Source organism: Schistocerca cancellata, chromosome 8 (genome assembly GCF_023864275.1).
Source record: "Schistocerca cancellata isolate TAMUIC-IGC-003103 chromosome 8, iqSchCanc2.1, whole genome shotgun sequence".
Lineage (NCBI taxonomy): Eukaryota > Metazoa > Arthropoda > Insecta > Orthoptera > Acrididae > Schistocerca > Schistocerca cancellata.
In genome coordinates, this window is record NC_064633.1 from 220782391 (window position 1) to 221359106 (window position 576716).

The 576716-nt window shown below is 40.4% G+C and overlaps 2 protein-coding genes across 4 annotated transcripts in view; both read left to right on the top strand.

Moving 5' to 3' along the window:
• The first annotated feature begins 107601 nt into the window (after positions 1-107601).
• Positions 107602-472714, top strand: LOC126094500 (multidrug resistance protein homolog 49-like). 3 transcript variants are annotated; one of them, XM_049908909.1, is made up of 24 exons: positions 107602-107815; positions 263934-264019; positions 275600-275660; positions 279449-279642; positions 280442-280586; positions 308002-308102; positions 308220-308391; positions 321971-322095; positions 323423-323612; positions 331705-331929; positions 333687-333812; positions 342635-342838; positions 361352-361703; positions 370751-370881; positions 376864-377025; positions 377111-377215; positions 385503-385664; positions 404892-405095; positions 421441-421682; positions 427075-427237; positions 434712-434912; positions 457734-457940; positions 458090-458236; positions 472478-472714. In XM_049908909.1, the coding sequence occupies exons 1-24, from the start codon at positions 107717-107719 to the stop codon at positions 472679-472681; spliced, it is 4008 nt and encodes a 1335-aa protein (XP_049764866.1). In that variant the 5' UTR covers positions 107602-107716; the 3' UTR covers positions 472682-472714. The 3 variants fall into 3 exon arrangements, with proteins under 3 accessions (XP_049764866.1, XP_049764867.1, XP_049764869.1); XM_049908910.1 differs by having other exon boundaries at positions 434715-434912; XM_049908912.1 differs by lacking the exon at positions 107602-107815 and adding an exon at positions 170171-170273.
• Positions 472715-533801: 61087 nt separating this feature from the next.
• The window catches only part of LOC126094501 (protein farnesyltransferase/geranylgeranyltransferase type-1 subunit alpha), an 84259-nt gene continuing 41344 nt past the window's right edge, over positions 533802-576716 (top strand). Inside the window, exons 1-2 of the mRNA XM_049908913.1 lie at positions 533802-533960; positions 544537-544660. Of these exons, the coding sequence (XP_049764870.1) occupies positions 533819-533960; positions 544537-544660 (266 nt within the window). The 5' untranslated portion in view covers positions 533802-533818. The remainder of the gene's footprint in view (positions 533961-544536; positions 544661-576716) is intronic.

A 576716-nucleotide genomic window follows, 5' to 3' on the forward strand; every position in this document is an offset into this window, starting at 1 on the left:
GTGTCCTGGAACATCACTTGAACATAACCGATATGACGAACCCGTGTAAGGCGGCCACAAATCACCCACTCAGGGATGCTCAGGCTAGGCAGAATACTGACCAATTTAAATACGCTCGTAAACACAATTGCAACTCTCAGGATGGTCACTGCACCGACTTTTAGGCAGCGAAAACTCGTAATAATATGGCTGAACTTGCTGACAGAATTAGAGCTAACCTCGTGCAAGGAAACATTACACCACACAGTCCTGAATGAGCGACCACATGATCAACCAACAAAAACCATGAATTTACTCATAACACACGACAGAATAGCGAAACAATTTAACTGCCAAAACTACACCTCCCATCAGGCAGTAACGAAAGGAGGAGGAAAGAATGATCACTGTCTTCAATTACACCGGTGACGGGGACCGGAAACCCGATCGCCGGAGGCCACAAGGCAGAAGAGACACTGGTTACGCAACCTTATTACTTAATGATTAAACCATCCACTAACTTAACTTCCAATTATGCTCGAACAGGCAGTACACGACCTCCGATGGCAAGGATCCACATATCCGACCGCGGACGCGTCGCCAGTGTACCCAACACGCCACGGTCACGCGACAACACGCTCTGTCACCGGAGTTCACTTCTTCTCTGCAACGTTGACGGGTAGTGACCGCTCTTTCATGTTAGGTGTCTCTTTTTTAAACTCCAGTGTTGAAACGGAGGACTTAAAGAAGCTTGTTAACGTCCCTCCAAGGTGAAATGAACAGCAACTACTCGTGGGGCATTTCTGTATACAACCAACCCGCAGGGAGCTCTTCCGTCAACTCGACCCGCTCGTACACACAACCGACATACATCACGTGGTGACTCGGTACGACCGACCACGCCTGGTCCGCGCCGGCGAGCGACACTGCCCTCCCGTGTCCACCAGACTTTCTGAGCGCACGCCCCTACTTTCGCGCCACCACACAGAGTTACCACCGGTCAAAGATCTCACTTCCTCCATAGCAGTTTCCCGGAAGCAAAAACGTAGATATCGATAACACTGAGGGAAAAGACAACTAAGCAGCCACTTAATGACAGACAACATATCAAACAAACATGTCAGGGGAAGAAAAGGAAAAGAAACGCAATTTAAACACAAGGTGTAGCACGAGTCGATACACCGCTCATCCTTATTGGCGTTGCGATTCTTTTTCCGTCAGTGTATTTTGAGACACAAGTGCTTCCTATAAAAGAAGGAGCCTACAAAAGAAAAACAGGGCTCGGAAAGAATAAGAGCACAATTGACTGAAGAATCAAAGATTAATAGAAAACACTAGCAGTTGGAGGAAGGAACTGGAAAATAGAATTAAATGGAAACGAAAAACAATAAATAGAATCCAAACGATTACGGAAGAGCTCTCCTGTCCCTCTACGGCAGGCAGTACAAATGGTTCAAATGGCTCTGAGCACTATGGGACTTAACATCTATGGTCATCAGTCCGCTAGAACTTAGAACTACTTAAACCTAACGAACCTAAGGACACCACACAACACCCAGTCATCACGAGGCAGAGAAAATCCCTGACCCCGCCGGGAATCGAACCCGGGAACCCGGGCGCGAGAAGCGAGAACGCTACCGCACGACCACGAGCTGTGGACCAGGCAGTACACTATTGATGATACTGGTGATGATGTCCAATCATTATGCAGTAATGTGTAGACTATATATTTTAGGTAGTTGATATTTATGTTTCACTAAACCTCTCCGGAACAGAGTCTGTAAAGAAAAACGTATAAAGGTTTGTAGGAAAACTTCATACATGTGATATCTCTTGTACTTATTGAGGTGTAGACCTAGTGCCCCAGAAAACACTCTCAACGGCAAAGAAACTATTTCCAATATAGCCAGGTGGACATAAAATTCGAATTTAACGTGACGTTACTAGAAATATTTCTTGCAACTGCTGCCCTGAAAAGAATGCCGATTTTTGTAGCACGTTGATATTAATTTCTTAGAAAATAATATCTTTTCGCAATAGAAGATGAGGAGATGATTTTACATCTGCTTTATTAACGGATAAAAATGAAGGGCTAGCTGACCGTGACTCAGCACTGCATATCTCACGCGAATACATAATACGACCTTGTCTCAAGTTAAATCATCGTAATTCAGAACTTACATTTGGGTTATCTGATAACACTTCTGAAAAAGTTTACTTGTCCATATCGTAGACAGGGGTGGGAAAATCCATCTTATCTAATGATACATATTAAAAAATACAATGTTTTTCTTGCTTACCTAGTGGTTAGATCGTTGTCACATTGTGCAATAAACTGAAATTTGTGGGAGCTTTCGAACTGAAACCTGTGAACAACCACATGTGGATTTTTAAACTCCTGTTTCCAATCAATTTCGGACTGATGACAGGAAAAAAAACACTTAGTGTCATGTACATGTCGAGTAAAATTTCACAAAAGAGGTGAAAAGAGCAGCATTCAGTGAAGTTTTAGTAGAAGAAAGCAAAGTAAGCTATGTATCCTGAAATAAAAAGACGAAAGTAGATGCTATAAGTTTTACTAACGTTCATGCTATTAGGCGTAAAAGGATAGCATCTACTTTCACCCTCCACCCAGAGAGCTGGCCACACACCAGCGGATTTCCGAGATGAGCCAGTACCTCGGGCCAGTACCATGGGTACCTGTGAGGGATGCGCCATCTAATTGGAGGCGCCTCGTTTCCCACTAACGTTCAGGCCCCGCCAGTCCGATGTAGTCTCTCCGCTCTATCCGCAGGCTTGGTCCATTCGTGTGTGCCGAAATCGGCGGATTTTAGCGCTTTATCTGTGGATCCAGGGCGGAAGTGTACGCTCGACAAACAAGGAGCCACGGGCGGTGTTTTATATACACTACTGGCCATTAAAATGGCTACACCACGAAGATGACGTGCTACAGACGCGAAATTTAACCGACAGGAAGAAGATGCTGTGCTATGCAAATGATTAGCTTTTTAGAGAATTCACACAAGGTTGGCGCCGGTGGCGACACCTACAACGTGCTGACATGAGGAAAATATCCAACCGATTTTCATACACAAACAGCAGTTGACCGGCGTTGCCCGGTGAAACGTTGTTGTCATGCCTCGTGTAACGAGGACTTTGATACAGGTCGAATTGTAGCCTATCGCGATTGCGGTTTATAGTATCGCGGCATTGCTGCTCGCGTTGGTCGAGATCCAATGACTGTTAGCAGAATATGGAATCGGTGGGTTCAGGAGGGTAATACGGAACGCCGTGGTGGATCCAAACGGCCTCGTATCACTAGCAGTCGAGATGACAGGCATCTTATTGGCATGGCTGTAACGGATCGTGCAGCCACGTCTCGATCCCTGAGTCAACAGATGGGACGTTTGCAAGACAACAACCATCTGCACGAACAGTTCGACGACGTTTGCAGCAGCATGGGGTATCAGCTCGGAGACGACGGCTGCGGTTACCCTTGACGCTGCATCACAGACACGAGCGCCTGTGATGGGGTACTCAACGACAAACCTGGGTGCACGAATGGCAAAACGTCATTTTTTCGGATGAATCCAGGTTCTATTTACAGCATCATGATGGTCGCATCCGTGTTTGGCGACATCGCGGTGAACGCACATTGGAAGCGTGTATTCGTCATCGCCATATTGGCGTATCACCCGGCGTGATGGTATGGGGTGCCATTGGTTACACGTCTCGGTCACCTCTTGTTCGCATTGACGGCACTTTGAACAGTGGACGTTACATTTCAGATGTGTTACAACCCATGGCTCCACCCTTTATTTGTTCCTTGCGAAACCCTACATTGCAGCACGATAATGCACGACCGCATGTTGCAGGTCCTGTACGGGTCTTTCTGGATACAGAAAATGTTCGAGTGCTGCCCTGGCCAGCACATTTTCCAGATCTTTCACCAATTGAAAACGTCTGGTCAATGGTTGCCGAGCAACTGGCTCGTCACAATATGCCAGTCACTACTCTTGATGAACTGTGGTATCGTGTTGAAGCTGCTTGGGCAGCTGTACCTGTACACGCCATCCAAGCTGTGTTTGACTCAATGCCCAGGCATATCAAGGCCGTTATTACGGCCAGAGGTGGTTGTTCTGGGTACTGATTTCTCAGGATCTATGCACCCAAATTGCGTGAAAATGTAATCACATAGCAGCTCTAGTATAATATATTTGTCCAATGGATACCCGTTTATGATCTGCATTTCTGCTTGGTGTAGCAATTTTAATGGCCAGTAGCGTACATTTTTTTATTATAGTACATTTTCGCCCTTTGAAAGTAGGTTATATCTTTGAGTGAAAGTATCACCGGTCCTAGGAAGAAAATTGTGTCAATCGCTGGCAGTTTGTACACTATGTAGGTACCAAACTTTTCTTTTAACTTATCTATTCATATTTTAAGTACTAATCTTCGAGCCCCTTCAAAGTACCCTCCACTTGAACTAATACATTAGTGTAACCTTTAATTGCATTTTACAAAACATAGTTTAAATTCATGTTTTGTGATGGTTTGGCAGGGTCTCCGTCATTTTTCTTCTTCACCTCATCAACACCTACACAATGCTTTCCTTTCATGTCTCTTTTCATTGGAGGAAACAAAATAAAGTCGCACAGGGCAAGGTCGGCTGTGTCTGGGAGGGAGGAGAGTGGAGAACAAGAGTCATACCGTATTTGGTTAAGAATTGTCGCACACTCAGGGCTGTGAGAGTAGGGGCATTGTCATAACGGAAAAACTAGTCACTCGAGTGCCACAAATCAGGCCGCTTCCGCAACAAACTGTTGCCCAGTCTTTTCAAAACTTCCAACTAGAAAGCCTGGTCAACTGTCTGACCCTGCGGAGCAAACTCTGAATGGATGACTCCTATAACACTGTAAAAACAAATCAGCATTGTTTTAATGTTTCATTTCACCTGATGAGCTTTATTGGGGCGAGGTGAAATTGAAATCTTCCACTGCCTTGATTGTTGGTTTGATTTAGGATCGCACACATAGCACCAAGGTTTATTGGGGCGAGGTGAAATTGAAATCTTCAACTGCCTTGATTGTTGGTTTGATTTAGGATCGTACGCATAGCACCAAGGTTTATTGGGGCGAGGCGATATTGAAATCTTCCACTGCCTTGATTGTTGGTTTGATTTAGCACCGTATGCATAGCACCAAGGTTTATTGGAGAGGGGCGAAATTGAAATCTTCCACTGTCTTGATTGTTGGTTTGATTTAGGATCGTACGCGTAGCACCAAGGTACGTCACCGGTGATAACTTTTGAAAAAAGGTTTGGATCATTTCAGGACTCTTCTTTCAAAGCACAGTATGCTTCTACGCGACCTTGATGTTCTTCAGCAGTCAGCAGTCGTGACACGAATTTGGCAGCCAGCCTTTTCATTCCCAAGTCTTCTAGCATAGTACGCTGGACAGAATTCCAAGTCACTGCCGACAGCTCCACAATATCTTCAATGGTCTATAATCGATATTCGTTGATGACTGCACGATTGTTTTCAATATTTTCATATGTTGGGGCCGTGGAAGGACGACCGGAAAGAGGTTTGCCATCAACTGACATTTCATCATTTTTGAAAAGGAAAAACCATTCAAACACTTGCGTTTTCCTCAAAGCACCGTCCCTGCACTTGTTTTTATTATGGTTCAAATGGCTCTGAGCACTATGCGACTTAACTTCTGAGGTCATCAGTCGCCTAGAACTTACAACTAATTAAACGTAACTAACCTAAGGACATCACACACATCCATGCCCGAGGCAGGATTCGAACCTGCGACCGTAGCGGTCGCTCTGTTCCAGACTGTAGCGCCTAGAACCGCACGGCCACTCCGGCCGGCTTTTATTATGTCAAGAGTTCCTGTTCCGGAGTAAAAAGCAGAGTTTCACCGCAGCACGCTGTTTGCGAAAACCAGCCATTGCAAAAACAACAATCTGAAAACTCTGCCAAAACTAGTCCTGATCTCTTCAGCGAGGGCATTAGGCTTACTGAATCTGAAATATTCGCTCTATGCACTCCTGGCGGTAAAACGTAGTCCTACAAACGCTCCGGCCACCAAAAAGTTAGTTCGGTTTCTTTTGGCTAACCCATCTATATTTCTCGAAAGAAAAGCGCACAAAATGGATTGGTGAAAGGCAACATTCCAGATACATAGATCTGATCCAAAGTCTCTGGCATTCCTCTGAGAACCATGAAGATACAGTATGCTAGGAGGAAAGCGTTTTTGAGCCTTTGCGAAGTACAACAACTTCTAATACCCGTAAAATAATGGACATAACTCAGATACGAGTAATTACCTGCAGTAAAAGCAACATTTTATTTGAAACTTCCCCTTTGCATGTAAAGAATAACAGTGCTGGAAAAACTCTTACGTTATTTGATTTTCAAACAATTGAGCAAAACTGAACGTACTCAGACAGTTCTCTCTGTGCTTATTCTGATCATCACTAAACTGACACTCAATATTTTTAGCGCAACGCAATCTGACTTTCAATAATCCATACAAAAAAATGGCCCTGACTAACAATAACCTATACCTTTTATGAATCACTTACCTCACAAAAAAATCTTCTTCACTCTAACTACTGCAATACAGCGAGCGCCAATACTGTCTGCTAAATAAAAGATTCTAACTACTGAAGGCACTAACTACTGATAGGCATAGTTAGCAATTGAAAGATTTTGATAGAGAACAAACAGTGTATGTACCTTAATAGTATCCCAAAGTCATAATGTATCAGTTCATGACATCCAGTTTTAAAAATTTCCTTTTTCTGAGGACAAACGTCCAGATCGTCCGCTCATAGTAACCTCTCAAAACTCTGGCATCTCTCTCCTCACATCCACCACTGCTGGCGGCTGACCTCCAACTGCCCAACGCTACGCCCTGTTCACATCGAACTGCCCAACGTTACACAGCGAATATTCGAACAATGAGTCCAACCAGCCACAGACTGCACACAGCGCAGTCAGCGATTTTCATACAGAGCACTACGTGACATTACCAACATAAAAACCTAAACAGCCTACTCACATATTGACGCTCATCCCTATTTTTCATTGCAAGTAGTTCGAATTTTACGCAATGTTTTATTTATAGACAAAATATCATAACAACTGTGACCATTAACGAAATTATAAGCACTTCATTATGAACCTGACATAAAAAGCTATAAATAACGTAAAAATAATTTTTATTAAAGAATAGTTTCTTTAAAATCGTGTGAAGAAGATTGCAGGGTAGCCGATATGAACGTGTCATTCTGCCGGAGTGGTCCATTAGCCACCGGCTAGCTGAAAACTCAGGGACTTTCTGAACGAGCCCATCCCAGATACCTGTACTTGTTTGCACAGGTAAGAGGTCAGATCGCTGGTTCCAAGAACTGTTGGTAGCGATCTGAAGATTGTGTGTACACTGACGCACAGGCGAAGACTGCAGATGTTCAAGAATCCATCAGATCCGTGGCCCGCCGCTAAAATCCGCTCGTGAGTGACCAGTTAAAATCTGCGTATTCCTCGCTGCGGGAATTTCTTTTAGCGTGCTGCATAAAACGCGTGCGAGACCCCGCTGCTCACTCGCACAATGCAAACATACGAGACCGTTTTCCTAGGGTGCGGACAATGCAGTGCCGCAGTGGGCTCCGCCTGCGAGAAACGCTTGCGTGCTTTGGAAGGAGCTGTCACGCACGTCGCATCGACTTACAGTGAGTCCAAATAGTATTCGTCTAGCTGCATATCTTTTAGAAAACAAAGCCTGTGTAACATGAAAAGAAATGCATACAAAATCTAAAGAGGTAGTCATGTAAGAAGTACCTCGGGAAGTCGTTTTTGTTGCAAAGCAATGAAAGAAACACATTCAAATTGGCAGCAAGGTTAACAAAATAGAAAATGTAATACAAGAGCTAGTTCATAACGTATCCGTCCACCAGCTGAACATGCTGAAATTCTGCGCGCAGTGATTAAACTGTAACGCTGACCCAAAGCACACACTACTGAACCGTGCGCGGTCCCACTCCATCAGCTGTTGTGGTTCTGAACGGCGCCGATACAGTACCATTAGCTCTATGGGCCGTAAGGGTAGTGAGACGACGCTGATCGAAAGGAAACTTATTTTCCGCTTACATAATGAGTGAAAATCTTCTTACTAACTAAAGTAGTCGATAGACCTAGATCGACGGTTCAGTCGATGACAGATCGATTTTGCGCAACAAAATCATTAAGAAACCAACCACGTACCCCCCCCCCCCCCCCAACCACACTTCGACTAACGCAGTCGTGAGATTTATCATGAGGAAAATGAAGAAGAAACCTAAAACCAGCACTCCTAAGTTGGCTGGGTAGTTAGAGTTTAGGGGAAAGAAGGTATGTGCCAACACAATCAGAATTACCTTCAAAACGAATGGGTCTCATAGCCGGGAAGCGCGCAAGAAATTTTGGGTCAGTGAACAGAATCGAAAGAAACGTCTTCATTTTGCGATGGAACATAGATTCAAAAAGGAGGAGTTCTGGAATAGAGTAATATTTTCTGATGAGAGTAAATATAATGTCTTCTGATCGGATAGCATGCGAATGGTGTGGCGCAAGAAGAATGCGGAAATGTTGCTACGCCATCTTGTGCCAGTGGTTAAACACAGTGGTGGCTCCCTGATGGTGTGGCGCTGTATGAGTGCTGCAGGTGTTGGAAAATTATATTTCATAGAATGTACAACGGATCACCATATGTATATCAACATTTTAAAGGACGATCTGAATCTTAGCGTGAAAAATTAGGTCTGCAAGGAAATTACATTTTTCAACATGATAACGACCCAAAGCATATGGCTCTAAATACAAGGCTGTGGCTCCTGTGCAATACCCGAAAACAACTTAACACCCCTCCTCAGGGCCCAGACATTAATCCAATTGAACACCTTTGGAAAGTACTGGAAGATAGCATCAGGAGAAGACACATTTCTAAGAAGAGTGACCTAAAAGAAGCACTTCAAGACGAATGGGACAGAATTCCAGCCTCTCTGACGGCAAACTTGGTCTTGTCGACGCCCAGATGACTACAAGCAGTAATAGCTGCAAAGGGAAACCCCACTAAATGTTGAGTTTTGTAATTGAAATCATATTTTCAGATAGTAAATTTAAAAAAATATATGATGGACGAATACTGTTTGAAGTAGCCCTTGAATAAATTCTCCATTTAGTCGAACTTGTTATCGCTGTAGATATATTTATTTCCTTGTCCATCAATAAAAATGACTTACCAAGGTTCGTTGCATATGACTGGATGTTCACATTTTATGTTCACTTCCTTTCACGTGACATATACTTAGTTTAAAAAAAAAACAACTAGGCAAACACTTTTTGGATTCACTGTACTTGGCTGGAGGAGCGGGAGTAGTCAACTGGGAAGCAGCGCCAGCCAGAGTGGCCGAGCGGTTCTAGGCGCTACAGTTTGGAACTGCGCGACCGCTACGGTCGCAGGCTCGAATCCTGCCTCGGGCATGGATGTGTGTGATGTCCTTAGGTTAGTTAGGTTTAAGTAGTTCTAAGTTCTAGGGGACTGATGACCTCAGCATTTAAGTCCCACAGTGCTCAAGGCCATTTGAACCCTTTTTTTTTTTTTTTTTTTTTTTGAAGCAGCAGGAAGATAACTCCACTGTTTTCTTCGCGTGCATAGGGGCAACAACAGAAAATTTTTAACCGAGAAACAATCACCAGAAATGTAGGCTGACTGCTTCTCTGCCTCAAAGGATGAGCAACTTACCGAATTCGTTTCCGAAACGCAAATTTTGTGGAATACGGCCGATGCCGATTGGAAAAATCAAATGAAAAAAGACTTAATTTGGTCAGAAATCGGAAGACAAATGAATAAAACTATTCGCGAGCGGCACAGGGTTGGAGGGATCAGATAGGGGTACCGAAAGTACCCTCCGCCACCCACCATTAGGTGGCTTGTGGATTATGATGTAGATGTCTTATTATGTCCAATGTAATACAGAAATTACTTCTCAGTTCGTCTTCAATTAACGAAAGAAAATAATGAAAGTGGTTGAGTGTGAATCTGAAATTGCCATTACTTCTCCGCATTGTCGAGCAAATGTTTTCTAACTAAAATTTTATATGCTTCTTCTTCTGTACGATGCAAGAACTTTCATCCCACTGTATTGCGCTTTCTGAGTACTCTTTCCAATGACATACAGTCCTCCTCCTCTTCCCTAACTTCCATGTATTTCGGAGTGCCAAAATTAACAGTTTTTAGCTTGAGCACTGGCGCTGCATGTTTGGACTTCACTGTCTTCGCTGCTACTGTCGCACTGTACTGCCCCGGGCCCAGTAGGAAGCTCCTCGCAGTGCGCAGGAAATAGCGTCTCGCCAACGGGCTCTCGCCTGGGAAAAACTATGGCACCTACCGACTTCCAACAAACTGTAAAAATTATTTCAAACGTTTTCGAAACTTTTTCCCTCTTTCACCCCCACAAAAAATGTAACAGGAAAAAGTTTGTCGCTTACTACATTTTGGACGTTGGTTTGGTAAAAGTTCCGCGTCAGACACCTACATCTACTTGATTACGCTGCTATTCACAATAAAGTGCCTGGCAGAGGGTCCAGTGGACCACCTTCATGCTGTCTCTCTACCGTTCCACTCTCGAATGGCACGCGGGAAAAATGAGCACTTAAACTTTTCTGTGCGAGCCCTGATTTATTTTATTGTGATGATTATTTCTCCCTATGTAGGTGGGTGCCAACAGAATGTTTTCGCAATCGGACGAGAAAACTGGTGACTGAAATTTCATGACAAGATCCCATCGCAGCGAAAAACGCCTTTGTTTTAATGATTGCCACTCCAATTCACGTATCATTTCTGTGTCACTATCTCCCCTATTTCACGATAATACAAAACTAGCTGCCCTTCTTTGTACTTTTTCGATGTCATCCGTCAGTCCCACCTGATGCGGATCCCACACCGCACAGCAATACACCAGAATAGGGCGGACAAGTGCGGTGTAAGCAGTCTCTTTACTAGGCCTGTTGCACCTTCTAAGCGTTCTGCCAATGAATCGCAGTCTTTGGTTTGCTCTCCCCGCAACATTGTCTATGCGATCGTTCCAGTTTAGGTTATTTGTAATTGTAATCCCTAAGTATTTAGTTGAATTAACAGCCTTAAGATTTGTGTGACTTATTGCGTAATCGAAATTTAGCGAATTTCTTTTAGTACTCATGTGAATAACTTCACAGTTTTCTTTTTTCAGGGTCAATTGCCACTTTTCGCACCATACAGATATCTTATCTAAATCATTTTGCAAGTCGTTTTGATCATTCAGCGGATTACTCCTACTTCCCTTTTTGGGTAATGGTGTCACTTGAGCAATTTTCCGGTCTTTACGTACGGACCTTTCTGTGAGCGAGTGGTTGTATATAACTGCTAAATATGGAGCTATTTTATCAGCATACTCTGAGACGAACCTGACGTATAAATCTGGACCGGAGACCTTGCCTTTATTAAGTGATTTAAGCTGCTTTGTTACGCCGAGGATTTCTACTTCTATGTTTCTCATCTTGGCAGTTTTTCTTGATTTGAATTCAGGAATATTTACTTCGTCTTCTTTAGTGAAGAAGTTTCCGAAAACTGTGTTTAATAACTCTGTTAGATGTAGATGTAGATGAGTGGCGCGAAAAATCGACTTTTCTTAAAATCTTAAATATTTATCTATTTCAAGAGCACAAAATTTTCATTGAGTTAAAAAAAAAGGTATCAGAACGTAATTCTCGTATCACTCTATCAGGTGCAGTTGCCAAATTCTAAGAAAAAGTTTCATTTTTGGCGTTCTGATGCGCAGCGCCTAGGAAAACGTTTCACGCAGCACCCTGCGACCCGCATCGCACAGCGGAAGGCGCAAGCGTATTCCTCAGCACGTTGCGACGAATTCCCACAGCTAGGAAAACGTAGCTTTATTTGCGACCACGTCATCATTCGCCATTCACTCTCGGTGTGTGTGAACCGGTCATCTCAGGCGTATCTAAAGGTGTGGCGGCATCTGCTAAACTATGTGACGCTAGAGGCATCAGACAAGCTATACCTTCAGCCACAGATGCGTCTACGCCATCGCAAAACAGAGCAGCAGCTTCAAGTTGCCGAATGTGTTGAAAGCAGCTTCCAGTTCCCTCTTGCTATATTTAACTGCTATAAGCGACCTGGGGGTGACACCTCGTTGTCGCCTAAGTCCACGCTAGTGGACTTACAAGTGACGTTCTCGGCTCGAACAAGATTTTCTATTTACACATTTGTATACAGGCCCATCTCACATTTCCAATTACGCCTGCGACGGTGTGTGATTGTGTTGCTCCTCGTTTGAACACAACAGCGCTTGCAGCCTTGGCGAAGAGGTGTTAACACTCCAGTCAGTCAGTTACCTCAGCAAGTAGTTAACATGTTAAGTATATGTGGTGCGACAATAAAGTAATGAGACTGGTGTGAAAAAAAATGTTGCTTAGAGTTTTAGTCAAGTTTAGTGTTGACACCTTCAAAGTAGTTCCCTTCTGATCGCACACACTTTTTCCAGCGCTTCTCCCATTGATGGTAACATTTCTGGAACTCATCTTCTGTAATACCCTCCAAGACCCTCGTCACAACTTTTTGGACATCTTGTGTTGTTTGAAAATGGTGTCCCTTGACCGCCGTTTTGACTCTTTGAAATAGAAAAAAGTCGCACGGAGCGATATCTGGTGAACAAGGTGGCCTGTGGTAGTACTGAAATTTGTTTTGAGGTTAAAAATTGCTGTACTGACAGAGCAGTATGGGATGGCGCATTATTGTGATGCAGAATCCAATTATCAGCAATGTTGGCATGGACACGAAGAACTCTTTTACGTTCTAAAATTTCTTTGTAGTAATATTGGTTAACTGTTTGTGGAGGAGGCACCCACTCTTTATGAACAATTCCCTTGGAATCAAAGAAGCACACAAGCATGCATTTCACTTTTGACTTTGACATGCGAGCTTTTTTTGGTCTGGGTGATCCCTTTGAGCACCATTGCGAACTTTGGCGTTTTGTCTCTGGATCGTACTGAAAAAACCAACTTTCATCACTAGTGATAACATGACTCAACAATTCTGCATTGATTTCCGTTTGCTCTAACAGATCGGCTGCCACATTTTTCCGTGTTTCTCGCTGTTGTGGTGTGAGATTTTTGGGGACCACATTTGCACAAATCTTTCTCATACCAATATCTTCAGTTATTATGAGACGAATCGTTTCTTGATTGATGTTCAGGTCTTCTGCAATAATTTTCACGGATAATCTTCGATCAGATCGTACGAGTTCACGCACCCTGGCCAAGTTGACATCCGTCCGTGAGTGTGATGGTCGTCCGCTGCGGTCTTCATCTTCAACATTCGTTCTGCCTTCACTAAACATTTTATACCAATGAAAAACTTGAGCTCTTGACATAACCTGCTCTCCAAAAGTCTTCTGAAGCTTACCGTAAGTTGTCGTCGCGTTTTCATCAAATTTAACGCAAAAAGAAATGGCATACCGTTGCACAATATTATGCAGTTCCATTTCCGTGACGAGAGACACAAACACATGTTAACTTATTACAGCACAACTCACGACTGAGCAGTTGCATCGATGTGCCGCTTGGACAAGAAGCAGCTTATAGACCAAGGTCAAAGATACTGTGCCTACACAAGCCTGCAGGGTTGCCACATCTTGCATACAAAATCAGTCTCATTACTTTATTGTCGCACTTCGCATGTCTGTCAATACTGTCACACATATACAGAAAAAATGAATGAAACAATTAATGTTTGGAACGTTTGAAATACTGTGGCATGCAAGTTAAGAAGGCGTTATCCAACAGTGGACGGTGTAGGACACAATCACGACACTTTTGCAATGTTTTTGGTGGATCTGGTTATTTAGAAACATGAATATTCATTTGACTCCTCTAATGAAGTTACTTTGGATAGCGCACTGGACGAAAAAAAAACACAAAACAAAAAGAAAGCGACTTGATAGACGCTAACACGATTACTAGTGTTCAAGATTGTAGTGCAGGTGGCAGCAGGGGAAAAAGTATACCTCAAAGAGAAGCTAACAGTTCTGGTGAATTTGAAACTTCACCAGAAAATAAATCCATTCCTGTTGGCATTTTACCAAATTTTTGGAAGAATGCCTTGAGTATATTTGTGATGATTATCATATACCTCCATGTAAAGTTGCGACCAACAGCTCGTTATTGAAGAGACAGACATCTACTGTATAAAAAGCATGAACATCGAAGTAACATTCGGTTATGTGGAGCAAAAAGACGTAATGAACATCCATTTTGAGGAATCAAGGAACTGGAGATAATACTTTCTTCCTCAATCTGACATATCAAAGAATGGAGAAAGATATGTCCATTACTGGCACGTGAAGTTTTGGATAGCGCAAGAAAAAGAGACATATGGCACACAAAGTTTAAGTGTTCTGCATCTTCCGCAGCACGTCTCAAGAAAGAATAAAGAATGTGCTGCAGACACAACATTGCTTTCACGAAAGCCAGAGATGTACAGGAAGATCAAGATATCAGTCTGTCTGGGGTCCGTTTTGTAGAAGTAAACCAGAGAACTGCAATTTTCGATATACAACAACACTACATTTGGAACACGATCAAAGAGGATTTAATTATGAAATAGCTTCTGATGTGACGCTCTCTAAAAAAGGTAAAAAATCAACAGTTGCCTTGGTCCAGTCTGCACACAGTACAACTCATAGTTATACGATAGTTGGGAGTTTCAGTGAGTCGAGACCTAACAAAATGCGGCCGTTGTGGCCGAGCGGTTCTAGGCACTTCAGTCCAGAACCGCGCTGCTGCTACGGTTGCAGGCTCGAATCCTGCCTCGGGCATGGATGTGTGTGCTGACCTTAGGTTAGTTAGGTCTAAGTAGTTCTAAGTCTAGGGGACTGATGACCTCATATGTTAAGTCCCATAGTGCTCAGAGCCATTTGAACCTAACAAAAAACTGTATATTTGTCCTCAGGAAAAACTTTCGGCTCGAAAGTTAAAAAGGCAATTGAAGAAAATCTTCCACCAAACATACATTTGGTGGCTAGCATAAGTGGGTAAAGTGTGAGGCAACCATTTAAAATCGTTTTTCGTTACTGTTGTTAACGAGAATGTCGCACATAACTAGGATTACATACTACTTCGTGATTTTTGGAATGTTCACAAGGACACAAAAATAATAAATGATTCATTTGCGCGGAAAGACATTGACTGCATGACTATTCCAACAAAAACAACAAATTATGTACAGCCTTTGGATGAATATTTCTCCGGCAATATAAAATATATGTAAGAAGGATAACAGACACTGTAAGGAGTCTCTGCAGTGATTCCGAATCTAAATTAGGAAACAGAATTTTCATAATGAAAACGCATTCTGTTACTCAAAAGCAGCTGTCTTCTCCAGTGTATCAGCCTTTGCTTCAATACTTGTAGCAAGAAGCTGGGTACAATACTCCTGCATACGTTGCTGAATGTAAGAATGTGATTCAAGTGGCAATTGATTTTGCAACTTTTGAATGTGGTTCTGAGGGCTGTCTAGATATTGCTTTCGCCAAATGTGCCTATTGTTTCATATATATATATGTAATGATAATGATCATAAATACGCTCAAGCCATTCTTCCTAAAATTTATTGAGGACTCTCATATACAATTTTGACATCCAATAGTGCGCAAACTAAGAGTAACACTATCGACTGCTTTCACCATTCTAACCGTAGTGGTACGTAATGCTTCTAAATACAATTGGAACACCGAATTCTTATTCGGGCCGAGTGTCTTCCCTTGCTAGAATCGTGAGGTGGTCAGGTGGAGAGGGCTGCCAGAACTGTCATCGGTTGCTGACTGGCCCGTAGCATGCTGGAAACTGACATGGATCCGATGTCATGGAGCACGCTGCCAAACTGTGCATAACTGTGTTAGAATCTTTCTTTCTTCTTCTTCTTCTTCTTTATCGTCGCCTTGTCCCACGTCACGTAGGGTCGGCGTTGCTCTTCTGGATCCTTCTCCTGCATAGTACTCTATCCATTGCCTCTTCCTTCTTCCATCCTTTCTCCTTTAGGTCCCCAGATATCTTATCCTTCCACCTCATCTTCGGTCTTCCTCTCCTTCAATCTTTATATCTTCAACTCTGTTTCCGATATACTCTTCCCCTTTTCTCTGTAAGTGTCTGTACCACCTTAGACTGCTCTCTTGTATCTGCTTTCCCCATGGGTCCCACTTTCACAGCTCCTCTAACAAATCCATTTCTAATCCTGTCCTTCCTTGTTACCCCACACATCCACCTCAGCATCCTCATTTCCGCCACTTCCATCTTCCTTTCCTAGGCTACTGTGATTGGCCATGTGTATGGGGGCTTAATTAAATAAAATGCAAATAATTTTAATTTTAGTCGCTGTTTGTCCAATTACGAAAAGTCTCGTAACCGGTTGGCCCTGACTAGTATTAGTACGCAATCTGACTGCATAGAATAACAACGAAGAATGAAAGGAAACTTCCGTTAACACAATTAATTAATTAAGTCCCCAGCAACTATAAAAGCTACGAAACAACAAAGAACAAATGTAACTGTTCTGTGTGTGGAAGTGTGATTCAACGTACACATCTGGCCCGGTTCTTCCTCAATACGACAAGATGCTTTAAACGCCATTTACAATGAAGTAATTAAAAAAAAAGAACAGAAATACTATGATTGCACATAGAAACCAGAATTACACTCTAATACATGAGCACAAGCCAGATGCTTTTTTGACTGAACCTGTGACCAAGAGGCATTGTTATTTAGGAAATTTGAAATACAAAAATTTTTTGTTACCTCATATATATTGACGAAAATACACTCTGATCATTACTACATCCCCAATCGAACAGCATCGGCTGTCTAGCCCATCAGAACAACTGCACACGACATGCTCACAACTAGTACTGCTATCAATATCGTCTCAACAAGCACTGCCCACAGCAACTTCTGAACTACCACTGCCAGTGGAGGCGGCTGAATAATACTCTTTGGCGCAAACTCTGGCGCTGTGACTCAGTGTGGCGACCTTTCATATAACCCTCCTCCACGGGCTAGAATTTGAGGGTATTTTTGCCAGCATTGGTGGTGAAAATACCACCAAATTCGTGCAAAGAATACAGACAAAAATAAAAGATAATATTAATAAGTAAATATCACATAACTAAATAAATTTTGGCTATGCACTGACCCTTCAATAACCTAATATATAAAATACAGTAAGGAATAGAAATGATTGCATACATGTGATTTTACATAATAGTTTACACAAGTATCATTCAATCAATGGCACCAGCAATGACAAATAAGTGTAGGTAAGAGTCTCGTAACATTTCATAAACAGTAAATACACAAAAGATCAGTTTATACAAATATTCACGTAAAATTTTTTCAATAGTTCAATAAAAAAATAGCACTCCTCAGAGTAGTTGACAGTTCCAACAGTAGCACCCAGCAATGGTCAACAGGGGCAAATAGCAGTCTCATAACATTTCATAAGCAATATTTAAACAGCTCCAACAGTGGCATCCAGCAATGGGGAGAAGGCGCAGACACCAACAAGTGACATCATTTCAGTAGAAACAGTTCCATCAGTGGCACCCAGCAATTGCGAGCAGGCGCAGACACCAACAAGTGACATCATTTCAGTAGAAACAGTTCCATCAGTGGCACCCAGCAATGTTAAACAGGTGCAGACAGCAACAAGTGACATTATTTCAGTAGAAGCAGTTCCATCAGTGGCACCCAGCAATATTGAGCAAGTGCAGACACCAACAAGTGACATTATTTCAGTAGAAGCAGTTCCATCAGTGGCACCCACCAATGTTGACAGGTGCAGACACCAACAAGTGACATCATTTCAGTAGAAGCAACTCCATCAGTGGCACTCAGTAATGTTGACAGGTGCAGACAGCAACAAGTGACATCATCTCAGTAGAAGCAGTTCCATCAGTGGCACCCAGCAATGTTAAACAGGTGCAGACAGCAACAAGTCACATTATTTCAGTAGAAGTAGTTCCATCAGTGGCACCCAGCAATGTTGAGCAGGTGCAGACACCAACAAGTGACATTATTTCAGTAGAAGCAGTTCCATCAGTGGCACCCAGCAATGTTAAGCAAGTGCAGGTAACAGTCCATAATATTCACTATCACTAATCAGACAGTTCATCAGAGTATATCAGCAGAAATTAAACTTTTCCAAGTGGCACCCATCATGTTGAACAAGTCCAGGTAACAGTCCATAATATTCACTATCACTGATTAGACAGTTCATCAGAGTTTATCAGCAGTAATTAAACATTTCCAAGTGGCACCCACCAATGTTAATACGTGTAAGCACGAACAACAGTTTGAACACACACACAATTGCTTTTACAAAATTATTATCAATGCTCTTACACTGAACATACAAATTATAATAAACACACAAATGATATCAGATAATTGTCATATTAACTATTACAAATATACAAATATCAGTAAACCTATAATATTTATGGGTGTCAGTGCAAGCCACAACAAACAAATAAAATAATATTTAGGAGATAGGTCGGTACCAATTATTTGGGATTAGGAAGGGAAAACACACAAAACACACTCACTCATCTTTCATCCACATTTAAGTACTACTGTGTAATTGAATAGTGTTAACTGTGTAAATGCAATTCTGTCAAAATTTGATGTTCAACATGTGTATCAAGTAGTAGTGGCAACAGTGTATAACAGTCAATAATAGTTAGTCAATGTCATAGTCATCATGTCAAGACCAATGTTTGCCAAGCCAAATCAAATGTACGGTTGCTGAACAACTGTCAGCTTGCCAAGATACACAAATACTTCCTCTCTCCAAAAAAATATATATACTGCTTATTGATTTAACAAAGTGTGTGTGCAGAGAATCTTCCTTCCACTTGAGTGTTCTAGTCTGCCACCTTCATCCTTCTTGTTCCATATAAACCAACAAAAAAATATGCTCCTCACTTACTTTACCTCTTATCAACCAAAACTCCAATAATCATCAGCATCACATAATCTTAGTACTTCAATAATACCTCTTACGTCGATACATATAAACCTTATCATCAATATCATTTACCTTACCTCTTGTCCACCAAAACTCCAATAATCATTAACTTCACACAATCTCAATACCTCAATAAAACCTCTTCAATACGTCGATACATATAAATCTTAGCACCAATATCATTTCACGTCCATAACATCTCTTTCCTCTAGTCAGTCTCCTCGAACAAGTACAGAGAAAATGTCCACACACAACCTCTGTGTAATCTATCTGACCCAAATCTTCTACTCATTATGAATTATAAAATACATTTTGGTTACCTTGTCCATCATTAAATAAAGAAATGCATACATGACCTCTAACAGCCTTTAGTTTGAATAACTTTCAGTAAGCAAGTACGAGTACGGAGTGTGAATGATCGTAATATTTCACAGTGTGTACACCACTTCAAGAATCATGGCAAACAGAAGCAAACATGTGCAGTATTTCTTGTGTCAAGTGTCACTTGCTATTTCAATTGCTCACGAAGAAAGCAGTGTAATAACTGTCAATGGTCTAAACCTAGAGTTGGTATTTCATGTCGTTAGCTTCCTTTCTATTAGCATAAATTTATACAGCTTCCACAAAACCTCCAGCTCATGTGACTTCAATGAAGTTTCTTGTACCAATGTCGCTCGTAGAATTATAGCAGTTCATTTTCTTATCTTAAAATATAAAGCACAGAGCGTAAGCAAAACAACTGTCAGCTTGCCAAGATACACAAATACTTCCTCTCTCCAAAAAAATATATATACTGCTTATTGATTTAACAAAGTGTGTGTGCAGAGAATCTTCCTTCCACTTGAGTGTTCTAGTCTGCCACCTTCATCCTTCTTGTTCCATATAAACCAACAAAAAAATATGTTCCTCACTTACTTTACCTCTTATCAACCAAAACTCCAATAATCATCAGCATCACATAATCTTAGTACTTCAATAATACCTCTTACGTCGATACATATAAACCTTATCATCAATATCATTTACCTTACCTTTTGTCCACCAAAACTCCAATAATCATTAACTTCACACAATCTCAATACCTCAATAATACCTCTTCAGTACGTCGATACATATAAATCTTATCACCAATATCATTTCACGTCCATAACAACTCTTTCCTCTAGTCAGTCTCCTCGAACAAGTACAGAGAAAATGTCCACACACAACCTCTGTGTAATCTATCTGACCCAAATCTTCTACTCATTATGAATTATAAAATACATTTTGGTTACCTTGTCCATCATTAAATAAAGAAATGCATACATGACCTCTAACAGCCTTTAGTTTGAATAACTTTCAGTAAGCAAGTACGAGTACGGAGTGTGAATGATCGTAATATTTCACAGTGTGTACGCCACTTCAAGAATCATGGCAAACAGAAGCAAACATGTGCAGTATTTCTTGTGTCAAGTGTCACTTGCTATTTCAATTGCTCACGAAGAAAGCAGTGTAATAACTGTCAATTGTCTAAACCTAGAGTTGGTATTTCATGTCGTTAGCTTCCTTTCTATTAGCATAAATTTATACAGCTTCCACAAAACCTCCAGCTCATGTGACTTCAATGAAGTTTCTTGTACCAATGTCGCTTGTAGAATTATAGCAGTTCATTTTCTTATCTTAAAATATAAAGCACAGAGCGTAAGCAAAACATGCAATAGCAAGTAAATATACCAGTAGAGAACAGAATGTCAACAAATGGATGTAGCACAATCCCTACAACGAGGCTCTGCCAAGCGAACAATCTATAATTAATATCATAGTGTGACCTAAACTCCATGTTCGTACACAGTATATCAGCATTTCTGTATACCAAATTAAAGAGTAGTTATGACAACAAAACAGAAATGTGTGAATATGCAATCCATATGCAAAGCAACAAATATATATCTTACATAATAAACAGGTCATTAGCATCATATCAGCATGAGCAAATAAATGTTCATATGTAATCTTAATAAGTAAACATGAAGACGCAAGCAGATAAATCACAAAGTATAACCTACACATAACCATATCAGCACAATTAATCAGGTGACACTTATAATTTAAATAAATAAGCGCAGCAGGCACATAATAAAAAAAATATGACATCAGTGAAAAAGTATAGCAGCCAAGCGATGCATAATATACACAAGTAACAACCCTGTTCATTAATAAAACATTGTCAAAATCAGAAATGTACGCAAGCACGTCACTTCACAAGTAAATTCATAGAACATAAAATTTAGCACAAAGTATAAATCACGTAATCGCGAGCAGCAAATTACGTATAAAATACATACCTAAGTAGAAATATGTTACCTGAAAAATAAACTCAATTAATACACTCCTGGAAATTGAAATAAGAACACCGTGAATTCATTGTCCCAGGAAGGGGAAACTTTATTGACACATTCCTGGGGTCAGATACATCACATGATCACACTGACAGAACCACAGGCACATAGACACAGGCAACAGAGCATGCACAATGTCGGCACTAGTACAGTGTATATCCACCTTTCGCAGCAATGCAGGCTGCTATTCTCCCATGGAGACGATCGTAGAGATGCTGGATGTAGTCCTGTGGAACGGCTTGCCATGCCATTTCCACCTGGCGCCTCAGTTGGACCAGCGTTCGTGCTGGACGTGCAGACCGCGTGAGACGACGCTTCATCCAGTCCCAAACATGCTCAATGGGGGACAGATCCGGAGATCTTGCTGGCCAGGGTAGTTGACTTACACCTTCAAGAGCACGTTGGGTGGCACGGGATACATGCGGACGTGCATTGTCCTGTTGGAACAGCAAGTTCCCTTGCCGGTCTAGGAATGGTAGAACGATGGGTTCGATGACGGTTTGGATGTACCGTGCACTATTCAGTGTCCCCTCGACGATCACCAGTGGTGTACGGCCAGTGTAGGAGATCGCTCCCCACACCACGATGCCTGGTGTTGTCCCTGTGTGCCTCGGTCGTATGCAGTCCTGATTGTGGCGCTCACCTGCACGGCGCCAAACACGCATACGACCATCATTGGCACCAAGGCAGAAGCGACTCTCATCGCTGAAGATGACACGTCTCCATTCGTCCCTCCATTCACGCCTGTCGCGACACCACTGGAGGCGGGCTGCACGATGTTGGGGCGTGAGCGGAAGACGGCCTAACGGTGTGCGGGACCGTAGCCCAGCTTCATGGAGACGGTTGCGAATGGTCCTCGCCGATACCCCAGGAGCAACAGTGTCCCTAATTTGCTGGGAAGTGGCGGTGCGGTCCCCTACGGCACTGCGTAGGATCCTACGGTCTTGGCGTGCATCCGTGCGTCGCTGCGGTCCGGTCCCAGGTCGACGGGCACGTGCACCTTCCGCCGACCACTGGCGACAACATCGATGTACTGTGGAGACCTCACGCCCCACGTGTTGAGCAATTCGGCGGTACGTCCACCCGGCCTCCCGCATGCCCACTATACGCCCTCGCTCAAAGTCCGTCAACTGCACATACGGTTCACGTCCACGCTGTCGCGGCATGCTACCAGTGTTAAAGACTGCGATGGAGCTCCGTATGCCACGGCAAACTGGATGACACTGACGGCGGCGGTGCACAAATGCTGCGCAGCTAGCGCCATTCGACGGCCAACACCGCGGTTCCTGGTGTGTACGCTATGCCGTGCGTGTGATCATTGCTTGTACAGCCCTCTCGCAGTGTCCGGAGCAAGTATGGTGGGTCTGACACACCGGTGTCAATGTGTTCTTTTTTCCATTTCCAGGAGTGTAGTTACCTTTTTAGTTTATTGCTTTCTGCTTCTAAATTACATTCTTCCTGAAATTTTCTCGATAGCAAGTCCTCTTAACGTCGGACACACACAGAATTTACCTGAAGTTCTTAAATATTTTATACAACTGTATCCTGAAAAACACTGAACGTTAATAACATAATTTATCAAGTCACTATAGCTTTGTTCTGAATTTAATCAGAGAAATTAGACTGTGTATTTGTTTACGGCTGTCAGTGCATTCGCACTGAGCGCTCGATCAGCTGTAGGTACGCGTGACGTAGGAAGTAATTGTTTGCGGTCAACGACTGCCTTGTGCGCCACGCAGACTTGACTGTTGCTTTCAATATGTGCCGCCGCCGGAACACGGCGCGCTATCCTTGTACTCTCCGTGTGTTTACGTATAACTGTTAGTTTCTCAAAAGTATGTCATTCCACAAAAATTTTAACGTTCGATATATGATGTATTCCCTTAGAGCGCCGAGATTTAAGAGTTTCTACTTCGACAGTGTTATCATGAATAATTTTGCGAACTCTATATGGACCGTTATAAAGCAGAAAAAATTTGCGACACAAGCCTTTTCCTTTGTGAGACAAACGATGAGAGTTAATTAACACCTTTTGACCAACTGACAAGGTTTTTAAACGACCAGGACGTTTAGCTGATTTCTCTCTTCTAGCAGCTGCAGATGCAATATTTTGCAGAGCCAGGTTCACAACTTCAGAATGCCGCAGTTCCCGTGAAGGCGGAAAAGGTACGATTTCAGAAATGCGATTTGTCGGTGCCTTATTTTTTAATATCAATATAGGCGGTAAAGAAGTTGAATCATTAGGGAGTTCATTCAGAATCTTTTGAAAAATATGAAGATACTGATCCTATGCTCTGTGATTCTGATGACAATAAAGTCGACACAATTTATTGATTTCCTTCATCAATCTCTCTGAAGCGTTTGATTGAGGGTGAAAAGTGAAATGAAAATTGGTTTAATCTTACGACGCCGTAGAGTACGAAGCCAAATTTTAGAGCGATACTGTGATCCATTATCTGATATAACCTTATCAACATGTCCCACTTCTTTAAGAAAATGTTTGATGAAAGCATTAGATACTGAACGAGCTGTTGCTTTGCGTAAAGGTGTAAAACACACATATTTTGATGTCAATTCCACTACCACCAAAATGTACGCAAAACCACTAGTAGAACGAACCACTGGACCGAACAAATCGACTGCAGCCATCTCCTTTACTTTCGCTGGAATGATAGGAAACAACGGTGCTCTGTGAGAAATAGTTGGCGGCTTAGCCTTTTGACATAATTTGCATTTGGCAAGAACAGATCGAATACGTTTTTCCATATTACTGAAGTAGCAATTTTCTCGTAATTTATGAAAGCATTTTCTGGGACCAAAGTGTGCAAACTGAAATGTGTATACCAAATCAATTCATTAACCCACACATCAGGAATGCAAACTAACCAAACAGAGTTGTCGACCGATTTTCGTTTAAAAAGAATATCATTGCGAACTAAATAATACTGTCTGATCGCTACGCTTTCCTTCCTCCTCCACTTCTCCTTAATGTCCTTCCAGACTGGATCCTTTTTTGCTCCTTAGCGATGTCCTGGAGCGAAGACGAAATAAAATTTTCAAACGCAACACCTTGAAGATACATCAAACAATATTTGTTTTCTTTGCAGTCCTCCTCAGCACTTTGTTTCAAACCCATAGGTGCACGTGATAAAGCATCAGCAATAATATTTGAAGAACCCTGTATGTAAACAATACTAAAATCAAATTCCTGTAGATACAGCGCCCATCGTGACAATCTTCCAGGTGTTAATTTTGTTGACATAAGAAATTCCAGAGATCGATGATCGGTGTAAACCTTGGTATGTCTGCCATACAAAAATATGCGAAATTTTGTGAAAGCCCAAACAACAGCCAAGGCTTCAAGTTCCGTAATCGAATAATTCTTTTCTGATTTAGAGAGAACACGACTTCGAAATGCAATAGTTTTCTGTACTACAACGCCGTTTTCTTCTATCTCTTGAAATAAGTGTGCACCTAGGCCTTTGTATGATGAGTCCGTCGCCAAACAAAAATCTTTAGATAAATCCGGATGTGAAAGAAGTGGAGCAGCAACTAAAGCATCACGAAGTTGTTCAAATTCTGGTTGAGCTTCCTCATCCCAACACCAATCAGAATTCTTTCCAGATAGTTCACATAAACGAGGCGTGGCCAAATCGTCCAATCTAACAAAGCGTCTAAGAAAATTACAGACACCAAGGTAACTATGAACATCACGTTTTGTAGTAGGAACAGCATAATTACGAATAGCGTCTAGTTTCTCTGGATCAGGAAAAATACCTTCTGTAGAAATAATATGACCAAGAAATTTCACCTGAGAACGACCAAATTCAGATTTTTCCAAGTTCACTGTAATGCCAACTCTTGCAAAAATATGTAATAATGAATCCAAAATTTTGTTATGCTCACTCCAAGAACGTTTAGCAATAAGAATATCGTCAACATATGAAGTAATATTGTCACGAAGATAAACAGGTAAAATTTCGTTTAAACTACGAATGAATGCTGCAGAAGATATAGTAAGTCTAAACGGTAATTTCCGAAATTGATAACAGTTACCAAAGGCTAAAAAGGCAGTGTATTTTCTACAATCTGGGTGGAGTTCTATTTGCCAAAAACTTGCGCGCATATCAATCGTGGATAAAACTTTAATTCCATGGATATGTTAAAGAAGTTCATCTAAATTTTGTGGACGGTCAGTTTCAGGAATGATGATATTATTTATCTGTCTGGAATCCAGAACCAAACGAATTGACCCATCCTTTTTAAGAACGACATGTAATGGGCTGGTATAAGGACTGACTGCTGGCTCAATAATGCCTTGATCTAACATGTATTGAAGTTCACTCTTAACCTTGTCTCTGTAAGCCAAAGGAATAGCGTACGTTTTTCCTCGAAATGGTATGTGTTCTTTTACTTTAAATAAATATTGTAAGCCTTGTATAGTTCCTGTGTGATGACTAAATACTGTAGCATGTGAAGTCAAAATTTGGTGCAGTTCTTCTTTTGTAACGTCATCTGGCACTTCAGCTTTCTTAACCTTTTCATTAATTAATTTTTCACTATTAATTATATCATCCACCGCGTCTCTGTATCTATTGTCGATGTCATAAATGAACACATTTTCGTCATAATGCTCAGCGAAAACATCAGAAGTAAGAAACCTTAAACATTTTGTGTCTGATTCAGATTTTGTTAAACACTCGAAAAATTTCAAACATTTCGGCATTCCGGCAACAGTCAAATTCACACTTCCTTCCTTAAAGTTTAAAATTGCCTTATGTCTGTTAAGAAACTCCATACCTAATATAATTTGTGTACTGAGTAATGGAACAATAATGAAATTAGCAGAAAATTCATATCCTTGACAAATGAAATTTAAGTTGGTCTGTTGTTTGACTTCCACACTTTTTCCATAAATAGCTCCTCGAATTGTAGTTTTAGAAACAGATAACACAGGACAAGCAATAGTTCTTACACATATACGAAAAACTGATTCACTAATAACATTCAGTGGGCTCCCAGAATCTAAAACTGCAGTGAACTTATTCTTATCCACACATACTTCAATAACAGGATGTAAAAATGCGTCTACATTATTTTCCTTTTAGTCTAGCAAAATGTCTCTCATGTCTTCCAGGCGTACGTAGTGTAAAGTCGTAGGGTCATTACTTTCTGAACCGTCTATATTGCTGCCAGAAGCCGAAGCTACAAGTCATTGTCGATTGTTTGCGTCACGTCTTTGATTTTCGCGTCATTTCGCGGATCAATTTCTACGATTTGCACTTGTCTCTCTGAATTTCTGTCACGCGGACGATGCCAATTAGATCTCTCCTGTCTGTTACATGTTCTTGGTTGTGTCTGTTATTAAAATTTCTGTTTTCCTGGCTATCTGCACGACTACTTGTTGTGTAATTTCGACTGTCACTTCTGAAATTATTGTTATATCTACTAACCTGGTTATTTCTGTAGTAAGAATTTCTATTATTGTATGAATAATTTCTGTCTTGATGATACCGATTACCGTTTCCGTATGATTGATCATTCCGGTAGGAGTTTCCGTTATTATAAATGTCTGTGTAATTTCTGTTAGAACGTCTGTTATTGTCATAAGGCTGGTATCTATTATCCTGTCTGTTTCGTTTGTCATTCTCAAAATTACCCATATAACATCCGTTCCGATCATTATCCCTTCTCTCTGAAAATCTATTGTGATTACCGTTACTGAAAAAATTACAAGAAGTCCCGTCGTCGTTGTCATACTCAAGTTCTTGTAGCAAAGTCTTAATAGTTTCAATGTCGTCTTTACATCTCCCGGCTAAAGCAATTTGTCTTATCGATTGTGGCAGCTTAGTTAAGCAAATGCGAATTAATTCAGTCGGGCTATAAGGGTTGGAAAGGAACTGATTCTTTCGAATCATGTCTTCAAAGTATTCTGCTGGCGTGCGGAACTCAGACTGTTTAAAATTACGCTGCATAATAAGACTATGTTTGACTCTGTCTTGCATGTTTTCGGACCAATTTGCCGATAGAAATACATGATAAAAATCATTTAAATTATTACAATCTCTAATAAGTGCGCGCATCCGCGTCGCCGGTTCGTTTTCTAAATATCCACACATAAATTCCAGTTTGTGACTTAGTGGCCAATTTGGTGGAAGTGCGTACATAAATTGATCTAACCATGAACATGGATGTATGTCATTCTTAGAATTGCGAAAGATCTTAAATTTCCGAACAGTTAAAAAGTGTTTATAGTCAAAGTTTTCGCCTCGTGGCGACAAAGACCTACCGCGTCTATCCCAGTCCGAAAGTCGATTATTGTCAAGTTCGCGCGCCCGGCGCTCTCTTGTTACTTCTCGTAAATGAAAAAATTATTTTCTTCAAAGCCCTCTGCTATCTGTGATTCTAATTTTCTTCTAATGTCCTTTCCTACGATTTCGCTTTTAATTTGTTTGACTTGCTTTCGTAACGTCTCAAATTCCCTTTTAACGCGTTCATTAAATTTTCCCTGATTTTCAACAAGTTTATTTATGCTCTGGTACTCTTCGGTTTCTGCAAATGGCAATGGAGCTGTATCATCTGAATCTCTGTCTCCATTTAAACTAAGACTTGTCAATTTATCTGAAATCTCCTCAACTCTTTCCGATAAGTCACCTATTTGTTCTTTCTGTTTATTTACGTCTTCCGTAAGTGTCGCGACTCAGGTTTCAGTATTGACACATTTAGTAGTTAACTGTTCATATTGTTGTGTTAGGTTATTTATTCTGTCATTTGGTACGGATTCCTCGATTCTAACAAATATTTCTTCCTTATCGTGTGCACGTTGTAAATTTAACTCTGAAAAGTTTTGTACTATCACGCGATCTCTTTCTTCCTGTTCTCTATCCTGTTCCGTTTGTCTTATTTCTATTGAAATTAACCTATTATTGTGAGCATTCAAAATCGGTTGTACTTCTTCTCTAATTTCTTTCTTTAATTCATCTTTCATCTTTTTGAAACATGTCTCTATTCGTGAATCTAACCGTGTTTCCATTGTTCCCATATCAGTTTCTAAACGTGTTGCCAAAGTTCCCATCTCTGTTTTAAATTCAGATCGTAACTGTGATCCATCTGTTTTTAATTCAGATCCCAAATTAAATATTGCACTCATCAACTGCTCCATCTTAACTGGTTCGAAATTCTTTTCACCCCTAAAATTTCCTGCAAAACCAACTTCTTCCGTCAAAGCTGTAAAGCTATCTGTGTTCGATACTATTCCAGAGTCTTCTGCCATCAATCTCGTATTCTGAAAACGTTTTGATTGTGAAAAATTTTGAATTGGTTGCGGACTATTTTCCCGACTTATTAAATTGTTTTCAACTTCATTATTCATCATACTGTCCTCCTGTGTTGGCGAGTTCGCCATGTCAACAATTTCGTCATTCTGACTATCCATCATTTTTGCCTTTTTCATCGATCGCGTAATCATTTACAAAACATACAAAACTCGTCACTATACGAAAATTACACACAATGACACTTTATCTCCAACAATACCATTCACACGAAATGCTTCCCGACAAACACGATTAACGAACAATTGAAATCTTCATAATTGCACAAAATTGTCAAACCCATATACAAGACATCAAAAATTAAATTCTGCAAAAATACCATTAGAAGAATGACAAGACAACTACAAATGTTCAATTACCAACACTACACATGCAATATAGACTACAATTACTAAACTACGGATTACTATAACAATACTATTGTCTGCTATTTTTACTATCAAAAGAATTCCAAAGGACGATCCGAAGCAGCGGTCACCACGTGCATGGGGGCTTAATTAAATATAATGCAAATAATTTTAATTTTAGGCGCTGTTTGTCCGATTACGAAGTCTCGTAACCGGTTGGCCCTGACTAGTATTAGTACGCAATCTGACTGCATAGAATAACAACGAAGAATGAAAGGAAACTTCCGTTAACACAATTAATTAATTAAGTCCCCAGCAACTATAAAAGTTACGAAACAACAAAGAACAAGTGTAACTGTTCTGTGTGTGGAAGTGTGATTCAATGTACACATCTGACACGTTTCTTCCTCAATACGACAAGATGCTTTAAACGTCATTTACAATGAAGTAATTAAAAAAAAAAACAGAAATACTATGATTGCACATAGAAACCAGAATTACACTCTAATACACGAACACAAGCCAGATGCTTTGTTGACTGAACCTGTGACCAAGAGGCATTGTTATTTAGGAAATTTGAAATACAAAAATTTTTTGTTACCTCATACATATTGACGAAAAATACACTCTGATCATTACAACATCCCCAATCGAACAGCATCGGCTGTCTAGCCCATCAAAACAATTGCACACGACATGCTCACAACTAGTACTGCTATCAATATCGTCTCAACAAGCACTGCCCACGGCAACTTCTGAACTACCACTGCCAGTGGTGGCGGCTGAATAATACTCTTTGGCGCAAACTCTGGCACTGTGACTCAGTGTAGCCACCTTTCACATGTCTCTGCCCCGAATATCATAGCAGGCCTTACCATCGACTTGTAAACTTTCCCTTTCAACCCGATGCTCACCATCTTGTCACACAACACTCCACTCATTTTCCTCCAGTTGTTCCAACCGCAATTTATTCGGTGTTGTATCTCGCTTTCCAGTCCTCCGTCCCTCTGTATGCGCGACCCCAGATATTTAAATTTGCAGATCGATTTCAGCTCATCATCCTGGATCTTGCAAGACCTCACCTGCACATCCTTCAGTGCTAAATATTCTGACTTTGACCTGCTAATTTTCATCCCTCTTTCTTCTAGTGCCTTCCTCCAATCCTCCAGGTTTTCTTCAAGTCTATCGATGCTCTGCCCACAAAGAACCACATCGTCCGCAAACATCATATTCCACAGCGCTTCCTTCGTCACATCTTTGACCAGCACATCCGCAATTAGGTCAAAGAGGTAGGGGCTAAGCGCAGACCTTTGATGTAACCCTACTTTTACTGGAAACTCCTTGGTCATGCCCAAACTACTTCTCACCTGTGTCATTGCTCCTTCACTAACCTCACATACTTCTCTGGCACGCACTTCTCTCTCAGGCTTCTCCATATTTCGTCCCTTGTGACTCTGTCATATGCTTTCTCCAAATCAATCAAAGCCATATGTAGATCGGCTTGTAGCTCCCCGTGTCTCTCCACTATTTTTCTGCCTTAAAATATGTATTGCATCAGTCGTTCCTCTTCCAGGTATGAACCCAAACTGTTCTTCACACACCACTGTCTCCTTGCGTAATCTTGCTTCTATAACTCTTTCCCAAATTTTCATTGTGTATGCCATCAGTTTAATACCTCTATAGTTACTGCAGTCCTGCACATCACCTTTCCCCTTGAATATTGGGATCAGTACACTGGTTCTCCACTCGTCTGGCATCTCCTCCTGTCGCCAAATCTTCTTCATTAAATCCCAAAGGAGCTCAATTCCCTTTTTACCGAGACACTTCGCCGGCCGAAGTGGCCGTGCGATTCTAGGCGCTGCAGTCTGGAACCGCGAGACCGCTACGGTCGCAGGTTCGAATCCTGCCTCGGGCATGGATGTGTGTGATGTCCTTAGGTTAGTTAGGTTTAAGTAGTTCAAAGTTATAGGGGACTAATGACCTCAGAAGTTGAGTCCCATAGTGCTCAGAGCCATTTTTTGAACCGAGACACTTCCATACCTCAATGGGGATCCGGTCTGGGCCAACTGCCTTCCCATTTTTCATCTTTTCAACTGCCCATTCTACTTCATCTCTAATTATATCCGTCGTTAATCCTTGGTTTGCCCCTCCTTCCTCAGTTTTCACTCTTACATTTTCTTCATTCAGCAATTTCTCAAAATAATTCAACCATCTTTGGATTATTTTTCCATGGTCATGCAGAATTATGCCTGTTTCATCTTTCATTTATTTTATTGCTGTTAGATCCTTAGAAGCTTTATCTCTTGACTTGCCTATCCGTATCAGTTGTCTCATATCCTGGTTTTTCTGTAGTTCTTCGTATGCCTCCCTTACCGATTCAGCTTTAGCTTTAAACACAGCTCGTTTTGCCTGCTTTGCACTTTTGTATGCTTGCCCATCCTCAGCACTTCCGGACATATCCCACTTCCTTTTAGCGTCTTTCTTTTCCTGCACGACCTCCTGCACCTCTTCATTCCACCATCATGCTTCCTTATCTTTGGGCACCCCTCTCCCAGATGTTAATCCAAACACTTCCTCTCCGGTCTTCCTTATAACAGCACTATTCATTGTCCACCACTCCTGCACACTCTCTGCCAATTTTACCTTTCCCAGTACTTTTTCACCAAACTCCTCTCTCAAATTTTTATCCTTTAATCTCCACCACTTAATTTTCCTTTCACATTGATTTATGTGCCTCTGTCTTTTACATACTATCATCTCACAATCCACTACAATCAACTTATGTTGTGTTGCTATTCCTTCACCGTATATGACCTTAGTATTTCGCACATCCCCACTATTTTTCCTTCTACATAATGTGTAATCAATTTGGCTTTTATTTTCGCCACTCCTTTATGTTGTTAGTTTTTCTCTTTTTCTTTGGAAGTAGGTATTCGTAATCAGTAGATCAAAAGCCACTGCAAACTCCACTATCATTTTTCCTTTCTCATTTCTCTCGCCATACCCCCATCCTCCTTGCCACCTCTCTTCCCCACCTTTCCTTCCGCCAACATGACCATTTAGAACCCCTCCGACTATCACTCTTTCATTCTCCGGTATTCCGATCATTACTCCATCCAAATCTCTCCAAAATTATTCCTTCTCGTTTTCCGAACATCCCGCTTGGGGTGCATAGGCTGTCAGCACTGTTACCATTTCTCCGCCAAACATCATGTTAACATACATGATCTTATCATTTACTCTGATGACTTCACATACATCTTCTTGAAGCTTTCTGTGCAAAATACTCCAACTCCATTTCTTGATTCCGGGCTTGCACTAGTATAAAGTAGCTTATAGACTTCAGCTAAGATCTTTGCTTTATTGCCCTTCCATCTTGTCTCTTGCACACACAAAGCCTTTATCTTCCTCCTCTGCATCATGTCTACCATCTCTCTTCCTTTTCCCGTCATCGTTCCCACGTTAAGAGCGCCCACTCTGATCTTGAACACCTTTGGATCCTTCTCAAAACGCCTCCCCCGGAGATCCGAATGGGAGGATATTACTCCAGAACATTTATCTTGAGAAACATCCACCATTCCTCTTGTTTTGGCAATGTTTTTACAGCCGGATGCCCTTCCTGCGATCGTTATGCAGAGACTGGTAGTTTTTATACTGTCACAAAACTAGCAATCTTTATTGTATGGTAGTGAAACATGGACTGTGGGAAAACCGGAACAGAAGAGAATGGAACCATTTAAGATGTAGTGTTACAGACGAATATTGAAAATTAGTTGGACTGATAAGGTAAGAAATAAGGAATAAGGAGATTCTGTGCAGATTCGGAGAGGAAAGGATAATGTAGAAAACACTGACAAGAAGAAGGGACAGGATGATAGAACATCTGTTAAGACATTGGGAAATGACTTCTATGGTACTAGAGGGAGCTGTAGAGGGCAAAAACTGTACGGGAAGACAGGGATTGCAATACATCCAGCAAATAACTGAGAACGTAGGTTGCAAGTGCTACTCTGAGATTAAGAGGTTGACACAGTAGAGGAATTCGTGGTGAGGCACATCAAAGTGAGGCGCATCAGACCAGTCAGAAGGCTGATGACTCGAAAAACAAAGAAAGAAAACAAAAAAACGATCTGAACAAAAGTCTTTGGACAAATATTAGTGCACTTTAATATGGGGGTGTGCCCGGCCTTTACTTTATGGCGGCCTGAAATCTGCTTGGAACTTTTAATGAGGTATCTGAATGCCCGTGGAGAAATGGCAAGAAGTCGAAACTAGTCCGCCGCTCGTGGTCTCGCGGTAGCGTTCTCGCTTCCCGAGCACGGGGTCCCGGGTTCGATTCCCGGCGGGGTCAGGGATTTTCACCTGCCTCGAGATGACTGGGTGTTTGTGTTGTCCTCATCATTTCATCATCATCTAGGAAAGTGGCGAAATTGGACTGAGCAAAGGTTGGGAAATTGTACGGGCGCTGATAACCACGCAGTTGAGCGCCCCTCAAACCAAACATCATCATCATCAAGTCGAAACTAGAGGTAGTGGTGCTGAACGTTGAGGTCTGGAGACCAGTCGACCTACCAATTCATCTGAAATTTATTCCTTCGCGTTGTGCTTCTGGTTTGGCCAAGCCATTTCACGAATGTCACTGCTCATGAACCTTAGAAATGCTGATTCAGGAGAGGGTGGATTGGAAAGTTGATCCAGCCTCTGAACTGTTAGTTTACTGTGCGCAGTACACAAACCCGTAAAACATGTTCAAATACATCTCCATTTACTGTTTTCCTGCGTGAAATGCAGGGGCCATGTCGCAACCACGAAAAGCTCCTCCATAGGGTAAGTACGGGATCAGTGAGAGTTCAGCTCAAGAACCGTTTACAACCAGTGTCTTATCTCACAGTCGTTGACAAGATAAGAATAAGGTAACAACCGAGGCAGTTACATGAGGTAGATTAAATAGCACGTCCACCCTCCTCCGGACGAGGACTGCAACCCTGCTCATGCACATGAGGCAATTTAATGTTGTTCATTGAAGGATAGTATGTGAACTCATACGGCGCCCATGCTACTTGGGCAACAGCATGACATAGAACTGGCTGGAAAATGAAGGTCACCCTCTCCCTCCCCTCCACCTGCCTCCCTTTTCTGTGGACCAATAAGAGTCAAGCTTCTCCTCCCCCTTTTATTACTAGAGCAGATGTGTGTCCGTCATTCGAGGTCCAGGCATCGGAGTACCATCAGTAGCAGGAGAGTCATCCTACTTAGAAAATGGCTGTAAGTATTACAACTTTCGAGGTAAGACACTTTGACTTTACGGTGCGTGACTGAATTAGAATAAATTAATGCCATCATGGCATATTCTGCAAATATGGCGGAAAATATTAGTCCTCTAGGTGACTTGTGTGACACAGTGTTACCCTCCTTGAAATTATAGCCAATGTTACTATAATTAATGATCCAAAATTGCCATCTTCAAGTTTTGGATCTTAATTAACACAATTAGCAGCAAAGTATTAGGGATCTTCTCCAAGTACTCCACCTCCCATCTTACTTTGCTCTAATTTTTGCTGAGTTCCTACAGACACTCGCTCTAAGTATGCGACTGAGCAAATACCACAGCCCTACAAGTGAATTATTGCTTTGGGGAAACACGTGTCTGCATATCTAATGTGTGACGTCATAATTGTTAAAAACAATGGCATACGAAATACACGTCACACAGGTAACTATAACTTCGACAGATTTTTCTAAAGACACACAAGTAAAGAACGAGACTGATCAATTACCACGGCGCGATACTTAAATGAAATTAACTTGGTATCCCGAGTTAAACAACTAGCACAGCATGATATTTGAACAAATATACTCCTATCTCATGTGATACTCTAACATTCTGCGTGGTGTCTGTTTGTTCTAAGTCGTGTCTCCCTACCACTTTCGCGCAACGACGCTCTGAGCGTGTTTTTTAGGGAATTGACTAGTTTGAACCTGGGACCTGTTGCTGGTAAGGAGACGCCAGACCACACATGACATGTAGAGTTCAGAAGAGTTCAGTGAGACTAGCGATGATATAACCAAATACTTAATTATTTCAGCGTCAGCTCCACTGCACTCCCTGTAAAAGAATCTTAATACTAACTAAATTTAGTGGAAGGGGGTTCAAGGCTTTCCTATTTTTAGTTAGCTGGTAAAATAACGTCGAGAAAGCAGTTAAGTTTACCATTGGAAATTTTATTCTACTCACAAAACATTGTTTATAAATTGCACTATTGATAAAAGGAAATATTTTAATACAGGATGATAAAAACCAACTGCGTTCAAGAAAAATGTGAACGAATATTCCCTGAGTGGGTTTCCAAGTTCTACAATGGATCGAAGGATGACCTATGCCATATCACATCTATAATCTAGGTTTAAATTAAGTTTCACAAAAGAGAAAACTATCAAAATGGTCTACAGTGACCCTCAATTATCTTTAATTACTTATCTAACTTGTCGTAAATTACAGTAGCTGATGTGGCTTCTCAATAATTATATAACAGAAAAATCATTGCGTTGCAGATTTTAACTTATGTAGCAAATGTGAATACCATGAGCCTCAATTGACGATCAACACTAGTATTACGTAAAAAGGGGATGTAACAGATGAGACTTCTGCAGTTCTGAGTGAAGCCTTATGCGCTCAAAAATGCGGCATCGCGTGCGTTCATTACCTTGTCGGTGTTTGTCAGGGGGCGGCGGGCGGCACAGCTCCACGCACCTTGCCGTCTCGGAAGCAACTCACCCCTAACTTCACCTTACTACAATTTACCGAAGTTGGTTTAAAAAAAAACTATCTGGCTGTGTTTTCATCTGACCAATCAGGGTCTCAATGTTAACCTTAAGCTCCGCCGACAAAAATTCTGTCTATCGAATGAGAAACGTTATACTTTTCGTGGTGGGGCAATGTTTTTAACGTTTGCAACGTAACAGAGACGCGGAAAAGTCTCACACTAAAACTTTCAGCTGGTGTGGCCCTTTTAGTGTTATCGTAAGATCTATACTGTTTTTCTGGAGGGCTCTATCTTTTAACATGAGCTGGGGGTGGTCCTGGTGGTTGGCTGGCGACGTGAGTGTCCGCCCCTTATCGTAGGGCCTTCTAGCTTAACACGGTTCTGCTCTCGGCTTCTGTTCTCGTTTCTTCCCTCAGAACTGCATCTGTTTCACGGTGGGAAGGTATGACATGCATTTAGGCATTCTTGTGTTAGTCTGTGGTATTCCATTTGCTCACTCGTTGATCGTATTACTTTGGTTAATTTAATGTCAGGATTTATTCGGAGCTATGTGACATACTGCCGGATTTGCTTATCATGTCAGGGTTTTCATGGAAGGTGTTGGATTTGCCTGACACCTTACAATACATATAAAACACTACAACAAATACTTATCAAGTATGCATTATCCCGGAATTATTAATGTGACATCTGTATAAGACTGCCCTTCTAGTAAATGAACGAAGGAAAATCCGAGAAATAATGTTTCCAGACGGCGCTAAAAAAATTATGCAGTAAACATTTTCCCCACAATGTTATGTTCAACTTATATACTACGCTAGCCACCAAGCGGTGTGTTGGGGCGGAGGGCACAATTCGCGTCAAAGTCATATTCCCCCTCCCCCCTCCCCCCCTCTGTTCCACTCGCGGATCGCTCGAGGCAAAAACGACTGCCTGAACGCCTCAGTACGAGCTCTAATTTCGCTTATCTTTGAATGGTGATCATTGCGCGAATGCTCTATACCCTCGGTGAAGATCGGATTTCGGAATTTAGTGAGCAGCCCCTTCCGTTTAGCGCGCCGTCTATCTGCAACTGTGTTCCACTTGAAACTTTCTATGACATTTGTAACGCTCTCGCGATGGCTAAATGTACCAGTCACGAATCTTGTCGCTCTTCTTTGGACCTTCTCAATCTCTTGAACCAGACCTAACTGGTAAGTGTCCCATACAGACGAACAATACTTTAATACTGGTCGAACTAACGTATTGTAAGCTATTTCCTTTGCCGAAGGACTGCATCGCTTCAGGATTCTACAATAAACCGCAATATAGAGTTCGCCTTACCCGTTACTTGTGTAATCTGATTATTCCATTGGAGATCATTTCGAATAGTCACACCCAGATACTTGACGGACGTTACCACTTCCAAAGACTGGGCATTAATTTGTACTCGTACATTAAAGGGGATTTTCGCCTCGTACTAATATTGAGAGATAAGTGACAACCATTACACGACGCACTTATTTTCTGCAAATCCTCGTTGATTTGTTCACAACTTTCGTGTGATACTACTTTCCTGTAGACTACAGCATCATCGGTAAACAGTCTAAGGCCGCTGTCAATACCATCAACCAGATCATTTATGTAAATCGTAAAAAGCAGCGGACCTATTACGCTGCCCTGGGGCACACCTGAAGTTACTCTTGTTTCTGTTAAAGTCACCCCGTTCACGACGACATACTGCTCCCTGTCTGTTAGAAATCTTTCTATCCAACCGCATATGTCATCGGATAGACCGTAAGCGTGCACTTTTTGGAGCAAGCGACAGTGCGGAAATCAGTCGAACGCCTTTCTAAAGTCGAGACATATGGCATCAACCTGGGAGCTGGTATCTAGAGCCTGTTGCATATCATGCACAAAGAGGGCCAGTTGTGTTTCGCATGACCGCTGTTTCCTAAAACCGTGCTGGTTTCTGCAGATGAGCTTCTCAGAGTCTGAACACAAAATATGTTTCATGATTGTACAACAAATCGATGTCAGTGAAATGGGCCAGTAATTATGTTCATCCGATTTTCTACCCTTTTTATAGATTGCTATGACCTGGGCCTTCTTCCAGTCCCGTGGAACTTTCAGCTGTTCCAATAATCTCTGATAGATGATGGATAAGAATGGAGCTATATTTGTAGCGTAGTCAACATATAATCTTAAGGGGATACCGTCTGGGCCAGATGCCTTCCTGGCGTCTAAGGATCTTAACTGTCAGCCATCCTTGCGTTTGTTCGATAATTGAACTCACACGCCCCACAAGATGCAACACCTACTGAAACACGTATGTAACATAGCAGCGATGGTGAGGCACGTTAAAATCTTTGACCAGAGAGCCTATTTTCGCGGTTAGTCTGCGCTTGACCGCGCGAGTGTTGCAAGCAGTTGGGCAGTACTCTGTCAGTAGTCGTTTAGAGCAGTTCAGTGGTAGTCGTCGTGGAGTTCTGTAGTAGTCGTCATGCAGAGCAGTCGGTCAGTAGTAGCAGCCCAGTGCGGTTGTGTGATGTAGTCTGTCGGCAACACTGGTCAAGATGCTGAATGAGGTATATTGTTAATTAAGGTAATCATCAGATAATGTAAAGTTTATTTATTGTAATTAATTTCCAACAAGTGCCCCAATAATAATTTTGATTTCAAAAGCAATTTTACAAAAAAAATTTATTTAATTGAAGTAACGATTTCGTTCCACTTCCCTTAAACAAAAGTCTCAGTTAAATTAAAAAAAAAGGGAATATTATTATTTGCAATGCAGTTCCTCGAAGCTGTGCGTAAGAATAAGAGCAGAAATGTGACTAGCAGTTACAATGAGGTAAGAATTTAATTCTGATTTTTGTACAGGGCCAAAGACCGATATTTCGGTTTAATTGAATTTTCATTTGTCACTGAAGTTTTATTAGTACTGAATTGTTTTTTTTTATTATTTTTGCGGGAGCTTACACCAGAGTCAGATTGCGAATTTCACATTTTTGTTGCCTTTGTCAGTACATTTCATTGCGGGAGGTTACACTTGGCGACACCCAGTCCAGGATCGTATTTCGTTGAGAGTCTTTTGAACAACAGTCAGATATCTGCTCTTATTTGCTTAAGTATAATTAGGATTTGGCGCTACGCTTTTACTAATTTTGTGACTTTCTTTCTACAGGTCAACGGCAATTCGTTGCTCTGTTGTATTTGTGTGTTGTTTTTGCATTTGTGCTTACTTGTTTTGTGAATATTTGTGACTATTGTAAAAATGCCGCGAAAGACTGTGAATAGTGTATCGCGAGGTATTATGAACGAAATTACCGACTTAGACAACGTGACCGATAGGACATGTGACACGCAGTGTAATGATGTCAATCCTGCGTTCACTGACAATCAATGCGTTCCAACCATTAATAATGATGTAGACCTTAATGATGAACAAACGAACTCGATTGTGTCTTGTGTTGATTTGACGACAATTGATGACGATGGGCGCACTATTGTAATGAACGCTGCCCAGCTTAACACAACCGGTTTACTAAATTCACGTGACGAACAGACAAATTTGTCCAATGAAAATGAACAGGATACACAAAGTACGCCGGAGTTATTTAATTCCGAAATAGTGAATGAGAGTGTACATTTGACAGGGACAGCTTTTTGTGAACCAAAGAATGACCAAATGGTCACACAAAACGTGACAATTGCATGTACTCCATCACAGAGTACTGAGAATGCAACAGCTACTTTAGGTTTGGATCAATTTATGACAATAATGCTACAGTTTAAGAACGAACTTAGTGTAGATATCAAACAACAGAGTGTAGTTAACAAACAAGATAATGAAAAACTCAAACAATACTTAAATGAAAAATTAGACGACAATTCCAGACAGTTAAATGAAAAATTAGACGACAATTCCAGACAGTTAAATGAAAAATTAGACGACAATTCCAGACAGCTTAGTGAACAAATTAGAGCCGTTGCCGCGCAGTGCCATGACACTAAGGAACAGTTGCGCGTGGAAATTGAGGCTTGTTCACGTAAAAATAGCGAAGAAATTAAGTCTGTTGCGCAAGAATTAAGGGAAATGCAAACAGCCGCAACAGAAACACTCAGAGACGAAATTAGCGGAGTCGCTAAACAATGCTCTGAAAGAGCTACACAATTACGCGACGAGTTTAAAGCAATGACAGCAGAACTTTCGCGCACAATGGATGAAAAGATCGACGCGAAATTCGAACAACAAAATACTCAGATTGACGAACGCTTTAATCACCACATAGAAAACAGTAATACACGTTTCCGCAAATTTATTCAGGATCAAAATAAAGTCAAACGTCAAGTCATGGAAACAATCACGGCTCAGAGACAAGAAGACAAACGTAAAATGTTCGCGAAAGCGAAGATATACGTAGACAACAATATTGCCTCAGTGTCCGACGAAATTAATTCCATCAAACAGTCGAACACAGAATTACGGGATGAAATTTCCAATCTTAAATCAAAAACAGATACACGTACAGTAGATATTCAAACAGTAACAGACAGATTCGAACAATTAGAACTAACACAGGATTGCGATATCATCAAAGCTGATGTTAAAAAACTGAGCGAAACTACGCGTAAGTTGCAAAAACAGATTAATGCGTCCGATTCTAAAACCGATGAACAGGCAAAACTACTGACTGAAAAATATGATGAATTAGCCAGTCGCATTGATGCTATTGAAAGTAGTAATGACAATAAATCAGACGATACTACACCGATTTCATTTAACCAAACACCTGAATTTCAAAATTTACAGCAGACAATTAATGAGATCGACTCGTCTAACAACACGTTGCGTAGAAAATTGTCGAGTTTACAACAAGAAGTAACAGAGATGAAAAACATTTCAGTTAATAACATACCACAACAGACGCCACTTTATGAACATTTGTCAGACTCGCGCAACGCGTATAATTTGAGTAATCTACAGAGAGTACGGGACTTAGATTCCGAACAACCACAGTTCAATAGATACTCTTATGATCCTGAACCTGTTGCATCATACAGAGATGATAATTTCGATTACAAACATTTTCTGTCAGTGAGAAAGTTTAAAGTATTTAAAAACGATAGAACGCAGATTCACCCACTGGATTGGATTCAACAATTTAGCTTTGCTCTTCCACCGACTTGGCCTGTAACGCATAAACTTGAATTTATTTGCAGTTTTTTGGAAGGCGAACCGGCAACTCGTATGAGACCGATCGCGAGACAATGTTACTCGGTAGAGGAATTTCAGAATGCTTTTCTGTCAGCGTACTGGTCGAAGACGACACAGCGTGGAATTAAAGATCAGCTAATTAGTTTACCAAATTATGAGAACTCCAATTTTCCCAGTGTCACGCAATTTTTTGAGCATATGGTCCAACAAAACCAGTACCTAAGTGAACCGTACAGTGAATCCGCACTTATACAATTATGCATTTCCAAATTACCACGGTCATTACGAGTGTCACTTCTAACGGGGCAGCAAAAGGAAAACATTTCAGCATTCAGAGATCTTTTACAGCTCTTGGAAGTACAACAATCTGATTATTCTTTTGTAAACAAAAATTTTTCGTATAATAACCAAGGTCAACAAAAGTACAGGAATTATGATCAGACACGTAATTTCAATAGGAAAGATAACAGACGCTTTAGGAACAACAACTACCAAAACTCTAATAACAGCCAAAATTCTAATTATCAATATCGTCAAAATTTTCAGCAACAGGAACCACACTTTAGTAACAATAGAGATATTTCACAACAACAACATCAAAACCAGCCGGTTAGCATACCTAACCAACAATGGAACGCACAAGGTCAACCAGGCTTTAATGTTCCGCCGCGTACACGTATAGTTCAAGATCCAACAAATAGTAACGCACGGGAGCAAGGAAACAACTATGTACAAAGAAGACAGTATTTCAATTCCCATCGCAATACACCGTATAGGAATGACTATTACGACAGACGTAAAATTAATGAGAACAATTTTCAGCGTACATCTAACAACAGTCGGTCATACCAACAGCAAAATTATGCACGAGAACCTATTCTCATGAACGAACCAGACAGTAGGTATCATCCAGAGCGTAACACGTCTGGAAGAAGTAATAGGACAGTTCAAATAGTCGAAATGCCACAGAATCCTCCTAATAATAATAACACGTCAGATAGAATCTGACTAGATACTGTACAGGACGCATCTTCCAATAACACAAGCACTACGTTTGACACGCAAAATGCTGTTCACGAAAATGTAATTACTTTTGACGATATCAGAGACACTCTCTTGCAGGAAAGACCATTTGTTCAGAAAACTATTTCACATCCTGTCATCGAAATTAAAATTGGTTCATCAAAATTCTCAGCAGTAATTGATTCCGGATCACCTATATCAGTAATAAATGAGGAGACTTTTAACGAGTGCAACAAAGAGAATACTTATCCGACATTACCTTTAGGCAAAACAAAAGTAAAAGGAGCAGTATCGAGTAAAGGAGTAGACGTTAAATTACAGACGCATTTATCATTTTGTATTGGAGGTCATACTTTCCACTCTAATTTTTGGATTGTTCCTTTATTGACAACAGACGTAATTTTAGGTACGAATTTTCTGGTACAACACGACGCAGTTATTGATTTTCAGAATTCTTATTTAATGTAAAAGGATGAAAACGTACAACTTGCTTTAGAATTTCAGCACTCATTATCTGCGGAAGAACAAACAATTAACCGCACAGAGGTCATTTCCGTGTCACGTAGCATAGACTGTAATCCCACATTGTTCACGGATAAGTACGTACACAACTATAATACTCCAGACGAAGTTGACTACGACGTAATGCAAATGATTTCCGATAAAGTTAGACAAAGCAGTGCAACTACAGACGACGAACGAACGCAATTACACAAAATTCTTTTACAGCAAGCTCCAGTTTTTGACAACATTCCTGGTACTATGTCCGGCTTTATGTATGAATTTCAAGTCAAACAGCACGATACATTTAAAGCAAAACATTATCCCATTCCATATATTCACAGGGAACAAGTTAAAAAAGAATTGCAGGATATGCTTGATCAAGGAATTATAGAACCGGCAGTTAGTCCGTACATAAACCCGCTACATATTGTTAAGAAAAAAGATGGCTCACTTCGCCTCGTACTTCATTCACGTCACATTAATGACATTATTATTAATGAAACAGATCGACCACAGACACTAGAGGAACTTTTACAGAAATTTCATGGTACAGCTATTTATTCTACATTAGATTTGAAATCGGGATTTTGGCAAATTCAACTTCATCCAAATTGCAGAAAGTATACAGCTTTTCTCTGTTTCGGCGACTGTTATCAATTTTGCAAATTACCATTCGGCTTAACTATTTCTTCTGCAGCTTTTATTCGCGGTTTGAACACAATACTTCCGACAGAACTTAAGGACAGAATTACGACGTACGTAGACGATATTCTTATCGCAGAAGCTAACTGGTCTGATCACAATCTGATTCTTGAACAACTGTTACAAACTTTTCATGCACAAGGACTTACAGTTAATCTTAGTAAATCGCACTTTGGCAAAACTTCTATAAAATTTCTTGGACACGTAATTTCAGCGGAAGGCATTGCACCTGATCCGGAAAAACTTCAAGCTCTACGTGACATTACTGTTCCTACGACAAAAAAGCAACTACGCAGTTTTTTGGGCTTAATTAACTTTTTTCGTAAATTTATTCATCACTCTGCTTTAGACACACCCAGATTATGCCAATTAACAGGTAAAAACAGTATTTGGTCTTGGGATAAGCAAGCACATTCTGAATTTGTGAACCTGAAACATGCTTTGTTGAATGCTCCACTTTTATCGCACCCAGATCTTACCAGAAATTTTTCCATTGCCACCGACAGTTCTAACACCGCTTTAGGCGTACATATTTTTCAGGAAATTGAAGAAGATGGTTCTACAGTAATTAAAAACATCGCATTTGCAAGCCGCATTTTGTCACCTGCTGAACGAAATTATTCCGTTACAGAATTGGAAACATTATGTGTTGTATGGGCTTTCACGAGATTTAGGCACTTTCTTTATGGCAGACATACCACCGTGTACACAGACCACAGAGCTATACAATTTTTACTTTCAGCTAAATTCACACACGATAGATTAAGTAGATGGAAGCTATATTTACAGGAATTTAATTTTACAATTGTTCACATTCCCGGTACGCAAAATGTTATAGCAGACGCACTATCGCGTTCTCTCGGCAACAATCAGCAAGACGTAGCAACCAACTTCTGCAAAGCAAATTTCAGCGTCATGTACATCCAGCAAGTTGCATTTGAAAATTTTATTTCATCGTCATTACAGGACATAGCACAAGAACAAAATAAAGACAATGTGTGGAAAGAAATTAAACACCCTTGGCAAGATAGGAAAAATGTTACGATTAGAAACCACTACACTGTACGCAATGACATTCTGTTTCGCCGCTCTCACCCTGACAGCAACAATTGGTTATTATGCATCCCTGACGAACTTGTTAACAAATTAATCTGGTACACTCATTTAAGTTACGCACATTACGGAGCACGAAAATGTTTTCTTATACTGAGACAGAACTGTTATTTTACCAACATGGAGAAACGTATACGACGAGTTTTAGCGTCTTGTAAAATTTGCCAGAAAGCTAAATCAGACACCACTTCACATATTCCTCCTTTATATCCCATTGTACCTGTTAAATTAAGACACATGGCCGCAGTAGATATTTTTGGTCCGATTCCGAGAACTAACAGAGGTTTTTGCTACATCTTTGTCGCTGTTGAGCTCACTTCAAAATTTGTTACTTTCACTCCGTTACGCAAAGCTACTGCTAAAACTGTTTCGAAAGCATTTGTAAAACATTTTCTATTTCATGTAGGGCATGTGATGAAAGTAATTTCTGACAATGGATCTCAATTTCGTAGTAGCATATGGACACGTATGTTACGAGCCAGAAACATTTCTCCGATCTATATATCCAAGTACCACGCTTCTTCGAACCCCTGTGAAAGATTAATGAAAGAAATTGGTAAGCTGTGCCGAATATACTGCCACAAAAGACATATTGATTGGGATACACACATACTCTCATTCCAAGATGTAATTAATTCCATTCCAAATGAATCCACTATGCTATCTCCGTCTGTTATACTGAAAAACGTTGAACCACCAAACAAAATTAAGGAATTTGTAAATTTTCCTACATCTCGTCGCTTACGACACCACGAAACAATTGACATTGCGCTGAACAACATCAAACGTGCCGCAGAGCGCCGGAGAAGACAGCAAAAACAGGTTTGTACACGCCGAGACTTTCACGTTGGACAGAAAATATTAGTACGTACACACTATTTATCCAGCAAATTAAAAGGTAAGTGCAGTAAATTTGAACTTCTATACGCAGGTCCATATCGGATTCGCAGCATCCCTCACCCCAATGTTGTACACGTCGAAACTTTGAGAACCAGAAAATCGAAAGGCAATCACCATGTCTCAAACATTAAACCGTTTATTGAATGAAATCACTTTATTATGTAACATGCTATGATGCCATTTACTAATGCAATTATATTCACCTGACTAATTACTGATGATTATCGTATTTTTTCTTGGCAAGTACCCGGCGAGGTAAGGTTAGCAGGTCGCTTTTCTTGTCGTTACACATCAGACCATGCACATTTTCCGCTTTTTTATGTACGATTGTATTCCAGTTTTGTCTATATGCACTGTGAAATAGTTAAGACATAACACACACCAGTCGACTTTGACATTTTTTTTTTGGCCTTATGACATCTCAACATCGTGACTTTTACATTATTTTGCTGCTGCATTATGATATTCTGTGTACATTTTTGCCTCTGAACACTATCTATGTTTTTCACATGTTACGTTTTCTGTCATGTTATGCTGTATGCTTAATTATGTTACCATAAACCAGTTTTTATCTAATGGGTATATGATTTAAATGCAAGACGTTAATCTCTGTTCATCAATTTCAGAAAGAAATGATGCGTGTAAGAAATAAATTCAACAGAAATGGGAATTTCACCTACGGAATAAACGATAGAAGATGCAATAACTTTATGAGGAAGAGTAAATGGATCAGGATTAACAAGCATTAACAAGAATATACTATACTCATCGTAGAATAGCAGTCTTAACTAATTTTTTCTTTCAGAATACAAGGTGATTGATGCAGGCTGTCGGACAGAACTACACATCTTAGTTTTAGTGATGAAATATGCTAGAGATAAGGAATAGTTGTATAATGAGTAATGAAGTGATATTTTTGCAGATGATAATGAATACTGATGAATAATGATGAAGAATATGCTATTATGAATAATGAAGTTTTTCTTTACAGGTGATGATGATAATGAAGTTTTTTTCTTTACAGATGAGGATAATGTTGAAGTTATGTATTTATGCTACGTAGTTATTTAAGTATTTGTTGCAGTTTGTTTTGACAGCAGGTGTTATATTGCATAGTAGGATGACGGAAAGTTTTGGAAAGGACAGCTATGGAACACATTTTATACACATTTCACTACCTGTTAATTCGAAGTTCACTACTTTTCAGCATAGTGTGCGTTTCTTCTTTCAGGTCAATAATCCATTTTGTATTTTTTCCAGAAGTTTTTCATGATACATACTAAACCTGTTACTTATTATACCTGTTCTAGTACTTGCATTTTTTTTAACCCATTTGTGTTTATCATTTATAAATGTGATCACATATACTGCCTTGTTACATAACCTTGCTACAGCTGACTCATGACGAATGACATTACACATTTTGGATTTACAGGAACAACCCAGTACCAATTTTTTTTTCTTTTTTTCTCTTCTTGCTTTCTCTTATAATTACCAAAAGCAATGCTTTGCTAGCACAAAAACAAAAAAAAAATATGTATTGCCAGTCCCGAATAATGACTTAAGAGATTTCTCAGTACTACTGATTATTTTTGCTATGACTGTAATTAACTGATTTTTTATAATGAATTAAGAGATTTCTGAATAATAATGAATAAAAAAAAGTTGTACTATTTAATACTTGCTGGACACTGAGTGCCAATAATTAATGTCACTCAATGAATTATGTTATTAATTATGCCATTAATTAGCTCTTGTTTTCAATGTTGATACTTTGTAACTGGAAAAGTATATGATTCTTACTATATTGAAATGACAAATGATTAACTATGCTTTATAATTGGGAAATAATGTGACTGTTTAATAATGCTTTGTAATTAGGAGAAGGCTAATGATTATTACTATATTGGAATAACAAATAATTAATTAACGATGCCATACTTTGTAACTGGAAAAGAATGCGATTGCTTCATAATGCTTTGTAATTAGGAAAAGGCTAATGATTATTACTATTGGAATAACAAATAATTAATTAACGATGCCATACTTTGTAACTGGAAAAGAATGCGATTGCTTCATAATGCTTTGTAATTAGGAGAAGGCTAATGATTATTACTATTGGAATAACAAATAATTAATTAACGATGCCATACTTTGTAACTGGAAAAGAATGCGATTGCTTCATAATGCTTTGTAATTAGGAGAAGGCTAATGATTATTACTATATTGGAATAACAAATAATTAATTAACGATGCCATACTTTGTAACTGGAAAAGAATGCGATTGCTTCATAATGCTTTGTAATTAGGAGAAGGGTAGTGATTAATACTATTGGAATGACCAATGATTAATTAACTATGGTATACTTTGTAACTGGAAAAGAATGCGATTATTTAATAATGCTTTGTAACTAGGAAAAGAATGTTACTGATTCTATGTAAAACAATTAATGAACATTTTTCTGTAATACTACATACTTGGTACAGAAATGTTCAATCACTGGGCTATGAATGCCGCACATTACTAATGAAGACTGTAATTGTCAATATTATGTGACTTAATGTCCTTCACCTCATGAGCTAACTACCCTGAATTACTGCAATGTCCATTTGTCCTGTCTATACTAGTGATCATGGAGCACTATCTTTGGTTTTGCACTAATTCTACGTTGGTGTGCCTTGTAAGAGCGTGGTGTTGACACGACATGCTGTCCACCACCGTGAGCGATGAAAACGTTATTATGGTCCCACTGTTTGGTGTACCTAATGTACTGCCAAAATGAGAACATGAAATGTTACTACGAGAGTTCAGTGTCTTGGCTACACTGGTAAATTCTGATGGGAAAGAAACTTCAAATTGTGTCACTTGGTGCTGTACTTCTGTGGAAAGATGTGGACTTTCAGAACAGCTGTGTGCAATCTAAAGTGCTACAACCATGATGCAATCCTTCCCTTTCCTATCCTAATTCTTGTCACATAGTGAAAATCATTTTTTGCTAACATTATTTATGTTCATGGGTTATACATTTTTTTTTTTGATTCGCTGAACTCCAGTGCGAGTACACTTATGTCACTTGTCGAAATGATTTTTTGCCATTATGTTTATTTATTGCAAAAATGCCTAAGACATTTTTTCGATTTGTTCTCAAGTACAGTATATGCACTCTTGTCTTCTATATTGTATATACATTTTTTATTTATTATTTTATTTTAATGATATGTTCTGAACTACAGTGCATGTGCACTTATGTTGTGTGTTAAAATGTTTTCTACTGAACTTCAGTGCCTGTGCACTTTTCTCATTTTTCAATATGATTTGTACTCATTCTGTATATTCAATACTTCAGTACGTATGCACTTATGTCATTTGTTACTAATTGTATATACATTTCGTAAATTGCTAATATGTTCTCAACTCCAGTGCGAGTACACTCATGTCACTTATCAACACGATTTTCTGCCATTCTGTTTATTTGTTCTGAAAATGCTAAAGAATTTTTTCAGTGCGTGTGCACTTTGCTATCTGTCAAATAATTTGTATATACAGTTTTCTGATTTACTACTATGTTTTGTACTCACATCCTGTCTTTGTCTGATATATTTTGTACTAATTTTGTACTAAATTTGAATATTCTGTAAATTGTAAAAATTTCTTGCGATGGCAAGTCCAAATGACTCACCATCGCTGCCAAATTTTTGCCCCCCCAGTGGAGGGTTATGAAACACGTATGTAACATAGCAGCGATGGTGAGGCACGTTAAAATCTTTGACCAGAGAGCCTATTTTCGCGGTTAGTCTGCGCTTGACCGCGCGAGTGTTGCAAGCAGTTGGGCAGTACTCTGTCAGTAGTCGTTTAGAGCAGTTCAGTGGTAGTCGTCGTGGAGTTCTGTAGTAGTCGTCATGCAGAGCAGTCGGTCAGTAGTAGCAGCCCAGTGCGGTTGTGTGATGTAGTCTGTCGGCAACACTGGTCAAGATGCTGAATGAGGTATATTGTTAATTAAGGTAATCATCAGATAATGTAAAGTTTATTTATTGTAATTAATTTCCAACAAGTGCCCCAATAATAATTTTGATTTCAAAAGCAATTTTACAAAAAAAATTTATTTAATTGAAGTAACGATTTCGTTCCACTTCCCTTAAACAAAAGTCTCAGTTAAATTAAAAAAAAGGGGAATATTATTATTTGCAATGCAGTTCCTCCAAGCTGTGCGCAAGAATAAGAGCAGAAATGTGACTAGCAGTTACAATGATGTAAGAATTTAATTCTGATTTTTGTACAGGGCCAAAGACCGATATTTCGGTTTAATTGAATTATCATTATCACTGAGATTTTCTTATCACTGAATTGACTTTCATTATTTTCGTGAGGAATTTATACTTGGGTCAGATTGCGAATTTTTGTTTAATTGTCATTGTCAGTAAATTTATTTGCTGGGAGATTACGTTAGGTTGTATTCTTGTTAACATTCAAATTATTGTCCGGTCAACATTTTTGTGGCAAGGTTTCTCTTGGCTCCATTTTTATTAAATATTGTCATTTCTTTTTAAATTTTTCTGGGGAGGTTACACTACGCAGAATGAAATTTCCAGTCTGCAGCGGAGTGTTGCTGACGTGAAACTTCCTGGAAGATTAAAGCCATGTGCCAGACCGAGATTCGAACTCAGGACCTTTACCTTTCACAGGTAGCCGAGCGGGATTACCCGAGCGGTCTTAGGCGCTGCAGTCACGGACTGTGCGGCTGGTCCCGGCGGAGGTTCGAGTCCTCCCTCGGGCTTGGGAGTACGTGTTTGTCCTTAGGATAATTTAGGTTAAGTAGTGTGTAAGCTTAGGGACTGATGACCTTAGCAGTTAAGTCCCATAAGATTTCACACTCATTTGAACTTTTTTTTTTACAGGTAATTGCTCTACCGACTGGAGCCACCCAAGCGCAACTCATGACCCGTCCTCTCAGTTTTACTTCTGCCAGCACCCAGTCTCCTACCTTCCAAACTTCACAGAAACTCTTCTGCGAAACTTCTAAGTTCGTATCAGCGCACACTCTGCTGGAGAGTGAAAATTTCGCTATGGCAATATTCCCCAGGCTGTGGCTAACGATATCCTTTCTTCCAGAAGTGCTAGTCTTACAAGGTTCGCAGGATGATTTCTGTGAAGTTTGGTGGATGGGAGAGGAGGTATTGGAGGATGTCAAGCTGTGAGGATGGGTCGTGAGTCGTGCTAGGAGAAGGCCAAAATCTATACTAATAGTAAATCTGTAAAACAGTCGTGTTTGTCTTTGAACACGCAAAGCTCCCAAACTTCTATAGTGGCCAGCACGAAAATAGGGTTTCAAGTTCATATCACCATCTTAAAGCATTGCCAGTTTTTTTATAGTGATAATTTCAAATGTTCGTAAAAATAAAAAAAATGGACAACTCTATTTTTAGTCTAGAATACGTTGGAGTACTTTCCGAAAGAAAATTCTCACTACCTGCTAGAAAAAATATGGTAACTAACGTTACAAGGAATTTTGGAGGAAAATAATTTTTTTTACTTCAACCTGTGGTAGTAACAAAATCACAAATGTAATTGGACTGAAAAAAATATATGAACATCCCCAAAGTTTACAGATGCACATGCTGCGTCTCTTATTTCGGAAACATAAAAGTACTCTGAGATAAAATATACAATATTATAAGAGGCGTGAAACTGTGCCGACTGCATGGCGAAAAATATAGTCGCTGATGAATTTTCGTTCTGTAGGACTGCGAAGAAACTTCCCGCGAGAAATTTGTTAAGAAAACTACAAAATTGTTTTTGGTAACATTTCAGACATCATTATTGTATCGTATCACGTACAGAGGCAAATTACTTCCGCGATATTCCGTGCGCAGCAGCGCGCGAGTCGTTGTAGGCCGTCGCCAAGAGTTTTGTTCGGACTGCTCGCTTTAATATGACCGAGATTATTCTCTACTTCCCGAAAATATTTTACTGGCTGCTAATACATATCCTTAGTCATTACATCCATCACTCGGAACGCCAATATACGCTACGCAAAAGTAATTGTAGTTATTTTGAAGTCAATATTTTCTCTGAAGTCGAGCAAAATATTTGTTCGAAAGATTTTGTAGAACCAAAGTTTTATCTAAATTTGCTGTAAGCCTTTTATTCTCAGCACGCAATACAAAAACCTCGTTCTTACGACTCCAATGTCCCTGTCTTGTGTTACAAATTTCGTCCATCGTTACAGTTTCTGAATTAAAAACCAAGTGGGCGCAGAAGACAGTGCATTGAAGTGGCTGGCCAGAATAATCAGTTTTATCAAGGACATTACCCTGTATTTCTCTAGCCATCGGATACTATCCTCTGTCATACTAAAGTAATACAATTCTACGTTCTAGCTTTCTGTAAAAGTCGTCAAATATCATAGATTTCTTTGCTCTTCTCGGAGAAACGGAATAGGTGCTGGGACTGTTCTGATGTTACTGCACTGTCTATATATACAGTCGATACAGAAGCTCCACAACGTTTTGTCTCTGAGCCCGAATAATTAATTTGTTCACTGATGTCAGCCTGTATTTTTTTGCCGTTGGATACTCTCGTCTGTCGTAATATCCAAGTACAGTTCTATGCGCGAGCTCTCTGTTAAAACCGTCAAAGTCGGTTGGTTTCCGATCACGTTTGCATCCCTTTCTTGGAGAATCGAAACACTCATTCATGTCTGGAGATTCTGCCGATGACACAAATTTGATAATACGGCTTATAATTGACTTGGAGACACCACACGCTTTAGCAGTAAGTTTATGAATTTGCGCTAAATTTAAGTTATTCCTCGCTTCTTCACTGTCGGCCAGATCAGTAAAGAACATGAGTACATTCGATATGATAATTTTCGATTGTTTACGAAGATGTTTCCGCCCTTTACGCACATCGACCGGAGGAGTACTACAAGTAGGCCGTTGCTCCTGCATTGTTCTTCACCACCGAACACACGTCAAAGCACCTTTCTAAATACAGTAAGACACTGAGATTGCTAAGCGAGGTAGCCATGCGGCCTTGTCATGGTTCGCGCAGCTCTCCCCGTAGGAGGTTCAAGTCTTCCCACGAGCATGAGTGTGTGTGTTGTCCTTAGCGTAAGTTACTTTAAGTTAGTTTAATTCGTGTGTAAGCCTAGTGACCGATGACCTCAGCAGTTTGGTCCCATAGCACCTTACCATAAAATTTACACTGAGATCAGACGTGAACATTCGATATAGCACAGTAACACTGAGTTTTCAGCCGCTCTGACCTACCGAACCGCTAACTGTACCTGCATGGCAACAAAGCCGAGAGGTGGGCGAATCTCAGCCTGCAGCCCCTTGAGGACTACTCTTCCGTGCCGGCCACTATAGATGAATAATCATGGGGTTTTCGCAGGCAGCTTGTTCATAGTTTGGAGAACCTTACAGGCTTTAGTTCATTAGAATAGGATTAAGGAAAAAAATATAGTGATTTAAAGTTTTACTAAGTTTCTTGTTCGTATGTCTGTCTATCTGTTTGAGCACGCTAATCTCCAAAACTACTAGACAAATTTTCGTGATGTTTCAGCATGTAACTTAATATAGCTTGGAGCTCCGTATAGGCTTCAGTTCATCAAAATCGGATCACGGAAAAAAAGATATAAACATATCAATATACATTACAGAAATATATGTATCTATGTATGTATTTCCACACCTCCTCCGAAATCACTTGACAGATTTTAACCAAACTTGGTACAACACATCACATCAGCGCACACTCCGCTGCAGAGTGAAAATCTCATTCTGGAAACATCACATACTGTTGGGTAACAATGGCTGTGGGAGTAAGAATCACCTACGTATCAGAGGGGTAAGGGTGGGGGTGAATAAGAAGTGTAGGCACGATGTGCGAATACTTAGATTTTATTCATCCAGTTGTAAGGTGGCAGAATAAATGGTCAGATTTGCAGCTTAAATGAGACCTTTACAAATCGCAATGAGAAGGTGAAGATGACACCTAACGTAAATTGACAGTTATGAGAACATTTGCCTATCAGTATGTAATGCAGAAAGGGATGGCAGTAAATCGACCGTAATTAACACACCATTTCTATACCATGTATGTCTTTGAGTGGAATGTAGAACAGAGAAAGCGAGTCGAGTCACTTTTAGTTTTGAAAAGCCAGCTCCACAACGGCGTAGCGAAACGGCGCTGCAGGAGTTACGCCGGCGACCACTTAAATGGGTGGCAGGAAGGAGGACAGCGATCCCAGGTCAGGTGATTCAAGCTGGAGGGTCGCCTGTAGCGAGGGCATCGGTACAAGGGCAGAGAAGAAGCTTTAGAAAACTGTATTTCGTAATTCCAACAGGAGACGAACAAAAGCGAGTGACGCACTTTCGTCCAGAGTGTGCGACACACAGAAAATTCAACGTACTTTAGGCGTCTAGAACGGGCACAAAACGTCCGATTGGCGGAAAGTCACTAGGAAGGAGAAAACTAGTGAAGTTTTGATACAGTTTGATAGAAGGGAAGTTGCGATTGGTAGAGGATGTTTCTACAAAATGAAAGGAACGCTCCTGTTGGTCGAAAAAAGCCGTGACGTGAAAAAGGAACCCAAGTGGAGGGAGGCAGTTCTGCCACGAGAGGACAAGAGAGAAATTTTTGCAGCTAAAATTAGCTGCAGCAACATTTAGTTCCAACTGTGGAGAAACTAACCAGCCAAATTAGTTAATTGTTCTTGCGAGAACTGAGAGGGCACTATAATATGCACGCTGCTCCAACCATGCACGTGTACATCGCCACATAATAAGACTAGGGCTGAGTACATGTTTTCTCGCATAACGAGAAACATAGGGAAAGTTTCTGCTGGAAAGTTCAGCAAAGGGCAGAGTAGTTTTGTAGGAATTTCAGTGGGAGAGAGCGGTCTTGCAGACAGCAGCACGTCGCAGCTTAAGGTAAATACCGCGTACAGACGCGTAAACTTTGTTAGTTCACCAGCTTGCGTCCACTGTAAACTCGAGCGGCCTTGGGTAATCTTGCGCTCAGATTTGTCACTTGATTAACCATCCACCGTAGACTTTGTCATCCTAAATAGTAACGAACTTTGAACCGGAATCGGACGATTTTCGTAGTAGTCACCAACATCATAACGTATGTGTAGGAGCAATTATGTACAGAAACTTCCAATTGAACTTTCATAATATTGTGCTTAGGATTAATGTTTTTTCAGAGAGTTAATATTTAACATTGTTGTGTATAAAATTATTTCCCTTTTTGATGATGGCAAGATACATTATCCATTGCGCTGTTTTTATGTTGGCGAGTTGAAAACTGTGTGAAAGCTGTAATTTTGTGAGAAATAGTGCGACATTAAACTTGTCATTTCACCTCACACGGTGTTCTCAATTCAAGAATAAGCAAGCAAAAAACAAACCCCCGCAACCTTACAACTGGTGACCCTGCCAGGATGGCAATTGGTCTGCCTGGATGACAATTAGTCAAATTAGGAATAACAACAAAATTTTTGGATTTTGAAAAAAAAATTTTCATGTTGTTTTGTGAGGAGGTTACCTAATGTATGTAAATGTATAGTGGACAAATACAGTAAATGTGTGATCCAAGGTGTAGAAAGGTTGTATTGACACGTAGAATCAAAGTATCATTGAGTAGAAGTAGATTGTGCATTACCTCGCTGGCCGCCCGAAGTTATTCACGGCATTGTTGAGTTTGGTTGAAATTCCACAAACAGTGAACAGTGTTGCTTATGTTGTGTACTTAGTCTAAGAACCTTTCTATGATATTTTGGAAACGTGTAAGGTCTTATAACTTGATATAGACGAGAGCGAAGGTTCGCGCGGTTCAAGAAAGAGGTTAGCTAAACGAACTGAAATGGTGGAAGAACGGAGAGTATCGCAGATAGATCAAACTCAAGATCTTGACAGGACAGAAATTGATGTAGAACAAAAGGTATCGAGTACAGGTCACGACACGGAGCGTAGTGATAGTGCAGAGGGAAAGGTAGCAGTTTCAAGATTGGTACCGAATATAGTAATTTTGAACCAAACGGGACAGTTTCCAACAGAAAGAATGTGTGGAAGTGCGTCCGCACTGTGCATGGAAGTCGGTGGAACACCACGTGAAAGACGAGAACGGGAAAATTTTCATCGAATAGTGACAGGCGATGATAGCGAAAAGTCAGATAGTGTGTTTGCAATATTGAAGCAACTCAGTATGGTCGTAAAGCAGACAAATGCAGGGTTAGCAGACTTGAAAACCGAAACGGTGAATTTAAAAACAGAAACAAATACAGGGTTAAAGAATTTAAAACTTGAAACAAATGCAGGGTTAACGAATTTAAAGATAGCAACAGATGCGGGATTAGCAGACTTGAAAACTGAAACGGCGAATCTAAAGAGCGAAACGGCAAAGCTAAAAACAGAGACAAATGCTGCCTTAAGTAGTCTCCAATTTGAAACTTACGCGAAGATCAGCAAAAATTACGAACGGAAGTCAATGAACAGTTCACTGAAATCCGGAGAGAGGCGAGAGACTCGCGCGAGCTGATACAAGCGTTAATGGTTGACCAGAAAAAGATGCGTTCTGACGTTGACCCGGTGCAGGATGCAGTGTCTAACGTTAATCAAAGAGTGGATAAGTTAGCACGTAAGACGTCTGGTAATGCGCAACAAATCGTGGAAAAGCTCAATGTCAGAAAACGTGTCACGCGAGCCGCATTAAAAAGATTTGACACACGCATTGAAAACAGTCTCGAAAAATCAGAAACAGTTTGAAGACCTTCGCACAGAACTGAAACAGTGTTTCGAGAATCGTACAGAAAATAGTAGCGACGTGGCGGAATCGGCAGTATCATCCGATATAGCAATGGACAGTAAGCCAGCAAGAAAAAAGTCAGTTGTGCAATCTTCCGTAGCAGTAGCGGAAACAAAAACGTCATGAAATTCCAGTCGTACACCCACAGGAGGTTGCGTCTCTAATTACGGAAGCAAAACGAAAACAAATAGGAAAGGAACAGTTAACACAGGGGAGCGAAGTAGGTGATGTGAGATCACACCAGACATGGGAGCGAGAAACAGTAGAGGCGCGCATTCCAGCAGATCGGCAGCCGACCCTCCGAAAGCACGCGGGTGACGCAAGAGCGGAGCAAATTGCGACGACACATCTACTAATTCCACAATTGCCGAGTCACAGCACAACAGGTTACACACCGCAAGCTAATGTGAATCTAATAGAAAGGCAAAACACGGAACCAGTAACGGGAAATGTAAACGAATCTTCCAATCCGATACACGAGAAACGGTACGATGTAGACAACTGCACACCACTGCGTAGATACGATGCTAAATGGGACATAAATATGTCAGCTCAAGGCCCAAATGTGGTAGAACGAGTACAAGAGAATATGACACAATTTAAAGAAACGAGTAACGTTGTGAAAACACAAACGCCGTATGATTGAAGAAAAAAAATTGACAATGATCCCTTTTTGACAGTCAGAAAATTCCAACATTACAAAGAAAGTGGGAACGGCTTACATCCACGCATGTTCATAAATCAATTTCAGACCGGTTTACCAGAGCATTGGCTGCATAGCCATAAACTTGACTTCATTTATGGGCATATGGACGAGCAATAGCGGAAACCATGCAAAGAGTAGCGGCGGACTGTCATACATTGCATTCTTGGAGCGGTACTGGTCCACAGAAATAGAAAACAGAATAAAGCATGAGTTGTTGCAGAAAGAGTTGTTCGAAAATTCTGGAGAAAAGAAACTAGTTAGATTTTTCGATGATATGACAAAGAAAAACCAGTGCTTAGATAATCCATACAGTGATGGGGGAACTGATACGGATGTGTACAATGAAGCTTCCGTTACGTTATCAGCAATCATTGGTTGGTAGGGCAGGACATAACATACAAGCACTTAAACGAATGTTGAGAGAACATGATTCCCGGCGGGGTCAGGGATTTTCTCTGCCTCGTGATGACTGGGTGTTGTGTGATGTCCTTAGGTTAGTTAGGTTTAATTAGTTCTAAGTTCTAGGGGACTGGTGACCATAGATGTTAAGTCCCATAGTGCTCAGAGCCATTTGAACCAAGAGAACATGAATTCATATTCAGTGAAGATAACGCAAATAAACAACGTACAAGCAGAGAAATCAATAGTATGGGGAGTAACAGTAACCGATCAGGTTTTAATAACAACTCCAATGGTAATAATAACATAGGAAAAGGGAATGGTTTTGTAAGGAGAGGTAGTCGCCCACGGGAGGACAACAATAACTATGGTTTTGGTAACGCACATAGGGCAAATAACAATTATGGTTTCGGGGGACCGAGGAATTATAATGGGGGATTTGGTCCTAGAAACTACGGTGGTAAATATGATCCGAGGTACAATCCAAGTGCAAACGAAGGCGGAAGGTTTAGAGGTTTTCAGCAGCCAAATTCAGGTTACTCAGGTGTAAGTGGAATGGCCAGAACGCAGAAAGGTTGGGAAAATCAAACTTCAGCGGGACAATACATGCGAAAAGAACCGATGGAGGAAGTCGAGGTGAGGCCACCAAACCTAGGTAAAAAACAAAACTGACGAGATGAGGGGTACGAAGACCAGTCACAAGTAATTCGATCGAATAATAAAGTTAATTGTATAATCAAACATGTAAATAGACTTAGTTTTGATAAGCCAGATTTTAAAGTAGGTTTAAGGGGAGATCGAATACAGACACCAGCATGCTGGGATTCAATTGACTGGGAATCGACCGACGATGATGAGGAACAGGAGTCAGAACGGTGAATATAGACAGTAGTAAAAAAAAAATGATGATGATGACCAAATTGTAGAAGATGTAGCGCGTTTATACGAAATGGAGAAGGAAGCAGTATGTCATGATGATAAAGCACCATTGATAACATCAATAGTGATACCTAAGTAGGCCGGCCACTGTGGCCAAGCGGTTCTAGGCGCTACAGTCTGGAACCGCACGACCGCTACGGTCGCAGGTTCGAATCCTGCCTCGGGCATGGATGTGTGTGATGTCCTTAGGTTAGTTAGATTTAAGTAGTTCTAAGTTCTAGGGGACTGATGACCTCCGATGTTAAGTCCCATAGTGCTCAGAGCCATTTGAGCCATACCTAATTAGAAGTGAATTCCCTCCAGTAATTAAAGTAAAACGTATACATTTCGTAATTTAGCACCAAGCGATGGGAAGGCTACAGCGTTGAAAGTAAAATTCTTTTCTATATACAAAGGTTGGACAAAAGAAACTGAAAACAAAGAATAGGAAAGAAAGCAAAAGGCAAACAAGTAAAACTTTTACCTTGTACTTATCTCAATTAATTAAATAAAATAAATTTCGTAAGCAGGTAAATTAATAATGATGATGAAAAGACGGGAAAGTAACAACTAAATTAACTCTTCTGCAAATGAAATGTGTTCTGGGGAAAGAATTGAACGTAAGAAGAAAAATAGAGATCAGCATGTGGATAGTTTAACGAAATAGTATTAGATTGTCTCTTAAAGACGTAGTGTGAAGGAGGAGCAATCTGATGTAGAAGAAAAGAAGTGAAGAAGTAGGTAGGAAATAGATGCTTAGTGGAGAAGGGGATAGGCAATTTTAATTTTGTTCCGTCGAGGACGGTGAACAAGTAATTGAAGAGATATTTTCGGGATTATGTGAAAAATATAGGATTTGTGGAAGATACCACAATCTATATTGAAATAGAAAGATGAGAGAAAGAAGTATAAGAAGTCGTTAGGAGGTAATTATTAGGAAAGAGAAATGAAATATTAAGATAAGCAAGAAACATGTTATTTCGTGGCAGGATTTAAAACAGTTGGAGCTCAAGTTCACCCAGAAAAGATTTCTATACGGAAGAATACAATGAGGGAAGATAGGAATGTAAAAGTTTGCGATCGAAAAAATTAGGAGGAAGGGATAAGTACGAAGTTAAAAGAAATTCAACATAACGATAGAGACTGTTTTTCAAGGGCAATAACAAAAAATAAATAAAAAGTGTATTTTGAGGTTATGTTACAGATAAGGACAAAAAGAAGAGACTGCAGAGAAAAAGACGCTGGAGTGGGAGTCAAGGTGCGAAGTTTTCAAAACAACATAATATACCTGTAGTTAGAAAAAAAAGAAAGGGTTACTAACATACTAACCGTCATCACCATCAATCTCACTCTTACTATCCATCGTGATGAAGATGAGGAAACCATGACCTTTATCTTATAGCAGAATTAAGTTAAATGAAGAAAAAGGGGGGGAGCTAATTTTGATAGAATTAATGATACTTTTTGTAAAGTCATATAAAAAATTTGTTTAATGTTTGTAAAGTTGATGGTGTAAAGTTGATAGCGTAATCTAGGGATGTAAGGAAATGTCACATATTGAAGATGAAGTCGGCAGCCAAGGTGCGGCATCATTGCGGCCAGATCGACGACGAGACTGAGGAGAGCAGTTAGGCGTGAGAGGAAGGAACACTTAGTGTGAGTGCCTGGTAAGTCAGTTTACAACTAACAAAAGAAGGGGCCTTGGTGGAAACGAAGTTCCTAGAGGATAACCCCTCTGTGGAAAAGTTTGGAGAGATACAACGCAACCTGAATTCAAGCAAATTGCACTCTGAAGTGAGCTTTATTCCTACCTATTCAAAGCTGTATATGAAGGGATAAAGAATGTCCACCGAACCGGAACGGAGGTGGACATATGACGGCGAGGACGAGCGGAAGCTTAGATTCACCACAGGAAGAAGAAGAAACGCGTTTCTGTAACTCTACGTGCAGAATTGCGGAAACTGTCATCAGACCATACGAAATTCAACATCTGCTTGACAATCCCTGACAACACATGGGACGGAGAGGGAAAAGGATGGTAGGCTGTTCAAGTTATCTAGATGAACAACCGATTACAATGAAGAATAGACAACAACTGTGACAGCCACGTCGTCGTTTTTCAGTGTAGGCCACACCAAGCGTGTCTGTCTTGTGTTGGATCTCTGCAGGAGCAGTTCATTGATACATCAATGTCGAATATCTCACTGATAGTTTTTTACGTGCAAGGAGTGCTTATGTCCTGCATTATTTTCGGCTGTTTAAGCGTTGTGAGCATGTTTGCATAGTGGTACACATGCATTATTTTTTGACAATTTCACGAGTATTGGACTAGTCTGTTGCATTATTTTGTGAGCAGGTCTGTAGGCTGAGCAATGCATCATTTCAACAGTTTACAATTAGTAAGCGTGTTTGAGAGTCTTTTACATGCATTAATTTGACAATTTATTAGCTGTTTTTGTGTCTTTACATCAGCGTACTGCATTTTTTGAGTCATTTACTTGTAGTCTGCTGGTCTGTAGGTACTGCAATACATTATTCCGACAGTTTAAGATTAGTAAACGTGTTTGCAGAGCATTATACAAGCATTATTTTGATAATTTACAAGTTGTTCTCAAGTGTCCACATCAGCGCACTGCATTATTTCGGTGATTTACGTGTAGTTTGCAGGTTTGTAGGCTATTTACTGTGACCCCAAGCACGCCAGGGGGAGTGTTTTGTATCAGCACAATAAATAAACTATGCGAAATACATCCCTAAATAAATTGTTCGAACTTCCCACTGAAAAAATAAATAAAAGTACAGTCATTCCTCCCTCCAGTAGCTGGACACAGAATGAATCCTTTTCCCGCCCTTTCCCCCCCAAACCGCCATAGGACAACAGCGCCTTTTGGTGGCAATACTGTGTACTAGGTCAGGTGGATTCTGGACCTCATGGTGAACACACTGGATGGAGCTACTGTCTATAACAACTCAAATTGTTTAAATAAACACTGCAAACAAAATAAAGACTTGCGTCCATCCTATCCAGCAGTCCAGCACAGGCTGAGCCCTTTTCCACCAATTTCAAGGAAGAGGTGATGGATGATCTAGGTTAGTGGAGGTAGCCCAAGTGACCTATTTCCCTGCCATTTTCTTAGGTTAGTGGAGGTAACCCAAGTGACCATTTTCCTGCCAAAATGTGAACTTCCCGCCATTTTCTTGTGGAGTGGGGAGGGTGGAAGGGGGGAGGATGGGAGGGGGTTAGGCTAATGAAGGGGTTAGGTTAGAGGAGATAGCCCAACTGACCTATTTTCCCACCAAAATTTGAACTTCTCGCCGTGATGTCATTGCGATGTTCCCATATCTATCGCCACCATCTTGGATCCGCTATCTTGAATAAATTTGGCAACAATGCAATGTGGTGTGGTGGCGGCTTTGTCCCAGTTCTCATGAAGTCTTCCTGGTCTTGCTTTGACTTTGGTAGTTCCTTCTTGTTATCACTTCACAATCGCATCACTAACAGCTATTGAAAGGTAGAGCCGTGTCTGGGGGATTTGTTACTCAGGTGACATCCAGTGACTAGTCTACGTTCGATGTCACTGAGCTCTGCTGACCGACCCATTTTTCTGCTACTGCTTCTCTATTGGCAACACGATACTCACTGCCTCGCTTTATATTACGTATCTGCCTCTCCTGAGATCAGTGGTTCACATGGCTCTGAGCACTATGGGACTTAACATCTGAGGTCATCAGTCCCCTAGAACTTAGAACTACTTAAACCTAATTAACCTAAGAACATCACACACATCCATGCCCGAGGCAGGATTCGAACCTGCGACCGTAGCGGTCGCGCGGTTCCAGACTGTAGCGCCTAGAACCGCTCGGCCACCCCGGCCGGCTCCTGAGATCAGTTTTGCACTGTTTATGGTCGCCTGGATACATGTGATGAGTTAGTGTATTTCGAGTCCCTTTGTGTCGTGAAGTTGTGCAATGGAAAATGAACTACCACGTTTAGCAGCAGTATCATTTTAACTTTAAATGCGAACATTTTGGGTTAGGCTTTACCGTGACTGTTATTGACATTAAATGAAACAACAAGTTTACTGTGACTGGTAACAGTAAACGTGTTGTTTCATTTAGTATAATTTTATTTCCTTATGGCAACAAATTTTTGCAAAAACTAAATAAATAAAAAAAACTGACACGTGCGAGTAGGACTCGAGTTCTGAGGATCCCGTGCAAACATAGCTATAAATATAAACAATAATAATAATTTCATACGATTCAATGGGCTGATGAAAATCTTCCATTGGACGCCACTTTGGCGACTTGCGTGTCCCTAACCTACCACAGTTATCCAACCTTATAAAGGGGAAGTACAGTTTAACATAGAATCTGAAACAGGTGTTGCTTCTGGCGATTCTTCAGATTAGTGGCAGTTGAAGGATACGTCGAAACGAAGACTGAAAAATGCGTGGTCCAATCGAGGTTCGTTTCCACGACCTCTCGGTTTTCAGGCACGGGCTATACTACCGGCAGGACCGTCATGTATACAGAAATCGCTTATCAACGATCGTGGCATATATTGCTGTATCTTTTGATTGCATTGGCTTAGAAGATAAAACTTATTACGCCGCCAAAGGACTGTAGACCTTAATATTTGACACGTCTATGTATTTGATACGTCTACCCGTTCCTGAGGAAGTGTGATCTTTACAGACAGAGAGACAATAAATTTCAAAAATATTTTATTATGTGATATAATTACAATTTAACAACTTTCGGATTTTCGTCCTTTAGTTTTAGTGTTAAGCCTTGCTTCTTGTCAAATGTCATGATACTAGGTCAACAGGACGTACCTTTAGGTTCCGTATCTCATTCAGTAAAAGCAGAAACCTTATACGATCAGTTTCTTGTCTATCTATCTAACTGTTAAGACTCCTTTTTCTCACGAAAGTGTAGAGATATCAAGTTGAAACTGATGTCACATACTGAGGTCTACGAGACCTTGAAGTTGTTAAAAATTTAAGCTTCTAAGTCTATGCAATCAATGAATGATACGGCCATTTATTTCACATATTTCGACACTAGTAAACTCACTCTTCAAAACATATATGGTATTTCCTTAGAAAATGAAATTCCATAAGAAGCAAGGTTTCACATTAAAAGTACAGAAAAAAAATCCAAAAATTATTAGTTTATAATTATATTACATAAAACATTTTTTGCCATTTTATTGCCCCTCTGTCCACCTGTAAAGAACGGATAGCAGTATAAAGTTGAAATTTATGTCAAGTATTAAGGTCTATGGTCCCTGACGATGTAAAATATTTGAGCCACTACGTCAGTGCATTCCATCTACAAGGACCCCATTTTCTCAGGAACGCGTGGAGATATTAGTCTGAAATTTTTCAAATGCTAAGGTCTACGATACCTTGGCGGTGTAAATAAATTAAGCTGCTAAGCCAATGCAATCAAAAGATACGGTTGTATTTCACATATTTTGATATGTGCTATCTAAATACGTTTCGGACCTGGTACATCTCAAAGACATGTTAAATAACTTACAAGATTTGAGATATGGCCGCTTAACTTAGCGACGATTGCGCTTGCCATATAACCGTTACACACACCAGACAAAACTTTTCTAGGGCGTGGCGTTTGGCAACTGAATATTTCAGTGCTTGAAGATAATACAGTAAGGCAGGAAATTCAATAAATTTGGAGGAAATCTTGAAATGAAAGAGACAGGTATCGAGAAAGAGTGCTACGGTGAACGGACTGGGCAAAGCCGCAAACAAAGAAATACATCAACCAGTTTGCACGGGATAAAGCGTGGAGGATAAATCCTCTGAAATATTACTTTACAATTTTAAGAGAAGTGTACAATCAGCCGGACGCTCTAACGGTCAATCAAATTAAAATTGATTGAATGAAAAAAAAAGTAACAGCACGAGTTCGTGAAAATTTACCTGATATTAAAGTACGTCCTCGAGATATCAATGACATCAATCATGTAGCTGCATCCATGTGTCACATAATAAAAGAAACAAATATGGGCAAACAAAAAGTGGTTACTAAACTTGTAGATGATGGTGGAAATAAATATATCCAACAAAGCACGATCAAGGAATATGTTGTGTGATATTATAAAGACCTTTACCCAGCATCGAATAAAGAAAGGACATCAGCAGATTACTTTTTGAACAGTATCACATCGTGTCTTGAACGAGTCAAGTGATAACGCAGAACTTGTCACTTGCATAACGAATGAGGACGTCAGATGTATCATCATCAACGCTCCCAAGAGTAAAGCTGTTGGATTAGGATTGCCCACAGAATTTTATTAACAGTTTTGGGATATCACAAGACAGGAACTCACCGAAATTTACAATAAACTCTTAGTAAACAACTACCAAAGACTGCCCAGAGTAATAGCCTGGAAACTTTCCGTTCTCTTACGTAGCTCAACGCCGACTTTAAAATTCTAACACGCGTTACTGTATAAACAATTCAATAATCCAAATACCCCGCAAAGTAATTGGACCGTAGCAAGCTAGTGCATATACAGCGAGATCAATGACAAATCGTTTAGCCGAGTACAGCGATATTAGACATTTAACATGGATATTCAAGACAAGATTAGCAGTAGCTTTTCTAGATTTTAATTACGCCTTTGAAGGGTTATTAACCAGTTTTAAGTTCAAACTAAGGAGCAAATGGGTTTTAGTGAGCAAGTTATAAAGCTAATACAGAAATGCATCGCTGACATAGGAATGAGGCTGAAGATTGATGGGCAACTGACAGCTTCTGTGCCAGTTAAATAAGAATAGGACAGAGATGTTCCCTCTCAATGTCCCTGTTCACCATAACAATAGAACCTTTATTGAATGACTTTCATAGTTCCCTACAAAGTCTTCAGACAAGTAACATAAACAGTATGCCACGCTTACGCAGATGACGTGAGTTGGATCGTCATTTCCCGGAAAGACGTTACACAACTCGACAATAAATCAAAAATAATGCTCCTAGGTTCCCACACCGAATACATAGACCAACCTAGCTACAGCACACGAAACGACATGGATCACACTGACCCAGTATCCGAAAGGTATGATCAAACTGAACTGGGAAACGAACATTACCGCCCTACGGCACACGATCAAAGTGCACATCACCACGTGGTTTCGGTACTTCCCAATAAGACGAATATAACATTAAATATCAGCCCTCACCTGTTGGTATATCTGAAGAGGGAATATCTTTAATGTGAGATGAGAGGCAGCAAGTTTAGGATGACTCATAGGTGAACCAGGGATCAGACCGCATAGGAATCTTCATTAAGATCACTGTTAAGTACTACAAGACGGACAAGCATTACAAAAACTTATTTGCTAATTTAGATACCAATGACATGACTCCACCAACGTACCTCGACGACATCAACACGAGACTGGAAAGCGTTCGTCGATATTTCACGAAGGTTAGTAACATGCCAAAAGCCCAGAAAAGATTAATACAAAGGCAGATTTACAGCCTTATGACCAATTCATGGACTGTCAACCACATCGAATACAAGTGCCCTTGAAGAGCAGTACCCTCACAGAAACAGAATATTCATATGGGACAATGTCAACAAAACCACGTTAAGTTTTAGAGTGACCGTACTATGGTACGACGTAGTAAATGAGGTAGTTCCCCAGGTGAAAAAGTTCATAATATAAACTTCAAGCCAAATCCGTAACGCAACAACTGTCATCTCGTTGCTACTTTAACACACACAGTGATCGTAGATGTATATGAAAGTGGATTAGGAAAAAATCGGACATCATTATTCGAACATCGAAGACATCGATAATGTCGACGATATTATAAACCGCGACTGGAAATTATACCATACTACAAAGAATAACAGCTACAACTGGGTCATCAGTCAGTATCTTTCTTACGTGATGACAATAGAACAGCCAACACAATTAGAATATGTAATTTACGTCTTAGAGAGTCACCATCTGGCAATCAAACATCCAAAATACCAAGAATGGTTTCGGATATTTTTAGCTGTTGTGCTATCCCAAGAAGAAGAATATGGGTTTAGTATTACTTAGCTCAAGAAGCATGGGTTCATTTCCTTCCGTAATAATTGAGTGAAGGACTTCACAGAGTCGTAATAACCATGTCAGTTTAAATTATAATTTATCTATTTATTAAAACAGAAAAAAGTTTAGTATAAATTATGCATGGTTACGCACATGCAGCCATACGGGCTCAAATAATGATTCTCAGGAATGGATGACAAGGAATTCATCATTAATGTATTTATTATCCATTTAGCATACAGAAGATTTGTAGTTGGCAAAAGTGCAATTAATTTATTTAACATGAAAAACATGAAAAGCATGAAGACATTTTTCAAGGAGATTCCTTTGGGGGAAAAAAAAGACTGATCTAGCGTGTAAAGCGCGTTGCTGCAAACCGAGATGTCGCAGAATCGAATGTCGGTCGAACCATGGATGTTCCAGTCTTCGTTTTAAACTAGTCCTCACCTCTCAAAGATGTGAGAATTTGCCAGAAACAACACTGGGTTCAAATTCCATGTTAAACTGTAGGTACCCTTTCCCAGGTTGGTTAACTGTGGTACGTACGGGACGAACAAGTCGCCGAAATTACGTCCAATATAAAGATTTACGCCAGAACACTGGGCCACACGAGGTCATAATTATTATCTACACACGTAATTAAGTTTGTACGGAACCCTCAGAACGCGAGTCCTGTTCGCACTTGTCGTTCTTTTAAAGTATTCCAAGTCTCAAGTCAGAGGCAACACAGTACATTCCTGCATAATTTAGGACAAATAAAATAAAAGATTTTACGATCAATCCATACGGAAGATAACTGCAGAAAAGTAAAAAGAGAAAAGTAAGGAATACCATAAATAGTTGGGGAACGTTACGACCCCACGGAACTGCTCCTGGCTTTTAGAACAATAAATATATATTGCTCAGTACTGCATTTATTAAGCCATAGGAAATGTTGGAGTTACGTAACGTATCTCACATGATGATCAGCTTTTCTTTAATAACGGATATAGGGTGGGAAGTGTTAGAATGTCTGTTTCTGCAGTCCAGCAGTTAGCATCACTAGCGTCTGGCACAGAGCACAAATATTGATGAAGTGGGCTTTCAGATGCGCAACATTCAATGACACAAAAAGTCACGTGACCCTTTCTTCTTTCTCGTATTTAGATTTGCAGCCGCTACTGCTAAGTAATAAATGCCTAGAAATAGTTCAAAATACGAGAATGTGTAATATTAAAGGTTCGTTCTTAGTGCAAAGCATAAACAAAATCGATGTACCAAAAGTCATGTGATGCATTTATCGTTTCATGTTGGCTGTAAACTGAAGGGCTGCGCAAACTAAATTCACGTTCGAACGGGCTCGTGATTTCCCGATGCGCCGCAGCATTCGATACAGTATCGAGCTTGTTCGCACTATCACGTGACCCGTAACTCTCGCGCTGCGTCCGCGTGGGATAGGCAAGAAAGTAGGAACTAGGCACAACAATGAGCTATGGCTCTACTTAAAATTTGACAGTTTCGTGATACATTGGAGTAAACAGCATCAAATCCTACCACTGCACGAACTCCTATTATGTTTGAACAAATTTACTTCCCATACAGTACGGTATGTAATAATGTATAAATATTTATGCAGATTTTCAAGTAAAGGTACAAGATAAAGGCAAAAATGTTGTCCTCCAAAAAATGTTACTAGACTGTATCCAGTATATTTATTGACTGAGCCCATTAGAATGATTTATCAAGTAGGTTGCAAACGAGCAGATCAGTCCGTGTTCACATATTAGAATAACAGATGAAAACTTTAGTAGATTTTGTCAGTTTGAAAACAAGACGGCAGCATTCAGACGAAACAATCAAGACAATAAATCAAGAACTGAATGCCCAACTAATGAAATGTATAATAAAGTGACTGTATTTTTATCCCGGGTATGAATTACAGCGGCAAGACCCATCTTGGAGCTAGCACCATCAGATTTCACTAGATCGCGGGACTCGCGAAAGCTCGCGAGTTGAACATAATCATGATTGAAATCTATTATTTGTATATTAGTTGCCATTGTTACGCATTACTTACACTATAGGTGATATTTCAGTCTCTGTTTCACAGTTCCTTTTATTATTATTAAAATCCATAGTGCATTAAAAACGCTAAGACAGATCGTTGTGATGGTACCAATAAAAGTCACTAGAACGCAGGCCAATCAAAAGATTAAACAGAAGGTGAGATTTCCCGAACTGTGACGTAGACTGTTAGTACAGTTCGAATTGTGTTTAAACACAGCCATAAGCTCACTCCATAGATATTTATACTCTATGCTTTCTGGCTTCGAGATTTCACGTTAGATTTGTCGTCGTTGCTTCGGATGGCGTGGAAAGGTCTGGAACCGCTCCAGTCAGCCTCGTGGGCTCGAAAGATACGCTGGCTGTGTAAATAAGGAGCGACACTCACGCGCAAGTCAACGAATTGGTGTCAAGTAGGAAGGCATGAAGCTGCCAACTCTACTACATTTATTATTATCTTGCTCCGACTCAGGAGTCTGGTTTGAATCTGTAGCTCCGGCTACCGGCGAACGTCTTACACGCGAGGTAACATGGCAATTATGAACTTTTTGCTTAATTTTTCCCTCCGTTGGGGCTTTATTTCAACTTTAACCTCTAATACACATCACCATGGGCGTTCGAAAAAATTTTTCCAAGAGGGGACAAAATTCTGCAAATGCCACTTTTTACACAAGTGATTCGGTAAGTTGGGAAACTTGTAGTGCCTTAGGAAGAAAATTTGAAAATAAATAAACAAAATTTATTGTCCTTCAAACGACTGAATGTCAACCAGTTAGTATGTTTAAGTCTGACTACTTAGATATCTAAATGGTAAGCGTATTCAATTTTATATACAAACTAAACGCATTTATATTATTGGTATCAACATAAGTGCCACCTCTTTGATTCAAGGATCTAAAATCTCTACATCATATGATTAAATACAGCGTATTCAGGAAGTTACGAGATAAAGCTACAATATATTTATAAAAAATATTATAGCCCAATAATGTGGAATGAAACGTAGATTAAGATCTGAAACAGAAAAAAGCGAGAACTACTGAGAAAATATTGTTGAATATTAACAAAAATAGCCAACATTAATAATCTCCAAACTCGAGTAACTGACTGAAACTTTGAAAAAAAAAAAAGAGAGGCGTATTTGATTTTATAAAACATCTGATCACATTAATAAACTTATTTCATCACTTTCATGCTTTTTGTTGTTTGATATTGACCAGCATAACTGAAATAGAAAAAGAATGTGTTTATAAGACTACATTTGTTGACATGGTAAAGTGCAGTTTGGGGCCTGTCACTGATCAGGTGTAAGTGAGAAATCTTCCGAAACCACACTCAGACTGATCGGCAGAATCGACTTTCAACAGCCTAGTACTGAACCTGGTGCCGACCGAGGTGGCCGAGCGGTTCTAGGCGCTACAGTCTGGAACTGCGCGACCGCTACGGTCGCAGGTTCGAATCCTGCCTCGGGCATGGATGTGTGTGATGTCCTTAGGTTAGTTAGGTTTAAGTAGTTCTAAGTTCTAGGGAACTGATGACCTCAGAAGTTGAGTCCCATAGTGCTCAGAGCCATTTGAACCATTTTGAACTGAACCTGGTCAATCGCCGTCTGTCCAGCTTGTCACATTATTGAGCAGTCATTCCAACTGGACTCCTGTGTTCGTAGCTCTATAACTAAATTTGGTGCTGTCTTATACCCCAAAAAGTCGAGACGGTTCCAATTCCTGGAAAGGACACCTTCCCGATCTCGAAATTTCACACTTTCTTCCCTGTCTTCTAGCGCATGAAATGGGATTTTCTTTTTTGACTGACGCAATTGGACAGGTAGATTAAATACAGACGGCTATGTCCGTCATAACGTACTGCAATAGCTCCACCGTATAAATCTGAATATACTGTCCAGTCACATTAATGTGACCACTTGTCAAGAGTCTGAATAACCACATTTACAGCGCAAAACGGTGCGAGACATGCAGGAAGAGAGTAATTGAAGTTCTCGAAGATACCGACAGGGATGTGGAGTCATGCCGACTCCAGCGCCATGGTCATCAGCGATGGGTGTCTAGGCTGAAGATCCGTGGCGCATACAGCCCGAAACAGGTGGTCTCACAGATTCTCGATTGGATTTAAATCCGGGGAACTCATCCTGGTGCTCTTCGGACCACGTACATATGAGGTGTGACAATAAAGTAATGAGACTGATGTGAAAAAAAATGTTGCTTACCGTTTTAGTCAAGTTTAGTGTTGTCTCCTTCAAAGTAGTTCCCTTCTGATTACACACACATTTTCCAGCGCTTCTGCATTGATGGTAACATTTCTGGAACTCATCTTCTGTAATATCCTCGAAGACCCTCGTCACAGCTTTTTGGACATCTTGTGTCGCTTGAAAATTGTGTCCCTTGACCGCCGTTTTGACTCTTGGAAATAGAAAAAAGTCGCACGGAGCGATACCTGGTGAATAAGGTGACTCTGGTAGTACTGAAATTTGTTTTGAGGTTAAAAATTGCTGTACTGACAGAGCAGTATGGGATGGCGCATTATCATGATGCAGAATACAATTATCAGCAATGGTGACACGGACACAAAGAACTCTTATATGAAGTCTTTCTAAAATTTCTTTGTAGTAATAGTGGTTAACTGTTTGTCCAGGAGGCACCCACTCTTTATGAACAATTCCCTTTGGTATCAAAGAAGCACACAAGCATGCATTTAACTTTTGACTTTGACGTACGAGCTTTTCTGGCCTGGGTGATCCCTTTGAGCACCATTGCGAACTTTGGCGTTTTGTCTCTGGATCGTACTGAAAAAACCAACCATCATCACCAGTGATAACATGGCTCAACAATTCTGGATTGATTTACGTTTGTTCTAACAGATCGGCAGCAACATTTCTCCCTGTTTCTCGCTGTTGTGGTGTGAGATTTTTGGGGACCATTTTCTCACAAATCTTTCTCATACCAAGATCTTCAGTTATTATTAGACGAACCGTTTCTCGATTGACGTTTAGTTCTTCTGCAATCATTTTCACGGATAATCTTCGATCATCTCATACGAGCTCACGTACCCTGGCCAAGTTGACATCCGTCCGTGAGGGTGATGGTCGTCCACTGCGGTCTTCATCTTCAACATTCGTTCTGCCTTCACTAAACATTTTATGCCTACAAAAAACTTGTGCTTTTGACATAATCTCCTCTCCAAAAGCCTTCTGAAGCTTACCATAAGTTGTCGTCGCGTTTTCACCCAATTTAACGCGAAAAGAAATGGCATTCCGTTGCGACATATTATGCGGTTTCATTTCCGTAACAAAAGACACAAACACGTGTTCAGTTATTACAGCACAACTGACAACATAGCAGTTGCATCGATGTACTGCTTGGACTAGAAGCAGCTTATAGACCAAGGTCAAAGATACTGTGCCTACGCAAGCCTGCAAGGTTGCCACATCTTGCAAATAAAATCAGTCTCATTACTTTATTGTTGCACCTCGTACACTGCGTGCTGAGTGACATGATGCACTGTCCTGCTGGCAGATGCCATCATGCCGAGAAAAAACAAATTGCATTTAGGGATAGAGATGATCCCAAAGGATAGAAGCATACTTGTGTTGATCCACTGTGCCTTCCAGAATGACGAGATCACCAAGGGAGTGCCAAGAATACATTCCTCAGACCATAATGCTCCCTCCTCCGGTCTCGATTCTTCCGACAATTATTGCAGGGTGTCTGCTTTCAGAGGTTTCGCGCCGTTAACACAAACGGCCATCTGTTCGATGAAAGATAAAACGTGACTCATCTGAAAAGGCCAACTGTCACCATTCATTGGACGTCCAGCTGCGGTATTCGCCCTTGCAAATTGCAGCTTTCGGCGCCAATGAAGAGCAGTCAGCATGTGTGCAAGAAGCAGGCGTCTGCTGTGGAGGCCTATAAGCATCAGCGTTCGCTAAACGTCCGAGACACTGTTGGTGGCCCCATGATTCACCTGGGCGGCCAGTTGCTCGTAAGTCTACTCGCCCGTAAACATCTCCACACCAGTCGTTCACCCCTGTCATCTATGGCTCGAGGCGTCCGCCCCCGGTAGCTGAATGGTCAGCGTGACGGTTTGTCAATCCTCTGGGCCCAGGTTCGATTCCCAGCTGGGTCGGGGAATTTTCTCCGCCCAGGGACTGGGTGTTGTGCTGTCCTCATTATCATCCTATCATACTCATCGACTACAGGTCGTCGAAGTGGCGTCAAATTGAAAGACCGGCACCCGGCGAACGGTCTGCCCGACAGGAGGCCCTAGCACTCCGTCTTCAGGCCACAAGTGGCGCATCTGGACCATCCGACCGCCGTGTCATCCTCAGGTGAGGATGCGGATAGGAGGGGCATGTGGTCAGCACACGGCTCTCCCGGCCGTTATGATGGTTTTCTGTGACCGGAGCTGCTACTGTTCGGTCGAGTAGCTCCTCATTTGGCACCACGAGGCTGAGTGCACCCCGGAGGCCCTATCCATACGGTTAAATAAATATGGCTCGTGGTGCACCACAGTTGCCTCGGCGCCGTCTTTGAACGCCGCCATTTTACCATGCACGGTATACTTTAGCCACCAGCATGTGAACAGTTTACAAAATTTAGCCGTGTCAGAAATTCTTCCACCCTTGGCTGGAAAGCTGGTGATCATGTTCTTTTGGACGTCAGATTAATCGTTCCGCTTCCGTATTACCACAGCCAGTTTACTGTTTTCCGCGTCCCCCTGACACGATTAACTACTCTCCACTGCTAGTGCTGCCACATGCCGTCTGTGAGTGGTTATTACACGTTGACTTCGAACATAGGATGATATCACATTAATGTGACTGTACCGTGTAAGAATTTGCAAACCATCACGTGTTCTCTTTGTTCAGAGACAAACGGTAAACTGCTATTGAGATTCCGTTGAGCAACAATGGGAGTGGGCGTTTGGTTCCTTCCACTTCCTGCTCCTCGATACGGGTTGTACAAGAAAGAGGCACAGAAAATATCGAGCACAGCATTTCAGCACTGTTCTGCAGAGGTTCGTATCCACCTTGATTGGAAAGTAACGCTGAAATTGCAACCGCGGCAGGAATCAGCATAATTACTCGTGGACAGAGTGAAAACCAAAGTAGTCAGAAGACAGTGCTGAAGTCAGTACTTGCCGTCGCGCCCGGCAATATTAAGGGTACCTGGACGTGACATTTTTTGTCACCATCTGAAAGACAATTTTATCCCGTTTCAAAAAATTTATTTTTGTCTACTTTTCAGTTGTTGATTTGGTCTTAAACGTTCTTTGAACAAATGTCTGCAAACCAGCCACACTCATGCGACTGTCAAGGAATATCACCATAAACATTTCTTGCCTGCCACAGCCATGGAAACAATACAGCCAATATACAGGGACCTCGCAATTACAAAACTACTGAGCAAATGTCTACATGGTCGTACACAAAACCCTAATGAGAGTTTCAACAGCTCCGTGAGGCAACGAGTACCAAAAATAGTGTTTGTTGGATGGACAGTACTCAAAATGTGTGTGATGATGCTGTCATCTGTCACAGTGATTGTGTAATCAGCAGCACAAAAGTAATCGACAAATTAGGCATGCAGCAAGGAAATAATGTGATAGCTGCTCTGACTGCCATAAATCGTCAGCGACTAGTTGAAGCTGAAAGGACTGTGGAAGCCACCACTAGAGTCCAGAGTAAGGAAAAGGCTTCTGAAGAAGTCTACAGAGGATAAAGAAGCAGCTGGCCAGCAAGATTATGCTGCTGGAATGTTCTGAAAGAGGCACACGGAGAGCCAAAAACGCTGTGAACATTCTTTTCTCATTTACTCGAAACTACATTTTCAGAATATTAGGTACATATAACTTCACAATGGTTTTATCCATGTTCACCAAATTTCTCTCAAGTGAAGAATGGGATAGTATCATTTTATTATGCCTAGTACATCGCGGAAATTATCTATGTTTGTCATTTTGTATATAATTTTAGCAGTATTTTTTAGACAAAATAGTAATATGGTATAATAAGGATTTTCTATTTCTTCAGATGTACTCCAAACTACAAAACGAGAGGCATAATGTGTTCCTATAAATGTTGACAGCAGCCTGCTACAGTTTGAATGCTATTAGACTGATGATGGACCAGAAAATGGTACCAGTATGGGAACGTGTATTATAAAAACATCTATCAGGCAAAATACTGTAATTCTTAAACTATAACAGATATTTCAATAAATTTCCTTTTTCAGCTTGAGTTAATGTCATTCATTGTTGGTAAAAAGCCACAACTTCCTCCGCATTGTAGATCAAGACTAATGTGCACTGGGAGCGAGGTATAAAAATGCAGCTCGTTCACGTCCAGGACCCCTTAATCTGCACTTTAATAACGTCGAAGAGAATCATTGCTAGAAATTAGATAGTATTCTGTAATGAATAAAAAGCCTGCACTCAGATCCCCTCCCCCCCCCCCCCCTTTTTGACGCCTGTGCACACCATTAAAAAGGAAACAAAGGGTGGATAACGAAAATCGCACTACACAAAGAAATGGTAAACTTTTCCCCGCTTTCTGCTGGTATAACCAGATATGACTGCTGATCATCACAACAGTCCTGGTAAGCGTGCAGTAGAAGAGGCAGTGGAAGAGATTATTTACAGCGATACAGTGACATCGATCACAAAATTTCCGTAAAGCAGTGCAACGCGTATAAAGATAACGAAAGTACGTCTGCAGTTGGCATACTATAGCACTTATGCTCTCTCACTACTATTAGATGTTAGCGATAACGTTACAAGACAATACGGAGTGTGGGATGAGCAGTTATTTGTAGGGAGGGTTTACGGAAAACTTGTACTTGTTGATGGCATTTCGTGATTTGCAGAGGAAAGAGCATACAATACTCTCGCAAGGCTTATTCTTGTTTATTTGCCATTCAATTGAATGCTGTCAGAAGGAATAGACACACGAAATGAGAAGCGTGGCGCTAGAGCTGCGTCTCAGTACTTTCCTTCATGTGCAGGAGTTATGAAGGTATTCAGACAACGAAAAAGGCTAATAAAGGAAACATTAAACGGAACTGTGTTCTCGCGAAACTCTACACGAATTATAAAACCAGCTTTTCATACAGAGTGTAAAATGTGCAGTGTGAAAAATTACCGAAACATCTGCACCGATATTCTTCCTACGTAAGGTATCAGGAATGGGAATATACAGTATACTAATGAGTAAAATACAGACTGGACCATCTAAATCACGCACTCAAGCACTTCTGGAATGGAAGATGCTACTGATGTGCTGTTTCGACAAAAATTAAATGTAGCCAATGTCCCACAACTGCAGCAGACATACAGATTTTAATAATTACTACAACGCGTATTTATTTTAGAAAACCACATTTCAAAAAGCTCAGTGACGATTGACATAAACAGAATGAAACTAGAGTAAATTAGTTTGTCTAAAGGTGTGTTTTTTCAGGATTGTGGTACAAGTAGCCCAGAGTAATCATAACTTGAAAGTCGTAATAGAAGTTGTTATCCGCTCCATGTGTCGGCACAAACTGAGGAAAAAATAAATAAGCAAGTGCTTTGAATTACATAGCAGAAAGAGAATTGGTGTTGAAAGGTGACGTTCTAAATTTCGACCTGCAGCTTCAGTACAAACTTCTACTCTTCCATGTAAACATCAGTGCAGACGTTCTACCAATTCATCACTAAATTTCAGCACAGGCAGCAGTAATGCATCGTTTCGTATCGTTTGGTGTAGTCGGTACGTCCTTGTAAACAGTATCTTTTAACTGTGCCCAGAAAAAAAAAAAACAAAGGTCGTCAACGTAAACTGACCGGACAAGGTACAGATGCCCTTCGTCCAGTCCAGCGGTTTGGAACTAATCGGAGAAGCAAACTTGTAGCACATCGTGCACTATCCGGTGGACAGCCACTTTCCTCGTAGTCCCTAGCTGCTACTACTTCTAATTGCTTAAAATATTGTGGAACGGCATTTTTAATACATTCTCTTGTTTGTTCAGCTGAACTACTTACCCTACCTTTCTTGCTACATCTAGAAAGTGACTGTTAAAAATTTTCGCAATTTGTTAATTATGCGTCGCAGTATTGTTATTAATTGTAACTGTCATGGCATCTTGTGCACTAACTGGTTGACCTGTCCCCCGTATCCCATCTAATTTTAATCTTATCTGCGTTATTAATTTCTGTGAGAGCGTTCATTTCTCTGGACTTTTCAAAAACTTTCTTCAAAATATTACAGTATTTTTGTAGAATGTAAAAATACTTGGCTTGTTCTGCCCTTTATATAAATTTTCCTTTCCTCTTGCACTGGATTATAATCCCTTTAGTTATCCATGCCGTACTTATTATTTAATGGGCTTTCTGAATAACGTTAAGCTAATTTCATTTATTGGCACAAATTTATTATGAAAGATACTGAATTTCGCGTTAGCATGTATTTCTACAGATACCTCATCCCATACCATGTCTTTTAACTTACTCTTAAAACATTGTGTCCTGGTCTCGTTAAGAAACTTCATTGCTCTATATAAACATGCCTCAAAGCAGTGAAATGCTACATTGTTTATTTTCATTATCTGACCACTAACAATTGGCTACACGTTAATTGCTTCAGCCTGCCTACCGTCTACAAAAATGTAGTCGTAGCCCTGCTATCCTGCTGCACATGAACTGGAAAATTCGCCAATGAAATCAAATTTTAACGGCTAAGTAGTGATTACCAGTTCATTTTTCTTTTAAGAAATCTACAGTGATGTCTGACAGGCAGCTCTACAATTCATATAGAGGCTATCTGTAGCCGATATACCGCAGTTACAAGAGAAGCGTTCTATAGCAACAACTCACAAGCGTATGCTAAGAAATTCTGACCTACAAAAAAACGGCTTGTTTCAATATTTCAACTTTCTAACTTTTGCACCAAGAAAACATCCCTAGTTGAATCAGTAACTGAACTCGGAATGTGCGCAACGGTAATAGGACACAATGACCCTCTCTCTTTCTTTTTAACTGTCTCTCTTCCCTTAACAATCGTCCTTCTCCCTTCAGGGTTCGCCTTCCCTCACCATTTGTTGTCTACTGATTTTCCCTTCATGCTTCTTGTGTTCATCTTTTCTAAAGAGCTTTGGTTGTTTCGCTGGAGTGGAGGGACCTATTCACAACCTTACTGGCCCTTCACACCGCGCGATCTGCTCTAGCTGCGAACTGAATAGATAAGTCCATAGTTAAGCGAATCAAACATATAAAACAAAAAATTGAAATACGATGGACGTTGTGTTCCAAAAAAGGAACAGCATAGAGACAGAAGTGATGACACTCTCCGCAGGACCCGACCCTCATTTTGCAGGACAATGCTTAAGCACTTACAGTGCAAGCTGTTACTGATTTGTTTGACTCATGGAGCTGCTAAGTGTTATACCACCTACTGCACTCCTCTGACTTAAGCCCTCGTGAGTTCAACTCGATTTCTAAACTGAAGGAAACACTTCACGGCATTCGCTTCAGAACTGATACAAATTCGTCGGGCAATAGACAGCGCCGCTTGAACTGTCAACACAACTGGCACTGCTAAGAGTATCCTACGACTTCCACGTCGCTGGCAACGGATTATACACAATCCTGGTGACTACTCTCAAGGTCAATAAAACTTTGAAACAAGTATCTATTTTGTACGAGCAGTGAGTAAATAGTTGCCACTATTATTTCTGTTTTTGAGAATATCTCAATATGTTTCTGCGTGCTTGGTGTATCTTGCGCTTGACGTGTACTCGGCAATCAGCTAGATAATTAAATCTTTTGGGTAATTAGCACCATCTTTTTCTTTTCGGCACAGTACCTTCCTTTTGGCCTTTTTAGAATTTTTGGAGTGAAATCCATTTCTGAATTTCTAGTGGTCAACGAATTTGTCTCCTGACTCATTTCCACAAACATCTTTTTCACACACATAAACCCGTGACTTAGTGTGTCATGTAGATCGCACATATTGCAGACACTGCTTTCGCATCGCCTCATTACGTGGTCTTTCGTCGGCGCCTACTGCAATATACACTATTTGTAACACGCTACTTTGTTGACTGATGTATGAATTAGATTGACTATGTATGTTCATACTGAAACCCAATTTGCATCAGTGTAGTTTTTCTCAATGTTGTTTTCTTTCTCTCCTTTCCACATCTGATTAATTAGCTCATGCGTTGTTAAGTTATTTTTCTTTTTTTCCGCCAAGGTAGGTTTATCTACAGTATGTTTCCATGAAAATTTCCTTTACAGATTTCAATTTTACTTTTATGTTTCCCACAATACCGGGGGTTATAGACTTTCTGGCAATCGCTCAGTGACCGAGGCGTACAAGCTTGACGTGGGTACTCATGAGCAATTTGAGTATTAAGTGAACATCGTTACTTTTTTGAAAACAGACTTGACGAGGTGTAAAGGATTGTATAGAGCTGCAAGACACATTTATCTTGTCATCTTGTGATTACTTACCTTTGAAACAGTCGTAATAAGGAATAACGTTCCCAACCAATGGCGTTCTGTAATAGAGGTTCCCAAACGTTTTGCCACCGTGTACCATTCGACATTTTTAGAAATATGGCCGTACCGCCTCTAAATACGCAATAATGCCTCAAACTAAATCTTCAATAGGTCCTAGTCCATGGTCACCCCAAAATGAGGTAAGAGTAGGTAATGAGAAATAGTTGTTGTTCGATAGTTGGAGCTAAAAAGAGTCAACTTCTTTTTGAAAGACGATACTTTGTTATCTGCTAAAAGAAACTATTGCGCCTTGTCCTCGTAGGTTCATATTCAACATGTGAAACCTGTCAAAGATATCAGCAAAATAGGGAAATACTGATAACGTCTGATTATTAGCGGAAAAATTCTTCATGTCCTTGTTTTTGTCACTGAGAAACATCAGATCTTAGAGCCTCAGTTCAAATATTAGGTATAATATCGCGCTGTGAGAGAACCGTCTTACTTGAGTATGAAGAAGCAAACTTCTAAATTTATCTCTCATGTCTACACACAATAGCGCGAATAGATGTGAGTTTAAAGCCCTTGCCTAGATGAAGTTTATAAACTTTACAACGCCTGTCAAAACAATATTAAGAGGTTTGGGCATATCCTTAGAAGGAGGTGCTTCTCGGTGTTCTATACAGTGTGTTCTTCCACAATCAGATGCAACTTTCATCACATTTGCTGCCAGCCACATTAAGTAACTAAATGACCATACATTGCTTTGGCCCCCTTTGTACAAATACAAATACATTTTTACTAAGAACTGCCTACTTCTCACAAATAAAGATAAATCATATCTGCAGTAGCATTTGTCCCAATCGATTTGCAAAATAAAAACTCTTCCCTTACATCTTCGGTATAAAAAAACTACAAAAGCGAGTTAACTGCGCCATATTAGTGTGACATCTGTACTCTCGTCTATTTAAAGAGAGCAGTAAGTGTACTCTCGCAGTTGTAATAACAACGTTTCTTCAATATTGGAAGATATGGCCTTCATTCTCCTTTTAGCGGTGTTTTTGGATAACAGAACTTTCTGTATATCTTTAGCCGCTTGCCCCCCCCCCCCCCCCCCGCCCCCAACACTACTTGAACCATGAACCATGTCTCTAGCCTCTGGCAGTAACAGAGGCTTACAATTTTGTGACGTTTCCATTCATTTGCAATTCTAAAACTAGTCAGGTGCGAGGCTTTTATCAAGTTTTTATCAGTGTTAATAATATTTGCGATGCATCTGGATTCTTTTTTTTTTTTACAAAATGCATATATCCTTTGCAAAAAGTCAGTAGGTTTACGAACAAACTTTGAGTGCTTAGCACTTTGATGGCGTTTGAGGAAAGAAGGCTTCATTGCTTTGATTTGAAAGGCGCAGCCGGCCGCGGTGGTCTAGCGGTTCTGGCGCTGCAGTCCGGAACCGCGGGACTGCTACGGTCGCAGGTTCGAATCCTGCCTCGGGCATGGATGTGTGTGATGTCCTTAGGTTAGTTAGGTTTAAGTAGTTCTAAGTTGTAGGGGACTTATGACCTAAGATGTTGAGTCCCATAGTGCTCAGAGCCATTTGATTTGAAAGCGTTTCTAAGCAAATAACACAGTGGGGAACTGGGTTATCAGTAATTTATGTTCCGGCATATACTGAAAAGCAAAATTGTAGGTAGCTTCCATCATACCTGCGGTTAATTGTTGGTTTAGGTTATTTAACTGCATCCTTGAAGGTAGAAGGAGCCTTTCGGTTTAAAATCGCTTCTTGGTCAACTTAAAACGCATTCAGGTGTAAGTCGCACAATGAAGTTAAACTTCACATCATAGATTATATCAGGCAAGAATCGGCTCATTGTAATACGCACACTGTGTAGGCTAGCCACCTGTCCCGATACATAGGACCATCACCCTTACGGACCTTCTTGTTCAGAAAGCTCACGCCTCAATATAATGTTACGATCTTGGCTCAAGTACTAAAGTAACACCATCTTTTAGCGAAACATGTAAATGCGGCCTCAGTTAGTTTTATTTATGTCAACAAGTTTATGTTGACAAGGTCATCTCACTGACAGCGTTGAATGTTACATATCCTGTATAATAGAATAGTTCACATTTGAATAGTGACCTGACACGATGATTATTTCTAAACGTAATACGAACGAAGAGTGGAAGTTAGTAATGTTCGAAATGTTTACTATATAGGACGTGAAGGGTATAGCGACGTGTACTTCGATGACTAAAGTGTTATTGTCGACCGTTTACTGACATGCATGGAGTTTTATAAATACGTAAAAGGGAAAAAAGACTTGCTGAACACGGTGAAATCTTCCGAAAAATATAGTGAACCAACTGCTTCTGCGGCAACAACTTCCATGTAGTATTCCAAATAAAAAATGATTATAATAAATAAAGTTCTTACTCCTTTTCCACAACCCCTATCTCAGAGAGTCCTGACGACACTCCAGCTAGAGATGGCAACCCTAACACTCCGGTTCTAGACGCAAGCTTTCTCCATATCCCCATGCCATTTGACGTAATGCTCAGAATGTTGAATAAGCCTTTAACTGCGTAATAACTAGTGCAGCGCCATACATTGGTACACGGCGTAAGTTGGCAGCAGTTGCAAAGCGACACGTAAATCTTTGGAACAACCACCTGTAAGATCCGACGAAAATATCGCCAGCATCAAAACAAGATAAGTCATTCCCGGCCACGCTAACGACGCCCAATGAAGGGAGGGATGGGGACTGGGTAGTATACAAACTGACATTCCTGTGTGCTGCGCACAGTCGGAAACAAACATTCTGCGGTAAATCTATTTTCTTTAACGTTAAACAGATGTTACTTTTATGTATCAGTTTTCTCACTATACTCTAAGGTGACAAAAGTCATGGGACACCGTCTAATATCATGCCGGACTCCCTTTTTCCAAGCACAGTGCAGTAGCTCCATGTAGCATGGGCTCAACAAGTCGTTGGAAGTCCCCTGCAGAAATACTAAGCCATGCTGTCTCTATAGCCGTCCATAATTGCGAAAGTGTTGCCGGCGCTACAATTTGTGTACAGGCTGACCTCTCGATTATGTCCCATAAATGATCGATGAGATTCACGTCGAGCGATCTGGGTGGCTAAATCATTAGCTTGAATTGTCTAGAATGTTCTTAGGCCAATTGCGAACAATTGTGGCCTGGTGACACGGCGCAGTGTTATCCATAAAAGTTCCATCATTGTTACGGGTACAGGATTTTGTGCACGAACTGACCTCTCGATTACGTTCCATAAGTGTTAGATGGGATTCGTGTCGGCCGATCTGGGTGGCCATATCATTCACTCGAACTGTCCAGAATGCTCTTCAAAACATGGCACGTTGTCATCCATAGAAATTCCGTTGTTCTTTGGGAACAACAAGTCTATGAATGGTTGCAAATGGTCTCCAAATAGCCGAACATATCCATTTCCAGTCACTGATCAATTCATTTGGACCAGAGGACCCCCAGTCCATTCCATGTAAACACAGCCCACACTATTTTGGAGCCACCACCAGCCTGCACAGTGCCTTGTTGACAACTTGGGTCCATGGCTCCATGAGATCTGCGCCACACTCGAACCCTACCATCATCTCTTACCAACTGAAATTGGGACTCATCTAACCAAGCCACGGTTTTTCAGTAGTCTAGGGTCCAACCGATGTAGTTACGAGCCCTGGAGCGCCCCTGCAGGTGGAAGTGCTGTTAACGAAGCACACGCGCCGGGGCCGACCGGTGTGGCCGAGCGGTTCTAGGCGCTTCAGTCTGGAACCGCGCGACCGCTATGTACGCAGGTTCGAATCCTGTCTCGGGCATGGATATATGCGATGTCCTTAGGTTAGTTAGGTTTAAGTAGTTCTAAGTTCTAGGGGACTGATGATCTCAGATGTTAAGTGCCATAGCGCTCAGAGCCAATTGAACCACTCGCGTCGGTCGTCTGCTGCCACATCCTATTAACGCCAAATTTCGCCGCACTATCTAAACGGATACGTTCGTCGTAGGTTCCACATTGATTTATGCGGTTATTTCATGCAGTTTACTTGTCTGTTAGCACTGACAACTCGACGCAAACGCGCTGCTGTTGGTCGTTAAATGAAGGCCGTCGGTCACTGAGTTGTCCATGGTGAGAGATATGGTATTCTCGGCACACTCTTGATACTATGGATCTCGGAATATTGAATTCCATAACGATTTGCGAAATGGAATGTTCCATGCGTCTAGCTCCAAGTACCATTCCGCGTTCAAAATTTGTTAATTCCCCTCGTGGGTCTATTATCACGTCGGAAACTATTTCACATGAATCAACTCAGTACAAATGGCAGCTCTGTTAATGCATTGCCCTTTTGTCTTTGTGTATACAATACTGTCTGTATAAGTACATGTCGATATTCCCCGACTTTTGTGACCTAGGTGTAATTTTACTTAAAAAAAGTAACGTAAAATAGTAACATCACTTACATCAGTACCTGTTTTGTCTACTTTTATGCGTACCACCTGAAATGTCCTTGCTTATCACCTGTGATACGCGTACCAACGTCTGGGATGCCCCTTGTTCTTGATAACTGTGATTCGACCTTGTGTTAGTGTGTGGCGATGCGACTAATCTGCCCACCCTTTTCTCTAACAATTCGAACCTGATCAAGGAAATGTATTACATAGCTGCTGCTAAATGTATTCAATGCAAGTTACTGTACAGAGCTTGGTGGAGAGAACATCATACCTACGTTATCGGTTTCCTTTCCTATTACATATGCGTACTGAGCGAGGGGCCGCGCGGGATTAGCCGAGCGGTCTACGGCACTGCAGTAATGAACTGCGCGGCTGGTCCCGGCGGAGGTTCGAGTCCTCCCTCGGGCATGGGTGTGTGTGTTTATCCTTACGATAATTTAGGTTAAGTAGTGTGTAAGCTTAGGGACCGATGACCTCAGCAGTTAAGTCCCATAAGATTTCACACACATTTGAACATTTTGAACTGAGCGAGGGAGAAATGCCAGTGTAAATGCCTCCGTACTAAACTAAGCTCCGTCCGAACAGGCCTCAGAAGACCCGACGGACCGACCGACCGCCGTGTCATCCTCACCGACGGGTGTCGCCAGATGCAGATGTGGAGGCGCATGTGTTCAGCACACCGCTCTCCCAGCCGTTGTCAGTAGTCGTGACCGGAGCCGCTACTTATCAGTCAAGTAGTTCTTCGATTGGCCTCACAAGGTCTTAGTGTACTTCACATACCAACGGCGCTCCGCAGACCCGGGCGGTCACGCATCCAAGTGCTAGCGAAGACCGACAGCACTTAACTTCGCTGATCTGACGGGAACCGGTGTTACCATTGCGGCAAGGCCGTTGGCGTGAATGCTTCTGTACTCGTAATAATCTCTCTTATCTTATTCTCATGATACCTGTGTGAGACAGAAGACAGTGGCAGCATAATACGCTTGGAGTATTCTTCGAATCTCCGTTCTCTAAACTTAAGCAACATGATTCCTCAGAAACTACGTCGTCTTTCGTACGAAGATTCGCATTTAAGTCTACGAGTATTTCGTATTGGCTCTACCGACCAATTACGATCACAGCAATGCGTCACCTAATTCGTTCTGTGGTGTCACCGCCAGACACCACACTTGCTAGGTGGTAGCCTTTAAATCGGCCGCGCAGGAGTGGCCGTGCGGTTCTCGGCGCTACAGTCTGGAACCGAGCGACCGCTACGGTCGCAGGTTCGAATCATGCCTCGGGCATGGATGTGTGTGATGTCCTTAGGTTAGTTAGGTTTAATTAGTTCTAAGTTGTAGGCGACTGATGACCTCAGAAGTTAAATCGCATAGTGCTCAGAGCCATTTGAACCATTTAAATCGGCCGCGGTCCGTTAGTATACGTCGGACCCGCGTGTCGCCACTATCAGTGATTGCAGACCGAGCGCCGCCACACGGAAGGTCTAGAGACACTTCCTAGGACTCGCCCCAGTTGTACAACCGACTTTGCTAGCGATAGTTCACTGACAAAATACGCTCTCATTTTCCGAGACGATAGTTAGCATAGCCTTCAGCTACGTCATTTGCTACGACCTAGCAAGGCGCCATTACCAGTTACTATTGATACTGAATTACGTACAGTCAAGAGCGACGCTCATCATTAATGGATTAAAGTTAAGTATTCCACCAGCTACGTCCGTTTTTCTTAAGTCTAATTTCCTTGCCCTGTTCCAGACCTCACGCCAGCCTGCGTGAGCTAAAACGCGTGCCTTTCGGCTTCCTCTAGTACCCGGTGTTGGCTCTCCTGCCGACCCACAACATTGGCGACGAGGCAACACCGCGTTCGTAACTATACTGCCCTGATTTACTTGTGTAATGGCTTCGCCACCATCTCCAGATGTACAGTCCGAATTTTATCGCTTACAGAATCAGCAGACACAGGCCTTACTGGATGCCCTTGGACAGCTTGTCCAGGGTCAACGTGCAATGCAAAACGATGCGGCAGCCGCCGCTCCACCGCTAACACAGCCACAACACGCAGTTGCACCAACTTTTTGTCCTTTTGATGCTGCACTGGAAAGCTGGACGGAGTGGTCACGCCAATTTGGATTCCATCTCGCCGCCTACAGAATTCAAGGTAATGAGCGACAGCCTTTTTTATTGTCCTCCCTGTATACGTACCGTGTGATAGTCAAATTATTTCCCCAACGCGACGTCGCAACTCTGTCCTACAACGAAATTTTGTCTGCATTAGATGCATATTTCAAAGAATCAGTCAATGTAGTTGCCAAACGGTATACCTACTTTCGTACAAAACGTACGGCAGGTCAGACTCATAGGGAGTGGGTTGCAACCTTGCAAGGCCTTACTAGGGATTGTGCTTTTGAGTGTCAATGTCAAACCGGCGTTGATATACATCATTGGGGATATGTTGAAAATGTGTGCCTTGTACGGGATTTGGTAGATTAATCTGCTACGAGTAATGAGTCTGATGGGTAAACATCCATTGGGTGCAATACGAATGTAGTGGTGTGGACACATTGGGAAGGTGGGGCTCATGGGGAGCGTGCAAGGGATAAGTCCCTGCAGGCGCACTACTCTCCGTGCCATCGGTGGCTCAGATGGATACAGCGTCTGCCATATAAACAGGAGATCCTGGGTTCGAGTCCCGGTTGGGGTACACGTTTTCAACATGTCCTCAATCATGTATAGCAACGTCTGTTTACAGCTAGGGTGTCGATTTAATTATCATTTCATTATAGAGAAGCTGCACGGTCATCAATGGTATCTGTTCTTTCGGGAACAGATACTACCTTCATTTACGGAAATTTTGTCCAATTTCCTTACGATCGACAAATGATATTTTCACGTGTGACACAACCATCGTTAGCGAACGATCTTATAGTGCTGCATATCATTTCCGTTAAACAGATTATACACTGTCCAGTCCCATTAATATGACCACCTATCAAGAGCCTGAATAACCATTTTTTGAGAAAGTGAGTGAGGTTCTGGAAGGTACCGACAGGGATGCGAAGCCATGCCGACTTCAGTGTCGCGTTAGGTTTCTCGGTTGAGGACCCATGGCGCGAAAGGCTCGATCGAGGTAGTCCAACAGATTCTCGATTGTGTTTAAATCCAGGGAATTTGGTGGCCAGGGGAGTATGGTAATCTCATCCTGGTGCTCTTCGAACCACGCCCGTACACTGCAATACATGACTCATTTGTATTGTGCTGTGGAAAAACGAACTGCCTGTAGGGCTGGACATGGCCCCAAAGGATAGATGCATACTTGTGTTTATCCGTAGTGCCTTCCAGAATGATGAAATGATGTGTGCCAAGAAAACATTCCTCAGGCCAGGACGCTCCCTCCTCCGGCCTGGAACCTTCCGGCGATTGTTGCAGGATGTTTGTTTTGAGACGTTTCGCGCCTTACGCGTCAACGGCCATCTGTCCGATGGAACATGAAACGTGATTCATCTGAAAAGGCCAACTGTCGCCTCTCAGTGGACGCCCAGTAGTGGTATTGGCGTGTAAATTTCAGCCTTCGTAGCAGATTAACAGCGGTTAGCAAGGATGCATGAACAAGTTGCCTACTGTGGAGACCTATATGCAGCAACGATCGCTGAACGGCCGTTGAGGAGACATTGTTGGTAGCTCATAGGTTCATTTGGGCGGTCTGTTGCTCAACAGTTGCACGTCTATTCGCCCGTACACACGTCCGCAGCTGTCGTTCGCCCCTGTTATCTGTGGCCTTCGGCGCACCACAGTTGCTTTGGCGCCGGTTCCGGAGAGCACCATTTTGCCATACAGGGTCTACTTTAACCACAGCTCCTCGCGAATACTTTAGAAATTGTTGCCATTTCGGAAATGCTTCCATCCTTGGCCCGAAAGCCCTTTACGACGTCAGAAAAATCGCACCGTTTCCGCATTACGACAACAACCGCACTGTGTTCTGCGTCACCTCCCTACAGGTTTTATATACCATCCACTGTTAGTGCTGCCACGTGCCGTCTGTGAGTGGTTATTCCACGTTGATGTCGAACATAGGTGGTGGTCACATTAACGTGTCTGGACAGCGTGTAAGTAGGCTGTTTAGGTTTTTATATTGCTAACGCCACGTAGCGCTCTGTATGAAAATCACTGGCTGTGCTGTGTGCAGTCTGTGGCTGGTTGGCATTGTTGTAATATTCGCTATTTTAGTGTTGGGCAGTTAGATGTGAACAGCGCGTAGCGTTGCGCAGTTGGAGGTGAGCCGCCAGCAGTGGTGGATGTGGGAGAGAGATGGCAGACTTTTGAGAGTGGATGATCTGGACATGTGTCCATCAGAGACAGTTAATTTGTAAGACTGGATATATATATATATATATATATATATATATATATATATATATATATATATATATATATATAATGACTTTTGAACACTATTAAGGTAAATACATTGTTTGTTCTCTATCAAAATCTTTCATTTCCTAACTATGCTTATCAGTAGTTAGTGACTTGAGTAGTTAGAATCTTTTATTGAGCTGGCAGTATTGGCGCTCGCTATATTGCAGTAGTTCGAGTAACGAAGATTTTTGTGAGGTAAGTGATTCATGAAAGGTATAGGTTATTGTTACTCAGGGCCATTCTTTTTGTAGGGATTATTGAAACTCAGATTGCGTTGCGCCAAAAATATTGTGTGTAAGTTTAGTGATGATCAGAATAAGTAAAGAGAGAAATGTGTGAGTACGTTCAGTTTTGCCCATCTGTTTGAAAATCAAATAACGTAAGGGGTTTATCAGCACAGTAATTCATTAATTTTTCTAAGGGGACGTTTCAAGTGTGTGTATTGAAAACCTGAGAGGTCTTATTACGCTTCCTTGGGGCACTCCAGATGTTATTTCCGTCCCATTGGAACATGAGCTGTGCACTATAATTAAGTACTGTGTACGGTCCAAATGTTTTGAGTGAAGAGCCGGCCTCTGTGGCCGAGCGGTTCTAGGCGCTTCAGTCCGGAACCGCGCTGCTGCTGCGGTCGCAGGTTCGAATCCTGCCTCGGGCGTGGATGTGTGTGATGTCATTAGGTTAGTTTAGGTTTAAGTATTTCTAAGTCTAGGGGACTGATGGCCTCAGATGTTGTCCCATAGTGCTCAGAGCGATTTGAACCATTTATGAGTGAAGACGCAGTGCGGCATTGGATGAGATTTTTTAAAAGTGGTAGAATGGACATTCATGATGAAGAGGGGAGTGGCAGGCCCTCAATTATGTGTAACGATTTTGCCAAGAAAACTGATGAAAATTGGTGAAGATCGAAGATTCGCCGTCTCTGAACTTACTGAACATTCACATGAAGAAGCGACTAGCGTCGCAGCACTTCGATGACGACGAAAATATCAAAAATGCCGTGAAAGACTGGCTACGAGTCCAGGTGCAAGAAATTTATGAAGATGGACTTTTTAAATTGGTGGTAAGTTATAAAAAATACATTTAAATGGTGGAATGTTGAAAAGAGCAAAAATCTACAGTTCAAGATGCATACAATATTTTTTTTCAGTGCAAGTTTTTATTTTATTTTCAGCCAAATGGAGGGTACATTCCGAACCGCTCTTGTATTAGCAAAATATTTCTCGAGCCAATCACGTATTTGTGGTTACCCCATATGGTCAATCTATGTTAGTGTTGAACTGTGTGGTACAATTCGAACGACTTTCAGACATATAGAAGTACAGAATCTACCTGTTCACCTCAATCTATTGTTTGCAAGACGTCGTGTTTCACAAGAGTTGTTTTCCTTGGATCCGTGGTGCTTCTTTCAGACAAGCTGGTTTTCTTCCGTTCATGTCAGAATGTTTGATGTTGGAATACGGTCTACGATCCTACAGCAGAATACAATGGAAAATGTTAAGCACAACAAATAATTAAAGTACACAATATTACAGGTTAAATGATGATAAAGCTCAGCTTTAGCATTATAACTATTGAATAATATATTGTGTAATATTGTGTACTTTAATTATTTATTGTGCTTAACATTGTCCATTGTGTAAAGTGTACTTTCAACGCTAAGAATCAAATTTGATGCACAACATTCTATGCAAGTATATCTTTGCTTATAACGTTTCATAACCTAAAGACTAGTGTCTCTTTCAGATGATAGTCAGTTGTTTCCTGAAGATGGCCCAATAAGCCGAAAACTACTTTGAAATAAACAAAAATCAGTGCAACAAAAAAAAGATTTCCCCTTACATACAAAACTTCCTTTTATATCGTGCTAATGAATTTACTGGGTCATGTTTGCATTGTGCTGGCATTAGGCATCAAAATCCTGCGCACTTGTGTTGGAATGGTCCTTTTCTGTAAATGTTCGCATTCGCCATAACTACAGGACTCAGCAGAAACCAACGTCGCGCGAAGGAAACGACGTAATTCCCCTTGACCAGCCTAATAACCAAACAAACCCTAGTTACAGAGCCATTGTGTTGTACAATCAAACATAATCGTTTCTGGACATGCCTGAGACTTCCTTAATGAACCTTAATGAACAGCAAGTCTGTACCCTAGATTTTATGAGGGGGCAAGTCCCTCCCAAATGGCTCTGAGCACTATGGGACTTAACTTCTGAGGTCATCAGTCCCCTAGAACTTAGAACTACTTAAACCTAACTAGCCTAAGGACATCACAAACATCCATGCCCGAGGCAGGAATCGAACCTGCGACCGTAGCGGTCGCGTGGTTCCAGACTGTAACGCCTAGAACCGCTCGGCCACCCCGGCCGGCGAATTAGTAAAAATATAAAGTGTAATATGCTCTACTACTAATAATATTTATAGCAAAATTTGTATGTTACTTATCAATTACTTGTTGTAATTCAAGGAAACAGGGTTTCTTCTGTTTCCATGTTACAGAACTTGAAGTATCTGGGTTACAGTGGAAGCGGAATACAAGTCGAACTGCTTTCAGTACTGGAGAAGAGAGAAAGACACACAATCTTGAGCGCAAGACGCTGCACTACCAGATTCGGAGCAGCAGTTCAGGTCTGCCTAAAGGACTGCAAGATATATCTAACACTAAGATTCTCAGCGATCAGCGTAGAACAACTTGAATTTCTCAACAGTGGCACCATATTCATGATATATCGTGAAAGAATGAACGTCATGGATACAGATGATTTCTAGAATACTGATACGAACAAATGTTTGTGTGTAGCAGAAAACATTATCTACAAAAATATCGTCCATTTTATGTATCTAGAGTATTTTTGTGTTTGAGTTTTCCCCCGTTCCTGCTCCTCAATAAAATGTTACAAAGACAGAAATGAAATTTACTGATGATTAGGCGGTACTGTATTTGCTATGAAACACGCTGATGATGAGGTATTACATTATTTTGATACAAGCATCAGTGATATATCATAACAGAGAGAGAGAGAGAAAGAGAAATAAAATATGACATTAACATTTTAGTGAAGTATAACACAGAGAAAACAATTACTGACGAGGCAGTCAAGCACTTGGCACTTTTAGTGATGTACAAAACAGATGACAGACTAAATTACTGATGAGGTAGAATTTTAGGTGCTAATTTATTTTTGGTAAATAATACATATATGGAAATACGATACTGTGTGTGTGTGTGTGTGTTGTGATTGGTGGAAAAGATGCCACATATTTTAAATGTACCATCAATTTTCAAATGTGTATGTGTGTTAAATTTCCAGCCAATTTTTCAAATGCAACAGAATGCTGCAAATTAATACACTGACGAGCGAAAACATGATCGCAGCACCCCGCGAGATGAATGGTGCTTGGTGACGTTGCAGACTTTCACGACGCATAAAAGTAACGGAAAGGAATTACACTTTTTTGTTAAAAAAATCATTTGCATTGCCACAGGAAGTACCAAGCAGCTTCTCCTCAGCCAGTCTGACCACACGGGATATCTCCGGTCGACCCGCTGCAGTGTATTAGCCGAGCAGAGACGAATATGAACTCATTCTAGCGACAATATGGCTGCAAATGGAAACGATCCATTGACGTAAGCGACTTTGAAAAAAAGGACATATAGTTACTGTCCAGCGCCTGGGAGCGACAGTATCGGAAACGGCGCAGGCGGTCGCATGTTACTACCGCACGCAACCGTGCGAGGTGACTGAAGGAAGGTAAAACCACGAGTGGGTAACAAGGTGCTGAGCATCCAAGCTTTGTAACAGAACGTAGGGAATTACCACATTTTACGCACTATAAGACGCACTTCTTTCATTGAAAAATTGCCTCCGAAATTCGGTGCATCTTATATTCGAAGTTAATATAAAAGGTCCAGTGTTGATTTAAAATTCTCGCCAGTCTTAAAAATGAACATATATTCGATACCGCGGGAAACCTATCTCAATCGATTCAACTGGCAGCAGCAGTGAACCGACGCGACGAACATGTTGCAAGGGTTCATAAACTTGGTAACACTTTCTCCCTCCTGCCCGCCATCACAAACCCAGAACACTGCCTAGTTTACTATGCATTACTCCCGTGTACGGTGCCAGTGAACTTGAACTGAAACTGAGTTCTGTTTTTGGTAACAGTACAATATTTTCGTTAGTAGATAGTTTCGTAATGTAAAAAAATAAAAGGTATTCATTTGATACGGGCTATAATTTGAAAGTAATAGCGTATGCAGAAGAACATGGAAACAGGGCAGCTGAGTGGCATTTTGGCCCTCCATCAACTGAAAAAAATCATTCGCGGTTGGCGGGCTAGTAAAAAAGAACTGGAAAAAGCGAGAAGGATTAAATGTGCAAGTAGAGGAATGAATGCAAAATGGCCAAAACTAGAAGAATACGTATTGAAATCGATTCAAGGACACAGTCGAAACGGTATTTAAATTAACACAAAAATGATTCAAATACACGCTCGAAGGCAAGCGCTACAGTTGAACTTAACAGATTTTAATGGTGTGGTTGGTCGGTGCTACAGGTTCATGAAGTGTCATGGACTTAGCATGCGACCCAAAACCAAAGTATCTCAGAAAATTCCATAAGAATATGAAGAGAAATTATTATCTTTCCATCACTTTATTATCCTACTTTGAAAGAAAACCAGTATGGAGCTAAGCCAAACAGCTGATATGGACGAAACTCCTCTGACATTTGATGTGCTGAATAACAGAACTGTTGCCTTGAAAGGTGCTTAAACTGTAACTCAAAAAACAACTGGACATGAAAAATGCACTACACTGTTGTCCTTTCATGTTGTGCTGATGGTACTAAACTTAAGGGGACATGAAACTTCCTGGCAGATTAAAACTGTGTGCCCGACCGAGACTCGAACTCGGTCCCGAGTTCGAGTCTCGGTCCGGCACACAGTTTTAATCTGCCAGGAAGTTTCATATAAGCGCACACTCCGCTGCAGAGTGAAAATCTCATTCTGGAAACATCCCCCAGGCTGTGGCTAAGCCATGTCTCCGCAGTATCCTTTCTTTCAGGAGTGCTAATTCTGCAAGGTTCGCAGGAGAGCTTCTGTAAAGTTTGGAAGGTAGGAGACGAGATACTGGCAGAAGTAAAGCTGTGAGGACCGGGCGTGAGTCGTGTTTCGATAGCTCAGATGGTAGAGCACTTGCCCACGAAAGGCAAAGGTTCCGAGTTCGAGTATCGGTCGGGCACACAGTTTTAATCTGCCAGGAAGTTTCACATCAGCGCACACTCCGCTGCAGAGTGAAAATCTCATTCTGTTAAGGGGACATGTTGGTGAAAATGACAAAAATTTGAATAAAAAATTTCTCGGTCTACCGAAAAGAGCATTTCATGCTGATTTCAAAAATCTATAGTTTATGGGTATTATTATTTTCCGTTCGTTCTAAAATTGAGGTTGAACATAATGTTGCATGAGGGCCACGCCCATCTGTCAGTTTGAAGTGCGTCAGAAAACATGATGCATTAATTTGTTTTTCCGTTTTTTCCGTCGTTAGTTACGGATCGTTAACACAGACGTATTCTAGAAGACACTGACCCCCGGAACCAAAGTACAGGCATGTCTAGAAGGCTATGGTTTGAATGTAAACAAAGATCTGAGAATATATTATTTCGGAATTTCATACTCATGTGGTTTTGTAGTTATTTTGTGTTGTTTTGTTTCTGGGTAATTTCCAAGAATGATTGCCTCTCGAAGTCGCAGATCCGAAAGATACATATCGATCGTGCGATCCCAAATCGATCACGAGACTCAGGTGACGGGCGTTATGATTATGTTTACGGTGGTCACTACGACAAAAGCAGAGCATTACAAAAATACTTGTAATTACAAAGGAAACGACTTACCTTAGTTGTCAGTGTTGTCGTCATGTGAAAGTCCATGTGATGTGTACGCTACGGGAACAATTCCCTTCTTGCCATTAATTCACGGAGGTGTGTAACTTATAGCAACTAAGGGAACGACGAAAAACAGACAAACATGATGATCACAAATAATTGATCATAACGTCAGCCACCAGAGTCGCGTGATCGATTTAGGATCGCAAATTCGATTTGTATCGTTTGGACCCCGCGTCATGGAGAGGCAATCATTCTTGGAAATTACCTGTTTCTGTGTGTGTATTTCCTGTTCTGCAAATGCCGAGAGTAAAGAAATTTAGCCCCAATCGAAAGTTTCGCGGTAACCAGTTCCAAGCAAGTCGCCCGCGGAAACTGTGTCTACAGGCAGAGGTTCTAGACGTAAACTTTCGCTGTCTGAATGTAATAAGAAAAAGCCTAGAAGTACTGTGAGCAGCAATGACGGAAATGTTATTGTGAACCTAAATATGCTGTCAAGACTTTTGAAGAGTGCTGTGAAATGTAAATACTACAATTGTGAAGATAGTATTGACGTTTCTGAGGGCATTTCTGCAAGTAAGGGTCTTTTAAGTCGGTTAGTGATTGCCTGCAACTCGTGTAAGATGCACGGTGATACTATGACATCGCCAGTAACTGATAGTCGATATTACAGTGTAAATATTCAGCTTGCTTATGCAATGCAATATATTGGAAGGGGAAGGAGAGCTGCCCAGACTTTTTGTGCACTGATGGATTTGCCTCCACCTCCACTGAGGTTTGACAGATAGAATAAAATAATACATAATGCTTTATGTGGTGTAAGTAAACATTGAATGAAAAGAGCATCAGAAGAAGCAGTAGCCTTGTCTGAGAATACAGACATTGTAGCAGCATTGGATGGATCTCGACAGAAGAGAGGTCATACTTCTCTGAATGGGGTTGTAACTGCCACATTTATCGAAACTGGTGAGATACTAGATAATGAATGTCTAACAAAGCACTGATAGGGTTGTTCAAGTGAATTTATTGGCATCCGTGTTTGTGTAAAGAACTTCGATGGCCCAAATGGAAACATGGAAACCAAAGGAGTTCTAAACGTTTTTAGAACATCAGAGGTCAGTCGTGGTGTGAGGTATATAGGCTACCTTGGGAATAGAGACTGTAAAGTAGAAACTACTATTGTTTCTGACAGACCATATGGGGACAAACTGATAGAAAAGCTTGAATGTGTTGGGCATGTACAAAAGAGAACTGGAGCTCGGCTGAGAAAATTATGTAGGGACTTCAGTGGAAAAAAAAGTCAGACGGGAAACATATAGGTGGTCCAGGTCGTCTTACAAGTGAAATTGATTCTTTGACTCAATATTATGGACTAGCAATAAGGAGAAATTTAGGAGATTTGAACATGAGACAAGCTGTTTGGGCAACGTGGTTTCACAGAGTGCTAACAGAGAAAACCCCACAGCAGGGTTTGTGTCCAAAAGGGGAAGATTTGTGGTGCAAGTACTGGTTGAGCAATGCTACAGGCATACAGTATACCCACAAGCATTCCTCACCACTTGCTGTAATGGACGTAATTAGGCCTATTTATAGGGATCTGGCAAATAATCTACTTAGGAAATGTATGCATGATCTCTCTCAGAATGCAAATGAAAGCTTCAACAGTTGTATATTGGAGAGAATAACCAAAACTGTATTTGTTGGGCTGACAGTGCTGAAGATTGGTGTAATGGATGCAATAATAACATTCAATGATGGTGCAATTTCAAAGATCAATGTTATGAAGAAATTGAAACATACAGGTGGGGAGGAATATGGTTTCAGCTCTAACTGTTATTGATAAGTGGCGGGTAACCGAAGTAGAGACAGCTGCAGAAGTTGCTACCAAGGCGTCAAGGATAAAGAAAACAACGAAGAGAAAGAGTCTGGAGGATAAGGAAACAGGACGACAACTGGAGTATGCAGCTGGAATGTTCTAAACGAGCATAGTGGTAAGTTAATAAATCTGTAAATCTTCTTCAGCGATTTACCGAAAACTTGAATTTTCATCATTCAGGTACACTTTTCTCCTAAATGACTGAAGTTAAACTCACAAAAATTGGTACAGATATTTAGAATGACCTCCTCTACCTCCCTTGCTTACTATTTCCTGAAAAGTTTATAACATGATGATGATGATGATGTCGGTGATATTTGAGCTACATTTTTAATTATTTTTGTTGTGGTAAAATAAATTACTTTCCTTTTTCACAGATCAGCATCAGGGAAGGAAATTGGAGGCATAATACACTTATGTGATTGTTGTCTGTACTCTGACTCTTTTTCGAAAGCTGTGCAGTCAGTGGTTCCAAAGAATATGGTACCGCAGTGAAATAGTGTTCCATTTTTTATACTATAAATATTGTTGTCAGTACCAAAATATAATAAATATCTCAATGATTTTTTGGGAAATGCTTTGACTAAAGAACCTAATTGTGTGTACGAATTTTGAGCTATCTCTCATTTATAGATCAGTTGCACTATGAGGGTGAAGATAATGATAAAAATGTAGCCCGTTCAGGGGCGTGTCCCCTTTATCTAATCATCATTTTCAAGCGCAAAACAATGCCAAAACCTTCTGAAATACCGTTAGCTGTTGTTCAAATACATGACAAGCGTTGGATGGATGAGGCTGGTATTAAATTATGGATTAACAGAGTGTGGGAGAGATGGAAATGACCTTTATTGAAGAAGAGGTCTCTTCTCGTGCTAGATCAGTTTAGCCGTCGTTTGAAAAATTCTGTGAGCGAGAAACTGAGACAGTGGAATACAGAGTTTGCTGTTAATCCGGGAGGACTTACTTCACAATTGAAACCTCTTGATATCTCGATAAATAAACCACTTAAAGTGTATATGAGAGAGGAACGGAACAAATGGATGATGGATGAAACCAAACTTGAATTCACGCCGAAGGGAGCATTAAAACGACCTACAATCAAACAAGTGTCTCTGTGGATAAAACATTCGTGGTCTAGAGTGAGAGAAGACGTTACTGTTAAATCTTTAAAGATGTGTGGCATAAGTACCGCTATCGACGGCAGTGTAGACCAGCTTATATATGAAGAGGACACGATGACGACAAAGAGGAAGAAGAAGAAGATAGTTCCGATGACGATCTTGAGGGATTTTAAAGGTCAGTTCGGTTTTCTAAACTAAGAATTTTTTAGACTGTCTTTGCAGTCTAATAATAAAAATAGTAAAAACGTTCATTTAAAAAAATATTGCTTAAAAATTACGGCGTATCTTACAGGTGTGTAGCGTCTTGTAGTCTGTAAAATATAGCACACAAGCTGCGACATCGTCGCGAAAAAACAGTGACCCGTATATGTAATAAGTTCCCTTTAATTTACGTCTATGGTCACAAATTTTTTGTTAACAGATTACCGGTTTCGGTCCTTAATGACCATCATTAGATCTGTTTAATAAAAGTAAATATGGCACTGTCAGATGCGTAGGCTGCATTAGCACCACACCATAAATTGATACGATTGGAGTGGTGACGTGACCTGGAAGCATGGACTGCTGATGACTAGCGTCTCATTATGTTCAGCAATGAATCGCGGTTCTGCGCCTCCGGTGTATACTGCGGCGACCTGTGTAGAGGTCCGGTCTTCCAATGTTTTGGAGGGGCACAGTGTGGTTTTCCTGACATCATGGTATGAGAAGCCACAGTATGCCAAAGTCACGACTAGTAGTGACTGACGGAACTCTGATGGCACAATGATACGCCATGGACATCCTGCATCCTCATGTGCTACCTCACATGAGACATTATATTAGTGCCGTTTTCAACAGGACAATACTTCACCACACATGGCACATGTCTCTATGAATTGACTGCGTAGTGCTGAGGTATTCCTGTAGCCAGCAAGATCACCAGATCTGTCCCGTATAGAACTTGTGTGGCAGCAGGTCAGACATCATCTTCGTCCCAATCCAGGATATCAAGGACGAGTTACAAGTGTGGGCCATCTCGAGCTGGAAAGGATGCAACGGATGTATGACTCCCTCCCCTACAGAATCAAATCGTGCAACCATGCCAGATGTATTGCAACTTCATATTGATAAGTGGGCTCATAATGCCAAGTTCTTCGTAAATTTGACGCCATGTTGTAATCATTAAAATAAAATCGCATATCCTGTGAGCTACTGAAGTTTAGTTTCGTTTCCTCTTCCTCTTGTAGGGGTTTCACTTTTTCGTCAGGCAGAGCACACTAGAGGCTCTCACTACTTTGAGCGCATTAGCTCTCATTACATGACTTTCACCAACGTTCCGTCCAATATTTTTGCGTTCGGGAGAACTGTGGTACATAGTCTCGTCCGGCCATTCACTCTTTAGTTTCCTACACTTTCCCTAAATTGTTAAGGCAAAGTCCGGGGTGGATTCTCTGAGGATGATGCAGTCAGATTTATTATGTACCCTTCTACAACTCTATCTTGAGTTCTTTCCCTTATGACACCATGGTCGATGGGACGTTAATCCATTTTTTAAAATTTAAATAATGGTGGGCACTAACTACTCAAAATGAACGTTACATGTTAGCTGCTTGAGAAAAGTAGCTAATGTGAGGTTGAGGATGCTGTTGGGTCTTATTTAAGGACTTAGCCAACGGAAGAAAACAGCAAACTATCGTGGTTATCACTACTTTCTATTTAGTTAGTGGGTTTTTCTTTTAAGAACAAAGCACTAGATCACTTGAACAAGCAAGTTCTTTCAGAACTCTATGAATTACAAGGCGGCCTTCTTGGTAAAGTGGGACTTACATATCCCCGCCATCTTGTTGGGAAGTGATAATTATGAACTGGTGTTAGTTAAATCATTCCCGACGTCATCTAAAAACACTTCCGCACCAGATGAATAAGTTATCTAATTTCTGTCTTTTTCTCGTTTCTGGAGGATTAACGATGAGGGCCGATGTGCCAGCCAGCCCACATGTGGTTTTTAGTCGGTTTTCCAGAACCGACTAGGTGAATGTCGGGCTAGTATTCACGTCCTACCTCAGTTTTACGATTCTGAAACATTTCGAAAAAGTTCTTGGACTTTCACATACGGTAACAAACAATAGACACAGGCAGATGGACAAGACAAATCCCATCCCGGAGAGGGAGAGGGCATGGGGGGATGGGGGGAGGGGGGGGGAAGAGGTTGGTGATGTGAAGGGCATCTGCCCACCATCTACCACTAACATTGTCAAACCCAGAATGACTTGTCAACCCCGTGCATACACTGGATACAACCCGGAAAAAGAAATAGACTACATTACTCAAGAGCCATTTTGGTACTGGGATGTGATGTATCAATAAATACAGGGCTATTACAAATGATTGAAGTGATTTCATAAATTCCCTGTAGCTCCATTCATTGAGATATGGTCACGACACACTACAGATACGTAGAAAAACTCATAAAGTTTTGTTCGGCTGAAGCCGCACTTCAGGTTTCTGCCGCCAGAGCGCCCGAGAGCGCAGTGAGACAAAATGGTGACAGGAGCCGAGAAAGCGTATGTCGTGCTTGAAATGCACTCACATCAGTCAGTCATAACAGTGCAACGACACTTCAGGACGAAGTTCAACAAAGGTCCACCAACTGCTAACTCCATTCGGCGATGGTATGCGCAGTTTAAAGCTTCTGGAAGCCTCTGTAAGGGGAAATCAACGGGTCGGCCTGCAGTGAGCGAAGAAACGGTTGAACGCGTGCGGGCAAGTTTCACGCGTAGCCCGCGGAAAATTGGCTCATGCCACAACTGGAGACCGACAGCGCCGACTTCATCTTTCAACAGGATGATGCTCCACCGCACTTCCATCATGACGTTCGGCATTTCTTAAACAGGAGATTGGAAAACCGATGGATCGGTCATGGTGGAGATCATGATCAGCAATTCATGTCATGGCCTCCACGCTCTCCCGACTTAACCCCATGTGATTTCTTTCTGTGGGGTTATGTGAAAGATTCAGTGTTTAAACCTCCTCTACCAAGAAATGTGCCAGAACTGCGAGCTCGCATCAACGATGCTTTCGAACTCATTGATGGAGACATGCTGCGCCAAGTGTGGGAGGAACTTGATTATCGTCTTGATGTCTGCCGAATCACTAAAGGAGCACATATCGAACATTTGTGAATGCCTAAAAAATTTTTTTGAGTTTTTGTATGTGTGTGCAAAGCATTGGGAAAATATCTCAAATAATAAAGTTATTGTAGAGCTGTGAAATCGCTTCAATCATTTGTAATAACCCTGTATATATTTTGAATTTTAGTATATGAATCTATTTTTCAAAATGTTCTAGTACATAAGGTTTTTGAGTTTTGAAGGGTTTTTGTAGTGTAATGTTTGTATTTCATATTCTGCTGTTTATTTTTCTTTTGTTTAAAGGAGCATTTTGCCCATGGCTTCACCGACATACGTATTTGACACATATGTGGAATGCACCTCTTCCTCCCCTCTGTCTTCATCTCACCATCCCACTTCTATATGTCTATCTCCTCCTCCCCACTCTGCCTTTTCAATACCTCCTCCTGGTCTCTTTGTCCATTTTCTCCACCCCTCTCTCTGACCATAACTTCCCCCCACTCCCTCTGACCATATCCTCCTCCAACCCTCTCTTTTCATTTCCAGCTCCCCTTCTTTCTTTTCTAGCCGCTACCCCTCTACATTTTCCACCTGCCTCATGCGTCTCCTCCTCTTTCCCCTTCTCTATCCATTCTCTCCTTCCATTCCCTTTCAGCCTGTCCCAAGCAATCCATTTCAATGAAGAAGGCTGATATTACTCCCACAAAACATTTGTCATGCTGGCAGGCTACACATCAGGTGCTTGAAAATCATTTATTTGACTCTGATGTACAGGCCACCATGCGGAGGAGGACGATAAAACAGGATGAAACTACTTCAACACAACTCCTCTGTCATGCAGGGCATTTTGGGACCCAAAAAACGGTTTCTTTCCCCTGACATATGGGCTGCTCTCCAAAGCAGGTTGATTGCACATGGCCGAAACTGTTCCCAAGGAACATGATTGTCATGTGAGGCAGCCTATACGCCATGGACTGGAAAAAACACGTTTTTGTCTGTATCTCTGATGCTGTTGGAGTTAGGAGGTTTTAAACCGCATATTGCTGATACCCATGAGATTTGCTGTTTCTGTGCCAGAAATGGTTGGAATCAATGCAGGGACTTGGGAGGAAATCCCAGACATGCACATGGATATAAACTCTGCTTCATGTATGTTATATATAACAGATAACATAAAGATATCTAGTTTTTTTTAATTTTTGTTTTTTGGTAAAAGAGTGCTAGAAGATATATCAATCATCATTAGATGGTAGTGTGACAAAGATAAGAATCACCTGATGGAAACTTTATGATCCAGCGCATGTTGGAACATGCAAAGTGCAGTACTCATCATACTTACCTCGACCCAACCATTTGCTGTGAGCTTTTTGTTGCCTCAGTGAGTGTCTTTTGTGAGAGATAGTGGAATGTTGTGATATTTAAAGTTTACACTTAGTAAAATGGCAATGAACAAACATCATTCATGCGTAAACTGTTCTGATAATTTTCGCTATGTGGGTGGGACAATCACCCACGAAATCTCAAAGAAAACAAATCACTGATCTACTTAAGAAGGCATATAAACTGGTTTTCGTCCTGTTAGTGATTGAGTTAAAAATATAGAACCTCACATTGCTTTCATAACCTGTACTACGCAGTTTATACAATTGGGTGATTGCAAAACGCCGAGGCATGCGATTTTCTGTTCCAATGGTATGATGTGAGCCTAAAGTACAGTTTTCAGGTTGTTTCTTCTGCATCACAAATATATCAGGGCATTCAGTCAAACTTAGACATAAAATAAAATATCCAAATGTATCTTCGGTGCATTTGCCTGTGCCCTGAAATTAAGGGTTGATTGTTCTTGTCTGTAAATTTCATGCCAGTGTATCACACCCAGTTTAAAGTAAGTCAGAAGGTGCTGAACCTGAAGAAGAGTACCACTATCCATCTCACGATGCTTCTCTTCAGTTCTTTAATCTAAAGGAACTAAAAGATACTGTTTGTGATCTAAACCTTTCGAAATAGCAAGCTGAACCCTTGTGTTGAGACGGCAACAGTGGAAGCTTCTAGCTCCACAAAAGATGTATTTCGCAAATTCAGAACCTATTCACGTGATTATTGTGCGATATTTCACAACACACATTGTATTTGGAAACAAGTGGCGAATGATCGTACTTGATTTCAAAGGAGAACTGAAAATATAGACAGAATTGTAGTGCGAGCATTACAAGCTAGTCACCACAGAAGATAAGAGTTATCAGATGCAATAATACGTGGATGAAAGTCTATGATGCATGTTGAAAATTAAGTGAATGTTGTTATTAAAAGTGTACGTCAAATACGTTACTGCCCGATAACGGTAATTGCACACAAGTGGTGGAGACCAGTTAGACATCAGAAAACATCAACTCGCCAACTGTGCATTTTTTCCTGCCTCAACTTGCTCTAAGAAAAGCACATATGCATTTTTGTCGATTCGCTGATATATGGGAGACTGCGGAATTATTAACTCGCTGACTAAGCACTTCTGCTTTTCAGAACTTGTCGACGATTGTTGTCTCATTAGGAAAATATCAATAAATACGAGATGACTACCAGCAGAAGTAAGACATTAGTGTTACTGCCACCTTTCTCATCGAATGCGCATTTCACTTGAAGAATAGAGAAGCGCGGCAGGAACTGGACCTTACATGGCAAGGCAAATGACTGGAGCATTGTTGAACACTAGTACATCTGGGTGTTACCCTTGACCAAACTCTGTCCTTAAAGAAACATCGCCATAATACCGGGCTGAAAGTTAGTTCACGGAATAACATCTTGAAGAAGCTCACATCCACCTCCTGGGGAGTAAGTCCCCCCATCCTGAGAATTTTGGCTCTTGCTTTGTGTGTCCACTCACCTGTGGGAGTGCATCCACTCACACCAAACAGGTTGATATTGCAATCAATGTAAACTCTACCTGACTGTTGGAATATCTCCATGCACCCCCCCCCCCCCCCGCTCACTATTAGAAGAGCTGCTGCTGTTGATGTAGAGTGTGCTACGTAAACTTATGATCCCTGACATCCACTGCATGATCATCAGGCTGTAGTCTGTCGACTGAAGTCGAGAAAGAGCTTCATCGCTAGGACTCAATCACTAGAGGGAACACCAGAGTCTTACTGCATCACCAGGTGAAAGAGCAAGCTACCACCTGATATCCCTGTAAAAGAAGATCTAGCTCCAGGAAATGACTTGCACTACCCCGTTTGGAGATCGCTCAGTCGCCTTAGGGTGGACGTTCCTCTTTGCAAGATCAACATGCGAAAATGGGCATTCTTCCAACAGATGGAGGTACATCCTACAAGTGCGGAACAACACAAGACCCGGTCCACCTGCTAATGTGTCCTCAACTTGAACAACCCTGTACAACACAGGACCTGATCGAGGGAAACAACAAGGCCATCGGAGTTGTTATCTTATGGAAATGCTGACCGGACACGGAAATGAAATGAATGACCACCTTTTGCATCGCCGACTGCTGTTAGGCGTGCAAAAAAGAGAGTGAATGAGGTTCTGGAAGGTATCGACAGGGACGTTCAGCAACACTGACTCCATTGCCACAGCCAGCTGCTCTAGGTTTCTCAGTTGAGGATGCATGGCGCGAACAGCCCGATCAAGGTGGTCCCACAGATTCTCAGTTGGGTAAACTCACCCTGGTGATCGTCTAACCACGCACGTACACTGTGAGCTGTGTGGGACTTTGCATTGTCCTGTTGGTAGATGCCATCGTGCTGAGGAAAACCAAACTGCATGTGGGGGTGGACATGGTCCCCAAGAATAGATGCATACTTGTGTTGATCCAGTGTGCCTTCCAGAAAGACGAGGTAACCCAACGAATGGCACGAAAACATTACTCAGACCGTAAGGCTCCCTACTCCCTCCAGGACCCGTCTGACGATTGCTGCAGGGCATTTGCTTTGATACGCGTCACGCCGTACATGCCAACGGCCATCTGTCCGCTGAAGCATAAAAAGTGATTTATCTGAAAAGACCAGTTGTCACCACTCAGTTGACGTCCAGTTGCGGTATTTACGTGCAAATTCCAGCCTTCGTCGGCGATGAACATCAGTCAGCCTAGGTCGATTAAATGGGCGCCTGCTGTGGAGGCCCATACGCAGTAACGTCCGCTGAACACTCGTTGATGGGGCGCTGTTGATAGCCCCTTGGTTCGTCTGGGCGGTCAGTTGTTCAACAATTGTTCACCTATTCGTACGTACACGTCTTCACAGCTGTCATCTATGGCCCGTGGTGCACCAGAGGCGAGCCGATTTTGGATCGCGCCATTTTGCCATGCACGGAGTGCTTTAACCTCGGTGGCACGCAAACAGTTTACACACTTAGCCGTTTCGAAAATGGTTCCACTTTTGACCCAAAAGCCAACGATCATTCCCTTCTCTGCACCACGACAACGAGTGCACTGTTTTCCGGGTTCCCCTCAGCACTGTTTATATACCCTCCTGTGACAGTGCCGCTACCTGCCGTCTGTGAGTGGTTATTAACCGTGTGGCTAGAGCCTCCCGTTGGGTAGACCGTCTGGTGCAAGTCTTTCGAGTTGACGCCACTTTGGCGACTTGCATGTCGATGGAGATGAAATGATGATGATAAGGACAACACATCACCCAGCCCCTGAGCGTAGAAAATTGGCGATCCAGCCGGGAATCGAACCCGGGTCGTTAGGTATGACAGTCTGTCGTGCTGACCACTCAGCTACCACGGGCGTACTGAGTAGTTATTGCGCCTTGTCGAACACAGGCGCTCATCACGTAAATGCGACTGGAACTTGTATACATCTGAATACGAAAGTGTTCATCTACGTGTGTGAACGATTTTGACATGTGTCAATGAAACGTGGATTTTAATGTGGAAAATATTTTAAGAAAATCAAGGACTGCTCAGCGAGCAAAGGAGAGATACACGCTGGGAATTACTAGGAGAGACAATGAAAAGAAACGAATGAATCAGATAAGAGAGTAGAATGTAATTCCAGTTACATTTTACATTGCATACGCCGCGGAATTAGCTCCGCTGCAGACTCACAATATCGACAACTTCTTGCGCAGGGAGGTGGCGCAGTAGTTAGTACACCGTACTCGCATTCGGGAGGACGAGGGTTCAAACCCGCGTCCGGTCATCCTGATTTAGGTTTTACGTTCAGATGGCTCTGAGCACCATGGGACTTCATCTGAGGTCATCAGGCCCCTAGAACTTAGAACTGCTTAAACCTAACTAACCTAAGGACATCACACCCATCCATGCCCGAGGCAGGATTCGAACCTGCGACCGGAGCGGTCGCGCGGTTCCAGACTGTAGCGCCTAGAACCGCTTGGTCACACAGGCCGGCTAGTTTTTCCGTGAGTTCCATAAATCGCTTCAGGCAAATGCCTGGGTGGTTCCTTTGAAAGGGCATGACCGACTTCCAACCCCATCCTTCCCTAATCCGATGGGACCGATGACCTCGCTGTTTGGTCCCTTCCCCCAAATCAACTAACCAACCAAACATGTCTTGCGCAGCGATAGGTCCGCTGCGACTGGAAAAGAGTGCATTTCATTTTTGTTTACAAAATGGATAACTGGCTGAATCCAAGGAATTACAGGAAAAAAATTGCTGACGTCCGTACATTGCAGTATTCTACAACATAACCTAAGCTCAAAGGTTGTGACGCTGCTGCAGATAAGCAAGTTTCTTTCAAAGAATAACACGTATTCATAAGAAACGACTCGTGGAAACCATAGTTTGCTATATTCATACACGTCTTATAAACAATAGATATAGATGAACAGGTAGATTGCGTCTTGCTAGCTTTCCATATGTCATTCGACATTGCACCTCCGAGTCGACTGGGATACGAAGATACAATCAAATGGTTCAAATGGTTCTGAGTACTATGGGATTTAACATCTGAGCTCATCAGTCCCCTAGAACTTGAAACGTCCCCTTAGAAAAATTATACATGACTGTGCTTAAACTGACACACAATATTTTTTAGCGCAACGCAATCTGACTTTCAATAATCCATACAAAAGAATGGCCCTGACTAACATTAACCTATACCTTTCACAAATCACTTACCTCACAAAAATCTTCGTTACTCAAGCTACTGCAATACAGCGAGCGCCACTACTGCCAGCTAAATTAAAGATTCAAACTACTGAAGACACTAACTACTGATAGGCATAGTTAGCAAATGAAAGATTTTGATAGAGAACAAACAATGTATTTACCTTAATAGTGTTCAAAAGTCATAATATATATATATATATATATATATATATATATATATATATATATATATCAGTTCATGATATCCAGTCTTACAAATTTACTGTCTCTGTCCAGATCATCCGCTATCAAAACTCTGCCATCTCATTGCCCACATCCACCACTGCCGGCGGCTCACCTCCAACTGCGCAACGCTATGCGCTGTTAACAGCCAACAGCCCAACACTACAATAGGAAATTCCAACAATGGCACCCAGCCACAGACTACACACAGTACAGCCAATGATTTTCATGCAGAGCGCTACGTGGCGGTGGCGTTACCAATATAAGAACCTAAACAGCCTACTTACAAACTTAGAACTACTTAAACCTAACTAACCTAAGGACATCACATACATCCATGCCCGAGGAAGGATTCGAACCTGCGACGTTAGCGGTCGCGCGGTTCCAGACTGAAGCGCCTAGAACCGCTCGCCCACGCCGGCCGCCGAATATACAACCATATAGAGTATCTTCGCAATTACAGTGTCTCATCAAAAGTACCCAGATACCTGTCAGTGGACATTTATGTGTGATATGTCCAGTCTTCACCTACATCACGACATGATCTCAGCCAGAGACACTTTCAATGATGTGTCTGAAGGTCACTGGAGGAGTGGCAGTCCATTCTTCCTCAAGAATCGAAACCAGAGAAGGCTACAGCCTAGCGCGAGATCGACGTTCTATCTCATCTAGAGGTACTGCATTCGCCCTGGACATGGGCAAGCCAGTTCATTTCAGGAACATTAATGTCCACAAACCACTGACTCATACATGCTTCTTTAAAACAGAGTTCATTGTCATCCTGATAAAATCATCGTCTACGAACTGTTCTTTTAATGTACACAGAACAGAATGCTGTAAAATATGTTCATACCCTAACTGCTTTTGAACTGAACTACTTCACGGTACTGTTTTGGGCGGTGTTCGGCTTTCATTTGACTACCCCTCATTCAAGAATAATGATTTACACGATTCAACCCGCAAGCGTATCCGTGTAGGCTGCCCTCAATCGAGCAACTGAAAAGATTGCTGAGACCCGTGTTGAACATAGCTTGTAATTTCTTCCATGCCTTATTAGACGGTTTTCATGTTACTTTATTTTGTGAAAATTATCTAAGGAACCTGGAAATCGATGTACTTAACAATATAAACGCTTTTAGTAAATGTTTCTTGGCCGAGTTCATCACTCCAATGAATCAGCTCCACCCACCCCCTATCTGTTGGATCTGTACTTGTCCAGAGGGAGCATTTACCGTACAGTGGATGTCAAATGAATATTTATGTTTCACGAAGTAGTAGTACTACTGATTATTTCGAAAAAATTATGGCTTTGCCATAATTGATCTTAAGCCCTAAAAGAATTTCATTTTCCCCTTCCCGTTTCCGTCGTCCCAGGGGCTAATAACTCCCAGGTTGGGAAAAACAGCGTTAAAGATAACACGTTCAAATACACTGCAGTCGGCCCGACTGAAGGGCGGGAGATTTGAGGGGTGGGGGGGGGGGGCGCGGCTGGCGTGCTCACCAATCATATCGGCGTATCTGTTGAGCCGCCGCGAACTCGTCAGGTTAGGACGCGTGCTTCGCGCATTAGTGGGCCCGGGAAACGAGACGCAACAGCTGGCCGTGGCGACCCTTCAGGGTTGCAGGGAAAACAGGATTTGCCAGCGGGCTTATCTTCTTTTTCCGAGATAGACAACTGGTTTCCACAAGTGCGTCGCATGCGTATTGAAAGTGCAGAGGCAGTTACGCAAAGTTCGCAAGAAGTGCAGCACCACAAGGAAGCTTGCAAAGGACATCAATCTTACAGTAAAAATCAGGTAAAATTTGTTAATTGTTATAATTACCGAATTACAGCACACTATCGTGTTATATAGGGTGAGTCAGGAGGAAAGGTACATGCTTTGAGACGCGACAGTACTAGTGATTCTGAACAAACAACTTCATATGGACATATGCCCTATTGCGAATGGTTTCCGAGATAGAACACGTTTAACATCACTTTTGTACGTTTTTCTTTAATAGCTCGAAAACCGCACACTCCAACGAAAACGTGTCTCAGTACACAATTAAATTAAATTTGCTACAAAAAAGGTGCTATTTATTTTTTGTCTAGAACTAACAGTTTGCGCGGAGAGTTCGCGGGAATATTGAATATCTCGCGCGGGGGTTGTAGCTTAGGTACTTTTTGTAGGCCAGTTTGAGGTAGTTTTCCGACTTGATACACCACAAGCGTCCTGTATCACAATGTTCGTCTCGACTTCCTCTATATTACTGTGGTACATTGTAAACCATGACAATGAATAATACAGAAAATAAATAGAAATGTACATTAAAAGTTTTCTATCTCGGAAACCATTTGGAATAGGGCATATGTCCACATCAAGTTTTTTGGTCAGAATCAGTAATGTTATCGCCCGTTAAAACACGTACCTTTCCTCTTGACTCACCCTATAGGGTGTTTCACTAAATGTGTTTGCCTCCGTAAGTTACGAAGTAATAGACGACGGAAATATTTATCGCGGGAGGTCACCATAAGAAACGTTACACTGTCTGTGGAGCTATGAACATAGTATATTGTGTATTATTCAAAGAGTTACAGCAAAAAGATACAATTTTTTAAATGTAACAATAGTTGTTTCTATCATGCACTGGAATCAATAAAACCAGCTGCGTATACATCAATATAAATTACATTCCAAGATGTAACATCGCCGGTGTCACGGAGCAACATGCGTCCTCAGAAAAATGGTTCAAATGGCTCTGAGCACTATGCGAATTAACTTCTGAGGTCATCAGTCGCCTAGAACTTAAAACTAATTAAACCTAACCAACGTAAGGACATCACACACATTCATGCCCGAGACAGGGTTCGAACCTGCGACGTAGCGGTCGCTCGGTTCCAGACTGTAGCGCCTAGAACCGCATGGCCACTCCGGCCGGCCATGCGTCCTCGATGCGCCGTTTTAGATCATCAGGGGATGTGGGCTCAGTGACATACACACGATCCCTTAGATATCCCTTTGATATGTGAGACTGACACCAGCGACTGCAGCAACGGCTCGTAAGCTGACATGAGGATTGTGGTGTACTGAAGCTGAAACAAACACCTCCGTCTCCTCACTTCTTGCAGTTCATTGTCTGTTAACTGCACCGCATTACCAAGCTGCCTCTTTCTCGAAGTCGTTGTTCTGCACGTAAGAACCTAATGGCTGCCGGAGCTCTTCGCCTAACTAGGATATCTCACGGCGTACGCCATGGCTGCTTCAGTGGCATCGTGTGGGCACTCGCCGAGCATCAGCAACATGTCAACGTACTCGTTGTTCGTGTATGCCAGCTCCATCCGATGTCAGTAACTGTGGTATATTGAGCCCCGTTTGTTTGTGAGGCTCGAACTGTCGGGTATAGGGCCGTGTGCGGCGACAGTCAGCAGTCTAAAAGCGCATCGAGGAAGCTTCTCGTTCCGTGACACCGGCCGCGCCACATTTAGAAGGCACATTGCGTTATGTGCAGCGTGTGTGGTATCTGCCCCTGAAACTTTGAAGGGTTGTAGCTCCCAAACTAAAAGTGATAAGAATGTAATTTCAATTGACATATACAAAGCTGGTGTTACTGATTCCAGTGCATGATAGTAACAACTATTGTTCCATTTAAAAAATTGTATCTTTTTGCTGTAACTCTTTGGATAATAACACAATAAACTATGTTCATAGCTCTGCAGACAGTGCAACGTTTCTTATGGTGACCTGCCAGAATAAACATTTCTGTCGCCTATTACTTCGTAACTTACAGAGGCAAATACATTTAGTATGTATGTATATCGAGCACCTTACAATTGCTAGTGCTAGGCATATCCACACTGAGTGACAAAATCTTTCACTCAAAGTGGGGTTTCGCACGCTGCAGATCATGAAGGTATCTTTCTACCTAAGCGAATACACACAAGTCTTAAAATACAGGGTGCATCAAAAAGAATCATCCGATTTTTAAAAAATCAGAACTATTATGTTATTTGAGAGAGGTGCGTGAACAACATACTGTTGGAAAGATCAAACTTTCGAGTTTTACATGGTTCACGCAAGGTAGCAGCAGTGTGTGCCAGCTTCAATTCTTGTAGAAATGGTGTCGGCACAACAGAATGCGTTTTGTGTTCTATGGTGGTGGTGATTAGTGTTTAACGTCCCGTCGACAACGAGGTCATTAGAGACGGAGCGCAAGCTCGGGTTACGGAAGGATGTGGAACGAAATCGGCCGTGCCCTTTCAAAGGAACCATCTCGGCATTTGCCTGAAACGATTTAGGGAAATCACGGAAAACCTAAATCAGGATGGCCGGAGACGGGATTGAACCGTCGTCCTCCCGAATGCGAGTCCAGTGTGCTAACCACTGCGCCACCTCGCTCGGTTGTGTTCTATGTTTTGCGCAGTGCGGGTCAGTAATAACTGTTCATAATGATTTTGTACTAGGTGTGGTGTGGATCCTCCTACAGCACAGAGCATTAGACGATGGAATGAACAATTCCTAGAAACAGGTTGTCTGTGTAAACGCAAATCGCCGGGCCGTCCCCGAGTGCCTGACACAGATGCCGAACGCATTCTCCACAGTTTCACAAGGAGTCCGCAGAAATCCGTTCGCCGTGCAGCTCGACAGCTCAACGTGACCCCAGTGTCAGTCTGGCGTGTGTTGCGTCGACGTTTACACATGAAACCATACGAAATTCAATTACTGCAAGCTCTTCGTGAAGGTGATAAAGAACAACGTGTGGAGTCCTGTAATTACGTTCTTGGCAAGTTGGAGGATGACAGTTTTCTTCCACGCTTAGTGTTTAGTGACGAGGCAACATTCCATTTGAATGGAAAGGTAATTCGTCATTATGTGAGAATATGGGGTACGGCAGAACCACATAAAGTTGTACAACATGAGAGGGACTCTTCAAAATTTAGTGTGTTTTGTGCAGTTTCACGGGAATAGGTGTATGGTCCATTTTTCTTTGCCGAGAACACTGCTACAGGAAACACATATCTCGATACGCTTGAGAACATTCTTTTCGCACACTTAGAGACTGATTCGAACGACTTCATTTACCAATGCGATGGGGAACCGCCACACTGGCATCTGGAAAAGCGGGAAATTTTAAATCAAAGTATTACTGGACGATGGATCAGTTGCACTGGACGAAATGATACAGCCTTACATTACTGGCCTCCAAGGTCACCGGACCTGACTGTATGTGATTGTTTCTTGTGGGGGTTTGTAAGAGACTGTTTATGTGCCTCCATTATAGTGATTGGGAGCTCGTGAATGAGTCGTTCAAATGAACGCTTCACTCCAGTGAAGTGTGAACTAACCACTCAATTTCAATGAACTGGTACGTCAAACTCTTCACAGATAACACAGTCCACACTTTTTTCTAGTTCACTCACTCTTTTTCCCCTCTCCCTCATCCCATTACATCGGCGCTAAGTCACTCATTCTCCCTTCACTTCAGTCCCCCCTCTACTGCCTGTCGACGAATCGCGCGGCGTTTGTGGGAACCGATAGGTTTGCGATGGCTTGTTGAGGTGAGGGGCGAGGGGAAGGCAGCGTCAGCTGCTTCCTGCAGTGCTGACATCATTACCCGTGACTATTTGTGCAGTTGTTATACTTCGCGTCTACCGGTAGCCTACCATTGGCAGCGCTTACGGACAAATGAATATTACAGATACAAACGAAGAGGATGGCTGTGTGAGCACGCACAACCAACATGAAAATAAAAGGTTTGTTAATAACACTGAAAGAGGGATTTTACCTGAAATCGTACCAATGACTACAGGTGACAGTTTACGTTTTGAATCCGGAGGGTTATTATTCTCAACAAAAATAAAATGTACAGGAAAACTTCTGAATAATTACTTAACGTTGATATATAGAATTTGTGACGGTGGTAAACATACTCATTCTATTTTGGATTAAATTTTAAAAGAACATGCTCTATTTAAGTTAGCTCAGACGCTGTAAGAGCGTTAAACGTTGTGTGCACGTTACTGCATAGTTCGGCCATCTGTTGGTAAAATTATGAACTATTACGAAGCTTTATTGTACGAGCGAGGCGAAGCGAGCGTAGCCGCGGCTGAGCGGCGAACTGGGCAACTTCGCCAGGCTTCCGTACTTCATAAATGAACTACTTCATTTGAACGCTTCACGGCAAAGAGTGATATGAATGAAGTAGTTCACGGGAATGAACGAGTTCGACCCATCTCTACTCCATTACAACAACAATGAATTAACTGGGACATCGCATAACAGCAACTGTTATGCTTTAACTCACGATATGCTCGGTGCAGTCCGGTAACGATTTGAATGATGCATTGACATATGCCGTGCATCATAAGGGGGGGGGGGGATATTGAACGCCTATGAAAAGGTATGAAAATATCTTTTTAAGTTCCCCGTTCATCAAAAAATAAAATTCATTGTATATGTTTAATAGTTTCAGAAATACAGGGTGTACATAAAGTCCGGGAACATTTTCAATTATTTACGGCACAAGAACCAAATATTATACAGATATCATACATATGTCATTTTGAAGAGAAACCCTGAAATTTTTTTTATATATACAGCAACAGCGTAGTTTGGTAATTTGCCGATAGTCAGCGCTAGTCGCAAACATGGCGAGTTCAGGTGCGGAGCGATCTTTCTGTGTGATGGAGTTCGACAACAACAAGCGTGCTGCAGCTGATCAACAGATGTTTAGAACGAAGTACGGTAAGAAACCAGTAACAAGGATTATGATTCGTCGAATATCAATAAATGAGGTTAAAATTTTTGGAGCTGTGGCTCCTGTGTAAGCAGCCAATCAGATTATCCTCCTACTACACTGGCGCAGTATCTCACGGAACGGGTACTCACTGCACCATCTATTGTCTTCCTCTAGCCCCATATCTCATGTCATGGCTCATCTGCTGTAATCTCAGCCAAATTATGGAGTGCATCATGGGGCGGAATCTTGCGGCACCAAAGCCAGGAATATCACAGATGGTACAGCGCTTATGGCCATTCACTTCAAGTTAGCAGAGTCGTGTTGTCCGCAAAGATAGCTTTTGTAATTCGCGATGCCGTAGGCGGGTCTGACTTAACACAGGGAGTGGAGTAGTGGACACAGTATCGATCTCTGTAGTATGCCAGCTCTAATGTCACGAGCGGTTGATGTGGCTTCGCCAAATTAAACGACGTAGGTACACTCTTGTAGATTAGTAGAGAGCAGTTTAATGTAGGTTGCCAAGAAGCCCAGCACAACCAGGCTTGCCTTTGAACGGGTAGCACTCAGGAACTACAGGTGGGCGATTTGTCTGGCGAAGCGCTAATAAATCATAAACACAAACCTTCCGAGTGAATGAGTCTACCTTTAAGTGGAAACCGTATAAAATTCCCTACGGTATTTCCTTAAATTTTCCTTAAAATACAGGCAGAAAATCACTGTGAGAGATTTTAATTTATACTATTTAGAGATAGCTATAGATTCTGGTCAAATGTCGCAGGTCTCTGGAGTTGTTACAAGTTCATCATATCATTTGACCAAAACAGGTCGCGCTATGGTACCATTCTAAGAGCCAGCTTGTTTGCACCAAACAAGGATTTTCTTCATCTTCGTGTTTAGCCGTCTTTATCAGATTCTCTCTCTGGCTCGTACATACTGCGTTCGGACGTTGCCCCAATCTAATCTCTGTTTTTAACACTTTATCTGCCATTGTTTAATATTTCCATTATTAGTAACTAAACATTTTATTTTAATGACATTTTATAACTTTTCCTAATTTGTCAAGTTACTCATAATTTTGGAAAAAATTAAGAAAATTTACCTATGGCGTTGTGTTAAAGTGTTGGTGTACGTTTACTACCATACGGACCTCGCAGACCCGTGCGGTTATAAGCAATTTTTCAAGAAACATATGTCTGTCTGCGCAGCGTCTGTTACGTCATTTGCCTTTGTTGACTCGCGTTGTTATTCTTTCAGTGTTCAACAGGCCTCCTTGTGATAAGCACATGTTTATATTGGTGCATTATTTCACAACAGTTGTCTGTTCTATAAGCTGAAAATATTACGGAGAGGAGGACTAGCATATGAGATAAGGGAATTGTTGGAGCAGTCTTCTGATTCTGAAAACCCACCTAGTGAAGATAAATCTCCCAGTCATGATGATAATGAGATCGACATAGCTCAAAACTCAGAACAAAACGAATCCCTTAACGAAGATCGAGAAGAAAAACTGAGTGCAAATTTTGTTTAGTGCGACTTTTTGTTTTCTCGTAATGAAATATGGGCTACAGCTGCTCAGGCTGGAATTTCTGATAGATGGGGCAAAAAGGATTTATTGAAAGAAGACCAGGAACCTACAAGTTATTAGATTAGGAACTGTGATAATGAAGAATATTGTTTTATGTTGTTCATCCGTGTACCCTCATCGAAAGAGTGTGTATGTGGAGCAACAAGGAAGGTCGAATCGTTTACGAGGACTGTGTGGATATAGATATGCATGAAGTGAAAAAGTTTATTGGTATTCTCTTTCTGACTGGAGTTTACAAATCAAGAAATGAAGATATCAGTTAGCTTTAGGATTCTGAGAATGGCCGACTACTGTTCAATGAAATTATGTCTCGCAACCGCTTCCATGCTATTCTGAAGGTGTTGCGCTTTGACAATGCAGCAGCCCGACGTGAACTTTAGTCGTGTGACAAACTGGAATCAATCAAAGAAGTTTTTGAGCTGTGTAAAACTATCCTGAGGGATGCCTACATACCAGGTGGTTCATGACAGTGAACAGTTAGTCACATTTCGAAGTCGCTGTCCATTTCGACAATGCACGCCATCAAAACCTGGTAGATTCGGAAGAATGTTTTGGCAGTTTCTGACAGTGCAACAAGCTACTGCTGGAAGATGAAAGTGCATTGGGGAAGGAGGGACAAACAAGAGCTTTGCGACTTGGATAGAATGTTGTGAAAACTTTGGTGATAAAGTTGAAAATTCTGGACGTAATAGCACCTATGTTAATTTTCTTACACCTCTCAGTTCAGCTCATTGTTTGCTGTCAAAAGTGCTTAACTGCCTGCCGATTTTATTATACTTAAAGGACCTGAAATAGGGCCCAAAACTCTATGTTATTTAGTTTTCAACCAGTTGTGGCGATAATCTCTTATGTTCCTAAGAAGAAAGAAGTTGTTATCGTCTTCAACTCTCTTCATGACCAACCAAAGGCGTCATCATCAAAAGTAAAAAAAAAAAAAAAGTTGGAAATTTGTGGTACTATCTTATGGGACCAAACTGCTTAGGTCATCGGTCCCTAAGCTTACACACTACTTAATCTAACTTAACCTAACTTATGCTAGGGACGACACACACACACCCATGCCCGAGGGAGGACTCGAACCTCCGACGGTGGGAGCCGCGCGAACCGTGACAAGGCGCCCAAAACCGCGCGGCTACCCCGCGCGGCAAAACGAATGATGAAGTTACTCTTCATGGGTACGGAAATGAAATGAGGGCGTATGGCATCGTTGGGCGGGAGGCCCCATCTGGGGAAGTTCGGCCGCCAACGCAAGCCATTTCAGTCGACGCCACACTGGGCGACTTGCGCGCCGGTGATGAGGATGAAATGATGATGAGGACAACACAACACCCAGTCCACGAGCGGAGAAAATCTCCAACCCAGTCGGGAATCGAACCACGGCCCGCTGCAAGTAAAAATGCCTGAAGTTTCAATGACATACAATGCCACAAAGGGCGGCATTGACACCATGGACCAGAAGAAGCGATGCTACAGTGTGAAGAGAAATGCAAAGTGCTGGCCATTGACAGTTTTCTTCAACATGATCGATGTAAGTGTAATGAATACATACATAATTTGGCTGATGCTACGTAAAAAAAATGTCGAACTTTCATCATCAATTTGGGAAAGCAACAAGCAGAGGTAAAGAAGTCAATGAATTCCTTAGTAGCACAGTATCCAGGAAGGATAGTGGAACCACCAGCTAAGAAAAGGAGACGTACAAACTGTGTAGAGGAGAAAGATAGAAAACGTCAAATTATGTGTTATGCAGTAAGTATACCGAACCTGTATGGTCGGAACATTCTGCTATTGTCTGTAGATCCTTCGCAAATATGCAAAAAGAATGAAAGGTACCAGTAAAAGTATAAAAACTGTGTTTTTAAAATGTAAACTTTAAATAAATAAAATTATTTTAAAAATATTTGTACCTCAAAAGTCGTTCACATCGTAGTCAAAATAGTGTCAATTTATGTCATTCTAAACAACACGGGTCTGAGAAGACCGACTGGTAGGCAACGCTATACAGATTTTCTGATAAGTACAGGGTTAATTATTGTCGACAACGTGTAGTTGGCAATGCCAAATTCTTTACAGAATTCTGTTTTTCAACAACTGTCTAGGTAGCTTCACCTTCATTTTAAGCGAAACAACAATGGTTTTTTCCCGTCCCGGTTCCTCTGCCGTTTCGCGTAAACTTACTGCACTTAAAATCAAAAAACACGAAACGAGTGTGACATAAAATTCACTGATTCCGACATACAATTCACCGTCTTCTTATAGAAGTAACGAGTTTGTTCCCTGCTTCCTCAGTTCCTTCAAGGAAAGGATCTTCTTCAGATAAGGTCTTGTATTCGATGAGTAGGGTGGCTTGGTCTGATGTAAGTCCTGGGATGTAAGATATTCGACAGCGACGAGGAGTTGAAACAATTTACTTACATCAACTGAATCTAAGACCAAAATCTGTCATTTGTGAATTGGGCTCTGTAGTGGAATCCAACCTCAAATATTTTTATTGTCATTATTATTTGGGTCTCTCGAAGAATTATGAGAATTCATTCTGTCATTTTCTGGAAACACATTCTGAAAATTCATCTTACAGCGGTGCGCAACAGAAACCCGTGCTGACTGCAGCTACAGAGGAGCCACGCAGAGCGAGTTGAGTAGCGCGTCGATCTGAACACAGCTTCGGAAACAACGCTGGTCGCTCGTGGCTCCGCAGGAGAGGCGAGGCGGCCTGGATAGGTTCAAGGACAGGGCTAAACGGCGCTAAACTGTTTGTTCACGCAGCAGCTGGCGGCTCTGTCGCACGACTCCGGTGCCAGCACCGTGAGGCAGTTGTTGAGTTGCAGCGACGTCATTACGTGTTTACGTATTGTAAATTCAAGTCCCCGGCCACGTTTTTCTGCCTGTAAATGAAGGCTAATCTCAAGAACTACTGTACGGTTTTTGATACGATTTTCACTAATTGATAGTATGATGATTCACGAGGAAGCGGGCGGAGGAAGTTGGAGGCCGTGAAATGTATCGACGGATGAAGGCTTTGTACGGTGAGTACAGTCTGAGTCGTTCAAGTGTTGTGTAATGGCGCAAACGATTCCTTGAGGGGCGCGAGTCACTGGAAGACGATGCTCGTCCTGGACAGGCTCATCGTGTCATCACACCGGAAATGGTTGCGGAAGTGAATGCTTCAGTCTTGGGCAACCGCAGAATCGCCATGGACGAAATCCATCGGTTACTAGGTATTAGCGTGGGCACAGCCCACACCATAATGCATCAACACTTGAACTTTCAAAAACTCTGCGCAGTGGGTTCTCCACCAACTGATCGCCGAACAGCGCAGTACTTGAATGGCGCTGTCCTTGAGTCATCTGCAACGTAATCATGAAGAGGAATACGGATTTCTGTCGCGTATTGTTACAGGTGGCACCATTTTGAACAGGAAAGCAAGCTTCAGAGCAAGCAGTGGAACTGTGCGACTTAACCACCTCCAAAGAAATCAAAGGCCGTGCACACCAGTTATCGTAAGGTCATGATGTCCTCCTTTTTTTGACTACAAGGGCGCATTGCTTGTCGAGTTCCTGAAATGGGGAACCACCATCACTGCCCAGCGTTATCAAGCCACTTTACAGAACCTTATATGAGGCATCAAGTCGAAACACCGAGGCATGTTGTCCAATGGCGTTATCCTCCTGCGTGATAATGCCCGCCCACACACGGCCATTGCGGTGAAGACGGCATTGTAGCAGTTTCGGTGGGAAACGCTGGAACATCCACCATACTGTACCGACCTTTCATCTGTTCAAAATGGTTCAAATGGCTCTGAGCACTATGGGACTTACCATCTGAGGTCATCAGTCAAATAGAACTTAGAGCTACTTAAACCTAACTAACCTAAGGACATCACACACATCCATGCCCGAGGCAGGATTCGAACCTGCGACCGTAGCGGTCGCGCGGTTCCAGACTGTAGCGCCTAGAATCGCTCGGCCACCCAGGCCGGCGACTTTCATGTGTTTGGACCTCTAAAACAAGCTATTTGCGGACATCGATTCGCAACGGACGACGAAGTGTGTGATTGGTTTAGGCCAGTATCCGACAGCTGCCTACTAGCTTCTTCAAGGATGTAATCGACCGACTAATGTCGCAATAGGATAAACGTGCCAACAGTTTTGGCGACTATTTTTGAGTATGTGTACTGTGTATAACTACATTTTTGAGTTAATAAAATACCCCCCATGAACCATGGACCTTGCCGTTGGTGGGGAGGCTTGCATGCCTCAGTGATACAGATAGCCATACCGTAGGTGCAACCACAACGGAGGGGTATCTGTTCAGAGGCCAGACAAACGTGTGGTTCCTGAAAAGGGGCAACAACCTTTTCAGTAGTTGCAGGAGCAACAGTCTGGATGATTGACTGATCTGGCCTTATGAAACTAACCAAAACGGCCTTGCTGTGCTGGTACTGCGAACGCCTGAAAGCAAGGGGAAACTACAGCCGTAATTTTTCCCGAGGGCATGCAACTTTACTGTATGGTTAAATGATGATGGCGTCCTCTTGAGTAAAATATTCCGGAGGTAAAATAGTCCACCATTCGGATCTCCGGCAGGGGACTACTGAAGAGGACGACATTATCAGGAGAAAGAAAACTGGCGTTCTACGGATCGGAGCGTGGAATGTCAGATCCCATAATCGGGCAGGTAGGTCAGAAAATTTAAAAAGGGAAATGGATAGGTTAAAGTAAAAATTAGTGGGAATTAGTGAAGTTCGGTGGCAGGAGGAACAAGACTTCTGGTCAGGTGAATACAGAGTTATAAATACAAAATCAAATAGCGGTAATGCAGGAGTAGGTTCAATAATGAATAAAAAAATAGGAGTGCGGCTAAGCTACTACAGACAGCATAGTGAGCGCCTTATTGTGGCCAAGATAGACACGAAGCCTATGCCTGCTACAGTAGTAAAAGTTTATATGCCAACTAGCTCTGCAGATGACGAAGAAATTGAAGAAATGTATGATGAAATAATAGAAATTATTCAGATAATGAAGGGAGACGAAAATTTAATAGTCATGGGTGACTGGAATTCGATAGTAGGAAAAGGAAGAGAAGGAAACGAAGTAGGTGAATATGTATTGGGGGTAAGAAATGAAAGAGGAAGCCGCCTGGTAGAATTTTGCACAGATCATAACTTAATCATAGCTAACACTTGGTTCAAGAATAATAAAAGAAGGTTGTATACATGGAAGAATCCTGGTAATACTAGAAGGTATCAGATAGATTATATAATGGAAAGACAGAGATTTAGGAACCAGGTTTTAAATAGTAAGACATTTCCAGGGGCAGATGTGGACTCTGACCACAATCTATTGGTTATGAACTATAGATTAAAACAGAAGAAACTACAAAAAGGTGGGAATTTAAGGAGACGGGACCTGGATAAACTAACTAAACCAGAGGTTGTACAGAGTTTCAGGGAGAGCATAAGGGGACAATTGACAAGAATGGGGGAAAGAAATACAACAGAAAGAAGAATGGGTAGCTTTGAGGGATGAAGTACTGAAGCCAGGAGCGGATCAAGTAGGTAAAAAGACGAGGGCTAGTAGAAATCCTTGGATAACAAAAGAAATATTGAATTTTATTGATGAAAGGAGAAAATATAAAAATGCAATAAATGAAGCAGGCAAAAAGGAATACAAACGTCTCAAAAATGAGATCGACAGGAAGTGCAAAATGGCTAAGCAGAGATGGCTAGAGGACAAATGTAAGGATGTCGAGGCTTATCTCACTAGGGGTAAGATAGATACTGCCTACAGGAAAATTAAAGAGACCTTTGGAGAAAAGAGAACCTCTTGTATGAATATCAAGAGCTCAAATGGAAACCCAGTTCTAAGCAAAGAAGGGAAAGCAGAAAGGTGGAAGAAGTATATAGAGGGTCTATACAAGGGCGATGTACTTGAGGACAATACTATGCAAATGGAAGAGGATGTAGATGAAGATGAAATGGGAGATATGATACTGCGTGAAGAATTTGACAGGGCACTGAAAGACCTAAGTCGAAACAAGGCCGCAGGAGAAGACAATATTCCATTAGAACTACTGACAGTCTTGGGAGAGCATGTCCTGACAAAACTCTACCATCTGGTGAGCAAAATGTATGATACAGGCGAAATACCCTCGTACTTCAAGAAGAATATAATAATTCCAATCCCAAAGAAAGCAGGTGTTGACAGATGTGAATATTACCGAACTATCAGTTTAATAAGTCACGGCTGCAAAATACTAACGCGAATTCTTGACAGACGAATAGAAAAACTGTTAGAAGCCGACCTCGGGGAAATTCAGTTTGGATTCCGTAGAAATATTGGAACACGTGAGGCAATACTGACCCTACGACTTATCTTAGAAGCTAGATTAAGACAAGGCAAACCTATGTTTCTAGCATCTCTAGACTTAGAGAAAGCTTTCGACAATTTTGACTGGAATACTCTCTTTCAAATTCAGAAGGTGGCAGGGGTAAAATACAGGGAGCGAAAGGCTATTTACAATTTGTACAGAAACCAGATGGCAGTTATAAGAATCGAGGGACGTGAAAGGGAAGCAGTGGTTGGGAAGGGAGTGAGACAGGGTTGCAGCCTCTCTCCGATGTTGTTCAACCTGTATATTGAGCAAGCAGTAAAGGAAACAAAAGAAAAGTTCGGAGTAGGTATTAAAATCCATGGAGAAGAAATAAAAACTTTGAGGTTCGCCGATGACATTGTAATTCTGTCAGAGACAGCAAAGGATTTGGAAGAGCAGTTGAACGGAATGGAGAGTGTCTTGAAAGGAGGATATAAGATGAACATCAACAAAAGCAAAACGAGGATAATGGAATGTGGTCGAATTAAGTCGGGCGATGCTGAGGGAATTAGATTAGGAAATGAGACACTTAAAGTAGTAAGGGAGTTTTGCTATTTGGGGAGCAAAATAACGGATGATGGTCGAAGTAGAGAGGATATAAAATGTAGACTGGCAATGGCAAGGAAAGCGTTTGTGAAGAAGAGAAATTTGTTAACATCGAGTATAGATTTAAGTGTCAGGAAGTCGTTTCTGAAAGTATTTGTATGGAGTGTAGCCATGTATGGAAGAGAGACTTGGACGATAAATAGTTTGGACAAGAACAGAATAGAAGCTTTCGAAATGTGGTGATACAGAAGAATGCTGAAGATTAGATGGGTAGATCACATAACTAATGCGGAAAATGGGGAAAGAGGAGTTTGTGGCTCAACTTGACTAGACTTCTAGGATTGGTTGGTAGGACATGTTCTGAGGCATCAAGGGATCACCAATTTAGTATAGGAGGGCAGCGTGGAGGGTAAACATCGTAGAGGGGAACCAAGAGATGAATACACTAAGCAGGTTCAGAAGGATGTAGGCTGCAGTACGTACTGGGAGATGAAGCAGGTTGCACAGTATAGAGTAACATGGAGAGCTGCATCAAACCAGTCTCAGGAGTGAAGACCACAACAACAACAACAACTTTACACTTGTGACCGGGTTTCATTTGAATGCCTCTTATAGTTTTGTTGTGTGGCTGATTTAAGGGCACACTGCCACCAGCGGAGCTGTTCTAATTGGGCTGGTGAAAGTAAGCTTTATTTTTTATTTCTTTTATTTTTGTTTATGTCACTTGGAAGGTGCGGCAGGTGTAGCTTGGAGTTCCTTACGGCCCTCCGACAGCGTCGGTAATTATTTTCGAGAGGAGGTGTGTGCATTTACCGCCAGATACAGCCTCCTTTATTGCTCACAGTTCCCATCGCTGCCACGAGATATCAGCTCAAACCACAATTAAATATGGAACTGATTAATATATATATAAAATCAGTCATATATATATTATTACTACAATTAACACCTAACATATTTTTGCAGAATTACATGTTCTTCAGATAACTCAACATGTCACAAAAGGTGACATGTTCAGTTATGCAACGTCAACGGCGGCGGTGTTTCCGGATCTTCAGAATGCCTACATTAAAATCTGGCAATGGTCCACAAAGTGTTGACGCAAACATCTCGGACGTCTACATTAAATTGTTCGATGACTTTCTGCAGAATAGGTCCCTCTCAGTGGCCAAACACAGGATACGATCCAGCTTTAAATACATGTTGGCGGGCATGCCACAGAGCTCGGGCTTATCACCTGCGGTCTTCAATATTTATGTTAATGACATGCCTAGGGAGCCACACTGCCAGCTAGCTCCATATACTGATGACACGGCGATACGTTAACCGTCTTCGGTGACAAATCAACAAGAGCGTCAAATGGAGCAGGACCCACGAAATGGCGCTTAACAATGAGGAGAAGACGACTGCTATGTGTATCACCAAGAAGCGGACCATCCTACAATATCACGTTATCAACGGCACCCGCATTTCGTGATCATCAGTCTCAAAGTACCTAGGAGTGATGGGATTCTAGACTCCTCTTCCACCGATACGCAGAGCACGTTAGACAGAGGGAGTCAAGCTGATGATGGCGCCGTGCTTCTTCTTAATGAGCAGGGACCTGAGGCTGGAGCCGAAGCTGTGACTTTCGCACTCCTTCATACTTACCATCTTTAGCTTAACGGCTGCACCTTAAGGGCAACGATTACTGACACAAGAACGCAGGCTATCCAACGCACCAAAAACAACGCGTTTCTTCGGAGTATGCGTGCGCCTCCGCTTACGAAGGTTACAACATTACATCAGGAAAGCCACATGCCTCTCACGAAACCAGTCATCAGGTAGATCGCGCGACTATTGTATAGAAACGTGGATTCCCTCCGTCACACCATCTGAGGCCTGCGAACCATCGGACCCGAACACTTTCTGGACTCGTAGCATTACCATGTACCCCTAACGCTCTTAGAAGAATCCGGCTTGGATTACGGACAATTCCTAGTGTCGACCTTGCGTATCTTGCTCAGGAGACTGAACAATCGGCTGCACTCGAAGAATAATTAGCGACATCGTCGGAGGGCGGTGAGAAACTCCCAAGTTCCACCTGCCGCACCTTCAAAGTGAAATAAAGTAGAGTAATGAAAAAAAAACAAAGCTCCCTTTCATCACTCCACTTAGCACCGCTCCGCTGCTGACAATGTGGTCTCAGCTCAGCCGCACAAAAAGAACAATTAAATCTATATATACAAACCTTCCTCGTGAATCAGACTGCCTATCAAGGAAAACCGTATTAAATACGTGCAATAATACTTGAGATTAGCCTTCACATAAAGACAGAAAGCATGGCAGGGGACATTCATTTATAATACCTATAGATGTTTAAATACACTACTGGCCATTAAAATTGCTACACCACGAAGATGAATTGCTACAGACGCGAAATTTAACCGACAGGAAGAAGATGCTGTGATTTGCAAATGATTAGCTTTCCAGAGCATTCACACAAGGTTGGCGCCGGTGGCGACACCTACAACGTGCCGACATGAGGAAAGTTTCCAACCGATTTCTCATACACAAACAGCAGTTGACCGGCGTTGCCTGGTGAAACGTTGTTGTGATGCCTCGTGCAAGGAGGAGAAATGCGTACCATCCGATTTTGATGAAGGTCAGATTGTAGCCTATCGCGATTGCGGTTTATCGTATCACGACATTGCTGTTCGCGTTGGTCGAGATCCAATGACTGTTAGCAGTATATGGAATCGGTGGGTTCAGGAGGGTAATACCGAACGCCGTGCTGGATCCCAACGGCCTCGTATCACTAGCAGTCGAGATGACAGCCATCTTATCCGCATGGCTGTAACGGATGGTGCAGCCACGTCTCGATCCCTGAGTCAACAGATGGGCACGTTTGCAAGACAACAACCATCTGCACGAACAGTTCGACGACGTTTGCAGCAGCATGGACTATCAGCTCGGATACAATGGCTGCGGTTGCCCTTGACGCTGCATCACAGACAGGAGCGCCTTCGATGGTGTACTCAACGACGAACCTGGGTACACTAATGGCAAAACGTCATTTTTTCGGATGAATCCAGGTTCTGTTTACAGCATCATGATGGTCGCATCCGTGTTTGGCTACATCGCGGTGAGCGCATATTGGAAGCGTGTATTCGTCATCGCCATACTGGCGTATCACCCGGCGTGATGGTATGGGGTCCCATTGGTTACAGGTCTCGGTCACCTCTTGTCCGCATTGACGGCACTTTGAACAGTGGACGTTACATTTCAGATGTGTTACGACCCGTGGCTCTATTCTTCATTCGATCCCTGCGAAACCCTACATTTCAGCAGGATAATGCACGACCCCATGTTGCATGTCCTGTACGGGCCTTTCTGGATACAGAAAATGTTCGACCGCAGCTCTGGCCAGCACATTCTCCAGATGTCTCAGCAACTGAAAACGTCTGGTCAATGGTGGCCGAGCAACTGGCTCGTCACAATACGCCAGTCACTACTCTAGATGAACTGTGGTATCGTGCTGAAGCTGCGTGGGCAGCTGTACCTGTACACGCCATCCAAGCTCTGTTTTGACTCAATGCCCAGGCGTATCAAGGCCGTTATTACGGCCAGAGGTGGTTCGTTGTTCTGGGTACTGATTTCTCAGGACCTATGCACCCAAATTGCGTGAAAATGTAATCACATGTCAGTTGTAGTATAATATATTTGTCCAATGAATACCCTTTTATCATCTGCATTTCATCTTGGTGTAGCAATTTTAATGGCCAGTAGTGTATGTCGCTACAACTCTACAACTGCCATATGCTGATGGCGACAGAGTCGTCCGAAAGAACCGTGCGTGAACAAACAGTTTAGCTCCATTTAGCGTGACCCTGAACATATCCACGTCGCATTGCTTCCCCGCTGGAGCCACGCGCGGACAGCACAGTTCCCGAAGCTCTGTCCTGATCGACGCACTACTCTAAAAGCTATGCGTTGATCCTCTGTAACTGCAGTCGAGCAGGCGTTTCTGTTGCACAGCACTGTGAGACGAATTTGCAGAGTGTGTTTCCAGCATATGAGGAAATGAATCACCATAACTGTTCCATAGACCCAACTTATAATTACAATAAAAGTATTGGGGCTGCAATTCCTCTACAGAGTCCAAAGCGCAGATGACGAATTTTGCGCTTAGAGTCAGTTGGTACAAATAAATTGTTGTAAAATACACCGAAAAACGGTTATCAAGAAAAATCGGTTTACACGAAATATTACTTCGCTCCTGACAAAATACTATGTAATTTTATACTTTTTTCTACGGAAAGATTTCGCTTCTCTGACAAACGTATATACCAGATTCCTGCAGCCGCGATAAAGGCCGATTTATTTCCTTCTTTTTTTCCTTCCTTTCGTTTTTTTAAGACAGCAAAATAAACAGTAGTTGCTGATGCTGTATCACCACTTGTCTTTGGGTACTGCTGTTGCGAAAGGATTCCGGCCAGTTTTCGGATTCGCTGATTGGTGTGTGAAAGTAGTCGAATTGTATGTGGGAATCAGTGAATTTTATGTCACAGTCAATTCGTTTCTTTTTCTTTTTAATTTTAAGTACCGTAAATTTACGCGCAGTGACAGAGAAATCGCGACGAAAACAAATAACATTTCACTTAAAATGAAGATGAAGCTGCCTAGATACTTCATGAAAAACGTAATTCTGTAAAGAGTTTGACATTGCCAACTATACGCTTTCGAATGTAATTAAAAACAGAGAATAAATTGCGGTTACGTCCGAGACGAGTATGTTCGAACCAGAGAGAAAATGTGTGGTAACAGCTATACACGAAGATGAAGAAATGCTTGTTTGGTGGAAAGAATTTGGCTCTTAGAACAGTGCCAAAGTGTGACCTCTATTGCTGAAAAGATATGATGAACTTGTAACTCCTATGAGTATTAATTTTCAGCAAATCTAGGAGGATTTCAGGTTTTAAACGAAATAAACGGCACAGTGTTAAAAATGTTTGGTATAAGGTTGCCCAATTTTTATGGACTATGACTACAATAGGTTGCACTATATGCTGCCTTCAACGCTTGAGTAATAAAGCTTGGATGGTGAAGCGACTGGATTCTCAGTCTGGATAAACAAATTTACGAGGAAAACGTTAACTGACAATTATTGTTGATAACTGTCCTGAACACCCAAAAAAAGTTAAAAGCTATAAAGCTTACACTCTTTCTTCAGACAACTGCAGTCTTCTACAACTGTGTGTTCAAGGCACTGTGTGAAATGAGGAATTTCGCTAGCGAATGCAGTAGCTCTAAAAATGTTTACCCGAAGTCGAAGCAAAAGAGAACTAGTCTGGCAGCTGAGTAGATTCAGTAGTATGTTGCGCTCTGCAAGGAACCTGGCAACACCACACACACTGAAAATTATTTTCGCCATGTGAGATTCTCCAAGGTACCAGTTTTTGTGGTACCTCGAGAATAGGTGGATACTAAAACTGAACTGACGTTTCATGAAATTTTTGCGTTTCTACATCATTAGATTGTCTTACAGTTTTATTAGAAGAATTTGTTGCAGCTGATGGTTCCAGCGCCTATTAGGCGAAACGAAGACTTTTGGAGTTCGTCCGTATTTTGGAATTTCAAAATATCTCATCGAAGTAGACGACCTCGAGATCAACTTTGGACTTCCTGCCTCACCAACATCAGAAGTAAAGAACATAATTGAAAGTATGCGCAGCTAACTGCATTTTTAGGAGGTGTCTCTGTTTCTGAAATATGAGCTGGCGTTACAAACAAGTAACACATGCCTTCTACGTCATTTCATTTTTACTCTTCGCATATTTCTATACTTATTCGATTTTATGTCCTCCCTCTTACTGGTTGAAGAGTCGTGGTCCTTTCCAGCCTGAACTAAGTCAAAGGGGGCTACTGACAAAGAGCTGAGAATACCACAGCAGAAATATAGAATCTCGACTGAGTCTCTTTATTTAAGTTATCTACCAACCGAGTCTTTCACATTAGGAATGTTTCTACGTAGGTGGATGTGAGGTGTTGTCATTTCATTTGAGCTGCTATTGAATGAAAGAACCTGTCACACTCAATGAATCTCGGCCAAGGCAGTGTTGAGAGAAAAATTTGGCAATGACGACAGAAAAAATAGTCGGCAGTTTGCATTAGTTTTTAAATAATGGATCCCATTTTTAATATGCATCAAATTTATTTCGGGAAATTAAAGCATACTGTAACCTGAAACTTCCTGGCAGATTAAAACCGTGTGCCTGACCGAGACTCGAACTCAGGACCTTTGCCTTTCGCGGGCAAGTGCTCTACCATCTGAGCTACCGAAGCACGACTCACGCGCGGTACTCACAGCAGTTTCATTTCAGCGCACACTCCGCTGCAGAGTGAAAATCTCATTCTGGAAACATCCCCCAGGCTGTGGCTAAGCCATGTCTCCACAATATCCTTTCTTTCAGGAGTGCTAGTTCTGCATGTTTCGCAGGAGAGCTTCTGTAAAGTTTGGAAGGTAGGAGACAAGAAACTGGCAGAAGTAAAGCTGTGAGTACCGGGCGTGAGTCGTGCTTCGGTAGCTCAGATGGTAGAGCACTTGCCCGCGAATGCCAAAGGTCCCGAGTTCGAGTCTCGGTCGGGCAAAGAGTTTTAATCTGCCAGGAAGTTTCATATCAGCGCACACTCCGCTGCAGAGTGAAAATCTCATTCTGCATATTGTAACCTTCTTACGATGACGCCCTGTCACATTTACATAATTAAATCAATTTTAATCCCGAACCGTTTTTCTTTTAAATATGTAATTCTAGTGTCAAGTTAAAAGAAGTGACAAAAATATATGTTTCCTGGAAATAAGTAAGTTTCATAAATATATACTTAACAACGTAAACAATGGGTGTTTATGTGAAAGAAGGAGACGTTTTTATATTGGATAAATTTTCAGACACCAAAATTCGTTGGTATAATGTCGAAAAACAGCCACGATCTATAACTGGGTATGCAGTCTAGTTTTTTGTTCCTTACTCCTCCTCATGATCACAAAGGAGTAGCTTGCTCGGAGATCGTTTCACCCAAATTCAATGTCGCCTTTTGTCTTACTGGAAACGGATGCTTGCAGAAATTCTGGTCATGAACTTTAAACAAGACCATCATTATGGCTGACTGGAAAGAATGGTTCAAGTGGCTCTAAGCACTATTGGACTTAACCTGTGAGGTCACCAGTCCCCTAGACTTAGAACTACTTAAACCTAACTAACCTAAGAACATCACACACAGTTATGCCCGAGGCAGGATTCGAACCTGCGACCGCAGCCGCAGCGCGGTTCCGAATTGAAGCGTCTGAACTGCTCGGCCACAGCGGCCGGCACTGGAAAAGAATATCTTATGCTACCACTGACTGTGTTTCTCTCTCTCTCACTCTCTCTCTCTCTCTCTCTCTCTCTCTCACACACACACACACACACACACACACACACACTCACTCGATCTCTCTCTGTCTGAAATTGTGCTGCATTTGACATTTGGGTGATAGCAGACGGAAAAAACTGCGCAGTGACGCTGTTAGAATAAAGTGGGGATGAAGTCTCCCATTGTGTTTCCATCTGCAGTTGCGTCAGTCTGTTGCCCCGTTTGACTATAATCTGTATGACGAGAGATCACTTGTCAGCTGACAGCGCTGTTGCAAGCGTTCAACAACGGAGCACAAAAGGCTGCCGTCACTACGGAATGTAAAGAGTGATCTCTGTAATACCGGGATGTGGAGCTCTGGTCCCTGAGCGTAAAACTTCCACGTGCCTACCGTTTCCTCTGCTTTGCATCGACCGCCATGCTCTAGTTGGGTAAAAAGTTTCGGCCCACCTTAGCGTCGGATTAGTTACTCGTCTAAGATCATAAGCCTTTCCTCATGGACTATAACAATAAGCGAAGCCTGTCTGATCAACGACGTGCTGCAAATACTTTATTAGAAGAAGCATGCAACAACAGAATAAATGCCTCCTTCGCGTACGCTACTTTCATATCTAGATAAAAAGATTGTTATAAAGCCCAAAAGTCGTAAATTCGTAGTAATAAATATTCTGTCTTTTTGGACACTACGTAAGAGATATGAAAACAATTATTTTACCTCTAGTCATCGTTCACTGTTCAGCTGTTAACTCTGCGAAGGGTTAGTAGTTGTGGTTAAATGACGACAGAGAGAAATTCGTACCTTGTTCCTTAATTTTTTTTTAGCACTGCACGATATTAACTCAGTACATTCTACTACGTCGTGCTGAAAGGTAATTGGTTCAAATGGCTCTGAGCACTATGGGACTTAACATCTGTGGTCATCAGTCTCCTAGAACTTAGAACTACTTAAACCTAACTAACCTAAGGACATCACACACATCCATGCCCGAGGCAGGATTCGAACCTGCGACCGTAGCGGTCGCGCGGTTCCAGACTGTAGCGCCTAGAACAGCTCGGCCACTCCGGCCATCTGAAAAGTAATGGTTCCGAACTTTTTTGCGAAAATTCTTAACGCTTTTTAAATAACACAAACATTATTAACATTCTACACCTTTTTTCTTCGTTTCTATATATTTTTTTCTCAACATGGTCACCCTGACGACGAACGTATTTTCCCCAAGGACAGATCACTTTGTTGATACATTGCTGTAGAATGCCTGATCTTTTGACGGAGTCACAGCCTCACATCAGCTTGCACCGCTTCTATCGAATGAAGTCCTCGAAGATGTTCTTTAAGTTCTGGAAACAGATCAAAATCGTATGGGGCCAAGTCGGGACTGTATTGAGGATGATCGATGGCAGTGAACCGAAAGCCTCGGATTGTTGCAGATGTCGCAGTGCTCGTGTGTGTTCTGGCATTGCCATGTTGAAGAAGAGAGAGCTCCACGTGTGGACGAACTCTTCGAATTCGAAACTCGATTACAGCACACTGTTTCTCACGCACCGACATAGTTTCGTTACACATCGCCATGTTACACGCTACAGTTCGGAGTCCTCTAGCAAAATGGTTCAAATGGCTATGAGCACTATGGGACTTAACTTCTGAGGTCATCAGTCCCCTAGAACTTAGAATTACTTAAACCTAACTAACCTAAGGACATCACACACATCCATGCCCGCGGCAGGATTCGAACCTGCGACCGTAGCGGTCGCGCGGTTCCAGACTGTAGCGCCTAGAACCGCTCGGGCAGTCCACTAGCAGCAGAGGGTTGCAACTTGTGTCTCTGAAGCGGGAAAGTCGATCGAGTAATATGCACGACAATAATACCTCAACCGATATTGAGAACACAAAAAATTCGGAGGCATTACTTTCGTACATGCTCTCGTAATATGATTGTCGCTTATACTTCATACGCCCCGCTGTAGGGGTTTGATAATAAATGCTATACAAATAAATAATAGTAATAATAATGATTATAAAATATCCAGCATTCCACATAACATCTTCACTTTATGTTTTTCTTCCTTCTTTTTTTCCTTTCTAGAACTACTTACCCCCAAGCTATGCACAGCACAATACTAACACCTCTTTCTCTGTCTGAGCTCAACATCACACTCATTATGGAGGGATGCTTACTCAGTTTTTCAGGAAAGCAAATGGGAAGTTGCGGCACAGGAAGTGGCCCAGAGATCACCAGTGTGTGTGTGTGTGTGTGTGTGTGTGTGTGTGTGTTTAGTGAGTGAAGTGTTATGAAACAATGTGTGTATAGTGTGTGCACTGACTGATAGTGAGATATGAGTGAACAATGTGGCATTATATTATTTAATAAGTTATTTGTAAAAAAAGCATTGTATACCAGGAGTAAATCTAATGATTGTCTCTAACTAGAAGTCTGTAAATGTATATGTATACGAAATAGCTTATTTTAAGTTTGATCTAAATTTGTAAATACTTTGACATGTCCTATATCCCTGTAAAAAAGAGATCTACGGATGAATACAGCTACTACTACTACTACTACTACTACTACTACATTAAGTTATGCTTTCATAAAATGGTGGCTAAATACACAAATGGTGCTTTCCGAAAAAGATGCTAGTTATTAGTTTCTGAACAATAATTAATCTCTGGTGCTGTCTGAGTCTCTGCAAAGAGGAAGACAATTGAAGATCGAGAGAGTAAAAAAATGAAGATCATTGAATTGCTAAAAACTGCTGAGGGCAAGATATTTGAAAAACAGAAACGTCTTTTATCTACACTGAAGGTGTTGAAATGAAACAAACTGATATGTTACACTACGAATTTTACCGTTTCCGTCGCAGTTTTGTTCCTAATTCAGTGCTCCAGAAATATTTCGTTAGCAATATATCTTTACTGCGTAAATATTGCGGAAAACTGACATGTATTTGCAATACCACTCTCGAAATTTATCACCCTGTACATGCATATTTGTTAATATAGACCACAGGTAGCGCCCCTTAAGTTCAGATAATTTTATTGAAAACTCGATACAGAAATATACTGTCGCATTCGAAGTTCGTGTCTCTTCGGCATCTAATGCTATTAGGCGACGTATCAATTCAGGTACGAAGTACGAGGTCTGTTTAAAAAATTCCGGGACTTTGTGTCCACAAACTTTTTCTACGCTTACCTTTCACTTATTGTGCATGACTTCCTTCGAAATACTCTCCTCCACAATTGATACACCGCTCTCAGCGCCGTTTCCACTTCCGGAAGCAGTCTTGGTACGCCTTTTCCTGAATTACGCGTAGCGTCGTCCGCGAATTTTCTTTTATCTCGTCTGTCGTTACAGATCTTTCAACTGGGATTTTAACTTTGGAAATAAAAAATTCCCCCTGGGGCCATGTCTGGAGAGTACGAAGATGAGGCAGTACCATGATATAATTTTTTTCGCAATAGTCACGCACCGACAGGTATGAATGTGCGGGTCCGTTATCGTGATGCAAGAGCCATGAATTGTCTCGCCACATTGCAGGTCGTTTCCTTCTCACAGGCGTCGCAACAAATCCCAGTAGTACCCTCGATTAACAATTTGTCTCTGTGGCACGAATTCATGATGAGCTAATTCTTCAAAGAAAACTGCAGACAACCTTATAGGTAGTGCAACCACAATTATGAGTACCACAATTATGAGTAGTCATCTAGGGTATTAATAAACCTCTTTAGCTGCATAAATTCAACTCACACGGTTTGTTAATATCCAAGATCAATGGAAATTACCAGCATGGTTTTGCCATTTGACCTGACCTGACGAGCTTTGCCGACCGCTGTAGCCGAGCGGTTCTAGGCACTTCAGTCCAGAACCGCGCTGCTGCTACGGTCGCAGGTTCGAATCTTGCCTCGGGCGTGGATGTGTGTGATGTCCCAAGGTTAGTTAGGTTTAAGTATGAAACTTCCTGGCAGATTAAAACTGTGTGCCGAGACTCGAACTCGGGACCTTTGCCTTTCGCGGGCAAGTGCTCTACCGACTGAGCTACCCAAGAACGACTCACGCCCCGTCCTCACAGCTTTACTTCTGCCAGTGCCTCTTGAGCACTTGCCCGCGAAAGGCAAAGGTCCCGAGTCCGAGTCTCGGTCCGGCACACAGTTTTAATCTGCGAGGAAGTTTCATATCAGCGCACACTCCGCTGCGGAGTGAAAATCTCATTCTAGGTTTAAGTAGTTCTAAGTCTCGGGGACTGATGACCTCACATGTTAAGTCCCATAGTGCTCAGAGCCATTTGAACCATTGGACGAGCTTTTTTTGGTATTGGAGAACCTTTCCCGACCAACCGTGAAGATTGAACCTTGATGCCAACATCACAACCGTAAACTCACGTCTCATCACCTGTTATGAGCCGTGCGTGATTAGCCGAGCGGTCTGAGGCGCTGCAGTCATGGACTGTGCGGCTGGTCCCGGCGGAGGTTTGAGTCCTCCCTCGGGCATGGGTGTGTGTGTGTTTGTCCTTAGGATACTTTAGGTTAAGTAGTGTGTAGATTTAGGGACTGATGACCTTAGCAGTTAAATCCCGTAAGATTTCACACGCGTTTTTGAACCTGTTATGACCCTCTTAAAGAACTTCTCGTTCTCATTTGCGCGATCCAAAAACTCTTCACAGACTGCGAGACGAAGGTCTTTCCGGTCTTGACTCGTGAGCCTTGGGACGAACTTGGCTGCAGTACGATGCATTCCAAGATGCTGTCGTCAGGTTTTCACGACACGATGCAACTGAAATGTTTTATTCTTATGCGATCTCTCAGTCAGTCAGTCTTCGATTGCCACGCACAATTTCTTTGATATTTCTGACATAAGCGTCGTCGGTAGAGGGCGTCCTTTGATCGAAGGTCAACTTCCGTCCGGCCAGTTTTAAACCGTGTGAACCGTTCGTAACACCGGGTGCGGCTTAAGCAGTCATCACCGTTGTCTTCCTGCATCATTTGGTGTCTCTCTGTAAAGGTTTTCTTGAGTTTCACGCAAAATTAAATGCAGACGCGTTACTCCCCTAACTCTGTCATCTCGAAATTCGCAAATTATGCGACACAACATTCTACTCAATACTGTACTGAACAATAACTAACAGATATACAACAATGAAACTTCCGGCAAATACACATGAAACACAGGCATGGCAGGGGTGCCAACAGCATTTTGCTCCAACACGCCATTGGCCAGAAATTACGGATGTTCCGGGATTTTTTGAATAGACCTTGTACGTAAAAATGTATTTCGTTTTAGGTTGAGATGTACGACATAACTTTAAAAACTGAGTTACACGTTATTATGGCAGGCCAAGTAACTTTTATTGCATACACTTCAGAATGACACAGATACATCACACTATTTTTCAACAGAGTCACCAAGTCTCTGAAAATAAGGGTTGGAACTCCCTATACCAATCGTTCATTTCCTTGACGATAAAAATCCGCTCCTTGGTCGCGGAGCTAATGGAGAACCGCTCTGTGAACGTCCTCATCGTTGAAAAATCTCATACTCTTTCAGCTTGCCGAAAAAGTGGAAATCGCGTAGTGCAAGATCTGCAGTTCCCGATCATCATCGTTGGCGTCCTTGACTCTTTTCTGCCAATGCGCCAAAATGATCTTAGCGTGGGACATGTGTAACTTACTTTCTGAAGTCGCTGCGTAGGTGCTATCTCACATTTTCATGTCAGTTTATTAAATAAATTCGTTCGTAATATTTATTAGTAATGGCATGTATGAGAGATGATCACAACTTTGTCCAAGAAGTGTATGCATTGTTGGTAACGCTTGATTTTACTAATTATGTGCTTTTAAATGTTCGGCAAATATAATACAAATTAACTGATTTCTGCTCAACTCATGACGTTCTTTTGCACAACGGTGGAATGTATGCATGCAGTGAAATAAAGTGGTATCTATGTCCTGATCCTGATCCCGGCGGAGGTTCGAGTCCTCCCTCGGGCATGGGTGTGTGTGTTTGTCCTTAGGATAATTTGGGTTAAGTAGTGTGTAAGCTTAGGGACTGATGACCTTAGCAGTTAAGCCCCACACGATTTCACACACATTTTTTATGTCCTGATCCTGTCATTGTCCGAATTATAGGAGATTTTGGTAATGATGCAGAAAATAAATGACCGTGTCTTTGCACTTATCTTGAAAAAGTCAATCTTCTTCTTCTCCAGAAATCTAGAAAGATATGATTTAATAGTCTCGTGTGAGCATCAAATCGGAACGTCTTTCCTTTTGCGTTTTGGTGTCACTTCGTGGCCGCCATATAGCACTTGGGCAAGTATGATGATCTTTGGCCGGGGCGCCAAGAAGCAGAAGTTCGACATCCAGTTTAGTTATGGAAACCATAGTCGCCTAGAACTGCACCAACACAGAGGCTTGTTACCGAACGTAAGCAAAATCTCGTTACGAGATTGATTGTGGTAGATGCGCGAAGCAGCAGTGCCAGTCCCACTTTAACTGCCAGGGATATTCTTTGGCCATACGGATTATACTGTCCTGAAGCATTGCTTCCAAAAGAATCAGGACTGATGTATCACATGACATGTCTTGTCACAGTAAACATACTGTTGTAACATCCCCGTAAAGCATCGCAATATTTCATTTGTTGTTAAGTTAAATAACACCCATCACTAAGAGAAAATGTGGACTCTCATTGTATCGACATTGTACAAATCCAAATATCCATCTTGTACTTGGCGGATCGAACCTACACTTACGGTTCTTTGCTACAGCGCAGCGGCATCTCTGACGAGGATGCACCACAGTTGTAGAAGGGACCGTTTGACACCTGGGCATCGTTTGGCTGGAAAAAGTCAGTGGCGCCATAGCCATCACGCGAGTAGAACGCATGTGTTTGTAAGAAAAGCGATAGTGGTTAAAATACTGGTTTTGAACTTCACGATTAATTTCGTACAGGGAGAGTTGTTATATAATTAGGAGGTTATCGTACAGTAAGAAATCGGCAACAGCAAACTCAGATAAGCTCGTGATAGAAGAGTAACTGTAATTATAGTGTCAGTGCGATCAGGACAAGTAGGGACGTAATACTTGGATCTGAAGTGAAAGAAAGTAACTGTGAGGTGCAGAAGTGTTAACATATTGCAACCTCTTCATTACTATTAGAATCTTTGGAAAGGGTTACAGATCTGTGTGGGAGAACAGACACGCGATGCTTCGTAGGCTCGCGGTCAGAACATTGGTTATCAGCACATGTAACTTGGCAGTAAGTTTGCACTGCAAAAGTAGCTACTTATGAATGTCCAGTGCCTCTTTTTTCAACCTACCAAGTAATATTCAAGTGTAATTCAATAAATAGTACGGAGTGGCGGCTTACAACATCACTGTTAATAAAAGTAACTACTCAAATATCCTCATTAACTTAATCGCTATAGGCAATTTAATATTTACGTAGGGAAAAAAATGGGCGAAAAAGGTAAATTTATGGCTGTGGCAATTTAAAAAGCAAAAGAAGAAAAAAAGAGACTAAAACATTTGCAGACATGAGCGTAATGTTAAGATTTATTTCGAAAATTTGATTATGTTTCGATTCGTCAGAAAGAAAATGTTTCGGAATGTTGCTATGTGTGTCATGAAATGTGCTGGACTTTCAGATTGGTTGTCAATATGACAGTTATTTTATGCATCATTTACTAGGGGTTAACTGGTTGCTGCTTATTGTTTGCTTTACTAAACAGGTATGAAGAAATTTTAGTTCGATACAGAGGAGAGCCACAATTTCTTGGCCTATAAATATCCCAGTCTAGTGCTGGCCGAGCTTTCGTAGAGCAAAATACAAACAATGCTGGGCTGACTTATCCCATACGTACTCATAGTTTCTCTGCAGCTAACAGGCAAGTAACGAGCAACAGCTGCCCGAACGCCTATTTCGTTCGCTCTACTCGTTGCAGCCTTGCTCCTTATTCTGTGCGTAGTACACGGAGGGGACGATTTTAAGTCATGGGATAGCGATATGCACATATACAGATGGCGAAGTGTCACGTAGAAACGTATAAAAGGGAGCTCCGTTGGTGCAGCTGTCATTTGTACCCAGGTGATTATGTGAGAAGGTTTCCGACGTGGGGGCCATTGTGACCGAGCGGCTCTAGGCGCTTCAGTCTGCAACCGCGCTGCTGCTACGGTCGCAGGTTCGAATCCTTCCTCGGACATGGATGTGTGTGATGTCCTTAGGTGAGTTAGGTTTAAGTAGTTCTTAAGTCAAGGGAACTGATGACCTCAGATGTTGAGTCCCGTAGTGCTGAGAGCCATTGGAACTATTCTTTTTTTCCGACCTGATTATGGCCGTACGACGGGACTTACCAGACTTTGAACGCGGAATATCAGTTGGAGTTAGACTCATGGAACTTTCCATTTCGGAAATCTTTAGGAAATTCAGTATCCCAAGATGCGCAGTGTCAAGAGTGTGCCGATAATACCAAACTTCAGGTATGACCTCTCAGTGTCGAGGGCTTTAACTTAACGACCGAGAGCAGCAGCGTTTGTATAGAGTTATCAGTGCTTACAGACAAGCAACACTACGTGAAATAACTGCAGAAATCAACTTAACCGTTAGGACAGTGCGGTGAAAAAAAAAATAGGGCTTTAATGGGGTATGGCAGCAGACGACCGACGCGAGTGCCTTTGCAATCGCCTGCAGCGCCTCTCCTGGGCTTGTCACCATGTCGGTTGGACCCTAGACGACTGGAAAACCTTGGCGTAATCAGATGAGTCCCCATTTCAGCTGGTAAAAGCTGATGGCACGTTCGAGTGAGGCACGGACTCCACGAAGCGATGGACCCAGTTGTCAACAAGGCACTGTGCAAGCTAGAGGTGCCTCCATAATGGAGTGGGCTGTGATTATATGGAATGGACGGGGTCCTCTGATTCAAATGAACCGATCATTGACTGGAAACGGTTATGTTCGGCTACTCGGATAGCATTTTCAGCCATTTATGGATCTCACGTTCACAAACAACGATGGAATTTTTATGGATGACAATGCGCTATGTCACAGGCCCATGATTGATTATGATTGGTTTGAAGAACATTCTGTACAATTGGAGTGAATGATTTGGTCACCCAGATCGCCCGACATGTTTGAAAAACATTCTGTACAATGAGAGTGAATGATTTGGTCACCCAGATCGCCCAACATGAATCCCATCAAACATTCAAGAAATGGTTCAAATGGCTCTGAGCACTATGGAACTCAACTGCTGAGGTCATTAGTCCCCTAGAACTTAGAACTGGTTAAACCTAACTAACCTAAGGACATCACACACATACATGCCCGAAGCAGGATTCGAACCTGCGACCGTAGCGGTCTCGCGGTTCCAGACTGCAGCGCCAGAACCGCGCGGCCACTTCGGCCGGCCCATCAAACATTTATGGGAGGTAACTGAGAGGTCAGTTCGTGCACAAAATTCTGAACGGGTATATATACAGCAAGGGATTGGATTGGATTGTTTGGGGGAGGAGACCAGACAGCGAGGTCATCGGTCTCATCGGATTAGGGAAGGACGGGGAAGGAAGTCGGCCGTGCCCTTTCAAAGTAAACATCCCAGCATTTGCCTGGAGCGATCTAGGGAAATCACGGAAAACCTAAAGCAGGATGGCTGGACGCGGGATTGAACTGTCGTCCTCCCGAATGCGAGTCCAGTGTGCTAGCCACAGCGTCACCTCGCTCTGTTACAGCAAGGGACTTCCAGTCAGTTGGAGTGTCCAAGGCACGTCGAGTTGCTGCACCACGCACGGCAAAGGACGTCCAACACGATATTAGAAGGTATGCCATGACTTTTGTCACGTCAACGTGTTTCACAGCTCTTCCTATAACTATTGTTTGCGCACTCACTGAATTGTCACTCTTGTTGGTCACCGTCCGTCGGGATACATTTGCATACACAACTTAGCTATTCACTCGTTCCTTCTGCATTCTCCGCAAAGAGGGAGCATATCTAGTTTCTCTGTGATGTGATATTCGGAGATTTTCAGAGAGAAATACTGTTGGCCGGCCGCGGTGGTCTAGCGGTTCTGGCGCTGCAGTCCGGAACCGCGGGACTGCTACGGTGGCAGGTTCGAATCCTGCCTCGGGCATGGATGTGTGTGATGTCCTTAGGTTAGTTAGGTTTAAGTAGTTCTAAGTTCTAGGGGACTTATGACCTAAGATGTTGAGTCCCATAGTGCTCAGAGCCATTTTTTTTAGAAATACTGTTTTTTTTATCAACTAAATTACTTTTTTATTTGACTGTCCTAGCGTGTTATACAATGCATGCGTATCTCCGATAGCTAGGAACTTTATTCTTAAGCAGACTGCAGCTAAATGCAAGAGCTCAATACTTATTCAAACAATCCCATTGTTTTAGTGTTTGCTTTTGGCCTCTTACAACATTGAATTGAGCACACAAATAAATAAATCTTTTTGTTTAAACCTTTGGTAAACATACGGGCGAGACGTTCTCGTTACATGCATATTCAGCTTTTATCTTATTATTCAAAAGTATTTCGCACAGAAAATGATACCGAACATCATCACACGCACGCTTGATGTGCTTGGGGTATTCGGGATTTGTTGATAATCGGATTGCATTCTTACTGTCAAATTTTAACGTGCTGGGTTTATCCGGCTCGAATCCAAGCTCATCAGGTAACTTTCTTATCCAAAATGCTTCTTCTGCGCATTCAGATTCAGTCGTAGTCAGAGCAACAGTCGTCTGTAGGTAGGAAATTTGGAAATTTGTGGTATGTTCCTATGGGACCAAACTGCTGAGGTCATCGGTCCCTAGGCTTACACACTGCTTAATCTAACTTAAACTAACTCACGCTAAGGACCTCACACACATCCATGCCCTTGGGAGGACTCGAACCTCGGACGGAGGGAGCCGCGCGAACCGTGGCTACCACGCGCGGTTCTGTGGGAGCCCAGAGTACTGGTCCGCTGAATACAAATCCCGTTGTCGATACTTTCACCTACGTAATCGGCATAAGAAAAATCTACTATATACAGCTGTAGTTCGTTCCCGCTGTTGTGGGACTCTATACCTTATCTTCCGTTTCGTTCGAATGGCGGAAAATTCTCTTACCACTTACCAACATGCGCTACTATCACCGTTCAAAAACTTCCTCACACTGTTCATTGCAAATGAGATATACGGTTGCGAGATAACGATAAAAACATAAGTGATCGATAGCTTCACGGTATAGTATATTCGGATGCCGTTGGCTCACGCACACACAAGTCGTCCAAGTGGCTTCCAACTGAAATACTTGTACCACGTCAACGGATCGTAGGGCACTATTATTATTATTATTATTATTATTATTATTATTATTATTATTATCATTATTATTAGTATTACACTACTGTCCATTAAAATTGCTGCACCACGAAGATGACGTGCTACAGACGCGAAATTTAACCGACAGGAAGAAGATGCTGTGATATGCAAATGATTAGCTTTTCAGAGCAATCACACAAGATTGGCGCCGGTAGCGATATCTACAACGTGCTGACGTGAGGAAAATTTCCAACCGATTTCTCATACACAAACACCAGTTGACCGGCGTTGCCTGGTGAAACGTTGTTGTGATACCTCGTGTAAGGAGGAGAAATGCGTACCATCACGTTTCCGACTTTGATAAAGGTCGGATTGTAGCCTATCGCGATTGCGGTCCATCGTATCGCGACATTGCTGTCGCGTTGGTGGAGATCCAATGACTGTTAGCAGAATATGGAATCGGTGGGTTCAGGAGGGTAATACGGAACGCCGTGCTGGATCCCAACGGTCTCGTATCACTAGCAGTCGAGACGACAGGCATCTTATCCGTATGGCTGTAACGGATCGTGCAGCCACGTCTCGATCCCTGAGTCAACAGATGTGGACGTTTGCAAGACAACAACCATCTGCACGAACAGTTCGATGACGTTTGCAGCAGCATGGACTATCAGCTCGGAGACCATGGCTGCGGTTACCCTTGACGCTGCATCACAGACAGGAGCGCCTCCGATGGTGTACTCAACGATGAACCTGGGTACACTAATGGCAAAACGTCATTTTTTCGGATGAATCCAGGTTCTGTTTACAGGATCATGATGGTCGCATCCGTGTTTGGTGACATCGCGGTGAACGCACATTGGAAGCGTGTATTCGTCATCGCCTTACTGGCTTGTCACCCGGCGTGGCAGTATGGGGTGCCATTGGTTACACGTCTCGGTCACCTCTTGTTCGCACTGACGGCACTTTGAACAGTGGACGTTACATTTCAGATGTGTTACGACCCGTGGCTCTACCCCTCATTCGATCCTTGCGAAACCCTACATTTCAGCACATAATGCACGACCGCATGTTGCAGGCCGTGTACGGACATTTCTGGATACAGAAAATGTTCGACTGCTGCCCTGGCCAGCACATTCTCCAGATCTCTCACCAATTGAAAACGTCTGATCAATGGTGGCCGAGCTACTGGTTCATCACAATACGGCAGTGACTACTCTTGATGAACTATGGTATCGTGTTGAAGCTGCATGGACAGCTGTACCTGTACACGCCATCCAAGCTCTGTTTTGACTCAATGCCCAGACGTATCAAGGCCAGAGGTGGTTGTTCTGGGTACTGATTTCTCAGGATCTATGCACCCAAATTGCGCGAAAATGTAATCACATGTCAGTTCTAGTATAATATATTTGTCCAATGAGTACCCGTTTATCATCTGCGTTTCTTCTTGGTGTAGCAATTTTAATGGCCAGTAGCGTATTATTCCTGCAAGATCTCGTTCGATTTCCACTCCCGCAAACATCGACCAGCTCCGACTGTAATACGAAAAGATTCCTACAGGAAAGTGTCAACTTTATGAATCACTTTTTTAGATTTTGATGCGTCCATCGCCTACAAATATAACGCCAACATGACAACTTCAGCTTTGATCGTGCCACAGACTAAACGTGGTTCTGCATCACTTGCCTGAAACGGAAACTGTGAAAGAAAATCTACAAACTTAATGTTCAAGTATCGAGGAGAGTGCTTGAGCCCATAGAATAACCTCTCAAGTTTGCAGACTGGAGAATTCTTTGTGTCAAGCACCAACCCCTCAGGTATTTCAAAAAAAGGAGCTTTTTGGACCGAGTGACCTTGCCATTTGTATCTCACAAGACCTTGAAGATCTACCTTGACTCAATAACTTGCTGGCTGCTAGTTTTAGGAATGATCTAAGTTTTGTTCTCGTGAACTTCCAATTCCTCTGCAATCGCCTTTCTCCAGCGTTAAGTCGGGACCGGAAACTACTTCCCTGAAACTGTTAAGAGCGCACCACATTGGCTTACGAATGATGGAGCAATCTCGTAACCACGTTGTTTGGACTTAACAAGGGTGTTGGTTCTCCTTTGGCTGCTATGCTACTCTTATACCGTTTTGTGGACGTCTGTCCCTTCCTGCACATGGAATGACCTGACGTTGGCTTGCTTATCATGATCCATGAAATCTCATTCTTCGTTGTCGTTAATCTTTACGGCGTCAACTTCTTGTGTTGCAGGTATAGTGTCCATCTCACTGAATGAGACATCTCAGGATGCGAAACTTTCCAACTTGCGGATGTATAAATGGCGATAATTCGTTGATTCTCCTTGGCATCCAACTAACGTAACTTTGCAGCCTTTGCCATCAAGCTTTCTTTGAAAATGTTCTGGCATATGAGCACCGGATCCAAAGATGCCAAGATCTCCAACATAAGATTTTCGTCCATTCCACGACTGTTGCTTCAAACGACGTTTCGATGGAATTCTGTAGGCATGAAGACGGCATTGTTAACCGCCTTTGTTTATAAAACTTTGAGAGAGACTTGAGTTTCAACATCAAGAGTGAGCTTTCACCAATGGTTCTATTAAATGAAACTAATGATTCCACAGCCCTTTTCCAGTCTGAAATAACTGTGATGTATATATGCGGACTGAAGCGACGACTGAAAATTTGTAGCAAGGCCAAGATTTGAACCTGGATCTCCTGCTCACGAGACAGATGCGCTATCAACTACGCCACCCTGGCACCGTGTGTTTGCACGCCTGTACGGACTACCCACGCATGCCTCCCTCCTCAACCCAAATTCACATTCACGCCTCAGCCCAATTGATATTCCCGCTAAACTCGAGCGGTATTGCAGAGGCACTCCAACTGTATTCGAATGGCACCTCGTCGTTTTACAAAACGGGGGACCCTGTTCGATTGTCTCTCTCGAACCAGTCGTTCTGTTCTGGTGTGTATGGAGCGATCATTTCCAGTTGGTTCCAAGGTTACTCAGAAGGTCTTTCGTGTCACAAAGAATACACTCACGTCAGTTCAAATGGTTCAAATGGCTCTGAGCACTATGGGACTTAACATCTATGGTCATCAGTCCCCTAGAACTTAGAACTACTTAAACCTAACTAACCTAAGGACAGCACGCAACACCCAGTCATCACGAGGCAGAGAAAATCCCTGACCCCACCGGGAATCGAACCCGGGAACCCGGGCGTGGGAAGCGAGAAGGCTACCGCACGACCACGAGCTGCGGACCTCACGTCAGTATTATTGTACATGTGCAACGTTTTGATTCTACACTACTGGCCATTAAAATTGCTACACCACGAAGATGAAGTGCTACAGACGCGAAATTTAACCGACAGGAAGAAGATGCTGTGTTATCAAATGATTAGCTTTTCAGAACATTCACACAAGGTTGACGCCAGTGGCGACACCTACAACGTGCTGATATGAGGAAAGTTTCCAACCGATTTCTCATACACAAACAGCAGTTGACCGGCGTTGCCTGGTGAAACGTTGTTGTGATGCCTCGTGTAAGGAGGAGAAATGCGTACCATCACGTTTCCGACTTTGATAAAGGTCGGATTGTAGCCTATCGCGACTGCGGTTTCTCGTATCGCGACATTGCTGCTCGCGTCGGTCGAGATCCAATGGCTGTTAGCAGAATATGGAATCGGTGGGCTCAGGAGGGTAATGGGGAACGCCTTGCTGGATCCCAACGGCCTCGTATCACCAGTAGTCGAGATGACAGCCATCTTATCCGCATGGCTGTAACGGATCGTGCAGCCACGTCTCCATCCCTGAGTCAACAGATGGGGACGTTTGCAAGACAACAGCCATCTGCACGAACAGTTCGACTACCTTTGCAGCAGCATGGTCTATCAGCTCGGAGACCGTGGGTGGGGCTACCCTTGACGCTGCATCACATACAGGAGCGCCTGCGATGGTGTACTCAACGACGAAACTAGGTGCACGAATGGCAAAACATCATTTTTTCGGATGAATCCAGGTTCTGTTTACAGCATCATGATGGTCGCATCCGTGTTCGGAGACATCGCGGTGAACGCACATTGGAAGCGTGTATTCGTCATCGCCATACTGACGTATCACCCGGCCCGATGGTATGGGGTGCCATTTGTTACACGTCTCGGGCCCCTCTTGTTCACATTGACGGTACTTTGAACAGTGGACGTTACATTTCAGGTGTGTTACGACCCGTGGCTCTACTCTTCATTCGATCCCTGCGAACCCCGCATTTCAGCAGGATAATGCACGACCGCATGTTGCAGGTCCTGTACGGGCCTTTCTGGATATAGAAAATGTTCGAGTGCTGCCCTGGCCAGCACATTCTCCAGATCTCTCACCAATTGAAAACGTCTGATCAATGGTGGCCGAGCAACTGGCTCGTCACAATACGCGTCACTACTCTAGATGAACGGTGGTATCGTGTTGAAGCTGCATGGGCAGCTGCACCTGTTCACGCCATCCAAGTATTATCAAACAAGAATGAATTGAATTCACGAAGCTGATAAATGATTTGAAATCTGTGTCTGGGAAAAAAAATCCGGTATTTCTTTGCGTCTTTAAAAGTGACAAAAATCTTTGCATCACCGATCGATTCAACTGACATCACATCGCAGTCATCTGAATGTATAAATCCACTGAGTTTGTAACTCGAACTGTGTCTCTGTAGTTGAGCTTAAGCCGATGCGCCTTGCCTAATTGACAGAATACATATTTAGTGCTTCAACGACGCCAGTGTTCGATATATGGTGAAGCTTCCGTCTACTGACGTGCCGCAATCGTTCATGCCACGGTTTCAGGCCATTCACTAAACATTCGACAGCAGATAGGACTTTTTTTTCAGGCTTAATTGTCTTTTTCCTTTGCTTGCTGATCGCCATTGCTGCAAACGCCCATCATCCTTGACCAGTTGGAAATCTTCTTTGATAAGACTCTCCATAAAATTTTCGAAATTTTGTCGATCATTTGGTACGCTGTCCCATGCTGTTTTAAGCACGATGTACTTTGATGCCAATGATGCGATGATATTCACCATTATGGATACGCCCGACACACTTTCTGCAACATTTTGGAGTTGCAGTGCGAGGTTTAATATACTTCAGCTACTTGTGCGACAACCGAGCGAGGTGGCGCAGTGGTTAGCACACTGGACTCGCATTCGGGAGGACGACCGTTCAATCCCGCGTCCGGTCATCCAGATTTACGTTTTCCCTGATTTCCCTAAATCGCTCCAGGCAAATTCCGGGATGGTTCCTTTGAAAGGGCACGGCCGACTTCCTTCCCCGTCCTTCCGTAATCCGATGAGACCGATGACCTCGCAGTTTGGTCTCCCCCCCCCCCCCCCCCCAAACAACCAACCAACTTCAGCGACAACCGAATGATCCGCACTCTTCTGATATTCGTGAAAACTCTACATTAATGTTAACTTACTTGCTTCTGATCGTCGCGTATGTATGAAACTCAGCTTGTCCCATTTCCATGTGCTGTTTCACAAATTATTAGTTTTTGCAGATGATTTTTGTTTCATCATCATCATCACAAGTCTCTTGCTGAACGTCTTGAGGCCATAACAAAGTGTCTCCGTGCTAGAAGGTTACCAGCTTCTCTTAGAGGCTGCTGAAGAGATGGACCGGGGGTCTTCTCGATTTGATCTATCCACCTTTTCGCTCTTATCCCCCTCGGTCTCGTACCCTCGATATTTCCTTTTATGACAGTTTCGTCTAGACTTTCTCCATCTCTTCTTACCAAATGGCCAAAGATCTGTAGAATTTTTTGTATAACGCGAGCAGAAAGGTGCCAAGAGATACTAAGTTGCTCGATAACGGACACGTTTTCTTCTATCTTTTTATTTTATTCGCAGCATCCTACACCAGCACAAAACTCAAATGGGCCAATACGCTGCTTGTCTCTGGACTTATAGATTCATATTTGGCAGTCATTTTCATCTAATGAAGTGGAAACCTGGAACATACTCTTGCAGTTTCTATTATCCACGCTTTCATGGCCGCATCGTCCGCTTGCTCTGACCGGCGAGCGACTCAAATCGGGGCGGGAATTCAAATCGCCGGGACACGGGCCCTAGTTTTCATGAGTTTTCGAACAAACAGCGAAAAATCGCATAAGAATAACACGTAACGAAATGAGTTTTTGAGCAACACGGATTAAGTAAATATACTGGACGATAAAAACTTATTGTGGCCCTGAAAAGGGCCGATTGAGAACACTACTTTCAATGATTATATAAGGTACAATCACCAACAATGCAACAATCTTCCAAAGAAGTAGGACCACTTGCCTTCACCCATAAATGAACGCTATAGTCAGAATTTATCTTAAAACGTCTACGACAAGACAAGGACAAATTACTGTGAGGATAAAGATAGGAACCCTCATTAGCAATCATACTCTTCTTCCTTGGAAGATTGTCGCATTGTTGGTGATTGTACCTTATATAATCATTGAAAGTAGTGTTCTCAATCGGCCCTTTTCAGGGCCACAATAAGTTTTTATCGTCCAGTATATTTACTTAATCCGTGTTGCTCAAAAACTCATTTCGTTACGTGTTATTCTTATGCACACTTTCATGGTCACATCGTCCGCTTTAGCAGGTTAAACACGTGTCCGAAATAGATAAAAAAGTCTTTAGGACTTGAGAATAGCAATGACCTAGAATTTCGAGGTCTGATAGTCTTTGCGTCTAGTTTCGCGATAACCCACGGAGAAATTCCTTCGGCAGTGTAGATTACTTATTGTCCGAGCACATTACGTTCGGAATAACGAAACTGCACTTCGTAACACTGGCTAAAAACTTTTTTCCGAGTAACTTCTTGCGACAACAACTTGTCTCATTCCCTCAATGCAAACCGTGCGATACTTGGGCGCATAACCTGATGATGCATTTGAAGATAAGCAGAGAGAAATAACTTTATTGTATCGACTAAATCACTGATCTATAAGACTAAACTACCATCCTTTACAGTGAAATATGGTATGGCATTGTTGGCTGGGATATCCCAACAGGTGAGTTCAGCTGCCTCTTGTTGGAAAGGATGTTTTTCCTCCGCACACATTGGCCCCTTTTCTTACGGATATGTGTGAACCGTCGTGTGTGTATTTGAAGAATGTAGGTGAGTGTAATGGATGCGTTTTGTATGATGATAATGATGAGAGTGTGATTCCGGTACCAGCACTTAGCCTACTCCTCTCGAATAGCAAAACTCCTTACGAGGAGTACCAAGGGGGCCCTCAACCTCAACATCCCAATCCAACGGACGGACAGCGTCGAACACCCTCATTTCATGAGACACTGAGGAGAAGTTTTGAATTTAATCCGGGACATTAGTGCAAAAACTGGTGGTCAGTAACTTTACATAACCAGCTCTCCTCCCTTTGCCTGCCAGATACTAGCAATGAAAATTTAATTCACCATCAGTATTCGAACCGATCTATGTCCGAGTCAAACGGCACAGCACGGGTGTGCGTTAGTGATTTGGACTATGGAGGCGAGCGTCCTATAAAATGACTGACTTAAGACTAACGTAAGAGCACACTTGATGATGATAAACAAAGCCTCTTTTAAATATTTCAAAACTAGGAACCTTAGCCTTAAGCACAATGAAAGCTAATGCAATCACGCAAACCTAACCTAGCACTCTTAGTTTGTGAAAGACATTTATTTTTCAAGCTATCCAGCATCCCTCACATGCGATCGATGTAGATAGAACGAAAGCTAAATTTTCTCCATGCCTTTTATGCCGCTATTGCGACGGTTTGAACAATGTCTTCTGTTTATCCGACATGACGTATTTCCTTATGCGGGTATGAAGCCGAGAACTTCCGCAAAAGACAGGGGTCGGTTTCATGTTCAAAGCATATAAGTCCAAAGTTATAAACGTTGTCATTACTCCGAAAGTAATGTTCGGATTTTGAAGAGTGAAACGTCGTTGAATTTAAAACTACGATACTAGCCGCAGAGATTACTATAACTTTGAATATTTTTAGCTTGATGCAGCAGAGTCAGATACTGTAAAATGTAATTATATTAAATTTCAGGCTCCAATTGCATAAGCAAAGAAACTTTACCTAGGTTTCGGCGACAATAATGTAGCCTTCTTTATAAATGTCACAATATAAAATTAAAATTAAAACATGCCAGATATTGGTTTGGTCAATGTTAGTACTACAGTACATAGTCATAAGACTGCGTCTCTTCTAGTAATGTTTTGCCGATAGGTCACACAAACGGGCCAGAACGCCAATATCTGGCTACGACATACAGCCTTTTTGTTCTTATTAGTAGCTTCGACATTCCCCGATTATACACTACATATTTAATACACTAACCTATGTTCAGTGCTGTTTCACAATTGTTACACATCAAATGGTGTATTTATATCTAAGAGTTTCAATAAGTTTGCATATAACTCCACTGACTATACTTTCTACATAATGTTTTGTGGCGTTGCACGCACCTATTATCCGATAAATCCATTACTTTATATGACCTTCTACATACGTCAGTAACTGGCTATGACATACAGCCTACTGGTTTTCTTATGTATTAATTACTGATTACATATTGTATGTCTAACCGCTAACCTGAATGAGACAAATGTCCTTATTATCATTTACAGGCGTTAATTCTTAGCTAAGTTCCACATATTTCAGGCACTGTTAACCTCAACTTATGGCCTTTTCTTATTAATAGGATCCTTTACTCTATATAATATCATTTGCCTCTCACAGAACTGTAACTTCAGTTATTATGGTTTAACCATCTGCAGGAACAGTTCGACGACGTTTGTAGCAGTATGGATTATCAGCTCGGAGACCATGAGTGGGGCTACCCTTGACGCTGCATCACAGACAGGAGCGCCTACGATGGTGTACTCAATGACGAACCTGGGTGCACGATTGGCAAAACGTCATTTTTTCGAATGAATCCAGGTTCTGTTTATAGCATCATGAAGGTCGCAACCGTGTTTGGCGACATCGCGATGAACGCACTTTGGAAGCGTGTATTCGTCATCGCCATACTGGCATATCACCCTGCGTGATGGTATGGGGTAGCATTGGTTACACGTCTCGGTCACCTCTTGTTCACATTGACGGTACTTTGAACAGTGGAGTTACATTTCAGATGTGTTACGACCCGTGGCTCTACCCTTCATTCGATCCCCGCGAAACCCTACATTTCAGCAGGATAATGCACGACTACATGTTGCAGGTCTTGTACGGGCCTTTATGGATACAGAAAATGTTCGACTGCTGCCCTGGCCAGCACATTCTCCAGATCTCTCACCAACTGAAAACGTCTTGTCAAAGGTGGCCTAGCAACTGTCTCGTCACAATACACCAGTCACTACCCTTGATGAACTGTGGTATCGTGCTGAAGTTACATGGGCAGCTGTACCTGTACACGCCATCCAAGCTCTGTTTGACTCAATGCCCAGGCGTATCAAGGCCGTTATTACGGCCAGAGGTGGTTGTTCTGGGTACTGATTTCTCATGTTCTATGCACCCAAATTGCGTGAAAACTTAATCACATGTGAGTTCTAGTATAATATATTTGTCCAATGAATACTCGTTTATCATCTGCATTTCTTCTTGGAGTAGCAATTTTAATGGCCAGTAGTGTATTGCAGGGAGAGTTCCCACGTGTGGGCGGGTGATTGTACCCAGGCAGGCACAAATGTTGCCAATATTACTTCGGCTACATTGCTGAACTTTCGCTGAGAAGCACTTCCACATTATACACACAGTTCCTATCTCTCTCCATACAATTTCCCTATTTACGAACCCTGAAGAAAGACATTTGTGGCCATCGATTTGCTTCAGACGAAGAGGTGCACGACTGGGTAAAATCATGGTTCTATAAGCATCAGAAAACATTTTTCCTTGATGGCATTTACCGTCTTGTCTCACAGTGGAATACATGTACTAATAGTTATGGCAATCACTTTTGAAATAGGGAACATTTTGCTACGTTTTTTTCATCTGTCTCCTTTTCATTTGACTACACCTTAGAACTCTGTCAGAGACTTAAAAAACTTGGAAGATCAACTGAATGTAATGGACAGTGTTTTCATAAATAGCTATAAAATAAACATCAACAAAAGTAAAAGAAGGGTAATGGAATGTAGTCGACTTAACTCAGGCGATACTCAACGAATTACGTTAAGAAATGGGACACTCAAGCTAATACTTACTTATGAAACGAAATAACTGATCGTGGCGAAAGTGGGAGGCTATATAGTGCAGACTAACAGTAGCAAGAAAAGTGTCTTGAAAAGAGAAATTTGTTAACATCTAATGTGAGTTTGTTAGGAAGTCTTTTTCTGAAGGTACCTGTCTGGGGTGTAGGTCTGTGAGGAGGTGAGGCATGAATGGTAAATAGATCGGAAAAGGAGAGGATAGAAATTTTTGACAAGTGGTGCTACATAAGAATGCTGAAGATTAGGTAGATAGATATAATTAGGCGGATAGATAGACTTATAACATGTCCTTTCATTATAATTGTTTATAATGTTGCTTTCTGTTAAAATCATGGCACAGGAGCCCAGTGTATCGTAGTTGGTCTTGCGTTCTTATGTTTTTGAACTTTTGAGTGTTAATTTTTAAATTTTTTTGTGCTACAAATTTTTATATCTGTTTCTATGATGTAATCAGACTGCAATGTATTGTTAGTGACGGAATCTGTGGCAGGCAGACTTCAATCACCATCAATGGAATCCCCCGTCTTTATCTTGAAACGGTTATCTGGTGCATCTTCTACTTTCGCCATCGATCTTTTCGTGACATTTATTCGCAGGTAAATGATTAAATGTAATTAGAGACCTCTGATTATTCCTTTTGAATTATCACTTAATGTTTCCAATTTCTCTTATGGCACCAACTGTATCGTACCGTACAACATTACCACCGATTGCACCACATTATTTCATTATTTTCGCTACTTTATTAAAATAAAACTTGCTGGCTAGTTTTATTATTCAACAGTAAGACAGGTCTTATCTCCTCAGCACTCTGTCAAAAGATTGTCAAGTATCTCCATATTTCTACAGCACTCCCATACCTTTCCCATCTTTCACTCTGACGCCCACCTATCTCGACGTCCGAGGCCGTTCTCCCTGTGCTGTGATGTAACCTTGGTAACCCTTCAAGCGGTTCGATATCCCTTCGTCCACACTGTGCTTATCGCCGATTGCACCACATTGCTTCACGAGATCTGCAGAGGAGTACAACATTGTTCCGAACGATTTCCTTTTCTCACTGGTGATTTTGTATCAAATTACTGCATAGAACTGGGACTGAGTTCAGTCTGAATTCAACTATTCATTTACCTATACAAAAGTTTTAATTATGTTTCAGTTAACTGTTTCATAGTTAAAATTAATTTCCCATGTATATGAAAAATAAAAGTTTAAAATTGTCTAGCTTTGTGATTAATGATACATTCTCACTGCCAAAAAAATTTTAAGCTGACCAATATGGAAAATCGGTGAAGTGGGCACATGTACCCCTTAAACCTAACTAGATCCATGTTTTGATGGGAACCGAAGATTTTCAGAGTTAAAATTTTAATTTTAGAATCATTTTATCAGAATAGCAATTATGGAACAAAGTTTAGCGAATCACCACCAAAACAAATTGATTCCGCTGACAATGAAAAATTTGGAATATCGCACACATGATTTCAACATAGCATCTGAAGAGTGCTTTGATATACCACACACACCAACGTTTTCTATATTCTATTAAGTTTTCTGGGACATAGACACACAGATTATGTACAAACCACCAGAATTATTGAGGTATATAGTACCGTTTCAAAACAAAGTCTTCAATATATAATAGAGTACAGTTACTTACTTCAGACCTTCTTTGAATGGAGAAAATGCTGATATGATCAGATTTTAGTGAAAGAAATGCACTGTGCCAGCTATAAACACACACCACCTCATTTGATCGCTCACAGCCTTCTATGTAGGCACCCACGGGCAGTAGCTTCGAATACGGTAAGCAGGTTCAAATGATTGTAGGTTGCAGCAGTTATGCAGAGATAAATAGGCTTCCACAGCCTTCTATGTAGGCACCCACGGGTAGTAGCTTCGAATACGGTAAGCAGGTTCAAATGATTGTAGGTTGCAGCAGTTATGCAGAGATAAATAGGCTTCCACAGGATAGAACAGCGTGCGTAGATGCATCAAGCCAGTCTTTGGACTGAAGACCACAACAATAATACACTGAAGCGCCAAACAAACTGGTATGGGCGTATTCAAATACAGAGATATGTAAACAGGTAGAATACGGCGCAGCAATCGGAAACGCCTATATAAGATATCAAGTGTTTGGCGCAGTAGTTAGAAAGGTTACTGCTGCAACAATGGCATGTTATCAAGATTTAAACGAGTTTGAATGCGGTGTTATAGTCGGTACTCGAGCGATGGGACACATCTCTGAGGTAGCAAGAAAGTGGGGATTTTCCTGTAAGACCATTTCATGAGTGTACCGTGAATAAAAGGAATCCAGTAAAACTTCAAATTTCTGACATCGCTGCGGCCGGAAAAAGACCTGCAAGAACGGGACTAACGACGACTGAAGAGAATCGTTCAACGTGACAGAAGTGCAACCCTTCCGCAAATTTCTGCAGATTTCAATGCTGGGCCACCAACAAGTGTAAGCGTGCGAACCATTCAACGAAACATCATCGAAGCCGAAGGCCCACTCGTGTACTCTTGATGACAGCACGAAACAAAGCTTTACGTCTCGCCTGGGTCCGTCAACACCGAAACTGGACTGTAAATGACTGAAAACATGTTGCCTGGTCGGACGAGTCTCGTTTCAAACTGTATCGAACGGATGGACGTGTACGGGTATGGAGACAACCTCATGAATCCATGGACCCTGCATGGCAGCAGTAAACTGTTAAAGCTGGTGGAGGCTCTGTAATGGTGTGGAGCGTGTGCATTTGGAGTGATAGGGGATCTCTGATAAGTCTAGATACGACTCTGACAGGTGAAACCTATGTAAGCATTCTGTCTGATCTTCTGCATCTGTTCATGTCCATTGTGCATTCCGATGGACTTGGGAAATTCCAGCAGGAAAATGCGACACCCCACACGTCCAGAATTGCTACGAGTGGCTCCAGGAACATTCTTCTGAGTTTAAACACTTTCGCCGCCCACCAAACTCCCCAGACATGAACATTATGAGCAAATCGGGGATGCCTTGTAACTTGCCACTCCGTCTTACTCACGGGTTTATGGGCAGCCCTCGATGATTCATGGTGTGAATACTCTCCAGCACTGCTTCAAACATTAGTCGACTCCAAGCTAGGTCGTGTTGCGACACTTCTGCGTGCTCGCGGCGGCCCTACGCGGTATTAGGCAGATGCATCAGTTTCTTTGGCTCTCCAGTGCATATTTTTCAGTAACGCTAAACAGTTGGGCAATTACCTGAAAGTAGCTTTCAAAAATAAATAATTGTTGACACAGAGGCAAAACTGGATTTTGTCTCTGTATTCATTTTTCATCAAGCATCGACAGTGCATCCAGTGGAGTCCGTGCGCACTTCCATGTCTTCATCTTCCTCTTACGCGCAACGTTTGAAAATATGTTTGGCGGCAAAGATTACCAATCAAACGAGCTTCCCAGTCGAACGGGTAAAAGTAAAACAAGCAGAGCAACAGATATAAATACAATAAATATCTGCTTGCTGGTCGGAATGACTTAGTTCGAGTCATTATAAAATCTTTTATTAAGGTATTTGGAGTATAGCCTTATATGGAAGTGAATCGTGGGTAATAGTGCAGTACAATCGAGGAAAATAAACATCTGGGATGTAGTGACACAGTACACTGATGAAGTATATGGATGGGTCAGACAACTAATGAAAATGTACTGAACAGAATCGTGGAGAAAAGAAATTTATAGCACAACTTGAGAAAAGAAGGTTGGTAGGACCTACCTGAGGTATTAAGGATTAGCCATTTTGGTAATGGGGGGAATTGTAAAACGTATAAAACATAGGAAGAGCCGAAAACTGGCTACAGTAAGCAAGTATGGATGTAGGTTGCATTAGTTAAGCAGGGATAAAGAAATTTGCACAGGATAGACAGTCTTGGAGGGCTACATCGAACCAGTATTCGGAATAATGATCACAACAACATCTCAAGACAGTTAACATCAAATTTTTTGGTGGGTATGAGAAGCGCATGCAAAATATTCCTGGGCTAAAAATATTTGTGTATAGGCGCTGCAATGATGAAGGAAGGTTACAAAAAATGTTCAAATGTGTGTGAAATCTTATGGGACTTAACTGCTAAGGTCATCAGTCCCTAATCTTACACACTACTTAACCTAAATTATCCTAAGGACAAACATACACACACCCATGCCCGAGGGAGGACTCGAACCTCCGCCGGGACCAGCCACACAGTCCATGACTGCAGCGCCCCAGACCGTTCGGCTAATCCCGCGCGGCGAAGGTTACAAGATAAGGTCTGTTCAGGCTCAAATTCATTAGAGATGGGACACAGGCTCAACTGGGCTACAATGGACTATGTAAGCATAGTTTTTTGAAAAAAATATCCGCCTTATGCAATACAATGGTTTTTTTTCTCTTTATTCAACCAGACATGTTTCGACGGCTATGTGTGATCCTCTGTGGGTCAGATTCATTTCTGCAATGTGTAATACAAAGTTTATGATCATTTATCTATTGCAGGGCTAAAAAATTATAACATTTGCATTTTGTTTGGTTTGTCTTAATATCTCACCTGAAAATTACATTGCTAAAAATGTGCTTTCACAGACCGGATTCTTTTTTTGCCCTTTCTGTCTTTTTGACAGCATGTCGTATTCAAATCAGTCTTGAAGAAAATTTGTGCATTTTTGAAGTGATTTTTCGTGGGTAGTAGTTATGTGTGTTACTATACTTACATTTTCCTTCTTGTTGTGTTGTCACTGGTGGATATCCCTTTCTACTGCTATTGTGTATACTGCTTTACACCATTTTTTTAATAATTTTACCCTCAGCTTTACTTCACACGTATTGTCCACAAAAATGTAATTCGTGTGTGTATGCGTGTGTGTGTGTGTGTGTGCCACACATACACACACACACGCAAATTGTCCCTCGGACCGACACACCTCAATAGTTCTCACGAAACATTCAAAATTAGCGGGACACTATACATAAGGCAATCGATGAACAAGTAAGCAACGACAATAACATAGCACCTCTCAATGAGTATGTTGGTGGTAATATTGACCAAAACAAGAAAAAAAAGAAACATGGGCTTCAAACTTCCTGGCAGATTAAAACTGTCTGCCAGACCGAGGCTCGAACTCGGGACCATTTCCTTTCGATGGCAAGTGCTCTACCATCTGAGCTATCCAAGCACGACTCACACCCCGTCCTCACAGCTACACTTCTACCAGTATCTCGTCTCCTACCTTCCAAACTTCACAGAAGCTCTCCTGGTAGAGCACTTGCCCGCGAAAGGCAAAGGTCCCGAGTTCGAGCCTCGGTCCGGCACACAGTTTTAACCTGCCAGGAAGTTTCATATCAGCCACATTCCACTGCAGAGTAAAAATCTCATTCTGGAAATATCCCCCAGGCTGTGGCCAAACCATGTCTCCGCAATATCCTTTCTTCTGCAAGGTTCGCAAGACAGCTTCGGTAAAGTTTGGAAGGTAGGAGACGATGTACTGGCAGAAGTGAAGCTGTGAGGACGGGGCGTGAGTCGTGCTTGGATAGTTCAGAAGGTAGAGCACTTGCCCGCGAAAGGCAAAGGTCCCTAGTTCGAGTCTCGGTCTGGCACACAGTTTTAATCTGCCAGGAAGTTTCATATCAGCGCACATTCCGCTGCAGAGTAAAAAAATCTCATTATGGGCTTCAAAGTACGTACCGCAAGAGATACGAGCACTTCATCTTCGCTACTGTGAAACACATCTCTTCTACTGAACAAGTGCTCATAGCTTTTAAGGTATGATTTTTAGAATTAATATTGACTGGAATTTATTTCTTGTTTTTGTCCATATTGCCTCATCCCAAAACATGGAAACAAAATAGCTTGCAATACACGAAGTGCTCATAGCACTTAAAGTATGAGTCTTAGAGCCCTTGTTTACTGAGACTTTTTTGCTTCCAGTGTCGTGTACATTCAACTGTACAAGTTTACACCGTTAATTATCATACAACCCGTATATATCACCATGATGCTATAATTATGTAATGATAATGAAAAACCGTATTTGAACCTCAGAGCAAGTGTAACAGCTATGACCAGAGGCATAATACAATCACGAGAGAAGCTGTAGCACGAAAGACTGACACCAAATATTTCGATTTCGAGTGGGCTGAAGGTGAAATAATCTTTCCGTCTCGTCCTTAAAATTTCCGTGGCTTTTCCCGTAATCTCGGTAGCGGCCACAGCGAAAATCTACGCACGCTGAGAGTGAGATAAAATACGCTCCGCAGATTTAATCACAAACTTTTACTGACGAGTGTCGATTTATCGTCCGCACTGCTATGCTTATAACCGCGAGGCAGGGCTACTCCTATACCACTGATAAATAGTCTGCACCAGTTTCACTACTTTCAGGTAAAATTCCGATATCCGACAACGGGATTGGAAATTATAAACCGCTATCAGTTAATACACCACATCCAGCTGGCCCCTAGCAACGTCCATTGATAATTTCCACCAAAACAAACACGATAACAGTTCAAAGTCAGTTGGGTAGAAACGGCACACTGGAACACGCAAGTCTGGGTTTCCACGGCATGAAATATAATTTCCCTGTAAATCCAATACTCTTCAAAAAATCTAACTCCACTTGGAAAAAGAAAAAAACTTCAACCGTCTGAGTACTTTACAAATGAGTTAATGTGTTGGTTAAATATCTGAAGTTAAGGCTGTAACGAGAAACAGTTTAGAAAAGTTTTGGAATTATCTACTAAGTTTGTTGACAGCCGCTAACCGCTATCATTATCAAAAACTAGATGAGAAAATTCTGAGTAATTTACGCTAAATTTCAATCAAAAGCTAGTTTTCATGAATCCCAATCTTAATGATTCCAATCTTCTGAACTATGTATCATAGTGTGGGGCGGCAGGTGGAATAATAGAATATATGTTCTGTATTTATGATGTTGTTTGCCGTTCTCAACACTGGCTCTCTAACTACGTACAATATTGGCAACCAGAAAGTGATTAGCAAAACGTGAAGCCTGTAATTAGAATTCCTAGTGCCTACTTCATCTGAGAAATACATTTATAACTACAGCTTATAGCTCTGAGGAATTAGGAGATTGTCTGGGATTCTTAATCAAAAACCATTCTCTCTAAAATGTTCACTATATTCTGAAAGTCACAGACCAAAAGAATCCACATAATCCAACTACCAGAGCAGTTCAGATTCTAATGCGCTGATGCAACTATAACTGTTGAAATTAAATGTTTAAGTGAATGCTCGCCATAATTTGATGATAATGTTCATCAAACGCCACGCTAATAATGGTAGAATGTCTGTCCTGCGGAGGCACGTGAAAATACGACATACGCAAACTAAAGATAGATCATTAACGTCATCCCAAAATTAACACTTCACTCGAAAACGATTTCATGGTTACGCGTATCCCGAGTAACTTATTGCTGCATCCGAGGCTGTTTATATCAACGATACCGACGTGACGCGACTCCCGGCACAGGTGGTGCGCTAATCAGCGTCTGGAGAGAACTGTGGCCTTTTTCTCTCGCGCAGCGTTATTACATATAAAGCCGCGGTGCGGACGGCTAAGGGAACGCCTGATCAAATCTGCTCTCCCGACTAGCTGCTGGGCCACCAATGCACCACTTTAAGTTATCGAATATATCATTGCTTCCTTTGCTGATGGCTGATGAAGCTTTCAGTTTAATTGTGCAATCAGCACACAAGTAAGTAATCATAATAAAGTCTGACGTGGCTAAGTCAAATATTTTGGGCGAGAGAATTAATTTAATTACACTACATGCAGTAGACGAGCTCTGAACTTGCTCTTTGGAGATACGCTATCGCTATAGTTTTATAGTTATTCTGTTGAAACTTCTCACATTTTTATGATTATAGCGGATCTCCCTTCTACTTAAATTTAAACATCCTAGCTTTATTTATTCGCCTACTTAATCCATCTTGCTTCCTTAATTTCTAAGACAAAAACCAGAAAATCATGAATTTCAACTAAAATTTTAATTCATGAGAACCAGAATACTGATTCTACTAAATTGTTATGCAATAGGAATCTAAATATAAATTTTTAAGTTTGTAGCTCTTTTCTGTTGCGCCAATGATTTTTACAGAAAAATGTCCAAATTTCGAAAATGGTTAAAGTTATGTAACTGATATTCAACACACATTGATTTAGTATTACTTCTGACCTGCTAGAAACGTTTCAGGTTATTTACTTCCTTTTGAAGTATTGCGCAACATTTATGACGTCAGAGCTAGTTACAGCAGACTAGGCTGGCACACAATGGAAAGACTGATGTGAATTTTATAAGGCGTGAGTATGCTGCTTCCCTACAATAGAATGATTTAATACTGCAGGTACATTCAGTGGCATGCCTGGATAGTGTCTGCAAAATGTGTTGCGAATAGAGTTAGTAATACAGAAGTACTAAATTAAAACGTGCTGTGTGACGATGACGTTTTACTGCGGGAAAAGCGAAAATGTAGCAAGCAGTAAACCTTTTTTCTTTCATCGTTTTACTGGGGAAGGGGTAAGACTTTTCTTACTGTGTTAAACATTTAACGTAAGCCTCTACCTCTTAATGAGTAGATCATAATGGCAATCAGTTTAAATTTTTTAGTTTGCTCTGTAATTTTTGACATGTGTCGTCAGAGTCTTTCCCAACAGCGTGCCTGAGTAAAAGCTTCTCGGTTTACAAGCCGCAATATTTTGAATAAAACACCTGAGCTTTTTTGGCTGTCACTGCCATCGTCCTCATGAGTAAAAAATTACCAATTCCTGGGGCTTGCAAGTTTTTGTGCTTTTATGGGCACGACTGCAGAGTCTGGTAACTGTCACAGAGAGCCAGACTGACGCATGAGTTGAAGGCGAGCTGGACCGCTCACCGCAGCTCCGGTTCACCACTGGACCAGTGATGTCAGATGCCGCGAGGAGCAGCGCCATGTTTGATACTGGCTCTCCCACCTCCCTAGAGGCGTCAATCATCAGTCACTGCTTTCTTTCGACATATCAAGCCCGCCCTCACATTTTTTTTTATAAAGGGGCCGGCCGAGATTAGAATAAAAGGCAACAGTTTCAACAGAGATCAAGGGTACACAACCAGTAAGCTGTGGGGACGTCGAAAGAAAGCAGACACGGACGTTTGACGTTTATAGCGAGGCGGAAGTGGCAGTTTCAAAAATGGTGCCAGCTCCTCGTGCCACCTGATGTCACTGGTTAGGTCGTGGGCACGAGCTGCTGCTAGCTGCACAACTCGCCTTATGCGCATGCGTCACTTCGGTTCTCTGTGATTGGAACCAGATGCTGCAGTCACGCCCATAAAGCGCAAAACCGTACCAGCACAGGCAGTCAGATACGCAACCTGCAGATGAGACATGCACCGTGCAGCGGGTTTGCCGTTTAGTAATATACACACATAAAAAAAGTTTTGCATCACCTCAGTTTGGAGAGTTCCGGAACCTGTACAGAAAATTTGAATAGAGATCAACATAAACATCATTTCTGCCCCCATTTGACGTGAGACCTCTGCCTATTAAAAGTTGTTGTGAGCTAAGTTAAACACAACACTAGCTAAGCAGGATTCCACAACAGCGCACTAGAACGCAGTTGCAAACTGTTTTAAGTTTTCTGTCCTCGATTTCGCGATCTCCAAACAGCTTCGCGACTTTTGTTTTAACATCTAACTTTTCCAGCCAAACACATATCAGACATTTACCATGGTCACGTCCAGCTCCTTCTAAGGTTGCATTACGCCAGTCATCTTCTACACGGCCACAATACATTTAGGTGACGAAAGACATGGAATACCACCTAATATCGTGTCGGACCTCCTTTTGCTCTGCTTGATGGAGCAAATCCACGTGACATTGACTCAGCAAGTCGTTGGACGTTCCCTGCAGGAATATTCAGCCATGCTGCCTCTATAACTGTTTGTAATTGCCAAAATGTTGCCACTCTAGAACGTTGTGCACGAACTAACCTCTCGATTATGTCTCATAAATGTCTCATAAATTATGTGGCATTCATGTCGGACAGTCTTGGCGGCCAAATCATTCGCTCGAATTGTCGAGGATGTTCTTCAAACCAATGGTGAACATTGTGAAACGACCCCTTACAAAAATTATACATGACTGTGCTTAAACTGACACACAATATTTTTTAGCGCAACGCAATCTGACTTTCAATAATCCCTACAAGAGAATGGCCCTGACTAAATTAACCTATACATTGCACAAATCACTTACTTCACAAAAATCTTCGTTACTCGAACTACTGCAATACAGCGAGCGCCACTACTGCCAGCTAAATAAAAGATTCAAACTACTGAAGGCACTAACTACTGATAAGCGTAGTTAGCAAATGAAAGATTTTGATAAAGAACAAACAATGTATTTACCTTAGTAGTGTTCAAAAGTCATAATATATATCAGTTCATGACATCCAGTCTTACAAATTTACTGTCTGTGATGGACACACGTCCAGATCATCCGCTCTCAAAACTCCGCCATCTCTCTCCCCACATCCACCACTGCTGGCGGCTCACCTCCAACTGCGCAACGCTACGCGCTGTTAAAAGCCAACTGGCCAACAATACAATAGCCAACAACAATGCAAACCAGCCACAGACTGCACACAGCACAGCCATTGATTTTCATACAGAACGCTACGTGGCGTTACCAACGAGAAAACCTAAACAGCCTACTTACAATTGCGGCCTGGTGAAATGGCGCATTTTCATCCATAAAAATTCCATCGTCGAATGGTTGCATAATATCTCGAAGTAGCTGAAGATAACTTTTCCTACTCTATGATCGGTTCACTTGGACCAGAGGACCCAGTCTATTCCATGTCAACACAGCCCACACCATTATGTAGCCACCACCAGCTGGTTCAAATGGCTCTGAGCACTATGGGACTTAACTTCTGAGGTCATCAGGCCCCTAGAACTTAGAACTACTTAAACCTAACTAACCTAAGGAAATCACACACATCCATGCCCGAGGCAGGATTCGAACCTGCGACCGTAGCGGTCGCGCGGTTCCAGACTGTAGCGCCTAGAAACGCTCGGCCACCCCGTCCGGCCACCAGCTGGTCCAGTGCCTTGTTGATAACGTAGGTCCATGCCTTCGTTGAGTTTGCGCCACACTAGAACCCTACCATCAGCCCTTACCAACTGAATTCGGGACTCATCTGACCAGGTCACGGTTTTCCAGTCGTCTAGAGTCCAACCCATATGATCACGAGCCCAGGAGAGGCGCTGCAGGCAATGTCGTGCTGTTACCGAAGGCACTCGAGTCGGCCGTCTGCTGGCATAACTCATTAACGCCAAATTTCGCCGCAGTATCCTAACGGAAACGTTTTTCCTACTTCGTACATTGATTTCTGCGGTTATTTCATGCAGTGCTGCTTGTCTGTTACCATTGACAACTCTACGCAAACACCACTGCTCTCGATCGTTAAGTGAAGGCTATCGTCTTCTGGGTTGTCCGTGATGAGAGATAATGCCTGAAATTTGGTATTCTCGGCACACTCTTGACACTACGGATTTCGGAACATTGAATTCCCTAACGATTTCCCAAACAGAATGTCTCCTGCGTCTAGCTCCAACTACCATTCCATTAAAATCGGTTAATTCCCGTCGTGCGACCTTAATCACGTTAGAAACCTTTTCACATGAATCCCCTGATTGTAAATGGCAGTTCCGCCAATACACTGCCCTTTTGTATCTTGTGTAAGCTACCGCCATCTGTATATATGCCTGTTGCTATCCCATGACTCTTGTCATCTCAGTGTACTGTTTCCATCATGACTACTTCAATGTGTCTATAATGCACGGCAATATTTCAGTTCAGCCGGGCAATATTGCTAATACCCGCTAATTGGCGGGGTATTGCCTAAGTCAGGGCTTCACAACATACGTGCTCGCGGAGCGAGCTGTGAGCAGCAAGGAGCGAGCACGGAGCAGCGCGAGCACGCTACCCCCACTACCGGACCTGAGCGGAGAGTGGGGAGAGTCACGTGGGGCACACAACAGCTGCCGCCAGTCAATGTAAATCCGCGGCCACCTGCAGGGATATTACTCACGAATTGTCACTGCGGCAAATGAAACAAATAAAGGAGAATGTACACGTGCCACATAATTTTATTAGCTTAGTGTATACCTCTACATTCGTATTAATTTGTGAACTGTTACACAATAAAAGATGTCACTGAAGTGTGGGATTCTCGGTTATCTTGTACTTTTTGCCCTTTACAATTGCGTCTGCGTTCGGAGTAATTGTTATTGTGCATTGTAGGCGCAGCGTGCAGTTTAAATTTCGATCAGACAATGCGTTTCTCAGGCGCGTCTTGTTACATTTCATTGCAGAGAACAGTTGTTCACAAACATACGTGAAACCGAACATTGATATTATTGTAGCCGCCAGTTTGTGCAAAAGAGGAAATCTATCCTGAGGGAAGTGTCTGTAGAATTCCAAATTTTTTTCTTGTTCTAAAATTTGTCTTTGTATTCTCTGTCACACTTCAGGTCAATAATTTCTAGTTCCAGCTCAGGACGAATCTCTTCAATATTCGCTGAATATGGAGAGGAGAACAGATCAAAATCACTCTCTAGTGCTGTCAGATCTTGAAAGCGTTGATCAAATTCTTCCTTAAGGGCAACTAAATTATTTGAATAACGTTCACAGTCTTTGTGAACATCTTGCATGGATGATAATTTAGGAAAATGAACTAGATTTCCTGTTTCCAGCTGACTCACCCAAAGTGTCAATTTCATTTTAAAAGCTCGTATTCGATCTATGAAATGAGTAATTAGCAGATCTTTACCTTGTAGTAAAATGTTCAAAGCATTCAGATGGCTAGTTAAATCTGCTAAGAACGCGAGATCACATTCAAACGTGCACGCGCATTTCCCCTCCCTCCCCTCCCTCCCTACTCCACGACCTTGCACCTGCTCGCGAGCACGTGCCTGAGCAGACGCGAGTACTCGCGCTCAAAACCGGCCAGTTGTTAAGCCCTGGCCTAAGTGTTGCCGGCATTGTCCACGAAGAGGGGGGAATACTTGATAAAGCCGTCCGCGTCTGCGCCTGTCTTTGCCTGTAGACGCTTCCCTTTTTGTCTCAGCCTTGTGGCCTCTTTCTCACACCAACAGCGCTGCATGCCGAGGCAGTTGAAGCAATATTATTTCAGTGTACGGATGTGTGTCTTATTGGATGAAAGAGGCACTTCAGCTGATGATATATATGAGAAAAAGTACCATCATACCTGTATCTTGAGAATGTCTTTATCCTATCACACGACACGTGATTGCGTTGGAGACATCACAGTGTCAAGTATGGACTCCTGATAAAAACTAGCCCGCGTGCGCTAGTAACCAGGATGCCATAGTAAATGCGCCGATGAAATCAAATACTTTTTTGGCAGTGGTGAGGCCTGAGGATGGCGGTAATGTGCCGCCGAAACTAGTCGTGTGATAGAATAAATACATTCTCAAGAGACAGCTGTGCTGGTACTTTTTCTCATAAATATTACTTCACTTCAATTCGAAAGATGGCGCGCATACGTAGAGGCATTCGATTCGTTTTTTGCCTACACGGATTTGGAAGTCATCGGACGAGAAAACCACGAATTCCACAAATCTGGTACGTATACCTACGAGCAAAAATGTGGAACTCAGAGAATAATATATGAAAAGAGGAAAATGTTAAAAAGGACCTTCTCTCTGCTTTGACTTACATTAGCTTGTGATCTTGCGGTGTTAATCAGTTGAATATGTTACATAGACAAATGTACTCTCGAAATTTCATTACTCTACATTAATTATTTTTTGTTGCCATCTTTCTCCTTCAGTATAGGCCTATAAAAAAGAGAAAGGTGTTTTCTTAGAAAAGCTCTTGAACGATTTACTATGTATTTTTATACGATACTCTAATAAACGTTCGAGAGACATAGACTAAATATTTTTGTAATATATTCTTCCATACGAAGACAAGTCATAGTTTAACGTTTTTATCAAAAATCTCAAGTAGATAACTGATTTACTTCATACTTTTACACGATATTCTAATAAATGTTCCGAGCGACAGAGGCTACACATTTTAACTATGTATGGTATATAATCATATGTATACACTGTATAAATAGGAAAGGCCATTAACAAAAATTTCGAAAAGTTCGTGGCGAAATTACTTCGGATTTATGCCCGATACACTAATATACGTACAATCGGACGTATGTTACTTTTTCTGCAAATGTTCTTGACCAATTTACTTCAGGTTTTTGCATGATACTCTAATAAACGTTCAGATAGACATAAGCTATACGTTTTTAAATATATATGATATACAAATATTAGAGGAAATTTAGTTATCAAAAAAACTCGAAGTGTTCCTGTCCGATTTACTTCATATTTTTACATGATACTCTAATAACCTCCCCCCATGAACCATAGACCTTGCCGTTGGTGGGGAGGCTTGCTTGCCTCAGCGATACAGATAGTCGTACCGTAGGTGCAACCACAACGGAGGGGTATCTGTTGAGAGGCCAGACAAACGTATGGTCCTGAAGAGGGGCAGCAGCCTTTTCAGTAGTGTCAGGGGCAACAGTCTCGATGATTGACTGATCTGGCCTTGCAACACTAACCAAAACGGCCTTGCTGTACTGGTACTGCGAACGGCTGAAAGCAAGGGGAAACTACGGCCGTAATTTTTCCCGAGGGCATGCAGCTCTACTGTATGGATAAATGAGGATGGCGTCCTCTTGGGTAAAATATTCAGGAGGTAAAATAGTCCCCCATTCGGATCTCCGGGCGGGGCTAGTCAAGAGGACGTCGTTATCAGGAGAAAGAAAACTGGCGTTCTACGGATCGGAGCATGGAATGTCAGATCCCTTAATCGGGCAGGTAGGTTAGAAAATTTAAAAAGGGAAATGGATAGGTTAAAGTTGGATATAGTAGGAATTAGTGAAGTTCGCTGGCAGGAGGAACAAGACTTTTGGTCAGGTGAATACAGGGTTATAAATACAAAATCAAATAGGGGTAATGCAGGAGTAGGTTTAATAATGAATAAAACAATAGGAATGCAAGTAAGCTACTACAAGCACACATAGTGCACGCATTGTTGTGGCCAAGATAGACACGAAGCGGACGCCTACTACAGTAGTACAAGTCGATATGCCAACTAACTCTGCAGATGACGAAGAAATTGAAGAAATGTATGATGAAATAAAAGAAATTATTCAGATAGTGAAGGGAGACGAAAATTTAATAGTCATGGGTGACTGGAATTCGGTAATAGGAAAACGGAGAGAGAGAAGGAAACGTAGTAGGAGAATATGGATTGGGGGTAAGAAACGAAAGAGGAAGCCGCCTGGTGGAATTTTGCACAGAGCACAACTTAATCGTAGCTAACACTTGGTTCAAGAATCATAAAAGAAGGTTGTATACATGGAAGAAGCCTGGAGATACTAAAAGGTATCAGACAGATTATATAATGGTAAGACAGAGATTTAGGAACCAGGTTTTAAATAGTAAGACATTTCCAGGGGCAGATGTGGACTCTGATCACAATCTATTGGTTATGAACTGTAGATTAAAACAGAAGAAACTGCAAAAAGGTGGGAATTTAAGGAGATGGGGCCTGGATAAACAACTAAACCAGAGGTTGTACAGAGTTTCAGGGAGAGCATAAGGGAACAATTGACAAGAATGGGGGAAAGAAATACAGTAGAAGAAGAATGGGTAGCTTTGAGGGATGAAGTAGTAAGGCAGCAGAGGATCAAGTAGGTAAAAAGACGAGGGCTAGTAGAAATCCTTGCGTGACAGAAGAAATATTGAATTTAATTGACGAAAGGAGAAAATATAAAAATCAGTAAATGAAGCAGGCAAAAAGGAATACAAACGTCTCAAAAATGAGATCGACAGGAAGTGCAAAATGGCTAAGCAGGCATGGCTAGAGCACAAATGTAAAGATGTACAGGCTTATCTCACTGGGAGTACGACAGATACTGCCTACAGGAAAATTAAAGATACCTTTGGAGAAAAGAGGACGACTTGTATGCATATCAAGAGCTCAGATGGGAACCCAGTTCTAAGCAAAGAAGGGAAAGCAGAAAGGTGGAATGAGTATATAGAGGGTCTATACAAGGGCGATGTACTTGAGGGCAATGTTACAGAAATGGAAGAGGATGTAGAGGAAGATGAAATGGGAGATTTGATACTGCGTGAAGAGTTTGATAGGGCACTGAAAGACCTAAGTCGAAACAAGGCCCCGGGAGTAGACAACATTCCATTAGAACTACTGATAGCCTTGGGAGAGCCAGTCCTGACAAAACTCTACCATCTGGTGAGCAAAATGTATGAGACAGGCGAAATACCCTCAGACTTCAAGAAGAATATAATAATTCCAATCCCAAAAAAAGCAGGCGTTGACAGATGTGAAAATTACCGAACTATCAGTTTAATAAGTCACGGCTGCAAAATACTAACGCGAATTCTTTACAGACGAATGGAAAAACTCGTAGAAGCCGACCTTGGGGAAGATCAGTTTGGATTCTGTAGAAATATGGGAACACGTGAGGCAATGCTGACCCTACGACTTATTTTAGACGCTAGATTAAGAAAAGCCAAACCTACGTTTCTAGCATTTGTAGACTTAGAGAAAGCTTTTGACAATGTTGACTGGAATACTCTGTTTCAAATTCTGAAGGTGGCAGGCAGCGGAAGGCTATTTACAATTTGTACAGAAACCAGATGGCAGTTATAAGAGTCGAGGGACATGAAAGGGAAGCAGTGGTTGGGAAGGGAGTGAGACAGGGTTGCAGCCTCTCCCCGATGTTGTTCAACCTGTATATTGAGCAAGCAGTAAAGGAAACAAAAGAAAAATTCGGAGTAGGTATTAAAATCCATGGAGAAGAAATAAAAACTTTGAGGTTCGCCAATGACATTGTAATTTTGTCAGAGACAGCAAAGGACTTGAAAGAGCAGTTGAACGGAATGGACAGTGTCCTGGAGGGAGGATATAAGATGAACATCAACAAAAGCAAAACGAGGATAATGGAATGTAGTCGAATTAAGTCGGGCGATGCTGAGGGAATTAGATTAGAAAATGAGATACTTAAAGTAGTAAAGGAGTTTTGCTATTTGGGGAGCAAAATAACTGATGATGGTCGAAGTAGAGAGGATATAAAATGTAGACTGGCAATGGCAGGGAAAGCGTTTCTGAAGAAGAGAAATTTGCTAACATCGAGTATAGATTTAAGTGCCAGGAAGTCGTTTCTTAAAGTATATGTATGTAGTGTAGCCATGTATGGAAGTGACGATGGACGATAAATAGTTTGGACAAGAAGAGAATAGAAGCTTTCGAAATGTGGTGCTATAGAAGAATGCTGAAGATTATATGTGTAGATCACATAACTAATGAGGAGGTACTGAATAGGATTGGGGAGAAGAGGAGTTTGTGGCACAACTTGACTAGAAGAAGGGATCGATTGGTAGGACATGTTCTGAGGCATCAAGGGAACACCAGTTTAGTATTGGAGGGCAGCGTGGAGGGTAAAAATCGTAGAGGTAGACCAAGAGATGAATACACTAAGCAGATTCAGAGGAATGTAGGCTGCAGTACGTACTGGGAGATGAAGGAGCTTGCACAGGATAGAGTAGCGTGGAGAGCTGCATCAAACCAGTCTCAGGACTGAAGACCACAACAACAACAACTCTAATAAATGTTTGGACAACCATAGACTAGATCAGTGTTAAATATATATTGCATATGGTAAATAAAAACTTTTATGTATATTACTGTTTCAAAACAAATTGTTGTATAACACTGTTACCAAAAATCTCCAATAGTTCTTCACCGATTTATTTGAAATTTTTGCATGATGCTCTAATAAACATTTGGACAGACATAGGCTACCCATTTATATATATAATGGCAAAATAAATTTCAAATTCTCAAAACTTTCTTGACATACTCTAATAAACATTCGGTCAGAATATATATACACTAAAAGTAAAAAGACAAGTCGTTGATTACCAAAAATCTTGAAAAGTTATTGACCAATTTAATTGAAATGTTCACATGATACTCTACATAGGTTACATATTTCTGTAATGTGTATTGTATATAAATGTATATATAACATATCAAGGGGAAACATCGTTAGTAAAGAGCTCAAAAATTTCTTGACCGATTTACTTCAAATTTTTACACGATACTATAAAACGTTCAGATGGACACAGGCTACATATTTTTTGATATATGTGGTGAATAAATAGGTATGTAATACAAAGGAGGGACGTTTTAGCAAAAATCGCGAAAAGTACTTGGTGAATTTATTTCAGATTTATATGTGATACTCTTATAAACTTTTGGACAGACAGTGGCTGTAGTTTTTAAAATATATGTATTATATGAATATGTATTTAATATGTAAAGGAGAACTGTTATTAACCAAAATCTCGAAAAGTTCTTCGCCGTTTTACTTCTAATTGTTACACATGCAGACGGACGTACAGATTTTCTGTGAAAACCGACTGCGAGAAATGAAATGCTGTGCTGTGAGACTGTACGGTTTCGTTTTCTTTCTTGCAGGCAGTTTTAAGAGGAAAGAGGAAATTTGTATTTACGACTTATCGACTTATGGTTTGAATACTACTACGGAATCTGAAAAATCCGCAGCTTTGCAGTCCTGTTCGTTCACAGATTAAAACTATGAGAAACACTTTCATTGAAGCTACTATTCCCACAGATCCAACAACTGGAGAGGTTCTAATATGCCCCTCTCATATTAACGATCCCAACCGACTTTCCCTTTCTTTTCATGTGACTCCATTTCCCAATCGAGGTTTCGTTTGCATTAACAACAAAAAAAAGTCTCAAGGTCAGCGAGAGAGGTGAAGAGAAGATGGACAGAGAGGAAGAGGGGGAGGATATGGACAGAGGGGGCAGGAACAAACGGACAGGAAGATGAGGTGATAGAGAGAGACTTCAGGAAAAGGAGATGGACAGAGAGAGGGGTAGAAGGAACTTAGGGTGTACATATAATTCCCATACATATTTAGAAATTGCGGGAGAGTCCCTTTTTCACTAGTAATAAAAGTATTTTCCATTTTTTATCCTTTCTGTGATGTACTAGGACCTGGAAGAATGTTCAATATCGACACTTGTGACTGTGCAGGGTAAACTGATTTGTGTTTTGTTACAGGTATAACGTATGCAACATTTTCTTTGACTTTACTTGATATGCTTTCGATGCTAACGATCCTGAAGCAAGGCTGGCTTTTATGCAGTCGAATAAAACGTTTCCAATCATTTGAGACTGATTTGCTTCAAGGTGCTTGACTTGTTGATGCTACAAAGTGTGCCTCACAACTTTTTCTAGTAGAGGCGTGCACGTTATCGACACACATTCTCATGCATGTGTACGTTGGTATACTTGTACGAGCTTGCAAGGTTGAAAAGCGATTAAGCTTCAGGCACCTCGAACAATCCGAATGCTTGTGCAAAATTACGCAACATGCTTTATGTGCTTCACCATATATGCCTGTCGATCTTGTAATTCATTAGTCTGCAAAGTTTCGCTCCATGATACACAGTTAGCTTCTAATACAACGCAATATTCCTGACACTCATTTTTACACAGCGCGAATTTTATATTTGAATTCAAATTTCTGGCATCTGTGGAGCTATATTTACAGTGGATTTGCCATTGCATCATAATTTGCTATGTTGGGGGAAGTGTGGCGGAAAGGTATCTCCAAGCTTATGGCTTATTGTTGCGCAATCGTATGTCACCCGCAGTCGAGTCTGGCGGAGAAGAAAGGACGGGAGGAGGGAGGGGGCCATACGGTTTATATAGAAGACACGTTGTATCGTGGGATCAGTCGAGAGCTGGTCGTGAGATAAAGAAGCGACAGCTTGTGTGCCTGTCTGGAACAGTTGATACTGTGTTAAGTGTTTATTTGATCGCCGAAATCGAACTCATATCGATAACAAACCTCCAAAGGAGCCCACTGTTGGGATTTTCGCTGGTGTTTTTCTTCGTATAGTAATCTTGTAGCAGATACCGGTGAGGATTCTTATATCATTTCACTATTTTAAGAAAAATGTTTCAATTTCAGCCTCGAGGTCATAATGCCTAGATCAGTGGTTCCCAAACTTTCTGAGACCATTAAACCTTACCCCTAGTGTAATCAGATATTAGCTTTTAGCCTCAACTTCCCCACCATCATCGACATTAGCGCCTATCGAACTTAGGAATAAAAAATGATTTTATGTCGAAAAATTTATTTTTAAAATGACAAAAGACAAATGATGTTTTTTTGTAGGTGTTTTATTAAACTACGAACTAATGAGTCAATGATATAATTGATACCGCTTATTTCCAACAACTTTTTTTATATAATGATGGCAGTTCTCAGTGCATCGCCAGTGCTACCTACAGCTCGTTCTCACATTGACAGTAGACACGTGTTAAAAAAATGATTCCTATGCACTACTCACCTCCCTAACGACAATTGCTTCACCCATACCCTACATCCCCCATTAACAATCAACGAAGTTAAAATAGATGCACTATATTTCCTGTCTGTAAATCACCTGATTGCTGGATCCCTAGATCTGTTGTGTTGTGCTGTCAATTACCTCCTTTATCTATTGTGAGGTGAATAATGAAGCGACTTGTGGTTCATGAAACTACCTAAAACTCAGAGAAGTCATTGTCATGAGAGTTTTAAGTATACGTGACGTGTATGTGTCCGTTTTACTGTCCTAGATGCATGGTACAAAGTACAAAGCATGTGTGTAGAGAGTGGACTATGACAGGAACATATTGTTGATAGATTAGTTTCATAGACTGCAACTTACACCATGGGGGAGACATTTAATGAAACTGACCATCAATAACAATTTTCAGTTTATTTAGTTTATTTTTCATTTATTAGTAGAGCTCATGGACAATAAGTTCCCAAGGTTTCAATGAGAAAAACGCATGATGTGCCGGAAAAACAACAGATGAACATCCCATTCATCATCACATTAGGTGGTGTAAATATCTACGGGCTCAGAGGGATAATAACCCCTATATTTACAAGGAGAGATTTAAAAGTTTCATCGTGGACGTTGTCAAGGCCACTTGCAGGTTTCTGCCTGATTGTGAACTTCTAAAAAAGTGCTTTCGTAGCAAAACTCAGACTTAAAATGAGATTCTAAATTCACTCATAAGGAAACGATGCCCTAAAACAACATTTACATCTGCTATAGTTGTCAAACTTGCACCTTGTGATGCAGTTGTTGGATTTAATGAAGGGACTGTAGGGATGATGAAGGTATTAGAGAGAATGGACTTTAAGATAGCAAATTTCACTCAAGACATTTTGAGAAAAATAGATCTGCAGCGACACTCTGCAGCTGAAAAGTCAGATGAAGGCTTAATAAAGGGGAGAAACCAGAAGAGAAGCCTTGAAGGGAAAGAGGACCCTGAGTGCAAATCTGCGGCCTTCTGAAGAGGTGATGTAAGAAAAAACGTTAGGTTGAACTTTAAATTGCATTTCCTGAAAATTATGCTTTTTTAAAATTTTCGTGCCTGTTTCTCAGAATCTATAAAAGCTAGAACTATAAAATTTTGTACACCTATTTTCATAAACCCAGTAAATATTGTCTCAAAAGTAAATTTTGAAATTCTGAGTGAAAGCTGAGATAAGGGACAAGGTGCTTGGAATTTTACATGAACTTTATATTATACTTACAGAATTGTAATTAAAAAATTATTGAAATTCCCCTATTCGATAGATTCAAAAAAGTAATGAAATAAGCTTACTATATGCAAAGAGATTAAACAGAGAAAATATTGTAGAAATTTCTTGAATAGTTTCTGAAAAAAAGGTACATACATTATTTGTTGAAAATAGAATTTTTAAATTCCATAAAAAATTTAAATACATGTAATCCAAAGAACTTAACAGTGTATTAATTTCATGTAAAGCATGGTACAAAATTTCATTGCCATATCTTAAAAATTGTAGATTTGGTGCATCTTTTAAACAGTGCGTGTTTTTCATGAACATCCCCCTCCCCCTTAATGTTAATATTTGAAAAGAAAATGTAATTTTTAGTAACTTATGTATCCAGTATTGCTGTATTATGAAATAGTGACACTCGTAATGACCTTTTAAAAATAATTTAGTTTCGTGACCGAAATACAATCGAACCCGTTTGTGTTTACCCCTCAAAAATTTTTTTGTTACCCCTCAGGGTTAATTAGCTCCAAGGTGTCCTAGATGAAACGACTAATTTAAGTCAAAGTGTATAGCATAAAATGGGAAAATGGATGGCAGCATCAAACCAATTAAAAGGCTCTGAGAAAAAAAAATGCATTTCCAAAGAACAACAATATTTAATGTACCGCTAAACGAGTTTCGCTTATCACTTACTGCTATAAAATATTCATCGGTGCCCTGGTACATGTTTTTAGCTGTCTGGAATACTGTATTTACAAGTGTACCCAGACATATATTTACGTCTACCTCGAGTAGAGCTTTTCCTGAAGTGCGTTCCGCAGAACACTGGTATTCCGCTGGAAGTAGTCTGCGAAAAATAGTAATAACACGGAGATTATTCGATATTTTAACGATACTAATTATTTTTAAACTTTTATTATGGTTTCTGTGTTATTTGTTATGACTGAAAATTGAAGTAATCACAGAGTAAAACAAGTTTTTCTGATTCTTTGAAATTTTATTAACGTTCAGTGTAAAAATGGTGTTCCATCAAAGTACCAGGATTCTTTAAGTATTCCGTCAGAGTAGAGAACTCCTTCTGTATACCTTACGCTGCGTCAACAGTCAGTCTCTACTGCATTAGGTCGGTTGCTGTTTCCTCCCAATTTACTAAATTCAAAGCTTTTACATTTTTCCTTTAAGTCGTCTTCGGTCCATGTCTTGCAGTCCTGGCCTACTCAGGGGCTTTTTGTTGTAATGTGATCAATGGAAGCTTGTTCAGTAAGTCGAGTTTCCGGCATACGGATTACGTGACCTGTCCATTGGAAGTTGTCTGCTCTTTTGAGACAAGTAAACCCCCGATTCTTTAACGAATCGAGCACCCAGGTATTAAACAGCTTCAAAAGTCTGATTCCTTTACAAACGATTCATTGTGTTAAATGTTTGGTTTTAAACGTGAAAGCGAGAAAAAGTTTAGGAAAAGTTTAAATGACGCTTAAAGTTTATTGGAAATCGAAAAGTGCTCCCATTATAAAACAGTGGATGAACGTAGTTTCGGAAATTTGCGCTGCATTTTAAATAAAAGCTGGTTTTTCACGAACCTCAATGAGTATGACATCATATCTCGTGAACTATGCGTCGCACACTGATATAATTTTGCAGGTACATTAAGTGATACGTGTGGATATTGTCTGCAAAGCGTGTTGCGAATAGAGACAGTTGTCGTTATTCTGGTCTTCAGTCCTGAGACTGCTTTGATGCAGATCTCCATGCTACTCTATCCTGTACAAGCTTCTTCATCTCCCAATACATACTGCAACCAACATCCTTCTGAATCTGCTTAGTGTTTTCATCTCTTTCTCTCCCTTTACGATTTTTACCCTCCACGACGCCCTCCAATACTAAATTGGTGATCCCTTGATGCCTCAGAACATGTCCTACCAACCGATCCCTTCTTCTAGTCAAGTTGTGCCACAAACTCCTCTTCTCCCCAATTCTATTAATTACCTCCTCATTAGTTATGTGATCTACACATCTAATCTTCAGCATTCTTCTGTAGCACCACATTTAAAAGCTTCTATTCTCTTCTTGTCCAAACTATGTTTCACTTCCATACATGGCTACACTCCATACAAATACTTTCAGAAACGACTTCCTGACACTTAAATCTATACTCGATGTTAACAAATTTCTCTTCTTCAGAAACGCTTTCTTTGTCATTGCCAGTCTACATTTTATATCCTCTCTACTTCGACCATCATCAGTTATTTTGCTCCCCAAATAACAAAACTCCTTTACTACTTTAAGTGTCTCATTTCCTAATCAAATTCCCTCAGCATCGCCCTACTTAATTCGACTACATTCCATTATCCTCGTTTTCCTTTTGTTGATGTTCATCTTATATCCTCCTTTCAAGACACTATCAATTCCGTTCAACTGCTCTTCCAAGTCCTTTGCTGTCTCTGACAGAATTACAATGTCATCGGCGAACCTCAAAGTTTTTATTTCTTCTCCATGGGTTTTAATGCCTACTCCGATTTTTTTTGTTTCCTTTATTGCTTGCTTAATATACAGATTGAATAGCATCGGGAAGAGGCTACAACCCTGTCTCACTCCCTTCCCAACCACTGCTTGCCTTTCATGTCCCTTGACTCTTATAACTGCCATCTGTACAAGTTGTAAATAGCTTTTCGCTCCCTGTATTTTACCCCTGCCACCTTCAGAATTTGAAAGAGAGTATTCCAGTCAACACTGTCAAAAGCTTTCTCTAAGTCTACAAATGCTAGAAACGTAGGTTTGACTTTCCTTAATCTATTTTCGAAGATAAGTCGTAGGGTCAGTATTGTCTCACCTGTTGCAATATTTCTACGGAATCCTAACTGATCTTACCCGAGGTCGGCTTCTACCAGTTTTTCCATTCGTCTGTAAAGAATTCGCGTTAGTATTTTGCAGCTGAGATTTATTAAACTGATAGTTCGGTAATTTTCACATCTGTCAACACCTGCTTTTTTTGGGATTGGAATTATTATATTCTTCTTGAAGTCTGAGGGTATTTCGTCTATGTCATACATCGTGCTCACTAGATGGTAGAGTTTTGTCAGGACTGACTCTCCCAAGGCTGTCAGTAGTTCTAATGGAATGTTGTCTATTCCCGGGCCTTTTTTTCGACTCGGGTCTTTTAGTGCTCTGTGTCAAACTCTTCACGCAGTATCATATCTCCCATTTCACCTTCATCTACAACCTCTTCCATTTCCATAATATTGTCCTCAAGCACATCGCCCTTTTATAGACTCTATATATACTTCTTCCACCTTTCTGCTTTTCCTTCTTTGCTTAGAACTGGGTTTCCATCTGAGCTCTTGATAGAGACAGTAGTAAAAAAATAATAAATCAAAACACCTTGCCTGATCCTGAAGTTTTACCGCGCGACATTTTAAGCAAAAGCTACCCTTTCACGCATCTGAATGATCATTACGCTATATCTCCTGAATAGGAGATATTCAGTGGTCTATGAGGATACCGTCTGCAAATTGTGCTGCGAGTAGAGTCAGTAGCAAATTAAAACATCTTATCTGCTGCTGAAGTTTGATTGCATGAACAGCGGTAGTAAGTAAACGATGTACATTTTTCATTTCATCATTTTTTGCTGGTTGTCAGCAAGAAATGTTTCGAAATGGCTCTAAGCACTATGGGACTTAACATCTGAGGTCATCACTCTCCTAGACTTAGAACTACTTAAACCTAACTAACCTAAGGACATCACACACATCCATGTTCGAGGCAGGATTCGAACCTGCGACCGTAACAGCAGTGCGGTTCCGGACTGAAGCGCCTAGAACTGCTCGGCCACATCGGCCGGCCGAAAAAGTTTTGTGAAGGTTTGAAATTATGTGTAAACTTTGTGGCAAGTTGCTAAGTGCTCTCTTTCTCAAGTACTGTATGAATAAAGTGTGGGTATCTGCACATCGGCAGATGCCGCTGCCTCAAGACAAACCCAGTTTCTATCTGTACTGCTTGTCTTACTGTGTTAAACATAAGACAAAATGACTGTTGGCTTCTGCCTCGGGATCTTCGGCCGACGTTTGTTTGACGGTTCTTCTAACATTTCGCCAGCACGAGTGGCTCGCATTGTCAAAGCTTCACCGTCCATTGCTGGTGGTGGACTGGAGTCGAGCTCGCGACCGCAGATTACGTGTACCTGTCTTGCCAAAGACTAAGGGGCTACTCCGTGGTCATTTCCGCTGCGTTTCTGCCATTGCTATCTGCAGTGATCGTTCGGTGCAACACGGGATTTCGGGATCCGTTCACCTTGAGGCATTCTTCTTTCTTGTTGAAGGTATCGCCATATTTAATTTCTATAGTTACTCTGAACAAGTGGGTGTGACTGCTCTTTTCTATGGCAAGAACTTCCATGTCGGCGAATTTCATTATGTGATCGCTCTCATACAGCGCGTGCTCTGCCACGGCCAATTTCTCCGTTTGTCCCAACCTGCAATGCCTCTTATGTTCGGTGATCGTGATGTTGATTCATCGTCCAGTCATTCCAACATAGTCTTTTCCGCATATACATAGTATGCGGTATACTCCCGATATTACAAGTGAGGTCCCTTTTCTCCTCTGCCGATCTGTGAGCCGTTCTTTGATCATTTTTGTAGTCTTGCAAATAGTCTTTATGCCGTGTTTGCGCGATATACGGTCTATTCTGTTCGTCACTCTGGGAATGTATGGCAGAAACGGCGCACCGTCATTTCGTTTTCCGATGTGTCACTTCGCCGAGTCTTTGACTCTGCTACACTTCTCATATAACTCGTGGAGCGCCCATAGCAGCTCAGAACGCTTTCCAGGTGCTACATCTCGGGCCTGGGGTGCTGTGGTCCACATATTCGTAATGCTCGCGTTGCAAACGTATTAATCATGTCACTTTTCTGGCTCGGGTGATGATTTGACAGTTTAAGCCAATATCGGTCCGCGTGTGTCGGTTTTTTGTTTTCGTTACACGCAGCGTCCCAGATTTTCACCGTCCATCGTGACTAACACGTCTAGAAAGCGTAGCTGTTGGTCCTTTTCTACCTCTGCGGTAAATTTTATATTGGCATGGAGGCTGTTCAGGTGTCTTACACTACTGGCCATTAAAATTGCTACACCACTAAGATGACGTGCTACAGACGCGAAATTTAACCGACAGGAAGAAGATGCTGTGATATGCAAATGATTAGCTTTTCAGAGCATTCACACATGGTTGGCGCCGGTGGCGACACCAACAACATGCTGACATGAGGAAAGTTTCCAACCGATTTCTCATACACAAACAGCAGTTGACCGGCGTTGCCTGGTGAAACGTTGTTGTGATGCCTCGTGTAAGGAGGAGAAATGCGTACCATCACGTTTCCGACTTTGATAAAGGTCGGATTGTAGCCTATAGCGATTGCGGTTTATCGTATCGCGGCATTGCTGTTCGCGTTGGTCGAGATCCAATGACTGTTAGCAGAATATGGAATCGGTGGGTTCAGGAGGGTAATACGGAACGCCGTGCTGGATCCCAACGGCCTCGTATCACTAGCAGTCGAGATGATAGGCATCTTATACGCATGACTGTAACGGATCGTGTAACCACGTCTCGATCCCTGAGTCAACAGATGGGGACGTTTGCAAGACAACAACCATCTGCACGAACAGTTTGACGACGTTCGCAGGCCGGCCAGTGTGGCCGAGCGGTTCTAGGCGCTTCAGTCTGGAACCGCGCGACCGCTCCGGTCGCAGGTTCGAATCCTGCCTTGGGCATGGATGTGTGTGATGTCCTTAGGTTAGTCAGGTTTAAGTAGTTCTAAGTTCTAGGGGACTGATGACCGCAGATGTTAAGTCCTATTGTGCTCAGAGCCATTTTATTGATACCCACAAACATGACAATACCTCCAACAAGAAAGAAGATAGCCTTAAGCTGAACGGGTCCTGGATTCCCGTGCAGAAACGACCATTGCAGGTAGCGAGGGCAGAACGGAAATGACTACGGAGAAGCTCAGATGGTTCAAATGGCTCTAAGCACTATGGGACTTAACATCTGAGGTCATCAGTCTTCTAGACTTAGAACTACTTAAACATAACTAACATAAGGGCATCACACACATCCACGCCCGAGGCAGGATTCGAACCTGCGACCGTATCAGCAGCGCGATTCCGTACTGAAGCGCCTAGAACCGCTCGGTCACAGCGGCCAGGACGGAGAAGCCCTTGGACTTCGGCGCGCCGTGATCATATGATCTGCGGTCGCGAGATCGACTCCAGTCCACCACCAGCAACTCAGGGTGAAACTCTGACAATGCGTGCCACTTTTGCTGGCGATTCGTCAGAAAAATCAGCAAACAAACATCGGCCGAAGGACCCGAGACAAAAGCCACCAGGCAGTTAATCAACAAGTGACCACGAAAGCCATAACAATTTTGTGTTAAGATAAGATTGTACCTCTTAATGAGTAGAATACAGCAGCAGTTTAAATCTTTTAATTCCGTCAATAATTACCCAAAGTATTGAAAATCAAATTTTTGTTATTCCTGTAAGCACTATGCAACTGGTACCATATTCAGGGATAGCAGTTTAGTAATATAAAGTGGTGTCCAAAATTAAGGCAAAAAGCGGAAATTTTGCATATTTCGTTTATTTTGAGCAATATGAATAACATAGAACGTAAACAACTGCAACATGCATAACAGTAGACGAATACGTTCTTTGTTTTTTACAACTTAACAGATTTGCACACACATTCCGACAACTGCTTAATGTGCCCAGTATGGGGTGTGACCACCTCTGGCAGCAATACAGGCCTGACAACGACTCGAGAGCATGCTGTGAATAACATCATCATTGTCATGTTGAGGCATTAACGCTCATTCTTCCCACGGAGCTGTTCGGAAGTCTTGGAGAGTTGTCGGTGGATGCTGAGGTGATGCAACCCGTTTCCCCAGTGCGTCTGAGAAAGGCTCTGAGGAAGTCAAATCGGGAGAGCGAGCAGGCCACGCCATGCGTGCAGTATCTTGTGTTTCCAAGGAAACATTAACCACTCGTGCTCTATGAGGTCGTGCATCATCGTCCATCAATATGAAGTTTGGGCGCACAGCACCTCGCAACAACCGCACATGAGGTCCCAAGAGCTGGTTACGATACCTGACAGCAGTTGAACCTTTCCGATTCACACGTACAATTTCATGAAGAAGCGTTTGAGTGGTCAACGTAACCCTTGCCCACACCATTAGCGACCCTCCTCGACATCGGGTCTCGAAATCGTGTTATGCATTCCCTTCAGATGCGAATCACGCTCCAGACCGAATCGGGACTTATCTGTGAAAAGAACACTGGCCCACTGTTGGACTGTCCAGGTGGCATGTTGTCAACTTCACTCTAGAAGTTTCCTTCTGTGTAGACGCGACAGAAGCACACATACACAGGTCTCCGACAATAAAGGCCACTCTGTCGGAGCCTCCTCTACACCGTTTGCCTCGATACTACACGTCCAGTAGATGCTGCGAGGTCAGATACCAGTGGGGCAGTGCTAAGGCGGTACCGTCGTGCCCTTACAGCCAAATAACGGTCCGCTCTTTCTGATGTCACACGTGTCTCGCCCTGACTTTGTCTTCGGATACAGTTTCGGTTTCTGTAAACTGTCGCCACATAGGAGAAACAACAGAACGATTCACGTTAAGCCATCGGGCCGCATGAGTTTGCGACTCTCGTGCTTCCATTCTTTCTATGGCCCTTCACCGCAGAGAGTCTGGTAGGCCTCTTCTCTGTGCCATACTACACCTTCTGTGACTGTGTACACAGAGATTGTGGATGTGGAGCACCAGGCAAACACTACCCCGTTTGATCGGCGCCCGGACGTCATCGTTGGGGTGGTTTATCGTTTATGCCATCTTCCGTGCAGAACACGATCGTATAGACATCCGTCGGCAGTTTGTACGTTTATATCGTGAATTAGGCACAGGACGGGGAAACAGCGGTTTTTTTTGCTTTAATTTTGGACACCAGTATAGATTGTACTACGTTGGGCTGGTTCGTTATTTCATATATTCTACTGCTGTATCTTGTTCTCCACGTATCTGTCTTTCAACGGGTCCCAAAGTCTTCTCATAGCCTTTCTTTTATTTGTTAGAAGCTTTAGCATTTCCTTCTTAGCTAGTGCCCAGCTTTCTGAATCACAGAGGACAGTGGGGCAAATGACAATACTGAGGATTTTCATTCTCGCAGAATGCTGGAGCTAGCAGGAATTCTTTCAATTACATCAACGTGCTTTTTATTATAACAATTTTACCATTTCCCATGTACATGAACTGATCAAGAGACTTTAATTAGTCTTCGTCAACTATAAAATACTCTTGGGCATATTTAGTTCTCTCTACTTGCATATGTTCCGATTTTGTTTATTGATGAGTAGTCGCTGGCCAGAGTGGCCGTGCGATTCTAGGCGCTACAGTCTGGAGTCGAGCGACCGCTACTGTCGCAGGTTTGAATCCTGCCTCGGGCATGGTGATGTCCTTAGGTTAGTTAGGTTTAATTAGTTCTAAGTTCTAGGCGACTGATGACCTCAGAAGTTAAGTCGCATAGTGCTCAGAGCCATTTTTGATGAGTAGTCCTGCTTTCCATATTGCTATGACATCTTCCCAACAACAAGATCTTGTTCCTTCTCCGTTACTAACGCTACGTCGTCTGTGTAGGCAACTATCGGAGTCCTGCCGCCTGCCATTTGTAGCCCATTACTTTGACTTTTCACTCTCTTATGACTTTGTCCAGAGTGAACTTCAACGGTTCCTATGACAGTGCGGAGTTCAGACTACAAAAATTATTCTTTCAGCCTCTGCAAGCCACCACTGTCCATCATACACACATGCCACTATGTCATTCAACATTAAAGACAGAAATGTAATTTTACTAACAATTATCCTCATAAATTTCGGTTTCTGATGTTACATAGCATCAAACTAAGTTTTCTGCAATTCCAAGGAATTTGTGGAAATGTCCTGTTCCTTTTATTGCTTACCCTTTTCAAATCTGGTTTGAAGTGTTGTTTCATATGCAAAACCCCTTCTTCTTTCTTTATCAGAAAATAGGTAATGCCTTTAATATTATCCTTGCAAAAGACGGAGATGCACTGTACTGTGAGAATTTGGTCTGTGGTTGGTCTTTGTAGGCTGGCTTTACATATTTTACGTTTTGTGGTACCTCCTACTCCATTACATGCATTTTTACCATGGCAAGATGCAAAAAGTGCCATTTGTCTTTCATGACAAACGCTCAGTCTTGACGGCTATGGACTGGCGGTGACGGTCGTTTTCCATATCCAGTTCGAATGCCAGAAATTACGTTTTGTGGGATTATCTGAAGAGTTTAGGCTTCCGACAGTACTACATTTGACTTTCTGAATAACTACTTTGATGCAGAACTGACTACTGAATACCATAAATCTTGTTGCAACGCTGTTTTATTGCCCTTCTAAAGGTTTGGGTATCTGCTGGCCTTTTGTACAGTTTAGTGATTGATGATATTACGTAAGAAGATTTTTTTTTCACAGTAAATTAGTAGGAGTCATATCTCACAGTCAGATAACATTTGGATCTATTGTGATTGTTCCGTCCGCTGCAGCGTTAAGAACAGATAAAACATATGAAGAGAAGGGACATGTAAGATTAATTCACGGCCGTTGATAGAAAGAGCGATTGCCAATTTAAAAAGATATGAGTGTATTCGGCAGGGACAAGAAAAAAGTGAATTTGTGTTTAAATAAGACAAAAACATTTGTCATTTTATTTCTTCATTTTCTCCCCAAGAGTAGAGCGCATAAGGCCAAACAGAAGAAGAAGACCATTGACGTTGGCACTGCTGGCTATCTACGGGATAACTTTCCTTTCTGCTCCGTAAGTTGACATTGACTCAACAATGACATGGCTTAACCTCACTGTGTGCCTCCACAGCTGAGGGGTCAATGCATCGGACTGCCTTACGGAGAACACGGATTTAATTGCCGGTACTACCACAGACTTTCCTTGTTGGATGTATTGGAACCATGTCAACTTAGCCTGCGAATTAAAGAACCACTTGAATGATAAGCAGCTACTTGACCGATAAGTGGCTACTTGAATGATAAGTAGCGGCTCCAAAGTCTGAAAAGGCAGTGACGGCCGGGAGATCGATGTTGTGACCTCAGGCCACACCATACTGCTTCTTAATGACGCCCGACAGCACACGATGATGCGGCGGCTGGTCCTGCAAAACTACTAGCTCAGATGGTAGAGCACTTGCTCACGAAATAAAAAGGTTCCGAGTTCAACTCTCGGTCCGGCACACAGTTTTAACCTGCCAGGAAGTTTCATGTCAGCGCACACAAGTTTCATATCAGCGCACACTCCGCTGCAGAGTGCAAATCTCATTCTGGAAACATCCCCCAGGCTGTGGCTAAGCCATATCTCCGCAATATCCTTTCTTCCAGGAGTGCTAGTTCTTCAAGGTTTTGCAGGAGAGCTTCTGTGAAGTTTGGAAAGTAGGAGACGAAGTACTGGCGGAAGTAAAGCTGTGAGGACGGGGCGTGAGTCGTGCTTGGGTGGCTGAGATGGATGCCGGCACGGTAGCTCAGCGTGTTCGGTCAGAGGGTTAGCTGCCCTCTATAATAAAAAAACCTGAGTTAATCGATCAACGACGAATTTAAACGGGTGTCTTACGACGTCCGCCCCGAACGAAAGCGAACGAAAGCGAACAATATGAGATTAAAAAAAAAAGAAAAGAAAAAAGAAAGATGGTAGAGCAATTGCCCGCGCAAGGCAAAGGTCCCGAGTTCGAGCCTCGGTCCGGCACACAGTTTTAATCTGACAGGAAGTTTCATATCAGCGCACACTCCGCTGCAGAGTGAAAATCTCATTCTGGAATTTCAGAAACGCTTTATTACCATTGGTGTACTTCACATGCGACCATAATCTCGTTGTATTTTTTGCCAGATTTCGAGAGGGAGTTTAGTTGTGAAAACTATTAAAAACATCTCGCTACGTACAATATAATTGAGCGTTCCATCTGAGAACATTACTCAGCTATGTGGGACTTATACAAGATACGACTAAAAAGAGACACTGAACATGTTCAAAGAGATGCAGCACGCATGATGACATCCTTGAATGACGTATGGGACAGCGTCAAGGAAATACTTAAGAAACTGAATTGCAGATGCTGGAAGACTGGAGGCCAGTTATCCCTCAAAAGCCTACTTAGTAACTTCCAAGAACGAGTACTAAGTGAATAGTCTAGAAATATGCCCCAACGCCCATTGTATCTCTTCCGTAGACTCTGAAAACACTAGATTAGACTGCACTGCCTGACCTAAAACGTAAAGTACGCAGAAGACATGGTCTTATGTCAGTGCAACTTCGTACAAGTACACACCATCGGCTGGCCCCTGTGGCCGAGTGGTTCTAGGCGCTTCAGTCCGGAACCACGCGGCTGCTACGGTCGCAGGTTCGAATCCTGCCTCGGGCATAGATGTGTGTGATGTCCTTAGGTTAGTTAGGTTTACGTATTCTAAGTCTAGGGGACTGATGACCTCAGATGTTAAGTCCCATAGTGCTTAGAGTCATTTGATTTGAACACACAATAGGCTTGTATGTAGATGATACGAGTTTCCACTCTCTGCGAAGGGTAGAGTGGCCACCACAGGGCGTTAATGGTGTTTGTGTTTAGTGTTATTACCAGGCCTGGTAAGGCATATAAAGGGCGTGAACAGCGCCACATGCAGAGTGGTCACTGTGAAGGACTTGGAGTAGTCGCGTATTGGTGTGACAGCTTTATCATCACCTACAGCTTTTGAAAGTCGCCTCATTGTGGGTTTCCATTAGGCCAGCTGGTCGAATCGTTCAATACCCAGATTTGTTGTGCATTTGGGTATGACAGTTGGGGCTACGTGAGAACGAGAGGGCAGGCATATTCGCCGTGTAGGTTTTGGTCGAGCAAGTTTGATCACCACAATGGATGACTGCCGTATTGCTGTGGACCAGCGCCTCGCAACGTCTTCACATCTGCGTATGCCGTCCGAGAACAAGTAAAGGACTCCCTGAAACATTATTTGTCATCTAACACCACTGGTCAGACTATCAACAGCTAGACAAGGGAATAACCATCCAATGCGTAGGCTTCCGTTAACACAACACAAATTGCTGCGTTTGGAGTGGTGCCATTACTGGGAAACATTGACTATTGTTGAATGGCGTCGCACTGAGTTCAGTGATGGGTCGCGGTTTTCACTATCCCAGATGACCATCGTCTACGAGTATTGGTGTTACTCCTGGCGTTAAGCTGTGGGGAGACATCGGCGATTTCAAGTCAAGGCTGGTAGTGGTTGGGAGAACTCGGCCGGGACATTAGTAATGGGTGATCAAAAAGTCAGTATAAATTTGAATACTGAATAAATCACGGAATAATGTTGATAGAGAGGTACAAATTGACACATATGCTTGGAATGACATGGGGTTTTATTAGAACAAAAAAAAAAAAAATAAATAAATAAAAAAAAATACAAAAGTTCAAAAAATGTCCGACAGATGGCGCTTCGTCTGATCAGAATAGCAATAATTAGCATAACAAAGTAAGACAAAGCAAAGATGATGATGTTCTTTAAAGGAAATGCTCAATATGTCCACCATCATTTCTCAACAATAGCTGTAGTCGAGGAATAATGTTGTGAACAGCACTGCAAATCATGTCCAGTGAGGCATTGGTGTCGGATGTTGTCTTTCAGCATCCCTAGAGATGTCGGTCGATCACGATACACTTGCGACTTCAGATAACCCCAAAGCCAATAATCGCACGGACTGAGGTCTGGGGACCTGGGAGGCCAAGCATGACGAAAGTGGCGGCTGAGCACACGATCATCACCAAACGACGCGCGCAAGAGATCTTTCACGCGCCTAGTAATATGGGGTGGAGCACCATCCTGCATAAACATCGTACGTTCCAGCAGGTGTTTATCAGCCAGGCTGGGGATGATGCGACACTGTAACATATCGGCGTACCTGCCACCCGTCACGGTAGCAGTTACAAAACCAGAATCACGCATTTCCTTGAAGAAAAAAGGCCCGATAACGGTAGATGTGGTAAATCCGACCCATACCGTGTGACTTTCTCGTCGTGCAATGAAGTTTCCACGACAGTTCTAAGATTTTCGGTAGCCCAAATTCTGCAGTTGCGGGCCTTGACAGACCCTCGGAACGTGAAATGAGCTTCGTCGGTCCACAACACGTAGCTCAACCAATCGTCATCTTCCGCCATCTTTTGAAACACCCACAATGCAAATGCCATCCGCTTCGCTAAATCGCAAGGTAACAGTTAATGACGCCGATGGATTTTGTACGGATAGCATCGGAGGGTACGCCTCAGTGCCAACCAAACAGTAGCGTATGGAATGCCGGTGCGACGTGCGACTCCACGAGCGCTGACTTCCCCGTGCATAGACGAACCCGCTACAGTCTCCATTTCTTCCTGAACTGTCTCAGCAGCATTACGCCTTGTGCTCGGTCGGCCACTACAGGGTCTATCGTCTTAACAACCCGTGGCTTGGAACTTCGAAATTATTTTCGCCATAGCTGCATTTGTCAACGGACCTTTACCCGTTCGAATCCCCTTCCTATGGCGATAGGATCGTAACGCTGAACTAGCACATTCCCCATTTTGATAATACAGCATCACTAAAAGCGCCTTTACAGGTAACGTCAACACGCTGCGACTGCTGCCGCATCGGATTCTCTCTCTTTTTCTTTTTTTTTTTCTTTATTGTAATTTGAACACCCCATACAAGGTGGGCTGGCAGCGGAAAAGTTTACTCCGCTCTTCAGCCATAAGCAGTACAATAAAAGAGAAAGGGAGACAGAAAAGTAACAGACTGGCGGTGTAAAAAACAGTAGATACAATAATTAAAAAACATGAAGCCGTTCACACTCGACGAAACAAACAAGAAAACTGTCGGCACTGTGCACAAATACTGACGAGTTAGACGACACATGTGAACGAAGGAGCGTGGACGGCGAAAAACACTGATGCACAAACACGACGGCACAGACACTAAACCGAGGGCGATGATCTCCGGCGCGCGAATGTTCACTATGCGTGTGCGAGTCTGGGGACCTGCCAAGAGAGGAGGAGGAGGAGGAGGGGGAGTGGGAGAGCGAGAGGGGAGAGCAGAGACGCCACGGGCAGGGGAGAGAGGGAGGAGAGAGGAAGGGGGAGGGGAAGCCCGGGGGAAGAGGGGTGGAGGGAGGGGACGGGGGAAAAGGAAAAAGAAGGGAAGAGAAGAGAAGGGAGGGAGGGTGCCGAAAGGAAAGGACACCGGAAGTGGGGGGTGGGTCAGGGTCAAAGTTGATAGGAGGGGTAGATGGAGGGGACGAGGACATCATCAGGGAGGGGGAGCTGGCGGAAGCCACCTTGGGAGAGGGTAAGGAGGGTGGAGAGATGGAGACCGGGTGGGATGTGGGAATACAGGCGCGGCAGTGGGCGGGGGTGGGAGAGGATCGGGGACACGAGCGGGTGAGGAGGATCAAGTTTACGGGAGGTGTACAGGATCCGTAGCCTTTCAAGGAAAAGGAGGAGGTGGGGGAAGGGGATGAGATCATACAGGATCCGCGTGGGGGAGGGGAGACGGATGCGATAGGCAAGGCGGAGAGCATGGCGTTCAAGGATTTGGAGGGATTTATAAAAGGTAGGGGGGGTGGAGATCCAGGCTGGATGGGCGTAACAAAGGATAGGGCGGATGAGGGATTTATAGGTGTGGAGGATTGTGGAGGGATCCAGACCCCACGTACGGCCGGAAAGGAGCTTGAGGAGACGGAGGCGGGAATGTGCCTTGGCTTGGATTGTCCGGAGATGGGGAGTCCAGGAGAGGCGACGGTCGAGGGTGACGCCAAGGTACTTAAGGGTGGGAGTGAGGGCGATAGGACGGCCATAGACGGTGAGATAGAAATCAAGGAGGCGGAAGGAGGGGGTGGTTTTGCCTACGATGATCACCTGGGTTTTGGAGGGATTGACCTTAAGCAACCACTGGTTGCACCAAGCAGTGAAGCGGTCAAGATGGGATTGGAGAAGGCGTTGGGAGCGTTGCAGGGTGGGGGCAAGGGCAAGGAAGGCAGTGTCATCGACAAACTGGAGAAGGTGGACGGGGGGTGACGGCGGCGGCATGTCCGCCGTGTACAAAAGGTACAGAAGGGGGGAGAGGACGGAGCCTTGGGGCACACCGGCGGAGGGGAAAAAGGTGTAGGAATCTGTGTTATGGATTGTGACATAGGAAGGACGGCGGGAGAGAAAGGAGCCGATCAGACGGACGTAATTGATGGGAAGGGCGAAGGTTTGGAGCTTGAAGAGGAGACCGGAATGCGATTCTCTCTCTCATTACAGCTCCTTTTATACACGATTGTCATGCGCAGTCACTGACGTTTTGCCGTCCAGCGCCATCTGTCGGACATTTTGTGAACTTTGTTTTTTTTTTTTTTTTTTTTTTTGTTCTAATCAAACTCCAAGCACGTGTGTCAATTTTTACCTCTCTATCTATATTATTCCGTGGTTTATTAAGTTTTTAAATTTATACTGACTTTGATCACCCGGTACATCACGGATATCCTGCATCCTCATGTGTTACCTCTCATGTGACAGTACTGTCGTGCCCTTTTTCTACAGGGCAACGTTCTTCCATACTTGAAACATTTCTATATGAACTGTATTCGTGATTCTGAGGTACTCCTGTGGCCAACAAGTCCCCAGATCCGTCCCAGTTAGAACATGTGTGGGACCAGCTCGGACGTCAACTCCATCCCAGAGCCAGTATCCGTGATATAAAGGACTAGTTACAACAGTTGTGGGACAACTTGCCTCAGGAGAGTATACAGCGTCTTTATGACACCCTTCCAAGTCGAATCAGTGCATGAATCAAGACCAGCGAAGATGTAACTTCATACTAAGACGGTGTTCATGTTGTCATGTTCTTTGTAAATTTGACTCGATCTTGTGATCACTGAAGTAATATCATATACCCTCTCAACCTGTGTAGTTTCACTTCGTATCGTCCTCCCCTTCTAGATGCTTCATTTTTTTTCGTCATGGTGGGTAATTACAGCGCGCACAGACGCATTTAAGCATTCTACCCGTGTTCCATACACTGCTGAAACGTGAAGAAACCTTAACAAAAATGGTGCAAATGGCTCTGAGCACTATGGGACTTAAAATCTGAGGTCATCAGTTCCCTAGAACTTAGAACTACTTAAACCTAACTAACCTAAGGACATCACACACATCTATGCCCGAGACAGGATTCGAACCTGCAACCGTAGCGGTCGCGCGGTTCCAGACTGAAGCGTCTAGAACCGCTCGGCCACCACATCCGGCAAACCTTAACATGTGTTACAGTTCCAGAATGAATTGTCGTTCTGCTGCGGTGTGTACGTTGTTAGGAAACTTACTGGCGAATTAAAACTATGTGCCGAACCAGGGCTTGAAACACTCAACTGCTCTATCCACCCACAACAAGCAAGTTTCGAGGAAAACTTTTGTGTAGTTTGGAAGGTAGGAGATAAGAAGCGGGCGGAAATAAAGATGTGAGGAGGAGTCGTGAGTCGTGCTCGGGTAGCTCAATTAGTAGAACACTTGTCCGCGGACGGCGAAGGTCCCAGGTTCGGCACCCGGGTTAGATCTCTCAGGAAGCTTCATATTTCACATGGTTACGTAATCTCTGCCATGCACTTCATAATGAGTTGCGGAGTATGTATGTAATAATAATGAGCGTATGGCACTGGTGGCCGGGAGACCCCTCGCGGGGCGGTTCGGCCGCCGCTCCACAAGTTCCTTAACGCCACTACGGCGACTTGCGAGTGAATGAGGATAAAATGATGATGAAAGACACACAAAACCCAGTCATCTCGAGGCAGAGAAAATCCCTTTCCCCGCCGGTAATCGAACCCGAGACCCCGTGTGCGGGAAGCGAGAACGTTACCGCAAGACCACGAGGCGCGGACAGTATGTATGTAGATGTAGAGGATACAAGTGTTGACAGTGATACTCGGCTAGGACAGGGCTTCACGAGGAACGTGCTCACGGCGCACGGCACGGAAAGTGGGGAGCCGAATGGAGAATCGAAAGGGCGGCACAACAGTCGCCGTCGCCGGCCGAGGTGGCCGAGCGGTTCTAGGCGCAACAGTCTGGAACCGCGCGACCGTTACGGTCGCAGGTTCGAATCATGCCTCGGGCATGGATGTGTGTGATGTCCTTAGGTTAGTTAGATTTAAGTAGTTCTAAGTTCTAGGGGACGGGTGATCTCAGAAGTTAAGTCCCATAGTGCTCAGAGCCATTTGAACCATTTGAACAGTTGTCGTCGCATGTTCGTCAGTCAATTTAAATCCGTGACTAGTTGCACGGAAATCACTATACGACGTATTACTGCTACAGACGAAACCAGTAAACAAAATGTGCACTTTCTACATTATCTTACTGGTTTTAACTTTTACATTTTATCTTAATTTAGTTTGTTAGCTGTTATACAAAAATGACTTAACAATTGATCCTATGTCCGGAGTAATTCTTGTTGTGCAGTGTAGATGCAGCTCGCAGTTTAGACTGACCCGTCAGCGAGTTTCTCAGGCGTGTCTTCATACTTTTCATTGCAGAGAACAAATCTCCACAAGCATACGTCGAACCGAACATTGTAGCCATCTGTTTGCGGAAGGAAGGAAATCTGTCCTGAGAGACGTGTCTGTAGATTTCCAAGATGTTTTTGTTGTACCGACATTTGTCTTTCTATTCTCAGTCACACTGCAGGCCAATAATTTCTAGTTGTAGTTCAGGACGAATCTCTTCAATATTCGCTGAACATGGAGAGAGAGCAGACCAGAATCACTTTTTAGTGCCGTCAGATCTTGAAAACGTTGCTCAAAGTCTTCCTTAAGTGCTACTAAAATAAGTGAATAACGTTGAAAGCCTTTGTCAACAACAGCATCTTACACGGACAACAATTTAGGAAAATGAGCTGGACTTCCTTTTACTATGAGGGTCACTCCAAAAGAAATGCACACTATTTTTGTAAAAATACAGGTTTCATTCTGCATGGGTGAAAGTTTTACAGTGTGTAGATACATTCTTCCCGCTTTTTTTCAAACTTAGTTCAATCTGTTCCCGTGTGTGCCCCATCGCAGCATGTCTTCAAGATAACTGCTACACTTGACGTTCGTCAGAAGCAACGTGCTGTCATAGAATTCCTGTTCTGTGAAAACGAGTTAGTGGGAAACATCCACAAGAGGTTGGAAAAGTTGTATGGAGACGCCGCTGTCGGTCGCAGTACAGTTAGTCGGTGGGCGAGCAGGTTACGTGATGAAAACGGGCACGGCAATATTGAGGATTGTCCTCGCAGCGGCAGGCCTCGTACTGCACACGACAATGTGCAGAGGGTTAACGAATTGGTGACTGCTGACAGACGCATCACAGTGAAAGAATTGTCACGCTACGTTGGGAAAGGGGAAGGAAGTGTTTGCAGAATACTGAAAGTGTTGGCGTTAAAAAATATTTGTGCCAGTTGAGTTCCCAGGAAGTTGACAGTGGCTCACAAAGAAACAAGAAAAACGGTATGCAGCGAACTTTTGGAACAGTACGAGAATGGTGGAGATGAATTTCTTGGAAGAATTGTGACAGGTGATGAAACATGGCTCCATTTTCACCAGAGACGAAGAGGCAATCAATGGAGTGGCATCATGCAAATTCACCCACGAAAAAGAAAAAAAAGATAATTCAAAACCACACCTTCTGCTGGAAAAGTTATGGCTACGGTGTTTTTCGATTCCGAAGGACTCTGGCTTGTGAACATCATGCCAAGTGGAACCACCATAAATTCTGATGGATATGTGACGACGCTGAAGAACCTTCAAGTTCGACTGAGTCGTGTTCGACCACATCGGCAAAAGCAGGATGTTTTGCTGTTGCACGACAATGCACGGCCACATGTCAGTCAAAAAACCGTGGAAGCGATGACAAAACTCGGATGGACAACACTGAGACACCTGCCTTACAGTCCTGACCTGGCTCCATGGGACTATCATCTCTTTGGAAAACTGAAACACTCTCTTCATGGAACAAGGTTTGAAGACGATGACTCCCTTGTGCACGCTGCCAAACAGTGGCTCCAACAGGTTGGTGCAGAATTTTACTGTGCTGGTATACAGGCACTGGTTCCAAGATGGTGTAAGGCAGTTGAGAGGGATGGAAATTATGTGGAGAAATGAAAATATTGTTCCTAAAGGATGTATCTACACACTGTAAAACTTTCAAACATGTAGAATAAAAGATGGATTTTAAAAAAAATAGTGTGCATTTCTTTTGGAGTGACACTCGTAGTTGCCGTTTTGTGTACTTGTCGTTTTGTGTAAAAAGAAAACATTCCTCACTCAGGGGAATAAGGTGCGAAGAAATTGTCAGTGTTACGCATTGCAGACTCGACACTGGTATTACTATATGACACCGCTGGGAAACTGTCTTTCACATTTGGCGAGTCTCCCGTGTTGGCGGTGCGCGCGCGCATTTCGCTCCCTCCCCATAATGCCGCAGGTGCTCTGCTCCCGAGTAAAGAGCGTGACCACGTGCGAGTGCCCACGCGCAAAATCTGCGAGTAGTTAAGCCCTGTATTAGGATGTAGCTGCACGGAGGAAAATAAATACTGTTTGTTTCTTTCTTTCCATTTTTTAATCCACTCAGCTGTATTTCTCTTTTTCAGTTAAAAAACTAACGAATTCGAAACGACAAGGTTCTGCCTCCAGGCACAAGGGTAGAGGAATCGATGCACATCCGCAGTATATGTCAGTCATCCTTATATCAAAAAGTACCAATACACATCAACTGACAGACCTAATTGATTGGTCCTGGGATGAGCCGCGCGGGATTAGCCGAGCGGTCTTAGGCGCTGCAGTTATGGATTGTGCGGCTGGTCCCGGTGGAGGTTCGAGTCCTCCCTCGGGCACGGGTGTGTGTGTTTGTCCTTAGGATAATTTAGGTTAAGTAGTGTGTAAGCTTAGGGACTGATGACCTTATCAGTTAAATCCCATAAGATTTCACACACATTTGAACATTTTTTGGTCCTGGGATGAGGCAGGTAGTCGTTTCATATGATACGCATTCAACAAACATGTGTCTCACACGTATTGTTAATTCGAGGCGTCTAACTGTTCGTAATATTCATTTTCGACCATTCGGTTCTGCAGTTTGCACCTTGATGAAGAAAATTGTGTATACATAAGATGTATACACAATGTTTTGAGGAAAATAATTTGTTGTATACAGTAAATTCTCGTGAAGACAGCGTAGCAGTGCTGTGGTTTTATGTCGTAAAAGCAGTAGCGTCATTTAGCTTACCAGGGGAGGTAGTCTCCTAAACGGTAATAAAGCTGCGTTTGTACGGGGCTTCATTCGTTTTCAAAGCTCTATATTTTCCAAAGTATTACATGTTCAGATATGTCTAACGCCTGAATAGAACCGTAAACTCACCAAGCTTGTAGTTTGCACTCTACTAATGTTCCATGGGTGCCTCTCTTGTCCTACGACTAACGTCCAGGCGGCAGTAACTTGTCCCATAGCAACATCTTGTCAATGGTCATCAAGCAGCATCGATGCATTCTCTATCCTATTCCAGTGTTCTTTGCAGTCGGGGTTCTTAATGTATCCAAGAGGAAAAAGTCACAAGGCATTAGGTCAGGCGACCTGAGGGAGTGAGGGTAAGGAAACAGAGCGACTACGCCCGATCCCGCGACGCGGAAGTTCTTCTTTAGGTAGCGACGAAGGTCGATGCCCCAATGACGGGACGCCCCGTCTTGTTGAAAGAAGAAATTCTCGGATCAGCAATCAATTGCGAAAACAACCACAACTACCTCATATCAAGGCCGGAGGTACTTGTCACAATCTTCTCATAGCAGAAAAATAATCCATACAGCTTCGTCTGAGACACTGCATAGAAAACGTTAAACTTTGGCGAATTTCGTTCATGCGCCACTATTTCATGAGGATGTTCACTGCCCCACACTTCGACAATGTGACGGTTAAACTCCTCAGGTATATGGAAAATTGCTTCGTCTTTGAGTATTAACTTAAGGGGGGATGCAACGGAAAATGTAAACATTTATTTTAAAAAAATCATTACAGACATATTTACAAATGTACAAATATCAAATTTTGCATGTGTAAAGCAAAAGAGCTGTGTTTTAACGGATAAATATAATAAAATATGCTGAATTAATATTTTGCCAGAAATTCGAACTTTTATTTTTTATTATCTTTATTTATAAAAAGCCATAATTCAAATTCTAATCATGCAATTAATGTGACAATTTTATTGTAGTGTCCTGAGAAGATTTCATAGCATTAGCGCACATGCTTTTTGAGAAAACGCTTCTAATAACGTAAAAAATGTAAAACAGAGAAAATGAGGTTCAAAGATTTTCTTCTCGTACTTCTAACGTAATAAACTTACCTCAATTTTAAAATCCTCCATACTGATACTCCTCATCCTCCAGGTTTCTCTTCTCTCCTCTTCAAATCTGTTTGGCGTGTATTCGCCGGTAAGACACTGATCTGTTAGCTTTATTGACTCTGCTCTCGTCGATGGTATAAAATGCTTTTGTTGTAAACACACCAGGATCTATACCAACTCTCTTCAGCACTTCCATTCTGCCATTATTTCCGTTATTGTAACATAAAACTGCATTATAGACACCTATTTTGAGTACATAAAGTCCATAGAATGTCCTCTTTGAGCATTTAATCCAAATTAATTTATTGAGGCTTTCATTTGCATTTTGTGTCTTTCCGTGAAGATACATCCTCAATAAATCAAGGTTTGCGAGAAACCTGAATTTGGGCTCCATAACATTCATAACAGGATCTAGTAATGAGTGTTTATGTGAATACGTCTCATTTCTGTTGTTTTTTTCCGACACAGGTTGTGTATTGGTGTTTGGTTAGTGGATAGCTTGTGGAAAAAAATTGTCCACACAACACGCCTCGTAGCCTCTAAATTATGTGTATTTTTCTTGATAGCTCTCCCATAAAATAACTGAGGAGAATCAATTTCTTTCTGAGTAAGCCTGCCTTTTCCTCCTAGTGTTTTTCCATCCTCAAGTACTTCACCTTTCTTCTCTTTCAGAAAGCGACGATGCCTACCACCAAGCTTCTTTTGAATGTGGCCAACATATTCCAACTTTTCTATTGTTGTATTGTACGGATTTTTATTTGTTACAGCTTTGAACGAAGAGGAGTCCCCATCACCAAAGTATTTAGTATATCTAACCCCATACTGGTCCTCAGATCTGGAGAATATCCTCACAACTGCAGCAGCCTCCATGCCCCCCCCCCCCCCCCCCCTTGAGCCACTATAATTTTTAGAACATGCTACTGCATGCTTTTTTGCCACAGTTTCTCACTGTCTTCATTGTTGGACATTTTCCTTGTTGCACACTGTTGGCAGTATTTAGACACAACTTATACATCTAAAACTTTACCTAAGTCAATAATAATAATAGATGCAACTCCATACAGAGATGTATGACCCCTTTTCATCCTGGTCCCATCTACAGACACACACACACATGTAGGAGATTCACTGCCATAAATGTCTACCCCAGGATCTATTTGTTTTTGGTTTATTTCCAACAAATCCTCCACTGCTTTCTTCATAGAAACTGTGGCAGAATCGCATACAGCATCAGACATTTCTTTATTTATTTTTTCAAACCTTGCACAAGGTGGAGGCATGTTCAGAAAGCCACAAAATAAATTACCACAAAATAAATTAACACCCCTGTTAAAGGCATCTCAGAACATATGCTAACCTAAAAATGCTTTCATAGGTACCAGTGTCAGTTTCTTTGGAGGAGGAAAATGAAAATTCAGAGCCACACGAATTATAAATTAAAATCACAAGCTATTCCCACTCTTCTTTCTGCAACAACAATCATGCATTCCGTATTTTTACAGCTACCACATGAACATGAAAACTGTATAGCCTGGCAGAGAAGCTCTAAACCAATAAGTCTGAATCCAATGGAATCCATATCAACATCATTCACGCACCTGCACAATTCTCCTGTCCCACATTTCGATGCTGAAGCTGAGAGCTTATGTTCTTCATTTCGATCTGCTTGCACTTTTTTGTTGGTAAACCGATTTTCAGGAAATCTCCGTTTCCTAAACACAGCTTTTGCATCACCCATTATGCATAAATGCATGTTATGCATAAATCTTGTCTTCCATGTAAAGGTTTGCAAATTCAACCTTCCACCTACTAAAATGTGTTGTATTGTCAAAACGTAAATAAACCCATGCAAGAAAGTTTTCAGGCAAAGATATAGACGTCAGCTAGAGATATACAGGGTATTACAAAAAGGTACGGCCAAACTTTCAGGAAACATTCCTCACACACAAATAAAGAAAAGATGTTATGTGGGAATGTGTCCGGAAACGCTTAATTTCCATGTTAGAGCTCATTTTAGTTTCGTCCACCTACGCTCAATGGAGCACGTTATCATGATTTCATACGGGATACTCTACCTGTGCTGCTAGAACATGTGCCTTTACAAGTACGACACAACATGTGGTTCATGCACGATGGGGCTTCTGCACATTTCAGTCGAAGTGTTCGTACGCTTCTTAACAGATTCGGTGACCAATGGATTGGTAGAGGCGGACCAATTCCATGGCCTCCACGCTCTCCTGACCTCAACCCTCTTGACTTTCATTTATGGGGGCATTTGAAAGCTCTTGTCTACGCAACCCCGGTACCAAATGTAGAGACTCTTCGTGCTCGTATTGTGGACGGCTGTGATACAATACGCCATTCTCCAGGGCTGCATCAGCGCATCAGGGATTCCATGCGACGGAGGGTCGATGCATGTATCCTCGCTAAAGGAGGACATTTTGAACATTTCCTGTAAAAAGTGTTTGAAGTCACGCTGGTACGTTCTGTTGCTGTATGCTTCCATTCCATGATTAATGTGATTTGAAGAGAAGTAATAAAATGAGCTCTAACATGGATAGTAAGCGTTTCCGGACACATGTCCACATAACATATTTTCTTTCTTTGTGTGTGAGGAATGTTTCCTGAAAGTTTGGCCGTACCTTTTTGTAACACCCTGTAGATGTCAGCCAAAGATATCAAAATAGCCTTCACATTGACAAAAATTCCGCTGAAGCAAGCAGATTCCCAAATGTCGGAAGAGGTGGGAGGGGCCGCCAATGCAGAGTTAATCAGTTTAACAATTTAAAAGTATTTATAAAGCTGCTATCACGATAAAATTCACACACAGCATAGATTAAACTGTGTAGATCAAGAAAATAATAGTTTTGAAAAATTGATTTTTTGGACCAAAATCCTTTACATCCCCTCTTAAAGGCGAAATGTTAATCCTCATCTGCTTCCTGCATTGTGTTTCAAAATTGAAGGCGCCAGCCATAATCTTCCAGTTTTAATTGTTGCACGAGCTGCAGACGGTACGGTTGAAATGTAACCGCCGTCGCAAAATCTTCCGCACAGTTTGCTGCGATATTCCAAATTCGGGAGTTGCGCTAACCGATAATTTTTTGGACTGCGTTTGAAACTTTCTCTCTTCCTCCCCCTACCCACGGTTGCATCTGGCACGTTTGTTCGATCTGTACTTTTCTATTTACCGAGGCAACCAGTGTCCCTAAATTGTCGATACCAGCGCACAATGCTCTGTTTAAAAGGCGGTTCCTGTCTATAATTGCACGCAGCACTATTGTAACAGCTAAAAATCTCGTGTATTCCAAAACAGAAAAACTCTTTTTCTTACTTTTTTACCATTTTGTCAAGGCATCGCCCTCGTAACGGTAACTGGTGCACCTAATGCAAATTCGGTGAGTGTACGATTCTAGTCATACATCAATCACATTTGTATATGCAGTACTTTGGAAAATACAGAACTTAGAAAACGGATGCACTGTACTTAAAAGCAGAGTCTTCCAGTTGACGAATTGCCTCTTCAGAGCCTTATTTATGAGCAGCCTGGATCCGTTAAGTCTGGAACTGAGCGACCAGGGTGCTAGATAGCTTAATTCTGTTTGCCAGCGAATGTTTTGTGCACATAATTCCGGGCATTAGCCGTGAAACGTCCTTTTTCTACACCACAGTTAGACACTTGTTGATAGCGGAGCCCCTTCCGCCAGATAGGCTAGCTTAAACTTTTCCGTATCCTTTACCGAGGCCAGATAAGATTTTTCAGTTCACGTGCTGGCGAGAATGAAGCCTTCAGATTATGTCAGTTTGTTCTTCTTACCTCTGTTTTCCAACCTGAAGCAGTATGTTGCCAAAGACAGCAGCGTTTCCCTAGAAGAAATTACGAAAATGTGAGCCTGTGGCTTTGTTGTCAAGAATCCAAGGTCTCACGGTCAACTCTAAGCGGCACATTTACTACTGTGATTCTGGAGTAAATACACACATCGAAAAAAGTTTTACATCACCCCAGTTCCCAGAACTCCTGAAGATAGACGTTTACTTGGGTATTGTATCACAGACACAGTCCCTTTGACTGTTCAGATGTCACTAAACTCGCCCAAAGATGTAAAAAACCACGCATGAGCAGCGCCTATTAGACGCAGGGGGTCCGACAGCTGATCAGTTGCAGTCATTCCACCAGGGTGGACGTACACGGCTCGTCTTGTCTGTAGTTCAATAATGCCTAGACGGTCAATACCACGGTTCGATCGCGTCCGCATTGTTACTTTTCGCCAGAAAGGGCTCTCAACAAGGGAAGCGCCCAGGCATCTCGGAGTGAACCAAAGCGATGTTGTTCGGACATGGAGGAGATACAGAGAGACAGGAATTGTCGAAGACATGCCTCACTCAGGTCGCTCAAGGGCTACTATTGCAGTGGACGAACGCTACCTACGGATTATGGCTCGGAGGAACCCTTACAGCAACGCCACCGTGTTGAATAATGCTTTTCCTGCAGCCACAGGACGTCGTGTTACTACTCAAACTGTGCACAGTAGGCTGCTTGATGCGCAACTTCACTTCCTACGTCCATGGCGAGGTCCATCTTTGCAACCACACCATGCAGCGCGGTACAGATGGGCCCAACAACATGCCGAATGGACCGCTCAGGATTGGCATCACGTTCTCTTCACCGACGAATGTCGCATATGCCTTGAACCAGACAATCGTCGGATTCGTGTTTGGAGGCAACCCGGTCATGCTGAACGCCCCTTAGACACACTGTCTAGCGAGTGCAGCAAGGTGGAGGTTCCCTGCTATTTTGGGGTGGCATTTTGTGGGGCCGACGTACGCCGCTGGTGGACATGGAAGGCGCTGTAACTGCTATGCGATACGTGAATGCCATCCTCCGACCGTTAGTGCAACCATATCGGCAGCATATTGGCGAGGCCTTCGTCTTCATGGACGACAATTCGTGCCCCCATCGTTAACATCTTGTGAATGACTTCCTTCAGAATAGCACATCACTCGACAAGAGTGGCCAGCATGTTCTCCAGACGTGAACCCTATCGAAGATGCCTGGGATGGATTGAAAAGAGCTGTTTATGGACGACGTGACTCACCAACCACTCTGAGGGTTGTACACCTAATCGCTGTGGAGGAGTGGGACGATATGGACCAACAGTGCCTTGATGAACTTGAGGACAGTGTGCCACGACGAATACAGGCATGCATCAATGCAACAGGACGTGCTACTGGACATTAGATGTACCGGTGTGTACATAAATCTAAACCTCCACCTCAGAAGGTCTCACTGTATGTTGGTACAACATGCATTGTGTGGTTTTCATGAGCAATAAAAAGGGCGGAAATGATGTTTATGTCGATCTCTATTCGAATTTTCTGTAGAGGTTCCGGAACTCTCGGAACCGAGGTGATGCAAAACTTATTTTGATGTGTGCACGCGTGCATAGCGTAACGTTATTTTCTGAAATTTTTAAAGAAAGCTACATGAAGTTACGTCTTACCTAGAAAACAATAGCGTATACTTAGCAGTCATAATATGTTTTTCAGAAGAGATGCTTAACTGAACAGATTGATAATACCAAAAGGCGTTTCTAATACAGAGAAATTTATTAATATGGTGTACAAATGTAAGTGTTAGAAAGTCTGTTTTGGAATTGCCGTTAAGCCCCGGATTCTTTAAAACTCTAACGCCCTTGTGTAAAACACTAACAAACTTCTGATAACAAATGAATCAATGAGATGAATATTTAACGTTAAGTGTGTAAACTTGAAAACGTTTAGAAAACTTGAAATCATGTTTAAATTTTTTGGAAGTCGTTAAGTGCCCTCATGATCAAACACTGGACGAATTTATTCTACTTATCTGCGCTTCGTTTTGAGCAAAGCTAGTATTTCACGCACTCCAAAGTTTACGATGTCATATCTCATGAACCATGTATCGTACAGTGTTATAATTATGCAGCTACATTCAGTGCTACACGTGGACACTAGCTGCAAAATGTGTTTCGAATAGAGTTGTTAGTTAAGAAGAAATATATTAGAACGTCGTACCTGATGCGTTAGTTTTACTGCATGGACAGCGAAGATGTGTAAACAATAAACTATTTTCCTTTCACCATTTCGTGACATGTGTGAGCAAGAAAAAAGCTTAACAGAGGTTTGAAATTATGTGCAAAATTTGTTGCAAATGACTAAGTGTTCTCATTCTCCAGTACTCGATGTGAATGAAGTTTTAGTATTTGCGCTGCGTGAAGACATATAGGGTGTTCGGAAATTCCCGTTACAAACTTTTAGGCCTTGTAGACGTGAGTGAGTACACAATATTTCGAATAGGAACCCACGTCGGGAAACGTCACCCAAAGATGCCACAGAGCGTCATAATTATAAGGGCCGGTGCCTGCAAATATATGTATACACAGGATGATCCAGTGATGATGATACAAACTTTCGGGGAAAATGGAGACGGATAAACGAATCAGTTTGAGGTAAGGGTCCCTGGCGGCAAGAAACAATCTGCGCGATAACAATGGAGATACTATCGAAGACTGTGCTGCCAAAGCAGATTTACTTAACACAGCTTTCCGAAATGCCTTCACAAAAGAAGACGAAGTAAATATTCCAGAATTCGAATCGAGAACAGCTGCCAACATGAATTACGTAGAAGTAAATATCCTCGGAATTGTGAAGCAACTCAAATCACTTAATAAAAGCAAGTCTTCTGGTCCAGACTGTGTACCAATCAGGTTCCCTTCGGAGTATTCCGATGCATTAGCTCCATCCTTAACAATCAAATACAACCGTTCGCTCGACGAAAGATCCGTACCCAAAGACTGGAAAGTTGCACAGGTCACACCAATATTCAAGAAAGGTAGTAGGAGTAATCCACTAAATTACAGGCCCATATCGTTAACGTCGATATGCAGCAGGGTTTTAGAACATATGTTGTGATCGTTTTATGAATTACCTCGAAGGAACATATTGTGTTCGAATATTATGAATTACCTCGAAGGAAACGGTCTGTTGACACACAGTCAAGATGGGTTCCTGTGAAACACAACTAGCTCTTTATTCACATGAAGTGCTGAGTGCTTTTGACAAGGGATTTCAGATCGATTCCGTATTCCTGGATTCCGGAAGGCTTTTGACACTGTACCATACAGGCGCCTCTTAGTAAAACTGCGTGCTTATGGAATATCGTCTCAGTTATGTGACTGGATCTGCGATTTCCTGTCAGAGAGGTCACAGTTCGTAGCAATTGAGAGAAAGTCATCGAGTAAAACAGAAGTGATTTCTGGCGTTCCCCAAGGTAGTGTTATAGGCCCTTTGGGAGACAATCTGAGCAGCCGTCTTCGGTTGTTTGCAGATGACGCTGTCGTTTAGCGACTAATAAAGTCACCAGAAGATCAAAACAAAGTGCAAAATGATTTAGAAAAAATATCTGAATGCTGCGGAAAGTGGCAGTTGGCCCTAAATAACGAAAAGTGTGAGGTCATCCACATGAGTGCTAAAAGGAATTCGTTAAACTTCGGTTACACGATAAATCAGTCTAATCTAAAAGCCGTAAATTCAACTAAATACCAAGGAATTACGATTACGAACAACTTAAATTGGAAGGAACACATAGAAAATGTGGAGAAGGCAAACCAAAGACTGCGTTTTATTGGCAGGGCACTTAGATAGTGTAACAGATGTACTAAGGAGACTGCCTACACTATGCTTGTCCGTCCTCTTTTAGAATACTGCTGCGCGGTGTGGGACCCTTACCTGATAGGACTGATGGAGTACACCGAAAAAGTTCAAAGAAAGGCAGCACGTTTTGTATTATAGCGAAATATGGGAGAGAGTGTCACAGAAATGATACAGGATTTGGGCTGGAAATCATTAAAAGAAAGGCGTTTTTCGTTGCGACGGAATCTTCTCACGAAATTCCAATCACCAACTTTCTCCTCCGAATGCGAAAATATTTTGTTGACACCGACATACATAGGGTGGGACGATCACCACGATAAAATAAGGGATATCAGAGGTCGTACGGAAAGAGATTGGAATAATAGAGAATTGCGAAGGTGGTTCGATGAACCCTCTGCCAGGCACTTAAATGTGATTTGCAGAGTATCCATGTAGATGTAGATGGTTCGAACGTTAGAAGCGAAAATCATTCTGTTACCTCTGACAGTAGAACACATGTACCGGTGCTGTTGTTGCCAAGAATGTACAGTACGCAACTGTCAGAGGTGGTAGTATGAACCAAAACAAGAAAAAAATGTTTAGTAAACATGGACTGTAAAATGCATACCTCAAGACCTATGAGAACTTGTTCATCTTCGTTAGTGTGGAACACATCTCTATTGAACAAGTGCTCATAGCTTTTAAGGGATGCATTTTAAAGCCCATGTTTACTTAAAATTTTTTCTTGTATGGCCCATACTACCAGCACTGGAAGTTGCCCATCCTACAGTCTTAGCAACAACAGTAGGCTACGGGCACATGTTTCCCGCTGTCAGACATATAAGAACGGTTTTCGCTTACAACTTTCGACTCGTTCGTTTCCGGTACAGGAGACATTACCTTAAATTTATACAATTATCTTTATACATCATCCTTGAAGGTTTATAACATCGTCACCGAATCATTCTGTATATTCATAAATTTACAGGCGCCGACAACTCTCTGCAGCGTCGTTGAATGACGTTTCCGCACATGGGTTCCTATTCAAAATATTGTATACTCACTCCACTCTACAATTTCTAGAAGTTTGTAACGGGAATTTGAGAACGCCCTGTACACACTGTTTATAACAGCAGTACGTGTCTTAGTATGTCGAACGTTTCACTTGAATATCAAATTTTTGTTGCCCCTAGAAGCCTGCAGCTGGTTCCGGATTCCGTGTTTAGTCGCTTGTTAGTAATATAGACTTCTCTAGATTCTACACGGAGGATTTCTCCAACTATGTTCCGCGGAACACAGATATTCCACGGAAAATAAGTCCTCTGCGAAAAATTATTAATAACGCGTCGAATTTTTTTCGGCATTTGACGATACTAATAATTTTTTTAAAATTTGATTGTAATTTCTTTGTAATTATATAGTTACTGTCTAAAATTGAAGTAATCACTGAACAAATCAAGTTGTTCTCATTTTTTTACATTGTATTAACCTTCATAATAAACAAGCTGTTCCATATATGTACCAGGTTTCTCAGGGTGTTCCAGCAGAGGAAAAGTTTGGGAACACTGCTCTGAAGTATAGCTTTATACGGAAAAGAATATTGGACAATAAACAGGTCACATAATGGGAGAATACGGACTTCTGAAATGTGGTGTTGCAGAAGAATGCTGAAGATAGATCACGAGATCTGATAATTAATGAATTTAAACACTTTAAGGTGTGTTTACACAGTCCAAATTAACTAAAAGCGAAGGAAGTCATCTCTCTTATACCTAAAAACTTCATTTCAGTCTCACCTCTAAAATATTTTAATTTCGTTGTAGATATCTCACCTTTCTGATTAGTGTTTTTCATCTCATTTAGTTTGCTTCTCCATTGATTAAGAGCGGGTTGACTATAACACCAAAAGCCGCCCCCACCCACCCTTTCAGGGAGCCGGGGGGGGGGGGGAGGGAGGAGGGGAGGGGATGAAATAACAGCAAAGAAAAAAAGAAAACCAATATCAACAGTTAACCGCCCTGAAGAGGACCGCAGCAAATCGGTTGAAGCGGCGGAAGTTTAGTTGCTTTAGTGTTTTATAATGACGCAGCCTAATACCCAAAATTATTTTATTCAAAATTGATCTAGTCACAAAGCGCACAGAGGCATTGACGCAGTCACTCGTAACGCGCTCCGTACGCCACTGGAACGGGAAGAAATTCTGACGTGTGGTATAATATTAAATACCCTCTGCCATGCACTTCTCCGTGGTTTGCAGAGTGTGGGTGCAGATAAAGATGTAGACGCCTACCTCACGTTCTACAAGAGGCGTTCTATTAGTATTGCAACACAATATTTGTTCTGAAAGCAGGTTGGTTTTATTCAGGATACCACTACACCATATTGTTCCCGATTTGAATGGCTACGAAACCCTACTGTTCAACACAATCTCCGTTCAGTGCGACGGCCCACGGTACCATTCTACTCGTCGACATCTAAGCCAACATAATGCTGTATAAATGAGATCCCCATCATCCACATACTGCTTCCCGCGGAGTGCATCCTTCATTGGGCCAAACAGATGGAAGTTGGAAGGTGCGAGACTCGGACTGTAGGGGACTCGTTTGCACGATCTTGTTGCGATGATGATAGACGCTTCGCCCAACGATTCATCGTGGTTTTGTTCACTGCCAGGTCTCTATAGATGTTCTGCAAGAGCCTTGGAATATCTGTGATCCCAAAGGAACTCAATGGCAGCTCTTTGCTTGAACTCACCTCCTTTACAGACGCCATTTTGAACGCTACGTACAGAGCTGCCACCCATCGGAATTTCATGAAACTATAGGGGCTGAAGCGGGGATATTCCACAATTTTCCACCACAAATTCCTCACTTTTTTCGACCGAAATTGGTCGAGAAAAAAATTTGATGTATTACTTATTGAACACCACTCGTATTTTCAGTGTGTCGCCACTGAATAATTCGAAGTAATTTATAAGGAACAGTGAGTAGTGAGTAGTGGACTTAGTTCAAAGTTGTGGGTGTGGGTAAAACATATTCGGTCACGGTCGAGAACATGATCACTGGAGCTCTTGATGGCTCGTTAATACGAAGATGACTTTGTGCCTTCACACTGGAATTTGGCTGCGCGAGGTAGCCGCGTAGTCCGGGCATGGGTGTCGTCCTTAGCGTAAGTTAGTTTAAGTTAGATTAAGTAGTGTGTAAGCTTAGGGACCGATGACCGAAAAGTTTGGTTCCATAAGACATTAACACACACAAAAACACTGGAATTTGGTTTGTTTGTGCGCTGCCACTTACGATTGTTGTTTGCCGTAGTCCTTTTGTTGCCTCTTGGTAGGTGTCTGTTTACAGCAATGAGTGTATATGTCTCGGCACGTGTAACTGTCAAGTTCCGTAGGTTCAAAAATGGCTCTGAGCACTATGGGACTTGACTTCTAAGGTCATCAGTCCCCTAGAACTTAGAACTACTTAAACCTAACGAACCTAAGGACATCACACACATCCATGCCCGAGGCAGGATTCGAACCTGCGACCGTAGCGGTCACGCGGTTCCAGACTGTAGCGCCTTTAACCGCTTGGCCACACCGGCCGGCCAAGTTCAGTAGGAAGTTCAGCAGGTGTCGCGTTAGCACACAGCTGTCCCTGGTTAGCGAAGGCGTCCTAAGCTATTTGTGTGTGTTTGCCATCACGTGACTTCTGCCAGTTACCCTTGAAGATTACTGCTGACAAAGCGAAGACCTCACACAAGGCCAAGTGATTCGGCACATATTGAGCAGGACGCTTGTGTACAGCGTAAAATGAAAGACTCTAAGAAGTTGGCTCAACAACGCCCCGCCCCGTCTTTGAGAAAACAGCCGCTAAAGCTCATGAGGCGCAATCGATTCAAATTGACAAAACTGATAGATAATTGAAAACTATTTTTCATGATAATATATGGGGTTCGCAAATGTATATCTCCCTAGAAAATGAGGAAAGAAACCTATTTTGACTGCCGCTTGTGTTCCCATAAGATAAACATCGTGCAGCAGAAGTGCCGTTGGTATAGCGACCAAGGCACTTGATTTGGGCCCAGAGAACCTGTGTTCGATTTACGAGAGCATTCTTTTTTTTCATTTCTGTCGGAGCTGACCATGAGAAATAAATTGAAGTACCAACTAAAGGATAACGTCCTACGAGTCGAGGCGTGGACTGTCAGAAGTTTGAACGCCGTAGGAAAGCCAGAAAATCTGAAAAGGGAAATGCAGAGGCTCAGTCTAGATATACTGGGGGTCAGTGAAGTGAAATGGAAAGAAGAAAAAGATTTGTGTTCAGATGAGTAAAGCGCAACATCAACAGCAGCAGAAAACTGGAATAGGATTAATCATGAACACCAAGATAGGATAGAGAGCGAGTTACAGTGGACAGTTCAATTATAGGCTTGTTCTCATCAGAATCGACAGCAAACCAACGCCAACAACGACAGTTCGGGTTTGCACACCGAAATCGCAAGCCGAAGGTGAAGAGATAGGGAAGTATATGAGCATATCGAACGGGTAATTCAGTACGTAAACGGAGATGATAATGTAATAGGAGTCGGGGACAGGAATGCGGTTGTAGGGAAAGGAGTGGAAGAAAGGGTTACGGGAGAATATGGGCTTAGTACCAGGAATGAGAGAGAAGAAGTATAATTGGGTTCTGCAATAAATTTCAGCTTGTAATAGCGAATACTCTGTACAAGAATCCCAAGAGGAGGAGCTGTACTTAAAAGCGGCGGGGAGATGCTGAAAGATCTCAGATTATATCGTGATCAGGCATATATTCCGAAATCAGATACTGGATTGTCAGGCGTATACAGAAGCAGATATGGACTGAGATCAAAATTTAGTATTGATGAAAAGTAGGCTGAAGTTTGACTAGTCAGAAAGAATTAGTGCCCAAAGAAGTGGGATACTGAAATACTGAGCAATAAGAAGATACGCTTGAAGTTCTCTGAGGCTGCGATAATTAATAGCTCAGTAGGCATTTCAGTCGAAGAGATATGGACATCCCTACAAAAGGGCAATCACAGAAGTTGGAAAGAAAAACGTAGGTACAAAGAAGGTAAATGCGAAGAAACCATGCGTAACAGAAGAAATACTTCGGATGATTGACCAAAGAAGGAAGTAAAAAAATGTTCAGGGAAATTCAGGAATACAGAAGTACAACTTAGTTATGAATGAAGTAAATAGGAAGTGCAGGGAAGCGATGGCGAAATGGCTGAGTGAAAAATGTGAAGAAACCGACAAAGAAATGATTGTCGGAAGGGCTGACTCAGCGTATCAAAACAGCCTTCAGTGAAATTAAAAGCAAGGGTGGTAACATGAAAGGTGCAATGAAAATTCCACTGTTAAATGCAAAGGAGGGAGCGATTAGATGGAAAGAATACATTGAGGGCCTCTATGAGGCTGAAGACTTGTTCGATGACGTGATAGAAAAATGAATGTATAGTTGATTTGCACGTGCTGTGGCGATATTCGTCCCACAAGCAGGGGAAGCAATAATTTTCACGGCATCTTGCACACGTTATAAACGCCGCATTTTTACAACTACGTTGTTATTTTAAAATTTGTGTATAAAAACCAACTTGGTTTACATTGGTAAAAGTTTCTCTCTCATTGCACAGTTTTGCAGAAAACCTCACGTAACGCATCAAGTCGCCAAATATTGGCGAGGATATACTCGTTCTATGCGCCACTGAGGGAACAGACACTGTTTGATGATTCACAGCTCTTGTAAATACTACGAAATGGATTCGCAAATTGCGAATATGGTTTGACGTCTTCTGTAAATGTTATTAGCGACACATGAAAATCTGTGCCGAACCGAATTTCACACTTGTAGCGAGCGGTCGGCTTAACAACCTCTGCTATACGCGCACATCTCCCGGACTGACCCAAACTTCCATATGTCGTTTGGTGTCCATATCACCTATGCTCGCACTTTGTGATTCCCGAGCAGGGAGTGTGAAATTTCTATTATCGTCATTTTAGACCGGCGAGGGTGTTTCCGTTAGAGCATCCAAAAATTTAACAGGACATAGAAGATGCTCCACTGCACAATTTCAGATAGTGAACCCGGTGTCTGAGAAGTTTGCTTAAGGGGACCACACCCTGCCTATCTAACCCATGTTAATTTAGGCAAGTATTTGACCCATCTCTGAAAAACTATTTGATGCAGGACCTTAATATTTTTGCTGTATGTTACACGATGCTAATAGAATCATCTGTGCTAAAATCTACTTTATCCATTATATAGTTTTTATGAAATACTTTTTTAAATTTATTAACAAAAAATATTACGTTTTTTCTGCAGAAAATACTTTTTGTGAACTTCCTAATGGGGTAATATTAATGAATGTAGTACCAGAGGTGGCTTTCTATGTTATGCAGAGTCTCTGAAAATTTCATTCATTTATCTATGATAGTTTCTGATATAATGGGGCATATGTACTGAAAATTTATTGACTTTAAAGAAATTTTTTTTTGAAATTTGTTACTTACAGTTAATTAAAACTGTCCTGCTGCATATGATGGCCCTTCTTTGGCCTCTAGCAGGTCTTCCAGCTTCTTTTTCACCTTCCTGGATGTCGGTCTTGCTTTCTTGGCCATATTAGATGTAGACCTGTCTGCATCGGCTATCCTCATTGTATCGCAATGTTGCAGCCCAGTGATCATATTTTCACCAGGATTAATTCCCAGCTTTTTCAGTACCCAACACTTTCCAATATTACCACAATTGAATGTAATAACAGCATCATGAACTCCTAGTTTCATTGTAAGCATGCTAACAAATACAGTTTTAGGAAGGCGGTTCAAAATTATGCTGTTGAAACATTCATTTGGGTTCTGTGTCTTCCCATGCAGACATTTTCTTAGAAGGTCAGGATGAGCCAAGTCTCTGAAAATAGGTTTAATTGATGTAATAACAGCAGCAGGAAGAGAATACTGGTGAGAATAAGATTCTCTAGTTGCCTGAGCCCTATTGTATTTGCACCACGAATTTTCTCCTGATGGACACAATCCATGTCATGGCTTATCATCAGTAGAGGACTTATGGAAGAATATGGCCCAACCATATCTATTCATTGACTCCAGATTTTCTTTATTTCTCCTAATTGTCTGCCCATAGTATACCTGCAAGTTTTCCATAATAACCACTCGCAATCACACTTGAACAAAACTAACCGCGTGTTGGAATGCGTGTTGTTTACAAACACCAGAAACAAAAGAATACCGACCGTTGCATTCCAAGGATAGCCAACACACTCGGGAGGAAAAAAAAATCCCTAACGTGCAATGTAGGTAATATAAAGATCTAAATTATATGCAGAAAAATGGCTGACAGAAAAGTGGGCATGGCACATAAACACACGTAGTAGGAAAATGCTCTTTAAATGCTCGAAAAAATTTTTTTTCAGCAAAATCCTTTTCAGAGTACTTAAGTAAAACCTTAATCTATCGAAATATGATGAAACACGAAAATCGATTTCTTTCGACCTGAACCACGGTGTGGTCCCCTTAAGTAGATAATAGGAATAAAATCGCATTACTGTGTACTTTTTTATTTACATTAGTTGACTGTCATTACCATCAATGGTACAATGAACGTACTATTTGTACTGTTGTTGTTGTCTTCAGTCCTGAGACTGGTTTGATGCAGCTCTCCATGCTACTCTATCCTGTACAAGCTTCTTCATCTCCCAGTACCTACTGCAACCTACATCCTTCTGAATCTGCTTAGTGTATTCATCTCTTGGTCTCCCCCTACGATTTTTACCCTCCACGCTGCCTTCCAATACTAAATTGGTGATCCCTTGATGCCTCAGAACATGTCCTACCAACCGATCCCTTCTTCTGGTCAAGTTGTGCCACAAACTTCTCTTCTCCCCAATCCTATTCAATACTTCCTCATTAGTTATGTGATCTACCCATCTGATCTTCAGCATTCTTCTGTAGCACCACATTTCAAAAGCTTCTATTCTCTTCTTGTCCAAACTATTTACCGTCCATGTTTCACTTCCATACATGGCTACACTCCATACAAATACTTTCAGAAATGACTTCCTGACACTTAAATCTATACTCGATGTTAACAAATTTCTCTTCTTCAGAAACGCTTTCCTTGACATTGCCGGTCTACATTTTATATCCTCTCTACTTCGACCATCATCAGTTATTTTGCTCCCCAAATAGCAAAACTCCTTTACTACTTTAAGTGTCTCATTTCCTAATCTAATACCCTCAGCATCACCCGACTTAATTCGATTACATTCCATTATCCTCGTTTTGTTTTTGTTGATGTTCATCTTATATCCTCCCTTCAAGACACCATCCATTCCGTTCAAATGCTCTTCCAAGTCCTTTGCTGTCTCTGACAGAATTACAATGTCATCGGCGAACCTCAAAGTTTTTATTTCTTCGCCATGGATTTTAATACCTACTCAAAAATTTTTCTTTTGTTTCCTTTACTGCTTGCTCAATATACAGATTGAATAACATTGGGGAGAGGCTACAACCCTGTCTCACTCCCTTCCCAACCGCTGCTTCCCTCTCATGCCCCTCGACTCTTATAACTGCCATCTGGTTTCTGTACAAATTGTAAATTTGTACTATAACTTACAATATGCGCTGAAACTGACGGTCATCAACCGCAATGCAAGTATGACATCGGCAAAAAAGACGCCGACGCACCCTGACAAATATGCCAGGTGTGTTTCGAATCATATCACCGGCAGCTACAATTCTGGCAACTAATCCCATCACCGTATCCACTGGGGTCTCATACACAAGTGAGTTTAGATATCTCTGTAGAAAATATCGAGGGGATTCAGGTCAGGTGACCTCGCTGGCCGTGGAACAGGACTTCCCCTTCCAATCCAGCGACCAGGAAATACTATACCAGTATTGCTCCATCATATTTTACTGCACTTCTCTGAACAGCACTGAGTAAGAAATAGATCTGTCGTTGATTCACAGCACGTTCTGTCATTTCTGTCGTGGGACAATGTAAATACGATGCAACAGAGCCACCTTATGAATTGGCAAAATAAACAAAACCTGAATCATGAGTTCCTGGTTATCAGGCTCATCCTCCTTGTTTCCTTGCAGGAGATAAAAAGATGTACGTGTAAATAAACAGCACAAAGCGTGTAAAATTGTACGCATGTTAGTTGTATAGAAGCTGGTATACGGTAATGCTAGACAAAGCGGTAGACAAGTTTATTTCCATATCTCCTTAAGCTGGCTTCTCCGACCCCAGGTTCCCTGCCTCAAACTGTTTATGTGAGCATTCTCTATGTCCTGTTACATTTTTGCACGCTCTTACGGAAACACCCTCTATGGCAATGAACTAACCGATGTCTGTGTTTATACCGCGTCTGTATATATTACATTACGATGTCATTCAGACACGCGGGAATCACAAAGCGCGAGCATAGGGGATGCTGACACTGTGGCATATAGAAATACGGGTCGATCTGAGACGCGTGAACGGATAGTCGATGTGGTTAAGACGACCGCTCGTGAACAGGAAATCTGTTTTCGAGTCAGAGTCCGGCGTAAAGTTTCTTATATTATTAATAAAATGTACAGCTGACGTCAAACCGTATTCGCAGTTTGCGAATCATTTTCGTAATACCCGCATTACAGTTCTATAATCTTCCCTCCGCGCCAACCGCTGGTTGAAAACTACGCTACAATCAGCGGCTCATGCCTCGCCCGAACCCCGCCAAAAATTATATTTTTCTCGGAACGCTTGGCGTCTTGCAGTTCCCACATCTGTGTCTTTCACGTCTGGCCAAGCCTTGCATGTACCATATATCTGGACGAGATGAGTGCCAACCAGCAGACGCGGTCCCCTTGTAAGATCGCAAAAGGTTGGTATAGCCCACGCGAAAGAGCGACAGAAACGCTCGAGGAACTTAAAACAAACTCATTGGAAAGAAAAACGACGTAGTTCTCACGAAACCCTGTTGTATAAATTTAAGGAACCTGCCTCGAAGCAACCTGTGCCACAGTTGTGCCGATGCCAACGCGTATCTCGCGCAGGGATAGTGAGAGTAAGATAAGACAGGTTACGGCGAGTACAGACAGTCATTTTTCCCTCGCTCAGTGCGTGAGTCAAGTAAAAAACAAAACTACTAATACTGATACGCCGTACGCCACACAGTCACGCACTGTACAGTGGCTTGCGGAGTATTGTTGTAAATGCCGCCATCCTCTCTTCCTGTGATTGGGTTTATGTGTCAGCTCCACTTACGATTACTCCTAGAGAGTTTATAGTTGTTACTGTTTCCGCGATTCTGACAATAGTCGTGCGATTTTGGGTTTTACCGCCAATTTAGACGGTCCACTGACATTAACATGACCGCCGCACATGTTCGACGTCGACGTGTGACAACCACTCACCGAAGGCGGGTGGCAGCACTAGCAGTGGACGGTATATAAAGCATGTCGGGGTGACGCGGTTTCGTAATGTAGGAACTCTATCTGACGTCCAAAACGGCATTATCATTGGCCTTCGAGCCACGGGTGGAAAAATTCCAGAAACAAATGATGATTAAATCGACACCCTAGCAGCAAAAAGGTGTTGATATACATCATTGGGGACATTTTGAAAATGTGTGCCCCGAGCGGGACTCCTGCTTACATGGCAGACGCTTTATCCATATATTTTTTTAAAATCTCATTTTTGTTCTACATTGTTCGTTGATTTGTTCGTTGCGGACGTCCGATGACAGCCGTTTAGTTTTTGTTTTTTTTTTTATTACAGAGGGTAGCTTACCCTCTGACCGAACACGCTGAGCTACCGTGCCGGCAACCCATCTGAGCCACCGAGGGCGCAGAGGATAGTGTGCCTGCAGGGACTTATCCCTTGCACGCTCCCCGTGAGACCCACAATCCCAACATGTCTACACCACCACATTCGTAGTGCGCCTAATAGATGTTTGTCCACCACACTCATTACTCGTGGCAGATTAATCTACCAAGTCCCGTACGAGTTGGGGCATAGCGTGTGAGTTCACTCAAGAAGGCCGGGTAGGCCCTGTCGGGCCACACATTTTCAATATCTCCCTAATGATGTATATCAACGCCTGTTTGCAGCTAGGGTGTCGATTTAATTATCATTTCATTCTAGAGAAGCTGCACGGTCCACAACGGTATCTGTTCTTTCGGGAACAGATACTACTTTCATATACATTCCAGAAACAGCTAAGTTTGTAACTGTTCACGTGCCGCTTGGTTAAAGTACAACGTGCATCGCAGTGGTGCTGTCCAAAATCGGCGCGGAGTCAGCTGTGCTGTAGCATAGGCCATAGCCAACAGGCGTGAACGGCGGCTGCGGACATGCGCACGAGCGCATAGTCGCGCAACTGTTGTACAACTGACCGCCCAGGTGAACGAAAGGGCTACCAACAGTGTCTCGCCGGCCAAAGTGGCCGAGCGGTCCTAGGCGCTTCAGTCTGGAACCGCGCGACCGCCGCGGTCGCAGGTCTGAGACCTGCCTCGGGAATGGATGTGTGTGATGTCCTTAGGTTAGTTAGGTGTAAGTAGTTCTAAGTTCTATGGGACTGATGACCTCAGATTTTAAGTCCCATAGTGCTCAGAGCCATTTGAACAGTGTCTCCTCAATGACCGTTCAGCGAACGTTGCTGCGTATGGGTCTCTGCAGCAGGCGCCTTGTTCATACACCCATGCTCGAATTTGAACGCCGGTACCATAACTGTACGTCCACTGAGTGATGACAGATGGCCTTTGCAGATATGATTTATACTCCATCGGAGTGAAACATCTGAAAACAAACACTCTGCTACAATCGTCTGAAAATTCCTGGACGGCGGAGGCAGCCTCATTGTCTGGGGATTCTTTCGTAGCATTCCGTAATGTTCTCGTCATTCCGGAAAGCACAATGGACCAACACAAGTATACATCTATCCTTTATCCTTGGGGACCACATCCACCCTTTCAGGCAGTTTGTTATTCCTCGGCACGATAGCATCTACCAGCAGGACAATGCAACGTGTCACACAGCTCGCAGTGTACGTGAGTGTTTCGAAGAGCACCCGGATGTTACCGTACTCCGCTGGCCACCAAATTTCCCGGATTTAGACCCAGTTGTGAATATGCGGGGCGACCTCGCTCGCGCTGTCCGCTCCATGGATCCTCAACCGAGAAATCTACCGCTGCTGGCCACGGCAGTGGAGTCAGCATGGCTCCCACATCCCTAACACTACGGTACAGAGCCTGAGTGACGGTCTCCGCTGCAAGAGGTGGTTGTTAAGACAGGTTGTTACATTAGTGTGACTGGTCAGTGTACGAGTGATACATAATGGCACATCCTGCACCCAGCGTCAGTTCTCTGCCAGCAGTTCGTTTGAACTTTCTGACGTTGCAACTTTCCAATACGGAGCAGCGTCATCAGCGAACGATATCAAGGAGCCATCGATGTTACCTACCGCATTGTTTATATTGGGTTACTATAAATGATTAATTCATTTTCGGTTATCTATATTTTCTGAAGTATTTCATGTACAACTATAACTGAGATATGAATAGAAGCGTAAACTCACGGAGTTTGCATTGTGCCCACCAGTTGGCGTTATGAGTCCAGTTGCCTTCACAAAATGGCGAAAAAAGAAGAAAGTAATTTTTGCGCGTCGGAAAATGCGCAATGTTTATCTATTATAACAGTGCAGCGTCCTTTGAGAATGAATTATGCAAAAGAACCGCCATGTGAACAGAGTAGTGTACTTTGGTACTTACAATTCAGAGACACTGGTTGCCCCGTAAACATTATAGAACCTGCTGAAACGTCCCCTTTGAAGAATTATGCATGACTGTGCTTAAACTGACACACAATATTTTTAGCGCAACGCAATCTGACTTTCAGAAATCCCTACAAAAGAATGGCCCTGACTAACATTAACCTATACCTTTCACAAATCACTTACCTCACAAAAATCTTCGTTACTCAAGCTACAGCAATACAGCGAGCGCCACTACCGCCAGCTAAATAACAGATTCAAACTACGGAAGGCACTAACTACTAGTAGGCATAGTTAGCAAACGAAAGATTTTAGTAGAGAACAAACAATGTATTTACCTTAATAGTCATCAAAAGTCATAATATATACAGCAGTTCATGACATCCATTTTTACAAACTTTCAAAACTCCGCCATCTCTCTCCCCACATCCACCACTGCTGGCGGCTCACCTCCAACTGCGCAACGCTACGCGCTGTTCACATCCAGCTGCCGCTGCCCAACACTACAATGGCAGACAACAATGCAAACTAGCCACAGACTGCACACAGCACAGCCAGTGATTTTCATACAGAGCGCTACGTAACGTTGCCAATAAGAAAACCTAAACAGCCTACTTACACTGCCATCCACGTCGCCAGATGCAACCATGTAGAGAGTGACGAAGAGACTCGTATGCAGTCCAAAATCACACTCACGGAAAAAAAAATCGCAACACCAAGGAGGAGTTGTGCGAAGTAAACGAAAGTTGGGAGGCGTGCTTCTACATCTAAAACATGATGTCTATTAGATTTCGCATCAGTCGAAAAAGAGTGACGCTAGTAGCTACACTATAAGGATGCAAATCAGGTTTGCTTTAAATACACGCCGTAACGGTCGTGAGCGTTATTTAGCTTTGAGATTGGACGTGGTGAATTGATGTTAGTCAAGACGCCATTATCAACAAACACCTCATTGAGTTTGAACGAGATCGTGTAACAGGGGCGATACTGTAGAAACATTTGGAAGGAATGTAGCCACTATACATAATTGCTGGCAACGGTGGTTACGACAATGCAAGGTAGCAAGAAGACCGAGCTCTGGACGGCTACGTGGCACTACTTAGAGGTGTGTTCGGTGTACGGCTCTGGCGCAGAGTAAGGCATCTGCAGCAGCAGTGTGATCAGTAGTTGGCACCACAGTGATACAACAAACAGTTACAAAGCGATTACTTGAAGGACAACTGCTATACAGACGACCTGTAGCGTGCATTCCACTGGCTCCAGACCACCGCCATTTCTGACTTAAGTAGTGTCAAGCAAGAGCTGATTGGAGGGCAGGGTGCAGGTCTGTTGTGTTTTCTGATGAAGCTGGTTCTGTGTCGGTGCCAGTGATAGCCGTGTGTTCGTTAGAAGGAGGCCGTTTGAGGGCCTGCAACCAACCCGTCTGCGTGCTAGACACGCTGGACCTACATCTGGAGTTATGGCCCAGGGTGAGATTTCGTATGACAGCAGGAGCACTCTCGTGGTTATCCCGCGCACCCTGACTGCAAATTCGACCTGCTGTGCTGCCATTCATGAACAGTGCTCTGGGGGTATTTTCAAACAGGATAATGCTCGCCCTCATACTGCTGTTGTAACCCAACATGCTCTACAGAGTGTCAACGTGTTGCCTTGGCCTGCTCGATCACCAGATCTGTCTCCAATCGATCACTTATGGGACAACAACTCCAGCGTCGTCCGCAAACAGCATTAACGGTCGCTGTGATGACCAACCAAGTGCAACAGGCATGGAACTACATCCCAAGAACTGACATCCGGCACCTATACAACACAATGCATTCACGCTCGCATGTTTGCATTCGACATTCAGGCGGGTACAGCGGTTATTTATATACCGGCATTTCACATTTTCAATAGCTTGCTCGCACTTACATTAATCTGTGATCTTGCAATGTTAATGACTTAAATATGTTATCTAGACGAATATATTTCCACAAATTCATTACTCTACATTTACTATTTTTTGAAGTTGCGATTTTTTTTCCGTCAGCGTATAAGCGGTCCTTGTAAACGAATTTGGAGCATTGCGTCAAACTGTATCGACGATTTTGTGACGACGGTTGCCTTTTAAACCGTGCCATCTGCAGCTTCTACAATCATAACCGCGCAATTAAGGCCGGCGCCTTCAAATTTTGCGTCACAATGTAGCAAGCACTTGAACATGAACATTTCGCCTCCCAGCTGATAGTCAGCGGCGAAGCAACCTTCCGTTTGTCTGGAAAGGTTAATCGCTACACCGAGAGAGAGTGTGGGGCACCAAAAATTCTCATGAAATAGTGGCACGTGGACGAGATTCGCCGAAGGTTAATGTTCCCGGTGCAGTGTCACAGACGAAGCTTTATGGGCCGTGTTTCTTCTGTGAGAAGACTGCGACGGGTACCTCTTACCTTGATATGTTGCAGTTATGGTTGTTTCTACAGCTGACTGCTGATTCTGAAAATTTTATACACTCCTGGAAATTGAAATAAGAACACCGTGAATTCATTGTCCCAAGAAGGGGAAACTTTATTGACACATTCCTGGGGTCAGATACATCACATGATCACACTGACAGAACCACAGGCACATAGACACAGGCAACAGAGCATGCACAATATCGGCACTAGTACAGTGTATATCCACCTTTCGCAGCAATGCAGGCTGCTATTCTCCCATGGAGACGATCGTAGAGATGCTGGATGTAGTCCTGTGGAACGGCTTGCCATGCCATTTCCACCTGGCGCCTCAGTTGGACCAGCGTTCGTGCTGGACGTGCAGACCGCGTGAGACGACGCTTCATCCAGTCCCAAACATGCTCAATGGGGGACAGATCCGGAGATCTTGCTGGCCAGGGTAGTTGACTTACACCTTCTAGAGCACGTTGGGTGGCACGGGATACATGCGGACGTGCATTGTCCTGTTGGAACAGCAAGTTCCCTTGCCGGTCTAGGAATGGTAGAACGATGGGTTCGATGACGGTTTGGATGTACCGTGCACTATTCAATGTCCCCTCGACGATCACCAGTGGTGTACGGCCAGTGTAGGAGATCGCTCCCCACACCATGATGCCGGGTGTTGGCCCTGTGTGCCTCGGTCGTATGCAGTCCTGATTGTGGCGCTCACCTGCACGGCGCCAAACACGCATACGACCATCATTGGCACCAAGGCAGAAGCGACTCTCATCGCTGAAGACGACACGTCTCCATTCGTCCCTCCATTCACGCCTGTCGCGACACCACTGGAGGCGGGCTGCACGATGTTGGGGCGTGAGCGGAAGACGGCCTAACGGTGTGTGGGACCGTAGCTCAGCTTCATGGAGACGGTTGCGAATGGTCCTCGCCGATACCCCAGGAGCAACAGTGTCCCTAATTTGCTGGGAAGTGGCGGTGCGGTCCCCTACGGCACTGCGTAGGATCCTACGGTCTTGGCGTGCATCCGTGCGTCGCTGCGGTCCGGTCCCAGGTCGACGGGCACGTGCACCTTCCGCCGACCACTGGCGACAACATCGATGTACTGTGGAGACCTCACGCCCCACGTGTTGAGCAATTCGGCGGTACGTCCACCCGGCCTCCCGCATGCCCACTATACGCCCTCGCTCAAAGTCCGTCAACTGCACATACGGTTCACGTCCACGCTGTCGCGGCATGCTACCAGTGTTAAAGACTGCGATGGAGCTCCGTATGCCACGGCAAACTGGCTGACACTGACGGCGGCGGTGCACAAATGCTGCGCAGCTAGCGCCATTCGACGGCCAACACCGCGGTTCCTGGTGTGTCCGCTGTGCCGTGCGTGTGATCATTGCTTGTACAGCCCTCTCGCAGTGTCCGGAGCAAGTATGGTGGGTCTGACACACCGGTGTCAATGTGTTCTTTTTTCCATTTCCAGGAGTGTATTTCAACTTGATGGATAACCATCTCATAGGAGCATCGATGCTTGGCGCAACCTAAACGACGAACTCCCTCTTCGCTGGAATGGGCCTAGTTGTGAAGAAGATATGGCTCTGTTCCCTTGACCTCTCAGGTCGTCAAATCTAACGCCTTGTAACTTTCCTTTGGGGGTACTTTACGGACCCTAGTGGTATGAATGCTGGAACGGCTCAGAGAACGCACCGATGCGGCTCTGATGAACATTCACAGGATTTTATTACGTAGGGTATGGAACGAACCTGACAGCCGCTTGGACGTGAGTCGTATGATCAGACGGACACTCATAGAACATTAGTAGAGTGCAAAATGCAAACTTTGTGAGTTTACGGTTCTATTCAGGCATCAGTTATATTGGTACATGTAATACTTTGGAAACTATAGAGCTTCCAAAACGAATGAATAGTCCTGTATATATCGCGAACATTTAGGCCATATAACATCCCCTTTGGAGTAGTCATGAAATTACTAGTATCTGACTATTCGGAGTATTAATATTTATGTGTTGGTTTCTCCCTGCTAAGAAGTCCCGTATGCAGTCACAAAGCTACTCTGATATTCCTTAAGTGCACATCTTCGGACGGCCGCTGTAGCCGAGCGTTTCTAGGCGTTTCAGTCCGGAACCGCGCTGCTGCTACGGTCGCAGGTTCGAATCCTGGCTCGGGCATTGATGTGTGGGATGTCATTAGGTTAGTTAGGTTTAAGTAGTTCCAAGCCTAGGGGACTCATGACCTCAGATGTTAAGTCCCATAGTGCTTAGAGCCATTTCAATCATTTTTGCACATCTTCTTCACTAGGAGACAATGAGGAAATATACGAACGACTTCCGGAAGTCACGGGATGTGGTACCAATCTGGGCTTCGTTGTCTACTGCCGTTGGATCCCCTGGATGAGCCGAGTCAGAGGAGTATCACAGGATCGTCGTTTATGGATTCCATGTTCAAACTTACTGAGCAAGTTTCCATTTTAAAAAAATTCGTAATAAGCAGGCATAAAACATTCTCCATCAAAGGTTTCATTTCCAAAAATAGCAGATGTGGTTTTGGTGACATAAAAAAACTTAAATCAGAAAGACTGGGCATGGTTTCCTGGCCCACTTTCAGAACCGAACGTGCCTCCGATGTCTTCAACACTTACTTTTTAGTCGCCTCTCGCGATAACAGCGGAATTCTATCAGTCTATCAGTCATGTTTACGAGCGACACAACTTGCGAAAGACGACAACACACTTTCGCTGTCGTGTTTACATGTTAGACCAGAATCGGTTCTGCTATTACAAACAAATATCGAATTTTCAAGTGTCAGTTGTTTTACACGGATCATGTCTGTAAAGCTGCTGTTCCGATCTCGTCAACATCATGAAGTGAGGTGAGGCTATTAGGAGTGATTCAATAGGTTACCAGTTCCTTCTAGATCTCGATGATCTCGTAAGGAGGAGAAGACTTTTTTTTATTATTTTTATGGGACTTAACATCTGTGGTCATCAGTCCCCTAGAACTTAGAACTACTTAAACCTAACTAACCTAAGGACAACACACAACACCCAGTCATCACGAGGCAGAGAAAATCCCTGACCCCGCCGGGAATCGAACCCGGGAACCCGGGCGTGGGAGGCGAGAACGCTACCGCACGACCACGAGCTGCGGACTAGGAGAAGACTGCTGAAGGAGAGATATTTAAAATTTTTATCCACCTCATCTGATCTAAGCCAACCATTATAACACCTTCGTAAATCACGAGTGTTGTGGACAAAAGTGTGAAGATTCCACTGGTGGAGCATTATTACACTCCAACATGTCACATGTTACAATGATCAGGAAACTTCTAAATCAGCAAAGGCACATTCTTATTCCTGTGCATAAAATTAGAGTATGTTTTGCCGTCAGCCATTGATTGAGTACGAGAACCTTTGCTGCAAAAAAAGAGAGCGAATATGGCAGAGCAAAGTTTAATCAGATATGGAAAATTTAGGATTGTTCGCAAGTAGTCAGATTTTACTAATAATTTGCATCTATTTTTTCAATTAAGTAATAGAAATTAATAACTTACTGGTCACTCTACACGAAATCAGTATTTGAAAAGCAAACAGCAACCTGACAACCTGACTTCGGCGCAAACGTGATGGAGTGTTTGCAAGGAGCACATTCCCATTTTGGTCCGCCTCCGAAGCAGAGTGATAACACGGAACCATAACATATTTCGAGTACGATATAAAGTGATGACGTGGCCCTCGTCCCCTTGGCGGGTTAGGGATTCCTGATATACAGGTAAAGTCACAGTATTATTTATCCGACGCATTATCTTAACATGTACTGAAGTCGCTCATTCTATCACGTCTCGACTGTTTACTTGCCTCTGGCCGGTTAGTTTAGCTTCCCCTGTTGGTGTTGGCTGGATGAACCCCAAATGGAAACATATACCAGCATTTTATATCGCTATAAGTCATTTGGGGGCTGATATCCTCTTAGTGACACATCTCACTACCAGGCATTTGTCTATTATCTGGGGTGGTCTCGCTTGCCTCTCCCCTGTTGAACGTTCGGCACAGTCATTGTCTTAGAAGATGGTGTGGTCCGATATTATCTTCCCTTTGGAAGTGGCATCGTCATGGTCTAAGATCGTTCACAATCTGGTACTAAACAGTGAACGCCTTTTTCATCTTGGTTTAAGTGCGACGGACCAATGCAGCAACTGTCTCCAAACTAATACGCTAAGTTAGAGGCTTGTTTCTTGCGGTCGAGAGCAGTGGATCTGGATTGGACGGCAATCGGCTTTCCTCACCCGACCGACCGTAACTGCCTTTTCGGCTGAGATCCTTCTACGCCCAAACTCTTCCTTTTTCCCACTGACGAAAACCAATACGATTATATGGCTCTTAGTCCTTCCATTATGTAATAGGAGATGAGAATTATACCGACCCTCGTAACTTCAACAGTGTAATGGTTGCCGCTCATTAGCAATGGCAGCGGATGCCGTGTTCTCACACTGTATTTGCCAATATGCTGTGGATCGGTTTTAATCACTGGGGGACTTGATTATTTAGGTTTATGGTTCTGCAATGTTTCTGCAACTCTTCCTACCCTCCTCCTGTTTCTTGTATTAATAATTTTTCGGCTTCAGGGTTTTCATAACGAAAAAAATTTACAATAATCACTGAAAAGTTTTCTTTTATGGAGCACTAGAGTCTTAGTTCACTGAAAGAGATTTTAGTTTCACTAATAAAAAAAGAAGGAGTATGATGCGTCATGAAACAGAGGAGAGATTGAGGGATTGAATCTTGGTGACACCACGGATTTTTCAAAAATGGTTCAAATGGCTCTAAGCACTATGGGACTTAACTTCTGAGGTCATCAGTCCCCTAGAACTTAGAACTACTTAAACCTAACTAACCTAAGGACATCACACACATCCATGCCCGAGGCAGGATTCGAACCTGCGACCGTAGCGGTCGCGCGGTTCCAGACTGTAGCGCCTAGAACCGCTCGGTCACTGCGGCCGGCACGGATTTTTTAGTCTTCGTTTTCACCTGCCCTGAAAAAAGAAAAAAGTTGTCAGTGCGACACATCCTCATGTGGAGGCCCGGCTTCGATTCCCGGTACTGTCAAAGATTCAGCTGAGGAGCTTCCTGATCGAGAGGTAGGGTCTCCAAAATCAAAACGTCGACAACAGACAGGAGCGAGGTGTGCTGATCCCATGTCCCCTCCATATAGCATCGGATGATGAAGGACTAACGAAGACACAAGGTCGGTCGACTATGGTGTGGTCTTCAGGGCGTGATCCTGGAGCTTCCTTCCTCTGACATACCAATTTTGAGGGCTGAGATCCGGTAACCAAATCCGCATTTACAGAGCTGATGTTCATGTGTTTACATTTCCAACCAGAATCTATGTAGGGAAATCGCTTTACGGAAAACCCGGTTTGAATGACAATATAAGCGCAATAGGAAGTTTTAATGTCAGCTTGAAAAAATAAAGCTACGCAAGTAATTTTTTGTTTCTTTGCAGCTACACGCCTTTAAAAAAATGGTTCAAATGGCTCTGAGCACTATGGGACTTAACTTCTGAGGTCATCAGTCCCCTAGAACTTAGAACTACTTAAACCTAACTAACCTAAGGATATCACACACATCCATGCCCCAGGCAGGATTCGAACCTGCGACCATAGCGGTCGCGCGGTTCCGGGCTGTAGAGCCTAGAACCGCTCTGCCACCCCGGCCGGCTACACGTCTTTAATCCCGGTCCCATTAAAATCCTCTCGCCACAGTACCGTATGACTCCTATAGTAGAGTCCAAACAAGATGGCAGAGCCCATTTCCACATTATCAATAGTTTCCGCGGTTTTGTTTGGGACGTCTAGTGGCGTGCTAAGGTATTGTGGCGAGGGAATTTGACTGTGTATCAGGACTGCAGACATTTACCGATAAACAAATAAAAAATTGGTTACGTTACTTTTTTTATATAATAAGTAAAATTTCATGATTACCTTTTGTGAGTGTCAAATGGTTCCTAATGCAAATTCGACCCAACAATTTGCTACGGGTGTAGAGTTTAACATTTAATATCGATGCACTTAGCGGCATATTCTACGTTCTAATAGCAACATTGTGTGGTTTGAAATACACGGTCCAGTCACATTAATGTGTCCACCGCCTATGTTTGACGACAACGTTCAACACCCACTCACAGCCGGCAGGTCGGAAGGGTACACCACGCGCGTCGTAGGAAAGCGGAAAACAGTACAGTCGTCGTCGTAAAACCGAAACGGCGCGATTTATCTCAAGTCCAAAAGGACACGATCTCTGGCTTTCGGGCCAGGGGTGGAAGCATTTCCGAAATGGACAAGTTTGTAAACTGTTTGCGTGCCGCCGTGGTTAAAGTATATAGTGCATCTCGGGATGACATTATCCAAAACCGGCGCTGAGGCGACTGTGGTCACCATGGGCCGATGATGATAAGGGTGAACGACGACTGTGGAGATGTGTACGGGCTAATGGCCTTGCATGTGTTGAGCGACTGACCGCCCAGATGAACAAAGGGGTTACCAACAGGGTCTCCTCAATGACTGTTCAGCGAGCGTTGCCCCGTATGGGCCTCTGCAGCAAGTGCATGGTTCATGCTCCCATGCTGACTGCCGTTCACCGGCGACGATGGCTGTAAATTGCGCGCCTGTACCGCAGCTGGATGTCCACTGAGAGGCGACAGGTTTCCTTTTGAAAATAATCACGTTGTATGCTCCATCGGACAGATGGTCGTTGGCGCATACGGCGTGATACGTCTGAAAACAAACACCCTCCCACCATGAGGAAACGTTATGGCCTGGGGAATGTTTTCATTACATTCTCTAGATGATGTCGTAATTCTGAGCGGCACAGTGGATCAACATAAGTAAGCATCTATCCTAGGGGACCATATCCACCCCTACATGCAATTTGTTATTCTTCAGCCCGGTAGCATATACCAGCAGGACAACACAAGGTGTCAAACAGCTCGCAGTGTACGTGCGTTGTTCACATATTGCCAGGATGGGTCCACTTCCCTGGCCATCAAACTCCAATCGATAATGTGTGGGACCAACTCGATCGGGCTGTTCGCGCCATGGATCCGCAAGCGAGAAACCTAGCGCAGCTGGCCGCGACACTGAAATCGGTATGGCTCCATATCCCTGTCGTTACCTTCCAGAACCTTGTTGACACTCTTCCTGCATGTCTCGCGCTGTAAAAGGTGGTCATCGAGGCTTTTGAGAGGCGGCACATTAATGTGACAAGACAGTGTAGGTTATGAGGGGCGTTTGAAAAGTCCGTGCAAAGTCCGAGAGATGGCACCACCGGCGTGTATCGAGGTCATGTTTAGTTAGTAGCATCTTTGGAAAGAACGCACACCAAGTTTCAGCCTTATTGGTCTATTTCTTTGTGTTTGGCATTTGTGCGTGTCAAGGAAGTCGAGTGATTGTCAAAAAATGGACGAAAAAGAATTTCGTGTGGTGATTAAACATTACTTTATGGAAGGCAAAACGCCTCAGGAGACTAAAGAGAAGCTTCATAGCATTACGGTGACTCTCCACCTTCGATTAGAACAGTTTGTAAGTGGTTTCGAAATTTCCGGAGTTGCCATATGGGCACAAGTGATGTTGAACGTCCTGGACGCCCTGTGGAGGTTACGACTTCAGAAAACATTGATAAAATCCATGATATGGTGATGGATCACAAGAGTTAAGGTCCGTGAGATTGCTAGAGCTGTGGGCATCTAGAATGAACGGGTACATAATATTTTGCATAAACATTTGGACATGAGAAAGCTATCCGCAAGATGGGTTTCGCGATTGCTCACGCTTGACCAAAAACAGAATCGTGTGAAGTGTTGCAAGGATGGTTTGCAGCTGTTCAGGAAGAATCCGCAGGACTTTGAGCGTCGTTTCGTCACTGTGGACGAAACTTGGATACATAACTATACTCCTGAGACCAAACAACAATCTAAAAAATGGGTTACAAAGGGAGAATCTGCACCAAAAAAGGCGAAGAACATTCCTTCGACTGTCTTTTGGGATTTGCAAGGGATAATCCTCATCGACTATCTGGAAAAGGGTAAAACTATTACAGGTGCATATTATTCATCATTATTGGACCGTTTGAAAATCGAGCTGCAAGAAAAACGGCGGTGATTGAACCGCAAAAAAGTCATTTCCATCACGACAATGAACCAGCACACACCTCAGCAGTTGTGGTCGTAAAATAATTGGAAATAGGATTCCAACTCGTTTCACGCCCCCCCTATTCTCCAGACTTGGCTTCCTCGGACTACTATTTGTTCCCCAATTTAAAGAAATGGCTGGTGGGACAAAGATTTTATTCTAATGAGGAGGTGATTGCAGTAACTAATAGCTATTTTTCAGACTTGGACAATTCCTATTATTCGGAAGGGATCAACAAATTAGAACAGCGTTGGACGAAGTGTATAAGTCTAAAAGGAGACTATGTCGAAAAATGAAAAAGTTTTACCCCAAACACATTAGCAGTTTTTATTTTTGCATGGACTTTTCAAACGCCCCTCGTACTAACATGTTGTCAGATCCTTCTGGTCAACTTTTCCCTATTATTTTGGAAGGACTTCTATGCACTTCAGCTGCGTTCAAGTACGGGGCGCACAATGTTGAGGATGCTTCTGCAGAAGACCCCTCCCCCCGGCCCCCAATCAGAAATCTTCCTATATATTGACGCCTGCGGCACTCTCACACAGCACTCGGAGTAGAACGAATGCCTGTCACTTGTGTTCCGCTGAAGTGCAGCTGTCACGTAAAACCTTACATAATTTTTCCATATTTACCCTCGTGGTAAATGCATCCCTTTGTCAGCTGAAGGTAAGCAACTTTAGACCTCTTGTGTTACTGTCGCTTAATGACAAGAGCTGTACCCTTATCAGTTGTCGGTCCCAGACACATTTTAGCGTCAGCAACGTTCGCGTGATGTTCGCTTGGTCTCACCACCAGTGCTACGTCTGGCCGTTTATATTCTACTCCTCATAATAAACTGACTGCCGACAATCGTTATCTTACCAGGGACCACGTGAGTAACTGTAGCAATAAAATCGAATTGTTTCTATTCTATTAACTCTAAGTAATCATGTATCTGTGTACTACGCTCCTACGCTCAAAATGTAATTGTTAGTAACGTTTGTCGACTAAATGCAGTAAGTATTTATATATTTGACTAAGAGAACGGTTTAAAAATTTACTCTTACTAACGAAGAAAAGACAAGAAAGTATAATAAACTTTGCTCGGTAAAGGTTTCTTTCACACCTTTTCACACACCATCCGTTCAAATATACGCATACACAAGTTTTACTCCTGCGTGTTTTATAAAGTTACCTACCAATCCTTCAGCACGTCGCCGTTTCCTTCTTCTCTCTTCAAATCCAACAAATAGCTTCCTTGGTTCACTTACAGTCCTCGCGTATGGCCACATATCCTTTCATCTCCATATAATTTTCATGCAGTGATGATTATATCTTAAAGTTTAGTCTGCCCCGGCCCCCCTAATTTGTCTGCCCTCTCTTCCAATTATTATCAACATTCATCTTAGAAGGAAGGTCAGCGTTGGCCGTAATTTCAATGATTTATTAACAGCAAAATCGATTTTCGATCACATAATGATCATCTTCAGTGCTGGAGGTTAAAAATTCAGTGAATAAAAACAAAAGACCACAAATACACCTGAGTATAAACCAACTGCTGGTAAGAACATACCTTTATCTTTTTACATCACACTGAAGATTTTCTTTTACTTACCTATCTTTATACATGTTAGATATTTGCGAATATCAAGTTGGAAATCTACACAGCCGGCCGGGGTGGCAGAGCGGTTCTAGGCGCTACAGTCTGGAACCGCGCGACCGCTACGGTCGCAGGTTCGAATCCTGCCTCGGGCATGGATGTGTGTGATGTCCTTAGGTCAGTTAGGTTTAAGTAGTTCTAAGTTCTAGGGGACTGATGACCACAGATGTTAAGTCCCATAGTGCTCAGAGCCGTTTTCTACGATCTTGTCTGATAAATAGACCGTATCAACTCTAGAACACATTCATAATGGGTGGGGATTCACTGTGGTGCAAAATCTGTGACCTAATCACGCATGCTATATGATGCCTGTTGATATCGGTTAGGTACCATAATAAATCATGCACCACTGGCAAATAATTCGTCACTTATCTGTAGCCCTTCATCAATGTCACTGTTAACACAGGTGACTGTCTAGTTCTTATTAGTAAAGTACACAACCCATTCAACGTACGTGCCCAAATGATGCAGCAAGTGGCGTCGCCATTAGTGCATATAACTTCTACCTTTTCAGTATATCATTCTTTCTAAAAGTCTACCAAGTGTTGATTTAATACGCTGATTGCTGAACCAGTTACTTTCGTTGCTGATCTCTTAGTCTCCCCTTCTCGAAGCTCAGCTTCGAGATGAGCGTCTATCTACGCAGTTTGGGCAACCTCCTGTAAGATCAGACAGAGTTTACTGTATCGTGTTGTTCATTTCATGCAAATTTCATTCATATATCCCTTCATTTGATGCTTATTCTGACTGTCGTCTATAACGAAATTCATCTCGTGGAATCTCTTGCTGTTCTGTTCCTGAGTTTAGAGTTCCTGTTCATTGTTTCTTTCATTTCCTGCCAGCTAAAAGCAGTAAATGCAGAATGTAACGGTAATGACCATAGCGGTAAAATGAGAGAAATTCGTTCTCGTAGGAGTTTATTTTTAAAAGGTCTTTGTAGGAGGCTTACCGAAAAGCGTTCATCTCACTGTAAGACTACGAATATCGATATAGCTACGATGTATCGAATCGTTCATCTATCTCTGCTGGACCAAAGATCAAAGGTGGCGTGGGGTTGCCTGTCGACGATAGAGTGCGTTGAGCTTTTGGCCCCTGCTAAAAAGGACCATAGCGGAGTTAGTTTGAGGGTTCGGCTCATGGAGTGTTCTGGTACTAATAAGGACGGAAGTATCAATTCAATTCATTTAGCTTATCCAATACAGATATTTTAGAACTCGTGACTGTCAATCGATAATGATGTAAATACATAAAACTGCAACTAGTCACTTTTTTTAATAGTTATTTATTATTTCATGAACCGGTTTTCTGGATGTTACATCTCAATTTCTAGCAGAATTCTGGGTGGTGGTTCTGTGACAAGACGATGGAACATTAAAGCATGTTCCATCTTCTTGTCACAGAGTCAGCACCCAGCATTATGCTGTAAACAGTGATGTATAGTTTTTAATGCACTAAGCGATATCAGTAAATCTGCATATCCTAGCTAAGTAAAGTCACTGTTAGCTTGTATTTGTCAAAATACGATTACTGCGCTTCATTCTGTCACTAGCGTAAAATTCCGAAATCCATCTGTCACTCAGTCAGAAAAACAAACAGCGCCATCATTGGTTCTTTTGTGTACTACGAAACTAACAGCGCTATATATTGGTTCTTTGGTGTACTATGTTGTGATGATTAAACAAATGATCTATTAAATTTAGCAGACGATTTTACATAAAACTTTAAATTATGATATCTTTTTTGTGTTCCAGTTTTAGTGAAATAAAGTCTATATGTTACAAACTGTGCTCACGTTACATGTGAAAACCTGATAGTTATTCAGCTACTAGTTTTGGAGATAAGCGTGTTCGAACTGTCAAACAGAGAGACACACAGTTTTACAATTTTGTTATTAGTATAGACTAGCTGTTACTTGTGGCTGTGCTAGCATATAAGTAGCTTTGTTATGATGAGTTTATAGGTACCGCATGTTCTAAGCCAAAATCACCAAAAATCGGCAGGTGGCCGTACGTGCATTTCTGCTTGCTCGTCATCAAATGGCTCATGAACAACACCGACAATTGCAATCTTGTATCGTTACTGGTGACGAGAAATGGTGTCTTTGTCCCAAACAAAGCAGCAACTCCCCGTACAAGATATGCGCATCCACAAAAGATAATATTGTGCATCTACTGGAACAGCGGTGGTGAGATGCATTGCGAATTGGTTCTCTGAGGTGTAACTACCACTGCTGTCAACAACTAAGACGTCTTGCAAATGCAACCCAGGAACAAAGAACAGGAAGACTGCGGAAGATGATGCTACTGCACTGTTACGCCCACCCGCATTCTGCTAGTCCTACAAAAAACACTATACAGGAGTTGTGTTTGGAAGTCATTCCGCACTCACCTTATTCACCTGATCTTGCCCCCTCAAATTTTCACCTTTTCCACTTTATATCTAATAACTTTCAGGATCTTCCTTTCCGGATGAACATGGCTCCACGAGTCCCTCGCCTTAAAACCACGGGATTTCTACAGTAGCGAAATTGATAAGTTACCCCAGCGTTGTCAGACTCTTGTAAATAGTAAAGGAGTATATACGAGGTCTCTTATAAAACCATCCGACCTTTGCCCAGAAAATAAGCTAGCTTATCTGGAGCTTTGGATACCTAATCACCGTCCAAGTATTTTCATTTGGGTTCCACACACTTCTCCCGCCGGTGCTGCCATTGTTGGAAGCATGTCGAAAAAGCATTTTTTCAGAGTGGGGTTTAGCTCGGCTGTCGTTGCTGCCATAATGTCGTCTCTTATCTGAAATATCGTTCCCTGCAATGGCCTTTTGAGTTTGACGAACAAGGAAGGGGGCCATATTAGGAGAGTAAGGAGCCTGCTGAAGCATAAGAATCTGGTTTTTCGCCAAAAAAGTCTGGATCAAGTACGAGGAATGTGCTGGAGCATTGTTGTGATGGAAGCGCCAATTTCCTGTTGAGCGGAAGTCCAACCTCTTGTCCCGCACAGCATCACGTAGGTGACAGAGGACAACCCTGTAGTACTCTTTGGCGATTGACTCTGTGGTGCACAATCGTGGCATACCACGCCATGGAAGTCAAAGAAAGCAGTGAGGATCACTTCGGCGTATGCTGCGCACTTGGCGGGTCTTCTTTGGTCTTGGTGACGAGGAATGGTTGCACTGTCATGACTGGGATTTGGTTTCCAAGTCGTACACGTACACCCAGGACTCGTCAGCAGTGATTATGGTGTTCACGAAGTCGGGGTCCCTGTAGAGCTCAGCATGTCCTGTGAGGCTTCAACACGGAGTTGCTTTTGCTCCGCCGTCAGTAGCTTCGGCACGAGGTGCGTCTACACTCCCTGCATTGCCAAATCTTCGGGCACAATGGAATGTGTCGAAAAACTGCTATTCCGCTAGCTATTCCGCAATTCCTCTAATTCTCACACGACGGCCTCACATTACCAAGGCCTTCAGTTTGGTAAATGACCTGGTCATTTCGGCATGTTTTTGGCAATTAAATCGGTTGCAGTTCCCACTCTTAATGATTTCCACCTGGCTGTTGACCGGTTTGTGGCAAAATTTGATGCAGTAGAGCTGCTCCATTCCTTCCGTCATTTCCTTTGCGATGTGAGCACTAACACTACCTCACTCAATTGTTGCTTGCCAGCAACTGACACTGTCAACAGGTGGGGAAAATTTCATACGTGCGCACGAAGGTTCAAGATCGACTCTTGCAAGCGCGCTAGATTCAAATCCATCAGTTGCTTGTTAAAAAAAAAAAAAAAAAAAATGTGGGATTCTTTTATTGTAACGGACCTCGCACTATTGATGACTAAAGTCTCTGTTACGTGTACCTGTTGTGTTTATTAAACTTAAACGCTACGAACTTATGCACCAAGCAAATAGATCGTTTCCAGCATTCTAGAAAGTGAAATCCGAAGTGTGTGTGGGCAGTATCTTTTTTCTACACGCTACGGTCGCAGGTTTGAATCCTGCCTCGGGCATGGATGTGTGTGATGTCCTTAGGTTGGTTAGGTTTAAGTAGTTCTAAGTTCTAGGGGACTGATGACCATAGATGTTAAGTCCCATAGTGCTCAGAGCCATTTGAAGCCATTTCTAGGTGCTGATGACCTCAGAAGTTAAATCGCATAGTGCTCAGAGCCATTTGAACCATTTTTTTTCTACACATAAAGTGTAACGAGGTTCACGAATTCGTTGAAGGAGTCATAGTTCATCATTAAAAATTTCCTTGGTCATCCGCCTCAGTTCTCTTAAGAGTGTTAGTATGACGATATGCAGAACGCCTTCCAAGCCGCTTTTTAGCCCATCCTCGCTTATTCTTATTCTCTTATTTTTCTTTTTGCAGTACATAGCAATAGAAAGCAATTCCACACCATCGAGCATCGACATGTTTGCTACGAAGGCCCGAGTCTTAACTGACACGTCCCAGGAATAAATATTGCGCAATAATATTGTGCAGTTCTTAGCTTTGGACTTTAGCGCAGTGTATTGAGACAATATTATTGCGCAATAAATATTGAGTGTTTGAGGCCTTGTAGATTTTCGGTACTAGGCGCAAAGTAAAGATTATACACTGCTGACCGTCCAAACTGCAACACCAGAAAAGATAGCAAAGAGCGAAATCTTACTTAATTTGCATATACCGTGGAATGGGAAGAATACATGATTAAATCTGTAGGTAGTTTGAGGGAGTAGAGGGTGCGATACTTAGTACAGAGACCTGACACCTCTGGCAGCACAATCGTTCTGACTTACGAAACTAGTAGATGAAGTACTGCGCTCATGGTGCAACTGGCGAACTGTTTCGTGAAAACGTCCCACTTACAGCTTATCTACTTCAGGTTACCAGATATGTTCTGGCACTGAAGACTTTGTAGCAGGTGCACACCAGCAAGTTACCGTGTAAGCCAGTGTTCATGAGCTGGTGTCACTGTCAATTGTTTTCTTCTTTCGTGACATTCTACGCTTGGTGTCATTAGAGGTAATAATAAACACTTTCTGAAACATTTGCTCGGCGTACAATACAATAGTTTTTGAAATCCGCTATATGATACACTTTTTCAAATAACCGACATTTGAATTTGTTGCGCTCGTTCGCTTCTATGACGCCACTCAGCGGCTCGTTATACTTAAAAAATATTCGTAGTCATTCAGCTGCGAACTGCAAGCGATCGTCCATTCTGAATTTCTTTCGTGTACGACGAAAGCTCACAAAGTAAAACACAGAGCACAATATAAGTTTTAACTTTCAGTAAGGTACACTTTAACTGCCACCGGGGCTCAGAAACCCGTCTGTGATTTTTTTTATTATCTTCTCTATTAATAACTATACATTTTATTTTTATGAAATTTTAGACATGTCCTACTATGTCTTGTTAGTCAAATGTTGCAAAATAATTCTAAAAATTGATCTATGGCTTTGTGCTAAGATGTTGGTTCACGTTTCCTCCCGTACAGGATTCGCAAGTCCGTGTGGTTGGAAATAATTTTTAATTGCATTGATTGACTGTTCCATCGGTTATTGCTAGAATATTTTATACTGTATCAGTGAAACACAAAACATTGGTATAATGTTCTACAAGATCAGTTATTTGTTACACGGATCTGTTTTCGGCTGTTACGCCATCATTAGGTACAAAGATAGGTGTGTGGTGCAGTGAAATTTGTTGGTCAAAGCATTTAAGCTAGTGCATCTACAGAGTGTCTCCATTTCCAGAGATGAAAAATGTTTATGTTAGAATTTGTAATAAAACAAGAGGTATTATTTCAGTGTAAATGCCATCTAAGATTATTTAACTAATATAAAGTATGTGACATGACTTATGAATTACAATAGTTGCACATGGAAAAAAAGTAAATGAACAATAAACTTTGCTGTCGTATTCCAAAGATGTGGCTGTACAAAACAATCTTGTCTTTAAAACATCCTAAATTACAATCAGATAAGATATAATAGTGATATCAAACAATTGTGTGAAGCAGCTGTGATTATACATAGCACAATCTTTTTGACACGACGAGAGAAATTGTAGTAACTAAAATAAAAGAAAATGGGCCATGTGAGTAAGAGGGCAATTTACAACGTGGCCTGGATACTATTCATAATCCCGTTCAGGCCATGTTGTAAATTTCCCTTCTTACTCACATGCCCCATTTTCCTTTACTTCAGTTATTATAATTTCTTTTGCTATGTCAAAAAAAGTTTTGCTTGTATAATCATAGCTGATTCACTCACCTACTTAATATTACCATTATATGAAACTTCCTGGCAGATTAAAACTGTGTGCCGAACCGAGACTCGAACTCGGGATCTTTGCCTTTCGCGAGCAAGTGCTCTATCGACTGAGCTACCCAAGCACGACTCACGCCCCGTCCTCACAGCCTTAATTCCGCCAGTACCTCGTCTCTTACCTTCCAAACTTCACAGAAGCTCTCCTGCGAACCTTGCAGAACTAGCACTCCTGGAAGAAAGGATATTGCGAAGACATGGCTTAGCCACAGCCTGGGGGATGTTTGTAGAATTACCTGTTAGTAATATAGGACCTATTAAACACAAGATTATTTTGTTCAGCCACGTCTTTGGAATAGGTCAGTAAAGTTTATTGTTCAAGTATTTTCTTCTATGTAAAACTATTGTAATTTGTCTATAGTTCATTAGTTATTGTGTCACATATTTTATCTTAGTTAAATATTCTTAAATCGCATTTACACTGAAATAATACCTCTTGTTTTATTCCTAATTAACATTTTTCATCTCTGGGAATGGAGATATTCTGTAGATGCACTCGTTTAAAATCTTTGATCCAACAAAATTTCACCGCTTCACGTACCTATCTTTGTACCTGATAATAGCGTGAACTGGCGAAAACTGGTTCGTGTAACAAATAATAAATATTTTAGAACATTCCACTGGTGTTATGTGTGCTTCATTCATAACAGTTTTTAAACTACGAGATGTCAGATTGCACAGAGTCTGTTACATCATTTGCAGTTATTGACTCACATTGTTGTTCTTGCAGTATTCAACAGTCCTCTTTGTGATAAGTACTGTTTATTTTGGTGCATTCTTTCGTAACAGTTATCTGTTCTACAAACAGAAAATGTTACGGAGAAGATGACTATCGGAAGAGGGAACTGTTGGAACAGTCTTCTGATCCTGATAATCCTACTAGTGAATTTGAATGTTCCATTGAAAACGCTGAAAACTTAGAACAACACGAAGATGACGATGATTACGCAGAACCCGTTTAAAAAGAAGCAGAAGAACAATTTAGTGCAAATTCTGTTGAGTGTGACTTACTTTCTAGTAATAAGAATGGAATATGGTCTACAGCCCCTCAGGCTACAATTTATGGTAGGCGGAGCAAGAAGTATGTGTTGAAAGAAGACCAGAGACCTACAAGATATTCGATTAAGAACTCTCATAATAAAGAGTCTTGTTTTATGTTGTTCTTCTGTGTACCCCTTATTGAGAAAGTGTGTATGTGGACCAGCAAGAACGGTCGAATTGTTTACAAGCACTGGATGCATATAGATTTGCATGAAATGAAAAAGTTTATTGATGTTCCGGTTGTGACTGGTGCTAACAAGTCAAGAAAAGAAGATATGTCAATATTGGCATGTTCAGAATAGTCGACCACTGTTCAATGAAATTATGTTTCGCAACCGCTTCCATGATATTCTGAGGGTGTTGTACTTGACAATTCATTAGCCCGACGTTAACATAGATAAAAAGACAAACTGGAAACAACCAGAGAAGATTTTGGGATGTGGGAAGCTACCCTGATGGATGCCTACGTTCCAGGATGGCGACCGTGGGTGAGTAATTGGTCACATGGTCATTTCCATTTCGGTAATACATGCGATTAAAACCTGATAGATACGGAATAATGTTCTGGGCGCTTTATGACTCTGCAACAAGCTGCTGCTGGAAAATGACAGTGTAATTGAGGAAGGAGGAAGAAACCAGAACCGTGCGACTTGAAGAGAATGCCGTGAAAACCTTGGCGATTGAGCTTGAAAAGCCTGAACGTAATATCACCTGCGGTAATTTCTTCACAACTCGCAACTTGTTGTCAAAAGATCTGACACTAGTCGGTACCATCTGAAAAAACAATGATGACCTGCCTGCCGAATTTATTACACCTAAAGGACGAGAAGTACAGTCTATATTATTTGGTTTTCAGAACGTGATGATAGCGTCCTATGCTCCTAAGAAGAACGAAGTGTTACCGTCCTTAACTGTCTCCATGACGAACCAACGGTATCACGATCAAAAGTAAAGACGCCTGACTCATAATGACATATAATGCCACAAAAGGTGGCGCTGGCAACATGGACCAGAAGATGCGATGATACAGTGTGAAGAGAAAAATAAGGTGCTGGCCATTGGGGGTTGTCTTCAACATGATCGATGTAACTGTAATGAATGCAAACGTAATGTGGATGATGCTGGCTACCAATAAACAAATGAGACATCAGACTTTCATCATCAGTTTGGTAAAACAACTAGTAGGGACAAAGATATCAATGAATTGATTAGGAGAACTGGATCGAGGAAGGGCAATGAAACCTCCAGCTAAGAGAAGGAGATGTGCATGTTGTGTACAGAAGAAAGAAAAAGTCAGATTACATGTTATAAGAGAACCAAATCTATATAGTCTGAACATTCTGCTATTGTCTTTGGACCCTCTGCAAATTTACAATAAGAATTATATTACAATAGCAATTGGTGTAGAATGAGAATAAATCATGTATTCTTAAAAAGTCACCACTAAAAATAAAAAATGCTTTTTATATGTAAACTCCAAATAAATAAAATTAATTTAGAAGTGCAAGAGGCACTCAGTAAGTAAAGCAACACTTTTTTTACTGAAAGCAGTTTGGTTTTATTTAGGATTCCAGTACACCATATTATCCCCTCATGTCTTTAGCTACAAAACCATGTTTTTCAACGAAGTCTCCGGTCAATGCGACGGTCTTACGCCACCTTACTGGAAGGGCTTTTATGCCGACATGGTACAACTCTACTGGTCGGCATCAGAGCCGAAGTCTTGCTCCATCGCTAACCTCCGCATCATCCATGTTCTGCTTCCCGCTGAATGCATCCTTTATTGGGTCAAACAGGCGGAAGTCGGAAGGTGCGAGATCCGGGCTGTTGGGTGGATGAGGAAGAACCGTCCAGTTAAGTTTTGAGAGCTCCTCTCGGGTGCGCAGACTTGTGTGAGGCCTTGCGTTGTCATGGAGAAGGAGAAGATGGTTTGCATTTTTGTGGCGATGACCAGCTGAAGCCGTTTCTTCAGTTTCCTGAGGGTAGCACAGTACTTCTTGAAGAAGGACAGAGTCCCATGACTTTAGCGGCCGAGGGTGCGACTTTCAACTACACTCCTGGAAATGGAAAAAAGAACACATTGACACCGGTGAGTCAGACCCACCATACTTGCTCCGGACACTGCGAGAGGGCTGTACAAGCAATGATCACACGCACGGCACAGCGGACACACCAGGAACCGCGGTGTTGGCCGTCGAATGGCGCTAGCTGCGCAGCATTTGTGCACCGCCGCCGTCAGTGTCAGCCAGTTTGCCGTGGCATACGGAGCTCCATCGCAGTCTTTAACACTGGTAGCATGCCGCGACAGCGTGGACGTGAACCGTATGTGCAGTTGACGGACTTTGAGCGAGGGCGTATGGTGGGCATGCGGGAGGCCGGGTGGACGTACCGCCGAATTGCTCAACACGTGGGGCGTGAGGTCTCCACAGTACATCGATGTTGTCGCCAGTGGTCGGCGGAAGGTGCACGTGCCCGTCGACCTGGGACCGGACCGCAGCGACGCACGGATGCACGCCAAGACCGTAGGATCCTACGCAGTGCCGTAGGGGACCGCACCGCCACTTCCCAGCAAATTAGGGACACTGTTGCTCCTGGGGTATCGGCGAGGACCATTCGCAACCGTCTCCATGAAGCTGGGATACGGTCCCGCACACCGTTAGGCCGTCTTCCACTCACGCCCCAACATCGTGCAGCGCGCCTCCAGTGGCGTCGCGATAGGCGTGAATGGAGGGACGAATGGAGACGTGTCGTCTTCAGCGATGAGAGTCGCTTCTGCCTTGGTGCCAATGATGGTCGTATGCGTGTTTGGCGCCGTGCAGGTGAGCGCCACAATCAGGACTGCATACGACCGAGGCACACAGGGCCAACACCCGGCATCATGGTGTGGGGAGCGATCTCCTACACTGGCCGTACACCACTGGTGATCGTCGAGGGGACACTGAATAGTGCACGGTACATCCAAACCGTCATCGAACCCATCGTTCTACCATTCCTAGACCGGCAAGGGAACTTGCTGTTCCAACAGGACAATGCACGTCCGCATGTATCCCGTGCCACCCAACGTGCTCTAGAAGGTGTAAGTCAACTACCCTGGCCAGCAAGATCTTCGGATCTGTCCCCCATTGAGCATGTTTGGGACTGGATGAAGCGTCGTCTCACGCGGTCTGCACGTCCAGCACGAACGCTGGTCCAACTGAGGCGCCAGGTGGAAATGGCATGGCAAGCCGTTCCACAGGACTACATCCAGCATCTCTACGATCATCTCCATGGGAGAATAGCAGCCTGCATTGCTGCGAAAGGTGGATATACACTGTACTAGTGCCGACATTGTGCATGCTCTGTTGCCTGTGTCTATGTGCCTGTGGTTCTGTCAGTGTGATCATGTGATGTATCTGACCCCAGGAATGTGTCAATAAAGTTTCCCCTTCCTGGGACAATGAATTCACGGTGTTCTTATTTCAATTTCCAGGAGTGTATTTCTTAGGGGGGGGAGAGCGTGGCGCCACTCCATGGCTTGCCATTTTCTTTCCGGTTCGAAGTGATGAACCCGTGTATCCTCGCCTGTGACGATGTTCCACAAAAAAAAAAAAAAAAAAATCACGATCAGCTTCATAACATACAAGCAGTTCCGTACAGATGGTCTTCTGTCGGGTGGTAAGGAACCCAGTGGGTTCACAGCTTTGAGTACCTCAACTGGTGGACGAGTCAGTCAGCACTATCAACACAGACGCCCAGTTGAGCAGCGAGGTGTTTGACTGTGATACGTCGATGAGCTCGAGTGAGAATGCCCCCACGTTTCAACATTGCAGGGGTCACAGCTGTGAGCGACCCTCGAGTACGTGGGTGATTTACAGTGCATGATACTTGCTTTCCGCAAAGCCTTGGCAGGCATCCTCTACTTAAAAATGGCACCTGTGTCTTTTGAGAAAGACGCCTACGACCGTTTGCACGAGAAAACATCATTACACAAAGTTTCTGCGTAGTGATTAGCTTAAATTGAAGGTGAGTCAAATGAAAACCTTAAATTTGTTTTAACAAATCAAAATTTCGCGTCGTTATCCAGTAAGTTGGTAAGCGTGCTACAAACAGCGTGCAGAATGGCCTGTAGGTGGCAGCATATTGCACACATACTGCCGCAGTGTCAGTATAAAGATGGCCGCCCCACTTGCGACTTGCACCAGGGAAGAACAGCGTTCTGTTATTCGGTTTTTGAGTAGTTAAGGTGTGAAACCTATTGAAATTCATCGACGAATGAAGGTTCAGTACGGTGACTCAAGTTTGTCACAGCAGCAAGTCTGTGAATGGAGTAGGAAGTTCGCAAATGGTGTGACTTCAGAGGAAGATGCTCCTCGTCCAGGTCAGGCACAACGAGTTGTGACTCCACAGAACACTGTAGCAGTTGAAGCCATAGTGAAGGAAAACAGCCGAGTGACACTCAATGACATTGCAGCATGTTTACAGATTAGTCATGGGTCAGCACACCACATTGTGCAAAAATGGTTCAAATGGCTCTGAGCACTATTCGAATTAACTTCTGAGGTCATCAGTCGCCTAGAACTTAGAACTAATTAAACCTAACTAACCTAAGGACATCACACACATCCATGCCCGAGGCAGGATTCGAACCTGCGACCGCAGCGATCCCGCGGTTCCAGACTGAAGCGCCTTTAAGCGCACGGCCACCCCACCCCGGCCGGGTCGGCGAAATCAATGCTATGTCTACAGATTACGTGGTGGTCGTATATTGAGCTTCTTTTACAGCCGTTATAGTGTTGAATGTCCTCTGAGCACTATGGGACTTAATTTATGTGTTCATCAGTCCCCTAGAACTTATAACTACTTAAACCTAACTAACCTAGGGAGATCACACACATCCATGCCCGAGGCAGGATTCGAACCTGCGACCGCAGCGGTCGCGCAGTTCCAGACTGCAGTGCCTAGAACCATTCGGCCACTCCGGCCGGCTGTCAACATCTCATTTCAGCCGCATAAAGTAGGTAGGGACAAAGCCATCTACATTCTGTATAAAAGGAAAGATTACCCAGCGGGTTTTTCATTTAGAAATCACATTTGAGTAATGCTTGTGTATGAAAATTTTGTGATATGCTTCATGTAAGAAAAAGAAATATCTACCAACACATACCGCAATTCGACAACTGCAGAATTGTCGAATTGCGACGCGTTTTGTACTTTCATGGCTTTTCGTTAGTATCATTGTGATGAGCTGGGAACAGCTGAAGGATAAAAAGTATTTTGTGTATAACCTTACTATTACATTTAACGATGGCGTGTCTGCTTGACATTTCCACATTAGTTTAACAACTGTCAGTCATTCAGTGATCTATGTTATGGTTTCTAAAGGTGATAAACCGGCAAAAATCCTATCTCTAATGGTTTTACAGTACGGTGAAAGTTGTATGTAAATGGGCAGAACAGTTCAAAAGTTGTCGAGTTTCAGTGACTGACGAACGTCCTGGTTGGCCAATTGAAGTGTCAACTCCCTCGCTTGAAGCTCGTATTGACGACATATTTGCAAAGACCGACTTGTTAAGTAGGAAATAGCAGAAACAGCTGCAGTAAGAGTTTTCGCAGTTCATAACGTTATCAGTAACAAACAAGCTCAAGTACAGCAAAACAAGTGCAAGGTGTATCGCAGAAGAGTCGCGGTAAAAGTCACATTGACCGTCTTTTGGCTTGCTCATCGTGTCCTCTTTTGCGGTTATTTGGAATATTAGCGTACAGTAAACAGTGCCTACTACTCAGACATGATGATGAACAAAGTAAAGCGCGCAGTGGGAGTAAAACATGGCGGTTCTCAAAGAAAAGGCGTGATATTGCTGCACGACAATGCTCGCCCTCACACCACCCAGCTGACTCAGGCAACCATTGAAAAATTGGGTTGGAAGATACTACCTCACCCTCCCTACAGCTCATACTTGGCTCCCATAGATTTTCATTTGTTCGGTTCATTCAGGGAGGCATTACAAGGAAGAAGTTCGGCAACAATGATGAGGTCAAAGGATGTGGGGGAAACTGGCTCAAACAACAAGTCCAAGACTTCTTTGCATCAAGTATTAAAAAAAAAACTAGTTCATTGCTGGGCCAAGTGTATTAATATTGGTGGGGATTATGTTGAGAAGTAGAAAAAGTATCATTTGTTAAAAACACATAGCAGTTTTTCAACATTACTTTCTATCCTTAATTATAGAATGCCCTCGTACATCTACATTTTCACTCTGCAAACCACTGCGAAGTACGTACTTGGCACTGATTTTGCCTCTGTGATCCATAAGGGAGCGGTACGTATCTTCATCACTTAAAGAAGGTTCCAGAAACTTTCTGTGTAGACTTTCACGGGACATTTTACGTCTGTCTTCAAGCCAGATGAAGGAAAGTAGCTATTTGTTGCATCGTACTCAGGGTCGATCGCTTTCCTTTGGTTTGGAGCAGAGTGCAAGACCTAAACCAGAGGCTCGTATCGGATGCGAATTTCTCAAGCTCCGCAGTCGGGTGAGAACTACAGACTTTCCCTTAACAGGTCAGGCGTGCAGTACACGCAAATCAAAGATGCAGTATTCTCAGAGAACGCTCGTCCTCGCAGATTAGATACCTCACAGATTAATATGATGTTAGTGTGGTGTCACCGCCAGACACCACACTTGCTAGGTGGTAGCTTTTAAATCGGCCGCGGTCCGCTAGTATACGACGGACCCGCGTGTCGCCACTGTCAGTGATGGCAGACCGAGCGCCGCCACACGGCAGGTCTAGAGAGACTTCCTAGCACTCGCCCCAGTTGTGCAGCCGACTTTGCTAGAGATGGAACTGACAAATAGCGCTCTCAATTGCCGAGACGATAGTTAGCATAACCTTCAGCTACGTCATTTGCTACGACCTAGCAAGGCGCCATTACCCGTTTATATTGAGATTCAAATTATGTATCATCAAGAGCGATGTTCTACAATTATGGATTAAAGTTAAGTATTCAAGCAACTACGTACTTTATTTACTAGACTCAACTCCTTTAACTGTTCCAGACCTCACGCCATCCTGCGTGAGCTTATAGCGTGCATTTCGGCTTTCTCAAAACTCCGTTAGTAAACTGCATGAGCATCCGAGGAGAGGTGCCAGATTTAGCATCGCTTATTAAAAGTTATAACGCACAAATAGTGTTAGGAACAGAAATTTGGTTGAAACTATCAACGAAATGCTAAGTTCTCATTGGAATATTTATCGCTAGGGAAAGGGCGCCCATACGGCAGTTTGTAGGCGGGGGAGAGGGAGGAAGGGAGGGGGGGGCAAGATCTGGGGGTATGGAGTATTTTTAATATTTTGGAAGACAAATGGCTCAGTTCCAGTTCCGACCCTGTGAAAAACCTGCGTAACTTATGAATAATTTTTTTGAAGGAAAAACACCTGACTACACTATATTTTTTCCTTTCTTTGAAGCTGAAGCTACAGGGAGAGGTCCGCCCTCCCCCCCCCCCCCCAACCTCCCCTTGCTCCCGGGTATGGGTGCCCTCAAGGATAGGAAAGTCGCCGGTGCTGGCGGCGTATTAATTTCAGGAAAGAATTTGATAATATCTAGCGAGGTGATCGCAGATTCCGACTGTGAATTAATCTGCGTGAAGTTAAGCATCAAAGGTCGGTCGAAAATGGCAGTCGAGTAGTTTTGTAGACCACCTGGGTGGGGAAATGTAGTGGTAGAGCACTCCAGAGAGAAGCTGCAGAATATCGTTAGTAATTTTCTGGGTCAAGCAGCGTAATAGGGGGTGACTTGAACTTGCCAAAAAAACTGTGCCTGAGACAGGGATTCGTGTGACTTTATTCTGAACGTCTTGTCCGAAAATTACTTCGAGCAGATAATTAGAGACCCAGCACAAAAAGGAAACGTCTTAGACCACCTAGTTGCAGACAGACCTGAACATATAGAATCAGTTTATGTAGAGGAAGAAACCAGTGATGACAAGGCTGTGGTAGCAACGACTACGTGAATTACAAGGAGTGTTAAGAAAGGTAGGAAAATATTTTTGCTTAGCAACACTGACAGGGCACAAATTGCAGATCTGAGTATTGAGTAATTGATATTCAGAGATGAGGACGAAAATGTGGAGCGCAAATGGAAAAAATGCAAAAGCATCGTTCAATATGTATTAGACAAGTACCCGAGCAAGCTCTTAATGGATGGAGGGATGGGAAAGATCCATTGCAGTTTAATAACGATGTTAGAAAACAGCTACGTAAACAAAGAGAGCTTCATCGCAGATTCAAAAGAAGTCAAATCTTAGCAGACAAACAAAAGCTGAACGAAGCGAAAATGAGCGTAAGGAGATCATTGAGAGAAGCGTTCAGTGACATTCAAATTTTTTCAACGGATCTGACTGAAAACTCTAAGAGGATCTGGTCTTACGTAAAATCAGGAAGCGGGTCGATGTCATCTGTTCAGTCATCTTACAGACACCCAAACGGAAGATAACAGGGAGAAAGCTGAAATACTGAATTCTGTCTTCTGAAATTGTTTCACCTCGGAAAATCGTAATACAATCCATCATTTCAATTATCGTACGAACGTCGAAATGACAGATATTGAGATAACCGATAGCAGAATAGAAAAGCAACCATAATCAACCACAATAGCTTAGTAGCGGAAAGGCATCAGGTCCAGATGAGGTAACTATAAAATTGTACAAAGATTATGTGAAAGAACTTGCTCCCTTCTAGCAGCAGTTTATCGTAGATGACTGGAGCAACGAAGGGTAACGTACCTAGCGACTGGAAAAAGCACAAGTTATTCCCGTTTCCAAATGGGTCGTAGGAAAGAAGCTCATTATTATAAGCCTACATCGTTGACGTCAATGTTTGGTTCGAATCCTGCCTCGGGCATGGGTGTGTGTGATGTCCTTAGGTTAGTTAGGTTTAAGTAGTTCTAAGTTCTAGGGGACTTATGACCTAAGCTGTTGAGTCCCATAGTGCTCAGAGCCATTTGAACCATTTTTTGTAGATTTGTGCAACATGTTTTATGCTCAATATTATGAAGTTTTTGGAGAACAAAACACTTCTCTATAAAAATCAATATGGATTCCGCGGACAGAGATCTTGTAAACCTCAGCTCGCTCTGTTCAGTGCTGTAGAAAGAGGCGCTTAGGTTGATGCTGTGTTTCTTGACTTCAGGAACGCATTTGACACCTAGTATCGAACCAGATCTGTGTCTGGATTCAAACTTCCTTGCAAATAGAACTCAACACGTCGCCTGTAACGGAACAAAGTTTACAGATGGAAACGTAATTTCCGGGGTACCCTAAGGGAATGTGGTAGGACCGTTACTGTTTACAATGTACATAAATGATCTATCAGAAAGCGTCGGAAGCTCTGTTCGAAGTAGAAACTCCGGAAGACAGTATCGATTTGCAGAATTACATATAGGAGACTGATGAATGGTTGATGGATGGTGCAGTCTCTGACAGCTGAACCTGGACGTAAATAAATGTAACATATTGCGCATACATAGGAAAAGAAATCCACTTTTGTACAAGTACACTACTGTTGGCAAACTTCTGGAAGCAGTAAAATATATAGTAGTAACTATCCAGAGCGCCGGCCGATGTGCCCGAGCGGTTCTAGGTGCTTCAGTCTGGAACCGCGCGACCGCTACGGTCGCAGGTTCGAAACCTGCCTCGGGCATGGATGTGTGTAATGTTCTTAGGTTAGTTAGGTTTAAATAGTTCTAAGTTCTAGGGGACTGATGACCTGAGATGTTAAGTACCATAGTGCTCAGAACCATTTGAACCACTTTTTGAACTATCCAGAGCGACCGTAAGTGGAATGACCACGTGGAACAAATAGTAGGAGAAGCAGACGCCAGACTGAGACTTATAGAAAGTATGTATAGGAAGTGTAAGTCATCCATGAAAGAGGTGGCTTACAAGGGGCTTGCTCGACCGATTCTTGAGTAACGTTCATCAATACGGGACACTTACCACGTAGGACCGATAGAAGAGAATATCGAACAAGTGCGGTGCGTTTCGTCAAGGGATCACTTTGTTGGCGCAAGATGTTACAGAGACGCTCAACAAACTCCAGTGTCAGGCGCTATAAAAAAAAAAGGCGTTGTGCGTCATGGAGAGGTTGACTATCGAAATTTCGAGAGAGCACTTTCCGGGAAGAGTCGGATAACATATTACTTCTCCCACATACATTTCCCGAAATGACCACAATGACATAGCGCTAATACAGAGGCTTACCGACCATCATTCTTCCCACGAACCATCCTCGAGTAGAACGAGGAAAGGGGGTGTCAGTTAGTGGTACCAGAATTAACCTCAACCACACACCGTCAGTTATTGATATATATGTAGATGTAGATGACGAGAGTAAACAATTAGTTAGATAGTTACATACACATTATGTTTCAACTCTACTAATGAAACTATGCTTAAAAACAATTTTTTTCAGGTTACCAGTTTATAAACAGAAATTCGCCTATGGTATAGAAGGAATTGTCCAGAAGAAATGATTACATTTAAACTTGCTTTGCTACCTCTCAGACGCTTTATGTTAATGGACGAATGATAAATTTTTTTTTGTTGCTACCTATTGAAATTCTTTCTGAACCATAGGCAGCTTTAATCATCTATGTATATAAAAGGCTATGTTCTGACTGACTGATTCAGCATCGCTCAGCCCAAACCGCTATGGATAGAAACTTGAAATTTGGGAAGGGTGTGGGTTTTATACTGTAGGTGTCATTTAAAGAGGGATTTTTTTTTGAAATTCCACCTCTAAGGAGGTGAAATAGGGTATGAAAGGGTTTTAAGAAAATTGGTCGCCATTAAGGCAATTTTGAAGCTAGGCCTATGAAAATTAGTACTTGGCTTCTTGATCAAAAATAAAAAAAAAATACTTATTTCTACATTTTTAGAAATACAACTACTAATGGGGTAACACAGTTGGTTAAAATGTTTTTGAAAATAAATTATTAAAGAGCTATTAAAGCGTTTCTACAGCCACATATGTGAAAACTGGTATTTGACTTCTCGGTTGGAAGTAAAAAAAAAAGCATGTTTCAGTGGTTTTGGAAATTCAACACTCTAAATGAGTGAAATAGGAGATGAAAAGTTTTATGAAATTATTTCATTATGAAAGCATTTTCAGAGCTAAATCTATGAAAATTTAACTTCTCCATTAGAAACAAAAATATTTGTTTTACCGTTTTTGGAAATTCGACTCCTAATGGGATGAAATAGGGGGAACATTTTTGAGAAAATATTTCGTTACATTAAAAGAAAAACTTTTAGAATGATGAAAACGAAAGTTACTATTTCATTTCTTGGTAGACGTAATTAAATCTGTGTTAGAGGACGAAAGGTGCTATGGAAGTATCACCACAAGAATGGAAAAGGCATGGTTCACAAGCAGCTTGCATTCTACCTACCAGAATCACTTTTTGGTAAGACGTACATTCAAAAAAGATCCCACCTGTGTGGCCTTCATTAACATGAACAGTTTAGAAAGTGTTGAAATTTGTAAACAACATAAAAATTCGATTTAAAAAAAAATCTGTGCAGACCATACGGTCTACGTGATTGAAATCAGCGGGCTCTAAGCTAGTGGGTAATAGAAGTAGTTTTGTTTCTAGTGTTGTACCTATGAACATCACGGTTCTTCTCAAACTGTGGTTGATCATTTATGTCGAATTTCAGTAGCTAATATATGATTGCTACAGTGCAGTTAAAATGCCTAAGTCCTTGAAGATGTCCTTAAAAGATGAGTGTGGGTGAATACCACATTATTCTTTTTGCTTGTTTTTGTGCAATCAGTATTTTCTTTGTAAGTGGTGAGTTACCCAGAAGATTATTCCATAAGACATTATTGAGTGGAAATTGCGAAGTATGCCAAGAGACTGATTCGTTTTTTTTTTTTTTTTGACTAACAATTATACAAAAAACAAAAGTGAACTTCATTGCGTGAGAAGCTCAGTAATATGCTTCTTCCAGTTCAGATTTTTGTCACTATGTACGCCCAAAAATTTGGAACATTTGACTCTGTTTGCTGCATTTTACATCAGCTGTTGGCAGTGGCGGATACAGAAATTCCTCAAGGAGGAGACGCTAAAGATATCTTGAGCTACCTTTACTTCTACCGTAGGTAATAAAAAACAATCAAGTCACATGCGAAGTTTAAGAAAGTTTCATTTAAACTGGTTATACACATATAGAAGAAAATGCTATGTTATGACATAAAAAAGTTACAATTGTGTTTCTCTTCCTTAAATGATGAATGCTGTGCGCCTATTCTTCCTGGCAAAATGGTTAATTACATCGTCAACAGGACAATCAATGGCAGGGCGAGTGTTACACAGAGATTAGCCATTAAGTCGATCCTCCTTCATTGTCGACTTCAGCCATGTCTTTGTACGCCACAAGGTTAAAAACTTCGTTCTACTGTAGCAATAGATACGGGTAGGCAAGCAAATATTTTGTACAGATATCTATGTGCCAGACAGAAAAGTATAAAATACGATGACGCCGACGCGCGTGCTATATAGGAAAGTACAACTACTACATTAACTCGATTCAGTCGAGTCGACTGACGAAAGAAACGAACGAATAGCGGGCGGCCCCGCGCGCCCCTATGTATATCCTCCATTGGCTGTTGCTATGAGTCTATTTGTTGTACTATACTGAGCATAGTTTTTCACACATTTTAGGGGAAGTCCATTTTTGGAAAAACAGTTAATAATTCTTCAAGAAACACTAATTGTCCATATCAACTGTCAGTGTGATTTACTGTATTTTTGTTATGCTGCATCTTAAGCAGTAAATTTTCCAGTAATTCTAGATACATTAGAAGTCTCACTGAAAATTTTATGAGTTCTCTTTTTCAAGTATTTGTTCAGAATTATGTCTTGGACACTGCTACCAACCTCAATATCACTTCCAATCTATTCTGAAAAAATTCCATCTTCAATCTCGGCACAATCTTTGTGGGTCTACCATTTGGTCTTCATTTTTTATTTGATTTTTGGAATGTTTGATGACTTTTCCTGTGTCGTCGTCCTATATCTGAACTTGGTGCTCATCGTTCTCCAGCTTATGAGTGTCTCCATGCCGGCTGCAAAGATGCATTCATTTGAAATATACCACTACTTCTCTTACTGTAGTAGACTGTAGTAGGTATTTCATTCTCATTGTCGTTCAGTAGTTATCAGGGATAAAATACTGGGAGCAATAGATGCTGAAACCAGACCACAGTTCAAATAATCAAAGAGAATGCAAGGGAAGCAGTAGCCGAGAAGAGAGTGAGACACAGTTGTACCTATTCCCTCATATTTTTCAGTCTCTTCATTTAGAAAGCCATAAAGGAAACTACAGACTTTAAAGATCAAGGAGAAAAAAAACACTGAGGTTTACTGATGATTTGTAATTGTGTTGCGAGACAGTGAAGGACTGTTAAGGCATATTCTTGTGAGTTTAGTACAATTCTAAGTTACTTGTGTAACCAGTCAATTATAACTGGGACATTTCCTGACTGGCTAAAATATGCAGATGTTAAGCCTCTATTCAAGAAAGGGGATAAAGAGATACCATCTACAGACCGATTTCACTTTTGCCAGCATTCTCAAAAATTTTAGAAAAAGTAATGTACAGGCAGCTTCTCAACCATCTGACCACAAATAACATATTATCAAGAACACAGTTTGGGATTCTGAAGGGTTCTGATATCGAGAAGGCTAGTTACACCTACAGTGAAAATGTACTTAATTCATTAAATAACAAATTACAAGCAGCAGGTATTTTCTGTGATTTGTCAAAGGCATTTGATTGTGTGAACCACAACATCCTTTTAAATAAATAAGAATTCTATGGTGTCACGAGCAATGCTGCAAAATGGTTCAAGTCATACCTCGCTAACAGGAAACAAAAGGTGTTATTGCAATGGACCAGTCAATTAAGTCATCAGTCATCATCAGAATGGGAAGAAATTACATGTGGTGTCCCACAAGAATCCATCTTAGAGCCATTGCTTTGATCTCTCATCAGTTACACTGCCAGAAGCAGAGTTCGTTTTGTTTGCAGATGACACAAGTATTGCAATAAATAGTATGTCGAGTGTAGTTCTAGAATGATCTGCTAATGATATTTTCATGTATATTAATAAACAGATTAAAGCCAACTCACTGACATTATACTTCGAAGAGACTCACTATATGCAATTCAGAACCTGTAAGAGGTTTCCACCCAGCATATGCATATAGTATGGAGAAGAGCAGATAGAAGAGGTTGACAGTCTTAAATTCCTAGGATTACAACTTGATAATAAATTCAGTTGGGAGGAGCAACCACAGAACTGCAGAATCGCCTTAACAAATCTATATTTGCAATTCGAGTGTTAGCTGACATAGGCGACATAAAAATGAAAAGGCTTACATACTTTGCCTACTTTCATTCCATAATGTTATATGGTATAATATTTTGGGGTAACTCTTCAAGTCAAACGAAAGTTTTCAGAGTCCAAAATCGTGTAATACGTATTATTTGTGGAGTATATTCACAGAGGTCCTGTATAAACCTCTTCAAAGAACTGTGTATACTAACTACTGCCTCTCAGTATATTTACTCCTTAATGAAATTTGTCCTAAATAATATATCTCTTTTACAACAAACAGCTCAGTTCATTCATACAATACCAGGAACAAAAATGATCTGCACAAGGACTTAAAAGCACTTACTTTAGTTCAAAAACAGGTCCACTACTCAGGAACACACATCTTCAATAATTTGCCAGCAAACATAAAAAATTTAGTTACAAATAAAGATCAGTTTAAAAAGAGCCTGAAACACTTACTAGTGGCCAACTCCTTCTACTTCATCGACGAATTTTTTAATAGAAACAAATGATGTATTGTATATATTCATACTATTAGTATTGTTATTTCAGTTTTAAAAAAATAAAAAAAAAAATATTTGACATGTTCCACATCCACGAGATTCTCCTTAGCACATATCTATGGAACGAAGAACTAATCTAATCTAATCTAATCAGAATACCAGTTGGACAGTGTTGATAGACTCTTGAAAAGAGACTATAAGATGGATATAACTAAAAGAAAACTGAGAGTAATGGTATGTAGTCGAATTAAAGGAAATAGGCCAGGAAATGGGATGCTCAGTGTGGAAGATGAGTTTTGCTATTTGAGCAGCAAAATCTTCAGTAGAAGTAAAGAGGACTGAAATGGCAACAGGAACAACTGCTGTCCTAAAAAAATAATTATATGTTAACATCAAGTATAAACATAATTGCTTAGAAGCCTTTTCCAAAAGTATTTGTCTGTCGTGTAGCCTTACATAGAAATGAAATGTGGATAATAAACATTACAGGCGAGAAAACAATAGAAGCTTTATTGCACAACATGACTAAAAGAATGGGTAGGTTGATATGACACATCATGAGGCATCAAGGAATAGTCCAGTTGATAATGGATTGAAATGTGGAGCTAAATATTGTAAACTGAGAACAAGGCTTGACTATAGTAAGTAAGTTCAAATGAGTGTAGGGTGCCATAGTTACTTGGGTAGTAAAAGATTTTCGCAAAACCAACTAGGATGGGAAGTTGCATCAGACCTTTTTTCAGACTGATGTCTATAAGAAGAACAACAGTTGCACCACTGACAACGCCCACTGTGCATTTTTACCAGTCACTTGATTACAAATGCAATAACTATTGAAGACATTGGTACAATAGCGAGATAGATCCACTTTTGGATGGAAATGAGATTTTATAACCATTGCATTGTTTGAAAATTGCTTGATACTATGGCGCAAGAATGAGACCTGTTCATGGGATAAATTTGAAATAACATAGAGAATGGATTTGGTAACATCAGCTATTTGGGGCAAGAACCAGACATATCCTGGGTTTGCCTTCTCATAGCACCAAACAGTAGTCACCTTCTGGTATATGAAGGAAGTAGAATACAATGCAGGTATTTTTACAGTGACACTTCTCTGTATAGAAGTCATGCTTAAACTGTTTCCAACTCAGATAACAGTTACTTCTACCTGTCCAATGAGACTTGTGGGAGGAAAGGGCCAAGTGAAATGATAAATTGTCTGCACTATTTCATTAATAAAATACTTGACAGAAATATAGATAATTTACGTATATACACTCCTGGAAATTGAAATAAGAACACCGTGAATTCATTGTCCCAGGAAGGGGAAACTTTATTGACACATTCCTGGGGTCAGATACATCACATGATCACACTGACAGAACCACAGGCACATAGACACAGGCAACAGAGCATGCACAATGTCGGCACTAGTACAGTGTATATCCACCTTTCGCAGCAATGCAGGCTGCTATTCTCCCATGGAGACGATCGTAGAGATGCTGGATGTAGTCCTGTGGAACGGCTTGCCATGCCATTTCCACCTGGCGCCTCAGTTGGACCAGCGTTCGTGCTGGACGTGCAGACTGCGTGAGAAGACGCTTCATCCAGTCCCAAACATGCTCAATGGGGGACAGATCCGGAGATCTTGCTGGCCAGGGTAGTTGACTTACACCTTCTAGAGCACGTTGGGTGGCACGGGATACATGCGGACGTGCATTGTCCTGTTGGAACAGCAAGTTCCCTTGCCGGTCTAGGAATGGTAGAACGATGGGTTCGATGACGGTTTGGATGTACCGTGCACTATTCAGTGTCCCCTCGACGATCACCAGTGGTGTACGGCCAGTGTAGGAGATCGCTCCCCACACCATGATGCCGGGTGTTGGCCCTGTGTGCCTCGGTCGTATGCAGTCCTGATTGTGGCGCTCACCTGCACGGCGCCAAACATGCATACGACCATCATTGGCACCAAGGCAGAAGCGACTCTCATTGCTGAAGACGACACGTCTCCATTCGTCCCTCCATTCACGCCTGTCGCGACACCAATGGAGGCGGGCTGCACGATGTTGGGGCGTGAGCGGAAGACGGCCTAACGGTGTGCGGGACCGTAGCCCAGCTTCATGGAGACGGTTGCGAATGGTCCTCGCCGATACCCCAGGAGCAACAGTGTCCCTAATTTGCTGGGAAGTGGCGGTGCGGTCCCCTACGGCACTGCGTAGGATCCTATGGTCTTGGCGTGCATCCGTGCGTCGCTGCGGTCCGGTCCCAGGTCGACGGGCACGTGCACCTTCCGCCGACCACTGGCGACAACATCGATGTACTGTGGAGACCTCACGCCCCACGTGTTGAGCAATTCGACGGTATGTCCACCCGGCCTCCTGCATGCCCACTATACGCCCTCGCTCAAAGTCCGTCAACTGCACATACGGTTCACGTCCACGCTGTCGCGGCATGCTACCAGTGTTAAAGACTGCGATGGAGCTCCGTATGCCACAGCAAACTGGCTGATACTGACAGCGGCGGTGCACAAATGCTGCGCAGCTAGCGCCATTCGGCGGCCAACACCGCGGTTCCTGGTGTGTCCGCTGTGCCGTGCGTGTGATCATTGCTTGTTCAGCCCTCTCGCAGTGTCCGGAGCAAGTATGGTGGGTCTGACACACCGGTGTCAATGTGTTCTTTTTTCCATTTCCAGGAGTGTATATCGACAACTGCAGTGCTCAAAACAAAAATCATGGTATGGTGCAGTGTTGGGCACAAAGGCAATCAAAAGGTATTTCAAGACGGTAACTCACGCATATCACGTCCCAGGTTGTAGCTTTTTACCTTGTGACCACAGCTTTCGTTTAGTTGAAAGGAAAAGCACAGTAAACATTAACCTTCCACAGCTATGACTTTTCCTGCGGTAGCCATTTTTTTGTAGTTCTCAGACCCCTCATAATACTCTGAACTGTAAAGTCCCAATACTTTTTTTGCAGTTATAGGCTTGTTCATTTGACGTAATATTCATAAAGTTGTTTGGTGCAAGAGAGAAACAAGTCCAATTAAAAAAAATAATCAATAAATATCACAATAAATCTTTGTTTACTTATGTAATAAATAAATGTTGGGAAAAGACAAGATCAATTATCTTTTTTCCAACTAATGGAGAGTTTTCTGTGTTTTACTCACAATTATGTAAACATGACTTCTCAGGTTACTGCACCATTTCCTTCAATTACTATCATTCTTTCATCCAACATGCACAGGAGAGTGGAGTACTGTTGACATGCAATATGTGTGATGGAGAAAGTAGAATAAATTATTGCATAGTGTCCTGTTAAGATAATAACACCACATCTCAGAAACCCCTGGACATCCACCAGCAAACTGATAGATCAGTCATGTGTTTAACTGATATCATGTACAGATGTCAGACCCCTTTCAATGATATTGAGTGTATTAAGAAAGGTTGTGCAGTATCTGGTCTGGATCCTCCAACCTGTTGTCCGGCCTTAGGGTCTACATTTCGGCCCCTGGCTTATCTTTCAAGATCAAGATGATAATGCATGAACACACACCATCAAGCTTATGAACACTTTCCTCAATGGAGCTAAATGGAATGGCCTGCAATATCTGCTGAAATGAACCAGACTGCATATGTCGGGGTCCAGTTGCAATGCATCATCACAGTAGCTTTCCTCACACATTGGATAACATCAGGATGACCACTATCAAAGCATGGGACAAGCTTGAGCAGCAAACTCTTGATCATATTGTGGACAGCATGTCAAAGAAGGTTAGAACACAATAGATGAAGCAAAACAGCATTTAAAGTTACCAGAAACAGATTTTGATTTCACAGTATTTTTTACAGTTCCACAGGGTTTATGCTTGCTTCCACACACATTCACAGATTTCAGGAGGTTTGCGCCTCTTTTGAGCAGTTTATATTGATTATTAGATGCACAGTTGAAGAAACAACACATGTTTTTATTCACAGAAACTTTTTGAATGTCACAATTTGCTGATTGGCACAGTCTTTGTTGTTTCTTTTTCTTTTATTCAGTTATCTCATTAACCTGTCTTACACGGAAGCCATAGGCTTGCCAAATCACATGCAAACCATACCAAATTTGGCACTTTATTTCAAAAAATTGAAAAGGTAATAAAATTATTTAAAAGTGTGCAATCCTCTGTATATGAAGGTGTAATAAGTGGGAACTTAAAATGATGTGCCGACTTAATCAGTCATATATTTTGCTATTTGTGTAACCAATCAATGAAAACTGTGGTGTTTCACCATAAACTAAAACATACAGTAATCATGCCAATCCACAAAACTATATAGAGGCATATAATGTCCAGCAGTTGGCCTTTCTCTATGCTGCCAATCTTCTCAAAGGTGTTTGAGAGAATAGTGTATCATGGGGTTTATAGCTACAATACACAAAACAATTTACTGACACTTACACAGTTTGGCTTTCATAAGGAGTTCTCCACAGAGAGAGCTATATTTAGTGTAACAGATGGAATTCTATCTGAACTTAAGTTCAGAAGACCTTGCAAGGGGATTTGACAGCATAGATCCTAACACATTGTTGTAAAAGCTCCGCACTACTAGTTAGCTTCAAAGACAACCCACTGGCTTGGCTAGAATCATGTTTACACAGTAGTAAACAAATAATCATCTTAACAGGGGCAGTTGTAACAATAAACTCAGAATAGGGAAATGTGAAATACAGAGTCCCTCAGGACTCGATCCTTATACGATTGATTTTCTTGATCTATATTAATAACCTACCAATTACAATTAATAACTGAACAAAAATAATTATGTTTACTAATAACAGAAATATTCTGATCAAAGGGCCCAACTCCACAATGAAGCATACAGTACAGATATAGTAGCCAAAAAATTTCTTGGTAGGGAGGACACAGCATGTTATCTTGTATGGAGATTCATCGACAGATATAGAAGTAACATCAGACATTCACTTCGGATGTTTGCTGGGACCTTAGCTGTTCATGTTGTATATTACTGGTCTGACATAATAATAGTAACCTCAAACTTTTCACATATGATGTGATTATCTATAAGTAGGCCTATTGTCAAAAAAGAAGCTGCACAAATATTGTCAGAGTTTGATAAGATTTTGAAGTGGTGCAAAGACTGGACACCTGCTTTAAATGTTCAGAAATGTATAAGTGAGTACTTCGTAAAAAGTAAAACCTTGGTATCCTTTGACGACTCATACAAAAATCTGGGTGTAGCAAATTCTATGAATATGAAATGAAACATTCACATAAGCTAAGTCATAGGTAAAGTTGCTGGCAGCTTGTGTTTCCATGTCCACATCTGGGTAGGCACTCGGCAATGGAGGCAGTAAAGAAGACAGTGACAGCAGCAGCGACAGGGGCTGCAGAGATGGAGGCAACCCGACACTGACTACACCACGCTGCAGCCATGTTACCCAGAACAAAGACAGTGGCAGAGCTGGATGAGGTGGGGACTGCATTTTGGGGACCAGCACAGATAGCAGAGGCAGCCATGGGGATGCAGTGCTCTCCGGTACACTATTGATCGTGCATGTATGGAGCTGTTTGTAGTGTTGTGACACCAAGCTATCAGAGGTGTGCACAATGCAGAGGCAGCAGCCTGAGCAGTGATGGATGACCACTGGTATCTGTTTGGAGCACTGGCCAAACTCCTAGGCCTGTGGTGCGGGCACTGGCAGGTGGCTGGGCATTGACCAGGAGAGATGAATCAGTGTATGGGGCTGATGGCCACGAAGTAGCTCCACCAACTGGAGTGAGCCTATATGAACTCAAGAACCTATTGAAGGCTTCCTTTGGATAAGACTGAGTGATGTATTTTTTCATCTAGATTCTGAATGTGCCACTCCACATCTCCACTGAATTGGGAACAAAAGGTAGGGATCGTAATATGCTGGATGCCACTCTTTTTGCAGAAATCTTCGAAACCTTGAGACACAAATTGTCTGTCACAAGGACATATGGTCATGACAACCACTGAAATTCGAGAACTGGTAATGGGAAGACCATCCATGGTGTTTTGGGCTTCAAAGTCTAAACAAAACACAGCAGTTCATCCTGATCAAATGCAGGTGTGTGTCTGTGACCAAAACAAGATCTTGGCCTGCTTGGTAGGTAAGTAAGGAAGGTACCAAGTGTAATTTTGATCTTAATAGGGTAAGAGGCAGGTGACTAGTGTAAAGGAACGTCTTTACATAAGAGAGCATGAAGTGGATGGGCCAATGTCGCTGCATCAAGAAGAAATTCTTGGCAGTATGCAATCTCACCAGGAAAGGTCTGCAACTCTTTGACATTGGTTTTGGATGTGGCAAAGCTGTAATTGCATTGACATGCTGGCATAAAGGCTTGATGCCACAAGATCTCAAAACTGAGATAGACAATAGTTGGCTGAAAAAATTGTGATTTGTCCAAGTTAAAATTCAAACTGGCAGCCTTCAGCCCATTGAAGAAAGCAAATATTCATGTGTTGAGGAACCTGAGACTACAGCATCATCCACCCCAAAACAGAAATCACAAATTGCTCTAAAAATCATTGGGAAATGGTGGGGGTACTAGCCATGCTGAATGTCAGGCACTGGTATTAATGTATCCTGAAGTGGGTATTAACCATGAGGATGCATTTGGAAACATCATCTAGAGGCATTTGTAAATAGGCTTCTGACAAGTGTGTTTTGAAAAAATATTGGCCTCCAGAAAGCTGTGCTAAGATTTCATCTGGATGAGGTGAGCAATAGATATCAATATAGATTGTGAATTTACAAACATTTTAAAATAACACAGAGCTGAAGGTTACCATTAGGTTTTTTGATAATTAATATTGGAAAGGAGTAGAACATTGACTAGAGGGGACGGGTGAGATAATGCCCAAAGATATAAGTTGATCTAGTTCAATTTGACTTGCTCCCATAAAGCTACTGGGACTGGATGGGCACAAAAAAAACAGGGCACACTATCGGTTTCATTGTGATGTGAGGCTTGAAATTGGCAGCACACCATGAACCTCACGAAGACAGGGATGAATATTCTGAGCAGAATGTGTCCAGTTGTTGCTACTTGATCCAATACCTGATGCCCTTCATCAGAAATGGAGAACCCAAATGTTTTAAAGATGTTTAACCCAAACAATTATCAGATTTCATTGTACACTACTAGATAGGTTAAAGGCTGAACAAGTACTTTGTGCACTATGGAATTAGAAAACTGTCACAATAAGGTCATTTGTTTGCTGTAACCCACCAACTGATGAGAGACAGGGGTAATGCTAGTGATCCAAACTCCATATAGGCTTGAGAACTTAAAAGTCATTGCCGCACCGTGTCCACTTGCATTTTCAACACCTAGCCATCATATGTGCTTCAATATAGAGTTTGTTTGGGGTACCATCGCTTGGGAAACATCGTTCCTGTCTGCTGAAGGATGCTGAGAGTTGCACACAGACACAATATGACGCCTTTTTTTTTTTTAACAATGGTAGCATATTTACATTGAAAAAAAACAAACAATAAGGACACAATGGAAGAGGAGCATGTGGCTGCCGTTGTGATGCTGACTGTTACTGGCGCTGCTGCTTAGCACGGTGCTGCTGCATGTGACATGGAGGCTGCTGTTATGCGGTCATGATGTCATCTCCCCCCCCCCCTCTCCCCCCTCCCTCCCCAGTGAGCTAACTGATAGTGGCCAAGGAGGAGGATGGCGGCTGCTTCGCACCATGCTTCTTTCTGATTTCCTGCTGTCCTAGATACTTCAAAGGCTGAGCAATTTTAAGAACACCAGTGAGAGAGGACTTTTATGTTGTAAAGCATTTTCACAAACTTCCCTATCTGGGACCAGGTGTATTAGAGCTTCACAAACCATTGGATTAGGATATGAGTCCTGGTGGGCTTCAGAACAAACTGGCAATGATGGCTAAGCCCATGAAGTTCCACTGTCCAAGCTCTGTATGATTGTTGCAGCCACTTTGGCAAAAGTAGAATGCAATGCGAGCAGCAATAACATGGATATATTTGCAATGATAGTTAGAGAGCAACTGACACTATTCATCAAAAGAGAGGCTGGTAGGTCCCTGAACAGGAGCTAGCTGACACAAAAGATGATAAACACAAGGAAAAATCCACACTAAGAATTAAGCCTTAGACAAGTTGGGGCCAGCAGCTCCAAAAGCATTAAAATGTTGCCAAAGGTGTTTTTTATATGTGTCCCAGTCTTCCACAGAATTATGATGCAGAAGGAAATAGGGGGTGTTGCATCAATGTTGGTGGAACCTGGCACATCAGTGAGGCTGCCACATTGCTTAGTGCCATGGTGAGAGCCTGCTGCTGGTTGGTGATAGCTCACTGTTGTTCAACAAGAGACTGAAGTTTTTTGGATTTGAGGTCCACCAGTTATGCGAAGCACCATTTTTGCATAACTGGCGGACCTCAAATCCAATAAATTTTAACTGCAAACATGGCCAATACAAGGAGCTGCAAATCAAAAAGATGGATAAGAGACTGAAGAATTTCTTCTACTAACATTTTGGGCAATATAGAGTCAAAGAAATGAAAAATGCAGAATAGGACACCGCATGCATTGCCAAGTATGTTGTAATGTTGTACAGACACAATATCAGAAGCAACACCAACCGAGTTTTATTCTACGTTTGTTTGCATGGCCATCTGCCACAGCAGCTGTTAACATCTTTTATTATAGGTTATCTGTCCTGAGCTGACTGCAATCTAATTAAAAAGGATCACACCAGATGTGTTTCCTTTTATTTACAAAGCATCTTCTGTGATATTGGTGTTTCTTTACATAATCTGCTCCATCCTTTCTTGCTAGCAGTGGTTGGTGTCGACAGGCTTCATTTCACATCTGCACTTGGCAGTTTTTGCCATTTTGCATTGTTTCCTAAGCTGCGCTATTTACAATTGAGTTCCCTAACTGTTTTTCATCACTGCCACCACAGAAGATGCTTGTAAATAAAAGCGAAACACATCTGGTGTAATTCTTTTTAATTGGATTACAGTCAGCTCAAGACAGATAATGTATAATAACAGAAGTTTTATTCTGTTCCCACATGAAGAGATCCACAAAAACACTGAATGAGGTATAGAACAATACAAACTATAATTACTATAGAACATATCAATATACAGTCTCAACCCACCAGGTTAGCCGAGAGCGCTAATGCGCTGCTTCCCGGACTCGAGTAGGCGTGCCAGCACCGGATTGAATCCACCCAGTGGATTAACTAGACAGTCGGTGTGCCGGCCAGCCTGGATGTGGTTTTTAAGCAGTTTTCCACATCCCCCTAGGTGAATACCAGGCTGGTCCTCACGTCCTGCCTCAGTTACACGACTCGCAGACATCTGAACACTTTCGCACTATTCCATGGATTACACTAGTCGCAGACGGTTGGGGTACACTAATTCCATCCTGGGGGTACGGGGTGGTGGCAGGAAGGGCGTCCGGCCACCTCTTCCACTAACATTGCCACATCTGATTAACCATGCTGACCCTGCATATCCACGGGAAAAAGGCGGAAGCAATAGAAAGAAAAGATATGAATATACAGTCTCGTATGTGAGTGTACAATGAGTAAGAAACATAAATTAGGCCAAAGGCCTGATGCACTGGGCTTATCTCAAGCAGTTGTGCAGCACAGCACTTGCTACACCATCTGTCCAGGCTGTGAGGTGACCTCTCTAGGGTGGCCATGGAGATACTTGTAGTGCATGCTGTTTGATTACATGCACTCACAATTTTGGGTTACAACAGTGCTCAGATTATTGCAGTGCAACAGTCCTCAGTTTATTGCAACATATAATAAACACTTGGGGGAAGTAGATAGGATGTATAAAAACATTGGTATGTACAGAATAAATATTTGAAACATAAAATGGTACTGAGCTTTACTTTCTTCTGTGCATAATGCCTGGCAGACGAAAAAAGGAATAGGAATTAGGACAACTCAGATTATTTTCTGGAGAGAAATTGTGCAAGTTTACCTAAAGAAATATATGAATCCTGTAAAAGGAGCTGGCAGGCCTTCCACAAGTCCTATATGCAGATACAAATCATGTGCTGCAAATGATATAAGATACAATTGAATAAAACACTACATCAAGAAAACTGAGAAAGGTGTCTAGGTTTGTACTGCAAATAGGTCATCAGCAGTTCATACAAAATGTGGGAAATGTGACGTAGGCTTCAGACCGCAGAGATCAATTAAAACTGCCACTTTCAATCTGATAAACCATGTCTTAAATGCAGTGGACAACCACAGAAATATCTCAGGTTTATTATTGGACCTAACAAAAGCTTTTGATGTGATTGATCATTCTATACTCCTGAGGAAGCTCGAATGGTATGGTGTAAGAGGTGTGCCAAATCAGTGGATCAAATCATATTCGGAATATCGTTCTCAGGTAACTGAAATTAAGTACACAGAAGGAAATGAACTCCAGTTACACGTTTCAGAACCATGTGGACTAACTCATGGTGTTCCACAGGGCTCCATTTTAGGTCCCTTTCTTTTTTTGGTCTACATTAATGATTTCCCATCACACGTTAGGGATTCTGTACCAATACTGTTTGCAGATGACACCAGTCTATTGATTGAAGGGAATAATGAAGAAAATCTTACTGCATCTGCAAAAGATATTACAAAAGGAGTGTCTGAATGGTTTACCAGAAACAGGCTAATAGTTAATCCCCAAAAAACTGTACTAATGAATTTCCACACTGATCAAAATAAAAATCCGGCACAACCTGTAATATGTATAGATAACCAAAACATTAGTTCTGTCAATGAAACTAAATTTCTTGGGATTCATATCCAGGAAAATCTTAAATGGAACACTCATATCACAGCCCTAAATTCAAAACTAGCAAAAATGAGCTATGTGGTAAGAATTCTCTGCAACAGTACTAGTGCAGAAACAGTTAGGGCTGTATACTTTGCTCATGTACATTCAATACTGAAGTACGGTATCATTTTCTGGGGAAATGTACATCAGGCCATAACAGTTTTCAGGAAACAAAAGGCAATTATAAGAATAATGAAACAAGTGAGCAGCAGAAAATCATGCAAACCTTTCTTTAAAGATCTAAAGATCCTACCCCTTCCCTGCATTTATATACTGGAAATAGTCACGCATGTCAAAAAAAGCATACTGAGAAAAGAAAACCTTTTTCCTCAAAACAAAAGTGTCCATGATTACAGTACCAGGTCAGACAGTGACATACATGTCAATCATTGTAACACCACATTATGCCAAAAAGGTGTATATCATGCAGGAACAAAACTTTACAACAGATTACCAAGACATATAAAATCTCTTACTGAACTACAAAGCTTTAAAAAGTCTGTGACATCCTACTTTCTGAAAAACTGCTACTATTTGGTCTCACAGTATCTTATGCAAGAAAAAATGTAATTTGTATCTTTAATTGTAGAAATAAGTTATAAATATACAGTATTTCAAAAATTTGTAATTATTAACTGCATAGATCCAATTTGTCATAAAAATTTATAAAATTTATGTTCGATATTTGAAAATCCAATAGCCAAAAAATGTTTTCTGTCCAATACCTTTAATTGTAGAAATAAGTTATAAATATACAGTATTTCAAATATTTGTAATTATTAACTGTATAGATCCAATTTGTCATAAAAATTTATAAAATTTATGTTTGATATTTGAAAATCCAATAGCCAAAAAATGTTTTCTGTCCAATATCCTGTGTACAATATATGTACTTAAAAAGAGATTTATATGGACAAATAAATAAATAAATAGAATGTTTTGAAGTACTTGTACCACGAATGTCAGTAAATCAAATGACTGAATTAATTTTGGTTTCTTGTTATTTGTGTTTCTTGTTATATATTTGGTTATAAGTAGTATTTTGTTCAAATTTGGCCTTATTTATATTAAAAACTGCTTAATAACAATATATGTAATTGAATTTCAGTGTCTCAGAAATTTAAAATATGCATCCAAGTACCCAGCGTGTCCTTATGGACACATTATTTTGCAAACATGCTAGGACAGAGATAGATCAGAAGGCCAAATAATGGCTTTTACACATTAGTTACTTGTATAAGAAATCAATAAATCGAAAATAAAGTAAAACATCCAATTTTGAAAAAATGGTGCAGTTAAGGAGGTAGCCTCCTTTGAATGCATGAAAAATATGTGATTTCCATTATTTTTTTCAGTTAAAATAAAATGATATACGTAGTTTTGTTCCTTAAACTTTTGTCTATAATAAATCATTTTTGTGTCAACATTGGATGCTCCCTGTAACTGCTGCACCAGGTGGAAAGACCCCTTGCAAGTGGAACGTTGGTCACCAGCAGGAATTTCCAAAGCCCTCCTATTGGATGTATGACATAATAATGTATATTTCCTATCAGAGTATATTGGGTAATTGAAAAATAGGAAGTTATAACAAAATGGTGATGCGTTGAAACAAAAGTTATTTTCTTCACCCACAAAATCGAGGGAAAAATGTGCACCGAAAACAGACTTTTGAAGATCATCCAAAACGGCTTTGTAAGCTCATACACAATTCAATTGAGAACACTGGCATTAAAATTCAATCAAAATTGTATATATCATACTAAAGTTATGTTTCCCAACAATCTGAAAAATACAAGTTTGAGAAAAATGTGTTTAAAGTTTTGGGTTACATTTTTTATAGAAGTTAATCGTATGTTTAGCAATCCTTACAGATCCAAAAGATGGTTCTCTTCTGTATTCTTAGTGGCTATGATGGTCCTGTGAGACTCTTTAGCAGCAACTAGTCATCCACTGCTCTGCACGCTGGATATGCTTTTCGTCTGTTTTTGTGCAGAAGTTGTGACAAACTGGTCCAATCTGAAGTAAGAGCCATTCCATAATTTCCATAATGCATGTTATGCCATCATTGAAATTACATACTGCCACTCTGTCTGCAGTGTCATCTGAAAAGCCCTAATAAGTGATGCAGTGAAAAGCAGATGTAGGAAAATTTGATGGTGCAGCTGTGGCAATCCTGAAAGCTTGAATCCATGGCATGTGTTTCATCTAAATCTGCGTGTATACTCTGCAATCCACTGTGAAGTGCATGACAGAGGGTGCTTAACATTGTATCATATATTTAGGTTTCTTCCCATTCCATTTGCATATGGAGTGAAGGAGTTGGTATGCATCAGCATTATTGTGCAGCACTGGAAAGAATGTATCATTGACAATAAGTGTATGCATATTCAAATGTTTCAAGACTTTTTCTTGTACTGGGTTTAGGAATAGCCACAAGGATCTAATTTAGCTGTTCTGTTCCACTCTTTAGACTCTTTTCATTATTACAAACCTAAGACAAAATATAGCTGACACAGAATGTTTCCTTTAGAGTGTTGACAAAGCTTGTATAAAATCGTTTGTTGACAGACTGTATCATTAAACAAAATGACTTAGGCTGCTAAGCACCATACTTGTTTGAATTAGCCCAGCTAGCACTCAAGCTTATTTCAAGGTGGATATTGAGTTTAGGTTCAGTTGAAAATTCAAGATTGAAAAATCAACCTGTTACACAGCTTGTTTCAAGGTGGGTATTGAGTTTAGGTTCAGTTGAAAATTCAAGATTGAAAAATCAACCTGTTACACAGTTTACACCAAGCTGTAAAAATTTAGCTTGAATTAAAATAATTTTCCCAAGCTTGAAATTAACTGTAATTTCCCTGGAAGGCTGTACAGCAGATGCGCGCGCAGCATAGCTTTCATGGACGTCCACGGGAAGCACCACAAGCGTTTGTTTATAAGCCGTGACGTAAGGGTGTTGTTGTGTGTGACGTCATGACGGCGCGGAGTTTGGTTTGAGTGTGGCTGTCTCCGGTTCTGTTTTATCTTATTTTATTTACTTTTCTGAGCCTTGCTATGTTTACGGCCATTTTACCTTTGTGACGCGCGTTAATGGTTGTGGTTTGTTGACAAGTTTGTTTTATACTAGAAAACAGTTCGGTACGTTAATGTTACAAATGTTAAATATTACGTAACGTAAAGTTACGTTTACGGCCATTTTACCTTTCTGACACGCGTTAATGGTTGTGGTTTGTTGACAAGTTTGTTTTATATTAGAAAACAGTTCGGTACGTTAATGTTACAAATGTTAAATATTACGTAACATAATTAATTAGGTTCAATAAATTCAGATTAATATTTATATAGCTTAAAACAAGCTGTAAATACCAGGCTGTATTCCACGTGTGTAGATACTGCTGGAGCCAAGCTTGATAAGTCAAGCTTGAAATATAGCTTGAACTCTGCCAACTTTGATGTTTGTTTCAAGCTTGAATCCAGCTAACAGGCCTGAATATTCCAGCATTGATCAAGCTTATATACTTGAACTATACAGCTGGAAACAAGTTTGAAACCGGCTTACTGTGCTATCTGGGAGATATCGACAAAGTCTTTTTCTTTCACAGAATCATTATTTTGAGATAGTTCTTTTAAACTAATAAATTAGAAGCAAAATTTTATTGATACAAAAACTGAATGGGCCATTTTTTGTATCCAAAAGGAATTAGAAAAAGGAAATCTCATTCTTATTTAATAGTTCACAAAACTGAGTCTTAAGTTGAGAAAGAAATATTAGATACAAGGTAAATAAGGTGTGAAAAGAACAATAAAACTATATTAAGCTTAAACATTGTAGGTAATAGGTACTTAGTGAAATAAAAACTACAGAAGCAATGAAGTTAGTAGGTGAGGAAAGAAATCGATACTTTACCGTATGGAAAATTTTTGCCAGAAGAAGGGTCAAGTTTGGCACACACATTTGTGAGTAACTAGTAATATTGAATGTGGCCTTGGAAGAAGTACTTAGACAAAGTTTATAATATGTAAAACTTATGACTGAGGAAATATGAAGAATATATCGAACAATCACACTCCATTAAAAAAAAAAAAAAAAAAAAAAAAAAAAAAAAAAAAAAAAAAAAAAAAAAAAAAAAAAAAAAATGCATATTATTTTAACAGAAAGTGCCACACTAACTGGGGGTGCCATAGACTATTGCAGTCAAACAAATGAAAAATGAATGTATATGTTTCATTTATAAAAAGGAAAATTCACAAGCTATAAAAATACAAAGACACTGACCACCTGGCCAGTCAGAGATTAAATTCCAGTATTTGTGTTAGATACATTTATTTTTAAATGCATCTATCAGTAGCACTGGGAGTAATGGCCAGCCAATATGTCTCCCTGTTATTTTAATGTATAGGATTAGAGTACGTTAAAAAAAAAAACGCAGTAAGAAATACGATCGGCATGATTTCCCGACTAATGCACTAAAGGAACAAGAATTAAATACAGTTTCTACCTGACTGATCCATTTTAATATATGTTACTTTCTGCACTGTTGGCTTATTCAGCATGTATAGACACTTGTGAGTTTATTCTTCACATTTATCCAGCCATTTCTAAATGAGGATAACAATATTCCTTACTACAATATACAGAAGAGTTAACATCTCATATTACTGATGTACATTTTGTTGTTACAGGACATCCAAAAGAATATGAGGAAGTTACGGGTGACATCACATGAGACATCCTTATCATCCAACAAGAAGAAGGGCATTTTCTCCCTGTAAGTTTCCTACTGCTTTTGATTTTTTTTTTTTTTTTTGAAAAATGTACCAAAATACAGTGTTATAAATAAAGAACATAGAAGAAACGTCAAACATGAATCTTGACAGACATATAATGCAGAAATGAACTGAAGATCACAGTATTACATTACACTAAAAAATATACACATCATTTTGGTTATATCCTTAAGTATTCCAACATATACTGAACTGCATGGCAAGAGAGATGAAGATGTAAAAAGGTAGTGGATTACAGATCCTTTTTGATAGAAAATGTTCATGCTCATATACTGATGTAGAGGCTGTTATTCTTTGGAGTCACTATATGAGAATTGAAAGGAAAGGAACCTGCTACATATTTTATGGTTGTTTGCGTAGTGTAGGCTAGTTATAAAAGTTGAAAAGTGTGTCAAGGGAAAATGCTAAAAAATAGGATAACTCAAACTGTAACATGCTAAATGCAATGGACAAAGCCCAAAAGGACACAAAGGAAACATTAAAAAAACTATTTAACACAAAAGCATACAATCAGCTGATTTTTTATATAAAAAACGAGGGAACAGCTTCATGTAACAGTACAACATCACAAAGACATATGACAATATTGTATGTCTAGACACAAATGCAACATTTTATGATGCTGTTAATAGTGTAATTCATAGAGAATGAATCCCACTTAGCTTACAATACTGCTATTAGTCTAGTAAGGCTTGGGGAAGGACAACTGTGAGCTGCCTATCAATAATACCACACACATTCTTTATTAGATTAAGGCCAGACATCGAGCTGACCACTCAGCACACTGGATTGTTCATCATCATCATCATCATCATTTAAGACTGATTATGCCTTTCAGCGTTCAGTCTGGAGCATAGCCCCCTTATAAAATTCCTCCATGATCCCCTATTCAGTGCTAACATTGGTGCCTCTTCTGATATTAAACCTATTACTTCAAAATCATTCTTAACCGAATCCAGGTACCTTCTCCTTGGTCTGCCCTGACTCCTCCTACCTTCTATTGTTGAACCCATGAGTCTCTTGGGTAACCTTGCTTCTCCCATGTGTGTAACATGACCCCACCATCTAAGCCTGTTCACCCTGACTGCTACATCTATAGAGTTCATTCGCAGTTTTTCTTTGATTTCCTCATTGTGGACACCCTCCTGCCACTGTTCCCATCTAATAGTACCTGCAATCATCCTAGCTACTTTCATATCCGTAATCTCAACCTTGTTGATAAGGTAACCTGAATCCACCCAGCTTTCGCTCCCATACAACAAAGTTGGTCGAAATATTGAACGGTGCGCAGATAACTTAGTCTTGGTACTGACTTCCTTCTTGCAGAAGAGAGTAGATCGTAGCTGAGCACTCACTGCATTAGCTTTGCTACACCTCACTTCCAGTTCTTTCACTATGTTGCCATCCTGCGAGAATATGCATCCTAAGTATTTGAAACCGTCGACCTGTTCTAACTATGTTCCTCCTATTTGGCACTCAGTTCATTTATATTTCTTTCCCACTGACATTACTTTCGTTTTGGAGATGCTAATCTTCATACCATAGTCCTTACATTTCTTTTCTAGCTCTGAAATATTACTTTGCAAACTTTCAATTGAATCTGCCATCACAACTAAGTCATCCGCATATGCAAGACTGCTTATTTTGTGTTCACATATCTTAATCTCACCCAGCCAGTCTATTGTTTTCAACATATGATCCATAAATAATATGAACAACAGTGGAGACAGGTTGCAGCCTTGTCTTACCCCTGAAACTACTCTGAACCATGAACTGAATTTACCGTCAACTCTAACTGCTGCCTGACTATCCATGTAAAGCCCTTTAATTGCTTGCAAAAGTTTGCCTCCTATTCCATAATCTCATAGAACAGACAATAACTTCCTCCTAGGAACCCGGTCATATGCCTTTTCTAGATCTATAAAGCATAGATACAATTCCCTGTTCCACTCATAACACTTCTCCATTATTTGCCGTAAGCTGAAGATCTGGTCCTGACAACCTCTAAGAGGCCTAAACCCACACTGAGTTTCATCCAATTGGTCCTCAACTAATACTCGCACTTTCCTTTCAACAATACCTGAGAAGATTTTACCCACAACGCTGATTAAAGAGATACCTCTGTAGTTGTTACAATCTTTTCTGTTTCCATGTTTAAAGATTGGTGTGATTACTGCTTTTGTCCAGTCTGATGGAACCTGTCCCGACTCCCAGGCCATTTCAATTATCCTGTGTAGCCATTTAAGACATGAAATTCCACTGTATTTGATGAGTTCCGCCTTAATTTCATCCACCCCAGCTGCTTTATTGCACTGCAATCTATTGACCATTTTCTCCACTTCCTCAAATGTGATGCTATTTTTATCATCATTCCTATCCTATTCTACCTCGAAATCTGAAACATTACTGATCGTATTTTCATCTACATTAAGCAACTCTTCAAAATATTCCCTCCATCTGCCCAAGGCATCCACAGGATTAACCAGCAGTTTTCCTGACCTGTCCAAAATACTTGTCATTTCCTTCTTACCTCCCTTTCGAAGACTGCTAATTACACTCCAGAATGGTTTTCCAGCAGCTTGACCCATAGTCTCCAACCTGTTTCCATAGTCTTCCCAAGATTTCTTCTTGGATGCTGCGATTATCTGTTTGGCTTTGTTTCTTTCTTCAACATAACTTTCTCTGTCTACCTGAGTTCTAGTATGTAGCCATTTTTGATACGCCTTCTTTTTCCTTTTACAGGCTGCCTTACTGTGTCATTCCACCAAGCTGTTTGCTTCATCCTACTTTTACGCATTACTGTTACAAGACATTCTTTAGCCACTTCTAGTACTGTGTCCCTGTACCTTGTCCATTCCTTTTCCAATGACTGTAATTGACTACATTCAACTAACTGGTACCTTTCTGAGATCGCTGTTATGTACTTGTGCCTGATTTCCTTATCCTGAAGTTTCTCCACTCTTATCCTCCTACATATGGACCTGACCTTCTGCACTTTCGCCCTCACAATCCCAATTTCACTGCAGATTAAATAATGATCAGTGTCATCAAAGAATCCCCTGAATACACGTGTGTCCCTCACAGCCTTCCTGATTTCCTGATCTGTTATTATATAGTCAATGACAGATCTGGTTCCCCTGCCTTCCCAAGTATACCGGTGAATGTTCTTATGTTTAAAAAAGGAGTTTGTGATTACTAAGCCCATACTGGCACAGAAATCCAAGAGTTGTTTCCCGTTCCTGTTGGCCTCCATATCCTCTCCAAATTTACCCATAACCTTTTCATACTCTTCTGTTCGATTTCCAATCCTGGCGTTAAAATCACCCATGAGCAGGACACTGTCCTTGTCCTTTACTCTAACAACTACATCACTGAGTGCCTCATAAAAATTATCCATCTTATCTTGATCTGTCCCTTCACAATGCGAATATACTGACACAATCCTAATTTTCTTGCTAGACACTGTCAAATCTATCCACATCAGTCGTTCATTTACATACCTTATTGCAACTATGCTGGGTTCCATTTCTTTCCTGATGTAAAGCCCTACACCCCATTGTGCTATTCCTGCTTTGACTCCTGACAGGTAGATCTTGTATTCTCCCACTTCCTCTTCTTTCTCACCCCTTACCCGAATGTCACTAACAGCTAAAACGTCCAGCCCCATCTTACTTGCAGCCTCTGCCAGCTCTACCTTCTTCCCAGAGTAGCCCCCATTGATATTAATAGCTCCCCATCTCATTACCATTTGTTTGCCAAGTCGTATATTAGGAGTCCCTGGTTTGTCAGTTAGAGGTGGGACTCCGTCACCTCCAAAGGTCCGAGGCATTTTGCTCTGATTGTTGCCAGCATCATATTTAAAGTACCAGGGAAGCAGGTTGCTAGCCTTACTTGCCCCGAGTCCCATTGGGTTTTACCCCTAACGGTTGAGGGACTAACCGGTGGATTTGGTAGTCTTTGCCATATGAGCACAAAGGTGACCACGACTCAGAATATGTCAGAGATGCCCAGCCTTATTCCAAAGTAACTGGTATCCCGACTGTCGGGACCACTTACTTGGCCACTCATACGTTGCCCATAGTTCATGAACTAGGACATGACTACAGGAACCCACACCATGAACCACACTGGATTGTTTGCCACCAAAAATATTTATATGTGTGATGAGCACTGTGTGGTCAGCTGATGTCATATTATATGATGCAATCATCATCTGTTACACCAATATATAAGGACATACTTGAGTATAAACTGCATCATCTGTGTAATACTATGATGTTAAAACTTTATGCAGAAGGTCATTAACTTTTTGTGTTCACTTAAATTACAGCACCCCATACACAGATTAGGTCTTCTGAAATAATTATTCTTTTCAAAGATGTTTGATTTATAGTAATGCACTCCAGCTTCTTGGCAGATCGAAATATCTCTGTTGCCACTTAGGCAGGTAAATTGGTAGGTAAATTGGAATTCATCCATTAAGGATGACATTTATGATGAGAAAAAATCCTCAGACACACCACTAAACAGCAGAAGGCACTGAGATAAAACCCATGTGCTTGTCCATCAACAACCAGTTCATCAGTGTATGCAATGATGACAACATAGTCATCTGCCAAAATATTATACCCACTGTGCAATGATATCCAGGTGTGCACCTGAGAACTATTCTCTCACTGACATTTCTGATAAGAGGTGGACAGTATACATGTTGCTCCCAGCTTTGTGTATCTCCCACCTTAATGAATCTGCTGTTCACAGCACTCTGTATTATCACCTTCCCTATGACTGCTGCAAAGGCAGGCTACAGTTGAAATAGGTTTATAGTCCTATTCCCTAGAGTGCATAGTACTATATGTCAGTTTTTAATCTTTGCAACAATTTTTTTCTCAGTCATTAATTCAACACTATTGAATTTGCAGTTAGTAATAAGTATTTAGTCATATTTTGGAACTAAATTTTGTTTCGCTTCTTACTTACACATGTTTAGTTTGATTGTTTTGTGCATCTACAGTTTGTGATAACAGAAATAACTACAGCAATTACTTTGTACTCCTACACTCGTACTCTCTGCTGGAAGTATCACTTTGCCACGAAGAAAAATGATCCTAATCCTACCCCTAATGATCCAACTCCCCAAGACACTATCCAAATTGAACCCTGCCTGGAACAGTTCCATCCTCCGTCACAGCGGGACCCACCTCCTCTTCCTCAAAATCACCCTCTCCAAACCTTCCAGGAATTTCTGACTTCCAGCCTTGCCTCTCAATCCTTCTTAAAAAACCTTAAACCTGCTCCCAACATCACCACTGCTGAAGCCCAGGCTATCCGTGATCTGAAGGCTGACCGGTCCATCGTCATTCTTCCGGCGGACAAGGGTTCCACGACCGTGGTACTTGATCGTCGGGAGTATGTGGCTGAGGGACTGCGTCAGCTTTCAGACAACACCACATACAAAGTTTGCCAAGGTAATCCCATTCCTGATGTCCAGGCAGAGCTTCAAGGAATCCTCAGAACCTTAGGCCCCCTACAAAACCTTTCACCTGACTCCATCAACCTCCTGACCCCACCGATACCCCGCACCCCTACCTTCTACCTTCTTCCTAAAATTCACAAACCCAATCATCCCGGCCGCCCCATTGTAGCTGGTTACCAAGCCCCCACGGAACGTATCTCTGCCTACGTAGATCAACACCTTCAACCCATTACATGCAGTCTCCCATCCTTCATCAAAGACACCAACCACTTTCTCGAACGCCTGGAATCCTTACCCAATCCGTTATCCCCAGAAACCATCCTTGTAACCATTGATGCCACTTCCTTATACACAAATATCCCGCACGTCCAGGGCCTCGCTGCGATGGAGCACTTCCTTTCACGCCGATCACCTGCCACCCTACCTAAAACCTCTTTCCTCATTACCTTAGCCAGCTTCATCCTGACCCACAACTTCTTCACTTTTGAAAACCAGACATACCAACAATTAAAGGGAACAGCCATGGGTACCAGGATGGCCCCCTCGTACGCCAACCTATTCATGGGTCGCTTAGAGGAAGCCTTCTTGGTTACCCAGGCCTGCCAACCCAAAGTTTGGTACAGATTTATTGATGACATCTTCATGATCTGGACTCACAGTGAAGAAGAACTCCAGAATTTCCTCTCCAACCTCAACTCCTTTGGTTCCATCAGATTCACCTGGTCCTACTCCAAATCCCATGCCACTTTCCTTGATGTTGACCTTCACCTGTCCAATGGCCAGCTTCACACATCCGTCCACATCAAACCCACCAACAAGCAACAGTACCTCCATTACGACAGCTGCCACCCATTCCACATCAAACGGTCCCTTCCCTACAGCCTAGGTCTTCGTGGCAAACGAATCTGCTCCAGTCCGGAATCCCTGAAGCATTACACCAACAACCTGACAACAGCTTTCGCATCCCGCAACTACCCTCCCGACCTGGTACAGAAGCAGACATATTTTGTCTTGTGTCTGTATATGTGTGGATGGATATGTGTGTGTTGTTTTTAGGTATATATATATATATATATATAAAAGAAAGATGGTGAGACTTACCAAACAAAAGCGCTGGCAGGTCGATAGACACACAAACAAACACAAACATACACACAAAATTCTAGCTTTCGCAACCAACGGTTGCCTCGTCAGGAAAGAGGGAAGGAGAGGGAAAGACAAAAGGATTTGGGTTTTAATGGAGAGGGTAAGGAGTCATTCCAATCCCAGGAGCGGAAAGACTTAACTTAGGGGGAAAAAAGGACAGGTATACACTCACACACACACACACATCCATTCACACATATACAGACACAAGCAGACATATTTAAAGACAAAGAGTTTGGGCAGAGATGTCAGTCGAAGCAGAAGTGCAGAAGCAAAGATGTTGTTGAATGACAGGTGAGGTATGAGTGGCAGCAACTTGAAATTAGCAGAGATTGAGGCCTGGTGGATAACTGGAAGAGAGGATATATTGAAGAGCAAGTTCCCATCTCCGGAGTTCAGATAGGTTGGTGTTAGTGGGAAGTATCCAGATAACCCGGACGGTGTAACACTGCGCCAAGATGTGCTGGCCGTGCACCAAGGCATGTTTAGCCACAGGGTGATCCTCATTACCAACAAACACTGTCTGCCTGTGTCCATTCATGCGAATGGACAGTTTGTTGCTGGTCATTACCACATAGAATGCATCACAGTGTAGGCAGGTCAGTTGGTAGATCACGTGGGTGCTTTCACACGTGGCTCTGCCTTTGATTGTGTACACCTTCCGGGTTACAGGACTGGAGTAGGTGATGGTGGGAGGGTGCATGGGACAGGTTTTACACCGGGGGCAGTTACAAGGGTAGGAGCCAGAGGGTAGGGAAGGTGGTTTGGGAATTTCATAGGGATGAACTAAGAGGTTACGAAGGTTAGGTGGATGGCGGAAAGACACTCTTGGTGGAGTGGGGAGGATTTCATGAGGATGGATCTCATTTCAGGGCAGGATTTGAGGAAGTCGTATCCCTGCTGGAGAGCCACATTCAGAATCTGATCCAGTCCCGGAAAGTATCCTGTCACAAGTGGGGCACTTTTGTGGTTCTTCTGTGGGAGGTTCTGGGTTTGAGAGGATGAGGAAGTGGCTCTGGTTATTTGCTTCTGTACCAGGTCAGGAGGGTAGTTGCGGGATGCGAAAGCTGTTGTCAGGTTCTTGGTGTAATGCTTCAGGGATTCCGGACTGGAGCAGATTCGTTTGCCACGAAGACCTAGGCTGTAGGGAAGGGACCGTTTGATGTGGAATGGGTGGCAGCTGTCGTAATGGAGGTACTGTTGGAAAGGATGTGGGTTTTAAGGGAGAGGGTAACGAGTAATTTGAATCCCGGGAGCGGAAAGACTTACCTTAGGGGGAAAAAGGACAGGTATACACTCGCACACACACCCGTATCCAGTCGCACATACACAGACACAAGCAGACATTTGTAAAGGTAAAGAGTTTGGAAACTATATATATATAGCTTTACATACATATTTTTTACCACAAATTAGATTTTTCTTAAAAAAAAAAGTCAAAGCTATTTGATCCTGTGTTGCAGTCATGAGGATTCCACTTACTGATTCTAGCCTTTTTTAATGTTTTGAAGTTTAATGTTTATATCTTCCAACTGAGCATTTTTAATTACCTTTGTTTTCAAGTGTAGTAATATTCTTCATGTTTATGAACAGATTATTTTCTCCAAAATATTTATTAGTAGTTTTAATCTGCAATCATATTAACAGTACTCACTTGCTTAACTTGATCGACAGCTTCCTACTACTGTTGTCTCATCCCCATACAATATCACCTTTCCATTTGCCTCATTCAGCACATCATTTAGGTACAGTATCAAAAGTAGAACTTCTTACACTGAACTTTGTGATACACCATGTATCACCAACTTGAAATCAGAATAGATAGTTTCTACCTAGTCACAATTTTTATCCTGTATTGCTCTGCCAGCTTCTTGTAGTAAATTATTTTATGATACTTGTGAGGTTACTGCTGAACTGTGACAATAACTTACCAACAATTGGGACTGCCTCACTGGCAGTGTTATGATGGTTATGAGGATGATGATGGGAAACATATATGAAATAGCAATACAATTGATGTAAAATATTTCTGTTAAGCTCTCAGTTAATTGACCATTTATTCTCTGTAACCCAATAGAATAGCAATAGATGTGCTATTAATAACATTTTTGCACTACCCATTGGCCACTGATGAGAATGTCTAATGTTCTTTCATGCTAAGGATATGATGTGAATTCATACAGTGAGGTGTCAGTACAAGCTTCAGCCCATCTCAGTGCAACATTAGATGTGTGCAGGACTGCAACTCTTGATGTAGAAAGATTTGTGGGGCACCATGACATGATGCTTGACACAGCTGGATTTGTGACATTTATTTTCTTAAGTGAGTAGTGAAGTCTGTTTCATTTGAGATATCCATTGTGATTGCAAGTGGGTTGATGAATTTATCAGATAGCCACAGAACTTTGTCATATACTAACTCAGCTGGTGAAGAGTCCAGGTCAAATGTGCAAATTATATGTGGGCTGAGTAAGACTAATGGTAACACAGATGTCTGTTTTGACTCATGGCACATTAATGCAACTTTTAATGACCAGTGCCAACATTCCACCATACCATTACTTGCATGGTGGTAGCTTGTTCTTTTGTGGTGCACCACACCACAAAATTTGCTCAATTGGCAAATAGTTTGGACTTGAACTGACAGCCTTGGTCTGCTGTAATGTGAAGTGGGTGAGGCAGTGGCAGTGGCTCAGCTGAAATGTTGTCCATGGGGATGGCCTCTAGCTGTTGAGTACATGGTCGGTTGCTGTCAAAAGATATCATTGTCCATCTGAAAGGGGTAATGGTCCTACCACATCAACCTGAACATGTGCAAACTGTGCTGTCTAGTCTTGAAAATCTCCCACTGGGGCGTGGATAAGGTGAGAAACCTTGTTGTGCTGACATTGTGGACATGTGCAAGCCCAGGTTCAATAATATTTTTCTCTCCCTGGCCATACAAAATGACCTTTTATTATTTTAATTGATGCCCTGACACTTGGGTAATGTAAGTTCTGTTTGCTTTCAAAAGTATGCTTTCAAGATGCAGAAGATATGAACAGGTGAGTTCTACTGTTAAAATACTTGCACTATAATTAGGCATTCATACCTAGGATGTTGGTAAGTCTCAGTTGAACTCTGGGCACAGTGTCTTAAAAATCCCCATAGCTCCTGGTCAGATTCTTGTGCTTTGGCTAGATGCATGAATTCTACCATATCTATGATACTGCCAGTAGGTGATACTGTGCTAAAAAGTCAGTCCCAATGATTGGCTCCATCACATCTGCCACAGTAAAATTCCACGTAAACTGATACTGTAGTCCCAGATCTAGTTACCTATGTTGGATTCCATAATTCGTGATGGATGAGTTGTTAGCAACAGAAAGAAGTAACCAGGTTGGCAGTCGACACTTGTGTAGCAGTGAACAGAGTTCACAGCAAAATACATAGATCAGAACCAGTGTCCCCTAAAAAATTTCATCCTGGGTTGTGGTCCGATATGAAGAGGTGCAGAGATGGCAGTGGAGAATGGGATGCACCTGTTTCAGAGTGTCATTTTTTGATTGAGGAAAGAGCACAGCGAAATGTGTTTGTGTGCATAGTCTCCAGACTTTTGATGATATCAGCAAGTATCTGGCTGGCTGGTGTCTTCTGCTGCTGAGATATAATGTTTGTGAGCTGTAATGGACTTTACCTGTGCTGCCAGGTGACTGCTCTGTGATGTGCATAACGGTGTATCTAGCACCACGCACATCTTGACTTTGCTTTGTAAATGGTGGAGATAATGGAATGGTTTTCTGTCTCCAATGTCCTCCTGCATCAGTACCTGTCTCACTCATTCTGCTTGCAAAGCTAGTACTGTACAAATTAACTCAACCTTGAGTGTTGAATATGTTTCAATTTGTGTAGGTAAGGTTGTTATGTCTTGCATCTATGTTGTGTAATGATGGCCACCAGAACAAATTGGGTGGAGCTGTAGTCTCTCTAATGCAAAGAAAACTTGCCTCTACCTGCATGAATGATTTTAATGCTGGGTTATGCGGCCAAAACGGTGCTGCCACACTGCAAGTCTGGCTACTGTGAGTGCACCTGCCATCTTGCCATTTCCTGTTTCTCAAAAATTCAGCATAATGCTTCTGTATTGTTGAACTTATTTCCTCTAGCTGAATCATGTTGAGATCACCAATTTCAGAGTCAGTTGCTTGACTTATGAACTTAATAAGTATGCTTAGTTCTAATACAGCGAGGACAGATGTGAAACATAATGCATTATCTTGAGAGATTGTTTTATTCAGAAAAAAATCATGCCTGTTGATATGTAGAACAGTTAGAACAATTCACACAGAAGTGACTGCATAACTAGTTAATATTTACCCATATATTGTAAAGCCTGTTTGATAACAAAGTGAGAATTACAACTCAGAAATTAATAGTCACAGAACTTAGCACTGTAACAAGTGCTGATTACAGTGCTTCTGGTGGACAGTGCATGAACCATGTTGACAGCTTGTCAAGCAAATCAGCTATTCACTTGAAATTCCTGCAATCTGCTCTGTGTTACAACAGACTCAATTCAAGCAATATGATGTCTTTTCTTTTTTTTATGAAGAATGATTGTTAATTGTTAATTATGTCTTTTATTTGTTGATCAGTAGTTAAAACTACTATGTTTTGATTTGTGCTTTCTTAAGATAGGTTAGTGTCACCCCAGAATGAATATAGAATTCTTGATTCCATTTCAGAGAGATGGACACACATAGGAGATATGTAGTGTATGCAAAGTAAGGTACCTCTGTGTGTGTGTGTGTGTGTGTGTGTGTGTGTGTGTGTGTGAGCGTGTGAGAAACTGTAGATGTAGCATTTTGTGCTCTCAAAGTTTATACTTACTATGTATTTTGTAGTTTCATTTGGAAATCACTAAAGCATTCATTCAATTTTCTCACTGATTTTCTTTCAGATCTTTCCTCTCACCAAAAGATGAACAAGAGCAGTATAAACCAGTAAGCTACCATCAGTTGGTAAGCGAAGGTGCCAGAAAATTTTTTTATACAATAATTGTGTTTGATTAATTCATCTGTTCATTCACACATTGTGCCAAAGTCCATACTGAATGCATCTCAGCCATAGCTGATCAGCACCACCATGTCATGCAGGGCCTCCCATTCTACATTAAAGACCTAACCATTTCTGTAATATTTCAAATCCATTCCCAAAAAAAATGGCTCTGAGCACTATGGGACTTAACTACTGAGGTCATCAGTGCCCTAGAACTTAGAACTACTTAAACCTAACTAACCTAAGGACATCACACACATCCATGCCCGAGGCAGGATTCGAACCTGCGACCACAGTGGTCACACGGTTCCAAACTGAAGCGCTTAGAACCGCATGGCCACACCGGCCGGCAAATCCATTCCCATCTCTCTCCTCTTGAAACCACCCTTGTCACAACCTATACTGGTATACACATGGTCTCTGAGCTGTAGAACATTGCCTCTACCACTCACACTTGTAAACGTCCCGAAAACTTCATTTATTATCACTCCCCTCACTTCATTTGTATCAATAACTACTTCACATTAAGAACCAGTCCCACTTATGCCAGTCTTCCTCAGAGTGCAGAATGTGGGTCCCCAGGCTTAGTACAGATGTATTAATGAGATCTTTATCATCTGGACAAACAGTGAAGGAGACTTCTCCTACTTCTTGCTGCAGCTAAACTACTCACAACTGAAACTCATGTGTTTCTTTTTCAGATCCAGACCCACCTGACTTGATGTTGACAAGCTCCTCACTGAAGCTCAAATTCAAACCTTAACACATATGAAACCATCCAGTGAGCATCATTACCTCCACTTTGACAGCTTTCACCTCTTCAACATCAACATCTCTTGGAAACTGAGGCAAATGTATGTGATGCACCATCAGATCCCTTGAAGCATATGCCAACAAGCCTTCCCCAGCTTGCCTTCTCACAACTGCCGAACAGTTTTTGTTCTCAGATAAATTCCTGGGCAGTGTCGTCCACTCACCCTCTGACAAATATAGCTTCCATTTCAAAAAACTAAGAAGCAGCCCACTACTTACCCAGTATCACCTAGCCTCAACTGTTTCAATAAATAACACTACCATGGCTGTGACTTTCAAAAATCGAACTCTGAAATGAGATTATCTCTCCATGATATCCTTCATAAGCGACCTCCATCACTTCCTCCTTTTTATAATCTTTGTAAAGGCCTTATCAAACAATATACATTACCAGACTGTCATTGCTCTGCCAAGGTTTCTACCACTGCATTGTTCCAATTGTAAAACCTGCCCCATGTGGCCACCTGCTAACACTTACTCAAGTTACACCACTCATAAAATTTACATCAAAGGCCAAGCAATATATGGAACCACAAATGTTAGTTCACTGCACAACTTTTTATTGAGGAATGATTACCACTAATCTGCTGAAACGATAAATGAACAGATGAGAACTGTCCACTTTGGCTATACTCAGCACCCATTTGTTGAAATGTTCTACAGTATGAGAGCTTAGTGCACAACCCAGGTCATTTAGATTCACCCATTTGGTATGTGTTTCCCTTAACTTCTAAGGCAGGAACTTCCTCTCTGACTTATCATTACATCCTGCTGCCATTCAAGACTTAAAGCCTCCCTTAACATACTCCCTTCTTACATTCCCTGTTACTTCTGTTTTTTTTGTGAATTTGCTCAAATATTTTACTCTTTTATCTACATGTCTGCACCCCCTTCCCCTCTCACTTTCTGTCTGTCTGTCTCTGTCTCTCTCTGATGTTTCACCACCTCCAGTTCTGCTTTTCTCCTTCTTCTTAACTGCACTAGTAATTTCACTTTTTTCATTTATCTTCATTGCAATTTATCTATATGTGGCCTAGATATATATTCATTCCAATCTTCTATTAGTCCATCTCCTCATTTCTTGTCACTCTGTCTATCTCCACCATCCCCTCTCTCCGCCCATCTCCTCCATCCACCTCTCTGCCCTTCTCCTCCTGTCCTTCTCTCTGTCTATCCTCTCCTCCCTTCTGTTTCTGTTAATTTGCTCCTCCCCATCTGTCAATCTGCTCCTCCCCCCTCTGTCCATCTCCTCCCCTCTCTGTCCATCTCCTCCTCCTTTTCTCTCTGTCCATCTCCTCCTCCCTGTTCTCTTTGTCCATCTCCTCCTCCCCGTTCTCTTTGTCTCGATCTTCAGCTCCTCCCATTTCCTTTCTGTGGCTATTTCCTCCTCTCTCCTCTTTCTGATCATCTCCTTTCTCCACCCTTTCTCTGTACATTTCCTCCTTTCCCTCTGTCCCTTCATCTCCCCCTCCCCCATCTCTCTACCTATCTCTTCTTTCCCTATCTCTATCTATCTCCTCTTCCTCCTATCTGTCCCTATCACCTCCTGCCACCTTGCTGTCTGTCCATCTCCTTATCCTCCCTTCTCTTTCCACATTATCATAGTTACCCCAATAGGAAATTGGTGCTTCTTACCCCAGTATCTCTTTCCATATTGTAACTAATATGTGTACCAAGTTTGATTGGAATCATTCCAGAGGTTTAGGATGAGCTTTTTACCCATGAATTTGCCCATATATGCACATGAGAAATGTATTTTTCTGTCATTGTTATTCATTTTATTTCATATCTTATGTTGGACCAAATAATCAAGAATGTATAATCTTCTGTTATGGTTTTTACTGTTGTTGTTATCATTCTTCTTCTTCTCATTCTTTTTCCTGCGGTCTTCAGTCCAAAGTCTGGTTTGATACAGCTCCCCATGCTAGTTTATCCTGTACAAGTCTCTTCATCTCTCTATAACTACTGGAGCATACATATTTTTTACCCTCTGTATCCTACACTTCTTTCCATTATCAGATTAACCATTCCTTCTTAACGCATTAGGTTACCTGTCTACTTATCCCTTCTTTCAGTCAGATTTTGTTATAAAGCTCTTTTCTCTCCAGTTTGATGCAGTATTTCTGAATTAGTTACTCATTTACTCATATAACCTTTTAGTATTTGTAAATGAAGTATTTGTTAAACAGAAGTGAGCAGTTGTAATTTTGTTTAAAACCGATAATGACATGTTTTGCAGATGTCTTTTTGGAGGACTTGGAACTCTTACACCTTCAAGTTCATTTACCACTTAACAATTTTTGTAGCTGTTAATAAAGATCAGTTCAACTGTTCTGTGATTTGCACAATCACAAACAAGACAAGAATAATTTTCATGTAGACATTTCATCCTTGTCGAGTGTTCAAACTGGAGCTGTATAGAGTACTCTGGTGTAAAGGCATTCAATGACCTCCTATCTAACATAAAAGCAAGAAGATTCAAAATAGAATTAAATACATATCTCAGGAGATACTACAAATTATCAGATCCTCTAGATTAAGGGATAGAAAGCTCCTGTGTAATACATGTCAAGAAGCAGTATTCATTGTAAAGCTGTATGAAAAATGGTAATGTATTGAAAAAATGTCTCTTTCTTATATTGTCACAAGTCTTCAAGAAAAAATAATAGGTACACAGTATATTCCTCTTGAACAGCTACCAGTATCTATCATTCACTTGCCATAAATTCCTCTGATAATAGGGTAGTGGAAAGCACACAGGACAAAAGAGTAAGACACACTGTGATTTTATCAATCTGTCTACCTGAAATATATTTTCTGTGTTCCATTTGTTTCTTAATATGACTTTGTAAGTCTGCACAGTCTGCAATAAAACGTTTTAGCAATAATAATAGAGGAGCATATCCTCAAGAGTAGTGTTTGTTTATTTTTTTTTCAGTTTCGATATGCAACATGTGCAGAGAAGTTCCTTGTGTTCCTTGGTATCACATTTGGAATCATTGCAGCTATGGGATTACCAGCTTTTATTGTACTTTATGGTGAATACACTTCTTTGCTAGTAGACCGTGCAATGTCAAATACCACTATAACCCAGGCAGTCATGCTCAGCTGGTTTGGTGGTGGAAGATTAATGTAAGTTTAAACCAATAATTATTTAATCATATTCCATAGACACAACAAAACATTCTTGCATGTGTCTGACACTGATCAATGTTGAGTACATTACTCTGATTTTGATATCCAAGAGAAATCTTATTACTTTCAGGATGAGAAATTCCAGAAGTGTCAATATACATATTTAAAAGTGAGGAAACTCCTACTAGCTTTCAGAACTATTCATTTCTTCCTCATGGAGGAAAGAGGTACAGATTGAAGAAACTTAGAAAGAGGGGGCAGGTCATTCAGACTCCAGGAATGAGAGGGGCCCATCTGTGGAGGAGGGAAATGCATGTTGGCTCCTGAACAGCTGAAAATATCAAATTCTCTAATATATTAAATAAAAAGCTTGTATAATGTATTAAAATATAAATAGGAGAGGTCATCATTAATTGCAGTTCATGCAGTACTGAAACAATTAGCAGAAGGAATATCAGAGCAAACACACACAATTTTCTGTGTTAGTACGGGATTTATTACAGATTTTCGCATTTACCTCCCATGTCGTTACTACAGGTTGTCACTGAGCTCGAGGTCTGAGTGACTTATATCTCTTCTCCAACCAATCAAAAACTCTCTCTCTTCCCTCCCTAAGGAGAGAACTAACAGTTCCAAAAGCTTGTTATTGTTTTCTTCTTCTTTCAAATGTGTTGTCAGAAGTACTATCAACTTTTCATCCTGAAGGTAATGATGTACCAGCCACTCCACCCAATTTTATAGTTTTCTGAAGTGAATTTTCCTTTTGATACCATAAAATATGCAATGGATGTTTCAGCATTAATGGTACTGAGGAAGACACAAAAGATGCAATACTAGAAGATGCGAGAGCCTTTGGCATTGGGCTAACTTCAACAACAGCAGCACAGTTCATTACGTGTATACTGTGCATTATATGTCTCAACAATGCTGCACAGAAACAAGTAAGTTCTTGGATAATCTTACTTGGTCGCACATACAACTTAAAGTCTGTGTCTTGTTGATGATTTTCATAAGTTAATTGTGATTAATCTAAGTTGTTCAGTCGATTATTGTGAACACAAATGGATGAGGTGTGGCCTCTATGCTTTAACCTTCATGCAATGTTTAGCCTTGTATTAGTTGTAAAACAAACATTAGTGAAGTGCTTCCCACTCCTCACCAAGAAGTCCTCTCCATACAGCCTAGCCACCCATGGTCATTGCATCTTCAGTGACAAACAGTCCATCACCAAATATGCCAAGGGTCTCACCAAGGTCATTGTGGACTGAAATTATCCTCCCCACCTTGTCCAGAAATAGATCACCCATCACTTGACTCACCAACCGCCTACCATTCCCCACAAACCCATTGTCCAGCTCCAGTGGAGAGCCCCCTGCATGACTCAGTACTACCTAGGTCTGAAGCAACTGAATCACATTTTCTGCAAAGGATCTGACTACCTCACATCTTGCCTTGAAATGAGAAATATCTTTCCGACTATCCTCTCCAATCCCCCACAATGGTATTCCATCTCTCAACAAACCTATGCAGTACCTTTGTCCATCACTAATATGCTCCTGCTCCAAACTCCTTGCCCCATGGCTGATATCCCTGCAATAGACGTAGGTGCAAACATGCTCTCACTACCACCTATGCAAGCTATGTCAGTCATCTTCTACCCATCAAAGAAAGGGCTACCTGTGAAAGCATCCATTTGATCCATCAACTAAGGTGCAGCCACTGTGCTGCATTCTACTTGGCCATGATCACTAACAAGCTATCTGCCCACACGAATGACCATACTAAACCGTGGCCAAGAGACAGTTGGACCACCAAGCTGCTGCACATGCCATCCAATTCTTTAAAGACTGCTCCACAGCCTGTTCCATTTGGGTTCTTTCCAGCAACACCAGCTTTTCTGAATTGTGCAAGTGGGAACTTTCCCTGTAGCATATCCTTCAATCTGTAATCTTGCTGGCACCAACTTTCAATAGCCCATGCCCTCTTCCTGTCTATCTCCTTCTCCACTTCCAATTGAGCCCTACACATGCTTTCTATCCTTTTAGTACACCTATATAGTCCTTTTGTCTTCTCTACTTCTCTCCTCCCTCCATATCCCCCTCCCCTCTCCCACTACAGCCATCCAAAGCTGCAACTATCATCCTACCATCCTGAACCCACCACATCCCTGCAGGCTTACACAGGCAGCACTAGCACCTTCCCCCACCCCCATCCTGATGTCTCTTCCCCTTGCCATGCCTCTTCTGTACCCGTACTAATCACCTTAGGAAACACCACTGCTTCCTTTAGATGCAATCATAGTCAGGCCTTAGTGCCCAAAGATGACAGTTGCCATACATGTGGGAGTAATGCATGTCTGACTGTGTTTGTTTTTTGTTTTGTCTATGTCTGATGAAATACTTATTCTAGTGGCTAATAATATCTAGTGGTCATTTTTCTATGTGCCTTATAACTCCTCCTCAATGTGGTGAGTAGCAATCTATCATTCTCATATTGTTGTTATTCCATCCCAGATTTTCCATCATATGATTTGCCCTATATATAATTTTAACAACACTTTTGAAGGAAGAAGTTACCTGTTCACATTTATGAAAGAAGTTTCCTCTTCTTGTAAATTATAGATTCTATAGGTGTAGCTCATAAGGTCTGCTATATATGAAATTCATACCATCAGTGTAAACGAAGTGCTGACATAAAAATCATAGCTGTTTTAAAAGTAAAACTTTCTGACAGATTAAAACTGTGTGTCAGATGTGACTTGAACCTGGAATGTTGGCCTTTTATGGACAAGTGCTTTTCTGACTGAGCTATCCAAGAATGCTTCACAACTTGCTCATGCAGCTTTATTTCTGGCAGTGCCTATTCTGTTATCTTCCAAACTTCATGGATGTTTCCCTGCATATCTTCTGGGAGAAGAGGTACTGGTAGAAATAAAGGTGTGAAATGTAGGTCATGTTTGGATAATTCAGTGAGTAGAGCACTTGTCTGGGAAAGACAGAGGTCCTAGGTTTGAGTCCTGTTCGGGCACTCAGTTTTAATCTGGTAGGAAGTTTCAAACCAACTTACTTCACTGCAGACTGGAAATTGATTCTAGGAGCTAGATGGATAAGAACAATGATTAATAATGGCTGAAAATTCCCAGAACAAATCCTGACTGAGTGCTTAATTTCATCAAAATGAGTATTCACGTACTATAAAATTACAGGGAGACAGATATGGTTAGTCAGTACTTACCTTCAAGAGATGAAATACTAAATACTGACAATAGACACAAAAAAGTACAAAAAATATCAAAGTTCTTGGAACTGTTAATTCCTTCCTCAGAAAGGAAGGAGGTACAGGTTAGGGAAGGCAAGAAAGGAGGACAGTCAATTCAGGCCCCAAGTTGAGAGGAACTCAGGTGTAGTGAAGACTGTTTACATTATCATTTAATTATTAAGGAGCAGTTATAACTTTCCATTTCAGTTGGTCACAAAATTTATAGAAAGAACGGCTAATGACATCTGCTTATATGTAATTTTAGATTTTTGCAGAACTCCAGTAGTGTCCCTAGATTATTAGGAACCGGAATATGTCTATAAATATAAAAATTTTAGAAGGAAATAATTTTTGTCTTTTATTTCGTGGCTACATATATCACATTTCTCCTGACACGTGACTTTTAGTCATAATCACAGATTCCAAGCTAAATTTTGCTGGGTGTCATGAACAAGCACTCATCATTTCTTCTTGACATTGTACAATCAAACGATGGAAACTCCATGTTGGAATATCAGCAGTATAAGGAAAAGATATACCACTAGTTACCTTAAAGATGATACATTAATTTGTAGACAGGCAACAGTAAAAGACACTTACACATTAGCTTTCAGCCACAGCCTTTATTAGAAAAACAAAAAGAAAGAGAAACACACACATTCATCCATACAATTAAGCACACCTCATGTACACATGACTCATATGACTGCCATTTTCGGCATCTCAGACCAGAATGCAACTGTCATGGGTAGAATGCAAGCAACAATCTGAAGGGGGTGGGAAAGGGGAATGGATAGCAGTGTGTGAGTGGGGTGAGAGAAGAGCATTGTCTGGCAGAGTGGGCAGGCACTAGGCTGCCAACAGGTGCAATGTTTGGAGGCTGTGAGACAGGAAGGCCACGGGAGGGAGAGGAGGCAGGGGAGGGGGGAGGGCGGCCACAGTGAAAGTGAAAGGAGAGTGGAAAAGGAGAGGATCAGATAAGGTAAAATACTAGTGTGTGTTGGCAGAGGCTGGTGCACAAATGATCCCTGTAGCAAGGGGCTGGGACTGGGAGGGGCATAAGAATGGATCTGGCTGTTTGACACAGAGATTATATCCCTATGGAAGATCCAGGTGCAGACCTGTTCAATTCACTCACCAGCACTTCTTATTGTAGTCCTGTCATGGGTTTATTCTACCCTGTCAGAGGTCAGACCACCCATGAAAGCAGCCATGTCATAAACCAGCTATGCTGCAAAAATTGCACAGTTCTTTATTCTGGTGTGACTATCAGTCGGCTGTCCACCACAATGAACACCACCACCAAACTGTGGCCAAGAACAAAGTAGACCACCTTGTGACACAACATACAGATGAACATAACACACCTGATTTCAATAGCTGCTTCACCTCTCGGCCCATGTGGATCCTCCCCTCTACCACCAACTTTTCTGAACTGCGCAGATGGGAGTTATCTTTACAATTTGTTCTCCATCCCTGAAATTATCTGAGCTTCAACTTTCAGTAACATATTGTCTCCACACCCTTCACTCAATAGTTTCCACCACTTCTGCCCTATCAGCTCCTATCTATTCCCCTCTCCCACTCTCTCTGTGTGCCGCCCTCTGCCAGCGTGCCCACCCATCTTTTCCTGTTTATCTCCACTTTCCAAACTGAGCTGACATTAAAAAGGCTATTTTTAGAAAGAGGGTTCAGTATTCTGTTGTAAGCTAACTTCTCAAAATTTTTGAGAACATGGGGAGTAGGTGGATGTGTTTCTAATTAGAGGTAACTTTTTTTATCTTTAGATTTATTGATTGTGTTAGTACTGCATACTTCAGTCTTTCAAGAAGTACATATTGACTTATTGATTGGTTACAATGGTAAGAAATGGTAGCACTACCAAATCAGCACAAAATTTGTGCACTTTGACTGAGATTTTACCACAGCCGAAGATTTACTGTATTTTAGTAGCCTAGTTATGTCTGTGGTCTTTCTGACAATTGAGTTAGCAAAACTGAAGTGTGGTGGTGGAGCATATATAAAAATTAATAACCAACCTTGCCATGGCCACAGGTGTAGGCATTTAGGTGTCTTTCACTAGAAAAAGTGCAAGAGCTCAAAAGATAGTGTGAATACTGTTTACTGTTACATGTTTGTGTGCTCCACACATCAGTCCTCTGTATGTGAATTGTTGGCTTTTCCTTAATTTACATATTGTTCCTTCCAGGAATTTCCATTATTGTTACACATTGACTACGATCATGTTGTTCATAGTGGTTCACTGACATCTACATTTTCTTGTTCACTATCAGACCCACTTGTGCATTACTTCTACTAGATTTTATGTTGATTATCCTGAGCTCAATTGGCCAGAAAGCTTGTTCTTCATACTAATTCCCACTATATTTAACTTCAGCCAATCAGTTTCTTTTTTTTAGATTCTATAATCTGGATATGCTGTTAAGGGATCTAACATTCAACACTCAGAGCTTCAGAACACTTTTTTTTTCTCTGGGTAACAATGTACTCCTGAATAGTCATGTCCAGGATAATTGAATGTTGTACTTGTTTGCATCTGCAATATTTTTCCCTTGAGAATGCCATCATCATAAAAGAATACAGTAGAGCTGCTTGTTTGTGGAAAACAATTAGCTGCAGTTACCTACTGCTTTCAGCCATGCTGCAGTATGAACATATCAAATAGTGGGAGGGGGACCCTCACACAGTCTGGCTCCAGCTGCCAGAGGCTGTGGTCATATGTGTGTGTGAGTTGCATTTGCGTGTGTGTAAGCCTTGTTGGCCAAAAGCTAAGATTCTGACAGTCTTCTTGTTGTGTCTTTCTGCGTCTCAGCATCTCCGCTATATGGTGAGTAGCAATTATACTTTTCATTATATTGTTACATAGTGAGGTTATGGTAGACAATCTTCCAAGACCAGACTGATGAAGCATCCAGACTGTTTCCTCTGTCACTGCTGAAAAATTACCTGCCCTTCTTCAGGAACCATGTTAATCTGTCCATTCCACAGATACACTACTAATTGTTGTTATGATACATCAGTCCGTATAGTTGAGACACACAATGGCAAGGTCCATTGTTCATGAGAAGAGACAGTACCTACAGTTTCAGTATTCATACTGTATCTAACAATACTGTAATGCTGACACAGTTTAAAACTTGCTCATGCCTGTTACATGTTTCTTGTTTTCCATACACCACCTATATAATCAGGCAACTGAGGAACTTATACACTGATGGTTTTTTATTTTAAGAAAACATTTTAACATGCAAAAATTAAATAGTTCTATTCAGAAAATTTATGCTTTTACTGTAAGACACTTTTTCTGTTATCTTAGAGGAGATCCATATTTTGAAGGTATTAATTTTTAGCCAATCATTTCCTGCAGGGGAGAAACATTTCAAGGAATGAATAATGCTTATTTGTCTACTTTTAGTGGGAGTAAGGTATTAGCTCAGAAGATTTTTATACTTACTAGTTTCACTAGCTGACAGCTGAGGAGAAATAGTGACAGAAAATGTTTGAAAACATGTCATTTTCATTCTTCGTAACCATCCCTTGTTATGCTTCTTATAAATAGCAGTAATGCAGGAGTAAGTCTAATAATGAATAAGGAAACAGGAATTTTGCAAAGTACTATTCATTTATTTGGTCCAGGAAATCATTGTATAATACCTTATTTGTATGTATGATATATGACAAGGGGTAAAGGCAGTGTATGATTACATTAGTAAATCATAGTTACGTTTGAAGATGTTTTCAAACAAAGGAAACTCCAGGTAGGAATATCAACAATGTAGGAAAAGACAGATTGCTACTTACCATAAAAGAGACATGTCAAGTTGCAGACAGGCACACTTAAAAGACACTCACATAAAGCTTTCGGTCACAGGCTTCATCAGTAACAGAGAGAGACACACACAACATTCACACACACACACACACACACACACACACACACACACATACACACACACACACACAAACATGGGCCGGAATGCAACATCACGTGGGATGCAAGCAGCAATCTGGATGGGGTGGGGAAGGGGAAGAGATAGTAGTATACAGGTGGGGAGAGAGATGAACACTGTCTGGTGCAGTGTACAGGGACTAGACTGCCAACAGGTGCAGCATCAGGAGGTTGTGGGGCTGAGAGGTATGGAAAAAATGAGCAAAAAAGGAGAGGAGTGGGGAAGATAGATGGATGTGTTGGCAGAGGGCTGCAAATGTACAGTGTGGGAGGTGAGGTTGGGGAGGAGATGATAGCACAGAAGGGGTGGATGGGGTGGAAACTGTTGGGTGTAGGGTGTAGAGACAGAATGTTACCGTAGGTTGGGGCTGGGATAATTACAGAAGTGGAGAATCTGTTGTAAGGATAACTCCCACATGCACAGTTCACAGTGGAGGTAAGGATCCAGTGGCTTGGATCGTGAAGCAGCCACTGAAATCAAGTGTCATGTTCAGCTGCATGTTGTGCCACAGGATGGTCTACTTTACTCTTGGCCACAGTTTGGCGGTAGGTGTTCATCCTGGTGGACAGCTGGTTGGTAGTCATACCAATGTAAAATGCCTTAGGCCCTTTCCAAAACATCCCCCCTGAACCATTGTCCCTCCTCACTCCTATAACACCCCACTTGCCTCCTTCTACGTGCTCCCCAAAATTCAGAAACCCAACAATCCTGGATACCCCGTTGTGGGTGGTTATTGTGCCCCCACTGAAAGAATTTCGGCCCTCATTGACCAATACCTCCAACCACCTGCCCATAATGTAGTCTCCCATGTCAAAGACACCAAACACTTCCTTCGCTGACTCTCCACCATCCCCACCCCTTTACCTCCTGGATCCCTACTTGTCACTGTTGACACAACCTCCCTATACACCAACATCCATCATGCCCATGGTCTTACTGCCATTGAACACTACATTTTCCAGTGTCCTTCAGACTCCAAACCCACTCTCTCATTCCGCAGACACCTTACTAACTTTATCCTAACCCACATCTACTTCTCATTTGAAGGGAAGACATGTAAACAAATATGCAGCACAGTCATGGGCACCCTCATGGCATCCTCCTGTGTGAACCTTTTTATGGGCCATCTAGAAGTGACCTTCCTAGTCTCCCAAAACACCAAACCTCCAGTCTGGTTCAGGATCACTGATGAAATCTTCATGATCTGGACTCAGGGCCAAGACACCCTATCTTCGTTCCTTCACAATCTCAATGCCTTCTCTCCCATATGCTTAATAAACGGTCACAATGCCCATATAGTACTAGGGACAGAAAGTTTGCTGAAACCAGACGTAAACAGTAATGAAATCCTAAACTCAGACCGGAAATTATACCACAGAGACAGGCTGGATAGTGAAGGGGGAGGCGTGTTTATAGCGATAAGAAGTGTAATAGTATCAAAGGAAATTGACGGAGATCTGAAATGTGAAATAATATGGGTGAAGGTCACTGTTAAAGCAGGCTCATACATGGTAATTGGATGTCTCTATAGGCCCCCTGGCTCAGCAGCTGTTGTGGCTGAGCACCTGAAGGATAATTTGGAAAATATTTCGAGTAGATTTCCCCACCATGTTATAGTTCTGGGTGGAGATTTTAATTTGCCGGATATAGACTGGGAGGCTAAAACATTCATAACGGGTGGCAGGGACAAAGAATCCAGTGAAATTTTTTAAAGTGCTTTATCTGAAAACTACCTTGAGCAGTTAAACAGAGAACCAACTCGTGGCAATAATATATTAGACCTTCTGGTGACAAACAGACCCGAACTATTTGAAACAGTTAACGCAGAACAGGGAATCAGCAATCATAAAGCAGTTACTGCATTGATGATTTCAGCCGTAAATAGAAATATTAAAAAATGTAGGAAGATTTTTCTGATTAGCAAAAGTGACAAAAAGCAGATTACAGAGTACCTGATGGCTCAACACAAAAGTTTTGTCTCAAGTACAGATAGTGTTGAGGATCAGTGGACAAAGTTCAAAACCATCATACAACATGCGTTAGATGAGTATGTGCCAAGCAAGATCGTAAGAGATGGAAAAGAGCCACTGTGGTACAACAACCGAGTTAGAAAACTGCTGTGGAAGCAAAGGGAACTTCACAGATAACATAAACATAGCCAAAGCCTTGCAGACAAACAAAAATTACGTGAAGCAAAATGTAGTGTGAGGAGAGCTATGTGAGAGGCGTTCAATGAATTTGAAAGTAAAGTTCTATGTACTGACTTGGCAGAAAATCCTAAGAAATTTTGGTCTTATGTCAAAGCGGTAGGTGGATCAAAACAAAATGTCCAGACACTCTGTGACCAAAATGATACTGAAAAAGAGAATGACAGACTAAAGGCCGAAATACTAAATGTCTTTTTCCAAAGCTGTTTCACAGAGGAAGACTGCACTCTAGTTCCTTCTCTAGATTGTTGCACAGATGAAAAAATGGTAGATATCAAAATAGATGATAGAGGGATAGAGAAACAATTAAAATCGCTCAAAAGAGGAAAGACCGCTGGACCTGACGAGATACCAGTTTGATTTTACACAGAGTATGTGAAGGAACTTGCCACCCTTCTTGCAGCAGTGTATCGTAGGTCTCTAGAAGAGCATAGCGTTCCAAAGGATTGGAAAAGGGCACAGGTCATCCCCGTTTAAAAGAAGGGATGTCGAACAGATGTGCAGAACTATAGAGCTATATCTGTAACATCGATCAGTTGTAGAATTTTGGAACACGTATTATGTTAGAGTATAATGACTTTTCTGGAGACTAGAAATCTACTCTGTAGGAATCAGCATGGGTTTCGTAAAAGATGGTCGTGTGAAACCCAGCTCGCGCTATTCATCCATGGGACTCAGAGGGCCATAGACATGGGTTCCCAGGAGGATGCTGTGTTTCTTGACTTCCGCAAGGCGTTCGATACAGTTCCCCACAGTCGTTTAATGAACAAAGTAAGAGCATATGGACTATCAGACCAATTGTGTGATTGGATTGAAGAGTTCCTAGATAACAGAATGCAGCATGTCATTCTCAATGGAGAGAAGTCTTCCGAAGTAAGAGTGATTTCAGGTGTGCCGCAGGGGAGTGTCATAGGACCGTTGCTATTCACAATATACATAAATGACCTTGTGCATGACATCAGAAGTTCACTGAGGCTTTTTGCAGATGATGCTGTGGTGTATCGAGAGGTTGTAACAATGGAAAATTGTACTGAAATGCAGGAGGATCTGCAGCAAATTGACGCATGGTGCAGGGAATGACAATTCAATCTCAATGTAGACAAGTGTAATGTGCTCCGAATTCATAGAAAGATAGATCCCTTATCATTTAGCTACAAAATAGCAGGTCAGCAACTGGAAGCAGTTAATTCCATAAATTATCTGGGAGTACGCATTAGGAGTGATTTAAAATGGAATGATGATATAAAGTTGATCGTCGATAAAGCAGATGCCAGACTGAGATTCATTGGAAGAATCCTAAGGAAATGCAATCCGAAAACAAAGGAAGTAGGTTACAGTACACTTGTTTGCCCACTGCTTGAATACTGCTCCGCAGTGTGGGATCTGTACCAGATAGGGTTGATAGAACAGATAGAGAAGATCCAACAGAGAGCAGTGCGCTTCATTGCAGTATCATTTAGTAATTGCGAAAGTGTTATGGAGATGATAGATAAACTCCAGTGGAAGACTCTGCAGGAGAGATGCTCAGTAGCTCGGTACGGGCTTTTGTAAAGTTTCCAGAACATACCTTCACCGAAGAGTCAAGCGGTATATTGCTCCATCCTACATATATCTCATGAAGAGACCGTGAGGATAAAATCAGAGAGATTAGAGCCCACACAGAAGCATACCAACAATCCTTCTTTCCACGAACAATACGAGACTGGAATAGAAAGGAGAACCGATAAAGGTTCTCAAGGTATCCTCCGCCACACACCGTCAGGTGGCTTGTGGAGTATGGATGTAGATGTAGATGTAGATGTTGTCCTACTCAACCCAGCATGCCACCTTCCTTTATGTTGACCTCCTCCTCTCTGATGATTCCATCCACACCTCTGTTCACATTAAGCCCACCAGCCACCAACAGTACCAGCATTTTGACAGCTGTCATCCCTTTCATACCAAGAAATCCATCCCATATAGCCTGGCTACCTGGGGACAGTGTATCTGCTGTGACAAAAACTCCCTTGCCCAGTATGCTGAGGCTCTCACCAAGGACTTCACACACAGGCACTATCTCCCAGACCTAATCCACAAACAGATAGATCTCCCATGCCATTTCTCGTGATACCCCCAATCCTCCCACCATCCAGAAGAGCCAGCCACAAAGGTGTACCTCTTCATCACCAGTACCACCTCATACTGAAACAAGTGAGCCACATCCTTCACCAGGGCTTTGATTATCTATCATCATGCTCTGAAATGAGGGATATCATACCAAACATAATTCCCACCCCTATTATAGTGGTATTCCGTGGCTAAACCCCTTGCCACAAGGATCATACACTGTGGAAGACCCAGGTGCAAAACCTGTCCAATCTACCCACCCAGCTCTTCCTATTCCATTCCTGTCACAGGTTTATCCTACACCATCAGGAGCTGGGCCAACAGCTCTGCTGCAATCATTGCATAGCTTTTTATATTGGTAAGACTATCAACCAGCTGTCCACCAGGATGAGTGGCCAAACTGTGGTCAAGAGCAAAGTTCATCAACCTGTAGTACAACATGCAGCTGAACATAACACACTTGATTTCAGTGGCTGCTTCACTACCTGACCTCACCTCCACCACCAGTTAGTCTGAACTGTGCAGATGGGAGTTATCATTACAACACATCCTCCACTTCCGTAATCATCCCGACTCCAACCTACTGTAAAATACTGTCCCCACATTCTCCACCCAACAATTTCTGACCCCCCCACCCCCTCTGTGCTATCACCTCCTCCCCATCCTCATCTCCCACCCTGTTAATTTGCAACCCTCTGCCAACACATTCATCCATCTTTCCCTGCTCCTCTCCTTTTTTGCTCCTTTTTCCCCCACATCCCAGTCCCACAATCTCCTGATGCTGTGCCTGTTGGCAGTCTAGTCCCTGCACACTGCACCAGACTCTGTATTTCTCACTCCCCCCACCTGTACACTACTGTCCCTTTCCCTTCCCCTTCCCCACCCTTCCAGATTGCTGCTTGCATCTGATGTGATATTGCATTCTGGCCCAAGATGGTGGAGTTGGCGGTCATGTGTGCATGAGGTGTGCTTGTTTATGTGTGTGTGCCTCTCTCTCTTTTACTAATGTAGGCTGTGACTGAAAGCTTTATGCAAGTGTCTTTTAATTGTGCCTGTCCAGAACTTGATGTGTCTTCTTTAAGATGTTTTCTTTTTTAATATGTTCCCTTTTGTAAAAATTAGTGTTTCAGATGAGGCAGTATTTTCAGACTTTCAGAAAGGGGTCTGCAGGAACCCATGTATTTAGCTTTCTTTATCACCATGATGATCTTTTTCTGTATTTTTTTTTTAGGTTGTGAGATTCCCCCAAAATACTGTTCCATACATTAGTATTGACCATATACTACCATGGTACAGTGTCACCAATGATGAGCGGCTTGTATTTTGAGTGAGAATCCTAGCAGCATGAATAAGTATATTCAGTTTTTTATTTAAAGTGTTAAGGTCCAACTCCCACTTCAAGTGGAAGAGATGGAGAAAGAGTTGGAGGACATGGACTGGTGTACAGGAATGAAAGGAGTAGCCACCTGCTAGAATTTTGAAAATAGCATAATTTAGTCATTGTTAACACTTGGTGTTAAAAAGAGACACGGAACATTTCAGATTCACCATCTTATGGTCAGAGAGAGATTTCAAAAACTGATTTTAAAGTATAAGGCATTTACAGAGGCAATGTGGCTTTGATAATAATTTATTGATTATGAACTGCTGATTAAAACTGAAGAAATGACAAAAAGGTGAAAATTAAGGAGCTGGGAACTGATGAATTGAAAGAATCAGAGGCTTTTGAGAGTTTCAGTGGAAGCATTGGGCACAGATTGACTGAAACAGTGGGAATACAACAGAAGACAAGTGAGAAGCCTTGAGAGATGAACTAATGAAGGCAGCAGAGACTCAAATAGGTAAAAAGAAAAAAATGTTCAAATGTGTGTGAAACCTTAAGGGACTTAACTGCTAAGGTCATCAGTCCCTAAGCTTACACACTACTTAACCTAAATTAACCTAAGGACAAACACACACACCCATACCCAAGGGAGGACTCGAACCTCCGCCGGGACCAGCCACACAGTCCATGACTGCAGCGCCTTAGACCGCTCTGCTAATCCCGCGTGGCTAGGTGAAAAGAAAAGGCCTAGTAGAAATCCTAGGATAGCACATCAATTATTGAAACTTATTGACAAAAGGAGAAAATATGAAAATGCAGTAAAGGATCCAGATGAAAGTGAATACAGTGATATAAAAATTGTTATTGTTGTTGTGGTCTTCAGTCCAAAGAATGGTTTGGTGCAGCTCTCCATGCTACTCTATGCTGTGCAAGCCTTCTTCATTTCTGAGTAACTACTGCAACCTACATCTTTCTGAATCTGCTTACTGTATTCATCTCTGGTCTTCCTCTATTATTTTGCCCCCCCCCCCCCTCTCTTGCACACTTCCCTACGGTACTAAATTGGTGACCCCTGAGTCAGAGAATGTGTCCTATCAACTGATTCCTCCTTTTGGTTAAGCTGTGCCACAAATTCCTCTTCTCCCTGATTCTGTTCAGTACCTCCTCATTAGTTACATGAGATACCCATCTAATCATCAGCATTATTCCATAGCACCACATTTTGAGAGCTTCTATTCTCTTATTGTCTAAATTGTTTATTGTCCATGTTTCACTTCCATACATGGCTACACTCCTTACAAATACTTTCAGAAAAGACTTCCTTACACTTTAATCTGTATCAAATTTCTCTTCCTTTTCATCACCAGCCTACATTTTATATCCTCTCTACTTCAAACATCATCATTTATTTTGCTGCCCAAATAGAAAAACTCATCTACTACTTTAAATGTCTCATTTCCTAATCTAATTCCCTCACATCACCTGATTTAATATGACTACATTTCATTAGTCTTGTTTTGCTTTTATTGATGTTCATCTTATATCCTCCTTTCAAGACACTGTCCATTCTGTCCAACTGCTCTTCCAAGTCCTTTGCTGTCTCTGACAGAATTGCAAAATCATCAGCAAACCTCAATATTTTTATTTCTTCTCCCTGGATTTTAATTCCTACTCCAAAGTTTTCTTTTGTTTCCTTTGCTGCTTGCTCAGTATATAGATTGAATAACTTCAGGGATGGGCTACAACCCTGTCTCACTCCCTTCTCAACCCCTGCTTTCCTTTTGTGTCCCTCAACTCTTATAACTGGCATCTGGTATGTGAACAAATTGTAGATAGCCATTCACTCCCTGTATTTTATCCCTGCCACCTTCAGAATTTGAAAGAGAGTATGCCAGTCAACATTATCAAAAGTTTTCTCTAAGTCTATACATGCTAGAAATGTAGGTTTGCCTTTCCTTAACCTATTTTGTAAGGTAAGTCTTAGGGTCAGAATTGCCTCGAGTGTTCCTCCGTTTCTATGGAATCCAAACTGATCCTCCCTGAGGTCGGCTTCTACCAGTTTTTCCATTTGTCTGTGAAGAATTCATGTTAGTATTTTGCAACTATGACTTATTAATCTGATATTTGGTAGTTTTCACACCTGTCAGCACCTGCTTTTTTTGGTGATGTTTGGTTTGTGGGGCGCTCCACTGTGCGGTCATCAACGCCCGTACAAAGTCCCAATTTTTACACAGTCCAATTTTGCATAGTCCAATCTAGTCACTGTCACAAATGATGATGATGATGCTGAAATGATGACAACACAAACACCCAGTCCCCAGGCAGAGAAAATCCCCAACCCAGCTGGGAACTGAACCCGGGACCCCGTGATCCAGAGGCAGCAATGCTAGCCACTAGACCATGAATGGTGGACTGCTTTCTTTGGAATTGGAATTACTATATTCTTCTTGAAGTCTCAGGGTATTTCACCTGTCTTATACGTCTTGCTCGCCAGATGGAAGAGTTTTGTCATGGCTGGCTCTCCCAATGCTATCAGTAGTTCTAATGGAATGTTGTCTTCTCCCAAGGCCTTGTTTTGACTTAGGTCTTTCAGTGCTCTGTCAGATTCCCCCCTGTGTAGCTGCTTTATATACTCCTTCCACATTTCTGCTTTCCCTTCTATGCTTAGGACTGGTTTCCCATGTGAGCTCTTGAAATTCATACAGATGATCCTCTTTTATCCAAAGGTCTCTTTAATTTTCCGGTAGACAGCATCTACTTTACCCCACCCCTCGTGATATATGCTTCTGCATCCTTACATTTGTCCTCTAGCCATTTCTGCTTAGCCATTTTGCACTTTCTGTTGATCTCATTTTTGAGATGCTTGTATAGCTTTTTTATATTTTCTCTCAGTTAAAAATTAAATTGACAAAAAGTGCAATATGGCTAAGCACAAATGGCTAGAGGACAGTTTCAATGCTGTAGAAGTATGCATAATTAGGTGAAAGATAGATACTGGCTACAAAAAAATTTAAGAGATAGACGAGGAGCTCAGGCGGCAAGCCACTATTAAACAAAGAAGGAAAAGGTGAAATGTGGAAAGGATATGTAAAAGGGCTATACTAGAAAAATGAACTCGAAACATTACTGATCTGGATTCTAGCCTGGAGGTCTGGCAAATTTTTCTTTGTTGACCATCTGCTTGTGATTATTTGATTTGATGAACAGTTGTTAAATGATAAACACAATACAGCAGAAATTTATTTGCAATCTTCTTACATTTATTGACACAGGTAATATTATAATGATCTGCTTGTATTCATGAGTTCAGACAATTCATCTATCCCAGATCAGAACTTCACCTAAACCAACAGTAAGATTTTTTTGATGGAATGGCAACATATTTTCTATGCACTTTAACTGTTGAGTTATATCTGGGTAACAAAATGAGTTTAAGTTTGTTGCACAGGAACTGGATACTTTTGCCATTCAGCTTCAGCTGACACAGTTACTGTTCTATTATAACGTGTATGTGTTAATAATCCACACATTTTTTCCCCAAATTTAAGCAGGAAAACTGTGGTGCATAGATTTATTGTAACAAGACTGGTACTGCTCTGCCTCCAACAATAGATCCTGTTATACTAAAGCGTTGTTGTGGCCCCAGTCTGTGACCCATCAGTAACATGTTAAAAGTGAAGTATTAAACATGTATCTACTTGTTAATCATGGCTACAAGTTCTCATTTCCACTTATACACAGCTAAGGAAAAATTTCAAATTATTGAAGAAGCAGACAACGTTGGAAACTGTGCAGAGGGAAGAAAGTACAGTGTGAGCAAGGGATATGTTTGTGACTGGTGTCAAAACAAAATGTTGCCTCATGAAATGAATGGTAATCAATGGACTTTTGTGGCCAAAAAGTGAAGCATCTGGACCTGAAAAAAGGCTCTTTGGTTATGTAGACGAGGAATGACAATATGGATGTATGTTGACTAGTGAAATGTGCCAACTCAGAGCATTTTTAGCCAAAGAATATCAAGATTTATAAACTGAAATGGATTAATCCTCTGGAGGAAAACTACCATCATTCAATGGTTTCCTGGCAATTACGAGGTAAAAGTTGTGAATTTTCATTGCTAAGTGATAAATTTATGCCGCAAACATTTCTGTATACAATCACAAATTGGTAACATGGATCAAATGCCTGTCTAGTTTGAGATGCTTCTTGACAATGCCATGAAAAGAAAAGAGGAATCTAGCATCATGATACTAACTGGCAGCAATGAGAAGCAAAAGTGTACAGGTATGTTACCTATAAGTGGCAATGGATGAAAGATATCACCTTATGTGATACGAGGCATGTTTTTTAAGTAAGTACCATTTTGTCACACTGCAGCCGCAGTGCTGTGGTCGGCGTTCTGCACATGTGCACTGGGTACCTACATCTGTTGTCTACACACTGACACCATTACAGTCTGATTTTTCCTTGTTTACGTTGTGTAATGAGTGTTTAAGATGCCTCCGATAATCGTGAGTCCCGCCGACTGTGAAGTACGGGCTGTTATAAGATTTCTTAGTGCTAAAGGCCTGAAAGTGATTGATATTCATCATGAGTTCTGAGCAGTTCATGGAGAAAACATTGTGAGTGATGGAATGGTAAGAAAGTGGGTGAGAGCATTTAAAGATGGCTACACAAACGTGCATGATGAACAACGGATTGGGCGTCCTTTGGTCGTTAATGAAAGTTTGGTGCAGGAAGTGGACAATAAGGTGAGAGAAAACAGACACTTTATGATTTCATCCTTGCAGGATGACTTTCCTAATGGTTCTCATAGTGTTTTCTATGGCATTGTGACCGAGCACTTGAATTACTGAAAATTGTGTGCACATTGGGTACCAAAAACCAGAATCAAAGCAACAGTCCATGGAATAGTGGCATTCACATTCACCCAGAAAAGTGAAGTTTAAGTAATCTTGTGCACAGTTTTTTGGGACAGAAAAGGAGTATTGCTTGTGGAATTTTTGCCTCATAATGAGAGAGTCAATGCAGCAACTTTCTGTAAGACATTGCACAGTCTGCGCCATTCAGTTCAGAACAAAAGACGTGTCAAGTTGAGCAAGGGCATTGTTTTGCTGCAGGGCAGTGCCCCTCCACATGTGGTGAATCAGACCAAAGATCTCAACACATCTTTTCGATGGGAAACTCTAGATCATCCTCCGTACAGCCCCGATCTTGCACCCGGTGACTATCATCTGTTCCTGAACTTGAAGAAACACCTGGGCGGTCAGCATCTTCAAGGTGATGATGAAGTCAAAACAGTGGTGATACAGTGGTTAACAAGTCAGGCGGCAGACTTCTATGAGTAGGGTATTCAAAAACTGCTACAACTTTATGACAAGTGCCTTAATATTGATGGAAATTATGTAGAAAAGTAGATTAAGGTACAGGCTTTTATGTAAAAATAAAATTATTGAGATATCTTAGCATGTCTTTTTTTTTTAATTTCAAAATGGTAGTTACTTAAAAAAACATGCCTCTTACATAAAAGGAAAACTATTTTGAAAATATCAGTGAAAGGCATACTGGTGAGAACAAATCTGGAAGGGTGGATTGACAATGGCCTTGTGATTGACTGGATGACTTGTTTTGCAATGTCGCCCTCGTGCATTACTGAATTTATGTAAGGTGTTGATCCTGGACAGCTTCCGCAGACATGCAAGTGTGATACAAGTTACAAAAATGGAAAACTAATTTGGTCATTATTGCTGGAGGCCTAACGTCCATCCTACAGCCACAAGATATATGTATAAAACTGACTTTCAAAGATGCACTTGAACAGGGATATATGCTATGTATGGCCAATGAAAACCGCAAGTTCATACTGAGTGGTAAAATCAAGTGGCCAGATTTGTCCCAGATTTGTGGGTGGGTGAAATGTGCATTGAATTCCACTTGCCTACCACTGGTGGAAAACTGTCACAAATTCATTGGATGAAACCAAGGATAATGATCTATGGGAAGATGGCATCGACAACAATAGTTCTATGATGTTTCTGCTTGAGTTCTCACTCCTACTCCACAGGTTATGTATCCCTCGATACAAACAGTTACAACACAGTTGTAAGTTTGTAGCAGTTCGCCTACTTTGTTTATCTCTTCGTTTATTGTCCTCAGTGTCGATGTACTGGCTGAAAAAATAGGGGGTGGATGTGCAGTACTATCTACTGTAAATGATGTAGACAACAGGTGCACAGTAGCATTTCACAGTCTTTTACTTTCACTTTACACAACTTCCAATAATACACGGTTATATATGTATATGGCCAGTGCACTATTGTTTGTTGTTGTTGTTGTTGTAGTCTTCAGTCCTGAGACTGGTTTGATGCAGCTCTCCATGCTACTCTATCCAGTACAAGCTTCTTCATCTCCCAGTACTTACTGCAGCCTATATCCTTTTGAATCTGCTTAGTGTATTCATCTCTTAGTCTCCCTCTACGATTTTTACCCTCCACAGTGCCCTCCAATGCTAAATTTGTGATCCCTTGATGCCTCAGAACATGTCCTACCAACTGGTCCCTTCTTCTAGTCAAGTTGCACCACAAACTCCTCTTCTCCCCAATTCTATTCAATACCTCCACATTAGTTATTTGATCTACCCATCTAATCTTCAGCATTCTTCTGTAGCACCACATTTCAAAAGCTTCTATTCTGTTCTTGTCCAAACTATTTATTGTCCATGTTTCACTTCCATACATGGCTACACTCCATACAAATACTTTCAGAAACGACTTCCTGACACTTAAATCTATACTCGATGTTAACAAATTACTCTTCTTCAGAAATGCTTTCCTTGCCATTGCCAGTCTACATTTTATATCCTCGCTACTTCGACCATCATCAGTTATTTTGCTCCACAAATAGCAAAACTCCTTTACTACTTTAAGTGTCTCATTTCCTAATCTAATTCCCTCAGCATCACCCAACTTAATTCGACTACATTCCATTATACTTGTTTTGGTTTTGTTGATGTTGATCATATATCCTCCTTTCAAGACACTGTCCATTCCGTTCAGCTGCTCTTCCAGGTCCTTTGCTGTCTCTGACAGAATTACAATGTCATCGGTGAACCTCAAAGTTTTTATTTCCTCTTCATGGATTTTAATACCTACTCCAAATATTTCTTTTGTTTCCTTTATTGCTTGCTCAATATACAGATTGAATAACATCGGGGAGAGGCTACAACCCTGTCTCTCTCCCTTCCCAACCAGTGCTTCCCTTTCATGGCCCTCGACTCTTATAACTGCCATCTGGTTGCTGTACAAATTGTAAATAGCCTTTCGCTCCCTGTATTTTACCCCTGCCACCTTTAGAATTTGAAAGAGAGTATTCCAGTCAACATTGTCAAAGGCTTTCTCTAAGTTTACAAATGCTAGAAACGTAGGTTTACCTTTCCTTTGTCTTTCTTCTAAGATAAGTTGTAAGGTCAGTATTGCCTCATGTGTTCCAACATTTCTATGGAATCCAAAATGATCTTCCCTGAGGTTGACTTCTACCAGTTTTTCCATTCGTGTGTAAAGAATTCACGTTAGTATTACGCAGCTGTGACTTATTAAACTGATAGTTCGGTAATTTTCACATCTGTCAACACTTGTTTTTTTTGGGATTGGAATTATTGTATTCTTCTTGAAGTTTGAGGTTATTTCGCCTGTCTCACACATCTTGCTCACCGTATGGTAGAGTTTAGTCATGACTGGCTCTCCCAAGGCCGTCAGTAGTTCTAATGGAATGTTGTCTACTCCCGGGCCTTGTTTCGACTCAGTACTCTGTCAAACTCTTCGCACAGTGTCATATCTCCCATTTCATCTTCATCTACATCCTCTTCCATTTCCATAATATTGTCCTCAAGTACATCGCCCTTGTATAGACCCTCTACATACTCCTTCCACCTTTCTGCTTTCCCTTCTTTGTTTAGAACTGGGTTTCTATCTGAGCTCTTGATATTCATACAACTGGTTCTCTTTTCTCCAAAGGTCTCTTTAATTTTCCTGTAGGCAGTATCTATCTTACCCCTAGTGAGATAAGCCTGTACATCCTTACATTCGGCCTCTAGCCGTCCCTGCTTAGCCATTTTGCACTTCCGTCGATCTCATTTTTGAGACTTTTCTATTCCTTTTTGCCTGCTTCATTTACTGCATTTTTATATTTTCTCCTTTCAACAATTAAATTCAATATTTCTTCTGTTACCCAAGGATTTCTAATAGCCCTCATCTTTTTACGTACTTGATCATCTGCTGCCTTTACTACTTTATCCCTCAGAGTTACCCATTCTTCTTCTACTGTATTTCTTTCCCCCATTCCTGTCAATTGTTCCCTTATGCTCTCCCTAAAACTCTGTACAACCTCTGGTTTAGTCAGTTTCTCCTGGTCCCATGTCCTTAAATTCCCACCTTTTTGCAGTTTATTCAGTTTTAATCTACAGTTCATAACCAATAGATTGTGGTCAGAGTCCACATCTGCCCATGGGAATGTCTTACAATTTAAAACCTGTTTCCTAAATCTCTGTCTTACTATTATATAATCTATCTGATACCATCTACTATCTCCATGATTCTTCCATGTATACAGCGTTGTTTTATGATTCTTGAACCAAGTGTTAGCTATGATTAAGTTATGCTCTGTGCAAAATTCTACCAGACAGCTTCCTCTTTCATTTCTTACCCCCAGTCCATATTCACGTACTATGTTCCCTTCTCTCCCTTTTCCTACTCTTGAATTCCAGTCACCCATGACTATTAAATTTTCATCTCCCTTCACTACCTGAATAATTTCTTTTATTTCATCATACATTTCATCAATTTCTTCATCATCTGCAGAGCTAGTTGGCATATAAACTTGTACTTCTGTAGTAGGTGTGGGCTTCATGTCTATCTTGGCCACAATAATGCATTCACTATGCTGTTTGTAGTAGCTTACCTGCACTCCTATTTTTTTTATTCATTATTAAACCGACTCCTGCATTACCCCTATTTGATTTTGTATTTATAACCCTGTATTCACCTGACCAAAAGTCTTGTTCCTCCTGCCACCGAACTTCACTAATTCCCCCTATATCTAACTTTAACCTATCCATTTCCATTTTTAAATTTTCTGACCTATCTGCCCTTTAAGGGATCTGACATTCCACACTCCGATCCGTAGAATGCCAGTTTTTTTTTCTCCTGATAATGACGTCCTCTTGAGTAGTCCCCGCCCAGACATCTGAATGGGGGACTATTTTACCTCCTGAATATTTTACCCAAGAGGACGCCATCATCATTTAACCATACAGTAAAGCTGCATGCCCTCGGGAAAAATTTCGGCCGTAGTTTCCCCTTGCTTTCTGCTGTTCGCAGTACCAGCACAGCAAGGCCGTTTTGGTTAGTGTTGCAAGGCCAGATCAGTCAATCATCCAGACTGTTGCCCCTGCAACTACTGAAAAGGCTGCTGCCCCTCTTTAGGAACCACACGTTTGTCTGGCCTCTCAACAGATACCCCTCTGTTGTGGTTGCACCTATGGTACGGCCACCTGTATCGCTGAGGCACGCAAGCCTCCCCACCAACGGCAAGGTCCATGGTTCATGAGGGGGGGCATTATTGTTTAACTTTCGATAAGCCTCATTAATAGTTTTCAGATGAACATCTACATACTGCTACAATAGTTTACTGCTGAACATCTATGAGCAGTGAAACCTAACCACAAAGTTATTGATGAATAGAGAGGTACGTATGGAGCAGACCCTGTCACTGTTTAACACACATGCCCCATGACCAAAATTAGGGCCCTTATATATCATCACAATAATGGGTGCTGAAACTACACATTGTTTGAAGTTTAATTTACAGAAATTACAATTAAAACTTAACTCATTAAATTAACTGATACATTGAAAAATTGAATCTTTTTAACAGTTTCTTCTACTACAAGGGTTAAGCCAAATTATGTGTTTAAGTGATGAAATTAACAAATATGGTTATGTAAACAATACTTTTGACAAAACTGTTAGTTACTTTGAAATTAATGAAGGGCACATTTTGTTAACATGTTTTTAAGTAGAGTCAAATAGATACTTTAAGTACTAGTATTTTGTCTTCCAAATGTTTATAATTAGTATAGAATTCATATCTGTTTATACATCAACAATAGAATTTAAGCTACAAAACAATTACTGATTTCATCCTATAGTAACAGTATTAACTAGGAATAGTCAAAATAAATTGGAAAATCACTCAGATACATAAAACTAAGCACAAAATTAGATCTGGTATTATATTCTTTAAAACTCAGGGCCAACCTTCCTCTTATATGAAAATGCAGATTATAGTCACATATGTTAATGATAATCAGTTAAAGTTGAAAAAAATGAATTTAAAGGAGGCAAATGGCAAAACAAGAGGGGAAGTAAAAATATCCCAGCTTGCTTCATCGCAGGTTCTGCCAGAATGTGGGCAATATACAGCCATTAACTCTCTTCAATCCCAGAGATGAATAATATTGCTCAAAATAGTTCGATTTTAGCTTTGAAATAAACCACTTTTATTTTTCAGGGAAGCACAGCATAAGCGAATGTTGGCCACATACAAATAACTCATTAAATAAAATCAGCATCTATCAGCAGTGCAAAATTTCGAATTACCTTGTGCAGACACAGCATTTACACCCATGTGCAATATAATAAACTACATGTCCCACTACACAAGAATAACATTTGTGGCATACACAGCACTCATAACTTACTAACTCCGGACAAAACCAAAATGAAAATACCTAACCACATGTCCAGATGTAAGATGCCAGACAAAGACAATTAACTCTGTCCTGCACACTTATTTGAAGGTTCGGTAACATGACCACTCATCAGTTCATTGCAGGTACTTTCACCCTGACCATCATTCATAATTTTCATAATAATTTCGTATAAATACTTATGATAAAACATTTATAAATCTTTGAAGTCATTTTCAACCTCTTAACTCACTTATTAATTATTTCAACAATTTTAAACTCATCTCAAATATATAAATTGCCACATCTCTCACTCTAACCAGAGCACTAACTTGACCTATTTTATAATTCACAACTATAATGAGATACACATTGATAGTTATTGGAATATTGAAGAAGACAACTTTTGCTGATAAGATCATTTGTGTCTCTGTGGAGGATTCCATAGTTACAGCAGTGTTTATATAAATATACTAAATTGATTATAACATTTTTTTTATATTTGTTTAATTAGAAAAATAATCTATTCATTATATTTCAGGCATTATCCTCTTTCATCTGGTATGTCACAAGTGTGACTTTCATGATGGGTTCAGTTGTTACAATGTATTGTAAACAATAATGATAATAATGTTAATGCAATGGTAGTAATGTTAATAACTTTCTAACTATTGAAGCTTCAGACATAGAATTATATTCAATGAGCTTGTCCCATATCTGCTGATCCAAAACTGTCATTGGTTTTCCCTTTCATGCTTGTAATGAATTTTATGTATTTTCATTTAAATTATGTTAGTGACAATATATTCTGTGACCATGCTACTGGAATACACTCCTCTTTCTGTCTAGGAAAACCCAACTGATAGCTGGGACTTGAGGCTTGTTAGCTGCCTTTACTTGCACTCAGCTTGCCTTTCACAGTCCATGTGACAGCTGGCTGCCCCAACAAATTTTTACGCTAGCTCACTGTCTACCTGTCAGATTCAGTCAGTCTCACAGAAGTTGAACCACCAGCTTGTAGCGTTATGGTGATGAAAGTGACGTTGTTTAGAATCATTATGTTAAAATAAATTTTTTGTAAAAAAAAAACGTAAATTAAAGCCAATATTTCTTTTTTTTTTCCTCCCTTAAAATTAGTGTGCATGGATTACCCAGTGGTGTGGATTATTCACGTATATATGGTTGAAACTGTGCTTTCTTCACAGCTAGGCATGGACCACTAGCACATAATATCTATACAACTTGGGTGCTCACCACAGACTGGCCCACATCTATAGTTACAAACTGACTACATGATGTTGACATTTTGAGTCCAACCACAGACTGACTGAATCATTGTATAATGCACCTATTTATAGATGCAAATAATATTACAAATCACAGTTTCTTATTACATTTTGTGTATTAACATAAAAATCTGGACAATTAAAAGAAACAATCAAGAAAAAAGCAATGAACTGGATTAGCTAAACGACAAAATTATAGGTACTGTTTTATAAAGATGATTTTTTATGTACGTAGGAATTCCCAGAGTTCACCAACAGTTTTAAGAAAGTGAAATTCTTACAGACTGAATAATTAACGAACTTGAATTCATTTTATGAAAGTTGGTATTTTTGTAATTAGAAAGATCAGTGCTACAAAACAATGTCACTGAATTTAGGAAATAACCACAAGTTAAAATTGGAACATTCTGAAAAGGAAAATATTTCGAATATGAATAACTTTTGAAATATGATATTTTTGTAACAAGTAAAATGTTTGTTGTGAAGTGGAGAATGAAGCTTTCAAAGGAGCTAACTCCATTTAGAAACAAACAACTAGTTGCTCACAGAATACTCCACATTTTTGCAGTTGTATGTAAGAAGAGAGATGAAAATAAGAAGGAAGGTGTGATATTACAAGAAAAATTTGTCAGAGCTCTGAATGACCATAGTTAAACAAGTTGCCTGATTCAGACAAGGTTCCTCATAATTATTGAGATACTTGGGAGAGCCAGTCATGACAAAACTATTCCACCTGTTGCGCAAGATATATGAGACACATGACATACTGTCAGACATCAAGAAGAATGTACCTATTCTAATTCTAAAGATGGTAGGTGTTGAGAGGTGTGAATATTGCAGAACTATCAGTTTAACAAAACTCACTGGCAAAAATTATTTAGAGAAGAATGAAAAAAATTGGTAGAAGCTGATCTTGCAGAAGATAAGTTTGATCGTGGAGAAATGTATCAATGTGCAAAGTAACACTGACCCTTTGACTTATCTTAGAAGTCAGGTTAAAGAAAGGCAAATCAACACTCCTGGAAATTGAAATAAGAACACCGTGAATTCATTGTCCCAGGAAGGGGAAACTTTATTGACACATTCCTGGGGTCAGATACATCACATGATCACACTGACAGAACCACAGGCACATAGACACAGGCAACAGAGCATGCACAATGTCGGCACTAGTACAGTGTATATCCACCTTTCGCAGCAATGCAGGCTGCTATTCTCCCATGGAGACAATCGTAGAGATGCTGGATGTAGTCCTGTGGAACGGCTTGCCATGCCATTTCCACCTGGCACCTCAGTTGGACCAGCGTTCGTGCTGGACGTGCAGACCGCGTGAGACGACGCTTCATCCAGTCCCAAACATGCTCAATGGGGGACAAATCCGGAGATCTTGCTGGCCAGGGTAGTTGACTTACACCTTCTAGAGCACATTGGGTGGCACGGGATACATGCGGACGTGCATTGTCCTGTTGGAACAGCAAGTTCCCTTGCTGGTCTAGGAATGGTAGAACGATGGGCTCGATGATGGTTTGGATGTACCGTGCACTATTCAGTGTCCTCTCGATGATCACCAGTGGTGTACGGCCAGTGTAGGAGATCGCTCCCCACACCATGATGCCGGGTGTTGGCCCTGTGTGCCTCGGTCATATGCAGTCCTGATTGTGGCGCTCACCTGCACGGCGCCAAACACGCATACGACCATCATTGGCACCAAGGCAGAAGCGACTCTCATCGCTGAAGACGACACGTCTCCATTCGTCCCTCCATTCACGCCTGTCGCGACACCACTGGAGGCGGGCTGCACGATGTTGGGGCGTGAGCGGAAGACGGCATAACAGTGTGCGGGACCGTAGCCCAGCTTCATGGAGACGGTTGCGAATGGTCCTCGCCGATACTCCAGGAGCAACAGTGTCCCTAATTTGCTGGGAAGTGGCGGTGCGGTCCCCTACGGCACTGCATAGGATCCTACGGTCTTGGCGTGCATCCGTGCATCACTGCAGTCCGGTCCCAGGTTGACGGGCACGTGCACCTTCCGCCGACCACTGGCGACAACATCGATGTACTGTGGAGACCTCACGCCCTACGTGTTGAGCAATTCGGCGGTACGTCCACCCGGCCTCCCGCATGCCCACTATACGCCCTCGCTCAAAGTCCGTCAACTGCACATACGGTTCACGTCCACGCTGTCGCGGCATGCTACCAGTGTTAAAGACTGCGATGGAGCTCCGTATGCCACGGCAAACTGGCTGACACTGACGGCGGCGGTGCACAAATGCTGCGCAGCTAGCGCCATTCGACGGCCAACACCGCGGTTCCTGGTGTGTCCGCTGTGCCATGCGTGTGATCATTGCTTGTACAGCCCTCTTGCAGTGTCCGGAGCAAGTATGGTGGGTCTGACACACCGGTGTCAATGTGTTCTTTTTTCCATTTCCAGGAGTGTACATTTGCAGCATTTATAAATATAGAGAGGGCTTTTGAAAATGACAACACTTGTTGAAGTTCTGAAGGTAGCAGAGATAAAATACAAGGAATGAAAGGTTATTTACAGCATGTACAGAAACCAGACTTCAGTTGTAAAGAGTTGGAGTACATGAGAGGAACTCATTGGTCAAGAAGGGAGTGAGATGTGATCGTAGCCTATCCCTGATATTACTCAATATTTACACTGAGCAAGCATTAACAGAAACCAATGTGAAATTTGAAAAGGAAATCAAAAATCAGAAAGAAGAAATGAAAACTTTGAGGCTTGTTGATGACATTGCAATTCTGTCAGAAACAACAAAAGAGCAGCTGAATGAAATGGATAACACATAGCCAAGAGGCTATAAGATAATAATCAACAGGAGTAAATCAGGAGTAATAGTACATGTTGAATTATGAGGGAATTAGATTAGGAAATGAGACACTGAAAGTAATGGAAGAGTTTTACAAAGTTTTATGATTTTCATAAAATGATAGTCAAAGTAGAGAGTATGTGTAATGCAGAATGGCAATAGTAAGAAAAGCATTTCTGAAAAAGGGGAATTTGTCACCATAAAATATAAATATCAATATTAGCAAGTACTTTTCTGAAGGTATGTGTTTGGAATATACTATTGAACAGGTGTGAAATATCGATGATAAACTATTCAGACAAGAACAGAATAGAAGCTTACGAAAAGCGGTGTTACAGAATAATGCTGCAGATTAGATGAGGAGGTACTGAATTGAATCGGTTCATCAGTTTGATAATGGAGAGACGTGTGGGGATGAGGGTGTGTGTAAAAAATTGTACTGGATTGGTTTGTGTGATATAGACTAGCAGATAGCTGCGCACCAGTCTTTGGACCAAAGAGCAGGCACCACCACCACCACCACCACAACAACAATAACAACAACAAAATTAAATGATTTGTGTGTGTGTGTGTGTGTGTGTGATGCTTTTCACTTAACCCCATAAAAATGCTTATTTCTTGTTTCACAGATTCAAAGAATCAGGGCCCTTTTTCTGCGATCAGTTATGCGACAAGATATGGCATGGTTTGACACAACTAATGCAGCATCGTTTGCCAGTCGAATAACAGGGTGAGTACGAAGGAAAATTTGCATCAGAAATAATAATTTCTTATGCAATTTGACATTAACATAAATACACAGGGCTTGTATTATTTATTAAATACACTAAATATTAACTTATTGCAGGGACTTGGATAAGATTCATGATGGAATTGGTGAGAAACTTGGCATGTTCGTTTACTTACTGATGTCCTTTGTTACCTCAGTTGTGATGTCATTCTTACATGGCTGGAAATTGACTCTTGTGATTTTCAGCTGTGCTCCAATAATTGTTATTGCTACAGCTGTTGTTGCAAAGGTAAAATACGGTACAGCATCACAATAATTTGATAATAACTTTGAATTGAGTACCTGAATTTATACCATTTTGCTGTTCATTTCACACTCTCATTTCATAAAGTTATTATTAAAGCAGTATGTTTTTCTTTTATTTTTTGTATGTTTCTGAAAACAAATCTTTGAGAACATGATTCAGTGAGAAATTATGCTCTAATTCATGTCACTCTTTGAGCATAGGATAAGGCCTGGATGAAGCAGTCTATGAAAATGTTTATGCAGAGCTTAGAAAATCACTTATGGGAAAAGGACATTCATACATGGGTGTGTATTGCCCACCATTTGGTCTCACCGTACATGATATGGATTGCATCTGAATACATTTGGGTAGAGATTACTTCAATAGGTAATTGCCACAAGCATGCAGTCCTAACTCATTGATATCCAAGGTGTTTACTAGATGTTTTTAGGGTAAGATCATCTGAAAGACAGAGCTGCAGAATAAACACAGGTACAACTGAAATAGCTACTAGCAAAATAAAATATTGCAGCCTGGAAAAAGCCACAGATACAAAAAACCTGCATTTATTTTCTTTCATCAAACTATAAGCCCCATTGTAGCAAAAATGAGCTTTTTATATACATGCATGAAAACAAAAGCCTAGGTGGAATGGCAGCAGACTTATTGTGTATAACACAACATCACATGGAAATCACTGAAATTGAACAAATTCTTCTTGATGTGTACAAGCTAATATCAGTAAGTTATGAAACAGAATTTCTGGGCAACACTGCGTGGTACTGCTGATAGATACTTGAAAGAATCAAAAGTTCCTCTCTCTTGGAACTAATGTTTCATCTTATGTTGGCAAGGATTAAAAAGATAGGACAGCTCACTTGGACACCAGGATGAGAGGGACCCACCTATAGCAAAGACGGCATAGACCCTCACTACAGTACTACATATTTCACCCCCTAGCCAGAAATTATGTCTAATAATTTATTCAAATTAATGATATGAATATAATAGAGGGAAACATTCCACGTGGGAAAAATATATCTAAAAACAAAGATGATGAGACTTACCAAACAAAAGTGCTGGCAGGTCGATAGACACACAAACATACACACAAAATTCAAGCTTTCGCAACAAACGGTTGCTTCGTCAGGAAAGAGGGAAGGAGGGGGAAAGACGAAAGGATGTGGGTTTTAAGGGAGAGGGTAAGGAGTCATTCCAATCCCGGGAGCGGATTGTGTGTGTGCGAGTGTATACCTGTCCTTTTTTCCCCCTAAGGTAAGTCTTTCCGCTCCTGGGATTGGAATGACTCCTTACCCTCTCCCTTAAAACCCACATCCTTTTGTCTTTCCCTCTCCTTCCCTCTTTCCTGACGAAGCAACCGTTTGTTGCGAAAGCTTGAATTTTGTGTGTATGTTTGTGTTTGTTTGTGTGTCTATCAACCTGCCAGCACTTTTGTTTGGTAAGTCTCATCATCTTTGTTTTTAGGTATAATAATTTATTCATTTAGTCGACTGATTTTCCTTTAATACAGTTAAACAATTTTCTGAGATCTTCTCTCATTCTGCCTGTGTGTTATATACAATTCTTGCCTGTCATATTTTACTTCATTTAGCAATGCGTTTACTTCTTCTGTTTATGTTTTATTGCAAATTTTTAAAATTAAGAATTTTAATTTCTACAATTGTATTTTGACAATGGATGTTATTGTCATACAAGTTATAAAATTTTCAAAATATTGGAGTTGACTTTTCACGTTGAAAATTATAGCAAAGAATTTCAATTTAATCTAAAATATCCAAACAAATAATATTTTTCCCTAAATATTCAAATAGAAACCTAACTTTCCAATAAATCAGTCTGTTCCTTAAGAGTACTTAATTCTGATTGCACAAATAATTTGATAACCCTGTTCTCCCCCACAAAAACTGTTAGCATACCACAAAGCTTTTTGTTTGTATTAGCAAATTATAAACCATTTTCCTTCATAAAATATAAAATACATAATTTTTCAGTGAAATAATTACTGTAAGTTATTACAGATTTACAAAATGTTACACCATATATTTTAACAATGAAAATAATCAGTCTTTGACAACATACTGTGATTGCATAGATAAAAAATCTACTCACCAAGTGACGGCAGGAAAACACACATATATATAAAAAAAAGAAGGGGGGGGTTACATATGCAAGCTTTCAGAGTGAGTGCCCTCTTCTTCTGACAGAAGGGTTGAAGGGGGAAGGAAGAGGGGTGAAGGAAAAGGACTGGAGAGGTTTAGGAAAAGGGGTGGAGTTTTGAAAAGACACCCAGGGGAGACTTACTGAATGGGATGAAAAGGAAAGACTTATTTTAGGAGACTACACCAGACAAGATTTGAAAACCTGAGGGTTTAAAGGTGGAAGATGGGGCAATATGCAAGATAGAGATTACTGCTAAAACATCATGCACAGGTTAATAAGAGTAAAAACCAAGCGCATTGTATGTAATAGAGTTGGGAAGGGGATGGCAAAAAATTAGACTGGTCAGTAAATGAAAGATGTAGAAAACTGAAAGGGAGTGAAGAAAGGAGTTGTTACTGTGATGAAATGCTGAGATGGAAGAAATTAACATAAATTACGACCAGGTGGATGGCGAGAACCAAGAACATGTCATAGCACTAGTTCCCACCAGCGGAGTTCTGAGTAACTGGTGACTGGGGGAAGAAGCCGGATGGCACATGTGGTGAAACAGGCACCAGGGTCACAACTGTTATGTTGTAGAGCATGCTCTGCAACAGGGTATTGTATGTTGCCAGTATACATCCTCTGTTATGTCCATTCATCCAAACTGATAACATGGTGGTAGCCATGCCTGTGTAAACAAACGAACAGTATTTATGTAACAGCTGGTATATGACATGTGTCATTTCACAGGTGGCTCTCCTTTTGATAGTATATCTTTTGCTGGTTACAAGGCTGTTATAGATGGTGGTAGGAGGGTGCACAGGGCAAGTCTTACAGTGGGGTCGATTGCAAGGGTAGGAGTCATAGCGTAGGGTGATGGGTGCAGAAGGAGCATGGGGTCAACAAGGATATTGGAAGGGTGGCAAAAAGCTATTCTAGGTGTGTTGGGTAAAATCTCAGACAGAATGGGCCTTATTTCATGGCCTTGTTGAAGTAGCTGATTAATACATTCAAGACAAGGGTAATAATGAGTGACAAGTGGTGTCCTCTGAAAGCTTTCATGCATAAAATCCCTTTTTTTTATATACAGGGTGTTTCAAAAATGACCGGTATATTTGAAACGGCAATAAAAACTAAACGAGCAGAGTTAGAAATACACCGTTTGTTGCAATATGCTTGGGACAACAGTACATTTTCAGGCGGACAAACTTTCGAAATTACAGTAGTTACAATTTTCAACAACAGATGGTGCTGCAAGTGATGTGAAAGATATAGAAGACAACGCAGTCTGTGGGTGAGCCATTCTGTACGTCGTCTTTCTGCTGTAAGCGTGTGCTGTTCACAACGTGCAAGTGTGCTGTAGACAACATGGTTTATTCCTTAGAACAGAGGATTTTTCTGGTGTTGGAATTCCACTGCCTAGAAACCAGTGTTGTGGCAACAAGACGAAGTTTTCAACGGAGGTTTAATGTAACCAAAGGACCGAAAAGCGATACAATAAAGGATCTGTTTGAAAAATTTCAACGGACTGGGAACGTGACGGATGAACGTGCTGGAAAGGTAGGGCGACCGCGTACGGCAACCACAGAGGGCAATGCGCAGCTAGTGCAGCAGGTGATCCAACAGCGGCCTCGGGTTTCCGTTCGCCGTGTTGCAGCTGTGGTTCAAATGACGCCAACGTCCATGTATCGTCTCATGCGCCAGAGTTTACACCTCTATCCATACAAAATTCAAACGCGGCAACCCCTCAGTGCCACTACCATTGCTGCACGAGAGACATTCGCTAATGATATAGTGCACAGGATTGATGACGGCGATATGCATGTGGGCAGCATTTGGTTTACTGACGAAGCTTATTTTTACCTGGACGGCTTCGTCAATAAACAGAACTGGCGCATATGGGGAACCGAAAAGCCCCATGTTGCAGTCTCATCATCCCTGCATCCTCAAAAAGTACTGGTCTGGGCCGCCATTTCTTCCAAAGGAATCATTGGCCCATTTTTCAGATCTGAAACGATTACTGCATCACGCTATCTGGACATTCTTCATGAATTTGTGGTGGTACAAACTGCCTTAGACGACACTGCGAACACCTCGTGGTTTATGCAAGATGGTGCCCAGCCACATCGCACGGCCGACGTCTTTAATTTCCTGAATGAATATTTCGATGATCGTGTGATTGCTTTGGGCTATCCGAAACATACAGGAGGCGGCGTGGATTGGCCTCCCTATTCGCCAGACATGAACCCCTGTGACTTCTTTCTGTGGGGACACTTGAAAGACCAGGTGTACCGCCAGAATCCAGAAACAATTGAACAGCTGAAGCAGTACATCTCATCTGCATGTGAAGCCATTCCGCCAGACACGTTGTCAAATGTTTCGGGTAATTTCATTCAGAGACTACGCCATATTATTGCTACGCATGGTGGCTATGTGGAAAATATCGTACTATAGAGTTTCCCAGACCGCAGCGCCATCTGTTGTTGAAAATTGTAACTACTGTAATTTCGAAAGTTTGTCTGCCTGAAAATGTACTGTTGTCCCAAGCATATTGCAACAAACAGTGTATTTCTATCGCTGCTCGTTTAGTTTTTATTGCCGTTTCAAATATACCGGTCATTTTTGAAACACCCTGTGTATGTTCTCCTGCTGCTGCTTGGTGAGTAGATTTTTTTATCCATCCAATTACATTATATTGTAAAAAATTGATTGTTTTAGTTGTTATATTAGCCCGTTTGGTCATCGTTTCTTCTTATGTGTATTTTGTGAAATAATTTGGGTGAAGGTCACTGTTAAAGCAGGCTCAGACATGGTAATTGGATGTCTATATAGGCCCCCTGGCTCAGCATCTGTTGTAGCTGAACACCTGAAGGATAATTTGGAAAATATTTCGAGTAGATTTCCCCACCATGTTATAGTTCTGGGTGGAGATTTTAATTTGCCGGATATAGACTGGGAGACTCAAACATTCATAATGGGTGGCAGGGACAAAGAATCCAGTGAAATTTTTTTAAGTGCTTTATCTGAAAACTACCTTGAGCAGTTAAACAGAGAACTGACTCGTGGCGATAACATATTAGACCTTCTGGTGACAAACAGACCCGAACTATTTGAAACACTTAACGCAGAACAGGGAATCAGCAATCATAAAGTGGTTACTGCATCGATGATTTCAGCCATAAATAGAAATATTAAAAAAGGTAGGAAGATTTTTTTGTTTAGCAAAAGTGACAAAAAGCAGATTACAGAGTACCTGATGGCTCAACACAAAAGTTTTGTCTCAAGTACAGATAGTGTTGAGGATCAGTGGACAAAGTTCAAAACCATCATACAACATGCGTTAGATGAGTATGTGCCAAGCAAGATCATAAGAGATGGAAAAGAGCCACTGTGGTACAACAACCAAGTGAGAAAACTGCTGTGGAAGCAAAGGGAACTTCACAGCAAACATAAACATAGCCAAAGCCTTGCAGACAAACAAAAATTACGTGAAGCAAAATGTAGTGTGAGGAGGGCCATGCGAGAGGCATTCAATGAATTCGAAAGTAAAGTTCTATGTACTGACTTGGCAGAAAATCCTAAGAAATTTTGGTCTTATGTCAAAGCGGTAGGTGGATCAAAACAAAATGTCCAGACACACTGTGACCAAAATGGTACTGAAACAGAGGATGACAGACTAAAGGCCAAAATACTAACTGTCTTTTTCCAAAGCTGTTTCACAGAGGAAGACTGCACTGTATTTCCTTCTCTAGATTGTTGCACAGATGACAAAATGGTAAATATCGAAATAGACGACAGAGGGATAGAGAAACAATTAAAATCGCTCAAAAAAGGAAAGGCCTCTGGACCTGAAGGGATACCAGTTCAATTTTACACAGAGTACGCAAAGGAACTTGCCCCCCTTCTTGCAGTGGTGTGCCATAGGTTTCTAGAAAAGCATAGCGTTCCGAAGGATTGGAAAAGGGCACAGGTCATCCCTGTTTTCAAGAAGGGACGTCGAACAGATGTGCAGAACTATAGACCTATATCTCTAATGTCGGTCAGTTGCAGAATTTTGGAACACGTATAATGTTAGAGTATAATGACTTTTCTGGAGACTAGAAATCTACTCTGTAGGAATCAGCATGGGTTTCGAAAAAGCTGGTCTTGTGAAACCCAGCTTGCGCTATTCGTCCATGAGACTCAGAGGGCCATAGACATGGGTTCCCAGGTGGATGCCGTGTTTCTTGACTTCCGCAAGGCGTTCAATACAGTTCCCCACAGTTGTTTAATGAACAAAGTAAGAACATATGGACTATCACACCAATTGTGTGATTGGATTGAAGAGTTCCTACACAACAGAACGCAGCATGTCATTCTCAATGGAGAGAAGTCTTCTGAAGTAAGAGTGATTTCAGGTGTGCCGCAGGGGAGTGTCATAGGATCATTGCTATTCACAATATATATAAATGACCTGGTGGATGACATCGGAAGTTCACTGAGGCTTTTTTCAGATGATGCTGTGGTGTATCGAGAGGTTGTAACAATGGAAAATTGTACTGAAATGCAGGAGGATCTGCAGCGAATTGATGCATGGTGCAGGGAATGACAATTCAATCTCAATGTAGAAAAGTGTAATGTGCTGCAAATACATAGAAAGATAGATCCCTTATCATTTATCTACAAAATAGCAGGTCAGCAACTGGAAGCAGTTAATTCTATAAATTATCTGGGAGTACACATTAGGAGTGATTTAAAATGGAATGATCATATAAAGTTGATCGTCGGTAAAGCAGATGCCAGACTGAGATTCATTGGAAGAATCCTAAGGAAATGCAATCTGAAAACAAAGGAAGTAGGTTACAGTACACTTGTTTGCCCACTGCTTGAATACTTCTCAGCAGTGTGGGATCTGTACCAGATAGGGTTGATAGAAGAGATAGAGAAGATCCAACAGAGAGCAGCGTGCTTCATTACAGGATCATTTAGTAATCGCAGGAGAGACGCTCAGTAGCTCGGTACGGGCTTTTGTTAAAGTTTCGAGAACATACCTTCACCGAAGAGTCAAGCAGTATATTGCTCCCTCCTACGCATATCTCGCGAAGAGACCATGAGGATAAAATCAGAGATATTAGAGCCCACACAGAAGCATACCGACAATCCTTCTTTCCACGAACAATACGAGACTGGAATAGAAGGGAGAACCAATAGAGGTACTCAGGGTACCCTCCGCCACACACAGTCAGGTGGTTTGCAGATAATGGATGTAGATGTAGATGTAGATATGTAAACCTCTTGTTGTCAGTCTTTGTTGTCTTCCATCTTGTTCAAACTGTTTTCTGTTTTCTATCTTATGTGCTAGTCAATTCATTTGTTTATCTGTACCACCCAGACTAATCAACACTTTACTCCTAAATATTTTCTAGTACTGATGTAGTAGATGAGCCCATTGTTATTTATGAATCTGCATGTAACAATTTGTTTACACTGCACTGCGTTTCAGGGCCTTTGTAAATCATATTTCGCTGGTTTATCTGCAAATTTGACAAGTGTTTCCTTTCCCATCTTCCACTTACGATGTTCATACATAATTCTTTCACCTATTTATGTGTTTGCTTTTTGTCACATCACACTGATCAAGTTTTACTGCTGTCTCTTACATTATTTTGTTTGCCAAGCAAAGTAATTTAAATTTTCTTCTGTGACTTACTCTTTCTGCATGCTCAGTTTTTAAGATTTTGTCTCATTTCTTGACTTTCGCTATGGATTTTTTTCTTTTCCAATCATTTTTTTGTATCATATGGGTCACTTTTTCTGCAAGAAATTCTCTCTGTTAATCATGATTTGTTTTCTCAATTTTTGTATGAAATTTTCTGACTTTTCCAAATTTTTTCCTTGCTTTTCCTCCATTTTTCTATCTTTTTCCACCCTCTGCTTCTCTTTTTTTGCCACTTCCACCATTTTTATCACAGCAAACAGTCCTCTTTCCATGATGAATACTGTCACATATTACATCTGTTCTTTTCGAAAACCTGCTTTTGCACTATCAGAACCAAAGTTCCACATTCTGTTTATTGGAACCTGCTTGTCCCTTGGAGTTACTCCCAAAGGCATAACACTGAAAGTCCCTGTTTCTGAAAGTAATCCTACTTTACACCAAGCTATTTTACAGTTTTGAATACAACAATCTCTTGCACTTACTTGGCTAATCTGTGACCTGTATACCTCATCTGCCAATTTCCACTCCACCAAACTTCCCTAATACAAAATCGTGCAGTTATCTGCCCCTCGTGTTTCCATGGGTGGTGTCATCCACCAAACCAACTTCAAACTGCAAGAACATGCCAGACTTCACCTCAGAAAGCTATTCCACTTTCTCCTATACCGTCCCTCTGCAGCTCCCTAAACAGCCACCAACCCTCTCCTACAAAACAAGCTTGGCCAACCTCCTTAACAACCCCCACTTTCACCACTGCCTCCCAGACCAATAATAACTATTAATCAAAGAACCAATCACAACAGTACAGTGCTCTAAACCTCTCATCTACAGCACTCTCCCATTGTGAATTATTTGCATTATCCAAGGGTTTCACTTTCAGCCCTAAACCTGCATTTAATCAGGCTGCTTTAGTGAAGGACCTACTTTCCTACACATGTAATGTCAACTGGAAGTATCACTTTGCAACCCAGACCTGAATCCTTTCCAGCAACAAATCTAATGTTAAACGCTGCCTTGATCCCAACTTGATCCACCACCACTACCACAAAATCATAACTTACAAGTCTTCCAAGAATTCCTCACACCCAACATTGCTTCACAACCCCTTCCTCAGGTACCTACAACATGATCCTAACCTCTCCTCTGCATAACTCTAGGCCATACATTCACTAAAAGCTGATTACTCCATCATTATCCTCCCAGTAGACAAAGAATCTACAGCTCTGGTACTTGAGACAGGAGTATGTTAGTGAAGGTCCACATCAGCTGTCTGACACCTCTGCGTAAGCACCTGCCACCAAGATCCCATCTCTGTGATTCAAACTGACCTGCAGTGTCTCCTTAAAACCTTAGGCCCCTCACAAGGACTAACACCTTAATCCATAGAACTTCTTACCTCACACAAACCATGCTCTCCCATCTTTTATGTTTTTCCTAAGATCCACAAACTCAGTCATCGTGGCTGTCCTATAGTTGCTGGCTTCAAAGCAACATAAACAGCTGCAACCCATAGCACAGAGACTTCCCCCCTATATAACAAAAATTGATGCCACATCCCTCCATACAAACATCCTCCACATACATGGCCTGTCTGCTGCTGAACATTTCCTCAGTCAGCACCCACCTGATTCCAAACCTATGACATCACTCCTGCTCATCTCGATCAACTTTATACATACCAACAACTGCTTCACCTTTGAGGGGCAGATATACAGACAGATCAACAGTATGGCCATGAGAACCAGGATGGGTCCTTCCCATGCCAACCTTTTCATAACTTGCTTGGAGGGGGCTTTCATGGGATCCATAAGCCTTCAGCCCTTAGTCTGATTTACATGCATTGATGACATCTTTACCATATGGACTCATGGTAAGGCTGACCCGTTAAAATACCTGGAATCCCTAATTACTTTCTGCCAATCAAATTTCACAAGATCTTATTCCAAATCCCATGCCACTTCCCTTGATGTTGATCTCATCCGCACCAGAGGTCAGCTACACACTTCTGTCTGCATTAAACCTACTAACAAACAACAGTACTTACATTTAGATAGTTGCCAACATTCCCATGTCAAATGTTCCCTCTCATGCAGGTTTGGCATTTGAGGCAAACATATTTGTTTGAATGCAGACTGTTTACAGCAATACACCACCATTCTCACTTCACACTTCACTGGATGTAATTACCTCACCAACCTAGTTCAAAAGCAGATTTCCGAGGCCATCACTTCCAATCCTGGTACTGCTGATCCCTCCAAAAACCAGCTTCACAGCAGGCCACTTATCACTTAGCATTATCCTGGTCTGGAATATATCAATCAGCTACTTCGACAAGGCCACGACTTCTTAAACTTATGCCCTGAAATGATGCCCATTCTATCTGAGATTTTAGCCACCACGTCCAAGAGATTTTATCTACCACACCTACAATAACTTTTTGTCACCCTCCCAATATCCTTGTCAGACTCTATACTCCTTCTGAACCCATCTCCCTACCCATTGGCTCCTACCCTTGTGACCATCCTCTCTGCAATAACCAAGCAAGGTGGCACAGTGGTTAACACACTGTAGTTGCATTCATGACGACAATGGTTCAAACCCAAGTCTGGCCATCCAGATTTAGGTTTTCCATGATTTCCCTAAATCACTTCAGGCAGATGCCGAGATGGCGTGACTGGCTTCCTTCCCCATTCTTCCCTAATCCAATGAGACCGAGGATCTTGCTGTTTGGTCCCTTCCCCCCAAAATCAACCAATCACTCTCTGCAGTACTTGCCTATGCACCCTCCTACTACCATCCACATTAGCCCAGTAACTGTCAAAACATATACTATCAAAGGGAGGGCCACCTGTGAAATAACACATTTGCCTTTCACATCAGCATGACTACCATCAGATTATCAGTTAGAATAAATGGGGATAGTCAGAGGGTGTATACCAGCAACACACAATATACTGTTGCAGAGCATGCTGTACAACATAACAGTTGTGACCTCGGTGCCTGTTTCACAACATGCACCATCTGGATTCTTCATCCAGACACCATTTCCTCAGAACTCCGCATGTAGGAACTAGTGCTACAACATGGCCTTGGTTCTCGCTACCCACCTTGCCTTAATTTACATTAATTTCTTCCATCTTAGCATTTATTCACAGTAACTACTCATTTCTTCACTCCATTTCAGTTTTCTATATCTTTCATTTTCTGACATGTCTATTTTTCTCTGTCTCCTTACCATCTCTATTACATACAATTCACTTAGCTTTTCACTCTTATTAACTTGTGCATGGCATTTTAGCAGTAATCTGTGTCTTACATATTGCCCTGTCTTCCACTTTTAAGCTCTCAGGTTTTCAAATTTTATCTGGTGCAGTCCACAACCATTAGTCTTTTCTTCTCATTTCATCTGGTAAGTCTCCCGTGATCTGGGGTTCTGAGTGACTTTTCAGAACACTACCACTTTTCCTAAACCTCTACAGTCCTTTTCCTTCACCCCTCTTACTTCCCCTTCAACCCGTCTGCCAGAAGAAGGATCCACTGGCTCTGAAAGCTTGCATACCTAAAACCCTTTTTTTATATGTGTGTTCTCCTTCCATGGCTTGGTGGACAAATGTCTTGAGGCTAATTTAAGGAAGACCACAAAATGAAAAACAAACAATTTGCTCATTACATCTACAATTATTTCACATTAGTTCACAATTAAAGTCTTTGATGAAGGATGTAAAATATTATAGTCATTTGTACAAGGTAGTACAACATCTTTAGACAGTTAAATGGTTAATCAGGAGATTACATATCAAAGCTAAGTTTAGGATTTTTTGCTTGTAAGAGTATCAATACATTGTGTTCCATAATTCCAGCATGTAAGAGGGCCTTCCAGTGAGTGGAATGAGACAAGTAATATGTTAGTAAGTGGAAGCAGCCACTGCAAGTAACTTCTACAAAGTATACTAACAAAAAATTTATGAGTAATACTGATCCACTGACATTGATCGTTTTGGGATTTGTTGTAGTTTACTTTACAGTGATTTGTGTATATTATGAGAAAAGAGCTACAAAAAGACACTGCTCTTCCTTATACACTATTTATCTGCTGTTTGTATTTAATTTTTGCATTTATTTTGTGACCTTAATTATCTTCTTCCCATTTTTATCCTAACAATTCTCCATAAATAGTTTTACTGCATCAGCATTTACAATTCTTTGAAATTGTACTCTTCGCTTTATAGACAAACCTAATTGGTGATGATGGTTTATTGCTGTCATTTGAGCATCCTTTCTCAGATAAACTATTTGTTATAAGCTCATATATAAGCCAGTTAGATTTAGAAATAAACTCTCAGTTAGTGTCACACTATGGCTTTCAATTCTTGGTGGTGATGTTACTGTGATGATGAAACCAAATCTGGGCATCTGTAACCCTATGTGCTCTCAATCAGATTTATTGGGGTCCACCTCAATAGCTGAGTGGTCGGCGCAGCAGAATGCCATGCAAAGGGGCCCGGGTTCAATTCCTGGATGGGTTGGGGATTTTCTCCTCGCAGGGACTGGGTGTTGTGTTGTCTTCATCATAATCTCATCCCCATCGACATACAAGTCACTGAAGTGGAGTCAACTAAAAAGACTTGCACCAGATGACCAGTCTACCTGACGGGAGGTCTAGCCACATGATATTTCATTTCATTTCAATCAGATCTATCAGAACTGAAATCTCCATATACAGTAATCTCTGAGTTATTACTAATAAATCTTATTACTATCCTCTCTAATTGTCTAGTGAAGTTCAGAACATTTGCCAAAAAGGGATGTGTGCACTGTCAGAATTGCTATCTTGTATATTTTAACTCTGTTGCTGAAGTAATTTAATTTGATAGATAAAAAATCTACTCACCAAGCAGTGGCAGAACACACACATAAAAGAGGGTTGTAATTAGGCAAGCTTTTGGAGCTAGTTGCTATTCCTTCAGTAAGAATGGTTGAAGAGAAAGGAAGGGGGAGGGGGTGAAGGAAAAGGACTGGGGAGGTCAAGGAAAAGGGGGAGATTTTGGAAAAGTCTCCCAGAAACATGGGTGAGGGGAAACTTACTGCATGGGATGCGCATCTAGCTACTGCCACATTCATTTGACATATTATGTATGCTTGGGACTCACAGGGCACATCTTCTTGATTTTTTGAGGCAGCCAAAAGGTGATTTTAATCCCATGTTTGTTTAAGATTCAACAGTTTTACCAAGAACAATCAAAACAGAAAATTAATAATAAAGATTATGTGGCTGTATCTATAGTTATTTGGAAAAACTTTCTTTTGTAAATATTTGCCCTAGAAAGCCTAGTAAAGATACTGGAAATCACAGGGATTATGCAAAGAGTGCTCTGATTACAGTGAATGCTTCTTGAAATTAGTTCAGCAACTAGCTTCTTATTAGGTGCATTCAGCTGTTTGTGGTGTGAGTTCACACCCATGTGAGGATGCTCACACTGTTAAGTGACTCCTACAGCTCTGTATTTACATGTTAAATGGAATGCTGATTGCTGCTGAAACTATTATCATCATGTTTCCTTACTTGCGCATTAAATTTTATTGTACTTATTCCTTTGATTTTCATTTCTTGTATGTCATTACTCTTTCCCACTTAACCACTCTGTAAAATTCCCTTTGTTTCACTTTTAGGTTATTTAAATGCAAGTCACACTTAACACTTTCTGTTTAAATATTTAACAGGTTCAAAGTTCACTGGCAGCTCAAGAGCAGAATTCATATGGTAGGGCTGGAGCCGTGGTGGAAGAAGTACTCAGTGCTGTTCGCACAGTTGTTGCATTTGCTGGTCAACAAAAGGAAGTAGACAGGTGAGTCACCATCTTTTTTCTGATTTATCATCTTTACATAAAATAAATCACAGTTGTCATGCAGCTAATAGTGTGTGTGTAAGGTGTTTATCATTTTATTGAGAAAGTAAGAAAGATTAAAAGTCTTTTCTACACTTGTAAACTTATAAAATTTTGTTGAGATGTCTACATGTACAAAAAAACTCATACATTTTTTTAAAATCTTCCTTTCATTTTGGATCTACTGACAAATGTTCCTGATTAATATTAATTTCTTGTACAATATTGTACTAATAGCACCATCATGGATACTTAAAATAAAAGTAGACTATAATTTTCAGTACAACTCTTAAATTGAAGAATCAAATCTGTCTCATTTAGAGAAACATAATTGAGCTGAACTAAATTGGCTTATATGAGACATCCTGAAAAGTAATGCTTCCAAATTTTTTATGTGAAAACTCTTAAAACTTTTTAAGTAAAACTAACATTATTAGCATGTTTCGTCTCCATATCTACATAGTCACTTTGGCCACGAACATATTTCTCCCAATGAAAGCATCATCAATGTTGATAGCATCACTGTAGAATGTTTGACTTTGTTGACCAAACCTTTGCTTTCACTACTTCATCACTGTTGATGTGAAGAACTTGAAGGTATTCTTTAAGTTCTGGAAACAGCTGAAGATTGGCTGGGATGAGTCGGGACTGTATAAAGGATGATCAGTTACATTGTACTCAAGACATTGGAGTGTTGCAGATGTCACAGTGCTTATTTGTGGTGTGGCATTGTTATGCTGAAGGAGAGAGAGCTCCCGGTGTGAATGAACTCTTCAAATTCAAAACTCAATTACAGCACACTGTTCTTCAAGCACCAACATAGTTACATTATACACCATCAAGTTAAACACTACAATTTGGAGCCCTATGGTGGCAGAGGGTTGCAAGTGGTAGACATGAATAATAAAGGTGTAGAGTGTTAATAACATTCATTTTATTTAATAAGTTTTAAAAATTTTCACTTAAAAACAGAGGCATTAATTTTCACCCCATCCCTGTAAATAGTATTTAAAGATATTGGAAATTTTATTTTATAGAGCATATTCTAACACTATTGTAAGTGACAAATTTCTTTTATTGACTGCAAAGACTGTTTGTTGTTACACAAAGACCTAAACTACGTCAAGACTTGTCTATATAAATTAACAATAAAACAGCAGAATTCTTTCACAATTTTCCTACCTAGTCATTGACATGTTTCAGTAAATGAATTTCAATTATTTACTCCAAAGCAGTTATGAGAAAGGGAAATATGAAATATGTTCAAAAATCTCTTTTTTCTTTCCAGGTATAAAGACAAGCTGGTTTTAGCTGAAAAAATGGGAACCAAGAGAGGAATGTTCACTGGTATTGGTGCAGCAACAATGTGGTTCATTACATACTGCAGTTACGCACTGGCATTCTGGTATGGAGTCACACTCATAATTGACTCAAGAGTTATGGGTGACTATGAGTACACTCCAGCTGTTCTTATCATTGTGAGTCAAATTTTATTTTAATGTCCTCCTTTTTTTGTGGATTGTGGGTGGGAGGTGGGGGGGTGGGGGAGTAGAAGACAGATGTACAGCACCCTGTATGTTAATTACTTCTGTAAATGCACATTGAATGTGGAATGCAGCAATAAAAATATCTCAGTCATAAGCAACATAATTAAAATTTAACTACATGAATTAGAATAGAATACTACTCAGCACAGAGAGGAGGCATAGAGCGGCATGTAGGCCCATGTAAAAGTAAATTGTTTACTATTCTTCAGCTTCCTGACTATGTGCTTCATTAGATGAAGAAATACACATTAGTGCATGCAAAATGTACACATACATGATCACTATTGTCTCTGGGTACCAAGAGAGCCTTGTGGAAATTAGGCACCACAGGGATCAACCAAACAGTGCTTTCACTATTCTAAATGCTTCTGAAAATGTCATACTGGAAACATTCAGATACAGAACATGTCAAATATAGTGGAATCATTTGACGGGCACAGCATCAGCACTTCCCATAAAATTTGGCACACAGTAGAAATAAACTGCCCAAATAATGAAATACAAGCAGTTGAAACTGTTCAGTTTTCAGGACTGCAGGTTGATTACAACCTTAATAGAAAACTCTACACTTTAGTCACAATAAAACACTTTAGTTCACCTTCATTTGGAGTGCACGTGATTACTACTATAGGAGACTTACAACTGGAGAAACTAGTTTATTCTGCATATTTACATTATCAAATGAGTTACAAAATAATTTTTAGAGAAACTCAGTTTAGAGGGATTGTATTTTCAGCACACAGACGTTTGTTATAAGAATTATACATTGTTTTGTAGAATGTCCTCCTGAGAGCTCTTCAATAAAGTTAGTATTTTGACAAATGCTTCAATATATACATTTTCATCAACATCCTTTATCATTTCCAATATTTTATTTCTTTCAAAAAATAATAAAAAGCATAAATGGGACTAAAAGCAACCTCTGCAAGGACTTCAAGGGCTTACCTTTAGCATAACAAGGAGTCAGATACATGGATGTACTTGTGTTCAGCAACCTCCCAAGAGCACTTTAAATGTCTTGTACATAATGTGGTAGAGCTTGAGACAACACTAGAAAACTCTCTGATGGGTAGTTATTTCTTCATAAGAACTTCTATTATTAATGTTACATGTTCTTTTATAGTTTAACATCAGCACTGTAATACCATAATATTTCAAAATCAATAGCGTTAAGGTATCATATTTTATCAAACCTAAATAATATGTATGTCTTTGACTTCTTTTCCCATTTCAAAGACCCTTCTCCATGGGATCCATGGAATACAATTTTACAATGTAATGTAAAGTAGTAGTAATGCTGTTGCCCATCACAAAAGGACATCTCTTCATAAATGTCTTTTCCTACCCTGAAATCCCATCATCAATAACAACATTTTTCTGACAAACTGTATATCTGTTGCAATAATGACCCACAGTAGTTGCTCTTTTATATTTATTTTCTGCTTCCAGTTTTAAGTAACTATTCATTCTCATGTGGTACATTTAAAAAATAAATAAACAAATAATAAAAAAGGAGACATAAGATCTTCTAATATAGTGCTTGAGAATGAGTCATTCGTTGAAACTGATAGTAGTAAATAAAATATGAAAAAATCAACTCTAGTTGCTCATTATTACAATAATATACAATCACACAATTTGCTGAGGTTGCAAAACAACATACACAAGAAGTACCACATATCTTATTTTCACATTTCCTCCTACACTCCTGGAAATTGAAATAAGAACACCGTGAATTCATTGTCCCAGGAAGGGGAAACTTTATTGACACATTCCTGGGGTCAGATACATCACATGATCACACTGACAGAACCACAGGCACATAGACACAGGCAACAGAGCATGCACAATGTCGGCACTAGTACAGTGTATATCCACCTTTCGCAGCAATGCAGGCTGCTATTCTCCCATGGAGACGATCGTAGAGATGCTGGATGTAGTCCTGTGGAACGGCTTGCCATGCCATTTCCACCTGGCGCCTCAGTTGGACAGCGTTCGTGCTGGACGTGCAGACCGCGTGAGACGACGCTTCATCCAGTCCCAAACATGCTCAATGGGGGACAGATCCGGAGATCTTGCTGGCCAGGGTAGTTGACTTACACCTTCTAGAGCACGTTGGGTGGCACGGGATACATGCGGACGTGCATTGTCCTGTTGGAACAGCAAGTTCCCTTGCCGGTCTAGGAATGGTAGAACGATGGGTTCGATGACGGTTTGGATGTACCGTGCACTATTCAGTGTCCCCTCGACGATCACCAGTGGTGTACGGCCAGTGTAGGAGATCGCTCCCCACACCATGATGCCGGGTGTTGGCCCTGTGTGCCTCGGTTGTATGCAGTCCTGATTGTGGTGCTCACCTGCACGGCGCCAAACACGCATACAACCATCATTGGCACCAAGGCAGAAGCGACTCTCATCGCTGAAGACGACACGTCTCCATTCGTCCCTCCATTCACGCCTGTCGCGACACCACTGGAGGCAGGCTGCACGATGTTGGGACGTGAGCGGAAGACGGCCTACCGGTGTGCGGGACCGTAGCCCAGCTTCATGGAGACGGTTGCGAATGGTCCTCGCCGATACCCCAGGAGCAACAGTGTCCCTAATTTGCTGGGAAGTGGCGGTGCGGTCCCCTACGGCACTGCGTAGGATCCTACGGTCTTGGCGTGCATCCGTGCGTCGCTGCGGTCCGGTCCCAGGTCGACGGGCACGTGCACCTTCCGCCAACCACTGGCGACAACATCGATGTACTGTGGACACCTCACGCCCCACGTGTTGAGCAATTCGGCGGTACGTCCACCCGGCCTCCCGCATGCCCACTATACACCCTCGCTCAAAGTCCGTCAACTGCACATACGGTTCACGTCCACGCTGTCACGGCATGCTACCAGTGTTAAAGACTGCGATGGAGCTCCGTATGCCACGGCAAACTGGCTGACACTGACGGCGGCGGTGCACAAATGCTGCGCAGCTAGCACCATTCGACGGCCAACACTGCGGTTCCTGGTGTGTCCGCTGTGCCGTGCGTGTGATCATTGCTTGTACAGCCCTCTCGCAGTGTCCGGAGCAAGTATGGTGGGTCTGACACACCGGTGTCAATGTGTTCTTTTTTCCATTTCCAGGAGTGTATTTTCTGTGCCTATACTTTTATTCTGGCATTTCTTCTCTCTGAGTCCCTGCGTCCTGCTATCACTCATCATCATAACTGACAATGGTATTATCATCTTTGTCATCAGCCATTTGACGTTTGACATTCTCTCCTGAATAAAAATGTCATCTGTTCTTTTCTATGCATTTTGCTCCTTAGTAACATGCATCCATGTTGCTCCTGCATGTTTCCAGTTTTGTGTAGCCGCCCTCAATAGGACAATATCTCAGTTTATTCTCAGTTCTCAGAAATTAGCAACAAACTTCCTTGGCCTATCTGCTGTGTGTGGGTAATTGTCCTGTCCATCTCAGTTTCATTCTCATTGTAATCATAATTATGTCTTTCACTCAAGTCTGTCCTTTGATCTGTTTGTTTGTTTTCCTGTCTATCATTGTAATTCATAATGTTTATTTTTTCTTCATGCATTGAGTAATGTTCCATTTTTATTTTTATTGAACCTCACACTGCAGTGCTCAGTTATGTCTTGTAAGGTTTCTCTTAATTTATTTTCTAGTAGCTAAATCCTCAGAATAGATGTTGTTGGAAATATTTGCAGGCTTTACTGACAGATTCACTGATTATACTCACACATGATGAAATTTAAGTCAGTAGATCATCATTGGTTGGCACTTACTTTTTGAAAACATCTTTTTATTTTGTTTTATTTTATTTATGTGTGTATTCCATAGAACCTTTTATGCCTATGGGACACTAAGGTTTGGAATGAGTCAAAGTATATATAAATGTAAATTATATAGAACATATAACAATGGAAAGTACAGTTAATCCACAAAAATAGTAGCAGAGATAATAAAAACATTAAATTAAAATAAAAGCTGAAGCAAAGTGAAAAAGGGACATAGTACAAGGATGAGCAAATGTTGCACACCAATATGTAACAAAGAAACAATAAAAATATATGAGATAAGAGGTCTACACATCTCTGTTACATAATGCATCTAGTGAATAAAAATTTTTATCAAGTAAATACATCTTAATTTTACTTTTAAATATTGTGCTGTTACTACATAGACCTTTGGTGTTATTTTACAGTGAATTAAATATCTCAATACTGGAATACCATACATCTTTCTGTACCCAGATTAGAGTTTTGAAAGCGCAATGGAGGTCAACCTTTCTTTTTTTATTGTGATCATGATACTTTTCACTGGTTTCATAGTGCAAAGGATCATCAGTCATGATGCTCATAATGAAGTAAACATACTGGGAAGTGGTGGCAAGTTTCCCAAATTTCTTAAAAAGTAACAGTAGGTTGACAATCTGCCTATTGGCCTCTGTCTCAGGTTCTTCAACCGACGTTCACCTGATGATTTTCATGACGTTTCACCAGCATGAGTGGCTGACATTGTCAAAGCTTCACCCCCCACTACCGATGGTGAACAGGAGCTGAGCTCATGGTCGCAGACTATATGTACCTGGCGCACCAACGTCCGAGGGCTTCTCCGCGGTCATTGCCAGTGCAGTTCTCCTCTTGCTACCTGCGACGGTCGTTCGCTGCAGTACGGGAAGCCAGGATCCATTTACCTTAAGGCTTTCCTCTTTCTTGTTGAAACTATTTGCATGTTCAACAAGAAAGAGGAAAGCTTTAAGGTAAACAGATCCTGGCTTCCCGTACTGCCGTGAACGACTGTCACAGGTAGCAAGAGGAGAACTGCACTGGAAATTACCACGGAGAAGCCCTTGGACGTTGGCGCACCAGGTACATTTAGTCTGCGGCCATGAGCTCAGCACCAGTTCACCATTGGCAATGGGGGGTGAAGCTTTGACAATGCCAGCCACTTGTGCTGGCAAAACATCAGTAAAATCATCAGATGAATGTAGGTCAAAGAACCCAAGACAGAATCCAATAGGCAGTCTGTCAACAAGTGGCCATGAAAGCCTTAACAATTTTGTGTAACAGTAGGTTCTTTGGAGAATCAGATAACATATTTCTGCAAAAAGAAAATTTTCTTTGATGTAGGTGAACTGCCCCAGAACATAATTCCAAAGACATAATGGTGTGAAAGTACTCAAAATAAGTGGGCTTTTTGACACTGATGTCTTCAAGATGTGAGACTGACCTAAAGGCAAAAGTATCAGAAGTCAATCTTTTTATGATCTGGAATTTATGATCTGCTATTGATGTGGTGGGCTACAAAATTGGTGCAGTATACCCTTTGTATTTGCTGACTGTCGTGTACAATAGGCTTCTGCTGTGAGATTTCTTTAATCAGAATTGAACAGGATATGATTAGTTTTGCTCTGATTTACCAACAGTGAGTTTACTTTGAATCAGGTTAAGAGATCTGAGAGTAATTTGTTGCCATCAGCCTCTAGACTGGTGGAATGTTTGTTGTTTATCACAGTGCTAGATCATCAGTAAATGTAGTGAACTTACAAGTTTTGTATGACAAGGATAAGTCATTTATATACTGTATTTACCCAAGTATAAGATGACCCTGGATGTAAGACAGCTACCCTCCCTTTTAGGAGGCTCCTTGAGAAAAAAATTAACATATTCTGACTAATCAAAATCACGGGCTGTTTTACTGGCATAAAGTATCTGCCAAAAAGTTAACATTATACATATTCCAAACTTATGGCATTTATTGATTGTCTACATTTTGATAATTCTAGGAAAAATAAAATAAACAAAAAGAAATGGTTTACATTAATTTTCGGACCATTTTCTTTTCTATTTTTTATATACTAACCATATTGTCTATGGTATCACTATTTTTAATCCTCATTGCCATTGTCATAATAGCACTGCTGTGAAATTTATACCCTTGTTGTCACAAATATTTGGCTGATTCTTCCCGCTGTGTTGCTATTTCTGTGGTTGTCATTACAGTGGGCTTGAGAAAACAGAAGTTTTTTTCTGAATATGTACTGGATTTCACCTGTATATTGATGTGAGAATATTACAACATCCCTTGCTTCCAAACATATTGCCTGCCCAACACTCTTTCACTGGCTGCTCAGAACCAGCTTACACATCCCCCTTTCATTACCATTGTACTTCACAATGAGCACCAACAATGCTGCAGCAAGAAACATGCAAGTACACTACTGACCTCTATCTAGACTTTTACTGTCTCCTGCCAAAATGAATACTGTTGTTGAGTGTTTGTCCAATTTTAAAGTCAGTTAAATTCTGTCTACAAATGGAGTCAGGCAAACCACAGTTTAAACATGTTGGATATTTATAAAAAGTCAAAGTATGTGATATGGATTTCCACAGTTGGCATCATAACAAAATTCGCTGCTCACTCACCGCTCCCCTCCCTGAAATAGTCCTAGCTCTCTGCCAAGCAGGTGTCACTGTTCCTGTTCCAACTATTGCATAGTGCTGAGTTTGAGCAGATGTGAAAAACAGACTGCAATATCTGCTAGTGTGTGGGTCATATGTAACAACACAAACTAATCCGTAATTAAAAGATCACAATTATGATTCAGTCCCATTCTTGAACTTTCACTCATACCATGATCTAGTGAAGTCTGTTGGTGCTATCTCTATGATGGGTCTTGCCGCTGTAATTTGTTCTCATGATAACAGTTACAGTCAGTTTCATGTGATTTATTTCCTTTGTTAGACATTCCATTCTGGATTAATTTTCCTTCTTGTTTCAATTGAATGTCACCATCATGTTCTAAATTTGATTAAAAGCTGATAATGTTTTTACCCAGTATTCTAATATGTAAACAATAACCAAATTTCTCATTTGCAATCCACTCAGTAAATCACTACAGTCTTTCATAACCAAATAAAGTATTGATGTTGGTTCTGAATCAACTAATGTTTTTTGAAGGACAATATTTCCGTATTCGAATGTTACCTTTACTTAAAAAGCAGCATTAAATTTTCTATGCGATATCCATACATGTAAGAAAACATCTATTGTGAACCTTTTTGCATACAACAGAAGTTTGCAAGATGATATAATTTAATACTATTTCCTCCTGTGTTTCACAGAATTGTCAAATTTTGATCAGAACAATTGATTGTTGTTGTGGCTAGTTTATAGTTTCTCACATACCTCTTTACACTAGCCCTACGTAATTTTGTGTCATGCAATTGGTTAAGCCATGTTGATACTGTATGAAGCACTTTGGTGTGTTAGGTAATCTCAAACCTGCTGTAATGTGAGTATCATTTGCCGAGCCTTACCCTTCTGAATTCTTTAAAATAAACTTGCATGTGATCTCAGTAGCCAAAGTTTCCTCTCTAAATGTGAGATGACCCCTATAAATGTAAGACCATCCCTATATAATCTATTAAACAACATAAAAATGTTGATCTCAGCAGCAATAGTTTAATCTGTGAATATAAGGTGATCTTGATTTTTTTGAATGAGGAGTTTAGAAAAAAACCTTATCTTATATTCAGGTAATACAATACGTGAGAAACAGCAATAGATGAAGGACAGATCATTAAGAGACTCCATGGAGTGCAGTGCCCCACTTGGTCTCTATCCCATTATCCACTTTGCTGATCTCACCCAAAAGTACCTTCTGTTTCCTGTCTTGGAGGTTGTATTTTTCAAAAATTCCATTATAAATAACCTATCTAACAGCAAACTGTAATACTTACTGTAACACTTTCTTAGTAACTAAGCTTAACAGGTCATTGATTTCCAATAGAATTCCTTGGAAGAGAGTCCACAGCGTTCCTACAAAAACCTAGATTATCATGGTCTGAGTCATATTGTGAAACATTTATATTACAGTCAACTTATATCTCACATAAGATCAAAGGAAGGCAATACAAAATACTTTATTGCATGTAGAGAATCAAATGTGAGATGATAAACAAAAACACTTATGTTTCTTACTTTCTCTCTCCTTTATTTTATTCATTAAAGTCTCTGTGTGTAGGTTCTCTTTGGTATGCTTGGTGGAGCATTCAATATGGGAATGGGGCTGCCCCACCTTGAAGCATTTAGTGTTGCATGTGGTGCTGCAGCTGCTGTGTTCTCTGTCATCGAGAGAGTTCCTCAGATTGACAGCCTTAGTGAGTCTGGCAAAAGACCAAATAGTGTTGTGGGAGATATACAACTCACTGATGTTCACTTCCAATACCCGTCTAGACCAGATGTTCCAGTAAGTATTAATCATTTCAGTTATTCTCTTCTCTTGAATCCACAATTGGTTTGTAAAGATATCACTCACTTTCACAAGTTAATATGAGTTCTTATCCACAAGTGATTTTGTTTGGAAAGTAAGAGAGAAACACCACTCAACAATAAAAGACCATTCAAAAAGTGTAGAAATTTTTTGTAGCTTGTGGGGAAATATTGTATTTGGCTTTCAATGCAATGCAAGACTATTACCAGTAGGAAGGATTTTTTTTCTGGAGTGCATAAGACCCAAAAAACTGCACAAATTTCTAACAACACACATGGTCCCAGGATGAACAAATGTCATTTTGTCAGTATACACTAATCAAACAAATGAGTCTCCACATTAAAATTAGTAAGAGCTGACATCTTCAGATGATTTCTGAAACCTTTATAAAAAGAATTTATAAAGTTGTTTAATTGTCTTGATCACAATGATACATTACTTTGCAATTTATCACTAGTTTTAGTTGCTAGACAGCCATTTTCAGATCTGTAAAAATAACAATAAACAGAACATTGGCCTTAAGTTAACGTTAGTTTTGCAATCTTTAGGAAAATACATTATTTCAGACCAGTAAGTAGGTTTTCACCACTTCACGTGTATTATTCTGAAACACCGTAGTATATATCTTAAAGACTGTAAAATTCATCCTAACTTAAATATAATTTTATGGTTACTGCTATGGAAGCCTAGTAACTGAAATTAGTAATCATTTGTAAAGTAATGTATTATTGAGGTTTAGAAACGTGTTGTGATTTCATTAAAAAATATAAAAGTTTAAGTAATGCACAAGAGTTTCCTGATTTGAGCTACAAGATTTATTACTTCTAGGGAAAGATGATTTGACGTCAGCTGCTCACCACTTACAAATATGACCCAGGAAATGAAATTGTTCTCTGACAGGTGGCTAATTGAAAAGTTGGCATAATAACAAAACAAGAAAATGTAATGTGATGTGGTGTTCGAGACCACTTTTATACATTAACACAAATAAAATAATAGAAACATACATGTTGTAGAGATACACCAGAATGTCAGTTTTCAGGTATTAATGAACCAACTACAGGGCCCTAATAATGCAGAAAGTTAATATTAGACTGCAGTTCACTGGAGAAATTCTAAAACATATAGCTTATGTTAAATCAGTTTACTTACCATCTACTATATTAGCCAAACTATGCTTGAAAAATGTTTGTTTGTCTGCAATTCCTTATCATTACCAAACCACAAAAATGAATGAGACTGAATGAAGTCATGAAACACATGTTTTGTTTGACTCAAGTATGTTACTTGTACCTCACAGAAGAAAATGTAGGTATGGTATGAAGCACCATCAAGAGACCAACTCATGAAATTTAGAAACTTTCTGAGAGGAATGTAAGTGGATATGATAAATTGATGTATTGCTTTGTCCTAAAGTGCATGTTATGACTGCTTGTATTGCAGTGCAGTTCTTTGGAGAACTAATGTTTAAACACAATAATTTTGATGGCAACATCTTTACTGAAATTACTGAATGTTTGATGGGTCTTATGGTAACACTTAAACAAAAATATGTGTCTTTCTGTGTAGGTATTAGATATGAAAAACATTTTATAGAAATTAACATAATGAATTCATTCATTTTCCTTTAGTTTTTCTTTCACTAGCAGGGCATTTTACACCAAAGCTCTGAATGCAGATATGTTACAAACAATGTTTCAAGAGTCACTTTTTACCAATATCTTTCTTTTCAGGTCCTTCAGGGATTAAATCTCAGAATCAAACATGGAGAAACAGTTGCATTAGTTGGTAGCTCAGGATGTGGAAAATCAACTGTTATCCAACTTATTCAGCGATTATATGATCCTGTCCAAGGAAAGGTATGTTCATAACTTGTAGAATTTTTCATACACTGTGAGCACAAATGCACAACATAATATCTCTTACAGTTGGCTGTACTGCATATGTTTCTCAGTTTTGAAATATATGGTCTCTTAGTTCTGAATTGATAGGGAATAAGGTACTGTGTTTATCACTTCACATAATCGAAGCTACATGTATAAATGATGAGTAAAGTCTGTTATAAATTTAAGAAAATTTCACCGAACAAAATGATAGTATTTGGCGTGGTTTCATAAATATGCCACAAATTCACACCTGTATCTTGGAATATATTGTTCGGTTAACTAAGGTCTTCAACAAAGAATATTAAAACATTTGTTGCGTTTAGATATATTAAAATGTACATACATAAAGGGTTCTTATGAAGTACTTAGCAGGTGTTTATTATTCATACTTTCAAATATAAAAAATATGGAAGTTACATTAGATCTACTACTTGGAAAGGCACTCGATTTACTTAGCCATTACATGAGCTAACTTGCCCACATGACAATGTGCAGTCATGTTCAAATTCAAAATAGCATGCATTTTTGCATCGCAGTGTGATCACAAAAAGTGTTTGTAGAAAATACCTACTCAGGAAGCCATGACAACTTGTTGGTAATGGCGTTACTTTCGCTGACCATGAGAATGAGAAAGGTGTGATAGCGCTGAAAGAGAAAGCTATGGAGGATGCAAGCAAATGTTAACAAGCACAAATTAAGTACATCAGTGATATACAAATTACAGGAGAGGGACACAATGCCGAGTGCAGTAGGATTCAGATATCAGACTAAACCAGAATAAGTAAAATGCACACAATAAATATTTCATTAATGATACAAACAAATGTTCTGTTAGACAGCAATTTCCATAATATTGTGAACAATACAAGGAAGTACCGTCTTTGCAAAGACTTCACAGCATTTGTTGCATAGTACTAGAATTCCAGAACAGCAAGGAAACTGAGTTTAAAAGATGTCAGAATGAATGAGTCAGTATGTTAAGATGAAATAACAAACCTGCAAAAAGAGCATACTACATAAGATTTTTATGAAAATTGAAGCATCAGAACTAAAGCAGCCAGTAGTTTATTTAGAGAAACCATTGATTTGTTCACTTTACACTGTGAATAAATGTTGCAAAGTGATGTTTGTCAAGAGCATTGTCAAACAACAGTGTTGCTCAAAATTTCATTGTTTTGAATGCAGTGTTTTGTTTTGTATTCACTTCTTCTCCACATAACATGAAAACGTCAGAGTAACACATAGGAATGGAGAGATAAACCTTAATAATGTGTGGAGACATGGACAGCTGAATTTTTGGCATTAATTAAAGAGCAACAGCCCTTCCTGACTCTTTCACTGACAAAATTCTGCTAGAAGATGATTCCCTCCTATTTCTGCCTTCTGCCATACCATCTAGACCTAAATCTTATAGGACTGGTTAGGAATCGTGCAAAGAATAAGATTCCATGTTGTAATACATCAAGCGTCTTGCTCTCTAACCCCACCCCCACCCCCTCCCGTCCCCCCAAAAAAGAAAGATAGTTGTTTCTTTTGTTGCTGATAGAAGAATGTTAGTGTATGTTCACCTGGTGCAAACTTTTTGATGTATGAGGGTGTTGAAAAATAATACCTTCAAATTTTGGATTCTGTTCTCAATATAGATTGAGATATTACATGTCATATATATTACTCAGTCAACTTTCCTACTTCACTGATGCAAGTTTTAAAATGGTGGTGTGTAATGTAACTATGCCAATGAGTTTCTAACTGCAGAAAGCATGCCAATTGAAATTCATAGAAGAATGAAAGCTGTCTATTTGCTGATTGTATCAACATCATTAATGTGAGCTATTGGGTTTTTCATGCTGTTAATTAATTTATTTATTTGATTAGCCATCCGTAGACATTTTGCAATGTATGGATGTTGTCAGTTTGGATACAGAGATTTTTGCAGATACATTGACACTTTTATATGCATTTACAGAGTATACAAATACAATGACATTTATCACTTAAATTACATTCAAACAATTAAATATTCACTTATTGTTTAGAAACAGTGTTCCTGAAAATATAGTTTAAGGGTTTTTCTGTAACAGTACATGTTGTTAATTTCTTTGATGTCCTGTGCAGCTTGTTATACATTTACAGAATATACAATACAATGTCATTATGTCACTTAAATTACATTCAAACATTTAAATATTCACTTACTGTGTAAAAACAGTGTTCCTGAAAATACAGTTTAAGAGTTTTTCTGAAACAGTACATGCTGTTAATTTCTTTGATTTCCTGTGGCAGCTTGTTATACAATTTTACACCCTGATACAAGAAACTTTTTTGGGTCTTATGCTTATTTCTCCTATCTAGATGAAGGCAGTGGCTTGTTCTTGTGCTATAGCTGTGTAAAATGCTGTTTGTACTATAATTCACTATATTTTTCTTTATATATACTATAGTGTGGAACATAAATAAACAGGGAACAGTTAGAATACCAAGTATTTTGAATAGTTCTCTGCAGTGAGCCCACTTACTGCTTTTAGTTATAATTCTCACTGCTCTCTTCTGCACTTTAAAAACTGTTTGTAGGTTGAGTACATTATTTCCCCAGAAAATTATCCCATAGCTTATGACTGAATGTACATAGCTAAAATATACAGTTCTTAGACATTCATCGCTGCATACTGAGGAGAGAACTCTAAGTGCGTAACACGTTGTAGATATCTTCTTTGTGAGTTTTTTAACATGTTCACTCCACCTAAGCTGGCTGTCAATATGCAACCCTAGGAATTTTGTGGTGGGCACTTCGTCTTCAGAGGTGTTATGTAGCTTTAACTTTAGGGGACTGTTTTTTCTGTTTATTCTAAAGCGTATGCTATTTGTTTTCTTAATATTTAAGGTCACTTTATTCTCTGTAGACCATTTGTAGACATCTTTCATCCAGTGCTTCTAAAACCACTTTAGTGAAATGTGCTATTGCCATTTCTGTATCTCTGCCGGGTCTGAAACCAAATTGGTCATTTGAAAGAAGGTTGTATTTGTTTAGATAGCTCATAAGTCTGTTCTTCATTATGGACTCTATTATTTTGGAAAATGATGACAGTAGGGCAATTGGCCTGTAGTTCTCAATGTTTTCTACATCATCTTTTTTGTGTAGAGGTAAAATTTTTGCATGTTTCAGATAATCAGGGAAACAACCGGCTTTGAAAGATTCATTTATGATATTGGTTAGGGGGGCTTTGATACTATTTATGCATTTTTTCAGCACAGACATTGGAATTTCATCTAAACCTGCTGAATTTTTGCTCTTTAATTTCCTTACCACATTACATACTTCTTCCTCAGTAGTGGGTAGCAATACCATTGAATTTGATGTATATTCCCGTGTTCGTGGATTATGAGATTTTGAAAAATTTTCCTGTAACTTTGTAGCTATACTACTAAAGTAAGAATTAACAAAGTTTGCTAGTTCTTTTGGGGTACTTGTTAGGTTTTCTTTGTTCCTGATTTGGGTGTTTATTTGCCTTTGTGTTGCAGTTCCTGTCTCTTGTTTCACTATAGTCCATGTAGCTTTACTTTTATTTTTAGCTAGATTTATTAGTCTATCATTGGCCTTTTTTTTTGCAACATTGAGCACCTTCCTATAGATTTTTTTTGTAGTTTCTGTAGTAATGAAGAAAATCTGGATCACTGTTGTTGTTTTTTATAGAGTTTAGGTATTTAAAAGTTTGGGCAGATTTTCTAATTCCTGTGGTAATCCACTTATTTTTGGTGGATGTTCTAGTAGAACTTAGTGCTTAATGAAGGAAATGGTGGAGTTAATCTCAACATGTGTAACAGAGCTCAGATTGGACCACCGTGAATGGCAACCAACGAGACTCATCAGAACTGGGTTGTTGATCTCATCAGAAAAAGTAATGGGATAACACAGACACAGCTCTCAAGTAAGTTTGGCATGTAACAAGAGCATGTACAGACCATCATTGCACAACTGTAATACAGACAACTGTGTGCCTAGTGGGTGCTCGAATACTCATTCCAAATGTGAAACAGAGGCTATAGGACATACGTCAACAATTTCTTTTGCATTTTGAGCGTGAGTGTGATGGGTTATTTAAAAACATTGAAAAAGGTGATGAAAGTTGGGTTCACCAATCTGACCCCCCCAAAAAAGAGCATCAATGGAGTTCCACCATAAATGATCTCTCTTACCAAAACAGTTCAAGACAATACCTTCAGAAGGCAAAGTGATGCCCAAAGTGTTCTGGGATTTCGAGGTTTGGTGCAATTGGAATTGATGCCTAGAGACACCACCATAAACTTTGCAAGGTACTGCGAGACTCTCAGAAAACTGAAAGCATGAATTTGAAGAGTTTTTCCATGCATGGAACACCCTCTGCTTCAGCATGACAGTGCCAGACTACACATGACCACTGTGACAACTGCAACAATCCGATGCCTTGAGTTCACTATCATCAATCGCCTTCCATACAGTCCTGATTTTACACCATCCAATTTTCATCTGTTTCCAAAATTTAAAGAATACCTTTGGGAACTTCATTTAGATAGTGATGAAGTGGTGCAAGCGGAGCAGAGGTTGTGACTCCCTCACCAAAGTCAAACATTCTGTAGTGATGTTGTCAGCAAACTGGTGTCTTGTTGGGAGAAATTTGTTCATCTCTGGGGTGACTACATTGAGAAATTAATATATAGACTGAATAATAAAGATGTAGTATGCTAAAGATATTTGTTTTATTTGAAAAGCATTGAGAGTTTTCACGTAAAAAATTCAGTCATTGCTTTTCAGCAGGCTCACGTAAAATACTACTTCAGTGACATGCAAATCACTTTCATTGCTTTTATATTTGAGCAGCTCTTCTATTGGCCTCACAAGGCTGAGGTGACCTACTTCTATAACTTTCTATTACAGAAAAAATTGATGTTGTCATTGAAAACTGAACCAAGAACCTGTGCATCACTAGCCATTATGCTATTAATTTGCTTATAGTATTTTGACATTAGGTTTTAGTGTTTATGACATTATAAAACTAGAAAGACAAAGGAAGTGTGCGATGACTGCTGTAGGAGAGATACTTTCACAGACAAGGAAATTGAAAATGTTACAAAATCTGTAGGCATAGATTGAAACAAAGAGTTGGCATTAATATCCACTACTGAAACAGCAGATGATGAATCAGCATACACAACTGTTTAAAATATTGACATTATTGGAAAACCTGAAACTTCGCTTATCTCAGACACAGTTTTTATTGATGAAAATTGCTTATGATTTTGGTATTACATAATTTTCAAAGGCAAATTTTAAAAATATCTCGTTATCCAGTGTGAACCATAGTCAAGTGGTTTACAGCAAATGGTGAGGCTCAATGTACCCATATGTCAATTTGCAAACATTATTTTAGCATGAAGATTTTGTTATATTTTTAAAGTTTCCTTTGAAAATAATGTAAAATCAACATGCATGTGGCAGTTAAAAAGTCCTGTGAAGTTAAGTCTAGTGAACATTCAATCCATTTCATATTTACTGAACAACTGATTAGACAGTCTCCAAATGTCTTGTTAAAAAGGTTTATAATTACCTGTGCAAACTGGGCTGGACATCCCTCATGTTGGTGCCATATCAATTACTTCCAGTTCAGTGGGAACTTTCAGTAATTGTGATGCCATATGTTTTAGAAAATATAGGTATTTGTGGCAGTTTACAGTCACATGAAAACAAAAGCGACCAATTAAATGATTCTTGAAAAATCCAGCCACACATTGATAGACAAAAGTTATTTATCTACTTCTCTTGTCTAGCAAGGATTTCCAACTGACCATAAGAGAATATTACAAAGATTGATTAATATTACAAAGATTGATTTGAACTTGGTCCGTAAACGATGTTTCAAGCATAAATAAAATCTTGCATATAAAGGATGCATCATTTTGCAGTTTTTGTAGTCATCATTTAGAGAATCATAGCCAACTTCAAATGCCACTGCCGTGTAACTTTTGACAGAGCAAAATATGAAAAGGATGAAATATGTGATGTTTAAAGCTTTCCCGGCATACTGATTGTTCCATGAAAACAGCTGAACTCTGCTTGGAATCCTGTTATAGAGAAACTTCGTAGTCGACATAGTTATCTGCCTAAAGATGGAAACCGACCTGATACCGATATGCCAGGCATTCACAGTGGAGAGCGCGAGGCGCAGCACATGGAGCCATTATGAACGCGCATGCTGAGCAGCGCATGCACAATGTCACCTCAGTACGGCTTTAAATAGTGGAGCTCAGCACGTACTCACCAGTACTACTACAGTGGCACTCACCTGAAGATGGCCAGAAGACTCTGCGCCAAAATATCGTGGCAGGACGTTACTGATATCTGGCAGTTCTCCCGTGTTTTTATGGAACAGGATGAAATATGTTGGACTATGGTATTTGCAGAATATTCCTTTAGCTAATCTCAGTCACATATTCAAGCTGCCTCATAGCCATATATGTATTGTGTATTACCAATGATGAAATGTTATCTGTATTTTTCTGATCAGTTGCTGTTCTTTTTCATTGGTGTGCTTTATTTTTCACATTTTCAGTTCATTAATTTTTTAATAATGTTTGTGAAGACAGATTGTTAGGATAGGGCACAATCATGGTACATTGTAGCATGCAAGTGTATTACTACTGCAATAGTTTGATGGTATTTGTCTCAAATGAAAACCATATCCATTCTTTCGAATGTTGCGTACACTGTGAAAGTATGAACAGCTTTGTAAGTAAGTTTTCTGATCACCACAACAGCAGAGCACAGACTGATGGTCTTCAAGTGTGCAGGTAAACTCATGAATCATACCTGAGATAGTTGCTCCCTCACATGTTTTAAAAAAATGTCAGTGTTGTAATTGAGCAGCCACGAATGTCAAAAGTTACATGCATATGTCAGAAAATTTGCCTTCTTGTCCACTGTAACTTAGCAAAAGCCACACTTCAGTATGTTTAGTCGTATTGGATATATTTGGGTTTACACTAAATTTTTAATTCTGCAACTTACTTATATTTGCATTTTTGGAATTGCTCCAGCCTTGCATTGTATCTGATAGTTCTTGTCATATAGCCCCACATTAAATCCTAGATGCAAGCTAGAGTCTGTGTTCTCTTGACAGGAGCTCCACTCTCAGATGCAGTGGAGTCTTCTGTAATTGAGTGGGATGTTGGTGTTTATGATGTTGGTGCTGCTATTGAGTATCATATTGCTGTTACTTGTTGTTATTGCCACTCCTACTGCTGTTCGTACTGCTGTTACTGTCTCTAGTGCTGCATGTGCTATTTCTTTGGTGTTGGTACCACTGCTGTTAGGACTGCTAATGTTTGTACACTTGGTACTGGTGCATTCTCCTTTGCAGTTTTCTCTTCTTGACCAAGCATTTTGGAGGCTGCTCCTGTTCTGTTCATGGTAGATTTATTTATGGTGTGGCTACCTTCAAAATAATAGTCCACTTCACTGGCTTGTAATAATACATTATCATTTTGCTTGCTGAGAGTCTCCACTTTCATTAATTTTTTCACTCAGAAGTGTGTTGCCTTTCTTATTTAGACATGTGCTATGTTTTATGTAATGCATCTCTCAAGAAAGTTTTGACTTTTATGTGTGACATTTGGATTTGGTTTGCAAATTTTCTTGAAGTGTTTGTTAACTGTACTGTCTTCAATATTTACACACAAAGTGGGTATGAGATCATTCTTGTCTGGTATTCCAGCAACAATTTCACTTTACAGAATTATTATTTATTCTGTGACAGAATGTGCAATAATTTGAAATATCCTGGTGGGTTAAAACTGTATACCAGACATAACTCAAATCTGGAACCTCTGCTGTTGTGGATAAGTGCTCTACCAGCTGAGCTAGTCAAGCATGACTCATGACCTACCCTCAAAGCTCTATTTCCACCAGGACCTCTCTTCTATCTTCCAAACTTCACAGAAGTTCTCCTGCATATCTCACATGACTATCTCTCCTGGAACAAAAGGTACTGTTGGGAAATGGCTTACGGTAATCACATCATGGGAAATTGTTTCCATAATGAATTTTCCTTCTGCAGTGAACTGTATGCTGATGTGAAATGTCCTGGCAGATTAAAACATAGTCCTACTCTGAGAAACTAATTATGTATTTCTGTTCAGCAAAGACTACCTTAAACGAAAATAATTAAGAAAAAATAAATGTTGAGAAAGAAATTTCTATCAAAAAGAAATCTGTGTTACGTTAATAAAACTAAAATTAAACAATTCCTTTTGTTTTATTCATATGTATCATGAGGTGTTATACATTCCATGAACAAGACATTAATGTTCCTCACACAAATAACACTAAAACTAGGCCACTGTAAACAGGTGACAGAAAAATCAAATGTGAAACAGAACTATAACTAACACTACAGCTGTCAGGTATGTACCATCCAAATACTTAGAAAATGCTTGTTTTTTATAATTCAGATTGGCAATACTTTTGACCATCCAATTAAAGAGGAAACTCATTTTTATTAGTGATAAGAACTAATGATTCTAATCTGTCCCTGACATTCATAATCAATAACTTTATTAATTCTCCCTAATTGCATTTTGGGCATTTTCACTTTATCAGTTCATGTACAATATATTAAGGTTGATTATAAAACTTGGTGATCATGGAGTGTTACAGTAAGGACACGTAGAATTGTTGGTTTTAACAATTGCTATTTAAAATGCTTTGTACATGTGATAAACTAAATATGTTTAACAGTAATATCAAACTATTTTCTACCTTAAAGGTCTTTCTTGATGGAACTGATGTGAAAGAGTTAAATGTGAATTGGTTGAGAAACCAAATAGGAGTTGTTGGCCAAGAACCTGTTCTCTTTGCTACTACAATAGGAGAGAATATTCGATATGGGAGAGAAAATGCAACACAGGATGAAATTGAAATGGCTGCCAAAGAAGCAAATGCACATGATTTCATAACAAAATTACCTCAGGTAAGTTTTATAAGTTGTTTAGTATTTAATACTTTTGTGATGTTACCACTCTTCTGTTTTGACGAGTTTTCCTTGTTAATACAAGTAGATGAAACAGAGAGAGAGAGAGAGAGAGAGAGAGAGAGAGAGAGAGTTTGTGTGTGTGTGTGTGTGTGTGTGTGTGTGTGTGTGTGTGTGCGCGTGTGTGAAGAATGGAAATGCCAAGCAATGGTTCCCTCTGGAGTTCCAAGGGCTATTTGTCAGAGTTTCCTTTATAGCTGATGCACAGCTTGTCTGGTAAGCAGACTGCATGTAAGCTTATGTCTGTGTAAGTAAAACATCTTTGTAATAGAATGAGATAATTTGGTTTTAAAAAATAGTAAAAACAGTTGTAGATGTGGACAGACAAAACAACAAGTGTCTGGAAAATGCTGTGATGTCAACAGTTGCGAAAACAACAGATTGTCATGCACCATAAAGATGATACATTGAGTTGTAGACAGGCACAATGAAAAGACTGTTTCACACTAAGCTTTTGAAGAAAGCATTTTTCAAAAAAGAAAAAAAAATATGCACACATTCACATGAGCAGACATGCCTCACACACACACACACACACACACACACACACACACACACACAACACACAACACACACACACACACACACACATACACATACACATACATGACAACTACTGCTCTTGCCAGATTGCAACTGTTGTATTGAATGTAAGTGCCAATGAGGAGTGGGACAGGGAAGAGGGAGAGACAGTAAAAGATGGCTGGGAGGGAGCACCGTGTGGTAGCACATGCAGGGACTAGAAGGCGGCTGCATAAGATTGCCATGGGCAGTGTTAGGAGGCCGTGTGTATAAGGGGGTTGGGGGAAGCATGAAAGAAGAGGAGCAGAGAAGGGAAAAGACTGTTTGGTGCACTGGCAGAGAGAGTGCACAATGAGGATGAAGAGACATGAATTGAGAGGAGGTTATAGAACAGAGGGGGTGGAAACTGTTGGATGGTGGGCGTGGGGTAGTGGGTTATCATAGGTAGAGGCTGGAATAACTTCAGGAGCAAAGAATGTGTTGTAAGGGTGGCCCCCATCTGTTGTTGTTGTTGTTGTGGTCTTCAGTCCAAAGACTGGTATGATGCAGCTCTCCATGCTACTCTATCCTGTGCAAGCTTCTTCACCTCCCAGTACCTACTGCAACCTACATCCTTCTGAATCTGCTTAGTATATTCATCTCTTGGTCTCCCTCCTTGACTTTTACCCTCCACTCTGCCCTCCAATGCTAAATTGGTGGTCCCATGATGCCTCAGAACATGTCCTACCAACTGATCCCTTCTTCTAGTCAAGGTGTGCCACAAATTTCTCTTCTCCCTAATTCTATTCCATACCTCCTCATTAGTTATGTGATCTACCCATCTAATCTTCAGCATTCTTCTGTAGCATCACATTTGGAAAGCTTCTATTCTCTTCTTGTCCAAACTATTTATCGTCCACGTTTCACTTCCATACATGGCCACACACTATACAAATACTTTCAGAAACGACTTCCCAACACTTAAATCTATATTCGATGTTAACAAATTTCTCTTCTTCAGAAAAACTTTCTTTGCCATTGCCAATCTACATTTTATATCCTCTCTACTTTGACCATCATCAGTTATTTTGCTCCCCAAATAGCAAAACTCATTTACCACTTTAAGTGTCTCATTTCCTAATCTAATACCCTCAGCATCACCTGATTTAATTCAGCTACATTCCAATATCCTCATTTTGCTATTGTTGATGTTCATCTTATATCCTCCTTTCAAGACACTGTTCATTCCGTTCAGCTGCTCTTCCAGGTCCTTTGCTGTCTCTGTCCTTTGTCCATCCATACAGTTCAGAAAAGTTGGTGCTTGAGGGGAGGGCCAAAATGGCCTGGAGTGTTAAGCAGCCATTAAAATCTATCATTATATACGTTCAGCTGCATGTTGTGCCACAGGGTGATCCACTTTGCTCCCGACCAAAGTTTGGCAGAGACCATTCATTGTGATGGACATTTGGTTGGTAATCATACCAATGAAAAAGCTGTGTGGTGATTTCAGATGAGTTGGTATATGACACAGCTGCTTTCACAGGTGACCCACCCTCTGATGGTGTAGAATAAACCTGTAACAGGACTGGATTAGGAAGTTCTGAGTGGTTGGATTGGGCAGGTCTGCCATTTGGGTCTTCCACAGGGATAGAATTCCTGAGTCAAGGGGCTGGGGTTGGGACTGGCATAGGGATGGACAAGGGTATTTTGGATGGTGTGTGAACAATGGAAGACCACTTTAGTAGGGGTGAAAATAGTCTTGGATATGATGTACCTCATTTCAGGGCATGATAATAGATAATCGGAGCTCTGACAAAGGATGTGGTTCAGTTGTTCCAGTCCAGGGTGGTAATGACTGACAAGGAGAGGGCACTCTGTTATAGCTGGTACTTATAGGAGGATTGGGAGTGTGTTTGGAAATGGCACAGGAAATCTTTTTGTGAACTAAGACTGGGGTAAATGCCTGTCTGTGAAGGCCTTGATGAGAGCTTCAGCATATTGGACAAGGGAGTTCTTGTCACTGCACATACACTATCTCTGCATGACCAGGCTATATGGAAGGGTTCTTTGGTGTGGAAGGTATGGCAGCTTTCGAAATTGCAGGTACCAGTGGGGTTTATACACTCTTCATTCTGTATTCACTGGATTCACAAAAGATGAACAAGAGGTACCGAATCACACAGTCCAAGTGTAGTCCAGGTCTGAGGTGGTAGTTGTCATCACAAGGCAGCTGGCGTAAAATGTGGACTCTACAGAGCACCAGTAAGAACTGCCATTCCCGGCGGAGTGCACACTTACATCAGGCATGTTGGCCATACAATCCCTCCATATGATGCGACAATTGCTTTGAGGACATGGCTGCTTTTTGGTGTTTGTCTTGTGGTGACCATTTGCAACTTGCGGTGCCATTAACAATGTGAGTGACAAGTAAGGATTGATTTCAGACAGTTGTGATAACTGCATTTTGCTGTCAAAGTCATCCCGCCTGAAAATGGCAGGAAGGGGCAGAAGCAGTGCAGCATGGCGGTGTTCTGCATGGGAGCTGGGAGAACCATCATAGGGGCTGATTTGGGGACAATCAACATCTCTATGTCAACAATCCCAGGACTGTCAGGAGCAGACACAGCTGTGCACGGAGCAGCCACTGGAGATGGATCCACCTCTACCGGAACTGGAACAGAGACTGATGGGGCCGCTGGTGTCCCCTCCATGACACCTAGGGCCGTGAGGACCTAGCTGGGATGAAGTGGAGCTGGTGGCTGCCCCTGCAGAGTGTGGGTCAGTAAAGCATCTAGGGCTGGGGGTGCTGAGTGCAGTGACCTGGGGCATAGCTGGTTTGGTGGTGCCACATGGTCCCCAGCAGATAACCGATACATCCAGTGACCATGAGAGCTGTGAACTGTATCAGAAACCCAGTGAATGATCGCACCCACAGTGGTGCACTGAGCTGAAACTGGCGACGAGTCTGAGGCAGGAGGGCCAAGGTCATCATGGAGACAGCAGTGTAATAAGAGTCCATATCAGCCACACATGTAACAACTCAGTAGGCCACTTCCCAATGATGGTTGTAGCCTGGACAATAGAAGTAGGCCACTTCCCAGTGATGGTTGTGGCCTAACAGGTGGCTGTAAATAATGTGAGGGCCCCATCCATGGAAACAGAGTGTTCCACGGCCGATGTCTTCTCCTTAAAAGTCTGCACCATCTGTTCCATCTCCCTTTGTATTGCAGGTGAAATGGATTGGTGAGTAGGTGTGATCACTTGGAGCTAACAAAAATGGGCAAACTGTGCAGAAGTAAACTGGCTGTCATTGTTCAAGACAATGATAGACAGGAGACCCTCAATAGCAAAGATGTGAGACAAGGCTTTAATGACATTTGCTGATGTTGTAGAGGGGACTGCGTGGATATAAGGAAACTTGGAGAATGAGTCAACCAGAATAAGCCACAGTTGCTGCAACAAATGGCTGGCAAAGTCTATGTAAAGACTCTCGCAGGGGCCTGCTGGGGCTGGGGCAAAAAAGCCTTGGGGGAAGCTGGCTGCTGGCAGGCTCATGAGGTACAGGACTGAGCTATTGATTCAATATCCCTGTCAATAGCCAGCCAATAGGGGTATCTATGGGCCAGCTGCTTCATAAATAAAACACCCCAATGTAGGAGATCAAGGACCTTTGGAATGTAGTGCTGATTAAATAATTATCTGAGGCCAGTCTTTTTCTATCTGGAGGAGGAGATTGGTCTATCTGGAAGAGGAGTACCCCATCATGTAGGGAGAGGTGGGGCAGGAGATGAAGCATGTCATCGCGGACCGTGGATGTCCTGAGCAATCTCTGTGGTCAACCATGCTTAATCCACTGGACAATAGAATAGTGTGTTGGTTCAACTCATATCTGAGCCACAACCACTAGCACATCAAGGGAGAACTCCTGAAGGGTCAAAACTTGGGATCCAAGCCAGCCGGCAGGCAAGATAGAGCATCGGCATTTGCACAGCAACTGGAAGGTTTGTAGAGGATGTTGTACCTATATGTGGACAGAAACAAAGCTGAGCATCACAGCTTTTATGCTGTTTTGTCTGGGAGTCTGGACCGAGGACCAAACAAGGCGAGTAATAGCTTGTGGCTCATCATCAACTGAAACTTTGTACAGACAGGTATGGAACTTTTTCAGTGTATGGGCAATAGCTAATTTGTCTTTCTTGGTCTGCGAGTAGTTGCGATGAGTGAGCCTGGGTGAGAGTTTTGAAAATGAAAGCAATTGTGTATTCAGAGCCATCCGGGTCTGGTGGGAGAGCACTGCGCTGACTCCGTGCTGTGAGGTATCAGCAGTGACAAGAAGGTGGTTTCCTGCCCTGTACAGGACAAGGCACTGCGCTGATTGCAGAATCTGCTTTAGCACTAAAAATGCCACCTCACTCGTAAGTGACCACATGAAGTGAGACCCCTTTTTACCCAGGGCATTGAGGGGGTTGGTGAGCTTGGCAGCCTGGGGGATAAAATGATTGTAATAGCTAATCTTCCCCAGAAAGAACTGTAGTTCTTTCAGAGTTTAAGGGTAGAACATGTTATCAATGGGTCACATGTGGTCTCTGGTCAGACAGATGCTTTGCTTATACAGGAGGAATCCAAGGTACTCCACTGAGGACTGGAAAACTTGCACTTATTGAGGTTATATTTCTGGCCCTTGGCCAACAAGTAAGAAAAGAAGGAGTAAAAATTCTGGAGGTGCTCAGCTGTAGATTCTCCTGTCACAACGATGTCATCCAAATAATTGACACATGAGGAAACACCTGAATCAGCTGTTCCAAGAAGTGCTGAAAAACAACTGGGGCACTAATGATTCCAAATGGAAGCCAGTTATACTGCTACAAGCAAAGGGAATATTAAGCACTAGCAGGTCACATGAATCTGGATGTAACAGCAGGTGTAAAAATGTCTCTGACTCATCAATCTTTGTGTTACAGTCCCCATTCAGGAGCCTAGAGAACAGTTCCGCTGGTCATAGAATTGGGAAGAAACTACATCAACTGGTCTTTCACAGCCTTAAAATAATTGCACAGTCAGAGAGAGCCATCTAGTTTTTTGATAGTAATGAGGGGAGAAGCCCTATGACTGGAAGAAACAGTGGTGGTCACATTGAGGGTGACCAAGCTGTTCAGTCCCACCTTCACCACATCATCTACATCTACATCTACATCTACATCTACATTTATACTCCGCAAGCCACCCAACGGTGTGTGGCGGAGGGCACTTTACGTGCCACTGTCATAATCTCCCTTTCCTGTTCCAGTCGCGTATGGTTCGCGGGAAGAACGACTGTCTGAAAGCCTCTGTGCGTGCTCTAATCTCTCTAATTTTACATTCGTGATCTCCTCGGGAGGTATAAGTAGGGGGAAGCAATATATTCGATACCTCATCCAGAAACGCACCCTCTCGAAACCTGGCGAGCAAGCTACACCGCGATGCAGAGCGCCTCTCTTGCAGAGTCTGCCACTTGAGTTTGTTAAACATCTCCGTAACGCTATCACGGTTACCAAATAACCCTGTGATGAAACGCGCCGCTCTTCTTTGGATCTTCTCTATCTCCTCCGTCAACCCGATCTGGTACGGATCCCACACTGATGAGCAATACTCAAGTATAGGTCGAACGAGTGTTTTGTAAGCCACCTCCTTTGTTGATGGACTACATTTTCTAAGGACTCTCCCAATGAATCTCAACCTGGTACCCGCCTTACCAACAATTAATTTTATATGATCATTCCACTTCAAATCGTTCCGCACGCATACTCCCAGATATTTTACAGAAGTAACTGCTACCAGTGTTTGTTCCGCTATCATATAATCATACAATAAAGGATCCTTCTTTCTATGTATTCGCAATACATTACATTTGTCTATGTTAAGGGTCAGTTGCCACTCCCTGCACCAAGTGCCTATCTGCTGCAGATCTTCCTGCATTTCGCTACAATTTTCTAATGCTGCAACTTCTCTGTATACTACAGCATCATCCGCGAAAAGCCGCATGGAACTTCCGACACTATCTACTAGGTCATTTATATATATTGTGAAAAGCAATGGTCCCATAACACTCCCCTGTGGCACGCCAGAGGTTACTTTAACGTCTGTAGATGTCTCTCCATTGAGAACAACATGCTGTGTTCTGTTTGCTAAAAACTCTTCAATCCAGCCACACAGCTGGTTTGATATTCCGTAGGCTCTTACTTTGTTTATCAGGCGACAGTGCGGAACTGTATCGAACGCCTTCCGGAAGTCAAGGAAAATGGCATCTACCTGGGAGCCTGTATCTAATATTTTCTGGGTCTCATGAACAAATAAAGCGAGTTGGGTTTCACACGATCGCTGTTTCCGGAATCCATGTTGATTCCTACATAGTAGATTCTGAGTTTCCAAAAACGACATGATACTCGAGCAAAAGACATGTTCTAAAATTCTACAACAGATCGACGTCAGAGAGATAGGTCTATAGTTTTGCGCATCTGCTCGACGACCCTTCTTGAAGACTGGGACTACCTGTGCTCTTTTCCAATCATTTGGAACCTTCTGTTCCTCTAGAGACTTGCGGTACACGGCTGTTAGAAGGGGGGCAAGTTCTTTCGCGTACTCTGTGTAGAATCGAATTGGTATCCCGTCAGGTCCAGTGGACTTTCCTCTGTTGAGTGATTCCAGTTGCTTTTCTATTCCTTGGACACTTATTTCAATGTCAGCCATTTTTTCGTTGGTGCAAGGATTTAGAGAAGGAACTGCAGTGCAGTCTTCCTCTGTGAAACAGCTTTGGAAAAAGGTGTTTAGTATTTCAGCTTTACGCTTGTCATCCTCTGTTTCAATGCCATCATCATCCCGGAGTGTCTGGACATGATGTTTCGAGCCACTTACTGATTTAACGTAAGACCAGAACTTCCTAGGATTTTCTGTCAAGTCGGTACCTAGTATTTTACTTTCGAATTCACTGAACGCTTCACGCATAGCCCTCCTTACGCTAACTTTGACATCGTTTAGCTTCTGTTTGTCTGAGAGGTTTTGGCTGCGTTTAAACTTGGAGTGAAGCTCTCTTTGCTTTCGCAGTAGTTTCCTAACTTTGTTGTTGTTCCACGGTGGGTTTTTCCCGTCCCTCACAGTTTTGCTCGGCACGTACCTGTCTAAAACGCATTTTACGATTGCCTTGAACTTTTTCCATAAACACTCAACATTGTCAGTGTCGGAACAGAAATTTTTGTTTTGATCTGTTAGGTAGTCTGAAATCTGCCTTCTATTACTCTTGCTAAACAGATAAACCTTCCTCCCTTTTTTTATATTCCTATTAACTTCCATATTCAGGGATGCTGCAACGGCCTTATGATCACTGATTCCCTGTTCTGCACTTACAGAGTCGAAAAGTTCGGGTCTGTTTGTTATCAGTAGGTCCAAGATGTTATCTCCACGAGTCGGTTCTCTGTTTAATTGCTCGAGGTAATTTTCGGATAGTGCACTCAGTATAATGTCACTCGATGCTCTGTCCCTACCACCCGTCCTAAACATCTGAGTGTCCCAGTCTATATCTGGTAAATTGAAATCTCCACCTAAGACCATAACATGCTGAGAAAATTTATGTGAAATGTATTCCAAATTTTCTCTCAGTTGTTCTGCCACTAATGCTGCTGAGTCGGGGGGTCGGTAAAAGGAGCCAATTATTAACCTAGCTCGGTTGTTGAGTGTAACCTCCACCCATAATAATTCACAGGAACTATCCACTTCTACTTCACTACAGGATAAACTACTACTAACAGCGACGAACACTCCACCACCGGTTGCATGCAATCTATCCTTTCTAAACACCGTCTGTGCCTTTGTAAAAATTTCGGCAGAATTTATTTCTGGCTTCAGCCAGCTTTCTGTACCTATAACGATTTCAGCTTTGGTGATTTCTATCAGCGCTTGAAGTTCCGGTACTTTACCAACGCAGCTTCGACAGTTTACAATTACAATACCGATTGCTGCTTGGTCCCCGCATGTCCTGACTTTGCCCCGCACCCGTTGAGGCTGTTGCCCTTTCTGCACTTGCCCGAGGCCATCTAACCTAAAAAACCGCCCAGCCCACGCCACACAACCCCTGCTACCCGTGTAGCCGCTTGTTGCGTGTAGTGGACTCCTGACCTATCCAGCGGAACCCAAAACCCCACCACCCTATGGCGCAAGTCGAGGAATCTGCAGCCCACATGGTCGCAGAACCGTCTCAGCCTCTGATTCAGACCCTCCACTCGGCTCTGTACCAAAGGTCCGCAGTCAGTCCTGTCGATGATGCTGCAGATGGTGAGCTCTGCTTTCATCCCGCTAGCGAGACTGGCAGTCTTCACCAAATCAGATAGCCGCCGGAAGCCAGAGAGGATTTCCTGCGATCCATAGCGACACACATCATTGGTGCCGACATGAGCGACCACCTGCAGATGGGTGCACCCTGTACCCTTCATGGCATCCGGAAGGACCCTTTCCACATCTGGAATGACTCCCCCCGGTATGCACACGGAGTGCACTTTGGTTTTCTTCCCCTCCCTTGCTGCCATATCCCTAAGGGGCCCCATTACGCGCCTGACGTTGGAGCTCCCAACTACCAGTAAGCCCACCCTCTGCGACTGCCCGGATCTTGCAGACTGAGGGGCAACCTCTGGAACAGGACAAGCAGCCATGTCAGGCTGAAGATCAGTATCAGCCTGAGACAGAGCCTGAAACCGGTCTGGACATCTGGACATCTGGGAGGACATGAGGATTTGGGCACACTCTCATGAAGCATGATGCCAAAACTAGCTTCAAGTGAAGGTGTGCCTTGACATATGCTGCCCAACTCAAACCTGGAATGAACAATTCCAAAAAGAAGGTCATCAGATTTTCAATGCCTTGAAATCAAATATCCAGGCAGACCAAACACCCATCTCAGAAATGGAAAACACAAATTTCTTTAAGGCATCTAACCCAAAAAAGTTTTCTGCTGTGCTGGATGAAACCAATTGAAAATGAAAGTATGCAGGACATGTTTTTATATAAGACCTTCATCATAAAAATCTCTGTACCAGAATATCATGATTGCCATGGGCTGTGACCTTCCTCTGAAACAGATACATTGCCTCTGATGAAAACATCAGAACCACAGATTTTGGGATGGGCTATGATAGAACTTTTGCTGTGGTTTATGCAACACTGTTGTATTCACACTTTTAAAGTGCTCAGAAAAGCATTAAAATAATGTTTTAAGGAGTTTAAATTTCAGAACCCCCCCCCCCCCCCCAGACAAGGACGAGATTCGTGTTTAATGTCCTGTAGACATTGAAGTCATTAGAGATAGAACACAAGGTCGCATTAGGGAAGGATGGGGAACAAAATTGTCCATGCCCTTTCAGAGGAAGCATCCTGACATTTACCTGAAGTAATGTACAGAAATCATGGGAAATCTAAATCAGGATGGCCAGATGTGGGTTTGAACCATCATCTTCCTGAACCCGAGTCCAGTGTGCTAATGGCTGCGCCACCTCGCTCAGTGCCCCATCCCAGAATATCACAGTACTGAAACCACATATTTTTGTTTTGTTTTACAAATCAAGCACTGGGTAGAACTGTTGATCAGAGGAAAAGAGGTATCCATCTGCGAAGGTACTGCGTGACTCATCATGTGCAGCATGAGTAAGAGCTTGATGGTTTTCCCTGAAGCTGAATGAAGCACAGTGTCGATGGTGAGAATGGTATCAGCTGCAAAAGATGATGCTGTGTGCATGGCCATGATGTCACTGCACTGCTGCTTGGGCTTTATGTGGCACATGGAAAAAATGCATATGCAAATGCCATGGGCAAAACAGATAGCCAATTTGTGTGAACAGTGCAAGTGCAAATGTTGAGAGAATCACTGAGGGCAAGAGGGAAGACAACACTCCTAGTGTGCTTGCCAGACAAGGAATGAGATGCAACCTCTGAAAAGGAACTATGACTGGAAACACTTGATGTGTTGCTGTCCAACTTAGAAAGACTACAGGGAACAAGCTGTTTTTTCAGAGTGCCAGGGCATGCACTGATTTCCCTGGTGCATGCTTGTGGTGTGTGGTCTGCCAGCTCGACCGTCCATGCTGACATGGCAAAATAAGACTCCCTTACAGTCTGAGTCCCCTATGAGGTCAAACGCCATAATGATTTTAGGAATTGCATTCAAGGAAGGATCTGTGTAGCACATAGCTTGTGTGCACATTTACCTATCTGGTGCAAATTGATCATCCAAATCCCTAGTCACAGAATCAGTACACGATTATCAATAAGCATCTGCCATGTAGGTGAAAGCATGATGATTTCTAAGGCCATGAAACACAGTAACCCAATCTTTTTATGATTCCAACAACTTCTGTCATCATTATAATTCCAACCTAACACACACCAGCCAAGACTGGCATCTGCAGTTGTCTGACAACAAACTGCAAATATCTGGAAATGATTAAGTATTGAGATTCACTGTAGGAGACAACATGTGAAGGAAAGCTGACACTTGTTGAGAGGACATGACAGAAAAAAGGATCATTTCTGTTTGGTATCAGTTACCTGGTATGCCACAAAATGATGGCTGAGGCACTGGAAATACATGTCCAACTGGTCAATACTATCCACAAAGGAAGGAAACAGAGACAGCCAAAGGTGTGTCACATCTGACAGACAAGGCTGACAGGTGTTGTTGTAGTAAAACCAAATGCTGACACTGTTGCTCCATTAATTGCCTATCCAACTGATGCTGTTTATGTTGTCATGAACAAGAAGTACAGAACTGCACAATCCAAGAGAAGTCTGAGTCTGAGGCAGTAGCTGTCATCACAAGGCACCTCATATAAAAAGTGGATCACACAGAGCATGAAGAAGAAGAACTGCTATTCTCAAGAGGGTGCATACTTATCAGGCAAGTCAGCCACAGGATCCCACTAGGTGACACAGCAATCACTTCAAGGATGTGGCTTCTTCCGGTATTTGTCTGCCACTGACAGCTTACAGTGCCATCGGCAATGTGGGCAGCAAGTATGGATTGATTTCAGAGAGTTGTGATAATTCCATCTTGGTCACATCACTGTTGTTGGTTGATAGGTTTAATGTGGACAGAGGTGTGGATGGAGCCATCAGGTAAGAGGAGGTCAGTATCCAGGAAGTTGGCATGCTGGTTTGAAGAGGACCAGGTGAAGCAGATAGGAGAGAAGGTGTTGAAGTTGTGATGGAACGATGAAAGAGTGTCTTGGCCCTGAGTCAAGATCATGAAGATATTGTCAGTGAATCTGAACCAGACCAGGAGTTTGGAGTTTCGGGAGTCTAGGAAGGTTTCCTGTACATGGTCCATAAGCAGGCTGGCATAGGAGGCTGCCATGGGGTTGTTCATGGCTGTGCTGCTGATCTGTTTGTACCCCGTCCTTCAAAGGAAAAGTAGTTGTATGTTAGAATAAAGTTGGTAAGATGTACAAGAATGAGATAGAGGGTTTGGAGTCTGAAGGTCATTGGGAGAGGTAGTGTGCAATAGCAGCAAGACTGTGGGCAAGAGGAATGTTGGTGTATGGGGAAGGGGCAACAACAGTGACAAACAGGGATCCAGGAGGTAAAGGGGTGGGGTGGTGGAGAGTCGGTGAAAGAAATGGCTGGTGTCTTTGATGTGGGAGGCTAGAGTTTGGGCAGTTGGTTGGGGGGTGTTGGGCAATGAGGGCTGAAATTCTTTCAGTGGGAACACAACAACCAGCTACAATGGGGTGTCCAGGATTGTTGGGTTTGTGGATGTTGGGTAAGATGTAGAAGGTGGATGTGTGGGTGTCATGGGGGTGGAGAGGGAAACAGAGTCAGTGGTGAGGTCCTGGGGATGTTCTAAGGCTTTAAGAAGTGGTTGGAGGTTGGTATCACTCTCAGAAAAGCTAGAATGGAGGGAAGGATCCAGATGGATCGGGTATTAAAGCAGTCTTTGAAATCAGGCATGTTACATTCAACTGCATTTTGTACCATAGAGTAATCTACTTTGCTCTGCTGCAATCACTGCAAATGAGGAGTTACTTGAATGATAAGTAGCAGCTACAAAGACTGAAAAGCTGAAATAAGCCTGGAGAGCTGTGTGCTGGCTCCATGACCCTCCACAAAACACACAAATGATGCCATTGGTAGTGGCTGACATGGTGACAGTCAGCATCACATTGTTATTAGGGTAATAACAATGTGTTGGTAAAAGCAATTATATTCAAAATAGGAACATACATTGTTTAATTTTCTGGCAAACACTCAGGTTTTTGCTTTGTAATATAAAATCTCTATTTGCTCCATTGGTGTCACACTATATTCTTTTTTTAATGTTCTCTTTTAAAATAACATTATGTAAAGACCGTAATTTGTGCCAAAGTCAATCAGAGACAGTTTCACATTATTGTCAGCAAAGAAGGATGACTCCCTACAGAAACTAATAGCAGAACTCAGTTTGTTCTCTTGGATATTCATCTTGGGTATTAATAAACTGCTTCAGCTGTATTCAGTCCTTTATTACTGGATCACTACCAGTTATGTGGCACTAAAAGCCACATCTTCATGTGAACATCTGTGTAACAACCCTGAGATATATACTGGAGTAATAACCCTGAAATATACACTAGAACAGTAAATTACTTTAAAATTTTTAAAAAAATTAAAAACTATTAAAAATGTTACATGAGAACATCAAAATTTCGGTACTAATTGAAACATTGGAGTGGAAAAACTCAGAACTTTGTACCCAACATTCATTGTCTGTCAGAACAAAACACTGCTAAACAACAGTATGTTATAGAATGAAACAGCCAGAATGTAATATAGTGGGTGGGTCCTAAACAAATCATACCATAGTGATCCATTGGCAAAAGGAAAATAAATGAAAAACTATTAAGACCTAATTTGTCTGAGGTCATTTTGTTCTACTTGATAGTCGGTATCTTGGTACTGCACCTCCATGCATGGTTCAAATAGGTTTGTCCTAAATGTTGAAGATACATTCTTTTAGACTAATAATTTTGAGAATGTTTCATTTTCATTATTCCAGTTCCAGCTGAATGTGTTCTGCTTCTGAGATACAGGGAGGTGTGCCAGCCCTGGATAGAATATGCCCAGTGGATTAATGATGAGGGCCACTGTGCCTCTCAATGTGGATGTGGTTTTTAGCAGGTTTTCCACATCTGACTAGGTGAATACTGGACTGGTGCTGACACCCCACCTCAGTTACATGATCTGCAAACAATTTGAAAATGCTTGCAGACTTTTACATGGTTAACACTACATGCAGACTTTTGGGGTGCTCAAATTCCCTCCTGGCGAGAGAGAAGGTGTGGGGTTTGAAGGAATGGCAACAGGAAGGGCTTTCGGACACCCTGTATCATTAACAGTTCTATATATTATAATAACTGTGTTGATTCTGTGTAGATGTGAGATAAAGGCAAAAAAGAAGATTTAACTCCAGAAAAAATTATGATAACACATTCTTTACTAAATCACCAAAGCATTAATTTGATTCTGCAGTTATATTAATGGGGTAATTTAATAAATAACCTATGAGTCAGATTGATTGAATAAATAAATAAATAAAGCCACTTTCTTGACATGATTCATGTAAAAGACTTAATCTTTGATATTATGAACAAATATATTAAAAACATAAAAGGGACAACATCAAAAAGAATAATTTGTATCGAGCAAGAGTGTAGTATTTTTGTGAAGTACGACAGCTCTTTTGTGTCGCATACTTAAGAGAATACAACTGTTTACCATACTTCAGAATGCATACTTGTAGTGGAGATATAATCTTCACACTTTTTTGACAAGTTTTAGATGCAGATATTAATGAACAAAAGCAATGAGGCTACTCCCATTGATGGAAATAAATCTTAATACTACATTGTCAGACTGGGTCAAAATGACCCACATCATACTGTTTTCTTCAACTTCATATCCAAATTTTTAACTTCATTTATGAAATCAAATGGCTTTTCCTAATTTTTTTCTCCTCTTTACAATGATGTATCAGGATTTATGAAAATTTATATTTTCTTGGACATTTCATTCAATACGTCTAGAATGACAGAAGGGATCAATTTGACACTAATGTAATTTCTCTTCTGAATGGGTGTAGACAGTCCATCAATGAAGCAGCAACAATCAGCAAATGAAGCAGCAATCGTGCAAAGTTGTTTCTCCTTATTATGTCTTGTCAAATGTACATTACATTCTGCCACAGTTATTCACCTAATAGTCTTTGTCCATGAAAGATATTTTTCAACTTGTTTTTTCAGCATGGACTTTCTGATAAAGAAATGTTATGTATTGTAGAAAATTATGATGTTGAATCAGAAATTGGCTACACTGATGAAGATGAGGATTTCGTATCAAAGAAAAGTTAATATGAAGATGAAGACATTGTGAATGAGGAGAGTCTAGTGGAGGTGTATTCATATGCTGATCTATGTCAGTCCTCGCCTCGTCCATTACAGCATTTGAACTTCTGTACAAAGTTGGTCATTAGTGCTGGAACCAAGTGGGAGATAGTGATTTTTCATCTTCTGGAAGAAGGTTAGTTTTAAACATTCTAAAGGAGAGAGCACTTGCATTTCCCAACAAGTAGACAACTCTGTCGTTAGTGCTTTCTGCTTTATTTTTGATGAAGAAGTGCTACACTCATGGAGTAATATACAGAATCAAATCCTCAAAAAGTATTGAAAAACAATGATTTTATCATGTTACTGTAGGAAGTGAAAATATTGATAGCCATCACATATGCTCAGGGTGTCAGTGGTACAAAGGGCATGTCTGTTGAGGCCCAATGCCTGCCACCCAACAAATTTGCTCTTGTATCTGAAATTGAGGGAAAGTTCATGGAAAAGAATATTTGTTCTTACCACATCAGAGAAAATATAACAATAGGTGAACAACTACAGGGTGGTGCATGATAAGTCACCTGATTGAATTTTGATCCTACAAGTATACTATTGGGGTAATAGCTTTCAAATTGTGGGCTCAACTTTGTGCAGTTCATGGAAATTTTGCCAGATGTCATTGCAAGTGCATCGCTTCTGTTGTGAGTCCACCATTTCAGTTTGCTGTGATTTTGGATAAAGGGCAGTTGACCGTCACACAAAAGATGAAGATTGTGCTACTGTTTGTGGTGACGAATAGCGTTACATTGACACAAAGAAAGTTTTGTGCTCATTTCGGCACAGGTTGGGCTCCCAGCCCACAGAAAATATGCAGATTACATCAAAAATTTGAAGGCACTGGATCTGTTTTGGAGTGTCAGTGGCAACATGCATGTACTGTATGTTCGCCACAAAACATTGAAGCAGATCAAGTGGTTTTGACTGATAGTCTGAGTAAATTAACAAGAAGAGCCAGTGCCAAGTTGGTAATTTCAAGCCAATCCATACAAAGAATTATTCAATTTGACCGTTGCTTGTATTCATACAAGATGATTGTGGCACAGAAGCTTACTGTGAGAGATAAGGAGTGGAGGCTACAGTTTGCAAGGTGGGCAATCGAACAAGACCAAGAGGCAGTGCTAAACAACACATGGTTTTCTGATGAAGCTTATTTTTATGTGAATTGTATTGTGAACAAACATAACATTTGATTCTGGGCATGTAAACCTCAGCAAATAATCCACATGAAAGACACCTACAGGGAGAAAGTGTGCATGTGGGTCGCAATGTCAAGCCGTGAAATCATTGGTCCGTTCTTCTTCAATGCTACAGTAACCGGCGAACGCTATTTACACATGCTGCAAAACCAGTTCTTTCCTCAACTCATGGCCTCATGTCTTCCATTGCAGATACAATGGTTCATGCTTGATGGAGCATGCCCCCATACTGCCAATGTTGTGCTTGATTTCCTACACAAAAGACTTGGCCTTAGGGTATTGTCAAACAGATGTCCAGAACATTACGCAGGAGGAGGCATGTAGCCAACCTACAGCCCGGACATAAACCCATGTGACTTCTTCCTTCAGGGGTTCCTTAAAGAGGAGATATACCACAGAAAACCTGAAAATTCAGTGCAACTTAAGGCCATCATTGTGGAGCTATGCTGCACCATTCCAGAAGATTTGTGATGGAGAGTCATCACAAATGCATGTATGCGACGTGAAGAAGTTGTAAAACAAAACGACAGTCATATTGAACATGTGATCGGTTAGGTTGTATTTCCAAGCTGTATTCTTTACTTCTACATCAATAAATTACAAATTTTGTCAACAACAAATGTGGTTATTCATGAAACAAATCAGGCGACTTATCTTGTGCCACCCTGTAATAACAAGCAAAACAAGATGCAAGTTCACTGAATTCATGCCCAAGAAACCTCACAAAGATGGTCTTAGATTCTAGAATGCTGCTGATATAGTGAAAAAGTATATATGTAATGCTTTTCCATACCTCAGAAAATAAGAAATCTATAGAGAGGTGAAACCACTTGGACAGCATCTCTGTGTGCATTTCAAACAGCCAAATCTACATCCAGGAAGAAATGGGATGACAGACTACTCCTTCATGTCTCTCCAACTTCCTAAAAAACTTGAAGAAAATAAAACTTCATTACTTATTACTTGAACAAAATACATTGTGAAATCCTTGATGAGAAATAGAAACCAGATGCTGAAATACCACCCCCCCCCCCCCCCCCCAATCCTGCACCAGACTGATGGTGGCAGGTTGCACCCAAGAAAAGAAGAATTAAATACCATTCATCTGAGCACACTGTATGCTGAAACAGCAATAAGCAAATAATGAAATAAGAAACCTGAAACCATATCATTCTACAATGTAATGAAGGTGAGGTGGATGTGGTTGATCAAATGACCTGTAAATATACTCCAAAGGTTGCATGTAGGAGATGGCCGAAGAATGCCCACTATGACATCTTGAACTAGGTGGCAGTAAACATGTCTGCTATCTACAAAGTAGTAAAGAGCAAGAAAACAGAATGGAAGAAGTTCATACTTAAGCTTGTGAGTGAACTCAGGAGAACAGAAGAGCAGGTTGAAGAACAGGGAAAATGAAGATGATAGGGGACCACAGTCATGTAGAAAGTGGAAAAAGTGCCAAAACTGCCTCTGCAAAGGCAATAAGACCAGTGAAATTGTGCAAAGTGTCACAAAGCCATAGGCAGAAAATGTGCACATAAAACAGAAATTACCCATGCTAAGTGCATGTAGTAGATTCCAGTGACTTAAGTAAAAAGTGTGACAAAGCTATTTGTAGAACACATGCCAGTATAATATAGACCATATACACTAAATGTATCAATAAATTCCACAAATAGTCAATCTAAGAAAGTCTAATTTTTAGGAAACTTTGTAGCATGACCAAGGACAAGTCGATAAAATAATTTTTTTATGCAGCAAGTAATAGTAGCTATCATGTTGAATAATTGTTATTATAACTTGCTAAAAGGTGTGGATTAATATGCACTAAAAATAAAGTACTTGCTTGACTCAAACATTAAATATTTTATGTGGGGTCAAAATGACCCCTTTCCCCTGTTTTAAGACCATCAGAAATTCTGTTGTTTTTGTATTACAGGTGAGAGATGTCAGCTTTATTTGCATTCTTTAACCAATATCTTATCAAGGAAGTAGACCAAATCATGCTTTACATTCTATCTTATTCTGTGCATGTTTAAAATTTGTGTCCTAGTTGGAACTGTAAATTTCATAAACTCTGAATTGTTTATATTATACTGTACTGTACTGTATGAAATGAAATGGTTAGGACCCAACAGTCCTCATTAAAGTGCTTGAAACATATTTCATGCTTATACTGAGCAGAGAGCTAGATTATACATAATCTCATGTATAGCTTTATTACCAGCAAGAGCTATGCCTCATGATAACAGTTTTAATAATTCAACACAACAAGATTCAAAATGCAACTGTTAACTTATGTGTACTTTAAATTCTTTCAACAGGGTTATGACACTATGGTTGGTGATCGTGGCACACAACTGTCTGGAGGTCAAAAGCAACGAATTGCAATTGCCCGAGCGCTTGTAAGAAATCCACATGTATTACTTCTTGATGAGGCAACATCAGCTCTCGACTTAGCAAGTGAAGCAAAAGTTCAGGCAGCATTGGACCATGCCAGCCATGGACGCACTACAGTGGTTGTGGCTCACAGGCTCTCTACAGTGCGTGCAGCTGACAGAATAATCTGCCTAGATGCTGGCAGAGTTGTTGAGCAGGGCACACATGTTGAGCTTATGGAAATGCGTGGCCGATACTTTGAACTTGTACATGCATCAGACAAGTCTTCTCACACAGGTATAATTTTAGGAGTAACTGTTGCTGAAAATTCATTCATAATTGCATTTTGTAGGTCCCATCAAAAAGGCAACTTTCAGGGATGTGGAACAAATAACTTGTCAACAAAGAGAACCATCTGTTGGAACCTGCATTAATAACTGATCATTGTTAAATTGCAAAACCTCTTTGGCTTATAGGCTAAATAGGGCACAGCAGAAGTATCAAGAAAGCTGTTTTTCTGAAAAAAATGCTGCTTCTTCACACACATTAAAAAATTGTTTTTTGTCTCATACTGATAACTTAACATCTAGTTGACCACATTGACATGCACAATAGAAAACAATTATCTACTTTTGTAACTACAGAATCCTGTTTACAAAGCACATCACTACTCATCACATAGCTTATGAGAATTTTCAATCCTAGAATGCAGGTTATCATGCTATACATGGAAACATGGACAGATTTGTAATATCTGGCTTGATGTCTGATGTAAGCTTGTAAACTTTACCACCATGAAATAGAATTCTACTCTTAACCCTAGATAAGGAGACATAAATTCACTCATTCATTCATTCATTCATTTATTGTGTTTCATAGATCCCATCAAGAAGGAGAACTTACAGATATGTGAAACAAATCGGTTTAAGTGTTAACACCAGAGAAGGAACTCTTAGAAACTTAACCTGTATATTATATTTCCAGCAGACTGTCCCTATACTGTTAATAACAATAATAATAGTGGCTTATGTGTCTCTAACCTTCCCCAGTAATCCTAATGGGGAAAGGTGACATACAGTTTAATGTAGAATATGAGCCTTGTATAGTTCCTAGTGAATCTTCATGTCACTGAGAGCTAGATTAAAAGTAGACTGAAAAAAAAATCCAAGATCCAGCTGGTATTATATTCCATGGCTTTTCTGTTTCCAGGCCTGTGAGACCCTCAATAAGTAATGCAACACAGTTTTTTTCTCAGTCAGTTTCATTTGAAGAAATGCGAAATTTGTTGTGGGCCATTATGGAATATTCTCACTTCAGCCCCTATAGTTTCATGAATTTCCAGTACTTGGCAGCACTATATGCAGCCTCCAAAATGGTGTCTGTAATGGAGATGCATTGCAAGGCAACACTATATGCAGTCTCCAAAATGGTTTTGTAATGGAGGTGCGTTGCAAGCAGAGAGCTGTCATTGTCTTTTTTTTTTGGCAGAAAATCAAAGCAACACAGATATCCATAGGCACTTGCAGAATGTCTATGGAGACCTGGCAGTGAACAGAAGCATGGTGAGTTATTGGGTGAGACATCTATCATACCACAACGAGATCCCACAAACCTGTCCAGTCTCCTGCAGCATGATAGTCGGTCACAAATAACTGTGACTCTTGCAATGTTGGAAAGTGCAGACACTCTCATTCAAAGTGATTGAAGAAAAAAATCAAATGCCTTGCTGCACAACTGGATGTCTTTGTTGGTAGTGCACCTGAGAAGAGCTCACATAATTTCATTAGACTTTTAGTCCTCATCCTCCCTAAAACCCATTTCTTGCACCTTCCGACATCCATCTGTTTGGCCCAATGAAGGATGCACTTCATGGGATGATGAGAAGGTTACTGATGCAGGAAGACATTGGCTCCAATGTTAACCAGTCGAGTGATACCATTTGGGCATACAAGTGCTCCCAGTAAGGGAGATAATGTTGAAAAATAGGGTTTTGTAGCCAAAAGAGTGGGGAATAATATGATGTATTGGAGTCCTGAATAAAACCAGCATGAACCTACTTTCAGAAAAAAAAGCATTGCATTACTTGTAGAATGGTTGTATTAGCAGAAAAGCCATAACTTAGAAAAAAAGCTACTACTTCATCATTTATATTTAATAGCTGCTGCTTATCTCATGTTGACAAGAGAGAGATTTATAAGTGCAAAGCAGGCAGACATGAACAGTTTGGTTAATGTAAGCATATATTGGTGCCTCCTCAGTTTATTATCCATCTGGATGCTTAAGATCTTCACACATGAGATTTCATCTAATGTGTGCCCATTCTGGTGCTCAAAAATTATTTGATATTTGTTTGGAACTGCATAACATGAGTCTTTGTATGATTACAATTTAAGCAGCTGCTTTTAACCACTTGTAACCCATTCCATTGCAATATTCTCCAGGCTGCTCTGGCATGGAGTGTTGGAGGTGTTTATCAGTAGACTTGTGTCATTAGCAAATGTTACAGTTTTTGAAGGGTTCTTCAGTGTCTCTTGTAAATCATTTATATAGGCAACAATAGAAGTAGGCCAAGGATCGAAATGTAGAACAACTTATTTAATGGTACCTGACTCTGTGTTTATGTAATTTCTTTGACAGGGTGTATACAACCCGGGACAACCGGGAGATCTGGGAAAAACCCGAGAATTTTTTCATCCGGGAGAAAACCAGGAAAAACCCATGAATTCTTTAGAATTCTGGGAATTTTTCATTGCTTTAGTTTTCAGTTAAATTTTTGTGACCTTGACTGGTAAGAACCAATACTCTAACAAAGAATACTACTGTATCCTGCGTCTGCAGAATAATACTGCAGCAACAAAACGTGAACGAGAGGAAAAAAAAAATAAATAAATAAATAAATAAAAAATAAAAAAAACGTAAGTCACAAACGAAATATGCCATATACAACAATAAAACACAGTGCCCATACAAGCGTTTGGCAACAGCAAAGTGTGTAAAAGGCTTTGGGAAGACTATGCAATGCTTCCTAACAAGAAATTGCCTCCTATGAACGTGACATGACAGCTGTTTACATTAGATTCATTTGAGCAGTTGCGGGCGGGCTTTTGTGCATGCGCAGTTCAGTCACATATGAGTAGTACTTTCTCCCACTTCTGGCTACAGACGTGTGGCTGAGCACCATTAATATTGCCCTGGTTCAGAAATATCAGAGATCCGGGGCTGATCCACAGAGCAGTCTGAGTTGTAGCGGGGAGTCTCCACATGACCCGTGCTTATGTTTAGTGATTTTTCTGTTTCCTCTTCGTTTATTGCTCTCACATTAAATGAAAACAAAACGGAATTCTGTGGCCAGGAGGTATCAAATGAATTAAAATACGTTCGCATAATTACGGAAGTCTAAAATATGTTATTAGTTTCAGGTTTTATTTCCACCTTTCTGACAGCCAAGCATTAATCGCCTTGCAGAACAATGAAGTTATTTTTGTCAGTTTGCTAAAGAGATTTGGTTTATATTAGTCTTTTCTGCTGAGGCAGTCAATTTATTTAAAACGAGGTGTTTGATGTCACACGGCCAGCTAGTTTCAACTGTTTGCTGCATTTCAAGTGCACATTTTCCATCTTCTAGCTCGTATGGCATTATGCCATAATAAACAACCAAACATGAGATAATACAGTAGCCTACCGGTAGTCCAAGAAAATTTACATCAAAATCTGGACATATGAATGTGCACTTTAAGCTGAATCATGCATTTTAGTATGGTTCACGAAATTCCGATACTCTTGAAGTATTCTCTGATGCCCTGTTTCTTTTATGACATAATGCAAGATATTTTAATGTTTTACACTTACGAACATTAGGGCTTCCTGTGTCATTGCGGCTGCGCAAACGCAGTGACGCCTGTTATCTGGTGCTCTCTGGCAACTGCTGAAGTGAACCAATTTCTAACAGGTCACGTGAAAATATTGTGAATGGTGGTTTGAAAAGTGTTACTTTCAAAGTAAATTTCCTTTTACTCAAGATGAACTATGTGCAAGAATGTATGATGAATTTCTTAAATCACAGAGCGTTTGACTCTCATTTAAAAATCAACTTTTTGAGGATGACCATCTAGAAGAATTTCGAGCCCAGATCAGACATTTACGTCATTATTAAAAATTTTACTAGCACATTTGTGTGATGTATCTTAAAGTGTAAAATGCGCAAAAAAAAAAAACATTATATGTAGAAGCTTAGCTTCTCCTGAAACTTATTAATCTTCAGGACCAATATTATATGTGAAAGCTTTGTTTTTTTTTTTTTTTTTATAGCAACACTATGTATATTAATTTAAACCATTAACTTTTCTTGTTTGTGTGTTCATGCTACTTAAGAGTGATATTGCTATTGGCTGACTGTATCACGTGTCCTATGCTGTCATCAGCTGGTGAAATCACATGACATGAGCTATGACTGGCTTAGAAAACCGCATCGCAATCTCAATTTCTATGCTTTGGAAAGTAACATGTGGTGTTTCGTGGAATTCGAATTTATACCTTTGTAACTCAAAAATATGCAGCGTACATGTTGCTGCACATCAAAGATCTTTCCAAAGTGTGTTTTTTCATCCCTGAGTTTCGTTTTCTAAAGTGCTGGGAAATTCTATGTCGGTGTATAAAACCATAAACATTCAAAGAATTGATAAGTTTTACAGTGCCGAGGAAAAGCATACTGTCACTTAACATGGAAAAACTGTATTTTCACCCGGGAGGAAGTGAATTTTCAACCAGGATATCTGGGAAAAATCCAGGAATTTTTTTTTCCTTGTCCACGTATACACCCTGTTTGATGTCATCCATTAATACGAGTGTCCATTTTCTGTGTTGGAGACATATTTCCACCCGTCTAAGGAGAATGTTTTTCATAGCTATACATCATCAAATAGAAATATCATTTACAACACTTATTTACAATGATTACTGAAGCTGTTTTCCCTTAAAAGTAACCCAGTTTAGGCCAAAGTCTACAAAGAAGCCATGGATTACTCAAGGAATGAAGGTATTTATAAGATGTAAAGGAAACTGTATCTCTTTCAGAGGCAGCTCTGATGTTGACGCTATAGCTCATTACAAAGCATATGCAAAATACATTGAGGTGACAAAAGACATGGGACAGCAATGTGATATATACAGATGGTGGTAGTATTGTCTACACATGGTGTAAAATGGCAGTGCATTGGCAGTGCTGTCATTTGCACTCCGGGAATTCATGTCAAAAGATTTCTGATGTGATTATTGCCACACGATAGAAATTAACATACTTTAAACGCAGAATGTTAGCTGGAGCTAGATGCATGGGACATTCCATTTCAGAAATCATGAGGGTATTCAATATTCTGAGATCTACAGTGTCAATAGTGCATCTATAATACAAATTTCGGGCATTACCTCTCACCACAGGCAACATGATGGCTGACAGCCTTCACTTAATGACCGAGAGCAAAGCATTTGCGTGGAGTTGTCAGTGCTAAGAGACAAGCAACACTGTGTGAAATAACTGCAGAAATCAATGTGGGATGTACAATGAATGTATCTGTTAGGCAAATGTGGTGACGTTTGGTGTTAATGGACTATGACAGCAGATATCTGCTGTGAGTGCCTTTGCTAACAGCATGACATTGCCTGCAGCATCTCTACTCGGCTCGTGACCATATCGACTGGACCCTAAAAGACTGAAAAACCATGGCCTGCTCAGATGAGTTCCATCTTAAGTTGGTAAGAGTTGGTGGTAGGGTTTGAGTGTGGTACAGACTGCAGAAATGCATGGACCCAAATTGTAAACAAGGCACTGTACAAGCTGTTGGTGGCTTATGATAGTGTGGGCTGTGTTTACATGGAATGGACTGGGTCCTCTGGTCCAAATGATTTGTAAGCAATCTCCTTTATAGACTGATTGCACTTCCCTAATATTCTACCAATAAACTGAAGTCTACCTCCTGATTCAACCACGACTGAACCTATGTGATTATTCTACTTCATGTCCCTAAAAAGTTTTACACCCAGGTATTTGTATGAGTTGGCCAATTCCAACAGTGACTCACTAAAAATTTTGATTCTGATATCTTAGCCATAGGCTACTATGTTTTTTGGCTTTGTGAAGTGCACAATTTTACATTTTTTGAACATTTAGAGCAAGTTGCCAATCTCTGCACCACATTGAAATATTATCAAGATCTGACCAAATATTTATGCAGCTTCTTTCAGATAATACTTCATTATAGACAATTGCACCATCTGCAAAAAGCATAATTTTACTATTAATATTATCTGCAAGGTCATTAATATACAACATGAACAGCAAGGGTCCCAACACACTTCCCTGGGGCACAGCTGAAGTTACTTCTACATCTGACAATGACTCTCTATCCAAGATAACATGCTGTGTCCTTTCTACCAAATAGTCCTCAATTCACTCACAAATTTCACTTGATACCCTGTATGATTGTACTTTTAACAATAAGTGTAGTCAAATGCATTTTGGAAATCAAGAAATACTGTATCTACCTGGTTGCCTCAATCGAAATCTTTCAGTATGTCATGCGAGAAAAGTGTAAGCTGGGTTTCACATGATCACTGTTTTCGAAGTCTGTGCTGGTTGGAATTGAGGAGGTCATCCTGTTCAAGATACCTCATTATGTTTTAGCTCATAACTTGTAGACAGACATGGCATGTGCCTTTTTTCAAGAACTGGGCTTGGTTTTTTGTTCGAGGGATATACAATAGATTATAGTTAGAAGAGGAGCTAACTCAGCCACAAATTCAGTGGAAAATCTGACAGGGATTTAATGATTTCAGCTGTTTCTCAAACAACTGACACTAATACTTTTTTCATTAATAGTTTCAGTGGTATGAGGATTAATTGGGGCAATTCTCCAGGGTTTTCCTTTGTAAAGGAACATTTGGAAACATAGTTAATAATTTCAGCTTTTGTTTTGCTACCCTCAATTTCAATTCCTGTTTCATTTGTTAGGGACTGGACGCTAACTTTTATGCCACTAATAGCCTTTACATATGACCAGAATTTCTTTGGGTTCTGTGAAAGATCACTTGACAATATTCTGGTATGGTAGTCATTGAAGGCATCACACATTACTCTCTTGATAGCCAAATGCATTTCATTCAGCATTTTTCTATCTATAGCCCTATGCTTTGTTTTACACCTATTATGCAGCAATCTCTTTTTCTTTACAGTGACTTTATACCATGGAAGTTCCCTCCCATTATGAACTGTTCTACTGGGTCCATATCTATCTGGTTGATGGTCAACTATTCCTTTAAACTTGAGTCAGAATTTCTCTATCTGCTCCTAATCTGTGCTGAAAGTTTCAGATTCCTCGTTGAGATATGATACTACTGATCTTTCACCTAATTTACTAAATATACACATCTTTCTGCTTGTTTTTTTATTTGTCCTTTGTACGTAGGAAATCATTTTTGCCGCAACCATGTCCAGGTCACTGATACTAGTTTTGATGTGGACGTCTTCAAAGAGGTCATGTTGAACAAAAATCAAAATTGAAGTAAACACTTTAAACAAGACCCTCATAACAAAGTGGCAGCAAACTTCCCTTTTTGAAAAGTGGAAGATCCTCTTTTCAGTGGATTTCTTGGGAAGTACTGCCATCAGTGTGCTCTTGCAGAGCTAATGTTGCATAAAAATTATGTGTATTCAGCTTACACTGATCCATTGCACAGAATCTGTGAAGATATTTTGGAGTCTCGCATATGTATTTCTGTTGATGAAACTACTGACAGTCTTGGCTGGTATATGGCAAATCTGATTTGCCATCCAGGTCTTATTTGATTCATTCAAAACAGTTCCTAAATAATAACCAGCAAACAGTTGCACATTTCATTAGTTCATTAGTGAAGGTGCTATATCCAAATGGTGTGGATGAAAACCATGTGCCTCTGGCCTTCGCAGATGCCGCTGTATATATGCTTGCAGGGTTTAAACTGCTTCAAGTATTCTGCCCTTTGAAGCTGTATGTAACTTGTGTAGCATATGGTATTAACTGTATAGAAGAGTAAGTAAGGCTAGGATTACCTAAGGTAAACAAATTAATCCCCATGGTAAGGAAAGTTTTTTTAAAGGCACCAGCAAGTATACAGGCATTCAAAGAACATCTACCAGTTGTGCCCTTGCACCTGAACCTATTGCTACCCACTGGAGCACTTGGTTAGCACCAGTGGAATACTACAGTAAGCATCTCTCAGCTGTTCAGAGTGTAATTGTAAATCTACTTGGGGATTCCTCTTCTGTAATTTCAACAAAGCAATTACTCAAAGATCCCTAAATCCAATTGGACTTGATTTACGTTAGATCCCACTACAAATTTATGACAAGAATTATTTCTAAATCAGAAAACCCAAGGAGACCTATCTATGAAAATATTGTTGGAGGATGTTAAAAAGAAAGGATTGGGTGAAGTGAGAGAAAAAGTACAAGCAAATATGCAAAATGTTTTGCAGAACAACACAGACCTGAAGGAATTGTGTACAGCAACAAGCATACTTTGTAGAAAGTCCAGCTCCCCTGATTGCAGCATTCCTATCCAACATGTGGCAAAAGTGAAGTACACTCCTGTCACATCCTTTGAAGTAGAACATTCTGTTTTGTCATATAAATTAATACTGATCGACAAGTACCATAGTTTTTTCTGGTAAACATGGAGAAGGTTTGTTATTTACTGTGAAGCCAACTATGGCCTGAATGTTTGAAAGCACTGGTTTATACATAATTTATTAAGTTGCATATTATACATATTTAAAGATATGGCTATGTGTGTGTTATACTCTAGTTTTATCTTGGAGAAAATTAAAAAGGTTTGGGATCAGTTTGAACATTAAAGTAGTATAATGTCTACTGTGTTGTGCAACTGTGAATATTTTCTTTTCCTTGTTTTTTAATGAATAATAAAAAGCTCATTTATCAACATTGTAGTTTACATTATGTTCAGGTTTTCTGTGTAATGCATTCTAGGACTTATTTTGGGTTTTATATAGCTTAATTGAGGTACTGAAAGAGCCTATTTTAGGTGCCTCAAAAGCATCTTTTCTGACCTAAAAATCCACATACTATTTACTACTATCATTAATTAAATTTACTTGTACGTTGATAGTTTTATCCCCTTAGGACACTAGTCTCTGGAATATTTGTTCTGATACTTCAGGGTGTGTTATATCTATGCCATGTTTTGTATAACTTCAGTAAACATCCAGCTTCAGATGGAAATACATATGACTACCATTTAAATGTTCATGCATTACTGCATATATCAGTTAAACATGCCAATACTTGCTTACAGCTTCAGCTAGAAATATGTCAGGTGATGAGGATGCTGATCGTCTTCCAAACTTATCTCGTCAGCTGTCAAGACAGCACTCAGTAGCAAGCAGTCTTGGTACAAAGTCCAGTGTTTCTGCATTTGAAGACAAGGTAAGGAATAAATACATTATATTGTTATAAAATTCTGTCTCTTGTGGCAATATAGAGTAATAAATATGTAAATTTTGTGTGTATGTATTACTAATCATTGTGCTTTTGCTCATCCTCTACTTCATACGGTTCCGAATTTCTTCTAAAATACTGCAGCATAATATACCAGGAATTTAGACCTTCCCTTTATATTCAGTTCCATTCCTTTCCCCCATACCTGTGAATGTGTGTTTGCCTTCTGACATGGTACAGTGAACATTTATGTTATGAGATGATCTAGCCTCTGGCTTCCCTTCCATTCTTCCTTACCATAACATGCAAGAAAGTCTAAAAAATCATTATATCTATTCATTAATCTGTGAGTGTTCTTGATCATAATTAATGAGTATCATTTGAGGTCCCTAACCATGCTGATGGCATCACTACAGTACTTTAAACTTCTCTGGGCCACTGTTAGGTACATTTGGAAATGGATGAGACCTTTCTTCTCACTATCTTTTCAATACAATAAATGATAAGAAGATTATATGTATAGAGTTTAATAATAAGAAGGATACCTGAGTCAACATCACTCATGTATCAGGGCACGGTGAAATATTTTTGACCTTGCACATAGATGGTGTTTATAATAGTATTTTTTTAATTGTGGTACATCTTGCACAATATTGTAAATCAATGTCAGCTTGGTTCATGGAGTGTTATTGTTTATATGGCTTTTTAAATTAACCACATTAGGTATGTATTTTTTACCTAGCTCATAGATGGTGTTTATATTAGTATTTTTTAAATTGTGGTACAACTTGCACAATGTTATAAGTCATATGTCAACTTAATTCATGGAATATTATTGTTTATATGGCTTTTTAAATTAACCATGTTATGTGTATGTATTGCACAAATGGTTAAATCTGAATACCATGTCAACAGAAATTTAGACATAGTTGGTAAAGATTTTTAAGAGTATAATCCTTTATTTTACTGTCTAGAAGTGATAAGTAGGCAGTTGAATCATATGTGCATGTCCTTTTGTTGATTGATTCAACAAAGCTGCAACTGTACATGAAATTATAGAGTAAGTGCACAATTTGAATTTGATTAAAGGTATACAAAACATATGATGCTAGAGGCTTATAATAGATGATGTAAAGTAGATTTTACATGAAGAATTAATCATGAGAAAACTTTTTGAAATATGGGTATCATATTAGTTAAATACTGACCAAAAGTAAAAGGAAAAATGTTTCTTTGTAATGACTGAACCAATTTAAAAGAATTTAAATAATTTTGTACACTGATTTGTTACTGTTTTTGATACATGGATAAATTGCTTCCCTTCACAAACAAAATAGTAATCAAAGCAGTGGCTAAGAACCAGCTAGACTGTGAACTTGATTTCACCTATTAGAAAGACTGTGCTCATCATTTTCTGGGATACAAACAGGATTATTCATCATAATTACCTTGAAAAGAGTAATACTACTCTATTGGACATACTGTTTGAAAAAAAAGACTAACAGGTATACTCACACTTAATGAACTTTGTGTCAAGCTAATGTTTTGAGCCCTCAAGCTTCTGGCAGCCACAGAGATTCCAAAAGCACACTTCAGGAATGGAACATTGTGACGCATTGTACCTCAGCTTTTAGACTAAATTTAGTTTGTTTTTATAACCTTACTAGAGATCAATGCACCATTGTAATATGGGTAACCAACTAATCGTTGAACATGTGGCTGGTGTGTTACCAACAAACAGCTTAGGTCTTCATGGCAAATGAATCTGCTCCAGTCCTGAATCCCTGAACCATTACACCAATAACCTGAAAACAGCTATCGCATCCCTCAACTACCCTCCCGACCTGGTACAGAAGCAAATACCTAGAGCCACTTCCTCATCCCCTCAAACCCAGAACCTCTCACAGAAGAACCCCAAAAGTGCCCCACTTGTGACAGGATACTTCCCAGGACTGGATCAGCTCTCCAGCAAGGATACGACTTCCTCAAATCCTGTCCTGAAATGAGATCCACCCTTCATGAAATCCTCCCCACTCCACCAAGAGTGTCTTTCCACCATCCACCTAACCTTCATAACCTCTTGGTTCATCCCTATGAAATCCCCAAACCACATTCTCTACCCTCTGGCTCCTACCCTTGTAACTGCCCCTGGTGTAAAACCTGTCCCATGCACCATCCCACCACCACCTACTCCAGTACTGTAACCCAGAAGGTGTACACGATCAAAGGCAGAGCCATGTGTGAAAGCACCCACATAATTGACCAACTGACGTGCCTAGACTGTGAAGCCTTCTATGTGGGAATGACCAGCAACAAACTGTCCATTCGCATGAACGGACACAGGCAGACAGTGTTTGTTGATAATGAGGATCACCCTGTGGCTAAACATGCCTTGGTGCGCGGTCAGCACATCTTGGCACAGTGTTACACCGTCCAGTTTATCTGAATGCTTCCCACTGATACCAACCTATCAGAACTCCGGAGACAGGAACTTGCCCTTCAATATATTCTCTCTTCCCATTACCCACCAGGCCTCAACCTCCGCTAATTTCAAGTTGCTGCCCCTCATACCGCACCTGTCATTCAACAACATCTTTGCTTCTGTACTACTGCCTCGACTGACATATCTGCCCATCCTCTTTGCATTTACATATGTCTGCCCATGTCTGTATATGTGTGGATGGATATGTGTGTGTGCGATTGTATACCTGTTCTTTTTTCCCCCTAAGGTAAGTCTTCTCACTCCCGGGATTGGGACGACTCCTTACCCTCTTGCTTAAAACCCACATCCTTTTGTCTTTCCCTCTCCTGGGACCTGGATAAACTGACAGAACCAGAGGTTGTACAGAGTTTCAGGGAGGGCATAAGGGAACAATTGACACGAATGGGGGAAAGAAATACAGTAGAAGAAGAATGGGAAGCTCTAAGGAATGAAGTAGTGATGGCAGCAGAGGATCAAGTAGGAAAAAAAACAAGGGCTAGTAGAAATCCTTGGGTAACAGAAGAAATATTGAATTTAATTGATGAAAGGAGAAAATATAAATGAAGTAGGCAAAAAGGAATACAAACATCTCCAAAATGAGATCGATAGGAAGTGCAAAATGGCTAAGCAGGGAAGGATAGAGGACAAATGTAAGGATGTAGAGGCTTATCTCAATAGGGGTAAGATAGATATTGCCTACAGAAATATTAAAGAGACCTTTGGAGAAAAGAGAACCACTTGTATGAATATCAAGAGCTCAGATGGAAACCCAGTTCTAAGCAAAGAATGGAAAGCAGAAAGGTGGAAGGAGTATATAGAGGGTCTATACAAGGATGATGTACTTGAGGACAATATTATGGAAATGAAAGATGATGTAGATGAAGATGAAATGGGAGATACGATACTGTGTGAAGAGTTTGACAGAGCACTGAAAGACCTGAGTCAAAACAAGGCCCCGGGAGTAGACAACATTCCATTAGAACTACTGACGGCCTTGGGAGAGGCAGTCATGACTAAACTCTACCATATGGTGAGCAAGATGTATGAGACAGGCGAAATACCCTCAGACTTCAAGAAGAATACAATAAATCCAATCCCAAAGAAAGCAGGTGTTGACTGATGTGAAAATTACCAAACTATCAGTTTAATAAGTCACAGCTGCAAAATACTAATGCGAATTCTTTACACATGAATGGAAAAACTGGTAGAAGCCGACCTCGGGGGGTAGATCAGTTTGGATTCTGCAGAAATGTTGGAACACGTGAGGCAATACTGACCCTACGACTTATCTTAGAAAATAGATTAAGGAAAGGCAAACCTACATTTCTAACATTTGTAGACTTAGAGAAAGCTTTCGACAATGTTGACTGGAATTCTCTCTTTCAAATTCTAAAGATGGCAGGGGTAAAATACAGGGAGCGAATGGCTATTTACAATTTGTACAGAAACCAGATGGCAGTTATAAGAGTCGAGGGGCATGAAAGGGAAGCAGTGGTTGGGAAGGGAGTGAGACAGTGTTGTAGCCTCTCCCCAATGTTATTCAATCTGTATATTGAGCAAGCAGTAAAGGAAACAAAAGAAAAATTCGGAGTAGGTATTAAAATCCGTGGAGAAGAAATAAAAACTTTGAGGTTTGCCGATGACATTGTAATTCTGCCAGAGAGAGCAAAGGACTTGGAAGAGCAGTTGAACGGAATGGACAGTGTCTTGAAAGGAGGGTATAAGATGAACATCAACAAAAGCAAAATGAGGATAATGGAATGTAGTTGAATTAAGTCAGGTGATGCTGAGGGAATTAGATTAGGAAATGAGACACTTAAAGTGGTAAAGGAGTTTTGCTATTTGGGGAGCAAAATAACTGATGATTGTTGAAGTAGAGAGGATATAAAATGTAGACTGGCAATGGCAAGGAAAGCTTTTCTGAAGAACAGAAATTTGTTAACATCGAGTATAGATTTAAATGCCAGGAAGTCGTTTCTGAAAGTATTTGCATGGAGTGTAGCCATGTATGAATGTGAAACATGGATGATAAATAGTTTGGACAAGAAGAGAATAGAAGCTTTCGAAATGTGGTGCTACAGAAGAATGTTGAAGATTAGATGGGAAGATCACATAACTAATGAGGAGGTATTGAACAGAATTGGGGAGAAGAGGAGTTTGTGGCACAACTTGACAAGAAGAAGGGACCATTTAGTAGGACATGTTCTGAGGCATCAAGGGATCACAAATTTAGCATTGGAGGGCAGCGTGGAGGGTAAAAGTCGTAGAGGGAGACCAAGAGATGAATACACTAAGCAGATGTAGGTTGCAGTAAGTACTGGGAGATGAAGAAGCTTGCACAGGATAGAGTAGCATGGAGAGCTGCATCAAACCAGTCTCAGGACTGAAGACAACAACAACAACTCCTTCACTCTTTTCTGATGAAGCAATCATGGGTTGCGAAAGCTTGAATATTTGTGTGTGTGTGTGTGTGTGTGTGTGTGTGTGTGTGTGTGTGTGTGTGTGTGTGTGTGTGTGTTGTCTCTGCTATTTGGTGAGTACCAACTATTCTTTTCATTTATTGACCATATGATTCGTAACATCTCTTGCATGGAATGGTTGGAAGATATGTTAAAATGATTGTCCATTGATTCACTACTATGAGCAAGTACAAATTAATGACTGAACACAATAAGCATTTGGTCACTGTGTCTCCCCACAATGATCTGCTGACTCTGCTTAATCCTATGGCAGAAAAATCGTGTGAATTATCCAGTTGGGAGGAGCTAAATTTAAAATAATTACAAAAGTTCTAAACAAGTATCACATTCCATTACAATAAAACCAATAGACAAAAATATAACTCCCAACAGAGAATTTACAAAGATGTCTGCTTGCTAAGAGAGAGAAAGACAAAGTAAGAGAGACTAACTCACACTCCTTTTAAAAAACAAGAGAACATTTTTCCCTACTCTATTCTGTTTCAGCAACAGGCCATTTCAATATTACTGATCATCAGTAAGTCTCTACTTACTTGTTTCACAATACAATTATTATTATACACAGAGATTATTATAGACAAAACAACTGTGCAGGAGACTAGTGCTTTACAAACATTAATGAAAATATATGCTTCCTCCAATGAGGAACACTTTAGTAGTCACTGAAAAATGCTGTTGGCATAACAGGAACTGCATCAAAGAACCTTCTTTTTTTAACTAAAAACAATTTTTTGTTCTCTGAGAAAAACATTTTCACTATAAACAACTATCTTATGGAAACTCTGAAAACACTTCCCTATCTTTAGCTGCTCAACTATGTGGTCAAAAAATGGCTTTACCCAAACCATCATGCTACTGTCAAATATGGAAGCTTGTAATTTCTATATTCAGAGCTAATGTTAATAGTATAAGACTTCGATTATGTCATTTAAGTCTGTTCATTAAATTGTTCCAGTGATTTGATTTTGTATCTACTAATTACATAATAATATATGTATATGTTTCCAGGTTGATGAATCTGAAGATGATAACATATATGAAGCACCTCTGGGACGCATTCTTGCTCTAAACAAACCAGAGTGGGCTTATGTCATGATTGGATGTATAGCATCAGCCCTTGTTGGCACAAGTTTTCCAATGTTTGCAGTATTGTTCGGAGAAGTTTATGCAGTAAGTTCATAGAAGCTTTTTACACTAATTTCTTTTTGTTTGTGTAATTTTGGTTTGTTCAATGATTTGAGCTTTTCATTTTCAGATCTTGTCTCTTCCTGATTCAGATTATGTAACAGCACAAACTAAAGTGTATGCAATTTACTTTTTGGGCATTGGTGTTATTGCTGGTGTTGGCAGTTTCTTCCAGGTGAGAGAGTTTTAACAAAAAAGTAAACAGTTTTTCCTCTTGTGAATAATCAAAGGAATGAAGGGAACAAATGGCAATATGATTGTGATGTGCCTGTCTGGGCACATAAATCTTAATGCTTCAACTCTACAGTCAGTTTTATCTGTAGTCCTTCCATAATATATATTGCACCAAAGATCTTCCATTACTATATTCACCATTTTATGGTAAATTTATATGCTATCAGAACAAAGAACACATAATGCAAATGATAAAAATATTCAGCAGAAAAAACATGGGAATACACCCACTCACCTGCAGGTGATTGATGGATGGTGCACTGACATCATAAAAGCTTAGAAAATTGTGCTAGCTTTCTAGTGTCCTTTTCATGCTTTCAATACACTCTTTTAGATGCATACATGGGTGTCAAGATGCACACACTTGTGGCCACATCAAAACTGTCTATATATGAATGGTTGCCTGAGGAGAAGGGCACAGGGAGACAGAAAAGGAGTGTGGCAACTTAGAAGTGGGAACATGTGTGTTGGTATTATTGACAGAGGCAAAAGTATGGACACACAGAAAGAGAGAGAGAGGAAAGGAAGTACAATGTTCAGAGAGGAGAGGAATTGTTTGCAAATATCAAGAAGGGAAGGGTGAGAGTAAAGAGTTGGCAAGTAGGATGTGGATTTAGGCATGGGAGAGTGCAATTTGAAAGACGTGCTAGAGGAACAATTCTTGTCGCACAATTCAGATGAGCTTGTGTTTTCTGATAGGCTTCAAATGTTATGGATACTGAAGCTCCTGTCTAAGTCATTGAAATTGGGCTGAGCAGCATTTTCAGCAACAGGGTTGCTGAATTTGTAGCTTACCACAGTTTGAAAGGAGCTACTCATGAAGGTAGAGAGATTCCTAGTTGTCATACATAAAAAACTGCGCTAGAACTGGAGCATAGAAGGTAGATGGAGTGGCTGCTTTCATGTGCTACTGCCATTTATAGGTCAAGAATTGCTTGTGGTTGAGCTGCAGTAGGAACTGGTGGTTGTGTGTATTGGACAGGATTTACATTTGGATTGCCCAGAGGGAAATTATCACCATCACAAAGGAACATGAAGAGGGGTAGCATAAGGATATACTAAGAAATTGTGATGGTGAAGTGGGTGTGACAAAACTACTCTGGGGATCATTTAATGTAGAAAGGGTCACCATTGTCAAAATAGAAACACCATTGATTGTTGATTTGTTTAATATGCACAGTTGTTTTATTGTGGAGCTGCCATTGAGGTAGAGATATGCACCCAGATGAGCAGCTCATTGATTGGAGAAGGATCGGTGAAATAGATTTGAGATGTTGAGGTTCTGGAGTAAAGAGCAGAGGCTACATTTTCCATTAGTCCCCATAATGATGTAAACAATGAATCTGAACCAGATTATTTGTTTAAGGTAGCATGCAAGCAATCATGATAGTTCAGCTCATTTGTTTGTAAACTTGACTTTCAAAAGAGAAATAACTATGGATAAGAATTTTATTGGCCACAAGAATTAGAAAGAAGTTTTAGGTTTGGTGAATATTCTACAGAGATAAGTTCTGGTAGATAGTGATCTATGAAAACAGCACCATGTCAGTCATGGATGTTGGCTTAGTGCAGCACAGCATACGCAGTTTCCACCAAGGAATTTGGCAACAATGGGACAGAAACTGTAGAAAGGCATTGGAGGAAGCAATTACTGAACTGGATGTAGGAAGAGATATTGCCAATAATTGCTTGGTGAGGCTGGTCAACCAAATCAGAGGCTCTTTCAGTGGGAGTATTATAACCAACCACATTTGTGACAATCAGAAAGCGGATGACTGCAGTTGGATTTTGGAGCATGAAAACAGATAAAAAGTGGCTATAAGAGGTTTGCCAACAGGAAAAGAGTTGATAAACATGAAACATTTTTCCAACACTTTGAAATTTATCTCCCAATATACTCACTAATTCAAGGAGTTCCTGGTTTTAATAAAAGCTATTGTCAGTTGTATTATGAGATACACAACGATAAACCAAAACGTAAAATAACATTGAGAGGGAAATAATAATGAGGAGGACCTACCTGTTTTGAGGTCTTCCAAACAGATAGGGCCCTCTCATCCTGGGGCTATAGTGACCTGTCCTTCCTTTTTAACCTTTTGCAAACAATACCTTTTTGCTCCTGAAGAAGGAACTATTAATTTTTAAAACTAAGATAGTGCTGTTTATTTTTATATGTGACAATCAGCTGTAGTGATATTTTATCTGGTCAGCAATTCTATCTTATAATAATACACATCAAAAAAGTCAATGACTCCATGTTATAGAATATGGTATAGTTACATACAAAGAATAAATTGTAGAATCTCAATAGGCTACAAAAGGCTAATAAATAGATAATACAATGTCAATTCACTTAGATCACAATGAAAACATTGTATATGCATAATAAGCTTATCTTGATTGAACAAGGTTAGGTAATTTCAGTGCAACACCTGTTTCTGCTTCATACATCATCTTCAATTATTGTCCACTATGTGACTGCTAGTTGCTTTAAATAATTTTTTATATAATTCAAGTCAGCTCAATTGAAATTAACATTCAGATGATGCATATTTATCGTTATTGGTCACATCAATGATAACCAACTTGTAGAGAGCATGAAAAAATTAAGTATGAGTCTAATGTTTACGGTTGCATTCATTAGAAATCAAGACACCACTGTTTAATGAGTCATATATCAACTTTCTTACTTCCTGCCATTGTTCTGTGAATGTGACAAGTCTTAGAAAATGGTGTTGTGGTCGCTTCCTGCTCATCGACTTGTTCCCTCTTACTTATGCATGCAGGAGTGTATGGCTAGTTGTGACTTAGTATGAAATTTGAGTGCATGGACTGGGCAAAAAGACTGATTGTCTGGATCAGATGACCTGTGATAAAGCTGTGTTTCGTGAGCCTGTGGAGGGTCTGAGATGAAAATTAAGTGTTGCAGTGTATACAGTTACAACTATTCCCCATTAGACGAAGAGTGATGTCTGGAAAAAGTTCAGTGCTATAGATAACACTTCAAATGAAAAACATATTAAGTTTGTTCAGTGGAAAACAAGGGAAAAACGAGAGAGATGAAAAGGAAGAAAGATTGTATTCTTGTTTATTCCACCTCCACCATGAGGAACAATATTTTCTCCATCAAATGAAAACTGAGTGCTGAACATCACTGTTTTACCCCCGTAACCAAAATGAATGCAATTTCTCCGTTATTTTGGTCATGGTAACTTGTATTTATGTAGCATTTCTGGAACTTTTTTGAAAACTGCTGTAAATTTATTTTAATAACTAATCACCATTTAGAAAATATGCTTCATCCTCATGCCTGTTTACTTTTATTGTTGCCGCAGACTCAGTAATGTGTCAAAAGTCTTTGTATGTTGATGCCATTGTTAGACATTCTCTAAACAGAGATTAAATATTAAAATAAATTTAAAAGAGTCTTCAAAAAAACTTTTATGTATACATGATGCACACAAACATATGTGTGTATGTGTATGTAATGTACATACAGATACATTCATATCTACATACCTATAGGCACACATATGAGGGGGGGATGCAAAAATAATTGGAATTTTTGTTATTTTGCATTTTTATTGAACTCTACATTCACAATACTTTAGCCCTTTCACAGTACTGTCCATGTGCATTAATGCACTTCTCCTAATCTTTTTCCACTGCTGAAAACAATTCTGGAACTCCTGTAGCAGAATCCTGTTCAAAGCCTTTGGCATGTTTTATTTGACATCATCCACATCACAAGATGCTTTCAGAGGCTGCTTCATCCATATGACCAAAAAAAAAGAAAGTCAGACAGATCCAGATTGTATGAGTAGAGTGGATGAGGCACAAGCACCAAGTTGATTTTTGCCATAAACTATTGGATCATCAGGGCCGTGAGGGCTGGAACATTGTCTTGGTGGAGCAACCAGTTCCATTTCTCCACAAATCTGGCTGTTTTCATCGCTTACGCCCCCATAATCTTTGTAATACATCCAGACAAAAATGTTGGTTTACTGTTTCTCCTGGTGGAATGAAATCCTTGTGGACAATGCTATTGACATAAAAAAGGAAAACAAATCAACATTGTTTTCACATTGGATCAACTTGATATGCTTTCTAAAATCAAGGTGACTTTTGAATTTTCCACTGGCTCAATGCTTGCATTGATTCTGGGTCCTATCGGTAGCACCAATTCTCACTGCCAGCCAGAATTCTTTTAAGAATAGTTGGATTTTTCTACACTTCATTCTTCAAGTTGTGGCAAATATTCACGTGGTTTTCTTCTTTGGTCATCTGTGAGCAAGTGAGGAACAGATTTTGCAGATACACATCTCACGTGCAAATCTTTGGTTAAAATTCGCTGGACTGTGCACCATAACATTTTTGTTTCCTCAGAAATTTCGTCCAAGTCCTTTGATGATCTTCATCAATTGCAAGATTGATTATGGCAATGTTTCTGCCTGTCGAAGGATGACCAGGGAGGCATGCCAGATTTCAAATGAGACAATCTTTTATAGAACTGTGATTTCCTCAAAGCATCATCCTTAAAGGCTTCCTGAAACATTCCAGTAGTCTCAGCTGCAGTTTTCCTGAAAAGAAAAGAAAATTTCATACAGGCTCTTTTTTGCTCTTTCTTTTTGGTTATGCCATTAATCACAGAAAGACTGAAACATGAACGCAAACAACAGACAGCAGCATCTTAATTACAGGAAGTAGCAAATAAAACTTTGAAAATGATATTAAGACCATCACAGAGAAGATAGTACAGTACTTTGATGCAAACAGTTTGATTATAAATCTGGAAAAAAACTTTTGTAATGGATATTTTCATGACCCAGAATAGGACACCAGCTAATCCTCCTATAGAAATAAGTGGACAAAAAATTGAGAAAACAGGGAGTACAAAATTTATCGGTATATGGATTCAACAAAACAAGAAATGGGATACACACGTGGACTATGTGAACAAAAAATTGAGCAAAACATGTTTTGTAATGAGAGTAATAAGAAACTGTATATCTGATGGTAATCTCAGGACCATATATTTTGCTTACATTCATTCAATATTGAAATATGGTGTAGTTTTTGGGGAAATTGTGGAGCTAGTCAGAAGTCATTTAAATTGCAGAAAAAGATTATTAGATTAATGGGAGGGTTAGATCAAAGATCACCATGAAAGCCACTATTTAGGAAAAATAAAATACTATCACTTCCACGTATTTATAGACTTGAAAATGTAATTATTATAAAAGAAAAACTAAACAGCAGCAGTCCAAGCATCACCCGTAATGAATCTGTACATAGCTACCACAAAAGACAAATAAATGATGTACATGTACAACAGACAAACACAGTGCTATTACAGGAAGGCATACTCCACTCTGGCATCAAATTGCACAATGCACTACCCAAATCCACAAAAACAATAATGGACTTAAGCAAGTTCAAATCAACTGTGAAGGATCACTTGGTAGAGCACTGCTTCTATACAGTAAGGGAATACCTAGAAAAATGAAACTTCACTGATTAAGACTGTTTTTATAAAATGTGTATAGTAAGAAAATATTGTATAACTTTATCTTTTGTTAAAATATGTCTGAAAAAAAGAAGAAAATCAAGACATGTGTATTGTAATGAATGAATGGTCCAATATCTTTTGGACACTGTACAGTCCTAGATTCACAGGACCAATAAATAAATAACCACCACAAACAAACCACTTGCTCCAACTGACACCACCTTACTGAGTGATGTGGGAGACTCCAAAGTAACACCACTTAGTGACACAACATGTAACTACAAAACAACCGTGCACAACAATTTGATTCTAACTATTTTTGGGTCCTCCTTCATATGTACACATATACATTCATGCATACATATATACATACATACATACATACATACATATACACACATAAATACATATATAAAGGGTGAACCAGAACTACACTGACAAACTTTCAAGGGTTGTTCAGGGATACCATCTGAGTATTTTAGTGTGAGATGCCTATAGTCTCGGATAGCTCATCACAGAGTTATTGCATGTTTTCCCCCATTTAGATTTTTATTGTACTGAAAACAGTGCACAACTGTCAACAGTATGCATTGTGCCTTGTTTCCATTCAATTACCATACCTGCTGTTGACATTAGTAGTACCCATTTCACCCTTTGCCTTCAGGCTTGCATTCAGTACTGTTCAGTTCTATCTTCCATTTGTTTCTCCAGCAGTGGTAGTTGTACATTAACAGTGATACACAGCAGTATGGGTAGGTTTGCTGATGAACAATTGGTCAATGTGCACTTTGTGTATGGGTTCACTGAATGCACTCAAGAGCTGTACAATGACACTTTGTTGAGTTGTTCCTGCAGCAACAACAAAACAAATCATAGTACAATGTTTCATCTGAGGGTTGTTGAATTACTCAGTGTTGTGTGTTGTACTTTTTGATTTCTGCATGTTACAGTCTTCTTCACTGTTGTGACGACTTTTTCACAGAAACAAGGGTAATTGCTATAACAGATTGAGTCAGTTATAATTACATTATTACTCTGTAATGAGTCTCTAATCAATCAGTCATGGTATTGATATGTATTAATTGCCATGCTCAATGATTGTGTATGTAATGGCAATGCCACAAGTTCTCAGTTATACTTGCAGACTCATATACTCACTCTGATTTCGACACTGGTATTGCCCACTTGTACCTGACAACAGTTTCAAGTGACAAGTTTTCAGTTAAATGGGTAGCAGTGGAGACTTGAAGGTCAAATCTCTGAGCATACAGAGATAGCAAGTTTAGATATGATGCCATAAGACCCACTGGAGCTCATTTCTCACCTCTACCAACATGCAGATAATATGATACACAGTTATGTCAAGGTATTCCAATAAGACACAAAGACTTCAAGAAATTGTTAAACAAATAACCATTCATAATAATACAGATGACTGTTTTTACAGAATTTTACTAATACTCACTGACTTATCTACATTATGCATTGGAGTTTGAACCATGACTCACTGTAGCATTGTCCACAGAGCCTATTTAAAGATTGACTTCAAAAGGTTTTTACAAAACAGTAAAATACGGAGCTATTACATACCCAGTAGTAATATAAAAGACTGGAATGAAAGGTAATGCACACACACTTTTGTCAATAAAGTTATTTTGTTTAACTGCTGACAGTGTGTCTTTAAAATGACATAAATATCAGTTCTGTTTTTCTGGATATTCCAGAGTGTACTTTTATTACAATATTTTACAAAGCTCACCGAGAAATTTCTAGAAACTCGCATTTTACATTTGGTACATTTCATTAACTGGATTGTATTCTAGTAGACATATACATTTGCAAGTACATCAAAGTTGGAGTTACAATACAGTACTAGCACTGAGATTTTGAAAAGACTACATTTTATGGTTCAAACGCACAGGCATTATTATGGGACAAAACAAGAGTTTGGAATAAAAATGTCTAGAATTACAACAGTTTCGTACAAGGTAAAATGTTCTTTGTAAAGATGGAAATGAGGGCTTTCAAACAAGATATGTCACTCTTGAGCCAACTTCCATAATTGAGTGGTCAGTGTACATGGCTCCCATGCCAAGGACCAAGGTTTTGTTCCCAGTACTCCCAAGGATTTTTTCTTGGTGGGAGGATTGGAACAGGTGCACTCAGTCTCATCATGCCAATTTGGGAGCTGTATTAAAATAGTACATAGAAATCTTCATTTCCATTTATTAGCAGAAGTAACTTTTGTTTGTTTCTTAATAACTAATTTTTGTGTGCTAATTGTGTAGAAATCCATTAATTGGAGCTGTTTATTTATGTACATAATGACCAATGCAAGGCATTGGTCATTGAACAGTTTATTCTTTAATTTTTGCATCTTTGTAATGACTCTATGTAACTGTTTTATGAAGTACATGTTGCTGTCGTGTAAACTCTCAGATGACATTTAAAGTAAGATAATGTTTTGCTATCCATAGATGTAGTGGAGTGGCAGACAAGCACATTGAAAAAAGAGTGATATATCATGATTTATTCATTTTCCCTCTCTCTTATCTTTTATTTTCTTAAGGCATGTGTTGGTGAATGTAGTCTACCAGACTATTAAATTTGGCAAAACCAGTAAGCACTGTAATTCAATGTTGTGGTTTTTTTTTTTTAATAGACATTCAATGTTTTTTTTTCAGTTGATACTAGAAGTATATTTTAAAATCTATTGCAGAACTACATGTTTGGAATTGCTGGAGTGAAACTTACAAGCCGTCTGCGTGTAAACACTTTTCAGTCTATGCTTAATCAGGAAATTGCTTGGTATGATGATGAGAAGAACAGAGTTGGAATTCTTTCAGCAAGGCTGTCTGGGGATGCATCTAGTGTTCAAGGAGTAAGTAAAATACATAATGTTAACTGAAAGTTTTAGAGCTATAGAGATATTTGCCAGTACAGTGCCAGAAGAAGAAAAAGTTACATACACAGCTGTGTAGCTGATGTAACTTTGACACAAATAGTAGTGAAATACACAGCTATGCAACTCTCTAAGATTTTATTAATGGAAAGAAAATGTCAATCATACAGAAGTAGTTTTTCAACAGAAATTATAGGTTTTCCTCCTTGCAGATTTCTTCTGTATCACAGAGGGATTCTTGAATAGACATAAAGTAAATGATTATGAACTTTTAATAATGAACATTCAGCCATATAAACACATTGCTTAAAGAAGTATGCGAAATATTTGTTCACCAAATAGCAGAAGCATAGAATTGTTATCAGGCACACACAAAAAAAGAATGAAAATTACTAGCTTTCAGAATAGCTCCTCTACACACACACACACACACACACACACACACACACACACACACAACACAACACAACACAACACAACACTTGCCCATACATTGTGCTGGCACAGTTTAGGGGCACAGGTGTCTATGTGTATATGCATAAGGGTGTATGATTTGTGTGTGTGTGTGTGTGTGGGTGTGTGTGTGTGTGTGTACTCTAGCTCAACAAAGAATTTATTCAGAAAACTAGGAAGTTTTCTTTCTCTTTTGTGTATGCCTGTCGATAACTCAATGCTTTTGCTATTCGGTGAGCACTTTCCGTTGCTCCTAAATTATTTACATTCTACCAGAACTTTCCACTGTATAAAATATTTGTTCAGTTGACACATTCTTTATCATGACATTCATTGTCAATGTGATATGAAAAACAGATAAGTTCTTTGTACGGCACTGGCTGTGTGTATAGATGAGAGAGACATTTTTACTAAAATTAAAAAAAAGAGCAAAATCTTGTGAAATTTTCTGATTTTTTGTCTGAGGTGATTGGTTGAATGTCCTTACCTCTAATTTATCACCATCCTGGAATTCCTAATATCATGCTCCAGTAAACTGAAATCTTTTATTAGCAAGACTGATGAAATGTGTCTTCAGAATATACACCCAAATAAAACATGCAGAGAGTGGCTGCAGGTAAAGGTGTTTGAAATAACATACATGTCATTTCTTTCTGTCCCTCAACTTCTGTTATTTCATTTCCTACTATGAGTACTCACATTGTGCATTAATTATATTAGGCTCTTGGTATCCTAAGAATCTGTTATATCAAATATGCATCTAATACATTTTGACACACAAACTAGCTGAAATATAATCAGCAGCAAGGTGCATCTGTCTGACACTGTTAAAACAAATAGAACAACTTGGAATTTACTTCTTTCCATAAAATTAGTTTTGTCTCATTGTAAACATATTATACACAGCAGTTAATTAATGCACAACTAATCTAGAATAATGGCCCCACATTAAAAATATCATTTCAGATCTGCTCAATGATACTATTAATTGTCTTGAGAAGATGTAATTCTAAGGACTGCTAATAGACACGATTTTTTTTTTAAAAAAAACTATTCCTATCTTTCAGAACTGTTAGTTACTTCCTTATGGAAGACAGAGGCCAAGGCTAAGCAAGGTTTGGAAAGAGAGGTAGGTCACTCTCACACCAGGTTGAGGTAGGAGGTGTGGGAGTGGGTTGTGTGGGTAGGGGGCAGGGGGAGGGGGGGCACCTGTTAAGATGAACTAACAGTATCAAAGTAGAGTATAGTCTTTAACTACTTTTGAAACCTACCTACCAGCAGTACTTGTAATTTTGCTTGTTGAAGATAAGTAATGGCTGATCATTTTGTCTCCTTGTAGTTTTACGTATTTCTAAAGTGAAGTTTTCTTTTACACTTATAATTCAACCATCAAATACAGCCTAACAAATGAACACGAAATACTTCAAAGTACAAAAAAGCATCAGTCAGCAACATCAAAAGGAGCACAAATAGAAAGAACACTGACACAGACTTTACAAAGAGTACAATCAGTTCCCCACTACTTAGCAAAAGATTTTTTATTTCACAGTCAAATGAAGAAAAGCAGAACAATATAAAGAATACTTAATACAGTGTGGTCATGTGTCAGACTCCAATTACAACAGATTTTCTACAACACAGGAGTCATTGGACTGAAAATAACTTTGAAGATATGAACAAAAATATTCAACAAAACAAGAAGCTGAACTGTTCCTGAATGAAACATGACAAGATGTACAACGCCTTAATGGGCATGGGCTAAATGAAGCAGAATTTTGCACTCTAAGAAAATTAGCGATCTACAAGACACTGAATATTGTAAATGTATAAACCTTCCAGAATTTTGTGTGTATACAGGTCCTCAAGTGTTAATATTGCAACCTTTCTGAAAAAGCTAGCAAAATTGTTACTGTAGTTTAAAATGAAGGAAGTTATAATATGTTGAGACCACAAAAAAACTCAAAAACAGAAGTAAAGCAAGACAAGAGAGAAATCAGGATTATCAGTCTACAGAATATCAATATTTTAAAAATAATGACTGAAACAATGCAAGTATAAATGAGAAGTATGATGCATTTTTTGACACACTAATGCCTCATTTTCATGCAGTCTTCATCAAAATTACCTGTCATAATAAGCAAGGATTACCAAAGCAATAATCTGATGTAGAAAACAACCAAAATTGCAAAATTCAGTTCAGTGATTGATTTTGGGTATCTGGTCATCAATTAAATAAAAAGAACTCAGTTTTGCAACTTTGGCTGTTTTCTATATCAAACTGGTTAACACAAGTTGCTGTCCTGTCATTAACCAACATGCTGGAAACCCAAAAAACCAAAACAATTGTTGAACTTGGGGCTAAAAGGAAGGAACTCAGAGAAGGAGAGAATCTGGAGAAATACAAACAGTATCAGATGAAGTACAAGCAGTTAATAAGGTAGTAGGACATGTAAATTGATATTGACAGCTTACTCTTTACCGCTTTTGTTACTGTTATTGTTACTCTGTGGTTATTATGTGCTTATGTGTGTGTAATCAGAGTAGTACACTGATTTTCACAAAGCTTTCAGCATAATTCAATTAAAACACTCAACAGAAGGTTATGGGTCCAGAACCAGGTGTGAAATCAGTGTTTTATAACTGTTAAATAATGGAATTCATGTGCAAAAATCCAGAGTTGGTCCATAAGTCATATGTGTGCTGATTACCTTCTTATTTTCATCAGTTGATCATTCATGTATGCAGGCTACCATTCATGTCATACGTTCAGCTCTAAAAATGAGTTGAACAGCTTCATCTGGACTCCCAGTAGTTGAAAATTTCATCAGACAAGAAAATTATTTGATGTTGACATTTACCATGAAGGTGCTCTTAGTCCAGGACAACCATTGGATGTTATAGAGAACTCTCCTTTGGATCTGATGAAACTGAATGCTTCTTGGAAGAAAAGAGACATAAAAGCACAAACCCGGGTTGTACTCATCATGGACAAGACAAATTATTCTCATATAAGAGACACAAATATGGCACCAGAAGCTTGGACGGCCCTGGAAAAAGCATTTGAAGACTCTGGATGCATATGTAGACTGGGCTTACTTAGAACATTAATTATAACCAAGATACATACATGCAAGTTGGTAAATGATTATTGTGATGAAATCACAATTACCACATTTATGTTAAATGAAATGAAGTTCCCAGTGAGTGAAGAGTGAAAAGGAACTTTGCTCCTGGCTGGATTACCTGATCATTATCAACATTTGGTTACGGCACTTGAAAACAGTGGCACATATATCACCAGAGATTCTATTGAAGTAAAAGTACTACAAGACGTTAAACCTGAAGACATAAATGGAAATGAAGAATTTCATCAAAAAAAGTTTTGCGTCACCCCGGTTCCCAGAATTCCTGAAGATAGACATTGACTGTGGATTTTGTATCACAGACACAGCCCCTTTGATTCTTCAGAGATGTCACTGAACACACTCGAAGATGTAAACAACCATGCATGAGCAGCGCCTATTAGACAGAGGGAGTCCGACAGCCAATTAGTTCCAATCATTCCACCAGGAAGGAGGTACACGGCTCACATTGTCTGTAGTTCAACCATGCCTAGATGATCACATCCACATTGTTACTTTGTGCCAGGAAGGGCTCTCAACAAGGGAAGTGTCCAAGTGTCTCGGAGTGAACCAAAGTGATGTTGTCCGGACATAGAGGAGATACAGACAGAGAGGAACTGTTGATGACATGCCCTGCTCAGGCAGCCCAAGGGCAACTACTGCAGTGGATGACCACTACCTACAGATTATGGCTCGGAGGAACCCTGAAAGCAATGCCACCATGTTGAATAATGCTTTTCATGCAGCCACAGGACATCGTGTTACAACTCAAACTGCGTGCAAAAGGCTGCATTATGTGCAACTTCACTCCCGACATCAATGGCTAGGTCCATCTTTGCAACAATGACATTATGCAGCACGGTACAGGTGGACCCAAAAACATGCCAAATGGACCGCTTGGGATTGGCATCATTTTCTCTTCACCATTGAGTGTCGCATATGCCTTAACCAGACAATTGTCAGAGACATGTTTGGAGGCAACCTGGTCAGGCTGAACGCCCTTAGACACACTGTCCAGTGAGTGCAGCAAGGTGGAGGTTCCCTGCTGTTTTGAGGTGGCATTGTGTGTGGCCGACGTACGTCGCTGGTGGTAATGGAAGGTGCCGTAACGGCTGTACGATACGTGAATGCCACCCTCCACTGATAGTGCAACGATATTGGCAGCATATTGATGAGGCATTCGTCATCATGGATGACATTTCGCACCTCCATCGTGCACATCTAGTGAATGAACACCTTCAGGGTAACAACATCGCTCGACTAAAGTGGTCAGCGTGTTCTCTAGATGTGAACCCTATCAAACATGCCTGGGATAGGTTGAAAAGGGCTGTTTATGGACGACGTGACCAACCAACCAATCTGAGGGATCTACGCCGAATCAGTGTTGAGGAGTGGGACAGTCTGGATCAACAGTGCCTTGATGAACTTGTGGATAGTATGCCATGACGAATACAGGCATGCATCGATGCAAGAGGATGTGCTACTGGGCATTAGAAGTACCAGTGTGTACAGCAATCTGGATCACCACCTCTGAAGATCCCTCTGTGCAACATGCAATGTGTGGTTTTTGTGAGCAATAAAAAGGGTGGAAATGATGTTTATGTTGATCTCTATTCCAATTTTCTGTACAGGTTCTGGAACACTCGGAACCGAGGTGATGCAAAACTTTTTTTGATGTGTGTGTGTAAATATGCAGAGTCATAGAAATAAAAGCTACAGCAACAACAAACCCAATCATATTGCTAAATATTGTTCTAGGAAGAGTGAAAAAAGAGAAAGGTCATAAAAAATGATAAAGATAATTTAACCAGAAAACAGTCTGAACTCAAGAAAGCCTTTCTTATACAGATTCTACACAGTGTCTGAAAGGGAGAAGTGGTATTTATATTCTTGTGCTTCCATGCACATCAGTAATGATGGAGGAAAGGTTCATAACATGAAGCCATGTAATGGCTCTGTGATCAGTGCGCGAGGTGATGGTTTAGCAGCAAAGACACCTGGAAATGTTGATCTTACCTTCTGTACTAGTGATAAAACAATGGAAATAGAAGCATCTGATATCATTCAGATACCAGACTCAGCCATGGATTTCCTCTCAGTTAGTAAACTTGTAAGTAAAGGGCATAAAGTGATGTTTAACAAAAAGGTAGATTCATCTACGATGCAGGAGGAGAACTAGTTGCCAAAGCATCAACTAAGAATGGCATTTGTTGTTTGAATTCAAGTGAACTGAAACAGTGCTACTACACAAAAGGTAATGGAGTCCTATGGCATCACAGGCTTGGACATATGAATCACAGAAGCATGCTGAAATTGGCAAAGGTTTCAATAATATTAAATGAGGATAGTGCACTCAAAGATCAATGTGAATTGTGCATCATGGGAAAACAGTCACATCTTCTGCTCAAAACTATAAAAGGTATTCTAAAAGCATCTTGGACTTACTATATTCTGATTGTGTGGACCAATGGAGACAGCATCTGTTGGAGGAAATTGTTATTTTTTCACATTAACTGATGATTTATCAAGATTAAGGGTCATTTACTTTTTAAAGAAAAAGTCTGAGGTCACTCAGATTTTTAAAAACTTCAGTATCATGATGGAAAAACAGACAGACAAAAGTATCAGGAAGTTGTGGTCTGACAGTGGAAAGGAATATGCCCATGATATACTCAAAAGATTTCTAAATTCTGAAGGTATCACATCTGCCGACCTTATGATACAATCCATTGCCAAACAGTGTTTCTGAGAGAGCTAAACATAGAGAGCTAATCTAATGTATCTTGGCAAAGTTCTTACCATGATGTTTGATGTCAGTTTACACAAGGAGCACTGGATTGAAGCTGTGTCTACAGCTGCATACCTATCAAATCACTCTTTGTGCACCACACTTGGAGATAAAATACCATATGAATTTTGGTAATGGAGAAAGCCTTCTTTACCACACTCGAGAAGTTTTGGCTGCAGTGCAAAAGTTCACATTCTGAATCAAACTGCAAGAATGGATGAGAAGTCACAGAAGCTGACATTTTTCAGATACTGCCAAGCAACAGAAGGCTGTCAAATCATTGGTAAGGAGACTTTCCAGCTAATTGTCAGTGGGCATGTAAATTTCATGAAGGATGAGAATTTTCTGAGTTCAAAGATAGAAGAACCTATGATCATCTATCACTTATGATTAGAACAATAAGCAGTTTTTCATGACATAAATATTCTGAAATGTACTGAAAAAAGAATTAAATCAGCCAATAGTGGTAATGAACCATTATGATTCTGACAGTGACCCAGTGGAAACTAAAGCTCAAGATGAGGAACATGAGAATCAAAACTTGGATCCTATAGTTCTACAAGGGTTCACACCTTGAAGGGCAAGCAGAAAGCCAAAACACAAGGAGTGGCCTGACCATTCTACTTAGTACTTGCAAGAATGAATTCCAAATGAAGACAATGATTTGAAAGAGGCCTTGAAGAAGGAATAAATGAAAAAGAACAGAAAAAATAAATGACAAAAGAAAGCTTATCTCTAGCTCATAATGACACATTTGAAGAGGTAGAACTGACCAGGGGACACATATCTCCCAAGACTAAGTGTGTATTGAAGATGCAGCCAGGGATTAGCAGTGCACCAGAAACATTTAAGGCACACGAAGCAGTAAAAGGTGGTTCTCAAGCACAAGGTGTTAATTATCAAGAAACTTTTGTTCCATTGGTCAAGCATGCATCTATATTTCTTGTCTGTGACATCTCAAGAAAACCTGGAGACTGAACATGTTGATATTACCTCAGCTTATCTTTATGGAGAACTAAATGGAGGAATTAATGCCATTCCACCAGAAAATTTTACAGCTGTTAGAAAAGTATGGAGGCTGAAGAAAGCTGTTCATGTATTTAAAAAGGCTGGTAGGAACTGGAATCAAAAAATTGATGAGGTGATGAGGAAACTGAAACTGAGCAGATCAAGCACTAATCCACATACCTATTTTCATATAAATGGCAGCAAACTATTCATCATTGTGTTATATCTTGATGATATGCTATTATTTTCAAATGATACAAGTGTTTTGAAATACATCAAGATCTTTGAAGAGATTTTTTGAGATAAAAGACTTAGGACCAGTGATCCATTGCCTAGATATGAAAATTACATGAAATCATGAAAATGGGATGATTTGGATCTGCCAAGAAAAGTTCTGGAGAAATTTTGAATGAATGAAGCCAAGCCAATGTCAACATCACTCAAGCTTGCTTTGGAATTTGAGGTAGTTGAATCAACTGACATCAGTGTATTTCATCAGGACACAATTGGAAGTCTGCTATATCAGTCACAAACCTCCAGACATAAAATTTGCTTTGCTGTTTATTTCCTTAACAGATATAATCACTGTTTTATAAATGTCCATTTGTTATCAGTAAAAAAAAATTGTTTAGATATTTAAAGTGAACCATTGGTTATAAGTTGGAATTTTCTAGAGATGACCTTCAGATTGGGAGTAAAAACAATGGAAGACATTATGTAACTGGTTCATGCATGAAAATGCGAAACTGATTAATTTTATGGTGTACTAGAAAACAAAAACTACTACAATTTCTACTTGTGAAGCTAAATATATGGCTTTGACATCAACTGTTCAAGATTTATTGTGGTTAACACAACTTATGTTCAAGTTATATTGAAATAGTGTCACAAAGTCACTTAAAGTATAAAGTGATAATAAAGGATCCATTCAGATAGCGAGGAATCTAGTGACAAATTCTCGATCCAAGCACATACATATAAAATATCGCTGTATAAGAAGGCATGTTGAGTCAAGAGTTGTTAATATTGAACATCTGCCTACTGAAGAAATGTTAGCTGTTACAAAACCCCTATGTAATGCAAGGTATGAAACATGTGGTAGGAACTGTGGTCTTGTGTAATAAGTGAGTGACTGGCTGCACATTTGAAATTCATATTTTGTATCAATGTCAGTTTAAGGGAACGTGTTAGGATATGCAAACTGATACTGACAGCTTACTCTTTACTCCTTGTTGTTACTGTTACTGCATGGTTGTTAAGTGCTCATGTGTCTGTAATCATAATAGTGCGTGTTCTGATTTTTATAGACACTCTTTCACAAAGCTTTCATTGTAATTATACTTAAAACGCTCAATGTAGAGAAGCAAAAGCCAATACAACAAACAGAGCCATAGCAAATTCAAATCATAAAAGTAAAACAGCATGGGACATTAATAACACTGAAAAATGTAGTCAAAAGAGCAAAAACAACAGAAATTTTATTAAGTCAATGAGAAATGAAAACAATACAGTTACAGGGGAAGAAACATTGCTATATACTCATCGAGAATTTTATAGATGTGGTACAAAGTTTAAAGGTGGAAAAAATCATCAGAGGTCAAAGGATCCTAGAACACCTAGGGCGACTATCATGCTCAATGTTCCTGGAACCAGTAATAAAAACATACCTAATAAAATGATCCAGAAATTAAAATCCAAGAAGTCTGTAGAAGGTGATGAAATATTAAATTATCTAATGAAGTGTGGGAATAAAAAAATAACTAAACCTTTTTTGGATATAACAAACTGCTCATTCGAAGGAGGAGTATTTCCAGAAAAATTAAAAATATGCAAAGTACTACCAGTCTATAAGAAATGTGACAAAGATGACCAAAATAACTACAGACCAGTATTTTTATTCTCTGGTTTCTCAAGAATACTATAAATGCTCATTCATAATGGGATGATCACATTAGTAGATTAGTAGTAGTAGTGGTAGTAGTAGTAGTTTATTCATCCAGTGACAGTTTAAGTATGGATTTCATAAGGAACATAGTATAACAAAATAAGATAAGGATGTACAGCTTCCTACATAATACAATGGTTCACTGTACCCATCACAATATTTTTGGGGAATACGGCTTTGATTACTGTAATAATATAAAAGCATGAGAAGGATCTTTTAGAAGAAATACATTACAAGTAAATAACTGATTTAACAGTTTTGTTCGGGGCCTTTTACACAAAATTTGGAGGAGGATTACAAGTAAATAATTGATTTTACACTTTCATTCAGAAAAATTAACATTGAGGCTGTGGCAAGCATTTGATTTATCATACTATTAACATATAGTAAATGAATATAGTTACTTGCTACAAGGTTACTGCAGATATTCATTTATACTATAACAGCAGTTGGTCATTAAGAATTTAAATATTGCGTCCTTGAATGTAGACAATGTTTTTATTTCTTTTAGCTGAGTTGGAAGTTTGTTGTACAATATAGTACCCTGATTGATGGTTTGTTTATGTGTTAAAGACTTGTTTACTCTTGTTATGTGGATGGCATTGCACATTCTTGTCTTCTACGAGTGAAGATCTGAGTTGGTTTTATAATTATCAATGTGCATCTTTATATTAACAGCACTTTTTTATATAAAGGCATGGTAAGGGTAAAATATTTAGATTTTGAAATAACTATTTGGAAGGTGTTAGCCTTTTACTGTTTGAAATTATTCTAACAGCTCATTTTTGTAAGGTGAAGATGGTTTTCATGTTTGCCTTATTATGATCCCAGAGGGTTATGCCATAGGTGATAGCAGAGTGGATGTAAGCAAAGTAGACAGTTCCGCTACATTGTCTAGTACACATAGTACTAATTATACACAATGCAAAGCAAGTAGAGCTTAACTTGTTAATGAGGTAGAGAATGTGGGCTTTCCAGTCTAGATTTTCATCAATTTGCACACTTAAGAATTTTGTGGCAGCTACCCTTTCAATTTGTTTATTTTGAATTTTGAGGTTCACATCATGATAAGACTTTGTTTTCCTTTAATGTATAGAATTATTTTTTGAAATATTTAAGGTTAGCCTGTTCTGTTCAAACCAGTTTTGTATGTATTCCAACACTCTGGTTGCAGATGTTGGCAATACCCTATTTATGTCTGTTACAACAATATTTGTGTCATCAGCAAATGAAGTTATGTGCATGCCACTGATTGGGATCTTGATATCATTAATATATATAAGAAAGAAGCGAGATCCTAGACCACTGTCCTGAGGTACTCTGATTGGTACTGTCTGCATGTCCGATCTGTACACAATACTTTGGTTTTTATTGTTTGCTGAAGTAATTTCTGCTACCTGTTTTCTAATGTGGAGATATGACTGAAAGCATTTTAATGCAACTCCTCATATACCTATAGCTTCTAGTTTGTTTAGCAAGATATCATGATCAACAGTATTGAATGCCTTCGATAAGTCCAAGTTTATTCCAACTGTACTGTTATTACTGTCAAGTTCTGTTACAATGTTTTCGATGAATTGAGTAATTGCTGTTTCTGTACTCATGCCTTTGCAAAAACCATGTTGGTTTACAGAAAAGAGATTAAATATTTCAAGGTAATTTGTAATTATATTTTTCATGAGAGTCTCTATTATTTTTGAAAATACAGATAACAAAGCTATTGGTCTATAGTTTCCCACTTCATATATATTACCCTTTTTATGCAATGGTTTTATTTTTGAAATTTTTAATCTTTGTGGGAATGCCTCTTCTGTTAATGATATGTTTATGATATGTGAGAGTGGTTCTGCTATGAAATTTAGTGCATTTAATTATGACTGAACCTGGTACCTCACCAGTTCCAGAGGACATTTTATTCTTCATTGTTTTTATTATCTTAAGAATTTCTAATTTACTTGTGGGACATAGCAATATTGAACTACCACTTTGTTCTCTTTGAACTATGGTACTACTATTACTAGCAAAATTGACTGGAGTGTTTATGAAATAGTCACTTATGTAATTCGCTAGAGTACCATTTCTGAGTAACACACCACGATTGTCTTTTAATACAAATGTCACCTTGCTTTTTAACACTTTTGTTTGTTTCCTTTTTTACTATATTCCATATTGCTTTTGACTTGTTTGCTGTCCCTATGATTACTTTGTCATTGTGCATTGTCTTGGATGTTTTAATTACTTTCTTATAAACTTTTTTATATGTCTTAGCATATTCTGCAAAGTGTTCATCTTGGTTGTCTTTCCTCAGTTGATTGAGAAGTTTTAGCTTTTGACTGGATACTCTGACAGCAGGTGTTATCCACTGGCTGCTGTTTCTTGTCATGACATTAATTCTTGTCAGTTTTTTTGGAAAACACATCTCAAATATGGACATGAAAGTATTATAAATGCATTGAATGATTCATCAGTTGATGATTTTTGAGTACACAACTTCCCAGGTTTCTTTTGCTAATGATTGGATAAAAATATTAACCTTTTCTGGCTAGACGTTTCCTAGGAAACATAGTATTCTGATTTCGGCACAACATGATTTCCAAAAACAGAAGTCTAAGGAAACCCCCTATCTCAAGCCTAACAGAATCTGTTATAGATGCATTAGATAAAAGAAATTATGTATCTGTTACATTTCTGTACTTGTCTAAAACTTTTGACACAATCACCCATCAGCACTAATTGAAGAACTTGAAAGCTATGGCATACATAGACATGCAGTGCAATGGATAAAATTATGTGTCAGTTACAGAAAATAGTAAGTGAAACAGAATCTGGGTACAGATCTGAAATTGGGGATTATAAGTATAGTGTCTCTCAAGGATCTGTACTTGGCCCACTTCTGTTCAACTTATTTATAAACAATAATAAGGTCATTGAGAAGGATGAAAAAATACTGTATGCTGATAAGATGACATTATCGAAAGTAATCTGGAAACACTGGAAAGAAGAGCATTCCTGTTGACAAATAACACATTACAGTGACTTGTTTATTTATTTATTTATTTATTTGAGATACATATTCCATAGATCCAGTATGGCGTGATTACGCATGGATGTGGAACGAGTCAAAGCAGATACAATATAGATATCATACAGTACAATACATACTGGTATATTACACATGGTAGATGAATGATTCAAAATTGGTACAATACAATAATATAATCAAGATAATAAACAATATATTACAAGAATACAATAGTGATAAAAAACAATACAGATAACAATGACAAAGGAAACTACTCAAATTACTTATCTCTGTTGAAGAATTCATCTAAAGAGTAGAAACATTTTTCCAATAGAAATTCCTGTAGCTTTTTTTTTTTTTAATAGCATTTTATTTTCTTTAAGACACTTTATATTACTCGGGAGTGCATTAAAGATTTTTGTACTTGTGTACTTTACCCCTTTTTGCACCAGAGAGAGATTTTTCCGTTCACAGTGCATATCACCTTTCTGCCTGGTGTTATAATGATGGTATGCCTCATTTGTTTCATATTCAGAGGAATTGAGAAGAGTGAAAGCCATGAGTGAGAGGAGATATTGTGAGGTAGTGGTTAATATACCTAACTGTTTAAAGAGATTTTGACATGAGGTTCTTGGGGGGACACTACATATAATTCGGACTACTTTTTTCTGGCTTACAAAAATTTTTTTTGAAAGTGGTGAGTTGCCCCAAAAGATTATTCCATAGCACATCACTGAATGAAAGCAGCCAAAATACTCAGACTTTGATACGTTAATGTCTCCAATCTTGGAGATTATTCGGATGGCAAATGTTGCTGAGCTAAGCTTTTTTAGTGTTTGCTGTATGTGGAATTCCCAGTTGAGCCGGTTATCTATGTGAACACCTAGGAACTTTGTGCACTGAACGCTCTGCAACTGTTGGCTCCCATGTGCAATGTTAATCTCTTCTGAGCTTATGTAACTGGACTGGAACTGTATGTAATTTGTTTTACTGAGGTGTATTGCTAAAGAATTTGCCGTGAACCAGTTCAGAGCATTTGCAAGTGCTTGGTTGGCATTTAACTCTACGTCAGTGGAGGTTTTGCTGGCTGTCACTATACTTGTGTCATCGGCAAAACATTGTGATATTGCTAGCACTATTTGAGGACAGGGGTAGGTCGTTAATATATATAATAAATAGGAGGGTACCAAGAACTGACCCTTGTAGAACTCCATGATGTACTGTCCCCCAGTCAGACTCTACCTCTCCTACTTGTAGATTGTTAACACCTAATACTATTTTTTGTTGTCTATCTTCTAGATATGATCTGAGCCAGTTACCCATTTGTCCACGAATTCCATATTGGGCTGCTTTTCCTAAAAGTATTGTGTGATTGACGCAGTCAAAAGCCTTAGTCAGGTCACAGATGTGCCAATTGGTAATTATTTCTTTTCAAGGCATTCTATAACATTATTTGTAAGTGCGTAAATTGGTTTGGATGTAGATATGCCTGATCTGAAACCAAATTGTTGTTTACTAATTAGTGCAAATGTTTCAAGGTGATTGACAATCCTGATGTATATTAATTTTTCAAAGACTTTAGAAAATGCTGTTACAAGAGAGATAGGATGATAGTTGGAAACATCTGTGGGATCACCTGTTTTGTAGAGGGGCTTCACAGTAACATACTTTATTCTGTCAGAGAAGATACATTGATTTAGAGAGGAATTGAATATATGAGCTAGAAGTTTAGAGAGTTGATTACAGCTGGCTTTTAGCAGTTTGCTGGAAATATTGTCTACACCTGACGAATTTTAACTTTTTAGAGACACTATGATTTTTTTACTTCTTGCATGGTTATGGGGGCCATACCTATCATGTCTATAGAGTTAGGGAAAAGTTCTTTCAGAGTTTTAATTCCCTTTTCTGAAGAGCCTTTGCATGCTGTTTTCTCAGCAACAGTTAAAAAGTGCTCATTTAAGATTTTAGCTACAATATCTTGATTTTGAACTAACTTACCTTCATTGTTAAGAGCAATATTTTGGGTCTTGTTGGGGTAATTCGCACCAGTCTCATTTCATACCACTTCCCATATAGTTTTGGTTTTATTAGTGGAGTTATTAATTTTTGAGCACAGATACATACTTTTTGATTTCAGAATGACTTTGTTCAATATTTTACAGTATTTTTTATAGTTATTTAAAAGGTTAGGGTCATCTGATTTTTTTTGAGGCAATATGCAATTCTCTCTTTCTTTTGCAAGAAATCCTGATTCCAATGGTAATCCAAGGCTTGTTGGTGGATTTTTTAGTATGGGTTTTATATATTCTTTTTGGGAAGGTACTATCAAATATTAAAGTCACTTCATTACTGAAAAGGTTGTATTTGGAATTGGCATTTTCTACATTATATACTGGACTGCAGTCTACATTTTGGAGGCGTGATTTAAAGATGTCAATAGTTTCATCAGTAGATTTCCTAGTAATTTTCCAGTTGCGACCACTATTAATCTCACAAATACTTGAATTGTTAATGGTGAGTCTTTGTCCATCATGGTCAGAGAGACCATTCAGAACTTGCCTGACAGCTATATCATCAATCTTGGTTATGTCAATAAATACATTATCAATTAATGATTTTGTTCATGAAGTTATTCTGGTGGGAAAATTTACAACAGAAGCAAGATTATATGAGGACATCAAGTTCTCAAGATCTACTCTGTCTCTGGAGTTCATTAGGAAATTTGCATTGAAGTCTCCAACAGCTATGACATCTCTACTGAGTTTAAATATGTGTATTAAGAGTGCATCTAACTAAAAAAATGCTAAAGTTGCCTGAAGGTGCCCTGTATAAAGCAACTACTGCTATATAAGAGTTATTTAAAGCCAGCTCTATGGCACACGCTTCAAACTGTTGATCTATACAAAAATTCAGCACATTAATTACACTACATGTAATGCTGTTTCAGACATAGATCGCTACTCCACCTTTTTCTATAAATTTCCTACTGTAAAATGTTGTTAAGCAGTAATTATCTATAGCAAGTTTTTCAATATCTGACATAACATGGTGCTCACTAAAGCACAGAACATGGGCACAATCTATACCTTGTGGATCCTGGATATTAATTAAGAGTTCATTAATCTTGTTGCTCAGGCTACATATGTTTTGATGGTAAATAGTCAGATTTTGATTTCCAGAACCACTTATACATTTATCCCTAAAAAAGAAATATCAGTTGACAGAGTGGGTTTGGTATTTTTCACTATCCATTTATTCAAGTTGTTCTGTTTCCATGTACTGGGAGCATAGGAAGAATCAGCTTTACCTGGTGTTTTCAGCAGCCATTTGTCCAATGACATCTCTCTGTACCCATTCTTGCAGTTTTCTTGTGTTGTGGAGCACTCATTCTTCGAATGTGTGTGTTTTGAGTATACATTGTTCCTAGTGTTTATGACGATTTCACAAATAATGGACGCTAAGTGACTTTTTCCGTGCTGATTGAGGTGAAGGTGTAAAGATCTCTACTAAAATGTTGCACGTTAACCATTTGTACATTTGCATAACGGTTGCAGATTTCTGCATATTGACTGTTTGTATATGCTGCTGCCCTGTTTACACATGAGAACTGAGGCAAGTCATACCTGTGTGGAATATCAAGAACAATGATGTTTGAGTCATTTAGATGGTTTAGAGCAGATTTTAGGGCATTAACAGCATCCAAACCATCGTTGTGTTTGACATCATTTGCACCACCACATATTACAGTGAAGTCTTCCTTCATTGTCTTTCGAGAAATATTGTTTACAGTTGAAAGCACTTGGTCAAGACGAGTGCCAGGTTTAATTGTACCGAATGTACAGAATGACTTTATTATAAATCTAAAAAAATAGTGTTCATGATGTTCATGAACAGAGAAAAGGAAGATCACATAGCAATATGCAGAGATGCAAAAACACTAAAAGAAGTTACTCTATAAAATGTTTGGGAATTACAGTTGACAATAAGTTCCAATGGGTACAACATACAGATAGTGTCTGTTGTAAATTAAGCACCATAATACTTATTATGAAACAGCTTGCACAACAAGCTAACAGAAAAACTTCTACCCATAATGTATCATGTTCTAACTGAATCATGCTTACAGTATGGAATTACTATTTGGGGAAACTCCAGCAGCAACAATACAAAAATAATTTTTGTATTGTGTAAAAGGTCTTTAGGACGATTTTAACAAAAATCATATGAGCTTCTGCAGAACTGCTTTTCGCAATCTAAAAATATGCACTTTTCTATCCATGTACATATAAAAAAACAATAATTTCATTAATCAAAGGCAATGATGCAGATACAAATGTTCATTCATATGCTACAAGAAATAAAGGCTAACTGAGAAGTACACCACACAGACTGAGAGGTGCTGAAAAACACCCTCAACATTCTGATGTGCAACTAGTAAAGTATCTTCATAAGATTCTACAGAGGCACTGGAAAAGGCCCTCAATACTCATGTTTGGAACTAATAAAGCATCTTACTCAGAGTGTACAGGACAGTATAAGTGAAAGGACATCTCAAAAAATTCTGAAGGATTACTTAAAGGAAAAAGAATTTTTTAGTGTAGAGGAATACATGCGCAAAGAATGAGGAATGTTACTATTACTTCCATGAGTTTACTGTAATCATTTGGAAATATCATATTATGTTATATTTCAATGACTTGTACTATGCTGTTTTATATTGTGATACTGGTAAACAGGCTAAATATTTTAGGATATTGTGTTAAGTTTATCTGTCCTATATTGTAGGTACCACATCCAGTACATGATGTAACCAAAATGGGACCAAATGAAAATCAATAAGTCAGTAATTGTCACAAATGCTTACTTGAAGATCCCACCAAAACCTGCTGGGTATTTCTGTATTAATATTGTGCAGCTGGAATATCAGTTTTATGCCTTATCACTACATAATACTTGCTTCCTTTAATGTGTATATAATGATTAAATTCATTGGTACACAGGACAGTACTTCTATTCAGGAGATCAACTGCTAGACAAGGTCACACAGAACCATGGAGTCCTTCAGCGTAGAATAGAGAAAATAGTTCAGGCAACTGGAAAGGGAGAAGAGGTCACAGGTCACTGAGATTCTTAGCTAAAAGTAATTCACTTTGTATGAGGCTGAAAGGAGGCAAAAATCAAGGAAAAGATATCAGAGATTATTTAGGAAGTTAGCAAAGCATCCAATTCTCAGAAAAGCACAAAATTCTTTTAAAAAACTGTTTCAAATTGGTGTTATGCTATATTCATTTAGGCATGAATGATCCTATCAAATTTGACAAAATTGCTGGTTAAAATCATTGTGTAGCATTAAATAAATGCATTTTTACCTACACAATACCAAAGATCAATTAAAATGATGTACTTCTTTAACTTATAAATTTTTGAATGTAACACTTATTTTTATTGGGTTTAAATACACTGAAGAGCCAAAGAAACTGGCTTATCTACCTAATATTGTGTAGGTCCCCCGCGAGCACAAAGAAGTGCTGCAGCACAACATGGCATGGACTTGACTAATGTCTGAAGTAGTGCTGGGAGGAACTGACACCATGAATCCTGCAGGGCTGTCCATAAATCCAGAAGATAATGAGGGTGTAGAGATCTCTTCTGAACAGCATGTTGCAAGGCATCCAAGATATGCTCAATAATCTTCATGCCTGGGGAGTTTGGTGGCCAGCGGAAGTGTTTAAACTCAGAAGAGTGTTCTTGGAGCCACTATGTAGCAATTCTGGATGTGTGGAGTGTCGCATTGTTCTGCTGGATTTGCCCAAGTCTGTCAGAATGCACAATGGACATGAATGGACACAGCTGATCAGACAGGACGTGTACGTACATGTCACCTGTCAGAGTCGTATCTAGTGGTATCAGGGGTCCAATATCACTCAAACTGCACATGCCCCTCACCCTTACAGAGGTTATCTCCATACCCATACATGTCCATTTGCGTGATACAATTTGAAGCAAGACCCATCCTACCAGGCCACATGTTTCCAGTCATAACAGTCCAATGTCGGTGTTGACAGGCCCAGGCAAGGTGTAAAGCTTTGTGTCATGCAATTATAAAGGGTACATGAGTGGGCCTTGGGCTCTGAAAGCCCATACTGATGAAGTTTCATAGAATGTTTCATACACTGACACTTGTTGATGGCCCAGCATTGAAATCTGCACCAGTTTGCAGAAGGATCGAAAAGGCCCATTTCATTGCTACCTCAGAGATGCTGTGTCCCATCGCTCATGCTCTGACTACAACATCACATTCAAATTCATTTAAATCTTGATAACCTACCATTGCAGCAGCAATAACCAATCTAACAACTGCACCAGACACTTGTTCTATATAGGTGTTGCCGACCGCAGTGCCATATTCTCCCTGTTTACATATCTCTGTATTTGAATACACATGCCTATATGAATTTCTTGGGCACTTCAGTGTATATAAATAAAAGTAAGCGATTTCTTACTAACCAAATATAAAGCCATTATTCTTTACTATGAGAAAAATAGCTGGGTAGGAGGAGCAAACATTAACATAAAACTAATAAATAAGTGATGAGAGCAAAATCACAAATGCTTAGTTCAGTGAGATATGAACAGAGTATACATAAGTAGCCATAATAATGAATTTGTGAAGTAGTCCTGTCAGCATCTCATCAATAATAATCCAGTTGCTGTACATGCCAAAATAAAAATTACCATTATCCTTTACCAGTGTCATTCCTATCACTCCATTTCTGGGAACACTTGAATGGCCACTTCTGTTTTATGTTATTGTTTGTTCATGCTTTAGTTTATTTTTTATCTTCTAATATGGCTGATGATTGTGTAGGCAACGGGGCTAAGAATTGGTACCATGGTTCAAGCATTCTCAACTTTATTTGTTGGAGCAGTCATTGCACTTGTGTACACATGGAAACTTGCACTTGTTGCAATGGTATCAGTGCCAATTGTTTTTGGAGCAACATTTCTTGAAGCAAAAATCATGCAGGGAGGTGGACTGGATGAGAAGAAAAAGTTGGAACAAGCAACAAAGGTAAGCAGCTTTGTGAAATTGATGATCACACATCTGAAATGTGGCCTGTCTAGGTCTAGTAGATGTAATTTCTTTTTATGTAGACTCATTATTTTTATCACTGACGTAGAGAAGAATTCATTTCCAGTTGTTTATTCATTGTTCACTGCTTATACTGTTGCCTGCTCATTCAATTCTCTCTGCTTCTTTGTAGTCAGTTTCTTTTATGTGTAAAGCTGCTTCTGTAGTGTTATTGCTTATATTTTCACAACATATTTTTCATGATTATCTTATGTATTTCATTTGTAAGCTCATCGTTATTCATATCATAGCATATAATAATTATCAGACTTAGTAAATATTTAAAATGGCATTTTTTATTTCTAAATTATGCCTTCATTTTGTACTTGTGTATAAAATGCTGTTGTAAAATATTTACACAACTAATTCAATATATCTCATAAATTTCTGTGTAATAAAATACGATTAAAAAAGGATAGTATATGTATTCAAGAAGGTCACAAATGACACAGATCAATAACATATCAGTCCTGAAAAATTAGTTGCATTAAGAGATGTCAACTGTACAAAGATCGTTCATAGAGTTTTGATAATCACAATTTAGATTGTGGTTTTTACAGTATGTAGTATCTGCAGCTATAGAGTTGCAAGAAAGCACTTTCACTCAGTTCATTCATTCATTTGATTCTGACATCATTGGAAAGATGTATTCCATAGATATTAGTCTTAATGTACTAAGAAACAGATGACGTATGAAAGGATTTGGCTCAGTACCACAACAGCAGTTATTAAGGAAAGCATGATCAAGTATGATTCAACAGAATTTGTGACTGGACTGAGAATTTCTTGGTAGAAAGGTGCAAACATATTTTGTGGATGGAGAATCCTCAACAGTTGTATAAGTAACCTGGGGCATGCTGCAGGGAAGTGTGTTGAGACCCCTATTATTCATGGTGTGCACACTGGTGTGCAAAACAAGAATGAAAGTAACTTTTTCATCATGTGTCACTGCCAAGTAACATAGCTTGGTGACACTTGGACCAGACATAAAAAGAGTAGTACAGAAGGCAACTAAAAACATATGCACTGAGACAAACAGAAATGGCAGTTTTATTCACAGACAATAATTATGTTAAAGTCACTAGATTCATAATGGTCACCTGTACATGACGAATGGCAAGATATAGCTCTTAATAGGGGTGTGATTACCACCAACAACAGTGCATGCTCAGTAATGAGCTCCCATGCTGACCAAAAGGCCAGCAGTATTGACCACTGCTGGATGATCATTGGTGCATCTGGACATGCTGCAATACATCTCCCCAGTGCATCCCACATGTGCTTGATGGGATTTAAAATGGGGGGAGAGGGGGGGGGAGGTTGGGGGAAATGGGCAGGTCACTCCATTCACCAAAATCCTCTCATTCCAAGACCTCCACTAGTGCTGCTCAGTGCAGTCATACAGTGACATCCATAAAAATAAATTCAAGGCCAAATGAACCTCTGATAAATGCACATGGTGAAGGAGTACAATGTCACAATAACATTGACCTTTGAGTGTACTGTGTTTAAAGATTTGGAGGTCAGTATACCCATGCAACATTTGCCTCCCCACTCCATAGCATCTGTACCCCAAAACAATCATGTTTGACCATGTTCTTTAGTGCATTCATATTCCTACCTTTCAACATATTACGGTATGTCCAGCATTTTATAATAGAATGTTGCCTCAGTCTCCCCCTGTTCCTAAAATTCAGCAAGATACAGCAACATCTGGAGCAAATACTCCTTTCAAAAGAGAGAAGTTTATTCAACATCCATTATCTTGGTCACCTTCATTGTATTTACATTACAGTCATAAGCATGCGTACCACTCAACTAATCTCTGTTCCATTCGTTAGTTTCCCGTCTGCCATACCTCTCAACATACATATCTCCATTGCTTGACAGGGAAACCTATGTTTATGTATGGATTACACATGAAAAGTCATTGCTGTGATACATAACTGGTAATACACACGGAGCATATTTAGTTTACCAAAACCACACCACGCCATTCTCTCTCTCTCTCTCTCTCTCTCTCTCTCTCTGTGTGTGTGTGTGTGTGTGTGTGTGTGTGTGTGTGAGGAAGGGGGGGGGGTTCAAATGTATATGGGTGCAAACATATTTAGTTTACCTAAACCACGCCATGACATAGTCTCTCTCCTAGCAAACTCACCACTATTTTCAGTGTATTTTATTCTCATGGGTAAGGTAAGTGCTCAAAAGTTTGTCTTGTATAAAATTTCTTGCTTATGTTTCAGTGGTGGGCTCTGCAAAAATTGCTTTATTGTTCAGTGGTACCCAGGCTTAAAATTCATAAGAATAATGGTATTTCATTCATAATTAATTCCAATTTATTTTCTTTCTTTCCTTGGTTGATTTTTAGTTGCATATTTGTTCAAAATAATTATCATCTGTGACAAAGCCACATTTTTCAACATTACAGGAGATCACATTATAAAAGGCTTCACAACTATACATCAAACAATACTAAATAGTTACTTCGTAGTGTCACCAGAACACAGAGTCATTGTATAGACAGAGAATCACCTTCTGGCATCCTTTTAAAAAGCAAATGACATACAAACTGTTTACAACAAAAGTAGGAAACTGAACAGAGATATCCTGGCATGCTTTTTGCTACTATTTGTAACTTGGGTGCTTGACAATGTCATTACAGTTATTTTACTAACATCTTTTTTTAAACATATTTATAAACTGAGACAAAATTATGTGTTTCCATGCGTGGAAAAATTAAAGAACAAAAATTGTGATAAGAAAAATGTCAAAAAATTATGAAATAAATATAGAAGGTTCCAGTATGGGATGTCTATAAAACATTGTTTATATTTTCTAGTTTTGAGATTTTACATCAGATAAAAGTGTTTCTCATAAAGCTAACTACATTTTTGTAATAAAAAGGTAACTGTTTAAACAATGGATAATAAATCATAGTCAGGAACAGTTTAAACAAGATTTCATGATTGTTGCATGTTTACATGACATTTACTATAATTCAGACAAATTAACTCTGTTTCAAAGTGAAATTAATAGGATAACCAATTTTCTGAAATGTTATGTTTACACAGTATGAGTTTCAGAAATGTTCTTGTTAATTGTAAACAAATAAGAAAGATATTATTTCTGTAAATACTCCAATGTATCATGTGCTGTAAAGGAATTCATGTCATCATACATTTCAAATCTAAAATGGTATGTAATACTTCAATTTCAAAAGTGGTACCAAACAGTTCATTTTGTCATTTGCCCACCCAGCACTTGTCTTTAGGTGTCTTAAATACAAAAGTTCATCAACTAATTCTATAACTTCATTGCCAACATGTCTAATTTATTTCTGATTTGGTCCTTGAATGATATTGTAATGCTGTTATAGTTGATTTCCTGACCTATTTTCATACTTTTTCTATATTTTCTTCCTCTAGTTGAAGTTTATTTGCACTGGAGGCAAACAGTACAGTGTACAAAGGTAATAATGAAAATCATTTACCAGCAGTACCTCTGACATTTACTTACTAGAATGGCCTCACAAACTGCAGTTGGTCTTGTGCCTTACCAGTCTTCTCCATCCTCTTTGATCCATGTATTCTTCTCTAACTAGTGCCATTGTACTTATGTTCTTTCTGATTCCCTTAATCTACCTCAGGCATGGTCTTCCCCGTGTTATGTTAGCTCTGAAGTCTTCTCCCACCACCTACCTGGTGATCTGCCCTTCTCAACACATGACATGTCTGCCCCCAGTAGCTGAGTGGTCAGCGTGACACAATGTCAATCCTAAGAGCCCAGGTTCGATTCCCAGCTGGGTCGGAGATTTTCTCCGCTCAGGGGCTGGGTATTGTGTTGTCCTAATCATTATCATCATTTCATCCCCATCGACACACAAGTCGCCGAAGTGGCGTCAAATCGAAAGACTTGCACCCAGCGAACGGTCTACCCGACAGGAGGCCCTAATCACATGACATTTATTTAACACATTACATGACTATACTACTTGACTCTGCTCTCTTCAATCTCTGCCATAACATTCAGTGATTTGTTTTCCTTTTTCTCCAGTTGTCTCCACCCTTCCCTGGTCCAAAAAAACAACAGTCTCAAATGTCAAGAGTTTTCTTTCTATCTTTTGTGCCAGTGTTCAGTTCTCTGTTCCATATAATATTATGGGTTGTATTACAGTCCTGTAGACCATAATTTTCATGGATCTAGATAGAAGCTGGGACTTTAGCAGATTTCCCAGTGCACACCCTGACCTGTTTTCTATTTGAATTCTTGCCATTATTTCCTGGCTTATCACATTCCTTTTGCTGAGTTCTGCCCCAGGGTATATGAACTCTTTCGCCCTTTCAGAGATTTTACCATCTATACCTAAAGGTCTGTTATAGTTATCTCTGCTCACTATGAGGTATTGGGTCTTGTCCACATTCATCTTCAAGCCTGTTGTCATTGCCTCTTCCAGTAACACTGTTCCCATCTGAACCAGGTCTTTCTCATTCTGTGCTATTAAAACTACATCATCTGCATAGGGCCAGTGTTTTGATCCTTCTACCTAGCTGATTTCCTGTTTCTGGGATCATTAGTTTTCTCATTTCTCGTTCCAGTACCAGATTGAATAGAAGGAGAGAGAGGAAGTCTTCCTGTTGAGATGTAACTTCTTCTTTAAAAGAAAATTATTAGGAGTGGTGTGATATAAATTTTCTGCAAATAAGTCTCATCAGAATTATTCAGTTCAGGTAGATGGTGTAAAACAGATACTTTCCTTCCTATCCAATGTCCTGGTGATTCTGACAAGAATAGGATCAGTAGAATTATTATCAGTGTGCAATGTTACTTGAAAAACAAATGTAGCAAGTAAATTGTTAAACCCCCCACATGCAAATCATACTATGGTTTTCATACCTACAACGGATGCAGAAGTGTCAAACCTAATAAAACAACTTAAAATTAAACATTCATCTGGCTTGGATGGTGTCACATCACATCTCATAAAGGAATGCAGAGAATGTATATTAAAACCATTGACACACATGCTGAATGCTGCGATAGAAGAAGGTATATTTCCAGATTCACTGAAAGTAAGTAAAGTGAAGCCAATATTTAAGAAAGGGAACAGGGATGAATTAGGAAATTACAGGCCAATATCATTGATCTCAACATTTGCTAAAATCTATGAAATGATAATAAAGAATAGAATTGTAAGTTTTATAACAAAGTATAGTATACTGCATTCATCACAACATGGTTTCAGAGAAGGGAAGTCAACAAAAACAGCATCAACAGATATATTTGAGCACATTCTTAATTTACTTGACAGGCAACAAAAGACTTGTGGGATTTTTATGGACCTATCTAAGGCATTTGATTGTGTGAATCACTCAAAATTAATGATGAAATTATATCAGTATGGAATTAGAGGAAAATGCTATGATATACTTAAATCATACATTACATATAGGAAACAATGTACAGAAATCAGACATACTAGTGGGGGAAATATAACAAACTACAGATTAGAATTACAAACAGTTAAACACGGTGTGCCGCAAGGGTCTGTGCTTGGGCCAATACTATTTATACTCTACGTAAATGACTTCCCTAGCTATATAAATCAGAAACTTATAATGTATGCTGATGACACAGCAATCATTTGCACAGCTGACACAAAGGAGGAGCTTGAGAAGGAAGCACTCGTGACTATCGAAAATGCAAATAAATATTTAACAGAAAACAACCTGTTTATGAATCAGTCTAAAACAATGAATGTAGTATTTCAGACCAAGCATAGTGAAAATTATAATATAAATGTTAATATAAATGGAAAGACTATTAAAGAAGTAACCAGAACAAATTTTCTAGGAACTATAATAGACAAACATTTGGCATGGGGGGAGCACATCAGATGCACTGTGTAAAAAGATAAACAAACAGATCTTCATCATGCATGAAACAGCTAAGACTGTGGATGATAAAGTCCTCAGATCAATGTATTATGGACTTGTCTTCCCACATTTGTCTTATTCAGTTCATATATGGGGAAGTGCACAAGCTGGCTACCTAAAAAGAATATTCACAATTCAGAAAAGGGCAGTGAGATGCATTGCAAAAATACCACCAAGACAGACCTGTAGGCAAGCTTTTGTATACTATAATATTATGACAGTATATTCACTGTACATATACCAAAGCACAATGGCGGTAACGTCAAGTGATAAACACCTCCTAAATAAAGACGTACACAAACACGGTACAAGAGGAAATGAAAATTACTACATGATAAACAGAAATCTAAAACTGTCTATGACTGCCCCAGAAGAAGCAGGCAAAAGGTTTTTTAATAATCTCCCCAAAATCATTAAAAAAGAAACAGACCTAAAATGTTTTAAAAATCATTTGAAACTGTATCTCATAGAGAAATGTATATACAGTTTGAGTGAATACTAAGATGGTGTTTAATATGTTATATCATTAAAATTATCATGTATGTTGTTTGGATTTGTATGTACATATAATGTGAAACATGTAATACCTTTGTATGATTATGGACTATTTCTGTTTAATCATTTGTTTCATTTATATATAATGAAATCAAGTTTGATGTTAATAGCCTATTGTATGACACACCCAATACTCTCAGCTGGATTTTCAGCTGGAGTCCATGGGCAAAGAATAAATAAATAAATAAATAAATAACAGGTATATATTTATAGGTTTTTAAGACATTTTATTACTCAATGTGGCACAGCTCAACTGTGAACCTCAAACTTCCCAACTCATATCCTTATATATACTTTCAAACAATTATTTAATTGTTGATTTTAATTTTCAGTTTACAAGTGGAAGTTATTTCATCAAGTCAATTTTACATATGTACAGAAACAGTATAAATGTTACTATTTGTTTCACACACACAAATTAGCCAGAAAACAATCATAACATTTGAATTTACATCAGATATGCACAGTAAACAATGACTTTGACAATATCATTACATTAAGTATGGTGTTTCTACCATGTTTTCAACATAAATTTTACCATTGCACTCAATTAACTTTTGGAATAATTCTGTATTTTATGCAGAAAGTATCTTTTGATGATTTGTTAACATTTGTTGGGTTTCATTATTTCATTAAACTTACATAATTACTTTGAGTACCAGCAAACATTGACACATATGTTTTTTAGAAAAATACAGTAGATAGTAGCAGTTCTTATAATTTTCTGACCATTCGTTTATGTTTATTGGTTGGTACACAAAAATGAGTAATGTTATGTAACATGTTTTCATTACACACTGACAGAAAAACATCACAACACCAAAAACATATTTAATGTAAAGTAATGAAATTTTGGGAATACATTTGTCTAGGCAACATATTTCAATAGAACATGTCAAATTGCAGACAGGCACAATTAAAGGACACTCACATTCCTCCCTGGATTTTCCATTGTTTGATGAATATATTTAAATGATTAACATTGCAAGATAGGACATTGAAAACGTGAAATGCTGGTGCATTAATAACTGCTGTAGCTGCCAGAATGTTGAATGCAAGCTTGCTCCTGCTTTTTTGTATTCTATAGGTGCTGGACGTAGTTTATGGATGGAATTCTAAGCCTGTTGCACTTGCTCAGTCATTAAAAGGACAGATAATTATGATTGTGGATGACAGCAGAGTTGTTGTCTGATGATGTCCTATATATGCTCAATAGAAGACAGATATGTAGACTGAGCAGGCCAGGGCAACATTTTGACACTCTGTAGAGCATGTTTAGTTACAACAGTGGTATGTGGGTGAGCATTACCCTGTTGGAAAATATCCCCTGGAATGTTGCTCATGAATGGCAGCACAGCAGGTCGAATCACCAGACTGACATATAGATTTAGAGGCAGGGTGCATGGGATAACCATGGGAGTGCTCCTGCTTTCATAGGAAATTGCTGCCCAGGCCATAATTCCAGGTGCAGATCCAGTGTGTCAAGCATGCAGACAGATTGGTTGCCGGCCCTCAACTGACCTCCTTGTAACCAAAACATGGCAATTACTGGCACTGAGGCAGTACCAGCTTTCATCAGAAAACACAACAGACCTCCACTTTGCCCTGCAATGAGCTCTTGCTTGACACCACTGAAGTCGCAAATGGTGGTAATTTGGGGCCAGTGGTATGCACAATACAGGGCGTCTGGCTCAGAGCTGTCCTTGAAGTAACTGATTTGTAACAGTTCATTGTGTCACTGTGGTGCCAGCTGTTGCTATAATTGCTGCTGCAAAAGCAGTACAATGCACCTGAGCCATACACCTAACATTATGTCTTCCCTCTCATTAGGGCTATATGTTCATCTGGAACCCAGTCTTCTTGCAATTGCACATTCTGGTGAACACTGTTGCCAGCAGTCTTGTACAGTGGCTACATTCCTGCCAAGTCTTTCCACAACACTGCAAAAGGAACATCCAGATTCTTGTAGCCCTATCACATGACCTCATTCAAACTCAATGAGGAGTTGATAATAGTTTCTTTGTCGCCTTCAAGGAATTCTTGATTAACATCAACTCACCACATCCAATCTGAAAGGTAACTGATGCTCACAATGATTATAGTGTGTATTTAAAGCACTGACTTGCATCCTCATAGTGATGCTGCTAGTCTCACTCATATAAGTTCAGATGTAGAAGCATGCCTACCAACTTTCATTTACATCAAACAAGGCCTTCTTGGTGTCGCAATTTTTTTATCCGTAGTGTATGTTAATTGAAACAGAATACGACAATTTCAAATGTTCCTACTGAAATACGGCAAATGTTATCCCGGCTGACGCCCACAATTGAAATGCGGCAATGACACAAGTTGAAAATATGATCACTATTTTTTCTTATTTACTTAAATTTGCCATATTTCGTGACAGTACCTTTTCCATTAAACGTTTATACGGCGATATAGTCTTGGCTTCAGTTGTCTGAGAATGATTCCACAATGCATCTTTGTTGGTTGCAGAATTGACGTGGTTCAACGTGTTTCTCTCATTTTGGTGTTTCAAATACAGTTTCTTCAAATGTAGTTTCTTCTTTTTTTTTAATTAATACAAAAATAATAGTAACATACTTGAAAATTATTTTTTGACGGCGACCTTCACAATGTTCTTCGGTCAACACCATGGTCAACACACACCAAGAGTTAGCTGCCGACTTACTATAGTCAAAGATGACTCCAACGTCAAAGATGTTTTACACCACACACAATCTTCCAGTTGTAATCAGTCTCTTTGCTATTCTTCGATACATTTTCTAATAGTAATCAATATGCTTTTACTCTCAAAAACAGAAGTAAATTAACATATAATAAGACAAATTACAATAAATCCTGACAAAAATATAAGAAAACATTTACAATTCGGTATCGACAAATACGGTAAAAAAATTACATCTCCCAGATCCATTACACTACCAACTGACTGAGATTATGCATTTGATATGTTAGTACTTGTAACCATTTACATATTACATTATCCACTAGGTGCAGATTACTACTGTGTTCATGCTTCTGACATTACGATTGTTTTGTTCTTTGTCTAATTTGGAATGGTTGTATGTTATGTAACTAGTCTACTAAGGTAATATACAAAAGAGATCCATTATATTCTTCTAACAGTATTGGAACCTGGGTGGTGGCAAGCCCTTAGTGAAGTAAGAGTTGTGGTAATGATGTGTTCAATTTGCTTTCCATTCTGGTTTGCCACATTTCACTGACACACTTCAGACCTGACCACAAACTTCACCACATATTTCCATTCACTTTCATCTTTCCTGCGTATGTTAGTTTTCTGGAAACTTGCACCCTTTCTAATGCTTGTCAGATTGCTTACATGCTCACACAGAAATACACTTTTATATCCTTTTTGGAACTCCACAAAAAGACAGTGAACATTTCTGGATAATTCTCAGCCCTTTGATAAGACTTGGTCTATGACAGATATTCCCTTTATAAACCCATATTGTTGGAGTCTATGTACTTTTTGTTGGAATCTAAGTACCTCTATATATGGTGTTAGCCACTTCAGCAACAGAATGCTCAGGATCTTATAAACTGTACATAGTAAGGTAATTCCTTTGTAGCTGCTGCACTTCATTGGGTCTCATTTCTTAAGCATTGAGCATGTGACAGACTGTTTCCATTCTGATCAGATCCTTTCTCCCGCCAAATCAGGTGGTACTCTCTCCCTTGTAGGATACCTCTTCTTTCTTTCAACATCTCTGCAAGTATTCCATGTTCCTGGTGTCTTGCCTTTCTTCAGCATTTTGCGTGATATCTCCTATCTCTTCCATGTTTGGCCATTCATTCTTCCCTATTGGTATTGTCATTCTATTTCCTCTGTACAATTTTTGTTCAATTCTGCTCTCATAACACTGTTGACAGTTTCATCCAAATTCAAGATATTTTTGAAATAGTTCTTACATTCCTCCATAGATTTTGCTTCATCTGTTATCATTTGCTCTGCTTGACCTTTGATCACATCAGTTCTTGCATTATATCCTTACTTCAAACACTTGGCTGTCCTGTAAAACTCTTTCGTATTGCCTACTGTTTGATCCTCTTTTGCCAATGTTAACTTGCTGATGTTGGGTCACAGAAAGACACAACAAAAAGCCTGCTATACATTTAAGTTTTTGGCCAAAAGGCCTTCTTCTGAAGTAGAAAACACAGATATTCACACCAACACAACTGACAAACACCAGACCTCTTCTCTGGCCTCTGAGGATAGACTGCGTACAGCAGCAACTCATCATGGGAAAAGCAATTTGTTGGTAGTGGAGGTAAGGGAAAGGCTGGGGTGAGGACGAGGAGGGGCAGCAAAATAGTGATGGGGGAAGATGTACTACCTGTGGGAGCAGGCATGGATATGGTGGGAACAGGGCACAGCTGCTAGGTACAGTTGGGTGGTTTGAGGGGGTGGGGGGAGCAGGGAGGATAGAAGTAGAGGAGGGAAATACAGTAGTGGGTGCGTTGGTGGAATAAAAGGCTGTGAAGTGCTGGAGTGGTGGCAGGGAAGGGCAGATCGGTGAATGTGAAGTTGAGGCCATGGGGGTTTGGGGAACATATATATTGCAGGAAGAGTTCCCACTTGCACAATTCAGAAAATCTGGTATGGTGGGAAGGACCCGGCTGGCACAGGCTATGAAGCAGTCATTGAAGTGAAGTATGTTCTGTTAGGCAGCATGTTTAGCAATTAGGTGGTCCATCTGTCTCTCAGCCACAGTTTTTTGATGGCCACTCATGCAGACAGACAGCTTGTTGGTTGTCATGCCCACATAGAAAGCAGCATAGTGGTTGCAGCTTAATTTGTAGATCACAAGACTGCTTACACAGGTAGCTCCGCCTTTGATGGGATAGGTAATGTCTGTGAGCAGACTGGTGTAGGTAGTGGTGAGGGGTTGTATGGAACAGGTCTTGCTCCTACATCTGTTGCAGGTGTATGATCCATGATGCAAGGTGTTAGGTGCAGGGGTGGATTAGGGATGGACAAGAATATTTTGTTAGAGAATGTGATTCAGTTTGTCCAGCCCTGGGTGGTTCTGACTGAGTCATGAGAGAAGTGTTCCTATGTTGCTGGACAGGGGGAATTTGGGAAGTGGTAGGGGAGGGGAGGGGAGTCAAGAGATCTGTTTCTGTACATGGTTAGGAGGGTATTTTTCAGTCTGTAAGGGCCTCAGTGAAACCCTTGATGTATTTGGAAAGGGACTGCTCATCACTACAGATGTGACAGTCATGGGTGGCTAAGCTCTAAGGAAGGGACTTCTTGGTCTGGAATGGGCTACAGCTGTTGAAATGGAGGTATTGCTGGTGGTTAGACAGTGGTTGTATCCATCTGTGAGGTGGAGGTCAACATAAGGAAGGTGCCTGCTGGGTTGAGGAGGACCAGGTGAAGCGAAAGTGAAATAAGGTGTTGAGGTTCAAGAGGAATGTGGTCAGAATGTCCTCACCCTCAGTCTACATCATAAAGATGTTATCATTGAATCTGATCCAGGTGAGGGGTTTGGGATTCTTGGTGGTTAGGAAGGAGTCCTCTAGATGGCCCATTAATTGTTTGGCATAGGTTGGTGCCATATGGATGCCAATTGCTGTACCATGGCATTTTTTTTTTTTTTTTAGGTGATGCCTTTAAAGGTGAAGTAATGAAGTAATTGTGGGTGAGGGTCAAGATGGTCATGGTGACATGGAAGGAGGTAGATTTCGAGTCAATCAGGCATTGGGAAAGGTAAAGCTCAGTAGTGGCAAGGCCTTAGAAATTAGGGATTTTAGTGTAGAAGGAGGTGGTGTCAATAGCAATGAGCAGGGCACCAAATGGTAAAGAAACAGGAACTGTGGAGATTTGATGGAGGAAATGGTTGATGTGATGGGAAGGTGAGTTACAAATAATTGGGTGAAGGTGTTGGTTCATGGGAGCAGAGATTATCTCCGTGGGGGCATAGTTAATGGCCAAAATGTGACATCCTAGGTGATTGTATTTATGGATCTCAGGAAATATATAGAAGGTAGGGGTGCAGGGAGTGGTAGGCATGAGGAGAGAGAGAGATTCAGAGAAGAGGTTCTGAGATTGGCTTAAGGATTTGAGAAGAGACTGGAGATCCTGCTGGATTTCTGGAATGGGGTCATTATGGCAGGGTTTGTAGGTGGACAGATCTGACTGCTGGCTCCCTCCACCAGATAATCCCCACTGTTCCAAACTACTATGGTGGGGCCATTGTTGACCCATAGGATTATGTGGTTGGGATCAGTTTTCAGGCCTGTGGAAGTAAGATTAGTTTAACTGTTGAGGGATTTCATGAATGATGATGAGGCAAGGTTTGAGATTAAGACATTCTGGAATGCTAACTGGGGGTGATTTTGGAGCAGTAGGTTTGGATCACAGTTGGAAGGAAGAGAGAACTGAGTCATGTGGGGTTCAACATTATGTGTTGAGTTGTGCTTTTGTGAATGTATGTGTTTTCTGCTTTAGAAGAATGCCTTTTGGCTGAAATCTTAGATGTATAGGGGGTCTTTTTTTGGTGCCTGTCTGTAATTCAACATCTCCCTTATGTGGTGAGCAACAACCTATCCTTTTCATAATGCTGTTGTTTGTATACTGTTGCTTTTCTGCTTGGAGGATTTGTTTTTGCTTCTCTAGCTGCTTCCATGTATCTCAACCTTGTTCTTTCATTTTATTCATTTGTCAGCAATAACTCTTATCTCTTGTTGGCAGTATCTCGACACCTATCAGTTGAGCATCTTCTGCCTGCCCTCCTTCTGCCCGATGGTTACAGCATTATCTCATCTGTGAAATATTTGACTGCAATCTTGAACTTTGGCCATAATTTGTGTAGGCTATCTCCCTCTTCTTGCAGAGTGGCAGACCTGTGTCGAATTTCAACAGCATATCTGCCCTTAGTGCAGGCCTTTCTCAGTAGATCTGGGTTTTATTTTTCAGTCTGCTTTTCTTCTCATGCAGTCACAGATTTTAAACAGTGGAAAGTCCCAGCTGGAATAACAACAATATCAAAAGGATAGATTGCTGATACTCACCATATAGAGGATGCATTGAGTCGCAGACAGGCACATTAAAACTGTAAGGTATTAAAACTTTTGTACAAAGTCCTTCTTATGCAGTAGAAAGCACACATGTATTTACACAAGCACAGTTCTCAGCCATATTGCCACTGTATCAGGGCACTGGAGCCCAATGAGTAATTACCTGTCTGTTTTGGGAGACCCTACCTGTAGCAAAGCTACCAAAAGCATAGTTCTAAGGATCATTTGACCACACCACTCCTGCAACCACAACAGGGTAAGAACACCAATTGGAGGACAACATCTCTAATACCATAATATTTTTGCTTCTCTTGGAGAATACTGTTAATTGCACAGTTGAAAGCTTTTGATCAGTCACAGTAAATACCAGTTGGCAATAATTTGTAATTTAAATATTGTATACTCTGATTTGTATGAAGACACATGACAGATCTATAGCTTTCATTAGACTGTTGAATCTTAATTAAAAAGTAGTATGGCAAGGAAATCCCATATTTCTAAAAACATTTCAAGCACCCCTGGAAGAAATTTTGAGATCCTTAAACTAGGAAAAAAGGACAACTGTTTGTTACTGGAACATATTTGAAGTACCTCCATCTTGCTGATTATCACATTCCTTTGTCACCTTCTCCAGCATATCTTGAAGTGTGTTCTGTAATGTAATGAAGAACTCCGATATGCAAAGTGTGAGAACCCTACATGCAACAGCAAACTGAGGAGTATTTATTAGGAACAACACACTGCATTTCATTTTTTTAGTTGCTAATTAAAGATTCAGTTAATCTAATTAAAGTAGTTATCACAAAGAGTTTTTGTGTTACAGGATGAAAGAGCTGAATGTCATACAAGAAAATGGATTTTCATTGGTCATCAGATTTGTACTAGCTCAAACACTGATTCATTGCTTGTATTGCTGTCAGATGTCCAGCTGGGTGCAATTGTTGGTGAAACATGATATTACAACAGCATACTTTGCTCTCATCTGTAGATGATACTTCCAGAATGAGAATCTTTGCCATGTCATGCCTCCTTCACACCTTTATCACTCACCATCCCTACCCCCACTGCCCAGCTGCATGTCACATCAGTTGGAGTGTTGGGGTGGGGGAGGGGGTCAATAAGATATTGGGCATGAATTCCAGTCCCTAGCACTTCTGATGTGCCAGTCAGGTATGTAAGTGACTCTCAGTTGATGTGGTGACTTCTGTTGGTGGAGATCTGAGTCCCTCGCTTTACTGAGAGTGAAGCCACTGTCCCCATTGATCATGCTATCAGCTGCTCATATCTAACAGCTTCTTTTAAGACACCATCTCAAAATAATGGGACTGATGACCTAGCAGTTTGGCCCCTTCTCCCCCCTCCCCTCCCCCTCTTTAACCCAACCAACACAAAACAACAAGGTTTGTTTAAGAACTTCCATTTGTTCATATTTTATGGGCTACCCTATAACTATGCAGTGTTCCAGAACCACAGATTTTATGGATTGCTTAAGTTCACTGTGTCTTCTGTGCTCTTGGCACTTTCCTTTGCTGTCTTCACAGTCTTCCTGATGTACACCATACCACATTTGTATGAAATGTGACAGACACCCAGCTTATGGAGCCCCCAACTCAATTCTTCAAAAGTTACTCAGTACTTTTTCTGAATATGGCAGATATGCCATGGTCTTATTCTAATCATTGTCTTCTGTTTGCTGGACCAGTGGCATCTACTTGAAAGCATGTCAGAGTCACCTATCACTGCATCTGTTCTTATTGAGTATATCCTATAGATGGCTAAGTTCTATTGATAGGCTTTCTTTGTCAAATATCGTATGGGCCCTATGGACCAGAATGTATAGCACACCCTCATCCTGTAAAGAAGCATGCAACTGAAAGTGTGAAGATACAAATAATTGTGGATGGCTTTCCTGTACACACTGTGTCCTCATTGTTCTTAACAAGGATGTGCATGAAGAGGAATTAGCCTTTTCCTTGTAGCTATATGGTAAATTTAAAGCTGTGGTTCAAAGAGTTCAGATGATGGAGAAACACCTGAAGTCAGTTCAACCTGTTTGAATTTGTGCTCACATCTACATTCTTTCTTTTTAAGGGTGAGTGCTATGAACAAATGGATGGTGTTATCTTGGGGTACCCTCTGTCGCTAGTGGTGCTGAATTTATTCATGGAGTATTTCAGAGAGAAACCTCTGAGAAAGTTGCTTCTTCAGACATGTTGATAATACATTTGACATGTGTCCACATGTGCATGGATGGCAACCATAATGTCCCCCCCCCCCTCCTCCTTCCTCCCAAACCCTCTCCACTTGATGATGTGTGTGGCTGTGCAGCAGATGAAACAGTGAGGTACAATAGAAGCATAAAAGAGGCATGATGTAGCGAAGACTCTCTTTCTGAAGGTATCACCTGAAGATGAGAACAAGGTACACTGTCAGAATATCATGTTCTGTCAATGACAGCACCCAGATGGGCACCCAAGAACAATGCAAACAGTTGTCTTGAATTTTAAGATGTCATAATGGTTCATAATTCCACATTTTCCACTGTCAAATAAACTCATTCCTCCATAGGATACTGTCCATAGTAAAAAGATCTGATTTTACTGAAGTCATTCATTTAAAAAGCCATGTAAAATTTGTAGTAATATTAGACAGTGTACTAAAAGTCTGTTTAAAATGGAATACCCAGTGTTAATAAAATATTTGGAATTATGGATTTCTGCATTATCTTTCAGGTGGCAGTGGAAGCTATTTCAAATATCCGTACAGTGGCAAGCTTGGGGCAGGAACAATCATTTATCAATCGTTACAATATTTCACTGCACTTGGCTTCCCAGGCAATGGTGAAGAGAATGCGACTGAGAGGATTGGTGTTTGCTACAGGGCAAACGGCACCATTTTTTGGTTATGCTCTTGCTCTGTATTATGGAGGGTATCTAACTTCAGCTGAAAACATGCCGTACAAAAACATAATAATGTGAGTTCAGACAGTTTTATTACTTTTTTCAAATACATCCCAGGTGAACTGCAGTCATTAACAATACCAGTTATTATGTGAATAATATTTATATGAACATTGTGTGTTTCAGGATTTCCTGGTGTTTTAAATGTTGGTGAGGCACAGTATTTCATCAGATTGTTAATTATTAAGTTTCTTAAAAGTACTTAAAACTAGAATGAATATTACATGAATTGTATTTTTTGAGTTCTTAAGGTGTTCTACTTTTTAAACAGATACCTACTGATGATCTTTATATAATATCCACCCATGAATAGTACATCTCTGAACATAACAAGTGTTCTCCGTTTTGGGTGTATGTCTTTGATGGTTGTTTTAGAAACCCGTATAACCTCTTCTAGTTACAGTGCAGTCATGCACTGAAACAATCACAAATATAGGTAGTACAGTGGAACCTCACATAATGAGCACCTCCCACAATGGTCTTTAGTATGTACCATCTTAGTGCACCTTAGTGATCACACTTGTGTTCACACAATGTTTTTTGTGTGCAAATTTTAATGTTCTTCGTAGAAATGTCCTTGAAGATAAAGCCACGAGAGGACAGTCATAAATGAAAGAAAATGGCCTTAGAAATGAAACTTAAGACCACTGAAAAAACACAGATGTGATTGAGCACTGTCGATTTAGCACATACATGCAGTCGACCTACATCAACTATTTGCACTGTCCTCAAGAACAAGGACAATATTAAGGAGATAGACGCTTCAAATGGAGTGACAAGTATATCTAAACAATGGTTTTATATTATGGATGAAGTCAAAAGGTTGCTCCTTGTATGGGTAAATGAAAAGCAATTGCAAGGTGACACTATTTATGAGAGCATCATCTGTGAGAAGGCAAGAATGATTTCTGCCGACCTCATTAGGAAGACACCAGGATCATCACTGGCCAAAGAAATTTAAGGGAAACTGTGGATGGTTCAAGACGTTTAAGAGAAGAACTAATGTCCACAGTGTTGTGAGGCATGGCAAAGCAGCCGGGTCTGACAAAATGACAGCAGATAACTCTATCAGCAACTTTAAGATGCACATAGGTTCTGAGAGTTATGGAGTTGCAGTGTGTTTCACAGCAGGAACTTGAGGAGAGGAGGAAGATGAGGAGGAGGGGGCAGTAACAACAAAGCAGCAATCTTCTGGTGCAGTAAGAGAAATGCTGAAAGTGTGGGAATCAGTTGCATCGTACATTGAAAATCATCACCTGAATAAAGCTGTGGCTACACATGCTACAAATTTATTTGACGATAATGCTGTTTTGCATTTTTGTCAAGTGTTGAAGCATTGGTGGAAACAAATGACTACAGACAGCTTCCTCGTAAAAAGGAATTAGTCACAAATTATGAATAATAAAGTACATTATACTGTATGTATAATTTTCTTTATGTAAATGGATTGAATAAGATAAAACTATTAGTAGTTTCTCTGGATTGAACACATTATCATATTTTACATTAATTTATATGGGATACATTGTTTTGCTTAACAAGCGTTTCAGACTACGAGTAAGATTCTAGAAGAAATTATGCTATGCTAAGTTCCACTGTATTCCATTCTACTTCCAACTTTTGTCACAACTGCTTAAGGTATACTAACAGTAATTGTCAGCAGAGTAGGTAGAAATCCATCATGTCCCACACATGCTCAAGGGATTGAGGTGGGTGTGGGGGTGAGGAGATGGGAGCAGCATGTTTGGTGACAATGCTGGACCTCACCATCATAGAGAGTGCATTAAATGTTGCAAGATGGATGTCTGGTCATGACCCTGCTGGGAGTTAATATTTCCAGCTGCTTAATGCACCAGAGATAAGAGATAAGAGATTATTGAAGACTTCTACTCCATCCACCATGATCTCCAGATTTAGTCCTGTATGCAGCTCCCTGACAATTCAGTAATTACTGTTCTCCTATCAACATTACAGTCACAAACAACAGCATGATGTATATGAGAAAGATGGACTGGATACCAATGGTGGTGCATTATTTATTGCTGTAAATAACTCAGTAATGTTTAATGAGATAAATGCATTTTCAGTTTATGTTAATGCTCTAATGGCTAATGTTGGAGGCTCCATGAGGCTATTCATGGATGATGCTGTTGTCTATAGGAAGGTTGCAATGTCAGAAGACTAATGAACTGCAGGAAGACCTGCACAAGATTGACAATCACATCAAATGAATTCGCAATTGCAAATAAGGACTGCCATCAGCTGTAGAAAGGAATGACAACAATGAAAATTTGTGCTGGACTGGGACTTGAACCTGGATTTCCCACTTATCACGAGCAGTCACCTTATCATTTGACTATCCATGCACGATTGATGGGCAGGGCCAAACTTCCATATGTCATCAACAATAATTGACCATCAGTCCAAGGTTGGTAGTTGGCCCTTAATTATAATGTATTCCATTGAAGTAAGGTGGATTGCAAATTATGGATGTAGATGTAGAAATAGATGCATGGTTGCAGACACATTGTCACTGCTACAGTCTGTGGAAACCAGTTCGTAGATGTTGATCACTGATGGGATTATGTATACAATTGGAGTTCACCCCTTCAGCATCAGTTAAGACCTGAATATAGTGAACTGAATCACTAAAACTGGTAACTATATAATAAACAACATTGAAAGGATGGCTGCAGGTGTTCCATTTAATTACATAAGTGATGGTTGAGGCTGATGGGTGCAGAAGCAATGAATATTTTGCAATACAAGTTCTCATACGTGCAGTTCTGAAAGCTGCTCTCGTTGGAAAAATGTTGCCCTTTAACTGGGCGATCCAGAAGTCTCTTGGATACAGTTTCACAATGGCCATTCCTGCAGATTGTTTGTTAGTGGGCATGTCCACACAGAATGCCACACAGTTATTATTGTCTTTGAATAAAATTGTCATTTTTGTTCACCTCATTGTATATTTCTTTTAGTTATATTAAAACATACATATAAATAATGGAAGGAATAAAGGCAGAATCAAGCAATGAAAAATCCAGGATGGAATGTAACAGTATTATGAAAAGGGTAGTTGCTACTCAACATACAGTGGAGATGCAGAGTTGCAGATAGGCACAAAAGATAGACTGTCGGAAAGTGCGCTTTAGGCAAACAAGGCCTCTGTCAAAAACGTAAAGGTTTATGTACGTTCCCTGTTTCCTGAAGCTATGTTACACACACCACATGAAAGTTACTATTGTCTTTAATTCTTGCACACCAGTGTGTATTCTATACTGATTAACCCTGGTGAAGTACATTGTCCAAAAACTTATGAGTATCAAAGATTTCATTATTGTTTATGTACTTAATGAGCACTTTAACAACTCAGCTAGATGGAAAATTGTTATCTTTACTCCTTCCACTTACTTGTGAACTATTTATATAAATGAGACTATTTACACATCATTTTAGTATGCAAGTCAAGAGACAACATAAAATTTAGAAAATAGTAACTTCTAGAAAGAACCATCTCTTGTAAAGTGTTTCTTTACATTCAACAATGTACGTCAACACAATTAAAGATGCATATACATTGACTTTGAGTCACAGTTTTATCAGCCTTCATCTGGTCTGAGGTGGCAGAGATGGCGGTCAGGTGTGTGAGAGGTGTACTTGGTTGTGTGAACAAATGTGTGTGTGCTTCTCTTTCTTTTTCTGATGAAGCCTGTGGCCAAAATCCAATGTGTAAGTGTCTTTTAATTGTTCCTGTCTGCAACTTAATGTGTCATATTTATGGTAAGACGCAATCTATCTTTACCTGCGTTGTTGAGATTCCAATCTCAAGTTACCATTGTTTGCTCCTTCACATTCTATTTTTGTTGATTTTTTTATTACAAGGAGATTTGGCTACATTTGCAGTGATAGGCCTCTATCACATCATAAAACTGAAGCAGTTATAAGCTCAGTAATTGGTCTTGAAACCACATAGCTTTATTAGGCTTGATTGTTTTGTAAGTGGTATGGCTTTGTCTTTACCTGAACTTTAAATCACTACACTCAATCAATTAAATGGAAAACCTGAGATTTTAATATGGGCATCAACTTGTCAGGCATAATGAATGGACATATGCAGCAAACATCCAATATTCTGTTATTCAGTGTGTTGTGGAGTATTGGAATGTAACAGCAGGGAGCTGGGCAATTTGTTTACCACACTGGTCATTTCATTTATACCTTCCAGTATCAGTACTGCCACATTTTGTAGATAGTAACGGTCTCTCAAATACCTTGTAAGCATTTCTCTTACACCTGATCAGCGATTATGGAATAATGGAAAATCTTGAATGGAAGATAAGCTCCCTCGTTGTATCCTCGCCTTCAGTATTCTTCCCATTTCCCCTTTCTGTAGTCCTTGCAGAATGCTTGTCCACTAACCTACCCCCACACTCAGCTACTTGTTTCACTCCAGCGTAATCTTTCATAATCCCCACCTGTCTCATTCCTCCTTCTCCCCGCCCCTCACTCAACGTTTCCGCCAACCAAACTGAATCCAAGATCACTACTTGCCCAGAATTTGACAGCATTTAAACACTACAGCACATGGGACTTAACTGTGTGTTTGTTAGCCCCTCTCTAGGGCCTTGCTAAACCTTTTTCCTCTTTTTACATAACCGTCTGTTGCTAAGAGTCTCCTTATTGAAGTGATTTATTCTCGTGTAAAAATGACATTAATGTACGATACTATAAGCTATAGAAAAGAAAAAGACAATTTCCTTCTTCCATTTTATTTTTGCGTCTATCTCTCTCTGTATTCATAATTATGTTATCTTTGTTATTTCACACTATTTCACTTTGTTTGTATGTATATACATAACTTATCTTTTTTCACTTTTTCTTTTCTATTTACTTGATGGTCAGCAACTAATTATTCAGATCTGAATCTCAATCTGTCTTCTTACTCCAATGTTACTTCTGAAATGTTTTTTGTAACTTGTGTCTCTTTGAATCCAGAATTTTGAATGCACTTTCCTTTCTTCCATTACCGATGCAGAATAGTCACTTTCCTTTACCTATACCCTTTTGTCGTTCTGATGAAAAATTTTTATAAAGTTCTGTAACTATGAAATTATTGTGTTATTAAATATGTATGTGTGACAATACTGCTTCAGTTGCTTTTGATTCTAGGTTAATTTTTGCTTTATTATCACAAATATTGTTAATAGTTTTTTATTACCTACGTTTCTTTGGGTGGATGATGAAACCACTGATAAAATGTTTTTATTTTAGTGAAAAAATGACTTGAGTTATTCATCATAGTTATTGTCTTTTCTTAATTGAGCTCAGTATATGAGGCTCTTTAATACAATAAAGGACTGTAGAGACAATTTCTCTGAAGATTCATTTAAAAATTCTACTTTTAAGGGTGGCTGAAGCTCTAATCTTCTCAACATGGATGTTGGGTCAGTCTATGGCATTTGCACCAAACTTTGGAACTGCAAGATTGGCAGCAGGGCGTCTCTTTCAGCTTCTGGACAGAAAACCTCTAATTTACTCTGGCCCTGATATAGGGGAATCAGCAGTTCCAGTAAGTTCTGTTTATCTCATTTCTGTATTGATGCTTCACTCTCAAAAAATTGCAGTTCTTTACTGTTAGAGAAGACTCATAAATGCAGATAGTTAACAATGCAAATAATGACAATCTGGAAATAATTACATAGGAGGTGTATGATGTCATTTCAGATATGAAGGAAGGAAAGCTCCTGTAAATAATGATGTTTCAATACAAATTGTTAATGTGAAAAGACCTTGCAGAATTATTTATGGAATGCAGTTCCTCAAACTGAAATAACAATGTTATCATTATAATCCACAAAACATTAGGCAGATACAACTTATCAGTGTCCTCAGATAGTGCACACAATACTCACTAATTTATTACCAACTGCACATGTGGAGAAAATAAATTGATTTGTTTAAATAAAGAAATATTCTAGCCTTAGAAACAGGTACAGTACAATTGATCCTTTAAATGTTAATAGTGAAATTACTGAAGGGATCAATATTTTTGAATCTGGCATTCAAAAGTTTTGAGACAGATTTTCACTGAGTTTCACTAAGTCTTCCCTACCAGCCTTTGGAAAAAAAGGCTGTATACTAAAGAATACATACATCGGTTTACACATACTAGTCTTACTGCTGTAAGAAAGCACAGTGTCTATCATCATGGTATGATGATTTGGTGACAAGTTAAAACTGCTAATGTTACTAATTATGTGATTTAAAGCTGAAATATATAATACAAAATTTAAGAGATGCATACATCAGTGGCACAATTTCATTAGACTTAATCAGTATAGTGTTTAATCCAGGACTGAAAGTGGCACCTGGAAAAGCAGCTGCAAATAAACAAAACTATTCTCTGCAGCCCTAGGGACTAGGGAGATTCTTAACCTCGAAAAATGAAGAAGGAGAGTATGTTAACAAGACACAGTTGAATCACTTTTTGTTTTGCTGAAATCATTGTTCTGTACACTTCAAGCACAGATAAATTTTATCATTGAATGGGAAAACTTAATGTAACAAGTTTGAAAATAGGTCTAAAAATTAATTAGAGTCTTACTAAAATGGTGTATAATAAAGATACAGGAAAGCAAACAGATTGTTTATATTTACAGCATTTGCAGACAACATTTTCTTGGGGTGGAGGGGGGGGAGGATGCTTTTGAAAAATAAAATAGGATAAGTTCTGATAATGTCCACTTTTCTGCCTATAATGCTTCTGAAATTAATGATCCAAACAAACAGAAAGAAGGTTCATCTCTAGCAAGAAGCCGTATGCTTGAATATTTCTGGTATCTCAACTGCAGATTTTTCAGCGCTCATTTACCTTTAGGAGTCCGGATCTCAAAATGAACAAAAATGGACTTGGACCACTACTGAAATAAGCCCTTCATATCATACACACGTTGACTGTTTTCTCACAATCACATGATTGGGTGACCACTGAGGACTGGTGTTCAGGTTGGACTAGTTGTGCGAACACCATTTATTGTGGTTGTGCACTAGCAAGTGCACGGACAGTTATGAACAGAACCTGTTGTAGTTGGTTGTGTACTGATCTGGGATGAATAAAAGTATTATTTGGCAAACATGCTCTTTATCAGTTTCCATGACCATGGCTGTAGTGCATGAGTGCAGCAGTAAAGCTGCTAACTGTGTGACTGACATGTAAGCTGTGTCTCCACACATTCCTGCTTCAAACTCATATTGCAAAAAAATGTGTAATGCTGTACTGAAACTTCCAGACAGATTAAAAATGTGAACTGGATGAGGACTTTAACTCTAAACATAGTCTTTTGCATACAATTTTGTTACCAACTGAGCTTCGTTGGTACATATTTTTAATGCTACTAAGTTTCATTACAAATCACCCTCCTCTGCAAAATGAGAGAGTCATTCTAGAAACAATGCCTAGGATGTGGTTTAGCGTTTATGTGATATTCTTTCTTCCAAGAATGCTATTCAGAAAGGTGGCAGAAGAATTTCTGTAGTTTGGAAAGTAGGAGAGAGATACTGGGAGAAATGAAGCATTGAGAATGAGTAGTGAATCATGCACAGATAGCTGACTCATTAGGTGTCCCCTGTCCATGATAGACACTGTTCATGTTCTGGCCATGTGTGCAGTATTAATCTGCCAGGAAGTTTCGAATGGATGGTTGATGGACTAAGGAAATTCTTTAAAATTGTTAAACGGTGCTTAACTTCAGGAGTCAAACATCTATTATTGCTGGTAGGCTATTATAAAAGTGTATTGTACTTTTATAGCACTTTTGTATCTGACTGTGAGCTGTGCCAAATATTTCATCTCTTGAAAGTGATACTGATCAACAATTCTGTCTCATAATTTTATAATTTTCTCAAGTGAATTTTCCTTTCATATGTGGAAGTTATTTCTTGGATTCCAAGAGACAGCAAAATATTGAGACAATGACCTAATGGGAAGTGGATAGATAGTACTAGAAAAAACACAGAAACAACATGAGTGTATATAGCTGAAGACCATAATGCATGGAAAAATCTAGAGGAGGCCTTTATTTGGCAGTGGGTGTCAGACAGCTGATGATGATGATGTTCTTAATTATATTCTCAAATCTGACATCTGGTTGGATTCCTTTATTTTGTGTCTTACATGCCTTAATAACCTCTTGACAGTATCCAGAATTATTATCACAGTTACTTTTGCTTCTGCATTAACTACATTTTTTTGTTGGAGCAACTATTTCATTTTAACTTTCTTCCTAAGCCTCCATCTGCTGTAACAGGCTTTCTAGCAAACTTCATGGATGTCTCTCGTACCCATTTGGAAGTACTATGTTTTCTGCGCTAGAAGCAACTATATTTTATGCAGCTTGAGCACAACAAGTGCTGATGCCACCAGACCACCCTTCGATGGAGCATGTGCTATAAATGATTAAATCAAACACAGGATATTGTTTTCTCATTTTTATTGTATACCACCTCCCTTTGGAAGCATCTATACCAATTCTTATACATTAGCCAGAATTTTGATTTGATAAATGATTGCATTCTCAAATTTAGTTGTTTTGTGTTTATACAGCATGGAGCATAGACAATGGTTACAAGCTGCACAAATATAATGCACAATATTTGGTATATAATGATCCAAAAGTGTTATCAAACGTGACAGAAACATAAAGAAATTTAATGCTTGCATATGACAGTTCTACATAGATAGAGGCTAAAGCTGATATTCAAATTGCTACATCAAATCATTGTGACAACTCCACAAGACTGAAAAACTCGTTATATGTGCCAAATCTTGGAACCAACCTAATTTCAATGAATAATTTATGGACAATAACTGTACAGTGACATTTGAGAAAATTCATACAGTTATACAAGACTTTAAAATCCAGGCTAAAGTTATTGCTAAAAGAGGTGGTAACTTCTTTTATTTACTGGGGATCATCCAAAAGCATGTAGCATTGCTAAACAGGCAACCATGAAAAGTGATGTGGAAATTGTACATTCTCAATTGCATCAAATAAACTGAAGAGACATAATAAGGATGATCAAAAATGGGCATGTGACAGGTGTGAAATCTGTTGTAAAGGTGATCTCTTGAAATCTGGAAGGAAAGATCATGTCTGATATTATTACCAAACAAGATGCAAAGTAGTAGTAGTAGTGGTAGTGGTATCAGAATCTTTCATTGTCATTGATCTAATACAGTAGAATAGGCTTTCTCAATAACATCAGGTAATATCTTAATAATATAAAGTTACAGTTGCACTTAAATTGTTACAGTTAACCTTTACAATTCATGTACAGATTAACTATCTTATATACAGCTATAATTTTAGATATTAATGTCAGTATTGTCCATATCACAGAACTCTTTCATATTGTATAATGGATTTTTTGTCAGCAATTCATACAATTTTGATTTCAGTTTTCTGAATGGCAGCGATCAAGCAATGAGAGGCAAATGGTTCAAATGGCTCTGAGCACTATGGGACTTAACATCTGAGGTCATCAGTCCCCTAGACTTAGAACTACATAAACCTAACTAACCTAAGGACATCACACACATCCATGCCCAAGGCAGGATTCGAACCTGCGACCGTAGCTGTCGCGTGGTTCCGGACTGAAGTGCCTAGAACTGCTCGGCCACCACGGCGGCTTGTGAGAGGCAGCTTCTTAAAAATTTTGAGGGCATTTACTTTATGGGAGTTTCCTGTTATAACTAGCATGTGCCTTAGAATTCAATGATTGCCTTGTTTCTGATGTCATATTTGTGTATTGTTTCCCTTAAAACAAATTCCTTAATGCTGTTCTCGACACAGAATGCAGATTCATAGATGTACAGGTTCACAAGTGTTGGTAGCTTATGCCTGGTGAAAATAGAGCAACAGTACTCTTTAGGACCAGTCTTGCAAAAGTGCAGACAACTGTTTTTTTTTTAAATATTGCTGATATGAGGAGAATGTCCCCATATGAGAAGGCCATATGAGATGTGTGACTGAAAGAACCCAAAATACGCCATACGGAGACAATTATTACAGACCATAACTCTCAGTTTCCGTATGATGTAGGACACTCGTGAGATATTTCAGTAGTAGTTATGTCAAATAAATTTTTGGAATTAATTCAATCTGATATCTGTGGACCATTCAGGGAAACACCTCAAAATGATGCAAGATTCTTCGTGACTCTCATAGTTGATCACAGAAGACGGTGTCAAGTGTACTTCCTTCATCATAATGGAGGTATTGCTGACAAGTTTACCAAACAATGTGTGTCAAGAATCAGTCTCTGATAACAGTTTGTCATGTAATGAGAATGGTAATTCTTCAAACAAGTGCCAAAAACCAATGACACATGCAGAAAAAATTCCAATTCGTGGTGTTAGCTTTACTTGCAAAAATCAACATAAAGAAGAGAAGTTATATGCTCCAAAGGTTGAAAATTGGTGATAATGTGTATAAACTGATAAAAGCCATTTATGAACTTCACCAGGCAGGTCAACAGTGGCATGCCAAGTTCAATGCAACTCTACAATTTCAATCAACCAATTCAGATCTGTGTCTGTATGGACATTCAAGGAAAAAGGCTAGTTTTCCTACCTATTTACGTGGCTGATATTGTAAATGGTTCAACAGATCCAGAAGGAAGAAGCCCCCCCCCCCCCCACTTGGCCTAAACCTTTGCTAGTTCCTATCCTCCACCTACAAATCTCCTTCCCTGCTCCCTCTCCACCCACTACTCTTTTTCCTCTTCTCTGCTTCTCTCCATTTCTGCTTTTCTGCTCTCCCCCCCCCCCCCCCCCCCTGAGCCAACGGACTGCACCTGGCAGTGGCTACCTTGTCCTCTTGTCCTCATCATGTCCCTGCATGCTCTACACTTTCCCCTACCCCTGCACTACTGTCCCTCTCCTCCCCACCCCATGCCTCCTCTTTACCGTCAACACCCAAACCAGGTTGCTGCTTCCATCAGATGCAGTAGCTGTCTGCAGTATGGCCCCAGTGGCCAGAGACAGTAGTCATATGTGTGTGTGTGTGTTTTGTGGTTGTGTGAATGTGTGTGGGTGTTTTCTATTTTGGAGGAAGACCTTTTGGCCAAAAGCTTAAATGTATAATGGTCTTTTTATTGTGTCTCTCTGTGACCCAATGTTCCCTCTATATGGTGAGTAGCAAGGTATCCTTTCATAATACTGTTGTAAGAAGCAAGTTAGGGAAGAGATATCATCTAGGTTTAGTGTCAGGAACTTTGGAAACATAAGGTATTATCTGCACATTAAAGATAAACTTTCAGTAACGAGATTACATAATGTCGAAGTGGCTACATCAGAGAAGTCTTGAGTCAATTCAGAATGATTAAATGGTAGCTAATAAGGACTCCATTGGCACATGGAAGAAAACTGAACTCGCCAGTTATCACCATAGAAACCCACACTTATTATCCATTCCGGTTATTGGAGGGCTGACGTACAGTGCTGTAGCAACTTGACTTAGCATATCTTATGCAGTCAACAAGTTAATCCAGTACAACGACAAATTTGTTCTTTGACAAGCTGCTAAGTGAATTCTGAGATATCTAAAGGGCGCAACTGACAAGAGGCCATCTTGTATTACAGATAATGAGGGCAATTATAGTTTCACAGATGCTGAATGGGAAATTCTGAAACCTATTGGACTATCACAGTCAGGTTACAAATTCACCTTTTCCAAAGCAGCGACTTTGTGGTGTTCATACAAGCAGACAGCCATCACTCTTTTATTAGAGAAAGTGGAATACATGAGCCTGACTGAAGCAATAATGGAAGCAATTCACCTGTCAACACGCATGAAAGAACTAAGACTGACAGAGCTGTCAAACATCTTTTTGTTCGACAATAACGAGACTGCTGTAAAGTTAGCATGTAACCCAGGTTTTGAGTCAAAGGCAAAACAGATTTATACAATTCTCATTTTATACATCAAGCTCTTCGAGAATACCCACTTCAACTGGAACATCAGCTGATGGAGGACATGGTGGCAGATGCAGTGATGAATAATCTTCCAGCTCCCAAGTATGATCAGTGTGCTGTAGGACTTGGTCTTCAAGTCTAAATTCCTGAACATATAACTTTGTGCTACATTCATATCATAGCAATAAAAAAACTGATGTGGCAAATCACAGTTTTAGCTGCAATGGCCTAGTGCTTTATTTGGTATTCACAGATGTTTCTACACGTGAATAGTTCTGTCACTGGGTTTTCTTTACAATGTGAACTGTGACTCATTTCTATTTAACATCGTGCATAGTAACTATATACAATAAAGTTGTTCCAACATTTATTTCCATGGCAAATTATTTTGGTCAGTTTTTGACCATCCTTAGTCCCCATACCATTGTGGTATGAGGATCTAAGGATGGTCAAAAACTGACTGCAACTGGTTACCATCAAAATAAAGGTTTTTGGGTTGGACTGTTTGTGTCAATTTTTAAAGTATTTTTAGCCAGATCTTTGCTTCAAAAACTACGTCTTGTATCCACTATTTTACTTGTTAATGGTACCAAAAAAAAATTTTTTTTTGACACAAAAAGTGTTTTTCTTACTTTGAAAAATAGTTCAGTTCTAAGCCAATCAAACTACTGCTCTGTTTGAATAAAATGGAAATGAACATCTGTTTAAGTCCACAATGGTAGTTATTATATAGTCCATGTTTTAGAAAATCATTACACCTATGGAATATGTTTGCGGCACATGACATCTCTTCCTTTAATACAATGGCTCTGTTTAGTCATAATTTAAAATTGTATGGAAACATAGATACCAAGAAATTTGAAAGACTCTTGAAACTATAAATAATTACATGAGTTTGCTTCATACACACAATTTGTTTTAAATACTTGTTTAAAATGTTTTCTGCCAGTGATGAGCATTGCTCAAATGATGGTATGGTGTTGGAAAGAGAAAAGGGTATGTAGACATATAATAATATATCAGTAAGAATGTATTAATAAAAGTAATGAGACTAGTTTATTCATTTCAGCAGATAAATACAGGTGGAAGTGTTGGGTATTCAGAAGTTCATTTCCACTATCCAACACGACCAGAAGTGAAAGTACTAAGGGGACTGAATCTGCTCATAAGACCAGGAAATACAGTTGCACTGGTGGGACCAAGTGGCTGTGGCAAGTCTACATGTGTGCAGCTACTGCAACGGCTCTATGATCCTATCTCTGGCAAAGTTGTAAGTGGATATCATTTTTGTTAGCTATAATCAGCTGGTTGTTCATAACCACTTCTCTTTGTTATTATGAGTTACTGAATTAAAGACAGCTCTGTTCTTGTATTGGATAATGTTACATTCAAGGGAAGCAAAATCCCCCCCATTCATTCATTTTCCATAATTTCAATTCTAGCTGTCATAGAATTATCATCTGTTAGAGTAAAGGAAGCATTCAAATATTCATCCATAAAATATAGTACAAAGTAGATAACCAGATATATTGCAGAGGTCTCAGGAGTGATCTTTGAATTTTTACCCTTACTTACTACTACGTTTATTAATGGTGTTTGTCAGTAAAAAAAAAAAAAATCAGTTTATTTTACATTATGATTTACATATCCTCAATAAAAGACAGAAGAAGTTCTATGATGACTTTACATTCTTGTTTATGATTTCAAGTGGTGTTCAGTAGCTTGGTATAAAAGTGTTCAAAAAACACTCATTTGGTGTAAAACAAGAAACTGAGGATCTCCACAAATGCAAAATGAAATAAAAATGTGCCTTATTAAACACTTATACAATATGTGATACTTTAGATTCAAGAAGTGTTGGCTGCAGTATAAGTGGCAATGTTCATTGTAAAGAAATCCCCATTCATATGGCATTGAAGCAGCTGTTATGTGATAAATATCAGTTTGGTTATATGGGTATCAAGCTGGCAGTAGGAGATAATATTTATTTATTGTTTCATCTAGTGATCATTCCACTATGATACAGGATTTCTCTTCATAATATGTAGGATATCTCACCACAATACTATGTACTCCCACCCCCCCCCCCCCACCACCACCCCACCCCCCACCCCCCTGCTGCCCATGAACCTCGAACCTTACTGTTGGTGGGAAAGTTTGTGTGCCTCAGTGATACAGATAGCTGTACCATTGGTGCAACCACAATGGAGGGGTATTTGTTGAGAGGCCAGACAAACAAGTGGTTCCTGAAGAGGGACAGCATCCTTTTCAGTAGTTGCCTAGGGCAGCATCCTTTTCAGTAGTTGCCGGGGCAACAGTCTGAATGATTGACTGATCTGGCCTTGTAACATCAACCAAAATGGCTTTGCTGTGCTGGTACTGTGAATGGCTGAAAACAAGGAGAAACTACAGCCTAACTTTTCCTGGGGGAATGCAGCTCTACTGTATGCTTAAATGATGATGGAATCCTCACAGGTAAAACATTCTGGAGGTAAAATAGTCCCCCATTCATATCACCAGGTGGGGACTACTCAGGAGTATGTTGTTATCAAGAAAAACAAAACTGGAATTCTACAAATTATAGCATGGAATGTCAGATCCCTGAATCGGGTAGGTAGGTCAGAGAATTTAAAAAGGTAAATGGATAGGTTAAAGTAAGATATAGTAGGAGTTAGTGAAGTTCAGTGGCAGGAGGAACAGGACTTCTGATCAGATGAATATAGGGTTATATATACAAAACCAAATAGGGGTAATGCAGGAGTGGGTTTAATAATGAATATGAAAATAAGAACGTGTGTAAGTTACTGTGAATAGCATAGTGAATGCATTATTGAAGCTAAGATAGACACAAAGAAGGTCATATGCATGGAAGAGAGAGAGATTTCAGAACCAGAGTTTAAGTTGTAAGACATTTCCAGAGGCAGACATGGACTTTCACCACAATTTATTTGTTATGTACTGTAGATCAGAACTGAAGATATTGCACAAAGGTAGGAATTTGAGGAGATGGAACCTAGATAAACTGAAAGACCCAGAGGTTGTTCAGACTTTCAAAGGGAGTGTTAGGGAATGATTGACAAAAACAGGGGAAAGCAAGACAGTAGAAGGAAAATGGGCAGCTTTGAAAGAGGAAATAATTAAGGCAGTAGAGGATTAAATAGGTAAAAGGACAAGGACTAGTAGAAATCCATGGGCAACACATGAAGTCTGAATTTAATTGAAAAGGAGAAAATATAAAAATGTAGCAAATGAAGCAGGAGAAAGGGGACACAAATGTCTAAAAAATGAGATTTACAGGAAGTGCAAAATGGCTAAGCAGGAATGGCTAGAGGACAAATGTGGATTTAGAAGCATATATCACTAGGAAAAAGATACATACTGCCCTACAGGAAATTAAAGAGACCTTTGGAGGAAAGAGAACCACCTGCATGAATATAAAGAACTCAGATGGAAAACCTGACCAAAGCAAAGAATGGAAAGCTGATAGGTGGAAATAGTATAAAGAGTGTTTGTACATGGGAGATATACTTGTGAGCAATATTATAGAAATGGAAGAGGACATAGATGAGGTAGCAGATAAGATACTGGAGGTAGCAGATAAGATATTGTGTGAAGAATTTGACAGAGCACTGAAAGACTTAAGTTGAAACAATACCCTTGGAGTAGACAACATTCCACTAGAACAGCTGACAGCCTTGGGAGAGCCAGTCATGACGAGACTATTCAATCTGACGAGCTAGGTGTATGAGACAGGCAAAATACCCTCAGACTTCAAAAAGAATGTAATAATACCAATTCCAAAGAAAGCAGGAGCTGACATGAGTGAAAATTACCAATCAGTCAGTTTAATAAGTCTTGCTTGCAAAATACTAACATGAATTCTTTACAGAAGAATGGAGAAACTGGTAGAAGCGGACCATAGGGAAGATCATTTTGAATTCCAGAGAAATGTAGGGACACATGAGGCAATACTGACTCTATGACTTACCTTGGAACATAGATTAAGGAAATTCAAACATATGTTTATAGCATTTGTAGACTTGGAGAAAACTTTTGACAGTGTTGAGTGGAATACTCACTTTGAAATTCTGAGAGTAGCAGGGGTAAAATACAGGAAGCAAAAGGCTATTTACAACTTTCACAGTTATAAAAGATGAAGGGCATGAAAGGAAACCAGTGGTTGAGGAGGGCGTGAGGCAAGGTTGTAGCCTACTGTGATTTTATTCAACTGTACAATGAGCGAGCAGTAAAGAAAACAAAAGAAAAATTTGGAGTAGGAATTAAAATCAAAGGAGAAGAAATAAAAACTTTTGAGGTTTGCCTGTGACATTGTAGTTCTGTCAGAGACAGTGAATAACTTGGAAGAGCAGCTGAACAGAATGGACAATGTCTTGAAAGGAGGATGTAAGATGAACACCAAAAAAAGCAAAGTGAGGATAATGGTGATGCTGAGGGAATTAGATTAGGAAATGAGACACTTAAAGTAGTAAATGAGTTTCGCTATTTGGGCAGCAAATAGCTGATGATGACTGAAGTAGAGGGGATATAAAATGTAGACTGGCAATGACAGGAAAAGCTTTTCTGAAGAAGAGAGATTTGTTAACTTCGAGTTTGGATTTAAGTGTCAAGAAGTCTCTTCTGAAAGCATTTATATGGAGTGTAGTCATGTATGGAAGGGAAACATGGATGATAAACAATTTAGACAGGAAGAAAATAGAAGCTTTCGAACTATGGTGCTACAGAAGAATGCTGAAGATGCATACACAACATAACTAATGAGGAGGTACTGACTAGAATTGAGGAGAAATGAAATTTGTGGCACAACCTGACTAGAATAAGGGATTGGTTCATAAGACACATTCAGCAATGTCAATAGATCACCAATTTAGTACTGGTGAGAAGAATGGGGGGGGGGGGGGGGGGGGTAAAAGTCATAGAGGGAGATCAAGTGATGAATATAGTAAGCAGATTCAGAAGGATGTAGGTTGCAATAGTTACTCAGAGATGAAGAGTGTCGTACACGATGGAGTAGCGTGGAAAGCTGTATCATACCAGTCTTTGGACTGAAGACCACAACAACAACAATTCACATAACAATCAAAATAAAAGCTCCAGTAAACACATAAACATAACACATAAATATGCTTTGTGAGACTAGGAAGATAGTCAGCTGTGGCCTTGCTAAAGGAACCATCCTGGCATTTATTTGCTTGAAATGACTTAGTAAAAAGCTTAGTCCATTCCATGATAGGCTGATTGGCACAGTAATCTGTTTTCATAATTATATAAAGATGCAGTCTCAGTTGCAAACTTAATTTTATTACAAATAACATGTTTCGCCAGGTTAAGGCTTCCACAGATTTTCTAAAAGAAAAGGAAAAGTAGGGGTGTAATTATACCAAATTACAAATTAAGGGGTATAATTCCAAGCTGAGCTAAAATTTTGGAAATTATTTTAAAAAAATTAAAAGAAGAGAACAGATTAACCTTTATACAAGTCTGTCAAAGCATTACATATATTCAGCTGGTAGATATTTCATCAGAATGCTGGTAAAAAACCTTCTAATGGAAGAACAGTCCAACATGATATCCAGAATGAGATTTTTACTCTACAGTGGAGTGTGCGCTGATATGAAACTTCTTGGCAGATTAAAACTGTGTGCTGGACCGAGACTCAAACTCAGGACCTTTGCCTTTCGCGGGCAAGTGCTCTACCAACTGAGCTACCCAAGCACAACTCACATCCCATCCTCACAGCTTTACTTCTGGTAAAAGTAAAGTTGTGGGAACGAGGCATGAGTCGTGCTTGGCTAGCTCAGTTGGTAGAGCACTTGCCTGCGAAAGGCAAAGGTCCCGAGTTCGAGTCTCGGTCCAGCACACAGTTTTAATCTGCCAAGAAGTTTCAAACATGATATGTTGGAACAAAGCAAGCATTTTGCTTTTTCTTTTCTTTTAGAAAATCTGAAGAAGCCTTAACGAGGCAAAATGCATTATTTGTAATAAAAATAACTTTGCAACTGAGACTGTCTCTTTATACAATATTTAGGAAAATCTAAATCAGAATGGCCAGACAAAGCAAACCCTCATCTGCCTGAATATGAAATCAGTGTCCTAACAGCTGCACAGCCTCATTCAGTTGGTACCTATTATACAATGTTCTTTTGATCATACACAATTTACATAAAATATTGTATAACGATAACATAGTTTTGCACCTTATCATTGCTTATGCTATAGACAGCCACTGGTGACAACATGACCATGGACATGCAGATCTCCATGGTCTCCCTTCAGTCTGTCTGGAGAACTGAGTCAACATCCACCCTGAGAACTGAGATGTGATGTTCAGGAGAAAGAAAAGACATTAGTATCATGCACAAATGATGTTGGATCAACCTCTGTAGCTCTGTGGTCAATGTGTCTGGGTGCTAGGCAGAGGATCTGTGTTCAATTTTTGGTACTGCCAGGACTTTTCCCAGGGTGAAAGGACTGGAGTGGGGTGCACTCCACTTTTTGATGACAACTGAGGAGATACTTGAGTCAGGAATAGTGGCTCCAAGATCAAAAAAGCTGACAATGACTGGGAGAGCAGTGTGCTGATCCCATGCTCCTCCACATACTACTTGCACCATTGGCAGAAGATGATATGGTGATTTGTCAGTCTCAATTGGCCTGTCTGGACCAGAATAGAGAGCTTTGCATTTGCTCTGCTACAAAAGATCTTGGCACATTTGATTGTAAAAGCATTACATTGTAATGTGGTAGGATGTTGTTTTGCTGTTGCCTTTTAACCCCTACACTATCCTCTAAGTAATGTTCAACTGTGTAGTATGTATTACTTGCAAAGCATATTTTAGCTGCACATTTAAATATAATATTTTGGCAATCTTTTACATCTCCTTGGTCAGTTTATCATACAATTTTGTTCTCTGATAGAAAATGCTGTTCTAATTTTTTATTTGTTTTTCTTTGCTAAATGCAGCCTCAAACTGACTATTGTTCCATGACTGTGTACTGCACTATTGGAGGGATACGTAGATCTACCTGTATTTTCCCTGATATGCATACACATTGATGGATGTAATAACTTGGTGTAGTAAGGATACCCAGTTTTGTAAATAATTCTATACAATATGCCCAATTAATACTTTTAGTTTTTATTCTTATAGGTTTTTTTTGTAGTTTGAAAACCCTGTCCCTATTTTGAGCTCTTGGCCCTCAAAAAAGAACTCTTAGCTAAGAACTGAGTGTACTTAGTGTGCCCCCACAAGCCATTTGCTTCTACAAACTGATACTAGAACCCTAAGATCGCAACGTGGCTGATGAGATTCTGTTTGCTATTATCGTTGTGTGTCATTCCATGTTAATAGATAATCAATGTACTGTAAAAACTTTGTGTTTTAGACTTATCATCTTGCTTAATGTTACAGAGTTGTTTTCCCTCTTTTTGCTGAAATGCATGCTGTTTTCTTCATGTTGAATATTAATGCAAACTCTCGCGGCATGCCTAGCTTGAGGCTGACAGATATACGGAATTCATATAACCTTGTAAACATAATAGACACTGATATAAGAGTGACGAACTACACCTCCAGCAGGATAGATTATGTGATAATCAGTAAACTTGCTACTAACAGTGTCAGTCACAGAAATATAGAATTTCACTACTCTGACCACAATTGTCAGTCTGTTGAGTACACAGGTGTTAACACAGCAGAAGCAACAAATGTCACTGAACAGAAACGAATCTTGAACAATCACAATACAAATCACCTTAAACATAAACTAGCCCAGGAGGAATGGAACTGTGTGTATAAGGTAAAAGGCTCAAACAAGAAATGGGATCAACTCTATGAAACAATTTTGAGACAATGTAATCACTGCTGCCCAGTTAAAGATGTAAAAAGGACTCTAATACATAGAAAGAAACCAAAGCTGAAACTAACAAGTAGTTTGATTAAACTCAAGCAGAATGTTCATGACATCTTCTTTCTTTATAAATCAAAAGAGGATATCATCCTTAAGGAAAAGTATTGTAAAGCCAAGAAAATTTTTAAGGCAGAGCTTTCAAATTTCAGGAAAAAGGTGCACAGTGATGCAGTCATTAAATCTGACAATATGAGTAAAGCATCTTGGAAGCTCATCAGTCAATACCGGAAAGCACCATCAAGTGTGAATACTAAAGAAATAAGCATATTGCATAAGGGAAAATTAATAGAAGATCCAAGAACAATCTGTGACTTTTTAATAAATATTTCATCACTCCATGTAGCATTCCAACTCAATCTATTGACCAAAACATCAAGATAAACATTTTCTCACCCCAATGTACAAACTTTGAATTCAGAACTGTGAGTGAACATGAAATAAGTCAAATAATCTGCACATTAAAGACCAAGCACTCAGCTGGATGGGATGGGATATCTAGTGCCCTAGTTAAAAGTGAATTAGTTAAACCTATTACCCACATGATTAACTGCTGTATTAGGGAAAATACCTTCCCAGACTCATTAAAAAGAGTGTAGTAAAACCAGTATACAAGGAAGGATCTAAAAAACAGGTTGAAAACTATAGGCAACATCATTAATCCCCATATTTAGCAAAATCTTTGAATATGTTTTGCTTTCACAACTCGGTGTCTACTTCACAACAAATAACCTACTCACTGAAACTCAACATGGTTTCAGGAAAAACCACAGCACCATCACAGCAATCTCTGAATTTTACGTAATGTACATAGTGCACTAGATGAAGGAAATTTGGCAACAGCCATATTCCTTGATCTTACCAAGGCATTTGATTCCGTTAAACATGACCTATTAATAAAGAAACTTCTGGCATATGGATTAAAAGATTTAGCAATACTACTGTATAGAAGGAAGGATCTAAAAAACAGGTTGAAAACTTTAGGCAACATCCTTAATCCCCATATTTAGCAAAATCTTTGAATATGTTTTGCTTTCACAACAGCAGCATTGATATTGATAAATCCGCATGGTGGGTTGCCAAGGATGATGGCAGAGGCAAAGGCAGCTCAGTCAACATTCTTGAGATGACCACTATAGGGAAGCAATGAGAGCAGGGGAGGAAATTGTGAGATCAATAGCAGTGAAGGTGCCATGAGTGGTGCTAAAGGGGGTAGGAGAACCATCATTCAGGAGACACAAACTGAAGTCTGTAATAAGCTTGTCAGTTGGTCAATTAGGAGGCCCCTACCCATTGAAGTGGCAGAAGGTGAAAGTTGTAACAGAGGCAAAAGTTGAAGAAAGTGACACTGGATGGAGTGTCTCATATTTTTTTGATGAAGTGATGAAGGGACTTGTACTCTTGGATCTTCTTTTCTCTCTTGTAAGCAGGACAATCCAGTAAGCAAAGGGAGTGGTGGCCAAGACAACTGACACACACACACACACACACACACACACACACACACACACACACACAGGTGGCAGAACACAGGGGCTTCCCTCACACACAGCATCGGCCGTAAAGCGGGTAGATATATTCCCAAAATGCAAGCACCAAAAGTACCTCATGGGTGGTGGATGTACAGGTTCATGTCACATCTGAAACATAACCTTGACCTTCTCTGGGAGGGTATCTCCCTCAAAAACCAGAATGAAGGCGCCGGTATTGTTGCAGTTGTTGTGACCCTGCTGCACATTTCAAACAAAACGAATGCCCCGTCGCTCTAGATTAGCTGGAGTTCCTCATCAGTTCACAGGATGAGGACCCTATAAAAAATCACTCCCTGGAACACATTTAGAGACTGGTGACAAACCAGAAGCAGTGCACAAAGCTAACATTCCAAATTAATGACGAGTTACAATCGCCCAGTCCTCTAATGAAACTGTCAAACAAGGAGTCTCCCAGGGATCTATTCTTGGCCTCTTCCTCTTTTTAGTCTATGTGAATGATGTCACCCAGCCACAAAACTCCATAATAGTGAGCTACGCAGATGACACATCTCTTGTTTGTTTGGTGAAAATACTTGTGAACTTACATCCCCTGCAACAGATGGAGTGATAACTATAATTAAGTATTTTCAAGAACAAGAGTTAATGGTCATTGTTAATAAATCACAATTATTATCAGTCAAAACTGCTAACTCTCATCATAGCTCTATAAATAATATATATGGAACTGGGGCAGCAGACGCTAATAGCTGCTGCCAATTCTTGGGCCTATACTTAGATGAAAACTTGTGGTGGTCAAAGCATATTAACTTTGTGTGTGGAAAGATTAGTAGTGGATTATATCTACGCAGTCATCTTGCAAAAATAGTTACAAACCCTACTATTCAAACTGTTTACTATGGAACAATATATCCTTTACTAAATTATGGTATTGAACTTTGGGGGTGTGCTGCTGATACACACCTCAATAGATTAATGTTGTTGCAGAAGAAGGCAATTAGAATAATGCATGATCTGGGTCATAATGATTCTGTTGGAGAGATTTTTGTGCAACATAAGTACCTTACAATGGATTCCCTCTATTTATATAAGGTAATTTTATTTTTTGTAAATCATCGAAAAGATTCAAGAGGATGAAATGACATACATGACCACAACACTAGAAATAAAAATAGTTACTTTAGGCAAAGAACAAAGTTAAAAATAACAGATCACATAACAGATATACATGGTCCAATTACATTAATGTGACCACTGTCTGCAATAACCATTCACAGGTGGTAGGTGGCGACACTAGCAGTGGTCAAATTTGGTTTAAAAAATTGCCGAAAGACTTATGTGCCTATGATGGAAATATCTTTAAAACAAAACTCAAATTATTTCTGGCAAAGAAATGTTTGTACTCTCTGTCTCTGAATTCTAAGTTGAAAACACGTGATCATATAGTTTGTATTAGAAATTAGAAATTTTTAGTTGTATACCTACTTCTGTTACACTACATTCCCTTTGTGTGCTTGTATTATAGTCTTGCTAATTTTTATCAACTATTTGTTTTGTTTGTACTTTAAGAACATCGTCATAATTATGTAAACAACATTGATGTTTGCAATAGTCATCATTTTTGTTGACTGTATGCAAAAAAATTAAATAAATAAATAAATGTTCAAGATTAATATATTACATATAGCCAACTCATAAACATCTCTGTAGGTTTCATTCACCTTCTGCATTAGGAGTTCTGGTGTTTCATCAGTGACTGTGGTGTTGCTGTCATCAGCAAAGAAAACATTTTTTCCAAGTCTTATACTGTATGGAAGGTCATTGATATACATGGTCCAATTACATTAATGTGACCACTGCCTGCAATAACCATTCACAGGTGGTAGGTGGCAACACTAGCAGTTATATAAAATGTGTTGTGGGGAGGGGGGGGGGGGGGTCGGAGGAGTGCAGTCTTTGTTGTAATGTGGAAACGGAGCAATTTATCGGACATCCAAAAGGGCGTGATCACTGGCTTTCGGGCCAAGGGGGGAAGCATCTTGGAAACGACTAAATTTGTGAACTATTCATGTGCCACCATCATTGAAGTATAACTTGCATGGCAAAATGGCACTATTCAAAATCAGCACTGAGGCAACAGTGGTGTACTGAGGGCCCTAAGTGACAGGGGTGAAAGACAGCTGCAGAGATGTGTGCCGGTGAGTAGACATGCAACTGCTGAGCAGCTGACTGCCCAGATGAACTAAGGAGCTACCAACTGTGTATCCTCAGGGAGTGTTGCTGCATATGGGTCTCCACAGAAGGCACCTGGTTTACGCACCCATGCTGTCTGCTGTTCATGGCGATGAAGGCTGGAATTTGCAAGTCAATACCACAACTGGACATCATTGAGTGGTGACAACTAGTCTTTTCAGATGAATCACATTTAATGCTCCATTGGACAGATGGTTACTGGCATGAGCAGTGTGAAACGTTTGAAGGAAAATGCCCTCCAATGATCGTCAACAGGGTCCAGGGTGGTAGACATTCCTTTGGATATCTCATGATCCTGGAAGACACAGTGTGCGTATCTATCCTTGGGAACCATGTCCACCATTACATGCAATTTGTTTTCCTCGACAAGTTGGCATCCCCCAACAGAACAATGCAACATGTTGCACAGCTCACAGTGTATGTGCATGGTTTGAAGAGCACCATAATGTGTGTATTGTACTCCCCTAGCCACCAAAGACCCCAGATTTAAACCTGATCAAGAATCTGCAGGACCACCTCGATCGGGCCGTTGAAGCTATGAATCCCCAACCAAAAAACCTAGTGTAGCTGACCACAGAACTGGAGTTGGTATGGCTCCACATCCATATCGGTACTTTCCAGAACTTCATTGACTCTCTTCCTGCACGTCACACAGTGACCCATGCTGCAAAATGTATTATGCAGACTTTCGACAGGTTCTCACATTAATGTGATTGGACAGTGTATACATACAACTAGCTTAATGCCCGCTGTTTCATTTGCGTAGACTGTATGGTGCGCACAGCATTTTTTTAAATTTAGTCAGATTTTCATGTTATTCACAAATTGCAACATCTTCTAAACTTTTCATGCTAATTCAGGACATAGAAGAATGGTCTCTTCTGAGCATACTTCTGAGCAGAAAACTATTCCGGTAGTTGGAGTTGGAGATCTTTGTTAATCCTGTCTTTTGTGTTCTTGTGGTGATTTTTCCATAAAAACTTTAATCCCCTAACATACATATCTTTAGAAGTTAAATATCAATATTCATAGATTTAGTTTTAAATTGGTTTAAATAAAACAAAATATTTTCATACAAATTTCCATCCCCTATTTCACCCCCATATTGGCTGAAGTTAAAAAAAAAACATAGAACACTTTTTTTTAATCTCATATGAGATTAAATTTCAAAAATGCTTTCAGAACAAAATATATCCATAATAATATTCATCCCCTATTTTACCCCCTAAAGGGTTGAATTTCCAAGAATTCCAAAATATATATTTCTTATTTGTAACTGAGACCTCAAATACCAATTCCTATAGATGTCTTCTTCTTCTTCTTCTTCTTCTTCTTCTTCTTCTTCTACGTGATCAGGCCCAGTGGACCACATGCTGCTACAAGTTTCCTCCTCCATTGTATTCTGTCCATTGCTGCTATCCGCCATCCGACCACATCTATTGATGCTTGGTTTAAATCTTCATGGAGGAAATCACTCCAACACTTCTTGGGTCTTCCTGGGGTCTCTTTCCTATAGATGTGAAGTCAAGGAGCTTCCGAGGCCATCTGTGATCTTCCATCCGGCTCACATGGCCAGCCCATGGCATTTGTTCGGCTTTGACAGTTCCTGCTATGTTGGGCTGCTGGTATAATTCCTCAAGCTCTTGGTTGTGTCTGATTCCCCAGTGTCTGCATCCAGAACTGGGCTGAAGATCTTCTGAAGCACTTTTATCTCAAAAACAAGGAGATTATGGAAGTCCTGTTTCCAGATACTCCATGTCTCACAGCCATGTAGAACAACAGGCTGGATCAGGATTTTGTACAGTCGAATCTTGAACTGTCTGGAGAGATATCTGAACTGAAGCAGTTGTGCTAGGCTGTGGTAAGATTGGTTTCCTGCTTGTATTCTGGCATTGATCTCTGCTTCACATGACGAGTTCTCAGTGAAAAGTGCCCCTAAATATTTAAATTCATGCACTCTCTTGTGGGACTGGTCTCCCACCTGTAGTGATTGTAGATGACCAGCAGCCTGACTTTGACCACATGTCATAACGAGGTACTCTGTCTTGGCTTCATTTATGTTTCCCATAAATGTAGCTTTGAAAATGATTAAGTTGTTCTTTAATAATGATTTATTTAAAAAAAAAAAAGCTCACCCATTAGTGCAGACATTAAATCTCCAGAAATGCTGAAAACACATATTTCATTATTTCTGACTGAGAAACCAAATATCAATTTTCATAGTTCTAGCTTCAAAATTGCCTTAATAGTGATATATTTTCAAAAAACCTTTCATCCCCTATTCCACCCCCTCAGAGGTGGAATATTGAAAAATCTCTTTTTAAAGATTGCCTGCAGTATAAGATCAACACCCTCTGCAAATTTCAAATTTCCATCCTTAGTGGTTTGGGCTGGGCGATGACAAATCAGTGAGTGAGTGAGTCAGTGAGGACATTGCCTCTTATATACAGAGATTAAGAAAGAAATTGGATCCAATAAACTACCATGAAGTACGTCTATAATTGACATGTTGAATTTCAGACAGCCACAGTGGGAAAACTGTTACACACTAAGCTTTTTGCCTTCATCGTAAAAGAGAAACACACATGCACTCACACAAGCAAACACACCACACCACACCACACACTCACACACACACACACACACACACACACACACACACGCAACCACTTCGTGTGGCTGCCCAGGCGGTACTGGCTGAAGCAGCCAGAAACAGCAGTCATGTGTATTTGAGGTGTGTTAGCTTGTGTGAGTGAGTGTGTGTTTCTCTTTTCTGATGAAGACTTCAGCCAATCTTTTCATTGTGCCTCTATCTGTAGCTCAACATCTCATCAATAGTCTAAGTTTTTGATTAACTCTGTTAGCGAAACTTGCCTGTAATTTTATATACTGTCAGCAGGTATTTAATATAAATTAGAAGGTGACTGTTTTTCTTTTCTTTTCCTCCTTCTTGAAAGTAGTGTCTTTCCTGAGTAAGCACAAATAATTTATAGAGCTTAACAATAGTTAATTGTTAATACAGTTTATAAAGCTGTTTCACTTTCTTAATGTATATCTTGAGTCATATCACATCCCGTTTGGATCTAATTCATTGTGGGATCTACAACACAATGAATGAAGAAATGTATTAATGGAAGCATTTAAGCATTTACAGAATGACACATTTTTTAACCACATGGAACATAAAAACACGAGGAAGCAAAATCAAAATAATTCAAACAGGAATGATGCATTATGAAACTGACATTTAAGGACTTAAAAATCTAAAATATTCAGTTCCAATGCAATTCACTCGGGTACAAAAAAACAGAAGGAAGATGTGACTTTTCTTGGTGGGATTGGTAGATGATATGTGCATAAATACCATCAATATCACATTCTTTTTAATGATGTACCTTAATGGTGTGATTATTACCAGTATTGATGAGAGCAGAGGGATCATCAGCATATTATTCATTAGAGCTAGAACAACTGAAACAGGTCTCATCAACATAGTAATTTTTATGAACACATAGTTTAAAAATAAGTCATTTTTCACTTGGAAGGTAAAGGCAGGAGGCAGAATGAAAGAAAGGAAAAATGACTGAGACTAAAATAGTGAAAACATATATGTTAGATGATACTGACAGTACTGTGGTAGACTATGCAAAGAGAAACACTTGATATGTAAGTTTTACATTAGAAAAATGTAAATATACATGACATAATTTAAGAAAAATACCACAACCACATGTGGTACAATAATTTTGAGAAGCAAAACAGAATCCACTATCATTATGAATATCTGAAAAGGTGATGAATCTAGCAAGTGATAGAATACAAATGGAAAATTTGACAAATGTGACAAAATCAACAAAACTGAATAGGCAATTTAAAAAGTGAGTTAGAGCAAATGTTAATGAATATCTGAGGTAGACGTATGAGCACATGTAAGAATGAAATGCAGAGGATAGGGCTGGACTCTTTTTGAAACTGTTTTGACCATACATGAACCACACATCAATGTAATATAATACAAAAAAGGGAACACACTGCTTTAAAGATGTGAATAGATTAGTGAGGACTGTTCATGAGAACATTTTGTACCACAATAATGTCATAAAAGAAGACAAATGTGAAATAGGAGTTTGTGGTATTTAACAAGTGATCACAGGTAAAACTTGCGATAAGTTGTAAAATAAATAGGTTGGAGGAAATTCCTGAGCCTGTAGACACTGCTATAAGAATGTGTAGATTAAAGGCTCTATTCTTTGTAACTGGAATGTCAGAAAGTCTGAGTTCTGAGTATTTGATATGAGACAATAGGAAAAACACAATTGTCAATTATAATAATTAAAAACAAAAATCCAGAAACTGTCAATATTACATTACATTAATTCATAATCACATGTTATCAAAATATTCTATAAAATATTTAAAACTGGTAGAAACATACTGAAAGGTATTAAGTAGGGAATTATATGACATTGTATATGTGAGGGTCATATAACTCAAATAAAATAAATTTGTGATTGACATATTGCAGTGACATGGGGCATTGTTACCAGTGCGCAGTTACCAACACTCAACAGGGCTCTGCATGTACCTACAAAGCAGACAACACAGTGAATATATGGCTCTCTAGAAAGAACAGTGATTGACTTGGAGTAGGTCCCCACCACTCTACTCACTGATATGTCAGTCACAAAGTTAGTTATTACTGACACGGAATAGAATAAATACTAAACACAAGAAGGATAATTGTGAAAGCTTGAGCATATTGACAAAGAGCTGTTTTCATGCTTTTTGGATTACAATAAGGCATCTGACTCTACAGATTAGCTTATATTTTAGCAAGTTTTTCAGTATTAGAGTATGTATTGAAAAACTGTACTGGCAAAAAGGAAATGGCAGCAAGTGTAAAAATAAGAATTCAAGCAGTTTTCTTGCACAAAATGGCATTAGACAGTGAATGCTTTTTACAGTCCCAGATCTACAATATTTCCAATCAGTGGCAAAAACTTGATGGTGGTGCCCCTCCCCCCCCCCCCCCCCTCCCGCCTTGAGCACTTGAGATAGGATGTCAAAAATTTAAAAAAAAAATCACTGTTTCAAAAATATGTTCATTTTGTAGTGCACATCTTTGAGAAGAGTTTGATACATAAAACATATATGTTTGAGAAAATGTATGACATGTTATTTGGTCTTAAGTGTGCCGAAGCACAGTACCTTGCCTCTTTACACAGCATTCTTCTGTCACACATCATTGTATTTCGGTGTGTAGAATTCAAACATGTGTATTTTATAATGGAAGTCACCAAGCCTATGTTCATGACAGTGGAAATTAAAATGTCCTGTGGTGCCTCTCCTGCTCCCAGTTGGCCAGTTTGATATCCCACCCCATTTTTTAAAAAAATCTCACAATTAATACTGTGTGAGATTATTTGTAACTGGGAGAATAAGAACTCTTCAGAAAATCTGCCTAGTAGCTAATAACTTTCTCTTTTGAATGGCATAAAATTACATATAGGAAACATAAAACCAGTCAAGACCAGAAACAAGCAAGACAGTACACATTTCTTCAATCCTTAGGTCGCAGCATTTTTTTTTCTCTCTCATCCTGGTACAGCTTTACACAGCATGCTTTGCTTTCTGTGAAAGAATCTATTTCATCGTCAAAGTTCGTCAAATGTTTTGCCACACGAAAAAGTCAAAATGTCATTGTCTAATACTGAAAAAGCTGTTAGTATGAATATAACCCCAGTTTGGTGTGGCTTATCAATCTGATTACGTCTATTTTGTCACTGTCTGCTAGATAAAACAAAATAAGTCTTGCAGCAATTGTAACACATGCCAAATAAGCAAGCCTGTTTGGCAAAAATAGTCATTTTTACCTACAAATACTAACAAAGAGATAGAGGGGCTGGCCAGTACTTACCTCAGCTCAGTACAGCCGATAGATACACATAAAACAGAACCGAAAATTTACATTCCTAGCTTTCGGAACAAATGTTCCTTCATCAGGGAGGAGAGAGGGGAAAGAAAGGGAAGAAGGGAAAGGAGATTCAGTTACTCACAACCCAGGCTATGAAGCAACAGGGAAAGGAAAATAGGGAGGGTAGCAAGGATGGAGGCATGGTTGTCAGAGGGAAGCCAAAGATATTCTACTGTAAGTACTGTGCCAGCTTCAAACCAAAGAGGATGCATACAGAAGTAAAGAAGTATATAGTATAAAGATAAACACAACTATGTAGGATGAAAAGATGCGTGAATGGCTAAAGAGGAAAGGGAAAGAGGAGAAGACTGAAGAGTAAATGGGAGTGAGGTTGTTTAACGTAGGTTCAGTCCAGGGGGATGGCGGGATGAAAGGATGTGTTGGAGTGCAAGTTCCCATCTCCGCAGTTCAGAGGGGCTGGTGTTGGGTGGGAGAAGCCAAATGGCTAGGAACCTAGGAACCTAGGAACCTGCTACACCGTATGTGCCATTTGGCTTCTCCCACTGTATCACTGGGCCTTAGTAGTGTAACAATCTGGCAAAAATTTTCTATCAAAATTTCACTTTCTTGGCTAAACCAAGAAGATAATAAGTAATCTTTCTTACGTGTTATTCCTGTCAGTCATTTATTTCCACTCTGGTAGTTTAAAGCTTTGGATTTTGCTAACAATTATAACAACACTGATCATTCGCTCACTTAATCAACCACATAAACAAACAGTGATTAGCGTTTACCCATTTGGTTTTATTTGGTACAGCTCATATAGCCCCCATCCCCTTTTGTCTGCAAGGAAGTTTTTTATTTCTAGATGTGATGGGGATTCCCCTGGCATGCACTTAATAAAAGCAAGTCTTCTGATCCAGACTGTATACCAATTAGGTTCCTTTCGGAGTATTCTGATACATTAGCTCCATACTTAACAATCATATACAACCGTTCCTCAATGAAAGATCCGTACCCACAGACTGGAAAGTTGCACAGGTCACACCAATATTCAAGAAAGGTAGTACGGGTAATCCACTAAATTACAGGCCCATATCGTTAACGTCGATATGTTGCAGGATTTTAGAACATATATTATGTTTGAACATTATGAATTACCTCAAAGAAAACTGTCTATTGACACACAATAAAAAAAACATAATTCCTGTGAAACACAACTACCTCTTTATTCACATGAAGTGTTGAGTGCTATTGACAAGGGATTTCAGATTGATTCCTTATTTCTGGATTTGGCTTTTGACGCTGTACCACACAAGCGGCTCATATTGAAATTGTGTGCTTATGGAATATTGTCTCAGTTATGTGACTGGATTTGTGGTTTCCTGTCAGAGAGGTTACAGTTCGTAGTAACTGATGTAAAGTCATCGAGTAAAACAGAAGTGATTTCTGGCATTCCCCAAGGTAGTGTTATATGCCCTTTGCTGTTCCTTATCTATATAAATGATTTGGGAGACAATCTGAGCAGCCGTTTTCAGTTGTTTGCAGATGTCACTGTTGTTTATCGACTAATAAAGTCATCAGAAGATCAAAACAAAGTGCAAAACGATTTAGAAAAAAATATCTGAATGGTGCGAAAAGTGGCAGTTGACCCTAAATAACGAAAAGCGTGATATCATCCACATGAGTACTCAAAGGAGCTCGTTAAAATTTGGTTACATGATAAATCAGTCCAATCTAAAAGCCGTAAATTCAACTAAATACCTAGGTATTTCAATTATGAACAACTTAAATTGGAAGGAACACATAGAAAATGTTGTGAGGAAGGCTAACCAAAGACTGCGTTTTATTGGCAGGACACTTAGAAAATGTAACAGACCAACAAAGGAGACTGCCTATACTTCGCTTGTCTGTCCTCTTTTAGAATACTGCTGCGCGGCGTGGGATCCTTATCAGATAGGACTGATGGAGTTCAAAGAAAGGCAGCATGTTTTGTATTATCGCAAAATATGGGAGAGAGTGTCACAAAAATGATACAGGATTTGGGCTGGAAATCATTAAAAGAAAGGCATTTTTCGTTGCGATGGAATCTTCTAACAAAATTCCAATCACCCACTTTCTCCTCCGAATGCGAAAATATTTTGTTGACACCGACCTACACAGGGAGCAACAATCACCACAATAAAATAAGGGAAATCAGAGCTCATACAGAAAGATATAAGTGTTCATTCTTTCTGCGCACTATACGAGATTGGAATAATAGAGAATTGTGAAGGTGGTTAAATGAATCCTCTGACACTCACTTAAATGTGATTTGCAGAGTATCCATGTAGATGTATATGAAGATGTAGATTGCAAAACCAATTACAGATTCTGAAAGTTTGGACTTATTGCTATTTTTCAATGTAGCCTTTGTCATGATAAGTGCATTTTTGGAGATGCTCTGGAAGTTTTTTCATTCCCATGTCATACCACTCTCCCACTGTCTTGTACAGGAAGGAATGGACAGCTGTCTTCAGCTCATCATTGCTTGAAAATTTCATTCCCCCCTAAATGTTGTTTCAATTTGGGGAACAAATAATAGTCACTGGGAGCCAAATCAAGGCTGTGTGGAGGATGGTGAATGATTTCCCACCTGAATTTGGTGATGAGATCTGTCATGGTGTGGAGAGCACGAGGGTGGGCATTGTCATGTTGCAAACAAACTCCATTTGTCAGGCGACTCCTCCTTTTGTTCTGTATAGCCCCGCATAGCTTTGTTAGTGTCTCGCAGTACCTTGCTGCAATGTTATACCTCTTCCCATGTCGTCGACCAGCTGAATGCCTTTCCTATCCCAGGATACTGGAGCCATCACCTTCCCTGTTGATGGCATTTGCTTTAACTTCTTGATATTTGGAGAACTGGAATGCCACCACTGTTCTGATTGTTTCTTAGTCCCTAGCATGAAGTAGTGGGCCCAAGTCTCAGCCCCGGTTGCAACTGAATCTAGGAATACCTCACCCTCTTCCCAGTAATGGTGCAGAAACTTGCGGGCAATTTTGACGTGCTTCCTTTTGTGTTCATCAGTGAGCATCCGTGGCACCCACCTGTTACACATCTTGTGTTACTTCAAAATGTCTGTCAAAATCTTGTCCATGACCCCTGTCAGTTTGGCAAACTCTTGCTCAATGTCTCATCCCAAACTGATGGATGCACGCAGCCAGCCTGGTCATGCACATTTGTACAGCCGCCTGCAAATTCCCAACACCATTTACGCCCTTTTTTACATCTGTACACTTTTCTCCATAAAATTGATCAACTGGTGATGAATTTCAATAGGGATTGACTCCTTAAACCATAGGAACCTAATCACAGAACACAATTCACACTTGGCGGATGCATCAGTTTTCCCTTCCATCATTAATGGCTGCTATGCTGAGAATGAGCATCACAGAGAGGTGGGTATCAGCAACAGTAGTGGTGTGGGGAGCAAAGAAAATGGCGCTGTTGTCAGATTTAAGCTAGATTGCCCTGCCCTGTTGGGAGCTCATTGATGACCTTACTTTATGAACAACACTCATATCTCATCATACAGGTTTCAATCTCTTCATCATCTGCTAATCTGCTGTTTTATATCTTATACTACTGTGCTAGATATTGACTTCATGTCTAACTGGGCTATGATAATGCAGTCACTATGCTGTTCATGGTAGCTTACCCACTTTCCTATTTTCTTATTCATTATAAGACCTACTCCTATATGGCCCCTGTTTGATTTTGTTTTCATAAGCTTGTACTCTCATACTGTTCATCCTGCCACCAAACTTCACTAATTCCCACTATATCCAACTCCAACCTATCGATTTCCCTTTTTAAGGGGTCTAACAATTCACACTCTGACTTGTAGAATGTAAGTTTAATTTTTCCTAATAGCAACATCCTCTTTAGTATTCCCCAACCTGGAGATCCAAATAGGGGACTATTTTACCTCTGGAATATTTTACCAAAGTGTATGACATCATCATTTAATCATACAGTAGAGTTGTATTCCCTGAAGAAAAATAACAGCTGTAGTTTCCCCTTACTTCCAGCTATTCACAGTAGCAACAAAGCACGGCGATGTTGGCTAATCTTACAAGGCCAGATTAGTCAGTCGTCCACAGACTGTTACACCTGCAATTACTAAAAAAGCTGCTGCTCTCCAAAGTTTAATAAAGGTAAGGTATGGCAAAGTTCCACATTTTGGCCATAGATGGGCCAATTGGGCCAGACTGACCACCATATCATCCTCTGCCAGTGGCATCATTGCATGAGGTATGGAGAGACATGTGTTCAGTACAGCACTCTCCAAATCATTGTGAGGTTTCTTGATCTTGGAACCACCACTAATCAGTCAAGTAGCTCCTCAGTTGGGTTCATGAGGGTGAGTGCACCCCTTATCAGTCCTCTCACTGAGGGAAAATCCCTAGCAGTACTGGGAATTGAACCCAAGTCCCCTGCATGCCAGCCAGCTGCACTGAACATTCAGCTATAGAGGCAGGCTCAAAGTTTAACAAAGCAACATTATTAACTTCTGAATTGCATTGAGCATAATTCTTCATTAACAAAGAATTTTTTGTATCATCCATACCTAACAAATGTGTTTTTTACATGCAAAAATTGAAATAAATTAGTTTTTGAAGGCTTTGGACTTTCAGCAGCTTTTGTAATACATGTAGATACCATCTGCTTTCAGTAGATATGAGTCACATCCCCTTCAACTTGTGTATTATTTCTCTAAAATTCACAGTTCATGTTAAGTAATGTGAGAATTGGCTACACAAATATGCCAGTGTGATAGAAAAAATACCAATATCATCAAACATACTCTAGGGTCTCCCACCCTGGATTTTTATCAAATTACTTCTCGTTGGATATTCTTGAAATAATTTGATCCTCTTTCATTCTCATCAGATGGTCTGCCATTTAAGTCTTCTGAAAATTATTATATTCATTATTGTTGGTTATTGTTATGGCATGTGTATTTTGCATTGTGTCTTCTCTTCCAGCTTTATGATTCCTTAGCAAGGCGATGTCCAAAGATTTTCTTATAAACTTTGTTTTCAAAAACTTGTAACTGGCATACTTCCATTTTAGTTCAACACCATGTTTTTGTTCTATAGGCTAGGACTGATCTAAAGGTTACGCTGTTACCTTTGTTAGCATTTTGTTGTCTCATATTCACTTCTACTTGTCTCTGTTTTTGTTCCTCTGTCATTGTGCCCAGAAATTGGAACTATTCATTGTGTTTGAATTTATGAATGCCAGTTACTAGATATGATTGGTCATCTTGTTCATCTCTACATCTTTGAAATATCATGTATTTTGTTTTCTGATTGTTTACTTCTAGGTCAAGTTTGGATGCTCCTTCTACAAACTTGAAAAATAACTGTCTTATGTCTATGATAATTATTATTCTGTCTAAATTGTTATGACAAAGGGGCTCTTATCTTTTTGCAATTGCTTCCTTTCTCCTTTCACCCATTTCACACAACACAAGCCCTGATCCCAGGCGAGCTGCAACACTGAACAATGTAGTCAGCTGGGGCAATGTAACTGAGCTTATGTAGATGCGTGTACTCTGTTAATTAGTTCTGAAGGATAACATTGTTTGAAATCTTAGCAACGTTCTTAGATGTGTTTATGTACTTATTGACTGCTCAGTATATCAATTATATAGTGAGCAGTTATCTTCCATTATCTGCATTACACCCAGGACTTTCCATTATCATATTAGTGTTTACCTATATAGATTAAACTACTGAACTTCAGATGTGCAGAAACTGGATGTTAAACAGGACACTTTATGTGATATTACTATTCATGTACACTACAATAGGTCTTGCTAAGTCATTTGATAATGAAATTCTTCAAACTCCCATTAAACTGTGTTTTCTTTGTGACTTTCTTTTATCATTACTGGCTAGTTACTAAAAATTTTTGTTCCAGACTAATGGAAACTTTTTAGGCCAAAGTAATTGCTTTCAAGACTGTATGTTGATTTTTGCCCATAGTGTTAATTTTCTAAACTGTTGGTTGGAAAAAGTTAATTAATATTGTATTTGATAACAGGAAATTGGTTACAATCTGTGTATCCATGCCCATGAAAGTTACTTCACAGCCCTTTTTAGACTGGTGAAGACAATTTCAAATGGTTGTGGCATCGCTATCCGTAAACTGTTTTGCAACTTAATTGAACTGTTAAAAGTTGGATGTAAAGCAGGAAGTTATTGTGATAGTCAGCAAATTAATATGTTATTTGTAATGGCAACATTTTTGCGATGACACAATATATCAGCAATAGTGTGTCTGCCACTCTATGTAAATAATTTGTGACAATGAAATAAGAAAGGTAGAACTCAACTGTAATTACTTGTAAGTCTATTCCCAGTGCCATTAAGAGAATAATTTTTTTAAATTTAAATAGAAGCATCTGTATGTGACAATGACAACTCTGATTTTTAATAAAAACAATCATTTTTATTGCAGACTTTAGATGAGTGTGATATACAGTCTTTTCCCCTGAAAACACTTCGTGCTCAGCTGGGGATTGTATCACAGGAGCCTACACTGTTTGACAGAACTATTGCTGAGAATATTGCATATGGTGATAATAGCAGAGAAATATCAAAAGAGGAAATAATAGCAGCTGCCAAGGCAGCAAATATTCACAATTTTGTTTCAGCACTTCCACTTGTGAGTACTGCAGAGTTTCTTTTTGGTGCTTTTACATTTTTCTTTGTAGTTTTATCATTATATAATTTTCATAGTCAGTCATTTTCTTCTAAATTTTTGCAATGGATGCTCATGAAACATTTAAATATTTAACTCTTATCTCAAAACAGGGTTATGACACAGGCCTCGGTGCTAAGGGTGCACAGCTTTCTGGAGGCCAGAAACAGAGAATTGCTATTGCTAGAGCTCTGGTCCGCAATCCAAGAGTATTATTACTGGATGAGGCTACATCAGCTCTGGACAATGAAAGTGAAAAGGTTAGTCCCCTTGCTGTCAACATTAACAGAATGCAACTAACTGAAGAGATTTGTGTGTGTGTGTGTGTGTGTGTGTGTGTGTGTGTGTGTGTGCGTGTGCGCACACGTGTGTGTACACATGTTTACTTCAGGATGGAAGAATACTAAAATGAATGATGAAGGCCAAATTTGAAGGCAAGGGGGAGATCCAGAGCAAGATGGATTGACTCAACTAACAATTGTTTAAGAAACAGTAATTTAATTGGAACAAAGCAGTTGTAGAAGAAGTTTAAAAGACAAGGGAAAGGGGAGAAATATCATAAATGTCCCAACTATGTCTGGTGCTAGGTAAAGGGAATCGGAAATGACAATGACAACAGTTGCTGAATGAAAATAAACTGACCTACATAAAACAGTTGTATTAACTTTTGACTATAATTTAACACTTTCACTATATCTTTTCTTTGGTAATCTCTCATTCACAAGTCCCTCAGCAGAGTAGAAGAAGTGATTTTATAGAAACTGACATAATTTAGCTTTGAAAAGGGATTCACTTTTCCTTATGTTTTTATGTCCAGTAGGGAGAAATTTGAAAATTTGATACTAGCATACTTTGCACCCCTCTACATTACAGTTAGATTTTTGATGGGTAGTGTATGTCATTCTTATGTTTGGTGTCATAGATGTGGACTGTTGAGCTGCTTTCAAAAAGAGTTTGGCATTTCATAACAAAACACATAACAGAAAAAATGTATTGACAAGCAATGACAATTATTCCCAGATGGCTAAAAAATTTGCAACAAAAGGTTCTTCAATTAACTCTACAAATATTTCTAATAACCTTTTTGAGTAAGAGAAGAGTTCACCCTGTGGATAATTCCATGTGATATAATGGAGGCACATGATCAAAATAAGCTACCTTTTTGACCATTTGGTCTACAATATAAAAGCAGCTAAACTTAATCTCTTCACAGTCTGAAGTATCGGATGTTCCCAGTTTACTTTGCAGTGAAGTCCCTGGAGCTTGGTGCTTGCAGCTCCCATTAACCATTGGTTATTGAATGCCACTGTGTAACTTCTGGGATTTTGTGACTTGATCAAAATTGTTTGTTTTGCTTAAGGCTTAGTTAAACAGAGAGTTAGCTGTTCATATGGACATAATGCACTGTTACCTGCTGGAATCGGCTGTGACCAAACTGAATGTGCGCACAGCCCAGCAAGCCAGCTGTTTGTTGGTGCTCATTGTCAGAAAATGAACTATTGTTCTGTAAACATGAGCAGTAGTTTCAGTGATGACTTGCACTACCTTTGAGAAAAAGGAGAAAGTTGTTATATCACATTAATAGTAAAAGAGGAGGCTATGATGAATTTCACTGTCTTTACAAGATCTGTGGTTATTTTGAAGACCTTTTCTTCAGTTGTTTTCGTACATCTCACAAACAATTTAAAATGTTACATCGCCTCAGTTAACCAAAAAAGTTGATTAACTCCAGTTGTGCATCATTTATTATCTAGTCAAAACATAAAAGGGAAAAAATAGTTAAGTATCCAAGAATCCTCCCTCCATGAACCATGGACCTTGCCGTTGGTGGGGAGGCTTGCGTGCCTCAGCGATACAGATGGCTGTAATGTAGGTGCAACCACAATGGAGGGGTATCTGTTGAGAGGCCAGACAAATGTGTGGTTCCTGAAGAGGGGCAACAGCCTTTTCAGTAGTTGCAGGGGCAACAGTCTGGATGATTGACTGATCTAGCCTTGTAACACTAACCAAAACGGCCTTGCTGTGCTGGTACTGCGAACAGCTGAAAGCAAGGAGAAACTACAGCTGTAATTTTTCCCAAGGGCATGCAGCTTTTTTGTATGATTAAATGATGATGGCGTCCTCTTGGGTAATATATTCCGGTGGTAAAATAGTCCCCCATTTGGATCTCCGGGCAGGGACTACTCAGGAGGATGTCGTTATCAGGAGAAAGAAAACTGCTGTTCTACAGATCGGAACATGGAATGCCATATCCCTTAATCGGGCAGGTAGGTTAGAAAATTTAAAAAGGGAAATGGATAGGTTAAAGTTAGGTATAATGGGAATTAGAGAAGTTCTGTGGCAGGATGAACAAGACTTTTGGTCAGGTGAATACAGGGTTATAAATACAAAATCAAATAGGGGTAATGCAGGAGTAGGTTTAATAATGAATAAAAAATAGGAGTGCGGGTAAGCTACTACAAACAGCATAGTGAACGCATTATTGTGGCCAAGATAGACATGAAGCCCATGCCTGCAACAGTAGTACAAGTTTATATGCCAACTAGCTCTGCAGATGATGAAGAAATTGATGAAATATATGATGAGATAAAAGAAATTATTCAGGTTGTGAAGGGAGACGAAAATTTAATAGTCATGGGTGACTGGAATTCGAGAGTAGGAAAAGGGAGAGAAGGAAACATAGTAGGTGAATATGGATTGGGGCTAAGAAATGAAAGAGGAAGCTGTCTGGTAGAATTTTGCACAGAGCATAAATTAATCATAGCTAACACTCAGTTCAAGAATCATGAAAGAAGATAGTATACATGGAAGAACCCTGGAGATACTAAAAGGTATCAGATAGATTATATAATGGTAAGACAGAGATTTAGGAACCAGATTTTAAATTGTAAGACATTTCCAGGGGCAGATGTGGACTCTGACTACAATCTATTGGTTATGAACTGTAGATTAAAATTGAAGAAACTGCAAAAAGGTGGGAATTTAAGGAGATGGGGCCTGGATAAACTGACTAAACCAGAGGTTGTAGAGAGTTTCAGGGAGAGCATAAGGGAACAATTGACAGGAATGGGGGAAAGAAATACAGTAGAAGAAGAATGGGTAGCTTTGAGGAATGAAATAGTGAAGGCAGCAGAGGATCAAGTAGGTAAAAAGACGAGGGTAGAAATCCTTGGGTAACAGAAGAGATACTGAATTTAATTGATGAAAGGAGAAAATACAAAAATGCAGTAAGTGAAGCAGGCAAAAAGGAATACAAACGTCTCAAAAATGAGATCGACAGGAAGTGCAAAATGGCTAAGCAGGGATGGCTAGAGGCCAAATGTAAGGATGTAGAGGCTTATCTCATTAGGGGTAAGATAGACACTGCCTACAGGAAAATTAAAGAGACATTTGGAGAAAAGAGAACCACTTGCATGAATATCCAAAGCTCAGATAGAAACCCAGTTCTAAGCAAAGAAAGGAAAGCAGAAAGGTGGAAGGAATATATAGAGGGTCTATACAAGGGGGAAGTTATTGAGGACAATATAATGGAAATGGAAGAGGAGGTAGAAGAAGATGAAATGGGAGATATGATACTGCATGAAGAGTTTGACAGAGCACTGAAAGACCTGAGTCGAAACAGACCCTGGGAATAGACAACATTACATTAGAACTACTGACGGCCTTGGGAGAGCCTGTCCTGACAAAACTACCATCTGGTGAGCAAGTTGTATGAGACAGGTGAAATGCCCTCAGACTTCAAGAAGAATATAATAATTCCAATCCCAAAGAAAGCAGGTGCTGACAGATGTGAAAATTACCGGACTGTCTGTTTAATAAGTCACAGATGCTAAATACTAACGCAAATTCTTTACAGCCGAATGGAAAAACTGGTAGAAGCCGACCTCGGGGAAGATCAGTTTGGATTCCGTAGAAATATTGGAACACGTGAGGCAATACTGACCCTACGACTTATCTTAGAAGCTAGATTATGGAAAGGCAAACCTACGTTTCTAGCATTTGTAGACTTAGAGAAAGCTTTTGACAATGTTGACTGGAATACTCTCTTTCAAATTCTAAAGGTGGCAGGGGTAAAATACAGGGCGCGAAAGTCTATTTACAATATGTACAGAAACCAGATGGCAGTTATAAGAGTCGAGGGGCATGAAAGGGAAGCAGCGGTTGGGAAGGGAGTGAGACAGGGTTGTAGCCTGTCCCCGATGTTATTCAATCTGTATATTGAGCAAGCAGTAAAAGAAACAAAAGAAAAATTCGGACTAGGTATTAAAATCCATGGATAAGAAATAAAAACTTTGAGTTCGCCGATGACATTGTAATTCTGTCAGAGACAGCGCCGGACTTGCAAGAGCAGTTGAACGGAATGGACAGTGTCTTGAAAGGCGGATATAAGATGAACATCAACAAAAGCAAAACGAGAATCATGGAATGTAGTCGAATTAAGTTGGGTGATGCTGAGGGAATTAGATTAGGAAATGAGACACTTAAAGTAGTAAAGGAATTTTGCTATTTGGGGAGAAAAATAACTGATGATGGTCGAAGTATAGAGAATATAAAATGTAGACTGGCAATGGCAAGGAAAGCGTTTCTGAAGAAGAGAAATTTGTTAACATCGAGTATTGATTTAAGTGTCAGGAAGTCGTTTCTGAAAGTATTTGTATGGAGTGTAGCCATGTATGGAAGTGAAACATGGACGATAAATAGTTTGGACAAGAAGAGAATAGAAGCTTTCGAAATGTGGTGCTACAGAAGAATGCTGAAGATTAGATGGGTAGATCACATAACTAATGGGGAAGTATTGAATAGAATAGGGGAGAAGAGGAGTTTGTGGCACAACTTGACAAGAAGACAGGACCGGTTGGTAGGGCATGTTCTGAGGCATCAAGGGATCACAAATTTAGCATTGGAGGGCAGCGTGGAGAGTAAAAATTATAGAGGGAGACCAAGAGATGAATACACTAAGCAGATTCAGAAGGATGTAGGTTGCAGTAAGTACTGGGAGATGAAGAAGCTTGCACAGGATAGAGTAGCATGGAGAGCTGCATCAAACCAGTCTCAGGACTGAAGACCACAACAACAAAGATCCAAGAATTGTATTAAATGATCTTCCAGAATGACAGTGTATCATTATCATGCACAGGTTTAGTCTCAGCATAGGAATAATTATGATACAGACCTCTTCACTCTAGTTCATGCATGCATTTTGCTATATCAACTGAACTATACTTTACACAATAATATTCATATGATAATATATAATATTTGGAAAAATGAGGGTATTTGAGGCATTTAACGTAAGTGATAAAGAAATATACTGAGACTAAGCTGATCTTAGATAACAATGTCAGGCAGCAGAAACAGGAAGTTAAGCAGTTTTCACATTAATATTAGGACAAAGTAATGGCTTCCAAACAAAAATTTCTGGTGTGCTCCACTCAACCAATGATTCACAGTCTCAGGCTAACTATCCCCTGAGGCATAAAAAGAAACTTTGTTAGGGATAAATAAAAAATAGGTTTGATGAAGGACTTAGTGACCACTCTAAATTATTTTTTTAATAGTAGCTATTACAATGGACTCAGATGTATAATATATCATCATCATTATCATCATCATCAGCCACTTGGAATCCACTGATAGATAAGCATTGTCTCTAGATATTTCTGTGCATTATGATTGTCAGGGATATGGATCCCTGTTGTTCCAGCATATTGTCTAATGTCTTTTACCTACCTTCACTAGTTCATCTTCTCAGTCTTTTTTTATATTTTGGAATACAAGAAAGAACGTCATTTGTCCACTTACTATTCATCTTCTTGGGTAATGTCCAGCATGCCACCACTTTTTTTCACAACTATCATAGTTATGTCTTCGAGTCCACTCAGTCCCCTAATCCATTTATTTGCATTCATGTCTCCTGCAGTCATCTGCAACAAGCTCTCTCCATTGGTCACTAAACCACCCTCAAATTTTGAATGGTCTTTGTGTTGAAAGACTACATCTTCCTGTCATGAGTAAAGACTGGTCATATGCACAGTTTGTAAATGTTCAGATTTATACACATTGAAAACTTCACTCTGAAAATTTATTTGGTTTACCAAGAGCACTCTGGGCCATTTTACTCTTTTATTTATTTCTTTGGCTGTTCATTCAGTGATAGTAGTTATCACTTGTCATCAGTAATAAATTCTAAAAGTAAGTCTTTTCTTGACTTGGAAAACTGATAGTTAAACATGTGGGTTCTAAGACCAACTTCAGTGAATGAAAAAATATTTTCAGATAGTAAAATTCAAGCAGAAGTACAGCTCCTTGGACCTCAAGAAGACAACACCTTGTGAACAGGTTTTTTATGAAACAGAACTGACATTATTTTAGCAAGAGGTCTGTAGTTAGTTGCTGTTGTTGTTGGAAGATTGGAAGACTGTAGTGCCTGTACTCCTTTCACAAAATCCTATTATGCTGTGATACAATTTCCTTAATTTTATTACTGCAATAGAAACTCTTGACCTTCACCAGTTGGAACAGCATTTCCAGCACCATCTGAGGAAACTATCCCAGCTACTCCTGTCCTATGACTACTCAGGATTGTCTATAACCAAGAAAGAGCCTACCATTATGATCCAGCCCCCACCCCCTCCCCTGTCAGCCCCTCATAGATCCCTGACCATGCCTGACTGACTGACTTATTATACCTTCCATATCCCCTAAAATTTCCTCTACCTTCAGTGAAACAGGTTACTCCTAATTACCCATCCCATAACACTATTTTCAACCTTTCTGCAAAAACTCTGAGCTCTGCAGAACTTGCAGTATTTCCTAAAGGCCCCACATTTAGCTCAAAACCTAAATTCTATCATGTTAGATTTGTAAAAGACCTTCTTTCCTATACCTGTTCTCTGCAGTGGAAAAATTTCTTTACCGTGCACCCCACTGACAACAGCCAACCAAAAACCTCACATGAAACTTGATTTTAAACAATTCCAACCTCCCTTTAATCAAGATTTGCTTCCCCCCCCCCCCCCCCCCCTCCCTCGTCCCTTTCCACCCAGTGATCCTCTGGTTATCTTTCAGGAATTCCTCTCTTCTAGTGTGGCCTCACCTTCGTTTCTTAAATCCCTCCTCAGTGAGTCTAACATGCCCAGCATCACTCCAGTGGACCATATAGCTATCTATCACCTGAAAACCAATCCAGACCTCATCATCCTTCCTACAGACAAAGTCTACACCACAGTGGTCAGGAATTGTAGCAACTACGTGTCTTAAGGTCTCTGCCAACTTTCCAACACCAGTGTATACAAACTTATTACCATGATCTCATGCCAAAAGTCCAACAAGACCTCCAGCAACTCTTCATGGCCTTAGACCCATCAAAAAACATGACACCTGAACCATCTCCTTCCTGACCCCAAACTCCACAAACCCAGTCCCACAGATTTCCCCTCCCTCGCCATTCCATTGTAGCTGGGTACAAGACTCCCACTGAACATACCTCTGCCTTTGTTGACCAACAACTCCAAACCATTGTCCATGATCTCCCATCCCACATTTGAGATATTACTCACTTCATTCTCTGCCTTTACACAGTTCCTGCCCATTACCACCAGACTCCTTGTTGGTCATTGTGGATGCAAAGTTCTTACATACTAACATTATTTTCCAACACCCTCCTCATATCAAACACACCACCCCTTTCCTCATCCTCCAGACCAACCGCATCCTAATCCACAATTATTTAACTTTTGAAGGCCAAATCTATAAACAAATCCTGGGTACTGCCATGAGTACTAATGTAGCACCTTTCTGTGTCAGCTTATTCACAAACCATCTGGAGGAATCCTTCCTTTCCAGTCAACACTGAAAACTCCTTGTCTGATTCAGATTCACTCATGACATTTTCATGATATGGGTGCATGGCAAAAGCAACCTGTGCTCCTTCCTTCAAAACTTAACACCTATTCCATCTGGTCCTTCTCAGCTCAACAAGCCATCTTCCTAGATGTTGATCTCCACCTCCCAGATGGCTCTATAAATACATCCGTTTGTATCAAGTGCACCAGCCACCAACATTACCTCTACTACTTCAACAGTTGTCACCCATTGCCTGTCAAGAAGCTCTTCCATATACCTTGCCACCTGTGGATGCTACATCTGCAGTATCAAGCAGGTGTTGTCAAAGTATTCCAATAACCTTACCAGAGTCTTTATTGACAGACAGTATCCTATCCATAAATGGACCATCTCTTCCTCTGACACCAGTAACCCTGTTAATCAGCCATTGATCAGAACTCCTCTAACATCTGGTATCACCCTAGCCTTGAAAATCTCAACTACATCCTTCATTGGGGCTTTGACTACAGTTCATTGTCCCCTGGGACAAGAGATATCCTACCCAAAATATAATCCTCATCACTCAAAATAGTATCCCACCACCCATTTAACCACAGAATATCTTCATCCATCCCTACTCGAATCCTACTCCCAATCATTTCTTTGTGGTCAATCAAAGTTAAAGACCTGTCCCTTACATCTGCTCAGTAGCTCCCACTGCAGTCCAATCACAGGAGTCTTCAACCCAGTAAAAGGCCAGGCCATGTGTGAAAACAGCCATGTTATACATTAGCTATACTGCAATTACTGTACAACATTCTATATTGGCATGACAAGTAAACAACTGTCCATGTGCATGAATGCCAAACTGTGGCTTGACCACCCAGTTGCCAAACATGCTAGACACCACAACAGTAATGACTTCAACAGGTACCTCACTACATGGGCCATTTGGATACTCCCTTCCAGTGCAAGTTTCTCTGCACTACACAAGTGAGACTTGTCTCTCCAGCATAACCTGCACTCTCGTAATCTCCCTGATGTAAAACTCTCCTAACTTGTTTCCCACTGCCTTCCCTTACCTCTGCCATTCTCTCCTTTGTCCACACCACTCTTTCCCCATCCTGATTCTGTGCTGCCTTCTCCCGTCACTCTTCTCCCCCCCCCCCCCCCCCCCCATGAGCACTTTCCCTTTCCCTTCCTGCCCCCTCTCTCTCCCCTCCCCTTCCCCTTCTCTGCATCCCTCTTCTCTTTTTTTCCACCCCTCATCATTGCTATCTCCCCTCCCTGGCTCCCTCCTCACCACCACCTTCCTCTCCTTCCCTCCCCGTCCTCTATCCCTTATATGCTCTACTCTCTGAGCTCCCTTCATCTTGTTGTATGTCATCTGGCAAAAGACCTGCATCACAGTACCCCACTATTCCCTCCTTGCCTAGTGCATCCTTCCCTATCCCCTCCATACCCCTATATACACAAGGCAACTACTTTAGATAATTGATATTAAATAATAAGCCGTGTTGCTGCTATAAGCATAGACATTTGGATGTCTGTTTGGTTGTGTGTACATGAATGGCTGAGCTCCTACCAAAAAAAGAGCAAGACATTCCTATCTGAGTTTAGAATTACATCTGGTACCAGATAGCTTTCTGTCCTTAGTGCCCTATGGGCATTGTTACCACTCATAGGCAAGACTAGTTCTGGGACCTTCCCATTAGCACTCCTGCAGTCAACTAATACTATGTTAACATTTTCATTCTCTGACCTGCTGTGATGAATGTGACCCTGTCTGGAACAAAAACATGTTATCGGGCCTGTGGAGGGTCTTCTTTATCCTAAAAAAACCCACAGGTACACACCACATGTACTCCACTATCCTGATAGCTGCATCCTCTGTCTAGTGCATGCCTGGCCTTTTAAGGGGGTTCTATAATTCTCCACCTGTCAGCAGAGGTCAAGAAATCCACAGCCAAGATCATCACAGAATCATCTGAGCCTGTGATTGAAGCTCTCCACTTAGCTCAAACCAGAGGACCACATCTGCTTCTGCCCCATAAGCCAAGCCAAGCTAGCTGTCTTCCCCAAATCAGCCAGCTGTATCTAGGATCTGACAATGGCCTTTGAACCCAGGTCACAGTCATCATTCATGCTTACATGAACCACAATTTGCAGCTGGGTGCATCTGCTGCATGTAATCGCTGGCGGCAGAGACTCCTCCACATCTTGGTTCAGACCTCTGGCAAGCAAACATGGCAGACATTGGCCTTCTTTCCCAACCCGCCCACTGTTTCCCTGAGGGGCTCCACCACTTGCTAACATTGGAGCTTCCAATGACAAGCAATCCCATCCTCCACACTTATACAGACCTCTCAGGAAGATTCCCTATGGTTTCAACAGGCAACAGATACCATGCTATCTCAGATGTACTTTCAGCAGTAGACAGTACCTCAAACCTATTTTAAGACATGGGGGGATGGATGGGACCCACTTTCATCTTCCACCCAGAGATTCGTGAGCCCCCACTGTTTGCCAATCACTGTCTGGTAAGTGCCAACTGATCAGGATGTGTGAATTGGAAGGCACAGCAACACTAGGGATTCCACGCGACATTATAGGCTACAGAAGTGCAAAAGCATTCATCTCAGGTGCCCCAATACCACTGCAGCCCAGGACAACAGCCTGAAGCTTGTCAACCATGGCCAATCCCCCTGCATCTGTACACAATAGGTGCAGTCCCTGTCCATTCATACATCTTTAATCAGTTTTTGTCTGTACCACAAGTAATGTAACACTAACCCAAGACCTCAGTGCAATCTAAGTCTAGCTGCCACACTGCTTCTGGTTTACTACACTCCAAAGTCAGTTCACGTGAAGCTAATGTGCTACAGTTTATGCAGAAAACATGTAGTAAATTGGCAACCACTGGTCTACATAGCAAAATACACAGACAAAATTTGCTTCAATACAGAAATTACTGCTGCTTCAGGTGCATCCAATCGGCTCTGCAACAGCTACTGCACTTACTTTTCTTCCGTTCTGGCAGTTGAACAGCAATATCTTGCGGCAGTGCAGGCATGTTTTAATTTGACCTCAGATTTATATTTTTGTACTTAAGACTGTCATTTTCCCTTGTTAGAGTGTTAGTTACAAATTGTAAACAACTAAAGGATGGACCATTTTAATCCATATTGGAGATGAGATACAGCAAAATTTTTTAGATAAAAGTTGTAGGTGGCAAAGAGGATCATGCATTGCTACTAAGTAATGACTGTAACATTAATAATGATTTTCAAGGTGATTTGGAGGTCAAAGTGATATTTTTTAAATGGGAGCCCTAATATATGATTCAGGATTTGAAAAGAGTGGCAAATTGTAAAATCATGTATTATTTAAGGTCATGGCAAGGTTCAATCAAAGCCAAATAATCAAATATGTTTTTAATTGTAGTACATATTAACTCAGAATAGAGGAGGGATACAGAAAAATACAATGTCAGATGCAGACTGGAAGGGGCATAAGGGTCACATATCTTTACCAATATCCATGAATTTAAAGGTAATTACTGAAGGTCATTCAAAGGTTGAGTTTTGTTTTGTGGAACTCCTATTTGTGATATCAGATTTGGAAAGAGCAACAGAGATTTGAAGTTAAAGTTGTAATTAATGTGTTTATTGCCTAAAATAAATACATCACAGTGTATAAATATTATTGTTTCATATGCACAACAGGAGAAATATAAATAAAATTTAGATAATTGATTTACAAGTTTCTGAATGCATTCCCTCACATCTCATTCCTTGGGATGCCCCTTCCAGTTTGTATCTGACATAGTATTTTGCTGTAGCCCTCCTCTATTCTAAATTAATTGCTACTAGAATTAGAAATATATTTGCTTATTTGACCTTCAATGAACTAGCCATGACCTCGAATAATGTATCATTTTATACATAAAATTTGTCACCCTTTTCAAATCCTGAATCAAATATTAGAGTTCTCATTTTTAAAAAAATCCTTTAATCTCCAAATTACCTTGAAAATCACTTTTGAAGTCGTGGCCATGAGTAGCAATACGTGACCCTCTTTGCTACCTACAACTTTATCTAAGACATTTTGCTATATCTTATCTCCATCCCTAGTTATTCCCCATTACAGATTAGAATGGTCCGCCCTGTATACTCATTACCACCAGGACACATAAAAATAATCAGAAATGAATGAGTTTCTCATCCAGTCAATACTTTTGAATTTGCTGTTCTGGTTGGTGACTACCCTGTTGAGATTTACATCAGAGTTTAGTCAAGTAGGAGTTTAATATCTCAGTACACCATTCCTCAAGGAAATAAATCTGCAAGAAGACATGTTCCTTCTTATTCGATGCATAACACGATCATCCCATACACAAACAACATTTGAATATGATTTATGAATGAGGAACTTGCTGTGCAAACTTTTCCTTTTACATGGAATGTAGATATCATTACTCGTAATTACTTTGCGTGGCTGCACTGTAATGCTAATAATTCACATATCCAAGGGCATACTATGTTTCAGCCAGTCCAATATTTGCTCCATGTTGCCATTGTGTGTTACATTGTTAATGGCCAGCAGTGTATGAATGAATTAGTGCTTTAATGTTCTGTCACCTATGGTGTTAAAAGCGTCAGGCAGATCATGGCACCAATGACATATTCCCACCTGTCTCACTCATGAAGCCCTTTACTTACAAATTCAAAAACAGGAGCATCAGTAGATCATCTTTTTCTGAAACTGTGTTGTGCATTGGAAACGAGTTTCTCAGTACATAGGAAATCTAGCATCCCAGGTGTGGAGAAGCAACTGAAAGAGTTAAAAACAGGTAAGTCTGTGTGGAACCCCAGTTTGGTTGTTTAAAGAGTACTCTACAGCATTGGGTCCTTACCTAGCTTGCATTTATCATGAATATCTCCCCTAGTGCAAAGTCCCAAGCAATTAGAAAAAAGCACAGGTGACTCCTGTACATAAGAAGGGTGAAAGAACAGACAAATATCTCTAACATTGGTTTGCTGCAGAGTCATTGAATACATTCTCAATTCAAATATAATAAATTTTCTTGAGACTGAGAATCTTAAGTCCATGAATCAGCATAATTCCAGAAAGTATCGCTCATGCTTGCCCTTTTCTTACATGATGTACTGTGAAGGGTAACAGGCAGATTTTGTATTTCTAGATTTCCAGAAAGTGTCTGACACAGTGCTCCATTGCAGGCTGTTAAAAACAGTACGAGCTTATAGAACAGGTTCACAGATATATGACTGGCTTGAAGACTTCTTAAGTTATAGAACCCAGTATGTTCTCAACGGTGAGTGTCCATCAGAGATGAGGCAATTGTCAGCAGTGCCCCGGGGAAATAGGACTGCTGTTATTCTGTACATACATAAATGATTTGGTGGATAGGATGGCCAGCAGTCTGCAGTTGTTTGCTGATGATGCTGAGGTGTCTAGTAAGGTGTCAAAGTTAAGTGACTGTAGGAGGATACAAAATGACAAAATTTCTAGTTGGTGTAGTGAATGGCAGCCAGCTCTCAATGTAGAAAAATGTAAAGTAATACAAATGAGAGGAAAAGCAGACCTGTAATGTTCAGATACAGCATTAGTAGTGTCCTGCTTGACACAAACATGTTTAAATATTTGGGCTTAGTGTTGCAAAGCAGTATGAAATGGAATTTGCATATAAGGATTGTGGTAGGGAAGGTGAATGGTTGACTTCAGTTTATTGGGAGGATTCTAGGAAATTGTGGTTCATCTGTAAAGAAGATCACATATAAGATGCTAAGGCAACATATTCTTGAATACTGAACGAGTGTTTGGGATCCATACAGGTCGAATTAAAGGAAGACATTGAAGCAATCCAGACGCAAGCTGCTAGATTTGTTACTGGTAGGTTCAAACAACACACGAGTGTTACGGACATGCTTTGGGAACTCAAATGGGAATAGCTTGAGGAAAGGCAATATTCTTTTCGAGGAACACTATTGAGAAAATTTAGAGAACCAGCATTTAAAGCTGATGCAGAATGATTCTCCTGTCATCGACATACATTTTGCATAAGGACCGTGAAGATAAGATATGAGAAATTAGGGCTCATATGGAGGCACATAGACGGTCCTTTTGCCCTCACTCTATTTGTGAGTGGAACAGGAATGAGAATGACTAGTAGTGGTACAAGGTACCCTCATCCACACACTGTATGGTGGATTGTGGAGTATCTATGTAGATGTGGATGTAGGATTTAAGAGGCTCTTTTGAAAAATTATTCTATCATTTCTGAGAAGCTTGGTAAACACACTGTTATATGATGAACTACATACTGATTTTATGTAATTAAAAAATGAACAATTAACTGCTTGGCATTTATTTTCTAGCATGCATGTTAATTTTGAAGTGCTACCAATTGCAAAATATTTAGTCTATTGTCAGTTTATTGTGTTACATTCTGAACATGGATACCCATAGTTAAATACTGCACATTCTCTTTTCTATTTTTCATTATTTATCATAGGTAAATATAAGGAGTAAAAGTTTTAAAATAACTTTTAGTGTTTTATAAATGTGGGGAATAATTTTCAGAACTGGAGACAAAATATAGCATTATAATTGATCCTACTATTTTACTTTAAGGCATGTAATGTTTTATTTTGCAGGTTGTGCAGGAAGCATTGGATCAAGCTTCAGAGGGAAGAACTTGCATTACAATAGCCCACAGGTTAGCAACAGTGCAGAATGCAGACACTATATGTGTGCTAAACAACGGAAAAATTGCTGAAATGGGAAGGCATGATCAGCTGCTTGCTGCAAGAGGGCTGTACTTCCAGATGTACCAGCAATCTACTGGCATGCCCCAGTGATGTAAACACTATTAGCTCCACCAAAACTGTCTCAAGGTGTATTGTATTGTATTGTATTGTATTTATTGGTCCAGTAAATCTTACATGTACAGTACAGCACATCAGATATTGGACAGGTCAAAGTATATCTTACAATTAAAACACTTTAGAAACTAGAAAATTATGTTCACAAAATTTTATAGAAAATTATGTTCACAAAATTTTACAGCACTTCATATACTGGGCAAGTCAATGTGTAAGTTATAATTAAACCACATTAGAAACTTGAAGTTTACAACTGAATACATGTATAAGCCAATATTAACGATTAAAGTATTTGCATGATCCTCTCTTAAGCTCTAAGGATTTTTGAGGAACTCTTCTACACTATGAACTGACATGTACACTAGAGAATTACATTCACAGAATTTTACTTCATATACTGGGCAAGTCGCTATACAACTTATACTTGAACCCCATTATAAACTTGAGAATTACATCTGAATGTATTTATAGGCCAATATTAATGGTTACAGTATTTGCATAATCATCACTTAGACTCTCGAGGATTTTGGAGGAACTCTTCCACACTATAAAAGCAATGTGTCAACAGATATTCTTTTAATGCTGCTTTAAAATTTTTTACATCTGTCATTACTTTAATTTCTCTTGGCAATTTATTGTAGATAATTTTTCCATGGTGTAATGTTCCTTTTTGGCACAAACTGGTTTTTGTATGGAGTACATGAAAGTCAGTTTTCTGTCTTGTATTATGATGATGAACATTTTCATTTTTGGGGAGGATACTAGGATTTGTTATTGTATATTTCTTTATAAACATTGCACTTTCAAATAGGAAAATACATGGAAGGGGAAGAATCCCCATCCATTTAAATAATGGTCTACATGGTTTGTTCCTTTTTATTCCAGCCATGATTCTCACTATTCTTTTTTGCATCCTGAATAGTTTTAGGCAGGATGGCGAGTTACCCCAAAAAGTGATCCCATATTTTAGGACAGAATGTATATTAGAATAGTAAACTGTCATTAGACAGTCCTTATGACAGCAGTTTTCTAGCACTCTCATTAAATAACACATGGTACTTAGCTTCTTTAATATGTTGTCAATATGAGTTTCCCATCTAAGATTATCCTGTAGCCAGATCCCCAGAAATTTTGTATTAGGCACACTTGCAATATCCGTGTCTGACATCTGAATTCTTATATCCTCTTCAATGTTTCTCTTGATATTATGAAAATTTAATGCTACTGTTTTGCTTTTATTTATTATTAGTTTGTTTTGGTTGAACCAGTTTACAACATTTGTTAATGCCTCAGACAGTCTTGTCTGTAGTATCTCTGCAGTCTTCCCGCTGACTAATATGCTTGTGTCATCTGCAAACTGGATAGTGCTATGGTACTGGTTGGCTGATGTTAGGTCATTTATATATATCAAAAATAGGATGGGGCCAAGTACCGAGCCCTGCGGTACTCCATATTTTACTGCTTTGTAATCAGAATAATGTCTTGTTGATAACAAGTATTTTGATAATTAACAGTAGCTTCAAATTCTTTTAATGTGATGATTTTGTGATTGAAGTGTTATGGATGAATGCATACTGTGAGAGATTCACAGTAATTGTATAAAATTCTGTAAATACATTCAGGCAACTCAGTTATTATTTCGATATGTAGTGTTGTATCATAACACTGAGAGAATTTATTGTGTGAAGCATAGGAAACATGATCAATGACTGTTTTTCATGGCAGTCATATTCAACATAAATGCAATGTTATCAGAATCTCATGAGGAGTTTTAGCTACAAAGAAATTTGATGGCATTCATAATCATAGATATATACAGTTTTGTGAGTACCTGTTCAGTATTATTGTAACTTTTGCATGTACTTCTTAAAACATAGTGAATAAAAGATTTTTTTACTTGTGGAACTATTTTTTTGTTTATTATTAGCTTAATTCTCAATACTATTGATACATGAAACCATTTTTAAATAACATTTATCAGTTGAAAAATAATACTCACATGTTTGCTACTTCATATATGTGGAAATAAGATACTTAATGATGCTTAAATATAAATATCAGGAACATAATTAATTCAGTACTTCATTTATACACATTGTTCTGTAAATTTCATCCTGGTAGTGGAAAAAGAGAGAGAACACACTTTAGTAGAAATTAAATAGAAGCACATGTTTTTTTTCTTAACACACCCATACAAAGGAAATCAACAGGTTAAAAATGTTTATCAGACCTAGGACTTGCTAAATATGAGTAGCACTTGTACTGACTGACCTACCCACATACAATTCATGACTCACCCTCACAGCTTAAATTCTGCCAGAACCTCTTCCCTACATTCCAAACTACATAGAAGATCTGTGGCATATTTTGCTGAATCAGTACTCTTCGAATAAAGGATATAGTAGAGATATAGCTTAGTGACATCTTACAGTTTGTTTCCAGATTGCATCTTCAATCTGCAGGTCCTAGTCCACTACAGGATTTCAGTGTACCAGGTAGTGTGAAACTGGACACTATCTACCTCAAAGTGGAGGATTAAATTTGAAACCAACCCTTGGCTGTAGCTTAGCCATTCCTATGTAGCATCCTGTCATCCAGGAGTATTAGTCCAAGAAGGTGTGCAGGAGAACTTTTCTGAAGTTAGCACAGCAAGAAAGAGGAAATGACATAACTGAAACTGTGAATGCTGCTTGTGAGTTGTAACTTGGATGGTCACATCATCACCTGCAAAAGGTGATAATCTGAGTTCACGTACCAGTCCGTCATACAGCTGTAGTCTGTGTTTTGAAATAGTGCACACTCCACTGCAGAGTGAAAGATTCATCAGTAGACAAATAGAAAATATATTTGCCAAAGATCAAATGGAACTAAAAATGAACGTACCTATATTTTGTCAAACAACAAATAATTTGAAGGCAATGTGGTGATACAAACCAGTTTCAAATTGCAAGCAATCTTTGACATGTAAAAAGAAGAGTAAAAACATCTAAAAGGGTAGAAAGATACAGACTCATTCATTCCCCCATTCATCATCTTCTGCAAATCCAGTCAAGTGGGAGGACCTTCAGGGATGTAAAATGAGATAAATTACAAATTAAGGAAAGGCAAGCAACTCATCTAAATTTGTTCACTGAATTATTCGTAAGTTGCTACTATACTGCATAACATTATTTGCACTTATTAGCTAAATGAACTTACTAAAGTATTAGAAAAGCCACTACTTTTGAGGAAAAGACTTCTCCCTTGGTTATATTAAATAGCTGCTGTTTACATTCTATAAGAATCTTAATATTTACTTGAATATAATAGAGGGAAACATTCCACGTGGGAAAAATATATCTAAAAACAAAGATGATGTGTCTTACCAAACGAAAGCACTGGCAGGTCGATAGACACACAAACAAACACAAACATACACACAAAATACAAGCTATCGCAACGAATGGTTGCTTCATCGGGAAAGAGGGTAGGAGAGGGAAAGACGAAAGGATGTCTGTTTTAAGGGAGAGGGTAAGGAGTCATTCCATTCCCGGGAGTGGAAAGACTTACCTTAGGGGGAAAAAAGGACAGGTATACACTCGCACACACACACATATCCATCCGCACATACACAGACACAAGCAGACTGCCTGCCCACATTTTGAAAGGTTGTGAAGTCTGGATGGAGGTGTTCCACAACAGCTGAATAAATCTCCTTTTTATTCCCATGACAACTGATACTAAGTGGATGGTTAGATGGCAGGCCAGAAGACAGACTGTTACCAGTTTCTTAGCCAACACAAATATAATACATCTCTTCGTGCGTAGCAGCTGAACAGGTCTCACACTTCTAATTACATTGCACAGCTGTGTTCTCTTTTCAGAAAATGCATATAGTAAAAGGAAGAATGATGTACATAATTACAATGCCAGAAGCAAAAAGACATTTTTACTCCACATTAAGGCTATCATTAGCACAATAATGGGTGCTCAATGCTGCAACTAAAAATTTTAATAATTTACTCAGTGATATAAAACACCTGACAGATAGCAAAGTAAAATTTGAAAACAAACTGAAAAGGTTGCTTCTTAAGAGCTCTGTTCCACAGAAAAATTTCTGTTATTGTAATGTGTGCAAGGTGGTGGATTGGAATTATTAACTCACATCTGTAGATTTAATAATAATGAAAAATTAAAAAAAAAAAACTTATAAATATTCAGCATGTAACCTTATTTAAAAATTATTTTTTGCCGTGTGAATGTAAAATGATTCATTCCATACCAGCATGATTTATTGTGCAAGTGATCCATGGAATGTGACACTGTTCCTAGCATATAGCTAGATTACATTAGCTGACAGAAGTACATGATTAGTGATATGTGTTAAACCAAAATGGAGTACTTCTATATTTTGATTAATTATTGTAATTGTGGAATATACAGTTAAATACATCTCTCATGGTCCATGAATGGTCATATTGTGATCAAGTCTGACTGTCAGATACAAGTATGAGTACAGCTGTGTATTGCATTATGCAGTTCCTAATCTCAAAAGGGTGTTCAGCACCACCTACATAAAATATTTTTAAGATAATTGTAGTTTACACTTGCTAATTAGGTCAAGCGGAGAGGTAGGAATTATCTATAAAAAGTAATGTGCTGTCTTAAAATAAACAAATTGAGTAATAAAATTCAATCTGGGCTAATAGTTGAACAGAAACTGGAAAATCAATTAAGGAATTCAAGGATCTAGTTATTGAAGGCAAGCAATAAGCTTTAGTAGTCACATAACCAAATTTTTTATAATCTCTTTCTGGATGTAGTTCATAAGATTTCCAAGGACAGTTCCAGGTATAAAATAGTAGAATATCTTACCAAGTTTCAACAAAATCTGTGCTAATAGTAACTGAGAAAGAAGGCAAGAGATTCAACCCATGTCAGTATACTGAAGAATATATCCATCAGTGTGACAACTTCCATTACACATCATCAAGATAGTGGAAAATTCAGAAATGAAAGAGGTGTTTGACAAGGGGACTCAATGTTACCAAAACTATTATCAGCAGGTCTAGAAGAATTTTTCATGCTGTTAATTTGAAAAAGGATGAAAGAGGTGTTTACTCTTTAAATTATTTACATTCTATTACTGTATGAGAATGATGAAAGAGTGTTTGTTAACAGAACATAGCTGAACTCCTTCATTTTGCTAGTAGCATGGTACTGTCCACCTTCTAACCTATTCAATTTGCAATGGGATAAGTATTTAAAATTGTTCAGCAAATCTGAATGATGTACATTGGTGTGGTGTGTGGAAATAATTCTCAAAACCTTGGGAACATACAAAGGGGCAATGAATCACCATTGTGTGACGTAACTCACAAAACTTGTAAAAATTGTTTATTATGTGTCTTTGACTCTTCTTTATAGTTTCCTTGGTGCTTTTCATTAGCACAGTATATGTCTAGATGTATGTGCTCTGTGTGAAGAGGAAAGATCCCGGGTCATAAATCTGGTCACTTAGCAACATTAAAATGATTTGTTGCAAAACTTTTTCTCTTGATTTTTTCCAACATTTAATACTTTGTTTTGAAGAATGCATCATATCACACAAATTTTGAATTTAAAAAAAAACTTTTCATTAAAAAATATCTGCCTTAACACCACATTGGCAACTAACACACCATTCTCCACAAGAGCTGATTAAAATGTACCACAAAGATAAGTGATGCATTATTTGTTAGACTGTGGACATATTTTAATTAAAATTATCAATTTTTGAAAATATAATAGATAAGAAATCTACACATCAAGTAGTGGCAGGAGAACACACATATAACGGTACTGAAATTTACAAGTTTTGAAGCCTGTGGCCCCTTCTTCTGGCAGAATGGTTGAAGGGTAAGGGGAGAGGTGAAGGAAAAGGGCTGGTGAGGATTATGAAATGGGAAAAGTTCAGAAAAGTAGTGACTGAAGGGGAAGGAAGATGGATGAAGGAAAAGTACAAGTGAGCATTCTGAAATGGGGAGAGTTTGGGAAAGTTGCTGCTTTTCCAAACTCTCCCCATTTTCTAATCCTCACCAGTCCTTTTCCTTCACCCCTCTTCCTACCCTTATAGCCTTCTGTAAGGAGGAGCAGCCCCTGGCTCCAAAAACCTGCAAATGCCAATACCTATGTATGTGTGTTCTCCTGCTGCCACTTGAGGAGTAGATTCTTTTGGGATGTGTTTTGTTATACAAAAGTATAGCTTTAACTCAATCTATGAAAGCAAAGATAATTTTATGTGTAACTGACATTCTAAATGTTATGAATGATCATACAACACTGTAGAAATAATAATAATAATCATTATGAACTGTTTGCAAAATGTGTTTAACATGTTTTTAATACTACAATGTTCAGTCTGAAACAACTTTTTCATTACATGTTTTTACATTTGAATTTGACTACATTATATTTTACAATTTGCTTAAATGAAAATGAAAACCAAAATTTTGTGTTGGGTCAGGTAGCAACTACAGAATGTATTGAGTTGTGTACTAAAAATAAAAGTGTCTACCAGTGACCAGCTCCATTATAACCTCTACAGGCATATGTACTTCCAACACCTAATGGGAAAAACATAACAGAGCAAATCTGGAAGTAGGTGTGAGAATCAATTATGATAACAATAAAATAATGTGCACTGAACACAAGGGAAAATCAAGTTGTACAGATTTACAATGAGGTCACAGAACCTGATGTTGAGATGATGTGTTTAAGACAATTTCAGACAACTACTTTAGAATACTAGTAATAGTAATAATAATAATAATAATAATAACAATAATAATATTTATTCCATTTTAAATCATTTTGTACAATGATATGGATAAGGCACACCTAAAAAGTTATTTGAAATATAGGATGTAGATAATATCACATGAAAACAAATTAATGCACTTTAATTATGAAGAAAAAGACTGAAAACCAAATGTTAAAATCCTCACTGCATTTCATGTCTTTGTAGCAGCAAGTGATATCGATTAGTGGACATAGACAGCCGTGATATGGTTCAGTGTGTTTTATCTTTATTTATATATTTCTTTGTTCTATTCTTCTGGTGCTTGCTCTGGGTATGTTTTGGCTCTAACTGACCGTGTTTGTAACTTGTTCTTTAGTGTAAATACATTAAGTTATCTTGCATGTGTGGAGCTTATTCTTCCTTGACATCAATTCTATTCACTTAAGTGGTGACCCCAATAAAGAACTAGAATCATGATTAACAACCCCAGTGGCACTACAGTCAAGTCAGGGCCACAAGAGCAGCTTCAAAATGCATCAGCACAGGACACCACAGCAGAGGCAGGCTCTTCAAATGAACTTACAGTCTCTGCAGTTCAAGGTCAGAACTTCGAAAATGTTAAACTTCCCATCTTCCTGACGAAACAACTGCACCTCAGACAGGTAGAGAGTATATTTTTGCAACATTGCATCCTAGCTTCTCTCAACAGTTTTCATTGTGTTGTGGCACATCTGAATGTGACACAAATTATGTGAGCAGAGGACTTGTTAAGTTCATAGAGTCATGAGATTCTAAAAACAGATTTAATCAAAGAGTATTCTTTAGCTCCAGAGAACAGATTGCATACACTGTTGAAGGAGATGCCGACTGGTGACATGTCACCAAAACAAATATTGGCACAACAAAAATCACTAGCTTGCAATGATTTGCTGCCTGAGGCTTCACTTCAGTTATTGTGGCTTAGGCAGCTACCAACAACAATCAGCATTGCCTTACTAGCACACATCGAATTACCCTCAGGAGTCTTGGCTGACAAAGCCGAGATGATGGCTGAATATTCAGAGTGTAGGGGTTGTAACACTGTCAAACAGACACCTGGCTGAAAGCCCTGTACTGACCATTACCCATAAAGGCAAGGTACCCCAAACTTAGGTATAGTGCCAGCCATGCATGCAAGCAAAGCGGAACAACTGACAGAGTGTGTGGATGTTACAAGCCATGGTGGCATCCATGAAACATGAGTAAGTAGCCACTCTGGGGACAAAAGTAAACACAGATAAACAAAAAATATCAATCCATGCAATTTTCCAAACAAGTTCAATGCTCTGGTAAGGATGTAGGTGACCTTTGACAAAAAAACTGCCCTACTATTTCTTTTCACAGGAGTTGATTGCTGCCATATGAAGGCAATGTGGGACATACCTGGATATGTCACACAAAGAAATTTCCATGGGCTCACCATTCAATGATCATCAATCAACAGGTCATGTACCTCTGACATGAAACGGGATGCACCAAACTGTTTTTATGCCAAAGGAAAGCATTGTCTACCATGCAACTCAGAGGTCTGTGAGAAGACAATGCATAACATTTATGGAGGGACTTAAAACCTGTAGGTTCGAGGAGCTGGAACTGGCAGATAGGAGGCAGTTGACAAAACAAACTGCCCTTGCATGTGCAATTAAGAAGCAATCTTGTCAGCTGTTTGTGAGGGACAACGCATCCGGAACAATGATTTTGGTAGAAACAGGTTCTGTTGTAGTGTGTTACCAGCTGGAATTTTCACAGGAGACGGTTCCAAGGTTCTGATAACTCTAACAGAAGCATATAATTCCAGAACTGATATTATGGAAAGAATAGTTTTGACACTCGATCTTGGGCTACAACACATATTCACATGGCCATTCCTCATGACAGACAGGATGGAACCAATTTTGGGAGCTGATTTTTTACAAGTCTTCCGACTCGTTGCAGACTTGTCTTCTAACCGACTCCTACAAGTGGCTTAATTGGCACAAATGGATGTGCCACGGTACGGCTAGAATTTCCAGAGATTATAGAAATCAGTAAACTAGGAACAGCTTGCAAGAGCAACACCCAGCACTACATTCAGACTTCACCCAGTCCTCCAGCAATGGCATGCCCACACAGGCTTACAAAAGAAAAGTTCACCACAGCTGAGGATGACATTGACATTCAGATTACTGAAGGAATCTTGTCTCTGTAAAAAAAAAAAAATAAATAAAATAAAAAAATAAAAAAAAGGATAGAAATTGGCACATATGTAGGGAGTATAGACTCCTAAATTCCCATACTATTGCTGATAAATATCCATTACCTTAAGTGGCAGACTGGAACAACGCTATAGCAGGAGCGAGAGTTTTCAGTGTTGCAAGGTGTACATACAGATTCTTGTCGCAAAGGGCAGCAGGAAGACGACTACTATCACTACTCCATTTTGTTTGTTCCATTTCAGCTTTACATTGTTTTGTCTTAAAAATGCTGCACAATCATGGCAAAGGTTTATTCATCAGGCTTTTAGAGGGCTTCCATTCCTGTTTTGTTGCATGGATGACATTCTTGTCTTCTCTGACAGTATGGAACAAATAAGATGCACCCACAAAGCCTTTTCCAGAGGTTTAAGGACCTCAGAGTGGTAATCAACAAAGACAAGTGCATTTTGGTACAGAGAGCACACAGTTTCTCAGGCTCTTCATTTCTGCAAAAGGTCTGTCTCCAAACCCTGACAGAGTACAACTCACCCGTGACTTCCTGGTTCCGAGGACTTTCGATGAATTACAAATATTCCTGGGAATTATGAATTTCTATTGATGCCACACGCAGCTGTGAGACAGGCTCCTCTGACTGCACTTCTGACAAGAAATTTCACCTCAGGGAACGAGAAGGTACCACGGAATGAGGATCTACTGGAGGTCTTCAAGAATGTTGAGGATACTCTGACACAGGCTGTGCTATTACATCATCCTATTCATGATGTCAAACTGACAATCATGGTTGACACCAGGCAGGTGACAGTCGACACGACATTACAACAGAGGACCAATGTTGATTGGCAACCATTGTCATTTTTTTCCCTGCCTCTTGACAGAAGCACAGTGCAAGTGGAGTGATACAGAGTGTGAATTACACCATTCATGCAGCAATTAAATTCTTCAAAGAATACCTGGAAGACAAGCACTTTAAAATTTGTGCAGAACATGCACCACTTACAGCATTCTTTTCCTAGAGACAGACCTTGCATCGCCCCATCAGTGTTGTATAGCGGACTTCATGGTACAGTACTCTATAGACGTTAGACACATAAGCAGCGTGAATTATCTTGCAGCTGATTAGACAGGGTAACACTGATTCTGTGGCATGGGATTTATTAATCAATTTCAGATAATTTTTGTCTGCTCAATAGGAAAATAATAATGGTTTTGTGGAACTGACTCTACTTTATGAAGTAAAGTCAATCCATTTATACTGGAAATTAAATTATAAAAAATAAGAGAATATTTTTTAAAAGGTTTATTTTAAAGTTATCACATGATTTCAAACAAAGTGCTATAAATGATACAGAGAATAATAAAATTAATTATAACAACAAAAACATATCAATAAGAATTAAGAAAATTATTTTGTTTGGGATTTTCTTCAGTGTTTTTGATCTGGACAGTCTCTCTGCAAGTCCTAACAGTTGACTGCCATCATATGGAAATCCCAACAGTCTTGATATATTACCTTCAAAATCTTGATGTCCTGGAGGAACATTTTCCCTGTAATCGCCCAAGTTATTAGCAAATTTATCTAAATGATTATGCAAAAAATGCAATTTGACACTCATATTAGTTCCTAGTTATAGAAATTCTGGAGCATTTTCTCTACTATTTTGGAATATTCTTCAGCTTTGTGATTCCCCCAAAAATTTTTGAGAACTGATACAAAGCTTGTCCATGCTTCCAATCAACCTGAGTCATGCGATTTGTGAATTCATCATTGTTTATAAGATTTGTGGCCCATCAAAAATTCCTACTTTTAACATTTTTATACTGAGACCAGGTAATGATTGATAAACATATTTGAAGCAATCATCATTCCTATCTAAAGCTTTAGCAGACTGTCTTATAAGCCCAAGTTTAATATGTAGTGGCAGAAGAATGATTTTTTTCTCAACTGACCAATGGTTCATGAATGATGTTATCTTTTGCCACAGTCAGGTTCATTCTTGGCAGATAATATTTCCTGTTCCAATGTTCATTTTTCGCACTACTGTCCCACAGACAAAGAAAGCAGGGATATTTAGTGTATGCACTTTGCTGATCCACTAGAAAATTCACCATTTTTAAATCTACACACACTGACCTCTGATGTCGATGAAATGAAATTGTCTCTAAAACAAGTTTAACATCTTGATGTTTTTCCTTAAGAGTAGTTGAATGAGCTATTGCGATCAAAGCTAATTCATTTCCATTATGCAGTAACACACATTTAAAACTTGTTTTTGAGCTGTCTAGGAAAAGTTGCCATTCTTTTGGTTGGCATACTGGAAGACCCATTAAAAAGCCCAGAAATATTACTACACCATACGACATCATTCATCTCATTAAAATATGAAAGATTGTCATGCTCTTTAGTTCAATAGGATGTTATTGAGATGCTAAGCTGAAGGTAGTCTTTTTCTTTTAGTCTTGATGCAAGAAGTTCAACTGAGTTCTTGGATACATTTAAATATCAAATCAAGTCGTTTAGCTCAACCTGAGAAAAGCCTTACAGAACAGACTGCATTCTTCTAATTCACTTTCATTATTGCTTTTACTCTGACTGTCTAACATTTTCACACATCACAGTATTTGTCTGATAAGAAAGTAAGTACCAGTATTGCCAAATCTCCACTATGCAAGATTGGTGGCTTAACGGATTGTATGTATTTTTTATAGAACAGTTTATCATGAGAACCAGAGTCCACAAAAAAAAAAAAAAAAGAAAAAAAAAGGGGGGGGGGGGGCTAAGTACTTCATCATTGTATGTAACTAAATAGACTCTGTAAACTTATGCCAGCTTTAATTTTTTGTTCCCCTGTGTTATTTGTCATGTAGCTGTGCAAGTTTCAAGGCAGTCTTCTGGGAGAAGATATTAGTTGATCAAAAGAAAGGCTCTGAATTGGCTCGGTTGTTGACTAATCAGTCTGAAGGTTTGGTGTTTGATAAAGCAGAGGTGAAAGACTTTATGGTGTGATACATCACAGGATAGATTACATCCTTACATTCCACGAGACACAAGAAAGAGGTTTTCTGTGCCTTTCATAATTTAGCACTTCCAGGAGTCAGGGCTTCAACTAAACTGCTGGTAAAATACATCATATGGCAAGAATAACAAAGGATTCCCACTGATGGACTCAATGTTGTTTACAGTGTCAGAAGAGTAAGGTCGGCAGGCGTGCACTGGCCTATGGGAATGTTCATTGAACCTACAGTCCACTTCATGCAGATACATATTGATTTGGTAGAACCTCTTCTGTATTCCAAAAAGTATAGTTACTTGTTGATGGTGGCAGATCAGTTTGCCCACTGACCAGAACCATTCTCTGTTTCCAACATTTCAGCAGACATGTCAGTTACAAACTACTGACTGCCTGTTTTGCTCTCTATGGCATACCCCAAGTGATCACGTCTGACAGCAGACGAGAATTAAAGGCTTGTCTATTTCAAGAGCAGATGCAGATATGCAGCTGCAGTCACATTCAGACAACTAGTTACCACCCAGCAAGCAATGGGTTACATGAAAGATTTCGCTGATCTCAATGGGTGGGTTAAAGGCACATGGCTCTAAGTGGATGGATGCTTTGCCCCTAGTGTTGTTAGGCCTTCGATCAGTGGTGCAGGAAGATCTAGGGTGTTCATTGGCAGAGTTGGTGTTTGGTGAGCAAGTATGCCTGGCTGCTGACCTGCTGACTGACGAACCTACAATCCTAATGTCTGAGGAACAAACATTTGATTTCGATCAACAGTTAAGAGAGAGAATGTCACAGATCAATATGCATCCTCCATGACATTATGGCAACAAAGCAGTTTTCATACACATGGATGTGGTCACATCAATGCATGTCTAACTACTGGATGACATTGTACATCCCCCTCTTTACCAACCATATACATATCTGTTTCAACTCTGCACTGATTGCCAAATGATGTCATGATAGATTGGAACAGAAAGCATGAAATGGTCTCCATAGTGTGGGTGAAACCAGCTGACCTCAGCACACAGAATAAAGAGACTTTTCAGTGCAGCCACTACAAACCAAGGCCTAATGGGGCCACACAGACCTCAGGCTATGGACCACACCGCACCACCTACAGACCCTGCACCTATTGCTCCAGTGATCACATGGGCCAGACGAACTGATCGCTACCAATACCCCGAGTTACCTGGGGCACCAAACTTCTAAAACAGGGCCTAGTGTAGCAGCAAGTGGACATAGACAACAGTGATATGTTTCAGTGTGCTTTATCTCTATATATTATTCTATTGGTCTGTTGCTCACGCTTGCCATGTTTGTAATTTGTGCTTTAACATATATATATTAAGTTATCTTGCAAGTATGGAGCTTATTCTTCCTTGCCATCAATTCTGTTCACTTAAGGTAGATAACTTAATCTATAATGAAACACAAATCATAACTACCACTCTCACAGAATCAATGTTGCTCTTCACCTTGATTGCATTTATTGGCTACTGGGTACCTGAATACAGCAACAATTAAAATAGAAAAGCATAAAAATTCTTTTCATTTATTCATAGTGTTCCTTTGTATAGTTTCAGGATAGCAATTAACGGAATTTGCAGGTAAGTTCCAGACCTAAATGTAAGAATAATGAAGAAAAGTGTGCATCATGCAAAAATTTTAACTGGTATTGCAAACAGTTACGTATGACACATTATACAATTTTCAAGCAGCGGAGAAAAGAGCTAAAACTAAAAATTTTTATAAAAAGAATTCTCTGGGGATAAGTGTACAAGAAAGACTGAGCTCTGTAAATAAAAGCAAACAATCTGAAAAAGTGTGTGAAATGTAAGAAGTCTGAATTATTTTGTGACAGGCATGTATCTTTTGTAATGTAATTATGAAGGTTATGGAAAGTAACAAGGTACATGCAAAAGAGCATGAACACACTGTTTGCATAACATTGAATTCATAATACAGCCATGAGCGTTGAGCAGCAATGACCAGCAAACAGTGCTTATGTACAAAGCAGTTCTTAATGAATTATATGTTTTAAATTTAAGATTATAAATAACAACTGTGTAAATGAAGACCCAAAACAAAATATATGAATATATGGCAACTGTATAAAAGTGAACACTAAAGATAGCAAGGAAGAAATAATTTCAGTGTCATTAGAAGAGTTACAAATATTAAAATCTGAATATGACAAGTTGTTGCTTAAAAAGCAATGAAGTAAATGTGAAATCCAATATGAGAGGAACAGTTGGCACAAACCCAAAAGACAAAGAAAATCTTGTTTCTCAGCAATTAAATCATGTGAACGCCAGCAAACATTTTAGTGCCTCAGCAGATAAAATTGATGAAACAGGAAAATTCTCCCAAGTGACAAAACAAGGACAGTCATCCTAAAAATACAACAAAAAGATCGTTTAAGAGTTATCATATGAAAACAAAAATTTATTAATATCTGAGTCATCACCAAAAATATGCTTCCCTGCTAGATAACCTTGTAAAGCCTAAAATTGTTAGGCCCTAAATTTAATATTTTTCAGTTAACCTGTTTTGAACTGAACTTGCTCTAATAACAGATGAACACAGTACATAGAGAAGCTTATTACTTAGAGATACTTTTTTTCAAGCAACCATGCTCAGTACAGTTACAAATGTACTTGCATTTAACTGACATTTTCCTTAATTTAATTAAGAGAGAAAATAAAGAAAGAAACCACTCATCTCAACACAAATTACCCATTTTATGGCATAAAACTGACAGTCTTGGTTTTCTCAGGGGTTATGTCAGTTTATCTGTTAGCAGATCTTCAGCTAAAATATACAGAATGTGTACCTGTTCCTCTATCACTACTTTTCGAATAAAAAATGAAGTGCTTTATCTCTATATATTTAGTCTGAAGATGGAATTCAGGATTTGTGAGAGCCTCAATGTTACCATATTATCACACTTGATGGAACTTTGGTCCACTTCCATATTTCTCTAAAAATCTACACAGATAAATTACTCCCTCAGCAGCTTCTGTTACAGCTATCAACTCTGTTTCAGATGTTGATCAGGCCCGGACCAAGGGGGAGAGGGGGGGGGGTCAAACCTTTCTTTTTGAACATATTCTAAGTTGATGCCTACGTGAAGTCTCTGCCAGAGGAATCACTGTTGCATCTAGAAATGAAAAAAACTTTCCTCCAGACAAAAGGGGATGGCGCTATAAGAGCTGAGCCGAATAAATCCCAAACGATTGAACGCCATTCGCAGTTTGTTCGTGTGGTTGATCGGGTGTGAGAATGATCAGCCTTGCTATAGTTACTAGTGAAATCCACAGAGTCACACTACTGGAGTGGAAATAAATGACTAACAGGGATAACAGGTAAGAAAGATTACATATTAATCTTCTTGGTGTGTGAAAGAAAGTAAATTTTGACAGAAAATTTTTGCCAGATCACTACACTGCTAAGGTTCAGTTGTACAGTTCCTGGTTAGCAGCCGCTAAAGTTCTTTTCTCGGAATAACGTGGAGAATGCATTGTACAACACATAATAATGCTTAACCAGAGAACAAACGCGTGGTGATTCTGGCAGGGTTAATGAAGTTACCTGGAGAATAAGTTTTGACAATGGCAGGAACAGTTACAGGATTAGTGATGATAAGAGTGTTTGCTAAAAAAAGGAAGGAAAAGAAATGGGGACATCATACAAATTCTACAAACAAATATGACGATTCTGGGAGCGTATGAATGAAATGTGAGACTATTTCCTGACATAAAACTGTTTCCTTGTAGTGGGCCTAATGGGCATTTGATACTGCTACTTCGTGAATTATATTCTTTCGTGTTAGTTACCTAAATGAGATGGGTAAAAATGACCATTTGTGCCAAAACAGTCTTGGGTATTGGACATGTGTTACAAGTGCTGCAATAATAGAAAGGCCTATTTCGTTTTATCTAGCAGACAGTGACAAAACAGACGTAATCAAATCAAGAAACCACACCAGGTTTGAGTGTATTTCTATTAACAGCTTTTTCAGTATTAGACAACAACATTTTGATTTTTCATGTACCAAAACGTTTGACTAACTTTGATGAGATAATAGAGTCTTTCGCAGAAAGGAAAGCACGCTGCATAGAGCTGTAGCAAGATAAGAGAGAAAAAAATGTTGTGATCTAAGATTGAAGAAATGTGTTCTGCCTTGCTTGTCTCTCGTCTGTACTGCCATTATGTTTCCTATATTAAATTTTATGTCACACTAAAGAGAAAGTTATTAGCTTATAGGTAATAAAAGATGTAAGTTTTCTGAAGTTTTTTTATTCTTCCAGTTACAAGTAATCCCACACAGCATTAGCATTTTTAAAGGGGTGTAGGATGTCAAACTGGCTGACTGCAAGCAGGAGAGGCAATTCGGGACATTTTAATTTCCACTATGCTGAATATAGGTTTGATGGCTTCAATTACAAAATATACACGTTTGAATTCCACAGAGCGAAATACAATGATGTGCAATAGAAGAATGCTCTGTGAAGGGGTGCGGCACTGCACTTTGGTGCACTTAAGACCAAATAACATGTATTACATTTCCTCAAACACATATGTTTTACGTATCGAACTCTTCAGAAAGATATGCGCTACAAAATGAACATATTTTTGAAAAATCAAGTTTTGTGTTAAATTTTTGACGACCTTTCCCAAACGCTCGAGGTCGGGAGGGGAGTGCCACTATCAAGTAGTGGTGGGCAGGAAATCGCGTATCTGTTAGAAATCACAGTGATTGAGAAGTCACAGATATCACAATAACAACTTTACAAAATCTAACTGCGATTTCAGTCACAGTTAGCAGTCGCAAGTAGCATTTCACATTCAACGCCGTGAGCCATCTGTTGGCCGAATTCCGTACTGCACAGGCGTCTAAAGCTAGCGAAATGAGGGATGCTCAACTACCGGACCTACCGATAGATGGCTCTACCAGCTGATTACTGTCGTCTGTATTGCCCGCCATATTCGAATTTGCCAAGAAGTTTCTCTCGGTCTGTACGGTTTATAAGGAATTAAGGATTATCGAAATGGTGATTTCTTGTTCCGCTTTCAATTGTACGAAACGATGGAGTAAGGAAAGTGACTTACCATTTCACAGGTAATAGGACTACCGATACAATACGATAACAATACAGACTTAGTGCGTTTGCTAATTCGATGTTTTTGAACAGGTTTACTCTGAAGCACGCAGAGCCGCTAAAGAAGTGGATTACTTCCATGAAGTGGAAAGATTTTAATCCTGCGTCATGCAGTTTTCTTTGCGGAAACCTTTTCCGGCAAGATGATTACGTAGTGAGCCCTGGAACATGGAAGAAACGTTTCAGACCCGAAGCAGTGCCATCAGTTTTTGACTTTCCGGCACATTTGATGACACCAAATAAACAGCCACGACGACATGTTAGGATTTTGAGTGACAACGATGCTTCTCCATTTGAGGTAGCTAATGAGCTTCCTTGCTATGTGTATGCTTTTTGACTTTTGTGAATTTATTTCGTACGGACGCAAATGGGCTACATAGGTCTAAGCAGTGTTGTAATACAGATCCATATTTTTGTTTTTAGCGTTCTGTCCTGGAATCCGTGCTCGATTTGCCCACTGCAGAAGCTACTGGTTGCGTGGAGAATGTTGTCAATGAGAATTCTTCTGTGGAAAGCATCTCCCATTTATCCAATGCAGAAGCTGCGAATTGTGTCGAAAACGTTAGTATAAGGATGTTTTCACATCCCCAAAGTTTTCTTATAATATTTTTTCATCAAGCCTTGAGTTATTTCAATCATATATAACGAAATTATTTGTTTATTTCAGAGTGCAGTTGGTTCTTAAGTAATTGATTGTGGTATACAGTCGAAAGTAGAAATGGAAGACAAGGCGACCGAAACTTGCAATTTTTTCTCAGACAATGTGCACGAATTAAAACGTAAACTGAAGTGCGCCCGTGAAAAACTTCGAAGAAGAGAGAAGAAAGTGTTTTCCAAGGATGACATCATAAGTTCATTGAAGGAGAAGGGGCATCTTCCTGAGAAGTTACATAACTTCCTTAATCATCAGAAAGGAACACAAGTGGAATTAGTGTGCAATTTAGTGAACAACTCTCTCTCGTGAAAAGGTAATAGATACACAACAAATGTGAAAATGTTTGCGATGACTGTGAACTTTTATTCACCAGAAGCATACGAATACCTGCAAAAATTAATGTCTCTGCCCCATAAATCATTAATTTCCAAATGGGTGGCAAGTGTAGACTGTGAACCTGGCTTCTTAAAAGATGTTTTTAAGTACATTGATTTGAACCCAATTGTAAGGGAGCAGTTCCGCGATTCATGTCTAATTGTAGACAGTATGGCAATTGGGAAGCAAGTACTTTGGGACCAAGGAACTAAGCAATACACAGGTTTTTTAGACTTTGGTAGGGAAGTGCCTCAGTCAAAAGAAGTAATAGAGGCATCTTAGGCTCTGGTTTTCATGCTTGTCTCTATTAAAGGCAAATTTAAATGCCCGATTGCATATTTCTTTATCAACGGTGTACAGGCAAATAATCAGGCCACATTGATAAAATCTGCTTTAGAGAGGCTGCATAGTTCTGGCATTAGGGTTTGGTGTGTTACATGTGATGGCTGCAAGGTAAATATAAGCACTTTACGTTCACTTGGCTGTACTTTAAATTTTTCCAAGGGTGATTTTAAAAGCTACTTTCCTCATCCTGTGGAAAAATACAATGTTTATTGTATCTTGGACATGTGTCATATGATTAAGTTTGCCAGAAATGCTCTAGCAGAAGTATCTGCTATTGACTCTCCAACTGGCATTATTAGATGGCATTTCATTCAGCAATTGAACAAGGTACAACAAGAAGGTATGACATTTGCCAACAAACTATCAGGACAACATATAAGTTATGCAAATAGAAAAATGACTGTTTCATTAGCTCCACAGACTTTAGAGTTCTAGCGTGGTAGATAGTATAAAGTTTTTGAGGAGGGTTGGTGATCCAAATTTTAAAGGAAGTGAAGCAACAGTAGAATTCTTGTATAATATTGATAGGATTTTTGATATTCTGAACTCCAGAAATCCATTAGGCAAAGGGTATAAGAGCCCCCTGAGGGATGACAACAAATCTTATTGGCTTGCTATTTTCACACACACTGAAAATTATATCAAAAGCTTAAAAATCATTGGTGTTCCGTCGCTGCTCCATGCAAGAAATACTTTTGCTTTTGGGATAATTTTCAATATGCAATCAGTCAGGCACATAGCTCTGGCAAGTATGCTTTGTGTTGAATCTCCTCTGAAGTATTTTCTAACATATAAACTATCACAAGACCACATAGAGCTTTTTTTTCCTGCATTCGGTCCAGAGGTGTTTGGAACAATACAAATGCATACCAGTTCAAATGTGCCATGAGAAAGTTGCTCTTGGGTAACAGTGTCACTGCAATGAATGGGAATTGCTCAAATTTTAATGTGTGTTGTTTGCCACCTGTTTATGATTTTCATGCAAGAAAGCATGTAGTAGAAAGTGATGAAAGTGCTGCAGAAAATGAAGTAGAGAAGTGGTGTGCACTTCTTGATGATAAGTTGATGATTAAGTTCTCATTTTACAAGCAAAACATACTGTATTATATTGCAGGGTATGTGTCATTGCGCCTTTCAAGGCAGATCACATGCAAAGACTGTCTTCACATACTGAAGCCACCAGTAGTTAAATCTGCATTAGAATGTGATTCTCTCTATGCTTTTCCCAATATGGCCAATAAAAATGCATTTGTAAATTTTGCTAACCGGGGAAAACTGGTTAAAACAAGTGACTGTGTGTACAGTGTTGTAGAATACTCAGAAACTGTTTCAGATGTTTCTGATTGCTTGGGATATGCGACAGAAATATGTACAGACTAAGATTTTGCATGGTGTTAAAAATAAATTTGTAGATTACCCATTTCCTGCTCTAGGTCATGATTACCATTGTGAAATTAGGATTGAGGAACTTACATGAGGCTCAACTTGTTTGTAAGATTGCATCCCTATACTCCTGCATGCGCTTAAAAACATATGGGAAAAAAGCAGCTGAGAAAATTTTAAACAACAAATCAAGTATAAGGCAGAATTTAAATAAACTCATATTGTTTAATCATGTATAGTGCTAAAATTGGAAAATATTATGTAATGGGACATTCCATGCAGATGGGTGTGACATTTTGACAGATTTTTTAGAACTATTTTGTCCATAGATTTGTTGTTGTGTAATGATGAACTTCAAAAGATGAATCACATTGAAGTAAAATTACCTCTTTACGTCCTGTGTAAATATTGTAACAAAATTATAATTGTTTATTATACAAGCTTATATTAAGATGTCTGGTGTTACAAAATATGCATTTGCATTAAAAACAGGTGATTTGTGTGAAATTAATGAAAAAAAAATGTTCTGAGACTTATTTGACAGATGGCTTTAAGTGTGACAAAATGTTTCCCTCAATAGCTATGTCAACTTGAATTTTTCACTTTAAGAAAACAGTTTAATCACAGGATGGGTGTGATCTAATGGAGTATGCAGTGGCCCTATGTTTCAAACAGTAATGTTTGTGGATACTCTGCAACATAAGAGCAATAAAATTGTTACTCTGTTAATTCTTGTTTTAATACTTCCTAGAACGAACACAATGTGCCAATCAATTGTAAGCATTCTTATTACTTTAGAACCTAATTTTCTGAATTTTGTCTTTATTCTGCTAGGATGTCTTTCTATTATATTTTGCTGTGTTGAGGAAGGGGGGGGGGGGGGAAGAATGCAAATATCTTTCTAGCACTACGAAGTACAGAATATAGTGATTACAGGTACACTTGGAAATCTAGGAAATTTCAGTATTCATGTTACATGCCTAATTTTCATCAACATTTACCTTAATTATACAGTTACAATTTTTGCTGATTTGACTTGTGTACTACATGTTAAAAAGATTTTGTCTGGTCATAGTAATAAAAGCATTTCATTTTGTTAGTTCATATGTCCCATACGGAACTGAAATTATCAAGTTATGATGACAAAGGAAGGAAATAACATTAAGGAATCTTACTTCACAGAAACTGTGCAAAAATGGTTACACTCTTTGCTAGTTAACTTTAACATAAACCATTTAGTTTTCCATTAAGAGTGAAAGCAGTTGCACGAGTCACGTAAAGAACAAAGCTTCCCATATGGAACTAAAGTATTTTACGTTTGTGTTATTGCAGACCCAAAGTATTGTGATCTTCATATTTCTATTTAAAAAAGTTTGTAATTCAAATTCACAGACATTTTGGAATCTGTACATACATGTGTGTAGAACGGTACTTTTCATGTGCCATGTGGAACCTTTAATTTTCTGGTTTAAATATAATTTATTTCATGAATTACCTTTCATACCAACACTGTCTGAATGCATTATTTACCATTTAGAAGAAGAAATATTAGTGTACAGAATAACAAACCTCATGAAAAATGTGAGAGATTGTTCTGTACAGAACTTGGAATGGCTCTTTATCAATTGCAGGTAAAAAGAAGGCTTCTATTAAATGTTCAAAGAAGCGAGTCAGTACCTCTTCATTCGCCATAGAGGTGATAAAGTAATAAAACAATTTACTTTTTTCAGAATTTCTGCTAAGTATTAAAAGTGTGAAGACCTATTCAATTAGTATTTGCTTTACCAATAACCTGTAGTACAAGCACACCTTTAAGCAGGTAATTATGGGAGTTAAGAGTTACGTTAAAATTAAAGATACTGACTGTTATTACTTGCTCACAAAGCATTGTAGTTGCTGTACAGTTTATGCTGTATGTGGTGTACCCAATATGATTCCTGGAGGACATCATATGCTGTTATCATATGGGAGTGCACTGGTACCACACCTACTGAAAGTATATTTTGCTGTGGAATAGTTGTATCAGATGTCTGTACCAGAAAACAAATCTCCACTGTGACACCCTCACGTTCTTGGTATGCTATTAGCTATTATTACAGGAATACTCTTCACATGGAGGAGGAAGCATAGTGAGATTTTCTTTTTCATCATTTCCAACATTGTACACAACTTTCTTGCACTTTTGGTATCACATTTTTCCCTTGATAATGGAGAAGAGAGAGGGGGAAAAAAAATTAAGTGAGCTTTCATAAAAACTGAAAACTCTACTTGTGTCATTTGTTATTTTCAAAATGTTACTCTCTTTCCAAATACTGTTCTATTTCTTTTTGAATTTCTCAGGTAATTACATATTATTTACTGTACATTGTTCACCAATAATTCCGTTGTTACCGGATAGTTTGTAATGTGGCACTACCTTTGTGCAACTGGTATTGGCTAGTGTACTTTTGCAGATAAGAAAATCGACTGGACTAGAATGTCCTGTCAGTATAGGACAAATTCAGACAATATGGAACTTTTTAGACTAAATTTGCAATATAATGTCACCCTTGTCTCACACAGATTGTAGCAGCCATTGGGATGTCTGTCTGGCCAGCTTCTGCAGCTTTCACTAGAATTCCATGGTTGTAATTCAAAGTGTAATTAATTTTGCTCACTGACATATTTTAAATTCAATTTTAAAATAAAACCATTGTACCAGTCATTGGTTGGTTGTCAGACTGGAAAATTACAGTTTTAAGACACTCCAGCCTTAAAATTAACAGCTGTGATCGAGGTTATTTTCAACAAGTTCCTTCACTTCCTACATCATCATGGATCAGTCCAATATAATATTATTACTAGACTTAACTTCCAAATGATACAAGTCATTCATTTAAGAGGAGCCTTAACGTTGGCCTTTGTGTTTGTCTCATTTAAATGTATTTCTTGTCTCGTATCAAAGACTGAAGCACTGTTAAAAACTGGTGCTTCTACCTTATCACTCAGTTAAAATACAACGTGTCATGTACAGGCGTTAATAAAATCATGGCATTTAAATTTCTGATCAAAGAAACAGCCAAATTCGTAAGTGCATGTTGCAATTACAGTGTCAGTATATATGCAGATCGGTAATGCATCACTTCAGATAAAGAAAAAAAATTATGATTTTTTTCCGTTTATACGAAGTAATACTTTAGTAGTTCAGTTGTAATTTCTGTTGTCAGTAAAGATGCCCTAAGCAAACGATGTCAACTTTTTTTCAAGAGACGTCTTCACTGTTTTCCACACTTGACTTTCCGAATTATACCTGTAGTTAACAGCTTTGGCAAGTAAGGTAATTTGTTGACCTCCATTGAATCTTAAATAGTGTTTTAAAACGGGCAAATAAGTAAAGCACTCGTAAAATTAATAGTAAACAATTTATAGGTCAGCTTGTCAAACTTTCAAAACACACTCGAATTTAGGAATTTCATAGCAGAACTGTCACTGTTTCTTCTCGCTAGATTAGAAACACTTCATTATGTTGATGTGTAGATATCTAGGACATCCAATATAAAATACTTATGAGGGCGCAGAACGAAAAACATTTTCATCCGTGTTTTGACACTTCGTTTTTTGTCAAATTCAGATATGGCGGACACTCAATGATATGATCTCTTGACCGGCACGCGCTAGAGCCATCTATCGGTAAGCCCGGTAGTTGAGCATCCCTCATTTCGCTAGCTTTAGACGCCTGTCCGTACTGCTTTCTGCGATTTCAGTGACAAATCGCGGCTAGAAGTCGCAAGTAGCAACTAAAAAGCGCAGTTAACAGTGCCATCTGTTGGCCAAAGTTCGTACTACGCTCATCTCTGCGACACGCTATCGAGTCTAACTGCGATTTCCGTGACAAGTCGCAACTAAGAGTCGCAAGTAGCAACTAAAAAGCGCAGTTAACAGTGCCGTATGTTGGCCAAAGTTCGTACTACGCTCATCTCTGCGACACGCTATCGAGTCTAACTGCGATTTCCGTGACAGGTCGCAACTAAGAGTCGCAAGTAGCAACTAAAAAGCGCAGTTAACATTCTTTTCCTAGTGCCATCTGTTGACCGACGTACGTACTTCGTTACGAGAGCCTTGTGCCTCACGAGATCGACGTGCTGTGTGTGCATAATACTGAATATGAAGGGCTTATCTCAGTAGTGGTACAAGTCCACTTTTGTTCATTTTGAGATACAGAGTCGTAAAGTTAAATGAGTGCTGAAAAATCTGCAGTTGAGATACCAGAAATATTCAAGCATATGGCTTCTTGCTAGAGATGAACCTTTATTTATGTTTGTTTGGGTCATTAATTTCAGAAGCATTATAGACAGAAAAGTGGAGGTAATGGACTTGTACCACTATTGAAATAAGCCCTTCATATTATATGACGACATGCACATTCAGCATCAGTTATGGTTGGTCAAACACAGCTGTGACTCTGAATGTATTATATTAATGAGAAGCAACATTGCCTTTTTCTCCTGAAAATATCAAGTAACGTAACAAATGTGTTTGATTCTGCTTCCAATATAACAGTTTTGGTTAATACTCCATATGCCTACCGGACTTTGCAATGTTAACACAGCAGAACTCAGACACCTGTATAAGTGTAGTGAAATAAAAACAGTATTATTGTGTCATATGAATGCCTCACTTTTGTTCCGACACAGTTCAAGACTCGGGAGAAAAGTTTTACACCTTGTGTTCTACATGGCAACTTCACACACAAGAACTTTTTGCCGACACTATTACCAGCTACATAAGTAAGCTTTTCCTGTGTTACTTTCAAGTAATTCACTTAAGCTATTCCTGATTTAACTGTAAGATCTGTACTTTCCACTTTCGTATCAACAGCCTCAAAATGCATATTGTAGACTTCGGGATATGTTACAGGTCAGTCCCAGCTAGCACTCAAGCTTATTTCAAGGTGGATATTGAGTTTAGGTTCAGTTGGGAATTCAAGATTGAAAAATCAACCTGTAACACAGTTTACATCAAGCTGTAAAAATTTAGCTTGAATTAAAATAATTTTCCCAAGTTTGAAATAAACTGTAATTTCTCTGGAAGTCTGTACAGCAGATGCACTCACAGCATAGCTTCCATAGACGTCTACGGGAAGCGCCACAAGCGTTTATAAGCCTTGCACTGACTGTGCTACGTTTACGGCCATTTTACCTTTGTGATGCGCGTTAATGATTGTTGACTGTTGTGAAGTTTGTTTTATACTGGAAAATAGTTCGGTAAGTGTGTGGCGTCTCCTGCCTCACTGCTACACCGGGTCTGAAGAGGAAATATAGTGTATTACAGGTATGTTGGTGCATTTTTCTCTAGTGATACGTTACTATTACAAATGTTAAATATTATTACGTAACATAAACAAATATCATATTCTTTTACATAGAAAAATTGAGCCTGGATGAAAGTGAAATGGATTACCAGCTAAGAATACATGTTACAAGTTGTTCAGCAAAAAGAGGTCATTTTAAACTAGCTCTCTAGTAGCTGAGCACGAGATCAGTTTCAACTTTTAACATTTTTTATGTGTAGGTATGGCTAACATTTTCTTTTACCTGTTACAGGATCATTATACCGGCAGAAGTCAGCGATATTTGATCCTGCTCTGGTCTGTGTGCTGGGGCCGGAGGGGCTTCAGAATAATTAAATTTTAAAATGAAACAATTTTAAACACTTTGAAAATAAAAAATTTTAAACATACATGTCTTGATAATTTTTTCACACCATTTCCATTCTGATATTTATTTAATTAATTCGGTTCAATAAATTCAGATTAATAATTATATAGCATAAAACAAGCTATAAATACCAGGCTGTATTCCAAGCGTGTAGATACAGCTGGAGCCAAACTTGATAAATCAAGCTTGAAATATAGCTTGAACTCTGCCAACTTTGATGTTTGTTTCAAGCTTGAATCCAACTAACAGGTCTGAATATTCCAGCTTTGATCAAGCTTATATACTTGAACTTTACATCTGGAAACAAGTTTGAAACCGGCTTACTGTACTATCTGGGGTGTCACACCAAGATTGTCGAGAAAGAGGGAGAAGCGGCATGTCACTCTCCAACAAGTGTTTACCAATAAATATGTGGCGGAAAATTACGGGTATAGGATGGCTTAACATGTGGAAAATGAGATTTTCATTGTTCGCTCACTGTATTTAACATTTATTATTCCTTTAAAATCGCACAACAACTTCAATAAAACACAGTTTAATCACTCATCTTCACACTTATTTCGCAATAATGTCACTTTTAAACTGCAAATCCTCTAAGAGCTCTCTTGAATCTTCATGAGTCTCTCCCAACACCCTTGATGTGGATAGATACGTACAGCAACCAGAACTGTGTGTGCAAAATCACAAGGATTATTAAACAATTTTTGCTGTCACTAATTACAAGCAATATAATTGACAGAGTAGATTGCTAATATTTGCTATAATGAAAGCCACTCAATGGGGTATATTTCACATTTGCAAGAACGATCTCACCTAAGTAATTAAGTCCATCGAAACACTTAGAAACTAACCTCCCGTCTGACGAAAACGGTCTAAAGACGCAGTGGCAATTTCTCCAGATCTGCTGACCATGATATTTTGAGTTATCACTTTACTGAGTGACTGAAATGTAGTTCGGGTACCTGAGAACATAAAAATACGTTAGAATTCATTTTCTAAACACGAACTATTAGGGTACTGTATGGCTACATACATATTAATTACACTATTAATATTTTCACAGTTGTTTCTTTAATACAAGATTAAAGCCAACGGAAGAACAAACGTAAAACATACTTACAAATGACAGGTTTGTTGAGATGCAATTTTCTGTGTGGACAGATGTAGCTTTTTCATACGGTGGTAAGTCGCAGAAATCGCAGGAGTCACAGAAATCGCAGAAGTAGCTGAAGTCACAGAAATCGCAGAAATAGCAGAAGTCACAGAAATCGCAGAAGTCACAGAAGTAGCAGAAGTCGCAGAAATCGCGGAAGTAGCAGAAATCGCAGAAATAGCAGTGGCGGAGGGATACGCGACTTAGGTTCCTTAACTGCGACTCTTAACTGCGACAAATCACAGTTAAGAATAACAGATACTGAAAAGTAGCATTCATAGAAATAACTGATATCGGAAAATCACAGTTTAGCCCATCACTACTATCAAGTTTTTGCCTAGCTCCGGAAATATCGCATATCTTAGGCAGGTTGATAGGACAGTCTTTGTCTGTTTCTCGCTGAGCCAGGAGTTGGCTCCATCTGCACAGTGTAATAAGGACATCAAATGTAGACCGAATAGTTTTGCTGCATCCTCCAAAGTCTACTTTGCTGTAGCAATCGAGAATGCCCAGCACAAATCTGGATGACAGATTATATACTAATGTCAGGATAAAGTTCCTATGAAAGAAAATACTTGGAATATTCTCTGGAAAAATAGGAGATTTGGTATATATTTCTCGTATTACAATCTCAATGAATGAGATGTGGAGGGCAGTTTGACAGTTCTGCTGTCACATGTTTTCATAACAAAAAAATGTGACATTCACTTCGACAGTTCTGCTGTCGCATGTTTTCGTAACAGTAACAAATTACGCATTGAAAACTTATATTTTGCGAAAAAATGCTACTGTAAGCGATTTTTGAGTATTCAGTTGATTTCAGTTTGTTATTTATTTTTCGGAAAAAAATGTACCAGGGAGGCGTCGAAGTGTCTCATGGTGTATGCGCAATGCAGATCAACTGCTTAATCATAGACTCCATTTTTTGCAATGTACGAGGTGTTGTCCAAGAACACGTTCACCGGCTGGGAAGATAACGCTCAGGCTGGAAACATATTCCTCGCAAATCGACAATAGTAATGGACAAAACGCCATACCATTCTGTTTTGATGCATAATGCTCGAAGAATGCAGTGGAGGAAAGTGGATATTTTGCTGTGGAACACGGAAATGCTCCATGAGATGAAGTTGAACCTAACATGTGTAAGGCGAAGTTAATGGAACTTGTAGGGCTGTTCTAGCCAGAACTAACGCTACTGTGTTGGCGAACTTGCTAACGGTACAGGGAACAGCTTCTTCCATACCATGCTCATTTAAATCCGACAGAGTATATAGGCCTAGGTGAAAAGTAATGTGGCAAAAAACAACAGTAAGTACTCTCATTGAGGCTGAAATGCTGACAAAAGGGGCCACTACAAAGGCTAGACAAGACTGGTCTTGAGTTATTAGACATACCAAGAAGATAGTTGAGGAGACATTGATTCATGAAGGACTGTGACGAATTTTGAGGAATGTGTAACATCTCAAGTTGCCTTGTTAATATCTGATTCTTTTGTCGAAACACAGCAGAGTTTATAATTATTCATATCACTAACATTTTAACACAGTTGAAATCCGGACAGAATCCTGAACTAGCGTAACTGGACAGAACAGAATCCTGAACTAGTGTAACTAACAACTGAATGCAAGTCAAGTCAATAGTTCATGAATCAGCCCACTCTCAGTATAAAAATAAACTTTTAACTTCTTCACTTATCTTGATACAAAACCCACACTACTTCTCGTATCGCCACCTACCGACAGCCCTCAATAATTACATTATATCATTGAAAAATTTGTAGTTGCTTGAATACCGTGGTAGGTATGGAAGTTTCGCATGTTGATCATATGGCAAAACACTCTCGTCTTTGAGCGCTGTCATTTGCCAGAATCTTATTTCCATATTTTAAACCATTTATGAGATTTGACGATTTTATGACTACTTCATTTTAGTTTTTTCACTGACGCTCGAATTCGCGACAGAGAGCTTTATACACATTCTGGACAAATCTGGGCGACAGGTTGTATGGTTAGGTCACATCATGAAAACTGATAACGGCTGGGAGAGCAGTGTACTGACCCCACGCCTCTTAATACCACATCCAATGACACCAGTGGCAGAGGACGACGTTGAAATAAGTGTCCAAGGAATAGAAAAGCAACTGGAATCACTCAACAGAGGAAAGTCCACTGGACCTGACGGGATACCAATTCGATTCTACACAGAGTACGCGAAAGAACTTGCCCCCCTTCTAACAGCCGTGTACCGTAAGTCTCTAGAGGAACAGAAGGTTCCAAATGATTGGAAAAGAGCACAGGTAGTCCCAGTCTTCAAGAAGGGTCGTCGAGCAGATGCGCAAAACTATAGACCTATCTCTCTGACGTCGATCTGTTGTAGAATTTTAGAACATGTCTTTTGCTCGAGTATCATGTCGTTTTTGGAAACTCAGAATCTACTATGTAGGAATCAACATGGATTCCGGAAACAGCGATCGTGTGAAACCCAACTCGCTTTATTTGTTCATGAAACCCAGAAAATATTAGATACAGGCTCCCAGGTAGATGCCATTTTCCTTGACTTCCGGAAGGCGTTCGATACAGTTCCGCACTGTCGCCTGATAAACAAAGTAAGAGCCTACGGAATATCAGACCAGCTGTGTGGCTGGATTGAAGAGTTTTTAGCAAACAGAACACAGCATGTTGTTCTCAATGGAGAGACATCTACAGACGTTAAAGTAACCTCTGGCGTGCCACAGGGGAGTGTTATGGGACCATTGCTTTTCACAATATATATAAATGACCTAGTAGATAGTGTCGGAAGTTCCATGCGGCTTTTCGCGGATGATGCTGTAGTATACAGAGAAGTTGCAGCATTAGAAAATTGTAGCGAAATGCAGGAAGATCTGCAGCGGATAGGCACTTGGTGCAGGGAGTGGTAACTGACCCTTAACATAGACAAATGTAATGTATTGCGAATACATAGAAAGAAGGATCCTTTATTGTATGATTATATGATAGCGGAACAAACACTGGTAGCAGTTACTTCTGTAAAATATCTGGGAGTATGCATGCGGAACGATTTGAAGTGGAATGATCATATAAAATTAATTGTTGGTAAGGCGGGTACCAGGTTGAGATTCATTGGGAGAGTCCTTAGAAAATGTAGTCCATCAACAAAGGAGGTGGCTTACAAAACACTCGTTCGACCTATACTTGAGTATTGCTCATCAGTGTGGGATCCGTACCAGATCGGGTTGACGGAGGAGATAGAGAAGATCCAAAGAAGAGCGGCGCGTTTCGTCACAGGGTTATTTGGTAACCGTGATAGCGTTACGGAGATGTTTAACAAACTCAAGTGGCAGACTCTGCAAGAGAGGCGCTCTGCATCGCGGTGTAGCTTGCTCGCCAGGTTTCGAGAGGGTGCGTTTCTGGATGAGGTATCGAATATATTGCTTCCCCCTACTTATACCTCCCGAGGAGATCACGAATGTAAAATTAGAGAGATTAGAGCGCGCACAGAGGCTTTCAGACAGTCGTTCTTCCCGCGAACCATACGCGACTGGAACAGGAAAGGGAGATAATGACAGTGGCACGTAAAGTGCCCTCCGCCACACACCGTTGGGTGGCTTGCGGAGTATAAATGTAGATGTAGATGTAGTACCAGTTGGCCCAGAAGGGCCGTGGATCGATTTTAAGTTTTTTACATGTACAGTAAAACCCATTTTTAACACATTTCTTCCTAAATACCCTTTTCTCAAACAGGAGCTTTTCTTACATGGTGATGATCCAGAATAATAATTCAAGCATGTTTTAGGTGATTTAGATGCAATGTAATTGTACAATTATCAGTATCAGTATCCTAGGCTACAAATTTATTGATGTGCATGTGACAACAGGCTTACCGATGTGTTCCAAACCGCCGCGCATAAAAACGGGATTTTCCGCTGCTCATGACTCTGGTAATAAAAAGGTATGCAGGCTCCTGGGCTGTAAGGAAAGGCTGTTTTAGTGTCACTATCCTACAGTGCCTATCTGTTGCTTCTTTTGCGTTTGATGTAGTCTGTGGTGGGCTTCATAAGACATGTGGAGGAATCGTCAGTATGTGGGTGGTTTCTTGGAAACCCGCAAAAAAGGGTTTTTTACTATATTTACGGCGGCTCCAAACCCTGCCGAGGATTCCAAAATGGCTATGGGCAGCAAATCGCTGAAATTTTTATAATATATTCCTAAGATCACGATCCCAAACAACCTTGAAAATTTTCTTGATATCTGTATCCCTTTCCGAGCTATAGAAGTTCAAAGGTACCCTACTCGTACACGTAAAATGCCTATGTAAAAATTAAATATAGTGATTGATTCAGTTAAACCAGATGAATGAATGGGTGATGTTTTTGCGTAAATTCATAGGCGGTTCCTAAGAAAATCCGCAAAAAAGCGTTGTACTCCATTTTTTTGCCATCAGCAATGGACCAATCCCAGCCGCAGATTCCAAGATTGCTATGCACAGCAAATGGCTGAAATTTTTCGATATATACCTAAGACCCAATATAGCTATGATCCTGATCTCGAATTACCTTGAAAATTTTCGAGATATCTTTGTCCATTTCCAAGATACTGAGGATAAAAGTTAAACTACTTCTATAAGCAAAACACTAGGCACATAAAAATTTTATCTAAATGAAAATCAACTGCCGCATGTCTGAAAGGGTCACCAGTTGAGAATGTCTCGACCGATTTGTCTTTCTTTTTTTTTTTTGCTTTTTTCTTTCTTTTTATGTCTTCTCAATGTCAGCATAAAGTTTGTATAAAAGAAAATGCTTGGAATATCCCCCAGGAGATTTGGTATATATTTCTTGTGTTACAATCTTAATGAAAGAGATATGCTGGACAGTTTGACAGTTCTGCTGTCACAAGTTTTCATAACACAAAAATGTGACATTCACTTCGACAGTTCTGCTGCCGCATATTTTAATAACAGCAACAATTTTCCACATTGAAAACTTATATTTTGCGAAAAAATGCAACTGTAAGCGATTTTTGAGTGTTTTATCAGTGGTGATCATATCTTTGGTTTGTGGCAAAGTTTGAAGTGATATCAGTTCATAGTAATTTCTTGTGTTTCAAACATTCAGTCGAAGTGTCTCATGGTGTACATGCAATGCAGATTAACTGCTTAATCATAGACTCCATTTTTTGCAATGTATGAGGTGTTGTCCAAGAACATGTTCACTGGATGGGAAGATAACGCTTGGCCTGGAAAAATATTCGTCAGAAATTGACAATAGTAATGGACAAAACGCCATACCATTCTGTTTTGATGCATAAAGCTCGAAGGATGCAGTGGAGGAGAATGGATATTTTGCTCTGGCACACGGAAATGTTCCATGAGATGACGTTGAACCTAACATGTGTAAGGCGAAGTTAATGGAACTTGTAGCGTTATACTAGCCAAAACTAACGCTACAAGGTCGGTGAACTTGCTAACAGTACAGGGAACAGTTTAATCAGGCTTCATCCATACCATGCTCATTTAAATCCGACAGAGTATATGGTCCTGGGTGAAAAATAATGTGCCAAAAAATAACAGCAAGTACTCTCACTGTGGCTGAAATGCTGACAAAAGAGGCCACTGCAAATGTTAGACAAGACTGGTCTTGAGTTATTAGACATACCAAGAAGGTAGTTGAGTAGACATTGATTCATGAAGGACTGTGACGAGTTTTGAGGAATGTGTTACTTCTCTAGTTGCCATGTTAAAATCTGATTCTTTAGTCGAAACACAGCAGAGTTTATAATTATTCGTATTACTAACATTTTATTCTTAATGATTATTTTAATACATATATTTACCACAGATTATAGTTTCTTATGTCTTTAGCTTAAAATTGGTTACTGTACTATTAATTATATGAAATTAAATATTTCTTATTATTATTGGATACAATATACAGATTCTATTTTTTAATATAGATTATTATTTTTATATAATCAATTATTTTAATTATGTTAACATAAATAATTAAATAGCAATGAATAGATTATTTAATTATTAAATATTTAAGTTGACTTAATATAAAGTTAATTTTATATTAATAACATATTGTAAAAATATATATATATTCTTTAGGACAAATAGATTCACTCATCCTACTATCTTGCTTTTTAATAAGATTGAAAACTTGTGCAAGTAGATCCTCAGAAGACTCTTTGTTAATTCATAAATAGTTTTTATTATCTTGTGGCTCGTTAGCACTAAGTTGTATAAATAAAGACATAAAATACCACCGCTCTTCAAAAATTCGCTTAGTGAGAAGGCCAGACCTCCAAAATTTTTCAAGAGTACAAGTATTTGATAAACAGACAGAAATCAATTTTGTCTAGTTCCTTATAGTAAGTTAACAAGATAAATTTTTATATAAAGAAATAGACAAATTCTATCATTCTTACAAAGACTTTGAAATTAAATAAAGAACCTTAAAATAAAACCAAAAATTACTATAAAATCAAAATATAAAATAATGAACTAAAATGTAATCATAAAGGTAGCTGGTTTAAAGCCTACTATTATAATTCAAAAACCAATTTATAAGTTAATAGCTTTAAAGCTTATCCCTAAAAGAATAAATAAGTTAATATTTATAATTAAAAAAATTAAATAAAAACTATTAACTTTTAAAAATCAAACTTTTCTTAAGGAACTAGACATGTTAGGAAACGATTAAGATTTCATTTCCATAGATAATTTAACAATAATTATGACACATTAACTATAAATTATTTATAAATCAACCTCCCTTTCGAAGTATGTGCACAAAACCCATCATTTATTCTAGTGGAGCTGCATGGTCATCAATGTTATCTGTTCTTTCGAGAACAATTACTATCTTCATATATATATATATATATATATATATATATATATATATATATATATATACATGTATGTATACAATTAAATGTTACCCAGGCATTGACCTTCATCTGTGCGAACACACACAGGTTGCCCGAACTCTTATGGGAATTGTCACCTTAGTGTGCGTGAGTAATGAGTGGATGGTCATATATCTATCAGGTACATTACATATGTAGATCGTGGACAGTTGGGAATGTGGGTCTCACAGGAAGTGTGCAAGCGACAAGTTCGTGCACTCGCGCTATTCATCTGAGTCCTCAGTGGGTCTGATGGATAGAGCATCTGGCATGCAAGCAGGAGATCCAAAGTTCAACTCCTGGTCAGAGCCCACATTTCCAGATGTCCCCATCAAGGTATATCAACAACACCTTTCGGCAGCTAAGGGTTTCAATTAATTATCATTTGTTCTATAGCATTCAGGTCAGGACTCTGTGCAGGCCAATGCATTACAGGGATGTTATTGTTGTGTAACCACTCCACCACAATCCGTGCATTATGAACAGGTGCTTGATCGTGTTGAAAGATGCAATCACTATCAACAGTGGGAAGCAAGAAGGTGCTTAAAACATCAATGTAGGCCTGTGCAGTGATAGTGCCACGCTAAAAACCAAGGGGTGCAAGCCCCCTCCATGAAAAAACACGACCACACCATAACACCACTGCCTCCGAATTTTACTGTTGGCACTACACACGCTGGCAGATGACGTTCACCAAGCATTCGCCATACCCGCACCCTGCCATCGGATCGCCACATTGTGTTCCGTGATTCGTTACTCCACACAACGTTTTTCCACTGTTCAATCGTCCAATGTGTACGCTCCTTAAGCGAAGTGAGGCAACGTTTGTCGTTTACCGGCGTGATGTGTGGCTTATGAGCAGCCGCTCGACCATGAAATCCAAGTTGTCTCACCTCCCACCTGACTGTCATAGTACTTGCAATAGATCCTGATGCAGTTTGGAATTCCTGTGTGATGGTCTGGACAGATGTCTGCCTATTACACTTTACGACCCTCTTCAACTGTTGGCTGTCTTTGTCAGTCAACAGACGAGGTCAGCCCGTACACTTTTGTGCTGTATGAGTCCCTTCACGTTTCAACTTCACTATCACATCGGAAACAGTGGACCTAGGGCTGTTTAGGAGTGTGGAAATCTCGCGTACAGACGTATGACACGAGGGACACCAAATCACCTGACCACATTCGAAGTCTGTGAGTTCTGCCCAGTACCCCATTCTGCGCTCTCACGATGTCGGATGACTACTGAGGTCGCTGATATGAAGTACCTGGCAGTACGTGGCAGCACATTGCACCTAATATGAAAGACGTATGTTTTTAGGGGCGCTTGGATAGGTACGATCACATAGTGTATGTAGTACATCACACAACACAAAGCACAACCTGTGTGAAACAAAGAAATCAGAAAATCACTTCACCATGTTAGAAACAGCGTCAAAATGAGATTTTATTGTATAGAATGTTTGTTCCTCAAAAGAGGAATTTTTTAAAGTTGAGATGAATAATGTTGTTCTTACAGAAGTTTTCTCTGGACCGACAGAAATATTCATTAAAAGCAGTATTTCCTTAAAATCAGGTATTGCTGTTTCTGCTGCCGACCAGAATACTCGTTTTAGTCTCACAATATCATCTATTGATGTTTAGTCAAGCATTCGTGACATGTAGTTCACACTGTAACCCAAGTCAGGTCTTGTTCCAAGGATTAGGTACATTGGTGCTCCAACTGCTTATCGATAGGAAAAATTACATTTCCCTGCATTCTTTTTTTTCCTTGTGGTATGTCTGGTTTCATTACAATAGATGTAGAAACAAGTTTGTGCTCTTGAAAACTGAAACAACCCAGAATCTTATTTGCATAATCTTATTGATTTATCATGACTGCACCACCATCAACATGTTTAATCTCAAGTCTGAGAATATACAATGCTGGTCTCACAGGGATGTTGAATTCAGTTTTCAGCTCTTAAGTGAACTTCATGGCAGCAGGTGGGTCACTCACCAAACTAGCAAACAGCAACTAACAATTTCTTGTCATCTTCTTCTCTGACATACGTGCACAGGTTTGCATAATTTGTCTTGAAACTTGATAATCAGAGAAGTACCCCAAAATGTTTATGTCAACATCTTCATGCTTGCTTATGTTCAAACAAACTTCGATTTATTTTGCAGACTCACATTGTACCATCTATGCACGATCCTGGCAGGTGCATACACATTACGTCTTATAATTTTCCGTAAAGGACAGCAGTAGAAACATCAGGAAGATGTATCTTGTCTGGTACAGCAACCATCAATCTTTTCACCAAAATCTCGCTTGCATGGTATGGGTTTTGCGCCTTTTGGTAGCACTATTAATGTCCACATCTTATTCTCCTGCAGCGACTTTCTTTCATTTTCTGTAACTTACCTCCAGTGAACAAATTGTGACCTATTGACAGTTTCTTGACATGACTGTGTGTTTTCTTTTGTTCTGTTAATCATATCTTCAGTGAACTTTACAAAATCATGTAGCCATGAAGACTTCATTAATTTTCAATGATTTTGCAGTTGTTGATGAGGTGGCATAAATTGTTGTTATCAGCACCATCCTCATCAGTCTTCGATTCATCAATCTCTTCTTTGTCCCAGTTTATCTCTTCTTTAAGTTCCTGAACTGCATGCTTTCCCTGGTTTTCTGAGATAAATTGTTCTTTCACGTGAATTCTGCAATGCTTATCTCCATCGTAATGCTGATATATCACTCAACATATTTCTTACCCATCGTCTATCTTCATTGAATTAGGGTGCCACGGGTGTTACCAGTGGTGGCCAGTGAGCATATGCTACTACAGCACACTAAAAATTGTACTCAAATTATGTCATATTTCTTCTAATGCGAGCTGGAAATTAAACAAAAATTTAATCATTTCTATTCAGATTTGTGCTGGTATGCAAATAAAACGGACGGAAACGTGTTTTGTAGCGCTCTCTACACGATAACTAGAAACCAGCGTCAAGTGCTAAAATGATACTCAGCCGCACTGCTATCAAATCCAGGGCAGGGATGCAACTGTATGTTTTCAACTGCTTATGCTCTGGCGTGATGTTAGGTGCCGCCGTTGTGAATGCTATGTTGCCAGTGCCACAAAATCAATATTTTTCTTTGGGAATGTGTGTGAAATGTTGTGCAAACAACATGGCGAATTCTGTAGTTGCTCTGCTAGAGAGGACCTTTTCATGTAGACCTGTGGAGGGAAAAGGGATAATTAAAAATTTAGTCAGACCTCCAAATTTAAATCTAACAAAGGAAGGGTATGGGACTGGAATCACTGATCTGGCTCAAACTATGAAAATAGAAGCAGGTAGATGCCTGAGTAGGCTGTAGGAAAAGGTAAAATGCTCTCTAAACATTTAGAAGTATAGGATGAAGGTTTTTTTGATCAGTAGTTGATACATTGGTGCCATTGCACAGTGGTCAAAGGGTATCTCAGTTTAGCAACCAAACAACGCTAATAACTCAGATTTGTCTCAAAGATAATTTTAAATATGGATGTGTTATTTACATTTTGACATTAGACTGTGTTAACTGATGTTCAAAAGATCTTGACAAGCAGCAAATATGTACACTATTGGCCATTAAAATTGCTGCAACACGAAGGTGACGTGCTACAGACGCGAAATTTAACCGACAGGAAGAAGCTGTTGTGATATGCAAATGATTAGCTTTTCAGAGCATTCACACAATGTTGGCGCCGGTGGCGACACCTACAACGTGCTGACATGAGGAAAGTTTCCAACCGATTTCCGATACACAAACAGCAGTTGACCAGCGTTGCCTGGTGAAACGTTGTTATGATGCCTCGTGTAAGGAGGAGGAATACGTACCATTACGTTTCCGACTCTGATAAAGGTCGGATTGTAGCCTATCGCGATTGCGGTTTATCGTATCAAGACATTGCTGTTCAAGTTGGTCCAGATCCAATGACTGTTAGCAGAATATGGAATCGGTGGGTTCAGGAGGGTAATACAGAATGCCGTGCTGGATCCCAACGGCCTCGTATCACTAGCAATCGAGATGACAGGCATCTTATCCGCATGGCTGTAATGGATCGTGCAGCCACGTCTCGATCTCTGAGTCAACAGATGTTTGCAAGACAACAACCATTTGTACGAACAGTTCGACAACGTTTGCAGCAGCATGGACTATCAGCTCAGAGACCATGGCTGCGGTTACCCTTGACGCTGCATCACAGACAGGAGCACCTGCGATGGTGTACTCAACGACAAACCTAGGTGCACGAATGGCAAAACGTCATTTTTTTGGATGAATGCAGGTTCTGTTTACAGCATCATGATGGTCGCTCTACGCTTCATTCGACCCCTGTGAAACCCTACATTTCAGCAGGATAATGCACGACCACATGTTGGAGGTCCTGTACGGCCTTTCTGAATACGGAAAATATTCGACTGCTGCCCTGGCCAGCACATTCTCCAGATACCTCACCAATTGAAAATGTCTGGTCAATAGTGGCCGAGCAACTGGCTCGTCACAATACGCCAGTCACTAATCTTGATGAACTGTGGCATCGTGTTGAAGCTGCATGGGCAGCAGTACCTGTACACGCCATCCAAGCTCTGTTTGACTCAATACCCAGGCGTATCAAGGTCGTTATTACTGCCAGAGGTGGTTGCTCTGGATACTGATGCCTCAGGATCTATGCATCGAAATTGCATGAAAATGTAATCACATGTCAGTTATAGTATAATATATTTGTCCAAAGAATACCTGTTTATCATCTGCATTTCTTCTATGTGTAACAATTTTAATGGCCAGTTGTGTAAATTTGTCTGCATGCAACAGCTGTACTGAACATTCTGACAGTGAACAGTTTTTCAAGCATGTTCATCCGACACGCGTTTCGTTTTTTGGCGGAATTTCTTCGACACTGAAGAAAATGGCTGACATTCTAAAGAAGAATACTATGGCGTTTCGTTCAAGAAGGAAACTCATTCAGATCGACCTGCTACTCGCAAATCCACGACTGGCTAATGGAAGTAACTGGAATAAATTCAGATTCTGCACATACCACGAAATTAAATTTTGACAGTTACTGTGTTTTTGTCAAATTTCTTATTCCAGTGATGGTTGACAAGCTGTTGGTGTAGTGTAGCTGAATTTGTGCCCAGAGACAAATCAAATAGTAATGTTTCTACAAGCTGATATTGCATGTAAATCTGTGAGAATGTCTAACGCCCTGATCGAAGTTTTTAATCAGTTAATTAAAGATTCTCTTTCTAAATATGAAGAGGTTAAATCTATAATTGATGGAAGATGATCAAGACTGTATAAACTGTTATGTTTCAGTGGAATCTGGTCAGTGGAAATTGATGCAAAGGCAAATATAGCGCCTCACATTTCTGTGGATGGTCACAAAGTTCACATTGTATACTCTGGGCGTCCTGACGTGTCACATTTACAATGAGTCAGTTCTCTTTTAACGAGACTGCCCATACTATGTTTTGTTCTGAAAGACAATTTAACTCAGCAGAAAAACTGGCACACGGTGATGTATTGCTGAGTAATTAACAACCTCTTTCAGTTACTGGTTACAAAGCAAGTACTTCTGATGTGCTCATCACTACTGGCAATGATTTTCCTCCATTAGAAACAGGGACAATTCTTGACTGACCTGTCCATGAATGTGATTTGCAAAATAAAAGAAAAGACCATTAGACCATTAGAGACTCCTCCTCCTGCAGATCACATTCTGCTCATAAACAAAAATAGTGCAATGCAGATGAATCAGAGCAAATAGAAAGCACACGTAGAACTGGTGGCAACAGAGAGGCAACCCTGCCACTAGCCAATGCTGATACAAAATCAGAAGACGTGGACAAAGAGATAACAGTCCTTGTAGCTGTGACAGGGATGACGAGCATAGAAGAACAGGAAATGATAGAGCAGAAATAGTCTCTTTTTCCAAAAGAAAATAAACAGGCAGGGAGAACTACTAAACATGTAAATGTTGTAATCCCTATGGCAACAAGTGCTTCACAAGGACACTTCCAAGGCAAATATGGTGAATCAAGACATCCGTTGATGCAGGATCAAACTGCAACCAAAGGCAAAGATTCATTATCAAGGGAGACAAAAACTTGAGAAGGACGACATTAAGGTTAAAAATGTATTGTGAGATAGCCAAGAGAGATGTTAAAAACGTATTAGTGACACAAACCTTCACAGTTCTAATGAAATGAACATATAAATAAGATATATAGATGATGTAAATGAAATAATGTTTATTTCAGAAAATCTTTTGCAAAATTATGATGACAGCAGGGTCTGTAACTTATTAACTGTTTCATTTAAATGTTCAAAAATTCATTTACTTCTTTATTACAGTAGATGTTTATTTATTTCCTTGTTGGATATTTTTCTCCTTTGAAATGAAATTAAAACGATGCAAGTCAATAAAAGTACACCTCCAAATATTAATGGAATGATGTCACAGCCAAAAGCTGGTGCTCTACAAGAATATTTGTGTTAGTCAGGGACTGATATAGAGTCATTACAACAAGTCGTGATGTCTAATTTTAAGACTACAGACTATGTTGGCATAGTAAATGTTTCAATCGAAACAGATGTGGGGTTAGCCATTTTAATCAGATACATGTATCTGAAACTGTGAGATTTGAACCAAACAGAGCAACAGACAAAATATTTTACTCATCACCATTATTAATCTGTATGCTGCATCATGTACTTCCAATGAAATGAACAGGGAAAAAATCTTTAAAGAATAAATTACTCATTAACAAAAGAGATCTTGTAATTTGAGGTGATTTTAACTGCATTTTAAACAAGAAAGATCAGACTCTGAATTTCTTTGTTTCTAATGAATTAAAGCATTCAGTCACTAGCTTGAAACTTATGGACACGTGGGAAATTAAATATCTCATATTTGCTGAGTTCACTTGTGTGGTTCTACAGTCATGTAGCAGAATTGACAGAATCTATGTGTCTAGGAAGATCTTTGATTAAGCTGAAACATCTCCTGTGTATTTAACTGACAACTGCAGCATATTGGCTTGCATCAATCTTGTGACACAAACGACTCGACGGTTAAGAAATCAGTGGAAAGCAGATATATTATTAGTGCAAGAAAAGATATAGCAGACACTCTGAAAGAAGCACGGACATTGTGCCTACGGTCGTTTTTTAGGCATGCAACAGTTGTAGATTGGTAGAGTAAGAAGATGGAAACAATGTTAAGGAAGCTATTATCCAATACACTCAAAACGATCCAGAGATATGAAAAACAACATAGCATTTTATTACACACCATTGAGAAACTTGTGTGATCAGTTAAATGTGTTCAAAATATCAAGGCTAAATTGTTATGCATTAGGAGAAAGGATATGGAAGGCCTAAAATTAAAATCCAAGGTGAAGGCTGTTTTGGAGGATGAAACTACTTCTTTGGATCATCTCTTGCACTCCGTCTTAGGGCCACAAGTGGCCCATCGGACCATTCGACCGCCGTGTCATCCTCAGTTGTGGATGCCAATTGGAGGGGCGTGTGGTCAGCACACCGCTCTCCCGGTCGTTATGATGGTTTTCTTTGACTGGAGCCGCTACTATTCGGTCGAGTAGCTACTCAATTGGCATCACGAGAATGAGTGCACCTCGAAAAATGGCAACAGTGCATGGCGGCCTGGGTGGTAACCCATCCAAGTGCTGGCCACGCGCGATTGCGCTTAACTTCGGTGATCTCACGGCAACCGGTGTATCCACTGCGGCAAGGCCATTGCCGTTATCATCTCCTGAGGCACACCAAATAGATGGTGAACCTTCCTTGATGAAATTTGAACTGCAAACAGTATGGTCCTCACATTCCAGAAAGAGATAATGCTGGAGGCTTCTGCTTATTATGAAACACTCTATTCTGTAGGTCAGATATGTGAAAAGTTCTTTGAAGAATTCCTTGATATCGTGGTCCCACAGCTTTCAGAAGAGGAAAATGAAGAGCTTCTTACTGCATTCAGTGAAGAAGAAATATATTCGAGTGTCTGTAACTAAACTCCAGGACCAAATGGCTTGCCTGTTGAATTTTATAAATGATACTGGAATATAACTCCTGCTAGATTAACACAGATGGCAAATGAAGTTATTCAGGGGAAACAAAGACCTACTGAATTCAAAGAGAGTGAAATAGTTCTGAAGAATAATTCAAACAAAAACTTAAACATCTTTTACCTTTTTCCCTGCTTAACTCCAATTACAAAATAATCTCAAGAATATTAAACAGCAGATTTTTGTACTTGGCCAATAAGATTGTAACTCAACATAGGTCGTGTGCACCTGGCAGAGCCATATTTCAAAGAATAGCACAATACAGAGTTGTAATTACTGTGACCTCCATGACAAAATGTGCACTCATGTTTATTGATTTTCATAAATCCTATGATTGTGTGTGCCATAGGTTTCTTATCGAAACTTTGCAAAAAATGGGTTTTCATAAACAGTTTCTGAACATAATTAAGAACATACCAACAGGAATCAGTGCTAACATGTCAGTAAATTGTCCAAAAACGCAATAGATAAAGTTAAGAAGTAGAAGAAGTAGAGTTCCTTAAGGCAGCTCTCTCTCTCTCTCTCTGTCTCCTCTCTCTCTCTCTCTCTCTCTCTCTCTCTCTCTCTCTCTCTATGCTCTTGTTTGTCTTTTACTTGGAGCTGTTCCTCCGTAATGTTCATGCCAGACTAGCAGGAATAACATTATCAAGGCACCAGATATTAGCAAGAACGTATGCTGGTGATGTAGGGGTCTCACTGAGAAATTACTGAGATATTCCAAACTAGAAAAATTATTAAAAAGTACTGTGTTGTGTTGGAAGCAAACACCAATGAAAATGAAAGCATACTTTTAAATCTGCGGACTTCCACCAAACAACCATATAATGGAAAAAGATAGTCAGTCAATGTAAAGCACCTAGAACAACTCTGACTACTTGTCCAATGAAGATGACAGCTATTATTTTTCACCACCTAAGGCCCGCTGTTTACGTCCTTCTTCGTTGCTGAGCGATGTATCACTTTTCGTTCTGACGCCGCAACTATTCCTTTCCTATATCTTTACTAATTTTTATCTATATAAATGATGAACTATTAATTTTGCCGTTTAACAACTTTTTAATAACTGTGGAAGTATTACAGGCATTGGGTCCCACCTAATGTGTCACCCGCCTATACGTTTTACATGAACGTTTCAAGACTCGATCGATCTGTTTACAAAGAGAAAGCATAGTATCTCTTCCTTTGACGTTGTCCAACAACAACCTAGGAACCTCGACGCCCTCGTGGCCCAGGCTCTTCTATGGCTCGCGGAAGTTTGCAGCATTCGTTTTATTCCTTGCCCAATTGCCGCTACGTCTTCCTCATTATCTGCAACATAAATAAACTTTCTTCCCACAGTATTTCTGAAAATCCAAAAACAAACTTAAAGAACATAATAATAATAACTGTTCTTACAATTATACGTATAAGTCTTGGTCGATTTAATGAGGGGTGAGACAGGCCTAAGCCTTGTGACGCCACAAATGCATTGGAAAAAATTCAAGGAAACGAGAGTATTTACACCATAGTATAAACTAAGTTCAGACAACGAAAGTAATTAACAACTGCTTTCTCTCTAAGGCTTACTTCGTGACGGAACTGTTTCCATTATCCAGAATGACAGTCAGGAAGCTTATGTCACCTGTCACTAACTACCTGTGGAAAGGAAAATCTTTCAAAGTAGGCATTAGAATAGCCCCTCTAGAGCCCAAAAATGGAGGTTTAAAATTAGTTGACATATAAAATAAGGCCTCTGAACTTTTTATAAAAGTGACCATTGCTATAAAAAGAAAATCTAGACAGCATTAAATTGTTGGAAACACTCAGGCCTGAAAGTCTCCAAGCACTAACAGGTGAACAGGAAATAAATTGATGGCTCCAGTGTGGAAGTTACCTCAACAATGAGATCACTACTTCATGACAGATAATGATCAGGTACATTATACTTCACAGAAAGAAACATGAAGGAAGAATCAAATATATAGAAAATACTCAAATATTGTATGGCATGATGTATGAAAAATTATCAGTGTGGATGAACTGTCATCTGACTTACTTACAGCATGGTTTAAAGCAGTAAATAATATAGTCAGTGCAAATGAAAGGCTGAATACATCTGGAATCATTCAAACAAATCTTTGTCAATAATGTAATCTTGAGGATACATTAGTGCACAAATTTATATGTGCTGGCAATATACAAAACCAATAATAGCTCAGAGATCATCTAGCTTGTCTTACAAGCTCTTCAACAGACCATTTAGCATCAACAATACTCTGCAGACCGCAGCCTTAATACTTTCCTATATTAAAAAAGATTGCTATTCATTGATTAATGGGACAGGACATGACCTACATCATTATTGATCTGGGAGCTGACACATACTTGAAGTCCACCTGTGTATATAGTACAAGTTACATAAAATTATCAAGTACTCAGAACACAAGAAAAATACGGAAATCTCCTTAAAATTGTTTCTGAGAGAATGGGCATAGAAAAATAACGGCAATCATAAAATATTTCATTCTTAAAATTCTGCTTTTTAATTTACATCTAAATGTAGTTCAAGTAACACATCAATGTAGCAGAGTGCAAATGTTCTGGAAGATGTATTTGTTAGTGCTGTGGATACCATTATCGACCAATATTGGTTCCTTAGTTTAATTGTTTATATACTTTATTTTTAAAATTAGTTACTTAATTAATTTAACAGTTTGAAGAATGGTCTGTAATGACTAAGTTTATATCAACTTTTGTATAACACTGTAATTCATTGTATTCTGTACACTAAAATATTTTTAAAAAGTGCACAGGCTGATGATTTTATTACTTATAATCTTAAACGATTAATTGTCAAATTTGGATATATTTTAACTGTGCAATTTGTATGTGTAAAATAAATATATTCAACTTAGTTACAATTTTGTATAATCACCACTCACATGGGAGAGGACTGACCTAACTTATTAGTGCAAAAAACGATCTGAGACAGAAAAAGAACGATGCACCACAAAGGAATGATCCGAATGGGATGGAAACCAATGCATTTGATGTACATGTACAGAAAAATCAATGACTAAAATTTCAGGAAAATTGTATGACTTATTCAATAGAAAGAGATTTACAAATTGTGCAAGTTAATAATGCATTGGTCCACCTTTGGCCCTTATGCAAACAGTTATCAAGCGGTTAATCAGCTTGGAATTAACTGATAGAGTTGTTGGATGTCCTCCTGATGGACAGTGTGCCAAATTCCGTCTAATTGGTGCCTTAGATTGTCAAAATCCCGAGCTGGTTGGAGGACTCTGCTCATAGTGCTTCAAACTTTCTCAATTGTGTAGAAATCTGGCAACCTTGCTGGCCAATGTAAAACTTGGGAAGCACAAAGGTAAGCAGTAGAATCTCTTGCCATGTGTGCCTGCATTTTATCTTACTGAAATGTTAAGCAGCAGCTTGCCATGTAGGGCAACAAAATTGGCAGTAGAATATCGTCAAGATACTGCTGTGCTGTAAGGGCGCTGTGGTTGAGAACCAAAAGTGTACTGCTGTGAAACGAAATGGCACCCCAGACCATCATTCCTGGCTGTCGGGCTGTACAGTGGGCGGCAATCAGGCTGGTATCCATCGCTATCAAGGGTGTCTCCAGACATGTCTTCACTGGTCATCAGAACTCAGTTCGATGTGAAACTCGACAACAAGAAAGCTCTGCCCCAGTCAATGAGATTACACGCTGAATGTGCCCAACACCACTGCAGATACGGTTGTTGATGAACAGAGGTCACAAGGAGGCCATGAGCTCAGCCCTGTTTCTGTGAACCACCTATTAATGACAAAGGCAGGGCACTGAGTACCTCTCTGACGACTGCTTGGTTGTCATGTTCTGATGTCTCTCTACCGGTAGATCGACTGCTTCCTTCTTCTTGCTGTGTTTAGTCATAGTTGACTCACTCTTGCCAGCATAATCGAACAATAGCATCATTCCTATTCAAAGGTCGAGCAATTTGCCGATTTCTCCAACTGACTTCTTTGAACCCAGCGACATGTCCTCCTTCAAATGTTGATATCTGCCTACAATGTTCATGCTTCTGTCTACAAGACATAACTATTGCCGAATTCAGTACATGGAATGAAATTTGCAAAGACTTTATGACCTGTTACCAACATGTCACCTGTGTACTATACTTGCCTGCTGCATGGTGAAATTGTGCTGCAGTAGCACACATTCATCCATCAGCTACCAAGGTTTACAATTTTGCATTTTCTCTCAATAACTATGTGAATATCAATTTGGACCAATGTGGGTAACGCCATTGTGGTGCATCTATTTTTTTCTTTTTTTTGTAAAAATTTATTTTTCATTTCTCCTTATTGAAATGTGGTAGCCAGCTTTGATGTTGGGTAGCCACCACTTTCATATAGCTTCAGTGTGAAATATTGAGGTATTAAGATTCCCACAGTGAGAGGTCCTGAACAAAGCATGCCTTTAGTCGACTTTGTCCAACCTCCTCAGCCAGTGGAGTGGTGTGAGAGGGATTAAGTGTTGCCTCAGATGCAAGTGTGCAGGGAACTGTGTGGGCATGCATCACTCTCTTGCCTGACATCACACATCCAAATAATACCCTCCTCTCCCACTCGTCCAAACCATGACACAGAACTCTGTGTGCTGAACTTAAGGCTCCTTGGATCGCCTCCCCCCTTCTCCAGGCACTGATGTATACCCACATTTTGTAATAAAGCTCTTCAAGGGTCAGTTCTTACCAGTTTATCTTTTTTCGTGATTCAGATCATCTAAATCTGGATACCTACTCCTCCTCCACTCATGTGCACTTTGTACAGATTACTTCCCTTGCAAGGGAAAACGCAATGGTGGTGGTAAAAACAGCGAATATATGAGGACATTTAATATGAAAGTATGTGAAAGGAACTGTAGCTAGAGATATGATGTTTGCAATCAATTTCTTTTACTCTCCATGTTTGTTGTTTGGGAACTGTGCCGTTTGAGATACAGAGGGAGTGAAAGATCTGGGACATATTAATGCATTAATTAAAAAACACAGCGGAAATCATAAACATACACAATATACTTGATCTTAGTGCATCAGGTAAAACTAATAGCTCAACAATATTAAGCACACTTATCATGATGATATAGTGAAACCATCAGTTTATTTTCGTAATATTGTAACACACTGGGAAAATTTTGCATGGGTTGCCACTGCCTCTGACTCCCTATCGAGTTCTTTGAGTAACAACGTCTTTCACGCTTCACGAGGACTCCAACATAAGTACATGAACGTTTTTGTACATAAAGATCTAAGCATATGTGTAATGTCATGTTGCATTTGGACATGCCCAAGGCACTATTACAAAAGCCACACGCCAGCCCTTACCCTATTTTTGCGAGGGATGAACACACTGTAAAGATGTCAGCGAGCAGTAAGCCTACTATTGAATCTTTGGGACAGGTTAAGTCTGCCTACCTTTTGCAGTAGAACGTTACTGTAGACCAGAATTACAAATGCCACCTATCGCCTACACCACACTACACTGGTGAGTCTGAGACTCTGTAATCACCTCTGCAGACTTTGCTGGCGTCACCTGAACAGTCTCCAGTTCGTAACAGAGGTAGTAGAGTAGTACACTACAACTTCCTCTAAAATTTCCAGGTAAGGCAGTGGGGGTTCATGCATGGTAACACAATTCCGCAACCACTAAAGCAATCGCTGAAAGAATAAACGTTTTGCTTACTGGAAGTTACAATGTCCAAATAGTATTAGGAACAGAGAGTTGGTTGAAATGGGAAGTCAATAGCAACAAAATCCTATATTCAGATTGTAATATTTGTTGTAAAGATAGATTAAACGTCAATGGTGGCAGTGTATTTATTGATGTAAAGAATTTGACGTTATTGGGGATTCCAAATGTAGATTAACCCGGGTGAAATTAAGCATAAGAGCTCAGTCAAAAATGGCAATCAGTTGCTTTTATAGACCACCTGGGTCAGGAACTGTAGCGGTAGAGCGCTGTAGAGAGAATTTGCAGAATATTGTCAGTTATTTTCAGGGTCACGTCATTGTAACAGAGAGTGACTTCAACTTGCCAGGTATAGACCGAGAAAGTTATGCTACCAAAACTGGTGTCAGTAACAGGAATTAGTGTGACGTTATTCTCAACATCTTGTTTTATGCTACCAAAACTGGTGCCAGAAACAGGAATTAGTGTGATGTCATTCTCAACATCTTGTTCGAAAATTACTCCCTGAAGATAGAGAACCACATTGTGAAGATAACGTCTTAGGCCTCCCATCAACAAACAAATCTAAACTTCTCGAATGAGTTAACTTAGAGCAGTGTATCTGTGATAACAAGGCTATGATTGCAACTACATGTATAAGTATTACCAGGAATGTTAAGAAAGATAAGAAAATAGTTTTTCTTAGGGAGAGTGACAGGATTCAAACTGCAGAGTATCTGTTTAGTCAGAATCAAAATATTCAGTACTGAGGATGAGGACATGGAGCACAAATGGAAAAAATTCGAAAGAATCATTCAGTATGCCTTAGACAAGTATGCTCTGAAAAATATCTTAAGGGATGGGAAAGCACCATGGTTTAGTAGCTTTGTTAGAGAACTGATATGTAAACAAAGAGAGCTTCATCACAGATTCATAATAAGTTAAAACCTAGCTGACAAACAAAAGCTGAACAAAGCAAAACTAAATGTAAAGAGAGCAATAAGAAGTGTTCAATGACTGTGAAGGTAAATTTTGTCAACCAATCTGAGAAAAACATTAAGAGGTTTTGGTCTTCTGTAAAATCAGTAAACCTTTCGAAATTACTTGTTCATTTACTCAGTGACCATACTGGCACCACAATGGAAGATAACAGAGAGGAGGTCGAAATACTAACTTCAGTCTTCCGAAATTGTTTCACCTCGGAAGATCTGAACGTGATCCGTTTTTTCAGTCATCATACAAATGTCGAAATGGCAGATACTGAGACAACCGATCACGGAATAGAAGAGTTACTCAAATCGATTAGTAGTGGAAATGCATCAAGACCAGATAAGATACCTATAATATTCTACAAAGATTATGTGAAAGAACTTTCTCTCCTTCTACCAACAGTTATTGTAAGTTGCCACAGAAACGAACGATACCTAGCGACTGGAAAAAAGGGCAGATTATTCCAATTTTCAAGACACATCGTTGGACAAACGCACATATTATAGGGCGATATCGTTGAATTCAATGTGTTGTAGAACTATGGAACATGTTTTGGGCTCAAGAATTATGATGTCTGCAAAAATTAAAATACACTGACGAAAAAAATAAAACACCAAGAAAGAGTTGTGCGACATAAAAGGAAGTTGATAAGTGTGTTTCTACATCTGAAAGTTGATTTCTATTCAGATTTTACGGCAGCCACACAAGAATGGCGCTTGAAATCAGGTTTGCTTTAAGTACACGCTGCAACGGATGTGAGTGTTAGATGCCTAAGAGATTGGACGTGGTGGGCTATGTTAGTCAAGAATGCCTTTAAGGCAACAAAGACACCATATCAGCACCTCACTCAGTTTGAACAAGGTCCTGTCACAGGGCTATGAGAAGCTGGATTTCCATCTGCGGTGTTGCGGAAAGACTTGACAGGAATGTAGCCACTGCACATGATTGCTGGCAGTGGTGGTCACGAGAATGTACGGGAGCAAGAAGACTGGGCTCTGGACAGCTACATGACACCACTGAGAGAGAAGATCAACGTGTTGTGTGTATGGTTTTGGCGCTTCATACTGCATCTGCAGCAACAATTTGAGTAGCAGTTGTCACCACAGTGACACAACGAAATGTTAGAAAGCACTTACTTAAAGCCATACGTCCTATAGTGTGCATTCCACATGACACCAAACCACTGCCATTTGCGACTTCAGTGGTGTGAAGCGAGAGCTTATTGAAGGGTAGAATGAAGGTCTGTTGTGTTTGCTGATGAAAGCTGTTTGTACCTCAGTGCCAGTGATGGCCGTATATTGGTTAGAAGGAGGCCTGTTGAGTCCCTGCAGCCAACTTCTCTGCACACTAGACACATCGGACCTAAACCAGGAGTTATGGTGTGGGTGCAATTTCGTATGACAGCAAGAGCACTCTATAAGTTGTCCCATGCACTCTGATTGCAAATTTGTTCATCAGTCTGGTGACTCGATCTTTTGTACTGCTGTTCATTAACAGCTTTCCAGGAGGTGTTTTCCAACAGGATAACACTCACCGACATACCGCTGCTGTAACCCAACATACTCAACAGAGTGTCGACATGATGCCAGTTGAGCACATTTGGGACATCATCGGATGACAACTCCAGTAACATCCACAACCAGCATTAACCATCCCTGCATTAATTGACCAAGTGCAACAAGCATGGAACTCCATCCCATAAACTGATATCCAGCGCCTTCCAACACAATACATGCACGTTTATGTGCTTGCATTTAACGTTCTGGTGTACCAGCATTTCACATTTGCGTTAGCTTGTAAGCTTTCTATAAATAATTGCCTGAATATATTACTTTCATTAACTTTCTCCTCATGTAATAGGAAAAAATGCACTTTAGGTATCTTATTCAGTTGCTGAGCAGAACTAACTGTTGGTTGGCCCTGTGATGTGCATGTGAACAGTGTCATGAAATATAACTTTAAACTTCATGAAACTCAAAAATTTAAATACAGGAAATGAATCTAATTAAATGCCAAAAGAAACTAATTGTGTGCACAATGAAAACCATATATTTAAAACTCAGTATTGAAGTATATTATGAATGTCATGTGATATTAAGTGCTGCAGTGTTAGACTTGGAATATCCACAAAAATTAATTACAGCTGTACTTGGAAGAAAATAATTGTTTGAAATTACCTGTAATTTTCACTGAAAATTAATCTGCTTGCTAGCATGACATCTGACAATAATAACTGCACATTGTTTGCTGAAAAATGCAAGGTGAGATCTCTCCTGAAATAAAAATGGCTTACCTGTTGCTCAGCATACTGTTTTTGTATCTGGAGTAGTGAAGTTCTGGAGTACAAATACAAACCAGCAGATTGTAGGAGCTAAAGGAAAATAAATTACTCACTGCTAATATCTTTTCTTTTGATTGTCAGAAACAATATGTGACTTTGTGTAAGGTGCATTGTATATACAACAAAATAGTCAAAACTTTACTATAAATTGTGGAGGTGGGTTTTACTTTAAAGAAAATCGTTCTTGAAAAATTAAACATTGATTATTCACAAAAAGGACTGTAAAATATAAGAAGACTCTAACAACTACAAAATTACAGACATCTCAACCAGTTGCATAATTTGTGACATAATAAAAAGAGAGAGATCAAATTAATACTAATGATAAAAGTTATTATTTCTCTGAAGGACAAAGATTTACTCCTTCATGATCTTTAAAATTCCTCCACTCTCTTCTCCATCAATACAAAGAATGAAAATGTATTATAAATGCGTTTTCATCTCCAAAATAAAGTATTCAAATAGTTCAAATGGCTCTGAGCACTATGGGACTCAACATCTTAGGTCATAAGTCCCCTAGAACTTAGAACTACATAAACCTAACTAACCTAAGGACATCACACACACCCATGCCCGCGGCAGGATTCGAACCTGCGACCGTAGCAGTCCCGCGGTTCCGGACTGCAGCGCCAGAACCGCTAGACCACCGCGGCCGGCAATAAAGTATTCCAGATAGATTCTCCCACATTCACAAATAGCAGATCTCATTCTCTAACAAACTCAGCTGCTCACTATTATGCCTCAAATAAGAAAGCTGCAAAGCCCAGTGCTACATGACTGACTGAGTAACAAGCCAACCACAGATAAAACTAAACACAGAGTCAAGGATTTTATTCACAATGCATGCAGTGCACTCTTCATCTTAGCCCCAGTACAGTAAAGGTGGTGTATTAACAATAGCAAAACAATATGAGAACCTTACAAGCTTTTCTTATACTTCCTTCAACCTGTGACCTTTCAATGTTAATGAGTTAAATATGCTACATAGACAAATGTATGCCTGAAATTTCATTACTCTACTTTAATTACTTTTTGGTGGTGCGATTTTTTCCCATCAGTGTAGATTCTGCAAAGAGAGATCTTGCGAATCTCTGTTTGCTCTATTCCTCTATGAGATCCACAGTGCTGTAGACATTGGCTCTCAGGTTGGTGCATGTTCTTCGACTTCAGGACTGCAGTGCCAATTACTTAAAAAAACTACGAGCTTGCGAGGATCGGATCAGATTTGCGATTTGATTCAAACCTTTCTCGCAGATAGAACATGACACGTAAATCTTTATGGCACCAAATCGACAAATGTAAAGGTAATGTCGAGAGTACCCCAGTGAAGTGTGATAGGACCGTTATTGTTTACAATGTATACAAATGGTCAAGTAGAATACGTCAGAAGCTCTCTACAGCCGCTCGCAATGCTGCAGTTGTCTATAAGAAAGTAGCAAGTCAGTAGACAGTATCGATTTGCAGAATAACCTGTAGAGGATTGATGAATGGTACAAGCTCTGGCAGCTGACCCCGAATGTAAACAAATGTAACATGTTGCACACACATAGGAAAAGATCCACTACTGAACAACAGCATTACTAATGACAAACTGCTGTATACAGCAGATACCGTAGAATATCAAATAACAACTATCCAAAGCGACATTAATTGGAATGGCCACATGAAACAAATAGAAGAAAAAACAAATAACACACTAAGATTCATAGGAGGGATCTTAAGGAAATTTAACTGGCCCACAAAGGAAGTATCTTACTAGGTACTATTTAGACCAGTTCGTCAGTACTGTTCATCAGTCTGTCACCCTTACCAGATAGGTCAGATAGAAGGGATAAAGAAGATCCAATGAAGAGCAGTGCATTTTGTCTACACGAGAGCTTTACACAGATGCTCAACAAATTCCAATGGCAGAAATTACAAGAGAGGCATTGTGCATAACAGAGAGGTTCACTATTCAAATTTCGAGTAGGACTTGACAGGAAGAGTTGGACAACATTTTACTTCCTCCCACATACATCTCACGAAATGACCACAACGAGAAAATTTGTGAAATTAGAGCTAATATAGAGGATTACCGTCAACCATTCTTCCCATGTGCCATTCAAGAGTGGAGCAGGGAAGGGGCGATAAGTTACTGGTACCAAAAGCAGATATCCTACTGGCACTCAAATGGCGCCACAGCTTTAAGAAGTAGCCAGACCATGGTCAATGCAGCTTCCAGGTGGTTTCTGACAGCAGCCAATTCCCACTGTGTCAGCACAAAACAACCACAATCGTTAGCCATATCATAGTGTTTAAAAAAAGGTGAATAAGAACTCAAGAAACACAAACAAAACATTCATGAGCAACTGAGAAAGAACAAGCAGACCCCTGCAAAAGAGAAACTCACCTAACTGTGGCGCAACTGAAGTTTGGATGTTTCCAAAATACAGAGCAGAAGAATAAACAAATACTAAAGTCTACACTGTAGACATATTGCAGAGAAGTTGGTGCTGGGAGTAGAGATCGCACTATAACTGAAGATTGTAAGATCCTCAAGTTCTTAAAAAAGAATTAAATTTTTCTGCTGATAACAGGTATATCGACAGTTACTAGTCATTAGAGACTCGGCTTTCACAAAGACTAGTGCAGCAAATAAATAAACAAGTTCTAAATGTAAATAAATTCTAATTAGGCAGATAAGAACACAGCTAATTTTCACTTCTTGTGAGAATTACGAGTAATCCCATTTAACATTCTGGAAGCCAACATAAATTATTAGGTTTGAAGCATCAGGCACCATGTCCAAGATCTCAAAGGAATACAGCTAAGCGCTCGGTCTCTCATTCACAATATTTTCCACCCATGCGGCCAGAGACGCTCACAGTCACAAATGATGGATTCACGTGCTTCCTATACATTTGCTGTATAAGTTTAAAACAACAATATACTTTTATAAGTTTTTAACACATTATTGTGTTCGTTGATGAAGGTCTTGCGAACAGTTTTTCTTTTAATGTTTGCAATAAATAAATCACAACTGAGGACGTTTTTCCGTTCACCATCCACAATTTCAAGCAATACTTGATCTCCTAAACTTCTATCTTATTTGCTCTCGTTTTTGTGATTCCATGAACAAGATCGTTCCTTCTGTAGTTCAAGAAACTATACAGTTGTTTCTAATGACCAATTCTCAACTTTGTTTTGAACTGAAAAACTCACAAAATAACAAAATTACTAAAGGCCCGTCACGTGAAACGATCTGTCTGTCACACATATCTGTGCAATTGTCTGTGGAGTCAATAAATCACTGCAAATATCTTGTGTTTACACGATGCAACCTTCAGTCTACTGCTCACCCACCATCTGTAGGTCTAGGAAACAAATTTCAGTGACAAGCAATTATGCGTTCGCAAACTCAAAATTTATTTCATTTATTCTAAAATTCTTGATAGAGAAAGTACTACTGTAGTCTGTGTTTGCTACTTATGTAGCAAAAAATTGTAAACGTAATGCAAGAAACGGAAAGAAATATCAAAACTGGTCTACACCAGGGCATGCCAAACAGCACGTGAACATATGTGGGCTGGTTGTAGGGCGAGGCTTTACTCAGGCCTTCTCAGAAGTAACCACTACAGTGAAACATTTTATTTAGTATTGCGGTGTGCCATTTTTTGGCTGACATGACTAACTTCACTTTGGTAGAATCATGGAGTCAGTACTGTTTACCTTTCGCTATCAGTTGTTGCTATGTCGGACGTTCAGAGCTCCAGCGACTGTTGTTGTTGTTATGGTCTTCAGTCCTGAGACTGGTTTGATGCAGCTCTCCATGCTACTCTATCCTGTGCAAGCTTCATCTCCTAGTACCTACTGCAACCTACATCCTTCTGAATCTGCTTAGTGTATTCATCTCTTGGTCTCCCCCTACGATTTTTACCCTCCACGCTGCCCTCCAATACTAAATTGGTGATCCCTTGATGCCTCAGAACATGTCCTACCAAACGATCCCTTCTTCTGGTCAAGTTGTGCCACAAACTTCTCTTCTCCCCAATCCTATTCAATACTACTCATTACTTATGTGATCTACCCATCTAATCTTCAGCATTCTTCTGTAGCAGCACATTTCGAAAGCTTCTATTCTCTTCTTGTCCAAACTATTTACCGTCCATGTTTCACTTCCATACATGGCTACACTCCGTACAAATACTTTCAGAAATGACTTCCTGACACTTAAATCTATACTCGATGTTAACAAATTTCTCTTCTTCAAAAACGTTTTCCTTGCCATTGCCAATCTACATTTTATATCCTCTCTACTTCGACCATCATCAGTTATTTTGCTCCCCAAATAGCAAAACTCCTTTACTACTTTAAGTGTCTCATTTCCTAAAATTGAGGGTCAACATCACCCGACTTAATTCGACTACATTCCATTATCCTCGTTTTGCTTTTGTTGATGTTCGTCTTATATCCTCCCTTCAAGACACCACCCATTCCGTTCAACTGCTCTTCCAAGTCCTTTGCTGTCTCTGACAGAATTACAATGTCATCGGCGAACCTCAACGTTTTTATTTCTTCTCCATGGATTTTAATACCTACTCCGAATTTTTCTTTTGTTTCCTTTACTGCTTGCTCAATATACAGATTGAATAACATTGGGGAGAGGCTACAACCCTGTCTTACTCCCTTCTTAACCACTGCTTCCCTTTCATGCCCCTCGACTCTTATAACTGCCATCTGGTTTCTGTACAAATTGTAAATAGCCTTTCGCTCCCTGTATTTTACCCCTGCCACCTTTAGAATTTGAAAGAGAGTATTCCAGTCAACATTGTCAAAAGCTTTCTCTAAGTCTACAAATGCTAGAAACGTAAATTTGCCTTTCCTTAATCTTTCTTCTAAGATAAGTCGTAAGGTCAGTATTGCCTCACGTGTTCCAGTATTTCTACAGAATCCTAACCGATCTTCCCCGAGGTCGGCTTCTACCAGTTTTACCATTCGTCTGTAAAGAATTCGTGTTAGTATTTTACAGCTGTGGCTTATTAAACTGATTGTTCGGTAATTTTCACATCTGTCTCATACATCTTGCTCACCAGATGGTAGAGTTTTGTCAGGACTGGCTCTCCCAAGGCCGTCAGTAGTTCCAATGGAATGTTGTCTACTCTGGGGGCCTTGTTTCGACTCAGGTCTTTCAGTGCTCTGTCAAACTCTTCACGCAGTATCGTATCTCCCATTTCATCTTCATCTACATCCTCTTCCATTTCCATAATCTTGTCCTCAAGTTCGTCGCCCTTGTATAGACCCTCTATATACTCCTTCCACCTTTCTGCTTTCCCTTCTTTGCTTAGAACTGGGTTTCCATCTGAGCTCTTGATGTTCATACAAGTGGTTCTCTTATCTCCAAAGGTCTCTTTAATTTTCCTGTAGGCAGTATCTATCTTACCCCTAGTCAGATAAGCCTCTACATCCTTACATTTGTCCTCTAGCCATCCCTGCTTAGCCATTTTGCACTTCCTGTCGATCTCATTTTTGAGACCTTTGTATTCCTTTTTGCCTGCTTCACTTACTGCATTTTTATATTTTCTCCTTTCATCAATTAAATTCAATATTTCTTCTGTTACCCAAGGATTTCTACTAGCCCTCGTCTTTTTACCTACTTGATCCTCTGCTGCCTTCACTACTTCATCCCTCAAAGCTACCCATTCTTCTTCTACCGTATTTCTTTCCCCCATTCCTGTCAATTGTTCCCTTATGCTCTCCCTGAAACTCTGTACAACCTCTGGTTCTTTCAGTTTATCCAGGTCCCATCTCCTTAAATTGCCACCTTTTTTCAGTTTCTTCAGTTTTAATCTAGAGGTCATAACCAATAGATTGTGGTCAGAGTCCACATCTGCCCCTGGAAATGTCTTACAATTAAAAACCTGGTTCCTAAATCTCTGTCTTACCATTATATAATCTATCTGATACCTTTTAGTATCTCCAGGGTTCTTCCATGTATACAACCTTCTATCATGATTCTTAAACCAAGTGTTAGCTATGATTAAGTTGTGCTCTGTGCAAAATTCTACCAGGCGGCTCCCTCTTTCATTTCTTAGCCCCAATCCATATTCACCCACTACGTTTCCTTCTCTCCCTTTTCCTACACTCGAATTCCAGTCACCCATGACTATTAAATTTTCGTCTCCCTTCACTATCTGAATAATTTCTTTTATTTCATCATACATTTCATCAATTTCTTCGTCATCTGCAGAGCTAGTTGGCATATAAACTTGTACTACTGTAGTAGGTGTGGGCTTCGTATCTATCTTGGCCACAATAATGTGTTCACTATGCTGTTTGTAGTAGCTTACCCGCACTCCTATTTTCCTATTCATTATTAAACCTACTCCTGCATTACCCCTATTTGACTTTGTGTTTATAACCCTGTAGTCACCTGACCAGAAGTCTTGTTCCTCCTGCCACTGAACTTCACTAATTCCCACTATATCTAACTTTAACCTATCCATTTCCCTTTTTAAATTTTCTAACCTACCTGCCCGATTAAGGGATCTAACATTCCACGCTCCGATCCGTAGAACGCCAGTTTTCTTTCTCCTGATAACGACATCCTCTTGAGTAGTCCCCGCCCGGAGATCCGAATGGGGGACTATTTTACCTCCAGAATATTTTACCCAAGAGGACGCCATCATCATTTAATCATACAGTAAAGCTGCATGCCCTCGGGAAAAATTATGGCCGTAGTTTCCCCTTGCTTTCAGCCGTTCGCAGTACCAGCACAGCAAGGCCGTTTTGGTTATTGTTACAAGGCCAGATCAGTCGATCATCCAGACTGTTGCCCTTGCAACTACTGAAAAGGCTGCTGCCCTTCTTCAGGAACCACACGTTTGTCTGGCCTCTCAACAGATACCCCTCCTTTGTGGTTGTACCTACGGTATGGCTATCTGTATCGCTGAGGCACGCAAGCCTCCCCACCAACGGCAAGGTCCATGGTTCATGGGGGGGGGGGGCGACTGTTTGCATAAAAAGGGGCAGTCTAGTGATCTGTCCCTACAAATCTTTAAAAATGAATTAGAATGACAGAAGAGATGGATGAGTATTCTCAGTATCTATTTCGCATTTGCACATTTGTTATGTGACGACGTTACAACATCATGCAGAAAAAAATTAAAGACGTATTTGACAATGAAAGAGCAAAAATTGCAATGGTCAACAGATGGGAAACAGTGTTCTGTACATCAAGGAACAATGAAGAAACTGAATTGAATTTCTGGAGTTGCATGCATCATTCCATTGTCTGTTGCAACATTTTTCGATGGAAATGAATGATGAGTATAGAGACCTTAGCATTACTGTAAAGTATGTTGGTTAAATTAAGGGAAATGTCTAGAATAACGATTTAAAACCAGCTATTATTCAATTTATGAAGGTAAAAGGAGTGCAGGAACGAAAATTATAACATCCGAAATCGATCACAGACATCGCATTTTAAGTGGACTTAATTGCCCACTGCCCGTGACACTGCAAGATGTAAAACAACTTATTTTTGATCTGACAGGGATGCATTTAAAAAGAAAATCGCATTGCAAAAGGGACAAATTCGGGCAGAAAGCACAATCCGGTTCCCTAAGTTCTTAATGTTAAAGAAAACGTGAGGTTTGAAGAACTCATCGTGGGGACATTGCGCCATGCTTTAACCGCACCACAGTGAAGGTATCATCTACATCTACATCTACGTCTACATGACTTCTCTGCAATTCACATTTAAGTGCTTGGCAGAGGGTTCGTCGAACCACAATCATACTATCTCTCTACCATTGCACTCCCGAACAGCGCGCGGGAAAAACGAACACCTAAACCTTTCTGTTCGAGCTCTGATTTCTCTTATTTTATTTTGATGATCATTCCTACCTATGTAGGTTGGGCTCAACAAAATATTTTCGCATTCGGAAGAGAAAGTTTGTGACTGAAATTCGTAAATAGATCTCGCCGCGACGAAAAACGTCTTTGCTGTAATGACTTCCAACCCAATTCGCGTATCATATCTGCCACACTCCCCCCCCCCCCCCCCTACTACGTGATAATACAAAACGAGCTGCCCTTTTTTGCACCCTTTCGATGTCCTGTAACTGTAACTGTAAATGCATGGAACTCATTGTGGCCTTGATGGAATTATAAGGATAGTTTTCTAGGCGTTTTGAGGACACTGCCAGTCTTGCATCTGTTAGACAGTTTAACACTTGAGTCGAAAGCGTTCCTGTGCATATGTGAATAGAACAGATTGATCTGCATTGAAATTCCATTTTAAAGACAAATATTTTTCCTTGAAGTTGCCCAGGACGTCTACATTGTTTTTCTCTGGAAGAGTTTCCCACATCTCCATCACAGGTCTGCAAACACGATAAAAAATTTCGAACAACATATGTTTGTTCATGTTTTTTTTCAATTATGGAACTAAATAAGTCATCATTACATGGCAGTCTGAGAGCCAAAATCTGTGAAATTGTCTCCGACTGCCATATGCCGACAGTTTGTACCATATGAAAATAATTATATTACGTCTTTAGTGTGCCAAAAACAATTGAATAATTCTGAAAATTCATTTCGTTTGAGATACATGCTTTTGATAAATATGAAATATGAATCTAATCGTATGTAGTGTGACTGCATTTCCACTTAGTTATGGCACATATGCAGTTTACCCCTCTTCACCCACCTCCTATTCAGACAACATGGAGTGGCGTTTGGGAAGTGTGTAGTGAGGTTGAGCACTGTGGCACAAGCTGTATTCTTGGTTGTCACTGATCTATACAGTGGGTGCTTAAAGCGAAAGTAGTTAAATTTATTTCACGATATGCAGGAAGAATCCGACTACTGACATAATGATCTGTGGATTGCTTTGGAAACAAATAATTATCTTTCGACACTCATAACTTCTAGAATAATACTGAAAAATATTTGTGTAAGGAGAGTAGTTTCTCCGCACGAGCAGCTGATGGTCACGCTGAGGTTCCCGGCAACAGGAAGAAGGTATAAGGATCTTGAATTTTCGACTGTAATTTCAAAACAACCATTGAATGATACCATACACAATACATGTGTAAATTTGTACACTTTCCTGAAGACAGCTTTCCTAAAGGCAAGTAAAGAAAGTCAGATCTGTAATATATCACTAGTGAAAAGGTACAGACATTATTTTTATGGTTTTAGATGTGTTTGAAACTCAGCATATCTAAGAAATTATAGGTGTGTGTGGTATTAGCTGCAGTTTAGTTTCTGATTCCGGATATTCAATTTGCTGCCTGACGTCCACCAGCAACCCATTATAAGCTTCCTCACCAGAATATAAAACTATTCTAAATTCATATATAGGGATTACAGCCCATATGTAAAGTTTTACTTCTAGTTATAACATAGTGATTTCTACAGTTCATCTCTAATTCGTCTTACTATGAGCTACATATTGTTTTAAGATTTCGTAAATTTGCTTATCTGTTTACAGTAAACAAGTCCAACGATACTTTCATTTTATTAAAAGTTTTCTTTATCTTTGCCTATTAGTCGTAGGGTTAAATTCTCGTATTTTCTCTGTTAACAATGAGAAGCTGATCTCTGTTGCTTTATTCATTGCCCTTTATTTTCCACAAACATATGTGACTCCAGTACATTTCAATAAATTCAGCAATGAACTCTCTAGAGCACTGATATGTAGTCCTATTTGCCGTTCTGAAATTCATTGTGAACACACAGACGTGAAACACTAGACTGCAATAACAAAAAACTAAGTCGAACACCTTTCACGCGCTTGGTTTGCAGCGATCTCCTGTTCACACGCTACTACTTTTCTGTGTAGATATGGTTGTCGGCAACAGTTTGGAGCAAATTTCCTGTCCATATGCAGCTAGTTGTCTACATAGTTGTGATATGTGCTGACATTTGCGCCAGCAGACCGTTGCATGTGGTGAGGCCTTAACACGAAAACCAGAATACAGATATTCTCCCTCGAGGTGGCAGTTGAACGACATTAATTGGTGGTAGAACACCGAAATTGGCGTCACAAAGTTAACCAGTTTTAACTTTTAGTGGCATGGCTAAAAGTTGTATCACCCAAGGGAGCTCACAGGAATCTGGATATTTCCAAATGCATCTTCAGTATCGCCACTCGAGTTGCGGATGAGTGGCGTCACTTTAGTTACATGTCACAATAGTGTATTTGGACACCTGTTGGAAACCGAAATCACAGCATCTGTAGCAAAATCTGTGCTGTCTTTCGTATATAGTATCTTTGGTATTGTTGTTATTTTGTGGTATTATGGCGGATAGCAGTTCAGAAGAGCTGTATGATGATGCTATTTGGGTGTTTTATAAAGACAGAGTCAGTTGGAAGGATGTTACACCAGTTCCGCAAGATGATGGACCACATCCCGTTGTAGCTATATCATATACTGAAAAATGTGCGTGATATTTTGCTGTCAGTCAAAGTAAACATTGTGTACTAGATAAGATTGTAACTATTATTCTTCCATACTGTAAGGTAGCCAAGGGATGTGTGTCACAATACGAGTGGAAAATATTTTTCAAGCCTTGTGTGCAGTGAATCATTGGTGTATAGTACTGTTGGGAAGGAAATATACGTAGCGAGGCCTAGAATGTTTGCTGTTTTCGATTAGTGACTTATTGAATGCACGATATTTTGTTGACATCATACATTCTGTATAAAATTTGCCTAGACATGTGCAAATAAGTGGTAGTTTTATTAGAACTGGTAACGATCAGATTCATGGCATTCAGCCGCACGAACTAAACCTGAATGAGGTGCAGGTGAAGATGTTTGTTTGGAAGATATTCCATTTAATTAATAAACCGCGTTCAGGTGCACCATATTTGTAGTTGTTTTAAGTTACATATACGGAGAGGGCCTCGAAATTGTTTTATGATGCTCATCTAATTGATTAGTGGTTACCAGCAGCATGAAAAACACGACGACGGGCGTTGGTCGAGACCTGTGATGTAACGAAGACGTGACGAGCGACTTTATAGTGTTATTGGTAGTATATTTATGTGCTCTGTAAGAAGTGGGCGTTTGTAGCAGACGTTTGCGTTGGGTGACGCTGTCTAATGTTTAATTTTGACTCCTGGAAAGTTGTTGGTTGTGGTGTTTGTAAAAGGGTATTTTGTGGGAAACGATGGTATGGATCACACTGTAAGGTGTGTTATACCACGTGATGGAATGGGACATTTGCATACATTTTAATGTGTTTATACTACATCAAGAACTCTTTAGGTGACCGCAAACTATTTCAATGAAGTAAACTATAGAAATATTATTAGGTATAGAGAGAGTCATCTGATGTAACAAGGCCCAAGTGAAGATAAAAATCTATCTGTGGTAATGTAGTATAATAATCTTATTAAATTACACTCAACTGGAGTCTGAAATATCTTTTGCTTGATAAGGGCAATTCCATAGTTACGGGTGTTACATGTACACACCTTAAAATCAGGAAAAATAATGTAAGGAAAAATATTTATTGAATTTAATATTGAAAACTTTTAAGGCTTACATTATATTTCACGATAGAAATGTTGATACTGGAATTGTTTTATTGTTCTCCCGGTTATTAATCAAAAAAGTAGTGTTACGGGTGTTACCAAAAGTAGACCTGGTCCCTGTTATGAGTTAGGTAATTCTCTAATTTCTGCAAACTTGGCGAAGCTTTTATTCTTGTAAAACAACTGTCAAGAGGTATTGCCCCAAATTTTATTTTGAAATATAAATTTTTATTTTTTTTGACATCATAACTCAGTATATATATATTTTTTGCTGTTACGGGCGTTACATTAAATGTTACGGGTGTTACATAGATGCATCAGATTTGATTCTTGAAGGAATAAATCTACCTCTTACAATTGCATAAAAAGAAAAGAAGTATTGTAGTTTATTTGGAATAAAAGTATGTACTTAAGAGAACATATTTGAAGGATAAAGCTATTTATTACACAAAAAATTTTGTTACAATTTCATAGTACAACTAGGCCAAGATATCGTTACTTACTTAACATTTATCTCATTTTGTAGGCCTAATAAATTTATGATAAAAATGTTTTCTTATTATTGATAGGTTTAAAAACTTCATTTAATAAACTTTTCCAGCAAAATCCAATTCAAAATTGAACTCATAGTACAAACGGTTACCTTGTTTAATTTCTGGTGTTGTTGCCTTACTTGACTGAATTTCACAAAACAAACATCAGTTTCATCTAGTTTAAAAAGTGTTTTACTTTTTCCTACTGACTTCAGAAACATTATTTTCACATCCTCCTCTTCATCAACCTCACTCTGGCAGATTCCCAAGTAACGGTGTTGAATTTTGGGTAGGGTTGGCTTCTTTATGTCACTTGGAATGTCAACCAAGACAAATAACCCAAATTTTAAATCAGACTTTTCAATTTTATTAGTTAGGCTTAACTCAAAAGCACTTCCAATATTGTCTTGTGATTCAGATGGTGAAACAGTCTCCTGATCAGAACTGCACACTTCATAGAAGTTTATGCATCTTTTTGCATGTAATGTTTTAACTTTGGCATCCTCAGTAATAAATACTGACATCCCTGTCATTAATGACTCTGCTGTTTTTGAAACCAGCAAATCAGTTGTGTTATAAGTCCGAAAGTGATGGCAGCCCTGGATTTGAGGAATTGCTTGTAAATTTTTCCACCTTTCATCCAAAATAGGAATGTTATGCTCCACTGTTATCTTATCAACCCATAGTACCTTAATTTTAGAAAAATTCTTCAGAGTGTAGTCATAAAAGTCAATTGCGTTGTTAATAATAACTTTCCTAGATCTAACAGCTGTCCACACACTCCTCTTCAGTGCACCTCCTATGCCATCCATGGCTCCTTTACCATGTGAACTGGCAAAAAAAATTCCATTCAACTGTCAATCCAAAGTTTCAGAGCCAATTATATCGGAAACTATCTTTTTAATAATACCAGATTTTTTACTGGGGCTTTTTGGAAGTACCTTCAACACTTTCTTCACAGCTTTACTAAATGTCTTTTACACTTGTAAGTCCCAATAGGAGAAGATTCATTTGGAACTTTTGATCTTGCGAGTTCTAGTTTTTTCTTTTCTCTGAATGCTCTCTCTCTCTCTCTCTCTCTCTCTCTCTCTCTCTCTCTCTCTCTCTCATTTTTCTTCGATTCTTTTCTCTAAGACGTTGATTATTTTTCAATTTTTTTTAACCTGCAATCTTCTTAATTCGTCTCGTTCTTTCTTCAAGTAAGCTTCTCTGTTTTCATGGTTTTCTTTCATCTTTTCTTGGTACTTCTTCACTCTTTCCCTTGCTGGTACTGGTGCCATGGTCTCCGAAGACAGAAATCATGATAATGTAGGCGTATATATGTATAAACATAACGCTGTCCAGAGAGATAAAAGTAGAAGACATTGTTAAGCATAGGCTCTTATGAATGACTAGAATCTGCCTTAATGAGCAGTTTACTGGGCCTATATAAAATTTAAAACTGAGGTTAGCAATATTGTTGTTCTTGGAAAAGTTAGAATGGAAAACATAAACTATATGTAATCTAATTTTGGGCTTAATTAACTTTTTAGGAGGATGTCAGTTGAGTCAGGTTAATACTCTAATTAACTTTTATAATGTAGGTGTAGTGCTTAAACAAAGGTATGCAGTGGAATAAAAATTTTAGTTTTCATGCTTAAAACTGTTTTCATGCTTAAAACTGTTTTCAAAAATGACTCTGAGCACCATGGGACTTAACATCTGTGGTCATCAGTCCCCTAGAACTTAGAACTACTTAAACCTAACTAACCTAAGGACATCACACACATCCATGCCAGAGGCAGGATTCGAACCTGCGACTGTAGCGGTCACGCGGTTCCAGACTGAAGCGCCTAGAACAGCACAGCCACACCGGCTGGCAAAACTGTTTTCATGTCATAAACATAGTTAAGAAACTTTATTCATTAGTAATAATACCATTTGGTGATAATTTAAATGTAGGGCCTAGGCCTACTAAAGATTAAGGTGGCATTAAACCTTCCAATTCAAGTTACGGGTGTTACGCATGTGTTAAGTAACACCCGAAACAAAAATTAGTAACACCCGTAACAGCTCTAAGAGTGTTAAATAAGATTTCAAAATGCCATGTAATGGTATGATATTGTAAAACATGTGCATAACCTCACTTTCACAGAAAGGTATTGTAGAGAGCAAATTTACTAGATTACAAATAAAACTTTTGTATCTTTTTTGTTACGGGTGTTACAAGCTGCATATATATTATAAAACTAACAAAATAGAGAAATGCAATTAGCTTACCTCAGCAAAATGAATTATTATGAGCTATAACAATGTTGACTTCAATATTCTTTGCAACAATAGAACAATCAGCCATAGCTAACACAACTAATATTCATCTGGAAATAGCATAAAACATGCCTCTCTTTGGTGCCATAGAGTAGTGCACTTTAAACACTTAGTGAAGGTAGAAATTTATTTTTTTCATATTCATGATTATTTTGCAATGAACAAATGTACTTTTAACTTGGCATTTTTAAGGTTATATTTGTAATATTGTCATTTTAATTTTTTTGTCACATAGTCTCTTTAACATGGAATGACCCATAAGTAGATAGAAAGTAAAGTCGTCTGGCATTGTCACCCAGGAGATCCTAAAGGTCAGATTTAGATGCATAATTTCAAAGGTTTTTTTTCCCTTTCTTTTTCTTGTACTCGTCGCACCTTTCATACACGAAGTGTGTGAGATGTGTATTTAACTGTATCTGGTTAGTATAGGTGATAGTAAAGGGCCTTTGTAGTGTGGTGTCATGCCTGTGTTGATGATTAGAGAATGGTTAGGATGAAACCTAGTGCTGGCAAATAGCCTACGTCTCTGGAAGAGCACCGAGGGGGCTGACAAGCTTAATATCCCCATCTGATGGACATCTCGCCGCCAACAGTGTCTCATGCCCTTACATAATGAGACACTGCAGAGAGGTTTGGAGTTTAATCCAGGACAGTAGTGCAAAGATTGGTGCTCAGGGAGCTTGCAATGCCATAACTCCACACTGCTGCCTTAAAGGCAAAGGGAAATCGTCCAACATCAAATGGTATACCCAGGCGATTACCCTGCATTAATAATTTTTGTATTCCTGTCTGTTTTTTAATATTAAAATTATTTCTTGAATTGATGTGATGGGAAAAGTACAAAAAAATTTCATTTTGACCTGCTTTATGTAGAAGTTATTTGTTTCCAACATGAAAATGTACTATCCTATGATATATCATCGATGCACAAGCCGTGGAATGAAAACCTTTGTCAGTGCTTAATATCAAGAATATAAACTGAAGACTATCACACCTTGACACACATGCAGAGTTATCAGTTTTAAATGTAAATTCAGTGACAGCACTGTTAATTCAAAGGAAAGTCATTTATTCATCTATGCCTCGTATTACAACTTGTCCTTTGAAGTGCATAATGATCATTTTGGTTACAAATTTAACAAAGGAACTCGCATGAATATCTCTTTTCACCATCCATTTGACCATTGGCCGCCCTTCTGTAATCTTTCCACTGTGGCAATCATTATCTGGAGACCAAGCTGACATAAATGGCTCATGCATTATCAGACCCATGCCAAAAAAAGTTATTTTTTTCTCTCCCCTAAACTCCCGGCCATCTGGCTCTTCCACTTACATTTTCGCCAAGCCTGGCATATACTGTAAGTTTAGACAAAATCTGTGAAGGCGAGTAGGCACAGACTTTTTATTAGGCTAGTTATTTTTTTAGTTTCTGTGTAGATATGAGGCTGAGTGATATATTTCGCAATGGTTCCCTGTGAACAGAAATCGTGGCTGAGCTAACTGGATCATAGCAGATATGTTTATCCTGCACTAATGATCACTAGTCAGTCATCTGAACTGTCACAACTTTCAGTCTACAGTAAAATAACATCCCATTATTCTTCGCTTTCAGGGGCTAATTTCTATGTCAAATTCAAGATTACTATGACTATTAATTTTCACAAGACTTGCCTGAACAACAATACAGGAGAGAGGCTGAAACAGCACGTTTTGTTGTCGAGTATACAAAGTTGCAGGTGGTGAAGGCAATATCTAGTGATAGCCACCTCAACTGAAACATGACTGTCAATGCTGAGAGACATATAAATAAGGTTTTATTTTTTCAAAGGGCTGTTCTCAAGTTACCTGAGTATACTCAGGATTTTAAGTTTCTGTCGAAATAATAAAAGTGAGAACTTAGGACTTAATGTTTAGGGTAATGTGTTCCAACTCTCTTCTTTCCCTAGTCTCAAATGTTGATTATTCTACCTTTGGTTACTGTTTTTCCTCAGCTACCATGAGACCTCACAGGTCATGAAACGAGTTGATACATAATCTGTTTATTTTATTTACGTACTTGTTTTACCTGTCAGGATTAGAACCTTCATACCTTTTTATCTAACCAGACCTCCTTAGTCAACATAACAGTAAGTAGAATACATGAGCTGTATATAATGATGGTGATGGTGATGAAATTAATTGCACAAATTAAGGAGAGAAGAAGATAAAGAAAGAATTAGTATTATGCCTGGGTACAGTGAAGATTCTTGGATCTGGTGGTGCTGTTATGGCGTGATAGGTATTTGGCATGTGAGGAGAGGTATTGAGGACACCACTGACTAGGAAGCTGGTGCATAAAACATAGTATATGAAAGCCATGACACCAGTCTGGCCATATCCACAGTGCTGTACATAGGAAGGACTGAAATGATCAAACAACCAAATATTCCACTCATGTCCTAAGCAAGTGTTCATGGCTAATTCAAGTCATCTGGCATTATCACTAGTTGTGCTGTGTTGAGTTACATCACAGTAGTAAATATTTCACAAGACTGGAGACTGACCTAATTTTTGTTTAAATTGAGGTGGAAATATTCAAAGTTTTTTGATTACACCTAGGGAAGGCAAGAGATTTTCTGCAAGCTGAAGCAGTTTGTTCTTCTCAATTTAGATGCTTATCCAAGACATCTTTTACTGTGTTTGGTAGTATAATTGGATATCATTAAGGATTGTTAGAGGAGCTATTTCACCAAACAGTCCGTTAATCAACTTTTGATGTGACATGAAGGTGATAAGTGACTTTTTAGCATTCAGTTTAAGATTTTATGTTGATGTAGCAGCAGCAATGTCCCTAGGGTTGGTGCGTAGAAATAACTGGCTGTTGTCATTATATAATCAGTGATTACCAGGATGTAGTGCATATGAGATGACATGATATGGATATGCAGTGAGAACAGTAATGGACCAAGGCTGTACCCTGGAGGACTCTAGTGTGTATGTGTTTCTATGATTACTGCTCTGGCCGGCAGACAATTCTTTAATTCTTTAATATTTGTTTTTGAACTAGCTGTAGAACTGCGTTGTTTGAGAAAGCAGGTTTCATTTCTGTAAGTAATATGTCTAAAATCAACATACTCAAAAGCTTGCAGAAATCTAGCAGTGTCAAAATTGTCACTTCATGCCTATCCATGGTATGCATGGTGTTGGCAGTCACTTTAATAAAATTGCTGTGCTCTGATGTTTTTGGAGGCTTGACTGATATTGTCAAGGATCTTATTAATTCTAAAGTAGTCCCTCAGTTGCTCATAAATAGTGATATGATGGTACTGCAGATAATATGCTCATCAGGCCATACTCGCTTGGTGACCATTGGCTGTTGGTCATTGAAGGATATGGAAAACTAAAAGACGAAGATTGAAAGCATCAGTGAGAACTGGAATTTAATATTGACAGTGTTCTTAATCATACCTGTGGGATTCCATCTGTATCTCCTACTTCAGAGCATTGCTTTATTTACTGTTGTTGTTGTTGTTGCTGTTGTTGTTGTTGTCTTCAGTTCAGAGACTGGTTTGATGCAGCTCTCCATGCTACTCTGTCCTGTGCAAGCTTCTTCATCTCCAAGTAACTACTGCACCCTACATCCTTCTGAATCTGCTTAGTGTATTCCTCTCTTGGTCTCCCTGTATGATTTTTACCCTCCACACTGCCCTTCAGTACTAAATTGGTGATCTCTTGATACCTCAGAACATGTCCTACCAACCAATCCTTTCTTTTGGTCAAGTTGTGCCACAAATTGCTCTTCTCCCCAATTGTATTCAGTACCTCCTCATTAGTTACATGATGTAGCCATATCATCATCATCATCATCAGGACTTGCTTCCTGCGAGCCGGTTAGGAACTTTGTGAACGGTATGCCTCCATTGGTTTCTGTCCTAGTATAGCTTTTCCCTCTCCACTACATCCCATGTTACTCCTCGCCTCTTGAGATCTTCCTTAACCTGGTCTGTCCATCTCTTTCTAGGCCGCCCAGTTGCTCTTCTTCCTGGTACCTACATCTCCAAACACTGGCATGGAGTTTGAGTTGGGTGCATTTGCTTCACACGACCGAACCACTTCAATCTCAAAGCACTCATCCTCTCTTCTGTAGTCAATGTCAACTGCAGGTCTCGTCTTACATAATCATTCCTGACTCTGTCTCTTCTAGTTTTTTGTAGAGCTGACCTAAGGAACTTCATTTCACATGCTTGTATTTGACTCTCTTCTCTCTTATTTATGATACAGGTCTCTAGACTATACATCATGATTGGCTGGAGAAAAGTTTTATACATGGTCTGTTTGGCTCTGTGAGGGCCTTCCTTGCCCCAGATTAGATTTTGTACTTGGTGGAAGAAGCTAGAGCCTTTTGTTATTCTGTTTAATACTTCCAGTTTGGAACTTCCATCTCGTGATATGATGCTACCCAGATAATTGAAACTTTTCACACATTCAACCATCTCCCCCTCCAGTATGATGTGACAAGGTGTGGGTGTCCTGCTCGTCTTCATTGCCACTGTCTTGTTCCTACTCACAGTTAACTTGAATTTTTTTAAATTTTGTGTTCCAGTAATCTAGTCTCCTCTGAACCTCCATTTCTGTCTCCTCCCAAATGGCGATGTCATCAGCAAAAACAAAAGTGTTGAGATCTTCATTTTCTTCTTGCTTGATTTCTTTCACGATTGTGTCCACAAGTGTAATGAAGAGTAAAGGGGAGAGCGAACTGCCTTGCTGAACACCGCTCTTTGTCTTAAACCGTTTTGATCTTCCACCTCCTACTTGTACACTGCTCTCACAACCATTATACAGCACCTGGACTTTTTTAATTAATGAATCAGGAACATTGTGTTTTCTCAAGCATTCCCATATTTTATCCCTTGGTACACCGTCATATGCTTTTTCCAAATCCACGAATACTACTGTCAAGTCATTTTCTTTTTCTCAATATTTATCCATTAACTGTCGGAGGGAGATCTATTGTTCCCCTGTTACTTCTGAACCCATGCTGGTGTTCTAGAATTTTATGCAATCTTTTTTCTATGACCTTATTCCATTATCTTAAGGCAGTGTGATAACAGTGTGATTCCTCGGTAGTTGGTGCATTTCTTTCTACTACCTTTCATGAACAATGGTATTATAATTCCTTCTTTCCATTCATCTGGCACTTTGTTTTATTTCCATATCACCCCCAGCACCTGGTGCAACCATTGTATTCCATGGATTCCTGTGGCATTAATCATATCTGCTGTCAGCTCATCTACTCCAGCCACCTTCGCACTTTTCATCTGTTTCAGGGAATTCTCTGTTTCTAACCAAGAGATTGGATCCTGCCCTTCCTCTAATTCAATGACTTTGGTGTCAGTTTCATGTGCACCTTCACCATTCACTAAGATTTCAAAATAATTCTTCATCTCTTCTCTGATACCTTCCATGTCCCTGATAATATCCCCATCCTCTGTTTAAATCACTTTTATGTCTTCACTATCAGATCTTTTACTTTTCAATAACCCATATAGCAGTTTTTGATTCCCTTTGCTACCCTGCTCTAGTTTCTGGGTGAATATTTCCCTACTCTTCTCCTTTTCTTCCTTCACAATTCTCTTTGCTTGGAGTTTCTTTTATCGGTATTCCTTCTCCAGTGTTATCACCTTGTGTGTTCATCTAAATGTTTTAAGAAAAATGCATTCTGTGGGGAAGATGTTGTCCTGTGGCTAACAATTTGTCACAACACAGGAACATATTTCTGTTGAGAAAAGTTGTTTTACTTGTATGTAGGCGCTTGAAAAACAGCATCAAATTTTGATTTTTCTAGGCTGAATCTGTACTGCTGTTTCTGCAGTGCTGCTGGATTTGACACTCTGCATAGAACAGAGTGGACATTCCAGAGATTGGCATTGTGCACAAATGAATTCATTTTGCTCTACAGGTTTCTGTATGCATACCAAAATTCAGGTATTGGATTTTGCTTCAATCTTTTATGTGCAGAGTTTCATTTATTAACTATCTAGCATCATTCCATAGTCAGCCATGGAGCAGGAGGTATCTTTGCTTTAATACATCGCTGAGGGGCATGTTTTTCACAAAACACAGTAATCTTGTGACTGAATTCCCGCACTTTACTGTGGTAAAGTTGGCTCATTGCTTATATTCTGCCTTTGAACATCCGAAGAGATCTTTTGTACTGCTTCAAGGTTAACCAGTATTAAGCTTCTGTAGATTATAAGGTGAGATTTTTCTGTGGTGGTATGATCTCTATCTGCCAGAAATTATGATTTGCCACATAGTTTGGATGGTCCCTCTTTCACTTTCTTGTATCCTGCATGCTGGTGGCTGTCAGAACATCAATCACTATATGATTGATCCTTTCTGGGATTTGGTTGGTCAGCATCTTGTTTGTCACTGGTCCTTAGTAGCCCTATTGCTGCTTTTTGGACTCTCATGCTGTTCAGAGACTTTGCAGTCTATTGAATACCCAAAGCTTGAGAAGACACAGTTTTTTAATTGTAATCATCTGTGTTTGACTAATCTGTGTTTGTCACACTAATCTTTATGTTGTAAGTTTTACAAATAGTATTACAACATCCTTCATTGTACACATGTTCATTAAAATTCATTTCTTTTGCAGTTGTTGATGTTTATAACTACTTTAGAGCAATCCTGAAATCGGGAGAGAAATCAGAGCGAGCCCTGCACCTTACGAAAGATGCACTGGACTTGAATCCTGCAAATTATACTGTTTGGCAGTACAGGTAATTTTTTTTTGCTTTGTCTAGATTAGTTTGAGGTCACTGTTAACCTTACGTCTTCCAGGCTACACAGTAGACAGGTAGGTTTGATTTCTTATGGTTGCAATCAGTAACATAGTATGAGATTATGTTGTACACATAGGGCACTTATGTGTTTTGTATGTACTGTATGTAGATTAGATCAGATTAACTTCATAGTTTCTACACCATTTACTTTATACTTTTTACACTATTTGCTGTAATGAGTGAATTGAAGGACTGCTTTGTTTATACATCAGAGAGGAAAGGGACCAGTAAGCAGCAAAGGAAGAAGTGTTATGAATTGTGTGCTTATAGATCAAGTAGCTATATGCAGTGTTGTATTTGCCAAAACAAGTATAGCACCCAACATCCAAGGTAGCAGGAAGTGAACCCCCTGCTACAGATAGGTAGTTGCTGTACAAGGTAGCTGTCTTTTACACTAATAACTGATGTGTTCACAGGGCATTATAACTGAAACACAAGTAATATGGGCAACACAAAATAAAACAAGTAAGGACAGTTGACAACAATGATCCCCCTTCAATTTACAAAAAAATAATTAACATTTATTAACACAGCAAACAATGAAATACTCAGCCATGAGTGATGCATGACTCTGTAGTTAGAGCTGTAACACTAATCTAATTTTTATCACAGTGAAGGAGAACTATCCAATCTAGAGGTTCTCAAACTTTTTTGGTGACAGAACCATTTTGTGATACTAAATATTTTACAGAGGCCTAAAATGTGCACTGATGTTCATTCTTTAATTATAATCGTTTAATGAAGATCGTACAAAAATAGATGCATTGTGCACTACTGAATTCTACAGCAATGTACAAAACAACACACAATACACAAAATAACCTTATATTAGTTCCACTGCTAATTGATAAAATTATTTCCATTTAATGGGGAGTGCGAAGTTTTATTTCTTATTTTTGACCAAATGTTTAATGCCATGCTTGATAGAACGGAGTTGAAGCCCCATGTCACATTCAGCATCCAGTCTGTTGGGGTATTTTGTCATTGTAGTTGCATATACCGATTGTTTTGTTTCACACAGTTATGTTGTTGGGAACAGGAGAAGAACAGTCAGAGCCTGTGTGGCAAGTTTTGGTTGTTCATCGCTAATGCTACACCAAAAATCAAGTGTCATAGTTTTGAGTAATAGTGACATGCTTGACTAATGTTGATTCTAAAAAGGAATCATAGTTTTGTTTGATATATTTTCTGGCTTCCGAAAATTTGGTTCACAGGAATTCTGAACCCACGAATTCGTTTTCAGTTTTGTAATCTGCTTTTCAGGGAAACATGTCGCAAAAGGTGCAGGCATATGGTGGAGAATGACCAATTCTTCAAATATTTCATTTAGTAATTCTGCTCTCGCCATAGAACACATTCAGCATTAAAAAGATTTCTAGTTCTCTTTTTGCCAATATAAACAATCCAGAAATCTAATTTCTGCTTTGAAGGCATTTGTTTTGTAATTAGTATTGAAAACTGTCCTGCTTTCCTTTGAAAGATAAATTTAACTCATTCATTTTTCAAAATATATCTGCCAAAAAGGCTAGTCTGAGCAACCAGGTGACGTCTCTCAAATGGTCTTTTAATTTAAAAGAAATGTCAGACATAAAAGCTTGTAATTCAGCTCATAGTTTGAATAATCTTGTTAAGGTCTTAGCCCGAGATAACCATTTAACCTTGGTGTGGAGTAGTAGTGTTTTTTGTCTGCTGCCATAATCGTCACACAGTATAGAGAACAATTGGCACTGAAGAGAGTACGATTTAACATAATTGTTTGTTTTTACTTCATCACTTAAAGCCAATTTTAGATATGGCGGCATCATCTTTATTGCGAATGCTTGTCTAGAGTGGCTGCAACTACAGTTTGGTGCTTTACTTTTTATTAGTAATCCTGCTCTTACTTTTTTACCAGTTATTGCCTTGGTCCCATCAGTATGAAAATCGAAGTCAAACCAATTGAGATGGTTTATAAAAAAAAATTGTTAGTTGTGTTAAAAATTTCTTTTCCAGTAGTGTTTGTTGGCAGTGATGGGCACACAAGCAAGTCTTGTTCGAGTGAATGTTTATATGGACATCATAAAATTATCAACAAAATGGCTGGTCCAGAACAAGATAATTTGTTTGTGTTGAAGACGTCCAACTAGTTCTTGGTTGTTGTAGCCTGCGAAATCATTAATTTGATACATAGTGGTGTCATTTGAAGGTTGCACTGTAGAAAGACGCTTTGCAGATTTTTCATCAAGCATACACTGTTTTATGTCTGCCATACATGGTTTTATTAAATTCTCAGCATTAGTGTGCATTTTGCCCACTTGTGCAATGCGATAGCTGACCAAATACAATGCCTCCTTTCGTTTTTCATTCACAGTTTGACCCGCATACTTCAGTTTTTTGACTTCTTAACAATAGTTCTTTCTTACATATAAAAAACCTTCATTCTTGTCTTTGCAATTGGGGTGTACAGTTTCTAAATGCTGAGGCATCTTAGCAGGTACCATGGACTATTAGAAAGTAGCTTGGTACGTAACGTGCAGAGAGGTGAGCCATTAGAATCAACATATCTGAGATTGGTGTGAGACTCTTCAGCTTCAGAGACTAGTTGGAAACCTTACTGCTTACAGCCTAGGAACTAGAAGTCATTACATCGTCTTTTCAAATTTCGGTCTTGATTGGAAATCTTTTAGGTTGATGCTGCATCTTTTATGTGAATCACCTTTGAGGTCATGATGCAAGACTTTTTTGCAACACCTTTAAGCCAATGCTCCATTCTATCTTTTAAAATGAACAGTTTAATTTATAATACAGCAAACGTAAAATAGTGCTGCCCGAAGATGGTGAATTTCACATCTATTATCAATAACAAACATGAATTGAATGTAGTCTGAGAGTGGTGTGCAGGTTCACCATGCCAGATTTGATTGCGCATTGCAATCACAAACTTGAGTAGGAATTGTACTCCGTGTTGCACTGCTTGGGTTTATGTAGTCGCAGTTGGAGAAGCACAGTAGTGAAGCCATGAATACTTCGAGGCAGTTCAAGGTATTTGTGCATGAGAGAGGGATGGAGACACCGTAATGGCATCATGGCAGCATGTGTAGGTGAGACAGCAAGAGAGAGAGAGAGAGCATGACAGCACAGTTGCCGCATGCATGTATAATGTTGAGTCACCACATACCTACTTGTATAACCTGAGACAGACAGAGAGAGAGAGAGAGAGAGAGAGAGAGCTTATCTGCACGGTTGCTGCACGTGTGTGCAGTGATAGTTACCACATGCCTGCTTGTACAACCTAAATTCTTTTCAGTCAATAAAATTCTTCTGGGTTTGAGGCCGCATTGTCATCTGTAAAATTCCGACATTTCGGCGACTGTTGCAAGGCGCTTGCCTCAGGGTGTATTGTCAACTGCTGAATGAGCACTAGTTTGGATACTTATACACTATGGTGGAGTGCAGAGGTCCCACATAAAATTGTACAAGGCCAGGAATATCTGTGTACAGGCTAGCAAAGATTTGGTGTGGGGAAGGATCTGCCACATTCGTGGTAGTCTCGACGCGAACAACATAAAACTGTATGAACTGCATCTCTTTCTGAGTGGGAAACTGGATGAGGATGACTGGCAGAAGGTCAACAGGTTAACCTTCCAACAAACCACAAGGTCAAGTGAAAGTACCACTAGTCTCTAGGTGATGAAGTTGACAAATTGCAGTGGAAAACAACAGATTAAGGACCAATTCTGGACATGCGCCGAACAGTGGTGAACCTCTCCAGCCATACCTTGAGCAATGCAGCCACAAAAATTTTGGCCAAAGGGATGAACTATGCAATCGCACCAGAACTAGTACCGAAAGAAGACATTATTGAATCAGTGGACGCCTCGGTTCATCATCTACCACAACCAGAAGCAGAGAAGATCCGACAAGAAACAGTACGAGTCTTGGCTCACGCAAAGCCTCCGAAGCAAAACATCAGTAAGGAGGAATGTCATGCCATCAAGGAGCTGGAGAACAACTTTCAGATAGTGCTAATACAGGCAGACAAGGGAAATGCCACCGTAGACACAGTAGATTATAACAAGCAGATGGAGGATCTTTTGAATGAACCCATTTACCATAAACTTAAGGGAGATCTGATGGCCAAGGAAATGAAATCGATGCAAGCGCTGCTGAAGCAAACCAGGATGAATTTTGATGTGACCTGAAGACTCATTCCACAAATGCCACAGGCACCAAGAATATATGGTGTACCAAAGATCCACAAAGAAGCCTTTCCTTTACGGCCGATAGTGAGTAGTATTAACTCACCAACCTACAAATTAGCGAAAGAATTGGCTCCGAAGCTTAGACGTTTAGTGAGCCATACAGATTCATACATTAAGGGCTTCACCCATTTTATAGCACTTCTGAAAGAAAAGCGTGTATTAGATACGGATCTGATGGTCAGTTTTGACGTGAAGTCTTTGTTCACGAATGTACCCGTGACGGACACCATGAACATCTTAGAGGAACGCATGGCACCTGATATCTGCGAGCTAGTGCGCCACTGTTTGACGACCACCTATTTCAGGTGGAAAGGGTTTTTATGAGCAGACGGACGGAGTAGCCATGGGTTCCCCTCTTTTGCCGGGTGCAGCAGACATTTTTATGCAAGTGTTTGAAGAAACAGCACTCCAGTCCACACCATTATGCCCAGAATGCTGGCTACAATATGTTGATGACACCTTTGTTATCTGGCCACATGGAGAAGAAGAGCTTCAGAACTTTCATGAACATCTCAACCAGCAGCAGAGCAAAATTTACTTTACCATGGAGCTAGAAAAGAATGGAGTATTGCCTTTTCTCAACGTGGAAGTTTACCGTAAGCCAGAGGGGAAGCTTGGACACAGAGTAGTTTATAGGAAGCACACCAACATGGACAGGTACCTGCATGCACCCTCCCATCAGCTTCCTATGCCAAAGAATTCGGCCCTGCAAACTTTAACTAAGAGAGCCTACAGGATCAGTAATGAACACAACCTGCAAGCTGAACTACAGAACTTCAGGTCCATTTTTGGAGCTAATGTCTACAACATGATGATGATACACAAAACCATGGTGCAGAAGGAGGGGGGCAACAGGGAAATGCAGAACAAAGCAAAGAACACTGTCGTGCTACCATATGTACAATGGGTTACTGAACGTCTGGGCAAAATTCTCCATCAGGCAGGCATAAGCCGATTTTTCGTAGCAAAACAAAATAATAGACATTCTGGGCTTGACGAAATATACAATCGACAACTTTCATGCTGCCGGAGTTTATGAAATTGGGTGCGAATGTGGACTGGTGTATGTAGGTGAGACTGGGCGCCCAATAAGCACAAGGTTAACTGAACACAAGAGATATATCTGCCTCATACAGTACAACAAATCAGCGGTGGCGTAACATCAGGAACAGTGCAGGATGAAGATCGAATTTCGAGAGGCCCGCATACTGATGAAACAGCCATTTAGTTTGAGGAGGAAGATTAAGAGAGGCTATAGAAATAGCTAAGTGACCCAACAAAATGAATAGAGAAGACGGGTACCAACATCCAGCATCTTGGCTGCCAGCTGTGACAGCTTTGCGGAAGGACAGCTCTTGCAGAGCAACAGGCACACGGTAGGCCACAGCGGTAGAGGACTGACGCGGCCTAGTCGATACTAGGTAGTTAGTAAACAATGCTATGTTGTAGTCGCCGCTAAGTCTCCTATTTTCCGATTTCCACCAATGCAAGCAGTAAAGGAAACTCCAATGGAAAACACCCGTTTCCACCAATGACAACACGCATTGCAAAGACCAATAAAATGACCTCCTAATACCCTTCCTTCTCACCCTCACATCCAATGACAGCACTCCTCCACAGTATATAAGTATCCAAACTAGTGCTCAACCAGCAGTTAGCAATACACCCTGAGGAAGGCACCTTGCAACAGTCACCAAAACGTCAGTATTTTACAGATGACAATGCGGCCTCAAACCCAGAAGAATTTTATTGACTGTGACAGCGGCTGCAGAAGCCTACTACTAAATTCTTTTGTTTGTAGTTTTTGATCATAGCATTATTGTAGAGTTATCATCATGTTTGTTGCCCCACTTTTGGCTGTTACCCACTTACAGAAAAAATAACTTTAATAAAAAACATTCTCAGTGTGTGAAAGACTTGCTGTACTTTGTTCTTTAGGTTGATATTATTTTGGCGGAGCCCTCCCAGAGTCCTCAGAGAGCCCCAAGGCTTTGTGGAGCACTCTTTGAGTATTGCTGATCTACTCTATAGAAGTTCCCCCCTGCGGGTCCGGGGTAAGAATAGGCCCGAGGTATTCCTGCCTGTCGTACGAGGCGACTAAAAGGAGTTTCAACTGTTTCGGCCTTCCATGTGATGGTCCCCCTTGGGGTTTGACCTCCATTTTTCTAAATTTCTACAGAAGTACGAGCCTTTTGGGGAAGGACACCTTACGTGGTGTACCACTGGTCCTAAGTGCACTCAGACCTTGGCACTCAGCATTGCACCGGCGTTGTAACCATACCCACTATTACTCAAATTGGGCCTAAACGCCTTTTGGGTTGTCCCAGTTACGCCCATAGTGCGTCTCCATCTGCACCAGCGATCATGATGGACTTTCCATGGCACCAGAAATCCAGCACGGTAGCCAGCCCGTTGTGGTGGGGTCGTCATGTACCCTCTAGGTTGTAGCCCCCTGACAACACAGGGATCGTACTGCCGATACCTGAGCTGCACCCTCCCCACGTCGGCCAAGGAGTAGATGCCCGTCTCCTTGGGGCATCAGGACTCCCGGCAATGGTCATCCTGCCAGGTGGCCCTTGCTGCGGCTGGGTGGCGCCCGTGGGGAGAGCCCCTGGTCGGAGTGGGTGGTATCGGGGCGGACGTTTCGCAGATGAAACGTCACCACGTATCGGGTCGCTCTGCGGCCGAGTCTTTCAAAAGAAAAAGTACCGTTTCTGGTTCTGGTTCTCCTGCCCCTTCCCCCTTGGCCACTCCATGGGAGGAGGGACAGGCCCGCCGGCTTGGAGCGAAGTACTTCCCCCGCTATTTGGTCTGTTCTCGAACCGATGGGGGGACATTCGCCACCTCCAAGCCCATGTTCTTTGTTCAGCACATTGAGGACATCTTCGGGGAAATCGAGGCTCTCAGCAAGATGCGTTCAGGGTCCGTACTTATCAAGACCACGTCCGCCACACAGTCGGCGGCGCTCCAGGCGTGCGACCGCCTAGGGGACATCCCAGTCTCCATTGTCCCACATCTGGCACTCAATAGGACGCAGGGGGTTATTTTTCATCGTGACCTCCTGCTACAATCTGATGAGGAGCTCAGGGCCAACCTGGAGCGCCGAGGCGTGCATTTCGTCCGGCGAGTCCAGCGCGGCCCCAAAGACCGTCGCATCGACACTGGGGCCTTTATCCTCGCCTTCGAGGGGGACGTTCTCCCGGAGAAGGTAAAGGTGATGTGCTACCGGTGTGACGTGCGACCCTACGTTCCGCCTCCTATGCGCTGTTTTAGGTGTTTGCGCTTTGGGCACATGTCGTCACGGTGTGAGGCTGAGCCCCTCTGTGGCGATTGTGGCCGTCCTGTTCGTGAGGAACATACATGCACCCCACCACCTCGGTGCGTTAATTGTCCTGGCGTCCACTCGCCTAGATCCTCAGACTGCCCCGCATATCAGAAGGAGAAGATGATACAAGAAATCAAAACTTTGGATCGGCTGTCTTATTCTGAGGCCAGGAAGAAGTACGACCGCCTCCATCCCGTGCCATTGACCACTTCATTTGCCTCAGTTGTGTCCACTCCTTCCGCGGTATCCTCACCCCTCTCCTGTCCCCCCTCCGCCTCCTCCACCCATCAGGGGGCTCTGCCTCCGCCTCCCAAATCCCTCCCTTCCAAATCCTCCTCCCCCGTGGCCCCCACCCCCTCTGCCCCAGGGGCCATCCTTCCTCCTCCTTCTCCCCACACGCCACCTGAGAAGCGATCCTCTTCTCAGGCGTCCATCGGGGAAACGTTCCGGACCCCGGCTTCCGAGGTCCGGCGTTCCAAAACGGACCCCGCGCGTGAGGACCTTCTTCGGGTCCAGCCCACCATCCCTGTGCCTCCTCGGCCTTCCAAGAAGGCCTCCAAGAAGAAGTCTCTATCCCCCTCTCCACCCCGGCGCGTTTCGACTGACGCTCCATCCGTGAGTCGCCGCTCCCGGCCGTCCTCAGTTTCGCCGGGACGCTCTGCTGCCAGCCGCTCAGCTGGCCTTTCGTCGGCAAATGATGCTGCCCCTCCTACACAACCAGGGACAGCGGCCGCAGCTGGCGACCAGTTGATGGAACCGGATCCGCCTCCCGTCGGTTGTAGCGTTGTTCCCTCGCAACCTGGCCCTCCGCGGCCGTCGAGGTGACCAGCTCTTCCCCCGTCTCGTTCCCCCAACTTTTTGACTAGCGATGGCGTTGTTTCATTGGAACATAAGAGGTATTCGATCTCATCGGGAGGAATTACAACTGCTCCTCCGCCTGCACTGTCCGCTCGTCCTTGGACTCCAGGAAACCAAGTTGCGCCCGACTGACCGTATTGCCTTTACCCACTATACCTCGGAGCGGTATGACCTTACCCCTGTGGACGGTGTCCCAGCTCATGGTGGGGTCATGTTGCTCATTCGGGACGACGTCTATTACCATCCCATCCCATTGACCACCCCACTCCAAGCAATAGCTGTCCGCATTACTCTTTCTGCTTTTACTTTTTCAGTTTGTACCATCTACACTCCACCGTCGTCTGCCGTTAGTCGGGCTGACATGATGCACCTGATCGTTCAGCTTCCCCCGCCGTTTTTATTGTTTGGCGACTTCAATGCCCATCATCCCCTTTGGGGCTCTCCTGCATCCTGTCCAAGAGGCTCACTCTTTTCGGATGTCTTCAACCATCTCAATCTTGTCTGCCTCAATACCGGCACCCCGACTTTCCTCTCGGACTCCACTCATACCTACTCCCACTTGGACCTCTCGATATGTTCTACCACTCTTGCCCGTCGGTTCGAGTGGTATGTCCTTTCTGATACCTATTCGAGCGACCACTTCCCCTGTGTCGTTCGTCTCCTGCACCACACCCCATCCCCACGTCCTTCGAGCTGGAACATACTGAAAGCTGACTGGGGACTTTACTCATCCCTGGCGACCTTTTCGGACCACGATTTTCCCAGTTGTGACAGTCAGGTCGAATACCTCACGGCTGTTATCATCCATGCTGCCGAACGTTCCATTCCTCGTACTACTTCTTCACGTGCGTTTCCGTCCCCTGGTGGAACGAGGCTTGTAGGGACGCTATCCGTGCTCGACGACGTGCTTTACGCACCTTTCGCCGCCATCCTACGTTGGCGAATTGTATTGAATACAAACGACTCCGAGCGCAATGCCGTAGAGTCATCAAAGACAGCAAAAAAGCTTGTTGGGCCTCTTTCACCGGCTCCTTTAACAGTTTTACTCCATCTTCCGTCGTTTGGGGTAGCCTGCGCCGGCTGTCGGGTATTAAGGCCCACTCCTCGGTACCTGGCCTGACCTCAGGTAATGCGGTCCTTGTTGATCCGGTGGCTGTCGCCAACGCCTTTGGCCGCTTTTTTGAGGAGGTTTCAAGCTCCGCCCATTACCATCCTGCCTTCCTTCCCAGGAAAGAGGCAGAAGAGGCTCGGCGACCTTCCTTCCACTCGCTGAATCTGGAAACCTATAATGCCCCCTTTACTATGCGGGAACTCGAACGTGCGCTTGCACTGTCCCGGTCCTCTGCTCCGGGGCCGGATGCCATTCACGTTCAGATGCTGGCACACCTTTCTCCGGCGGGCAAAAGCTTCCTTCTCCGTACCTACAATCGCGTCTGGACCGAAGGTCAAGTCCCCATGCGTTGGCGTGACGCCGTTGTTGTTCCTATACCCAAACCCGGGAAGGATAGACACCTTCCTTCTAGTTACCGCCCCATTTCTCTTACAAGCTGTGTCTGTAAGGTGATGGAGCGCATGGTTAATGCTCGGTTAGTCTGGATTCTTGAATCTCGACGGCTACTTACTAATGTCCAATGCGGCTTTCGTCGCCGCCGCTCCGCTGTTGACCACCTCGTGACCTTGTCGACATTCATCATGAACAACTTTTTGCGAAGGCGCCAAACGGTAGCCGTGTTCTTCGACTTGGAGAAAGCTTATGACACCTGTTGGAGAGGAGGTATCCTCCGCACTATGCACAGGTGGGGCCTACGCGGTCGCCTGCCCCTTTTTATTGATTCCTTTTTAACGGATCGAAAGTTTAGGGTACGTGTGGGCTCCGTATTGTCCGACGTCTTCCTCCAGGAGAACGGAGTGCCTCAGGGCTCCGTCTTGAGCGTAGCCCTTTTTGCCATCGCGATCAATCCCATTATGGATTGCATTCCACCTAATGTCTCAGGCTCTCTCTTTGTCGATGACTTCGCGATCTACTGCAGTGCCCAGAGAACATGCCTCCTGGAGCGCTGCCTTCAGCGTTGTCTAGACAGCCTCTACTCATGGAGCGTGGCAAATGGCTTCCGGTTCTCTGAAGAAAAGACGGTTTGTATCAACTTTTGGCGATATAAAGCATTCCTTCCGCCATCCTTACATCTCGGTCCCGTTGTTCTCCCATTCGTGGAAACAACTAAGTTTCTAGGGCTCACGTTGGACAGGAAACTGTGTTGGTCTCCACATGTCTCTTATTTGGCGGCCCGTTGTACACGTTCCCTTAATGTCCTCAGAGTTCTTAGCGGTTCCTCTTGGGGAGCGGATCGCACTGTCCTGCTTCGCTTGTATCGGTCCATAGTCCGATCGAAGCTGGATTATGGGAGCTTCGTCTACTCGTCCGCTCGGCCGTCCCTCTTACGCCGGCTCAACTCCATCCACCATCAGGGGTTACGTCTTGCGACCGGAGCCTTCTACACTAGTCCTGTCGAGAGTCTTTATGCTGAAGCTGCCGAGTTACCGTTGACCTACCGGCGCGACGTACTGCTGTGTCGGTATGCCTGCCGGCTGTCGTCTATGCCCGACCACCCCTCTTACAAGTCCTTCTTCGCCGATTCTCTCGACCGTCAGTACGGGTTGTATGTGTCTGCCCTGCTGCCCCCCGGAGTCCGCTTCCGTCGCCTGCTTCGACAATTGGATTTTGCCCTCCCTACCACCTGCAGAGAGGGTGAGAGCCCGACACCACCTTGGCTCCAGGCTCCGGTTCATATTTATCTCGACCTCAGCTCACTCCCGAAGGATGGTACTCCGGCTGCAATGTATTGCTCACGGTTTGCCGAACTTCGTGCTCGACTTGCCGGTCACACCTTTATTTACACCGATGGCTCCAAAACTGACGATGGTGTCGGCTGTGCCTTTGTCGTCGGGGCCGCCACATTTAAATACAGGCTCCTCGACCAATGTTCCAGCTTTACGGCCGAGCTTTTTGCTCTCCATCAGGCCGTTCAGTATGCCCGCCGCCACCACCATTCATCATATGTACTCTGCTCTGACTCACTCAGTGCTCTTCAGAGCCTTGGAGCTCCCTATCCGGTCCATCCCTTGATACAACGGATACAGCAGTCCCTCCATTCTTTGGCTGATAACGGTGGTTCTGTCAGCTTTCTGTGGGTTCCCGGACATGTGGGAGTGCCTGGGAATGAGGCTGCGGATGCTGCAGCCAAGGCTGCAGTCCTCCTGCCTCGGCCAGCCTCCCATTGTGTCCCGTCATCTGACGTTCGTGGGGATGTCTGTAAGAGGCTTGTGTCGTTGTGGTGGGATGCTTGGTCATCCCTCCAAGGAAACAAGCTCCGGGCAGTAAAACCGCTACCAACTGCTTGGACAACATCCTCCCGACCATCTCGGCGCGAGGAGGTCCTTCTGACCAGGTTGCGGATTGGGCATTGCCGGTTTAGCCACCGCTACCTGCTCTCCGGTGACCCAGCCCCGCAGTGCCCTGGTGGTCAGGCATTAACAGTGCGCCATGTTTTATTGTCGTGTCCCCGTTTTAGTCAATTTCGTGTTGTCCTGTCCCTGCCATCTACTTTACCGGATGTTTTAGCTGATGACGCTCGAGCAGCTGCTCGTATTCTGCGTTTTATAACTTTAACTGGCTTGTCCAAGGACATTTAATCTTTTTACTTATTTTGTCTGCATCTTTGTCGGGTCCTTCTGGTGTCCCCTCCATCCCCTTGAGTTTTACCAGATTCCATGTGCTCAAACAACAGTGACTGGGCGCTAATGACCTCAGCAGTTGAGCGCCCTTAAACCCAACCAAAAAAAAAAAAAAAAAAAAAAAAAAACTCTATAGAAGTTCAGCCTGATGATCAGTGTAGGCGAGTGTTGCTGGCAATCTGTGCATATTGGAACTGTCTGCAACTCTTGCACACAATGAACTGTGACAGGATTTGCAGCTGTGCGGACTGATGAACTGCAACTGGCTAAGGGTTACTGTGTGTACATACGTCTATTCTTGGTGAAAGTAGAAAGTAGTTCCTTGTGTGAGTGCCCTCTGTGTGACTGCCATCACTATAGGTGGAAGTGAACACTTTGAAGGTCACATTGTGGAGGCATAAACTAGCTACACGTTGAGCACCATCTGTATGGTGGCAGATTGGAACTGAGTGGTACATGGCATGGAGATTGCCTGCTTGGTGGTGCCCTCTGGTGTATACTGCTCCATACCATGTCTATGCAGCCTATAGTAATGCATATTTTAGTGTTTTTTTCTAATTAGATGTTAAAATGTTAAACATTTGAGGTAGAAATAGGAGCCCAGCACAGATTTTCACAAAAGTTTACTGATGTCATGCTGTACCTCTGAGCAGTTAATTAGTTAGTTGTTTATTTCTCCATAGATCATTTACAAAATGTCAGACATAGCCATTAATTCTTAATTAAAAATGGAAACAATTTTTGAAAAAAAATTAACTAACTAATGCATACAGTAATATTATCTTATAAGAAAACTACTTTAACGCCATTCATTTGTTTAACATCACTGGTCACTGCCCCCTTACCCCCCCCTATTTCTCCCCCTCCCTCTCCCTCTCACTTCACTGGAATCAGGGCCTCGGCAGTAATTTCAGCATTTTATTGAGTTATTTGTGTTGTCACCTAGGCCCATCTGAAAAAGCTGAGTCAGCACCTCACTACCATGATGAGATGTTGAGCTCCTGAAAGTGCAAAAAGATCAGAATTGTCTGTCATAGATATCGGGCACAGGATTTTACAGAAATAAATATTAAACTACGACAGTTTTCTGTAAATAACAGTTGTTTATTGATAAATAATGTTAATTTTTTACCATTCCATACTGTGTTATCTAAATAATCCTCAACTTTCTAGTACAGATGTAGGAAAGTTCTTGTAGCATGTAAATACTTTAGGATTAAAGGAGACCACTCACTGAAAAGTAGAAACGTTGAGTTGTCAATAGACACATGCAAAAAGAGGGAAAACTTCCTAGCTTTTTGAGTTATTCTTTGATGAGCCAGAGTATAAAAAAAAACAACCCACCCACACCCAATCCTTTCTCAAGGACCGGCATTTTCATTATCGCATTGGTGATGCCATGTCTTACTCTATGTTCAGGAGAATAGGTGTCCCTGGGCAGTGTCCTCAGTGTCACATTGTTTGCCAAGGCTATCAATGACATTACCTTTGCAGTCAGGAACCCTGACAAATGCTCTTTGTTTGTGGATGAATTTGCAATTTTCTACTCTTTCTCTGATCTTACAACAATGACGGCAACTACAGACTACATGTGTCAATTTTAACCGTGCTCGTCGGATTTTTAACCAACCAGTGCTCACAATGGGGAACAAAAGACACTGTGTGCTTTTTGGGTTTATTATTTGACTCGAAATTGACTTGGCTCCCACACCTGAAAGACCTACGAACAAAGGGCTTCCAGTCATTGAATATTTTGAAATGCCTTAGCGGAAAAACATGGGAAACTGAATGGTCCCGCCTCCTGCAGTTTTATAGGGCATTTGTTCAATCATGATTAGATTATGGCAACATGGTCTATGGATCGGCCCGTCCTTCCTAACTCAGGATGTTAGATGCTATCCACCATGAGGGCCTTCGGTTATTGACTGGAGCCTTTTGAACCAGCCCAGTCAGTGTGCAGGGGCTGGTTGACCACCACACTGGATTCGGCAACATATCATTTTGGCTCAACAGGTGCAGAAAATCTCAGCCTCACCTCAGTCATTGACATTTAGTTCAGTGGTCCAACCCACCTTTGAATGACTGTTCAGGAATTGGACCCATGCAACCAAGGCATTTGGTATATGTGTCTCAAGGACCTGGATCTCTCAGGTGTCAAAATACACTGTCAGGGATGGAATGCATTGCTGCTTTGGCGTCTTCAGAGGCCCAAAGTGATTTTAAGCTTGACACAGTACAAGAAAACTTCTACTCCAGATTTTGTTTTTACAACTTTGTTTTTGCCCATTTTTAATACATATCAAAGTTTTATTGTTGTTTATACTGATGGATCCCAGCAAGAGAATGCTCTCCATTGTTCTACTGTGTTCCCTGATAGGGTTTTTAAAGTGCGTCTTCCAGAAAAATTTACAAATTATGATGTGGAATTCTATGGTATTCTGATGCCACAGGAGAGGGTTCGCAGACATCACCATACAAGGTTTCTTGTCTGTTCCGACTCTGTTAGTGCACTGCAAACACTTCACCAAATGTATCCAGTGGACCCGCTGATTGAGCTCATTCATGACTCCTTACAGCAGGTCCAACACTGTGGCGAGGAGGTGATCTTCTGCTAGGTACCTCGCTACATTGGGACACAGGGCAATGACATGGTCGACAAAGCCGCCAAGGAAGCATGTTGGGATAGTGCTGCCCATCAATGTCCCATCCCATTACACGCCATCATCTCATTTTCTGACAGATGCATCATGCACCAGTGGGAGGCTGCTGGGTTCCAGGTGACAGACAACAGACTGCATTCGCTCAAATCGACCATAAAGGCATGCTGGACTTCATTTCAGCCTCGCCGCTGGAAGGAGGGTCTGCTTACCAGACTGCACATCGGGCATAGCCCTTTAACATGTGGCTGCCTCCTCTGGCAGGAGGAACCACCACTCTGTGAAGTTTGTGGTGTGCTGCTTTCAGTTCAGCATATTGTGACTACATGTGTCCTATATACTGATATTAGGGTAGCCCCCAGTCTCGCTGGAGATCTGCCCACCATCCTCGCAGATACCGATACCAGTGTTACAGGGGTGGTGAAATTTTGTGAACTGATGACTGTGATGTTGAGTGTCCCATCAACCCTAATAGTAGTAATAATAATAATAATAATCTTCTGACTTCTTATTTTTTTAGTTTTTGTATTGTTTATTGAATTCATACTCTGTGGAGAGTAATATCATTAAACTTTCCACATAATATTTTAGTGGAACAACCTTTGATTTTGGGAATATGTTTATAGTTTCTCTGCTATATGTGAAGATATTCATTCCTAAAATTTACTACTTTCTCTGGATCATTCATTGAGCGCAGTATTTTATCTGTAAGTTAGTGTGATTCTGTTTCCCTGTTTCTGGTTTTATGATCTGCCATATTGCTTTGCTTTTATTTTCAGCAATAAGTATAGTTCTGTCATTTTCTGACTTTTTGGTGCAAGCAACACCTTAATTGGTTGTTCTGACTCAGTGGCAGTAAACCTTCAGTTTTCTGTTTCCCATTGACATTGCTGTCTTTGGCACACTAGGGGAACATATTCTTTTACAACTTTTTTTTTTTAGCCAGTTGCCATTCTTTCTCCTACTCTTCCAGAGCTTCCTTATGTGACTTTTGTTTCACAAAGTTTTGGGACATTTGATATTGCTAACTTCCTCTTGTGATCTAGATGCGACATTTGCCAGCTGCTCTGCAATTCATTTCCCTGTATGCCTGTGTGAGTTGTAATCCATGTAAAGCTATAAATCAGTTCTTCTTTTGCAACATTCTTCTCAATTAGACTGTTGTATGGTTTGGATTCTTCAAAGAATATAATGGTATTTTACTGTAGATCTGTTTTACTGCCATTCTTTGTAGGCCATATAAAGTGTTTAGCTTTTCAAGAGCCTTTAAAATGGCAGAGTGCTCTGCCTGATTGTTTGAACATTCATTTCCCAGTTTACATGTACACTTTTTGGTGATGAAAATTGCAATGCCCCATACTAATACTTGTTCAGTTTTACTCCTGTCAATGACTACTTCTATCAAGTACTGTCTCATGTTATTTATTTGGCTAGGAATGAAAATATTAGCTGGGTGACTCCAGTTTTATCAGGAACAGCAGTTTCTAATGTTTCTGTGGCATTTCCGGTTTTAATTTCATTGTATTCATTCACTATTTCCTGCATTTTGGTAATTATTGATGTTAGCCCCAATAGAGTACACTGCACTTTGTTAGATAATGCTTTGTAGGGTTTGGCAACCTTGATGTTTATTAATTACTGTACTCATTTGTACCTGTTACAATTGAACTGCTTTATTAGAGTGTAAATCCATACTGGAGATGTATGTGACGTAGGTAGTATTACTCCATTGTGGGTGATTCTAAGAATCTCAGAACCAAGTCCCTAGTTAAGTCTGGCTGATTTTGATAAGGGTGTATGTTAATTTTGTACATATGTCTGTAATGTGTTGTCGATAGTCATTGACTCTGAAATTATTATCAGTAATTATTCCAAAGTATTTTAATTGGTCAGCTTGCTTCCACTCTTTATGGTTCACGATGATCTTGACTTTTGTTTTGCCCCTTTTTCTTTTTTTTTGTTTTGAGTAGGATTTTTGATTTCTACTCATTGAAATATATTTTGTCATTTTGAGCCTCTTCTTCAATTTTTCACATTTCAATATTAGAAACCACTTTCATCTGAAGAGATGCAGCTTCCTTTTGTCAATAACCAAATCATCAGAAAATGTGATAGTTTGTTTTTAATTGTGTGTTTTGAGTTGAGTGATGATATTGATGTTGTTGACAGATAAAAATGCTACTCTTTCATCAAAATAACTTTTAACTAAATTGTAAAAGTTTTTAGGACATTAAAGTTCATGTAGGGGATTGGTAGTATTAGATCATCAAGGGGTGTTGTGGTCTCCTTGTACATTCATGCTTACCATTAACATGCATTTACTGTACACCAGACCAAGTTCAGCAAATTTCCTTACAGCCTTTAAAGTGCATTAAGTGTGTTTCCATGGAGTAAACCCATATTGGCTGTTGTTTGATGAGGCCTTTGAAGAAATAACATGCGTGATTTTGTTTACTAGCAGTTTTACCAGTACCTTTTCCTCTGTGAACGGAATGCTGACTGGGTGGTATTTTGTAATATCTATATTGTTCTCCTTTCCAGGATTTACTGCTGGTACTGTTTTGATTTTCTTCCATTTCTTTGGAAAACAGCAATGTTTTAAGCAAGTGTTGTTTATACTTTGGAAGAAGACTAAACATGTGAAGGAGAATTTTGCTGTTGATCCCATTGTGAAAAGGGCTCTAATTTGGATTCATTCCTTGTATTATTTCAAAAATTTCTTGCTCTGTAAGTTTTCTGTCATCAGGTGTTTCTATAGCTTTCTGTGTCTGTCATTGTAATTGTTTATGGTGCTCATTATCAGCGCTTGCTTCATTTTTTGTTGCAAAACAATCATTGATTTTGTCTTCTAAGTTATAGTTATAGAGATTCCCTAATTTCTTGAAAGTGATCATCAATATAATTGTACATACAATTTTTCCAGGTAATAGACCACAAGACTGGGTTCCAAGAGTTAGTTTTGGGCATTAGGTCACAACATTCCTTCCATGACTATAATTTTCAATTTAGTATAGACTTGATTTACTCCTTTTCAGCAAGCCATTGTGTTTTTGTGTGTGTCCTAAGCTCATCATCATTTTTTGTCCATTGATAAAGTCACCTCATTGTATTTTTTCTCCTATTCGTTAACCACCTGTCCACCAGGGAATGATTTGTTCTGCAAGTAGAATGTTTTAAAAGCCATACTGCAGGCTGTTCGTGAAATTATTTTGTATGCAGCTACAATTTTTCCACTTCTGTTTCTCTTTCAACTAGTTGGCTCATCTTGTCATCTATTTTCCTTTATTCATTTTGCTGCTCATGTGAAAATTTTGGCAAGCAAGCTTGTCAAATATATATCCATAAAATTCACCCAATTTCTGTTCTTTGGTGATGAATATGTTGGAAATGAAGGTATCATGAGGTTAGCTAAGTATTTTCTTATAATGGAGCAAACAATATTACGATCTGAACAGCTTTCATCTTCGCTAAATTCCCATTAATGTATTACAGATAGCGTGTGAATGTTCCCTATCATGAGATCAGTATTACTCTTGCCTCTGCTAATTTCAAAAGTGTTTTATCACTGGCTTCATTCATAATGTCTAAACCCCCCAGGGAGCCCACAGCTCTTTTGTGGCTATATGTGTGGTTTGCACGGGGCTCTGGGCTATTGCAGCCTTTCCTCTCTCCTGGGCTGCATTCCCTGTCCCATATCCAATCCTTCCCATCCTAACTCCTCACTCACCTGCCACAACCCCCTTTCTTTCTCGGTGTTTCCCTTTATGACAACCTGGGTAATCCCTCGGTTCTGCTATTCCTGTTCATTCTCGTGTTTCCACTCTCCCTTTTTTTTTTTTTTTTTTTTTTTTTTTTTTTTTTTTTTTTTTTTTTTTTTTTTTTTTTTTTTTTGCTCCCCCTTGGGGTTTGACCTCCCTTTCTAAATCGTTTCCATTATGTGAGCCAGTTGGGGAAGAGCTCTCTCCCTAGCGTCTCTGGTGCAGGCTTCTCTCTCCCTAACATCTCCGGTGTGGGTTCCTCTCTCCCTAGCATCTCCGGTGTGGGTTCCTCCCCCCCTAGCATCTCCGGTGCGGGTTCCTCCCCCCCTAGCATCTCCTGTACAGGCTCCTCTCTCCCTGGCATCTCCAGTGTGGGTTCTTCTCTCCTCTTCCTTCCTAACAATAGCCTGCCCACCCCCCACCCTCTCGGTATGTCACTAGCATTTGTAGCCAGTCCTTGTAGTGGGGCTTTTATGTACCCGTTTGGCTGAGCCCCCTGACAGCACAGGGATCACACTTCCGCTACCTGAGCTCTCACTGTCTCGTTTTTGCCTACGAGTGGTTGCTCATTGTTTTGGGGCATCAGAATCTCACCATTGATCGCTGTGCCTGGTGGCCCTTGCTGCAGCTGGGTGGCACCTATGGGGTGATGGGGTGAGCCCCTGATTATAGTGGGTGGTACCAGGGTGGGTGCTCTGCACATGAAGAGTGCTAAGCACTGTACTTCTGGCTGCTCTTCTGTGGCCATATCTTCAGACAGGAATGGTTCTCTCTCTGCTCCTATTTTTTGCTTCCTCACCCTTTCCAGTCACCCCCTGGGAGGAGGGCCAGGCCCCGTGAAGCATTGCCATATTTACCTGTGTAAATATGCCCTTGGTAGCTGCACCTCCATTGCATTTGGCTGAAAATTGATTGTCTACAGTTGGCTACTTTAAATGATGCTGTCCAGATAAGGTCTTCAGTCCAAATACTTTAATTGTACATTGTTGTTGAATAATCTACAGTTGATGGCCAGATCAAGTCTCATTCACTATAATTTATGCACCAGTAAACAGCTAGCCACATACTACACTTCATAGAAGTCATATATTGTTGTTCGAGTGCAGCAACCTAACACTGAAGTGACCGTTTTCATGTGGCAAGTAAGTCAGTAACACAGTTACTATTTACACTGGCCTTCCGAGAAGGTAATCATATTGTAACAAAAACGATGTGTACTGTAAGTATAATTTGCAAATGACAACAGCTTAGATAGATCCTGTTGTCACAGTAAGCATTACTTCAGATTAATACAGTTCAGGAAACCAGTTAAGAGTTCACTGTCAATCATTGAAAAACATTCACTGTGTAAACTCTGGAACATGGCATTTAGATGAAACTCTACACATTGTATGAGTTGTATTTGCGCTAACTTTTCTGCGGCACATTTTTAGACACAAAATGACTCGGATCGTTTCCAGCAGCCTCTCTTTTATAACATTATAATAATTAGCAATACATTCACGTATCATTGTTTGTTGTTGTTTTACAAATTACAGTTGAAGATTTACATTCCAGATTAACTTAATAGTGGGGAAAGATTCTTCTAAATGTGAACTTTTAGATACAGGAATAATTGATATTTATGCTGTCTAGTTTGCCAAAATATGGCATCCTATTTCAGTAACAATGTTTTGACTAGAAATGCCAATTACTCTGAAACTAAATGAGAACAAGACTTACTACCATTTTTCCAATATTAGCTGTATAAATGCTATAATTACATGTAAATAGTTTGATCTGTTTTATATGGAAGTTAGTAGTTGGGTATATGTTTACATAGGAACAATAACAAAGTTTTATATTACTGGTATCTTGCAATTACCACAGTTTTTAGATAAACTAATTACACTAATGGCTTCTACACAACAGGGGGTAAGAATCCACCTGCTTTGTTACACACATTACTCGGTTTGTTCCAAGACAGATGTGGAGACTTTTGCCACTACCAAACCACTCTATTTTTGTAGAAAACATCAAAGATAAGTTTGGTGAAGTTGACTCACTTAGTAATATATGACCTAGTTCCTTGCTGAATAAAATCTCTTCTGTCAGGCAATCGGCTTCCTAGGAACCCTCTCCCTGATGTCTCCAGGCCAAGAAGCCTGTTCAACTCCCATGCCCTATGGGCCTCAAGGCTGCGTGTTCTCTTTCAAATCCTGATATTATTGCAACTTGTTCTCTTCCTAATCACATCTTCTTTCGCCCTCTGAAGGGGAAGAAGAAGAAGAAATGTCATTCTCAGGATGAGGCGCCCCCCACCCGTGACATCCCAGAGGGTGTCGCCCCCTCCCTCTCAATCAGGTCTGATCCTATATTCATGGCTGTTACTCTGTCATTACTGATGATGGACACGACTTGTCACAATGACCAATTCTGGCTCATTTGATGCCCATCCAGCCTCTTGTGCTACTCTTCTCAAATGGAACTGTAAAGGTTACTATTGTAACTGTCCTGAATTGCAGTCTCTTCTTTCTCTTCACTCTGTAGCTTGTGTTGCATTGCAGGAATCTTGTTTTGTGGATACTCATTTACTGACTCTTCATGGTTTCCAAGCCTTCTGTCAGAAACATGTCAGCCCTTTGCAAGCCTCTGGTGCTGTCTGTATCTGGTCCACATGGACATCATTAGTTCCTGGGTTCCTCTTCATACTGCACAGCAAGCAGGTCCATTCATATCCATTTAGACTATGTGGTAATGATATGCGATCTATATTTCCCTCCAGACTCGCCTCCTACACTTCCTGCTCCTTGTGTCCTCTTTTGACAGCTCCCTCCCTCCTACCTTCTCCTTGGGGATTTAATGCTGATAACACTGTGGGATGCTACTGTGACCACTGACTGTGGCAGGGTTGTTAAAGACCTGCTTGATCTCTGCCTCCTCAACACGGGAGCCCACACAGACTTGAGTGTTGCACATGACACTCTCTAGGCCATTGATCTTTCCATCTGTAGCTGTGGATTCCTCCCCTTCATCACACTGAGAATTGATAGTGATTTGTGTGACAGTGATCATTTTCTGATTGTCTTATCTTTACTTCAGCATCACTCGCATGGATGTGTGCCTTAACTAATGCGAGTTGGGATACCTGTTTCTTGGCTGCTATCCCAACTGCTCCACTACACGATGACATTGATGAGTCTATAAGGAATTTGACCGACACCATCCTTTCAGCAGCTATGTTGGTGATTTCTTCTTGCTTGGGTTCTCCCTCACGGAAGACTGTCCCTTGGTGGCCCCTGAAATTGCTGCAGCTATTAAAGACTGCCATTGTGCTCTCCAATGCTACAAGTGACATCAATTCTCAAACCACCCCCTGACATTTAAGTTGCTTTGTGCCCAGGCTCATTATCTTCTTTAAAGGCAAAAATGGATTTGTCAGGAATAATATGTCACTGCCACACAGCTGCATGCTCCCTCTTCATAGGTATGGGCAAAGATCACATGCATTTTTAGCCGCCTCTTTCCTACAGGTATACCAGGAATTTCCCTGAATAGTGTTATCCTCACCAACCTAGACATTGTTGCTGAGCATTCTGCCCGGGTCTCAGTGTCGATCCACTAACCACTCGCATTCTGTCATCTCAAACACTGTCTGGAATGACTTCATTTAACTTTAGTTCCCCTCCACCTGGAGCCATGTAACACCCCATTTAGCAAGTAGGAATTCATCAGCATCATTCTCTCTGTACTGACACTGCTCCTGGGCCAGACTGGGTGCACAACTGAATGCTTCAACAGTTATCAGTGGCCAGCCAATGTCATATACTTGTACTTTAACTGTCTCTGGAGCAAGGGGGAATGCCCTTCCCAGTGGTAAGGAAGTTCTGAAATTGAGTAAGTTGCCCCTTCGGATGGACAGCTATCACATGATTAGTTTTACCAATGTCCTCAGCAAGTTACTTGAATGATTGGTGAGTCGAAGGCAGTATTGCATCCTTGAGTCCCAGGACGTTTTGGCTTTGACCCAGGATGGTTTTTACCGAGGCTACTCTACTGGAGGTAGTTTACTCCATCTGGAGTATGCTATTCAGATGGCTTTTACCCAGAGTCAATGCCTTGTTGCAGTTTTCTTCAATCTGCATAAATCTTATGATACTGCATATCGCCAACACATCCTTGCCACCTTAAATGAGTGAAGCCTCCCTGGGTCACTCCTGATTATTATCTGGACCTTTCTTTTGTGCTGTACATTTCAGGTTGGCGCCTCCCATCTGCAGAAGAATAGGGTTCTGAAGGGTTCTGTTTTGAGTAGCCCTCTCTTTTTTATTGTCTGTTAATGGTCAGGCGGCAGCTGCAGAGCCTTCGATGTCCTCCTCTTTGTAAGCTGATGACATTTGCATTTATTTTTGCTTGTATGTGTTGAGCATTGCTGAAGGCAGACTGCAGGGGCAATACACTAAGTGCAGTCTTGGGCTCTCACTCATGGCTTCCATTTTTCAGCTGATAAGACCTACATTATGGGGTTTCTATTATCATCATACAGTCCATCCCCATCCAGATCTGTACCTTGGTGGCCAGTCCCTCAATGTGGTGGACAACCACCATTTTTTGGGACTGGTCTTTGATTCCAAGTTGACAAGTCTTCTGCATCTACACAACTAAAGTGGACATGTTCTTCGCAACTTGGTGCTCTTCAATGCCTCAGCAACACCAACTGGGGTGTGGGCCACTCTACACTGATAAGGCTGTACACAGCATTGGTCCAATCCTGTCTAGATTACGAGAGTCTGGCATACAGCTCAGCACCACCCTCAGTGTTGCAGGTGCTGGACTTGATACACAATTGAGGGGTATGACCGGCAACTGATGTCTTTTGCACTAGTCCCGTGATCAGCCTCCTAGCAGAGGCACGGGTTCCACCATTGCAGGTTCTGCGCCAGTAACAGTTGATTGCTAATGTTTTATGCATCTGCTGCTCCTTGGAACTCCTGAACTACCGTTTGCTCTTTACAGATATGGAGATCCATCTCCTGCAACGGCAGCCCAGGTCTGAGTTTACTATTGCTATACACATTCAGTCCCATTTTCCTGGACTCTAGCTTTTGCCTCTACCACCTCTTCTCCGGACCCACTCACATGCTCCTCTGTGGTGCATCCGTTGCCCACAGCTCTGTCTTGACCTATCACTAGGTCTGAAAGACTCGGCTCATCCTGAGACCCCCCCCCCCCCACTGCCAATTCTTCTTCATTTTCAGCACATTTCGGGGTTTAGAAATAGTCGATACTAATAGCTCGATGGTTACTGGTCGTGCTGGTTTTGCTTACATTGGTATGGGATGCAATGAACTCTGCACCTTGCCGGATGGCTGCAGTATTTTCATTGTGGAGTTAGTAGCCATCTCTTGTACTCTTGAGCATATCTGTTCCTGCACCGGTGAGTCCTACCTCATATGTAGTCAGTCTTTGAGCAGTTTACAAGTTCTTGACCAGTGTTACCCTTGCCATCCCTTGATCCTGACTATCCAAGATTCCCTTTTTGCCCTCGAACAAAGTGGACACTTGGTGGCCTTTGTCTAGATCCTGGGTCACATTGAGGTCATTCCATGTCAAATCAGCCATAAATTTTAGGAAATGACACCCATCATCATGCAAATACTTGTAATTTTGGGTAGTGGAAATTCTCCCAAGATATATTGACATTTCCAATTGTAAATGTTGCAGATCAATTACTTTTTCACTTATGATAAAAAGAAGTTGTATAGATTCAGGATCTTATAGACGAGCTCCATTATAATTTAAAAATTCCTATAGTTTTTGCAGTGGAAGCTTGAAATTTTTTAGTTAAAGAGGAAGGTTTATATTTTTATAGGAATGCTTCTTGTGGTGAATATCCATCATCTACATCTCAGAAAAAATTGTAAATAATTTCTTTTAAACAAAATCCGTGCATGGGCATTAAAATTTTTTAAAGGTATTGTCCCCTCATAGATACCTTTGAAAATTTTTCAATATTATTATAAATATTCCATTTCGTCACACAAAAAGAATCAGTTTGTAGAAATAATGTGAAGTGTGAAAAACAATATTATTGTAAAATGAAATATTGAAGTTGCTAATTCATGACTACCATGTCATCACTAAATTGTTGAAGTTGGCTACACTGGATTTCCCTAGAAACAAATCATATTTGAAAACACTGTTTTATTGCTGCTACATTATTGCATCATCCAGTTCCTTTGTTTTGAGTCATGTGTTCACAGAGCATGTAGTTCTGAGTTCTTGTACTGAGTTGTACCCAGAGTCAATTATTGGTTAAAAATTCTTTTAACTATTCATTCCAAAACAAAAGTAAGTCCCGCAATGTTACAATAATAATGTGAAATAGTTTTGTAATGAAACAATGGGATAGAATGATTTTTTTTATTATTTAAATACTTTTTAGGTTACACCAATCATCTTTTGAATTATTTGCAACAAATGTTGGTTTTATGACTGAAGCAGTATGGAAAGTACAAGTAGGCAGTGTATTGTTGGACAGAATCTGCAAGATATATGTGATAATGCCCTGACTTGTGTGAATGAACTGACCAGTGAAGAACAAGAACTTTTATTATGGCAGAGCAACAGTCATTCATACTGTGTTTCATATGTGTGCATTAAACAGGTACCTGTGCAGATTCTCTCTACATAAGAAAATTTGCTGTGATCCCTTCAATTGCCATAACGATCTGTTTCATATGGATTGCATGAAATTAGCTTATAAAAGTCAAAGACCTTCAAAATGAGAGGCTTTAGTGTTATTCCTGGGGTGAAAATGTGCCCAACCTGTATCAGACGTATTAATGAAAAACAAGCAAGTGGCGACTCATCACCAGACTATATAAATGACAGTAATGTGAAGGTGCAGACTCCTGAAAAATCTGTGCTAAGTACTAGCTTAACTAGCTTATGAATATCTCCTGCAAAGCTGCATTCAGTTGCTTGGCATAGTCGGTATGCAGCAGCCAAATGAAAATTGGAATCAGCAGCTGGGGCCCTGAAAACTATAATTTCACGTACATATCAAGCTGATCTGGCTGCTGATGCAAGCACTATCCCTGACAGTCATTTAACAGAACTGGAATAAAAGGCAAAACATCATGATGAACTCATGGACAAAATGAAATAGAATATTGAATATACAAATAATCATGAAAAAATTCACTCTTGTTCCGCCACCCTGGTCTCGACAGAAAGTTAGTTCCAAATTTCAGGTTTCTGAATATTTGGTATGACAAGCAGGGGCTCTTCTAATGGAGAAGTGTATTTTACCAATGGCTGAGCAAAAAAGAGGGAAGACATTGCCACATAATGCAGTGCAAAAAGTAAGAGTGTTTTTGTTTGGATGACGAAAACACAAGAATAATGCCTGGGGAAAAAGACAAAAGTGAGCACCAGCAAAAATACCTATGAACAAAAGCGTCTTGTTTTAAGTAATTTAACCGAACAGTATTCTCTCTATAAAAAAAGTATCCTGAAGACAAAGTAGGATTCTCAAAATTTGCCTCTCTTGGACCAAAACAGTGTATACTTGCAGGATCATCAGGAACACATACCGTATGTGTGTGCATTTACCACCAAAATGTTAAATTGCTTCTAAAACTCCATTTTTGTTAAAGAAACATACCAAGAATAATTAATGACGTGATATTTAACCGAGCTTGTATGCTTCATTTGTGTGAAAAATGCCCCACCAGTTCATTGCTTCAAACCTACTTGGAAAATGAAATAGAAGACTATGATCCCGATGAGATGGTTCAATACAGTCAATGGGCATCAACTGATAGAATGACTTTAAGTGTTCAGATCACTTCTCTATCCGAATTCTGTGACGCACTAATTAAAAAATTGGAAAACATACTACACACTCTTTTATTTCTCAATCACAATTTGATTATCTGAAAATGAAGAAGAAAACACTTGGCATAGAATCAGTGTTAATTTTAATGGATTTCAGTGAAAATCTCAATTTTGTTGTTCAAGATGAAGTACAGGGATACCATTGGAACAGTGGCAGCTGCATTCTTCACATTGTCCATATGTATTACAAAAAGGACAAACAATTGTATGCAAAAAGTATTTGTTTTGTTTCTGATGATCTATAACATGATGTTGCCTTCGTGTACCAGACTAAGAAGACTATACTGAATTTTTTTAAGTGTGAATTTCCAGAAATTCATCTGATGTATGTTGAATATTTCACTGATGGTTGTGCTGCACAATATAAAAATTGTAAGAATTTCAGAAATATCTGCTACCATGAACACAACTTCAACATAAAGTGCAGCTGGTCCTGTTTTGCTACCAGCCATGGCAAATCTCCCTGTGATGGTATTGGTGACACTGTTAAAAAGACTTGGTTACAAAATCAAGTTTGCAAAGAGTTTATAAAAATCAAGTACTTACAGTGTCACAGGTATTTGAATTCTGTCATGAGAACCTGCAAGGCATTTCAGTTCTCTTTGTTTCAAAAGGTACAAGTCAGACATTATCTTTCTCAGCACTTCACACATGCAAAACCAATTCCTAGAACATGATCTATGCATCACATTGTACGAATATCACCAACCAAGATTGGAGCTAAAAGGCTGAGCTGTGATACGGATTTTAGTATCTTGCATGATTTCTCAGATGCACTTCCGCCACTAATGCCAGAATGCACTGTGCAGCCCAGCTGCTATGTTGCATGTGCATATGACTCATCTTTGTATTTGGGAATTGTTGAGAAGGTGAATTGTGAAGAAGGAGATGTTACAGTAAGGTTCATGCATCCTCATGGACCATCCCTGTCCATCTATTGGCCTGTTAATGATATTTGTGATGTTTCTTTCTCTCATATTCTGTGTGAAGTTGGTATCACCACAGCAACAGGCTGTACTTATTCTCTGAGCAAAGAGTCCTCAAAGTTGGTGGAAGAAAAGAGGTTCTCATCCAAAAAAATATTATCTAATCATCAAAGTGTCTCGTCACATGTGTAGTTCCAAATCAACTTGAATGCAGATTACAGCACCAGCATTTTGTGAAGTGTTGACAATATTGGCTTGTTACAAAATGATTAAATATTATAAACCAAATGCAATGTATTTTCACATTTAGTTAATTTGGTTATGGCAGAGGTAAGAAAGTATTCATATGTCATGTAATGTACAAGTTGCCCTATATTTTATAATGCTTAATTTTGTTTCATTTGTGTGATCAAACTTTATTATTTGTTGATCACTTTCTAATTTTTTCAGTGTTTTCCAGAGGGGGGGGGGGGGGACAGTTGCCCAAAACATGTTTTCTAATTTAACAATAAAATTAAATAAAATTAATTTGCAAAAATTTAATTGGACATTTTTAACATGTTTTCAGAAACTACATGTCCGAAAGGATATTCAGGGAAGAAACTGTCAACATACCCATTTTTGTTTGAAAACTGCAGCCAATATTCAAATTTTTACAGTTGGCTTTGAAGTAATACAGTGCATCAAACTTTCAGCAATTGCTACCAACAGAATGTATATACAGTAATAAAAATTGGCAAAGTTCATGATATTAGATACAAAAGCAGTACACAAAATCTCAGTTCACAACTAGATAATGGGTGTCATGGCCTGGATGACTTGACAGGGAATGACCCATTGGGATCCCAGGGGATGAACTTGCTGACAGGTTGGCCAAAGTAGCTACTGCAACCTTCCTGTTAAGATCTCCATAAAAACTCCATCCGAACAGGTCTTGGAAGGCCCAATGGTACCGACCGGCCGCCGTGTCATCCTCAGACCACAGGCGTCGCTGGATGCAGATATGGAGGGGCATGTGGTCAGCACAACCCTCTCCCGGCCGTTTGTCAGTTTACGATACTGGAGTCACTACTTCCCACTCAAATAGCTCCTCAGTTTGCCTCACAAGGGCTGAGTGCACCCCGCTTGCCAACAGCACTTGGCAGTCCGGATGGTCACCCATCCAAGTGCTAGCCCAGCCCGACAGCGCTTAACTTCGGTGATCTGATGGCAACCGGTTTTGTTAAGATTAGTAGTCTGGATTTGGACCTTGATCGGTATCGTACTGTCGAGTTCTAAGAACTTGGAGTGGCATACTCTGACTTCTGAACAAATGATAGGTGGTAAGGGAGACACCCCCCCCCCCCCCCCCACCTGCCCCCTCCCATGAACCATGGACCTTGCCGTTGGTGGGGAGGCTTGCGTGCATCAGCGATACAGATGGCCGTACTGTAGGCACAACCACAACGGAGGGGTATCTGTTGAGAGACCAGACAAACGTGTGGTTCCTGAAGAGGGGCAGCAGCCTTTTCAGTAGTTGCAGGGGCAACAGTCTGGATGATTGACTGATCTGGCCTTGTAACACTAACCAAAATGGCCTTGCGGTGCTGGTACTGCGAACGGCTGAAAGCAAGGGTAAACTTTAGCCGTAATTTTTCCCGAGGGCATGCAGCTTTACTGTGTGGTTAAATGATGATGGCGTCCTCTTGGGTAAAATATTCCGGAGGTAAAATAGTCCCCCATTCGGATCTCCGGGCAGGGACTACTCAAGAGGACGTCGTTATCAGGAGAAAGAAAACTAGCGTTCTGCGGATCGGAGCGTGGAATGTCAGCTCCCTTAATCGGGCAGGTAGATTAGAAAACTTAAAAAGGGAAATGAGTAGGTTAAAATTAGATATAGCGGGAATTAGTGAAGTTCGGTGGCGGGAGGAACAAGACTTTTGGTCAGGTGAATACAGGGTTATAAATACAAAATCAAATAGGGGTAATGCAGGAGTAGGTTTAATAATGAATAAAAAGATAGGGCTGTGGGTAAGTTACTACAAACAGCATAGTGAACGCATTATTGTGGCCAAGATAGACATGAAGCCCACACCTACTACAGTAGTACAAGTTTATATGCCAACTAGCTCTGCAGATGATGAAGAAATTGATGAAATGTATGATGATGAGGTAAAAGAAATTATTCAGGTAGTGAAGGGAGACAAAAATTTAATAGTCATGGGTGACTGGAATTTGAGAGTCGGAAAAGGGAGAGAAGAAAACATAGTAGGTGAATATGGTTTGGGGGAAAGAAATGAAAGAGGAAGCCGTCTGGTAGAATTTTGCACAGAGCATAACTTAATCATAGCTAACACTTGGTTCAAGAACCATAAAAGAAGGTTGTACACATGGAAGAATCCTGGAAATACTAGAAGGTATCAGATAGATTATATAATGGTAAGACAGAGATTTAGGAACCAGGTTTTAAATTGTAAGACATTTCCAGGGGCAGATGTGGACTCTGACCACAATCTATTGGTTATGAACTGTGGATTAAAACTGAAGAAACTGCAAAAAGGTGGGAATTTAAGGAGATGGGATCTGGATAAACTGAAAGAACCAGAGGTTGTACAGAGTTTCAGGGAGAGCATAAGGGAACAATTGACAGGAATGGGGGAAAGAAATACAGTAGAAGAAGAATGGGTAGCTTTGAGGAATGAAATAGTGAAGGCAGCAGAGGATCAAGTAGGTAAAAAGACGAGGGATAGTAGAAATCCTTGGGTAACAGAAGGGATACTGAATTTAATTGATGAAAGGAGAAAATACAAAAATGCAGTAAGTGAAGCAGGCAAAAAGGAATACAAAGGTCTCAAAAATGAGATCGACAGGAAGTGCAAAATGACTAAGCAGGGATGGCTAGAGGCCAAATGTAAGGATGTGGAGGCTTATCTCACTAGGGGTAAGATAGATACTGCCTACAGGAAAATTAAAGAGACCTTTGGAGAAAAGAGAACCACTTGCATGAATATCCAGAGCTCAGAAGGAAACCAAGTTCTAAGCAAAGAAAGGAAAGCCGAAAGGTGGAAGGAATATATAGAGGGTCTATACAAGGGCGATGTTATTGAGGACAATATAATGGAAATGGAAGAGGAGGTAGAAGAAGATGAAATGGGAGATATGATACTGCATGAAGAGTTTGACAGAGCACTGAAAGACCTGAGTCGAAACAAGGCCTCGGGAGTAGACAACATTCCATTAGAACTACTGACGGCTTTGGGAGAGCCAGTCCTGACAAAACTCTACCATCTGGTGAGCAAGACGTATGAGACAGGCGGAATACCCTCAGACTCAAGAAGAATATAATAATTCCAATCCCAAAGAAAGCAGGTGCTGACAGATGTGAAAATTACCAAACAATCTGTTTAGTAAGTCACGGATGCAAAATACTAACGCAAATTCTTTACAGCCGAATGGAAAAACTGGTAGAAGCCGACTTCGGGGAAGATAGTTTGGATTCCGTAGAAATATTGGAACATGTGAGGCAATACTGACCCTACGACTTATCTTAGAATCTAGATTAAGGAAAGGCAAACCTACGTCATTTGTAGACTTACAGAAAGATTTAGAAAATGTTGACTGGAATACTCTCTTTCAAGTTCTAAAGGTGTCAGGGGTAAAATACAGGGAACGAAAGGCTATTTACAAATTTTTTTCAGAAACCAGATGGCAGTTATAAGAGTCGAGGGACATGAAAGGGAAGCAGCAGTTGGGAAGGGAGTGAGACAGGGTTGTAGCCTTTCCCCGATGTTATTCAGTCTGTATATTGAGCAAGCAGTAAAGGAAACAAAAGAAAAATTCGGAGTAGGTATTAAAATCCATGGAGAAGAAATAAAAACTTTGAGGTTCGCCTATGACATTGTAATTCTGTCAGAGACAGCAAAGGACTTGGAAGAGCAGTTGAACGGAATGGACAGTGTCTTGAAAGGAGGATATAAGATGAACATCAACAAAAGCAAAATGACGATAATGGAATGTAGTCGAATTAAGTTGGGTGATGCTGAGGGAATTAGATTAGGAAATGAGACACTTAAAGTGGTAAAGGAGTTTTGCTGTTTGGGGAGTAAAATAACTGATGATGGTCGAAGTAGAGAGGGTATAAAATGTAGACTGGCAATGGCAAGGAAAGCGTTTCTGAAGAAGAAAAATTTGTTAACATCGAGTATAGATTTAAGTGTCAGGAAGTCGTTTCTGAAAGTATTTGCATGGAGTGTAGCCATGTATGGAAGTGAAACATGGACGATAAATAGTTTGACAAGAAAAGAATAGAATCTTTCGAAACGTGGTGCTACAGAAGAATGCTGAAGATTAGATGGGTAGATCACATAACTAATGAGCAGGTATTGAATAGAATTGGGGAGAAGAGGAGTTGGTGGCACAACTTGACAAGAAGAAGGGACCGGTTGGTAGGGCGTGTTCTGAGGCATCAGGGGATCACAAATTTAGCATTGGAGGGCAGTGTGGAGGGTAAAAATCATAGCGGGAGACCAAGAGATGAATACAGTAAACAGATTCAGAAGGATTTAGGTTGAAGTAAGTACTGGGAGATGAAGAAGTTTGCACAGGATAGAGTAGCATGGAGAGCTGCATCAAACCA

What these genes read in the sequence shown, in the direction of transcription:
- LOC126094500 (XM_049908909.1), top strand. Translation starts at nt 107,717, where the DNA reads ATGCGTATTGAAAGTGCAGAGGCAGTTACGCAAAGTTCGCAAGAAGTG. An exon ending in AATCTTACAGTAAAAATCAG is followed by an intron (nt 107,816 to 263,933) that starts GTAAAATTTGTT and finishes TTGTTGTTACAG; the next exon opens with GACATCCAAAAGAATATGAG. An exon ending in TTTCTGCATTTGAAGACAAG is followed by an intron (nt 370,882 to 376,863) that starts GTAAGGAATAAA and finishes ATATGTTTCCAG; the next exon opens with GTTGATGAATCTGAAGATGA.